This window comes from Megalobrama amblycephala, linkage group LG12 (genome assembly GCF_018812025.1).
Source record: "Megalobrama amblycephala isolate DHTTF-2021 linkage group LG12, ASM1881202v1, whole genome shotgun sequence".
Classification (NCBI taxonomy): domain Eukaryota; kingdom Metazoa; phylum Chordata; class Actinopteri; order Cypriniformes; family Xenocyprididae; genus Megalobrama; species Megalobrama amblycephala.
The window spans coordinates 20,047,893-20,582,832 of record NC_063055.1 but is presented as its reverse complement, the minus strand read 5'-3'; the positions used below and the strand labels follow the sequence as shown (position 1 = coordinate 20,582,832).

Genomic DNA, 534,940 nt, shown 5'->3' with positions numbered 1-534,940 from the left:
ATAAAATTACATTAAATGTACCATTAGATCTATTACAGTTATTCATCGTATATAGTACAGAAACTATCTGTATACCAATTTTGTAGCATTTTTTACAGTCTTTTACTGTTAAAATCACAGTCATTTATTGTTCCATAACCTAACAATTTTTTTTTGTCTCTCTTTCTGTCTCTCTTACAGTTTTTTTTGTTTTTGTTTTTGAAAGATCATTAAAAACAACATTGATAATAATAATAATAAATGTTTCTTGAGCAGCAAATCAGCATATTAGAATGATTTCTGAAGGATCATGTAACACGGAAGACAGGAGTAATAATGCTATATATATATATATATATATATATCATCAATAAGAAATACAATGGCAAAATGATCCACAGTGTATCGAGAAACGTGCATCAGCAGTAAATACACTATAACTTCTGGTTCCAGTTACCTATGCTATCTTTTTGCACATTATGCTTCGTTATTCTGCTTTCAGGAATTCCACGGATATTCCATGGAAATGTTCCATTTCAGGGTTTTCATTACCAGTATACTCAGGACTTCCTTTGCCACCCCCTATACTGGAACTGAAACTTTCCTATTATCTCTAGTTCAACTTTAGACATTTGATCCGTGCAGGTACAATGCATTTTTTGTTATTGTCAGCAATCCATTTTTTTGAAACAGTTTAATCAAATGTTGATTATGAAGATACATACTGTTAATCTAAATCATGCCAAGACATCTTCTATTCAAAAGGCTTTCTTTTAACATTTTTAAAGTCCTCCACTTGTTTCCCATGAGAAAGTCTCACAGCACAAATGGGACAAAGTTTAATGTAGTTTTATAAAGCCTGGGAGACTCCATTCATTTGAATGAACAAAGAGATGGTTTTGAATCTGGTATTGTTCAGACTCACAGATAGATCTCTGTAACACTGTCGACTGCAAGATGTTTCGCACGTAGAAGCTGCACGATTGTTGCTTTCTTAAGGCATGAAGAAATACAGGATTTTGAAAGATGCATTGCCGACATAAAAGCTTTTACTGACTCTTGTCACAGGCGTGGTACATAAAGTAATAAGACACAAGAGGCTGTTCATTACAAAGATTGTAACACAGGTAAGAGGATTCACATTGTAAACACCTTACAATGCTAAATGGGTTATTTCATTTTTTTTTTTTTCTAGTGATAAAGCATGTTTATGATCTGTTTAATTCATAAAATATAATTAAAATGAATAATGAATTAAAACATAATGTATTTACTGTCACCCTTGATGTTTGCACTCGCTATTGAACCCCTAGCCGACTCGATCAGAACAGATCCATCAATTGAAGGTTTGAAGACGAGGCAACATACAATCAAAAAAGGCAATTAAATCCTGCATCTGTCAGGCCCTGTAGTAAGCCATGATCACAAACGATAACAAACAGTGTTTAATAGTAAATTCTACTAGGAACCAATAGGACAATCACAGGGAAGAATCTCAGGAAATAACCACGCTTAACATAAACAATACCGGACAATGAAACAAAGGAAATTGAGGGCTTAAATATAATCAACTGAACAGAAACAGGCGCATAGAACTAATTAACAACCAAGGAAACTAGGGAACACAGGCAAAGCAGAACAGGGAAAAACTAAACCCAAACTGAGCATACATGTTACAGCATCTTAAGTAGGCCTACCTCTTCTTGATATTATTACTTTCAGTACTGTCTCAGGATATAAAATCAATCTAAACAAATCTGTTGGTAATCTGTTCACCAATTGTGAACCATCCAGACTTCCCTCCAGGTAGATCTGATAAAAGGTTTACATTTTGAGTGAACCAAGGTATTAGTCAGCTTATGGACTTTTTGATGAAGAATGTTTGATGTCTTTTGAGGAGTTGATACAGCAGTATCAATTATTAAAGCAGGACTTTTGTTTTACAGATTGGAAACTATATTCTGAAAGATACCTCATTATGTAACAACAGTAGTCTGTCTCCTATAAAACAAACTGAGGGAAATGTAATTGTGAATAATAGACTTGCTTGGAAGAGGGAACTTTTTGTCTCAAGTAAAGAAGAATGGGGAAGTACTTGGAAATATGCTAAATATATTTCAATATGAAATCGTGCCAATAATATACAATTCAAAAATATACATAGCATGCGTATTTCACCAAACCGCAGACATGCATTTAACAATAAACCTTTCACCTCTATGGGCCCTGTCATACACCTGGCGTGATTTTTGCTAGTTTCAGCCTGACGCAGTTAATCATTTTCACGTCCTGGGCCACATTGTTTAAATAGCAAATGCTTTTGAGCCCATTTGTGCACCCATGGGCGTGCTGTTTTGAAAACGAGTTGTGTTCAGGCGCATTGCTATTTTGAAGCAACTGAAATAGACTGCACCATTGACCAACTGAAACTTGGTCTAAAGTCAATGGCACAATATTTTCTTGTTATTTAAAGAGTGTGTTAGTAATATGCCCCTATAGGTGCTCGTGCACCTTAATCTCATGCAAGAGCAGATCTGTTTCCTCGCTAGAAGCATTCAGTTTTTCCGCTTGCAAATTCCGCCATGTAAATAGCGAATCCGCCATAGTTCAAGTGCAACTGGCTTTTAAAGGGAATGGGAGATGAGACTCTGATTGGTTTATTGCACGTTATGCCCAAAACACACCCATTACTCATTAAGAGAATAGAGACAACCCTTTTAGACCACGCACTGGCCATTTTTCCCGTCATTAAACTACCAAAAGTGGATTCGGACATGCCTTAAAGGCGCTCTAAGCGATTTGACGCGTTTTTAGGCCCAATTTTTTTTTTTGTCACATACCGCAAACATCTCCTCACTATGCGCTAGCTGCCTGTCCCCTGAACACACTGTAAAAAAACGCGGTCTCTGTAGTCGCCACAAGCTCCGAAAACTGCAATAAAAACAAACTGGTGCAGCCTGGACCACTTAACATAATAAACATGCTCCAGCCAATAACCGACAAGCAGCGTCAATACGCAAGCTACTTACATTTTAAATGCGCGTTCATGACTGTTTCAGGAAGCATGGAGGGGAGGGCCAGGAGGAGTAGGAGGGAGGGTCTAGCTAGCCTCTGTTTTGTTTGACAACACTTCGAACGTCAACAGGAAGTTACTCCGCTCAGAATCGCTTAGAGCGCCTTTAAGTGCACTTGCGCCGTGCGCTTTAGACTATGCACTTAAATCATTAAAATAGGGCCCTATGCCTTAGGTGCAGTATGTAATATTGACAGCTAGCGGTTGAAATAGATACTGCAGTCCAAATTCAAAATATTGGAGAGAGTTGTTCCCCCCACCCCCTCCTACTCAGACTCCACGCTCACGTGGGTTGCCAGATTAAGGACACTCAACAGGAGCGAGCGCAATTGACAATGGAAGACGAAGAGTTGATTTATCCTCGTTTTAATATGCTCCCATTCAAAAAGATTTTTAAATGGATGGGTTTTATGTCAGGTAGAATCTGCAATCTCTGACCGAGTTTGTTTGCTGGCTTCCATGGCTGCAATATGCTGTTTTCCGCCAACTGGCAAATAAGAAAATTGGTAAATCGGCAGTGTGTGGAATCACAGACCAAAACAAAACAGACATTCCAACAAGGAACGCACATTTCAAAGTAAAATAACTTGCTGTAGCATTGTTTTTCAGAGAAACAAGTATGTGAACTTATGTGTATGTGAACAGCATGTTTCCTATATCTGCAAACATGCATGTGCTGTTCTCAGTTAAAAGACTTTTAAGAAAAAACAGTTTTTGTTTGAACAGCCACTTTTGTTAGTCAATTTAGCTCTAACTTTCAATTCAATTTTTTGACAAGAGCAGCAGGGACATTCTGAGAACATTTCCAAATAAAGTATGGTTCCCTAAACGTTCAGAGAACGTCTTGAATGTTCTGTGAATGTCCACCAAATAACGTCCCCCAAACCTTAAAAGAACTCCACATCGTGACCATCTCTGAACGTACTGGGAACGTTGCTAGACAATGTCCTTAATACCAGTGGGGACATTCTGAGAATGTTCTGGGAATGTAAAATTTCTAGCAGGGATAGCACCACTGCCATACAAAGAACCCGTTAAGCCGCTGTATAATTCTTTAAATGAGAACCACTGCTGGTGCTATATGGCACCTCTTGTGGTTCTACATGGCACCATATGACAAAGGTGCTATACAGCACCTTTAAAGATAGGTGCTATATAGCACTTAAAAAGGTTCCCCTATGATTACGAGCCAAAGAACTATTTTTGGTGCTATATAGCACCATTTTTGTTTAGAGTGTATGATACAGTTAAAAAATTACATACTGTACCTTTAAGTGCAAAACACAAATTGGTACTCTCACTGTCTTTGGTCATGTAATCATCTACAAATATATTGGGCCAAGATAGTTTGTGAAAAGAGTAATATCTTTGACAAGGAGTTGGAGTTGGTATTGGATCCTCTATTTTTGATCCTTGGTCTTTCTGAAAGACTATAATCTTCTTTTGCAGCTAGGAAAAATATATTACTAAGGTAAGTGACAAGACTCCGACTATAGCGGGTTGGTCCTTCCCTCTGCCGGATTCCCCATGGACTTTCCTCCAACTAACTTTGTTTCTGTTTTCCCCCTCAATCCACTTAAGTTTAGTTTCTGTTTACGGCACAAGGACACGGTGGGAATTATGTTAGACTTTTGGTTTGTATCACCTCGTTTTCATGTATTATGTCCTGATTCCATTGGTTCCCATGTTCCCACTCATTATTTGTTAACATTGTTACTGATTTGAGTTTTATGAACTTATTTCTTTTAATTTAGACAAACTTAAGTTTAACTGAAACTGGGCTGGGATTTCTATTTCCCAGTATACTTTGCCCATGGCACTCGAAAGGGAAATTAAGTGTTATATAATGAGCAAGATTAATGTTAAGTGGGAGATTTAGTGATTAATGTTTTATTATACTAATTTAGAAGAGATCCTGTTAATGTTGGTTTTTGGTGAGTTACCATCATGGTTACAAGTGGTGGAGCATGCAGCTTGGTTTGAGAGCTAGTTATTAAATGCTTAATATTGCTGTACTCATTCAGCAAGTGCTATGCCATGCTATTGTTAACACGTTAGCATATTAGCAGTGGTTCAACCTTAATATTATAAAGCGATGAGAACACTTTTTGTGCACCCAAAAAACTTTTCTACAATATCTTATGAAGGGCGATTTCAAAACACTGCTTCATGAATCTTTTGTTTCGAATCAGTGGTTCAGATCGCATATCAAACTGCCAAAGTCACGTGAACAATTCAATGAAAAGCTTCAAAGCTTCATGAAGCAGTGTTTTGAAATTGCATGAGGGTGAGTAATTAATGACATAATTTTAATTTTTGGGTGAACTAACCCTTTAAAATGTATGAGTACAAATTAAAAGTTCTGCTTATTTAAACTTTGAATTTCTTAACTTAAAAATGTTGAGTTTTGCCAACTTATTTGGGTTTACAGTGCAGAGAATAAGTGCTACAAGGAAGTGTTGGTAGAGCCAGGTGAAAGAATGACTCAATCTGACCTGAAAGGAGTGTTAACAGGGAGTTAAGATACTTTAGATACAGTTGGAAAAAAACATGATAAAAGCACAAAATATCCTTAAATATAGACTTTTGAAATTAACACCATGCAGGAAAATATAGTCAATCTTCAACATCAGAAAGATCTAAGGCTGTGCTCATAGGTAAGCAGGTCCGTGAAAATAAAATAGAAGCTCACTGGTGAGGGGGGAGGGGGCAGCTGTGATTCCCAGAAGTTTATTGAGGAATTAAATGTTTGCTTGTTTGTACTTGACTTATTGAAAACAGCATGATGCATGACTGTTACACAGATATACAGTTTCGAGAAAACCGCTCAGGCGGGTTCAATGACCTGAAGAAACTGTGGGAGAAACTGCTCAGATAAATTTCTATTTCGCAAGAAAAGTCATTGCCATACTTTCACTTGATTTAAAAAATATGAATATGTTGTTGTTATTTCTTTAGTAAATAAAAAATATTGGAAACATTATATGTATAGAGGCACAAAGGATAAAAGAATTTTGTGCAAGAATCCATATGTAATTCTCACACCCATACTGACATTCATGTTCATTTTCACACACCCACATTCCAAAATCTGTTTTACAAAAGACATCATTGCCATACTTTCACTTGGCCATTTTTAATTTTTTTTAATAATAATAATAATAAAGTTCACCCCCTTGGAAATTAAAGATTTCTCAAGAAGCTGTTTTTACTGGCATTTCATAATATTTTATTCTAAGCCAGTCTAATGATGGCTAGACACTATAATGAACTTTTCAATGAACTGGTTTAATTTTGGTTTTGATGCAAATGGTAAATGGTTTTTGATGGTATTATTATTATTATTATTTATTTATTTATTTATTTATTTTAAATGAGCCTAAAATTTATTAGAAAAAAAAATAATTTTAGTTAATAAGTTATGGCCTCGTGGTATATAAAACACATGGAGATATAATAGACTAATGTGAATGATGTAATGTGTCAGTCTTATCAGTATCAGATAATAGCTATTACCTTTCTCTTATCACCACATTTACAACTTAATGAGGTGATAAGAGTCATGTTGGGCCACCTAATTCTTTTTTCTTTTTTGCTACTGTATGTAAAATGTGTTGTGGAAATTTCATTTTGGCACTGTAATATCTGGGAGATATCTTCAAAAGAAGATGAATAACCCTTCATCAATTCTTCATGGACTTTCTGTCTTGATTCTGCTTTATTGGGCCATATGTAACTGATTCATTTTAATTTTTAAAATTTTCCAGAAGCATCCAAACACAATTTGGGGTCACTGTTTAATTAAGTTTAATTACCCGATACAGGTTATTATCGTTAACTAAAACTAACTATTAAAACATTTCTGTTCATTGAAATAAAGCTGAAATAAAATAAAATAAAACTTTGAGTTGAAAAACTTGAACTAAAATAAAATTAAAAATGTTGCCTTGGCAATAAACTGAAAGAAGTTAAACTGGAAATAAATAAAAACTAAAACTAAAACTGAAATAAAAATAAATTAAACCTAAATAGCAATATATATATATATATATATATATATATATATATATATATATATATATATATATATATATATATAAAATAAATAAAATGACAAAAGCACATAATGAAATTATAAATTATAATAAACTAAAATTAAAATTAAAATTTAAAAATAAAAGCTAATTCAAAATATGAATAAAACTTAAAATAATACTGCAATACAGAAAGATATGCTTATAATTCTGTGATATGAATGTGCAAGAAAAATTTATTAAATTATTAAAAGATTTTTAATTTGAATGCGATAGATTTGAATATAATTCTAGGTCATATAACGTGTAGTCTGATTTGGTTTCATTTTCACTGGCTGTGTCCGAAATCACATACCCTCTTGAGTACTTATTTTGAATAAATAATTACTTCACGACTTCTAATAAAGTATGTTCTATACAGTATGAATGTATGTAGTATGAATGTAATCCGGACGTACTACATTCGCCATGTTGTCATTATCATGACATTATCATCATCTAAATAATTTCCCGTGTCCTCATGTGATAGTAAAGTGTCCATCATATACAGATTTCAGAATCTCACCTGAAGTTGTAGGTCATCTGAGTACTTTTTGCCTACTCTTTTTTGAATACTGTGAATTCGGACATACTTTTTTGTCACATACTGTTTTTCATACTATATAGTAGAGAAGTATGTGATTTCGGATGCATCCACTGTGTTCTGTTCCTGTTTTGCCTAGTCATTTTCCTCATACCTGTTTGTTCACTTTGATTACATTCCCCATGTATTAAACCCCTTAGTTTCCTTAGTTCTGTGTCCGGTATCATCAACGTGGTTAAGTTATGTTCTTCCTGCTATCTCCTGAGTGTTCTGTGTAGATTTAATGAAGACAGTTTTGTTTCCCTATTCCTTTCGTCGTGTGCTTCATTACAACCACCAAATGTGACATATACATCACAAAGAGTAATGATTAATAAGGTGATCAGTAATCTCCTTCATACATTGTTCGGCACCCACATATATTGAGCAATAGGTAACGTGCCAAGTAGTTACTTCAGTAGCATTACGACCAGTCAATCAATATATGTTGTGTACGCATTCACAGGTTTGAATAGCAATGAGAACTGATGTTTACTTGGCAGATATTTTTGGCAGGTCAGTTCTGCTATAGGCACATGCTGCACACAGCTGGACAACACCTCCTCTGGATGTGTTTGCACAACAGCCTGCAGCATGACGTAACAAAGCATTCGGAGAAGGCTGAATGGAACATTCTGCACTCTGCCATCAAAGGGTACAGTCATGCAGCATGTTCTGCTCAATACCTAAACATAATCACACGAGCACTGCATGCTTTGCCAACAATTACAATAGGTAGTCCTAGCTTTATCTTAAGGGTGTTGGAAATGGTCTGACTGCTGACATATGTGACATGTGTGCTGCTTGATGAGTCATAAACCGATTTTCCACTGTCATGGGCCAAACAGTTCTTGTTGCTTTTAACCATTCCATTCCATGTCGATCTGGTCCAGTCGGTGTAACAGAACTATTTAGAATGTAATATAAATGTGTCAGTCATTTCCTTGGTAAAGCAAGAGTTACAGACGTATGTGATGTAAATAGTGACCGTGTTATGGAGGATGGTCATATATTTCTTTTAATTTTCTTATTATTAATAACTTGTTTACGTCGCTCAAAGTGCGCTTGGACAGCTACAGAGAAACTGGCAGCGAAGCAACAGACAAATGACCAATCCTGAGTGGCAACATCACTTAGGCCCTGTTTACACATTGGTCAATCAGATCACAATTGGACGACACTAAATACAGGTGTAAATGGGGTCTAAAACGTTTTGAGCTTGTCCACTTTCGACCACTCAAAGGTAGTCGAAAACACAGACATCATTTGGACATTGTTTTTTGGGCTAAATCAAGACCAGATAACAGTCATGGCCATCATCTAGCCCAAAAATAGACATTGAAAATTGGGCTTTAGATCCATCTGATTTGGTTCAAATTTAGCCCAAGACGGGCATCTGTTTTTTTGTTTTTTACACCATGTTTACCATTTCTAAAGCTATATTAAATTATATTATATTTTATTAGATTATATTATATTATAAAACGGTTAGTTCCTGTCCTTGATTCTGATTGGTCAATAGCTGTGTTTTATTCACGATAAAACACGGCTATGACCGCTTGACCCAACGGTTCTGTCTATCACTACACAACACTCTTAGCAACCACTCTTGGCAACGTAAACTGTATGTTCTAAATTGATATTGTTCATTGAAGCTTACTGTATTATGTAGAAGAGTATTGTGAGAAAGAGATCGAGTTTATTACCTGCATTCAGATTTAGCATTTTCCTTCAGGTCAGTCCTATGTTCATAATTAAAAATCTGTTGTATTATCTTGTCTTTTTAACAGTTAAGGGGTTTTTCCCGTGACTGACAGTGCTATAGTCAAAGCAGTCAAAGCTTACTGACTGACACACTCATAAAGACCACCATCTAATGGCGTAATAATGAAACTTCTGTTCCTGTTCATGGTCAGGGACTATTTTTTCTGGCGGAAGGAAGGCTTAATATAGAAAGTTTATTTTTCATGAAAGTTGCATTGATACATATTTTTGGCTTTAATATTTGTATTGTGTGGTTCCAGTTATATTTCTACTTGAGCCTGGTACGGCAGTCGGTACGGCACGAAAACAGTTCTTAGCCCGGAATAGAACCTTGCTGGTAGAATGCGTTTAGTGACATTGCTATTTTTATTTGCACACATTTATTCTAAGTCTTACTGCAAAACATTTAATTGTAGCTGAATACCATGGACAAAAATCAACAGGCTAAAGAACACTTACACAAGGAACTTTTACAGACAAGACAAGTAAACACTATTTAGCAAATTAGCAATTGCACTCAAATACAACAGTGTTATACGATTTTCAGATATTCTAGGTGCAGAAACCGTAATCAAATGTGAAATAACACTGCACTTTATAAATAAAATATACATTACAAATATAGTTATTCAAGAACAGTGAATGAATTTTCTCTTTGTCTTTGTTATTTGATTCATGCTATTATTGAAGGCAGTAGGAATTTTAGGCTGCCTTCACTTTAAGAGCTGCACCTATCCAATATACTGTTGTGTGTTTTCATTGTCAACTGTTTACGTTTACTTAAGACATAACCAACCGTGTTTACGAGAATATTTTTGTGTCCATTATTTGTCAGTTCAAGTGCAAAAATATGCGAAAGAGAACTCAGTTCAGTATCACGCCCATTCAGTATGAGAGGCGGCTTTCTGTGCGCATGTTTTGGATGTGTGCAGAAAACAATGCACGAGTCTTCTTGAGCTCGAATGGTTTAAAATCACATTAAAATCACTTTTTCTGTGATTTAGATTAGACGCTTTAGATGTGTGTGCAGCACAGAAAATCAGTGCGGTACTTCTTACGCTTCAATGGTTTAAAGTAATATTAAAACACACATAAAGGAATCGATAAGTGGAATAACACGTATGCCTATTCGATTCAAAAGCACGGTTTTCGAATACATCTCGCGATTTTGGATTGTTCTGCTGACGAAACTCATCAAAAAAATCTTTCCATGACATTTCAGTAAATTACATTTTACACTCTAATTAGCATAGGAAAAACCCATTGTTTTAAATAATAAAATTTGCTAGGGGATGCAGTGAGAATGTTCCTACTGTAACGTACTAGCATTATCTACTGAAACCACCGTGTCAGATAACATATATTTCCTGTCTCGTATCATTTCATTCATATTTATCTGTTTGGTGTCTCTTTCCTTTTACACTGTAACTGATAAATCTTCTGGAAGGATTTCAACATTTCTGAGAAGTTTGTAACCAGAAGTACATCATTGGTTTGGCATTCCTGAAAGCAGCACATGCAAATAGGCAAATCACACTCTCTCTCACAGACACACAGAGAGAGAGAACACTGTAAGAAGATTCTAGATCACTCCTCTGAAGATAAGAAAACTTCTAATAAACTCTAAACTACTTTTAGTTTTATTCTTTCTCAAAACAATACTATCAGTATTTATGGTAGTAGATAAGGACTGGTCCCAAGGCCCCCAAAAAAGGAAAAATATGTTATCATTTACTCATATTCATGTTTATCCAGACCTGTATGACTTACTTTCCTAGAAGAATCTCGGATGACCACTTTATGTTCTTTTCCGTGCAGTTTCAATTAATGTGGTCTGAAGTTTTAAAGTATCAAAAAGGATGCTAAAGTATAACAAACGCAATGTCTAATTCATGGACAAATCATTCCTTTGAGTTTGAACTTTTCAGGACTGATCCAGTTCACAAAACCAGTCTGAGTGATTCATTGACTCACTGATGCAGGAGACTTGAATATAGCAAGAATCTGAACTTGAACCACATTCATGATACTTTTATGGTGCTTTTGAATCGGTTTGAAGGTTGTAAGCTTCAGTTGACATTGTGATTGCAAAGAGCAACAAGCAATCTTTAGGAATTCTTCTTTTGTGTTCCACAGAAGTCAGTCAGTCATACCGGTTTGGAATAACAGGAGATTAACAAGCTGAAGTTGCCAAGTCACATTTCACTATCATTTCCGTGCAGAGGCTGTCCCATAGGAAAGTAAATTGATACTCTTGATTGTAGCATATTTTATAACCTACTCAAGTTGCTTAAATATAAATCAGCTGAAGTTATACAAAATAAATATGCAAACTACAACTCCGCATTCAAGTATTCAAAATTAATAGTAATAATACTACACCATCCTTTCAAAACACATTTGTTAATAGAATGTATCATACTAGAAACATATGTATAAAATGACACAAAAATAAATTCCAAGTAATTTTATTACAAATTATTATCCTTACATTTTATATAAACATCATATACATAAAACATGTACACCACAAGGCACAAAACGTGCAACATTTTTATGAAGACAAACAGAGCGGCTCTCTCCATTCTTCTGACCTTAAATAATACTGTGAATTCACATAAAATCCTTCTTTCTATTGAAATCCACAGACACAAACACACATAAAAGTGGTCACCAGGTAACTTGGGAGAGAATTAATTTATGCCTTGGTACAAGGTATGCATTAGGTTGATAAATAAGCTTGGTTTTACAGTGCTTTTTTTTCCTTCATAAGTTAAAAACATACAAAAATATATATATAACAAGAATTGCGCTGTTAAGGAAGAGTCCGAGATCCACAAAATGGATGTTCTGAATGCAACAATAGAAAACATACAAATAGTATCAAAAGATGAAGACCTAGAATCTCAAACAATCCAAAACAGCCCACTGGTAGAAAAAAAATGCCCTGAGCAAGTCCAGTAACCAGCAATCAACCATCTGAGCTGGCATTTTTTGAGCAGCACAAGTTGTGTTCTACCCACCGAAACAGATATGGTGACTTATCCCACCAAATGTGTACCAAAACAAACAAAAGTGCTCAGGCCCTGTACCACCTTGGGTCCCTGGATAACAGTGCTTCCTCTCAGTAGTGCAATCTGCAAAAATGAATAAATAAAAATGAATAAATACAAGTTAAAATATAGTTTGGGGTTGCATCTGAAAGTATATGTACAAAAAGCATAATGTGAATAGTAGACATGCATACATACCGTTTTCTAGGTTTTACCTCCCACCCATCACGGCATTTAACAAATGTAATCTCTTGCCCTGGTGATAGCTCAGTCTCTTCAGCACAGAAGGTGAACCTGTGAAAGCAATAGTATAACATTAATGAACAGATTAAAAAGAGAAGAAAAAAAAAAAATATGTTTAAAAATAAGTCATTTCACAAATTCGCAACTAATGAGTACCAAGATAAGACTTACTTCTTCTGCGTTTCTCCTGCTTTGACTCTGATCCTCCGAACCTCCAGAATTTTTTTGTCCTGTGCACTTGACCAGGACCAGAATGATGACTTGAAGTATTTCAATGCTGATGACCAGGAATCAGAAGGGCCTTCCCAGCGCAGTGAAATTTTTAGCAGATCACCGATGTCCTCTTCCGTGAAGACGAGAAATGTGTTTGTGAGGTTTAGACCAACTCCCTCAGCACTGCGAAAAAAAAAAAAAAAAAAAAGATTTTAACCCTACTGAAGTTGCTTTCATATTCAAAAGAAGCCATATAAATGATGTTTACCAGTTGATTGGAGAATATTTTTGCAATATAATTTAATCATGAGGCGCTTACATGTCTACACCGAGGTTACTGGTATCATTGTGGGATCCGTGTAGTTTGACGTAGAAAGTGGGATCTGAATCACCTGCATTCTTCCTGTCGAACACATGCATCTTCATCTGATAGTGGTAACCTGTAGAGAAAATAACCTGTTCAATATTGCAACATGCAAATAGAACATTTCAGTGACTCATCATCAACGAATGCGACTGTAATTACTCACCGCCAAAAGGTGTGTCTGCGCGAGTCTTCAGGTACATCTTGCTGTTTCTCCTCTTCCGCATTTTCTTGGAATTGTAACCAATGCTGTTGCAGCGGTTCTTCCTGCAGCTGAGACAAATGCCCTTCTTGAAGCGATCAGGGCCGGTACATTGAAAGGCGTAGCTCACATGGTCCTTGTTCATGAGGGAGTCCACGAAGAGATGCACTGCCCGCTCATGTTCACACTTCATGACTTCCACAAAGTCTATGTGGTGACAAGACAGATGTGGTAAAATGACAGTTGGCAACCATGAGAAGAGTTGGAAATTGCTTAAGGCAAAAAAAGGCAAAACAAAACTGAAGTACTTACTTCCTGCAGCAGCAGTGGACAGCACATCTCCTAAAGAACAGCCAGGCTGTACATCCCCACCATTGGGATATATATCAATGTGCCCAATTGGCTCCTGGATCCCAATACTGACTCCCAAAGCTCCCCGTGTGTATGTGTGCAGGACGTCGACAAAGTCTGCATCATCCGGAGAAAGCCTCTTGTGGGACTCTGTCCCCTCGAACATGGGGCCAGCTGGGTCCAAACCTATTCAAAAAAAGACAGATATTTAGGCCCCGATGTGTGCAAAAAGTGTGTTTCAAAAAGTCAAGATGTCCAACAAAGAAAAAAAAAAAAAAAAAAACCTCACCAGTTATACGTCCAATATTTCCATTTACAAATGTTCCAGCATATCCAGCAACATGAGCCCCAAGACTGTATCCAATCATGTGCACGTCCTCAAGCTGCAGCTTCTCTTCTTTCTATTAAAAACAGAAATACAATAAATATATTAATAATAGTAATGATTATTATTATTACTATAAGTTAAGAAATATTAAATAAGAAAAAGGCAATTATTATATTTACTTATATTTATTGTTATTTGTTTAATGTAACTAAATTTAAAAGGTTAAATTATTAAAGCTAATACATTTAATTTAATTTAATTAATAAATTAAATATTTATTTGCTTCGTTCATCTAAATTCAGAGAGCAAAATATTCTAAAAAGAAATGGCTATCCAATAGGAAAGAGTTCTAAACTGTAAAATAAATAAAAATTATTAATATTATTGTTCAAAATAGAATATTTATTTGTTCACTTCATCTGACTAAATTCAAAAGGTGAACTGTTCTAGAAAAGAAAAGACATGACGCCACAAGGCTGATGAGAGCAGCTTTGAGATGTAAAAATGTCATTATGCTTTTTGCACATCATCGCTGTACCATGCTCAATGCCAGCTGGGGCATCTGTGTGCGTGTGTGGGGGGTTAATATGCTTAGCTGCTCATTTACACTGCTTGCATCTTTCCTGTGTAAACTCTAAAGAACCCAGCTTTGATGCATGAATATGTATTATTCCATGAGAGTACTCATAATGCCTTGGGCTAATTCCCGACATTTCAAAACAACAACAAAAACAAAAAAACACAACAGATCCATCTGGAAAAGACAAATTGTACTTCACCAGGACATCTGCTTTCCTGAGAAAAGATGAATAATACCAACAAAGAACCAATGTACAAGGCCACAAGCAGAGTTTTCACGCTTGCCAGTTCTCACAAAGGCACACAAAGAGAAACGAAACACACCCAGCGGCATGTGTAATATAGATGTACCTGGAGCCAGTCCAAAAGGGTAGCGATGCTCTGCCCAACTCGGCGGGTATGGTTGACGGCATCAGGGTAAAGTTGGTGGGCAAGGCCCAGCCAATCGACTACCACCACATTAGCCTCGGATTCTCGTCTCTGAACAGCAGCCACCAGCTTGTGCATCCAGTTCTCAAACATCCCACTCATCTGTGAAAGATACCACATCCTTTACCAAACCAGCAAAGATCCAGCAATCACATGTGAAATTCCAGTATTTGCTTTACATCTGAGAAGTGAATGTATTGCTACACCAAAGAAAGAGCATTTTAGTGGCGTTACACTAGTTTCTGGATAACTAACTTCCATCATTGCTTCAAAGATAAAACGTACACTTGGGTGTCAATCTTTAAAAAGAAAAGTCGAATTCAATATTAAAACTAGGAGCATGACCATCTGGAATGTCTCACCGTCCAGCCGTGGATGATCAGAATGGTCTTAATTCTTGCATTGAAGCCACACTCCTCAATGCTTTCCTTTTTCCCAGGTTGGAGGTAACAGCCGTCGTCATCAAGATCCAAAGACTTTCGCATGTTGTACTTGATTCGGTCGTGAAGTAGCACCGGATCCATCGTGAAGTTATCTTTGGCATCATCTAGAAGGAACAGTAAAATGATGAATGAGTTTATGTAAAAATCTCAAAACTCTATATATAATATTGCAAAGACCAAGTGCTTAAGGCATTTCAAAGAGCTTAATTGTTTCATAAGGTGTTGAGCTCAAGTTCATTCATGGCAAGTCTTGTGACAACATCTCGTTTTAATGACTAGCTTGAACAATTGAGCTACTGTAGAGAGAGCAGAACTTGAACTCTTCTATGAACCAGTTGTTCATTATAAGAATGCCAAATATAGTCTTGATTTGGGATGCAAGTTTACAAACAGTCCACAAAGTTTCAAGAGGACGAAATCACTGGGTTTCCTTACTTGGGCTGAAAAGTTTAAAAAAAACATCAGTTTAACCAATCAGAAGTGAGCTAGAGGTGAAATCCCCCTGTGATAGAAGGAAGTCTTTGAGTCTTTACATCTTTGTATATTACTAACGCCTACAAACAGGTGGTATTGTTTTTAGAGATGTTAGCTTATGTTTTGTTGTGTGTTAAATAAAAATTACACACACACACGTATGTTTCAATCTTAATGTTAACTTAACATTTATATAAAAAAAAAAAATGACAATGTTACATAAAATCGAGCCAAAACACAGAGTAACAAATGTTAAAAAAAAAAATTCTGTTATAGCTCTCCCCGGTATTCCAAACGTTTATTTTTCACAAAAGTTACAGTAATATTGTAATATTGAGCCTTTTTTTTTTTTTTTTTTTTTTTTTGGTACCTTTTTAAAAGGGAAAGTCGTTTAAAAGTTAAATTTGCCAACACAGAGTCACTGCGGTCGACAACGCGGCAGACAGGACCGTTGGTAAAACGTGGATCAGGGCGTTTGTTTAAAAGGCATACCCGAAACAAAGTGGACTGTCCGGGTTTTACTTTAGTGAGTCGCCGACACGTCAAAGAAAGCGGACATTTAACTTTCATGTCATTCATTTTATTTTCATTGACAGGTTCATTCAAGCAGTAATTTTGAGAATGTGAGACTTAATGTGTTTCTCAACAGTTTGAGAGAAAAAAAGAGTGACTGTTAGTGTTAGCCATTGTCCTTGAAGAGAATGATGGTAAACAGAAATGCTTAAAAATATAAATCAAGGAGGAATTTTGCACACTAATCAATTAATCACAGCATTTATAGTCAGTCAGCAGCAATTAAGTTACTTAGCAAACTAAGGAGAGTTCTCTTACCTTCCAATGGCTCGTTATCGCCGGGTGCACCAGCGGCTATGGCACTGAATGAATGGCACAGCATAAAACATAACAAGCAAATTGCAGTTCTTATTGATTTCTCTACCATAATGTTCAAAGCTTTAAAATATTTTCGTTATTCGTTTGGCAAACTTTAGTAACTGAGGAAGTTTTACGTATTAATCCTTCACTAAGAGGTGCCAGGAAAGTGTATGAACCTGTATCAGGTTGCTCATTAGAGTTTTAAATAGTTTTTTTCAGTCATCTGACCATCGGCAGATATCTACGACAAAATTCTTTCTCTCTAATTGGTCAAGCCCCTGGAACTACGTTCGAGGGCGTGGCATATACGTTTGAATGAGTTGTAAGTTTGTCAAAGACTGGCACACACAATTCTCACGCTACTGTTAACCCCATGATCCCCGGGCTCGTGCAAGCTGACGCAAGGAGCATACCAAAGGAGCCAGCGCTGCACATGACTGTGTTTTGTTTACAAATATAGAAACGTGGGATGTTTATGTGCTAAAGTCTTTTGGGGTTATTGTTGTTCAGATTTTACAATGTAGGGATGATGGGGCTCGTTCTAGGTTATGCATAAATGGTTGTTTTGTCTAGCAGTGGTTATTTCAAAAACGTTGTTCAAAACTGTCCTGAAATTCTGTCACGCCAAATTAAAATTACAATATTATCATATTTTTAGAAACAAATTTTTGTAAACTTCTTCTTTTTTTTTTTTTAAAGGTGTACTGGATACTGAATAGCAGTAAAGTTCTATTGAGTTTTTACCCCCAAAAAATTATATGTAAATAAAAAAATGATGTGAATTCCTGTTATGAGATTAATCTTTATTATATGAGAAGATTAAATATTATCTCTCTATATCTTCCACATTAACAACACTTTTTAACTTGATAATTTTCTATCTTCTCAATACTAATATAAATGAACACTATTTGCTTTATGAGACTATAAGGTCAATGAGTATTCAAGGAACTGTCTCTTTTTTTCCTTGGGCAGTAGCTAATGCTGGCAATGTTCATTAGGTTTATGCCTATATGTTGTCAACATTCCAAGGAACTTTCAAAAATAAAAAAATGAGTAAAGTCATGGGAGATTTTTGAAATGTCCAAAATACATTCACAAGTTGTTTAGGATAAAAGACTAAACTCTACATCATAGGACAACAAAGGTCTTGTACGATGAAAAATTATTAGCAACTATTTGTCGGAAGTGTCAAGATGAGAAACTTTGTTTTAGATGATTTTGCAAACATAAAATTAGAATAGACTACTGGATGTTGGTGAAACCCAAGTGGGTCATATAGAAAAAGCTGGGCCCCCTCCCTCTATTTATATAGTGGATTCTCTTTTAGAAAATGCCCTGTGCATAGAAGACAAGGGCTGCATACTAAAGAGCTATAGAGCTTCACAAAAACACATTATTCATCAGCCACTTTCTGTCTGTGGCATGTGGCATAGAAGTTGGCCGTTTAGACATGTGGATATCAAAAATATTGACCTAGTAATTTAGTGTTTTATCAAATAAACAGGACATGGAATAAATTTAAAGATAAAAAAAAAACATAGACTACTAAATGTAGCATTTTCTGCAACAATTATGCAGTGGGCTTAATTTGATCTCATGCAAGCTTATAGAATTCGACATATGAATCCGTGCACCAGGGTTATTATAGTTAACTAAAACTGAAACTAAAACCATAACATTTATTTTTTTGTTACTTGAAATAAACTTTAACTGAAATAAAAATTAAATTAAAACTACAGACATTTAAAAAAAACTATTAAAAATTAACAAAACAAAATCACACACAAAAAAAATTACTAAAACTTTTAACTAAAATTAAATACAAATGGAAAATATAAATAAAAACTGATTCAAAATATTAATAAAAACTATAATGCACTCAATGATAATATATAATATAAATATATATGTATATATACACTCGGCGATACTAATAACACTGCTGTGCACAACACAAAACAGGTTTCAATCTGCCCTATTATGTAAGAATATATTTGGGTTAGTGTTATAGGTCAAACACATTTACAAAACTGGATCGTTCCATTTTTCCCATTTTCTTTAAAATCTTGTGTATTTAGCATTATTTTAGAGCAACAAACATTTTAAAAGTTACTAATCCTATTGTTCCATGCAAGGTGTTATGTTTTGGTAAATGGCCCGGGAAGTGAACACTGAAGTCCTATTGAGTTTCAACACATAATACCAGATTTGCATTTCCTGAAGGAAAAACTAGTGCTTACAAGACAGCAAAAGAAAAGAGTTAAATTTTAGGTAAAATGATGCAGCTTTCCCACAGTCATGGAAAACCTGAAATATATCAGAATTTTATGTCACGAAAATGATATTCAGAATATAGCCTATATTTTAAGAATATGTAGGCTATATACAAGATCTTTATATCACATGCCTGGCTTTCTGTCTGCTCTGACTGTGTAAAGATCTGTGCTGGCTTTTAGATTCGATTTTGCGGAATTTCCTTGTAGGTTTATAAACGTGTATTCAATAAATTATTATTTTGATGTTGGAGTTTTATATCACAAAGAGACACCAGCATAAAATGTGTTTTGCGGACGTTTTACGTGTTTAACACAGAACCGGAAATCGTTTTGTTGTTAGTGTGACGCGTCGAGACGCGCGAGCTGTGAGGAGGAGCAGGTGATCAGTTACTATGGCAGTTCCCACTGCATTAACAGTAAATTATACTAGAATACAGACATTAACATCATATTTTCAGCATTGTCGGCGATCAAAACGATGGATTAACCTGAAAACAGTCAACCGGAGAAGCCCTTTTTGTCAGTCTCTGAAAAGGTTAGGGCTGTATTTCCCCCCTGGTTCAGATAAACAAAGGCTGTATGCGTTTATAAGCAAAGCACGCGTGTTTTCTTACCGAGCAGCACATTATGCTGTTTTTTGAGCCTGTACCGGTATAAACATGGCATACAGGGCATATAGCCATTGTTCCCGAAGGTCGATTCATTCAGAAATACATCTCGTGCGTTTGAATATTCCGCCACCATGTGGGTGTCATAGACACTGTCAAAAGGGATGCTCGAGCAGGTTTTTAAATACATTGCAGATGCATTATAACGGTTTTGATTTAGTGGATACTTCTTCCATATGTCTAGCGCGGTGTATTGTTACATATATGTTATGTTTGTCACATAGATATGTTGCCACTGTGGTCTCAGGGACAGAACTTGCTCGGCAGATCCATAAAGAAATCCAGAGTGATATAGGAAAACTAGTGTTCCAGGGCAACAGGAGACCTCATCTGAGTGTTATCCTGGTGGGAGATGATCACGCCAGCCACACTTATGTGAGAAACAAAACCCGAACGGCTTCGCTGCTTGGTGAGCAAAACACAAAGTTGTTGTGAGATGTGATTTTACATTACAATATGAAGCATATTTTCACTAATGTCTTTTTCAATGGTACTTGTTTAAAAGGCATGTCAAGCAGTACAATCTTCAGGCCATCATCAGTATCTCAGGAAGAGATGTTGGAATTGATTGACAAATTCAACAGAGACAAAAACATCAGTGGGTTGCTGGTCCAACTCCCTCTTCCAGGTATTATGTGAAACTACAAATGGTAAATAGTTTTTCTGTAATTATGTGATGATTTTGCCTTACAGAGAAATGCTGTATTGCAAATTTGAATAGGATCTTTACTGAATTTAGTGAAACAAACAAAGGTGAAAGTGCTATAGTTATTTCCTTTGGTATAATACAAACACAGCATGCTGAATTTATCTGGTTCATATTTGCAATTGTGAGGACTTTTGGAATGTATCTCTGTCAGAGCACATCAACGAGAGAGCCATATGCAATGCTGTCGCCCCAGAAAAAGATGTCGATGGATTCCACATAGTAAACATTGGGAAACTCTGCTTGGACCAGAGGTGCATGGTGCCGGCCACAGCAGCGGCAGTGTGGGAAATCATCAGAAGAACGGGTCAGCTTTCAGAGAATTGAGATTCAAATTTTCTTCAAGACGTAAATACAGTCAGTTTCTCAGCCCTCTCATATTGCGTCCCCGGCAGAGATGCCGTTAGGATGTATATAATTACATTAGTTAGCAGCAGGTGTAACAACAGTATCTGATGTCAGTTTATATTACTTACACATTTGAAAACATTATTTTGCAATTGTATCTGTATTTTGATGGTTTTTCCGTGCCATGGGCATTTGTGAAAGTAAGTTATTAATGTTTACTCAAATTCTATTGTCTCTTTTTTGTTCAGGCATTGAAACAGTTGGAAGAAATGTGCTTGTAGTTGGACGCTCCAAGAATGTAGGAATGCCTATTGCAATGCTTCTGCATTCGGATAGAAACCATGAACGGCCGGGAGGTGAGATTAGTGTCATTTCCATTTTGTTTGTAGTTGCCTGCAGATGAACAGTTAAAAAATATATATTATTTTTAATACTGTTTTCCTATGAGTATAAATAAATATTCTCTTGAACTGTAGTTGAAGTTGGAGTTTTGAAGTGCCAAGTAGCATCCTACAATTCATATTCCATTATACTTCAAGTCACCATTAAATCAAAATTGACAAGTTTTTGATGGAACAGTAGTTATTATAAATGATTATCCATGCACATTAGTATTATTATTATTTAATTCATGTGCCCTCTTTAATCAAAATAACTTCCCCTGCCTCTTGCAACAACTTGTCTGCATTTCTCTGATAACATGTTTACTGGTGCGAGGGAAGGACAACTTGTCACTCACATGAGATCACAGCAATAGCAAACTCGGATATATATACGGCACAGTAGGGTAGAAAAGACTGTACCAACTTTCATTTCATGCCGACTTTAATGTTAACCTGATACACAATAATTTTTTTTGTTACAAGATTCATGAACTTTTAAGTTTAAGAAATTACACCAATAATTACATTTCCCAAATATAAGGAAATTATGCCAGAAAAAGGTCTAGATGCAATTAATGCAATTAATTTTTTTCAAAGCTAGCTCTAGTGAAAAATAAATATACTAAAATGTATTTGAAATACATTTATTTTATGTTAAGTATGCTACAAATACATTTACATATTTATGTACTTAATGTAAATACTCTGCAATTGTACTTATGGTATACTAAATTGGTATACTTAAAGTCTGCTGAATTGGAACAACTAAGTTTGTACTTAATTATACTTTAGTTATCCAGAAATAGTGCTGAGGTGCAACTAAAGATATAAAAGATTAGTTCACTTCAGAATTAAAATTTCCTGATACATGTAATTTACTCACCCCCATGTCATCCGTGATGTTTATGTCTTTCTTACTTCAGTCGAAAAGAAATTAAGGTTATTGAGGAAAACATTTAAGGATTTTTCTCAATATAGTGGACTTCAATGGGGTTCAGGATTGAATGTCAAAATTGCAGTTTCAGTGCAGCTTCAAAGGGCTCTACACGATCCCAGCCGAGGAATAAGGGTCTTATCTAGCGAATCGATGGTCATTTTTTAAAAAAAGAAAAAAAAGTATATACTTTTTAACCACAAATGATCATCTTGCACTAGCTCTGCGCCATGCCACGCATAATGTAATCATGTTGGAAAGGTCATGCGTGACTCAAGTGGAAGTACCAACCCAGTGTTTCAAAAGATTTAAACATCCAGGATAGGCACACGAAAGGAACTAACACAAAGACATGTAAATATGTGTCATTCAACATTCAACAACTTTTGAACGGTCCTCCTTCACCCCACTTGTAAACACTGGGTTGGTACGTCCGCCTTTGTCACACGTGACCTTTCCAACGTGATTATGATTATTAGAGCTAGTGCAAGACATGCATTTGTGGTTAAAAATTATATAAATTTTTTTTTTAAAAATGGTCATGATGGTTTCGCTAGATAAGACCCTTATTCCTCGGCTGGGATCGTGTAGAGCCCTTTAAAGCTGAACTGAAATGGCAATTTGGACCTTCAACCCACTAAACCCCATTGAAGTCCACCATATAGAGAAAAATCCTGGAACGTTTTCCTCAAAAAACTGAATTTCTTTTCGACTGAAGAAAGAAAGACAAGACATCTTGGATGACAAGGTGGTGAGTAAATTATCAGGAAATTTTAATTCTGAAGTGAACTAATCCTTTATGTATATTTGATTGTGCTAAAATGGAACTATTGCAAGTATACTTTAGGACTGATATTATACAGTGATCATACTATCCTTACTAATTTAATACTAATTTATTTTAAGCTTAATATTAAGAAATGTACATTGTGCAGTAAAGAATTACTCCAAATAAAGTTTAATTATAATATTACCAGTATGTCAGTAAATATGTTAATGGATTTGTAGTATACTTAGTATGAAATAAAATGTATTTTAAATACATTTTGGTATAGGTTTTTTCACTAGGGAGATTTTATGACTAGACCGTACTATTGTTATTTATCAACAATGTTTGTTTCGAAAGTACAAGTAGTTACTGCAAACTGATCATTCTGTGGAAAGCAAAATGGTCTGTATTTATTCAGCTGTTTTTTCATTGCAACATCGTTTCAAAAGGCACATTTTCAGAATTTCAATCAATAAACCATCAACCCAGTCACCTTGCTTGTTGAAGGGGAGTGAGATCCTTGCAAATTACAAATACACAGAATGAACCCTGGATGTAGTTGCTGGTGATGCAAGCAGTCACATCATTGCTATCAAAAATAAATGTTGACATTTTACCTGTAACCTGTAATAACCTTCGCATGCATTAATGGACACCTACTGATAACTGTCTTTCATCCTTAAACATCTAGTTATATAATATATATAACATTTTATATATAAAATAATATATATAACATAGCAACGCTTTACAATAAGGGTTCATTTGTTAACATTAGTATCTGTTAAAAATTGTATCTGTTAATAGTTAATGCACCGTGAACTAATATGAACAAACATTGAAGAATTGTATTTTTTATTAACTAACATTAATAAAGGTTAATAAATACTGTAAAAAATATATTTCTCATAGTTACAGTAGTTCATGTTAACTAATGCACTAACTAATGAGACATTATTGTAAAGTGTTACCAAATATATAATAGGTGGTAGTATATTTTTATGTTTTAAAACCCATTTATACTTCACGTGAAATGCCTATTTTTTTTAATTGTACTAAACAATGATTAAAAGTACTGCAAATGGTTAAAATATTATAGTCAAGTCAAGTCAAACCTCAAGAGTTTAAAGTCTAGTCAAGTTTAAACTCAAGTGATGTTTAAAGTGTTGGCATTTTTTATAATGCTTCCTGGAATAAAGGAAAGGGAGAGACCGGATGCTTCGGATGCTTTTCTTTTTCTGGAACTGTATAATTGCTAGAAGGGAATCATTTATTAAGATATCAAAGATTAGGTTTGTGCAAGATGATTTCAACAGGTGAAATGCAAGGCATGCTTAAATTGAGTTGTGAAATCAATCATTTTGATAGTAGGTGTGTGCTCTAACATGTAAGAAATTCCTTGCACAATGAGAGAAACAGCCCTGAATAAGTTATGCTTCCATTTTATGTGTGACTCACAGCCTTACAGTTAAAAAATTGAACTTGTGATTACCTGAAGAACTTTTTTTGCAAGCAGATATGTCTAATGACAGTGATGACCATTGCATTATAATTAACATTCCCATCACTTATTTACAGTAGTAAATTCCACAGAATGAAACCCGTAATTAGCCAAATTTAAAAGGTTTTGGTTTATGTGGTGATGTACAGTTACACATTCTGGAAATTTCTGTTTAGGAATTTCTTAATCTTACTGGTGGATGGAAACCACCCACCATTTACATTTTTTAAGAGAATATGTGGCATGAACCAAGAAATGTGAAGTGGTATGAATTTCCTGGTTCCTGAACATAAATAAATGCTAATGAAGTGTTTAGAACATTGATTTTAGATACACTGGAAAAAATGTCCATGGCAGTCAGATTTTAGATCTGGCTTTTAGATCAGATTTTTAGATCAGATCAGAACTACAGTATTAAATTGAAATACTATGAAAGTAGTATTTACCAATGAAATCTGATTTTTAATAATGGATTTACTGAGATAAAGTGAATAGTATTGTACTGGTCACACCATGACCAGCTCCATGTAAAATAAAACATCTTTTATTTTTAGATTTTTATATTTTAAAGTGCCCCTATTATGCTATTTCAAATATTACCTTTCATGCAGTATGTATGTAATATAGCTGTTTGTGAATGTAAGGTATGCAAAAATTTAAATAACAAAGTTCACGTTCAAATAAGTTCAAATAAAGTTAATGTCTCCTAAGAAGAAGAACTGATTCTGAACTGCCGAAACGAGTCATCAGCAATTCCAGTCTCACTTCCTGTTACATGCGATACCTGCATAACAATGTAACAAATTTGCATTTTCGTCCACTTGTCAAGTCATGATGTAAGAAATGCTCATTCAGGGTCTAAGCCTCTACTCATTTCACTTGAGAATATTATCTCAACAACCATTTATGAACGCTATTTATTGATATTACAATAAACATCCATAACATAAATTCTAAGCATTTAAAAACTTGTGCTCACAGTGTCCCAGGCACAAATATTATAACGATTTATAAAAGATGAATCACTATCTGGCCATCTGATAAAATTTCAGTATTATAATTTTCCGGTAGTATTCCATCAAATGACACATGAGTGTATATTAGCACAGTTTGTTGTTTTCTTGGGGCATCTGATAGATCGTTTGGACCTGGAAGTGGTGATGCATGAGTCAGACTTAACAAGTGGATTGGCTGCCTGCGAACAATGTCTACTTTGACCCCCCTCAAACACTTTAGTTGTAGCTGAGGCCTCGACATGTCGAGGAGAGGCTATTTTCAGCACTGCGAATCCACTTTGCATGCACTTCAAAAGGATGAGGACGGAATTGTACTGGAATTGATATGGAAAAAACCTACGTCATCGCTACTGTTTATATCACTGTGTATCAAGCGCTGAGAAAGCCTCCAGAGCTAAAATTCAGATATAGTAATGGACGTTTGGTTTCCAACATGCACTTTAAGTGGTCGAAGCTGGGCCATCTGACCAATAAGAGCATAGTAGGCTTGTGGAACGGAAGCGTTAAAGGTGCCCTAGATTCAAAAATTGAATTTACCTCGGCATAGTTAAATAACAAGAGTTCAGTACATGGAAAAGACTCAAACTCCATTGTTTCCTCCTTCTTATATAAATCTCATTTGTTTAAAAGACCTTCGAAGAACAGGCGAATCTCAACATAACACCGACTGTTACGCAACAGTCGGGGTGTACGCCCCCAATATTTGCATATGCCAGCTCATGTTCCCAACATTATGAAAGGCATTAGACAAGGGCAGAACGTCTGGATGTGCACAGCTGAATCAACAGACTAGGTAAGCAAGCAAGGACAATAGCAAAAAATGGCAGATGGAGCAATAATAACTGACATGATTCATGATAACATGATATTTTTAGTGATATTTGTAAATTGCCTTTCTAAATGTTTCGTTAGCATGTTGCTAATGTACTGTTAAATGTGGTTAAAGTTACCATCGTTTCTTACTGTATTCATGGAGACAAGAGCCGTCGCTATTTTCATTTTTAAACACTTGCAGTCTGTATAATGCATAAACACAACTTCATTCTTTATAAATCTCTCCAACAGTGTAGCATTAGCCATTAGCCACGGAGCACAGCCTCAAACTCATTCATAACCAAATGTAAACATCAAAATAAACACTGTACTTACGCGATTAGACATGCTGCATGACGAACACTTTGTAAAGATCCATTTTGAGGGTTATATTAGCTGTTTGAAGTTTTTTTTATGTTGTTTAAGGCAAGCGCGAGCTCTTGGGGCAGGGAGCACGAGATTTAAAGGGCCACACACCCTGAATCGGCTCATTAAGTTGGCTTGAAAAAGCCAACATATTGTTATGCTATTTTCTTCTGAGACTAAAATTTCTGACTGCTACTCCTCCTAGAGCTTTAACTCTACAAACTCCAAACTCAGGTCAGACCTTCAGACTGTTCTGACTATATCTTTTCAGACTGTTGCTATATCTTTTCTAACTGATCCGACTTACGGTTTTCCTAAGAATGACTATTAAAGCTTGGAAAAATCCCATTGACTTTCATTGACGGAATGTTCAAATGAGACAAGACTTTAAAATTCCAACTGTCAAAATTCAAATTTAAACTACGGAAGCCCATTAGACTCAAAAACTCAATTAGACTCAAGTGCCATTCTATGTACTATTTCTAATCCATTGAAACTCATTGAAACTCATTAAACTCTATCTATCTATCTATCTATCTATCTATCTATCTATCTATCTATCTATCTATCTATCTATCTATCTATCTATCTATCTATCTATCTATCTATCTATCTAAAACTAAATCTATCAAACTAAATCTATCTATCAAACTATATCTATCTATCTATCTATCTATATCTATCAAACTAAATCTATCAAACTAAATCTATCTATCAAACTATATCTATCTATCTATCTATCTATCAAACTAAATCTATCAAACTAAATCTATCTATCAAACTATATCTATCTATCTATCTATCTATCTACCTATCTACCTATCTATCTATCTATCTATCTATCTATCTATCTATCTATCTATCTATCTATCTATCTATCTATCTATCTATCTATCTATCTACCTAGCAACCATCCTAAGTACCTATCTATCTATCATATATAGAATATCCTAGCATCCTCATAGCAATACCCTAGCAACCCAAAGCATAGAGGGATATCTTCAAATCTGTATATCATAGAGGCATGGGAGTTGGTTTATATCATTCATACTGGCAAGAAGCCTTTGAAGTATCATCATTGGTAGCTGCCAAGCCACTCCCTAGCAACCAAACAGAGTACACTAGCAACCGTTTTACAAGATCTCTATCTCTGCATCAGAACATCGTAGAGACATGGCGGTTGGCTCTTTTGACTCATGCTAGCAATCTTGACTTCCAACATGCTACACATGCTAGCAGTGAATATCTACATGCTAATAGTGATTAGCTAAGTGTTAAATTGGGTTAAGTGCTAAATTGTAAAAACTCCATAGTAACCATCTGTGACAACTACCAACCACCTAGCAACATCATAGCAACCATCCATGTTACCATAGCAACACATTAGAAACCCCCCGTGTACCCTAGCAACCGTATAGCAACACCCTAACAACCACCCCGAGTACCCTAGCAACCATATAGCAACACCTATACCATTTTTTTCTAATGCATTTTTCTCTGATCATATGCCTGTTCTTTTTGACATTTCTATTCCTTGTTTTTGTAAACTGAGTATTCCAGCTCGGCGATGCCGTATAATTAACTCCTCCACTGCTGCTCAGTTCTCTGCTGTTTTTCAAAATTCTTCTGAAACTTATGCTACATTTCCATCATGTTTTGATACTGAGGAGCTAACCTCATTGTTTAATTCCACCTGTCAAAGTGTTTTGGATATTGTTGCTCCTTTTAAAATTACTCGTCCTAAGCCAAGAACAGAGCCATGGTTGAATGATATTACTCGCACTGTCAGACGTGAGTGTAGGAGAGCTGAACGACAGTGGAAAAAAGACAAGCTGCAGGTGTCTTTTGATATCTTAAAGGAGACTTGGTACAAATACCAAAAAACTGTTAAAGCTGAGAAAACAAAGTATTTGTCTAATGTTATTCTTAAAAATTCTCATAAACCTAAAGCTTTTTGTAGCACAATTAATTCTGTCCTAAACACTTCTCAACCCACTTTTTCTGATGTGTCCTCTGACAGTTGCAAGAGGTTTTTACAATTTTTATTGGATAAGGTTTCAGTTATCAGAACACACATTATACCTCCTTCTGTGGACCCCTCTGTCCTGATCACTTGCTCAGCTGTTTTTAACCAGTTTGAGCCTGTGTCTCTTTCTCTTTTGAAAGATATTATTCTTCAGCTGAAACCCTCTACCTGTCCTACAGATGTAGTTCCACCACGTCTTTTAAAGGAGATTTTTGATTCCATTGGGCCTGTAGTTCAAAATATTATAAATAGCAGTTTGACCTTAGGTGTTGTTCCACTAGATTTTAAACATGCTGTGGTCCAACCTCTGATAAATAAAATCCAACCTGGACACAACGGTTTTGTCTAATTATAGACCAATCTCTAAACTTCCCTTCCTTTCTAAAGTATTAGAGAAAATAGTCTGTACACAACTGCAATCTTTCTTAGATAGACATTCAATTTTAGAAGTATATCAGTCTGGTTTTAAAGCTCTTCATAGCACAGAAACGGCACTTTTAAAGGTTTTTAATGACCTTTTATTGGTTACTGACTCAGGAGACTCGGCAATTCTTATGCTATTAGATCTCACATCCGCTTTTGACACCATTGATCATAATATCTTACTTTCCCGCTTGGAACATTTTGTTGGTATTAATGGTACTGCTCTGAAGTGGTTCAGGTCATACCTATCAGACAGGTCTTTTTCTGTCCACCTTGGTGGCCATGTTTCCTCATCAGCACCCCTTCCATTTGGAGTCCCTCAAGGCTCTATTCTCGGCCCAATGCTGTTCTCCTTGTATATGCTCCCATTAGGGTCAATTCTCAGGAAATATGACATTTCGTTTCACTGTTATGCAGATGACACACAAATTTATGTGCCACTAAAGCCAAAAAATGCCAGTCCTTTAAAACATCTTTTTGACTGTCTCAAAGACATTAAGGATTGGATGTGTAAATTTTTTACACTTTAATGAGAGCAAGACTGAAATCATTATATTTGGTCCAAACTGTATAATAAGACCTCTAACATTGATTTTGGGCCCCTTGCTTCCCTATGTCAAATCCACTGTTAAAAATCTGGGGGTAATAATGGATACAGATTTTAAACTTGATAAACAGATAAACTCGGTAGTCAGGTCAAGTTTTTGTCAGTTAAGGCTTTTATCTAAAGTTAAACCTTTTTTGTCATTTAATGATTTTGAAATGCTTATACATGTTTTTATTTCATCACGCTTAGACTATTGTAATGCTCTCTATGTTGGTGTCAGCCAGGCCTCTCTCTCACGCTTGCAGTTAGTGCAAAATGCAGCAGCTCGACTTTTAACACGGACACGTAAACGGGAACATATTTCGCCCATATTGTCCTCGCTACATTGGCTTCCGGTTCGTTTTAGGATTGATTTTAAGGTTTTAATGCTTGCTTTTAAATCTTTAAATGGCCTAGCACCAACTTACCTTTCTGACCTTATACAATTGCACATCCCATCAAGGTCTCTGAGGTCTGCTGATCATATGCTGCTGACAGTTCCTAGAGTACGACTAAAGCACAGGGGCGATCGTGCCTTTGCAGTAGCTGCCCCTAAACTCTGGAACTCACTACCTTTGTCTGTGAGGATGGCCCCTAATTTAACTGCTTTTAAAACTAGTCTTAAAACATATTTTTATTCTTTGGCGTTTAATACAGTCTAAGAGCTGTGGGGTTTTTGTTTTGTTTGTTTGTTTCCTAATTCGTAATGTTTTGTATATTGCCCTTTTTATTGTTGTTGTTTTTTTTAAAATGTGCTTTAGAAATGAATTAAACTTGAAACTTGAAACCTAGCAACCACCCCGAGTACCCTAGCAACCACATAGCAACAGCCTAACAACCATCCTAAGTACCTTAGCAACCGCATAGTAAAATCCTAGAAACCACCTTGAGTACCCTGACTCTATCTATCTATATATCTATCTATCTATCTACTAAACTAGAACTTAAACTTTCAAACTGAAAACTTTTAAAACTACTTCAAACTTTCTGGACCAGCTTTTTCAAGCCAACTTAAAGTTTGTCTTGATGAACTTTTTGATCTAGTTTCTAATTATGCCCCAAAATAGGCAGTTAAAAAAAAGAATTAAAAAAAATCTATGGGGTATTTTGAGCTGAAACTTCACAGACACATTCAGGGGACACCTTAGACTTATATTACATCTTTTAAAAAAAAGTTCTAGGGCACCTTTTAAGAGAGAGGCTACGTTTACATTAATCCAGATACATTTGAAAACTTTCCGCCCTCACTAGCGTTTTCCAAAAGTTTCTCATCCGCACAAACGTGAAATTTACCTTACTGCGCATGCGTAAAACCTCATAAAAGCTTACTGAGATGATAGAGTAAGCACTATAAAACATAGGCTACATATCTATCGGTTCAATATGCGTCACTGCAATATCTCGTCCCGTCATGGCCGCCACTCCAGATTCTCGTCCCATCCCGTCATGGCTGCTACATCTGTGTGTTCAGACAAGATGGCCGCCATGCCTGTGTCTTCGGACAAGATGGCTGCTACGAGTCTTGAGCCTTCTAGGATGCCTCGCCAGAGTTTTTAGCCATCATGGACGCCACATCTGTGTTCCCGGTCATCATGAGCGCTGCACGTGAAGACGTTAAGGCTTGCCTGGCCACCTGCTCTACCTCTGTCTGCAGGCCCTCTTCCACTTCATGGGCCTGGCCCTCCATCCCACCCCCTGTTCCTCCATCCCACCCCCTGTTCCATCTCCACTTTGCCTCCCTCCTGGACTGTTATAGGCTGTATCCCAAATGGCACCCTAAACACTTGTGGTCTTCCTACGAGTCCGACTTTCATGACGGAACACCGCTTTAACTGCCGGGTAAAGTCCTCTGCGTAGCTCGCAGACTTGCGGGCTCAGCTGAAGTGGCATTGAGGGTGCATAGCGGCTGCAAAGGGGGTGCTTGCGAGCACCATTCTGAAAGCTAAAATGATGAATGGGACACCCTACGGCCTCGTGGACTTAACGGACATGCGCACGCAGCAGCCATTGTAAGTCCACAAGACCGAAAGTGCATAGAAGTGTGCCATTTGGGATTCAGCCATAGTTAAGTTAGGAGCATCTGGAAGCCACTCTTATGGAGCTATGTCATGATAACCAGCTGGAGTGCCCTTGATAGCCACCAGAGGGCTATTGCCTCACTATCATGAACTCCATTTCCCATAACCCACTTCCCGGACTAATCTGCCATGATTACATTCAGCTGTTGCTCATTTGCTTGTTAGTGTCTGTCTATGCCTGGTTCTTTCAGTCACTCTTAGCTAGGTCTTGCATGTCTGCATTTACTGCATTTCTGAGCCTTTGTATCTTGTTTCTCACATGTCATGGTTTTGTGGAATACCCTCTGAAAAAATACTGCGTTTGGATCCTCAACCTTCAAGTCTCGAAGCAGTTCATTATAGTCACATGACTAAACAATACCCGTTTTCACAGGCCACACTATAAATGGCATTTTCAAATTTATCCACTTGGGAGTGCATTTTCAAAAAGTGCGGGCGGAAGGCCAAAACAGAGAGAAAACAAAAACGTATTAGTGTGGACAAGGCCTGAATCTTCGAGCGAACCATTTTCAGTTTCTTGCAAGGTATTCAGTGATTTGCAAGGTATATTATAATGAAAGTAAATAGTTTTTTGACCTTTGATGCATATAAATCTATTGTAGGACACCTCCGAAAAAAATAGGAACCTTTAAAATAGTATTAGCATTAAGAATTGTATTAAATAGCATTAAGAAATTAAGTGCAGCCCATTTTTTTCCACATTAAAGTGCCCCTACTACAGTACATTTGATGATGAAATAATTCTGATGTGTATTATACCTCCCAGGTGATGCCACAGTTATCATGGCTCATAGATGCACTCCTCTACCACGACTGAAGGAACTTGCTAGTCTGGCTGACATTGTGATTGCAGCTGCAGGTCAGGCTTTATGTAATATTATAACACGGCTGTCTAGAATACTTGATTCTTATTGGTCAATAGCATCATTCTGCGGTTAAATATGTTTGTGTAATGACTGCTAAACTGTTTAATGTGTTAGTTTATTGTTACGTCCATGTATTTATTTATTTGGTAAGTGGCCTTGTAATAATATACAGTAAGCCGGGCATTATCTCAAAATAAACGCCTTCAGGATAAGATAAGAACTGTACTTTGCTGGCGTTCATTTTGTAATAATGAGTAGCTGAATATATTATCCCTTACTAAGACTTTGGTTATGCAACATATTAAGTCAGATGTGCACTTAACTAATGAAGTTGGAATGAGTTTGAACATTATCTGTATTTTATTCAAAAATATAGACAATGTATAAATATTTTATTAAGATAATATTTTGTTCTTTAGATAACGTCTTTCTGAACAACCAATCTAAATTTGTAACAACAGGTGTGCCTCACTTAATAACGGCAGATATGGTAAAAGAGGGAGCTGCAGTTATTGATGTCGGCATCAACCGCATGCAGGACCCCGTCACTGGTAAACTTCGTCTTGTTGGAGATGTGGATTTTGAAGGTATATGACACATGACTGCTTTAGAATTTGGTTGTTTTTTTTTTTTTTTTTTTTTTTTTTGTTTTTTTTAGTATTTACTATTTACTATTATAGCATTAATATTTTAGTCATTTTATGTACTTTTGTGCTTTTTTAATGTAATATTTCTTTTTATCTTTAATTTATAATTAAAGGATTAGTCCACTTTTAAATACACTTTTCCTGATAAATTTACTCACCCCCATGTCATCCAAGATGTTCATGTCTTTCTTTCGTCAGTCGAAAAGAAATGAAGGTTTTTGAGGAAAACATTCCAGGATTTTTCTCCTTACAGTGGATTTCAATGGCTACCAACAGGATGAAGGTCAAAATTTTTTACAGTTTCAGTGCAGCTTCAAGGGCTTTAAACGATACCAGATGAGTAATAAGGGTCTTATCTAGCGAATCGATCGGTCATTTTCGAAAAAAATACAACCGTTTATGCTTTATAAACAAAATATCGCCTTGAACGTACTTTCCGCTTCCGCATTCTTCATAACGCTTACGCTGAATGTCCTACGCCTTCCCTATTCTGGTTACGGAACGGCGCCAGTTTCGTTTTTTTCCGTAACTTGAATAGGGAAGGCGTAGGACATTCAGCGTAAGCGTTATGAAGAATGCGGAAGCGGAAAGTACGTTCAAGGCGATATTTTGTTTATAAAGCATAAACGGTTGTATTTTTTTCGAAAATAACCGATCGATTCGCTAGATAAGACCCTTATTACTCATCTGGTATCGTTTCAAGCCCTTGAAGCTGCACTGAAACTGTAATTTTGACCTTCAATCTGTTGGTAGCCATTGAAATCCACTGTAAGGAGAAAAATCCTGGAATGTTTTCCTCAAAAACCTTCATTTCTTTTCGACTGACGAAAGAAAGACATGAACATCTTGGATGACATGGGGGTGAGTAAATTTATCAGGAAAAGTGTATTTAAAAGTGGACTAATCCTTTAATTTATAATTTAATTTATTTCAGCTTTAATCATTGTATTACTTCAAATTATTTTATTTCAGTTTCAGTGTGTATAAAAAGTCTACACACCCCTGTTAAGACAGCTGTTTTTTGTTTTGTTTTTTGTGTAAAAAAATGAAAAATAAATCATACCAGAACTTTTGCACCTTTTAAAGGGGAACTCAAAACTTTCCCGTTAGTTCAAAGTTAATTGAACTTTGAACAGAAAATGACTTGTTTCGGATTTTGTCACATTATTACATTGTTTGATGAAAGACCACCTCTGCAGAAGAAGATCAACGCCTACTTGCCTACTTCAACATCATTGCCTCTTTAGCCCCGCCCACTGATTTGCGCATACCATGTAGTAGTAAATACGAGACAGACGCAAACACAGGATTACTCCAGCAACAAAACCACAGAGATGCCTCTGAGGATTAGAAGATGATTAGAATGTGGAAAAACAGTCTTTGTATTGTCATCCTTGTGATCCTAACGTTAAGAACGTTTTAGAACAAACGTTTTTTTAACAAAGTTCTAGTCAGATCACGTCACTAAGACACTATCATAAAATAGCTTATTACTTCTAAGTTATGATGTACAAAATCTTGATAACATTATAAATGGACCTCAGAGAACATTGTAAAAAAAAAATGCAGTTCATGACCCTTTTAATGTAAAAATGACATATGCAATGCCACTGAACCAAAGTGACAAATTTCAGAGAAAAATAACCTATCTGCATAAATGTGCACACCCTTATATAATTGTGTATGTGGCTGTGTTCAGAATTAACTAATCATCAAGCTTATGTGAAATAGTAAAAAAACCTGTCTTCACCTGAAGTGAAGGAAATGGGTGATTTAAACTTGACAACTGAATCATTAAAATTTTGTGAACAGTGAGTCAGATGATTTATTGAAAAGATCTGCTTTAAAAGGATTTGTTCATAAATTGGTCTTATGGTGGATGTCAAGATTTTCAGTGAATAAGAGAGAAAGGGTTTGAAATGACAGAATTTCGATTATTTTTGAGTGATTTATTATTTTAAAATATGTATAATTCTCAATGAACGTCAGTCAATGTATCTAATATCATTTCTCAATCTCTCTAGGTTCTGTTTTGAGCTCATTGTTTCTTCCTTGGCTACAGTATCCACTTAGCAACGCGATTTATACTTTATTTTCTCTTAGAAGTATAAAAGAAATACTTGGCTTGGGCAGAGTTCTCAGTGTTATTTAAGACATGGTTTGTTTTTGTCTCTAATCAGCTGTGAAGGAGAAGGCTGGATTCATCACTCCTGTGCCTGGAGGAGTTGGCCCAATGACCATAGCCATGGTGATGAAAAACACAGTCACTGCTGCCAAAAATGCCCCAACATACTGAACAAACACAAAACCTGCCATTATAGGTGGACAAGATGCAAGCACTTCACAGTCTGGATATTTTAATTGGCACTATTTGGCCGTATCTTGATTATAAACGCAAGCCCCTGCAAGCTTCACCTACAACTTCCTTCCCTGCCCATCAGCAAGCTGCAACAGGCTCTTCTAGCTGGCTCGGCATCCGTGCATGTCTATGACAGTAACTACACCCTAATTCTTTTCTTACCTCTGGTATGATTAGAGAGATGCCTCCTCACTGATTCTAAGACACTGTTGCCTTTGCTACGGTGTTATTATTTTGTTGAGAAAAAGGTGAGAAAAATGGGTTTATTGTGCAAGTGTAATATTACCTTCCTGACAATGCATCACTGGAGACGGAAGTCTTTTACTTACATCATCCTGACAGGAGAGTTTCGGTAGCACTTGATAAGCTGCTCAACAGGTGGCCTGGAATGGATTGTTCTCAGATATCCGACAGATAAATCTGTTGACAGTTATGGAGACGGGAGGTATTAAGGGACGTTAACACATTTTCTCAGGAAATTATTTTAACAATCAATGTCACTTGAATTCACAAAAAAAAAAAAAAAAAATGCAAAAAATAACACAAGGATGCTGCTTTATTTAATATTTATTTATTCATCTACCTATTTATGTCATTATGTATACACATTGTTTACTATGCACAAATGTGTTTTTTGTTAAACTAGTTTTTGTATATATAGCTCGTATTTATCGCCATAAAATATTTGATAATATTTATATTTTTTATTTATTAGTGTGATTTTTGTTACCAAACATTTTCGTTATCATTTTTGCATTTTGGGTCCTTTACATCCTAACTGCCAATAAAAAAACAAAACCAAACAAACATTGAATTAAATATATCTGATGCTTCCCTATATGACATTTCATATTGTGGGCGTATATTTTGCCCTAGAAAAAGGATGTGAAACATAAAAATGAATTGAAAGTATTGTCAAAGTAATTTGTGCCACCTATGTGCTTCTTCTAAAACTTATGTTAAACAGTATAATAACTTTGTATAAGGATCAGACCAGAAATTTAAATCAAAATTCAGGAATGGCACGCAAAAACCATGGCATCATTGATGTCAAATGTTACATGTCTTAACGTGTATAATTGAGAATGTGAGTGAGATTTCTGAGATATGGAAAATTGCCTTCTTTTATAGTGCTTTTTATTTAGTTTTTTTTTTGAATGAAAGAAATCAACTCAGATAATCTGACTAACATGAGGGTGAATAAATGATGACAGAATTTTCATTTTGTGTTTTGTGGGCTTTTGTGTTGCTAAAAATATGATTTCAGAAATCGTATATCTATCTGTGACTATAAAATACATTCGATTCGTATTGCAATTAAATAACTGCTCAAAATATCGGTTGTGTACAAGGAGAAGCTGTGTATGAAACTGTATTCCTTAAGGAAACTATGGTCCACTTTAGACAGTCTACTAACTATACGTAACTTTTTAACATGTCAACTAATCCTCAGAGTATTTTAGACTGTTAAGTTAGGTGTTAAGGTTAGTAGAATAAGATCACATGAGGTTGCAAAGTTACTTATAGTCAGTAGAATGATTGTTGGGGACCATCAAAATAAAGAGTTAGCAGATATTAAGCAGACAGTCTACTAATACTCTAATGAGAGTTAGTTGACATGTAGTTGCAAAGTTGCTTGTAGTTAGTAGAATGTCTAAAGTGGGCCATCACAAGAGTTTTACTGAATCTGTTTATGTATCCTGGAAAGTTTAGGGATAATTGACACAAAAATGACAATTCTGTCATAATATACTCACTCTCATGTTGTTTTAAACATACACACACACACACACACACACACATATATATATATATATGCTAGCATGATTTACAGCCAATACAGGCAGTTTACTAAGGAAATACATTTTTAAAGCTTTTTTCACCTTTGTAACAGTTAAAGTGCTTGCTATGGCCCAATGTCCATAAAAGTTTCTAAACTTCCTTTGAATCATGTGATGCATGTGCACACCCAATTGTGTGACAAATCAGCCAGGAAGAGGGCCATTTTCATTGGATTTGCCATGGAAATACACCTATACCTATACAAAGCCCCACCTATGGGCCGATCTGCAGAAAAGTTTGCATGTTTCTTAATCATATGCCGCATGTGCTCACCAAATGATAAGAAATTCTGAGTTTTCGTTTAGGAATAATAGGCTTTTGGGTAGATTTGGCAATGCATATTTCTAAATAACCCCACTATAGCTATCCAAAGGCCAAAGTTCAACTTTTTTTTGATAATTATTGACCAATGGAGTCCTGAAAATTGTGCCACAGTGTTTTTATTGAGGTAGAGTCAAAAATTTAGGATTAGTTCACCAAAGTTGGTTTTTGAAATAATGTCCAATATATAACAAACGATTCGATGCACAGTGGCGGTCCTAAAGGCGAAGTCACTCAATGAGGAGTTCTAGCATGTGGTATGAACATCGTGGGTGTGTGCGAAAAATTGCATGATATAAAATCTGAAGGTGGCCTCTGGTGGCTGATTTCTTTCAAATTTCTCACAGGCCTCTAGGGCCTCCGTTATCCTTGTCTGATAGCTGCTCAAACTTATTTTGTCATCGGCCATGTTTTTCAAGATATGCAAATGTCCTCAAAGGCAGTCTTGGCACCTTGTATAAAGACACCGCATGCCAATTTTCAAGTCAATCAGACTTGCGGTTCCATAGTTATAGCAGTTTTTTCCATGCTATAGCGCCACCAAGTGACCAGTCGCTGCATCCTTTTTCATGCAACCACAGAATGAGCTCTTGTGTGCCAAGTTTGGTGAAAAGTTTGGTGGTCCATTCACGAGTTATAGCCATTTTAGTAAAAGTGTCTCTGCCCACTTCAAATGTCATGGTAAGCCCTAAGAGAATGTAAATTGAAATTTCAACAATTTTTATTTATTTTTTTAATAATAATAATAATTATTGACAATCAGACTCCAGAGAATCTTGCTGCACTAATTTTGGTTCAGATCAGATAAAAACCTAGGACTAGTTCGCAAAAAAAAAATTTTAAATTTTTTTAAAATACCTGAAAGTTTCGCTAGGGCAACGATCGAATCCGCATGCAAGCCAAGGATTCCAAAAATATAAGACACTTGAGCCTGCGGCTAACGGTTTAGGGGTTATGAGCGATTTCACACTTTTCACTGCTGTAGCTCCAAGTTTCAAGTCTCTATGACTTATGGTTTGGTCTTCCCATTCACTTTTAGGGGACAATGCTGATCCTTTGAAATTTTAACAATTACAATAGGGTTGTACATAACACATAAAGAAGTTTTTTTTTTTCTTTTTGTCCACACAATCGAAGCCAATGACAAAAACGATTTGGTTACCAACATCTTTCAAAATATTTTCTTCTGTGTTCCGCAGAAGAAAGAACCTTTGGATCAACATATGGGTGAGTAAATTATGATAGAATTTTCATTTTTGGATGAACTATCCCTTTAAAGTGTAACATTAGGGTGAACTTTTTTTTTTTTTTGGAAAACATTGCGATGGATAATGTACTAAATGGTATCAATGACAAAGGTCCAACATACCAAATCCTCATCTGATTATAGATGTTTTTTTTTTTTTTTTTGGGAAATAGCTTTCATAGAATGTCTCTATGCAGATAATTTAGAATCATGACCTATTTAATATTCAACATCCAATTTGCTGGTGAGATGGAAGTTACTCTTGAAATGGATCTTCCAAAATAATTACAATATTTGTTTTATCATTGCTAAATTGTGTCCTCCCACATAAATGCTTTAAAATAATAAATGACTGATTCTCAGTTTTTTTTTTTTTCTCTCAATGTTCCAAGGGTCTTGGCTATTATGTTCTGTTATATCTGTTTTTAGACTTTTCTTTGATATTTTTTGTGCCAATAAGCAGCTATGTCAAGAATCTGTTTTTGCAGCTGCTGGCAAATACTTTGGGCACTGAAAGAAAAGGAAAAGAAAAAACATGGGGGCAAAAACACGTCTGTGCATGCTGCTGGCCTGTGGACCAGGAAATGATGCGGCACATTATACAGGTATGGGTAAAAGACTGTGACGCACAAAAGGATAAGGATGATATAAATTGTGAGGAAAAACCACTTTCATCCAGAGAGCAGCAGAAGTTTGACGAAAGCCGATCAGACCCAGAATCTCCAGTCAAATCGAATCTGTACTTGTGGCCACAGCATGACACAGGTGGATAAAAGGGGTTTGCATTATCAGGGTGAGTCCTAATATACTTTCATAACACGAGGAGCTTCAAACAAATGTATTTTCTACTTTAAAGACAATAAAGGTGATATATGTATAGTTACTTCAATGTATTTTTAAAACTCCATCAGTACTTGGATTGATGGTGTTAGTCCTCTTCTCTGGATTTGGAGATACTAAGGAGAAGTTAGATGATGTGCTCCAATACAACACAACACATGATGGTAAGTACCCCTAAAAAACATTGTGTATATATATATATATATATATATATATATATATATATATATATATATATTTTTGAAAGTTGTCCCAAGTAAAAACAGTAATATTGTGAGTGAAATATTATTAAAAGACCTGTTTTGTATATTTATTCATTTATTCCTTGTAGTCTTTTTTTAATATTTCAGGTGCTAAATTGTTCAAAAGACTGTTATTTAATTTGTTATCAGAACTTTGTAGTGTATGAAATGAGTAAATGTCATTTTAAACATTCATTGTGCTAAGAATGCAGGTTCTTTGGCATGTGGACACAAGTCTGAATACCAATCAGTTAAACTCACAATCCTTCACGCTTATCCAGTAAAACTGTCTGGGTGTGTGTGTGTGTGTGTGTCTATCAGTAGGTAGTGAAGAGCAACCACGGGTTTTGGCTATTCAAAGGCCCTGCGGTCCAGAACATGAAGGATTCTGTTTCAATGGTGTGTGTTCCTACTCCTCTGAATTGGACACCCCCATCTGCAGGTGAGACCAGCCACTAAAAACAATTCACCTATAAAATTAAAGACCGCCTCAGTTTGAACCCGATGAACCCTCGATTTTCTGGTTCATGTTCGTTTGATTAGCAAGTTGCAAATCTTGGGTTGTGGCTGTGATGTAAATAAAGCCTTGTAGATATTTACAAAATGGGATGTTTCTTTGGATATGTCCCACCCAAATGTTTTGTTTTACTAGGAATCAACAGCTTACTCTGCAAAAAAAAAAAAAAAAAAAAAAAAAAAAAAAAAGAGAGAGAAATCGAAGATGTAGCCGAAACAAATCAGATTATTGGAGAATGTTTTGCAAGAAAATATTTCAGTGTTAACTACTATTTCTTTGTAATTTTTGTGACAGTTAACAGCAATTTCTCAGTGAAAATGGTTTCAGTGCCTTTTTTTTTTTTTTTTTTAGTGTACAGGCAATTCTAGTCAACAAGCAATAGCTACTGTTCAAAATGATGGATTCCTATATCCCGAGACCTCCTTGACAAACATAATTTCCACTGTCTTTAGGTGCAACCAGATGTACAGTGGTATGCGCTGTGAACATTTACTTTTGGACTCCCGAAGTTTTTCGAGTCCTGAAGAACTCATTGGCATTAGCTGTGGTGTAGTTTTATTACTGGTGTCCATCATCGGACTGATGTACTTCTGCTTACAGAAAAGGTAAAATACAGCATTTTTAGTCTTTTATTATACAAGTAACAAATGCTTTTATTACGTAGGCTAACCAAAATCAAAGATTCTAGAAGCATTCACTGTATGTATGATTAAATAATATTTTCTTGTACCTCACAGGTGTCGGAAGTCGTCACCACCCTACAAGAACTATGGCTCTGAAAACTCTGTTTAATTTATTTAGCTAGATATAATTAATGCTCCTAAATTTAGGAGAAAGAAAGGAAGAAGGACGAAACATCTAGTCAGACTCTATGGCGTAGATGCACAACGCCCTCTACAGGACAGAGCGAGAATGGCAAATAAACACTCGCGAATGACACATTAATGTAATAAATTACATTTGTTCAACAAAGTCACATGTTTCTTAGTGCTGCACGATACTTGTAATTATACTATAACATGGGCACTGTAAAGCGTGAACATGAGCATTGCTTATCATGTACTTTTATTTAAAATGGTCAAAAGAAAAAAACTGCATGTACAACTATCAATCAGATGAATTTCTGTTTATCTGTAAGCAAATGTCATATGCTGCCTCAGTAATGAATGTACTGTGCAAGTGCACATGGTATTTATTGCACAATTATAAACATATGATAATGCTAAATAATACCTAAACTGTTGTAATGTATTTGTATGATATTTATTTATTGAAAGATTTGTATAAAATTTGCACCTAAAATAAAAAATATATAAATGCATTTTGTTTGAAATTACTGTTGCATTATTGCAGAGATGTGAACTTTACGATCTCATTGTTCACTTTAGTTGGGATTATAGATAAGTTTCATGCTGTGAATTCCTTGGGGGAAAAATTAAAATAATTTCGAAATAATCAGGATGCTTGTCTTGGCAAGCACCCCTAATAATGACATCTGAAACAAGTATTTTTCATTTATGCATTTAATAGAGAAGGACAAAGTAAAGTGTTGGTACACTTAACAGTGTTCAAACAGAAACCAGAATTTAATTTCTGTTCTCATAAAACAGTGTGTACAGGGAAAAACACTAATTTGGTGTGAATAGATGTTTTTAATCTAACTTGGCCAATCTGGTTGACCGATAGAAAACAGCAAAGTACTGAATATTCCAGTTGTAGCATTCTGGAAGGCATTGTACTTAAAGAAGTCCAGACAGAAATAAAACATTCTCAGTAAAAAGTTGTAGACTGCATTAGAGAAGCATTCTAGGAAATGAAGCAGTAGTCCAGCTAAGCATTCGGAAAACCTTCTGATGATCTAGAGTTGTAGGATGAGCTGATATTTGCCCTAGCATCTGTAAAAAATAAAATCATTACATTAAAAGTTCAGACAATATGCTCCAGAAATCAACATGCAGTGCATTGACATTCAACTTACTCCTCCCTCTTCTCAAAAGGGTGTTTAAAACATCTGTAAGAGTCGTTCTGTTGGAAGAACTGTAGGATTGGGCTCCAGAACTCTGTGATAGGAAAGATGGCACCGTGTTTTCATAAATGTTTTAGCATGAAAAACTTGAAGCAAACAAATGAGGAAAACGTGTTTACGTATGCGGCACGGGATCCAGTCAATCTAGTGATTCCCAGTCTCGTTTTAAGTGTCTGCCGAACCTGTTGGGAATAAATAAACAAGTATCTCAGATAACAAATACCTAGAACTTGCAATGTCAAGCATAGCTCATGAAGCAAGAAACTCAGCTCTTACCTTCTTTTCCATCAGTGTTCCAAGGACCAATATTAAGAAGCCCTAAAATGAATGAACAGGCCATACGAGTTAGTTGTCATTGTTTATTTCTGATAATCTGTAATAATGTGAAACGAATAAATCTTTGAAGGAATATTCCAGGTTCAGTACAAGTAAAGCTAATCAAAAGCATTTGTGGCATAATGTTGAATTCATTAAAGTTGCAATGAAATGGAAGTAGTGACAGATCTTTTCTTCTGTATTGTGACATCTGAGCGTAATGAATTATGGAAAAAATATATAGGGTGGGGACTTGGTTCAATCCATCGGTTGTTGATTGGATTGAGCTTGCAGTCGATTGTAAAAAGAGGCGAGGTTTCATGAGAAAACTAAGTTAAATCAATAAATGTGTGAAAAAGAAAGGACCCCCCCCTATTGAATTCTATGGTTTTACGTATCAGGACATCATAAAAAAAATCATCTGGTCCTTGGCAGGTTTTAAATTTAGGTAAATACAACCTCAGATGAACAACAATGCACACACTGTCATTATTTATTTAACAAAAACAAGGCCAAAATGGAGAAGCCATGGGTGATAAACTAAGTACACCATTACTGCTTCCATAGGAATTAAAAGAGTAAGTAGCAGTCAGGCGCTGCTAATCAAATGTCCTTGATTAATTGATCATTGCTGGTCTGGAGCATTCAGGTGCGTGTTAACGAGACGGCAGTGCAAGCGTGACAACACTCGTGGATAGAATGTGCTTTTGTTTGGTTGGTAATTTATTTGCAGTCTGTGCGTTTCTCTTTGCATTGAAAGATATGTTTTGGGTAATTCATTCATCAAGCGCACCATTGAACGGAAAATGATACTGATACTGGGTCATACAACAGGACAATGATCCCAAAAACACCAGCAAATCTACACCTGAATGGCTGAAAAAGAAAAGAATTGAGGTGTTGTAATGGCCCAGTCAATGTCCAGACCTCAACCCGATTAAAATTCTGTGACGGGACCTTAAGAGAGCTGTGCATAAACAAATGCCTGCAAACCTCAATGAACCAAAGCAATGTTGTAAAGAAGAATGGGCAAAAATTCCTCCAGAACAATGTGAGACCGATGAAGTCATACAGAAAATTATTACTTCAAGTTATTGCTGCTAAAGGTTGTTCTACAAGCAATAAGGTGTAACAAGGTGTACAAATGGCTTCTCTATTTTTGCTGAATAATTACTCAGAGTAATATGTCATGTGTTGTTGTTGATCTGAGGTTGTATTTACCTAATTTTAAGACGACCAGATGATTTTTATGTCCTGATACTTAAAACCATAGAATTTAAAAGGGTGTCCTTTCTTTTTTCACATGACTGTTAACAGAATTAAGTGTCAACAAAACTGTTAACACTCATATTGTTTACATCTTGAAACGGTATTTTAATGTTTACAGATTCACTTCCACTGTACATGCCTCGCAGTGAGCTTGAAATTAATTTTTGCGATAATCAACACTAGGTAGATAATTGAGCTTCACTACTGAACCAAGAATATTTCTTTAAATGAATCAATGTTGAAAATGTAAATCTAAGTGAACATTTATACCTGCAAGGAGTTGAAGATTGTAAACAAGTAGTGGAGGGCCAAAGCTTTAGGCTCTATCATAATGCCCAAGCCGAGACCCCATGTGATGCCGAAGAGGGGCGTCAAAATGACCACACATCTGAGAATGACCACCGAGACTTTCCTTTCATCCCTGTTGCTCTCTCCCACTCCCCTCCTGAGCATTTTCATTATAACTATTATCACAACAATAATATTGACAACCACAGTGACCAGAGCTGGTAGGACAAAAGCCAGAAGGGCCTTGGAATCGTCCCAATTCAGCCAGCATGTTCCATTCTGAGTGACATATTTTTTACTTCCGGCAGTGGAGGCGACGGTAATAACTGATATGAGGACAGGTGCGCCATAGCCCACGATGAAGGCAACCGCCATCATTACCGATTTGGAAATCTGAGAGAAGACCACAGTGGTGCGGTAGAGGAGCAGAAGGGCTGAGACCATCATCCAGAAGAAAAGGGCCAGGTAGAAGAAGTGGGTGAAATACACTACAGCACTACACGAGCTAGTATAGTCCTCTCCGGGCTTTGCGACAGCAGCCCCGATAATGAAGCATATGTCAGCGATCAGGAGAGAAAGAGCAATATTGACTAAGGATACATGCCGAACATGTGATGTAGAATTTCTGGATACGTCCTTCCAGATGATCACTTCGATGATCAGGCACACAACCAAGCTGGCTATCGAAACAGCAACACCAACGTACGTAATGACAGACAAGGCAAGATCTTCAGGAACAAAAGGGGACATCAATATTGAAAATGAAGTGGTGTGATTACAGTGACAAGTGACAGTGTCGTTTACCCGTATGACCTCACATCCTGTTGAGTCCCATCCTCCAGTGCGATTAAAAAGGTTAAATTCCCAGAAAACGCACTGAGGGTTCCCTAAGTTTACTGAATTATTGTTTTGAGTTACTGAATTACTGTGTTTTTCAAAGCTCAGCTCTATGTTGTTGATAGATATGCTTGTATTTATTACAACAATTAGTCCGTTGATGACATTTTCAGTCTTATTTAGGTCATCTGTACGATTTCTTGCAGGCATAACATTGCCCAAGGAAGAGAAGGCCACTGTTGTGATTGTAACATTTTTATGAGTGGATGTAATATTTGGGATGAATATTTCAGCTGTTGAGTTGAGCCTTAATACATCTCTAAAGTTTTCAGATGTTGTTATTTTTTTGAACAGGAATGAGTTGGATGGACTTGTTATGTTGAAATTGCTGTCTGATGTCGCTTTTATAACATTTTCAATGGCACTTAGGAGTTGAGAGCTGTTGCCTTGGCTTGCGCCATTTGAATTTAACTCTACCCATACAGGTTTTGTTGTCTCTGATGAAATGACATCCACTATATTGAGAAAATTCTGTAAGATAAATGATGTAAGATTGGAAAATGTTAAAAGGCATCACATTTAGATGGCCTAAAATACATATTACAGGCTCATTTTTAGCTTTATCAGTTTCTTTTCTTAAAAAAGACACCTGAATTAAATAATAATAATAATAATAATAATAATAAAAATGCTCATAGATTCATAGACACTTCAACTGTAAAAGTTCATATCAACTAAAGTGTGGCCTAAATAATACTACTGCAATACAGCCATCAAACTATAACAGCAATACATTTTTAGCTTACCGTTACCACAACTTCATCCAGCGTAACATTTTGAGAGACATCTGCAATATTGTTTAGTATTTCCACAATTGTAGTAACTGTAACTTGAGATTGAACTATGTCTCCTTTATTGACTGTGGTGGCATTGCTCACTTTAATCACAAAATCTGTTAAAGTTTCAGGATCTACAACCTTTTGAAAAAGAAAACAGAAAAAGGCAATTGGAGCAATTGGAGTCTGAATTCCTGGATTGATCAATACTTCTGTCATTTAAAAAAAAAAAAAAAAAAAAAAAAAAAAATCACAAACATCGGCCTTTCAGATCTACTCATACAAGTATTTACAAAAATGGATACGCTTAAAGGGTTAATTCACCCAAAAAAATTCTGCCATTAATTACCCTCATGTCATTCAAAATCCATAAGACTTTCGTTCATCTTCGGAACAAAAATGAAGACTTTTTTAATGAAATCAGAGCTTTTTGTCCCTCCATTTGACTACACAACTACCATTTTAAAGACCCTGAAAGGTTGCAAAGACATCATTAAATGAATCCATGTGACTCCAGTGGTTTAACCTCAATTTTATGAAGCGACGTGAGTGCTTTGTTTGCATAAAAAAAACATCATTTACCACTTCATTTACAAAATATTAATCTCCAGTGCGTTCACAAGAGCATTACGACACATGCGTGTTTTGTTGACACGAGAGCGGACGTTGTTACATGAACTTGCGTTGGAAATTAATATTTTGTAAATAAAGTGGTAAATTATGTTCGTTTGTTTTTTTGCACAAACAGCGTCACTTTCAATAAAATTTAGGTTAAACCACTGGAGTCACATGGATATATTTAATGATGTCTTTACAACCTTTTTAGGGCTTGAAAATGGAAGTTGCATAGGCTGTCAATGGAGGGACATAAAACTCTCAGATTTCATTAAAAAGATCTTAATTTGTGTTCCGAAGATGAATGAAAGTCTTACGGGTTTGGAACAACATGAGGTTGAGTAATTAATGACATAATTTTCATTTTAGGTGAATAAACTCTTTTAAAAAATGTTCGGCTTTAATAAAACAATGATTATTCGAGTTTTACAAGAAAATACTATTTGTCTTACTACTTCAGAATTTCACATTTAATGCAATATGTCAATTGCCAATTCTTTGTAGTTATTTGTAAAATTTACTAGCCATTTCACATTTGTTTTTCTAAATTTTTACACCAAATAACTATAATTGTGATGCATGGGTGATAGACTTCTTGTGTATTATATTCAACAGGGCAGGCAGTAAAACTGAAAAGCAAACCTTTGATTCCTCTTGCAGTACTTCAATGATACGAAGAACACAGTTGTTGTTTACAGTTTCCCACAAGCCATTAGATTGACACACTCCTTCTTGGTAGCCAACTTTATTTTTCTCACAGTCTCCCACTTTACGGTCACCAAATTGTCCAAAACCATACATTTCATCAAAGCATGTGACAGCTATGAAAAGAGGCAGAAAATTATGTATTTAGTACTAACTGATTTTAAAAAGTAAAATATTATCCCTCGGTTTCACAGACAAGGCTAAAACTAGTCCCAGACTAAAATGCATGTTTGAGCTGTTTTAACTGAAATTAACTTGTAACTGGCATATCTTAAAATATGTCAGTTCCACTGTTTTGTCTCAAGATGCACACCAGTAATGTTTTTTTCTAGTGTACGTTTATAAAAGCTAATTAAATATCCTAATTGAACTAAAGCCTAATCCTGGCTTAGGATAAGCCCTGTCTGTGAAACCAGGCTAATATTTTATATGAGTTTATATAATAATGTTGGTCCAGAGTCGTCGTCGTGGGGGAATGAAAGCACCACTATGGTACACCACTATGGCACCACATCTGTGGCACTCTTGTGAATTTAAGTGACGGCCCAGAATTGGTGAAAACAGAATTTCAACTTACGGCTGTTTGGGGGTAGAAGGTTTGAAACAACAAGTTCCACAGCCCTTGAGCTATATGAGAATCCAATTAGATCTTTATTGTCCAGTTTGCAAGTGAATATGCTTTTTTTTCCGCATGAACTTTCACTCGAGATAGTAAACGGTTGTGTAATACAATTCAGTGAATCAGCTTCTGGAAATACAAGATGCAGATGAAAGACATTACAGATGTGGCTACTAACATACTTCAATAAAAATGTTTAAATAAAATAAATAAAATTGTCCCATTGCTGTTTTAAGACTGAATTTGTAGAATTACAAAATGACTGTTTCAGTTTCTGATAAATACTTACTGCTGCTCAGCATTTTTTTCTCCTGCACCCACTGTATGGTGTAATCAGAATGCACACAGCAGATAACATCAACCTGCTGATTTTCACATTTGTATATCTTATTAGTAGGTACTTGCATATTGGGATATGGCTTAATGTAGTCAATCCTGTCCCAAATAATACGTGGCCCTGTGGTTGTATTGTACAAACATTCATAACGACCTACAAAAACAGACATACGTTTAATTTCAGTTTCAAAGACATGAAAATAGTTAAAACAGTTACTTCTTAACAGTACACAGATTATTATCTAATTACTAATTATTAAAAATGAACTATTGTAATTAAAAAAATATTTGAATTGTGGCAAGCAGAGTGAGGACAAAAGCTGTGAGGATGCAAGCTATGAGAAAAGAGCGAGGCCAGAGGAATGAGTGTAAATGAGTGACACCTGCATAGCACACACTGGAAAAAATGATTGTGATTTTAATGGTAAAAGACTGTAAAAATGCTACGGTGAAAAACAGTTAATTGGTTTACAAAAAGTTTCCGTACTATATACGGTGAATAAATGTAATAGATCTAACCATACATTTAATGTAATTTTACAGTAAAATACTGTTAAATTTTCTGTTTTTTTGGAAGTGAAAATTAACAAGTCATTGTATAATTTACAGTGAAAAAACGTAAATTGACATTCCCACAATTCCCAGAATGACACTTCACATTTGATGCATTTTCGTTGAAATAACTCTGTTTCTTCTTAGTTTTTCTAGGGTTTTCTAATCAGTTATGTACATTATGGGGTTATGTCATTTTTAACACATTATAAAGTAAAATAAGCTACTGACAGACCACCTTCCGAATTCAACTTAGTATGAAAGTGTAACACCTCTCACATCCTACGCCTTCCGTATTCAACTTTCGAAACAAGCGTAACTGACGCGTCGTCAGACGGAAGGTGGTCTGGTGGAAGCTACTTATTTTACTTAATAACGTGTTAAATATGGATATTTTTCTTACACAAACGCATTGCTTCTCTTCAGAAGGTCTTTATTAACTCCCCGGAGCAGTGCGGAGTATGTTTATGATGAATGAATGCACTTTTTTCAGTATCAAACAGGTGGTTTCTATGCACTGCCATTACAAAGCTTATTAGCATCAGGGTGATTATTGATATATCTCCGATTGTATTCATCTGAAATAATTTTTTTTTTTTTAATCTGCAGCTTTGATCTGCCATGGGTCCAAAGACTCACCATTATCACTGATGGTAACACTCTTGACTGTGAGGGAGAGATGATCTGATGAGAACTCATAATGATTGCTTGGCTGTATGTTTTTTCCTTGAAATTTCCAATCTACATTTCCAAGAAGGTTGGTGGCAGGGCAGGAGAGTTTTATATCTTGCTCAGGAAAAACATTGTCTCTTGGTCTCAGGTTTGTATTCGCTGGAACATATGGCCAGATATGGACATGTTATAGCTCCAAGAAGCATACACTACATACACTGCTATGTTATTTTGAAATATAATGGCTATTGAACAACATGTCTTTTACATATCTGACATAATTTTGCATACTTGTTCTAAAGAATCCAAAATCTTACCAGTTTCAGCGATTGAAGTCAGATCAACTTTGAAATTAAGCTCTTTCATGTTGGTGTAAATTGCTTGGTTTATCTCCCCAGAAATCTGTACCACCTCAGCTGACGTAATAAAGAAATCTACGATCACACTTCCAGGCCTGCTCAAACACAAAAAAACATATGAGAAACTGTCTATTATGCATTTCAATTAACAAAAGTATAATGACCATGTCAAAGCAAAAAATCTTAGGGAGGAAAAATATCATACCTAAAACCAGTGATAGTAGCAGAAATGAAACCTTTTACATCCTTGTAGCTGCTATGGATCTACATGAGACAAAGCCTTGTCAGAATTTTTTTTTTTATTAATTGCTTTTAATATTGTGTTATTACAATGAAGTTCATGTAGTTTTAATGTTAAAATTTCAAGCACCTTTCTCTTTACATTAATCTACTTATTTACAGTGTTGACTTGAATAACTCTGGAGTAAAATACATGATAGTTTTACTATATGGCTGAATTAATACCCTAACAAAAAAACATTGATTATAGTTAATTAAAACTGCATAAAGTACAATATGTATTTAACACTTACTGCCTTCTCAATATCTGATTTGTATTTCTTGAATTTGTCACTGTTCTGGTTTTGCAGGCTTGCATCAAATGTCTCGTCTATTGACAGTGATATCTGACGATTTACTGGAGTAAAATGAAAAGAAAAAGCAATAACAAAATATTGAAACAAGCTGATTTTATAAGCATGAAAAGACCATAAACCCATAAGTTATAACTGGGACTTGCAAACAAGTCATACTATTATTAAACTTTTATCATACTATTATTAAAAATTTCAGTCCAGTCCTTAAAGTAATTTTCTGTTTTTTAACACACTTAGATCTCTGCTTTTGTATGTTGCTAAAAGGCAAAACTTCAACATTTAGTCGAACGTGACATTATATTTCCTGTGACTGCCAGATTTACCTAAACTATGTTAAGATTCACAGACAACTAAGTGTGAAAATTGATATCAAATAAACCAATATTCAAATAAAAAAATCTGTGCACCAACCAACCACCAGCACCCAATTTTCATTTCAGAAATCTTTCAGGCATTATATAGGTTTATAACATTCATTATGGGGTAAACTTCTTTGTCTTTAGATTTCTTCTAGATGCTGCTCTTCTAGAGTTTACAATAACAATACTGTAAACGTTACTTACCAGACTTTGGTGTTGTTGTTGTTGGTATTGTTGTTACCGGTCTTGTTGTTGGTGGCTCTGTTGTTGATAGTTTTGTTGGTATTACTGTAACTGGTTTTGTTGTTGGTGGCTCTGTTGTTGATGGTTTTGTTGGTATTACTGTAACTGGTTTTGTTGTTGGTGGCTCTGTTGTTGATGGTTTTGTTGGTATTACTGTAACTGGTTTTGTTGTTGGTGGCTCTGTTGGTGGTGATGGCGGAGCGGTTGGTGCTTTTGTTGTTAGTACGGTTGATGGTGGTGGTTTTGTTGTGGTAGATTGACCTAAGAATAAAGGGTTTATTTTTCCATTCCATATGTTTTATTTTTACATGCCATATATGAATTATATAATCACAAACTTAAAGTAAACATTTGAAACAATATACTTTTTTTAAAGTCCCCCTAAAATTAAAATTGAAGTTTTCTGGCTGTTTGTATGAATATGTTTGTCTTAAGGTTGTAAAAGCTATGGTGTGCTCGATACACTATAAAAGGTGCTAAAGCAGTGGCTGAAATCGGTCTCTTGCTCAGACATTTACTATATTATTTATGGTGGATGACACAGTGCACTTTATAGGGGCCAGGGAGATCATGATAATTACTTATAATAAGTAATTATGATATCCGAATGATATCCAAATGAAGTCTAGTTTTTGCGTCACTGTCACGCAAACCTCTGCAGCACGCACATAGTGTGCTCTGCTCCAAAGACATGATAGCACAGAGAGGATCATATGCAAAGTTGATGCGGACCACAAAATGCATCCAACCTTTCTGAATTCTACGCAGAATGATGTCTTTTAACATGCTATTGAAGGGACACAATTACAGATTCAGCATAATAAACGGCACTGATGAGGAGAAGAGATAACAACGGTGCCATGCACCATAAGATAAATTATAAGCTTTCAAACTACACATTATCAACACTACTAAAAAGTACTTTTTATTTCTCAGTAGTAACATTTCCATGTTAATGTAAAGGAAAAAAGAATTAGACTTGATTTTAATACAAATGTGGCTGTCACAAGTTTTCACATGATGCTTTACCGGCTCCAACCTAAACAAAATGCTATTGCCTATTTTTAGAGAAGGGGATGGGCCACTCGAAATGTGCTGCCCTGACTTTTGCGTTACTGTATAAGTGTGAATCTTTAGGCACCTCACAATCTGATCCAATTTTCTCTTTTTCCTTAGCATTATTGCCGTTTGATTATTACTGATAACATCATAGATAGCAGCAGGTCTAATAGGTTGCATTCACACTAATTCACAGATCTATTTTAAAATATTGTCCTGTCCAAGACATAACTGACTGTTTACATTAATTTCACATCATAAAATTGTGCGCTGTGGGGAATTACCATTTTAAAAACACATTTACAAGCAATATGTATATAAACAATAATGTAAAATAAACAAAAAAATAAATTAAATAATATTAACAGGAGTCTGATTTAGCACACACAAACATTTCTCTGATATGAAGAAGTCTGTAGAAGAACCTACTTGTTCCTGTTGTTGAGGTAGATGTCAGAGCACTCGTCACTGCTGTTGTGCTTTTAGTTGTGATTGGGGTTGAAGGGATAGTAAACTCTATGAAAAGCAAAGGTTTTGATGATCTGACAAGTACAAGCCTAATGGTTAATGATTTAAGATAGTCAAGTAACTAGTGGACATCTCAGTTACTATTGTAACCTCCGTACCCTGATGGAGGGAACGAGAAGTTGTATCGAGACTGACACTAGGGGTCGCACTTGGGAGCCCCAAACATATCTGATATTTTGAGAAAAGGCCACTGAGAATTGGCGAGTGCAATTTGCATTCGCCACTCCCCTGGACATACGGGTGTAACCAGATTTAAGCACTGGGGAAGCGCTCTTCTTCCTAAGTAGGAAAAAGAACACTGCGGAGACCACATCTTGCCCGAGGGGAGGTTAAAGGATTAATTTACTTCAGAATTAAAATTTCTTGATAATTTACTCACATCATGCCTGACCTTTCCAACTTGATTACGTAATGCGTAGTGCATCGCAGAGCTAGTGCAAGACAAGCATTTGTGGTTAAAAAAGTATATAATTTTTATTTATTTTTTGGAAAATGACTGATTGTTTCGTTAGATAAGACCCTTATTCCTTGGCTGGGATTGTGTAGAGCCCTTTGAAGCTGCATTTAAGCTGCAATTTGGACCTTCAACCCATTGGTAGCTGTTGAAGTCCACTATATGGAGAAACCATCCTGGAATGTTTTCCTCAAAAACGTTAATTTCTTTTAGACTGAAGAAAGAAAGACAAACATCTTGGATGACATGGGGGTGAGTAAATTATCAGTAAATTTTAATTCTGAAGTGAACTAATCCTTTAATATGTGGAGAATACATCACATGGACTTACCTACTGGGAAATACCACATGTGGAAAGAAGTCACTGTGGTAGGTCCTACCTGAAGAGGAACTACTACAAACATAGTGACTGGTGGTAGAAATGGAGCTCTGCTTAGGAGAAGAAATGGGTTTACCAACATGGAAACCGTACCGTGGAAAATACATCATATGTGATTACCAACAGGGAATCACTACATATGGAGCACATAGCCCAAGTATACGGGCTGATCTAAAAAAAAAAAAAAAGAGCATACTGCATGACTATTGGGCCTGGCGTCGAATTTCTGTGCCGAATTCGACTGCCTCAGGGTGCAGAAAAGTAAAACACATCCAGGATTTGCTGGCATTGGGAACTCACATGGACAAAAAAGTACAAGTTTTCACCCCAAAGCACTGTGTGCAAGTAGTACACCCAGCCAGTTGCCCACATTTTACCTGCTCATACCTGACAACACACAGAATGATACTGGCTCAACCCAGAGATTGTAAAATATTACATGTCATATAAAGATATTATGCGTCACCCAGCTTGCCACTTTGCAGATCTCTGTTAGAGAGGTGCCATTGGCTAAAGCCCTTATGGAGTGCGCTCATACTCCAAAAGGGCATGGCTCAGTCTGTGCCTGATATGCCAAGGCAGTGGCATCCACAATCCAGTAGGCTAACCTCTGTTTGGAAATAGTCTTCCCCTTCTGTTCCCCAAAGCAAACAAAGAGCTGCTTAGGGTGCGTACTGGACGCAACAACGATAAGGCTGGGTCTACCTCGTCTTGAGGTAGCGCTTGCAAGGTCACCACTTGATCGTTAAAAGGGGTAGTGGGAAATTTGGAAACATAACCGGGGCAGGATCTCAGAATCCTGGCAGTAAAAGGTGCCTTCCACAACTTTGCGAGCTCTTTATGCACTTCTGGGAAGAAGGGCACTGGGTGGGACGCAGCTATGAGTCATGCTCTGAACAGAGATACCAATCATCCAACCAAGAGTGCTCGGGACAAGGAAGAGCATTCCATGGCAGCCCAATGTTTGTTTAAATTCTCCCTAAGACGAACCACCTAACTCATCCAAGAACTCGTGACAAATAACGGGAGGTTCGTGGGGATTGACATGGCGGAAAGGTTCCCATTGTTGCTGCCTATTGTTGTGTATAGCAGAAGGACTGGTAAAGGGAGCAACTTTTGCAAGGTCACCACTTGATCCCTAAAAGGGGTAGTGGGAACTTTGGGCACATAGCCCGGCCGGGGTCTCAGAATCACGCGAGAGTATATTGGACCGAACTCAAGGCACATTTCGCTGACAGAATACGCCTGCAGGTCCCGACCCTCTCCATGGAAGTGAGCGCGGTCAGGAGGTCTGGACGTGGGTGGCAGATTGTGCCCTGTCTCTGAGAAAGGAGGTCCTTCTTCAGGGGAAATCGGCATGAAGGGGCTGTCGCAAGACGCATGAGCTCCGAGAATTAAGTCCGGGTGGGCCAATTTGGTGCGACCAATAGGACCTGTTTTTCTTCCACCCTGACTTTAACAACATCTGTGCAATCAGGCTCACTGGGGGAAACATATTTGTGCAGAAACCAGGGCCAGCTATGTGCCAATGCGTCTGTGCCGAGGGGGTTCTTGGTCAAGGAATACCATAGCGGTCAATACCTGTGCTTTGCCGAATTGACTCCAGATCAGCTGGACCACCTGGAGATGGAGTCTCCACTCTCCCTGGAGCATCACTTGCCATGACGTTGTATCCGCTGCACGGTTAAGGTTGTCTGAGAAGTGAGAAACTTCAGTCGCCTTGTTGTCCGTCCATCCGGACCAACACAGTCTTGCCCTGGATCAATGGCTGAAACCTCACAAGGCCAGCAATACCACTAGCAACTTTAAGTAATTGATATGACAAAGCAATCAAGGTCCTGTCCAGGAGCCCACGGCTGCATGCCCATTGCATACAGCACCCCAGGACTTGGAAGCCTCTGTTGTTACAACATGCCTGGACACTTGTTCTAGGGGATCCCCTGCCTGTAGAAATGCAAGGTCTATCCAAAGGCTGAATGTACATTGACAGATCAGCGTGACAGTCATGGTGTATAGCCGTGCATTCTCCATCCCAAGAAAAGAGATGTTCTGCACTGGGGAGAGCTTGCTCTTTTCATAGTTGACCTGAAGCCCCAATCGACTGAGGTGTCTAAACACCAGGCCTCTGTGCGCACACAATAGATCTTGAGTGTGAACTAGAATCAGAATGTAACTAGAATGTAAAATGCCTTCATTTCGGCTGGAGGGACAGGCTCTATTGTGTCCTTTACTAAGAGGACTGCAATTTCCGCACAAATGAGGAAGCTGCTCTTTCTTGAAATATTTGGGTACCACTGCTATTTGGGCAAGCGGCGGAACAAAAATAAAAAGGGAACAAAAGATTCTCCAACTGGACCTCCACCAGGGGAAGGAGCGGTACGCTTAGTGTCTCCTGTGGAAGAGCAGCTGCTGCCATCCCTGGGTCACCCATCTCAGGGATGCTTCGAAACCTTCTTGGGGTTCTTAGCACTCGCCTGACGAGTGGGCTCCATCAATTTCCTGCATGCAGCTCAACGCTATCGACTGGGTTTGGGCTGTGGCAGTGTTGGTGTGGTAGCTGCAGGCAGATGCCCTCAGTGATGAGAAAACATCGAGCATGACCTCGGAGGCCTGTATGTGGCGGTGGAATCACAGAGGCAAGATGTGTTTAATCGCCTCCATCTGCTGCTTGACTGCCGAGAATTGCTGGGCAAAGTCCTCGACAATGTTGCCGAAGAGGCCACTCTGCGAGATGGAGTAGTCAAGAAAGCTGACTTTGTCAACTTCCTGCAGGGAAGAGGCGGCCGGAGATGATTCCGCCAGGTGGCGGTGTTCTGATTAGACATACCATGTAAATAAAATTATATGATCACTTACTTGTTGTTTTCACTGTTGGGGTAGATGCTGGAGCACTTGTTATCGTTGTACTGCTGTTAGTTGTGTTTGGAATCAGGGTTGAAAGGCTTGTAACACCTGCAAAATCAAAATGAGGTAATGAATATCTTGTATGTTGTAGGATCTATAAAATCAAAAATCAAATTCATAGTGAGATAAGAAGTAATTGATATTGTCTGGCAACTACTTACCTATAAATAAACATGGTAAGTGATAAACACATCTCTGAAGGTTTTAGTTGTTGGTGATGATGCCATGTAAAATTATATGATCACTTACTTGTTTCTACTGTTGGAGTAGATGCTGGAGCACTTGTTATCGTTGTACTGTCAGTTGTGTTTGGGATCAGGGTTGAAAGGCTTGTAACATCTACAAAAATCAGAAAGAGGATCTATAAAATCAAAACTGAAATTCAAATAGACATGGGAAATAATTAATATTATCTGGCAACTACTGAACAATAAGTAAACATGGTATGTGCTAATCATCTGTAAAGGTTTTAGTTGTTGGTGCCATTTAAATAAAATTATATGATCATTTACTTCTTTCTGTTGCTGGAGTAAATGCTGGAGCGCTTGTTATTTTTGTACTGTCAGTTGTGTTTGGGATCAGGGTTGAAAGACTTGTAACATCTGCAAAATCAAAATGAGGTAATGAATATCTTGTATGTTGTAGGATCTATAAAAAAAATTAAATTCATAGTGAGATAAGAAGTAATTGATATTGTCTGGCAACTACTTAACTAAATAAACATGGTAAGTGATAAACATCTCTGAAGGTTTTAGCTGTTGGTGATGATGCCATGTAAAATTATATGATCACTTACTTGTTTCTACTGTTGGAGTAAATGCTCGAGCGCTTGTTATCGTTGTACTGTCAGTTGTGTTTGGGATCAAGGTTGAAAGGCTTGTAACATCTACAAAATCAAAAAGAGGTAATGAATATCTTGTATGTTGTAAGATCTACAAAAACAAAAATCAAATTCAAACAGACATGGGAAGTAATTAATTTTGTCTGGCAAATACTGAACAATAAGTAAACATGGTATGTAAATTATATGATCTTTTACTTGTTGTTTCTATTGTTGGAGTAGATGCTGGAGCATTTGTTATTGTTGTACTGTCAGTTGTGTTTGGGATCAGGGTTGAAAGGCTTGTAACATCTACAAATCAAAATGAGGTAATGAATATCTTGTATGTGGTATGATCTATAAAAGCAAAAATCTAATTCATAGTGAGATAAGTAATTGATATTGTCTGGCAACTACTTAACTATAAATAAACATGGTAAGTGATAAACATCTCTGAAGGTTTTAGTTGTTGATGATGATGCCATGTAAGTAAAATTATATGATCACTTACTTGTTTCTACTGCTGGAGTAGATTCTGGAGCACTTGTTATTGTTGTACTGTCAGTTGTGTTTGGGATCAAGGTTGAAAGGCTTGTAACATCTACAAAATCAAAAAGAGGTAATGAACATCTTGTATGTTGTATGATCTATAAAATCAAAAATCTAATTCATAGTCAGAAGTAATTAATATTGTCTGGCAACTACTAAACAATATGTAAACATGGTAAGTGATAAACATCTCTGAAGGTTTTAGTTGTTGGTAATGATGCCATGTAAATGAAATTATATAATCACTTGGTGTTTGTTCTTTTGGAGTAGATGCTGGAGCGCTTGTTATTTTTGTACTGTCAGTTGTGCTTGGGATCAGGGTTGAAAGGCTTGTAACATCTACAAAATCAAAATGAGGTAATAATTGTATGTTGTAGGATCTATAAAATCAAAAATCAAATTCATAGTGAGATAAGAAGTAATTAATATTGTCTGGCAACTACTCAACTATAAATAAACATGGTAAGTTATAAACACATCTCTGAAGGCTTTAGTTGTTGGTGATGATGCCATGTAAGTAAAATTATATGATCACTTACTTGTTTCTATTGTTGGAGTAGATGCCGGAGCACTTGTTATTGTTGTACTGTCAGTTGTGTTTGGGATCAGGGGTGAATGGCTTGTAACATCTAAAAAATCAAAAATAGGTAATGAATCTGTGGCGAGGGGGACGTGGTTCAGCGAGGTCTGCAGCGGGAGAGAGAGGCAGGAGACAAGCGGTGCAAGTGGGTCAAGTGCAAATGATAAACACCTGTGTCTCGTCTCAGTAATTGGTGTGGAGAGACCGGTTAAAAGCCACCAGGAAATGGGGAGCTGGTGAGAGAGATTGACTGGGAACTCGTGCCACATGGAGAGACTGCCTGTCGGAGCTGGAATTGTATGCTGACTTATATTCTGAGTTCCCATTCAGTTGGCCACGTTCGACGTACATCGGACTGACCGACGAAGTGTAACTACAATGAGCCAATGCACATTGGCATGCAATCATATGCATCAGCTGCTCGCCTCGCAGCACGGGTATATAATGAGCAGCAGGTGCGTTGCATCCTCAGCTTTTCGCTTCGGAGCCGAACCTACTAACACAGTGGTGTCTACGAGCGAGTGTTTAAACAAACAACAAGTCAGCTCATCTGGATCAGACTGCTCTTCATTTGGTGCAGGAGGACAGCACAGCAGCGGGGTCGATCTCTCTTCTTTCTTTTTCTTTTCTTTGTTTTGCCTTCTTTTGAGCAACAACAAAAACGCTGTTCCCAGCTGTAAAAGCCGTTCTTACGGCTGGTGACCATATGTGTGACCCTACGGGGATCCCATATGGCTGGTTCCATGGTTGCTCCTAAATGAAGCCTGCTTCTTTCCCTCTGGGAGAACCCACCACTTATCAAGTTGGAGTCACCCCAGTTCTTCCATATGTAGTACAACCTACAAGGTTAGTCCATATGTACTCCTCCACATGACTCCTTCGGGGAAGGATATGGCTTCCGCAGCGTTCCTTTCCCAACGAAAGGGTACGCTTTCCCAGCGTTATCCAATAGTCTCACTGAATGGGTTTTGGGAAACAGCATTGATCGACACTCTCTGTGTTAGCCCTGTCCCACCGTCCTTAGGCAAGGGGGTTCAGGTGGCTTACTACAGAGCGCTGGAAGGGGGCAGCTCCTGTGGCGCTTTGGTAGGGATTCCTATTTGTCGGTCTGTCCGACGTACGTTGAACGTGACCGACTGAATGGGAACCTCTCGGTTACAAAGGTAACTCTCGTCCCCTGAAGGAGGGAACGGAGACGTACATCCCGTCGCCACAGTCATTGTCCCGCTGATGCTGCCGCCTGCTCGGTTCGACTCCTCAGCGAAAACCTGAAGATACAACGCACCTGCTGCTCATTATATACCCGCGCTGTGAGGCAAGCAGCTGATGATTGCATGCCAATGTGCATTGGCTCGCTGTAGTTACACTCGAAGTAGATTGGCCTCTCTAGTGAGAATCCTATTCGTCGGTCTGTCCGACGTACGTCTCCGTTCCCTCCTTCAGGGAACGAGGGTTACCTTTGTAATTGAGACGTTATTTGCTGAGTGATAGAAAGCGCAGTGAGCGCCACTTCTTTTGTTTGTACCAGAGAACTGTAAATAAAACACGAGTCCCGGTCACGCCGAACCTGTCTTCTTCCTTCCACACTTTGAACCACACAGAATCATTTCTGGCAACCACTGAACAAAAATTAAACAGTACTATGTGCTAAACACATCTCTGAAGATTTTAGTTTTTGGTGATGATGCCATGTAAATAAAATTGTATGTTCACTTACTTTGTGTTTCAACTGTTGGAGTAGATGCTGGAGCACTTGTTATTGTTGTACTGTCAGTTGTATTATGAATCAGGGTTGGAAGGCTTGTAACACCTACAAAATCAAATATTAAATTTAAACAGACATGGGAAGTAATTGATATTGTCTGGCAACTACGGAACAATAAATAAACATGGTAAGTAATAAACACATCTCTGAAGGTTTTAGTTGTTGGTGATGTACCATGTAAATAAAATTATATGATCACTTACTTGTTTCTCCTGTTGGAGTAGATGCTGGAGCATTTGTTATTGTTGTACTGTCAGTTGTGTTTGGGATCAAGGTTGAAAGGCTTGTAACATCTACAAAATCAAAATTAGGTAATGAATATCTTGTATGTTGTAAAATCTACAAAAACAAAAATCAAATTCAAACAGACATGCGAAGTAATTAGCTTTGTCTGGCAACTACTGAACAATAAGTAAGTATGGTATGTGCTAAACACATGAAGGTTTTAGTTGTTGGTGATGATGCCATTTAAATAAAATGATATGATTACTTACTTGCTTCTACTGTTGGAGTAGATGCTGGAGTGCTTGTTATTGTTGTACTGTCAGTTGTGTTTGGGATCAGGGTTGGAAGACTTGTAACACCTACAAAATCAAATATCAAATTCAAACTGAGATAAGAAGAAGTAAATAATATTGTCTGGCAACTACTAAACAATAAGTAAATATGGTAACATCTCTGAAGGTTTTAGTAGTTGGTAATGATGCCATTTAGATAAAATTATATGATCACTTGTTTCTCCTGTTGGAGTAGATGCTGGAGCACTTGTTATTGTTGTACTGTCAGTTGTGTTTGGAATCAGGGTTGAAAGACTTGTATCGTCTACAAAATCAAAAAGAGGTAATGAATATCTTGTATGTTGTAAGATCTACAAAATCAAAAATCAAAATCTAGCAGACATGGGAAATAGTAAATATTGTCTGGCAACTACTGAACAATAAGTAAACATGATATGTGCTAAACACATCTCTGAAGATTTTAGTTGTTGGCAATGATGTCATGTAAACAATTTTATGATCACATACTTGTTTCTATTGTTGGAGTAGATGTTGGAGCGTTCGTCATTGTTGTACTGTCAGTTGTGTTTGGTATCAGGGTTGAAAGGCTTGTAAAATCTAAAAAAAAAAATTTAAAAAAATAATCAAACTTCAAATGAAAACTGAGATAAGTAATTAATATTGTCTAGTCTGGTAACTACTAAACAATAAGTAATAGTAAGACATCTCTAAAGGTTTTAGTTGTTGGTGAATATGCAATGTAAATAGAATTATGTGTTCACTTTTCATTTCTTCTACTGGAGTGGATGACGGAGGACTTGTTACTTCATGAGTTGTGTTTATGATCGGGGTTGTGAGGGTGGTAACATCTGCAAAAAAGCAAGGACTGATTAATCTAATTCAATTCATTTTAACAGTTTTTTTTGTAATACACTACTGTCTAAGGGGCCGTTTACACAGCAACGTTTTCAACTAAAAGCGGTAAAACTTTTTCATTTACACGAAAATGGCATTTTGGTGGTCTGAAAACTCAAACTTTTGAAAACGGGTTTCAAAGTGCATGTTTTTGAAAACGGTCTTGTGTAAACAACAAAAACGTGAATCTGTGAAAACGATGACGTCATGCACATGCGCATTAGTTCAGTCTATAGTGTTTCATCGCCATCTAATGGCCTGCCAGCAGAATACAGAGTTTTTAGTCATTTTCGCGAATTCGTATGAATGGGGACCGATTTGACATTGGTGTTGTCTGTACGCCGAAAACTCAAAGGAAAAACTTCTCTGTTTTAAGCATATCGTTGACCTAAGACCCAGCGATACCTAAAGTTATAATAGAAAAAGTTGATAACAGTGTTTAAGTTCTGATATGGTTTTTAAATTTACATTTAAATATAATGTGAATTTTTTACATTTTATTAAGAAAAAAATATTCTACTAGCAGACCACTTAGAATTCTTCATTAATTACAATTTTTTAAGAAACACAATTTGAAAATCAATGCATCGCAACTAGGGTAAATATTCAACAAGCCTAAAATTAATTAATTACAAAAACTAAATGATTAGTTCACTTTAAAATGAACTTGTAAGGCCTTGTGAAGCGAAGCAATGCATTTGTATAAGAAAAATATCCATATTTAACTAGTTATTAAGTTAAATATTTAGCTTCCACCAGACCACCTTCCGTATTCAACTTACGAAAAAAAGCGTAACTGACACAATGTCAGTTGAATACGGAAGGCATAGGACGTAGTGCAAGCATTTTAAACTGCGAGAGGTGTTACACTTTCTTCGTAAGTAGAATACGGAAGGCTGTCTGGACGAAAGCTAGATATTTTACTTTATAACTTGTTAAATATGGATATTTTTCTCAAACACATCGCTTCACTTCAGAAGGCCTTTGTTAACCCCCCGGAGCCATGTGGAGTATGTTTATGATGAATGGATGCACTTTCTTGAGCTTCAAACTCATTGGTCATAAAAGCTTGGATGCTTCAGGATATTTATTAATTTAACTCCGATTGTGCTCATCAGAAAGAAGAAAACCATATACAACTAGGATGTCTTGAGGGTGAGTAAAGCTTGGGGTAATTTTCATTTTAAAGTGAACTAATCCTTTAAGTCATATTTACAAATTAACATATTGAGTATTGTCACATTTGTTGCTAAGCTCGCTGCAAAAAAGTAATACCTGTATTTGTTGCTGTTGGCACTGATGGTGTAGATGTTATAGATACACTTGTGTTTGGGATTGTGGTTGAAGGTATGGGACAGCCTATGATAACCAAAGATATAAATTAATCTGATTACATTACCTTTATGGTCAAATGCTATTCATCAAGAGAAATGTATGCACTGCTGTCTATCAAAATAAATACAAGTAATATTAACAAAATTAATAGTAAAAGCTGATTTAGTGTTTCACTAAACAGTGAAAAACATAATCTAGAAAAGAAAGACATGCCCTACTGTATGATGTTAAAAAATAACAGTTGACTTTCATGTAATTGGATGTAATAGCTACAAATTTCACAACACTTTACGATTACATTAATTGTCAGCTTTGACTTGTAATATAGAAAAGCTTACTAGGGGGTGACAAAAATAATCGACTGGTCAAAAACTGCACAAGACACTACGATCACGCTAATTGATTTTTATGTCAATCAATGTGTATTTGAATGACTTCAGTGGAGATGCATACATTAAGAAAAGATGAAAAAGGCCATAAATCAGATATTATGATCACGGCAATTGTCAAACTGGACTTGAAATAAAGAGAGACTTTACCAGGTGGTGGCCGGCAGAACACCCCATCAGTTGGAAGAGAAGTGATGCATCCACATGTACCATTTTGAGCATTGTCACAAACGGCATGTTTAAAGCATTGTTCAGAGGGCCAAGCATATTGATTCTCACACTTGCACTCGGTTTGGCTCGAATTTGAGAGACACACTGAAAATTAAACAAATAAGATTTTGGAGGACAAACAAAAAAACAATTTTTTGATGAATGTTGACACAACGGTGTTAATCTACTTATACTTCTCTTACCTGTAGTGATGTTTGCGCTGGAGATTTTCATGCCTTTCTTGAGGCACATGGGGAATTTCTGTCCACGAATCAATCCTCTCAGGCGCTGTATCACGGTTTCTCTTGAAGCATTGATTTTTATGTCAATGGTGTATTTGAACAACTTCAGGGGAGCTTCAAATATAAAGCAAAAATAAAAATAATCAAGCTGTCAAAAACTGCATTAGACTTTACGGTCACACCAATTGTCAACTTAGATTTTAAATAAAGAGAGCTTTCTTTACCAGGTGGTGGCCGGCAGAAAACCCCATCAGCTGGAAGAGAAGTGATGCATCCACATGTACCATTTTGACTGTGGCCACAAATGCCATGTTTATAACATTGTTCAGAAGGCCAAGCGTAGTGATTCTCACACTTGCACTCGGTTTTGCTCGAATTTGAGACACACACTGAAAATTAAACAAATAAGATTTTGGAGGACAAACAAATAAACAATGTTTTGATGAATGTTGACACAACTGTGTTAATCTACTTATACTTCTCTTACCTGCAGTGATGTTTGCACTGGAGATTTTCATGCCTTTCTTGATGCACATGGGGAATTTCTGTCCACGAATCAACGCCCTCAAGCGCTCTATCACGGCTTCTCTTGAAGCATTGATCTTTATATCAATGGTGTATTTGAATGACTGCAGTGAAGCTGCAAACATTAAGAAAAGAGGAGAATAATTGACTGGTCATAAACTGCATCAGACTTTATGATCAAACTAATTGTCAAATTGGATTCAAAATAAATAGAGGACTTTTTTACCAGGTGGTGGCCGGCAGAACGCCCCATCAGTTGGAAGAGAAGCAATGTATCCACATGTACCATTTTGACTGTGGCCACAATCACCATGTTTAGGGAATTGTTCAGAGGGCCAAGCATATTGATTCTCACACTTGCATTCAGTTTGGCTCGAATTTGAGAGACACACTGAAAATTAAACAAATAATACGATTTGGTGGACATGCTAATAAAGAATTTTTCTGTTGAATGCGGACAGAACAGCATTATTCCACTTATACTTCTCTTACCTGTAGTGATGTTTGCACTGCAGATTTTCATGCCTTTCTTGACACACATTGGGAATTTCTGTCCACGAATCAACGCTCTCAAGCGCTCTATCACGGCTTCTCTTGAAGCATTGATCTTTATGTCAATGGTGTATTTGAACGACTTCAACAAAGCTGCAAAAATAAGGCAAAAATAAAAATAATTAAGTGGTCAAAAACTGCATCAGACTTTATAACATGCCAGTTGTTAACTTGGTTTTGAAATAAAGAGAGATTTCTTTACCAGGTGGTGGCCGGCAGAACGCCCCATCAGCTGGAAGAGAAGCAATGTGTCCACATGTACCATTTTTACTGTGGCCACAAATTCCATGTTTAGGGAATTGTTCAGAGGGCCAAGCATATTGATTCTCACATTTGCACTTGGTTTGGCTCGAATTTGAGAGACACACTGAAAATGAAAGTAAGATTTTAGAGGACAAACAAATAAACAATTTTTTGATGAATGCTGACACAACGGTGTTAATCTGCTTATACTTCTCTTACCTGCAGTGATGTTTGCACTGGAGATTTTCATGCCTTTCTTGATGCACATGGGGAATTTCTGTCTACGAATCAAGGCCCTCAAGCGCTCTATCACGGCTTCTCTTGAAGCATTGATCTTTATGTCAATGGTGTATTTGAACGACTTTATTGGAGCTGCAAAAATAATCGAGCAGACAAAAACTGCATCAGACTTTATGATCAGGCCAATTGTCAACTTGGATTTGAAATAAATAGAGACTTCTTTACCAGGTGGTGGTCGGCAGAACGCCCCGTCAGTTGGAAGAGAAGCGATGCATCCACATGTACCATTGTGACTGTGGCCACAATCACCATGTTTAGGGAATTGTTCAGAGGGACAAGTGTAGTGATTCTCACACTTGCATTCAGTTTGGCTCGAATTTGAGAGACACACTGAAAATTAAACAAATAATAAGATTTGGTGGACATACAAATAAAGAATTTTTCTGTTGAATGCAGAACAGGTGATTAATCTGCTTATACTTCACTTACCTGTAGTGATGTTTGCACTGGAGATTTTCATGCCTTTCTTGACGCACATGGGGAATTTCTGTCCACGAATCAACACTCTCAAGCGCTCTATCACGGCTTCTCTTGAAGCATTGATCTTTATGTCAATGGTGTACTTGAACGACTTCAATGAAGCTGCAAAAATAAGGCAAAAATTAATATAATTAAGCAGTCATGAACTGCATCAGAGTGTCTTTATGCAAAATGCATAAAGAGAGTCTTCTTTACCAGGTGGTGGCCGGCAGAACGCCCCGTCAGCTGGAAGAGAGGCGATGTGTCCACATGTACCATTTTGACTGTGGCCACAAATGCCTTGTTTAGGGAATTGTTCAGAAGGCCAAGCGTAGTGATTCTCACACTTGCATCCAGTTTTGCTCGAATTTGAGACACACACTGAAAATTAAACAAATAAACAATTTTTTGATGAATGTTGACACAACGGTGTTAATTTACTTATACTTCACTTACCTGTAGTGATGTTTGCACTGGAGATTTTCATGCCTTTCTTGACGCACATGGGGAATTTCTGTCTACGAATCAACACTCTCAAGCGCTCTATCACGGCTTCTCTTGAAGCATTGATCTTTATGTCAATGGTGTATTTGAATGACTTCAGTGAAGCTGCAAACATTAAGAAAAGATGAAAATAATCAAGCGGTCATTAAGTGCATCAGACTTTATGATCAGGCCAATTGTCAAATTGGATTTTAAATAAATAGAGCTTTCTTTACCAGGTGGTGGCCGGCAGAACGCCCCATCAGTTGGAAGAGAAACGATGCATCCACATGTACCATTTTGACTGGGGTTACAATCACCATGTTTAAAGCATTGTTCAGAGCTCCAAGCATATTGATTCTCACATTTGCACTTGGTTTGGCTCGAATTTGAGAGACACACTGAAAATTAAACAAATAAGATTTTGGAGGACAAACAAATAAACAACTTTTTTTTTTCTTTTAAATGAATGTGGACAAACAGGTGTTAATCTGCTTATACTTCTCTTACCTGTAGTGATGTTTGCACTGGAGATTTTCATGCCTTTCTTGACGCACATGGGGAATTTCTGTCTACGAATCAACACTCTCAAACGCTCTATCACGGCTTCTCTTGAAGCATTGATCTTTATATCAATGGTGTATTTAAATGACTTTAGTGAAGCTGCAAAAATTAAGGCAAAAAATAAAATAATTAACTGTTCATAAACTGCATCAGACTTTACAATCACACCAATTGTCATCTTAGATTTACAACGAAGAGAGACTTCTTTACCAGGTGGTGGCCGGCAGAACGCCCCGTCAGCTGGAAGAGAGGCGATGTATCCACATGTACCATTTTGACTGTGGCCACAAATGCCTTGTTTAGGGAATTGTTCAGAAGGCCAAGCGTAGTGATTCTCACACTTGCATCCAGTTTTGCTCGAATTTGAGACACACACTGAAAATTAAACAAATAAACAATTTTTTGATGAATGTTGACACAACGGTGTTAATTTACTTATACTTCACTTACCTGCAGTGATGTTTGCACTGGAGATTTTCATGCCTTTCTTGATGCACATGGGGAATTTCTGTCCACGAATCAACGCACTCTCAAGCGCTCTATCACGGCTTCTCTTGAAGCATTGATCTTTATGTCAATGGTGTATTTGAATGACTTCAGTGAAGCTGCAAACATTAAGAAAAGATGAAAATAATCAAGCTGGTCATTAAACTGCATCAGACTTTATGATCAGGCCAATTGTCAAATTGGATTTTAAATAAATAGAGACTTTCTTTACCAGGTGGTGGCCGGCAGAACGCCCCATCAGTTGGAAGAGAAGCAATGCATCCACATGTACCATTTTGACTGGGGTTACAAACACCATGTTTAAAGCATTGTTCAGAGCTCCAAGCATATTGATTCTCACATTTGCACTCGGTTTGGCTCGAATTTGAGAGACACACTGAAAATTAAACAAATAAGATTTTGGAGGACACACAAATAAACAATTTTTTTTTTTTTAAATGAAATTGGACACACCGGTGTCAATCTGCTTATATTTCTCTTACCTGCAGTGATGTTTGCACTGGAGATTTTCATGCCTTTCTTGATGCACATGGGGAATTTCTGTCCACGAATCAAGGCCCTCAAGCGCTCTATCACGGCTTCTCTTGAAGCATTGATCTTTATGTCAATGGTGTATTTAAATGACTTCAGTGAAGCTGCAAACATTAAGAAAATAACAAAATAATTGACTGTTCATAAACTGCATCAGACTTTATGATCAAACCAATTGTCAAATTGGATTTGCCAAAATAAAGAGAGACTTCTTTACCAGGTGGTGGCCGGCAGAACGCCCCATCAGCTGGAAGAGAAGCGATGTGTCCACATGTACCATTTTGACTGTGGCCACAAATGCCATGTTTAGGGAATTGTTCAGAAGGCCAAGCATAGTGATTCTCACACTTGCATAGGGTTTGGCTCGAATTTGAGACACACACTGAAAATTAAACAAATAAACAATTTTTTGATGAATGTTGACACAACGGTGTTAATTTACTTATACTTCACTTACCTGCAGTGATGTTTGCACTGGAGATTTTCATGCCTTTCTTGATGCACATGGGGAATTTCTGTCTACGAATCAACACTCTCAAGCGCTCTATCACGGCTTCTCTTGAAGCATTGATCTTTATGTCAATGGTGTATTTAAATGACTTCAGTGGAGCTGCAAACAAAGAAAAGATGAAAATAATCAAGCGGTCATTAAGTGCATCAGACTTTATGATCAGGCTGTGGCGAGGAGGGCGTGGTTCAGCGAGGTCTGCAACTGGAGAGAGCGTCGGGAGACACGTGGTAAGCGAGTGGGTTAAATGAAAATTACAAACACCTGTTTCTCATTCCAGTAATTGGCGCGGAGACAGGATAAAACGCCAGGAGAAGCAGGAGTGTGCGAGAGATAGAGGGACTACTGACTGAGAACACACACACCTACCTTGGACTGATCGGGAGATCATACTGGAGTGAAGCCCTTCTTCGGATGTGGATTATTTGTTGTGCGTTGCACAGTCTTTTTGTTGGAACTTTGTTTTATGTAATAAAAGCTCAGTCAGTAGTCAAAGTCGACCCTGTCCTCTTCCTTCCCTACGAACTGATCCTTAAAAGTACTGCACTGGTGCCGAAACCCGGGAAGGGAGTTGGACGGCCGCTGCCATGCAATCATCGTCCTCCGTGCCGTTTGCGGATCTCATCGCGTCCCTTGCGGTCCTACATCAGGAGCAGCATCAGGCCCTGCTGGATCTGAGAACCGGCCAGGAGCGTCGGTTTCAAGCCATCCTTCAGACCCAGCAGGAGGACCGCGAGAGGTTCCGGAGCTGGACCGACCGGGAGGTTCGCACGGAGTCCACCACGCAGCCAGCTGTACCCACCCACCTGCCCCTGAATAAAATGGGACCCAATGATGACCCCGAAGCATTCTTGGACTTATTTGTCACATCAGCGGAGTCGTGCGGTTGGCCGCGGGACCAATGGTCCCTGCGATTGGTGCCGTTGCTGTCTGGAGAGGCGCAGGTGGCGGCACAGCAGCTGCCAGTGCAGAACCTCCTGGTCTTCAACGACCTCCAGCGGGCCATCATTCAGCGGGTCGGTCGGACCCCAGAAGAACATCGCCAGCGTTTCCGCTCACTGGAATTGGGTGAGTCCGGCCGGCCTTTCGTGATGGCCCAACAGCTCTGGGACTAATGGCTATTGGCTGAGGGAAGCGGCGTGGATCAGGTCATCGATCGTGTGGTTCTGGAGCAGTTTATCACTCGGCTCCCGAGGAAAACAGCCGAGTGGGTCCAGTGCCACCGTCCCACGTCGCTGGACTCAGCCATCCACTTGGCGGAGGACCACATGGTGGTGTGCCAAGGGGTCGGCGAATCTCTACCATCAACCTCTCTCTCCCTCTCTTCCCCTCTCTCTCTCTAGACCTGTCCCTCTCCCCAGGTCTCGTCCGCCCAGCCCGCCTCGTGTTCCGACCCGAGGGCGGGGCGGAACTGAACAGGGACAGTTCTCCGGAGCCAGAGCCCCACCCAGGGGGGCGGGACCGTCTGCTGCCGGGTTGGACCCCGCTCCTGCTTCTCCCCTCTCTCCGCGCCAATCATTTAACCCACTCTCTGCCACGAGAGCGGTGGGCAGGTCTGGGCCGGCCTGTTGGCGTTGCGGGGACCCGGGGCATTTTGTGGATAAGTGTCCAGTGATGGAGGTGGGGACGTTGATCCGGGTCCCGGACGACCCGCAGGCTGCCCCTGGTCAAGCTGGCTGGTACCAAATACCTGTGAGTATCGAGGGGGGTACCTATCAGGCTTTGGTGGACTCCGGGTGTAACCAAACCTCTGTGCATCAAAGTCTGATTTCATCTGGGGCATTGAATACAGGCCGCATGGTTAGGGTGCGGTGTGTGCACGGGTATGTGGTGAAATACCCTATGGTGCCAGTCATTATTCAATTTAAGGGTCAAAAGCATAGTGTTAAGGTGGCAGTTAATCCGCACCTCCGGCATCCGATAATTTTGGGAACGAATTGGCCAGCATTTGATAAATTATTGGGTTGTTTATGCTCGGATGCCTCTTGGGGGGAAAAAACACTGGATAGGGAAGCGCGAGTGCAGGTGGGAGAGACTGACCAGGGACCAGTGAGCACAGCTTCAGAGCAACAGAGCGAAATTGGAAGACTGATTCTTTCAAATCGCGATGATTTTCCTCTGGAGCAGTCTCAAGATGAGACATTAAAACATGCATTTGAAATGGTCAGAACCATCGACGGTCAGCCTCTCCAGCCTGGACATCCGCTTTCTTATCCATATTTTGCGATTATAAAAGATAGGTTGTAACGAGTGACCCAAGACACTCAGACAAAGGAAGATACAACACAGTTGTTAGTTCCAAAGAGCCGCAGGGAAATGTTTTTCCAAGCGGCTCATTCTAATCCAATGGCGGGACATTTAGGACAAACAGCAACACTAAATCGCCTCATGACCCGATTTTTTTGGCCGGGCATTCACGAGAATGTGCGCAGGTGGTGCGCGTCTTGTCGTGAATGTCAGTTGGTAAATCCACCGGCCACTCCAAAAGCGCCTTTGCGCCCCCTCCCATTAATGCAGGTCCCCTTCGAAAGAATTGGTATGGACCTCATCGGGCCATTAGAGCGATCAGCGAGAGGGCATCGTTTTGCATTAGTTATTGTGGATTATGCAACGCGATACCCCGAAGCAGTGGCTCTCCGCAACATTTCCGCTAAGAGTGTTGCAGACGCACTGTTTAGTTTAATCTCCCAAGTGGGGATTCCAAAAGAAATCCTCACTGATCAGGGCACGGCGTTTGTCACGCACGTTACGCAAACTTTACGAATTGTTGGGCGCTAAATCGATTCGTACCAGCGTCTTTCACCCACAAACGGCCAGGCTGGTCGAACGTTTTAACCACACGCTTAAATCCATGGTTCGTAAGTTCGTTCAGGAAGATGCCAAAAATTGGGATAAGTGGTTAGAACCCCTGTTATTCGCAGTGCGAGAAGTCCCGCAAGCCTCCACGGGGTTTTCCCCCTTCGAGCTTCTCTTCGGATGCCACCCCCGCGGGGTGCTGGATGTCCTAAGAGAGACTTTGGAGGACGGACTGTCTCAGGCCAAAAACGAAATTCAGTATGTGATGGACTTGAGAACAAAACTCCACACTTTGGGGCGGCTATCCATGGAGAATTTGTTACAAGCCCAGCACAAACAGAGCCAACTGTATGACAGGGGGACTAATTTACGCAAATTTTCACTGGGAGATAAAGTGCTTGTATTGCTCCCCACTTCAAGCTCAAAATTACTGGCAAAGTGGCAAGGACCGTTTGAGGTTACACGGCAAGGGGGGGGGGTGATCTCGGGCCAGAGGCTAATGTCAAAAAACAATCCCTCGCTCTGGCCCCAGGGGGAGATCACCTCTCGCCCTCCCAGCTCACTGATTTAACTAAGTTACAAGCAGAATTTGCTGACGTGTTTTCTCCCCTACTGGGTCGTACCGACCTCATTCAGCACCACATCGAGACCGGGCGTGATGATTCGCAGCCGGCCGTATAGGTTGCCTGAACACAAGAAAAAGGTAGTTCAGGCGGAATTAGGGGCAATGCTTGAAATGGGAGTAATAGAAGAGTCCAGCAGTAACTGGGCGAGCCCGATAGTTTTGGTCCCCAAAACGGACGGCTCAGTTCAGTTCTGTGCGGACTACCGCAAGGTGAACGCAGTGTCGAAATTCGACGCGTATCCAATGCCACGGGTGGACGAGTTCCTTGACCGGCTCGGTACGGCTCGATTTTATTCGACATTGGACTTAACAAAGGGATATTGGCAGATCCCCTTGTCGCCATTATCCAAAGAAAAGACAGCTTTCACGACGCCGTTCGGATTACACCAATTCGTTACACTTCCGTTCGGGCTGTTCAGGGCACCGGCTACCTCATGGATAAAATTTTGTGGCCCCATGGTGCATATGCTGCTGCCTATCTGGATGATATTATTATCTTCAGTAATGACTGGCAGCGGCATATGCAGCATTTGAGGGCCGTCCTGAGATCGCTGAGAGGAGCCGGGCTCACGGCCAACCCGAAGAAGTGTGCGATTGGGTGCGTGGAAGTAAGGTATCTGGGCTTCCACTTGGGGCATGGACAGGTGCGTCCCCAAATTGATAAGACAGCAGCAATTGCGACCTGTCCGCGCCCCAAGACCAAAAAGGAGGTTAGACAGTTCCTCGGGCTGGCGGGATACTATAGTGGTTCAGCAAGGTCTGCAACTGGAGAGAGCGTCGGGAGACGCGTGGTAAGCGAGTGGGTTAAATGTAAATTACAAACACCTGTTTCTCATTCCAGTAATTGGCACAGAGACAGGATAAAACGCCAGGAGAAGCAGGAGTGTGCGAGAGAGAGAGGGACTACTGACTGAGAACACACACACCTACCTTGGACTGATCGGAAGATCATACTGGAGTGAAGCCCTTCTTCGGATGTGGATTATTTGTTGTGCGTTGCACAGTCTTTTTGTTGGAACTTTGTTTTATGTAATAAAAGCTCAGTCAGTAGTCAAAGTCGACCCTGTCCTCTTCCTTCCCTACGAACTGATCCTTAAAAGTACTACACAGGCCAATTGTCAAATTGGATTTTAAATAAATAGAGACTTTTTTACCAGGTGGTGGCCGGCAGAACGCCCCATCAGTTGGAAGAGAAGCGATGCATCCACATGTACCATTTTGACTGGGGTTACAAACGCCATGTTTAAAGCATTGTTCAGAGCTCCAAGCATATTGATTCTCACATTTGCACTCGGTTTGGCTCGAATTTGAGAGACACACTGAAAATTAAACAAATAAGATTTTGGAGGACAAACAAATAAACAATTTTTTGATGAATGTTGACACAACGGTGTCAATCTGCTTATACTTCTCTTACCTGTAGTGATGTGTGCACTGGAGATTTTCATGCCTTTCTTGATGCACATGGGGAATTTCTGTCCACGAATCAAGGCCCTTAAGCTCTCTATCACGGCTTCTCTTGAAGCATTGATCTTTACGTCAATGGTGTATTTAAATGACTTAAGTGGAGCTGCAAACAAAGAAAAGATGAAAATAATCAAGTGGTCATTAAGTGCATCAGACATTACACTGCGTTCCAAATTATTATGCAAGTGACATATCAGTAAGATTTCAGTACAATAAACATTCAGATTTTAGTTTTTCTAAGTAAATGTTTGTTTGTTTATTTATCCATGTCTTTTTAAATAACTGGTATCATTCTCAGACAAAATAATTTGCCAGGTCTATGGAAACCCTACTTAGAGGTTGTTCCACATTATTAAGCAAGTCACAGTTCTCATACAATATAGGAGGAAGAAAGATCTTTCTGAAGATGAAAAGCATGAAATGGTGCAATGTTGTGCAAAAGGCATGAAAACAAATAATATTGTGTGAAAACTGAATGGAGATTATCAAATTATCATAAGATTTGTGAGTGATTTAGAGCACAGCAGAACCCGGTCAGATAAAGGTTTATTAATGAAAGTTCCTGTCAAAAAAATTTATTGTATTAAAAGGGCAGCTATAAAAGAGCCAGTGTTGAGCAGCAAACAGGTATTTGAAGCTGCTGGTGTCTCTGGAGTCTGAAGAAGCTCTCCATGCAGGCTGGCAGTTGTGCGTAAAGATGCATTTCAGCCACTCCAAACCAAAGCTCACAAAGAGAAACATTTACAGCGGGTGTAGAAATACATTTTCAAACAGTTTTATTGCTGTGGTGTTTTTTTGCAGCATGGGATAGTGCATAGTGCATTGTATTTCAGGAACTATCCTCCTTTTTATACCATAACTTAAAATGGCCAGTTATGAACTCCACATATCTTGCATAAATGATTTTAATACCCTCAGAGACCCTAAAAGGACCTTTCATCTCACTTCCCAATATTCCAGGCCAAATCATCACCCGTCATCTCCTTGCTGACGTCACAGTCTTGTTGGAACGTGGTGGCCATTCACCAGCCATCTAGAAATCCATCCATTTAGACCATCTATTGTAGTACGCCATTCGTCAGTGAATAAAAATATTTAAAAATGAGTCTTCCTGTATTTCTACACCCACTGTAGATGTTTCTCTTTGTGAGCTTTGGTTTGGAGGGCCTGAAATGCATCTTTACACACAACTGCCAGCCTGCATGGAGAGCTTCTTGAGATTCCAGAGACACCAGCAGCTTCAAATACCTGTTTGCTGCTCAACACTGGTTTTTTTATAGCTGCCCTTTTAATACAATAAATTTTTTTGACAGGAACTGTCCTCAATATGCCTTTATCTGACCGAGTTCTGCTGTGCTCTAAATCACTCACAAATCTTATGATAATTCAATAATCTCCATTCAGTTTTCACACAATATTAGTTGTTTTCATGCCTTTTGCACAACATTGCACCATTTCATGCTTTTCATCTTCAGAAAGATCTTTCTTCCTCCTATATTGTATGAGAACTGTAACTTGCTTAATAATATGGAACAACCTCTAAGTAGGGTTTCCATAGACCTGGCAAATGATTTTTCCCTTTCGAAAGGGAACTCCACTCTGCGTTGACAGAACGCATTGGGGGAACCGTCACGTGACCCAGGTGTCGAAAGCACTATCCAACAACTCCAATTCCTATTGGCCGGCGACAGCCTATGACGTCATACGGCGCGACCCGGAAGTATAAAGGGAGCGCCTGGAGAGACAGTCTCTATCCTTTCGTCTTTCGGGGCTGTTCGTGTCATTGCACTGTCTATTTCTCCAAGTGAGTATTCCCTGTTGAGCTATGTCTGAGGACAAAGTAAAATGTTTTAGGAAGTGTGCAGATCCTTGCCCGAGGTTTTTGACTCCGGAGGATCCTCACACCCTATTGTGTTATCTGTCTGGGAGAAGAGCATGCACAGGCAGCGTTTGAGAACGCTGGCTGTGAGGGTTGTGAGCATTTTCCTATGAAAACGCTCCGTTCCCGCCTGGCTCTCTTCTCGAGGGGAGAGACGTCAACACCTGTGCCCGGTGGATCTGGTCCCGATCGCGCTGAGGCCGAGCGGCGGCTGCATTCATGGGGCTCACAGGTGGAGCTCACCGCCAAGTTTGAGAGAGGTTTTGCGGTCTCTCAACCTCGGGTGGCGGCTGGCGGGGATGAGCTCTTGGATGACGATGATGTTCTTTCCTTGACATCATCGGATCCAGGAGCGAGTGCTATTCTGGCTGAGAGCCCCCGAGAGCAGGAGGTGGCTATGGAAGAGGAAGAAGGGACTGAGGTTGCTTCTTTTTCTTCCAAGCCCCCCTGTCCAGCATATGCCGAATTACTGGAGGTTGTGGAGCCAATTTTTTTTGGTAAAAATTTCCTTCGCCCCTTCTCTTTGTCCTCCCGGGATACGTTTTTAACTGTGCATGTTCAGGATATAACACCTTTGAACAGTCGGGCCGGTGGCCGGCCTATGATGAAATTTTTTCTGAAGGCCCGCCTTCTGGCTTGATAGTGAAAAGGTTTGCGGGTTTACGGAACCAGGGATATCGTTCTTCCCCTTTGGTAAGGATTGAAGACGGAATCCCCATATGTATTCTAGTTTTGGCCTCCTCCTGAGGGAGTGGCCAGTATTTGTTTGCCCAGATTGTCCCCTTGCTTATGTAGGTGCAATCATGAGTTTAACAGCTAGGTTGTAGACTGTTTTGTTAAAAACCTGATGCTGTTTCTCAGGTGGTAGGCCCTTATCTTTGAGCAGATAGTGTTGGCAATATACGTTTGCTAGGCCCCACTCTCTAGAACTTTCATGCTGTGAGAAAAATGTTCTCTTCCGAGCTACTTGACTTCTTTCAAGTTGAGTTGACGATGCATTTAGCTCCGTCCTCTAGGCTTGGAGCAGATTTGAGAATCTGTGGTAGGGATATATTTTTCTTAAAGCATGCACATCAAAGTTTCCTTTGAAGTTCTAGACGTTTGCCCTACATTTGTATGTGAGCTTAATATGCTGCCACAGGTTGACACCTGCTTTTGTATAGTAGGCCCTTTTTGAGAAAAGCTTGGCCTCTATCTAAGTGTTTGGTGACCCCCCTTTAAGCCCCAGCTAGGAGAGTTTTTTGTGTCACTGAGTGCATCACCTGTTGGTTTGCATACTCAGGGTAGATAGATCACTTTCTGAATAAAGTGTGTATCTGTCAGCTCCCTTTCAGTTATCTGTTTATCAGCTATATTGCATATACGGTGATTGTAGGCTAGATTGTTCAGCCTCTTTCTAGTTATCAATAGTGTTGTATTGGCTGTTTAATGGATATCAGTTGCTCACATACTGTTTTGTTTTTTAAACACTGCTTCAGGCCCTGCAGCATGTTTGTTTGAGGTGGTAGGCTTATTTAGCCTCCCTTAGACCATGCTGGTTGTGTAAAGTGGTTCCCTTTAGTCACAGAACTTAGGGTACTTTGCCTGTCTGGAAAGTGTAGCCTAGCACAGGTAGTAGTTAGCTTCCCATAGTTAGTGGGTTAGAGCTGGTTCCCTGTAGCTTGGTTCCCTGGAAAACTCACGAGCTGGAGCCACGTGTCATTGAATCGGCAGGCCCCTTCAGCCCTCCTTTTTAGTTTACATGTTGGCACAGATTGTGTTTTTTCTGTGCGGCTCAGTATGAGATGTCAGTAGTGAAACCTTACTGAGGTTTGGTTCAACCTATTGTTGCCTCTTTGAGTCGATGATTCTAGTTGAGCTAAGAGCCACCTAGAGTTTAGGTTGGATCTTGTGCTCCTGGAAACGGCCACGAGACTTACGCCATGTGTCCTGAAGGATGCTAAGCCTACGGGCTGCCTTTTTGGATACACTGGCGTTTGTTTAGGTGTATTTCTCTCTGAGAACTATTTTCTATACACTTCGTTGGCCAGGGGCCCAAGTGGTAGATTCAACCCCCTCTTTTGCGGGTTGTTTACCAGGCTTGGGACCTAAACACTGCCACGAGCTGATGCCACGTGTCTGTTGAGGTTATAGGCCTTCCAGGCCTTCCTTAATATGTGTTGGCGTATGCTGTACACCTCTTGCTTAAAGAGTAAAAGGTGCTTTTACTGAGTACACTGCTTGCTGGATTGTGTTGGGTGGATTATCATAGAGCACTGTGCAGCTTTCTATTGCTGCCATGGAAGTTGTCTGTCTGCTGCCGGCTTAGACAGATGTTCAGAATGGGTTTATCAGAAACAGGCCTCTTTCTGAAGTTTACATCTGTTTTTATAAAACTGTTGTCATGTTGTAGCCCCTCTCGGGCCTCCATGAGTATGTGCTCTTGGCATAGTCTACCTGTTAGGTGAGCTCTGCGCTCCCCCTTGGGGTTTGTAATAGTGCTTAGCTCCCTAAGCTGATTATGATGGTTCGGCCTTGATCAGGCTCCATCTTAATAGTCAGCCCCAGGCTGGTTTGTGCTCCCCTTTCAGGGTTTTCAGCGCACAGCCTCCTCAGTGCGTTAATTAAGCACTGGGTAGATCCTAGGTTGAGTGGATTATCTCCCCTCGATATAAGGGTTCATAGCACTCAGCTGAGTTCTGCTCTCCAGGATGCCCGTCTCTACGCGTGGGTCTGAGCTGGTTTCTGCCTTTCTACAGTCACTCTTACCTACTATCTTCCTGAAGAATGCGTTTTAGAGGCTCTGTATTCAGACAGGGTTGGCCTAAACTGAGTCTGTTCCCCGAGAAGACCAGGTTGGCCTCCCTGGTGGCAATGAGGGTGACCCTGCTCCCCTCGAGAGTGACTGGCCGAGGTTCCCTTTGGTTCCTTGGCCACATTCCCTTAAAGGGACCACTTTTCTTTACGGAAAAGTGGGTTCCGGACGCCTTAGCGATTTCTCTATTTGTTAAAAGGGAAAGGTAGAAGCCTTTTGGAAGTTCAGCTTGGGCTGTTGGCCAAAGGGAATGCTGTCACTGACAGCCTGGTGTGACCCGAGGGGGAGTTGCTGGGCAGTTTGAGAACTGCTTTGAGGCCTTTGCCTCAGCCATATTTTTGGCAGGCACTCCCCTCCAGCATGGCGGCGTGGGTATATCGTTCTCCAATGCGTTCTGTCAACGCAGAGTGGAGTTCCCTTTCGAAAGGGAACGTCTCAGGTTACGTATGTAACCATGGTTCCCTGAGAACAGGGAACGAGACTCTGCGTTTCTTTGCCATGCTTCAGGTTGCCTGCCTTCAGAACAGTCCCTCAAGACGATAAGATAAAGACTGTCTCTCCAGGCGCTCCCTTTATACTTCCGGGTCGCGCCGTATGACGTCATAGGCTGTTGCCGGCCAATAGGAATTGGAGTTGTTGGATAGTGCTTTCGACACCTGGGTCACGTGACGCTTCCCCCAATGCGTTCTGTCAACGCAGAGTCTCCTTCCCTGTTCTCAGGGAACCATGGTTACATACGTAACCTGAGACGTTTTGGACTACAACGGGTTGGTGACATCATAAACGCCCCCGGGAACACTCAACAAAGTGGGCGGGGCCATGTGGCGCAGCATGTGGAAGCGGAAGAGTTGTGTACACCGGACACGAGCGGCGCGGCGCAGTGCGACCCGTCAAAAGATAATAGAACCCATTATAATCTGTGATATTTTCTACACTGGATGTGGTGCTGAAGACAGCTTACAGAATCTACACGAGTTCAATGCTGGATGGCTCTTACTGAAAGATGAAGCAGTTCCCACTTTAAAAGCAGAAGCTGCTGTTTATCGCCCCCAAACTGTAAGTACGTTTTATTGTTTGTACATGTCTTTTAAACCTATAGTTCTGTTGCTATTTTTGGTTGCATCAAGGACATATACAAAGAGAAACTCGTTTTTGCTTTGCTAGCCAGTTAGCTAAATTCTACAAACACCAACAAACGTCTATGTTCATAGACAAACAGTTGTTCATTCTATAAATTAAAAGCTACCTTTACAAAAATGCTACTACTCAGTCATGTATTCGGCTACAGTAAAGCTTTAATCAGGATAAAACTGTATATTGAAAGCTAACAAACAGCAGTGACAGCATATCTAAACACTTTGACACAAATACTAAATGAAATACCATTCATAAATGTCCTTTAAAAGCCGCGATTGCGATTGACCCTCTTCATCTGGGTCTAATTCGGGCTCAATTTGATACAGCAATATAGACGCCATTATTTACATTTTGACTGAAGCAACGGATGGTAAGGGGCGTGTCGTTTCCGGACGCTTTAGCGAATCACAATACACTGGGCCAGCTACCAACCTGCTGACCAATCTGAGCACATTGCGTATTTCAGAGGGAGTGGCTTCATAGAAGCAGGAAGTCAAACAAGCCGTTCATATGACAGTGGAAACAGAGGTGTAGAATAAAGATAAAATATATGAAAAATACAGCGTTTTAAAAAAACGAATCATTAAGACATGTTAAACTGTGTCCCAAGAACACAATCAACCCTAGAAAAAAAAACACTTAACCACTCCTTTAAATAAAGAGAGATTTCTTTACCAGGTGGTGGCCGGCAGAACACCCCATCAGCTGGAAGAGAAGCAATGCGTCCACATGTACCATTTTGACTGTGGCCACAAATGCCATGTTTAGGGAATTGTTCAGAGGGCCAAGCATATTGATTCTCACATTTGCACTCGGTTTGGCTCGAATTTGAGAGACACACTGAAAATTAAACAAATAATAAGATTTGGTGGACATACTAATAAAGAATTTTTCTGTTGAATGCGGACAGAACAGCATTATTCCACTTATACTTCTCTGACCTGTAGTGATGTTTGCACTGGAGATTTTCATGCCTTTCTTGACGCACATGGGGAATTTCTGTCCACGAATCAACGCCCTCAAGCGCTCTATCACGGCTTCTCTTGAAGCATTGATCTTTATGTCAATGGTGTATTTGAACGACTTTAACAAAGCTGCAAAAATAAGGCAAAAATGGAAAAAATTAAGTGGTCAAAAACTGCATCAGACTTTATAACATGCCAATTGTTAACTTGGATTTGAAATAAAGAGAGATTTCTTTACCAGGTGGTGGCCGGCAGAACGCCCCATCAGCTGGAAGAGAAGTGATGCATCCACATGTATCATTTTGACTGGGGTTACAAACGCCATGTTTAGGGAATTGTTCAGAGGGCAAAGCATATTGATTCTCACACTTGCACTCGGTTTGGCTCGAATTTGACAGACACACTGAAAATTAAACAAATAAGATTTTGGAGGACACACAAATAAACAATTTTTTTTTTTTTTAATAAATGTGGACACACCTGTGTTCATCTACTTATACTTCATTTACCTGTTGTGATGTTTGCACTGGAGATTTTCATGCCTTTCTTGACGCACATGGGAAATTTCTGTCTACGAATCAACGCCCTCAAATGCTCTATCACGGCTTCTCTTGAAGCATTGATCTTTATATCAATGGTGTATTTGAATGACTTCAGCGGAGCTTCAAAAATTTAGGGAAAAAAAATGATCAAACTGTCATAAACTGCATCAGACTTTACAATCACACCAATTGTCAACTTAGATTTACAATAAAGAGAGACTTCTTTACCAGGTGGTGGCCGGCAGAACGCCCTGTTAGCTGGAAGAGAAGCGATGTATCCACATGTACCATTTTGACTGGGGTTACAAACACCATGTTTAGGTAATTGTTCAGAGGGCCAAGCATATTGATTCTCACACTTGCACTCGGTTTTGCTCGAATTTGAGACACACACTGAAAATTAAACAAATAAACAATTTTTTGATGAATGTTGACACAACTGTGTTAATCTACTTATACTTCTCTTACCTGCAGTGATGTTTGCACTGGAGATTTTCATGTCTTTCTTGACGCACATGGGGAATTTCTGTCCACGAATCAAGGCCCTCAAGCGCTCTATCACGGCTTCTCTTGAAGCATTGATCTTTATGTCAATGGTGTATTTAAATGACTTTAGTGAAGCTGCAAACATTAAGAAAAGAGGAGAATAATTGACTGATCATAAACTGCATCAGACTTTATGATCAAACTAATTGTCAAATTGGATTAAAAATAAATAGGGACTTCTTTACCAGGTGGTGGCCGGCAGAACGCCCCATCAGTTGGAAGAGAAGCAATGTATCCACACGTACCATTTTGACTGTGGCCACAATCACCATGTTTAGGGAATTGTTCAGAGGGCCAAGCATATTGATTCTCACACTTGCATTCAGTTTGGCTCGAATTTGAGAGACACACTGAAAATTAAACAAAGATTTGGTGGACATACTAATAAAGAATTTTTCTGTTGAATGCGGACAGAACAGCATTATTCCACTTATACTTCTCTTACCTGTAGTGATGTTTGCACTGGAGATTTTCATGTCTTTCTTGACGCACATAGGGAATTTCTGTCCACGAATCAACGCCCTCAAGCGCTCTATCACGGCTTCTCTTGACACATTGATCTTTACGTCAATGGTGTATTTGAACGACTTCAACAAAGCTGCAAAAATAAGGCAAAAATGAAAAAAATTAAGTGGTCAAAAACTGCATCAGACTTTATAACATGCCAGTTGTTAACTTGGATTTGAAATAAAGAGAGATTTCTTTACCAGTTGGTAGCCGGCAGAACACCCCATCAGCTGGAAGAGAAGCAATGTGTCCACATGTACCATTTTTACTGTGGCCACAAATGCCATGTTTAGGGAATTGTTCAGAAGGCCAAGCGTAGTGATTCTCACACTTGCACTTGGTTTGGCTTGAATTTGAGACACACACTGAAAATTAAACAAATAAGATTTTGGAGGACAAACAAATAAACAATTTTTTTTTTTTTTTTTTGATGAATGTTGACACAACGGTGTTAATCTACTTATATTTCTCTTACCTGCAGTGATGTTTGCACTGGAGATTTTCATGCCTTTATTGACGCACATGGGGAATTTCTGTCTACGAATCAAGGCCCTCAAGCGCTCTATCACGGCTTCTCTTGAAGCATTGATCTTTATGTCAATGGTGTATTTGAATGACTTCAGTGAAGCTGCAAACATTAAGAAAAGAGGAAAATAATTGACTGTTCATAAACTGCATCAGACTTTATGATCAGGCCAATTGTCAAATTGGATTCAAATTAAATAGAGACTTCTTTACCAGGTGGTGACCGGCAGAACGCCCCATCAGTTGGAAGAGAAGCAATGTGTCCACATGTACCATTTTGAATGTGGCCACAATCACCATGTTTAGGGAATTGTTCAGAGGGCCAAGTGTAATGATTCTCACACTTGCATCCAGTTTTGTTCGAATTTGAGAGACACACTGGAAATTAAATGAATAATTAAGATTTTGGAGGACACACACAGGAATAATTGATTAGATTAATGTGGACAGAAAAGCATTACTGCACTTATACTCCTCTTACCTGTAGTGATGTTTGCAGTGGAGATTTTCATGCCTTTCTTGATGCACATGGGGAATTTCTGTCCACGAATCAACACTCTCAAGCGCTCTATCACGGCTTCTCTTGAAGCATTGATCTTTATGTCAATGGTGTATTTGAACGACTTCAGTGAAGCTGCAAACATTAAGAAAAGTGGAAAATAACTGACCGGTCATAAACTGCATCAGACTTCATGATCAGGCCAATTGTCAAATTGGATTTGAATTAAATAGAGACTTCTTTACCAGGTGGTGGTCGGCAGAACGCCCCATCAGTTGGAAGAGAAGCGATGCATCCACATGTACCATTTTGACTGGGGTTACAAACGCCATGTTTAAAGCATTGTTCAGAGCGCCAAGCAAATTGATTCTCACATTTGCACTTGGTTTGGCTCGAATTTGAGAGACACACTGAAAATTAAACAAATAAGATTTTGGAGGACACACAAATATATATATATATATTTTTTTTTATTTATGTATTTTGATGAATGTGGACACAACAGTACTACTCTGCTTATACTTCTCTTACCTGTAGTGATGTTTGCACTGGAGACTTTTATGTCTTTCTTGATACACATGTCCAATTTCTGTCCATGAATCAATGCTCTCAAGTGCTCTATCACGGCTTCTCTTGAAGCATTGATCTTTATGTCAATGGTGTATTTGAACGACTTTAGTGGAGCTGCAAAAATAATCGAGCAGACAAAAACTGCATCAGACTTTATGATCAGGACAATTGACAACTTGGATTTGAAATAAATAAGAGACTTCTTTACCAGGTGGTGGCCGGCAGAACGACCCATCAGTTGGAAGAGAAGTTATGCATCCACATGTACCATTTAGACTGGCGCCACAAACGTCATGTTTAAAGCATTGTTCAGTGGGCCAAGCATATTTATTCTCACATTTGCACTCAGTTTTGCTTGAATTTGACAGACACACTGAAAAGTAATTTGTTAAAATTTTGGAGCACATATAGGTATACCTTATCAGATTTATGTGGACAGAAGTGCATTAGTCCACCTATATTTCTCTTACCTGTAGTGATGTTTGCACTGGAGATTTTCATGCCTTTCTTGACACACATGGGGAATTTCTGTTCACGCAGCATCCCCCTCAATTGTTCTATCACTGCTTCTCTTGAAGCATTGATCTTTATGTCAGTTGTGTATTTGAACAGTTTTAGAGGTGGAGCTGTGAAATATAGATCAGAATTTATCCAGTATTATGGAATGCTTCCTGATAGCACACATTTAATGTCTGTGTGTCTTCATCTGGTATACTGTAATGTTATTTTATGTAACTGCTTGTGTACTATGTATTTACTCATTAAGCTAAAGCTAATTAATGATAAACCTTACTTGTACTGAGATTCATTTTGGTTATGGTGACATTGCTGACGCTATATGGAAATGAGTATCCTTGAAGAATTGTCCTTAAGCGATCCTGTCCCATTGACCGTGAAGAATTTATTTTGATGCTGATCAAGTATTTGAATGATTTCCAATTCACTGCCAAAAACAAGAAGAAATCTTAATAAAAATAGGCATTCATAAATTTTCTTTACTCAGAACCTGGGGGTCAAATTAAAATACTTTTCTGCCAAAAATACTGTTAAAATTAGTATTAAAGCTAAAATAAAAGCTAATATATATATATATATATATATATATATATATATATATATATATATATATATATATATATATATATATATTTCTTTTAAACACTGAGTTACTACTAATTTACTAATTACTAATTTCATAGTAAAAATCTATTTACAGTATCTGTATTTTGGATACTATGTTCTTTTTCTCTCCTTTTGTCCCTCTGTCTATTAGGTTTACAATATGTAACAATACTCTCATTTACTTTTTTTGCATGTTTTAAGAAATATATTGTTCTTTTCATTAATAATTGTTTGATAATTGAATTGCACTGATTCACAAGCTTGACTTAGTTGGGCAACCCACCCTATCTTTTATACACTCACCCTGTCCTTCTTGCTTTAAGTTATTTCCACTTTCATCCATGTAAGGTGGCTAGAATTTGGAGGAAGGGCACAGAATGGTTTTTGAGTTTATCAGTAGCAAAATGTGTCTACATCTCTATCAGTGCAATCAACACATGCTCATTCAGATAAGGAAAACAGTGCATATATCAAATAACTGCAAAGATTGTTTTGACTTAACCCTGATTAAAAAAATGGTTTATCACAGTGCAAAATGCAAAAAAAAAAATAAATAAATAAAAAAAGTTCCTTGTTGCATTCCGCTTAGTATACTTACCAGCGTCATATGCCACGTATTAACACCAAGCACCTCCTCACTCATTGTTTGTGCATGACCTTGTATTTCCAGTGAAGAGGTTACATACAACATGATTATGATTCTCACTATCATCGTAACAGGTTTCATGTCTGAGGAAAAAGGTCCAAACAAACAAACAAATAAATAAATAAGTTTTTGTTGTTGTTTTGAGTGGGTTATGTTTGTATATTTCTTTTTAAGCCTGATGAATCATGATACTAATTTTAAGGGTGAATTAATAATGTAACTTTGATTATAAGTTTGCCAAATTAAAAAAAGAGAGAGAGAGAGAGAAATGCTTTTTCATTTTTACTTGCATGAATCCATTCCCTGCTTCTAAATGACTTAAACATAAGTTCTAAGCTGGTAGTGGCATTTGAGCAAAAATGCACTATTTACTAAATGGGACAGTGTAAACAGTTTCTTCTAAGTACCACAACATTATTAAATATTGTAAAACAATACTATAATAAAAATAATAGACTTTCCATATAAACGTATAAATACAGATTTATCTGCAATGATTGTAAATTCTTGGGATGGAACTTACCTTGTTGATTGTTGAAGCAAAGATCACATCTTTAACAGTCATGTTATTCCACCATTCATTATATTGTAACTGATAGGTTGTTTGATTAAACTTTCTGAGTTTTGTCTTAAAGAGCTTAAACAAAGTCTTACCTTGATTTGGTGTCCAGTCTCAGAATGTGAAATTTTATTTATTAAGAGCGAAGATTCATGCTAACTGTCTGACTGCAGACATTGTGAAGTCTTTTGTACTGTATGAGGAAATTGAGCATTCACAAGACAAGTTGTCAGACTCCTTGTCAGAGTCTGATGGCTATCAGAAGAAAAGATAAATGTTTGAGATGTTTGTCATTTTAATTGGTCATACTTTATATTTGGTGTCTTTAACTACTATGTACCTTGGTTAGGCACAATGTACTTATTGTGTTCATGTTGTATTGCTAAACATTTTAATGCTATTGAGGTGGGATATGTGTAAGGTTAGGTATGTTTCGCTGGGGTAGGTTTAAGGGTTGGTTAAGGTGTAAGGCAAATCTACCTACCTGCTGAGTTTAGATCTAACTCTGATCAAACACACGTCTGTATTTATCAAGTGCTCCTGAAGATCTCAATTAGCTCGTTCAGTTTTGTTTGATCAGGGTTGGAGCTGAACTTTGCAAGAAAGTATATCTCATGGAACAGGATTGAGCACCCTCTAGGCCCAGTTGTTCAAAATGTTTAATCTGGATCAGAATTATTTAGATTTGGAAAATCCATGTTTTGCTATCAGGTTATCCATCTTACTTTTGTGCCGGTTTTTGAAAGCAAAGACTAAATGATACAAATTATTAAATGAAAGATTAAATGATACAAATGTTTGTATTTTTTAAAGTCTTATTACATTTTGTTCAAGATTTGTAATTATAGTTGTGTAAGTAATTACAAAAATGTATTACACCTGTAATTACATGCAGGTATTTTTTAAAAATATAAGTACCATGTAAAAATACATAATAAGTGGGACTCAAAAAAATAAACCAATAAATGTACATTGACATAAAATGAATACTCACATCACATCAGTAGCTGCACAAATGAGCAGGGTTTCTGTACAATTTATAAAACCAAATGTTGATCATTGCAAGGCATTCTCAAGACCTGAACTATTGAAATGAATACTTGATGTCTGTAGAAAAACAGGATGGGGCACATTAGACAAGGCCTTGTAAGTCATAACACTGCTAATCAGCAAACTTATCTGAAAGTTTAAAATACTTTAGACATTCTTTCCACTTAGTTTTTTAACTAAATGAGCTAATGGAACACACACACACACACACACCGGTATAGTCTATGAAATACACTGTGTGCAGAATATTTATTTATTTATTTATTTATTTATGTATGTATGTATGTAGTCTGTGACAGTGGGTCCCAATCTTTTTTCGCCAAGGCCCCCTCGACGTCACTTTCCCGCCGAAAACGCGCTCCCTCAGCTGGACTGAGTGGCAAAAGAACCTGCTGCGTAACTGGATTAATCGGAGAAACGGCGAAAACGCGAGTAAAACTAACGAATTACCCTAAAGGTTGGACTCGAAAGTGTTTCTTACAACTTGTCAAATAAACCTAATCCATGGATATTGACATGCAGCCAGGAGTCGTGTTTCCTGACATTTATATGTGCCTGATTTGATGCCGGGGAAATACATAAAGCAAATCTGTGAATTAATATTTTATATAACTACAATATCGGTAGGTTTAAATCTGCTTAATCACTTATATCAATGTTATATCGTCATATTGTCCAGCCCTAAAACATATAAGTTATAGTTTTCTAGTATAGTTTTTGACAGTGTTGTTTATTTAAAAACACCAAATTATGCATAATATAAGATGGAAAATATTTAATTGATGAGTCGTCAACATAATATATAACAATACAATATATAAGGTATGATTTTACCTCAAAATCCAACAATTTGACAAAATGATAACTGCAAATCCATGTTTCTTTGCCTGGAGTTCAGATGTTTCTGTGACTTGCAGTGATCCATTTGCTTCTTTTTCTGTTGCTTTCTCTAGTTTTTAAATATATACCTCAGGGTTTGTGTCAAATCTATTTGTACAGTCAGCCGCAAAGCTCTTTCCCGTTTTGAATGTGTTTTGTGTGTTTTTCGCGACATTCACGTTGAAAACCAATGCTGCCGCTCAGTCTTTTGCCACTCAGCGTGCGTAACCGCAGTCCTAACGGTCGACGGTGACGTCACGTGCATACCCTCTATTGCGCGCGGATCCATTCAAAATTATTAAACACATATAACACCACTACTAATCCTTTCAAACTTCTCCAAAACACGCTTGTTCGGCGAGCATCCGTTATGAGACACTCACAGTACATTAATTTTGACAACTATGCGAATATATTGAACTGTGTTCATGCAGAAATACGATATAGCGATCAGTGAGTCGAGAGCGCACGTGCGACGCATGCCTTATGAACGGACTCCTTATGTCACTGTAATCATCTTTACCTTCATTACAACTGTCATCCATCAAAACCTTTTTAGCGACACTGGTTTTCTTTTTCCAACTGAGAGAGTTTGCGTTTTGAGCATAGGTTTTGAGCCACCGTTCAGTCTGTATTTCACAGCAGCACAATGAGAAACGACCTGGGCTGAACCGAAACAATCACAGAAGAAATGTATTTTTAAATTAATTTAATTTAGCTTTTTAATGTATTAATGTATTAATAATTAAATTAATTAATTAATTATATTAATATAGTTAAATTAATTTTAAGTTATCCCGCGGCCCACTTGGAGGATCACTGAGGACCCCTAGTGGGCCGCGGCATACAGGTTGAAAACCACTGGTCTATGAAATACACCGTGTGCAGAATTATTAGGCAAGTTGATTTTCTGATCATATTGTTTTTTTAATAATTCCAAACCACATCAATCTTAATAACTACTATTCATTTTGTATTTAATCATTTATAAGTGATATATAATTGTTCATGAAGGCTGGAAGGGAAAAAAAGCCTTATATTCAGGTTATATGCAGGTTTTCTTTTACAAAATGAGCCAAAAAAAAAAAAAAGATTTAACTCAGACTGAAAAGTCAAAAATTATTAAATGCCCATGAGAAGGATGCAATACTAGAAATTGCAAAGGCATGACCATGGACAGTGAAATACTCATTGTCAGCAGGATCAGAAAAAAAAAAACAGATGGAGAAGAAACGACACGTTAACTGCAAAAGAATTAAACCATCAGTAACCCTTTAGTCTCCAGCACCACCATTTTCCAGAACTGCAACCTACCTGGAGTCTCCAGAACTGCAAGGTATCAGGATCTTAGAGACTTAGGTGAGGTAAAAAATCCTACAAAATGACCCCCACTTAATAAGAATCACAAGCTGAAGTGTTGTAAAATACATGAAGACTGATTTTTTTTATACAGACAGACAGATTGGGAGTGACTCTTGAAGGACCAGCACCACATCCTCTACCACTGTTCGAAGAATTTATCTTCCCAAATCTGGCAGCAAGTTTTGGAAGATCATTTTTAGTCCATCTCTGCAAGACGGACTTCAGGGTAGGAGATGAAGCTCAAAAACTTTGCGGCAATTTATTTACATTCGCTGCCTGCATCTTTACTAAAGAGCTTGAGATTATGTGTGGAAGCCATTCGTGATACTAAAAAACATTTAAAGAACTTTACACTAAAGTTGTAACTGAAAGCCATTTGTATCTGGTGAGCAGTAAGCGAGCCTGGAGTGCGTAGCCTAATGTAAAACCTGAAATGAAGCTAGAGTTGATCGATTACAAAAGCTTCAAGAGGGAACGGGAGTTGCTGGTGCTACAATCCATATTCTGGATTAACTCCACAGTGTGAATATACCTCAGTCGTCTTCATGAATAATAACTTTGCACCAAAATTTCTCCCTTGATGTTGCTGTTTTTTTTTAAACAATTTAGTATTATCATTCATGGAGTTTTTCTTTAATAATTCTATGAATTCAATATACATTACAAACATTATTTATCATGACAAAGGCGATTGAGTGGATTTCACTTCGACAGTTGGGAAAAGTTTACCATGTGGGTAGGATATTACTCTTGTAAAATGTCAATTTTCCTTTAATTTACTATACTAATTTGTGGAATAATGTGTCTTTAAAATGTGTTGCCCATTTGCCCTGATAGATAAACTAAAGTGCGCCCCCATTAGCTCAAGGGTTATTTTGCTTAACTTTACAAGTCAAGAGTTTGCATCCATACAGTTTCAATAGGTGCATGACATATTTAATCTGTAAGAACTGTGAAACATTACATTTAATGGCCACTGGGGGTGCTACTGTAGATGCTTATGTCATGTCGGCTAGCACGTCCTGATATTGCTGAGTTAGATGCGTTCCTGGGTCAACATATTTTGTTGATCCTGGAACAACATTCTAGTCTGAAAATTTAACCTTAACCCTATTCCTACCCCTAAACCTAACCCTACCCAAAAGTTATCCCAAAAATCAGAGGGAAATGATAGATAAAAAACACTGATGTAGAAGCACCAATTCATGATTTTAAGCCTAAACTTGACAATCTGTAAACTTGCCCCTGAAATTTGATTGGTTGATTTGAATGTTGTTCCAGGATCAACAAAAATGTTGACCCAGGAACATGTTGAACTCAGCAATATCAGGTTATGCTGTTGACTAGCCCACATGTAGTGTCTTCATTATTCTTTCATTATTTGTTTTGTTGAGTATTATTTAATTGCATTGTCTTGTATCTCAATATCAGGTATCCTGTCTTACTGTCTATAGTCTATACTATTTTCATATAAACTAAATGCATACAGGAACTTTGGGGGAGACATTTTTTTTTCTCAAACTCCCTTTATTAATCATTTGGAGAAAGGCACATGTGAATGGTTGAGGGGGGCACAGAAAATGTGGTGATGGTATAGTGAAATGGTGCTCTATTGAGGAAGCACTCCACTCCAAATCATTTTATCAAATGAAACAAATACAACAAGTATTCATTCCCCATTACAAAATGGTCCAAGTAAAAACATAGAAATTTGCAACACCCCTCTATTTTTCTTTACTAAGTTTGCAATGTATAACACCTGAAAATCTACTGTACATGCATATGGAAACTGAAGAATATTAATCAGAAGCTCAGAAAAACTCCACCAGCGAAGAACAGCCACAAATCCTTGTCATATTTCAGGTGACGATCAACACAGTAAGGCACTTTGCAATGTTGCATGATGTTTCAGCCAACTGTAAAAAAGACAACAGTTGTTTTATTGGCTCATGAACCTTATTTAATTTGTTCAAGTTTAAATTGACTCAAGAGGAAGAGCACCTCATCCTCACCGTAGGCACTTTAACCTTCAATTGCAACTTCGGTAGCTCCCAGACATCCATTGATGGCATCCACAGTTAGGCCACCAGTCACTGCCAAGTCCTATGTAAATGAGAAACAACATTAACTAAAACAAATACTATTTGTTGGTGGGGTGGTGGCAATATTGTATTTTATACAAAAAATAAATAAATAAATACTGAGTGAAAAATACCTTTATGGTTTCAGTTTCCACTTGTGCCATGAATTCATCTTGAGCCTGAATTGTATATAAATATGTATTTAGAATTTCACTGTTAAATTTTATAGTCAGAGAACACTACAATACAAAAAGCTTCAAATTATGTTTATTATATGTGTGTGTGTGTGTGCACGCGTTTTTGTGATTTATGAGGACACAAATTTGTATAATGACATGGGAATTACACTGGTATTACAGCGTAAACATGAAATATGACGACAAATATGAGTCCTCATATTGAAAATAGCTTCAAAAACATACTAAACAATGTTTTATCAAAAATGTAAAAATGCAGAATCTTTTATGTGATGGGAAGGTTTAGGAGTAGGGGTAGTGTAGGTGGATAGAATGTACAGTTTGTACAGTATAAAAACCATTATGGCTATGGAATGAATAAAAGTTAAAAGCTCACTTGTATAATCTCCTTTACTACAGGCACAGGCACAGGCAGAGGCAGAGGCTCAGGAGCAGGAATCGTTTCTGCCAGTGCCTCTGATGGAACCTCGGGGGCATCTGTGGTTGTTTCAGGAATCTATGGGAAAAGGCCATATATTCTATTTGGATCCATCCGAGGAGCTAATAGGATTTAATGCCTGATGTGCACATTGCAGGTGTGTCCAACTGCTCACCTGTTCCTCTTTAACAGTTGTTTCAACAGCTACGACTGACTCGTTCACAACAAATTCTTCAGCGATGGGGTCACTAGTGGACTCGACCGAAGGCTTCAGCATGTGAAAACCCCAGGGCAAAAAAAAAAACATGTTTAAAATTAAACTTCAATCTAAAAGGATTCTGAACAGAAATGCTTGAGATGATCCCACAAAAGGAGTTAATAAAAAAGTTGTTTTATACCGTAGGTTCCTCCAATGGGACTGTCTGCTGCTGCTGCTGCTGCTGCTCAGGCTCTGGTTCCACTAAAGCATCTGTAGGTACTGCAGCTTCCTAATAAAAGGAATGCAAGTTATTTCTATGCCCCTTGGCATGCATTGCAAATGTTATTGAAGTCAATTCTTCACCACTACAAAGGAACATTTTACTTTATGGATAGTTCACACAAAAATAAAAAATTCTGGCATTATTAATCATTCTCATGTTGTTTCAAACCTGTATGACTGACTTTCATCTGCAGAACACAAAATAAGATCATCAGTCATCAAACTCGGTAAACACTGACACAAAGATGTAACTTTAATTTCATCAAGCTAATTGCTCACTAAAAAACTCCCACAGTCATCACATTTTCAGGCCATTTCAAGTTTGAGTTTGACTTGACAAAGCGCTGATATCTAAGTGGCTGAGTTTACTTAATTCCCATTAACTGCAAAATTGTTCATTCAGACTGATTGATTCGGTACTTGTCTTGAATGCGCGCAAAAACAAAAGGCGGGATTTATTGCACAAACCAATCATAGCCAATCATAACCAATCACATCCAATCATAGCACGATGGAAGCATTGCCTTCTCACATGTGATTTTCCCCATTCATCTAAGTTACCCCCCACCAAACCCACTGCATGCATTAGGGGGCCTGTTAAAACTCAGGGATCAGGGGAGGGAAGACATGCTCTGCGTCTCAATCCGCTCCCTAGCTTCTAAGGTCATGAATTAGTGTCATGTAAATGAATGTGGCCGACTCGATGATTAGCACCCTGACTACTGAACTAGGTAGCTGACTGACACACACACACGGACTCCCGCTGTAACTTTACTTGTTGGTGTCGCTGTTGGACAGTGTTACTTTAGAAAAATGAGTGATTTATATGTGTGTTGTTATATTTTTATAACAACGATTATTTTCTCATCCATTTTTTGAGCCACTGCCTTCTTTGCCTCCTCAGAGGAAATGCCTGTTTCAAAATAAGAAAGTGTTTAGCTGTTTTTTGTCCGGTAAAAGTCAGTAAAATCAGTGGGGTCTAAAACAACATTGAGCCCCTCTGACTTTTATTATGCAGACAAAAACATTGAGATACATCTGCCCTACACTGCAAAAAAAAAAAAGATTTTCCTCCTCAGTGTTTTTGTCTTATTTTCCAGTAGAAATATCTAAACATTTTTAAATCAAGACTCATTTACTTTAGAAGGAAAATGGCTCAATGGCTTATTAGGTATTGTTTTCTGAAAAAAAAAAAAAAAAAATCTGCCAATGGAATCAGAAAAATAAAATTAATCCAAAGGTAAAACAAGATTATACAAGATATTTTTTCTTGTTTTAAGCAAAAACTAACTTAATTTTGATACATTTGATATAGAAAACAATATTGGGTGTCATTTTGCTTCTTAATTTGCTTCATAACGATAACTTTATATGCGTCCACACCAACGAACGATAATGCTCTGTTTAAGCTAAGCGTGCGCTGCAGGTTAGTCGTCTGCCACTTTAAATGCCCTAATCTAATCGCTTTCAATGTTGTTATCGTTCATCAGCTGGAAAAAAGAGTAGTTCTATGTCCAACTTCCTTGAGCATCCGGTTAGTGAGGTCTGAAAACACGCTCTGATGAAGGAAGTGATCTCTCGCGTGTATCCGTCAATGAGTGTGAGCGATCACTTCCGGCATCAGAGTGCATTTAGAACTCACCAGCCGGATGCTCAAGGCAGTTGGACATAGTGGTGTATTAGAGGTAAAAAATTATATAAATACTGTTCTGAATGTTTCGTGTCTTAGGACATCAATGTGTCGTCATGAGCCGCAGGGTTTAATTTGGATTAGTCTGTGCATGTTTTTTTTTTTTACTCTTATAGATAGAGTTCCCATTGCCATGCATTATACAAAAACAAGAAACAAAAAAACCAATCAAATCAAAAGAAATTACCACTGGAAACTCTTCTGGTTCAGGCTCTGCACGTATATCCTGTAGGAAAGGAAGGGGAATCACATTAAAAGAAATTCTATTTGCTAGCACTAGTAAGTTTAGTGTGCCTTAAAAGGGTTAGTTTGCCCATCCTCCATTGAAAGCAATGAAATTGTTGAATAAAGAGATGAATTTGTTGAATAAAGTCGTTATTTTTGTGCACAAAAAGTATTCTCGTCACTTCATAACGTTAAGGTTGAACCCCTGTAGTCACGCTGGCTATTTTAACAATGTTTATACTACTTTTCTGGACATTGAATGTGGTAATTTCATTGCTTTCAATGGAGGATTAAAAAAAACCTCGGATTTCATCAAAATATCTTAATTTGTGTTCCGAATATGAAAGAAGGTCTTACGAGTTTGGAACGACATGAGGGTGAGTAATTAATGACAGAAATTTCATTTTTGGGTGAACTAACCCTTTAAAAACATGAACCGAACTGTCCAAGGGAATGAAAAAAAGAATCTGAAGAGTGAGGCTCATGTCATGCCCAATTATCCAAACAAGTGCACAGAACGGACAAGACAACGTCACCTGTTGTGCATGCAAATACACTCATGCAAAGAGTCCATTGCAATGTGCCATGAAGATGTATTGTGTCAGGCACCTCCGTGACTTCTGCAACTCTGTTGACTTCTACAGGCTCAGTTTCAACAGTTATGGCTTCGCCTTCGATGGCAGGCTCTCCCACGACCCCGACAACATGCCCGTCGACTTCTACTGCGGCATCGGCAACAGGCTTAACTTCAGTTACTACTGTTTCTGTCACAGTTTCAACTGCAGCAACAGTTTCAGCTGTGGTCACCGTCTCCTCTGGCACTGGCACCTCTACCACAGGATCCTCAGCAGGAAGCTCAGCTTCGACTACATGCTCGGTGTCAACTGTCTCGACAGGTTGAGCTAAAACATGCGTCTGTACCAGAACATAATATAAACACAAGAAACATGCAATACATAATGTACAAACAAGCACAATGGTCACACATTTACAGATCCTGGGCTTTAAATGTTACAGTAAATAAAGGTTTTACACTACCATTCAAAAGACTGGGGTAGGTAAGATTTTTTTATGCTCACCAAGACTGCATTTATTTAATAAAAAAAAAAAAATCTGTATTGTGAAATATTACTACAATTTAAAATGACTGTTTTCTATTTTATTGTAGGCCTATTTTTTAACATGCAATTTATTCCTGTGATCCTTCAGAATCATATGCTGATTTGCTGCTAAAGAAACATTTTTTTAATATAATTTTTTGTACTTGAAATAGATTTTTTTTGTAACAATCTAAAAGTCTTTACTGTCTCTTTTGACCAATGTAATGCTTTCTTGCTAAATAAAAATATTAATTAATTAAAATTAAAATCTTACTGACCCCAAACTTTTGAACGGTAGTGCAAGTTAATTTATTGTACACAACAGAAATGTATTTTTCATAGAATTTACAATATTTTAAGCATTTCTATTGATTTAATTGTATTTTTGTCATAAAGGAACATTTTCATTTTGCTTCGTTGTAGTCAAAAAACAAACAAAAAAAAAAAAACAGTAGAACCAGAAAAAACAAATATTATCAAATATATACATCTACCTCTGTGGCTACAGATGTAGTGTCCTCAAACTGGATCTGGAAATAGCATGTTTTGAAAAGGTCATTGTTAAAAAAAAATTTACAAATTCCCCAATACAAAGCCTCATGTCTACATTCTATATGCATATTTGTGTAAAGCTAGTGTCTTTGTTAGTAAAAAAAAAGATGGGGTTAATAAGTTCTTTACACCCCATAAAGCAAAGTTATGAGAAAAAGCACATAAATGCACTCTGAAAGGTAAGGTGTGGTGCTGGAGGCCTAGTAATTAGGAAAAACACCTTTATCAGCCCATATGCACTGTGTGGCCAACGGCAAGGGTGTTGATAGATGATATACAGTGGTGAATTGCTGAGGACTGACTGGATGTAGCATATTACTATACCTCAGATTCTGCAGGGATGGACACTGGCTCATCTACAGATGATATGGCCTAAAAAAGAAAGTAAATCACAAAATTTAAAGCTCCACATTAAACTAAAGATTTATTGTCTGCCATAAAGTGTCTTAAAGTACAATAATACTTCACACATTTTGCAATGTCAGTCCAATCAAGACTCTCTAACCACCAAATTAGTTTTAGAAAAAGTAACACTACCATATGGTGAGAAACAGGGGGAAAATTTGCAATGCTAAATATTAATAATGTATGTTCATTGCAGATTAAAGTGTAACATATGAGTACAACATATGCCGTGTTGTTGAAATATTAAGTAAGGTTTAATATTGATGCGCTCTACATTACTTTGCCAGTCTCTGCACAGAACACAGTGTACAGAACACTAAGTACACGGCCTTCTCACAGCACTTCCTCACAGAAGGTAAGTGCTCCAAACGCCCCCTGTGGGAGTAGAACAAAATCTTACATGGCTAATTTGAGAAACAAAGTGTGCCAGAATGTTCTGAGATCTTCTACTGCTTTGATGTAAAATGTATGCAACTCTACAATGCATGTATCTATGGAAGTCAATTTCCTATAAGAAAAAAAAAATCCTTCTTTGTTAACTCATAATTGTGACATAAGTCTAAATTATGAATTAAAAGGCATATTTATGACATAAAAGTCTTATTTATAAAATAAAAGGCATATTTATGGCATAAAAGTCTGATATCATAATTATGAGATACTAAGCCATAGTTATGTCATAAAGTCATCATTTAATAGCATGATTTTTTTTTCTTTTGTGGCAAAAATGGGCTTCCATATGTATCAGAATACAGAAATGAAGTTTTTCTTTTTGGTGGGCCTCACTTAAAGTATAACTTCGATTTTTAACCCACTTTGTATTGTTACAATTTCAGTAGTTTCAAGTAGCACAAGTAGCATATATCAATAACCCATAGCAGATCTATACAGGTGGAGCTAGGGAAGGTGGAGGGTTTTTTTTGAAGCACGTTGCAACCTGCTTTAATGAATGTAACCAGCCATTTAAATGTGTGAGCAACAAGCTCATTGGCTGCAGATGTAACATGGACCAATCAGATTGCGCCAGTAGTTAAAGCTGTAATTATCCTCATCAGCCTGTGCCATCAGAGTTTCATGATAGAACTATGTATTAAAACTAGAAAACTATGGAAAACAATGACAGAGTGAAAACTAAAACTAAATTAGATAAAACTGAAATAAACTCAAAACTATAATAACCATAGTAACGAATTACAAAATTCTGGTTAATGTATGCTCACATCATAGATGCTCCATCTGCAGAATGACAATTCACTTCAAAGTATTGTGTAAACCACACAAAGACATACACAGTAACACATACAACTGTTGTCCCAAAGATAGTTGTTAAAAGAGACAAAGGAGATTCTGTTGGCCACCACGCCTCCTCAGTGCATGTGGTTATAAATGAGCCCTCAGTCAGATATCTGCTCCACATTCTCTTTCTTCAATAGATTAAATAGCAATTATACAAAACAATGCAAGTTATTAGTAAATAAATAAAAAAATACTTTTACAGTTCTAATTTTACTAGGCAATCCCTACACTTAAATTTATCACCAAATAATTTAAACGTGCCACAACCCCTCATTAGCATTCATGACTAGGCCATGTACCCGACCTAAGCACATTCCTCGTCTCCACCCACCTATGTGCATTCAGCAAAACACACATACAAATTTAAGCTCCTCCTCCGCAATGTCTATCACACCAGCCACTGCAACGCCCACTTGAGCCTTACAAAAAATACAAAGAGAAAGAAAGCTACAGGAGGGGGAGGGGGGAGGGGTGTTCACAGACAGTACAAAATGTTCTTTCTCCATCAGCTAATCCCCTTCAACAAGCCTCCATCCACTGAGGTGAGAGCTCACCTGCGTTTCCACAGAGACATCCAGCAAGTCAACGGGCTCCCGAGGGCCTCGAAGCCAACTGAGAATGAGCCCCATGGTGACACAGACCTGACACTCCAGTAATCTCAGCCCTTAAACTGACACTCACTGCAAGAGTATGTTCCTCTCTCACTTGCCCTGCCCCACACCACTCTCAGTGTGTGGATGTCCAACCCAAGCACTTGTGATGTCTGTGAAAGGACAGGAGAGGCTGAAGCAAAGCTCACAGGAAAAGAAGGGTGGGCTTTAAGGGCTTGGCTTCCCTTCAAAAACAGGAGGGAGGGTGAGGCGCAGGAGGGTGAGGGGTGACTATACATTATTATGGTATCGTTTGGGGAGAGTGTCAGCTTGCATATTTGTACACGTATATATGCACAATAATGTAAAAAACACCCATCTGCTGATGTCACGCAACACAGAAAGTATAGTTTTGCTGTGCAGAACATGCTTAACTAACAAATAAATATCTTGTTGCAAAATCTGCAATTGGGAAATTTTATGCCCCAAATGACTGGATTTTGTTCATAAAAAATTGCCGAACAACACTAAATATGACCAAACCTTTTTGCTCAGTAAGTAATTATTGGGCCTGGTACAAAAAAATTCATCATCATCATTCCCCTCAGCACAATTACTTTCCAGGGTTTCATTGATTGAATCGTGTTCCCTTGTTCCCTTCGGTTGAAACTGCAATCGCTTTACAGGTCCCCCTCAAGCCTGGGCCCAGAACAAAAGGTCCAGTTGTCCACCCTTATCGGCGGCCCAGCTCACTTACAATAGAGTCTTTACAGACACAATGTGTGTGGATATCTAATCTCAAATATTCAACACAGGCCACCAGATAAAATCCTACAGAGCCAACTGAGTTCCAACGACAACAAGTTTAAAAAAGGTGCAGCATTCAGAAAAACGTATAATATCGTTTTCAATAAAACATCCGTTTGGAAGAGTCTGCTGTTGCTCCGGGCATGCTGTACACAATGTTCACTTCCTAAAATATTCCTCTCCTACAATGCATACTTGACCACACCCCCATCTTCAATCCTGGCTGCAAGTAGCCATTACTGTCAGGCTCATACTTTCATATTGGTCACAACAGTAACATCTGCATGATGAATTACAGACTCCTTGAGTCCACTGTAATGATTGCTAATTCCTTCAAATTTCTGTGTGCACTTGCTAATTTTCAAATATAATTAACCTCAAAAAAGGCAGTTCACTTTCAGATTACCTCTGATAATGGAACGGTGACACTTTCATCTTCAATCACGGCTGGCTCTTCTGCAGGAGGTTCTACTAGGCTTTGTCCTAGGTCCTCTGCAGCTTTCACCACTTCGTCTTTAACAGCATCCGTTACTGGGACCTCTAACACGACCGGCTCTACAGGAGGATCTTCAGCGGGAACATCAACTGGAGCAACCAAAGCCAGGGGAATTGGAACCGAAACACGACACTCTGAAGTTTTAGGAAGTTTAGCAACCCGTGCAGGAACTGGGGCAGAAACAGCACACACTCCTGGGGTTCCCTTTCCAGAGGAGGCGTACTGCTCCTCCAGGGCCCTTCTCTGGGCCTGCTGCTCAAAACAAATGAAAGAAAGAATGAGAAATAGATGAGATTTGAAATCAGAACCAATTTATTTTTAATCGTTAGTTCAGCTGACCACATACTGGTATTAGACGGGGTATAACGACTTCACTGAGAGCTTATATAAGTTAACAAAATTTGGCCGCCTTATGGCAAAAATGGCTGAATCCAATTGATTCAGACATGTCTAGTCAAGCGAGTTGGAAGAGTCAGCACCCCTCGGAGCTCTGGATGGGGCTAAACAGAACAGACAAAAATGCTAATCACATAATAATAGAACCATAATCGCATTATAATCACACTCACAGCTTCATTATCCAAAAGCAGGGGCTGGCCACTGCGGTTTACATAGGCCTCAAAAGAATTTAAGCTCTCATTGTGCATGTATGGGGTGTACAGTCGCCAGCACAGTTAAGGCCAAATTATGCAACCATGTGTGAAGACCAGCATCAGCACAGACAAAGCCAAATCAGGCAAAACATGGGCCCAAGTCCATGAAACAGGCCAGCATAACAGAATAAACGGTCTGGCATTTGGGGGAACAGATGAGGTGGTTAAGAAAAAAGCACATTTTGCTTCAAGGCTGTTCATTCTTACACAAACAGAACCTGAAAGATGCATGTGCATGAGCCTACAGATGCAAAAATTGAGTTTAAAAAGATGTTTCTTCTGTTTTGAAGTGCTGGTAAGCAACAAACAGAGTGTTGGAATGCACTCACCCCCCCAGTACTCACCATTACTTATTTTACCGGGATGATTAGAGATAGAGAAATGTGCCCTGTTTAGGACCGGCTGTATCTGAGGGGCTTAACAGCTAGAGAGATAATAGATACCCCTCTATTTCTGTACTTGTGTGAAAGGCAGTTCTACTGATATGACTGCATGCCAGGGTTTTGGGACAGCAACTGAGCATTATTCGGTTACATGTTCAGCGAAGCAGAATGAAAAGGCTGAGATTTTAATGATATGCGCTTAAAAAAACTGCTGTAAAATTCATACAAAGAGTCCAGTGTTCAGATGCACAAACTGTGTGTATTTCATTACGTCACTGGTCACAGAGGACAAATATGTCTTAGAGTGGTGAGGCATGGTCAATATAGTGCAACATTCCTTTGCAATGACAGAATGTAAACTAAATTACTTTTCAAAAATACACTTATTAAAAATCAATGGATTTATAATGGGACAGTTATAAACAAAACCAATATGCAATTTTTTTTTTTTTTTTTTTTTTTTTTTTTCTGGTGGTCCCTGGACCAACTGCCTCTGTAGGAATGTACCCTCAACCATGTTTGGAATCAGACTGGCCCATGGGATATGCCAAAATCAACAAAGTCCATATAAGTTTTAGGGGGTGGGTCAAAAGGCATGATTTGGTTTGTTGCACAGAGAGAAAAAAAAAAAAGCCTGAAAACAAACCAAAAACACATTTTATAGGCAAAACACACCCATTTAGAATGCAAAAACAGATTAATTATGATTCTGGTATTATTATTATTATTATTATTATCAGGCAGAGTATAACATAGAAGCGGCAATAACGTCAGAAAATTATCATTATAATACACATAATCCAAGCAACACTTTTTCAGGACAATGTCTATCTATCTATCTATCTATCTATCTATCTATCTATCTATCTATCTATCTATCTATCTATCTATCCATCTGATCTGTTATTAGAGATAGTACAAAGTGGGATGTGTGGAATTCGGCTGCATATCTGTACTGGTTCCTATATGGGACACACCCCCTACTACATGCCGCTACTCGCTGTGTTGCATTTATCAATAGAATCAACTAAAAGTAACATAATGTCAGATAAAATCAACTAATTCTTCATATGGACATGAACCAATGGTTTGAGAACAGAAAATTTTAAACCTATGACGACAGCTTAGGCTACTAAATGTAACTGCGCTGGTGTAATAGATTCACAGTAATATATAAACAAATAAACAGCATTATTGGAAAAAGACTCTCATATAAATCATATAAAGCCCATGTAAAGCTGGCAGATCAAAATAGAAAACTAAAGAGGTAGAGATTTGTTTGTACGCTATAAACATAAATAGGTGTTTGCAGGACACTGAATCTTCATAAAAAATAAGTGTGGAAGTAAATGTACTCACCACTCTTCTCATTCGGCGCTTGTTCTTCTTTCTCTTGCTAGGCATGTTTACTAAGCTAGAATATACTGTATGAAAAAATATAAAGTGGATTTCTTCGGTTGCGCAGTGAGGCACTGGATGACGAGCGGATCCGTCGCCACTGTCGCAGTCAGATAACAGCAGTCAGAATGACAATATGGTTCTATTTAAAGGCGCGTTGATTTTTTTATCTCTGTGTCTGCCTATAGGGGGAAGTCTACGCACCTCAGCATCAGTCTTCATGATCATCATGACATGAAGTGGGCAGACCCCATAGCTCTTTGAAAAGTTACATAACATTTTTTTAAGTCAATTCAAGTTAAGTTTTAAAATTACTAGGTTACACGTTATTTTTAGGTGTCCTTGTTACAGTGTGATTATACTGTGTGTGTGTTATATATTTAAGTAGGCTACAAACATAACATAAACATAGGCTACAATATTAGACATTACATTTTGATGTTAAATTCACTATTGTTTTAGAATTGTTCTGTACTCTATATAGTAGCCTATTTAATGCAATTACATCTAATTAAATTACAAAAAAAAAAAAAATTAAGAGTAATCCATTAATTGTAATGCATTACATCCAACAGTGGTTGCATGCAATTAATCATAATTTATTAGTAGTAAGTACATGTACGTGTAACAAGTACACTGTAAAGTACAAGTACACTGTAAAATCAAGTGTTATATGCTATTCCACTAAGATTGAAAACAATTTGAAAACATATTGTAGGAAGGTGTGCATTATTTATACGTATGTACACAGATACATGTGTACTATAAACTATAAGTTTAGCAGACAAATGTGATCCAAGTTCTTTTTTATCTACACATGAAGATCTTCGATGAAGCCTACACAAAGTTTCCAGTCTGGAATACATACATTCCTGCACTCTTTCTTCCAGCCACACATACACACACACACACACACACACACACAGGTTTGTTTTGCTATCTTAGTGAGGACATTCCATAGGCGTACTGGTTTTTATACTGTACAGACTGTACATTCTAACCCCCTACACTACCCCTACACCTATACCCATCACAGAAAACATTCTGCATTTTTACATTTTTAATAAAACATTTAGTATGTTTTTAAAGCTATTTTAAATATGTGGACTCATGAAATGTCCTCATATTTCACGTTTATATTGTAATACCAGTGTATACTCATGTCATTATACAAATTTGTGTCCTCATAAATCACAAAAACGTGCTTGCATGCACACACACACACACACACACACACACACACACACACACACACAAACACCCGAATACCCCTTGCAGAGAAAGCATGTGCCTGAAGAACTAGAGTTGAGCTGTGATAGGCTGAGTTACATAACTGGCAGAAAACAGAGTGGATGTATTTTCTGGTCTGTTTTCCCCAAATACAGATGCACACCATCCACAGATACAAACTGTACAACAGATGTGGAAATCATGCACATTTCATTTACTGTTGTATACTGAATTGTAAAGTGATAAACCTTTTTATGCCAATTTGTGACCTATTTTTCTCACTAGAATTACAAAAAATATATAATGGTTGAAGTGAGCTATCCTCATTCACTTAAATGGTGAAGTTGACTAACATATTCATTTGAAAATAAAGACACCCTGGCAAATTTTGCCTTGAAACGTTGTTAGAATCAGCAGAGTGTTTTCACAAGTACAGCTGGGAAATGAATGGCATTATTTGGGTCCTTGTAGATCAATACAAATATGAATTCAGTCAAAGGTTTTGCCAAGCACGGTCACTTTGACCATTTTTAAACCAGTAATTTGTTATGGGAGCCTATGGTCTTCACAGCAAGCTGCATAGTTGAATAGCAGGAGTATATGAAAAGGTTTCAGTCATCCTCAAACCCACTAACCCCTTAAGAGTGAAGCCTAAACTGCAGTGGTGTCATTTTACATGCTTCACCCCCTGAGGGTTAAGGAATTTTTTGTTTAAACTTGCAGTCTTAGGGTTAAACAAAATACTGAGTATGCACTTAAAACATGAACATAATGAAGTACTATTAAAAATATTGCGTTCTATAATTTGCATTTACTTACTACATGAGGTTTTCTTTCATCAAACCTGATTGATGGAAAAGGAAATTACGGTCTGCTTTTTATCCTATTTTCTATTTTATCTACAGCTCTTTTTTGGTAAATGGTATTGCTGTGGAATGTTATCTAAATTTGCTATGCTTAAGCATTCCACCACCCCCAAGGCTACCTTAACCACTCCTATTTACACAGATTGATGATATGATACAGTATGATATAGCACTTTATTGTTAGACGAGACTGAAATTTCTCTTGCATAACAGTATCTATGTTTACAACAGTCAACATCTCTTACACATCAACATCACTTAATCCACACAAAAACAATTAACAAAAAAAAAAAACTTACTTAAAACTACAACACATGCACAATACTCTTGGTTTTTGATTAAGTGTCATATTCAAGTCAAGGATTTGCGGCACCTGTGAACACATGAAAAGTCAAAAATGATGTCATCTGAGCATGCAAGTGCAATATTTTAAGCTGTTGACTTATTGGAAAAGCTGATATTGTTAAATTACAAAAGTTGTTATGGCGATTCCCAGTCTGATATGGTCAAACGTTGGATTTTTTATTTATTTTTTTAAATAACTGATATTCTGGCCAAAGAAAGAGAGATTATATCTACTGTTCATAAAACATTGACTACTAGGCTTAAGAGATATAACCAGTTTAGATGGAAAGGATCTCAAGCTGACTAGCTGAAGACGTAGCTATACCCAGATGAATAGATGGAATGAATGAGTATAGCTACGGTAGCTGTAGGTACATCCTTGAAAATAAATTCCAGCACAGTGCTACAACAATGAAATGATCCTTCACAATAGAAAATGCTTTACAATGAACTCTGTTAGAGAGCATCATATGACAATTTAACTGTTCAATAAAATACACTGTAAAAAATGACCGTGATTTTAACAGTAAAAGACTGTAAAAATGCTGCGGTGAAAAACTGTTAATTGGTTTACAGAAAGTTCCCGTACTATATACAGGTGAATAACTGTAATAGATCTAACGGTACATTTAATGTAATTTTACGGTAAAATACCATTAAATTCTCAGTTTTTGGAAGTGAAAATAACAATTGTAAAATTTACAGTGAAAAAACGTAAATTGACATTCCCACAATTCCCTGCGTGACACTTCACATTTGATATATTTTTGTTGAAATAACTCTGTTTCTTCTTAGTTTTTCTCATTTTTTTCTAATCAGTTATGTACATTAGGGTTTTATGTTACACCTAATGTTGTTAAATTAATGTTTATTGCATTTTTAAAATGTCATGTGTGTTACCATGATGGTGTTTAGTGTGTGTGTGAATGACACTGTGTGCACCTTCTATATGTTAGTGCTGTCCTTCTCAGCTTGTGGAAAAGCTGCTTGTGATGAACTTTGATTAATCATGTGACTCTCATCACCACTGTGTTTGGTGATTGTCAGTGTATTATAAAGGTGCAAAACAGATATTAGTACTTCATTAGGTTGGTAAATTAACATTAATATCAGTTAATGAAATATGTTATTTTACCGTAAATTTAACAGATTTTTTTTTTTTTACGCTGCTACCGTATTTTTTACGGTAAAATTCTGGCAACCACAGCTGCCGTTTTTTTACCGTAAATTTTACTGGGATTTTTTTTACAGTGTACCTTACTCAACTGTTGAACAATAAAAACGCCATCTCCGCGTCATTTCAAAACATTTCAAATCCCTCAGTTCTTGCCATATCCGAAAAGCCAAGCCAATGTTGATTCTTGTTTTATTATGAGACTCTCTGTTTGGTGTTTGGTGTACAACCCGAATTCTAGAAATATTGGGACATTTTTTAAATTTTTAAAGTATTCCACAAGCTTTTTTTATTCACAGATTAGAGAGCCTCTGCCCATCTTTACTTCTGAGAGACTCTGCCTCTCTAAGACATCGCTATATTGCAGCTTATGTTGCAGACCTGATATCAATTAACTTAATTAGCTGCTAGATGTTCTCCCAGCTGAATCTTTTCACAATTTCTTGCTTTTTCGGCCATTTGGTGCCCCCGTGCCAACTATTTTGAGACATGTAGCAGGCATCAAATTTAAAATGAGCTCATTTAGTGGATAAAAGTGTAAATATTTCTCCATTTAAACATTTGTTATGTAATGTTCTATTGTGAATAAAATATTGGCTCATGTAATTTGAAAGTCTTTTAGTTTTCATTTTATTCAAATTTAAAAAAACATCCCAACATTTCCAGAATTCAGGTTGTACTCCATTCACACACGTCAAAGCAACTGTTTTCTATTTATGAATACACTGTAAAAAATTACCGTGATTTTAACAGTAAAAGACTGTAAAAATGCTGCGGTGAAAAACTGTTAATTGGTTTATAGAAAGTTTCCGTACTATATACGGTGAATAACTGTAATAGATCTAACGGTACATTTAATGTAATTTTACGGTAAAATACCGTTAAATTCACAGTTTTTGAAAGTGAAAAATAACAATTAATTGTAAAATTTACAGTGAAAAACCGTAAATTGACATTCCCACAATTCCCTGCGTGACACTTCACATTTGATATATTTTTGTTGAAATAACTCTATTTCTTCTTAGTTTTTCTCATTTTTTTCTAATCAGTTATGTACATTAGGGTTTTATGTTACATCTAATGTTGTTAAATTAATGTTTATTGCATTTTTAAAATTTCATGCATGTTACCATGATGGTGTTTAGTGTGTGTGTGAATGACACTGTGTGCACCTTCTATATATTAGTGTTGTCCTTCTCAGCTTGTGGAAAAGCTGCTTTTGATAAACTTCGATTCATCATGTGACTCTTATCACCACTGTGTTTGGTGACTGTCAGTGTATTATAAAGATACAAAACAGATATTAGTACTTCATTAGGTTAGTAAATTAACATTATATCAGTTAATGAAATTACTGAAATCCAATGTTAAATATACATATTTAAAATGTAAAATTCACATGTAACTCCGTAAGTATGTTTACGGTTGGATGTCATTTTTACAGTATTGTTCTGGTAACCACAGCTGCCGGTATTTTTCCGTAGAAACAACGGGATTTTTTTTTACAGTGTATGATGAGACATGCACGGGTGAGTGACGTATATAAAATATGAACACTTATAATAGGCTTGCCATAGTGAATCAGGGTAAGACAAAAAAAAAGTGTTTTGGAAGAAGGATTGATGATGTATTGAATCATTTGTTATATTTTGTTAATTTTGTTACATACATAGTGTACCTTTAAAGAGAGAATATAATATTTTGTTTGAATACACAATTATGAGCTATATTTACTATCCTTTTCATTACCATCACTCTTAAAAAATTATCTTTCTTTATTGGTATCTATGATTTCAAGAAGAACCTTTAACATGAATGTATTCTGAATAATATATGTGCCAAACTTGTTATCAACAATAACTGGACGAGAAGTAGATTAGAACATCATAAGGGCACTGCAAACATAACTGTATTGTAAAGTGTCTTGGTTTATATGAGCTTGTTTTTAGGTGCCTGTTCCACTAAATGTCTTTTGCTGTCTGTGCAGCTGTCACCAAATCAGAAAATCTGAGGAATAAAAGGCAGGAACTCCATGATATTGCATGCAAATACAGTGATTTAATGATCATTTACAAAATAAATGAAACAGAAAAATTACATCATTTAAGCATTTATGAAAATTCTGTCAAAACATTAAAGAAAGCATCAGAGTAAATTGGAAAAACTCCAGGACTTTAATATCAGAGTGTCATGATCACCGTCTGCTCCTGTCAGTTCCCGGACTACACTTCCCACAATCCTCCCTGCTAGTCACATGTTCACTCCACACCAATCACCTGTTGCCACATACAGCCTAGCACACTATCACTAATCACCACACCCAGCTGCAGCTCATTATCAGGACTATAAAGGACTCTCACACACACCACATCACCGCGAAGTCTTGATTACTCTAGTGTCATTTCTGAGCGTTTATATCCTGTCTACCTGTCGTTACTGTTCCTGTCTGTTACCTATTCCTGACCCGTCGCTTCCTGTCCTGACCCTTGCCTTGTCTAACGTCCTGTGAGTGATATCTGCCTGTCCTGACCATTGCCTGTTTCCTGACTACGATTCTGCCTGTCCCTTGCTGTTCCTGTTTGCCCCTGTTCGACCCAGCCTGTACAACCATGCTCACTGTAAATAAAAGCTTGCACATGGATCTCTGCCTGAGTCCCGCTTCGTTACACAGAGATTGAATCTGACATACCTGCTGAATTTTTTTTTTTTTAACTGTTAGCTGTGTTTTGGGACATGGAAACTGGTTTATAGTTGGTAGACTACCAGCTAAATGTGGTCAAGCTGGTTTTTTGGAACATGCTGACTGGTCAGACAACTTTGTCAGTCAACTTGAGCTAATGAACAGCATAAACCAGCTAGACCAGCTTAAACGCAGCTTAAAGGGTTAGTTCACCCAAAAGTGAATAATTCTGTCATGAATTACTCACCCTCATGTCCCTCCAAACCCGCAGGACCTTCGTTCATCTTCGGAACACAAATTAAGATGTTTTTGATGAAATCCGAGAGCTCTCTGACTCCTCCATAGACAGCAATTTAATTACCACTGTCAAGGCCCAGAAAGGTACTAAAGACATTGATAAAATAGTCCACGTGACTACAGTGGTTCAAACTTTATTCAACAATCCGTTCTCCTCCTTCTCATTCTCCTACGCGGTTGGCGTAGTAAGCACAGTGCAGCACTTCTGTGTTTACATCCGTTTTTGCTTAATTATATAGTAAGTACATGTTGTTAATTAATATTACTCAGTATTAAAAGTAGAGTTACATTGCAACAAAGACACCTTAAAATAACATGTAACCGAAAATTATAAGGGATTGGAATAATATGTTGGGCGGAACTTGATTTTGTCCATCAGCAGCGGATTGGATGGTTAAGATTTGCTATTGTGATGTCATGTGAGTGACACATCCTCTCTTTCTTTGCAAGAAAAAGAGGATTTTGATTAAAGTTTAGTTTTAGTTTAGTAAAGTTTTTAAAGTTTTAAAAAAAAAAAATTTAATAATGATGCTCACCGATAAATAATTTATAATAAATGCTGTAATATTCTATAACAAACAGGAATTGGCAAATTTGATTTCAAGGTGGCATGAAGAAACTTATGGTAGCAGCCAGCATCAATAGCACTGAAGTCCCCCTGGTCAGGCACGTGCACACATAGACAAAAAAGGGGCTTGATCACCTGCCCTTTTTCTTCCTCGAGAGAAAGTGCCCTTTTTTTCTAGGGAGCTTTTTTATTTATTTAATAAATTAATATATATTCCTGTTTGCGCACAGCTTAGCTGTCAAACAAATATATTTACTGAATAAAACAAATTAAAAAATACTGTATCAGGTCGGCTTTGTCGAGTTCAGATGCCCTCACTCCGCGACTCGCCATTCATGCCCGCACTCACGCTCGCGCACCCCGCCCCACCTCACCTCGAGTTTGCTGCTGGCTGAAAACTTGTGACAACTATTCCCGAGAAAATGCAACTGCTGTCTGGCGATGAGAAGCGAAAAAGAAAAAGCCCTAGATCATGGATGCATCCCGTGCATTTCTTTCAGGTAGGCTAAGCCTATGTTCACAAACCTGAAAGTTTTGGCTATTTAAGGGTTATTTATACATGTAAAGCTGCATTAATAGTTTGACCACCATCAACACATCTGCCTGATTTGATATTAATTTATGTTATATTATAATTTAAATTATTTTACTGTACTATGCATTGCGTTTTGAACTATGGTGAAGATATCTGTAGGGCTGTCAATACCAGAAGAGGAGTATTCCATGGACGCACATGAACCGCATTATTAGACAGTTTTCTAAGGATGCATGTTTATTAAATCTATTTAAAAATCATAATATAGCATTAGCTACATAATGCTATTCTTAAATCTACGCTTACTCATGATAATACATCAATAAAAGTTTAAACCCTCGCTCTGTCTTTGCATGTTTGATGTCCACATATTCTTGTTGAAGAAATTACAGTGGCTGTAGCATTTCTATCACAAAGAAGTGGCCGAATATTATTATTTAACTAATATATTTTTGATCATGGTTGGCTTTGATCGTGGATTTGATCGTGCTGTGCTGTCTAACAACAAAAATCAGCACGCTTTTGGCGCCCTCTGCAGGCATGTGTTATAATATATAATGCATTAAGCATTAACAGATCAGGAAAACAAATTATTGATGTGTTTAAATATGCAGATTATCTTGTTTTGGGTAATTTAGAATAAATCTACAGATGCAAACAGATGGAGGGTAGTAGGCTTAAAACAAACACCATCTAAATGTGTAGGGTTAGGGTTAGGGTTGCGTTTTCTTTCCATTAGAGTAAAAGACATGGCAGCAAAAATGGACCACAATCTTAAAATTGTCCACTTCATGAAAGAAGTATTCCAATAACACCAAAAAAAATTAAAATGATTTATTAATTTAAACAAATTATTAGTGAAACTATGTCCCTCTCCTTGGTGCAGTCATTTATTCTAAACATATAGCTTGAAAATAGTTGTTGTTGACATCTCTTGTGATAAACCTAGTGAATACTAAAGAAGACCATGGTCTCTATATGTGAACTAATGATTTTGTAGAAATCTGTGGAGTATAAAACAATTGCATGAGTGTAAGGGAAGTCAGAGTTGTCTTAATATATTTAAGGGTTTATTTATTTTTTTTTAAATAAATAATTATGAGAAGTGCCCTTTTTTCCCCAAAATGTCTGTGCACGTCCCTGCCCCTGGTGGTAAATCACTAGAACATCTCTTCCACCAACTGACTTCAACACTCTCTGGTTTGAGTGATGTTTTCTTTCTTCCCAATAAAATAAGTTGAGTATGCAGCCGCCACCTCTTCATCCACCCCCCCCCCCCCCACCCCCACCCCCCCCACTGTACAATAATAATAAAATAAAATAAACAAAAATATCACATGATAGCTTAAATTACAATCTCTATTCAAGTGAAATAAATAATGAGTAAATAATGCCAGAATTGTCATTTTGGGGGTAAACTGCCTTTAATTATCAAAAAGTACTGAGAATGGCCAGTTTCTGCCCTTCACCCATCAAGATTCTGTAGGGAACAGCACATTCCAGGGCCTAGTTTATGACCGGGCCCCTCTCTGTCCGTAACAGCGGACAAAGGTTTGCTACATTTTGATTGGATCTTGGTGGACTAACACAAACAAACTGTCCAATGCCATCAGATAAAGATGTAAGGACAACATCCAGACACCTCTTAGAGGGCAAGAAAAAGACCTCTTGTACCAAGCCTGGGAAGGACAAGACTTCTCATTGGTCCACATGTAGTTTCTGCCCTTCACCCATCTAGAGACTACTTCTTAAGATTGGCCAGACTGCTATAAAAATTCCTCAGGACCTTAGCAGCAATGGGTGAAACAAAGAGAGATCACAAAGATCCATCCAAATCCATTCAAAACTATTTTTGAAAACCTTAGAACTGAGGGCAAACTACACATCCACTTAACTTATTCACAGATATGTATTCTCAGTAACAGCTATTTGTAGTCCAACATCTGAAACAAATTCAGCTGTTAATGTACAATCAGAATCAGAATCCAGAATCAGAAAGAGCTGTTATCGCCAGGTATGTTGTTTAGACAGGCTAGGAATCGTTTTAGACACAAGCTCCACAGTGCAACAGAGTAACAGCGACAAGACAAGACACATAATAAAAAGAATAAAATAATAATATACAAATGTTACCAAGATAGACCAAAGTGCTACCAAAAGACATATATTTAAACAATTGTATGTACAATTATGTGTGCAAATTGAGATATAAATAGGGTTTTAAGTAAATAATATGTAATAGTGTTGTGTGTTCCGTGTTTGTCAAGTGTTCATGAGATGGATCGCTTGAGGGAAGAAACTGTTCCTGTGTCTGGTCGTTCTGGTCAGGGCTCTCTAGCGTCGACCGGATGGCAACAGTTCAAAGAGGGAGTGTGCTGGATCGTGAGGGGTCACACATTGAATCTTCTTTGCCCTTTTTCTCACTCTGGATAAGTACAGGTTCTTGGAGAGTGGGGACGGGTTGTGCCAATCATTCGCTCAGCAGACCGGACTACCCTCTGTAGTCATTCTGAGGTCGATTTGGTAGCTGAGCTGAACCAGAAAAGTGCAGAGGATGGATTCAATGATGGCAGAGTAGAACTGTTTCACCGCTCCTGTGGTAGTGCTTCCTCACTGGCGAAGGAAGTACAACCTCTGCTGTGGCCTTTTTCACAATGGACTCGATGTGGTTGTCCCACTTCAGGTCCTGGGAAATGGTGGTGCCCAGAACGAATGACTCCACTGCAGTCACAGTGCTGTTGCATGATGGTGAGTGGGGGAGAGCAGGTGGGTTTTTCCTGAAGTCCACGATCATCTCCACTGTCTTGAGCCGTTCACTCCAGGTATTGCGTCACCAGAAAGCCAGCTGTTCAACCTCCAGTCTGTAAGCAGACTCGTCACCGTCCTGGATGAGGCCGATCAGTGTGGTGTCATCCGCAAACTTCAGGAGCTTGACAGAGGGGTCTTTAGAGGTGCAGTCGTTTGTGTAGAGGGAGAAGAGCAGTGGGGAGAGGACACAGCCCTGAGGGGCGCCGGTGCTGATGGTGAGGGTGCTGGATGAGAATTTCAGCCTCACTAGCTGCTGTCTGTCAGGACGCGGTGATCCACTGACAGACAGAGGTGGGCACGGAGAGCTGAGTCTAGTTTAGGCTGGAGGAGTGATGGGACAATGGTGTTAAAAGCAGAGCTGAAGTCCACAAACAGGATCCTCACATAAGACCCTGGTCTGTCCAGATGCTGGAGAACATAATGCAGTCCCATATTGACTGCATCATCCACAGACCTGTTTGCTCGGTAAGCAAACTGCAGGGGGTCCAGTAAGGGTCCAGTGATGTCCGTTCAACAAAGCCAGAACATCAAAAGACTTCATGGCCACAGACGTTAGAGCCACAGGTCTGTAGTCATTTAGTCCAGTAATTTTGGGTTTCTTTGGGACGGGGATGATGGTGGAGCATTTGAAGCATGAGGGGACTTCGCACAGCTCCAGTGATCTGTTGAAGATCTGTGTGAAGATGGGGGCCAGCTGGTCAGCGCAGGTTTTCAGACAGGCTGGTGAAACGCTGTCTGGGCCTGGTGCCTTTCTTCTCTTGTTCTTTCTGAAGACCTGGCGCACGTCATCTTCACTGAACTGAATTGCAGGCTAGAGAGTGGGGTTGATCAGGTGTGAATGGTGATCCTTTCAAACCTGCAGAAAAACCCATTCAGATCGTCTGCCAGTCGTTGATTCTCCACAGAGCTGGGGGATGGTGGCTTGTAATTGGTGATGTCTTTCAGACCTTTCCACACTGAAGCTGTGTCATTAGAAGAGAACTGAATTCCGACCGTTTATCAGAATAATTCCTCTTTGCCACTCTGATCTCCTTTTCCAGTGTGTATTTGGCCTGTTTGTACAAGACTCTGTCCCCTTTTCTGCGAGCATCTTCTTTGGCCTGACGGAGCTGGCTGAGTTTTGCAGTGAACCAGCGGTTTGTCATTGTTGTAAGATAAATGAGTCTTTGTAGGAATGCACAGATCCTCACAGAAACTGATATATGATGTAGACAGTCTCTGTGAGCATCGTCCAGAGATCGGTGGCAGCAACTTCAAAAACACTCCAATCAGTCCATTCGAAACAGGCTTGTAAAGCCCGCTCTGTTTCGGTGGTCCATCTCTTTACAGTCTTTGCTACAGGTTTAGCTGATTTCAGTTTCTGCCTGTAGGTTGGTATGAGATGAACTAAACAGTGATCAGAGAGCCCCAAAGCTGCCCGTGGGACAGAGTGATATGCATCCTTTATTGCTGTGTAACAATTGGTCGAGTATATTACTGTCTCTGGTGGGACAAGTAACATGCTGTCTGTATTTGGGCAGTTCACGTGAGAGAATCGCTTTATTAAAGTCCCCAAGAATGATTAGAACAGAGTCCGGGTGTTGTTGCTCGCTCTCTGTGATCATATCAGCGAGTAACTGTAAAGCCGATCTCACGTGCGCTTGCGGAGGAATGTAGACGCTCACCAGAATGAACGAGCAAAACTCCCGCGGCGAATAGAACGGTTTGCAGTTAATGAAGAGTGTTTCAAGATCTGGACATGCACATCTTCTTTAACACCGTTACATCTGAACATCCACCTTTCGTTGATGTAAAAGCACGTCCCGCCGCCGCGCGATTTCCCCGTTGATTCTGCGTCGCGATCTGATCTAAACAGCTGAAAGCCCGTGAGACATAACACGCTGTCCGGAATGGCGTCGTTCAGCCAGGTTTCCGTGAAGCACAGAGCAGCCGAGTTCGAGATAATCCTTATTTGTCCGGGAGAGCAGAAGGAGTCGTCCGTTTTGTTGGGCAGAGAGCGGAGATTCGCCAGATGGATGCTAGGCAGCGGCGTATCGTTACACCGCCTGTCTGAGCTTCACGAGGGCGCCGGCGCGCTTTCCCCGATGCGCGTCCTGAAACTACACAGCGCTGCCGCTTCCGCCGACTACTTATTCAACAAAACGTCTGAATAATCGAAATCCGGTAAAAGATTCTCAGTGTGAACTGCCGAATGTTCAGCAGTTCATCCCTGGTAAAACTGATGGTGTTTGAAAAACAGAAAACAGGAAAAACTAACAAAACAGTTAATGTAAGAGCAAGCACTTTTTGAATGACAGTTCAATATTTTCCATCATGTTTAGTCTCTATTTGTTTAGAATATTGCCAAAGGTATTCTGGTGGTGGTTTGGAAAGTGAAAAATGCATTGGTAAACTTTAAAGACACTGTAAAGACTTTGTGCTTTATGCAAATGAGTTCCACAGGGGAAAGAAGGGTGGGCCACACTATGGGTGTCCCCTCTGATGCCAGCAGCCAATCACAGCACTCGAATGGAGAAGCGCCAAATTGCACTCTCCTCTTCATCAGAAATGGATAAAGGTACCCTTTCAACAGACACTCCTTGTTCTGAATCTCCCATCGGATGAGACATAACAGATATGCCGTTCTGGGTCTCAACTCTGTAAGGAGTGAGACACTAACAGGTATGCTGTTCTAAGTCCCGGCTTGCGAAGCTGAGACACTAACAGATACAACAACGAGCCTAGAACACCGGGTCCATCCAGAGAGACAACAAAAGGTCCCACGATCTGAGTCTACAGCTTGTGAGGCAGCAACAGAGACGACCACGTTCTAAGCCTCCAGCCTGTGAGGAAAGAGACATTAACAAACACTACGTTCAGAGTTTCCGTCCAGCGAGACAGTAATGACATCTGCAACAAGGTTAAGCTCAGGAGAGCAAATCTTCACTCCAAGGTACCTTTGTCTGCGTGTTCCAGATTGTTAAAGGACCTTCTGCACCTACACCAGGGCCTCATCTGCGTGTTCCAGATTTTAGGACCCTTTGGTGCTCCAGGAGATCAGCATCCCACAGAGCTTCGTGTTCAACACTGTTGAAACAGATTCCGGCTCCTCTCCCCACTGCATTGTCACCCAGCACAACCAGTGGAGGATGTCACCATCATCGGACTCAACCACGTGGAACGTAAATATCACTTAACCAAACCTCTTTCCAGAGATCTTGGCATTCAGTATTTAATTTCCTAGATGTAATATAACTGATGTTAGTTAATAACAAATAATCTTTCGTTTATTTGTTTGGTGCATAATAAGGTTCTCCACCTTATTATTTTCAGAGAAACAGTTTATCTTTCCATAAGATAACATAACTCTTCCATAGCCACACCCAACTTAATCACTTATATTCTATGTATCTTATGCATTTTATTCCTTTATCATTCATGGTATTCATTTAGCAGTTGTGTTGGTTATTCTTGTTTATCTTTTGTAAATAAAATGTATTTTATTACACTTGTGTCTTCCTTGTGCTGATAATACAGAAGAGGCTCTACAAGTTAGCAATCTCACTAATTTTTCAAATAAATCAGCTGACCATTTTACATTAATTTTACATGAATGAAAATTAGTACCAATCACTATTTTACTTCGCGTCCTTGGATGGGCGAAAGTAAAATCACTGCAAGCATTATGAGATTATGCAAAGCCACGACACATCATATTTTCTAAATTATTGCACTACAGAAAAAAATGCATATTTGCCATCGGATTCTGTTCTCCCTTCCGAAGCTAAGCAGGCTTGAGCCAGGCCTTGAAATGGATGAGAGACTTTATTTGAAGAAATTTGATTGTTATTGGAAGAGTGAGGCCAGCAGGGGGTGCTCATTTCCAGGCCTGTATGGCTCCTATTGCCAAATGACTAAAGAAATGTTATCAGCAAGATGGTGTAAAAGCGTTAATTTCTTTTCTATTAGCACACACTGCTGTTTACACCAATGGTGGAAATCAGGCAGTTAGAATAGCAGAATATGTGGGAAAGGTTTGCTATAGTGTGACTATACAGTACTTGCAGGTGGTAGCTCATTCTGAGGGACAAATTGAGCCACTTCAGAAAGCAGTGTGGCCGTAGCCTTCCATGGACAAAGCCTAGCTCACTTCTGAAGCTAAGCGGGCTCAAGCCAGGTTGTGACATGGATGAGAGACCTTTTTTGAAGATGCTTTAATGAGGCCAGCAGGGGGTGCTCACTCCCAGGCTTATATGGCTCCCAAAGTCAGAGTGCAGCAATAGAGGCAGGAGACCCATCCTTTAAACCGAGGTCCTGACTTGCTGTGGTCATTAATCACCACTTTAATTATTAATTTAACTTAATAAGGTGGTAGCACATTCTGATAAGGGTTTATTCACTACAGTAGCTGATGTCGAAAAAAATCCCATCAAATTGTTGTCAATTTTTTTACGTCAATTTGATCAATCGTCCACACACTTGTCAATTTTTTTACGTCAATTTGATCAATCGTCCACACACTTGTCCAACTGATGTCGAAAAAAAACCCCCATCAAATTGACGTCAATTTGACGTCCACACACTGATGTCCAATTGATGTAAAAAAAAACATCAAATTGACGCCAATTTGACGTCCACACACTGATGTCCAGTTGATGTTGAAAAAGCAAGCCACACCAGCAGGATAAAGTCAACAAGCAAGTCGCCACAGTAAAAAACACGCACAGAAATACACATCTGCCTAGTACAACATGCAATGAATTTAGCCACTGCCATTCTAATAATACAAAAATGTTAAGGTGTACAAGTTGCTTTCAAGGTGGGGTTTTTCAAGGTGGACGTCAATTTTTTGATGTCAATTCTGTTGGATATTGTTGATATCCATTCACTGATGTTCAATTGGCGTTGAAAAAAACATCAAATTGAGGTCAATTTGACATCCACAAACTGATGTCCAATTGATATCGAAAAAAAACCATCAAATTGACATCAATTTTTTTACATCAATTTTTTGATGTCAATTTGATGTCCACACACTTATGTCCAATTGATGTCGAAAAAAAAATACATCAAATTGACGTCAATTTGACGTCCACACACTGATGTCCAGTTGATGTTGAAAAAGTAAGCCACACCAGCAGGATAAAGTCAACAAGCAAGTCACCACAATAAAAAACACGCACAGAAATACACATCTGCCTAGTACAATATGCAATGAATTTAGCCACTGCCATTCTTATAATACAAAACTGTTAAGGTGTACAAGTTGCTTTCAATGTGGGGTTTTTCAAGGTGGACGTCAATTTTTTGACGTCAATTCTGTTGGATTTTGTTGATATCCATTCACTGATGTAAAATTTTGGTTTAAAAAAAAAACATCAAATTGAGGTCAATTTGACGTCCACACACTGATGTCTGATTGATGTTGAAAAAAACCCCATCAAATTGATGTCCATTTTTTGACGTCAATTTGACGTCCACAAACTGATGTCCAATTGATATAGAAAAAAAAACATCAAATTGACGTCAATTTGACATCCACACACTGATGTCCAATTGATGTAAAAAAAAAAAAAAAAAAAAAAACATCAAATTGACGCCAATTTAACGTCCACACACTTATGTCCAGTTGAAGTTGAAAAAGTAAGCCACACCAGCAGGATAAAGTCAACAAGCAAGTCGCCACAATAAAAAACACACACAGAAATACACATCTGCCTAGTACAATATGCAATGAATTTAACCACTGCCATTCTGATAATACAAAACTGTTAAGGTGTACAAGTTGCTTTCAAGGTAGGGTAAGTAGATTTTAAAAAACACTGTTGGACATTGTTGATATCCATTTACTGATGTCCAACTGACGTTGAATAAAACATCAAATTGACGTAAATTTTTTTGGGAAGGGGGGATTTCACCAGGTGCATATTTGCATCGGATTCTGTTCTCCCTTCCGAAGCTAAGCAGGCTTGAGCCAGGCCTTGAAATGGATGAGAGACTTTATTTGAAGAAATTTGATTGTTATTGGAAGAGTGAGGCCAGCAGGGGGTGCTCATTTCCAGGCCTGTATGGCTCCTATTGCCAAATGACTAAAGAAATGTTATCAGCAAGATGGTGTAAAAGCGTTAATTTCTTTTCTATTAGCACGCACTGCTGTTTACACCAATGGTGGAAATCAGGCAGTTAAAATAGTAGATTATGTGGGAGAGGTTTGCTATAGTGTGACTATACAGTACTTCAGTGCAGGTGGTAGCTCATTCTGAGGGACAAATTGAGCCACTCAGGATGTGCTGCCCCTTAATTTGGACCCTTTTAATGTGACTTCAGAAAGCAGTGTGGCCATAGCCTTCCATGGTCAAAGCCTAGCTCACTTCTGAAGCTAAGTGGGCTCAAGCCAGTTCGTGACATAGAAGGGAGACCTTTTGTGAAGAAACTTGATTGTAATTGGAAGATGCTTTAGTGAGGCCAGCAGGGGGTGCTCACACCCAGGCTTGTACGGCTCCTAAAGTCAGAGTGCAGTGATAGAGGCTGGAGACCCATCCTTTAAACCGAGGTCCTGACTTGCTGTGGTCATTAATCACCACTTTAATTATTAATTTAACTTCATAATTTAAGGTGGTAGCACATTCTGATGAAGGTTTATTCACTACAGTAGCTGTATTGCCAAATGACTAAAGAAATTTCATCAGCAAGAAGGTGTGAAAGCATTAATTTCTTTTCTATTAGCACGCACTGCTGTTTACACTAATGGCGGAAATCAGGCAGTTAGAATAGCAGAATATGTGGGAGAGGTTTGCTGCATGTGACGGTATCAAATTTTCATGTTGCAATTAATTGCTGAAACTTTTATCACAGTATACAGTATTATCACGATATTGAAATAAGTTGCAAAAAAAGTTTTGTCATAGTATAACAGGTTTTGTAATAACAAAAGGAATACAGAATTTTAATACAATAATACAATACACAAAAAAAATATAAAGTAAAATTTTCAAACAAATTAAAGTGCAAAAGAATTAGGCTATAAAGAACAACAGGAAACACTTTACAATAAGGTCTCATTATTTAATGCGTTAACTAAGATTGAGCAATAGCTACATTTGTTACAGAAAGTATTAGTTTTTGTTAATGTTAGTTAAGAAATACAACTGATCATTGTTAGTTCTATCTCAGGTCCATTAAATAAGTTCTTTTGATTTTTTTTTGTAATGTTATTAAACAGTAACTAAGAAATTAACATTAACTAAGAATAATTAATGCTTTAAAAGTATTTTTCATTGTCAGTTTGGTAATAATGAATTAACATGTTAACTAATGAAGCTGTATGTCTCAAAGATTTACTGAACAATAACAAATAATCATTAGGGCATGTTGTAGTCCAGATTAAAATATAAAATGTTTAATTTTGAAAGTAAATAGCCTATTAAAGGTGCCCTAGAATTAAAAATTGAATTTATATTGGCATAGTTAAATAACAAGTTCAGTACATGGAAATGACATACAGTGAGTCTCAAACTCCATTGTTTCCTCCTTCTTATATAAATCTCATTTGTTTAAAAGACCTCTGAAGAACAGGCGAATCTCAACATAACACCGACTGTTACGTAAACAGTCGGAGTGTACGCCCCCAATATTTGCATATGCCAGCCCATGATTGAGGCATTACACAAGGGGAGTTAGTGTTACACAAGGGCAGAACGTCTGGATGTGCAGAGCTGAATAATCAGACTAGGTAAGCAAGCAAGGAAAACAGCGAAAAATGGCAGATGGAGCAATAATAACTGACATGATCCATGATAACTTTTACTGGTAAGAGCAGATAATTTCGCTCTTCTCAGTTCAATGCGTCTTTGAAGCTGTTCCTGTAATGCTCTTTGCCAATAAACCAATTTTATTGATTGCAATAAAGACAAAGCTAATGGGAACATCTGAATAAGAAATGCCGTGTCTGTAATTAGACGCACAAACATTTTTTCCAGCACTTCAAATGTTATTTTTAATGTGATGACCACAAACATTATTTGTTCATTCTTCTGAGATGTTCCCATTTGTAACACAGAAGGCTTCAAGATGTAGGAAATCCAACATTTGATAGAAAACACTTTTATTCAAAAAAACAAAAGCACAGACTAATAATATTAGGCTATTTTGATTTCCCAATGACAAAAATTCACATCTATATAAAAAACAATGTTTTTTTATGACGGCATAAAAAACAAATAACACACTCTTACAGGGTGTATTCACTACATTGGCTGTAGGACTGCCAAATGACCAAAGAAATGTTATCAGCAAGATGGTGTAAAAGCGTACATTTCTTGTCTGTTAGCACACACTATTAGTTACACCAATGGCAGAAATCAGGCAGTTAGAATAGCACGTGGGGGAGCTTTGCAATAGTGTGAATATACTGTATTGTAATACAGGTGGTAGCTCATTCTAAGGGACATTTTGAGCCACTCATGATGACCTCAAAAGTAAAGATCATATTTGATATATGTAACAGAATGGCATGTAAAACAAACGCAACATGTATTTTCCACCATCATCTTTCAAAATCATCTGTGTTTGGTATAATATTTGTGTAGGCCTATATAGGCCTATACAATTATCAAAACTTGACAAAGAAAAAACTCACATTTTTAAAAAAGTATTTTAAAATCAACTTCTCATGCCAGTTTTGCCTTTGGTCTGCATGTAGATTGGTTTTGCTGAATGACCCAGTGGAAACAAACAGGTTTATAAGGGTGCTCTTGAATAAGGCAGACTTGTTTTTGAGTCATTTGCTTCCCTCAGTCTCTTTGGGAAAAGCAGTATTGATGTTATAATGTCAACTATAGAGTCAAGGATGTCACAAGATAGGCCAAACATTTCCCGCTGGCTCTCCCTGTGTCAGAGAAGTTCTAGCTCATCTCCATCTCCTGTGCAGCTGATGATTTAAGAGGAACAGAATCAAAGCCATCTGATGTTCTCTGTAAAAGAAGAGAATTTTATTAAGTCTATATATGTCTGTTAATTCTTTTAAGTATTATTGTAATATTAAAACATGTATAGCGTAGTTTGTGGTACATCTAAAATGAAGTCTGTCTTGTGACCTCCTCACCTCTCTGGAAAATGACTTGATCTTGGTGAAGAAAGATTTTTTGGAGAGGTAGATGAGGTCATCCTCTGCATCTTCTCCTTCCATGATGGCACAGCTATCAGCAGCTGGAAGTTCACACTCCTTATCTCCTGCAGTCATCATTAGCTTAGAGTACTTATACTGCAGCCTAAAGACAGGGCATCAATACTCTTATACAGCTTATCTATTAATATGAACAGATCACAAATTCTTGATCAAAACATAAAATTCTACACACACTGGGTTTAAAAACATTTAATAAAAAAAAAAAAAAAAAAAAGCTTTTGCTTGGAATAACTATACACATTTTATTATATTGTAATCACATTATAATATATCTCTTCCTTACAGTTTTTAACAATCGCTAGGACACATTTCTCAATACTTAGGCCACTTTTTCAAAACTCTTCACACAGTTCTTAATGCACAGCAGTTAATGTGAACCATGTCTACACAACAGTACACAATTATTCTGAAGTTTTCCCCTTTGAATGGATGATATTGAAATTGAAAGACTAATACTTGTGTAGGTGTTCCATTTAATCTAATTGCCTTTATAATATTTGATTTTTTAGATTCAGAATATATTTCCTTACAATATTACTGTAGAAATGTAGCATATTTCTGTCTTTTTCAGTTTTGTATCATGTTTTGAACTTAAGTTTAACAGTTTTGAAAACAGTATGTAAGCATGTGCAAATTGGCCTGTAGGTACACTGAGTTTTGGTGTTTGTTGTGTCGAAGTGAGAAAAAAATTAAGGTAATTTGAAAGATGTAGTCATTGAATGCTTTCTCACTGTGTGAAGAGTTTAGAAAAAGTGACAAAAGTATTGAGAAATGGGTCATAGTGATTGTAAAAAAAGAATAATAGAATAATACTAGAATAACAGCTAGGCTTTATTTTATTTTAAAGTCGGCATAAAACGGAATTAGCAATAGTCTTTTCTTCTCTATTGTGATGTATATACAAATGAAACTGCTTCTCAAACTAGAAAAACATAGGGTGGGACTTGATTTTGGCCATCAGGAATTGATTGGAGAGTTAGATCATTGTATTAAAGGTGCTACAGAGGATGTTTTGTTTTATACATTTTTGCAATATTACTTGAAACTGTCTTTACTAACTGATAAAAGACTATTTATTAGGTGCACTGAAAGGAATAATATTAATATACATCATCTGTGCACGAGGTAGGGCTTAAAAACATCAGCCAATCGTTTACGCGATCATCAAGTAAATGAAAATCACTGTCATTATGTTCCTTGTGAGAGACGTGCGCGCTCCAGTAACTTTCCACACTCCACAGGTGCCGCATGCAATGTTTTTGTCAGGAGTAACAACTGCAGATTATGAGTTACCTGCGGTGAGTCCGACATAATGAATCCATTAACACGACACAGCGAATGCCGGTGGTAAACAAACACTCGTGTTCCAATACTCGTGCATGAGTTTAGGGAGGCGTTCCCTCGAAATGAGCTGTGAAGGAGGGGGGTTGTTCTTACGCATGCGCTCATTTCAAAAACTCACTAACAGTCTTTGGTTTCTCAGTCGTCAAAAACATCCTCTGTAGCACCTTTAAAGGGTTAGTTCACCCAAAAAATGAAAATAATGCCATTTATTACTTACCCTCATGCCGTTCCACACCCGTAACACCTTTGTTAATCTTCGGAACACAAATTAAGATATTTTAGTTGAAATCCGATGGCTCCGTGAGGCCTCCATAGGGAGCAATGACACTTCCTCTCTCAAGATCCATAAAGGTACTAAAAACATATTTAAATCAGTTCATGTGAGTACAGTGGTTCAATATTAATATTATAAAGCGACGAGAATATTTTTGGAGCGCCAAAAAAAAACCTAAATAACGACTTATTTAGTGATGGCCGATTTCAAAACACTGCTTCAGGAAGATTCGGAGCACAAATGAATCAGTGTATCTGTGTTTTGAATCAGTGTATCAATGAATCTGTGTTTTGAAAATCGGCCATCACTAAATAAGTCATTATTTTGTTTTTAGTACCTTTATGGATCTTGAGAGAGGAAGTGTCATTGCTCCCTATGCAGGCCTCACAGAGCCATCAGATTTCAACAAAAATATCTTAATTTGTGTTCTGAAGATTAATGAAGGTCTTACGGGTGTGGAATGGCATGAGGGTAAGTAATAAATGACAGAATTTTCATTTTTGGGTGAACTAACCCTTTAAGTAAAAGTCATCAGAGAAGACATTAGTTGCAGAAGGGAAGGGAATTTGTTGAAAGTTATTTTGGTTCAAGATTTTGAGGGCACATGAATTTAAAAAATAAAAATAATGATGTGCACAGATAAATCATTTATAATAAATACAGCAATATTCCATTAAAAATATTGTCAATTTTGATTTCATGGTGACTTAGAGTCAATACTTAAGATTCAATACATTGTAGACTCTTTTCCATCAATACATCAACCATTTTCATTTAGATTTTCATTAGATCCAATTAAACCTGGGTCATTTCACATGTACACTGCTTAGTTTTCCACTTCAAAGATTCTGTTATTGGATGTTAAAGTAGCAGTTTTTGGCAAGGCAACATTTCTGTGCATCCCTATATAGATGCGTTTTTCACCATGTTTATATGCATATCTTCAAGACTTTTCTGAAAGATAATAAACTACATATCACATTCAGTAGTGGACTCTCACTTGCGTGTCCTTTTCCAGAAGTAGCAGCTAATTGTAATGAGCAGTACGGCAGCCACAGTTCCAATGGAGACACCAAACTTCAGCCAGAAGTCCAGTGTCACACAGGCACTAATCTGCTGAGATGGCAGCGACACCCCGCCTGTGCACCTTAGAGGTTGCTGCCACACATAGGTAGTCCTCTGAGAAATGCAAACACATTTTAGTCACATTTACATTAAGTTGTGTAAGTGCTCCTATATTAAACAGGCTTCCCAATTCATGTTCTTGCGCCTCCCCGCTCTGCACAGTTTGTATGGGTGCATCTCAATCAATCGGCCATTTTAAGGGCTGTTTCAATCGCAAAATCCTTCCACTGCACTGAAACGTTCACTCCCTAAAAAGTCCCACAATGCACTGTGAAAACCAGGGAGCATCAATGCTTACTATTTTCCGGATTGAAACATAAATCGTGCAAACCAACTCATTACACATTATAACACGTCATAGATGTTTTTTTTTTTAAAAATAAAAAAACAAACCAGTATTTAATTGACTGTTCGCAAAGACCCGCCCCCTTTAATTACTGTTGCTATGTCCGACAAGCCATGTCGATCTCTCGCCACACATCGCGTTCTCACGTAGTGAAAAATACATCGCAGAGCAAAGAGGACACTGACAATGTGTCGACAGACAAGACAGAGCAGGTTACTTTTGATATGAAACAAAGTCTCAAATTTCAAATTTTGTCATTTTTAAACAAACTTAAACAATAAATACCATTTTGAGGCTCTTTAATGTGTCGTGACAAATCGCTGTAGCACTTCAGCTCAAGCGGCTCCTGAACCGATCATCTCTTCCTACTAGTTAATTTATAGCATCAAATAAACATGAATGAACATGAGAAGGAATGTTGAGGAAAGACGTCAGTACACACTTTGTCGGACAAAATGGTGGATTCGGCGTTATTATTGGATAGATCGCCTGTCAATCAAATTCCTGGTGAAGGGTCAATAATATTTAAACATAAGGGGCTTTTGCACCGAATAGTTCTAGGAAGTCAGTTATAGAAACTAGCCATCGTTATCACTGTTTTCCATGTTCGTAAAGTAAATATGTTTACACGGCTTTTTAAAAATGCGGGGTGCTGGTGTTTGTAATGCATTTGACCAGTTAGCGTATGCGTACGTTACTGACAGTTCCTATAGTGCTGGTTTAGACCCTACTCTGAAATAGGAGCTAATTCCCCCAAAAGGAGTTCCTAGAATCATTCCTTGTTCCTGCGGTACATCATCCAATAGTTCCTCCGGTGCGAAAGCCCCTATACATCGCTAGTCTAGACAGGTAATGAGCACAATGTAGCTAACATTTATACATTAAAATGTTTTTTTTTCTGAAATGTTGCAGGGATATGTAACAAAGTATTTATCATAATGTACTTTTAAAAAACAAACAATTAATGTCAAAAATATATCTGTGCTGCTGTTATTCATAAATACCAGTAGGGATGTTGTACATTGAGGACGCTGCCAGAAATAGAGCCATCATCAAGAAACGATCGGTTTGTGCGAGAAACCAAATAGTATTTATATCATTTTTTACCTCTAATACACCACTATGTCCAACGGCATTCATCACTCGATTCGTTTGGTCTGATCGCGCTCTGACAGCGGCAGTGATGTCTCGCTCTCATTGAAGTATACGCGAGAGACATCAGTGCCGCTGTCAGAGCGCGATCAGACCAAACGAATCGAGTGATGAATGCCGTTGGACATAGTGGTGTATTAGAGGTAAAAAAACGATATAAATACTGTTCGGTTTCTCACACAAACCGATCATTTCGTGTCTTAAGACATCAATGTGTCGTCACGAGCCGCAGGGTTTAATTTGGATTTGTCTGTCATGTTTTATTTACTTGTATAGTCCAAGTTCCCGCTGACTTGCATTATACCACTGACAGACGGCAGCGGTTGCAGTTAAAAATCATCATTTGTGTTCTACTGAAGAAACAAAAAAGACACCTACATCTTGGATGCGCTGGGGGTAAGCAGATAAACATCAAATTTTCATTTTTGGGTGAACTATCCCTTTAAGATGGCGAAAAACCCTTTTAAACCCACTTCGCAGCGCACTGAACCCATTGCTCAACAGAGTGTCAGATATAAGAGAGACATACAAAATGTGCAGAGCGGGGAGGCGCGAGGACTGGAATTGGGAACCCCTGTTCTATAAATTGTCTATTTCGGACTGGAAAAATTGTTTCATTCAGTCACTGTATCATGATGTGAGCTGACATGTACCTGAATTCCTTGGATACAAGCACTCACAATCTCCTTATAGTTCCTCTCAGAGCAGAGAGGACAGGCATGCTGTGAGCGCCACAGGAAATGGAAGGAGCAACCGTCACAGGTGCCCTCTGAGCAGTTACTAGATCAAAGACACAGAAAGAAAACAATAAAGAGTGATATTCCTCCATCCTTTGTTGTTTCAGAGTTGGATTACATATGCAAAACTTGTGTTACAGTACAGTCCTAAACCATACAACATTCACCACACACTTTTATTGGTCTTGTCTTGATTTGTCTTAATTTTTTTATTTTTTTTGGAAAAGCCCCAAATATAGGAAAAATTCTCTTGCGATTTAAAATGCAATTTAAAAAAATTCTTCAGGTTTGCTGTGATTGTTTGCAAGGCTGCACAATTTGGCCAAAATGTTCATTATGATGATGATTATTATTATTATTATTACTAAATAAAAATATTATTAAAATAAATAAGAAATATTACAGTTGTAATATTTCCGGTAAAATACAAAATATGTAAGAAAAATAACAAAACAATTTTATTTTACAGTACAACTGTAAAAATACAATATTATTTATTTTTTTGACTGTCTTAATTTCTTAATCTTCAAACGTTACACCATCTGTGTATGTATCAGGGATGAATAAAGGTGAGGATCTATGTGCAACAGTCTTTATTATAATTAAATAAACAAGAAGACGTTGAAGAGAACAAGAACAGTGTGAAAAGAACAGAACTTTGTGAACAAAGAAAACAACCGACAACCAACTGAAGAATCTAAGGAGTATTTATACACAGGATAATGAAGACCTAGTCTAGAACATAATCCATAACTACAGAAAGAAATGAGACACTAATTAGAAACCATGACATCCAAGAAAACATTAACTAAACACAGGAACCACTGAGTGAAATATAATCAAAATAAAAGTACTTGAACTAAAATTAATGAGATGTGACACCATCAAACTTGGCAGAAAACCTCACAGAGCACTTAAAGCTTATTACTTAAAGGGTTAGTTCACCCAAAAATGAAAACTATGTCATTAATGACTCACCCTCATGTTGTTCCAAACCCGTAAGACCTCTGTTCATCTTCGGAACACAGTTTAAGATATTTTAGATTTAGTTCGAGAGCTTTCTGTCCCTCCATTGAAAGTGTATGTACGGTATACTGTCCATGTCCAGAAAGGTAATAAAAACATCATCAAAGTAGTCCATGTGACAACAGAGGGTCAGTTAGAATTTGTTTGAAGCATCGAAAATACATTTTGGTCCAAAAATAACAAAAACTACGACTTTATTCAGCATTGTCTTCTCTTCCGGAATCCTTTCCATTGAATTGATTCCATGTAATTGATTCCATTGAATCCTTTCATCTGTCGGCGTTGATAATGCACTTTTACGTCGCCGTGGTTGTTTTTGGCGATTAGGACATCCGCGACATTTTGAAGCATCAAAAATACATTTTGGTCCAAAAATAACAAAAACTACGACTTTACTACGACGTCGTAGTTTTTGTTATTTTTGGACCAAAATGTATTTTCGATGCTTCAACAAATTCTAACTGACCCTCTGTTGTCACATGGACTACTTTGATGATGTTTTTATTACCTTTCTGGACATGGACAGTCTACCGTACATACACTTTCAATGGAGGGACAGAAAGCTCTCGGACTAAATCTAAAATATCTTAAACTGTGTTCCAAAGATGAACGGAGGTCTTACGGGTTTGGAAAGACATGAGGGTGAGTCATTAATGACATAATTTTCATTTTTGGGTGAACTAACCCTTTAACACAACTTAAAAAATGCTTCTCATTACAAGTTTGAGAAGGTGGTTGGTGCATGCTGCGTTCCTAAATGTACGTTATAAGCGAGCCAAACTCAGAACACATGCAGGGATAAGTTCATGTGGAGCAGCACTTACTGCGAACCAAGTCGCTCAGAGACACTGAAACACTGGATTATGAGCTGCTCATGTACAAGAATACAGTGGCACATTTCACTCTGAAACATGCAGCACATATATTTATGTAATTAAATTGCAGCCTTTGTGATTTGATAATCACACTATCACCATTTCAGTTTTATTTTGATCAAACATGCAGCCCTAACCAAAAGTGAAAGCTATTTTCATTTTGTACCTTGGTAGGGAAATATGGTCTTTCCCTGTTATAGTGGGATCACATCGGAGCCTAATGGAGGTTGATCGTCCATTTTTACATGCTTGTGTAGTTTCTCTAGATCTGTTGACAGCATTAATGAGAAGAACATAATATTACAGATCAATCTGATGAAAATCAACTGAGATACTGAGTTGAGGTCAACAAAAATTGTTTGTGAACACAATAAAAGTACTCACCTGTAGTAGAATATGACATCCGGCAGCTCTGATTCAACAGGAAAGTTGCCGTCCAATGACGAGATGTCATCAAATTTGGATTCAGTGGTCACTCCTGTATATAAAACATCTGATGAATCCCTAGGGCCATCTGGGATGGGTTTACTTGATAGAGATTTCAAAGCAGCAGTAGCACTCACCAATTAAAGTGTCTCCGATAGTGAAGGGCTGAGAGGACACAACGCTTTGACCCCTGATCTCAGAAGGCACCACAGTAGACTGACATATGTAGCCTTTTACATCCCTCTTGCTTTCAGTCACATTCTCAACACAGGATGCAAGAGCCCTGTTCTTGATAAGAGACAGACAAACTTTATTGTGTGATTCTGAGCTTTTACTACTCAGACTTCACTACATACTTCACGGTTTAAAACTTCATCTGGTCTAATTCTCTTACTTCTGTTCCACACAGTGCCACACTGAAATGGTGGACGTATTGCAGCCCTTTACTGGTGAAGCGTGGGCTGCTTTGGAAGCCTGTGACGTTTGCCAGTGGAGAGAAATCATAATGCAAGGTCTCTTCTTTATGATGAAGTGCTAATGTACAGTCACTCATGCACGCAGAACGGCCCTGTGGACAAAGAAAACAAACATATGTAACAAGAACTGAATGGATATATAAAATATTTGTAAAGTGTATATCATCATAAGGAAAGTTAAAGGTGCCATCGAACGTTTTTTTGAAATTATTGAAATGTATAATATTTCTATTTTAATATATTTTAAAACATAGTTTATTTCTGAGGTGTTTCTAAAGGAAATTATCAGTATTGAAAACAGCTGTGCTGCTTAAAGGTGCCGTAGAACGTGTTTTCAAAAGATGTAATATAAGTCTAAGGTGTCCCCTGAATGTGTCTGTGAAGTTTCAGCTCAAAATACCCCATAGATTTTTTTTAATTAATTTTTTTAACTGCCTTTTTAGGGGCATAATTAGAAATGCGCCGATTCAGGCTGCGGCCCCTTTAATTGCTCGCGCTCTCTGCCCCCTCCCGAGCTCTCGACTCTATCATTGCATAAACAAAGTTCACACAGCTAATATAACCCTCAAAATGGATCTTTACAAAGTGTTCGTCATGCATGCTGCATGCATACATCGGATTATGTGAGTGTTGTATTTATTTGGATGTTTACATTTGATTCTGAATGAGTTTGAGGCTATGCTCCGTGGCTAACGGCTAATGCTACACTGTTGGAGAGATTTATAAAGAATGAAGTTGTGTTTATGAATTATACAGACTGCAAGTGTTTAATAATGAAAACGGCTCTCTTGTCTCCGTGAATACAGTAAGAAACGATGGTAACTTTAACCACATTTAACGGTACATTAGCAACATGCTAACAAAACATTTAGAAAGACAGTTTACAAATATCACTAAAAATATTATGTTATCATGGATCATGTCAGTTATTATTGCTCCATCTGCCATTTTTCGCTATTGTTCTTGCTTGCTTACCTAGTCTGATGATTCAGCTGTGCACAGATCCAGACGTTAATACTGGCTGCCCTTGTGTAATGCCTTGAACATGAGCTGGCATATGCAAATATTGGGGGCGTACATATTAATGATCCTTACTGTTACGTAACAGTCGGTGTTATGTTGAGATTCGCCAGAGGTCTTTTAAACAAATTAGATTTATATAAGAAGGAGAAAGCAATGGAGTTTGAGACTCATTGTATGTCATTTCCATGTACTGAACTCTTGTTATTTAACTATGCCAAGGTAAATTCAATTTTTAATTCTAGGGCACTTTTAATAAAAATATGCATGCACAATAAAAAGAAAAACACTAATTCACTTCAAATGAATTATTATTAGTACAAATATTTTATTTTAAAATATTATAATATGTTGTAAATTATTTAATTATGCTATATTACTTTATATATAATTTTAATAATAATTTTGAAGAATTTCACTTTAGTAAGTATGCATGAGGGATAGAGAAACTCTTCAAAAATGATGAAGGCCTGGTTTCACAGACAGGTCTTAGATTAAGCCAGGATTAGACCTTAGTTCAGTTAGGACATTTAATAACATGCCTTGGAAAAAACATTACTGGTGTGCATCTTGAGATAAAACAATGGTGCTGACATATTTTATGATATGCCAGTGCAAGTTGCTTTCAGTTAAAACAGCTCAAATATGCATTTTATTCTGGGATTAAATATCCACTGTCTTACAAGTTTGACTTTTTATAGATACAGTGGATTGGAGAATTATTATTTCTCTTCAGTTTTTATTATTAACTCATTAGCTTTTTGAATCAATAACTGTTTACCAAAACCTGTCGACTGACAACAGTCCCACCACTAGAGGGCTTTAAATCTGCAGTGAGCTGAAAGAACAGAGGCCTCTCACACAGAATGGAAAAGACCACAGGGCCTAAAAACTACTTTTGTATAAATAAAGTGTTGTTATAAAATAAAGTTTTGTATAATTAAATGAAATATTCAGTAGGTAAATAGTATAAAAAGTCGTTTAATAGCTTAAAAAGATGTCCAATAGCTTTTTTGTTAATTTTGTGTGTGTGTGTGTGTGTGTGTGTGTATATATATATATATATATATATATATATATATATATATATATATATATATATGTGTGTGTGTGTGTGTGTGTGTGTGTGCGCGTGCGTTTTTGTGACATATCAGGACACAAATTTGTATAATGACATGGGTATGACAGGTATAACAAGGAGAGGGTGACTTACGAAGACATTAGCCCATGTCCCCATTTTTCAAAAGGCTTATAAATCATACAGAATGAGTTTTTTTGAGAAAGTAAAAATGTGCACAGTGATGGTTTAGGGGTAGGGGTAGTGTAGGGGGATAGAATATACAGTTTGTACAGTATAAAAACCATTACGCCTATGGAATGTCCCCACAATTCACAAAAACAAACGTGTGTGCGTGTGCATAATCATAAGTAGTGCTTACTTTATTACTGTAAGTATTGGGTCCACAAGGTATGCAGGCTTCCTTTCCTACTGGCTGCTCAGGCCTGATGATGGTATTTGAGGGACAGTTTTTACACACTCCAGTGCCGTTCAACATGTATTGTCCTGGAGGGCAGGGCACGCACGAGTCAGTGTCAGCCAGAGCACACTGTCGACATTCTGAGGCCACACCCCCAATCACATTAGTGAGGTGAACAGAGTAGATCTTAGCAAGGTCAGAGCTGTATTCATTTTTCTGTAACACAGAAACACAGTCAGATTATCAAAGGCTTTTAATGTCTAAAAATTCTAAAAACAGGAAGGAAGTGAAAGATTCTGTTATAATCTCACCATGCTAAAGAGCCCAGTGCGCTGAAAACCCCAGGTAAAGCTAACAGTGTTGTTGCTTTTAATAAGGTAAGAGTAGGACTGCTTTCCTATAGTGCCTGACCAATTCTCCACAACCATATTATTTCTTTCATTCTGCCCCTAAGGAGAGATGTAGACAAATTTTAGAAATTAAATCTCTGAAAAATAAGGCAAAATGTTATAATGGTTATATTATACATTACAATTTAAAAGTTTGAGGTCAGGTAGAGTTATTTTTTTAAATAAGTTAATACTTTTATTCATAAAGGATGCATTAAACTGATCAAAAGTAATATTACAAAGGATTTCTGTTTTAAATAAATGCCATTCTTTGAACTTTCTATTAATCAAAGAATCTTGAAAAAAGGATTCCACAATAATATTAAGCATAACCATTTTTACTGATGATAATAATAATAATAAAAAAATGATTCTTAAGTACCAAATTAGCATATTAGAATGTTTCTGCTGAAAATTAATCACAGGAAGAATTGACATTTTAAAATAGAAATGTTTTTACATTGTAATAATATTTCAAAATATTACTGTTTTTAATGTATTTTTTATCATAAGAGTCTTCTTTCAAAAACATTCTACTGACCTCAAACTTATATTTATATATATATTTTTTTTTTTTGTTATTTTAAACAATAATAAACAACACTATTTTGGAAAAGTAAGCTAACAGATATTAGACATAAAAGGCAAAAACGTGAGCTACAATAAAAAAAAAAATCAAATGTTCAAGCTCTAATTGCAAACATCATATATACTATAATATATATTATGATCAAACTCACTGCCATGAAATACAGTTTACAATCAGCTGTACACTTAGTTTCAAACACAAATGTTATACTGGAAAGCGTGAGTCTCTCATTGTCTTCACTCAGGGAATGAGGCAGGCTGAAAAAAAGGAAATAGCAAAATGACATGAATAAATTATTAACCCAAGTTTATGTCTCTGGCATTAGTAATGCTGATGCTTCATTTAACATATTGAGATCATTAATAAGATGCAGTTGCATTTTGTTAACATATGAGAGCAGTGTGTGCTCACCTGTATCCAGGAACTGTGAGCGTCAGCAGCATGTAATCAGAGTCCTGATCGCTTGGTGTGGTGTAGATGTACTCACCCGCAACCTCCCAGCCTGATACAACAAAACCCCCATAACTCAGAAACTCCTTTATAGCAACATCCTATGTCAAAACAACTCTGTCTAAAAAAAAAAATCCCCTCAGTGGCTCATTCAAAATATACCTGTGCTCCTCTCAGTGCTGCTGTATTCTGAGCTGAAGACTGAACTCTTCATGTTGCTGGGCATCTTGTTCCACCATTTATACTCAAAGCCCACGACTGGTTCCGTTCCAGCAGGACACTCAAAACATTCTGAACACATGTGACACAGATGATGATTTCTAATAGTGAATTATGTTATGGTTGCACTGAAATAATATACTAAAGCACACATTTAATGTGATATACGCATGTTGTGTTGTCATCTAAAGATATAACACTGATGTATACGATGTTGTCACAGGTGAGTGTAATGTTTATTGTTCTCGGTCCAGTTGGCTGTGTCTCTCTACCTGTCCCGTTTGAATAGAAGCCATGTGAGCAGGGTTCACAGTTGGAGGTGTTGCTGGGGAAGAATCCTGGATTGCATGGAGGACAGGCCACCATCTCCCCTGAGGCTGGGAGCTGCACTGCCTCCTCCACACTCTCACTGCAGATCTTGGGCTCGATCCACTTGTACATCAGCTGCGTCTAAAAAAAAAAAATTAAAAAATAAAATAAAAACATCATATATAGCTATGTCAGTTGTTGCTCATTACTGCCATCTCCTTGCAGCAGATTTTCACATTTCTGTTGCAAAATATACATTTTTTGGGGGGGGTTTTGTATCTTTAGGTTTGGTGGTAAAAATGTGAACCAGGACTAAAAGTATCATTTTCATTTTTAGTCTATACCAAAAGAACCAAGATAACTGAACTACAAGTATGAAGACACCATTAGATGAATAAAATAAAATAATAAAATAAACAACAAAAAGTGTGGTACCTGACCATTGGAGTCACATGGTGTGTGAGTATAGAAGTAATCCGTCGCCTTGCAGGGGGGTCGCTGTAGACAGGTTCCAGAACCAATCCCTGGAGTAACACATACAGGAGAGAGGAAAACGCCAGTGGCGTTAGGAAAAACACACACACACTCGTTTAGATAAAGTGATAAAACACAGTAGGCAAATCTCATAGCGTACAGGCACTGGACCGTGCAGGTCATTTACATGAATATTTACTTTCATGCGGTTACATTTAAATGCTTCATCAAATCTATGCAGATGTAACGTTCAAAACTTCAACGTTCAAAAGCATTTATTGGGTGACCAACAGTACAGTCATTAAAAATACATTTGGTTAAATGTTTTGTTAAATATGTATTTTTCTAGGCTATTTATGTACAATTCTGTTAGAACCCTTGTTATTACCGACACCGGTGGCCATTAAGTGAACTGCAGCCAGCAACTTATTGCTTGTTGTAGCACTAATGCACACGTAAGAGACTGAAAGGGTTAGTTCACCCAAAAATGAAAATTCTGTCATTAATTACTCACCCTCATGTCGTTCCACACCCGTAAGACCTTTGTCTATCTTCGGAACACAAATTAAGATATTTTTCATAAAATCCGATGGCTCAGTGAGGGGTTGCATTGCCAGCAAGACAATTTACACTTTCAATGCCCAGAAAGCTACTAAAGACATATTTAAAACAGTTCATGTGACTACAGTGGTCCAACCTTAATATTATAAAGTGACGAGAATACTTTTTGTGTACCAAAAAAACAAAATAACGACTTTATGACAATATCTAGTGATGGGCAATTTCAAAACATTGCTTCATGAAGCTTTACGAATCTCTTGTTTTGAATCGGGAATTTGGAGCACCAAAGTCACATGATTTCAGTAGCTAAACGAGGCTTTGTTACGTGATAACTGTTTTGAAATTTCATTGGTTCACCACTGGGGGCCGTGACTTTGGCAGTTTGATACACGCTCCGAACCACTGAATTTGAAACAAAAGATTTTTGTAAAGCTCCAAAGCTTCATGAAGCGGTGTTTTGAAATCGTCCTTCACTAGATATTGTCATAAAGTCACTATTTTGTTTTCTTGGTGCACAAAAAGTATTCTTGTCGCTTCATAACATTAAGGTTGAACCACTGTAGTCACATGAACTGTTTTAAATACGTCTTTAGTAGTTTTCTGGGCAATGTAAGTGTTAATTGTCTTGCTGGCAATGCAGGCCTCACTGAGCCATCGAATTTCATGAAAAATATCTTAATTTGTGTTCCAAAGATGAACGAAGGTCTTACGGGTGTGGAATGACATGATGACATGAGGTTGAGTAATTAATGACAGAATTTTCATTTTTGTGTGAACTAACCCTTGAATGTGATTCAATGCCCCGATATAGTCATGGCAAAGTTCTTATTCATTCTTCGCTTAGAAGTAAAATGCTGGAAATGCCCATGCAGCGAATATCTTGGCGCCGTCCACGCTGCTGATAGCGACGTTTAAATGGGGTGAGAAAGAGGCAGTTAAGAAAGCATCTGACCATGTGGATATTTGCACTCTGAGATTCACTTCACTTCGACAGATGAGGTAATTAAAATTACACTGTTATGATGGTTTGATTATAAAGTATATTTGAGACTAGATCTGGCAATGTGAGACTGAATTATAGTTAAAAAAAAATTTTTTGCATGACCCATTGACATTACAGTACAGAATAGCTCTTTCCACATTATCCTGATTATAAGCGTTCATTTTATGTGTCACTGACGGAAAAGAGGAGCGGGAGCAGGCATAACCGTCACACCCTTTGGATTTTCTCAGTGCGAATCAAAAATCGGTCTACAGGCTTTCAATAACCTTTTTTTTTTAGTTGTGTTACAAGCTGTTGGCAATACAAAAAAGCATTAATACATTAAAATTCTTGCATATAGTCCCTTTAGCCCAAAAAATATTTATCATTTTAATACCTTTTAACCTTTTAATATTTTTTATTTCATTATTTTAATGAATAAAATATATTTAGGTGCCCTCGAATGAAAAATTGAATTTATCTTGGCATTGTTAAATTACAAGAGTTCAGTACATGGAAATGACATACAGTGAGTCTCAAACTCCATTGTTTCCTCCTTTTTATATAAATCTCATTTGTTTAAAAGACCTCCGAAGAACAGGCGAATCTCAACATAACACCGACTGTTACGTAACAGTCGGAGTGTACGCCCCCAATATTTGCATATGCCAGCCCACGTTTCCAACATTATAAAAGGCATTAGACAAGGACAGCCAGTATTAATGTTTGGATGTGCACAACCAAATCATCGGACTAGGTAAGCAAGCGAGAACAATAGTGAAAAATGGCAGATGGAGCAATAATAACTGACATGATCCATGATAACATGATATTTTTAGTGATATTTGTAAACTGTCTTTCTAAATGTTTCGTTAGCATTTTGCTAATGTATTGTTAAATGTGGTTTAAAGTTACCATCGGTTATTACTGTATTCACGGAGACAAGAGCCGTCGCTATTTTCATTTTTAAACACTTACAGTCTGTATAATGCATAAACACAACTTCATTTTTTATAAATCTCTCCAACAGAGTAGTATTAGCCGTTAGCCACGGAGCACTATCAAACTCATTCAAAATCAGAAGTAAACAATATAACAGTATACAATACTCACATAATCCGAAGCATGCATGCCGCATGCATAACGAACACTTTGTAAAGATCCATTTTGAGGGTTATATTAGCTGTGTAAACTTTGTTAAGGCACTGTTCAAGGCAAGCGCGAGCTCTGTGGGCGTGGACCACGGGATTTAAAGGGGCCGCAGCATAAAATCGGCGCGTTTATAATGATGCCCCAAAAATAGGCAGTTAAAAAAATTAATAAAAAAAAATCTATGGGGTATTTTGATCTGAAACTTCACAGACACATTCAGGGGACACCTTAGACTTATATTACATCTTTTAAAAACATAATCTAGGGCACATTTAAAAATGTATTAATTATAAAATACAGGCATCAGGATCAGCATCAGGATCATTACAAATATACTGTTATATATAATATTCAACTAACACAAAACATCCTCACATATATGTCTAAGTACAGAGGGAAAATAACACAACTATCAGAGATGGAGATGAAATGACATGGAGCACAAACAACAGCAGCTGCTGACCCTGATGATCAACCTGAATTAACATTCATGGTCATTTTCTTTGAAAAAAAAAAGCTGAGACACACCTGAATATTTGTCTGCCTCACAGGGTTGACAAGCAGTGGCTCCCTTATTAGAGTATGAATTAGCAGCGCATGGGATACAATGGGCAGCCCCTGGTTTATCACTATAGGTACCAGGCTTACAGTGAAAACACTCAGATGTATACGAGACCCCTGAGAAGAAAAGGTCAATTGTTATTTATAAAGTTCATTTTTTCATGCATCTAAAAAGAATTCCCAATATCCCATCTTAATTGGAGGTAGTACACAAATAATTGTGGTGGATAAATACCTGAGATGGCAATGTTCTTCAGTAGAACCGGTTTGGCAGTGTTGGCAGCCAAAGTAAAACCCGTTGTTTTCCAGTACAAGACATTGTTACCACTGCTCAGCTGTACCTGGTTAGACAGCAGAAATAAAAGGTTTTGAGGCTTCCACATATGCTCTCAAAAGATACTCATATACACAAAGACTTACATAATGATAATCCCAGTCACTTTCGGATATCCTCATCCAGCGACGTTGAGAGTCTGTAGACTGACACTGGTCATTCTGAACCTGCTAACACACATATATTATCATATCCCATATCATGCAAAACAACATTATCAAGGCATAAAAAATGCATTTAACTGACCATAATGCCTTTAAAGTTGTATATTCTTTGAAAAAAAGTTCTGCCGAAGCCACAGTACTTACATAAAACTCAAAAAACATGTTGCTGTCTGGATAGAAATACTGGAAGGACACAGATCCAGGCTTCTTTAAACTCACAGCATAGGAAAGAGTTGAAGTACATTCATCTGTGTTAGAGGCAACATAGTCACCTTTCGGGATCCATGTTGAGCTGCACAAATGCAAGAGAAACACGCAGTGGGTTCCCATTAAAGCAAATTTCCACAAATGTCAGTTCTTCAAATTAATTTAAATCCAAATAACCCAAGGTCTTGACTCGTCAAGCACTTTTACATTTACTATTAAACATTATGTGCATGCAATTACAGTTAAATGAATGTTGAATGGCTCAGCCATCCACTTGATCTTGAATTCTGAGCACTAGAACCCTTTTGCATTTTCTGAATGCAGTAGTTCTCATTTTACAAACATATGAGTCACTCACTTCGAGCAATTTGTGTAAGTGTCTCCAAAGTTCATATTGATGCCATGGCTGATAAAGCCAGTGGGCAAACTGTCCCACTCGTCGAAGGCAACACCCGTCCCAAGAGAATAGGTCCCTGCGACGCATTTCTGACACTCTTGAGTCCTCATGTCCAGAAATTCGCCTTCATTACAGGTGAATGCTGACAACAGGGAAAAAAACACAACACAGTTAAAGTATCTTAATGCCTTTATAGATTTGAAAAACCCTTCAACTAGTAACACTGCATGCTATAGACAGGTCAATTAATAATTACTTCTATCTAGTGTGTGTGTTGTAGGTACTCACTGCATTGGGTGCCTTTGACTGGATCAGGTAGACCAGTGCATGTCTCTGGCTTGTTGGGTATTGCCACTCTCCATCGAGAGCCCAAAACGTCACAGTCTGTGTACTCAAAATGGTAATCAGACTGCAAAATAATGAAACATATAATAACAACTGCATTAAAATGTCTTTCAGTGTCATTCAGTTTGGAAATTGAACCATGTAAAAAAAAAAATGAAGTGTTTTTTTTTTTTTTTTTAGGGTTAATAAATTGTTGGCACTCTTGGACAACCACATCAACCTTATTCATTAACGACTGAAGTATTTATGCAAGAAAATTATATTGTGAAGCCATCCAGTTACTGTCGCAAAAACAAACAAACAAAAAAAAACTGATAAAACGATAAAGAAGCTGACGTGAAGTGTTTAATAGGCGGTTACTCGCCAAATAAATAAATAAAATACATGGACATGAAATGTTGATTTGTTGGTCTTGGTCATTTTCAGTATTGACAGCTGAGACACTAATCTTTTCACTTTGCGCTTCAAAGACATAATACAAGTTTGTTGTCACTGTAGAAACCAACCCTCTGATGTTGTAGTTACTAACATCTTGTGATTAATATGCCTCTGGATTAGACATCTTTTAAAATACTGTGCCAGATCAATATTTGCCCTCTTGGGCGGATCCACCCACTAGCGATCAACTTCAAGGATGTCTTCGTATCCTAGTCTAAACAAACAGTTTTTAACAGGTATTATTTACTCACCATTGTGCAAAGAGGGAGAACTAGATGAAATAAAATCTTTAGTAAATAAACCTTTAACACCTCCAAACATTCTGTTTATCTGTTTATCCTAATTTGACTTAACATAATAATCCACTAAGATGGTTTAAAGGTGCGGTTTAAATGAAACAATTAAATGAAATAGTTTGTACATGTTGACAGCTAACTCCCCCCAAAGAACAGGCAGCTGGCAAGACTCATGAACCTAAATTAACCTGACTAAATGGCACCTGAGGTAACAGCAGACACTTCACAGAGCAAATCAGAATAACCCATGTGGAATGAAACAAGATTAATTGTTAACAAACCTCAACATGACAAGTGGTAGCGCTTCCTATGTGCTTTGTGTTTGTTCAGCTACGTTAGTTAGGCTATGTTTAGTGAGGAGAAAGCAAGAAAGAAAGAAAGAAAGAAAGAGTTCTGAACAAACAGTCCACATCATAATCTTCACATCCATATAAATGATGTAACTAAAACACCATGCCAACGGAACAGAGTGACATTTGTTTCTATGGTGTCTTGTAGGGATCCAATTACCTGATGAATCTCTTACTCCCACAGAAAACATTTGCTACCTGTGTTGTTGTTGTTGTTCACAAGGTCATTCGCAAGGTCTATTTTTAATTATATTTGCAATTGTAATAATAGAATTAGACAATAATGTTATTTTTGCATGTGCGCGCACACACACACACACAAACACACACACACACACACACACACACACACACACACACACACACACATATATATATATATATACACTGTACTTAGGCTTGCTTAGTCTAGATCTGCTACGCTGCTGCATGAGTGAGGGTACATCTGAAAAATGCACACGAATATGGTGAATAGAATTCAAGCTGCTGCAAGGAAAGTAGGGAGAACCACCTAGCAGGTCTAGGCAGGTGGTGCTGGGGAAGATGAAGGACTAGGAAAAATCCCATGGCACTCTGCAATGAGTTGATCCGGTTCGGGACAGAAATAAATAGGTTATGTAGATAAAACAAACATAGGCTTTAACACAATCGGCTTTAAGTTAACCAATCAGCTGCTCAGAAGTGTTTCATGACTAAACTATATATATTTGGAGTTAACAAATAAAAAAATTAACAAAATAATTAAGAGATTGAAATGCCTGATTTCTGTCATGTTGTGGTTAAATCTGCATATAGCCATGTTTTGAGCAAGTCAGTTTATTTATTTATTTATTTATCAGTGTGTCTAGCACACTTTTGTTTCACTGCCAATACGGGGGAAAAAAAGGTTGACTGACCATTACAGCAGATGCCCTTTTCACACAGCTCTCTAAGGCAACACGCAAGCTTATCTGGACATGATAAGGTAAGTGTGTGACGTGACCCATTTCCATGAATATGCTCACTCTTATTCAAACAAGATTATTTCCTTGAACAAACCAAGGACATAGAGCAGAAACAAAGGTGAACTGCAACAACAAGAAAATTTCTTAAAAATTCAACATATATCCTGATCAGAAAGGAAACAAGCATACTGAAAGTTGATACTGATGCATGTGAGCTTTTTATTAACTAAGACAACATCCAGCCCACGCCCCTTATGTGCTTGCTTATTTGCTCATATATGCTATGTAATTTTTTGTCATTTGTTCCGGAATATTTCCATATTTTGTATGGTTTCTTATTTGTAAAGTGGCATAATGTGAAAAACAAGCTTCACTGTGTAAAGTCTGATGATGTGTGTACAATACGATTCTCAGCATGTGAGCAAAACAGGTGCCTTTCAATTTCTGATCTGGGAAGAAACTATGTTGAGTGTATTTCTATTTATGGAACTAACACAGTTTATTTATATAGAAAGTACTGGCCTAGGCCTAGTATGATAATGTTTGGTGTTTATAATGATCAATATCCCATCAGCAACAGCATTATGTGTTATTCTGTCGATTTGAGTTCAGCCAGTACATCCTGTCAGTCAATAAGTAGCTAGGTAATGATGTAGATGTAATAATTCTAGCAGCTGTCAGAAATAAACAGCAAATTAATAAAATAAAAAAGTGTATAGGGCAAAACACATAAAATTACGTTAAAAGAATATCGTAGCGTTGCAGTCTCAGAAAATGTGTATAATGCACAATAAAGTAGCATCTTACCTCTTTGCAGCTGGGTAATTCCGTTGCCTCAGTTAAAAGTAGAAAGGGGAGCTGCAAAAGCATAACAGAAACGCTTTGCGTTCCCGCAGTGAAAAGCACGTGGCTTAAAAACATAGCTGTTTCTATAAGATATGTTCCCTTCAGACAAGGTGTGTGACAGAACAGACGTGCTGTTAATATATTTCTGCGCTTTTATCCTGACACTGTTTGCACATACTAAGCGTGTAACGCGCTCAGCTCTCCTATTGGTCAGTCTCTTTGGGATGGAGTCCCAACTGCAAACGTGTCCCTCTTGTAGCCTATCTAAATGAATATTCGTTAAGACTCAACAACAAAAATTAACAAAATTATATTAGTCCCTGGATTTCATAACGAGTCGATGGCATAAATTATAAGATGTATTTGTTGATCTACAACTGGAAAACATTTACCAAATTCGGGGGAAACTAAGCAACAAACGATTTTTTTTTTTTTTTTTTTTGCTGTTGTAAAAAAAAAAACAAAAGGGTTAATAACCAGTTAATCAACTGTTAATACAAAAGTGTACACCCAACTGTCTGTAATTTAAGCATATCATTTATTTACGCTTCGCGCTGTGTGGTGCAACAGAAACGAAGCACACAGTTGGTTTCTAGGCAACGGTGGGAGGGACAACAAAGTTGCAAGTAAAAAAAAGTCCCAAACTATCGAGCTGTTACATTCCATAAGACTCATCTGGATACTGAAATATGCCACAGGAACGAGATCCGTTTCCATTCCCGCGATATGAGAACGACTATACATACACAGGGAATAAGGCAATTCAGGTAATTACAAATATGAACTTCAAACTTTAAAACTGGCCCCGTATCAGTTTACAGATCTAACTTAGTTCGTATAACGTTACCTGCTTTTTGAGTAGGCCTATACACTTTTATATACATTTCTAAATTTTTACCTCGTTTGTTAGAAATTGCCATATGACAAGCCAACCCATCTCGCGCAAAATGATGAACCCTGGAGGAGACTCCATAACACGACAACACTGGCCAGTTCTCATCGAAATGTCTTTCATTATGATACTACAGTGAGTGGATTCAACCTCGAAGGGGGATTTGAATTTACTATTACTTAAAAATTAATGTAACTAAAGTAAATGAACGCAAATATGTTCTGGTTCAAAGCTTAACTGTTTTTTTTTTTAATGCACTGACTGCTAAAATTGTGTTAAAGGCACCAAAGGACAGTCTGGACATTCATCTAAAATCGACCTACGATCATCATCTTGGATTATTTCAAAACAAAAATCAAACCTTGACGCAGATGGAAACTGTTGCACTGGATAATGCGTAAGGCCTCTCTCTCTCTATTGCGTGTGTGTGTGTGTGTTTGTTCTTGTATGAAAAAAAATGCTTTCACATTTTTAAGAAACTTTTTATTTGGTACTTTAATTAAAACAAATGTCATCATTTATTTCTTTTGAAGGCTCAGTAAGTCTGAATCTCCCAGCCATTGTAATGCTTTCTCACACAGGACACTGAAAAACAGAGAATCAGAAGATTCGGTGTCTGAGACCAACAACAAAGGAATAAAAGTGTGGGTCGACACCCAGAAAGCCTCTATATACAGTATTAAAGGGTCCATAGGTAAGAATTAACCAATAAGAAACTATTATATGTGAAGAAAATAAAATCAAGACAAACTTAAAGTTGTTTTATTTATTTACAGAGTCTCATCACACCGCTTCTACAAACCGAGGTTACTCACGTAAGCATGATGGCGGATTTTATTCTACGTAGCACAATACAAATGCATCCTGTACAAGTAAAGATGACCACCTGCATTTCCAGTTGGTTGTTAAATAATGAATCTCCGCATTTACATGTACTAAGGCTCGAAAAATAAAAGAAACGAAGACAAGCTGGTGTGATCTTTTTTTTAAAAAAAGGAATAGTTTACAATAAGTTTGGCGTGATGCTCATTGACCTCAGGCACTCACTGTTAGAAGTTATGGTGAGATCAGAATCGCTGTTATACTCAGTGAACAAACAGGGCGTTTTGGATCAAGATCCAGCACCTTCCTGCTCTAGTATATCTGATCGATTCATCATTTCTTACCACAGTTTAACTGTGGATGCCCTGAGTGAAAAAGCCTCACGATCATCGCTACTGAAGCTCCCGAGTCGGTTACTATCATCTCTGTATCCAAGCAGGGCAACAACTCGGATAAGATCAAATAAGATCATGGTGTAGATTTTTAAAAAGGTCTCATTCTCACACACATTCACAAAACACAAACATTCATTCATTCATTCATTCATTCATTCATTCATTCATTCATTCATTCATGCACACAAACAACTCTCTCACGCTCTCCACACGAACACATTCACTCAATGACCTCACATCCTGGTTGACGTCAATATAAGCAGCACTTTGGAATCATGGGAAACTTTTCCACAACACCAAAAATCACAGTGCCCTCTTGTGGTCAATAACTAACATTTTAAATATGAGGAGCATGCGCTATATATATACAGTACAGTCCAAAAGTTTGGAACCACTAAGATTTTTAATGTTTTTAAAAGAAGTTTCGTCTGCTCACCAAAGCTACATTTATTTAATTAAAAATACAGTAAAAAACAGTAATATTGTGAAATATTATTACAATTTAAAATAACTGTGTACTATTTAAATATATTTTACAAAGTAATTTATTCCTGTGATGCAAAGCTGAATTTTCAGCATCGTTACTCCAGTCTTCATTGTCACATGATCCTTCAGAAATCATTCTAATATGCTGATTTGCTGCTCAATAAACATTTATGATTATTTTCAATGTTGAAAACAGTTGTGTACTTTTTTTTCAGGTTTCCTTGATGAATAGAAAGTTCAAAAGAACAGCATTTATCTGAAATACAAAGCGTCTGTAGCATTATACACTACCGTTCAAAAGTTTGGGGTCAGTAAGAATTTTTAGTTTTATTTTTTTTTAAAGAAATTAAAGAAATGAATACTTTTATTCAGCAAGGATGCATTAAATCAATCAAAAGTGGCAGTAAAGACATGTATAATGTTACAAAAGATTAGATTTCAGATAAACACTGTTCTTTTGAACTTTCTATTCATCAAATAATCCTGAAAAAAAATATTGTACACAAATATTTTGTACAATTGTACACATTAAATGTTTCTTGAGCAGAAGATCAGCATATTAGAATGATTTCTGAAGGATCATGTGACACTGAAGACTGGAGTAACGATGCTGAAAATTCAGCTTTGCCATCACAGGAATAAATTACTTAGTGAAATATATTCAAATAGAAAACAGTTATTTTAAATTGTAATAATCTTTCACAATATTACTGTTTTTACTGTATTTTTAATTAAATAAATGTAGCCTTGGTGAGCAGACGAAACTTCTTTTAAAAACATTAAAAATCTTAGTGGTTCCAAACTTTTGGACTGTACTGTGTGTGTATATATATATATATATATATATATATATATATATATATATATATATATATATATATATATATATATATATATATTTTTTTAAAATAATAATAATAAAAAAATATATAATAATAAAAAATATATATATATATTACATATAATTAATGCATTTTGAAAATTGAACGTTCAGGAATAAATTGGGACTAATACTACGCAGATTAACCTGTTGATTATTGTACATTTTAAAACAGACACCTGTTAACAATGTTTTCACTGGCAAAGACGCACGTCTTTCGGTAATTTCATTTTGTCTTAATGAAGAAATAAAGAGATCAAGAGTCGATGTTTCCAATGAAGGAAGAGAGTTAAAATCAGCACTGATGTCTGTCTGCGGTAATTAGTTAATCTGGCATCCTGCGTGCCTCGTATAGGTAAAGGTTAATCTGGAATGGCGTAATGAGCTTGAACGCAATGTCTGCAACAGGCATTACTGAACATAAACAGAGCAACACCGTGAGCGGAGGCCACACTCTCGACCCCAGCCGCACAATGCTGGACCTGAACACAACTAAAAAGCAATCAGCTGTGTGCGTTGAGGTGAGCGTTGCCTAGAAATGTAGTAACATAATTTAGCCTCAGTATTTCTTTCAAAGATGGCAGTTTAGTGTTTTTTTTTTATGGCTTATCTATATATGTTGCTGTAGTCCATTTATTTGGTGTCCAGTTACTTTTCCATAGTTTATTTCAAGTAGAAACAACACTTGAAGCAATGGGAACCCAATTGGGAAGTAATTTCAGCATATTTATGAAGCCTCTTTGCTTGGAGCACGACATAACTTTGTTCTCTGCCTGTTGTACCAAAATCAATTCTCTTTCATGAATCAAGAGGCTTCTAGAAATAATTGTGCTTAATTAATAATGCAGTTAGTCTTCACACTAAAAGTAAAACTTGCTCCAATTTAATGGCTTCAATCCCAGTAAACTACTTTAGATGAGCCTATCACAAACTGTTACACAATATGGTGAACATAATTTGCGCATTTCAGACAGTAGTCTGTCACGTTGGTTCCGAAGTGTGTCGGGAATGTGGAGGTGAGATATGGGTGTGTTTTGGTGTGGTTGACACACAGATGGTCCCTAAGTGTGGCACTATAGGACCAGAGAAAACTGGTTTATCCCAGGCATGGTTATAAACACCCTGCTGTGGGCAGGATGCCCAGAAGCTTAACGTCTCATTCAGTGGTGGACTTCTCTTTCTAAAATTGATCCTGTAGTTTAGTATAGTAGTATTCTGCAACTTTAGACAACACTTCTTATCTGTAGGTTTTCATGTAGGTGTAAAGATGTGGTAAACTATATATACTGTAAAGTTGTTATTGCAAAATTTTATCCAGGTTATGTAACCTTTAATGCTTACTAAGGAAACCCAGGTTGAACATCTTTCCTCTTGGCTGAGTCGTATAATGTCAGAGTCTGTGTTTCAGAAGTCATGAGGTCAAAAATAACTTTAGGACTCTTCAGTGTTAAGCTATAAATGGCCCTCTTTGCTTCATTCTTCTGTGTTAGTAAATCAAGCCAACACGCATTAGGAGGCAGAGCATGTGTCATCTCAGTCCATTGAGCGGATTTGATTCTGTGCTTTCATCAGCAGGTGGATGGACATGTTTGCACTCAGTTACTCCATTTTAAATTGTATTCTAAATATATTATGAAACGGCCAATTCATGTGTACTTTTTATTAATGTTCATTTATTTTTATATTTTATTTTTTCCCCCTCTTCCTCCAGCGGCCAGGATTCAGACATCACAAAAAAGGTACAGGCACTGACAAGGCTTTGATTCGAATTTATATTGCCTCATATGTCATATAAACAGTGTCAAGTGTGTGGGCATAGGTTTATACATCTTGCAGTCTTCTCATATAAACTAAGGCATTAAAAGTCACAGGATTTGTTGAAAACGCATATAGGCAAGTCAAAATGTTTCCCTTCTTTGTCTTTTAGAGATATATGTGTGTCATCCTCCTGTGTCCCAGCAGAGCACAGACAGTGGAGATGAGTTCATTCAGTTCAGGAAACTGAATGGCTCGCCCGGCGAGTGTCCCAGTCGCCAGAATCTCCATAAGGAGCTTCTGCTCGGCCATAAGAGGTAAAGAGAAACGTCTAAATGAGGTTCACTTTGTAAAGTATTTGGTTATGTTGGTGTACTTCATTTGCCAATAATAGTTGAAAGAAAATTAAGATCTAAATCATTTTAAACCTACTCTAACCTGTGTTTAACCTTAACTAAACTCCAAGGTTTGCTAAACTAAAGTGACCTAAAGGCTTCTGACCTTGTTCTCAGAGGGCTGTTGTTGGAGGAGAAACCAGAATTGCAGCGTGTGTTACAGCAGAGGAGACTTGACCTGCACAGAGAGCAGGAACTTGCTCTCCAACCCCCTTCTGATCTGGAACAGGAGCTCCGTAAGAGACAGCAGAAAATGCAGGAGGTACTGACCAATCTCTGTCCATTTAAATGGTTCGTTCATCCAAAAATATAAATTGTCCACAGAATGTCTCACCCTCATGATGTTCCACATCCGAAAGACCTTTGTTCATCTTCGGAACACAAATGACGATATTTATGAAAATCTGATGGCTCAGTGAGGCCTGCATTAAGGTTGAACCACTGTAGTCCCATGAACCGTCTTATGTCTTTAGTAGCTTTCTAGGCATCTGAAAGTATTAATTTTCTTGCTGACAATGCACTGAGCCATCGGATTTCATCACATCTTAATTTGTGTTCTGAAGATCAACGAAGGTCTTACGGGCGTGAAATGACGTGAGGGTGAGTAATAAATCGCATGACTTTCATTTTTGGGTGAACTAACCCTTTAATGTTCCTCATTACTAGAATGGAGTTCAAGAGTTTTGTCAGATGCATGATGGTATTTGATTGTCTTGGATGAACTGGATGACCATATGTTTTGAGTGGACAGTTTATGCACGTTTTCCACCAATAACAGAAGTTTTATGTAATATTTGAGCTTTTTGTAACATTCACTGTTTTAAATGTCTCTACAGTATGAGATGGAGGAACAAAGACGCATAGAGGATGAGAAAAATGTTCCAGAATTTGTACGAGTGAAGGAGAATCTACGCCGCATACAGTTGACAGAACAAAACTGAAGGATATGTGGAGAAAATGCGCCTTGTAATTTTTACTATGTAATGTTTTCATATAATATTTTGATGTTATGAAATTAAATGGTGTACAGCTATAGTGTAGTTTAGTAACGAAGCACTGTATTTAAGAGTTACAATTTCTTGTAAATTTGAGTCAAAATAAAGATATTAATGTATTGTATAATATTACCTGGTGTCCCCCCTTTTCTTTTTTTTTTTTTTTTTTTCTTTTTTTCCTTTTACAAAAGGAGCATATAACTAAATACTTCTGAGTTATGATACTATGACTTTATCATATTAGGCATACAGTTTGTCCAGCAAGTGCTCAAGCTGGCAAAAGTCCCATTGACTTTCATATTGAAAAGGGACCAGTAACATCCTAGCATCCCCAACCATATCTCACCACCAGAATATAAATGAACTTTAATCTGACTTCTTTTTTTTTTTTCTTTTTTTCTTTTTCCTATTAACAGAACTTTATTTTTTTTTCTTCTTCTTCCCTAGAATTCCCAAATCGATTCTGTGTCTTGCTGCCTTTGCATTTACAGGTAGCACTTTTGCACATTGCCTGTCGGGAGAGAAAGCTCCACGGACACTTCTTTTCAAATGGAAATGTCCCTGTTTAATTAGCTGATCTTTAAATTCACCGAGAGGCACGAGGAAAGAAAGCCTGACCATCTGCCGTAACCCACATTTTTCAGAAAAGTAACAACAGGAGGCAAATGGGAAGCAAAGCGACAAAGACACGTTTGTAAGAAGAAACTCCATCCATGTTGTTTTCAAAATGTATATACCTTCAGAGGCTGATGCATGGGCTGATGACATTTACGTCAAATACTCTTTCAGCAAATTACTTTGAACAGTATCGGGCATGCTGCCACGCAGGGAAACAATCAAGTTGTGGCAGCGTGAGCGTGCCATTTCAGACACTATTCATATAGTCCAGAGGACTATTCGCCAGCTGTCCTCTTGTTTAACTCTATTGTCTCGGTTTTCTCCCGCTGGCTCTGTTAGACACGCCTATAGCAGAAGAAGCGTGTGCTGCCTTCAAAAAGATCACACGCGCTTACGAAGCATCTAGACAAACATTGGCGATAGGGAGTATTTGCAATGGTATCGCCCAGGTTTTTACCTCTAAACTTGATTACAAGCACAATTTGAAAATTTTCCTTTATAAAATTGTAAGTGAGGGTCTATTAATTTGAATACGTGGGTTACTTCATAAATACGAACTGGAGAATGTTTTAGCTGCATGGCACACCCCCTTGCGCAGATTCGGTTTGGTACAGTCCAGTGGCTTTTGGCTAGCTTGAGTAGAGACTCAACATCCAGCCGCACTGTGGAGTCCACCGGCACACGCGCATCTGCGGGAACGGAATGAACGGAGGGTGTGTTTTGGGCTGGATACAGCAAAGAAAGGTATGATTAAGATGGTAAATATTTGTATTTATATGACATTATACATTTTTTTTGTGCACATAATGTGTATCATATGTATGGAATTTATATTTTGTTAAAGATCTGCACAATAGCTCCGAGAACTCGTTCATTTAAAGGCATGCGCAAATTATTTTCATAAGCTTTAATTGCAATCGTTTTCTTCTTGATATTGTCACCTAAAAGTATGTTTGCAACAAACATAAAGGCTAAGGATTTAATTGCATGTACTAGTGCAGATTTATTTCTGCTTAGTAAGGTCATCCAACCCTTCAAAGCATGCGATGTCGGTTCAACAATCTATTTTGCATGATATTTATGGGCCCCGAGTTGGTTGTGATGTTGACGGCGTGATTTTGTTATGATTGATTAGATGGAACGCTTATTACAGTGTAAACACGTGATTTGTTATCATTTGCCTTCCCAAGCTCGACACATTCAGACTAAAGACATGTTTTCTTTTGAATGCTGTATTTGTAAAACCCATTTTATTTCTTCTTAGTGAAATTGGTCAGTCCATTGTGTGGTCTGTTAAAAGTGAATTAGAAGAAACATTTTACCTACAGTCACAGCCATTGCTATTTGTCTGAAGGCTTAGGCCTATAAGGTTGATCTCTTTTCCAGAGGTCCATGGTATATCTTAATTGACTTTGTACTGGAATACAGATTGCAAAGTGGATCTCCATTTATAATGGAGAACGAGACTGCGTTTACACTGGCAGAGAAACTTTTCTTTATTTAATTTATTAGCTAAAGGTGTTTTCCTCTCTGAGAGGCTTTTTGTCATGCATTTTGATTAATCGTTTCATCTTCACTGAGTGGCATGATGAAAGAAGAGAAGTGGAATCACAAAGACTGTCTTTCAGGTCTCTTCACTCCCTCTCTTTCTCACTCTCTGCCATGTTTTGCGTGGCTTAATTAACATTCAACTGGCTTTTGGCTTTGCACCAGCTGTGGAAAAAAATCACATACTGAATTCTGTTGCTCCTATAACATCTGCGTCCACACGATTCAGCATCTCTATAATAACAGGCTCGGCATACATTCTGGGTCGCGTTCAAGTCTCCTGTCAGACTTTCCAAGCTCTGGCCCTCTCTGGGAATTCCAGACCTGGCCACAGTGGTAATGAAATTGGCTGGGTAGGCATTCCAATAGATCACAGCCCCACAGGCTCATGGGAAAGGGTGTTGGGGAATCTGGCGGAGATGGAATAGACGGCACATGAGAATTGCAGACTACTGAAAACGGCCTCATTCGCTGATGTCTCATCTTTACGCTTCACTGCGCGAGAGGATGGGTGGATCTGTTGTGTTATCCTTCTGCTGCCGAGATCGCTGTCGAGAAGACTACGTCCTGTCTGCTTTTCTGAGCTTAATGTGCTTTGTAATCAAGACCGGCCTAATGTGCTTTCAGGGTGGAGCTCCTTGTGAGTGCAGTCTGGGTTTAAAGGAATGGGTCATCCAAAAATTGAAATCAGTCATCATTTACTCATCCCAAACCCGTATTACTTTCCTTTCTTCTGTGGAATACAAAAGGAGAAGTTCTGAAGATTGTGCTGATTGCGCTTTTCTTTCGAAGATACAACAAAGTCCCTTTCAAGGAAAGTCAGTTCACTTAGTGGCCATAGTTGCAACACCTTTGGGCAGTGATTTAAATTTTACATTGAACTGTATATTGTATGTCTTTTATTTTTTAGATTATTCTTGCATTATTAAGACATTAACAATAGTTAATGCAATTATTAAACAGAAATATTATGAGATAACTGCTTAACTACATTTTCACTGCCATTTTGAGTGTTTCCGTGTGATGTTGAAAATTCTGAGTTTACAAGTTGTAATTACACTCTAAAAATACTGGGTTGTTTCAACCCATGTTTGGGACAAATATGGACAAATACAAATGTTAGTTTAAATAATTTAAACCAATGTTTGGTTTTGTCTATAACCAGGTTAATTTAAACCAACGGTTGAGGTTTGTCCATATTTGACCCAAATATGGGATAAAACAACCCAGAATCTCATAATTACAGTAATTCCACCTTGGGACCCACTGACAGTTTCTATGGGAGCCGGAGCTTTGAAGGTGCAGGGAACTTATTCCGCCATATTGCGCATTGCAGTTTCTCCCATTCATTGTAATTGAAGTGAACCAGTCTGTTGAAGCTTGAAAGTTTCAGTCTCCACTTGTAAACTTACTCAAAAGCACCATAAATGTGTCATAAACTTCAACCCATGTGCTATATTGAAAGTTTTCTGAAGTCATTCAATAGCTCTGTGTGAGTAAAAGACCAAAATTTAAGACGTAATACCTGCATAATGTCATTGTAATTGTATGGAAAAGAGCAACCAGCACAGTTATCTCTTTATTTGTGTTCCATGAAGGAAAGTCTTTTCTCATGACGTGAGAGTTAGTAAATGATGGCAAAATTATAATTTTGGAGTGAACTTAAATTAGGAGTTGCTTTTCATATAATAAAGCAGAGTTTGTCACAGTGACCTAATTCCCACTGCAGTTTCATCAGCCTTTCTACAAGTCTTGTTGTATCAGCAGATACTGTCATCTCAGCCAACTGGCCACTCAGGCTTGTTGACACAGAGCTTTGCTGGTATTTTTTCAGTCGTCGGGGTGTCTGATGGAGCAGGCTGGTTTCTATTGTGCTGAGCTGGATCCATCCACATGAGTTACAGAACTGAATGAGGATGGAGCCTTCAGAAGTGCCACAATCGCATCCTGTCAAATTTTCTTCCTCAGAGCTCAGGAAGAGGGATGATAAAGATCCACACTGACTCATTAGCAGGGATGTTGTTCCCTTGTGATGTGGGTGGGCAACTAGATTTCCCCCAAAATAGCATTCATATAAATACAATGTCTGTCCTAGATTTTTGTGTGGATGACACCAGCACTCGTTAGTTTTAATAGTAGGAACCGTGGGGCCCCATTTATAAAACACACATACAATCGGATTTCATCTGTCAAAAGTGAGGAACAAAATACAGATTTAAAATACAAAAACCAACTAAAAAGTATTCGTATAAACTTTTTGCGCTTCTATACCAGTAATTAAAATAATCCAAACACTGATAAATAGGAAATCGCAATATTTCATTATTATATGCACAAATGAGCAACATTTTAACTGCCATGTGATCAGTTGTTTATTATCACTAAGATAAATTCATTAATGAAATGCATTTAGAAACATTTGATGTGCACATGGATGGACGTTTTATAAATTATTCATAAGAATATTTTTAAAAAATTTTTTGTTGTACTACACACGTCTTTATAAATGAGTCCCCAGGTCTGATAACGGTTACTGTAACTTATAATGGGACTCCAAAAAAGCGTTGTTCCAGATAATGTCATACTCCAATATCTTCCTCAAATCTTGTCAATGAAGACAGTGAGGTTTGCTCACTCTCATTTGGGCTGAACCTCCCCTTTAAACAGATCAATTGAAATACACAAAAGTTTCCTGATTCTTTGATTCCGTTTACATCTGTAAGAGGATCCAATTTGTCATTCAGACTCTTCCCAGTGCATTAACATGTTCTTTTACAATAACGGTAACAAGACTTTATATAAATGTCACAGCAGCATCTCCTCATCTTACTTTCTCCCTACTGAGGCTGCGAAACCTGAGACGTCTCAGTCCGAGATCCCTAAATGTTATTCCTAACAATCCTTTAGAAAAACTTTGCCTGTGAGTTTTCTTCATGGTAATAAGAGAAACCCTGACACGGTTATCTGAGTTATCAGCATCTCCCGCCTGAAGCTGAATCAGCATGGACACATTGTTCCACTTCAAAGCTGCAGCGAGTGGGCACTGAAAGAAAAAAGAGGGGGTTCTTGGAGAGAACAGGTGCAGCCTTTGGGAGGGGGAGAGTCCCTTCTGCCATCTGTTGACTTCTAGTTTTCCCCCAAACACACTCCATCACAATTCACACACGCCTGCTTGGTCATAGTGATCCAGGTTGCTATGGTGCTGTATGGGAGGAATAAGACCCCCGCATGTGTGCGTTCAACTCCGGGCGTGCGGCTATTGTGTTTTGAGACATTCAAACATAGGGGAGGGGGGTGTTCGTGTGTGCGTAGACTGAAATAGGCAAATGACCAGTTGCTTTGTCAGATGTTGAGGAGACGCTGAGGTGCCTGTGCAGGGTTCTCCTCTAAAGGTTTTGTTTTACATAATCGCACGGCCACAAGCCACTATTTGGAAGGCAAATTTACTTAGTGGTTGCTGGACTGGAGAGCAGTAGATTAAATGGAGAGCGCTTGAAATCAAACGGATTTGAATCTTTTCTCTTTCCCATCAACAGGTCACATCTGCAGACTGATCTGAGATATTGTTTTGGGGGGGTTTTCAACAAAAACTGCAGAATTACAAAAACAAACATGGATTGTAAGGAGGAGATCAGTGACTCTGATAGCGGGATCATTTTAAACTCTGGTGAGTGCTTTCATTTCTATGATAATGATAAATAATATTTAGAAGACATTTTTATCAGTATAACTCATGAGTGCTACAGCTCAAATTTTAGTTTAAATGTTAATTTCTTTTTAATGTTTTATTTGTTTGACCTTTTTTTTTGGCATTTTAACCATAGATAATCTAAAGAACACAGGAAATGGAGGAAAGTCAGATGTTTTGACTTGTTTCTCACATGAGTACTACAGTTCAATTTATCAAGGCAGGCCAACTGCTAGGCCATGTTTCATAGGAATTGTTATTTTCATTTAGAGGATGCAAAATATGCCCTATATATGTGTGCTCTTGTGTAATGAAGTCTCTTGTGTTGTCCAGGCCCAGACAGCCCCACGTCTCCGGTGAAGGACCTGAGCACTCACACACGTGCCATGAGGCTGAAGCAGCAGGCCCTTGAGGACAGACTGGAGCTGTGTGTCCTGGAGCTCAAGAAACTCTGCATTAGAGAGGCTGTGAGTGACACTTCCTGAAAATGAACCATCAGTGCTGCCATCTCTGTTGAATTCATGAACCTTATTTTTAGTTTTAAGCATGGGGCTTATATTTAAATGTAAATATGCTCCGCATGGGCGCTTTATATATGAAATATTTTTTTTGAGTAGTCTAACCAAGGTTACTCAAACCATCACAAATAGTCTGTGGAAAATTCTTGAATTGTGACTTCTGCTTGAAAACCTAGCAGACAACATGATGTTTTCCATTATCTTCAATAAAGAGTTTTAAGCCATGAAAAATGACATTTTCATTCAAGTTAACCAGGGTCTGCCAACACTTTGGAATCATAAAAGGACTCCTTGGTTCAGAGAAGTTTAACCTTGGCCTAATTAACTAATGAAGCATAATAACTTCTAATCAGGAAAAACAATTACACAACTGTTCAAAAGTTTAGGCTCGGTAAGAAGTCTCTTAAATGCTCACCAAGGCTGAATTTATTTGATCAAAAATAAATAGTAAAAAGTGTAATATTTTTACAATTTAAAATATTTTTTCTATTTTAATATATTTTAAAATCTAATTTATTCCGGTGATGACAAAGCTGAATTTTCAGAAACCATCATTCTAATATGCTGATTCGATGATCAAGAAATAATTCTTAAGCAGCACAACTGTTTTCAACATTAATAAAAAAAAATTGTGTAAACTAATCATTTTTTTCCCCTTTAGGATTGTTTGATGAATAGAAAGCTCAAAAAAAAAAACATTTATTGGAAACAGAAATCTTTTTTAACATTATGCACGTTCAATTTAATGCATCCTTGCTAAATAATAGTATTAATTTCTTTAAAACAATTAAAAACTTACTGAGCCCAAACTTTTGAACGGTACTGTGTATTACCATTATCATAGTAATTTGCAGGTGGGATGGGTGAACATGTCAGGAAGGTTTAAAACAACAACAAAAAATGCATCCAATCTGTCTTTCTTCATAATTTAATTAATACATGTAAAGCACAATACATTTGCACCGACCAGACAGGTCTGATCAATAAACCTTGTGACCAGGGCCGGCGCGTGCCTATAGGCGAAATAGGCAGCCGCCTAGGGCGGCAGCAGCACAGTGATGGCGGAAAAAAAGAGAGGAATTTAGTTTTTAATTTAATTAATTTCTTTATTTTTTGTACGTTTGTTTGAAATTTTTACACTTATATCAAAAAGTTATCAACAGATTAGTTATTCTAAATCTAAATTACCTTTCCTTTATTCTACAAATTACCAAAACCTGTCTCCCGAATCTTCAAGGAGATATTCTTACTATATAATTAAAGTTAGTGGTTACGTGCTGATTTTTTTTTTACATTGCAGAATGAAAGAAAAAATAAAAGAAATCCGAAAACATGCTTGTACATGTTCTTAAATTTAGTGCAAGTTTATTAATAAATCAATAAACAAAACCTTCATTCTTTTACATGCATCTTAAAGATCGAGTATAATTGTGAGTGTGAAGTGGGGGCGGCACGACGGGGTTTTGCCTAGAGCGGCAGTTGAGCTTGCGCCGGCCCTGCTTGTGACACACATATCAGGATTTATAAACAATACATGGCATAAGTATATGAGCAGTGCCACACACTCTGGACCATACGCACTCTTTCATTGTTTGATTGAGGAGCTGCTCTGCTCATTGCTCATAAAAGCTCTTGAATATTATATATGGACTTAAAATAATTTTAGGTTTTGATATTTAAAGCAGATGAAGCACCACAGTTTTCACCACATTTTAAGACAAAATTCTGCATTGTATCATAGTTTTAACAGGATAGGAAAATTTCAGTAGGAAAGTCAGCTGGCCCATAAGCGTAAATCAGATTGCTCTGATTAATCCAGGCTTTCTCTTGTTCTGAATACAGCCTTTCAATAGAAGCACTAAAGCCAATGGCCAAGAAACAGATGCTTCTTTGCATGTTAGCCCACATGTCTGTCATTCACTACTGGCCAAGCAGGGACAAGATTTAAGGGCCTAATCATTACACCATAGAAACCCCTTTAGTGGACACTTCGACACTATTTAAAGACGAGCATCTGCTCGCTCAGAGATTTTTTTGTTTTGTATTGATTAACAAACAAAAAGTTAGTTTTCTTTGTCATAGCATTTTAACCATGAGCAAACTCAAAGAAAAGCATTGTTTTAACAGGAGCTGACTGGAAAGCTGCCCTCTGATTACCCTCTCCTGCCTGACGAGAAGCCTCCGAAGGTCCGGCGACGCATCGGAGCCGCTTTTAAACTGGATGAGGGTTTTATTTCACAAGATGGCGAGGTACATGCCACAGTTCCTACACATACATTTTTTTTAATAGCTATACTGCAACTGGCGGCTATTTGACCCTACCTGGCTAGTTTTAAGTGGTATTATTCATGGTATTACTATTATTATACTGAATCCATTCCACTTATATGGAAAAATATTTTTACGAGGTGCGTTTAATCCACGTTTCAGCATTTTCAGCTTGCAGTCGTGCGGTTACCCCCTAAAATGTTTGTCTCCAGGAGTCTGAGCTGCACGCGCTGGAGGCTGATCTCGCCCTGCAGCGGCAGATTTATGAGGCGGCCCGAAAGCTCTCCCTCGAGGAGCACATCAGCAAACCGGTGAGGAAAAGCCGACTGCAGCAGTGTAAACGCGAAGAGAAGAAGCTGAAAGAGCTGCAGGATGTGATACTGAAACACCGCATCAACCACGGCTGTGTCTCTCCACAGACCTGCTATTCATCCAGACAGAGAGGTCAGCCAATCAGAAGCTATTGTTTATCATATAATCTAAATGTAAGCATTACAAAAGTGATTGACTGTATTATTTAAATGATTATGATCTTATTTGTTGTCCATTTCAGATCTTTGTATGTCTGATGACAGCTCACTGTCTGACGCTGTTGCCTTGGATGATGGTAAGTGAGCGACCCTTTATTTTCTGGTTAAAATAAACTTAAACTCAAACTTTTTGCTAGAATGTTGCCAGTGTCGGAAAACTGTCCTTTATCGACAGATTCCGACTCTGCTCCCTTTTCTCCGGCTGTTCTGGGGTCTTCCACAGACAGCAGCATCCAGCGATTGACACTCTTACCCAATAATGGTCCAAAGCAGTCGAGCTCCAGCTCCAGTCTGGACTATGATGCCTCACCCATCCAGAACTCTCCATGGAAGGAATCCAGCTTGGACCAGCCCTACCAGAAACAAAAACCATCTCACTCCGCCTGCAGCAGCCGCTCAAGGTATTATGGGATATTCTAGCTTTGAACCAAGTGATAGGAGTAAATATGCAAGCATTTACTTTGTGTTGTCAGAGCTGTTTTATAGGGACTTACAGAGCATTTGGTTAACATATACATTATTGTTCAAAAGTTTAGGGTTGGTAAGATTTTTAAAAATGTTTGTGAAAGGACTCTCTTATGCTCAACAAGGCTGCATTTATTTATCTTTTGATTACTGATAACAAATAAAAAAAATTGAATTTTAGTTAAAATTTATTTAAAAATAGATATCTTTGGTAAAATATAAATGTTTTTACTGTCACTTGTAATCAATTTAATACATCCTTGCTGAATAAAAGTATTCATTTCTTTAAAAAAAAAAATGTACCGACCCCAATCTTGTTAATGGTAGTGTAATAGGTCACCATTATTGAACAAATCAGGTTTGATTTTACTAATCAAAGAGCTTTTGTTGTTACACTGTTGATCCAGTAAGCTGGTTTGAGGTTAAAACAATATACCAAAGAACTATTAGTGTCTTTTTTTATTAGATACATTTATCAGTATATAATCATAATTATTTCATAATGATCTCATGAATTGCTTCCTCTGTGTCAGCAGCAGTCCAACAGGCTCACCAACAGACATGAGAATGGCAGAACTTCCTCCAGCACCCCAGTTTGTGTTTAAAAGTCTGCCAGTGCGGAACAATCAGCCAAACAGCGCCCCCTCCACCCCAGAGCTGCCACTGCGCCGACAGTTCTCTCAGTCCTTCAGGTAATTAATATACAAATTAAAGTCACCACTGGCATTCCAGCATTGTATTAATGCTGTTCGTATTTAATGACAGCTGAATATCCATAGAGTTTGATGTTAGTATGTTGATCAGCTAAAGGCTTGATAATCTGATAAACATAAATAGATAACATAAACAAATATTTGGGAAACCAGTCAAATTTACTTGCATTGATATTAAGTTTATTAATGATCAACATTTCTATTTCTATTCTATCTGCCATTTTGTACTTTTTCACTGAGCTTATCATAGCAAATTGTTTACCTTACTGATCTGATATTATCTCCTGTCAAATAGACTTCCCAGAAGCAAACCAGAATTGACCAAGGCCAGCTCAGAACTGGGACGGGGCCGGACCAAGTTGCCTCGTCGACGAGTGACCGATTTTGCGTTAGCCTACTCAGTTCAACGTTTATATCAGTGCAGCTCTGAAGACAGCAGCTCCGAGCTTTCCATTTCCTCATATAGCAGTTCCTCCAGCCGAGAGACAACCGCCGAGGCGCCTAAACCATGTCCGCCACCATACGGCTACCATCGCACTGCTCCAAATAAAGCACCAGGCCAGCTCAACACCAACAGCCCACCCAAAAATAACAACAACAACCCACCTCACCTCATGGCCGGCCCCAGTCAAGTGAAGATTAACAACAGGACACCACTTCAGGCAGACATGGGGAGGCTGCAACTTGGACCGAATTCACAATCTGGTACCGTGCATAGTAATAAACCCCAACAAGTGGAGGTTACTTCACCCAAACGGATTCTCAAGCCTCCCCCGCCGTACACAAAGGTGGTACGCACAACATCGCTAAGAGAGTACCCCAATCATCCCAGCCGGGTGCTTCCTCGAGAAATGGTATCAGGAGAGCTTAAAACCTGGCACCAGAAAAACAATTTAGCTGTGTCCAAACACCGCTCACTTGAACGGCAAGGATCGATTCGAATTAAGCGCCCAGAGCCGCCACCCTACCACCAGATTCCCTCTCAAAAACAGGTAAAGACATGTACAGTATATGCATTTATCAGTACCAATTTCGCAAACTAAGCATCACGAATGAAAGCTGTTCTTGGCAGTTAACTAATGAACAGTCTTGTGTTTCTTTCCAGGTTTCTCAGAAAGTGATTCTGCAAAGGGCTTCCGATGGAACGCCGCTGCAGTGGTATGAAGAGGAAAACTCCGAGATTGTGAGTCAGGTGTAAACCAGGTAGAAGAAACCAGGAGGAAATTACACAGAGAATAAGTGAACTCCTTGTACACCTTCTTTAGTTTTATTTATTGAGCCAATGGACTCATTGATGTAGCCTGATAGTGAAAATTATGTTAATTCTCACCAAGACTTTTTGACCAAGTTGGAGCTGAGCCAGTAAAATATACGCCTCAATTCCATATATGCCTACATTTGTGATTAAATTTCAAGTCTAAGACTTCCTTGTAAGGCATCATGCCAGATATTTATGATGAATGTATAATATAATGGTAATTTTATTGATGTCAGGAGGGTGTGGCTTACTTTTGCAAATGACTGATGAATGCCTTCATGGAAATGACATCATTTAGTATGTATCTGTGTCTGGTACACGATTCTTCATAATGAAAGTATTACGTAATATCTTAGTTTCCCCATTATTTTATTTAATTTAACACATTATGAATTAATATATTATTTTTCCATATTATTTTTTATTTGTGAATTAATATTGCCCCTTTGCTAACTCATTTTTTAAATTAGTGAAATGCTCTGCTACTGTAATATGCATTGTAATAATAATCCATCTGTGAGTCTTAATAATACCAAATGTAGATATTTTCCTTCATGTTTGTACACTAATTATGAAATATATTTTATATTATTTATAATACACTTTAATAAACAATCTCACAGATCATCACTAGTATGTCTTGTGTATTTTTGTCATATTTTCAAATATTTAATTTACATTGAATAAAACAGTTGTATAATATACATTGACATAAGTGCTAGTGCAAGATTTTTATTCTGAGACCATTTCCAAACTATACATTTAAGAGTTTTCCGTAAAACAGTTAAAACATCGACCAAACAGTAACCAAAAGCTATCAACAGTACTTTTAACAATTTCTATGGATATTTATTATAATTTTTTCACATCCATAAGACAGGTGTTTGCAGCAGCCACACTAATATGGCTAATATTATGATTGAGCAAAGAACAGTGAGGTAGATGGCCAAGATTATCCAGCGGCAGTGATACATCCATTGCATCAGGGGGCGCTGTCTGCAGGCGGAGTCACAAACAATACAAGTGATCAGTGAGTTCAGAAAAAAATGCATTAATAATTCAATAAATAAAAGAATAAGCTAGTAAATAAGCAGTATGTGTATTAAGTATTAAGTGTAACTCACAAGCTAATGACACATCTATCACAGTCTCTGAGGTCGTGCTCAGATCTCTTGAGCCCGACATGACTCTGCTCCAGCGCCGCCTTCCTCCTCAGCCTTTGATGAGGTAACGCTGCCAGTGAGCTTGTGTTTCTGTTATTTTAATAATTATTAAATAATTAATAAACCACTATTTGACTGTAGCAGACATAAAATCAACAGTCTAAGGGGCCGTTTACACAACACCGTTTTGTAACACCCAAGCTGGTGGTGCTGGTGGAACAGCTAATGACCAGTATGGACCAGCTACCAGTTTGAGTTGTATTTTGAAACCCGATTTCAAACCCTACTGGAAAAAACAAGTTTTTGAAAACGATACCATTATCGGCTCCATGTAAACAACAAAAATGCAGATTTGCGAAAAAGGTCACATCATGCGCATGCGTATTACGTGCTCAGTCTATATATGCATAATGTTTCTTTACAAAGTGACTACTGGCCTGTCATTTATTACACAGCGTTTTTAGTCATTTTTGCGAATCCTTGTGAACGGTGATCGTTTTGACAACGTTGTTGTCTGTACGTGAAATAAGCAAAGGAAAAACATTTCCGTTTTTAGTACATTGTTGTTGTGTACACCCTGAATTTATTCATGAAAGTTCTTCTCCAGGATTTTTAAAAGCAATGTGCCCATGTTTTAAGTGACCTACTTTTTTACATAGAAGGGGTCCTGCTCAAGTCTCAGAGTCTGGCTGGGAAGAATTTGGGCAGAGGATGTCTCCTCAGGGTCATTCACCATGGCAGTTTGTGAGGGACTGTCCTCTCGAGGTGCTGCTTGCCTTAAGAAGTGTGAGACTTTGGATATGGTATCAGAACATAAAAGTCAACCAATTTTACTTTCAAAATGTTATGTATTTTAGAGTAAAAGATATATCATATGTAAAAAGAAAAACATTAGGACAGGACTTCACTAGGGTCAAATTTAAATTTCATTTTGACGAAATGGCAAAAATTCACCATGTACTTTCTAAACGCATGTTATTTATCTTACTGTGAATTGTTCAACAACACATTTCATTTAAAAAAACCAAGTCTCCACCCTACGTTTTTTTCTTTTTCAATAATCTGTTTCAGTCAGATGTATGTCACAATAGAGTGCTGTAGTGATGATTTTGGAAAGCCAACCCAGAAGTTAGCATCACCTTGGTTCCCTTGACAAAACCCAATAGGATTTTCCACAGAATATGCTCTGCGACCACAAAATTTAGATTTTTACAGGTTTTGTTCAACTTTTATGAATTCTGAAGCCTAATTGCAATCGCCAGAAGTAGAAAAACAACAACACGGTCGCATCATTAAGCTTCAAACCACTCTTTCGGTAATTTTCCCTGGAAGTTTGAGGTGGAGTATGATTACAAACACAACAAGGCCGTGAAAGCAGACTAGCGAGTAGATGAGTTTTCCTGTTCGGGCGTAATGATGTTTAATGTCCCTGACAACCCCTGTAGTCCCATTTAGCCATTTGTTAGTGAAAGCCAAGTGAAAAAAAAGCATTAGTGGGGTATTAGTTATGTATTTTATGTTGTATAATAAAACTCATAATTCATTTCCGGCTTTCGGCCTACAAAAACAAGTCATTCCTGCAGCGCTCTAAACAGAAAAAAAGTTCTGTTGCTACAGATTTTAAACATATACTGTATCCAAATTACCCTCTGTCCACTAGAAGGCAGTCTTCTGTGTGGTCTGGTTTCTTTGTGTTTGATTCTCTGTCACTGATCTCATTGGACACTGAAGATAATAAAGCTTCTAACTCCATTACTTTTTGTCTCTTTAAATAAAAGAGAAACAAAGTACAGTTAAACTAAATTTAGACTGATAACATCTGATGTTTATTGTGGTTAAAATGTAATTGAGTGAACGAAACTCATTTGGCACAACCTGGATTTGCTTTGTGATGACATTTGTACTGATTCTACGCCGTAAATGTGGCTGAGAGTGAGACAGAAGAGAAAAGAGACAGGTGTTATCAATCAGTTAATACTCTAACAAATCATTTAATTCACACTAAACTACAAATTATTTATATATCTACATAAATAAAAAAAACAAAAACAAAAATTTAATTGAAAAAGACATTTGTAATAAAACTGAACTAGTATGCAATCAGTACCTTCTGTGAGTCTTTTTCCAGCTTGTCAACAGAGTCAATTTCCTCTGCAGTAATAAAAAATAAATAAATAAATAAAAAATTCAAAATGCAGGTGGATGCATCACAACTTTAACATCATGAGAGAACCCGAATGGGTGTTCTCCTACCCCACTGCTCAGAGACATATTGCTCTCGGCTGCTTTTCTCCATTTGTTTCTTCATTTCCTCCAATTCAACGCTGTTTCTCTCGTGGCGGAGCTTCAGGTTCTCCACATGAGCCACCATCAGTTCCACTGCATGGCTCACTTTAGCCTCCTACTCACAGAGACAGAATTGGATTTTACATATTAAAAGGCCATTTATTGAACTTCCAACTTAGTGGGACCCACTGTAATGTTCTCTGGCTTTGCTATCCAGGGTAAAATCACGTATGAACCGATACCTGATGCACTGCCCCAAGAACCTCTGCTGTGTTGGAGATTCGTCCGATGGTGCCCCCGATAATGTTAAGACACAGCTCAAGACGCTGGAGGAGCCCGGCCCGTTTGATATCTAAACACATTCCCTTGAGTGTCTAGTGAAAAAAAAAAAACACTCCAAGAATTGGCAAAGGTTGAATCCAAAAAAATAAATAATAAAAAAAAAGCTTTTCTCAGACTGTAGTCATACCTCAATTATTTCCATGCCTCTTTCCACTTCCAGTTTGAGGTTGTCCTCAGCATTGTCCCGAGCGTGTTCCTCCGTCTCCAGCCTTTGACACAGAGTGAACTGGTCACAGCGAAAGGCCACAGACAGCCGAGAGAAAGCAGCCTGTGACCGCAGCAAAAAATTTAGGGAAAAAAATAAGAAATATTTAACATACTTAGAAATATATTTAAATAAGATTAAAAATAAATAAAAACAATCAAAATAAAACACACAAAAAAAGATTAAATATTTTTTTAACCTGCATGTCCTGTGACATCAGATATCCGTGAACATGTGAATGGGTTGTTAAATTATTGAAATATTATCGAAAAATTGGGTAATAGGCCTACTTTAATGAAGTATTTTAGATCAAAGGGTTTCAGCTGACAAAAAATTTAAGAATCCCTGATCCCTGAAGGTGAGCAAAAAACTGATTTCAAAACTGAATTCAAATGAATTTTAATTGAATTCAATAAAAATGCATTTATTTAGATAAAAAAATGAATCTACATAGAAAAAAAAAAAAGTTATACCACACTTGAAAGTAGGGCTGTGCGATATATCGCATTTCGTCAGTAAAGCCGGTTCCCTGACTACCGCTAAATCGCCATCACCTGCTTTCAAATAGAGCGGCATTTAATAGACAGAGCCGTAGATCACTGACAAGCCACGCAATATCGCGTTCATTATTGAAGGCGATTCATCTGCGATAATGAACGTGATATTGCGTGGCTTGTCAGTGATCTACGGCTCTGTCTATTAAATGGCGCTCTATTTGAAAGCAGGTGATGGCGATTTAGCGGTAGTCAGGGAACCGGCTTTACTGACGAAATGCGCGTGACAATCATATGCGATATATCGCCCAGCCCTACTTGAAAGAATTGTATAGGCTATTTTATACATTTTAATAATAAAATGGACTGACCTCCAGTTCCTCCTCTGTCAAGTCATCACTATAATAGAGTAAAATAAGACATAGGAATTCATGTCCACAAAGGAAGAATCATATACTTGGATATCCAACGAATATAAAGCTAGAGTTGTTTGAGTAAATCACCTGTTAGGACCCAGCCTCTCAATAACAGACGGCTCTTCTAAGGAAATGTGGTTCTCGTGTCTAGACCCTTCAGAAGAGAAAGAAAGTCACTTAATAGTTAATTATATACCCTGATGATTAAGAATAAGCAGGATGTATTGAGTAAATGGTTTTGTTGAAGTGTTACCTTCCTCACAGTCATTCCCACTGTTCTCTGTTTGGTTGTTGGTCAGCACTTGCGGGTCTTCACAGGCCTAACCATTAATAAATTGTAATGTATAGTTAACAATACTATTAAATATCCTCCTGGGACGCAAGAATAGACTTTTGTCCTCTGTAGTGGACATTACATTTTAGTGATTTTCTCTGACATCATACATGTCACAGTTTTAACTCAGGAGGCCTGTAAAGAGCATGTTCAGATACCAAATTTTTGGAGGTTTCACAATGACAACTTCTCTTTGGTCTTTAAATATGACTGAAATTAATTTAATGATCAAAATTAGCATTCTTATTGTAATATATTTTGTAATTATCATTTAAATCTGATTAATTTTCAAATTGTTTGTTATAAATCAACATCTCAGGAAAATATGGTGTTTCTAATCAAAACATGTTACGAAACAGGACATCGAATTTATACATGACACCAGGACTCATGTTTATCAGGCACTTTGGGAGACACAAGTGAATAGCGAAATAAATTATTTATCAATGTTCCTATTAATTATTAGATATTATGAAAATGTTGCCAATTATTACACTTTTTTTCCAATATGTTGCCCCAAGAACACATTAATATGCAAATTAGATACAGTGTGTAGATGCATTATATTGAAAGGGAAAACCCATGTTTGACTATTTTACCCACATATTGCATAAAGTAAAATGGTATATTAATTCCATTATATCTTTCATAACAGTTGAGAATCATCTTTAAACAAAGTTTAGTTAAAAAAAAATCCTGAAGCCTAAAAATTGATTGATTTAAAAACAAAACAATTGTCATTTCATTTTTTAAACAACTTAGTCCTGGTGTCCACTACAATGTAATGACACGGAGGGAAAAAAACAAACAAAAAAACAATTTTTTTGGGTCCCAGGAGAATATAGTAATGAATGGATTAGATGACTATTTTTCCTCACAAACTAAGTTTTAATCTGCATATTAATTCCAAGACAAAAAAAGATTAAGAACTGAGATTTGTCTAAAACTATAAAATTCAGATCGTAAAGCCCAACTAAAGCGTATTCTTATTTCTCCATCACCATGGTGAGGGAAGAAAAAAAAAACCTGTAAAAACCAAGGTTTCAAGATAAAGAGCTATGAATTCTGCCTACATATTCTTGTCCTCCGTGAAAAGCCCGCAAACATTACATAAATTCCTTCAAACCACAATTGGATTGGAAAACAGATATACTGCTCCACTCAAGGGAACCACAAAACAAAGTAATGGTAAATGAAGACAAATGCTTTCTTACCATGACATTTACTGTGATTTCTTGCTCTCCACCTTTCTTACTCCTAACAGGCACTACATAATCTCATTAAGAGATAGAGGTGGCAGTTTTAGACATGTCATGGCTGCCACATACACTAGCATGATAGACATTGACAAACAGTACAAAACAAATGCAAAAAAATGTACTTGGCATGGTGTGCTTACTACAATATACAATTCAGGTGCCAATATGAATGCACGAAGCACTTTATAATCAAGCTTTTACTATGCACTGCATACAGTGCAGCTTATCACACTAAACCAGTCTATAGTGCTAAAAAAAAAATTTTTTTTTTAAAATTTTGACAAGATACCTGGATGGCATGGTTTAGCAAACTAAAGACCAGTTATATCCACTTCTGGTGCAACAATCAGCAAATTTAGCATTTATTTTAAAGATCATGAATGACACGAAAGAAGAAACAGACAAGATTTGGACCAACTCCACATTTATTGTAGAAAATTATGGAACAAAGTCTTTAATAGAGGCGCTGTGGCTTTCCCATGGTGCTCTTGATGTAGAGAGCTCTGACGTTCTGCCAGTTCTTCTTCAGCAGAGACACCAGGAAGTTCACAGCCAGGTGGATGTTGTAGACCAGCTCTTCCTCAGTCATCTTGACATGACCAACAGCCACAGCCAGACACAGAACCTGAACATGACAGAGGACCGTTATAAACTTTTCAAATAGTCACAAGCACAATTTTCCCAGTTGGACAAATACAGTCATTCTTAAAATTAAGTCTCTCAAACAGCACATACAACACCTTGCAGTTAAAATATATTTTAAAATTTAATGTATTCCTGTGATGGCAAAGCTGAATTTTCAGCATCACCCATCTTTAGGGTCACATGATCCTTCAGAAATCATTCTAATATGCCAATTTGGTGCTCAAACTTCTCTTATCAATGTTGAAAACAGTTGTGCCGCTTTGTGAAAACTGTGACTTGAGGCTTTATTTTTTTACCAAATTGATCAACTTTTGAACACTAGTGCATGCTCGAGTGAAAAAGTGATGCGATTTCACTAAAATAAATATACCTTCTTCATCTGGAATTTGATGGTGGATTTCACTTCATCCACCTTGGTGCCCAGGTTCTCATTATGGGTGAGCAGAGAGGGAAACTTTCCTGCCTTGTTGAGGCCAGGTCCCAGGATACGAGGAATCTGCTTGATCAGAGACTCAGAGGCCAGGAAAGCATCATACTTCTTTGCTAAAAGGAGAACAAGAAGATCATCATGTAGACTCAATCCAGAATGAACAGAGCACATGCAAGTCTTCTAATTTAATCGCTAATGTTCTGTTGAGCACATTTCCAGAAGAAAACTCACCCAGCTTCTTCACCATTTTCTTGTTCTTGTTGAGCTTTTTAAGAGCCTCGATGTCCATGTGTGGAAGCTCGGCGGCTTTGGCTTCATCACAATGCTGCTGGTCACCAAGGACACACACGGAGAACTTGGGGCGTGGGGTTGTCTTCAGCCTGTGAGGAGCGATGGATTAAACAGACTGACAAACATAAGCATATCAGACCCCTTTCAACCCATGTGAGGCAGATCAGAAGAGTCTTACCCATACCACCTCAGCTGGCATCAGGTGTCGATAGCACAGGCATTTAACAAAATGGTCGGTTTAGGTATGACGGCATAAAAACAGTCACCTATAACCTCCCCTCATGTTTTAAGACCCAGGGTAGGGGTCCGCCTGCTTCACCAACCCTGAAAATGGGTGGTTCAGTCAGACTACCCGAGGCTGTTCTCAACTGCCTGCCTTTAACCTGCCTGATCATGCAATTTAATCAAGTGGATAACTAATCCATGTCAAGACATTCAGAGATTCATTCAGGCAAAGCAAAGGGCAAGCTGCAAGAAGGCTGGGTGATACAGTAAAGGTCCGAACCTGACAGTGCCTGAGAAACGCTTGTCCTTCTGGGGATCGTAGTTCTTCAAGCTGATCTGCAGTTCCACAGTCTCAAGAAACCTTAAATATAAAAGTTATTATAAATACCCCATTTGCAGTTAACTGGTGGTGCTGAGTTTAAGCAGAGGCAGTTGAACAATTATTCCTTTTAACCATTTAATTATAATTTAATCAAGCAAGTAATCCAATAGTTTTGTTGTTCATCAGAACTTTCAAGAGTACTAGTGACTAGTTTCTTTGATACAAAATCACTATCCCAATTGTGACATTACTACTGGGTAAAAAAGTTAAGATAAACTACACAATTCTAACATGAATTCCAATTGTTGCTGGTACCTATTCAGTTCAGAAGTAACTGCTCATTAGGTACTATTACAGTTATTTGCAACAATACAAAGAGCTATAAATAGATCTATAGTCCTGATGTATTAAACGCTAGCAGCAATCTCAAATACTCCACAATGGAAGTATTAGATTTTGAAAAACACATGGTTTACTATTAAAATACTTGCTCGTTGAATTAAAAAAAAGTTATAATAATACAGATATTAAGTATTAGATAATAGTTAGAAATGTATAAATGATAATATGGCCTGCCATAGAATAATTTGTCAGTTATTGGGGAAAACAATATGGTCCGAGTCTTACTTTCTCTTCTTACGACGGGAACCAGACTGGACCTCCCGAACAGCCTCGTACAAAGTGTCTCTTGAGACCTTGCTGTTAAAAAAATGAAATAAAAAAAAATTAGAAAGATAAAAATGCGATTAAATTGTACGACTAGTTACTCTTGAGTGTCTCGAGTGCATAAATGTCGCGATGACTACGTAAGCAGATTGCCCGGCAAATATATCATTAACATGCTTCAAAACGCCGTTTTTAAACTTCAATATATCGATATTAATAATGTTATCTATGAATAACAGCCTTCTAGACGACTATAATTTCAGATGAAGTTAAACAATTCTCAGATTAAACCGGATTGCATTGTAGATGGCCCACTATACTGCGCCGCAGCTCTCAAAAACTGCTCGACTGTCAAAAACAAAGAAAACATCACAATGTCCGACTGACATTGCTTGACGATATGTTTGCTCACATACTCATAAAAAGGTAAAATAAAAATGAATGGGAATTAAACACGTTATAAATACATATATATGAATATTTCTCACGTGCCTCATTTTGCCGTGATGTCTCCCCCTTCACACGGAGCTCGAAAAAGGAAGGATGAAGGGAAGTTGCGCAGAATATATGCGCCAGTCAGTGTGTGAAAAACGGACTTCCGGAGCAGCCATGATTGTTGTGACCAGAGAAACGTAACCATAAAAGAAAACTTTAAATTTCACAAACTATTATTTTGTTATGCGTCAGAATAGTTTATTCGCTATGTACAATTACAATAAATTTACAAAATTAGTATGATGAAAAAAACAAACAAATATCTTTTCATATATTTATATGTTTATTTTAATCATTCAAATGTGTGCAGTACAAATAATTAATATAAATTCAGATTTAATTGAAAATTTAAAGTTTAATAAATAATTTGATAATCAAGTATTGATGTTAACCCATTCAAAATGTATATTTTTATCCCAATACAACTATGCAGTATGTATACGTTTTTATTACATTTACAAAATATATTTACAAAATAATACAGATCAACCAAAACTCTAAAGTGTCATTTAAAATGGGAATAATGTTTCAAAGAGAAATCCGTTTTAATGCAGCCTGCAATGATTTCTTGAGGAAGGTTTCATTGAAAGACAAGCAGCTGGAAAGTGTGTGGTGGCATGCAGGATTTACCTGAAATGCAAAACAAATAAATAAAATAAAACACCTTATTAATCAGCAGTTTTACACTAGGTTTTTAAAAAACATTTTAATGTAGATATTTATTGTTGTGATGTTTATTAGTTACTATCATATGCCTCAGTAATTTGTGTATGGAGAATAATTAGGTTTCTTAGTACTCCTGATGCTGAGGACCATAAAAGTATACTTAAAGGGTTAGTTCACCCAAAAATGAAAATAATGTCATTAATTACTCACCCTCATGTTGTTCTACACCCGGGTAAGGCCTTCATTCATCTTCAGAACACAAATTAAGATATTTTGATTAAATCCGATGGCTCAGTGAAGCCTGCATTCGCAGCAAAGACACTTCCTCTCAAAATCCATAAAGGTACTAAAAACATTTAAAACAGTTCATGCGAGTTCAGTAGTACTACTTTAATATTATAAAGTGACGAGAATACTTTTTGTGTGCCAAAAAAACAAAATAAGGACTTTTCAACAATATAGCTTTGCCAATCGAATCAGTGACTCGGATCTCCTATCAAACTGCTGAAATCATGTGACTTAGGCGCTCCGAGTCACTGATTTGATTCGCAAAGCTCCGAATCAGTGTTTTGAAATCGGAAGTGTCATTGGTGTGAATGCAGGCCTCACAGAGCCATCGGATTTCATCAAAATATCTTAATTTGTGTTCTGAAGATGAATGAAGGCCTTATGGGTGTAGAACGACATGGGGGTGAGTAATTAATGACATTATTTTCATTTTTGGGTGAACTAACCCTTTAATAATATTGTGGTTGAATGTTATGGTCAGGGCTTTTTCAAAACTTGGGTTATTTCCATACATTACAGTTATACTCACATGTGACTGATATTTGGTCAAGACGCTCAGCAACATCTTGGCAAACTTCATAGATTTGCTAAAATATGGAGACTGGCTGCAAAGCTGGTCGGTGAAGACAGAGAAATCCTCCTCACTCAGATCAAGCTGTGAGCATAACAACAGAAATCATTAACATAGGACTAAAACATCTTTTATGATTCAAAAGAAATTTCTTAAGTACCTTTGAATCTAGCAATGCATGGATGACTGATAACACACTCTCATTCCAGGACACTCCAAGTATTGTCCTAAGATTTGAATGCAAATTTCTATGGTTAGTAAAACTCTGTCAACCTGTTAAATTACTCAAACATGCAATTACCAAGGCTTATTTCTAATAGTTGAAAGATTCAGACTGACCGAAATACAAGAAGCCTGTGATGTGGCTCAAGGCAGTCCACTACCAGTCTACAGAGTAACTCTGCCTGGGCGCTTCCTAATGAAAACATACAATTAGTGTTTAAAGGGGGGCTCTAATGCTATTTCATGCATTCTGACTTATTTACACTGTTAAAGAGTTGCATTCTCATGCTAAACATGGCCAAAGTTTCAAAACAGAGTCTTGCAGAGTTTTTTTTGAGTATGGCCCTTTATCACGTAATAAAGGGCGGAATTCCTTGTATGGGTACTTCTCCCTGATAAGCGTGCACACACACATCACCCAGAGCAAAAGCAAGTGCGCGCCCATCAACGCTCTTCGTTCGGGTTACGGAAGCCGAGAGATTTTTCAACAATGGCTGTGTCCCAGTTCAGGGGCTGCACCCTTTGAAGGCCGCATTTAAGGATGCATAATAACCGTTAGATTGCAAAGTAAGAAAGAAATTACAGTATTTTCCACCTCACAATGAATATCAGTCAATTTTATTACGGTTACATCCTTGATGATGTATGCAGCCTTCAAATGCGACCTCCAGAGGACGCAGCCTCCGAAATGAGACACAGCTCCTGTCACCAAAGGAGTGTGTTTTTGGTTGTGAGGGAAAGATTACCTTTTTCAGTTTCCCAAAGAACCCAGCATTAAGGGAACAGCGGATGTTTGTTTTTCCGGGGCAGCAACAGTGTTGTACATGTATGTTTGTTTGTTCCCGGGAATTCGGTGATGAATGCGTTGTAATCAGTACGCAAGTGCATAAAATGTAAACAACACGAACATTTTTGTTGCCCTTTTATTTATAATGATGTCACAGCTTGCAGACAATCTCTACGCAAAAGCTAAGAGATATGAAGGATGCAATACTACTCTATAGGTGCTCAAGATTAACATGAGATGGCAGAAACTGTGTATGTTACCTACCCTTTAATGAAAAAGTATATGAATAAAAATGGTAAATACAATCAAAATGTATACTAAAATTGATATGCAGGTAAAAAATTTTCTACTCATACCAGTTTGTCCCTTCCGTAAAACTGGCTCTATCAGAGCCTGACAGGTCGGCCTGGGGTAACGAGTGCAAAGAGATGTTACGGCTGTTACCAAACAGCGAGAGGCAGGTTCTGAAAGGGACACAATCTGACAGAGAAATACATAAATATAAGTACGACTGAGCTTTTAATTGGGCAATTATCAAAAATTTAAATATCAATATAAAAAAGGTTGTTTTTAAAGTCTTTTATGCTCACCAAGGCTGCATTTATTTGATCAAAAATACAGTAACAACAGTAATATTTTGAAATATTGTTTTCTGTTTGAATATATTTTAAAATGTAATTTATTCCTGTGATGGTCAAGCTAAATTTTCAGCATCATTACTCCAGTCTTCAGTTCCACATTATCCTTAGAAATCATTCTAATATGTATGTCTATATTATTTTATATAATCTATATGTCTATCATTCCATGTGTGTGTAGCTATATATTCATATTTTAATTACTTTAATGAAATTCCTCCCCAGTTGATGTTCTGACTCTTAATATTATGCTTAAAATAATTTTAAGATCGTAATATGTGACAAACAAACGTACTGACCTTGTGGAGCAGCAGGTGTGTGATCACAGCAGAAGCAGTGCTGTGACTGAGGTCTGGGGACAGTTCCAACAGGCAGCTACAGAACTGAGGTAAACTCTGTTCAGATGCTTCAGACAAACACAGCAGTGAACACAATAGCTCCACCTGTGATCAGATACAACTAAATTATACTGATGGAAACATTTATGGAGTACCAAATCCAAAAAGCATTTCATTTTCAACTGAAACACCACAAACCTCATCAGGGTCACATTCATGAAATACTTTCAGAGCAGACACAGAGCTCTCATCCCACTGTGAAGAAAAAAAAATATATATAAATGGGATGGTTTATAGAAGTTACATTTGCATAATAAAACAACGTTTTTCTTACCTCTGACTCTGTATCTAGTAATTCTTTAATCACAGGAATGGCAGCCTAAAAAGGAATGTTTAAATATTAGAAATTCATTCATAAATTCTGACACAAGAACATGAATCCATCTTTTTTTTTTCTATCCTGAAGAACAGCAACTTTCCTGAGGTTTATACATTAACAGATTATGGGAACACACTTTACAATAAGGTTTCATTTATTTACATTACTTAACTACATTATTTAACGTAAACTTACAATGAACTTCTACAGCATTTATTAATCTTAATTAATGTTAATTTCAACAATTACTAAAACATTTTAAGGTTGAATGTTTTATATGTTAACAGTAGTTAATGCACTTCTAACTAACATGAACGTGAACATTTTTAACTCACACTAACAAGTTATTAAATGATAAAAAAAATATAATGCTCATTGTTAGTTCATGTTAGTTGATGGATTTACTAAATCATTACCGAGGCTATTTGTGGGCATGAAAAATCAGTTTAACTGCACTGAAATTCACTTTACCTTCATGTGGTCTGGCAGGTTTTTTGAAGACCCCAAAAGATCAGAATGAGCCTGTGAAACAGAGGCAGCGCTCTGGTTCTGCTGTGTTGTTCTCATTTTATGTTCCTCCTCTTCAGGCAACCTCTCTTGTTCTTTACTTGGAGAGAAATCCATCTTTACCCTTTTACTTTGATGATCTTCCTGAACTTCATCATGATCCATGTTGTCACTTTTCCTTTTTTTCTGATATAAAACTGACACGTCGGTCTCTTTACCCTCTGTTTTAAGCCCCTCAAAACAAGAGGCCCATCTTCCCTTCGCATTAGCATCTCTGAATCTCGCACAGAGACTCTTTAATGTCTCTGTACAGTTTGAGGTGAGGATGGTCCCTTTCCTAGTGCCCTCAATATCTCTTTGGAGCTGCTTGATTAAGGCACAAACCCACTGATTTCCTCTGTCATCCTGAGTCAGACATTGAAGCAGGTGGAGAACACTGTCTTTGGGCAGTCCAGGGTGAATCAGATGCAGAAAGCACAGCAGATTTCGCTGAAAGTCTTCAGAAAACAAGCACACCAAAGGTTTCCTATAAAACAAAAGTACTTTGATTTCAGCATATAATGATGCATATGAAAATAATAATGTACTTTTAGGTTCAAAATATTGGCTTTAACTTCCATTTTTCAGTGACTCAAAAAGAAAAACGTATTGTATAATCATCTATTTTGTTAATACAGTCAAACCAATAATTATTCAGACATTTTTTATATATTTTTACCAGTGGGTGCAGGACACTATAATTCATTTATGTAAGTGAGATAGCAAAATAAACTGACATATTATACCCAAAAATTCTTCATACAATGGACTACCACTAAAATTGATAAAATTATTCAGACACTTTGACCTGACAATGTTTTGCTGAAGTGTTATCTGACATAATTCAGATTTTTTTTTTTCTGACACAGTTTAAATGATTAGTCCACTTTTAAATGAACTTTTCCTGATAATTTACTCACCCCCCTTGTCATCCAAGATGTTCATGTCTTTCTTTCTTCAGTCGAAAAGAAATTAAGGTTTTTGATGAAAACATTCCAGGATTTATCTCCATATAGTGGACTTCAATGGGTACCAAACAGTTGAAGGTCAAAATTAGTTTCACTGCAGCTTCAAATTGTTCAACATGATCCCAGATGAGAAATAAGGGTCTAATCTAGTAAAACCATCGCTCATTTTCTGAAAAAAATTAAAAGTTTTATACATTTTAACCAGAAATGCTCAACTTGAACTAGCTCTCTTCTTCTTCTCTATTAGAATTCCAGCAGTGTAGATGCTGCTAAACGTATTACTGCCCTCCACAGGTCAAAGTTAGAACTAATTTTTATATGCAATATGCAAGTTCAATAGTATATAACAATTAGTTCAAACTTTGACCTGTGGAGGGCAGTAATACACTTAGCAGTGTCTACACTGCTGGAATTCTAATAGAGGAGAAGAAGAAGAGAGCTAGTTCAAGATGAGCATTTAAGGTTAAAACTTAATAATAATTTTCAATTTTTTTCAGAAAATGAGCGATGGTTTCTCTAGATAAGACCCTTATTTCTCATCTGGGATCGTGTTGAACAATTTGAAGCTGCAGTGAAACTAATTATGACCTTCAACTGTTTGGTACCCATTGAAGTCTACTATAAGGAGAATAATCCTGGAATGTTTTCATCAAAAACTTTTAGAAAAATTACTGTAAAATACTTTTTCAAAAAAAATTCTTTTCGACTGAAGAAAGACAGACATGAACATCTTGGATGACATTGGGGTGAGTAAATTATCAGGAAAAGTTTATTTAAAAATGGACTAATCCTTTAACTCTGGGATCTTGTCATATTTTATTACCATTTTTTAACTATAGTGAATAAACTATTAATGAATGAAATGTTCAAGGTGTCTGAATAAATTTTGGTTTGAATGTATATGCAAATGAATGTATATGTACGTTATTTTTGGATCTTAACATTTTACCAAACCTCACCCAGCCATATTAGACACTGTTACTGGTGGAAATCAAAAATAAAATTAAACTAAAAAAAATAAGTATTTAGAAGTAAAATATTTAATAATTGTCACTTTGTTTGCCAGGTGACATTACTTTCAAGAGGTCATTGAGTTTATGACAGTCTACTTACAGAACGAGAGCGTCCTCGCGCACATATGCTTCCTGCTGGCACAGAGTCTCTAAAAACGGAGTGAGGGTGAAATCTGGATCACATCTGCGCTGTTTATTGAAAACCGTCTGCGCATTGTTCGTCCCGGTTGCTCCTAAATGCAGAGCGTGAACCAGCAGCCGGGACCTTCCGTCAAAACGCTGCAACAGAGCTTTCAGATCCATCACTGGACTTTAATCACCGACTAAGCCTGCTACTACTGTCAATTAAGTCGTAAGGGTCCCCGATACAGCAGCAACATATGGTACAAAATAGTTTTAGACAATGACATATCATTACACTGCTGAAAGCTTATGCAAGCACTGCCGTCTGTGTAAAATATTTCGAATTGAGTTCTTTGTGGCCTCTAACAAGCGCTTATTGTACACTGGCGACACCTGTAGGTTTGGAGGCGAATTACAAGAAATAATCCCTCTGGCAATATTCTGATAGCAATAAGGATACCAATTTTGCCACGGTGCATAATCTAAATCAAATTTGAAAGTGAAAGTGTTAGAATACAGGTTAGATCCCGTCTAATGTGTCCTCCCACTTTCCTCAAAGCATTTGTTGCTACATGACTGGCAGCACATACGGGAAAAAAAAAAAAAAAAAAAAAAAAAAACAAACAAAAAGGATCAAGCGAGGCAAACAGTTGAACAATTTTTTATTTTCACTTTTCTTTGAATACAAACATGTACTAAAAATCATAAAATGTGACATCAAGTCCTGGTATAACCTGTTAACACTGCTGAAGAGAACAGTATAAATCAAAGCCTGCTGACAGGTTGCATGTTTAGTGTTTGACAATACTGGCAATAATATAAACTAGGAAGTACACAAAATATTAAAATCTGATTTCATACAAAAGGTATCAAACGAGAGGGTGCAACAATCAGGAAGCAGCACAGATGGAAGTATTAAATGATCAACAAGTGAAAAAGCTAGCTGAAATAAGGGACCATGCTTTCAATTTTAAATTTTTTCGTCCTCAACTTTTTGCCATAGTCCCTTCCCAAACTAACCTGAAGATACGAACTCAATTTGAGATCTGAGCATTCAAACTTTGACCAACTCCCTTAAACTAAAGGCAAAAGACTTTTCACACTCATACAGAAACATACATACTAAATCTACATGGCTAAACAATTAGCCAAACATGTAGGGGTAGCTAAAGTGAAGCCAACCCTAAAAAAGGGACAATTAGATTTCAGTGCAGAAGATAAGCAAAGCTCACTCAAGGCTGAGCCAACATATACATGACTCTAGAAGGTCCTTAGTCATCAAGAAAATCCAAAAGGTCATCGTCGTCGTCATCCAACAGAGTTAGGGCAAAAATGTAGCTCCAAAGTTGGATGCCATCAATCCCCAAATCCTCCAACATCTCAGCTGTGTCCTGAAAACAGATTAAAACTGAGGTTCAATATAGTAACCTTATGACTGCAAAGCGGCATAGCAAACATTTTTCTATTTTAAATAAATAAAATTAATAATAATAATAATAATAATAATAATAATAATAATAATAAGAAGAAGAAGAAGAAGAAGAAGAAGAAGATGATGATACCCTTGGTGTTGAGCGCCTGCGACGGTGTGTGTGATTAGGGGGCATGTCATGACTGTAGATACACTCCGATTTAAAGGGGCAGCATCCGTGACGCATGAAGAAAGTGCACTTTAATTTGCTAGAGATAAACAGAATTACAGAATCAGTGTAAAGGGTCAAATACTACTTGACAGCATGAATGTGAACCATTCTAACCTGCTTCTTTCTTTGAAAGAGGCGATCAATGATGCCTTTTCCTCCCCATCACAGACCCAGTGCTTGCTGGGAATGTAAAAGGAGGACTTCACTCTGCATTGTGGGCAGCCCCTGTTTATTTATATATTAAATAAATAAATACATTTGGTTAATACACTCATACAAGAAAAGAAAAAAAAAAAAAAAAAAGGGGGGAGAAGGGGATTGAGACAAAACTCACTTGATGACATCCTCCTGGAAGTCCTTTGTTTTTCGCCAGGTAACAATGCAGCTGATGCAGAAAGCATGATTGCAGTTGGGTAGGATGCCATAACGCCGCTCCTGAGCAGTGGACTTCTCGGAAATCTTGTCCATACAGATGCCACAAGCTACATCTTTGCTTTGGTCAGAGGCCCCTGAAGGTTGCTGCTCCATTGAAACTGCAGCACCATCCTGATCTGGTCTCTCTGGCAAACTGGTCACCTATAATCCAATAACACTTCATTAAACCAAGCTGATGAAACCCAAAAAGCACCATCTACAAGCTCCAGCAAATTAATTGCCTTTGCGACCTGTGTTTTAGCTTCAGATGCGATTACTTTTTGGACTTCAGCGGGTGCTGCACCAGGCATAAATGCGGCTGAGCTGTAGTTACGTGAAGAACTGGAGTCTGGAGCGCCTCTTTGTTGCAGCAATCTCGATGCACCTGAGGACGACACCAAAATTAAAACCATACAAGGAAAATGTGATGCGCAGTCTCAAAGAAAAGCCTGATTGAACAGTAATACCCTGCTGGGGAGGTACATCCTCCACAACCCCGAACTCTTCCTCCTCTGCAATTCCTGTGGTCAAGCGTTCAAAATTCTGCTGCAGCACGCTCATACTTGTGACCAGGGGCTCAGAACCCCTCCGATTCAGGCTGTAGGCTCCCTGAGGTGGGAGAAGAGAGGGCTCAGATCCCCGGCGGTCAGAACGGCCAGCCAGTGCAGAGGGGAAAACAGCAGGTGCTGAACCACGTCTGCTGCTCCCTGAAGAGCCTTCACCCCCTTGAGGAACATGGAGATACCTGCAATTTGAAAGATGAAACTTGTATCCTGCTGTTCTTATACATATTTGATGTAAAAAAAACAAAAAAAAAAAAAAACTGGCTGCTTACCTGCATCGATCACCAAACCAGCAGCCACCTTTCTGGAAGTACCTACAGTGAACCTGAAATGAAGGTACTGCAGGAAACTCGTGCAGATAGTAACAGCTCGGACCATAGCGACAAGATCCATTGATGAACTGCCTGCAAACCACAACATGACCATTATATAACATTTTTTAACAACATTTAACAAATACACGAAAAGCTGCAGCATTTAATAAAAAAAAAAATAAAAAAAAAAGCAAAAAGGAAAACAATGGAGTCGTTTTGAGCCCTCGATCGTCCGTGTTGTTACTCGCTACAGCACTAAACGAAAACTGTTGATCAGTAACTAACAAATCTTGCAACGGTCTTTTTCCTACTAACGTTACGTTGCAGTCCAAAAGTATATTTGTATTAGTTTGTTGTAACAGCACAACTCTCTCTACTAGAACTAAAACAATTCGCTCGCTGCCTTAACCGGATGTAAACATCTGCGCCGAGAAACGTTAAAGCAGGAAAAGTCACTCTTTCAAACAGATGATCGGAGCTAAAAACGAACTTTTCTTCCAGTCTAAAGCACAAAACTACCTGCAAACCTCTCTTTCCACATTTGAGCTGCCTTTTCTCGAATGTCTATACGGTATGCGATACCGATCCATTTTAAAACCTCCAAAAAACTTGATTTAATGCAGTTGTCGGAGCGAGTAAACGGGTAGAAGAGTTGGCGAGAGTGAAGCGCAGGAGACCCACGTCACGCAGAACGCGCGCTGGCCAACCAGGGACGTCCGTGTCGTTTCTATAGAATAAAAAAAAAAAAACGACTTCGGAAGATGACATCTATACAAATGAGACTTGACCTCACAATTCATATAAACTAGCTGATTTTGTTATATATATATAATATAATATAATATAATATATATATATATATATTTTAGTGTCCTAATTGTTTGATTGGTAGCACTGCAGTAAACTATACAACTGATCTGCAAAAAATGCTAGCAGTTGATGAACATACCCACCTACAAACTGCACTGTTTTCTCCTGAGCCTTTGGATGATTGTGCGTCCCTTTCCATCTTGCGCCTGTCCCTCTTTGTCTGATGAATAGCTAATGACATACACACTTTTATAATTGTTGGGCGGGGCCTTCCCATTTGACCGTATGATGGACAGGGATGCATCACAAACGAGATGCCTAGTGATGATGGTCCTGGTCTGAATCAATTCCAGTAAACGATTCTTTTGAACAGTATCGGTTCAGAAAGTCAATTCAGCAACATCACGCACGCGACACTTTTTTCTATTAACTTTTATTTTATATATATATATATATATATATATATATATATATATATATATATATATATATATATATATATATATATATATGTGTGTGTGTGTGTGTGTGTGTGTGTGTGTGTATAATACTCGAGAGCCGACTGATTCAGTCCGAATCATTCAGACCACTCTTCAGGAGTTCGAACCGATTCATTGGAAATATCCGAAAAGAACGATTTGTTTCATGCACTTTGCATAAACATGACAATATTATACAAAACAAAAGTAAATCATGAAATATAAAATTGCATCCGGGACGTTTGGTCTCTAATTAAAGGATTATTCATCGACACCAATTGTTTCTTATTAAAATGTTTAATAAATATTCACACATTTAAATTAGTTTGGTAAAGCATAAATTAAAGATTAAACTAACACATATTTTATTATGACTGCAAAACTAGTATTTATAAAAAAAAATATTTGTATATCTGGAGCTTTTTATAAATCACAAGAAACTTAGTGATGTCTGGAATTGTTTTACTTTGATCCAAAATATTCCACAAATCATAACACTTGTGCATCTTGTTTGCTCTTGTTAATAAAGAAAGACATTTCTGAGATAGATCTGACCAGAAAGGTAGAAAGATACTGGTCGACATCTGGTGTGAAACTTTATGACAAAATGTATTTTAAGAATAAGGATGGGGGCGAAATTATTATTGTGCTCTCTAGTTTCACAGTAACAGTTTTCATGACCATAAATCTCTGACTTCAAGTTCCATATTGAATAAACAGATCAGAAAAGCAAATTTTAGCCATAACATAAAATCTCAGATATTTCTGAGATACTTTCTGGATGTGAAATGGCAGATGTGTTGCACATCATATTACTTAACAATTAATGTAATTCAACATTAAAACTGCTTTCTTTTAAAACGTGTACACTGAACGTTCAAATTATTCAGCATTGTTTCTGACATGACATGTTACTTCAACAAAGTATACAATGCAAGCATTTACTCAAGCTGACTCAACATAACCATTCATTCGCATTCATTTTCAATATAACTAACATGACATGATCATTAATTAATGCAACTGATCTAGAGAATGAAATTAAGCTTATATGAGTACTATAAACCAATTTGACCATAATGTTCTAGTTTTAATGTAACCACAGCCTGCTTGTTTCAATCACTCAATACATATTCAAAAACATTTTCAATCAACATACTAATGGAAGACCTAATTTAATACAATGGTGTATCAAGGAGACAATGAAAGATAACTAATGTCATGTCTCAATTCAGTAAATATGACCGGTACCGGACAGTATGTGAAAATACAAGTACCATCAAGGTACCAGTGCTTAACAAAGGTATCAGCTCATAAGAAATATATATATATATAATGATGAACAAACATTTCCTTCCATACAACTGAAATGATCACACTGGTGTAGGTTTATCCCAAAGATTTAAAGTGAATTATTAAACATAGATTTGTCTTCAGTTTCAATACCAATATATATTTGTAGCAGCTGACGCGGAAAACAACATCCTCAACAAAGTAACATAATTCCAAAATAATATAACTGACTGCTGTACAATTTTGTGTGGAGTACCTTTTACTTTAGTAAAAGTGCCTAATCAAACAGAATCAGGAGACCAAAAAGAACCACAAAAATAAAAGCCCTATAAAAACATACAGTAAGTGGCATTTCAAGAGCTTGACTGTGCTCTGATCTCCTCAAAGAAACATACTAGTTATCACTTAAATGTACTTGCAAACCAAAACCATGATGGAAAAGACAACGTCTAAAGGTGTTAGCCCTCATCTAGCAAATGAAGAACAACATGAAGCTAGTAGTAGTAGTAGTAGTAGTAGTAGTAGTAATAATAAAGGTGACTAGATGTTCAGAGTCCTGTATACAAGAACAGATTTGAGTTTAAATAAAAAACACTCCGCAAAATCAGAGAAAATGTCAGTATTCAATGTCAATATTTGTAAAAGTCCTTTACAAAAATTCATTTAAAAAAAACTCCATGGCACCGCAGAGCCATAAAGATGTGTGCACTCTCTCCGTTCAGGAGGGAAGTTGAAGTCCGTTCTCTATTCAGGTCCTTGAGTCTTGAGCTCAGTACATGTCTTTATAGATCTCCTGTAAAAGCGGGTGGAGGGAGGTCTCCGATTCAGTCTTTTTGATCATCTGAACCAGCTGGGCATTCTCTGTGACCAGCTGTCTGAGGTCGGCCATCTTCTGCAGCAGTTTGGGGAAGAGATGAGGAGAGTCAGGGTGGTGCACATGAAGATGCTGGTCCAGAGCTTGCAGGATACCATCCTGAATCTGTTCTACCTGCTTCACGTTCATCAGCCCTGGACGATCTAGAGCAAAGAAAGACTGTTTTAACCACCATTTTCTCCTGTTATGATAAACAAGCTTTTGATCTCTTTGTGGTGTTTTCACTTTACTGGCATTACCCCATAACAAATTCAGATGTGGATGTTAATTGTATAAATAACAACAAAGGACAAAAGAAAACATGTTGATCAAACTAACAGCACGGCCTTACCTCCGCATAATATGATGGCTGCCACAAACAGAGCCAGGTCACTGTCATCCAGCTCCAGGGCATTGAATTTGACTGCAAACTCAAACTTGGGCTCCATGATCTCACTGAAAGGTTTGCGTAGACTACGCAAGAACTCTCTCGTCACAAAGCCCTTCCCATTAGCCACCAGCAGCCCGTCTTTATTCATGAGAGATGGGAGCATCGAAAATATGGCCTCATGGACTCCATATTTTAACAGCGTTACCTGAAAGAGTACCAGAGTTACCTGAAACAGTGCTACCTGAAAAAGTGGGAGATGAATTCAGTGGAAGAGTATGCATCTATACTTAATGGTTCACTGCAGGGTCATATCCACCATAGACATTGAGGGGGACAAGTCTCCCCACCCCCCAATAATTAGAAATGGTCAAATTGTCCCCATGATGGCTACTTTGATGTGTGTATAGTGTGGAAATGGCGTAGGTCAGTTGTCACAATGAGCGAGAAAGCTTGACAGAAAGTACAATAACCATATTCATCCACATAGAAGCACAATCAAAAGTGTTTTACTACAAAATGGATGCAGTTTTGTTTTTTAACCACTAGAGGGCCAAAAGTTACATAGTGGACCTTTAATTAATATATGAAATATATTATCATATATTATCAGCAATGAATAAATATCCATTATATTATGTTTATATTTATTTATTTAGCTGGATTTAAAATAAATAAATGAATAATAACTAATTATTACATTTAATTACTAGGGATGCACGATATATCGGTATTGTCCGATAAATTATAATTTTTAAAGGAAAATACAGTTGAACGTAACATGCAAAGCGCAAGTCTGTCATATAGGCTACATAAAATTATAATGGAAAAAACTACTGTAAAAGAATGTTGTGAGTTCTTTGCGCTCCCGTGTTGTTACAGGAAGAGCGTGTCCACAACAGTTACATATTATGTTTATTTTGTGTATATATATATATATATATATATATATGATTTATCTCATATGGTGTGTTTGGTTAAGAACTAACGCGGTAGTAAAGTGCGCCAATAATCATTTTCAGCTTCAGCGTACACAGCTCAAACAGCATTGCATGACATTAAATGTTATAAAACGTTGAGAACTCTCTGGGTTTAGTTGCCGACCGTATATTGCGCTTTTACGGGAAGAGCGCATCCACAACAGATGTATGTTATTCTGACTAGCATGTAAATTAGTTCAAGTTCACTTGTGCATTCATGTCATTTTGTGCAGATATAAGTTGTAATATTATGTTTATGTTGTGTAAATGCAGCATATGATTAATCTTATATATGATGCATTTCATTATGCGTTTCATAAGTTAATGAACCTGCTAACAAAGCTCTTCAGTTTCCTGGTTTTCAGTCACTCTTCAGCTTCAATGCACACAGCAAATGCTCAAACAGCAATGCTGTTATTTGAAACAGTAATATTTCTTTTTCAAAAACATTGAAGCATTATTAATAATAACTAGCACATTTATTTTTCTTGTATCATTTTTATCTACAATATGGTTTAAATAAAATCATTTCATAATTGTCCGTGCAGAGTCTATTCCATTCTATTTTTTCCATGATGACACATGCATTTTGATTTTTATACATAATTAATGTAAAATTAAGTTTCAAACTAGGCTACTGTACTGTAATTATTGATTTATGTTAAAATGCTTGTTACATGGCTTTTAATGGTGAGACTTTTGTTTTTGTAATCAGGCTCTCAAAAATGTTATAATAATTTGAATTTAGATTTATCAGCCAATATGACAAGTGATTACTCCTAAGAGTCACCAACATAATACAACTAATAATAATAATAAATTAATAATTAAATTAATATTTTTTTTTATTTTTTTTTATTTTTTTTTTACAAGTGACTGCTTCAAAGGAGCCACAAACATTTATCAGTCACTACTCAAAACTAATAAAGCATAAACAAGAGATTAAACCAATTATAAGTTAATAATGTAATATGGATGATTCTCACCTGATCATTTAGGAAGAGATCCACAAACCCAGGGATGTTTTTGGCAAACTCGGTGAGTTCTCGCACAGTTTCCACTGTGGTGCACTGGCAGCGGTAGAAGACATGGACCCCAATCTCTTTGTTGGGTGGTGCTCCGTTAAGCTGATTCCAGACCAGCCCGTTTTCTGCCTGCCATAGTGAGTCCATATCATGGATCACAAAAGGCTGGGGATGAAATGAGAAAATTAATAAGAACTAAAATAACTGCATTCTGTGTAAAAAAAAAAAAAAAAAAAACAGCAATTAACATCAAAATAAATATCGGCTCATTATATCTGCCAACTGTGCAACTGAGATTGTTGTTGGCATGTCACTAAAAGCTGAGTGCATACCGCTGTGCAGCTCGTCTTGCCCGTGAGGATGCTCCGTGCTTTCTTCTTGGTCATGTTGAGGTTTCTCAGGTAGGCTGTGTTGACGTGCTTGGCCAGTGTTTTGAGGTCAGCCCCACTGGAGCTTTGCAGCTTCTCCCCAGCGAGGAGCCCTGCCACTAGCTTCTTCTTCTCCGCCTCTGGCATACGTCCGTACCTGATTGCTGAGACAAAGAAACAAAAACAAGCTCAGCAATTTAGGTACACCAGAATATTAATTGCTGAGTATGACTACTAATATGCAGTTCACACTTTTTAAGTGGATGTAAAATGAGCAGTAAAATTCTGAATGATTTAAATTGTGGTTGTATGCAGGCTGCTCACCATCGTGGGACATGCCCAATGCCAGGCACTTCTGGAAGCGACAGTACTGGCATTTGTTCCGGCTCTTTTTCTGGACTTTACAGGCACGCTCACACCGCTCATACTCCAGCTTCATACGAATGGTGCGTCTGAAAAACCCCTTTAAAAAAAGATGACACTTCCTCACTGAAAAACAGTAAGGCACACATGTGCTTGGATTGCTAAATTAATTCACCATGGAAATGCACCTTTAAGTATTAGAAAGCCCAGTGACTTTTTGGCTGTTTATAGAACTTAAGGCTGTCATAGAGATGGGTATGATAGCTCAGGACATCTATTTCAGTAATATCTGTCAGGTGGTATCGCTTATGGCACCTTTAATGTTGGTGTATAATAGATGACGGTCTATTTCAGGCCATAAATGCACCCATGGTTTGTGAAAAGCCTTGACAGCAGTAGTTGCAAGTTCATGAAAATTACCTTGCAGCCTTCACAAGCATGAACTCCATAATGAAATCCTGAGGCTTTATCTCCACATATGCGGCACTCAACGTTCAGGCCCAAACTACTGGGGTCATCCCGACCCAACCGTAACTGGTCTGACAATGAGAGTGAGGGTGCTTGTAATGGATCTATAAAAGTGAAACAGAAACAGAGAGAATCTACTTAAAACATCTCTTATGAGAGCAATGCAAAAGTATATATTTTATGGATAAAATATTTTTAAAACATATTGAGAGAGGGGTGGTACAGTGTATGAGAGAGGGAGAGAGAGCGAGTGAGTTTATGGTAAAATCCTAAACCATAAAATGACTGTAAAAATTACAATTTCAATAAACAAATTTACAGTTCAAATAATACAAGTTGAAAAAACAAGTTTTATATATACACTACTGGTCAAACGTTTTTGAACGGTAAGATTTTTTAATGTTTTTAAAAGAAGTCTCCTCTGCTCACCAAGGCTTCATTTACATGATCCAAAATGCAGCAAAAACAGTGAAATATTTTTACAATTTAAAATTACTGTTTTCTATTTGAATATATTTTAAAATGCAATTTATTTCTGTGTTGGCAAAGCTGAACTCCAGTCTTCAGTGTCACATGATCCTTTAGAAATCATTCTAATATGCCGATTTGCACATTTTTTATTATTATCAATGTTGAAAACAGTTTTTTTTTCAGGATTAAAATAAAAATTAAATTAAATATAAAGCTTTTGCAACATTATAAATGTCTATATTTGTCTATTAAGAAATTGAAATTAAATTTAAAATAACACTGCATCATTTATTTTCTATAAATATAGATCAAGTCTTATTATAGTTACAAAAGTTATTCAGTCAAGATCAGTAAGTGATTTTCTTTTTCTTGTGTTCTTTGATTAACATTAATATTGACACAGACGGAAGCAAGTTTATTAGCCTGCTGTCACTTTAAGACCTAATGCACAGATACAATACACTGTTACACATGCATTTTCTTTTTCATCTGTTTAAATTCACTTAAGAAATAACGGACTGTGTTCACAAGGATATTTTGACATCATATTGTGCGTATTTGTCCACGAAAGAGAACTCAATTCAGTATACCTGCACTATATAAAAGGAAGCTTTTTGTGCATGAGCTCTGATGTGTCCAGCACAGAAAACAGCACTCAAATGCTGAATTGAGTTCTCTTTCGCATCTTCTTGTGCTTGAATGGTTTAAAACCACATTAAAATGAGCATAGGAATTGATAAGCGGAATCAAAATTGTAATTTTATAACAAGTATCTGATTCCTGACCTTAAAGGGATGGTTCACCCAAAAATGAAAATTATCCCATGATTTACTCACCCTCAAGTGTCTAATTGAATGTACAGTACAGTCCAAAAGTTTGGAACCACTAAGATTTTTAATGTTTTTAAAAGAAGTTTCGTCTGCTCACCAAGGCTACATTTATTTAATTAAAATACAGTAAAAAACAGTAATATTGTGAAATATTATTACAATTTAAAATAACTGTGTACTATTTAAATATATTTGACAAAGTAATTTATTCCTGTGATGCAAAGCTGAATTTTCAGCATCGTTACTCCAGTCTTCAGTGTCACATGATCCTTCAGAAATCATTCTAATATGCTGATTTGCTGCTCAATAAACATTTATGATTATTTTCAATGTTGAAAACAGTTGTGTACTTTTTTTTTCAGGATTCCTTGATGAATAGAAAGTTCAAAAGAACAGCATTTATCTGAAATACAAAGCTTCTGTAGCATTATACACTACCGTTCAAAAGTTTGGGGTCAGTAAGAATTTTTATTTTTATTTTTTTGAAAAGAAATGAAAGAAATGAATACTTTTATTCAGCAAGGATGCATTAAATCAATCAAAAGTGGCAGTAAAGACATTTATAATGTTACAAAAGATTAGATTTCAGATAAACACTGTTCTTTTGAACTTTCTATTCATCAAATAATCCTGAAAAAAAATATTGTACACAAATATTTTGTACAATTGTACACATTAAATGTTTCTTGAGCAGCAGATCAGCATATTAGAATGATTTCTGAAGGATCATGTGACACTGAAGACTGGAGTAATGATGCTGAAAATTCAGCTTTGCATCACAGGAATAAATTACTTTGTGAAATATATTCAAACAGAAAACAGTTATTTTAAATTGTAATAATATTTCACAATATTACTGTTTTTTACTGTATTTTTAATTAAATAAATGTAGCCTTGGTGAGCAGACGAAACTTCTTTTAAAAACATTAAAAATCTTAGTGGTTCCAAACTTTTGGACTGTACTGTATATAGAATTGTAATGCATTTTCAATTCCCAACCCTAGTTACCGCAGTACACAAAGCAGCGCTGCGCTTATAAACACTCCTTTATTAGATGTTATTCTTTCGAACTTTGATTACTCAGTTTTTATGTATCTCAATTCTGAGCCAAGCATCAATTTTGCACTTCCCTGATACTGAGCTAGTTAAATAGCTCCACGTTTATCACACATTCATCATGCAGGGCTGCCTGCACGTGATCATCATCCATGCACTCATGCCACTTTTTTTTTTCAGGTTTTTTCTGCTTTCCCCTAATCAGTAGCCCTGTTTCACTCCGGCTTTGGCAGTGCATAAAGGCCGATTTTTGTGATATATCACCAAGCTACAAAAAAAAAAAATTAGTTAATGTTTAATACATGCACTTCTGACACCACATGTCTGAAATTCAAGTACTTTCAAGAAGCTTAGAAACCCTGTATAAAGTATAAAATATTAAGCAAGCATAAGCTGCGCAAATCCAGTAAATCTTTATACAAATCAATAATAGTATAACGATTTTTTTTTTCAAGGAATATATTGTTCGTATTAATGAGGTAAGAAGCCTTAGTAAACCATTTATCAAATATGATACATACAGCTTTATAGGGTTAAGTGGGTGAAAAATGTCACTGACAGAATGCCATAACTCATAAATGGCTTTGATGTCAAAGTGCAGTTTTGACTTTTTACCTGAAAATGTTTGAGCTGTTACAGAAGTGTCACTATTCTGTTGAGGACTCTCCTGCGGCGTTCCATCTCCATTCTGTAGATTCGCCCCCCACGATTCCTTGCTGCTGGGCGAGACCTCTAATCCTGTGGCATCTGATGTCTCGCTGCCTTCCACCTCCTCACCCGAAGCTGAGCCCGGCTCCTGTAGGTCTGACGTCCCTCCACAGTCCGAAGATGCAGACTCACCCTCCTGGGCTGCCATCCATATTGTCTCTTCAAGAATCTGGACAGAGTTCAAGTCCGTCCGTGGAGACGACTGGCCCTTGGCGACTTCATCTATTGGGCCGTCACATTTCATTTCTGAGGTAGGTTGCTCGACCTGTTCCATGGTTCTCCCGTTTGGCTGCTAAATCTCATAACTATCCATCACGTGACATTGCCTCTGAGAAGACAAAAAACAGGAAAAGAGTTGTCAATTACTGCAAAAGTGCCTTTAATAAAAGTATCAGAATATGACCATCAGCGTTGGAGAAGTGACCTAGTGAGTAGTGCACATGCTCCAGAGATTGTGCGGGTGACCTGAATTTGACCTGAGATCCAATACCGTCATACTGTCATTTCCTGATCCCACCCCACCCCCATCACCTCTCTGCTGACTAAACTTAAAGGGAAAAATGACATCATCAAGATTTTTAAAAGCATAGCTAGGCTTTTTGTCCACACTGCAGGAGAAACCCAATTTCTAAAATTCTGATTTTTAGATCAGATTTAGATGATGCAGGATCTGATATTTCAAAACAAACTGCAAATGTGTGGGTTCTGGAAGTAAAAATTTCAGTAATCTCGATCACAGAGATATTGATTTACAATAAACAATAAACAAATACAAACATACATGGGGTTCACCAATCAGAAGCTGGTGTCATTTGGTGACACACTACTTTAGGATCAGTTTCCACAAAAATATTAAAGGGTTAGTTCACCCAAAAATGAAAATAATGTCATTCATTACTCACCCTCATGCAGTTCCACACCCGTAAGACCTTTGTTAATCTTCAGAACACAAATTGAGATATTTTTGTTGAAATCCGATGACTCAGGCCTTCATAGGGAGCAATGACACTTCCTCTCTCAAGATCCATAAAGGTACTAAAAACATATTTAAATCAGTTCATGTGAGTACAGTGGTTCAATATTAATATTATAAAGCGACGAGAAGATTTTTGGTACGCCAAAAAAATAAAATAAAATAACGACTTATATAGTGATGGCCGATTTCAAAACACTGCTTCAGGAAGCTTCGGAGCATTATGAATCAGTGTATCGAATCATGATTCGGACTGCATGTCAAACCGCCAAACTTCTGAAATCACGTGACTTTGGCGCTCCGAACCGCTGACTCGACATGCTGATTCATAACGCTCCGAAGCTTCCTGAAGCAGTGTTTTGAAATCGGCCATCACTATATAAGTCGTTATTTTGTTTTTTTGGCGCACCAAAAGTATTCTCATCGCTTTATAATATTAATATTGAACCACTGTACTCACATGAACTGATTTAAATATGTTTTTAGTACTTTTATGGATCCTGAGAGAGGAAATGTCATTGCTCCCTATGCAGGCCTCACATAGCCATCGGATTTCAACAAAAATATCTCAATTTGCATTCCAAAGATTAATGAAGGTCTTACGGGTGTGGAACGGCATGAGGGCGAGTAATAAATGACAGAATTTTCATTTTTGGGTGAACTAACCCTTTAAGCAATAATATAAGATATTAAGCAATTTCAACACTGATAATAATAAGACATTTTTCTTGAGCATCAAATCAGAATTTGTTATGTATGATTTGTCTCACAGCTGGTTGCTTTGGTTTATGGCATTGAGCTCTTTCTGAAGAATTTGTTTGAAATGCCAATGCCTATGGGGGAAAAAAAATGAATGGGAAAATACTGCAGAACCACGGCTGTTGAAAAAGTGGGTGTTTACTGTTGCACTCTTAGCCACAAGAAATGTGAATCTTTTTTTAAGACCTGGCTCAAACGCTTTCAAGAAAAGAGAATCCATAAATATACAGAATAAGAAAGTAGCTTTTGTCTTAACTACCTGGCCTTTCATTCATTTACCACATCCGGTTACATGACCTTTATCTTTTTGAAGCAGTCAGACGCAAACAGTGCCGTCAGCAATTACAGGTCTGTGGTATATTTAGTCTACATAGAGTGTGAGGTGATAAATCCATTATGAGTCTCTGCTAGGTTGTTTATTTAAAAAGATAAGATAACCTTGCAAAGAAAGCTCCTGTGGGGAAATGCTGTGCCCAATATAAAAAGACCTCGCAAAAAGATTTTGGTTGTACAAAACTTTTATAATCATGTGACCGAACAAGAATGGCGTATGGATTGAGAAAGACCTATTTGCATGAGCAAACATGGAAAAAAAACAATGTCAACACAAAGGTCAAGATTATACAGTGTTGCAAAGTGTACTTAACCAGACAGAAGATGTTTATTAAATGTCTTAAAGGCATAGTTTACCAAAAAACGAATGCTCTGTCTTCATTTACTCACCCTCTGGAGAAAGCAAAAAAAAGAAATTTAGAGTTCAAACAACATTGAACCCCACTGACTTTCACTGTATAGACAAAAGAATCTCCCCACTGAAGAAAGTATGTCATACAGGTTTGAAACGACATGAGGGACAAAGCTTTCGACTTCGGATGAATCACATACATGATAGCTCTCAATATGGAAGACATTAATAACAGATGCGAGGGTCATATGGAGGATGGAGACCACTTCCTAACAGACTGTAATCCGTGGATTCGGACAAGAGGATTAAGCAGAAGCCACATCAATATGACTAACCCCTAACAAAGACAATGCAATTTAAAAAGATATCTCAGTTGTTACTGAACGACACTGGGTAACGTGGGAAAAACAGCACTACCATATATGTGCATTCTTTACGTTAACTTATATACATGCACAGTAAATGAAGCGATCAGAAATGCTTCTAGCCACTGTTCAGACTTGTCAGCAACCAGTCGTTCTGGTTTTCAGCTTATCTGCACATGGTTGCATGCAAGAGGCGACCAACACAGAGGAACTAAATGAGTCAGTGTGCGGAGGTTATGACAGACATGCATACCAGCCTCTGGAACTCTCAAGTGGTTTGTCTTTAAGGGAAGACACTACAAGCAAAACAAGTTTGTTTGTTTGTTTCTCACACAATACTTAATTTTGAGATGTTCGGCTATTTTGCTTCCATAACATGTCTTCCTTCAGACTTGTAGAAAGAAAATATCTAAAACACAGATTTAAGTGTTTATTTTATTACACTTTTATCCATTTGCATAATTTCAATACTCAATGCACTGAGCCAGAAAACTCCACTTCAGTAGCACTTACATACACCAACCTTCACAGATTTATTCCTATCTATATTCTGAAAGTTTTTACAGAAGGGCTGTTTAGATCATTCACTTGATTTTATACATCATGTTATTGCTAAAAACATGGTGGAAATGTTTTTTTTTTTTACCCCTGACTCTTGACAATATTTTCAGATTTATTTATTTTCTGATTTATGTGTGATAAAAAAAAAAGTGTTTTCCAAATTCCCCTCTGTAAAAAACAATATTTTAACAAAATTAAACACACATTTTGAACCTGGCTTTACCCAATGTTCAGACTTCTGTTCTGAAAATGTATGAAAATTGTTGCATAAACGTAACATTTTCGAAAACGTACAATACAAAACAATTGTATTGTTGTACTGTGATTAATCAATGGAATAATTACGGTGATATCTATTAGTTAAAATTTTACTCTATTCACCGGTGGTGTCTTGCCTTAAGAATTAATGGACAGTAAAAAAAAAAAAACCTCAGGCCACTACAAAATGAATTATGATAAGATTTACTTGTACAAAACAACTGCTGACCAAGACAGTAGATGTTTATGGATATTGTTAAAAATTAACTTTGTAATCAGAGTGAAAGCATAAGTCCGTCTTCTGTGTGCACAAGGTCATTCTTAATACTTCAACATAACATAAAGCCTTTCACGTAGAAAAACCACAAACTTTTTAGTTATTCAGAGCAGTATAATGTACATTTAGCAACGCAACAAGCTTCCTAAAAACTTGTTTTAAGGGATCATGTCAGTTTGATCCAGAAAACAGTAACCTTGTCAAGCAATCGCTTAATTTTCCTATAATATGTTGCTTTGAATTTATTTTTATTTATTCATTTTTTTAATATAAAAAATAAAAGGTTTTAGTAAAACAGAGTAAAAAAAAAAGTTTTTGTAGAATGTGCTGACTAGTGTATTCCTGCGCTTACTGTATGTTAATAGTTAGCGGATTAAAATCTAACTTAAAGTTAATATGAACAGCGCTTGGCTGAGGCAGAAAAGCTTTCATGTATAAAACAAGTGGTGAAACTTCATCTAATCAAGAAACAGAGAATGAGATGAACCCCACTGCTGATTAACCCTAACGACTGTATGTTGACAAATAATACAAAATAGCCAAAAAGCTAGGCAGATGCAACCTGACAGCCACACAAAATCTAGCTAGCTGACAAAAAACATGACTTCAAAACGGTGACATCTACTAGTTAACAGACTACAAGATACATTTATTCTGATATGGACACATATAGATTGTTAGTGATCGGGAAAAGTAGACATGCACTTCAATCAAGCAAAACATTGAGTTTTGGCTAACGTTAGCTGTCTTGGTTTACCTTGGTGTTTACGGACCAGCTTCGAAGTTTCCCAACGGTCGATCAAATATAAATATATTCTTTTTCCGTGAAGTAAAGTTGTTTTGAGACTCAAATGAGCCCATAGTCCGTCGGTTTACATCAGTTTTGTCATCACTGTGTCCCCGTGTCTCATATTTCACACATGCTAGTCTGAGGTTAGCGCTAGCTAGCTTAACGCTAACATGTTTTTGTTTTGTTTTCTGTTTTTATTTTGTTGCACACGCTTTCAAATTTCTCCTGGTCAAACAATTACGGTTAAATAGGCTTAAGATTAAAATACCAGGCGTTTTCATTCCAGATTTCTGTTATATCCATTCTTCTACAATCCAATCAGAAGGCGGATCAAGCTACAACCATCGCGCTGTTTTTCCTACTCCAACTTTTGCTCAATCTGGTCTAGTAACTCCATTCACTTTGATTACTCGGTTGTCAGGGATGACAGAAATGTAGGAACTAGAAAAGATGCGTGTATTGTTTACCTGCCTGCAGAGGTCGCTCATCGGCCCAAAGTCGCACATGAGGTCGCTAGCCATAAGGATTAAATCAAATTATCAAACTCTTCTGACCACTGACATTCAGTGCAACCGTATTCAAAATGTAAAAAAATCTGTATTGAACTAAACACGCGTAGAAAAATCCGCCTATACAAACGATTTTTCAGCTTTAGTGCAACAAATTTTCCTCACCACGGTTTGACATATGATCTAATCACGTGATATGTGTTTGTCCAATGACGGCTCGATTCGAGGGATTTAGTCAAAGGACTTTGGTTTATTTCAGAATCTGTTTTCCTTTCTAGGTATTACAGGCGTTTGCGTGGTTGACAGCTACGAAAAAGCATGGCGTGAATGTTACGTAATACAAGGTGGCTAGATTCAACCAGTAGGAGACAGATGACGCTCTGTGAATCGTAAATGTTATTTCCCGCGAGGGTTGAAATGGTGCTCTCAACTACTGGAAAATCCCTTGTAATAAACATTGTTAAATGTTAATGCAGACGAATTAAATTTAGCCGTTGTTATTAGTTAACAAATACATTTCGTTTAAAGGGTTAGTTCACACAAAAATGAAAATTCTGTCATTTCCACACCCGTAAGACCTTCATTAATCTTCGGAACACAAATTAAGATATTTTTGTTGAAATCCGATGGCTCTGTGAGGCCTGCATAGGGAGCAATGCCATTTCCTCTCTCAAGATCCATAAAGGTACTAAAAACATATTTAAATCAGTTCATGTGAGTACAGTGGTTCAATATTAATATTATAAAGCGATGAGAATATTTTTGGTGCACCAAAAAAAACCCCAAAATAACGACTTATTTAGTGATGGCCAATTTCAAAACAGTGCTTCAGGAAGCTTCGGAGCGTTATGAATCAGTGTGTCAAATCAGTGGTTCGGAGCGCCAAAGTCACTTGATTTCAGCAGTTTGGCGGTTTGACACGCAATCCGAATCATGATTCGATACGCTGATTCATTATGCTCCGAAGCTTCCTGAAAGTACCTTTATGGATCTTGAGAGAGGAAATGTCATTGCTCCCTATGGAGGCCTCACGGAGCCATCGGATTTCAACAAAAATATCTTAATTTGTGTTTTGCAGATTAACAAAGGTCTTACGGGTGTGGAACGACATGAGGGTGAGTAATAAATGACAGAATTTTCATTTTTGGATGAACTAACCCTTTAATGTATTATTAATAATGATCTTGTGAGTACCAAACTGCTCCTATAGATGGGGCCATTAGACAGGAATCTAAAACAGATGGACTTAAAGATGTAAATGCATCAAGGAGATTTAGCTGTCCGTGTAGCTCGTTCCATATAACGAAACAGCAGTGATATAGTCTAGATAGAATAGATCAATCACAAAGTTGTTCATTTATGATCTTGTCTCCTGTTTTTGCTCTCAAATCTCACCTCAAACCTGGATCGCAAAGCATTTGAAGACCACTAAAGTTTCTGTTCGTTTTTTTTCCTTATATGGTGTCGAGACAGCTGCACTTCCAGTTGTATCAATTCCAACAAAGTTCTTGCTTGTTTCTTGGGATGGGATTTAAACATGGTGTTTAATGGAGCCAAGAGTGCTATACACTTACTGCTTACATAAATCAAATTTCACTTGGCCCTACTTAGGCTCCTATGTAGATATTTTAGTGCCTAGAACACAAAATGAGATTGCACAATGCTTAAAAAATGCTTGCGCAATTTGCAGCTCTAAAAAACATATGCTTATGGGAAAGAAAAAAAAAAACAGTGCACATTCTTCTGCACTCTGAGAGAAAAACGGTGGGAAATGTAGCACTTCTGCTTTCCCCAAAATAATCAGATTAATTGCAATCATTAAAGTACAACACTTTTATTACAGTGGAAAGTACTGGTCCAAGTATAAAGGTGAGTTTTGACAAATGACTGAATTTGATGACTGAACATTATAAATGTAGCCTGAATTTTTTTTTTTTTTTTTTTTTTTTTTCCCCGTTTTTTTTTTTTTGGAGGTCTGCGGAGGTCTCGTTGAGAAATTCTTTTTGACCGACCACCAACCCCGAAAAAAAAACGACACGGATCGGAAGTAGGCTATACTTTACATTCAAAATTTTAATTTTGACTTCATTTCTGTATTATGCAGCTTTTAGCCAAATATTGTTATATGCATGTGGGTGGGTTAGTAGGACACATTTGAAAAAATTAGTAGGACGCGTTTTGACCGTATACGTGACTTACACAACAGCTGAAATGAAGAAATGGTGCAACTGAACTATTATGTTCTTTAACAAACCAGCAGGTAAATGCTGATGAATCTGCAAAATCATATTCAAATAAGGGAAGCTGATTAAGCAGTTTCACAATGAATAATTCCTGTTTTCGTGAACAGCTCTCTAAGATTTTTGAAAGTCACTATTGAGGCAGGACGAAACAAACCACTCGCTGTTGCAGCCTCTTGAACTGCCACAAGAAAGGGAAGCGTGTGAGGTAAGTGGTTAAAAATTAAATTGGTTAAAATAGTGAATTTATCATATATGAACTTAATATTTGAACCTTTAATGATTTGTTTGATGCACTATTGATCAAAAACCCAGACCCACATTTGTCTGCAGTTTCTTCAGTCACATTATTGCAGTATTTTATTCACAGGCTTTATTGAATCTAACTTACTTTCCACGTTCAGAATCCAAAATTGAGCCAGTATGAATCTGATCTTGTGGGGGATTGTGCTCCTCGGGATTTATGTCCAGCAATCAGGTTGGAAGACAATATATAAATATTTAATAATATATAAATGAATATTAAGAAATAATATAGCTAGCTGACTGGCCTTTTTCTCAAATACTTTTTGTACTTTGTGACTATAACTGTTTTTGTGAATCATAATATCTGAAACATAATATAATACATACGGTCCATCTGTGCCTTAACAGATACCAGACAATATGTGTAATAAGTATTTAATTCATTCATTAATTTGGAGTCTTTATGAAGTTTCACAGAAGGTGCAGTGTTATTCAGCATTTTCCCTTTCCACTGGGAAATGTGGTGATTTGTTGGGTGAGGCTGAAAAAAGAGACTGTTGCATGAACCCCAACTACGGCTACATGAATGCAGATGGAAAGTGTATGTACTGTGGGTAAGTTTCACTTAAGTGATGCTTATAATGTTCATATTCAGAACCCTATTATGATAAATGCCACATTGAAATTTATTTGTGTCTAATGGAGTGAAAAACTGATGATGGGAAAACTATTTCCTATTTGTTATTTTATATTTTGTTAAACAAATATAATAGATGACATAAAATGAAATTTCACCCTATTAATTTTGTAAATGCATGTAATGATTCCTCCATGTTTATTATTCATTTATGTTTTCAATTTTTTTGATGTTTAATCATAATGTCATAACTCAATCGTCAAGTGAATATTGAATGGAATATGAGACTTCAATCATTTAGTTCACTTAATCAACAATCGTTGCATAGAGCTTTCCTGTAGCTCAGTGGTTAGAGTGTGGCACTAGCAATGCCAAGGTCACGGGTTCGATCCCAGGGATTGCACATACTCAGATACAAATGTATAGTATAATGCAATGTAAGTCGCTTTGGATAAAAGCGTCTGCCAAATGCATAAATGTAAATGTAAATGTAGAACCAAGTCTTTTTAATAATCCATTACACTTGAATGTACATCACAATACGGAAGAGAAGATCTGTCGCTACTTCTATTTCAATGCAGCTTAAAATAATGCAATGTTTATGTTCCTTTTTTTAGGAAACCTTTTTAAATCGTAATGCACTTTTTACGGTAAAAAATATATTGGAGACTATTTCACCTTTTCAATAACACTGCTTAAAGTCAGCATGAAACAGAAGTTGCGATAGACTTTTATACACTATTGGGACTAATATTCAATTGAAATGGCTTATCAAACAAGAAAAAATGTAGGGTGGGACTTAGATTTGTCCATCGGAAATTGATTGGATCATGTGAGTGACAGGTTGTCCCGCCCTTGTGCCAGTAAACGTCATCAGAGAGGAAAAGAGATGTTGTGGCAAGAGGAAGATATTGGGATTAAAGATTACTAGGGCACCTGTAGTAAAAAAGAATGATGTGCACAGATAAATAATTTATAATAAATACTGCAATATTCCATAAAATCTCACGGTGACTTTAATCTAACTCTTCAAGCTACTGAATTAGCTGAACTGAAACAAATGAGATCAAATGATGCACATATCCTTTAGAAAAATCTTGTCTGTTGACCTCCAGGCCGGCAGCATGGACTGAGTGGTCTTCCTGGGGCGAGTGCTCTGTGAGTTGTACAGAGGGAGTAACGCAAAGGCGACGGTCTTGTTATGGAATTGGTACTTGCTTAGACAGTGCGAACCTAGGAACTGTTCAAACTAAACCATGTGTGAAAAAACAATGCTGCCCAGGTAAAAAGAACATTAAGTAATTGTTACATTTAGACATAAAGCATTCTATGATCTTTCTCATATTTCCTTAAATTTGTGTACTCCAGTGGAAGGTGGTTGGTCAGAGTGGGGAGGCTGGCAGCCCTGTTCAGTCACGTGTGAGAAGGGAATAAAAAAAAGGCAAAGGACCTGCACTAACCCAGTTCCACAATGTGGGGGCTCCTGTAGGGGTGAACAGGAAGAAATTGCCTCTTGCATCACTGAAGTGATCTGTCCGAGTAAGTATAGTTTTCTTTTTTTGCTTACTGAAGATACTGAAAATTAAGACCATGCTCTCATTTGATGTCAAGCTCATGGTGGGTGGTCCAGTTGGGGAAGCTGGGGTCCCTGTCAATCTACTTGTATTGATGAAGGACATAACACTCAGAAAGAACTTCGTAAAAGGACTTGCACCAACCCCACTCCATCCACGGCTCCACCTGGCAGATACTGCGAGGGCTTTGACACAGACACCCGCCCTTGCAGCGGACTACCTTTCTGTCCAAGTAATATGCTTTTTTTTTCTTCCACAAAACTGCGAGAAATACGAGAATTGTAGAAACCAGAGCTTTATATCTCTACTTCACAGTTGATGGAAACTGGGGCCCTTGGTCAGGTTCAACACCCTGCTCTGTGACGTGTGGATTGGGCCGGCAGACACAAAGACGGGTGTGTAATTCTCCTAGTCCCAAACATGGTGGCAGAGAGTGTAGAGGTGAAGAGCAAAAAACTGGTGTCTGCTCCACTGATATCGACTGTCCAGGTAAGTAGCTTGACACAATGAAAGATTTATCTAAATGAACATGAAAACAAACAAAAAACATATGTATGATAATACAGCCATACAAATTGATTGCTTAAAGGGATAGTTCACCCAAAAATGAAAATTCTGTCATCTATTACTCACTCTTATGTCATTCCAAACCCATAAGACTATTGTTTATCTTTGGAATATAAATGAAGATATTTTGAATAAAATCTGAGAGATTTCTGTCACTCCATTCGAAGTTTATTCACCCAAAACTCAGATGGTTTAAAATGTTCATAAAAAATCGTGAAATAAATTCATATGAATCAAGCGGTTTAATCCAAGTCTTCTGAAGAGACACGATCACTTTATATTATGAACATATATAATTTACCCTTTTATTCACATATTAGCATTGATCAGCGTGGATCAGCAATGTTTACAGTAGTGCTGTCAAATTGATTATTCACGATTAATCACATCTAACATAAAAGTTTGTGTTTACATAATATATGAGTGTGTTTACATATAATATATTGTTGACATATATATAATATATACAGTACAGTCCAAAAGTTTGGAACCACTAAGATTTTTAATGTTTTTAAAAGAAGTTTCGTCTGCTCACCAAGGCTACATTTATTTAATAAAAAATACAGTAAAAAACTGTAATAATATTTCACAATATTACTATTTAAAATAACTGTGTACTATTTAAATATATTTGACAAAGTAATTTATTCCTGTGATGCAAAGCTGAATTTTCAGCATCGTTACTCCAGTCTTCAGTGTCACATGATCCTTCAGAAATCATTCTAATATGCTGATCTGCTGCTCAATAAACATTTATGATTATTTTCAATGTTGAAAACAGTTGTGTACTTTTTTTTCAGGATTCCTTGATGAAAAGAAAGTTCAAAAGAACAGCATTTATCTGAAATGCAAAGCTTCTGTAGCATTATACACTACCGTTCAAAAGTTTGGGGTCAGTAAGAATATTTATTTTTATTTTTTTGAAAAGAAATGAAAGAAATTAATACTTTTATTCAGCAAGGATGCATTAAATCAATCAAAAGTGGCAGTAAAGACATTTATAATGTTACAAAAGATTAGATTTCAGATAAACACTGTTCTTTTGAACTTTCTATTCATCAAATAATCCTGAAAAAAAATATTGTACACAAATATTTTGTACAATTGTACACATTAAATGTTTCTTGAGCAGAAGATCAGCATATTAGAATGATTTCTGAAGGATCATGTGACACTGAAGACTGGAGTAACGATGCTGAAAATTCAGCTTTGCCATCACAGGAATAAATTACTTAGTGAAATATATTCAAATAGAAAACAGTTATTTTAAATTGTAATAATATTTCACAATATTACTGTTTTTACTGTATTTTTAATTAAATAAATGTAGCCTTGGTGAGCAGACGAAACTTCTTTTAAAAACATTAAAAATCTTAGTGGTTCCAAACTTTTGGACTGTACTGTATATATGTATTATTATATATATTATGTATGTGTGTGTGCGTGTATACACACACGTAAACACAAACTTTTATGTTAGATGCAATTAATCGTGAATAATCGATTTGACAGCACTACTTTACAGCATTCAATTCTGGTAAACGGAAGCGCAAGCGTGCTTGCTTGATGTGCAAGAACCAATGAGGTTCATTCTCGTGTGTTCCGCCAGCATGTTTGAACAATCAGGTTTCTTCTCACTCATCAAGCAAGTATGGTTGAGCTTCTGTTTATATTCACTGTTCACGTGAATAAAAGCCCAAATGAAATCAAATCAATTAATCATATAAAGTGATCATGTCTTTTCAGAAAACTTATACCATTTGATTCATATGGATTTCTTTTACAAACTCTGTATGAATGCTTTGAAGCATTTGTGTTTTGAAGATGAACCAAAGTAGTATGGAACTATCCCTTTAACTTAGTAACATTTTTCTCTCTTTCTTTCTGTCAGTACACGGGATGTGGTCTGAATGGAGTGAGTGGGGTCGATGTAAAAAACCTTCCACTAGAGATATCACATGTAAAAACAGGGAAGGAAACCGAAGGAGAGAGAGAGAGTGCGTTGGTAGAAAACACGAGGGAAACTTCTGTACTGGAGATATTGTTGAACACGGCAACTGCTATGACATTGATGGCTGTAGAAGTGAGTGCAAAGAAAAATCATAGCTGTGTCCGAAATTGCATACTCTCTAGGTACTACAGGTACTACAAAAAAAAGTATGTTCTGTATGGTATGAATTGAAATTGATGATGAAGTACAATCGCCATGTTGTCACTGTCACATGACCTACCGGCTTCAGTTGCGACACTTCACTGCCGTTCACGATTCCTCTGCTGTGGCCTTATGGGATAGTAAAGTGTCCATTGGATGCGCACTCCAGAATCTTGGCAGAAGTAGTAGATCGTCCAGGTACTTTTCGCTTACTGTTTTATGAATACTATGAATTCGGATATACGTACAGTTTTTTTGGATACTCTGTGTGGAAGTAGGCATATTCGGACACAGCGCATGTTTTTCAGTTTTAAGCTACATAAATGCAAAGCATGCACATTTTTATTGTTTAGCATCAAAATGTGTAACATTTTTCAAATTGAGTGCTAAATATTAGTACATCTCAAACAAATTGTATATTCACTACATTATGAATGATGATATTAGATGATAAAATTAGGATTTTCCAAAACCTCACAGGTGGAAGGTCAGTTTTCCAAACAAATAACTATCTCTTACTATGTTCAGTGGAAGGTGTCTTGTCAGAGTGGAGTGAGTGGATTTATTGCAAACCTGCCTGTGGGCCAGGCTCTGCACAAACAAGAGAAAGAAAGTGTGTTCCTGACATCTCCGACTACCGGTAGGTATTGAAAGAAAAATGTGTTTATAATAATAAGTCATATATGGGTGCGATTCCATTACATGCATACGGTAGGTTGTGCATTGTTTCAGTGGTTTTCTTTATCTCTCATAGTTCCAAAGACCGCAGTATGTTCTCAGGGGTGCCAAAAGTGAACTGTAAAGATTTGAAAACTGAAACCGAGAGAAGACCATGTAATAATGTCCCTGAGTGCAAGGATGAGGTTGTAATATTATGCTCAGAGCATATGTATATTAATTTTAGCTAATTAAAGGGAATGCATTTTAATTTTAACAACATATTCTCGCTGTTATCAGGATGATTGAGTGCAGAGTCCAGAGTAGCTGTTGAAGACAAGAGGACCAGTCACTGTACTCACCAGCAGTTAGAAGAACCTCAACATGCCAAGCTGTTCTCTTATGAAACATGCTACCAACAGAAAAATACTTGCTTTGTTAGCTTTTGTTATATGGATTGGATTGATTGCTGATTAATTCACACTCCGTAAACTCTGCTTTGCTGCCACAATAAAGTATTAAAGTAATGCAAGATCATGTAGTGTATGTGATAAATTGGTTGATTGCTGATTAATGCACAATTCTGTAAAATCTGCTTTGCTGCCACAATAAAGTATTAAAGTAATGCAATGTCATGTAGTGTATGTAATACAATGCTTGACGTTATCCCTTCAATCAGTCGAATAAAGAAAAGATGCGAGCCAGCCAGGAGTCGAACCTAGAATCTTCTGATCCGTAGTCAGACGCGTTATCCATTGCGCCACTGGCCCGACGTTTGGTTAAAAACCACGTGACTCTATGTACTATTTGATTTCGAAGGCTGCTGCGCCCTCCTGTGGTCCTGTGGTCCTGTTGTCGGCCGTAAACATTATTGAGGCTGCCTCATTTCAGAAAAGTAACCATTACCTTTCAAAGAGAGAAATCACAATAATTTAAGCTCACGAGGAATAAACAGTCAAGTTTATTACGGTTTCTTTTTCTGAAATGAAAAATCCGCGACGACGTGTGCGGCAGACAATCACGACCACAGGAGGGCGCAGCAGCCTTCGAAATGAGAGATACTCCATAGAGTCACGTGGTCATAGCCTTAGAAATTGTATGGTTATTAAGAAAAAAGTCATTACACGCGTTTCAGAAAGCATGCAAGTGTGTAAACGACAAGCCGTTGCTTCTGGCGTTGTTTCATAATTGGGTAGATCGTAATTTAATTAAAATGGTTGGCAGAGTTGTCGGTCTTAGAGAGTTTTACTCTTGTTGTAGTACATCGCTATTCTGTATACAACCACATGTATATATCTATTTTTAAAAAAAGCTTCACAAAACCAAATACCTCATCCGCCGAAATAGCTCAGTTGGGAGAGCGTTAGACTGAAGATCTAAAGGTCCCTGGTTCGATCCCGGGTTTCGGCATTTTGATCCAAAAATAAATAGTTTTAGAGGCCAAGAGCCATATCAAAAGACCCATAAGAAAAAAAATCCTATCTTAAGCACAGAAATCATCTGTACGATAGAGAGTACAAGCATCTTGTAAATTTTAAGTATCTTTCATTTAAAATGAACAAAATGGATGGAGAGAACAGACTACACTTGTTCTTTAAGAAAGAATCAGACCAAGAGAAAAGCCATTGTTAAAATGACAGTGGTGGCTTAGATTTTTTATATAACTTTAAAATATGCCAGAACTTAAATTACCCAATTACTTGAACTAACTAGTTAACATGTACATACGTCATATACGTCGTATTATAAACCACGCCCTAAAATCAGATTACATGCGTTTCCGTAGTGTAGTGGTTATCACGTTCGCCTCACACGCGAAAGGTCCCCGGTTCGAAACCGGGCGGAAACAAAAAATTTTCCCCCCTTACCTAAAACAAAATATCCATTTCTCAACTAGTACTGAAGGAATGTTATTGTAGTAATATTAGAATGTTAGAAAAAACTGAAACACTGTTGAACATGAAAAACTAAATCACAAAATTACATAATAGCTATGTGCTAATAAATTTGCTTATATATTTGAGTTAAAAGCTACATTAAATCAATTGAAATCAACCAGTTATTACATCAAACCAATAATGCTTCCAAGATTTACCATTTTCCTGGCTGTTTCAAAGAAATCATAGATCAGTGCTTCTCAAACCCTATCCTAGAGACCCTCCACCACTGCAGTTATTGAACATACCTGATTAAACTCATCAGCTCATTTACTGCAGTAGAGACTGCAAGACCCGAAACGGCTGGGTCCAATAAGGGAGACGTCCAAAATGTGCAGTGGTGGTGGTCTCCAAGACAGGATAAAGAAGCACTGAAATAGATAACATGTCTATAAAAAGCATTATGAAAATCTACACATTCATTTTAGCAACAAAATGCTCAAATGACTTATGGCACTAAAACAACAAACACCACAATAATTAACTCATTAATAACTAAATAAAACTATTCTACTCTGCGTGACTAAACAGCTACCTCGTGTCTACCAAAATAAGGCACTATGGCATATCCACTTAAGCAATTTAGCCTGGAAAGCTGTAAGATTTTGGTAATCATTGGTGAAAAATCCACTTTAAACTGCTATGTTGTGAAGCATGGTAGCTAGTCATTAGCTGGTTTACCAGCTAATGTTGCTGGCCCAAGACAATGTACCAGCTTGGACCAGCTAGAAACCAGCTACCATGTTACAAAATTGAGATAAAATTTCCAGCCAGGGTCTGGGAAAGTATTTACGGTTTCTTTGTATAATTGTTTAAAAAGAATGATCATTGATCAATCAATATTCAGTGAATTTATTGTACAAATAGGAGTATTGCAAGCATTCAGTCTAGCAAGTCTCTCCACAGGTATGAGTAAAATACTATCATATAGAACCAAATCAAAATCAGAAAAACTTACATACATGTTGTATACACATAATGCTGATGAACAGGACTCTTTAACTGTTCCACTTTCCAGGAAAATCCTTTTTAGTCCATGTGCAGGTTTATTTTAGCACTTAGAAAAAAAGCGAAAAGAACACTTGGTATTAAGACATAAAGAATGAGTCTACAAGGTCTCCAATGAAAATCATTCTGCTAAAGGCATTAAAACACTTTTGTAATACTTTGTGATTTTTTAACAGCAGGGATCGTTGATTGTTGCCTCTTGATGACAAAGTTGTTATGGCAACAAATGAACAGACAAACCTTTGGTGGAAGATGGATGAAAGCAATGAACTTATATTTACACAGTAAAGAGAGAGACAAAAATGGCTAATTCAGTGAAATGAGGCACTTCTCCAAAGGCGAGGATAAGTGTCACCAAATTACCAGCCATTCTCCATGTTGATCTTAGTAGGAGTGGTGCTTTACAGAAACATACACTTAATGTAGAACTACAGCAAATAGCTGTTGTACACTAGAGAAGAGGAGAGCTCCATTAGTAGTTCAGAGATTAATTCAAGATTGGGGCTGAATGTTACCTATTCTACAACTGAAGGTTTCACATTGGTGGGATACTGGATAATGCTTCAGCACCTTCGTCTCCACTCAAATGTTTTGTACAAACAAAAGTCAAGGCTTAAGGTTCTCATAAAGTACAACTGACATATATCAGCATACCAAATACATCTTTGCTGCTGGCAATGTCAAACAAACTCATTAATGAATTTCCGAGGGTGTCTCAAAAGCTTTACTTGGTAAACATTCTCCTCCCTACAACAACACAGCCACAATAACCTTAGAAGAAGCTGATTCAACCCTTTTCATCCAAAATAAAGATTGCACACAGAGAAATAAATAACAGTAAAATCTTGTTGCTTTGTCTCAGGTAAGTGAGGCTACTATAACAGGGGTTTTAGGTGCCCATAATGTGCCTTTTGAAAGTGTTATTTACAAAGTGAAAGGAGACAAAAACTGGCCTGCCCTTTCAAAGGACAATCAATAAAGTGCAATAAAAAAATAAGATACAGTACAATGAAAGGGGCTTCACTTGGAAGGTCGGATAAGGCAAAAAAAGAAAGAGAGAAAGTCACTAAGCTTTGGTTGTTAACAAAACAAAACAAGTTCCATAAAGCACATGTAAAGCACAAAGGTAAGTTGTGACTCGGCATGGTACAGAAAAACTTGCTTCTGTATCCGCTTGTGGTCCGGAGGTGGTTTCTGGAGATGATCTTCTACTGCACAGAATCAAGAAGCGGATGGAGAGAGGGCAATGGGAGTTGTTGGAGAGGGAATGGTATTGGCCAGATTATAGGTTGAATTCGGGAAGGTACCCTGAGAGGGCTGTACATTGAGGAAAGGGGGCCTAGTGTTGGGTGTTTGGGGGGATGTCTCCGCTGTGGCTGGGGAGTCCAAGCTGACTTCATCCCCTTCCTCAGAGTCCCATACTTCACTCTGCAGGTAGTCTGCGAAGAGGGCTTTAGCTCGCTGCAGAATACGCCCGAGGTTGTGGCGACGGACCAGGCGGTCAAAGTGCATGGCCAGCTCATTGTAGTCTAGGCTGTTTTTGACAATGTGATCACGGTGTTCTAGTAGGATAGAAAGGCAAAGGAAAAGCATGAAGGGATTCCCTTTCCCGAACTCCTGCGGAGGGGGAAGTGAGCAGGGTTTAATTCCGCCTCCTTCTGGTTTGTTTGTGTTTGGAGAGGTTAAGCCAGACCCAGTGGGTCTGCATGGCGAGGGGAGATTGCTGGAGAATGCTTTGGGCAAAGACGGGGACTTGCCGAAAGATAAAACTGGCGAAGAGAGAAGTGACCGATTGTAACTCTGTGATGGAGACGCCAGTAAAGATTTCCCTGCGACCACTGATGGGGACTGAGACCCGGTTCCGTTTATTACAACTTGTGAGGACATGAACCCCCCAGAAGGTTTATCAGGAGACATGGCTTTGTCTCCACTAGAGGAAGAGGATGTGCATTTTGACAGGGCATCAGGAGATGCCGTTCTCCAACTAGTGGCAGAATTAGATGCTTCCAGTGACTGATTGGAGCTACTTTTCCAGTTTGGTAGACAGGAAGGAAGAGATGATTCTGGGGAAGCTGCCTGACCATTGGGAGAGTCTCTTTGTCCTGGAGATGATGGTGTATGATTACCAATAAGAGGTTCCTGCTCTCCAGGGTCATCCTCACTTTCCTCTGTGGACTGGCGGGCCGAGAATGGCAACGTAGAGTGTGCAGACTGAAACTGTACTGGAGATAATGTGGGATCGGAGCAATCATTCTCATTCATCTCAAAGCTGTCCTCGTTACGGCCACTATAGTACTTGAATTCCCCAAAACTGGCCTGTTTTTCAAATGAGGGAGCCGGAGCCGTGACATCATTCTTGACCATGTCATCTACACCGTACTCTCCTTCGCCTTCCTTCCGAGACCCCTTCTCCTCCTCTACGACCAGGGAACGTCCCCCATCTGCCTCCTCTCGAGATGGTCTTAGCATGTGACGTTTCCTCTGCCTTTCTGTCAGCTTCTCTTCCATCTCCTCCATATCCACATTCTGATGGACATTCTGAGAGCCGTTGGGCTGATCTGCCTCAAGTGCTGGCCCCAGAAGTTCCACCTCTGTCTCAGGTGGATCAGGTGGCAAGGAGCTCCAGGTGACCTCCAGCATTCGCAGGGCATCATCAAAAGCGAATTCACGCTTTAGCTCCAAAAGCAGCCAGCGGTAACAGAAAAACAGATCGTCAGCACCTTTCGAGACTAGGTAGGCATAAAACTCAGGGTCTGAATACTGCAGAAGCAACTTAAGATGCTGGAACTTAATGGACATGAGTTGTCCGTCAGGGCGGAAGTTGCCCTCGAGACGTTTCATAATGCCACAGAAGCAAATAAAGGCGTGAGCTTCGTTGTCCATGACGGCGAGGATTGGCGAGGCAATGTCGCTCATGCCTTGGCAATAAGACACCTGTGAAAGCAAATGAGGACAGTTTACATTCCAAAGAAATAAAAGGACATCCTAGTGTCATCAAAGAGTAGAACTGCGTGTTTACCTGTGGGTGTGTAATAGCAAAGGTGGTTAGGAGGTCGGTCAAGGCGGTGAGATGTGGGCTGTCCTCTGAGCCCGCATAGTAAGGATGTGCTCGGTCTGTTCGAAGAACATCTTTCAGAACATTTCCCCGAATGAACTCCAGATCCTCTGAGCTGACCCGTGCCGTCCATTCACTCTTCAGCTGGTCGTACTCTCTCGTCTTCCTCTTCATGTAGTCCATTCTCTCCTGCCCTGTCAGACCATCTGGGTACACATTAAGGAGGTATCGCCAAACAACCTATCACAAAAATACAGAGATGGATGAGTAAAAGTCAGCTAAAAATGCAAAGAGGCCTGCTATGGAGCTCAACTGACATGAGTTGTCCGTCAGGGCGGAAGTTGCCCTCAAGATATTTATACACACACACACAAATACATGTATGATATAAAATATATCAAATATTTTATACTAGCTCTAAATACCCATTATGGAGTTTTTAAATAAGCTACAAAAATTAATAAAAATAACTTCATTAACTAAATTTGTATTCAAAGTAAAGGGTTAGATTACTGTTTAGATTACTAGATTAGTTAAATAATGGCAAAGCAGTTTGGTTACCTTGCGTAAGGATGGCTCAACCCCACCATGATATATACGAAGTCTAAGATCTTCTGGCCGGGTCAGTTGACCTTGGCTGTTCAGGTAACTGTGGAATTCAGCATCATTTAAGGGAGGCTTGAATGGCTTCACCTCCTCCCCATAGGACCAACTCAAGGCCTGCTGCACACGCGATAAAGTGCGACCCACCTGAATGTAGAGGTAGGTACAATGTGAGAAATAGATAAAAGAAAATGTTCATAATTTATATAGATTTCTAGCTAAATCTATGATATTAGGTGGAAAGAAACATTCCTACACATAAAATATCTGGAATAAGATTAATTACTTATCAGTGGCCATGTGCACACTGCAGCTAAATTGTCAATTCACCTTTTAGTGCTTAAAAGCATGTTCACACCAAGGACGAGAACTATATTGATAAAAATAGTTCTGAAAATCGTTCTAAACATAAAAGAATAGCAGAGTCCACAACACAACTATAATGATAACGGCAGTCACGGCACAAAGAAACAATATCATTGGAATCACCTTTACCGTGATTTTTTTCCAGCTGATGAATGATTAAAACATTGAGAGCAAATCAGAATCCATCCTGCTTTAAAAAGCTTGAGCATTTAAAGTGGCAGATGACAAAACTGCAGTGCCCTTAAAATAAACAGAACGATATAGTGCGTTGGTGTGGACGCTAATATAGTTATCATTATAGTTATCGTTCTTGGTGTGAATGGACCTTATTCTTGTTCTGTACACACTGAGATCAGTAATTTACGGGAAAGATAACCGAATTGAAAAAACTGAATTTACTCCTGAAAAATTCAGGTAGCGTCAACCGCATTTACAAATTTCTAAAATGGCTACAGATAGTTCAGCCTGTGATAGAGCAAATAATCATGTTGATCATGTACTCATATTATCTTTTATTTGCTTTATTCATTTATTTATTTGATTTAAAATTTCAATTCAGTTTTGTTATAAAGATATTTCAATTTCACAAAGAAATATGATGCATTTTGTCTGAATCGTTACATTCCTAATATTGAAACTTGCACCTGCCCCCTTTATTAACTCTATAAACTGGATGGCTTCATGAGCCAAGCCCAAACAAGCAGGATATCGACAGGGGTTTGGTTAAAACCTAAGTGAGTCTTTGGTCAGTGTAATATTTGGTCAAAATTTGTGAACACCAAATGCGCAGATCGATAATTTAGCAGCACAAAGCTGTTTCTTACAAGACCAAAAGAGCTTTCGCCTTCAAGAACTCCTGAAATATCTAACGTCTTCAATTGTTTGGGGCTAATTGCCATGAATTACAGTATAAATGCAGCAGACTGTGAACCTGACTGAACGCAGTAGACACTGGCTGGTAAAACAGCTGGCTGACAGAGTGAAGAACATCATGAGTAACCTGGGACAGCAGCGACTGTGTGAAGGGAAGTGCAGCAGATGCCAATGACCTCTTCTCTCCCTGCAACTGATCTGAGCCAATCACATCCTTAGGGCTTATTATGTCCCAATCCTCCAAAACAGGACCTTGGGAAGAATATGAGAAAACAAATCATTAAAGAATAATAATAATAATAATAAAAAAAAGGATTAGAAACTGTTTTAGTCTTGATTAAAGGTCAATGCAGAATCTTTGTAAAATAATTCCAGTGCCCAATAAAGACACAATGTACAAAATAACGTACTGGAAATATGTGCATCTTCTCAGGAATATACACAAAATAATTAAATTACAGAACAATCACTTGAATTTCCCTCCTTAAAAATATTTATATCAGGAAATGCACTCAAAAATACACAGAGCTTCAGAATAATCATTTGAATTAAATGGAAATCATCCAAAAATAATTTACATATAGTCATTTTTTTATTTGATTGATTATTTATTTGTAGATAATAAATGGTTAATTCAGAGATCAGATAAGGGAGACAGAGCAACCACACATTTTCAGGACCTACTGAGATTGACAGACATTTAATACTCTCCAAACAGGAGAATGTGCAATTCACTCACTGTCCTCTGATGGTTTGATGTCCATCTTTAGCTGGAGGAAAGGCTTTGCCGCACTGACAAAGGCGGCATCTAAATCCCAGTCAGACAACAGAGACACGTAGACCTCCACACCTCCGCGGTCACGGGACAGGTAGCTAATCCCAAAGTTGCGTTTCCTACAGGGATCCAAAGAAAATAAGACTGCATCTATGTTTGCTGCAATTAATTTATCTATCAATGCTATTAAATAATCATTAAAATTGGCTTATCAATACATATTTTTAAATAGACCAAAATCAGAATTATAACAAAAATATATATATTTTGTAATTTCAGAGTTCACACTCACCCATTCAGCTCAAAGGCTCGTATCAGGATATGCTGCAACACCTCTAATGAGGTTATTTGAGGATCAACAGCAAAGGAGCGGAACTCCACCGGTAACACCCCTTCACACTTCTGCAAACAGACAGAAAAACAGGAAGCTTGGAGTAAAAGTACAATTTTAGAAAGACGAAGAAAATGGGTTACATTCCCTATTTTACATAACACAGTTTTGTTATTTATCTTAATTTTTAGGTCCTGAAAGACTATTCACTCTATCCTCTGAAATGCAAATCATCTGATCAGGTGACATTTATTCAGGTGGATTTACTGCCTGTTGAGTTTCTGTCGATGCTGCAACCAACCGTGGGAAACTGACTCTGGCTGTACAGATTACTTTGAACTTCACAAACATGAGCTAAAACCTTGAGCGCAGCACTACAAGGTCATCTGTCCCGAGCAGAACACACTGCAGCACATCTGTCAAGGTTCACACTGAACCTAATTTAATTTATTATTCAAAACTTTGTGACTTAGGTTGCCATTTGATACCACTGACTCTTGAGTAGTGGGACAGAACAGGATACAAAACTTTTATCTCATGGAATAAATTAAATTGTATCAAAATGCTCAGAAATATTCACTCATGTCATCTCCAGCTTCTTCCATTTTCTCCCAAATGTGTTTTTCTTTGACTATCACTCAAAAGAGTGTTATTTTAGTATTATTTATATATAATATTTATTAATATTTTAATTATCTTTTATTTTTATATATTTACAGTTTTCACTTTAGTGTTTGTTTTAGTAGTTTTTTTATTTTGTTTTTTATATTTTTAGTTTCAGTTTTATTAATTTTAGTACTTAAAGGTCCCGTTTTTCGTGGTTTTTTGAAGCTTTGATTGTGTTTATAGTAGGGCTGCAACAAACGATTATTTTGATAATCGATTAATCTATCGATTATTAGAACGATTAATCGACTAATCATCGATTATTGCACTGATTAATCAGTAAGCTTTGCTCGATTATTCTACTTTAGCAATTAGTTAAAATATTGAGTTATACTGTACTTTAACTAGTAAATCTAGAAATCACTTCAGCTTTTAAAAGTGTATTTTTAATAATTTTCAAGCCAACTGAATAGACCAATATCCTTCAGGTTAAAAAAATATAATGTAATTATGTGGGGTTTTTTTGAAAAATGAAACAACAACATACATACACACTCATATTATATATCATATTATATTTTATATATATATATATATATATATATATATATATATATATATATATATGTGTGTGTGTGTGTGTGTGTGTGTGTATATATATATATATATATACACACACACACACACACACACACACACACACACACAAACTATCAAGTTTATGGTCATTGAATGGCTTTCCTGAGGTAAATGTTACATTTTGTGTGATATATTTGTTTGCAAGTTTTATTGACTTCTTTCTGCGGTTAAAACTCCGATTAAGTGATTACAATAGAGATGGATTCATTTCAGTAAGTTCAGTAAGTACTTTTTGATGTTCATTCATGTTTATTTCGTGCTGTAATAGAGAGGAATAGGTTCACATGCTGCTTGAACCGAGGTGTTACAGCGATCTGCCACACAACGTTAAACAGCGTTACCACCACAAGTATTGTTTGAATCCCGTAGTAATATTGACTGAATTTAAAAGCTTAGACTTAGTTTTATATCAAAAGTAACCTGATCTGTCGGTGCGTTGTCTGTGTCCTCTTTGCTCTGCGATGCATCTTTCACTGTGTGAGAAAATGAACGTGTGGCGTGAGAACAGTGAGTTTGAATGAGAGTTGGTGGCCCTGCATGACAGTATTCTGTAGTTATACTAAACGTTATGTTTGTTATGTTTATGCTATTTTAATCTCCCACATTTCACGGGTTCGACTTCGTTTGCACTATGCTGTCCAAAGCGCTGACTTCTTTTATTGGATTGGATCCAGGAGGGCTGCATTACAGTGTTGCGCTACAGCGCCCCACTGGTTACACCGCGGTATTGCAGGCCTTTCAAATAGGTTGTATGAGATCAACAAAATATTTGTCGACAATTTTTTATTGTCGACGTTGTCGATAATGTCGACTAAACGTTTCAGCCCTAGTTTATAGTGTGCAATATAACATGTGTTCATGTTTCGCGTGTAAAAAAAACACAGTATTTTTCACATAATTTACTTATCTGTATACCGCTGTTTCCACTGTCATAAAAACGGGCTGATGACTTCCTTGTTCTATGAAGTCCCTCCTTCAGAAATACGTAACGAGTTCTGATTGTGCCAGCGGTTCCTGTGTTGTGATTCGACAGCAGTTTAGCGCATCTTGCCCGGAAAGGTCACGCCTCTTACCATAACGTGGAGATGCACGCGCTCAGTGTTATTGTAACATGTCTTTAATTTTACCCTATCAATTTGAGCCGGAATCAGACCAGGGGCCTGTACCATGAAGCTGGATTAGCTGGCTAGCCAGGTAAATTTCAGATTAGTTTGCGCCAATCCTGGGTTTTAGGTACCATGAAAGTAACTTGACTTTTAGCGGTGTTCATCGCCATAGTAACTTGCGCTCCACGGCTAACCTGCTCCGGGGCAGGTTATGTTCTGGATTAGAGATCTCAAACTAAAATTGGACCAATCAGATGTAAACTAAGTGACACACTGACACACTCAACACAATAAAGTCACTCCCCCAGTTTCTCTTCCTCCAAATTAAAGGTCATTATATAGCAAAAACAAATATTTAATGATGAAATTGTCTGGTTTTAATGATAATATAATTTATATGATTTGTATAATTATATGATCTATATTTTTATTAATCCATTACACACATGCAAGTTTAGTGTAACAGTAGTTATTAAGCACTTAGTCTCAATGAATATAAATATATATAGATCATATGTAATATAGGCCTAAACTTCACAACTTTCACTTGCACTGATAGAGAAAGATCATTTCTTTTATTTGTCCTCTTTCACAGACAAGTATTTTCCAATAATGTAAATGCATTTAAATTCTTCATTTTCAGCGAAAGAGTTTTGAATCGCGCTGACTCTCTCGCGAGAAGTGAATCAGTTTATTTCTGTTGCAAGGCATGTGATTGGCTGTTTGCCACTGATGTCACGGATTCATGTGCACGCGCTCCACAAACTCAGGATCAAAGCCTGAGTTGACAGAGAAAGTTGATGATCAGCATCATGGTACCAACAAAGCTGGATTGGAGTGGTTTGGTTTTGTCAACTCGAAACTAATCCTATAACCCTGAGTTTGTTCATCCACCATCATGGTACAGGCCCCTGGTGATTGGACTGCGGGATGAAAATAACAGCGTTTCGACGACATGGCGACAAACACACTCTACAAACGCAACTCTTGTGTATTCCTGTGGGCGGAGGTTAGTCAAAAAACTGTTTTAGTGACGTCATTAAAGAAGGAAGTAGAGGGATGTAGTCCAAACTGGCCGTTCGATGTAGGCGACTTCTGTTAAATAAAATATCTCGCTTGGCATTGAACTTTGAGCTTTAAAATTTGACAGATTTTATTTATACTCTAACAACAACATTACACACTAACTAAAGTTTGAAACATGGGATCACGAAGAACGGGACCTTTAAAGGTGCTACAGAGGATCTTTTCGTTGACTGAGAAACCAAAGACTGTTAGAACCCCCCCCCCCCTTCACAGCTCATTTCGAGGGAACGCCTCCCAAAACTCGTGCACGAGTATTGGAACACGAGTGTTTACCACCAGCATTCGCTGTGTCGTGTTAGTGGATTCATTATGTCGGACTCACCGCAGGTAACTCCTAATCTGCAGTTGTTACTCCTGACAAAAACATTGCATGCGGCACTTGTGGAAAGTTACTGGAGCGTGCTCGTCTCTCACAAGGAACGTCATAGCAATGATTGACAAGCCAGAGGGCCAATTAGCGCACGTCTCTCACAAGGAACGTAATGGCGATGATCGCGTAAACGATTGGCTGATGTTTTTATGGCCCTACCTCTTGCACAGATGATGTATATTAATATTATTCCTTTCAGTGCACCTAATAAATAGTCTTTTATCAGTTAGTGAAGGCAGTTTCAAATAATATTGCAAAAATGTATAAAACAAAACATCCTCTGTAGCACCTTTAAACATTTATTTCAGTAAGTTTTTTCAGCAACATTTAAATTTTTTTGTTTGTTTTCCATCTTTTCCATCTAATTTCCTTTTATTTCAATTATCGAAAACAAAAAGTGTTAACAGGTTTAATTAACAATAACAACACTGACTCAAAAAAGGGATCAACACTGTCAAAAACAAAAGTAATGTGTCATAAATCTAAAATCTAGCATTCACTTGCATGAACAAATTAATTGAGGCTACATGGTGGTTTCAGACTGATTTGACGCTCCATATATTAAACTGTCATCACCACAGTCAGACACAGAAAATCTTCAAAGTGCTGACACAATTACCATATTTAGCCTTTCACACTCATGCATATTAAATACTGTATCATATTTTTTTTCTGGTATTGATAACTACTAACAGAATCAACTTAAAATATATATTAAAAAATATATTTATTTACAAATTGTGTGAGAGGGTTGACAGGAAATTATACAATTGACAATTATACATTTGACTTGAAAAAAAAGTGGAAAATTAAAAAAATGGTAGATTTTTTTTTTTTAAAGAATATGCGACATGGAGGCAAGTGTAGCTCTTTGATTAACTACAAGTTCACTGTGATTAAAATTAAATTCACTGACCTAAATTCTTATGTCCACAGAGAAGGCCTGAAGAAGAAACAGGCCTGCAAAACCCCTCTGTTTTGCAAGTAACCCAACATGTTAAGTGCCATTAAATCATTTATGGTGGTTCTCTAAGGCCTGCATCTGCATACATTGCTTTTCGTATTCCTTAAAAAAGACTGTACACCTGAGAAATGACTGAAAAACAAGCGAGAGAATACATGGCAGGTTGATCATGTGACACTCATTATTACTGTAACAGTATGACAACGACTAAATTGTATTTATGTGTATATGTTGAACATTTATGTGACACGAACAACAAAGGATGACTATAAAATGTTAAATTGAATGATAAATAAATATATTTCTAAAAAAAAAAAGATATATGGATTAAAACAAGTTTATTACACATCTTCTGTAAACGAATTATTATGATGCGGTCACGATGTGTAAACAACTGAGATGCCAGCGAAGTAAAGCGATGGACATGAAGACTGTGGCTGATAAAAAGCTCTACGACAGACGCAGACATGCACCCAGACACTGTCTGCTGGCCTGGCTGGACTACGTGGAATGCTGAGTGTTGTTGTGTTTCCATCCCGCTGTGTGTGTGTGTGTGTGATTGGGGTTTCTACCTGCCGCTCGGTCCCCACAATTTCTCACCTTGACTTTGACACGAACTACCCCCCTCTCCTCCTCAGCCGACATGGTGGGTAGTCCGCTTTGGGGGGTTCCGTTCAGGGTTGCGTTATCGTCATCCAGAATAAAAACTAAAAGTAAAATAACAATAGATCCAGGTACCCGTTTCCCCTCTCTTACAGCTTCGACAGGTTCAATGAAAATTCCGTTAACAAGAGACGTCAAACAACCAGTATCCTGCTGGCAAGTTTCAAAATAAAAGACCCGGTACAAGACAACAAGATGCTTTCGTGTATTAAAAAATAAAGTGTAACTGTATTTTAACGTATGAGTGAAACGGGGAATCAGTGCTTCGTCCACTTGGATCAATAATCATGACATAAGAGGACATTACGTTTGCTACTTTCATAGCGAAGGCTGTCTCCCTGAGATCGGACCAAACAACAGGATATGACGCCACATTTGCATTACATCATTGGATTCATGAGGGAAGGAATGATACATGTCAAAAAAAAAAAAAAAAAAGATTTATGTTTGGACAGATGCAGTAATTTTACCAATATTTTAAAGATTACAATATTTAATGCGATCTTTTTCAAATAATTCCTAAATTCAACGATGACAAATAGTTTAAAGCTATATGCCAATTAACATAGCAATTATATTTAAATTAAAGAAACTATAATCACACAAACATATTTGTGTATACATTGTATCATCTTAGAAGTTTTATATCATCCATAGCACACAAAAGAACTGCTTCACCTCGTATCTATGCCGTGACCCGGATTCGAACCGGGGTTGCTGCGGCCACAACGCAGAGTACTAACCACTATACGATCACGGCGAGCTACTCGGCAGCTGTGCTGCCACGGTAGATTCAGACAATACAATGAATCTCTCTGTATATCTCTATGTATATGTTGTTGTTTACATTTATATTTTGTACTAATCTATCATGGACAGCTACTTGGCAGCTCGTCGATTATCTCGAATTCAGATCATATACTTTTACACTATCGGTCAAAAGTTTGGAATCATTAAGATTTTTATATTTTATTTTAAGTCTGTAATGCTCACCAAGGCTGCATTTAAGTTATACGTTGATAACTTACATTTTTTCAGGATTCCGTGATAAATATATAGTTCAAAAGAACAGCATTTATTTGATATAGCAGTCATTTGTAAGTCTACTGCCATTGGTCTTTCTTTCTTTCTTTCTTTCTTTCTTTAAAAAAAAAAAAAACTTTCCAGAAACTTTTGAATGTTAGTGTCAAAGTTTCCATAAAATATTAAGCAGCAAACTTGTTCAGCTTTGATAATAACAAGAAATGTTTAAGTACCAAATCATCATCATGATAAAATTTCTGAAGACAATATGGCTGCTGAAAATTCAGCTTTGCCTTCACAATAATGTAGGCCAGGGGAATTACATAAAGAATTTAGTGAAGACAAAGTTCTCCATGTTTCCATGGGCCGTAGAAAAAAAATTAGTAATAGGATCCAGGCTTGAACTAACTTAGGATACAGAAACACTAGTATTTATAGGCCCGGTTTCACAAATGAGGCTTAGATTAAGCCTGGATTAGGCCTTAGTTCAATTAGGGGCATTTAAGCTTTTATAAACATGTCTTAGGGGGGGGAAAAACAAACAAACAAACAAAAAACATTACTGGCATGCACCTTGAAATAAACAATGGCACTGAAAAATTCAAGACGGACTCTTCTCATCTGGGACACTGTTGAATTCTCCTGGAGACTGTTCCTTTGGCATGGTCACATGCATCTCATAATAATAATAATAAACAACCCCTGCAAGCACAGTTTGATAAAACATATAGGCAATATCTTTTCCCTTCAGGGCTGAGTTTTGTTATGACTTCACTGGAACAGAACATGAAAACTACATCCATACAGAGCACTGATACAAACTTCTACACGATTCATTGTCATAGATTAACATGGTAACACTTTATTTCACAGTTACACATACTACACGTAGTTACTGTAGTAATAACTATAAATTATGCATAATTACACCAAACCCTACATTAAGTACATGTAATTAATTATTACACAATACTTAAATGCATAATTATACTGTAACACCTTAAAATAAAGTGTAACATTAACATATAGTGACCAATGGTGCTATAAATCCTATAAAGAATTACATGTGCTAAGTATGTATATGTGTTTATGGATGCATTATTGACCTTCATGACCTAAGACACAGTTGTCTTTACATATCTCATACAGCTATCGCAAGAATAAACTCAATTATTTCTACAAAATAACTCTTGGTTAATTTGGTTGTATTAGCAAATTAATTACAAAACAAGTACATATTTATTCTCTGGAAGCCCGGCTAAATGAGTAAACACTGTCACTGCATTCCTGACATGGGTCAGACACTCAAGTCACCTCTCAGATATCAAATACAGACCTGTAACAGAAATACCAGAACAGATACACTGGTTTAAAAAAAAAAAAAAAACTATTATTTTCAATCCATTATATAACACAAGAAGAGGGATTGTAAATGCACCACTTTAAGAATACATTACATTTTGAAATGTATTGCTGTTTTTATTTTCTTTTTGATAAAATAAGCACTGCCTTGGTTGGCATTATGAGACTTAAAGTGATTTGTAATTTTTGGGTTACATGTTTCATCCCTGAAAGATATAAGAATCCGTACCATCAAGACATTAATACAAAGTCTTTTATTTGATTTTATAAATCGTAGAGCAAGTACATACAAAAAGATGACATCTTTCTTGTTCCTGGAAAAGTGAATTTAGCAGCATAGCTATTCACAGATTTAACTGTAAGCAAATAACGCTCCGATTGTACAGAAGCTTAGTCCAAAGCTACAAACCAGCAAAGGCCTGCAAGGTCAAAAATAACAACAGCATTTGGTTTGGCCCTCCAGGAGCTTCCTTGTGTGTAAATACAGCTGTCAATTATAAAAAAAAAAAATCATTTCTCTAGCAATAAAAAGCTGTGGAGGCCGTTATTATTTCTGCATGTTTAAACTTTGAGTCTAGGCTACATTATTACTGTAGTGTGGGGAAGGTAAGTAACATTACAACACCAAATCTATGAAGCTATTTGACCTAATCATACATGTAATCAGACCTACCGTAATTGTAACTCATATTGTGCATTTTTGGCCAGCGGCTCAATACTTTGGCCTACCAGAGTAAAAAATATCTGGGTACCACAAGTATAGTATATTTCATCCTTCCTGTTATCATGATTCATGTTAATACAAACATCACTCTATTGCAACTACAAAACTCATGACACACAGGATTAATCTACAAAACCAAAAAAAAGAGAGAGAGAACTGTAAACCACGTAACATTCTATGTTTAGTAATACGTAATGCAACAGCATCAAATGTAAAAAAGTTAGAGGTAAGAACATAAGAAGAAATTAGTCAACAAGCCTTTGTCTTTCGTTGTCCAAGGCTCGAGAACATTGAGATGCATTTTAACCCAACATCCAGCAGATGGCCCTGTTGCATGTGTCGTTTGCGCAAAAAGTGCCACGTCTCCAATGCCATAGAGACCCACACACCCCTCATTCCACTCAGTTCATATTTGTACATTAAACCTTTGGTGGCTTTAACGAATATGGGCCATCTCCTCCAAGAAGGGAGTCTTCATGCAGCCAGTGCAGAGCTGGTCCATCCAGAGGGGGGCTTCGTGCTGCAGGGGCGTTCGGCGTGGGTAAAAAGTGTAAGAGAGGTCGTAGTTCAGCAGGCAGCTGATAGAGGCCATGTAGAGGTCTGAGAAACGGCACAGGCGGCGGGAAAAGTAGGTGGGGTTGTGGCAGGTACGGAATATGCTGCCAAAGTGAGGGTTGAAGAGGTTCTTGGTCACTGCCCTGTATAAGAAAAAAAATGGTAGACAAGTTAGGTTATAGTTAATAAGTTAATAAGTCTTATTGTCTGCTAAATGCATAAATGTATTTTTGACTTGTTTCACTTACCGTAGCTCCTCTCTCTCTTTCAGCCACTCTTGCAGAACTTTCTTTGACTCAGGATCCCGATACATCTAATAAAAAAAATAAATAATAATAAAAAAAAAAAAAAAACGTAAATAAGTAAGTAATATACACTGCCGTTCAAAAGTTTGTTCATCGGTAAGATTGTAAGAAATTAATATTTTAATTCAGCATGGATGTATAAAATTAAAAATGACAGTGAAGACATTTGTAATGTTACTAAAAAGTTCTACTTCAAACAAACACGGTTCTTTTGAACTTTCTATTCATCAAAGAATTCTGAAAAATATATCACAGTTATGTATTAATATAAAAAATTAAGCATTACTGTTTTCAACATTAATAATAAATGTGTCTTGAGCACCAAATCGGAATGATTTCTGATGGATTCAGCTTTTCCATCACAGGAATAAATCACATTTAAAATATATTCAAATAAAAAAAATTATTTTAAACTAATATTCCGCAATATATTTTTTCCTGTATTTTTTTATCACATAAATGCAGCATTGGTGAGCATAAAATACTTCTTTTAGTCTGATTACCCTATGTTATAATTTTAAAGTCATTTGTGACCAGGACATAATAAAATAATATCTAGGCTCAAACAACTTTAATATTTTTTATATAATATTTTATATATATATATATATATATATATATATATATATATATATATATATATATATATATATATATATATATATATATATATATATATATATATATATATATATATATATATATATATATATATATATATATAGTTAACTTTACAGATAAAAAAAACCATTCCAAACTTGAAAGAAATTTAATATTCCTTTTCATCCACAAATCAAAACATTTTATAGCATTTTCAGTGGCTCTAATTTGAGTAGCATAATTAAAAACAATTATCACCCAAACCTTGACCGAATATAAGGTCGAACGCACTGTGGATTACGTAAACAGAGAAACCGATCACACCAAGCTTTTTGTACATAGAGGATCTAAATTTGGCCACGAACACTCAGAACAATCAATCCAGATCAATATAAAGCGAACGGACCTCTGCCAAACCTTTCAGGTCAGTCCTATGCAACCAATATGAGGAATGCGAGCACATGTAATGCAGGCGTGTTTTTTTTTGGTTGCTCTCATTAAAACTTGCTTGCATACAGATTAATTGTTTTTAAAGTTCAATTTGTATGACTGTATAGGTTTGATTACATTTAAGCACAATTGATATTATAATAACCTGCATGCGCTCCAGCAGTCCGGTGAGTGCCTGCAGCCACGTGAGACTTTGAGCGTACTGCTCTGTGTTCACCACCTTCGTCTCCACCTCAAGTTCAGGCACGATCGCGCCCGTCCTCCACCCATGACGCAGCATCAGGTCCTAAAATGCCAGGACAGGATGTTTATTTTTCAGGAAATCCACTTCAAGAACCTTTTTATAATGAGTATTACTGTTTGATCCTAGAAACTGATTATAAAAACCGCAGAGTGAGATTTACTGCCACTTTTGTTGGAAACACCAAGCAATCCGAAGCAGTTAAAACAAATGGAAGACATTTGTGCAAGAACTGCACACGTTTTCAAACAGAAGCATGATGATGACTCACCGCCAAGTCACTGTAGAGATGATCTCCAAAATAAAAAACCTTGGATCCCCGCCATCCTGTTAGCTTCAGAAAGTCTACAAGGTTTCCCTGTAACAAAGCAAAACAAAGGCAGTTTTGTTAGCCAGCTGCTAACATTGTGATTGATGTAAAGGATTTGACTCGGCAAGAAACTACGACACACTCAAGGTTGTTTTCCCAATACTCATTCCAGTTTCTGGAAGCTACGTGTCAACAGACATTTATTTGGATTTGTATGGCAGGAACAGTTTGCTCTAAGGTTCCTGCCAGGGAACTTTCCCATAAGCCTTTCCCAATTTAGGATGGTTTTCATTTGCTGCTTTAACTTTATCTTGCCTGAGGGTGGATATATAAAGTCAGCCTCTTTTCTGGTCAGCCAAGTCTGTTTGTAGATGCCTGACACAACTAAACTCTGTCAAATTGATTTTCCAATGAGACTGAAGTTGACCTTGTCACCTTCTTTTCCACTTTGGATAAATCATTCTACAATTAAGAGAAACTCAATTCTTAGCTGGAAGGATTTGGGTTACTCTCACAGGGGCAGGAAAAACAAAATGTTTAGAGAAAAGTTATCCATGTACAATTTAAAATAACATGTTCTTGCAAGTTGAGGACTTACATGTAGTCCGAATGTCCCAGTAATTCTGAACAATTTTCCCAGATGTATTTGTAATCCCTGATTTAATCCAGACTCACTGATGAGTCAGCATAAATGTAGCAATTGAAAGCTTCTCAGAAAAGAGATCTGCCTGTATTGCTCATAATCGTCTTACCAGAATAAACAGACATGATGCAGGACAAAACAAATCTGCGTTACCTGCTTATAGATCTGTCCCTTTTCCAAACTCTTGATCCTATCCCACTGCAAGTCTCCATTGCTGTCCAAACGTCTGAATGGTCTGGACAATTTAAGAGAGAGAGAGATATTTTAAAATCACAGTGGTGTGTTGTTCAGGACAAAACTATAAACATGCTACAGAAAAATTATTGGGAGTCAATATTCTACCATTTCAAAAGTTTGAAGACAGTATATATTTTTTTTTAAAGAAATTAATACTTTTATTCAGAAGGATGCATTAAATTGATCAAAACTGACTAACGGCTTGTATAATAATGTTACAAAATATTTCTTAAAATCTTTTGAACTTTCTATTCATCGCATAATCCTGAAAAAAAGTATCATATTATGAATCACCTCTTCCAAAGGGCACATTGGGCAACATTTTAAGGCAGAAGACTGTAAATGAGATATTTTCCATTCACAATAAAGCAGACTTACTTTACACAGTCATTAAAAAAATGAGGCTTGTCAGCTTGAACGATGACAACGTCAAAAAAGTCCCTCCAGTCCTTTCCAACCATGTACCTCATGCCTTTATCACTGGAAAAAATAAATAAAAAACACACAATTATTTCACAGTGCAAAAAATGCTAAATATAAATATGCTGATGTTCAAATTTATGACTGTGTGAAATAATGATTTTGGACAAAAAAGAATTAGGGGTCAAAATGGTCTTCGCATTGAGGTATTTTATAAAAACATCCGCTAAATATAATGCATCAAAAATTAAACTTACACAAAGCTGAAGGGGCTGTTGGTAATAAGGAAAAGTTTCTTTCCTTGACTGGCCAGCCGGTGCAGCACAGCGTATGTCTCGTCTCCTCTGAGAATGTATTTCTCTGGGGACCAAATAAGGAAGGAAAAGGGGTCACAACAGGCAGAAAGTTAAGAAGAAAAAAGGGTATTTTAAAAGCCATTCTATTCTATACTGACTAAAACCAAATCAGTTATTTCTGCAGACTATGATAAATGTCACAGAATCTTATCAGATCTGTTTTTCCTGTTTGCCTAAAAAGAGTTTATACTGCAATGGAACATCTGTGATAAGGATTTGCAGGTTCCCGTTGGGATACAACAAGGATTAAAACTAAAGATTAGATTGGGCTAGCCCAACAGAACTGCTCGCTTCAAATCTCATTCTCCAGAGAGGTCCGATTATGCAACAGTCTGCTCTGAAAACAAAAGACTGCTCTCCAACTATATGTTAAACACACACACACACCCACACCACACACTGGGTCTGAGAGGGTCAATTTCAAGTCTGGTTTTCATTAACTCCAGTTTTCAATAACATGATCTCTTCTTTGCTAAAGAAATTTGAAGTCTTAGTTTAACCAAAACAAAATTAAAGGGATAGCTAGTTCTCCCAAAAATTAAAATTCTGTCATTAATTCCTTACCCTCATGTCATTCCAAACCTGCAAGACTTTCGTTCATCTTCAGAACACAAATGAAGATCTTTCTGTCCCTCCATTGACAGCTACGCAACTACCACTTTGACTCTTCAAAAAGTTCATAAAGAGATGGTAAAATGAATCCATATGAATTGAGTGGTTTAGTCCAAATTTTCTGAAGAGACTCGATTGCTTTTTTTATGATGAACATATTTAATTTAGGCTTTTATTCACATATTAACATTGATCAGTGAACATAAATAGAATCTCAACTGAACATGACTGATGTGCAAGAACAAACCTCTTCCTCAAACGTGCTGCGTAACACACAAGAATGAACTTCATTGGTTCTCGCATGTCAAGCAAACATACTTGAGCTTCTGTTTACCACAACTGATGTGTGAGTTGATGAATGTTTATATTTGAATAAAAAGCCTAAATTCAATCTGTTCATCATATAAAGTAATCGTGTCTCTTCAAAAAATTTGGACTAAACCACTCAATTCATATGGATTAATTTTACAATCTCTTTATAAACTTTTTGGAGCATCAAAGTTTCAGTAGCATAACTGTCTATGCAGGGACAGAAAACTCTCAGATTTCATCAAAAATATCTTCATTTGTGTTCCGAAGATAAACAAAAGTCTTCGGGTTTGGAACGATATGAGGGTGAACAATTAATGACAGAACTTTCATTTTTGAGTGAACTATCGCTTTAAGACATTTTTGTGCCACATGTTTTATGTAAAAATGTAGTTAAATGTACATAGAAAATTTTCTTAAAACTCACCAAGATCTTGCATGATCCATTTGTACATGTAACCCTTTATATGCACCATTCCAATCGCATCCTGCAAAGACAGATTTTATGTGTTTAACAAAAGGTGCATCCCAATTTGCGTATTTATGCACTATTCTATGACGTTTTGAATATAAATAGTGCAAGTGGTGCGTTCACACTGAAAATTCCAAAAAGAGAAAGTACACTTAAAATACCCGGATGATGCACTAAATTAACGGAAAAAACGAAGTGTGGAATGTTGGACACTTCATGCACTCAACTGTCGCAGCTTTAATTACGTAGCGGAGGGGAAGGGGCTGTCAGACTCCGATGTTAAATGACAAAATAACCTTATACAATTCACGCACTACACAGAGTACATAGTGCATAAGTGCATAGTGTATAGTGCGTCATTTGGGACGCAACTAAACATTTTCGTGAACAAGTGCTTGACGCAAAATACTTTCTATTCTCTTTTCTCTCCTTTGTTGAAAAAAATTATTTTAAAACTGCTCTTTCACAAGCTTTACTTTGATCCGCTGCCAGGTTTCCGGTTCCCTCTTGACATCTTACATATCTACACCACACGCCTCTGTGAGTACAGTACAATCTGTTCTACCAGCGTGGACAGAAGTCAATTCAAAAAGCTGCGCATGAAAGATAAACAAGTGATGCGTGATGACGCTCTACTTCCTCACAAGCAATGCGTTGATGAGGTAAAACCACTAATTGCAAAAGAATTTATTTGATTCATGTTGACACACTTTGGGGGTTTGAAAAAAAAACAAAAAAAAAACAAGAGGATTTTAGCCATTTACTGCTCAGCCAAGATTTTTTATTTTCTGCTAGTCAGCGAGAGCTCAAGTAAGAAGAGGTGGAGAATGGGGCTGAAAAGCAGAAGTGAAAGACGAGACTACATTCTGCAAGTAAATTGACCCAAAACAGCAGGAAAAAACAAAGCCGCTCTGTAACCCAATTCAGGACCACCGTGATCAAGGCTGAATGAAAACAAATCAGTCAGCGGCACTTAACCGGCAGAAGAAAGAATCCGCTCAGCTTGAGGACAGAGTTTACAAAACGACAGACAAGAAACAGCTTTCACAGTTTTAAATTACAAAAGCAGTTTGAAAAACTATTCCCACAGTCTGTAAAAACGGACTAGCTTTATTGTGCAAATTCGCTAACACGCTTTCGGTTGTCAGGAAGACAAAGTTGTTGGATCAGGATTCAAGGAGGGCATATTGACTTCACACTTACTGACACATCTTTGTAGAGATGCACAGGGTCGTACTCTATGTCATTTGAGATGAAGTAATCGTTTGCAGCAGCCAAAAGAGTCATCTCAGGGATGGAAAAAACATCCATGAACTGTTTCATTTTGGGACCCTGGAACAAATAACAATAAAATGCATGAGTCGTGATATGTATTTTAAAACAGTGATGAATAAGCAAAGTTCCTTTTCATCTTTATACTTAAATTATATACCTGCTCAAAAAGGAGCTGGAAATAGTGATATTCTACTGTGAGGAAATTGCAGGTCATATATTTTAATGACCATTTTAGTGCAAAACCTCACAGAGAAAAAAAAGGATTAACCAGTATTTAACAAAAATTTCCAGAGCCATGAATCTGCTGCAAGATTTTAAGAAAAATGCAGTGGTTCTCAACTGATTTTAAAACAAAGAGCTAAAACTTTATTGTAAAAGAAAAAGAAAAAAAAGTAAATAATAATGTCTTTAAAGTCAAACATTCAAGCTTGTACAATTCAGAATATTTTTAAAATAATAAATCTGTATTTTTTCAACAAAGTTTTATTTATTTGAACATTTTTTTATTTGTCTTCCATACTGTCTGTGACCTTAATAAAACAACTGCTTTAATGAGTTATTCATACAAATTTGTGAACCACTTTAAACAAGTTAGTCTAGTAATGTCTGCCTTGTGAACAAGTTCTACTGCAATATTTAGTCAATGAAGCATTTTACAATGGAGAATAACTAGAAAAATGTAAATTCATCATTAATCATATATGACTTTTCCCAGTCTGAAAAACACCATTTCATAAATCCCTGATATAGTTGTGTTTCCCATGTCCATGGAAAACCCTGCAGAGAACGTGCCCGATAACTATCTGATAAAGAAAAGGGCTGTAATGTTTTTGTTGTAGGTCTATAGCGTACTGCCACTTACTCATGGTGGCTGGACACACAAAATCAGATCTGGGATCCTGACAGGGTGGCACCACTTTACCCTCACTGACCTCTTAGTAATGAGGCACAAAAATGTAAGCATGAAATATTGCTATGTAAACATCTGCCATCTCGAGTGTAAAACTGACTGATGAAATGAGAATGCATAAAGAAGTTAGTTGAACTATCACCTTGCCATAGAATCCACTGACTTGGTGGAGGGGAACATGATTTGAACCTCCATAAAGTTTCATGACCTCCTCATCAGGGACAGGCTTTAGACCCCTGCGTATAGAATAAATACAAATAATGAATTACATAACACACTTCTCCACACAAACTCACAAACTATATTGATCAAATGAGGGTCAGTTTACCTATAAACAGTGCCTAACTGGATGTAATGGAAGGCATCAATTTTCATAAGAAGTCCCTGTGGAATTGAGATAATAATAATAAAAGTTTATTTCATATAATAGTAAAGCTGCAAAAACAACGCTGCAAAAACTCAAATCATGAATGTTTAACGCACCTTTTGGATGTCGTAGTGAAGGCCCCGAGTTGCAAAGTTGGGAATGTAGTCGTACTTACTGATTCCCTCAGGGTACTAGTGAAAGAAAGAGAAATAACAGGGTTCTCAAACATGCCAACCTTTAACCTCCCACCCCCTTGACTCCACATGATCCCTCAGACAGATCACAGTCATTGGAACAATTAAACAAAACAGATCCACACAGGAATCTGAGGAGCGGAGCCAAAATCCCAGGATACATGTTGTGTTGAAGGCAGTTCACAAAGAACGTGTTTTTGCATTCAACTGCACTGCTTTTCCATTGTTTTTTATGCAAATGTTCATGGACGTGATGGACATGTTTTGACTTGCATTTTGCACCTTCTTGCGCATGATTCGACATTCTAAAAATGTGGCGCTCACATTAAAATAAGTTACACTTTAAAAAAAAAAAAAAAAAAAAAATGTTTCTTGACCTTGTTTATTCCATGACCGCGCATCTCACATTTTTAAACGCAAAGCATGTTCCATATTTCACACAAAACGTGTTTTAGCATTTTCCATTGTTTTCTACGTAAATGTACCAAAGACTATAGATATAGAGAGACGGTTCACTCCTATTAGTCAAGAATGGGAAAAACTGGCAGAATAGGTCCCGCCTTCTAAGTAAAATAGCCAATCACTGATTGATAAAGTCATTGCATCACTGTAGCTGCCGGTTCCCATAGAAACCTGACATTTGCAATTAGGACTGCACATGCACATTGGCTAATCTAGCCTGAAAAGTAAGCTTTTTAAATGCTATTTGAGCATAAGAAATAACATTTATGGGACAGTTGATGTCAGATTGTGTTGCTGATTTGAAATGTTATTTAATTGTGAGTTCACCAAGCAGTTTGAGATTTCAGGATGGTATTGGATGCCCGAAATAACTGCCCAGAGGCATTGCACATATGGCCACCGAGTGAAAAGACTTTTCTTGAAAGAGACTTTGAAACGTACTAGACAGACTTTTGTGTTCACTGAAATTAAACGTTTAAACGGTTGATTTTGAGCTAAACAGACGTGTTTGACAGTTTTGTGGCGATCAAAAAAGTTTTTTTTTTTTTTTTAATTTCATTGACATGCAATGAAACTTTCATAAAGTTTGGAAAGGTCGAAGCGAATTACAACGACATTTGCGGGCTTCACTGAACATAAGAGACGCGCAAACATGCAGTGCGCGATCTCGCCAGTCGATATTTTCCTTACAAATGGTCTACGAAGGCATTTTTATGGCATTTTTTATGACGTTTGGAATGCAGTGCACTTATACATTTAAAATATGAAATTCATTTATAGAAGGCTGCTTTAAATTTCAAATGCTGATGCTTTGTTTGTGAAGAGTGCTCGCGCATGCGGCTGTGTGCAACTCCGTGTTAGTGCTTTAATGTACTTGCGTCTCAAAATGGTTTTATGACGCAAAATTAATGTAATGTAACACAGCCAGTTTTGTCTTAAGGGATTAAATGGACGGGACAAACCGCATTACTTCTTATATTTCAAAAGAGATCTGTGCGTCACGGTGCGTGCAGCTTATTAGATCTCCCGCTGTCTGATGTAACAATCAAACGACAGTAAACAAGAAAACGTTCAGATAATTTTAAATACTGAAAGCACTCTTTGTTTATTGCTTGTATACGTTTCATTACTCCTCTTTATTATTTGCTACTTGCTTGTATGTTTTCAAGTTATATTAGTTTAAAATTCGTTCATTAAATTTTTTCAGTTTGTAATTATTTTAAAAAGTAGGCCTACTTATAATTACTTACGTAAGGATATGTAAATGCAAAGGTTTTTAAGTCGGTAGACTAATTAATTAATTAATAAATAAGGGGAAAAAAGTAGATCAAGAATCGTTTTTGAATCGGATCGTGATTCACAGAATCGGAATCGGATCGTGAGTTGACTAAAGATTCCCACCCTTAGAATGGACGCAAGTGTTTTTTTTTTGTTTTTTTTGTTTATCCGTTGTACCTCATAATAACTTGCCATTTATACTTATTTTGCCCAATAACATGAAACATGCAAAACAACAGGTTTATATGTCCGTGAAGTTGGGTGTCTTTCTCGGACCTTGTAGTGCTGAACGAGAAACTCTCGCGCCTTGTTGTAGATCATCTCGTCCAGCGCGCTGGAATAGAGAGCTAGCGTGTAATCATAGTCAAAGCCGTAGATGTCCACCTCTTCCAGATTCACCTCATTGTTAGCATAGATAGTGGAAGGGTTCAGAAGATTGCACACTCCAGGAGGAATCAAATCTGTAAAGAGGCACAGAGAGACATGAAGTTTAATATCATACATTTAAATAAGTAATATGTTTTAAATATTGCTTAGTCTGTCCATAAACAAGGCGCATAAGGGAGAAACTCTAGTTAGTAGGCCTCTTACACCTGAAACAGTGGTGAATAGAAATCGTCGATCATGCAGTGGACATGTGAATGGCAGTTGTTTACCAAATGTCCAGAGGCCAGCGCCTCTTTGGAACGGCACAAAGTGGGCAAATACGTTTTGGCATGAGTGCAGATTACAGAACATCACATATGAGAACTGAAATTAAACCAACATACCGTGCACGAGCCGTTTCATCTCATTATATCTCGCCCACAAGTACGTTTTATTGTTGATCTGCGGGGCCGTGGACGAGAAAGCCCTGCCAGACTTGGTTAGAGATTCCTCGCCTCTATTTTTGCCCACGATTTGGTGTCTGTGCGATGTGACTGCGGCTCCAACGGGGTTATGATTAGCTGCCAAATGTTTCGTCGGTCCACAGTTCTGTCCATCTTTGCAGCATTTCTGCCCGTTCATTGTTGAACCAGCCGAGGCGAAGCTTCCACAAGCAAAAGCAGGAATATTCAACCCTGTGCACAGCGCAACTCCGCAACTAGAACTTTTTTGCCACATTGTATGGCTTAAATTGCCTAATTTTTTGCAAGCCATGTCTGAACTACACTAACGAAGTTGTTTACTTCTCTCATTCGCACTTGCCCCGCGTGTTGACCAAGATCGCTTCTGTAGGAACTGATAAAAAGGTTTGTTGAGGGCGTTGCTGGTCGGGCACAAGCTGTTTTATTAACCAATCAAATGCCAGACTCGTATTGATTGACAGTTCGTTGAACCAATAAGACGTGGGTCCTGCTACATCCCTCATCTAGGGTTTGGTTCAGGAGGAAAACGTGTTTACATGCCAGTCCAACCAATACGTTTTCTTCAAGAAAATTTTGCAACATTTCATGCCTTATGATTGGTCAAACTACCTAGCAACTGCCTACATGTGCTACGTGACTGAATATGCTTACGTTTTTTTTGTTTCTAGAGCTGGAGACGCTGGTATGTACTATGTACGTACATGGTGTGACCAAAGAAGACACTGGGCCTCCCTGAAAAACAGATATTTTGGAAGCATTTGTGGTCTTGTTTTACGCTTGGCGTGTTTCGTCTTTGCTTGCAGCAATGCGCTGCAGCCTAAACACTGAAACAAACTGCATTATGATCAGGGTTTAGTGCAGTAACAAAAAGACTGATGTAATTACCACCTTTAATCATATGTTCGACTTATCCGACTCTCTTATCCTAGCAGATAGGCAAAATGGATTTTTTTACGAGCCCATCCGGAATGCACACTTGTCTAGTCGATAAGGTATTGTAGTAGTATGAGCAAAGGCACGTTTTACACTCATTTACTGGACTAATCAGCAAAGAAACATAAAGAATGTAAAATGTTGCCATTCATGTCGGAAATAACTGTTGCATGTATTCAGATTAATTACAGCATTCATTTGAATAGGGTGTGGCACAGAGAGAGCGTTTTGTCACTATCCCAGATTATTTTTTAGGATTGTTTCCATTATGTTCATTTTTTCCACCCTGTTAATTTTACAGTATTATCAGGACAATTATATAAACATTTGTCAATAATTTTTTTTTTTAAATAAATATTAAAATATGTGGGTTTTTTTTTTTTTTTTTTTTTTTTTACCTTTTTAAAACTATTGTAAGGTTTCATTAAAGCAAAATATATATACATTGATTTTCTTCATTTGGAGTGAAATGTGATGTTTTTGTCAGATTCAATCCGACCTTAATTTCCTCGGACAATAACAACTAGTGGCAAACTGGTGAAATATCAGAACATCATGTTCAGAGATTGAGCAAATGTATACAAGTCATGGCTAATTACAAAACATTCTTTTCTATATAAATTCGCAATTAGACTTTTCCACCCTATGATTTCTAATTATTACATCAAATGTCAATCTTTACCCTAATAAGTCAAAGGGTCAAATACCTCATTCTCAAAAATATTTTGCAAAAGAAAAAGGCAATTTTTTAAAGGACAATAACAACTGCTGGCAAAACGGTGAAATATCAGAACATCATGTTCAGAGATTGAGCAGATGTATACAAGTAATGGTAAATTACAAAACATTCTTTTCCATATAATCTCTAAAATCAAACATTTCAAAGATGGCATAAACTTTGAAAACCAGTTTGATTGGGACAATCATCAGTGTTAGTCAATCAGACACTTAAATGTGTTTACACAGCTTTCCTACAGTCAGCCTGACAGACTTCTCTATCACAGATTTCAAATACAATAAAACTTTTAAATGAGGAGTATTTTAACAGTTCTATGGATCCATCAGAGCCAAACAAACAGATATCAAATTTATGCTTTAATACGAAACAGGCAAGCTGTTTATGAGTGTTTTAAGTTGTTATCAGCCCACTATTCTCCAAGTGCAATCAAATCACCTGAATCTTGTAATGTTCATGAGCAGCTCAACCCATACGAAGAACAACAATCAGAGGTCACTGTTAACGGACACTTTCATGTACATAATATGGTTATCACCGTATAACAAAGATGTTGTCTTATCCAGCTGAAGCGGTGGGACTGGTCCTTCTCAAATTATTGCAGTCCAAGCTTTTGTTAAAAACAGAATCTCATCACAATGATCAGAATTAGTTTTAACTAACATTTCTTCAAATTTGTGTCATTTTGATGCAAAAAACTCCTGTGTTCAAACCCTCAGTAAAAGCTGAAAGTTGCTGATGTGATGAGGATTATTTCTGATGGCGGGCTGACGCAGATGGGAGCCAAACTGACGTCTCTCACAGCAGCACTCATTTCAGCAGGGTGGGTTTTCGCTCTGCGGTATTATCAAACATGGACGGCGCAACGACTCAACCTTCCCGGATCTTTGCAGCAAGGGCAGAGTTTTCCTGACGAATGGCCTTGTAGTCTTCAAGAATCTTCTCTAGATTGCTAACTGTTCTTTTTCCATTTTCGGTCTCAATCTACAAAAATCAAGAATCACACAGTTGAAAAGTGACAATGAAATGTTTGCTTAGTTTTAACAAATGAAAATGCATCTAAACATGAGTTGGTTTCACACCTGCTCCTCAAGATCTCGGATTTCTCTCATGATGGTTCCCGTGTCCTCAATGGTCTGAATTAACTGAGTGCAGTTCTGAGAGCATAGAAATGATAGAATGATTAAAATGATAATTATTTTGCAGAACAAGTAGCCAGAATCCTGTAAAAAGTCACCAAGGGCATTAACTCAAGTTGAGTTGTGTAGTTCAGAGATTGAACAGAAGGACTAAAGCACTGCTAATGGCCAGAGCTTAAGGAGCACAAGCCACCACATTATGTGCCATTGTTATATAAAATGTTTTTTGAAGGTTCACAAGCAGCTTGCCTTTTGCAGGGCTTGTCACATGAGACAAGAATGCGTTTTGAACACAGTACCTGCATTTCACAGTATATTTTATTCATGGACAAATATCAAGACCAGTGACAACATCAATAAATATGTTTTATAATATTTATTTGTGGATCATCTTAATGATATGCAGATACATACCTCATGTAAGGCAGCCAAGTACTTGTAAGATTTGCGGACAGATTCATCTTTCTTGGCATCCTGCAGTTTGAAAAGATTTCAGTGTTTGAATACTGAATACAATGTTTTAAAAATAAAAAACAATGTTCACCTAAAAACATTAACATAAAATGAATAAGAATTTATTTTGAAAGAAATAAATACTTTTATTCAGATCATAAAGTGACAGTAAAGAAATTTCTGAATCTTACAAATATATATATATATATATATATATATATATATATATATATATATATATATATATCTTTTAAACTTTCTATTCAAAGAATCCTAAAAAATTATCATGGGTTTCACAAAAATATTAAGCAGTACAGTGTTTTCAATATTGATAATTTCCTTTAGAAACACCTCAGAAATAAACTGTTTTAAAATATATTAAAATAGAAATATTATACATTTCAATAATTTCATAAAATTAGTTTTTTACTGTATTTTTTAAATTTTTTAATCAAAAACATGTGAAAATTTTACCGTCTCCAAACTTTTGAACAGTAGTGTATAAATATTTACTTTTTTTATTTGGAAAACCCCCCCCCTGACTTTTGGACCCCACAATATATAAGACTCACCTTAAACACCAGTTCATCTGTGACGGCAAACGTTCGGTCCAGTTTTCCAGTAAGGCTGTTAATCTCTTTCTGCAAGTCCTTTGTGTCCGACAAAATCTACAGGGGGTCAATTAATAGGGTCAGAGGTCAAAAGGCTTCTGAAGACCAGCCAACTTCAAACACAAAGCTGACGACTGTAGACACAGGTCATGAACTCAGATGAAGTATTTTATTGTGGGCTAGATAAAGGATGAACTCCAACAAAGACCTTAGTGATTTCCTCCTTCTGTTTCTTTATGTTGCCTACGATCTCCAAGATCCTCATGGTATAGGCTGAGCGTGACACATCTTTAGACAGTGTTTCATACTCTGTTAGCTGTGGAAAAACATTTGCTGAATGTTGAACCAACAAACAATAAAGATCATAAGACAAATCTAACACTTAAATGCTTTCTTTGACCATGTCCTAACCATGTGTACATTTATTTGCCTGTCCAAACCAGAACATATTTGATGTTTAATAAACAGTAATGTAATGCATATTATTATACACACACTTTAAATACAGATTCCAAGGGGGGTGAGGTCACACAGCTCATATAAAGGTGCTGATATAGAGATGCTGATATGCAGCAGATACAGAAACCAAATGGTGGTTGTGGTTGATGCTAACAAAACCTCATGTACGTGGGACAGATGGCATACGACACTTGTTTTTGTTCTGTGACTGGTTAGGACATGGTGTAGTGCTAAGTGCATTTCCTGGATGACTGAAAAGCAGAGGGGAGGGGTGAAAAATTAAAACATACCAGCTGCTTGTACAGACTTTCTTTCTTTTTGGCCTCCTCAGCAGACTGTCTGATTTTGTCATGTAGGTCTTTGATCTCTGACAGCTTCCTGGAGGACTCAGACTAAGCAAAAGTTTACATAATCGGTCACTTCGTGAATGCAAAAAAAATAAAATAAATAAAAGCAGTCAAAATCAAATTTAGGGCTGCACGATTAATTATAACAAAATGGAAAATGTTATATGGGTTAGTGCAATTATCAAAAAAGGCTTTGGTTTAATTACATATGTGCTTTGTGTTTTAGAGTGAAACAGTCCCTGTGTTTTTTTTTTTACATGCGAGCAGCTGATGATCCAGTGTTTTCAGTGTTTCAAAACAGCTCATGTTTGCAGGTTATGTAGAGTTTATGCTCCACATGGACTCATCTCTGCCTGTGCTCTGAGTTTTCCTCACTTATAACGTACATTTGGAAATACAACATGCATCACCCAACATCCCAAACTTGTAATTAGAAGAGTTTATAAACCGGCTGTTGTCAACAAAAGAAAAGATTTAAGGACTCCCTGTTTTTTTCTGCCAAAATAAAAACATTTGAAACATTTGATCATTTTTGACCCTCGAAAATGGAGACTTTCCTTTCCGCTGCAGAGCACATTTTAGTTTGAAAACGCCGGGGTTGCGTTTCAGTGTAAAAGGAAAAAAACTGAGACTTTTGAAAACGATGCCGTTGCTGTCCATGTTCGTTCTGCGTATCCTTGACAACCGTGTGAACAATAACATGGAGACTGAACTGCAATCTTTGCTGGATTTGTCATTTTGAGCATCCATTGTGCAGTTAAACTCTGTATTTTTTTTTTAAATACTGCAGCTACCTACATGCGCAAGAGGCAACGGTTTACACTTTTACGCACGCATATGCCCAGTGTGCATGAACAGTCATGTGACAAGCGTTTTCGGTCATGTAGTGAAGACAGAGATCATTTCTGAAACACTTTGGAAACGCCAGTGTAGACGAGGATCGTTTTGATTTTAAAATGCCGTTTTAAATTTAAAACGCACTAGTGTAAACGGGGCCTAATACAGCCATATTAGAATTGTAATGTTACAATTGTACTGCAAAATAAAATTATTATTATTATTTTTCTTAAATACTCATTTTTTATTTTACACTTAACTATTACAATATCAATATTTCTTACTTCAATATTTCTATTTAGTAATAATAATATTTAAAAAAAAAAAATTATATTTAATAATAATTTATAATCACAACATTTTGGGCCAAATTTTGCAGCCCTAAAAACAAGCACAGCAAACGTTATTGCTTTAAACTTTAAAGCTTTATTTAAAATAAAAAAATAAGTGTAATAAATTAATAAAATAAAATCGCATTTTATATCCTAATTGCAATTTTATTCAGAAAAATCGCTTTTTAACCAAAACGCGCAGCCCAATTCGTAATTTCTCATTATTACACCTATGTAGGATCAATGAATAAGCCTGTTAATTAATCAGAGATGATAATTAAAATGACTGCAATTATTAATATCTAGATATTTGGCTGTTTAGACAGGAGTGCAGATGCTATAAGGCTGTAGAACACATCAGGGTAACACAAGGTACCTCTCTGTTGCTGCACAGCTCTTTTAGCCTGCGGTGCTCGTCAATCAACGGGACTCTGTGTTTCTCCCACTGAGAGGCCAAATGAATCACTCGTTTAGAGCTGGCCTCTACCAGACTCTACCAAACACAAACACAGGACAGACGAAGAGAAACATGTCATTACATGTCATCACAGCATAGTTACATACGGTTTAATTCTGTTTGCACTGTACAGTTATTCCTGTTTTTATTTTTATCTGCCATCAAGTCAGAGGGGATGGTACAGGTGTGTACTTGGTGTGACGCGTTTACCTGTAACTTGAGCAGGTTGTTTTCAGCGTCAGGCAGCAGGTCAATGGTCTGTCTTTTCATTTTGACTGAATTCTCCTTTTCGGCATTACTCACTTCACTCTGTTGCAACTCATCGGACACCTGCATACATTAACGGAAAGCAAAAATATTAGTTATTGAAAAAATGCTTCACTTAAGGCCTGTACACACCGGAACGAATATCGCACGCGTTTATCGCCAGCGTTTTGAGACGTTTTTTTGTGTTCATACCCAAGCGATTTTCACTGGCAATGAGCAGAGTGAACATGCAAATTCACTCCCTGACAGTATGTGGCGCTTGTGCTAACTGTAGTGCAAATAATAGAAATAAATAAAGTTAAAGATAAAAATGCAGACATGACATGTGAGAGATGGTAGTCAGAAACGGTAGTGCAAATAAGTCAATAGCTGTGTCCAAAACCGCTCACTCGTTCACTCATTCACTAATCCCTATATAGTGTATGGCATTTGAGTGCACTATATCTGTATGGAGTGAACGAAATGAAGTGAGTGAATTCGGACGCTGACGTATACACTGTGCGTCGGAGATCTCAGAAACGGCTCGACACGCTTTAAAACTATTTTATACTACATGTTATTTACATTATAAAATAATGTTAATAACAATAACAATCATAATGACTTTATTTTGTAATCATACGTGCCAGCTTTGTATTGTAATTTTTTGTCATGCTTAATGTGTTCATAATCATTTAATACTATAAAATACTGCAAACAAAAATAAACACATTAACAAGTGTACATAATTTCATGTATTTATCCTTTTTAATAAAGTTGTTAGAAACTCTCACGCTCACAGATTACGTGGTCTTTGAGCGCCCTCAGGCGACCGTTATGATTTGAATACGCTACCTATGATTAACGATTTTTTTTAAATCATCCACTAAATTATCATCTTTTAAAGATTAATGAGTTAACAGTGCCGCAAAATATTAAAACACATTGCTGTTAGTAAAACACATTAAATTGATTTAATGCCTACATAATATATTTTAATAATGAAAATATTTTTTATTAATATAATTTCATTTTTTTTTTTATTCATCTATATAATAATGTCCCCCTACATTTTAGTAGGTTTTATTCAAGTAGTGATTAATTAAAAAAAGAAAAGGTTAAAAAAATTGGATTTTGGGAAATAGTGCTTCAGCAAGTGTACATCGAATCTACACTCGAAATCAGAGAGAATTGTGGGTATAAAGTAGTGAACGAATGTAGGGAATGAAGTCGTTCACTCAGAATTCGGACACCACTACAAAATGGCCGACACCCGATATAGTGGACTATATAGTGGATAGGGAGCGGTTTCAGACACAGCTAATGACGTAGTGCAAGTGAACGGTAGTGCAAATAAACATATTTATGAAATAGACATTCTCAACTATATTTCTTGAATGTGAAAGAAAAAAACAAAGAGTAAAAATACAGAAATAATACACTTCTGTTGGTGTGGCCAAGAAGTAGTAGAGCACCCGTAGGGTGCATCTCAATCAGCTCCCTAGTTCACTAGTCAGGGCACTGATCAGAAAGTCGGCCACGTTCATTTACACGGTTTACTGATACACGGACCTAGGGAGCTAGGGAGCTGTTTGAGACGCAGGGATAGTTTGTTGTGTTTCTTCCTCGTCTATTTACTTTCTCTTCGTCGCCTTGGTATCAATTTGTGCTCGGCAAGACCGTTTTGTGCTTGAGCGCCACCAAGTCATGTTTTACCGTAACCTCAGCAGCTCCATGCACGTTGAACAAAAGCGCCACTCTCATTGGTCTGCCAGTTTTTAAGGTGGTGTGTCAAACCAAAAAAACGAACCAGAGGCGTTTTTTAAAAAATAATGCTTTTACGCCTGCCGTTTTTCACGTCGGTGTGCACACTCACATTGGCGCCCGTTATTTAGTCACAAGGCGTTAAACGTCGGCGATAATCACGCGCAATATTCGGCCTTTATTCTCCAATTCCCTTTGAAATCTGAGAATTTAATATTTCCCTGCATCATTACTGTTACATCACTACAAATGTGATATATAATATGTAATGTGATATATTGTCAGTATCACATTTCATTTTATCTGATTGGTCATTACCTGCTGGATGGACACAGTGAGCTGCTTAATGTCTCCGCCCACTTCTTCCATTTGGACTGACAATTGCTGCAACTGTTGCTGCAGAGCAGAAAGTTCTGCTTCCTGCTGGGCCTTTAGGTCCTCCTCTGATTGGTGAGAGCTGGGAAGTGCACTTGCTGCTGCTGCCATCTGCTGGGCTGCTTTCTCAGGTTCCTAAAAAAAATAATTGTCCTTTTACTTTAATTTGGCTTTTTAGCTAAGAGCCTAAAAATTTTTAAGATGTATCTCCAAGTAGATTAAATTAACCGGATAAAGGATCTAAAATTAACTTTTAATAATGTAAAAAATAACTAGAAGTTATTCAAGTAGAAATTGACAAATACTGATGTTTTATACTTTTTGTACAAGTGTCCAATAACCAATATGCATATTTAATAACCGTTTACTAAATAATCATTAGACTGCAGCAATAAAATAATACACATTATGAATTACTATATAAACTGTTTATAATTGATAAATATAATATTAATTTTGTGTTTAATTTTATGTATTGGTTTAAAAAAAAGCTGTATTATAGCCCATTAATCAGCATAATACCCATGAATATTATTACTATATAAATGTTTATAATAATAATAAAAATTTTGTGTTTGAAAGGTAAAGTGAAAAACTGTAATGACCAATCACAGAGTCCCATTGAGAAAGCATATTTTATTATTAGAACTATTAATACTCTGTTTGTCTCAGCCCAGATTACATGACAGACTATTGACAGGCCTGTTTGTTGTGTGTGTGTTTAGTGCAACACATCTACAGTCAGTCAATACACAAAATGTTATCACATATTAGCACTCTGTTTCTCACTTAGCATACGAAAAATATTTGTCTAAAATATTTTTTTCATTTGGCACATATTTCTAGTACATTTGGCAAGCTTAGTCAAAAGCTGCAGTACTAAAATTTTAAGATAATCTTGTTAGTAACACAGTCATGTCACTTTTATTTTCCATGACATGTACTAAATTTTCCATGACTGGAAAACAGCATTAGAAATGTCAAGATTTTCCAGTGTGTGTAGGAACCTTGGCACATCACAGTTTGAGTAAACAAATTCTGACGGGTACCTGTGTAAAGGTGAATTTCTCTGTATGGGTGAAGCGTGTGCCTTTGGTCAGCACATCTCCCCCAGTGGAAGCACCACCGAATGACAGCAGCAACTCAGCAAGGTCAGAAGTCGAGCGCGTGGCTCCGTGTGTGTCAGGTCGAGGCTGAGCTGCCGTTCTTAGCTGCTCCTCAATCCGCTTCTGCAGTCGAGCTTTTTTCCTGGATCGGTACTCCTGAAGAGACAAGATAACAAGAGTGAGTTAAACAAACTGAGAACAAGGAATTAAAATGATTAAAGGATTAGTTCGCTTCAGAATTAAAATTTCTGATAATTTACTCAAACCCATGTCGTCCAAGATGTTCATGTCTTTCTTTCTTCAGTCGAAAAGAAATTAAGGTTGAGGAAAACATTCAAGGATTTTTCTCCATATAGTGGATTCCAACAGTTACCAATGGGTTGAAGGTCCAAATTGCAGTTTCAATGCAGCTTCAAAGGGCTCTACACAATCCCAGCCACGGAATAAGGGTCATTTTCTAAAACAATTAAAAATTACATACTTTTTAACCACAAAAACCACCTTTTTAACCTTTAATCACTAGTTCTACAATGCGCAACACATTAAATAATCACATTGGAAAGGTCACATGTGACGTAAGCGGAAGTACCGTAGTAGGCAAAAAACTCCATCTCATTTTCTCCTCCAACTTCAAAATCGTTGGACATCATTGTTTTACTTTTTTTTTTTGGTAAAGGCCGTTTGACTTAGTCTTTGCACATTCGCTTTGTAAACACTTGCTTGGTACTTCCGCCTACGTCATGCACAGCCTTTCCAACGTGATTACATAATGCTTGGCGCATCGCAGAGCTAGTGTAAGATGAGCATTTGTGGTTAAAAAGGCTGTAATTTTTTATTTCGTTTTTTTTTATTTTTAGAAAATTACCTATTGTTTTGCTAGATAAGACCATTATTCCTCCGCTGGGATCATGTAGAGCCCTTTGAAGCTGCACTGAAACTGCAATTTGGACCTTCCCAAATTGGTAGGTCCGTTGGTAATTGTAGAGTCCAGTAATCCTTTAAATTAATCACAATCTCCAGTACAAGACTTTAAATCACCAAATTAAATCCTTGTTACCATAATCATATCTCTTTAGTTGAATAATACAGTTTATTTAGTAAATCTTGACAGTTTAAATAAACTATAAATCTTAAATGTGCTGTGGTTATTTTCTGTCTTATTTACTATTCTCAAAGCACTGCAGATAAAACAGTAAAGAGAAATAAGTTAATAAGAAATAAGTAATAAAGCCTTGTGATTTACACATAAAATATGTGCTGGATCCTTAAAGAACGTCTCGGGGTCAGACAATAGGCCAGTGTATAAGTAGGAGGGCAGGTGAGGTGAGAATGTGGAACTGAGATGCGAGAGGGCAGCAGTACAGTCACAGGACACATACATGCTAAATGTCACACTTGTGTGAAAGACATCTCTGTGTTCCAGCCTCATGTTGATACATGCCTTTACCAGAGACTCCATGAAGGAAAACAGGGCGGCAGCAAAAATAATTACATGCTAGTGTTATTGTTATTATCAAGACAGGGAACCTAGACTTCGTACTAGAGAGACGTCATGCTGAGGCTGCAAAGAATATCAATTTTTCAATATAAGGAAAGTGAATAAGGAGTGGAGCTGTCAAAAAATCATCATATAAAAGCTTTCTGTGAGAAACTAACAGCCGTGAATGAATCGTTAAAACTGATTCAACCCATTCTTTTATGATTAAACAAACAAATCATTCATTCGGAACTAATAAAAAAAATAAAGCTGAAATAAAATAAAATATATATTAGTAAATATATATATTATATATAAAAATATATATTATATATTAGTAAAATGAATTTTAAACTAAATTTAAAATGAACATCAAAAAATAAAAAAGAATTTATGAACAAGAATAATATGGATACCTAGGACAGATGTCAAATTTATAACTGAACAACAAACTCATATAATAATGACAATTTAAATTTTTGGCTGAACTCTCCCTTTAAACTTGAAGGGGGAAATAGAATAACCTCAGGTGTAAGTCTCGACAGGAGGCCTTGGCTGTTCCATTCATTCTCCCACTCCTGTGCGGCACTAAGTTCAGAGATGTGGTTCTCCAGGAGGGACGCTGGCACTGAGGCATGCTGGGAAGGCTGGGAGGTGACAGGCAGCAAATAATTCCTCCAGTATTCTTGCACCTCTGAGAGAATTCACAAAGAATCATCGAAGACAATGTTAGCTAAATGAATCATAAGAGCTAAATTCGGTTTTTGTTAAATTCCCCAAAGATGTGGTCACACTTCAGGGGCAAGTGGGAAAAAGGGCAATACCACAATGTATAAGACATATCACACCAAACCAAAGGGGGCTTGCTGGGTTAAGTAAATGAAAATGAGCATGCCTTTTGGCTGTTTCCTGGAAGAGACCTTCACTGAATATGGGAGGCTCAGCGGCTGGGCGCGGAAACTGTGACACGGGCCGGAACTCTGAAATTAGATTTGCACACATTTGTCAAGTTACTTAGGTAGCTTGGAAGCAGTTTCACCTCTGTAACTGTACATGTATCATGACAATATTTCTTATTTAACCATTGCTATAAGCATCAGTGTTGTGCTTATACATTTACATTACATACATTATTGTATAAGGATCATTTGACTGGTGTAACGGCTGCCGAAAATTCAGCTTTGCCACCACAGGAATGAAAAACATTTCAAAACATAATAAAATAGGAAACAGTTATTTTAAACTGTATTGTTTTTACTGTACTTTTAATGAAATAATGCAGCCTCAATGAGCATAAGAGACTTCTTTCAAAAACAATAAAAAAAATCTTTTGAACGGTATTGTATAAATTCTTTAACCATATATGATATGAATATTTGTAGAGTTACTAGAGCAAAGGCCCGTTCACACCGAGAACCATAACTACAATTATATTAGTAAAATCTATTAATGTTTTTAAAATCTAGAGTGCTGCATAAGCCTTAGCCCTGGATTTCTAGGTGTAGGCATGTTGTGGTACCTGTGTTTTTCGATGAATGGGGAGTCTACAGGACGGAGGGAGCCAAGGCACTGACAATTGCGCTTTTATTTGAGCAGCAATTGCTCTTTGCAACAATGCAGACTTCCCTAAGAGAGGAGATAAAAATGTAGACAACATTCTGACTATTCTGAGAGACTAGCCTCATTAAACATATTCATTTAATCAAATAATCAGGAGCAGCATGTGACGCCACAAAGGCAAGCAAACTGTTCTGAGAAAAAAGAAAAACATGTTTGCGATAGTGAGTTTGAACCAGTCTGCACGGATTCCCACTGAGTTTATGATTGAGTTAACAAGCTATTAATTGAAGTAGACTTTGGATTCTTTCCAAGATAATAAAACATTTTAAAGCAAGTTTTATGCAATCAAGAGTGTTAAATGAATTAATGTAGAAGAACTGAGGGAGAAAAAAATTAGTTTATTGATGAAAGCTGGACATAATCAGCACTTTAAGCTGTTAGATTAACACTCTAGTTAATCACATTACCCTTTTATCCCAGCATGAAGAACACAACCCAACCACACCACTTTATTATTATTATTAAACTGACAAAAACTCGTCTCTGGTGTTGAAAATCTACGATGGAAACTTTGAGTCATACCAGATTTAATGAGGTGAATCACTGCAAATCACTATTGCATCAGACATTATTGTGAGGGAAAGATCTGAATGCGGAATGAAAGATACTCAGGCAAGTTTTACTCATTCTAATTGGTATTTATGAAGGTGTGTGTTACAGATTTCTCAGAACTCAAAATTGCACAACATTAACATTAATTGCGAGAAATAAGGTCAGAACTATGACATAAAAAGTTGCTATTACCTTTTTTAATTCCATGGATAAAACAGGCTTATGTACTTTTTGAGAAAGAACTAGTCGCTAGATTTCAGTTTTACTATCTGCATTGCAAATCATGGTGTTAAAGAAACGTAAGTATTGACAGATCTTTTCTTTCGCTTTGTGATGTACATCCAAGTGAAACTTGGATAAATGCAATTATCAAAAAATAAAAAAAATTAACATAGGGACTTGGTTTTATTCATCGGTTATTGGTTAGATGGAGGCAGATCTGAATGCAAGCTTAAAGGGATAGTTCACCGAAAAATGAACATTTTGTCATTATTTTTTCATCCTCAAGTGGTTCTAAATCTGTATGAGTTTCTTTCTTCTGTTGAACACAAAAGAATATATTTTTAAAGAATGTGAGTAACCAGACAGTTGACGGCACCCATTAACTTCCATAGTAGGAAAATAAAATACTATGGAAGTCAGTGGATGCCATCAACTGTGTCATTACCAACATTCTTTGAAATATCTTCTTTTGTGTTCAACAGAAGAAACTCATACAGATTTAGAACCACTTGAGGATGAAAAAATAATGACAAAATGTTCATTTTTCAGTGAACTATCCCTTTAAGGCTGATAAGAAAGGGGCAGGGTTTAAGCAGACTAAATGTCACCAGACAGAAGTTTTTTTTTTTTTTTCACCAGAAGATCAAGATTAAAGATTAAAAATTATGAGCGCAAAATAAAAGGAACAAATGCATGGATGAATCATTCAAAATAAGATCAATAAGATGCATTTAGAAATGCATTTTCATTTCATGCAGAGTTCAATTTCAAAGTTTCATTTCAAGTATATGCCAAATACATGTAAAAATCAGTAGTCAAAAGTACCTGCAGGCTGGTCAGAGGCCTCTGAACTCTCTCTGGGCAGTTTCTCAACCAGAAACATGAACAGAGAGCGAATCTCTGGTTCATTGCTGTAGAGAAATGTCTGGTAGCCAATTTCCCCTTTAAAGCCCACATCCTAAACATATATATCAAAGCAAAAATAACATCAGAGACATCAAACAAAGTGTCTCTACTTTGTAATAGTTATAGAGTGTGGTACTAACTACTTATGAGACAAAACTGCGAAAAAGGTTAAAGGATTAGTTCACTTTCAAATAAAATTTTCCTGATAATTTACTCACCCCCATGTCATCCAAGATGTTCATGTCTTTCTTTCTTCAGTCAAAAAGAAATTAAGGATTTTTCTCCTTATAGTGGACTTCAATGGACTCAAAATTATAGTTTCCGTGCAGCTTCAAAGGGCTTTAAACGATACCAGACGAGGAATAAGGGTCTTATCTAGCAAAACGAATCAGTCATTTTCAAAATTTTTTAAATGTATATGATTTATATAAACAAATGATCGCCTTCCAAGTGGTTCCACCAAAACCTCATTATCATATTCTTCAAAAAGCTTACTCTGTATGTCCTACGCCTTCCCTTTTCAGTTTACGGAAAAAAAATGTAACTGCCGCTGCGTTTGTTTCGCAAGTAAAATAGGGAAGGCGTAGTAAGTACAGCGTAAGCTTTTTGAAGAATACGAAAGTGCGGTTTTGGCAGAACCACTTGGAAGGCAATCATTTGTGTTTATAAAGCATATACATTTACATTTTTGTTTTTTAAATGACTGATCGTTTCGCTAGATAAGACCCTTATTCCTCGTCTGGTATCATTTAAAGCCCTTTGAAGCTGCACTGAAACTGTAACTTTCAACTTTCAACGTTTGTAGACCATTGAAGTCCACTATAAGGAGAAAAATCCTGGAATGTTTTCATCAAAAACCTTAATTTCTTTTCGACTGACGAAAGAAGGACATGGACATCTTGGATGACATGGGGGTGAATAAATTATCAGGAAATTTTTATTTGAAAGTGAACTAATCCTTTAATTACTGATGATATTTAAACAATATTACTCTAATAAAAAAATATTTTATTGTGTCACATTTAAAGGTTATCTAAATTACATCACAACAGACTAAAGCAATGGTGTAAGATCAACTGCAGAGAAATGTCTGCAGTAAAAGGACCCATTTATTTTACATTAAAAACGTTCAAGTTAATCATAATTTAAATACAAGGTATAACGTTAACTGTCCAAACTGTACCACAATTATTCAAACTTAAAAACGAAACAAAAGTGCTTATTCATCACCAGTAATCAATGCATTTTCACTGGTTGTCAGCTGACTCAATCAGGTGTGAGGGGTCAAGTTCACTTCTGCACACAGAATGACGTCCAGGCACCGTGTCTCTCACCTGACAGGCCTGAGCCAGGCTCATGCCCAGTCTAAAGCGGGCAGACATGCCAGGGGGGAGCGAGTGGGACAATCCATTGCCCAGCGCAGGGTCGATCACGCGCAGGCATCTCACCACCGCCTCCACGATCAGCTCACTGGTGAACTGCTTCACACTCTGAACATCCTCATCAATGTCTCTGGAAGATGATGAGGTGATTACAAACACACAGACGTGGACATAAAATAAGTTTGGATTGTCCCAAGATGCAAATCACTCCAAAGAGGGAGGAAATGACTTGTCACAACTGTAGAGACCTGTTAGGTTTTGGATACTTACGTGCCCGCTTGTCTTAGAGAGTGAATTAAAATCCTATCGACTTCTTCCATCACGGAACGAGATCAGATATAGCTGTTCGACTGTCTTCCGTAACAATATTAAAGGCAAATGAATATCATAAGGCTTCAGCTAACCCTCAGCATCGCTTTCACTACAGCCTGTGCAGGGCTGCTAACCAGGACGACCGTTCGGTTGCCATGGTTACATTTCAAAACGCAGTTTCAAATGAACCATAAAGTGCTTTTTACCACATCCTCTAACAAAACGGCGTGTCAAAATAACAGTTTTTTTCACCCAGTCTCTTCAAAATCTGCTTTTTCTGGAGAGGAAGTCATTACCTAGGAGTGTCCGACGCAGTGTACCATGGGACATGAAGTTTTAGATATTTGACTCATCCATACTGAACTACTCATATAAAACTCAAGTTCCCGACATTCACAGCGCGTTCAGGTCTCGTGACGAGACCGACGCGTAAGCACGTGCGCTGTCCACCAGGAGCGAATTGAAATGTTTGAGATGTTTTTGTAGGCTTGAGAGAAAATCCGAAGATCATGACTTTAGACTTATTAGCACATGATACTGATCTAAATGCACCTATCGTCAATGTAATTACTTCAGATTTTCACTACTAGACTAAATAATCCTTAAACTCGACATGAATTCAGAACATAATGCTCAGAGATTTTTATTCCTTTAAGTATTTTTCAGAAAACAACAGGCTATTAAAATGTATTAGGCTACAACAATAATAATTTACAGTGTTTTATCCATTTCCTTTTAGCCTATACTGAATTGCATGGTCCATCTTTTTGACATGAAGAGGAAAAAGTAAGCTGCTATTTGATTTGCCTTACCTCTTCAAGAAATACTTGTCACACTTATCAGTAACAGAAAAAACACATTTACAAAATAATGAAGAAAGTTTGACATTATTCCTGATGAAAAAGCTTTAATAAAAATCTGAAGCCAAATCATAGTTTTGTGTGCCTACTATCTTAATGTAAGTATTTTATTCACTTTAAATCTTGCCTATAGGCCACAGTCCTCAAATTTCATTTGCATGCATATTTAAACATGATGTATGGTGATTAGTCATGTGACATGAGAACCCATGCAAATTTGACGCAATGCATTCACACAACATATTTGAAAATGTGCATATGCAAATGCAATTTGAGAGTCACTGTCTCAGTGAATAACATCTTAAATATTGTTGTAATGTAATTAAAAGTCAGATTGACTTTTATGATGTTTTTCTTCTTCTTCTTCTCCTCAGAGATTCTGCTAAACTTTTCCTTTTGTGTTCCCAGGAAGAAAGAAAGTCATACAGATTTGGAACAACATGAGGTTGAGTAAATAATAACAGAATTTTCATTTTGGGGTGAACTGTACCTTTAATAAAAGGTACTTATTTTAAGTTTTGTCTTTTCCAGCTCCAAATATGGAGCTTCTTGTGGAGATGACATTCCATCAATGTGCTGAATAAGAGACAAACAGATCTGAAAGTGTGAAAGAGCCACTGAATGGAATGCTGTTGCCTGCATTAACAGAGTTCAACAGTGACTTTAGTTGTTCGTGACATCACATGTAACTTGAGACTGCATTGAGAAGCTCCCTCCCTTTCAGGGTTTTTTCCTCCATGTGCTTCCCACCCTTGCCTCCTGCCTTACTCCCTTCAGTGAAAGCACACTGTCCTCTCTCTCTCTCTCTTTCTCTTTTGGGCTCTACTTTAACCTTTTAACAACTGGGATAAAAACCAACACCTCAACCAAGAAAAGCTCTCAGAGAATGCTTCACCAGCACTGCCTTTGAGAAAACATCAACTGCCATTTAAAAGGGTGAGAGAGTCTTTTTTTCTTCTGAGTATCTGTTGTATTGCCTGAGCACATGGGCTAAAAAATCAGATTGCAGTTGACAGGAAAGGCTTAATGGCTTAGGAGAGTTTTGTTAACATAATTATAGCTTTCATTGTGTTCTATAAGCTGTTAGTCCATCATACAGTTTGCTCTTTGATTGCAATTAATTGGATTTTCAAGGGGCTTTTTTATAACAATTAAAAAGATTTGTTTGGGTTAAAGATTTTTATTATTGGTTTTTCTCCTTAGTCACCCTTGTGGTAAAGAATATGGCTAAATATGACAGAAGATAATAGCATGTGAGTTGCAAAGGAAAATCTTTTCTACGCACACTGTACATGACGTTATGCGGGTATCATGTATCCGATCGCAGGACTAGAATTAACTCGAGCCAGATATAAAAGGCCACTAGCTGATTTGGACTTGCACAGACTAGACATAAATGAATGGAAATATAGGGCACTTCATATGTTCATTGTGTCTTTTACTATGTCTTTGAGATGTTTTCTGTTGACTGAGAGCATTATGCACCCACCCAACATATCAGCAAAAAAAAAAACAAAGCCACTCTTTCTTTGTGAGGTGTTTGTTTAGAATAGATTACATGCATGGAATGTTTCTTTTAAACTGAACTACCATGACAATGTAAGAAAATAATATTGAAAAACATTAGTTTAGATGTCAGTATATCATGCAGTATGTTCACGTTTTCTCAGTTTTTCATTATGTTCCACAAATTCTTCTATAATTTGCTAGGTAAAAGTGATTTATATACTGCAATTCATGGATATATTTAAGTCTTCTCAGACTAAATTGGGGTTATGAAGACCTCAAAATATCCAAACATCCAAAAATTGTTGCGCAACGTGTAATGGTACACCCCAATGCATTTAGAAGTATGTTAAAATGATTGATTTAGTGAAGGCATTTCAAGAGCAGCTAGGTCATGTATTTGGGGAAAGAGACATCAAATCTCATTCAACTTCGTAACGTCAGTTTGGTTGTTCACTATCCTTTGGGATATCTGCAAACTTTGCAAAGAAAGATTTTTTTTAAAACTCTGCTACAAAGTTACATGGAAGAGCAGAAATGTGTCATTTTTTTTATGCCATTTGCATCATTCATCAGAATACGCTTTGCTTTCCTACTATATAGTATGGGAAAACCAGTATAGTTATGTCAAATGACTAGGTTTTCCAAATAGTATATCTACACAATACCTGGATGTTCACCTGCTGGGAATTTTGCATCCAGCGGACACTTTGCTATCCCAAATGAGGCCATGGGAACTGTAACTGTAAGCCACTCTTTTCAAGTGCAATCGTTAAAAATTGTTGTTGATACTTGTTTGTCATGGTTAAATTATATTTGTTAACTCCCAAGTGCATTATTTTTGTGGTTGTTATTATTAGTATGTAGCAGTCAAAGGACAATGGTGACATTTTAGATATGCTTGGTAATGTTTTTATACTGCACAACTGCCTACCTAAAGTATTTATCAATGATTGAGAAGTGTATTCCTCAGCAATTTCAGCACATACTCCGAAATTATGTGATTTTAGAAGCAGCAACTGTTTTAAAACAAGTTTTACTGTGTACTTTCCTTATCTGCCATTGGCCAGCCAAGCAGATGGTCGCATCGTAAACTCATGCCATTGGTTGTGCTAATGTTGATATGTTGGGTTGGTCAGGATGCTCAAACAGAGCAATGTATTGATAGCACACCAGTGGTTACCCTTTTTCAGTCTTTAAATGGCTTTTTTATATAGTTTCTGCATGTAGAGAAAGTATTTAATATGTTAACTTTAACTAAAATGTTGTTTAATGCTATTTTCTTAATTTTTTTGTGAAATCTAAGTGAAATTTAAGCAGAAAGAACAACAATTTAATTTTGTGGAGTTTGTGCTGCTGAGAGCGTGACTTAATGTCATTTTGTTTAGCAATTTTAGCTGTTGACTTCAGGTGAAGCACTTCCTGTTGTATTGTAATCTTTGAAGCACATAAAGTTCTTTGGTTTACTTCACAGTATGAATAATCCCACAATGTAGCATACCGCTGTTATCTGAAAGGAAAAGTAGAGGAAATCATTATCAGGTGAAAAATGAAAAGGAATGTGTATATATTAATTTTTTAGAGGGCACAATGTAGACACTGAAGTTGTGACCCACACAATTGATAAACCTCAAGTGGTTTCCGTAGCTCTTTGAAACGGATGTCCTGGACATATTGAATGTACATGGCCCCAGGAGTGGAAATGAGCATGCGGAGAGATCAGCGAGTGCATTGTGTGGTCTACAACAATGACCAGACCTGGTTTTTTACTTTGACTTCCACTGTTTGCGTCTTTGGGGTTTAAAAGTAAATTCATACTGATGTGGAAAATATGTTAGTGCTATTATATTAGTAAAACTTACTACGAGTTCAATCGAGCCTGAATTTTGGCACACAGATGTATGTGGCCTCTGAGCTGAAGGGATCATATTATCTCATGGGAATATTCTGGAAATTCAAGTATGGGCAAGTACACTTATGTGTCTGCCATAAAAAGAGCATTTAAGCACTGTAATACACCTCTAGCCAAGGCCTTAAAATAAATAGCAATAGTGTGAGATGTTGACATAGGGAGAGAGTCTATACAGAATGAGAGTTGAACGACAGGAAATGGATGAAGGAATGCGAGTGGAATGGGTGGAGAGATGGCTATTTAGCTATGATGGTAAGTGGCTGAACATAGTATAGAGGTTGGGAAATACTAACCTGCCAAATCTTGTCCACAAACTATTGTTGAAACATTATAAATGCAATTTAAAGGTATTTGGTCACAGTTTTAGTTAAGTGTAGTGCACTACCGTTTAAAAGTTTGGGGTCAGAAAGATTTTTTTAATGTTTTTTTAATGTTCTTACACGCTGACCAAGGCTACATTTATTTGATCAAAAATACAATAAAAACAGTAATATTGTTATTTTTTTTTTTTTTTTTTTTTTTATTTCACATTTAAAATAGCTGTTTGATTACATTTTAAAATGCAATATATGTGATGGCAAAGCTGATCCTTGTGTCACATGATCTTTCAGAAATCATTCTAATATGGTGATTTGGTGCTCAAGAAACATTTCTTATTATTATCAATGTTGAAAACAGTTGTGCTGCTTAATTCAAAAGAACAGCATTTATTTGAAATAGAAATTTTTCATTGTATCGTAAACTGGCAAACAATATTCAAAATTATTACAATTATAGTTTGTAAATTAAATGTTGATGTTTCGATAACCTTTCATTTCGATAACCTTTAACATTTCACTTCACAATGACATTTAAAGGCACAGTATGTAAAGTTTCGCCGCTAGAGGTCGCTTATTTAAAACAATAACACGTCGTGATGCCGTGAATGAGCGTGGAATCATGGGAGTTGTTGTCTTCACCTCCACAGCCGATGGAAAGCAATCCGACGCATAAATCATGCTCCTGGATGAGCTAATGTATTAAAGTTTTATTAATGTTGCTGTGAATGAAGCATGTTTTTATCATGCTGCAGTGGGTCACTGCCGCCCCTTTTGTCTTGTTTATGCATATTATACGATTAATGTTATGATTAAAGTAACGTTACTCGAGGTAAATCAAGAAAACAAGATACTGAAACAATCAGGCTAACCACATTGAGCTATATAACAACGATTCGTTTTCTGACGATAAATGTATAAAACAGTTGCTCACCTGTTTAATAAAACACAATATATTAAAGTGTCTTTAGTCTTTCCATGGTTTCTATGGAAGTAAAATCGAGGGTAACGTGGATATGATGTCATTGACAGGTGACTTAATGACACGGCCCGTTACACTGGTTAAAATAACAGTTCTGGTGTTTTTTGGAATTTTTATCCAAAAATCTTACATATTGTGCCTTTAATGCAGTATGCATAGTATTTTCTTTTACCTTATAGTTCTTTTACCATGGTTTCTGAGGATGAGGATATATGTCACACAACCTGTCATGTACACCAACCATCTGCCTAATTTGATAAGCTTCTACTAAGTGACAGTTGAATTTTCACCAAAAAACTGCTAATTGGATGAATCAAGATGATAATCCTATTTGACTAAATTATTTGAGCATGATTATATGGTTAAATGCTGTTTTTTGTTTTCCTCTGCAGTCTGAAAGTTGAGAACCAGTGTGTTTTAGTTTACTATTCGTAGGGGTAAAGGGTCAATAGTTTTTCGATGTCACAGTGCACCTCACTCTCTTTGCCACCCTCCCCCACCTCTTTCTTTTTCTTTCTCTTTCTCCCGGCCCCTCAATGTCCCTACTACCCACCCTGCATGTTTTAACTGAGTGCTAAGAAGTTTAAACAAATAGCTCAGTGACTCCCTGACATTTAAGCGGAAAGGTTATCCGGGCCAACATTTAGCATTTAAAAATCAGACCCACAGAAGGATTATAAACAGTCGTCTAGTGCTGCATTGAGGAAAGCTGCCTCAGGTAACAGCCAATCTGGTCACACTAGTATTTTACACTTGATCAGGCAGGTATTGGGAGTGGTGCTTGGTACGTACGAGGTGGTCTTGTCGCAGAGAGATTCTTTTTCTCCTCTTGTCTGTAGGCAAGCTGTCTTCAGGGTGAAATTCTTGGCAAATACATTGTGTGATGTTTTGCAGCTGACAGATATAATTTATAGGGGATTTTTCCATGAAAAGGTTTTTGGTGTTCATTTATTAAGACTTTTCTCTCTAGAACTATGCAAGTTAGAATCCGTTCCATGTCTGATTGTTTCAGCCTTTGAGAAGTGATCAGTTGTGCACTGTTTTAAGAGTAAAGAACAAGTTAACGAACTCTTCCCCTCTGGAATGTTGTCCAGTTGGTTTCAACCTATAGTTTACATATGACTCAATGACTCATGCCACCAGCAATGTACATAATATATTGCTTTTAAAGCTCATGTAATTCTCTTTGGTTAAACTGGTTTGTGCACTTTACAGTATGGTTCTATTAAGCAGGTTCTAATATGTTAATAGTTTACATAGGCTATAATACATAACATTACCTAGATTAATAAATGCTGTAAAAAGTGTTGTCCATTTTTAGTTCATAATGTATGATGCAATGTTAACTAATTGAACATTAAAGTGTTGTTTTATATAGAATCTCAGAAGATCAAGCTGTCACCAATGCTGTATTTTGAATACTGCATGTTTTGTTTTGTTTTGTTTTAGTATTATTTATAGACTATATTTATTAATGCTTATATTTTTATATTTTCAGTTTTCATTTTAATTTTAATTTAAGATTTAGTAATTATACTGTGTGCTTTTTACATTTATATTAGTTTATATTAGTCATATATATATAATTTCTATTTACCTTTAATTTATTTTTTTATATTAATACATAATGCAACAATAAGTAATTTCCGAAGTTTTACATCTAATATTCTATTTCAGCTTTATTTCAATTAAAAAAAAAGAGTTTTTTAAAAGGTTTAATAACAATAACAACACTGATTGTTTATGATGTACTTTAATTGTATACATCTACGTTGTACATAATTTATCATTATATAAAATTATCAGGATTTGGATTACAGATAGATTGTTAATGCTGTTAAATACAAGTGCTCAGGCTTTTATACTTCTGTTATTCAGTACTGTGCAATTTACTCTTTATTTAATAAACGACTAGTATACAAAAAAATATCTGTAAATCTTTTAGCAGTGAGTTTAAGCAAGAAATAATGATTATGAGATTATGAGAAACATGCTTCCACAATGCTTTATTATTGTTTAATTGTGTGCCTGCAGGCATACATCGTTATTACAGATTGAGCAATTCTCCACGCCAGCCTTCAGATACTTTTAACAGAATTACTATTCATCCTGATTGGTCAGACACTTTAATGACTTTTACCATACAGTGTGGAATTTTGCCAGACCACAGTACAAAAGGTCAACATTTCAGGCTGCCAACTGAATGCTAAATCTTGGAAACTATATAGTGACAATTCATTAGTCAGATGAGGCTAACAAGATTCACAGACTTTCAGAAGGCTTGTGTCACTTTTATATTCTCTCAGCTGTGTATGCTAATTGGCTTGGTGAAACAATTTTCAGAGTATTAATTTATTAGTATTTAATTTTGTCCCAGACACCTTGAACGATGTAGTCATATTAATAACATTCTAATTTCATAACGTTCCCTAAAATCTCAGTTACTCCAGAGTTTCACATAGTAGCATATTATATTTTTAAACTTCAGCACCTTTCATTTTATAATCGTACTTCTGTTGCGAGATTTCTTTGCTGTGTGTGAGGAAAGACCAAGGTGTGAATCACCATGTGCTGGCTGTATGTAATTATTACAACAAATCTTATCAAGTTTTTTGGTACAAGGTTTGGAAAGCAGTTTGGGAACTACAGCTGGCAGGGGCTGCTGGAAAACATCCAAACCTCCGAAGCTTGAGCCACGTATTCAAACTTGTGGGCTGAATGTGACTGTGAATTTCATATCCAACAGCAATTCGCCTTGTTGCTTCTACCCACAGCATTTCACAGTGTCTTATAAACACACTGATCTCATATTTGTTTACATTTTTCTGACAGATCCACCTTGGCATTGCAGAGAGATTTTTTCCATTTACACTTTCTTACGTGTTTGAGACACTGTGAGATAATTCGCACACATGCGGCAAGAAACATTCTTAGTAGAGCTGTTTGAGTCACATGCTGTTATGTTTGTGAGTATGCGACCATTATTCCTGCCATATGGAATAGATCCCACTGATTTCAACATCTGAACCATTAGTAGTTTGCAAGCCGCTACTGAGTTAATGTATAACATACTAGTGATGGCCTTACTGATGTCAGTCATAATAATGAAGTGCAGATGTACTTTTCAATCAGTACTGTGCACACTAGAACCACTACACACCTCCATACGTCCGTTCGGGTTATTATAGTTAACTAAAACTAAAACCATAGGAAAAAAACAACATTTCTCATTTTCATTAGTTTAACTTGATGTACTAAAATAACTAAAACTGAAATAAAATTAATAAAAAAAACCTCTAAAATGAAAAAGGAAAAAAATCGATGATAGTAAAATAACACTGATCCCCAAACAGTTGCTAAAAGACAGAATGCCAAAGGTAGCGTCTCTCCAGAGGCAGTTTTGTCCACTCTTGTCAGTCAGTAAAGATTGGATGTGTGTCCCCTTTGGGGATGAGTGTCATAGTAACACAAAAACAACAAGTATACTACTAAATCTTCCACGGTTTCTGTCACAATGGCTGTAGAGTTACGTAATGACTAAAAAGAGCACACAGGGTTTTTAAGTCAAACATTAATTCCAGAGCTCTTCATTCATCAATGAATTTACACACATAGAGAACGGCATGTTGTACCAAACAAAATTTGCGTAGAAGTGTGGTGTTTGAACATAGGTTCTTAAAAAATTTGCTCTCCTGTAAGCTGTTTCTTTATAAAAGCAAGAATCCAAAATAAACCCAGAATTATAGATTTCGTGGATTCTTGTGTTCTCTTGGGTTTTTTTTTTTTTTTTTTCTTCTTCTTGAAACATGAGTCCCCCTAGAGCCAATCACAATAGAGGTGGTGAGAAATGGACACATGGACCTCATGTTTCCTGGATACTTGGCTACATCTTGACAGCTCTCACGGTTTCTCATCGGATAACTTTCAGGATAATTATGGATTAAGAGTCTAAACAGAAAGGATATGAAATAAGGGTAAAAGAGGGCATTTAAGGGTCTTCAGGTGGTTGCTCTAAAGTAGCTCTGGGATTGCTTCAACGTTTATGTATAGTATAGTACAAATATTGTGCAATATGTGTATGACCAATGTTTTGATTGTATGTTTTGGTTCTGTGTAAATGATGCAACATTCTTTGTTGTTATCAGAACAGAACAGAACAGAGTACACTATACCGTTCAAAAGTTTGGGGTCAGTAAGATTTTTTAATGTTTTAAAAGAAGTATCTTCTGCTCACCAAGCCTGCATTTATTTGATTAAAAATACAAACAAAAACAGTAATATTGTGAAATATTATTCCAATTTAAAACAGCTGTTTTCTATGTCAATATACAGTAAAGTGTAATTTATTCCTGTGATCAAAGCTGAATTTTCAGCATCATAACTCCAGTCTTCAGTGTCACATGATCCTTCAGAAATCAATCTAATATGATAATTTGATGCAAACAGTGAAACCAGTTATTTACATTTTTATTTCATGATGCTATGAATAGAAAGTTCAAAAGAACAGCATTTGTCTGAAATCTAAATCTTTTGTAACATTAAACACTACCGTTCAAAAGTTTGGGGTCAGTAAGAATTTTAATTTTATTTTTGGGGGATAGAAATAAAATTAATCAATACTTTTATTCATCAAGTATGAGTTAAACTGATCAAAAGTTACAGTAAAGACAATTATAATGTTAGAAAATATTCTATTTTAAATAAATGCTGTTCTTTTGAACTTTCTATTCATCGAAGAATTTTGAAAAAAATTTGTACACAACTGTTTTCAACATTGATAATAATAATAATGAATGTTTCTTGAGCATCAAATCATCATATTAGATTGATTTCTGAAGGATCATGTGACACTGAAGACTGGAGTAATGATGCTGAAAATTCAGCTTTGCCATCACAGGAATAAATTACACTTTACTGTATATTGACATAGAAAACAGCTGTTTTAAATTGGAATAATATTTCACAATATTACTGTTTTTGTTTGTATTTTTAATCAAATAAATGCAGGCTTGGTGAGCAGAAGATACTTTTAAAACATTAAAAAATCTTACTGACCCCAAACTTTTGAACGGTAGTGTATATACTGGAATAATGGCTGCTGAAAATTCAGCACTGCCATCACAGGAATAAATTACATTTTAAAATATATTCAAATATAAAATAGCTATATTAAATTGTGATAATATTTCACAATATTTTCAATAAAAATTTTTTTAAAAAATACAGTCTTGGTGAGCTTAAGAAGCCTTGCTTTCAAAAATGAAAGATATTGTCATTATATTTTATTTCTAATTTCATATTCATAATTTCTGGCTTCAATATTGATCATTTCATATTTGAAATATGAAAGTTATAACATTATTTCTGCAATTGTAATTCCTTTGTAAATGGATTTATGCTAACTCTAAGCAGTTAAACGGTGTAAAAGCACAGTGATATATACTGAATATATGCTGCTTTAGATGCCTCACAATATAAGGTATTCTTTTGTAGTATTTTAGTCAAACTTCTTTTTTATGTTGATTTGTCTTTTTTTTTCCTTGCAGATCTACTTTAAAGAAAACCCTTCACTCCTCACTTCACAACCTTCGCTGCTCAAAAGAGAAAAAGAAAGAAAATATACATCATGGAACTTCAGAAACTAACAAACGGTCACCGCCAAGACTTTCAACATCTTGAGGAAGGGTATGTGTCATTTATTAGTAGTGATTTTGCTTTAAGAAAAAACAATTATACGCTTCCTGTGTCGCTAAATCGGTCACTGCGCATCTATTTTCTGTTGCCTCACAGATGCATGCTAAAAGCGAAGCAAACACACTAGTCAGTTGCTTCACCATCTGCATCTTCAGAACAACACCACAGTCATTTATTTATTTTACATTTATTTTAAGTGAATATTTGGGTGAACTTAAAATGAACCTAAATGGAAAATGTGAGCATTGCAACATCACTGAAATATTTTTTCCAGGGAGTGAGAAATTTAGCAGCATACCACAGCATAGCCTTCACCTCATTAGCACACAGAAATAACCTTGGATTTATGGTCACATTAATGCATTCCATACAGGTTGAACAAATCAGCTGTGTACTAAATATCAAATTAAATCATTCGTGATGTATTTTAAACGGCAAAAGAAACTGGGCCTAAATATCAGGCACATCAGTTTGTATAATTTTAGTGGCCATCTTGTAAGGTAAAAGGGTTACATTTGTCTATTTGTTTTAGAGAGTCACCTGAACGAGAGGAGTTTTTGCCACACAAGAGTGATGGAGGAAAACCCCCTCAGTTTACAGATGTGAGTGCAGAAATCAAAGTGCCATCCCATCCAGCTCATATTAAAGGTCCCGTTCTTCGTGATCCCATGTTTCAAACTTTAGTTAGTGTGTAATGTTGTTGTTAGAGTATAAATAAAATCTGTAAAATTTTAAAGCTCAAAGTTCAATGCCAAGCGAGATATTTTATTTAACAGAAGTCGCCTACATCGAACGGCCAGTTTGGACTACATCCCTCTACTTCCTTCTTTAATGACGTCACTAAAACAGTTTTTTGACTAACCTCCGCCCACAGGAATACACAAGAGTTGCGTTTGTAGAGTGTGTTTGTCGCCATGTCGTCGAAACGCTGTTATTTTCATCCCGCAGTCCAATCACCTGGTCTGATTCCGGCTCAAATTGATAGGGTAAAATTAAAGACATGTTTACAATAACACTGAGCGCGTGCATCTCCACGTTATGGTAAGAGGCGTGACCTTTCCGGGCAAGATGCGCTAAACTGCTGTCGAATCACAACACAGGAACCGCTGGCACAATCAGAACTCGTTACGTATTTCTGAAGGAGGGACTTCATAGAACAAGGAAGTCATCAGCCCGTTTTTATGACAGTGGAAACAGCGGTATACAGATAAGTAAATTATGTGAAAAATACTGTGTTTTTTTTACACGCGAAACATGAACACATGTTATATTGCACACTATAAACACAATCAAAGCTTCAAAAAACCACGAAAAACCGACCTTTAAGTACTAAAATTAATAAAACTGAAACTAAAAATATAAAAAAAACTACTAAAACAAACACTAAAGTGAAAACTGAAAATATATAAAAATAAAAGATAATCAAAGCTTCAAAAATCCACGAAAAACGGGACCTTTAATAAAGCATGCAGTCATAAGTTATTTCCAGAATATCTGTGGTTGTTGTTTTTCTGGCTTATTGTCTCTTTTTCCTGCTAGTTTGAAGGAAAGACGTCATTTGGAATGTCTGTCTTCAACCTTAGCAATGCTATCATGGGTAGTGGGATTCTGGGACTGTCCTACGCCATGTCCAACACTGGTATCATCCTCTTTCTGTGAGTATTCCAGAATGCACCTCAAATCCCTCAGTTTCACAACTAAGTAATGTCCTGGAGGTCTGCAGAGTTTTTCTTGAAAATGTATGACATTTCTAACCATTTGAATGATCAAAAACTAATGATGTAAGAACATATAATTCTTTGATTGCTTACTATGTAGAGACAAATCTTCATTCACATTCTCGTCTCATGTCCAGACATTTTGTTCATTTACTTGTTTATGTTTTGTGTTTTCTGCTTGGTTTTAACAGGGTTTTGTTGACCTGCATTGCTGTCTTGTCATCATACTCTGTTCATCTATTGCTGAGGAGCGCAGGGGTTGTGGGTACGACCAATTCAGGAGATTTTGTGTTCATGTTAAAGGGATAGTTCACCCAAAAATGAAAATTTGATGTTTATCTGCTTACCCTCAGCGCATCCAAGATGTAGGTGACTTTGTTTCCTCAGTAGAACACAAATGATGATTTTTAACTCCAACCGTTGCTGTCTGTCAGTCAAATAATGCTAGTGGATGGGAACTTCTACTATAAGAGTAAATAAAACTTGCATAGACAAGTCCAAATTAAACCCTGCGGCTCGTGACGACACATTGATGTCCTAAGACACGAATATGAGAGCGAGACATCACTGCCGCTGTCAGAGCGCGATCAGACCAAACGAATCGAGTGATGAATGCAGTTGGACATAGTGGTGTATTAGAGGTAAAAAATGATATAAATACTGTTCGGTTTATCGCACAAACCGATCGTTTCGTGTCTTAGGACATCAATGTGTCGTCACGAGCCGCAGGGTTTAATTTGGACTTGTCTATGCAAGTTTTATTTACTCTTATAGTAGAAGTTCCCATCCACTAGCATTATTTGACTGACAGACGGCAACGGTTGGAGTTAAAAATCATCATTTGTGTTCTACTGAGGAAACAAAGTCACCTACATCTTGGATGCGCTGGGAGTAAGCAGATAAACATCAAATTTTCATTTTTGGGTGAACTATCCCTTTAACATGATTTAAAATGCTTCTATTATAAAAATAGATTTTTACAATTGCTCTGGGACCAATATGTCTATTTTGCATTGTTTTCTCATTGAATACAGTATTTAATTCAATTTAAATTTCAGAATGTCTCAGTTTTTTTTGCGTCACCCTTTTGATTTTATGACAATGATGAATAGTTGAGTAAATGAAAACTTTCAGTCTAAAGCTTTTTGATTATTTCCTGGTTGTAATTAGATTTATTTCCTGGTTGTAATTAGACTGTGATATTTTTAAAGTGGTGTCAGACTTTTGGACCCCACTACATATGAGATTTGAGGCTAAATCATTAATCACTAACCAGTAATATTGTCCGTACAGGTATTCGCGCTTATGAACAACTAGGTAAACGAGCATTTGGACACCCGGGAAAAATACTGGCAGCTCTCGTCATAACATTACACAACATTGGTGGTACGTTGAAGCTTTGGTTTGGTTCTGATCTCATTTCTAAATAGTTTTTTTCTCTGACTCTTTCCTTGAACACTCTAAACAGGTCCAGTTATACTGATTATAATTTATTATTATCCATTAGATTGAAACAGTATCTCTCTATAATTTGTTATGTTAGTAGGATTGAATAAATACCATGAAAATGTATATTTATAAAGCCTTTAAAAATACAGTGATGTGATTTAGGAGCAGAATAGATATTGTGCAGAGAATGTTAGTGGCACTATGTTACATAACATTCCCTCTAAGACTAGTAACAAATGTTTTGTCCTGCCAGCAGTATTGTAATATATTTTGGCTCTCTAAACTTGGCAACATAGATCCTTGTTTATTTATTTCTGACACATCTTTTACAGTCTAAAATGTTGCAGTGCAAAACTCATATTAAATATGGCTATGTGTAAACTATAATAAAAAATGTGCATCTGCTATTTAGATGGGTGTCAGTACGACCAAACTTTGTCTGATGTATCCGTCTCTCTTTCTTTCAGCTATGTCTAGCTACCTCTTCATTGTGAAGTATGAATTACCTCTGGTTATTCAGGCTTTCCTTGGCCTTCATCATAGCAGTGGGTGAGAAACACAATCATATGCTTCTCCCCGTGTTTTCCTAATGAGTCTAATTTAATCTAGCCAAGAATTAGATCAAATGTTTGGGTCATCCAAGGTAACTACTGGTGCATTCCAACCTCAGAGCGTTCCAAATCCTCCATAAACATTTGCTACATTCCTTCCAGTAGGTGAGTAGGCTGGCTTTTCATCTTCTGTATTCTCTCTCTCTCTTTATTTTTTTGCTTTAAGTGAGTGGTTCCTGAATGGCAACTATCTAATTGTCATTGTGTCCATTTGTATCATCTTGCCACTTGCCCTGATGAGACAGCTTGGTAAGCCATTCTGCTTTGTACTGGTTGTGTATCCACCATCCTTCCTATTTGCTTGTCCCATGACCAGTTTTTTTAATACTGTCCTCCTCTGACATGTAAAACACTGCTTTACTAACACACACATTTGAAAGGGTCATTGGCTTTTTCTGTAGAGTCCTGCAGTGGAATCTAGAATGATGTTATGATGTTCTAAAGAACATTTTGTGTCTAGTTTAGGTATAATATGTTTTAAAATCTACAGATCCTAATTTTTGTTGAGAGCACTGATTAGTAACCCAAAACAAATTGAAACAAAGCACTGTGAACTGGTGCTGGAATCAAGTCAAGTCAATTTTATTTGTATAGCACTTTTTACAATATGCATTGCTAGGGATGAGCGATTTATCGTGATTAAACCGCACACGATTTGGCAAAGGCTGCGATTATTTTATGTACAGCTTGCCAGAGCTGTACGGCTCTGTGATCGGTAGTAAGTGCTTCTCCATCTGAAAGCCAGAGGGAACTCCAAATATGCCCTGCCATAGAAGTAGATAACACACATCATTCCAGTAAATCCCTATGGTCATCATACTAACACTGTAGCTGAATAAACATAAGATTGAAAAGCTTTGATTGATTAAACATGACTAATAAACACAGGACTGCATTATTCTGTGTAAGAAGCCACAACATCTCACAGAAGGATGCTTAACTGTCGTTATGAATTGAGTTTGGAGTAAAAACATGTTATTAAATGTTGTCTTTTGTTGGACAAGATGTTAATAAATGCTTCTAATGTCTGGAAAGATGTTTGACGCGTGTTACTTTTTCAAATGTACATTATAAGCGACTCAAACTCGCAGTGCTTTCAGATAGATTAGCATTTGGAGCCATACTTCATTGACAGGCTGCACATAAAAAATAATCGCAGCCTTTGCGATTTCATAATCACATTTAAGCGCGATTTCAATGTTATTTTTCGTATTGTGTGATAAATCGTGCAGCCCATCTTAATATCTTTAAAGGGATAGTTCACCCCAAAATGAAAATTTGATGTTTATCTGCTTACCCCCAGCTCATCCAAGATGTAGGTGACTTTGTTTCTTCAGTAGAACACAAATGATCATTTTTAACTGCAACCGTTGCCGTCTGTCAGTCAAATAATGCGAGTGAATGAAACATGCACAGACAAATCCAAATTAAACCCTGCGGCTCATGACGACACATTGATGTCCTAAGACACGAAACAATCTGTTTGTGCGAGAAACCGAACAGTATTTATATCAGTATTTATATGTGAGGTCTGATCGTGCTTCGACAACGGCAGTAATGTCTGGCACTCATTAAAGTATAAGCGCAAGACATCACTGCCGTTGTCAGAGCGCGATCAGACCTCACTAACCGAGTCCTGAACGCAGTTGGACATTGTGGTGTTTTAGAGGTAAAAAATTATATAAATACTGTTCGGATTCTCGCACAAACAGATCGTTTCGTGTCTTAGGACATCAATGTGTCATCATGAGCTGCAGGGTTTAATTTGGATTTGTCTGTGCATGTTTTTTCGACTCTTATTGGTAGAGTTCCCATTCCCTCGCATTATTTGACTGACAGACGGCAACGGTTGCAGTTAAAAATCATAATTTGTGTTCTACTGAAGAAACAAAGTCACCTACATCTTGGATGCGCTGGGGGTAAGCAGATAAACATAAAATTTTCATTTTTGGGTGAACTATCCCTTTAAGTCTTATAGTCGCATTTAGCAGATTAGAGCTGGGCGATAATATGGTTTACATTTTTTTGAATAATGTCTGTTGTTTGTTGCAGGGTACCTGGGCTATACCAGTGGCTTCTCTCTGACATGTATGGTTTTCTTCCTGATCTCAGTAAGTGTTGATGACTTAATGCTGCGGTCTTTGTGTGGTCTTTTGAGAAAAGATCAAAAGAACACTCTAAACCTCTCTGGTTTAACTCTGTCTTTTCCATTTTTTTTTTATGTTTATGTTTGTGTTTCCTAGGTCATCTATAAGAAGTTCAATATCCCTTGTCCTTTTGATGGTTTCACCAACCACACTGCTGAGAACATATCTATTGATGGTGAATGTGAAGCTAAATACTTCACCATTAATCAGCAGGTTAGAAATTGTCTTCATCATTGCAATAATCTATTCAGGAAGTTTGTTTCCGAGTATCATTTTTAACCCTTTATGACCTGCAGCCCAGGTGGACAAACTATTGTCATTATAGCTCTTAACAGACAGGAAATGCTCAGTACATAGATAGAAATACTGTTACCAAGCAACTACTGCTTTCAGTATGATGACATAAGTGTGGTACTGCCACACTTTGTGTAATTTCATTTACTCTGTTTGTCTTGCAGACAGCCTACACAGTTCCCATCTTGGCTTTCGCTTTTGTATGCCACCCTGAGGTGCTGCCGATCTACACCGAGCTGCGCAAGTATGTTAAGAACGCACACACTCTCTGTGAAAATATTCATGACCACTAATAATTATGGTGGTGACTATTGAAAACAAAACAGTTTTTATTTATTTTAATAGACACTTGTATATCAGTTGTAATATACACTAACATTTTTTTTTTTTTAAGAAAGTACTTTTATTCAGCAGGGATGCATTAAATTGATCAAAAGTGACAGTAAAGATATTTATAACGTTACAAAAGATTTCTATTTCAAATAAATGCTGTTCTTATAAATATACACATACATACATACAGTACATATGAATTATAATATGTCTGTATTTCTTTGTTGCAAGAAGGGAAACATAAGTCAAAAGTAAATCTCCTTTATTGTTGTTTTGACACCTTTAGTCCCACAAAGAGACGCATGCAGGCCATTGCCAACGTGTCCATCCTGGGGATGTTTGTCATGTATCTGCTCACTGCCATCTTTGGCTACCTCACCTTTTATTGTAAGCACTTTGGATTTTAAAATAAAAAATTATGTACAATGCTGCATGTCAGCCATAAAATTTACTTTCAGTTGCTATTCATACAATACTACCACAAAGACATTCATTTCCTTTATTAAAAGAAAAGGAAATGTAATCATCAAATTTGTGTGTTGTAACAACATGACTTTAGAGGCGAGGCATCACTGATGCTATCTGTTTACAGGCTAGACTGTCATATTTTTTTCAATACTTGTTTCAAAATAATCAATGTGTTTTTTAGCTTGTAGAATAGAACTTATATCTGTTTGTGTGTGTGTGTGTTTAATTTAAACATCTGGAAATAATAGTTAACCTCAATATATATTAATCTCTCTCAGTAAACACAGAGGCAGAACTTCTACACACCTACAGCAAGGTGGATCCTCTGGACACGCTCATCCTGTGTGTGCGTCTGGCCGTGCTGGTGGCTGTGACTCTGACTGTTCCCGTTGTGCTCTTCCCGGTAATGAGACCCTTTATTGACAGTGGTTATATGGTGATATCTGAATAGCTTTCCTGCTTTTATATTTCTAAGATAAAACTATCCTGTAACATACTGTCAAATGTTAAAGGGATACTCCACCCAAAAATGAAAATACTCATCATTTACTCACCCTTATGCTGTCTCAGATGCATATGACTTTCTTTCTTCAGATGAACAGAAACAAAGAGTTTTAGAAAAATAATACATCTCTCTGAGTTCATGTAATGCAAATGTATGGTAGGCATTTCCTCAGAGGAGGCAAGGGAGGTAGTGCCTCCACAAAAAAAATTGGATGAGAAAATAATCTATATTTCAAAAATTAAACAGCGCAAATATTACAAAATGTGGCATTAAAGAGTGTATAAATCCCTAGTTTTTCTAAAGTAACACTGTCCAACAGCGACTCCAGCAGGTAAAGTTACAGCGGGAGTCCACGCCTCTCTTGCTTCCCCTGAGCCCATTGAGTTTTAACAGACCCCCTAAAGTTTGCATTGGGTTTGGTGGGGTGTAATTAAGAATGAAAGGGAGAAAGTCACGTGAGAGTTGACTGTTGGCTAAGAAGTGTTGGTTTATAGTTTAAAAAGGTTAAAGTGTTAGTATTTTCCATACACACAACTGTGGTTTCCCTTCAAAAGACATTGATTCATCAACTGGGGTCTTATGGATTACCGTCATGTTCACTTTGTGTGGTTTTTGAAGCGTCAACTTTGGGGGTCCCATACACTTGCATTATATGGACTCTCAGAGATTGATTAATTTTCTAAAAATCTTTGTTTCCGTTCAGTAGAAGAAAGAAAGTCATATACATCTGGGATGGCATGAGGGTGAGTAAATGAGAAAATGTTCATTTTTGGGCGGAGTATCCCTTTGTTGAGATTTTTTTATGCAGGGCAGATAATTACTTTGATTTCTTTGTCGTATTCATTTTTAGATTCGCAGAGCCCTCCTTCAACTTCTGTTCCCTGATAAGCCCTTCCATTGGGTGCGTCACATCTCTATTGCATTGTGCCTCCTTTTTGTTGTCAATCTGCTCGTCATTTTTGTGCCCAACATTCGTGACATTTTCGGCATCATCGGTGAGTATATAAAAAAATAGTAGATGTGCGCCTTAAGAAAAATACCAGTGCAATGCAGCAAAAGAACATTATTGTAGCTTACATTTCTTGTAGAAGTTTCATTTATTTTTTGTTCATTTCATAGGTGCAACCTCTGCTCCAAGCTTGATCTTCATCCTCCCAGGTCTATTTTACATCCGAATCGTTTCCACCGAGCCAATGAACTCAAGACCAAAAATTCAGGCAAGTCCCAAACTCTATTCTCTATTTTGAATCAATGTGGTGTACAAATAAGTCACAAGAGAATTTGATTTAATGTACACATTACGGTTGAATAAAAGTCAGATGTTCTTAGTCATCAAAAGTATCTCCTCCTGCTCTTGTGTTTCAGGCTGCCTGCTTCACTGCGCTAGGCTTCATTTTTATGACCATGAGCTTGACGTTCATCGCACTGGATTGGGTCTACGGAGAGAATCGAAGTGGAGGAGGTCACTGATCTTCAACCACAAAACTGTAAGGGTCCAAAAAGCCTTCTTAGAGGAACACCACCACCCCTTCTCTCTCCTGAATGTGAGAGAAACCAAAACATCACTTAGGCTGGACCCAACTCACCTCAGATCTGTTATCCCACTGAGTAAGGAAAGGACTAATGTCCTGTCATCTTTGAAATTAAAATGGATAAATCCTATGATGTTTCATAGTGGAGGAGTTCTGGGGGAAACAGAAATGTCATGCAATTTTGAGGCTGTTTCTAGAAACAGGCTTCGTAACAATAAATGATGTTTGTGTTGGAGATGGAAGCCCGCTAAATAGCTTTAAAATAATGCAAAAAGATACAGCAGAAGCCAAAATAAATGACTGGAGAGGTTTGTTTTATTGTCTGATGGAGACTAGGAAACAATCATGTTCATCACCTATCATCTGTTCTGTTGTCCCCATCAAATCCAAGCCATAGACCCAGAGTGCAATACTAGGGAAATTGAAACATGTTTCCCTTTTTCAGTTTTTTCATCCAAAAATGTTGCTTATAATAAGAAAATTCAACATCATCTCAGAATGGCTGCAGACCTGAACAGAATCTGTCAGTGTTTTTTTTTTTTTTTTTTTCTTTTTTTTTCAAATGGTTGAAATTCAAGTTATGAAATTGATCAGAAAAACATATATATTTCAGTTTGGAATAAAAAATAGTCATGAAATATTGTGTGATAAAACTGTACTACAATTAAAAAAGACAATCAGCTTTATATTAATTCAGTTTTTTTTTTTTTTTTCCTGCTGGATATCTTTTATTTTGTCAAACAAATGTAAGGTACGTACAGTTGCAATATTTCATCGTGCAGTGGGGTGGAATGCCATCTGTTGGAACAGGAACAGGAACAGATGGATAACTACAATTAAGGTGCTTACATTGCTTACATCACTGTGATGCATCTAATGCAAACAAAACCTAACCTGTGAATTCATTGAATCATGCCATGTTCCCATCGATCAGTCACAATCTATCAACAGTATATGGTATCATACATTGTCCAGCCCATCTATAATTATCTTTCATTCAGTTTTCATTCAGAGCAATTGATGTAAAAGTAAAATGTCCCTAGAAAAGTAATTGTATAGGACTGGGGAAAAAAACAACAACAGATCAATAAACCCTAATCTCACAAATTGGAGAAAAGATTTATAATTTATCACATTTTTTAAAAGTTGTGTAGTGGGACCCAAAAGTCCACACTGAAAAAAAAAACATGGAAAATCTGGGATTTAAAATCCTGTATTCTGGAAATTAAAGTTTTAGAACTACTATTTTTAAAAGATTTTACTCAAAACACCAATAATTACTAAAAACCAAACAACAAAAAGAACAAAGAAGAAAAAAAGAACAATTTTCATCCTGATCCCTGTAGACTGTGAGACAATGTGAAGCTTGAAAGTGATTTCAATGCAGACCTACTCACAGTGTGCACTCCAGACCATTGCTAAGACCATTAAAAGGATGGCAACCCCCCTCCTCTCCAAGTTCCCAACTGTTCTGCAATGCCTATTTATTATGTTTTAGGAGAAATTAATACCTCCTTTCAATGACTGTGTTTGTTAGTTAATTAGAAAACAGGTGCAAAAATTGTATGAGGTTAAAGATTGGCAGTTCCAATGTGAAACACAAACACCAAAGAGAGTTGGCAGTTGAATAAGTGCCTTTTTCTGCTGCTTTTAAATTTGTTTGTTGGTTTACTGAACTGGCCTTTGACTTTACCATGCCATTTTCAATAAAAATTGTGTGGTCAGTATTAAAAAATGCAATGCATGTATTTATTTTTTGTGTATTTTTTTGTTTGAGTACATTGGATCCCTTATTACATAAGAAATCACTCTTATCAGTATTCACTTCTTACTGGTCATTCCTTTATTTAAATTTCCTATTTTCTCTTTAACATGTTAAAATGTTTTAAATAATCTTAAATTATTGTAAAGTTGAATATAATTCTATATGGCCTGGTTTTACAGACAGGGCTTAGCCTAAGCCAGAATTAGGCCTTAGTTCAATTAGGATATTTAAGTAGCTTTTATAAACGTTCACTAGAAAAAAAACATTGCTGGTGTGCATCTTGAGACAAAACAATGGCACTGACATATTTTCAGATCTGTCAGTACAAGTTACTTTCAGTTACAACAGCTCAAACATGCATTTTAGTCTAGGACTAGCTTAAGTCTTGTCTGTGAAACCATGGGTAAATGTATATATTATATATATCATATAATTATTTTGTGGTTGGCCATTCATAAATACAATATAGAATGTATTAGTATTTAGTAATAAACAATACACTAATGCACATTTGTTAATTTAGTGTATTGTTTAATTACTAACAGGTTGTTTATTGTTATTTTGAATTGTATAAGACTGGGCAGGTTCACTGTAGTATGTCACTGATTACAAAGAACATGACAAAAATTGTTGTTAGTAACGTAATCTAGATTAGAACTCATTTTAGATAATGTATTCTGACTTCTTTTTGAGTGATTATTCTGATTTTTATTGTTGTATAAGCAGCACAACTGTTCTCAACATTGATAATAATAAGAAATGTTTATAGAGCAGCAAATTAGCATATTAGAATTTTGAAGGAGAGTTTTGAATGATCATGTGACAACACTGGAAATTCAGCTTTGCCATCACAGGGATAAATTAGGCTTATAAAAATGATTAAAATAGAAAACAGTTATTTTAATTTCTTATAATATTCAGCAGTATTACTGTTTTTACTGTATTTTTGATTAAATAAATGCAGACTTGGTCAGAGGTGGACAGTGAGGACGTGCATTTAGGTCTTCAGTATTGTACTTAAGTACACTTTTTGAGTATCTGTACTTGAGTATTATTTTTCTGGAAATTGTGACTTTAAATTCTCTACATTTAAAAAAGAGAAATATTGTACTTTTCACTCCACTGCATTTCTATCAATGTTTTTTTTTTTTTTTTCTCTAAAACGCAGATGACAACCTATCAAGAATCTCTCTTGGGTCACATGTCGTGTAGTTAAATGATTTCCCATCATTTTTGAACACTGATGATAAGCAAATGGCAAAATGGAAGAAGACAGTTAAATAAGTTAATATCGTGTAACTTTTATATTTTTTTGTTACCTTGTAGCCTATGCAGTTAGCCTGTGTAGAGCTGCACGATTAATCATAAAAGGATCGTGATCTCTATTCAAACAACATCACGATCTCTTTCCTAACGATTCGCTATTAAACCTTTATACAAAAACCACCTCTACAAAAATCATACCGTAGCATTCAAAGCTACGTTGTTGCTGCCGCTTACATAGAGAGAGAGCAGTTATCATGTAACTTATAGGTATGAAACAGTTTAAAAACAGTCTTTTCAACCACACAGTCTACCATTATTCCATTATTTCTTTCTGCATTACAAATATTGAAATTATCACAGAATAAACACTGGTCTATGATCAAACACCTTTTGAAAGTTAACTTAAAGGTGCTAAAGAGGATGTTTTGTTTAATACATTTCAGCAATATTACTTGAAACTGTCTTTACTAACTGATAAAAGACTATTTATAGAGGGTATGCAAGTCACGTCACCGTCGACCGTTACGGCTGCGGTCACGTCCACTGAGAGGCAAAAGACTGAGCGGCAGCATTGGTTTTCAGCGTGAATGTCGCGAAAAACACACAAAACACATCCAAAACGGGAAAGAGCTTTGTGATTAACTGTCACAAAACCTGAGGCATATATTTAAAAAAAAAATCAGAAAGCAACAGAAAAAATTCACAGAAACATCTGAACTCCAGGCAGAGAAACATGGATTTTCAGTTATCTTTTTGTGTGTCAAAATGTTGGATTTTGAGGTAAAATCATACCGTATATATTGAATTGTTATATATTATGTTGACAACAATATTCTGCATAATTGTGTGTTTTTAAATAAACAACACTGACAAAAACTATACTATAAAACTATATATATGTTTTAGGGCTGGACAATATGACGATATAACATTGATATAAGTGATTACGCGGATTTAAACCCACCTATATTGTAGTTATATAAAATATTCACATGCAGATTTGCTTTATGTATTTCCCCGCCGTCGAAATCAGGCACATATAAATGTCAGGAAACACGACTCCTGGCTGCATGTCAATATCCACGGATTAGTTTTATTTGACAAGTTGTAAGGAACACATTCAATTCCAACCTTTAGTTTTACTCGCGTTTTCGCGGTTTCCTCTATTAAATCCAGTCACGCTGCAGGTTCGTTCTTTTGCCACTCAGTCCAGCTGAGGGAGCGCGCTTTCGGCGGGAAAGTGACGTCGACGAATACCCTCTATTAGGTGCAATGAAAGGAATAATAATATATATCATCTGTGCACGAGGTAGGGCCTTAAAAACATCAGCCAATCGTTTACGCAATCATCGCGTAAACGATTGGCCCTCTGGCTTGTCGATCACTGCCATTACGTTCCTTGTGCGAGACGTGCGGCTGCGCGCTCCAGTAACTTTCCACGCTCTACAGGCGCCGCATGCAATGTTTTTGTCAGGAGACAGGAGTAACAGCTGCAGATTAGAGTTACCTGCGGTGAGTCCGACATAATGAATCCACTAACACGACACAGCGAATGCCGGTGGTAAACACTCGTGTTCCAATACTCGTGCACGAGTTTTGGGAGGCGTTCCCTCGAAATGAGCTGTGAAGGAGGGGGGGCTCTTCTTACACATGCGCTCATTTAAAAAACTCAGTAACAGTCTTTGGTTTCTCAGTCAACGAAAAGATCCTCTTTAGCACCTTTAACTCTTGAAACAATGATTGTACCGATTACATTATTTCAATTGACTGTATAAAAAATGTATTTGTCATTGAATCATTTTAGAGATTCGTTCAAAAATGCTGCTGTTTCATGATACAAGTGAAGTATTTATGAGTCCTTGAATCATTCAAACTAAATAATTCAAATCAAATCAATTAAACATTTTATAATGAAACAATGCCTTGACATAAAAAAGGAAATTTACTTTTCTGTACTTTTACTTAAGTAAAAATCTGCCTTCACAACTTTGACTTGTAATAAAGTAATATTTAACCAGAAGTAGATGCACTTAATAGAGTTGTGTACTTTGTCCACTTCCCTTGGTGAGCATAAAAGACCTCTTTCAAAAACATTATTATGTTTCCAAACGTTTGACTGGTACTGTATTTGTATGTTGGTGCTCCTCCTTCTTCATATGTATGAAGGAACACGTGCCTGTCCACGGCATTCTGAGAGCAGATCTACGCAGTGGTTTTGTTCTTCCTGTTCTCTTTTGCTGTGCTGCATTAACATCAGATTAGAACACGGAAGCAACAGTTCCTTCGAATCATTTGCCTGTCTCAAAAAGGATTCAAGCAGGTACTGTGGGCCGAGTAGGGGCCCCAGGCGTGGAGTCCCAGGATCTGAGTGCCCATTTCATCAAGGAGAGATGAGTAAAGGAAAAACCAAAGCGCTGGAGAACATGCCCAGTTCTCTCCTCAGCAGCCAGGAGAATGATCGCCTGCTGGAGCTGCTAGGAAGGAGATGTGTGGTGAGTGAAGTAACTTTGATTAGAAGGCCAATCATAGATGGGCATTCTGTCCCACAAAGGATTTTGGGCATAGAAATCAATCAGGTATAAAAGAGAAAGTCCTGAAAAGAGAGACATGGTGCAGAGTTCACAAATGAGATTAGAGCTGTTACTGTTGATGTCAGTTAAAGGTCAAAGTGACACTCAACCTTTCAAGTTCTTTTGTTGCCTGTGTGCAAAATGGAAAAAAAAAGAGAGATTGCACACAAAACATATCTATGACAAGCTGTGACAGAATTTGTTCTAACAGCTAAACTATTTAATCCATTGTTTTTTTTATTTTGCAATTTTTCCACCCAGAAAAACACTAATATCATAAAATCATTATTAATTTTCTTCCGTTTGTACATTTCACAATACTGTTAACTTGTTTGAATTGACAATTGATGTATGCGACTGCAAAATTGAACTGGAGAACGACAGGAAATGCTGTATGAGGCCACTTCCTGTTGTTGTAGAAGATGCTGATGTATTTGCTCTAGCTTTCATTGTAATACTTCACTGATTAATCTTTTATTAATGTACATTTATGTCAGTTTATTGTGTTTCTATGTGTGTGTGTGTGTGTGTGTGTGTGTGTGTGTGTGTGCAGTCCATGGCCACAGCAGTTGTTCAGTTGTACATGGCTCTACCTCACAGTCCGACCCAATGGAGTCTGCAACATACAGGAGTCGTGTGTTTCGTTAAGGACAATCCTAAACGTTCATATTTCATCCGGCTCTATGACATAAAGGTTAGAAATTCTGATTTTGATTTATAGGGTAAAAAAAAAACCTTAACAAACTGCTCTTTACTTCATCAGAATTTATATGCATGATGTTTAAGCATATCTATATCTACGCAGATAGAGATGCTTTCTATGCATTTCTGAGATTATATAATAGCCAAATGGCCAAAGATGACCTGTGAACAAACAGGCTGAAATTAAATAAAGATACACTTCTGCTTTGAGTTCTGAGTCATAGCAGCTCAACTCAACTCGATTCACAAAGACACATTGTGGTAGCAGCATTTAGACTTTGATAAGTATTTATGTGTGTTTTCATTTCATTTAATTATGTTTGCCAGGAGGGTAAAATGATTTGGGAGCAGGAGCTGTATAATCAGATGACATATTCCTGTCCAGTGAGGTTCTTCCACACTTTTGCAGCTGATGTGGGTACAGACTCCTTTAAAATTCTCAGATTCAAGCCAAAACATTTTTAGATACTGTCTTGAAATAAGCCAAACATAATCAAACATAATCAGAAATGTGTACTTTAAGTTTTTAATTGATTTTAAAACTTTCAGATTTTTTTTTCCCACTGCAAAATCAAAATCTCACAATCTAAGAGATCTCATATACTGTATTTAAATGCACTTTAATTGTGTCTCAGGACTGTCAAGTAGGTTTGAACTTTGCCTGTGAAACAGAAGCTGAAGTTTTCAGAAACGTCACAGAGGAGAAGATTAATCATAGATCCAACCGCCAGGGTCAGTTACTGTCATTCTTATTCATATTTTATATGAATTTTGCTAAGATGATTACACATAAAACAGAGTATTTTATCAGTATGTCCTGTGCCTTTTCCTGCATGCATATTTAGAAAAAAGACCGCATGCTCCATCTGAAGGTATGTGTCTTCAATTTGAACATACAATTGATATTAATTTATAAATGAGCATTTTCAGACTATTGTTTTGATTAACAGAAAAACGGGCACTACAACAAATCCCTCCAACAAATGGTAAGTCACGCAAAAATTACAATTCTGTCATTATTATGTCATTTACTCAACATAACGCCATCCCACACCTTTCTTCTGTGGAACACAAAGAAGGTATTTTAAAAAAGTTTTTTTCTTTTTATAATGAAATTCGGTGGGGTCCAATGTCCAGCGTTTGTCAGCAGAAGAAGGAAAGTTAATCAGATTTGGAAAAACAAGAGGGTCAATAAACAATGACAGAATTTTCATTTTTGGATGAACTCTTTAAAGGGTTATTTACCCAAAAATGAAAATTCTGTCTTTAATTACCCTCTTGTCGCTACAAAACCTTAAGACCTTCGTTCATCTTCAGAACGCAAGATATTTTTGATGAAATCTGAGAACTATCTGGCCTCCGACAGACTGCAACACAATTACCACTTTCAAGGCCCAGAAAGGTAGTAAAGACATTGTTAAAATAGTCCATGTGACTACAGTGGTTCAACCTTAATGTTATGAAGCGACGAAAATAGTTTTTGTGCGCAAAAACAAATAAAAATAAGGGCTTTACTCAACCATTTCTTCTCTTCCATGTCAGTCTCCTACGCAGTTGACATTGTACACACATTGCAGCACTTGCAAGCTGGCGTTCTGACTAACTCTATAATTCATCCTGCAGTGTTCACATGGTCTGACTGTATTGATAAATACATGTGTTTAACCAACTGTCTGTTGATCAGGTCCAGTTTCACAGCCAAGTGTAATGCCCACAGTAGACATCCAGAACCCAGATATTGTTGCATCGAGGTACCGCTCTACCCCAGTGCCGACCCCTGCACCAGCTTCAATCTCCACAGGCAAAAAAGACAAAAAGGGAAAGAAGAAAGGCCCAAGGCTCACTAAGGCAGATATTGGAGCTCCTAGTGGATTCAAGTATGAAGTGTTTTACGATAAGTTGGACATTCACCTTGTGTTTTTCTATCTGTTTGATAAACTGTCTGTGCCTCTCTATCCTTTTTAGGCATGTCACTCATATTGGGTGGGATCCAAACTCTGGTTTTGATGTAAGAATTGTCCTTTTTCCTTAATGCATAAAGCAAATTTAGTCACATAAATTGATTTGTATATAGCAAACAACATTTCTAAAGTTAAAAAAAGTAGTATTTATATGAACACTGACTTTTGCCCCTCTAGACCAACAATCTCGACCCTGACCTAAAGAAACTGTTTAACAGTGCTGGTATCAGTGATGCCCAGCTGGCAGATAAAGAAACATCTAAGTTAATCTATGACTTCATTGAGGAGTCTGGAGGGCTGGATGCAGTAAAAGAGGAAATGAGGAAACAGGGTAAGCTCATTTAAAAATGAAAATTACATTTTGTTTACCATTTAACTCTGTGTGGAATATTTGGAGGTTTGATTTGGAAATATCACCTTGATAAGAAGTCATCAGCATGAAAACGTTTTAATTTATAAATGGATCCTATTGATCTTATTATGAGCGATTCATCAGTGCATGTATAATTTAGTTTGTAATTTCTTTATCAAAATGTTAAAACTTAATCTTCCAATGAAACAACCTCTCTGGTGATGTATGCTGGACTTCTTCAAACATTTTGGTCCCAGGAGGTCCTCGTTCTGCCCCTGCACCTCCTCCGCCCCGTGGTGGGCTACCCCAGGTCCCAGGCCCACCCGGACGCCCTCCACCACCTACACGCAGTCCTGGACCTCCGCATCGCGGTCCACCTCCACCTGGAGGTCGCTCTGGCCCTCCACCTCCACCTCCAGCGCCAGCCTCTCACCCGCCACCACCACCCAGCCACAGTCACAAGCCACCTCCTCCACCTATGGGTGGAGGTGCACCGCCTCCACCTCCGCCCCCACCTCCTCCCCCACCCCCACCTTCTTCAGGCACTAACATTCCCATTAGCCCTGGCAGCTCCGCTCCACCTCCTCCTCCCTCTGGTGGAGGAGGAGGAGGAGGAGGACGAGGAACCTTACTGGAGGAAATTCGTCGTGGACGTGTGCTAAAAAATGTACGTGAGACATTTTTACACAAACGCAATGCATTTTGTTCATTATATAAGCATTATACTTTGCTTTGTTGTAAATAACCACTTTTTAAATGGATATATGGTGTTTATCTCAGGTGTCTGAATCCCCGGACCCTAATCCTTCAGCTCAAGATGAGTCCTCAGAGGGAATTGTGGGAGCTCTGATGATGGTGATGCAGAAAAGGAGTAAAGTTATCCATTCCTCAGGTAACGCATTTAATAAAGGGTCTTTTCACACTTTTACAAATTCAAAATAAAAGATAACCTATTGATGACTCGTGGTTAGCAATTAATGAATAAGCCTCAGGCTGAAGGAAATGCAAATTCACAGCTGTACAGTAGAGGGGGAAGCTCAAACAAACCTTTCAGCTGAAAAGGACGCAGGAGAAGAAAATTGTACACTCTTACTTCAGCAAAAAGAAAAAGAAACACAAATGTGATGTTTATCTAAAGTCATTTTTGCTTAGGATGGTTGAATTGGATCATTGAAGGTCAGCAGCAAAGACACTGGCTAATAATGTGAGATTAAAGGCAAAATATGTGACATTTTTGTAGTGAAATATCCAAAAACCACTAGGCCAGTGTTATATATTTTGTTCAGTTGAGTACTTACAATATCCCAAATGTTTCCAACTATTTGTAAATCGTGAGAAAATCACGATTTTAACCAAGGGTACGTGACGTGTGAGGAGTCGCCTGTCAATGGCGTCATATCTGCGTTACCCTCTATTTTTATTTTGTGGAAACCATGGAAACACTAAAGACACTTTAATATAATACATGTTTTATTAGACAAGGGAACAACTGTTTGGTTACATTTATAGACAGAAAATGAATTCCTGTTATATAGCTCAAACACGTTGTCTTATTGTTTAAATCTAGTTTTCATGATTTTCAGAGAGTACCATGCTTTTACCATGCCTCAGAGAAAAATTTTGTCAATTAGCTAATACAGCATTTTCTCCATCATACAATATGTTTTAAAATTAATTGCATGCCATTTATCAACACAAGCCACCCAGCATTTATTAAAGGTGCTATAGAGGATGTTTTGTTTTATACATTTTTGCAATATTACTTGAAACTATCTTTACTAACTGTAATAATATCAATATCATCTGTGCACGAGGTAGGGCCTTAAAAACATCAGCCAACTGGCCCTCTGGCTTGTCAATCACTGCCATTACGTTCAGTTCCTACGTTCCTAGACGTGCGCGGATTGGCCCTCTTGGCCAATCATGGCAGTGATTGACATAAAAACTTAAAAACATCAGCCAATCGTTTACGTGATCATCGCATAAACGATTGGCTGATGTTTTTAAGGCCCTACCTCGTGGACAGATGATGTATATTGATATTATTCCTTTCAGTGCACCTAATGAATAGTCTTTTATCAGTTAGTAAAGACAGTTTCAAGTAATACTGCAAAAATGTATAAAACAAAACATCCTCTATAGCACCTTTAATGATATCTTAAAATCGATCTAGCTTACTGCAGTGTGCAACAAGTGTCTCACAGCAGCATCTCAGCGAACGCACAGAATAATGTTATAACCAGGGCCAGACATTGTAAACATCCGGGGCTTAGCCCAAATCTATATTTGTCCAATGACATTTTAATTTTCTGTTAATAGCTTTACTGACATGAAAGGAGCTTTTGTTGTAGTATTGTTGTTCAGAAAATGTACATTATTTGGCACTGTAATTTGTAAAAGTTTGATGGGTGTACCTCCTCTAGGGGGGTCCGGGGGCATTTTAAGGTTAAATGCATCAATCTGGTGCACTTTGAGAGCTCAAAACTTAAGAGCTTAAGCCCATACAGTGTGCAAATTTTATTTTAGTTTATTTTTTATTAGTTTTTATTAGTTACTTTACACAACAGTATAGGGAAATTACAACAATTTTGTACTAATTTCTTTTTAAAAGATAAATCCTTGAGCTTTTAATTTGATCACCAGATCACCAGCTGATTGCGTGCGCAAATGTGCGCACTTCTGTTTAAAACACGCGCAGCACAGAATGTATATATACTTAATCACTGTATTTTGCTGTTTTATAAAGGCACAAAGCCATATCACGGTTTTGATTTTAGTTCGTTGGTAAAATACAACTTAGAGACCATTTAGGCTGAAGCCCCGGCAAAATCGTCTGGCGCCGCCCCTGGTTATAACATAATTTTCAACACAGTCAAATGTCTCTAATATGATAAACAGAGCCGCGTTACCTCATACGCTTGACCGGAAGAAGCGGAAGTGGCGACTGTGCTTAAAAATAAAAGCACCACTGCTTGCGAGGCGTGAATCGTGCTGGTCTCTCATTAACAATTGCTCCAGCGGCCTTGTTCAGCTCCAACAGCACTCGCCCTGCACTGCTTCATACTACAGTAATAATCTCATCCATGAATATGATTTCTGCCTGAGTCCCGTTGGATTCTTTTCCACCGGCTGTGAGGTGAAGACGACATCTCCCAAGAATCCGTGCTCAAACTTGGCGTCATCAAGCTACGCATTTGTTTTGAATAGGCGACCTCTAGCGGCGAAAAATTTACATATTGTAGCTTTAAATACATCAAATACATTTGGATTATTTAACCATTTTAATTATTGCAGTCATTTAATTTTAATTATTCAGTGTTTTTTGAGATGAGTAAATGCTGCTCACATTTAGTCTACAACTACAACCATCATGTTTACACAGCAAACAACACTTCTGCATCTCACTCCTGTTTTCTCTCAACAAGTTTACAGGAGAGGTCTGAGTTAATAAATGGGAAAATGAAGTAACTTGCATTACTTATTTGAGTATCTCAGATATTTAGTAACTTTACTAGCTACTTGAAAAAAGTAATCTGATTATGTAACTCGTGTTACTTGATAATGTGTTACCCCAACACTATTTTCATGTGCTAGTGATTCACTGGTTCTTATAATAATTTTGATGTATTTTATATTTCTTTGCCTTCTTCAGATGATGAAGCCGATGATGGGGGTGATGAAGAGGAAGAGGATGAATGGGACGATTAATGCTTCTCTCTGCTCTTGATTCACACACTTCCATCTAAATCAGCACAAAGCGCTGGAAAATCTGTTGATGCTCAGTGGAAATCATTTTTTTAATAGGCCTGAAATCTTTTATTCCAGATTATAGTCGCACTGAATGATCTGAACATCTGTAAATCCAATAAAGCAATACTATAAACCTAACTCTGATAATGACTAGATTTCAAGCCTGTTTCGCAGTTTGTCTCAGTCTTGTTTCAAAGACTGGTCTGTCTTTATGCAGCAGTAGTTCACTTTGAGTTCATTCAGGAAGAAGGAACTTCAGCTGAGCCAAACCAGGAGTGGTGTTAGATTTCATCCAAACAGTAGGACCGCCAAGCTTAACCACAGCTTTATGTTGGATATTTCCTGCTGTTTGTGCATACTTTTAACTCAACAACGGTCTTTTTCCGAATCTCTCTCGCTTAACCACAAACCCAGTAATGTTATTCTTGCCAGGGAAAGATATATCAAGTTTTGTGTTCTGTAAATTTGTGGGATGCATAGGACCTCCCCCTACAGGACTAATGTGGAAGTACAAGTATTCATGTAATCTTTGTAATGTTTTAAAAATATTTTTGAAATATAATTAAAATAATATTACATATAATATACCTGTAATATAATTTAATGTATTATATTAATATAAAATAAAAACATATCAGGTGTTCAGACAGAAAAAAATGGATAAAAACGAAAACAGCAGTTTATTGTTATTGCTTTTTAAAAAACACCTATTAGGACTCCCAAACCCCATAATACCATGATAATAAAATAATATTTATCACAAACAATCACATTAACACAAACCTCCACAAACATCTGTAAATACAAAGAGGAAATATTCAAGAAGCAACCATATTTAGGAAGTTTCTGTTTAGTTCAACAGCCAACACCAAAGGAAAGACACAACAGGACAAAGGAAGTCTATGTGGCATTAAAGTTCCTCAGAGACAGACTCAAATGTCATTCTGCACAATAACATCTCTGTGGAGAGGAAAGAAATGTGGTTTGGACTTAGAGTTTGTTCTTCACCCTTCAAGACAAGATAACATGTCTGGGATTGAAACCACAGAGCGCTTCATTGAGCGCTTTTTATACACAGTCATTATAAATACGCCTCCAACATCCAATGAAGAGAAACGGTCTCTTATCCTTTCAAAATAATAACATTAGTGGACCAGACAAAGTAGATGTTTCCAGAAGAAAATTATACAACACATTTTCTTTGCCTTTGTCCTTTAGTTTGGTGCTAAGTGATATTCCATAGAAAGTGCTTGAAGAGGTAGACATTTCTGGCTTAAAACACTCTGAGAACAATATGAATTATGTTGTGTGCCCCTCAAAAATTTGTTAGATTTTGATTTTTTACCCATATTTTTTTCTCGAGAACCCCAAAGTGCGTTTCAATGTTAAAATACTATTAGTTACTCCAAAAACATCTACCTCTTTCTTCTCAGCATCTCTCTATGTGTCCTGGTCCTGTTTATAAGCAATACATAAAATGACAATTTCCATCAAAACCAGCCCTGTCCCACCACCAAAGAGCACAACTCACATGAATATGTACACTCTCACAATAAATATGTTGTATGGTGTGGGTGAGAGAAAGAGAAAGACAAAGAGCGTCACGGGAGAGATGAGGAAAGAGAGGAGGTTAGTTTTAATCCTGACCAGTGACTAGTCGAATACATACATTTTCTATGTACATGTGTCATTGTCACACAACACAAAGCACAGATACTGTGTTTATACACGAGCAAAAAACATGACCACATATCACCATTGACAAACCGTGGAATACAACATGTTTTGATTATGGATTGAGAATGAGAATGTTTTTAGTGGTCCGACTATCATCAGAGTCAAAGATAGAAGAGAGCAGACTGAAAAACTGTATCTATGTACAGCAGTTCAAATCAGGGAAGCTCCGTTTGCTGGGCGACGAACAATACAAGACAAAACAAGAGGATAACTGACTCGTATTTGGTTGCTTTCACATTCAAAGATGAAAAGTTTCAAAACTGCAATGTGAAGTACATATTGAGGCTTTTCACACTACAGTTATATCTGATTATTTTCATTACAAGGGAGAGATTTTGATGCATAATTCCTATAAACATTTTTATCTTCGCAAATCCAGTGACTTTCATTTTGGTCCGCTGTTTTGTCCTATAAAACACTAATTTCAGGATTTGTAACATGATTGGTTTATTGCCCTGGAAATTTTTAGAGGAGCTTGTTCCACTACAAAAAGAAGACTAAATATATATTTTTAGTATTAGATACATATTTTGATAATCCACATATTTGAAATGTAAAAACATTTTTAAATGTATTTTTTAATCTAATGACCAATATTGTTATTTTCAATTATTTTTAATTCACAATCAATCTGAAGTTTTATCTGAAACATGTTTAACCATGCAAATGATACAGAAATGAAATGCTAGAAATGACACTTAAAGATAAAATGACAGAAATAAGTTATCAATTTATTAATTCAAACATAAAAATGGAATAAATCACTTTCCAATTTTATGTTTTAAATATTATATATATATTGTCACTCCTAGTCCTCCATTCAAATGGATCCATTCTTCAAAGGACTTTCCAATGGAAAACGCTATAAAAAAAACAACAACTACAAATGCCAAGTAAAAACTTCAGTGGTCAAAATGATGGCAAGATATATTGTGCTATAATTATAGTCTTGCAGATATGCATTTCCAAGCGTCTTCAAATGTACTAGAAGATTTTTTTCCAAAGCTGTATTTAATATTCTGGGTGTTTAGAGATGCCCAACTGAATCTGTGTTTTCTTTAAATCCAACCCCAAACACCTTTTGATGCCTCTATAATGCAAAGCAAAAACATATTTTTGAATGTTTCTAATAGTATTTACACTGCAGTCATCTGTGTATTGAATCTTAAAAGGGAATAGCTTATATTTTACATAATATGGCAGTAGTTTTGCTGGTGTGGCTGAACGTTTTAAGGAATTTATTTAGAAAACAGTGTAGTCTAACGCTAACTATGGTAGTGAGCACATCACAGCCAGATTTATATTAGTTAGGGAAGCTAAGTGCATCAAACTGTACCTCAAAATGGAAATCAATTTAGTTCAGACACAGTCTGATACATCTAATGAATCAAATGAATAACTAATAAATCACTTTATTAAAGGGACTGAATAGAAGTTTGCCTGGAGGAAGTACATAATGAGGGGGCACATGGATGGGACATGGTCAAAAGGGTCTCAGATGCTGTTCCATTCACTGCTCTTGTAGCTCCTCCTCTTCCTGTTCTCCTGTGTGCCTGCGGTTGTTGCGTTTGGCTTTGTGTGGTGGGCTCTGTATCTGCTGCCTGTAGGACTGGCAGTACTGGTTGATGAGACGCACTTCAGGCTGCGGGTGGAGCTGGAGAGGAGGTGGATTGGACTGAGGGGGAGGGGGTGGGGGTAGAAGGTGGTGATGGGAATGGGAATGGTGGCGGCGGTGCTCTGGTTCTACAGAGACGTCCGACTCAGTCAACGCCTCCACAATCTCCCGGTCCAGGATCCGTAGGGAGATGCGCGCCACGGTGTGTTTGAAGTTGTTCTCGGTTGCCAGGCAGTGATAAAGGCCGGCATCCGATTGGGCGAGGGATTTCAGCAGGATGCCATGCCCCGTCTTCAAGACCTCTTTGTCTCGACTGAGCTGAAAGAGAAAAGGAGTCTTTTATATCCTCTAAATTAATGAGGTGAAACACAAAGGAGATATTTTAAAGAATGTATGGACAAAAACAGTTGAAACAATGAAAGTCAGTGGGGTTCAAAACAACATTGGAGCCCATTGACTTTCATTGTATTGACAAAAAACAAAAACAAAAAAACCCTGAGAAATTTTTTTCAAAACATCTTTTGTGTTTTACAAAAGAAATAAAGTCATACAGGTTTGGAATGACATGAGTGCACTGTAAAAAATTATAGTAATTTTAACAGTAAAAAAAAATGTTTAATGGTAAGTTACACAGTGAAAAACTAAAAAAATCTAATGGGACATTTCATGCAATTCAATGTAAGTTTTTGGAAGTGAAAAAGATTAAGTCATCCCTGTGTGACACTTTTGATGGTTTTTCATTGAAATCAGTGGTTGTGAGTCTACTATAAATGTACAAAACAGATTTTAATACTTCATTAGGTTGGTATATTAAAGGTGCCATAGAACACGTTTTCACAAGATGTAATATAAGTCTAAATACCCCATAGATGTTTTTTAATTAATTTTTTTAACTGCTTATTTTGGGGCATAATTAAAAATGCACCGATTCAGGCTGCTGCCCCTTTAAATCTTCGCGCTCCCTGCCCACGAGCTCGCAACTGCCTTAAACAGCATAAACAAAGTTCACACAGCTAATATAACCCTCAAAATGGATCTTTACAAAATGTTCGTCATGCATACTACATGCACGCATCGGATCATGTGATTATAGTATTTATTTGGATGTTTACATTTCATTCTGAATGAGTTAGTGCTCCGTGGTTAAAGCTAACACTGTTGGAGAGATTTATAAAGAATGAAGTTGTGTTTATGAATTAAACAGACTGTAAGTGTTTACAAATGAAAATAGCGACAGTCTTGTCTCCGTGAATACAGTAAGAAATTATGGTAACTTTAACCACATTTAACAGTACATTAGAACGAAACATTTAGAAAGACAATTTACAAATATCACTAAAAATATCATGTTATCATGGATCATGTCAGTTATTATTGCTCCATCTGGAATTTTTCGCTATTGTCCTTGCTTGCTTACCTAGTCTGATGATTCAGCTGTGCACATCCAGACGTTACTGCCTGCCCTTGTGTAATGCCTTGAACATGAGCTGGCATATGCAAATATTGGGGGCGTACATATTAATGATCCCGACTGTTACGTAACGGTGTTATGTTGAGATTCGCCTGTTCTTCGGAGGTCTTTTAAACAAATGAGATTTATATAAAAAGGAGGAAACAATGGTTTTTGAGACTCACTGTATGTCATTTCCATGTACTGAACTCTTGTTATTCAACTATGCCGAGGTAAATTCAATTTTCCATTCTATGGCACCTTTAACATTACATCGGTTAATAAAATATGGGGGTTTTTTTTGTTTTGTTTTTTGGTAGGCCTACTGTAAATTCAAGTTATATCCATAAAACCTAAAATGTTGCTGCCACATTTTTATGGTACTGTTCTGGAAAGTACAGCTTTTTTCCATAAATTATACAGAATTTTTGTATAGTGTCAGTAAATAATGGCAGAATTAGCATTTTCAGGTGAACTATCTCTTTAAAAAGTGATAATGGTAACATGAAAGTCTTACTGCTTTTCGCTTGCCATCCTTCTGGTAGAGCCATTTGACAGTGGCCTGTGGGGACCGCGGCTGGCACTCCAGGAAAGTGCTGCTCCCCTCAACCCCAAACTGCACCGTCTCCCTCAGACGCTTCTCTACTGAGAGCATCAGAAAAGAGCCACATTCAAGTTTCTGAAGATCTCTAGCATTGTTATTCAGTATCATATAAAATGGCTGTTTACAAACCTTTAGCGTTGAATCCTCTGCACTGCCTTAAGGGATCTCCGTGTTTGATATCTTGCCTTCTGCTTCTCCTAAGGATTCATTCACAGATGGTTATGGTTAAAAGCTTATGGACTATTTTCACTGTGAAATAAACTGTATTGGTTACAATTACTGTCTTGGTAATTGTATTGGTTCAGTAGTTCTGTTGAAGACCAAATGAATAAATGAATGAATGGGGTAAATGAATGTGCTCTGACCTCTTGGTAGCCGGGGTGAAAGCAGAGCAGTGTTCTCCATCCCAGGCACAGTAAGGGTCTCTGGCCAGGCAGCAGTCTGAACAAGCCTTGCCATAAACGGCACACCTGTGCAAGGACACCTGGGTAAGACCCCTTTCTGAGGACACGTACAACTGTTGCTGTAAAAAGAAAGAGAAAACATTTAAAAAACAGAAATTTTTTGTTTTTTACAGATCAGGTACTGATTTGTAGGTGTTACATTTCGAACATTAAATATCAAAAAAGCTTATTTCAGCTAGTTGCACTACTTCTCATTTCATTTAGTTTAAGTTGAAGTACTGAAATAACTAAAACTAAATAAATTAAAACTATACAGACATTAAAAAACAACTAATTTACAAAAACTTATTAATGAAAATGAAAACAGAAAAATATAGAATAAATTCAAAATATTAAGAAACAACACTGGTTTTATGCATGTAGCATAATTAAAACTAGGTAATTTTTACCCTTTTAGAAGAAATCTTCAGAGTTTTGACAGCTGCTGGAGTCTAAAAAAATTTGGAAGGAAAAATTAGCATCATCATGCATAAAATCATGCATTATGGTATTTTTAGAGTCATTTCCACCAAACAGATTATGTAAAGCAAAAAGTAATGAAAAATTCTGTATTTTTGTACCTTAAAAACCTCAACCTCTTCTAAAATGAGCTCTTCTGTTGTGCTGATGTCTTTTGGTAAGACAATCACCTTTTGGACTGTTCCACGATCTAAAGTTCAAGGAGAATCATAAGTAAAGCAATGATCTTTTTATAATTGTGCAAATTAAGTGAAAGTTAAAGTGACATGTGAAGGCCAAGTATGGTAATTCATACTCGGAATTTGTCCCATCCAAGTTAGTGCACACACATTAAGAGCAGTGAGTAATGAACACACAGACACTGCAAACTGTGGAGTGGACACACACCCAGAGCAGTGGGCAGTCATGTGGGGTTAGGTACCTTGCCCAAGGGCGCCTCAGTCATTTCCTGCCTGTATTGAGAATCGAACCTGCAACATTCGGGTTACCAGTCTGACTCTCTAACCATTAAGCCACGACTGCCTCAGTTCATGTTGCAATTGGGCGGTTCACATGCTATATTTAGAAAGAATCTGACATGGTCAAAAATGTCTAACCTGTGCCCAGGAAGAGCACCTCGTATCTTCCATCCACAGCATCCACCAGGTCCACAGCAATGGTGGTGAAACGGTAATCAACTCCAGTCCTGACCACCAGGGGGCGCTTGTGTATCGGATATATAGGTTGATACATTAGCGGATGGGCACGCACAAAGTTCACAGCCTCGTCAGAGAAGGCTTTAGTGGTGTGGAGATCAGGGGTGAACGTTCCTCCAGGACACTAAACAATAAAGCAAAAGCAGAAAGAGCAAAATAGAATGAGATGACATCAAAGAATCAACAATAAGATATAAAACTGGTTTTCATTAGAAATACTTACAGTCCCCGGGCGAGGGTAGGGGATTTTGCCAGTGTAGGGTGTCCACTGATAGTTGTGACCATGTTTGTGAGAGAAGGGTCCATTGAAGACATTTCTGATGTCGGCCATTGAGTACACACACACAGCAGAGCCTTTAAACACAGAGCTGGAGAGGAAAAGAGAGAAACAGCATTGGCATAATAACTAATTTAACAAAAGATATTCAATATAAACACTGATTTGAAGGAATATAACTGTTTTTTTTTTTTTTTTTTCAAGTAATATTTTATCTTTACAATTCATATATAAAAGCCTGCATATGCCTTGCTTATTTACTTTTTTTAAATTTATTTTTATTTAACACTGTAATAATTTTTTACTGTCACTTAAAAATTTACTGACCCCAAATCTTTGAATGGAAGTGTAAGTATTTTAGATGTTTGTATGAGAGATTATCTCACCCAGCTGTGGAGAACACAGCATACACGATGGGGTTCCGTTCATCATGGGTCCTCTGGATGAAAACATCCCCTTTAAAACAAACAAATATCAGCCATCAGAGACAAACAGAGAGCTGATCATGGACATGTTGTGATCTCAGAGGAGAGAAAAATACATACTGAGTTCATCAAAGTAAGTCTCAACACCGTCTGCACCAATCACAGAACAGACCAGTCGTGCTTTGAGGAAAGTCGTCCACTTATTCACCAATGACCTTTGACCTCCATCATCATTCTGAAGGCAGTGCACACGGATAAAAGATTAGACTTTAAACAAACCTTGGGTTCATCTGATTTAATACCGATTTGCATGACAAAAATCATCATGATTAAAAGTTGATTATTAAGTCAGAGTGTGGCTTAAGTAGACTTGTGTCTACCATCTGGATTTTCTCACCAGACAGACTCGGCCTACTCTCGCGAGGACGCTCGGAGCGCTGCCCCCAGAAGCATCTAAACTCTTCTCCCGAAAGAAGAAGTAAAGCTTATCATCATTCTTCTCTGCACTGTCTGGAATCTTCTGGATTTTTATAAACACCGGCTCTGATGGAGAGATAAAGAGATTTGTAAAGAGATAAAGGGATAATATTTGTCACCCGTCTGTCTTTTTATTTTAATCCCTTCACTCCTTTGCTCATATCGTACCGTTCAGCCACCGGGAGTCATACTGCTCAGTTCTGACAGCTGGACGGTCTCCCAAGGTTCTGAAGATGGCTGGATCTGTACCCATAAAGTCCACATGTACCCCAGCATACAGGTTCCCATCTGAAGACAGTAGAATGAGTGTAATGTGGAGAGAGAGATAGATTAAGATGGATGACGACTGGATAAATTTATACTATATACAAGTAGAAGTGCTTAACGGAATAGTTCCCACACGTTTTGGCCAATACATTTCCATATCTGCAGTCAATCAAGTTCACTAGATAAGTACTTTTAAAAATAATAACTTCATAGATATTTCTGGAGTAAATTTCTATTTGTATATCAGGTGCCAAAACCTTTGTGTTTATAGATTTAACCCTTTTGTGTCAATTAAAAAAAGTTACACATAGGCCCATAGTTGACAAAAATGTCCCTGTCATAAAAATTTGAAACTTGGGAGCACAGACTTAAGTTTGGTCTCTTTTAAAGAAGACCCTTGGCAGATTGTTGTTGAAGAAAAAATAATTAAAATTTTAAAAACAAACAAAAAAAAGTTATAAAGGTTTAAGTTTATGAAAATTATTTATGAACAATATTTTATATAAATTATATATTTTATGAAACATGTTGAACTCTAAAACTGCTAGAAAATCAAAGGCATAGATCTAAACAAGTTGTGTTCCAAATTTGAGGTTGATATTTAAAAAATTGAGCTTTCAGTAAGATTTTGTTTGGGTGCAGTACCAAATTTTCCCCATAAGATGCCAGCAAAACTCCACTGGTACACACAGTGGTTGGATTTGTGATTTGCAGTAGAGTTTTTCTTAAATATTACAAGCACACAAACACAATTTTTTTATAACACACATACAAACCACACTCTGACATCCATACCGACACACCCACACAATTATAGCTGCATCATTTATCCAATTGGCTCTATAATATGCATAAGCAGAAATCAGAAATAAAGCGAATATTTGCTTTATGGGCCAAACTTAAGAAAATGGGACCATCTGGTAAAATGAAAGCCTATTAACAGAGATTGTAACATTTTATAGTTAAATGGCCCCTGGATTAAAAAAATGCCATTTTAATGGGTTTCAATGGGGTCATTTTTGTCCTTAAGGCCCTGAGAGGAACTATTTTTTGTACCTAGTGCAAAATAGATTTTTTTCAAGGAAATTGGGGTGAAACAGTAAAATTTCAATAAAAATACACACTTGAGCCAAAATTTATACAGTTGGCATTAACACAGATCAAAAAAACAAAACTGAAGAAGACAAAAATGTCCATAAGGTCGCTAAAGAGATAAACAATTATACAACTTTTACTCAACAAAAGTGCAATATCTTGCCGATAAAATACACAACTATTCGAAAGTTTGGGGTTGGTAAGATTTTTGGTAAGATTTTTTAGAAATAAATACTTTTATTCAGCAAGGACACATTGATCACAATCACAGTAAATACATTTATAATATTACAAAATATTTCTATTTCAAAAAATTCTGTTCTTTTGAACCTTCTATTTATCAAAGAATCCTTTGGAACAGTAGTGTATTTTAGAGCAAAATTCAAAATCACAGTTGTGTTTTTTGGAGCCTGACTACATGCTTTTGTTTTGAGAGACAGAGGGAAAGCAGGAGAGAGAGACAGAGAGATATCTCACTGATCAGAGCTGCTGCATTCTCCTGCCGGGGATCATAAGGAGACTTTCCTTTTCCAGAGTCCACATACCCAGGAACAAGCCGGAAGAGATATTCCTACACACAATCACACACACACCATATGAGTAATAACAGTGACTGTACTGAAGAGTTCATTTTCAAAAATGTCCTTTAAATTTAGCCAATATATTTTCTTGAAACATTCATTCATTTTAGCCCATTTAACTCTGACTGAACTGGTAAATAATTCTAGTCTACAAAAGTAACATATTATTTGATGATAATATGAAAAATGTCTGTAAAACTATATAAGACCACACACAAACCATATATTCTCAAACATGTTGAAAAATTATTAAAAAGGTTAAAAAAAATGTGTTATTGTATTGATCATATTTATGATCAACACAGTGCTATTGATGAAATACAAAAAAACATTTTGTTCATTATTTCATTCTCTAAATAAACACTGCTGAAGCCTACTGTAATTATTATGGTGTGTGTGTATTTGTATGTGTGCATGTGTACCTCAGCCCTCCAGCCTCTGTTGATGAAGGTGCAGATGGGTTTATATGCTCCTGTGCCGCAGGTGTACAGGTGAGTCCTGTTCCATGGCTCAATCAGACGCACAAAGTTAGCACACTCTCCCTGAGAACACACAAATAAGAAAAAAAAACAAGGCGTTTTTGACAAAGAATGTATTTCTTTGTCAAAATGATTCAATACCAATTCAACACAGCCAGTACCTGTCCACCTTTGCCGGTTAATTTACACTCCCCTTTTCTTTGTGCTGTTGCTGGCCAGTGAATCTGAAAACACACAAACTTTTTTAATAACAATACTTCACTAAAAAGGAACCATGAAACTACCATACAATTGGAAGAGTTAAGGTTCAATTACAGTAAATTAACTCAACTTAGTATTTATTTCTTACAATAAGAGAAAATTATTCCATAATACAATAATTCTATAGTGTCTTACAATAAGGGGTTCTTTATTGACATTTTGCATGTCTAGAGAGACCAGATATTCACGGCTGCCCAGGTAGAGCCGGCCTTGGTCTTGGTCCATGTGCAGAATTCGGTAGTCACTGGTATTGAAGGAGAAACTGAATGGCCGTATGGTTTTTGTCTCCAGTAACTCTAAAAGAAAGAGAAAAGTCAAAACGGTTTACTTCAACAATATCTTCTCTACAAGTACCAGTGGTAGTATGGATGCTTTAATTCTTTAATTCTTCCAAATTATCCAACCTTCAGATTGTTTGTTTAGAGGTTTCACTCCCTTCTCCTGCAGAACTTTTAGTTCTAACCCTTCTTGTGGTCAGAGACTAGGACAATTGTACACAACTGTTTTCAACATTGATAATAATAATAAATGTTTATCAGCATATTAGAACATTTCTGAAGGATCATGTGACACTAAAAGAGTGGAGTGAATAAACTGCATTTTATATTCGAATAGAAGATATATTGAAATAGAAAATTTTAAATTGTAAAAATATTTCATAATATTACTGTTTTTGCTGTATTTTTGGATCGAATAAATGCAGCCTTGGTGAACAGAAGAGACTTCTTTTAAAAACATTAAAAACTAAAAAAAAATTCTAAAACTATTTCTAATAATGATTTTTTATTAATTGTATTTTTATTTAATTTTTAAATTTATTTATTTATTTTATTTTTTTTAACTCAGGCTTCTTGTTCTGTCATATTCTTCACACAGCAGGTGCTGGTAGTTTCCATCTCTCTCTTTTTCTTTCTCTCTGAGGGAGGACACAAGGGAGAACAGAGCAGGTGCAGAGATGAGAGACGGCTTCAGCTGTCTGAGCTCGCCGTGCTCCAGTGTACCAAGTGTCTGTTCCCTGTCTCTATCACATTCAGCCAGTAATTTCCCCAAAGACACCACCAATTAAAGCAATGCGTTTACACCAAATATTTAGTGTTTTCATCCATGTTCAGAAAGCTTTAAATGCCAAAAACATAATTACATACATCATACAATAACAGAGTGAAGGTTGGGCCAAGATATGAGAAGCAGCTAGTTGACTTTAAACATAAATCTGAGGTTATGAGGACGTGCTGACATCAGTGCCCTCTGAGAGTACGAGACTAAGTGCGTGAGTTTAGCAGAGTGGAACGACGCAACTGACACAGACCGAATCTATAAATTACTCCATGTTAGCGTCATGCCACACACCACTTTGATCTCAGAGGTATTACTGTGCTCTCGTCCAAACGCCTGTCCAGCGTTACACGTTGGATAAACAGAAATAGAACGGGGCCGGTGACAGGAAGGTCACAGCGAAGTACGTGGAAAGAGTTTTAGATAATGTATTAAATAAAGACACTGATTAACCCCTTGTATACATTTTTGAAAGGAAACAATAGTCTGACTGAAGGTCCGACCTAAATAACATTTAGTCATTCGAACAGTAAATGTGAACACATGTACTGTACATGAGATCACATGAGAACAGGTGAGATGCCACATATTAGGTGCTCTCCTTAGGGCTCTAACTAGGTGGCGAAGTGTGCTGGTGTGTGTGTATGTGTGGTTCTGGCAGCTGTGTGGGTGATCCTCCAGTCATGTACAGAATCTCCCTGGCAGGTCCACAATCCACAGGGACAGGCTGGGATTCCAGGCCGCTCGCTGTGCACTGGGGCCACGGATCTATTCTCAGCACGCTCTCTCATCCCCGTCCAACAGGCTTCATCCACAAAATCCACTATCTTTTGGCAAGGGAGTGCAGCTCGCTTTATTCAGTAAGAAGGCACCTGACAGCCTGCGAACGTCAGGTCAAACCTTGACCTTTACCACTGTACAAAGGTTCTAAAGCTTCACACCAGAAAGAAGGGAAGTGATATCCCTTGAGTGAGGAAGTGATGTCATTCAAAAAGGAATTGACACAAAATGATTGACACAATGTTTGATTTTTCTTTAAAAAATAAAACAACTTATATAAAAACTTATAAAAAAAACTAAAATCTCAAATACATTATTATCATTATTATTATTATTAAAAAACATATGCATTATTATTATTATTGATTTATTACAATACATTGTTGTTATTATTATTATTATTATTATAAAAACAAAAATAAATATCAAATACATTTATAATACTAATGAAATGTATTTATTGTTTTTATAATAAAATATAATTTTGTATAATTTAATTCATAAAATAAAATGTTATAATATACCAAATATTTTATAAAATATTTTGTATAAAAACAATAAATAAATACCAAATACATAATAATAAAATATATTTGATATTTTTATTGTTGTTTTATTGTAGAATTTAATTGATAAAATAAAATATAATATATAAAATACTTTATAAAATATTTATAATAAACAATAATAAATAAATATAATAGCACAGGAGTTGTGGCAGAGATCTGAACGAAGCATATAAGTGACATGATGCAGGGAATGGAAAATAGGAAAATTCAGACAGCATTGAGTCCCTTAAAGGTGCCCTCGATTGAAAAATTGAATTTATCTTGGCATAGTTAAATAACAAGGGTTCAGTACATGGAAATGACATACAGTGAGTCTCAAACTCCATTGTTTCCTCCTCCTTATATAAATCTCATTTGTTTAAAAGACCTCCGGAAAACAGGCGAATCTCAACATAACACCGACTGTTACGTAACAGTCGGGGTGTACGCCCCCAATATTTGCATATGCCAGCCCACGTTCCCAACATTATCATTATGAAAGGCATTAGACAAGGGCAGAACGTCTGGATGTGCACAGCTGAATCATCAGACTAGGTAAGCAAGCAAGAACAATAGTGAAAAATGGCAGATGGAGCAATAATAACTGACATGATCCATGATATCATGATATTTTTAGTGATATTTGTAAATTGTCTTTCAAAATGTTTCGTTAGCATGTTGCTAATGTACTGTTAAATGTGGTTAAAGTTACCATAGTTTCTTACTGTATTCACGGAGACAAGAGCCGTCGCTATTTTCATTTTTAAACACTTGCAGTCTGTATAATGCATAAACACAACTTCATTCTTTATAAATCTCTCCAACAGTGTGTAATGTTAGCTTTAGCCATGCAGCATAGCCTCAAACTCATTCAGAATCAATGTAAACAATATAACAGTATACAATACTCACATAATCCGACGCATGCATGCCGCATGCATGCCGAACACTTTGTAAAGATCCATTTTGAGGGTTATATTAGCTGTGTAAACTTTAAGGCACTGTTTAAAGCAAGCGCAAGCTCTGTGGGCGGAGAGCACGGGATTTAAAGGGGCCACAGCATAAATCGGCGCGTTTATAATGATGCCCCAAAATAGGCAGTTAAAAAAATTAATTAAAAAAAATCTATGGGGTATTTTGAGCTGAAACTTCACAGACACATTCAGGGGACACCTTAGACTTATATTACATCTTTTAAAAACATAATCTAGGGCACCTTTAATAGAAGCATTAATGACTAAACACAATGCAACCTTAAAGGTCCAGTGTGTAAATTTTAGCGGCATCTAACAGTGAGGTTGCGAATTGCAATATAGAAAATCTACAGTGGCCAACACAGGACAAAGATGCCGTCGTCTGAGACAGTAGAAAGTAGCCAGTCAAGCAAACGCACTCTGTAGAGCAGTTTGTCCGTTTAGGGCTACTGTAGAAACATGCCGGCGCAACACAACGACTTAACATGTAACGGGACCCGCGGTGTATGTAGATACAAATGGCTCATTCTAAGGTAATAAAAACATAACTGTTCATTATGTAAAGTCTTTATACACCACTGAAAACATGGTTATGTATTGCATTTCTGTCAATAGATCATCCTAAAATTTACACATTGCACCTTTAACTGCACAGGACTGTAAAACAATGAGCAAGACTATGGTAAAATCTCTTTTTAATACATTATGCATCAGATGTGTATCTCTGTATCAAATATTTAAGGACACATGTATCTTTGTATATGTATGTTTGAGGAGTTCTGCCTCTAGTATGTTTTCCAGCTGGCTGGTACAGTTGTGACTCTTATTGTAAGAGTGTGTATGTGCATTTGCCAGCTCGTGCCATGAGTCAAAATCAAGTTTAATAACATTTACAATGGCGTCATTTAAGGAGGACAAAAGCAGTCAGATTTTCCACTCACAATGTCCCAATTGCAAACATTTTATGTTTGCCAAATCTAACTACAGTGATGATGCCAACGGCAGACAGTCAGTTAGTTTTTACAATGTGTTTAATGAGAAAATATGGCATATTTTTTCAATTAATTATATGAATTTATAATCTTTTGCACATGGACATACGTCAGAACAATTCTAACATTGCCACTGGAGAGAAACAACAGTGTCTCATCTGTTTCGTGGGTTGGAGTCATAGGAATAGTCATGAAGATGTTTGTTTCAAAGAGGTTAAAATTGAAAATATCTCCTAAAAGGTACAACAAACTACACAGATGGCATCACTATGTGCTATTCTAGTCTTTATGCCTCAACTATGTCTGGAAATACTGAATAGCACACAGTATTTTCACAAATCTGATTATCTCAATGTATGTTTAAGAGGTTTGTTTAATTTAGAGGGTCATTAGGACTCATTAGGGTCCCAGAGATAAAGAAGTGGAGCACTTGAGAGTTCTCAAGACAGATTTGCCGAGAGACTCTGTGGTTGTAACAATCTCTGGCCTAATACACAAAGACAAGCCGATAACTGTGGAACATGCTGAACAATGGGTTAGGGAAAACTGTCCGATTATTAACAGTCCCTCTGTTGCCTGTAAGAAGAAACATTATGCAATTCTGTGGGGAGGAATAAGACGCCAGACCCCTCAATTAATGTGCAGTGGAAAACTGGATTTATCCCTAAGGGGACACGCATATAAAAACTCTTGTGTATGTTGTAGCAAAACTAAGATTATAATGTCTAAAAGGAGTGTCATGATTTCACTGAGACATCTAAAACAGTAATTGCAGCTCAATCGCCGGAGGCAGGTGGACAGCATTTACTGCCTCCGTGAAAAAGGACATCTCATTAAAAAAGTAAGTCTGAAAGAGACTGAAATGTTAGGGGCTGCGTCAGCAGTTCAGTTCAGTCTGCTCAGAAAATAGACACAGACTGTATAAAAAGTATAGCGAACTATCCACGTCTGTATATTTCTTTTGGACGTCTCTAGTTTGAGCCTCGTCTAAACTCTTGCTGCGAGTCGGCCCTGACAGCTTCTTTCCAAAAGCTGCTGCTGCTCTACCTCACTGATTTTATCACCATATGGCCAAAGACTTTTTTAGGAAATCAAAATATTTAGGTCATGACCTAAATGCACAAGGTTTCCATTGGGAAATATGTTTTAATGACATTTCTAGTCATTTATAAAGCTCATCTAGTCAAAAATGACATCTGGTGCACTTGTAGCCACCTGGTTAAAGGTATTTTCTAGGTTCAGTACACTCAAAAATGAACACTGTCATCATTTGCTCACCCTCATGTCATTCCAAACCTGTATGAAAGGATATTTTGATTCAAGTTCCTTTTTTTTGTCCATACAGTAAAAATCATTGAATTCCATAGTTCTGACACATTGTTCAAAATATCTCCTCTTGACATAATGGTGAGTAAATGATGACAGAACTTTCTTTTTTGAGAACTATTCCTTTAAGTTATGCTCAATGGTGCAATGATGGATTCAGAACTTCACTCTTTCTGGATCAAGCTGCACCGTTGCCCTTTATTTAAACAGTAAGAACGCTTACCCGTTATGCTGCACTGAACATATTTCTCTGCATAGCTCTATTTTAATCTGACATATAACAAGTGAGAGGGATCAGATCACATTATTGTTCACAGGCATCCACATATCTTGGGTGAGCACGTATAGGCCTGGCTAAGTACTGACATGTCACAACCATAAGCTATTTTTACAAACTAGTCCCTAGACTTTTTTTTTCCACTGCAAAGAACTATGAATATGTTTGGCCCACTGTGTCGCTTTCACATGATTCTATCAAATACAGTTTTAAAAACAGAAGCATCTGATCACTGTACTCAACAAAACTGCAACACTAAGCTTACAATTTCTAAAACACAGTTTTTATGTGAGTGGACAGTGTCTCCTTAAAGGGATAGTTCTGTCATCATTTACTTGCACTCAAGTTGTTCCAAACCTGTATTAAGTTGATGGTCCCCATATTCTTCAAAATATCTTCTTTTGTGTTCAACAGAAGAAAGAAATTCATACAGGAACAAATTAAGGGTGAGTAAATGATGACAGAATTTTCATTTTTGGGTGAACTATCCCTTTAATGCTAGCCCATCATCCAACACAAGTTTTCAAACATTATTTTGCATTTAATTTGTGGCTGCATGCCAAAAACTCTGCAGGCTGAATGCCAGACGACTGGAAAAGAAGGGTAAAGAGTATCATGAGAATCCTCATAGATCTGGCTTTTAATAATGTTGTTAAATCGGTTCCTCTGTGCCACTCTGCCCTGGATTTTTTTTTAAAGGCCAAGATCATTACTTGGACATGGGAGGCAAGCTCAAGGCCAGCATGGAAGAAAAAACCCAGAGCATTTTTCACAGGAAAGGACGTCAAGCTGAAGTGTCTCATTGGTGAGGAATTCTTACAAGTTTCTCCAGGGAAGGAAATGTTGATTGTAGATGAAATGCAAAACTCTACATTACCTCATTATAAATGCATCTGCCAACAAACACTTTGCACAAGAAACTTGGAAGGTCATATATGAAAGAAAAACCCATTTGTATTAATTTGCAAGACTTTGACTCCATCGACAAAGATTAGCTTGAATTTAAGCAGTTGTATCAATACAAATTAGACAGATGTGTTCAAGAAATACACTCTTTATTGCACAAGGCGCCCATTATAAGAAGTCACCCTTTTTTGACATGAGCAATAATGCCTTCATCCTTATTGCCATCAACACCACAAAGCCTGACTAAGAGAACCTATAAATAGGAGATACAGTAACATCAGCTTCTGTTTTCAAACTAATTTTTTACTACACTCTCTTAAAGGTGCCCTAGATTCAAAAATTGAATTTACCTTGGCATAGTTAAATAACAAGAGTTCAGTACATGGAAATGACATACAGTGAGTCTCAAACTCCATTGTTTCCTCCTTATTATATAAATCTCATTTGTTTAAAAGACCTCCGAAGAACAGGCGAATCTCAACATAACACTGACTGTTACGTAACAGTCGGGGTGTACGCCCCCAATATTTGCATATGCCAGCCCATGTTCCCAACATTATGAAAGGGATTACACATCTGGATGTGCACAGCTGAATCATCAGACTAGGTAAGCAAGCAAGGACAATAGCGAAAAATGGCAGATGGAGCAATAATAACTGACATGATCCATGATATCATGATATTTTTAGTGATATTTATAAATTGTCTTTCTAAATGTTTCGTTAGCATGTTGCTAATGTACTGTTAAATGTGGTTAAAGTTACCATCATTTATTACTGTATTCACGGAGACAAGAGCCGTCACATTTTCATTTTTAAACACTTGCAGTCTGTATAATTCATAAACACAACTTCATTCTTTATAAATCTCTCCAACAGTGTAGCATTAGCCGTTAGCCACGGAGCACAGCCTCAAACTCATTCAGAATCAAATGTAAACATCCAAATAAACACTGTACTTACGCGATTAGACATGCTGCATGACGAACACTTTGTAACGATCCATTTTGAGGGTTATATTAGCTGTTTGAACTTTTTTTATGTTGTTTAAGGCAAGTGCGAGCTCTTGGGGCAGGGAGCACGAGATTTAAAAGGCCACACACCCTGAATCAGCTCATTTATAATGATGCCCCAAAATAGGCAGTTAAAAAAATGAATTAAAAAAAATCTATGGGGTATTTTGAGCTGAAACTTCACAGACACATTCAGGGGACACCTTAGACTTATATTACATCTTTTAAAAAAAAAAAGTTCTAGGGCAACTTTAAAAATAAAGGTTCCAAAAGGGGGGTTTTGCAGCAATGCCATAGATGAACCACTTTTTTGCAATGGAAAGGTTCCATTGATGTTAAAAGTTATACAAGGAACCAAAGGATGCCAATAAAGAATCTTTATATTTTAAGCCATTGAAGTGCAATACGTAGTGAAAGAGAACTCATTACAATATGTGCACGCTGTTTCTATACAATGGTTTCTGAGAGCTGCACACATGAAGCCAGTGCTCACAGAGCATGCGAGTCTTGAACGGAGTTCTTTTTGCCGCCTAATTGGGCTTGAACATTTAAATACACATCCTTGTGCATCAAAAGTATCCTTGTAAACACAGTCATTTATGTCTTTAAACGCATGTGAATCAGTATATTGGATCTGTGCATTCGGTCTTAAAGTGACAGCAGCCTAATATAAGTGCAGTCTTCTGTGTCATTAATGTTAATCAAACTACAAAAGAGAAAATCTCTCACTGCTCTTGACTGAATCACTTTTGTAACTTTAATAAGAATGAATGTATATTTAATTTTGCACAGTGAAGACTGTGCAGTGTTTTTTATACTTTTGACTACTTTATACAATTTATGTAGCCTAGTTATATAGTATATTATTAACTATTTTTCCTCTATGTTTGTGATTAGTTTCTTTGTTCTTATTTTAATACTGACTGTTTACTTGTCTTTAGTAAGCTTTAGAGTTGTTTTTTTACTTAGGCTAGTAAAAAATTATTATTATTATTATTATTATTATTATTATTATTTGTGATACTGAAATTGGTGATAAGAATTATGAAATTTCAATGGAATCAAACATTTTGATATCATAAATGCCTTAATTAAGGCAAAAAATAACTACATTGTGACATATATTGTTATTGTGAAAAAAAAATTACTCATATCGTGATAAAAGAGTTTGGTCTTATTGCCTACCCATATTTGTTTATTTAGCATTTTTCAACAATAAAATCTAGGCCCAGTTGAAATCTGCTGGCTTTTCCCCCCTCTCATTTTATGTGTCGGGTTTGATTCTTTAAATCTGTAGAATGGATTTACATTCCCAAAATGTGTTAAATGTAGCACAAGCAAAATCAATCAGCAAAAATATTAAATACACAAACACTCAAGGGCCATCCGATATGCAGAACTTCATGAATGGCTGTGAAAATTTCTGTGTAATTCTGAAAGTGGATCTCATTCCCACTGACATTCGGAAGAAAAGTCACATCAGACAGACTAGAGTAGAGAAATCATGTCCCATAGCGCTGTGTTTCTGATCTTCTAACTCATAATTCAGGTTTATAGAATTAATTTAACCATATACCCTTTCCAAAAACATTTCCCACATTTATAAGCAGACATTGCTGTCAGTTTTTAAGTGGCACTCTGGGAAAGTGGCTTGGTTCCAGAAAGAACTCAGAGAATTTGAGTGTTGCTCTCTTAATGCACTCAAGTCACTCATCTTGGTCTTGAGAAGCAATGGATAAATGGACAAATAAACAATGATTTCAAGAGCATAAAGCAGAATTATTTAGATTCAAATCCCCTGAATGGGAGTCCCAAATCTTTAAACCCAACCCTGACCGTAACTCAAACTTCATACCTGACTCTGATAAAGCCAGTGGCCCTGCTGTGGGGTGAAGATGGATTCGGGCTGGATGACACCGGCTAAAGCCCCAAACATTCCTGTTGTCTCTGTGGCATTTTGGAGCAGGTTGCTGGCAGTGAGCCCTGCCATGCTTTGGGGGGCTTCCCTGTGCTTTGGCCGAGGTAAACACAGCAACTACACAAGCTAATAATAAACCTCAAACACCACAAGCCAATCCTGTTTCTCAGAACAGGGATCTATCCCACTGTCACCTACGCACATAATAACCCCAGTCAACCCAGGGTCATAATCACCTTCGCAAACACTTGGGTTCACAGACATTCACACTTACACGCTCAGACACTCACACATACTATATTTCAAAGACTAACATAAACCATAACTCATAGCTGGGTATACAAAACCTTTAAAACACTGAAAAATAGTAGAAGAAACAAAAGTTGACTGTTAAGGTTTCCAACCACATATGCACAACAATTAAATAACCTATAATCATTTTTTTTTCTTAATTTTGAATAATTGTTCATAATTTACAACCTAACAAACCTCTTTGGTGAAATATTTTGGTTGAAAAGAGAAACTGTATTTTAGTCAAGGGCGTAGTTTTGGTTTGAACATTTGGGGGGTTGGCTCTTAATTGATTATGGATTGTCATCTCTTGGAATGTCTGAAGGCCAGGTTTTTCCTATCAGTCATCATCAGAACAGAACATTTACACATGGGGAAAACTGATTGTTTGGTCAATAATTCAAAGATAATTCAGATTTTAAAGCTCTTGATTCTAACTTGTCCTAATGAAAATTAACCATAGTTCTTGTAATTTATAACTATTGCATTTGTTACAATAAGGCTATAATTACAGGTGAGACCATTGATGGCTCCTCTTTAGGCCAATGTTGACTTTTTTTTTTCTTTTATATGTTGATCTACCAATAGCAACCTACACATTTAGAAACTATACATGCTACAGTTGTACTTTAAATTTATAGTGAAAAATACATTATAACAGATTATCTATTATAAATTCTACAAGTTAGTCAATTTACCACAATAAATACAATAAAACGTGATAAATTCTAGTATGGGTGGACATAAGCTTTATAATTTGGTGCAAGATGATGTATTCTCTTTTCATCATTTTTTAGTTTGGACATCGTCCATCGTCTTTTTAGTTTTAGTTTATCTTTTTTAGATAATGTTTGACTTTCTCTATTGCATTTTCAAGTTGTAAATTCTCAAAAGAATTCAAATGGGTCGCATATTTTATCACTGGCATTGCGTTTATGACATTAATTTGAATAGGATAATCTTGTACCATATTGATAGAAAAATACAAAGAGAAAGAAAATATATTCCATTTTTTTTTTTTTTTTTTTTTTTTTTATCAACAACATGAAGTGCATTAAATATTACATTACGTCAGGGTTTCCCAGACTGGGTTCATGATAGAACTGCAGGGGTATGCAAGTTAAGTTTTTAAATCATAAAAATTAAAATAATAATAATAATAATAATTTTAAAATGAAAAAAAAAAAATCCAAATATCTATTATATGTAAATATAAATTAATTTAAAGGATTAGTCCACTTTCAAATAAAATTTTCCTGATAATTTACTCACCCCCATGTCATCCAAGATGTTCATGCCTTTCTTTCTTCAGTTGAAAGGAAATTAAGGTTTTTGATGAACACATTCCAGGATTATTCTCCTTATAGTGGACTTCAATGGAGCCCAAACGGTTGTAGGTCAAAATTACAGTTTACAGTTTTACAAAGGGCTTTAAACGATAACAGACGAGAAATAAGGGTCTTATGCAGTGAAACGATAGGTACTTTTCTAAAAAAAAAATACGAATGTGTATGCTTTATAAAACACAAATGATCGCAAGTGCTTCTGCTTTCTGTATTCTTCAAAAAGCTTAAGCTCTATGTCCTACACCTTCCCTATTCTACTAACGGAATGAACACGGCGGCAGTTTCGTTTTATCCGTAAGTAGAACATGGAAGGCGTAGGACATACAGCATAAGCTTTTTGAAGAATACGGAAAGCGGAATGGTGGAAGCACTTGCAAGGCGATCATTTGTGTTTATAAAGCATATACAGTTGTATTTTTTTAAAGAAAATGACCAATCGTTTCGCTAGATAAGACCCTTATTCCTCGTCTGATATCGTTTAAAGCCTTTTGAAGCTGCACTGAAACTGTAATTTTGACCTTCAACCGTTTGTAGACCATTGAAGTCCACTAAAAAAAAAAAAAATCCTGGAATGTTTTCCTCAAAAACCTTAATTTGTTTTCAACTGACGAAAGAAAGACATGAACATCTTGGATGACATGGGGGTGAGTAAATTATCAGGACAATTTTCATTCAGAAGTGAACTAATCCTTTAAATGATATAAAACATATTTTATAATTTCTTGCATAATGCAATGATATTCATACATTTTTAAGTGTAAAAATAGTTTTTGGTCATACTTTTTGTATATTAAACTTCAAAAATGGAGAGACTGATTGTGGAAGTTCAGAAACACTGGCAATTATGACAAATCCCTCAAATTCCACTTGGAAAGCCATTAAAAGGATGCCGATTTGCTGTTTGTTGTGTTGCGCAGCATTTTCAATTTGAAAAATTGAAAAATTGTTGCATTGCGCCTGGTTGGGACACTGTTAGGAAAGCCCAGCATCCTGACAGTAGGGTGTCATGAAGAACCATGCCTCAGCTTGCTGAAATGGCACAGGTTGGCACACGCCACCAGGTTGTGTACTAAATATACCTTGCGGAGGAGACTGTAAGTGTGTGTGTGTGAGTATGTGTGTTTCTATTTGTGTGTGAATACTTTCTGATGGATTATACAAAGTAATGGGGCTGCACTGCAGAGACACCTGCTAGGTTTTGTGTGTGACAGTTTCTGAGAACTGAGAGCGAATTCATGTCAGACTTTGACCTGTTGTGCCGCTGCGCTTCTGTCAGATGGGTGGGCAAAATAGTATTATAAATGTGTCTGCATGCAGCTGTGCCTAGAGTCTTTCATTATATAAAGCAATATCTCTTCAACAATGCCACTGTATCTTTTCGAGCACGGTATTTGACCGTCATTTGCGAGCTGAATGAGGAAAAAATGCTAAAGCTTTTGTGTTTGAGAGATTTGACTTTTAAACTTCAAACATCTGCCTCGCTCTGCTTGCATCTCTTTGTGCCCCGCCGTGACACATCCCCCTGCAGAGGGGATGATGGGTAGTCCCCTCTCTAGGGCATTAATTGGGAGATGAGGCATGCTGGTGCCAGATTCAAAACATACACAGGAAGACAGGAAGTGAGAAAGTGAGAGAGAGAGAGAGTGTGACATGAGGAACAGTAAGAAAAGCGAGGAAGTAAAAAGCCACTCAGAAGCTCCACAAAGCATGAAAACTATATTCCACAGACTTTCTAGAAAACACAAACATGCCTTTTAAATGAAATGAAAAACAAAAGTTTCCATATTTAATGCATTTATAAAAATGTAAAGGTCCCGTTCTTCGTGATCCCATGTTTCAAACTTTAGTTAGTGTGTAATGTTGTTGTTAGAGTATAAATAAAATCTGTAAAATTTTAAAGCTCAAAGTTCAATGCCAAGCGAGATATTTTATTTAACAGAAGTCGCCTACATCGAACGGGACTACATCCCTCTACTTCCTTCGTTAATGACGTCACTAAAACAGTTTTTTGACTAACCTCCGCCCACAGGAATACACAAGAGTTGCGTTTGTAGAGTGTGTTTGTCGCCATGTCATCGAAACGCTGTTATTTTCATCCCGCAGTCCAATCACCGGGTCTGATTCCGGTGATTAAAATTAAAGACATGTTTACAATAACACTGAGCGCGTGCATCTCCACGTTATGGTAAGAGGCGTGACCTTTCCGGGACCTTTCCGCTAAGCTGTTGTCGAATCACAACACAGGAACCACTGGCACAATCAGAACTCGTTACATATTTCTGAAGGAGGGACTTCATAGAACAAGGAAGTCATCAGCCCGTTTTTATGACAGTGGAAACAGCGGTATACAGATAAGTAAATTATGTGAAAAATACTGTTTTTTTACACGCGAAACATCAACACATGTTATATTGCACACTATAAACACAATCAAAGCTTCAAAAAAACACGAAAAACGGGACCTTTAAGTGTCAAATGTGAATGCTTTATTTTTTAAGACACTTTGATCATAAAAGTTATCATCTAAGATCAGGGTTTTGAACCAGAGGTCCATACAATAAAAACGTCATTGGGGTCCAATGTTGTTTTAGACATTTTATTATATGGACAAAAACATTTAAAACATTCTTCAAAATATCTTCTTTTGTGTTCCACAGGACAAAGAAATCACATATCCCTCACATATCCAGGATAAAAACCTCTGATCTCTGAAGACATACGCTAAATGTTTCACGTTTCTGACTGAGTGGTTGTATCTTTTAATGTGATAATGAGATGTATAATAATTCTGATCACCTCTATGCCACATTTTATTATTAACAATGGAGCAATGTATGTTAAATACTGCTAGTTTTGTTATATCACACCAGTAATGTATTGTTTACTCAGAAAAGAATGAATAAATAAAAAGATGTGCGTACATGATTAAAAAACTGGAAAAAAAAATTCTACATTTCTCACCTTTATATGACAGGTGCACTCGGGGTGTTGTGCGGGCATTGCCATGACAACCCCAGACACACAAGCTCAGGATGAGAAGCAGGGTTTGCATCATGTTCATGATAATGGCAGCAGTTTACCCACCGAGATCTGCAAGTGTGAGAGAGACAGAAACAGTTTGTGCGTTACAGCTTGAAACACTTGAAACTTTTATTAAGTAATTATATACATTTCAAGATAAGTTTCAATTTGTTTCCATAAATGTGGCCCATAAAACAAAAGCAATTTCAAGAATGCTCTTGTGTTGTTAGCATAGAAGCTCCCACACTGAAAAGCCCTGCCCCAAATTAGGCCTGTTTTCAAGTCACTGAAAAGAAAAGAAAACAAAGCACAAAAGGTGTCTGGTTGGCTTTTCAATATTTGACTGAAATGTTTCAACACAGTAGCACAGGGGTGTAAGTTTCTATGTCTTTTCTCAGAGCATTTACAACCATCCACAGTGAGGACTATAAACAGGCCAGTTAAATCACAATGTTGAGATATTTAAACACAGCAGCTCAAATTATCCAAAGGTACATAATCTTGTTTTGTTTTTAGCTTTATATCTGGGGAAAAAACACAAATATCTGAACTCAACTGGCCTTTTCCACGAAAATAGTGTTAAATTGTGTGGGAGAGGGCAGCAAGTCTTTCTGCAGTGGGGACACTCGCCCAAAAGAGATTAGAAAACTATGCAGTCAGAGAGCAATGGTTTCTTAAGTATGTCTGCCAAATCCTTCCAGCTACGGCAAATCCATGTCACACTGCCTTGCTTTAAATCTTAAACTCTTACTCCTGGGCAGCAGGGAACGGCAAACCTACTGTGAGCCTCCGTATCTGAAGAAAATCACCCTGGTCTGAGGTACTAAATATGGCGAGCACGTATCTATGCAAGCTGTGTACACAGATTTACATGCTTAATGAGGGATAACCGTAACAGGAATGCAAACACTTGCGAGCATGTTTTATAATGAAAATGCTCAAAGCTGCTGAGCTCAGAACAATGCTGATTTATGACACAATATGTCAATGTCTTTAACTCAATTTAAAGTGGAAATATTTGATTTAAAGGAATATTCTAGATTTAATACAAGTTAAAGGGTTAGTTCATACAAAAATGAAAATTCTGTCATTTATTACTCAACCTCATGTCGTTCCACACCCGTAAGACCTTTGTTCATCTTCAGAACACAAATTAAGATTTTTTGGATAAAATCCAATGGCTCAGTGAGGCCTCTATTGCCAGCAAGACAATTAAAGGTCCCGTTCTTCGTGATCCCATGTTTCAAACTTTAGTTAGTGTGTAATGTTGTTGTTAGAGTATAAATAAAATCTGTAAAATTTTAAATTTTTAATTTTCAAAATTTTGCGTTTGTAGAGTGTGTTTGTCGCCATGTCGTCGAAACGCTGTTATTTTCATCCCGCAGTCCAATCACCGGGTCTGATTCCGGCTCAAATTGATAGGGTAAAATTAAAGACATGTTTACAATAACACTGAGCGCGTGCATCTCACGTTATGGTAAGAGGCGTGACCTTTCCGGGCAAGGTTCGCTAAGCTGCTGTCGAATCACAACACAGGAACCGCTGGCACAATCAGAACTCGTTACGTATTTCTGAAGGAGGGACTTCATAGAACAAGGAAGTCATCAGCCCGTTTTTATGACAGTGGAAACAGCGGTATACAGATAAGTAAATTATGTGAAAAATACTGTGTTTTTTACACGCGAAACATGAACACGTTATATTGCACACTATAAACACAATCAAAGCTTCAAAAAAACGGGACCTTTAACACCTTCAGATGGCCAGAAAGATATTAAAAATATATTTAAAACAGTTCACGTGAGTACAGTGGTTCAACCGTAATGTTATAAAGTGACGAGAATACTTTTAAAAAAACTTTAACAATATCTAGTGATGGGAGATTTCAAAACACTGCTTCATGAAGCTTCGGAGCTTTACGAATCTTTTGTTTCAAATCAGTAGCTCGGATTGTGTATCAAACTGCCAAAGTCACATGATTTCAGTAAACGAGGCTTTGTTACAAGTGTCATAAGTGTTTCAAGTTTCAATGGTTCACCACTGCGGGGCGTGACTTTGTCAGTTTGATACGCACTCCGAACTACTGATTCGAAACAAAAGATTCGTAAAGCTCCGAAGCTTCATGAAGCAGTGTTTTGAAATCACCCATCACTAGATATTGTTGAAAAGTCAAAAGTTTGGGTGCACAAAAAGTATTCTCGTCACTTTATAATATTAAGGTTGAACCACTGTACTCACATGAACTGTTTTAATATGTCTAGCTTTCTGGGCACTGAAAGTGTTAATGATCTTGGTGGCTATGCAGGCCTCACTGAGCCATCGGATTTTATCAAAAATATCTTAATTTGTGTTCCGAAGATGAATCAAGGTCTTACAGGTGTGGAACGACACAACGGTGAGTAATTAATGACAGAAATTTCATTTTTGAGTGAACTAACCCTTTAAGATCAATCTACAGCAGCTTATCAATGTTGATAACCATAAAAAAGGTTATAAAGAAACACAATAGTAATAAATGGGGCCAATTTTAGGAGGATTTAAAAGCAAACATGTGAAGCTAAATATTTAATACTAGCACTTATACTACAGTTCAAATGTTTAGGGTCAGTAAGATTTTTTTTTTTTTTTAACGAATTTTATTCAGCGGGGATGCATTCAATTGATAGCAAAGCGTTTCACATTGTTACAAAAAAAATCTATAAAAAAAAAAAAATCATGGTTTCCACAAAAATAATAAGCACCACAACTGTTTCTGTTCAACACTGCTCAACATCAAATCAGCATATTAGAATGATTTCTGAAGGATCATGAAGACGGGAAAAACATTAAAAAATATATAAAATATAATATAAAAATATTTTAAAAAAATAAAAATATATTAATATAGAAAATAATATTTCACAACATTACTGTTTCACTGTATTTTTGACCAAACACATCCTCGATAAGCATAATTCAAAAAGCATTAAAAAAAAAAAAAAAAAAAAAAAGCGTGAATTCATTTTTTGTTTTGATTTTTATGATCATTTTAGGATTTTTGGCATTACATTATCATGGCAATGAGGTTGAAGATGATATTTAATAACTTTACACAGAAAAGGTTAAAGTTATAATTATATAACTTTACACAGAAAACACTACTAAGGAATTATTTCACACTAAAATCATGTTAACCCCTATATTGTTTACATCTTGATTGAAACAATGAGTATTTTAACACTTATGAATTGGCCCAATTCACTTCCATTGTAAGTGTCTCGCTGTATCCTTGGACTGAACCTGGAATAATCTTTTAAAATAATTAGTGTCACCACAAAAGTACACCATGTATACTATGCTGTTATTTAACAGGTTTGTTGTGGTTCTACCACTAACGGCATCTTCGCTGAGGAGGTTTTGTAACACGCTATGAAGTGCTGTACTTTGGCCTTCTTCCAGGTTTAATGACACTTTTCAGTGATGAAAAATGACAGAGGAACAATAGCCAAAAGACAGCACATGATAAACGTACTGAAGTATCATGAATTTGGTCTGGAGAGCAGAAATAGGCTTTAAGATATTTGAGTAAGCATTGGGGTTCGGCACAACTGATGTCTGAGATTCATAAAACAATAGCACTGCTGAATTCTCCACTGTCTGCTACCCTTGAAAGGCACCAGAGGGAATGACCAATCTGTGAAGATTTCAGAAGATTAAAATCTGGCACAAACACATTATTGTCATCATGTCAAATTTATCTCAACAATCCAGACACGCAGAAAAGGAGAGCACTCCCACATTATGTCTGATTTGCTTTCTTTCGACTGACTTGTTTTGTATACATATAAATATAGGCCTACCCAAAACATTACAAAAGAAGAGCATTAATTAATACTGAAATATAACATCATTAGCTGCTGTGTTATGGAAGCTACTTTGAAACTGTAGTTTGTCAAGCTACATGTAGTTAGCTACACTAAAAACTACTAATAAATCAGATATATACATAATTCTATAAGGATGAAAGCACTGAATATCATTTGAACAATTAAATTTACACTATACAACCAATAAAAGAAATAACAGTCAAAAACAAAAAACACAAAAAGTATAATTTTGAAAAATTATCAGAATATTTTTCAGAGAGTCTCTTTTTTTTTTAAAGTCACCATTTCACCCGATTTCACCAATCAAAATTCTCAAAAACTCTTATTTTTCTATGGAATATCGCAGTATTTATTGGTGTTGTCAAAAGTACAGACTTCGGCACCAAGTCAGTACTAAAATTTAAAAAATGTGACAATACCAGCATTTCCCCCAGCATATTGAGCGGATTCTTAGACAACTCTGTTAACAACTCATTGTTAACACGTTCAACAAATATGTCTGTGATTGTTTATAAAGATCAACGCTCCAAAAACATGTTGTAAATTGACATGTTTGACGCTCTTCACCGAGCGCTTACACAGATAGACGCCTGCTTTCAAACGCTCCCGCGTGTATCAGCAGGCCAAACCACAAGTCCATCTCAATTCCCGATGGACAAAACCAAGTCATTTTTACTTGTTGAGTAACCGTTTCATTCGGATATATATGTCACAATTGGAAAGAAAAGACTATTTCAACATCCGTTTTTTTTTTATGCAGACCTTAATTGGTCATTTTAAATGAACCAAGTGAATTGAATCAGACTTCCCAAATGCTTTATGAGAGTCAACATTTTGTTCACACAAGAATGAGTACATTCACGTGTACAGTACAATATCATACAATATTACAAAAATACAGCTTGCTACTTGGAGAAAATACATGGTTACTTGAACAGCGACACTATTTTGAAAACAGCTAGAGTAACGCTACTGAAAATTGTAGTTAAATTAGTAGTGTCACTACTTTTAGTAACCCAACACTGATTATCTGTAATGATACACCGCTTCAACTTCTCCGTTTGTTACAGTCCATATGGGAGTGCAATTCCAAACAATCTGCATCATGCTTTTATTTCTGAACCTGAGGGAGTGCATCTTTTATTTTGAGATGCACTGTAAATGTGAGGGTGCAGTCATGGGTGAGCCCCGTAGCCTAGAGAATACCTATCGTTAAGAGTCAGCACATGTCTGCTCTCTAATTATATGCCTCAAGTGGCTACAGGGGTGTCATTATCACTGTGTGTGTGTGTCTGCATAAGTGGGCCACACCTGCACATGGAGCAACAGAATGATGAGGTTCTTATAAAACGGACACGAAGCAGAGTAAATCTGGGAATAAGCAGAGGTCAAGGACAAGGGTGAGGCAATAAAATGAGCAGCAGAGGATGAGACAGACAGCAGGGAGGATGAATTAGATGATGTCTGAAAAAGGGGAAAGAAAATGTAATCATAGATAGACTTGACCAAAATCATTTTAAGAAAATGTCATCTGAACAAGTAACACGTCTGCCACTTTTGTTCTGACCAATTGAGAAAAAAAGCATTACAATCGTGCTGCCAATGGTGATTAAATCTAACGATCGCTTAGCTCATATCACGTCAAACCGTGCAAATTATTATTATTGTTATACTTTGTTCAACATCAGCATTGCGTGACTATGTATTTAGTGTGTATTAGCGTTACCTGTAGATTTCAATTTCTGTAGCCACTCCGCAGTCTGAAGTCTTTTGCTTTTGACTACGGGTGAATCTTCAGTTTTCACTGATGATTGTCATTTGGACCTTTCTGGATTACAATCTGTCATCAAAATGATATGTTTAATTATTTCAGCTGGTGTGAGAAAAGGCTATAAATGATCCATCACATGCCATATAGCCTACTAGCTGGGACTCCTTCTTTATGTAAACAGACGTGAAGTAATGACGCAAAGATGAACGACTGCATGCTCAAATTTGCCGCGGAAACCCACCAGTACCGATTTTATAATAAAACATTATTACAAGCTTACCGTTGTGAATCGGGCTAAGGTCTGGCTGGTTATGTACTTGCTCAGAAACTGATTTTGGATCATTTTTAAACAAAAAAAGGTTACAGACTACAACTTTAAATGAAATTAAAATAAACTTAAACACAAAGTTGTGCATGGTTTCAGAAGACTTAGAAAATAGTCATTTTTATATACATTTTTAAAATTGTTTTTTCTGTAGTGTGTCATGTCAAGCTCTTTATTTGAGTAGCATGGAGAAAAGTGTAAGAAGATTCTTAAAAAAAATTGGCATTTGTGATCCACTGAAAAAAATAGCACAAATCTGGATCAGCAGTAAATTATAAGTAATAATGGCATAGTTTATTACTATTTGATCTAAATAATTATATTTTCAAAATGCAGTTATTCAGAAAATCAGCATAAATCTGTTCAGTGTGAAAACAATTACATTTAATCAGTTAAAAAGTATGATTTAAACATGGCCAGCTGTGAAACAAGCAAGATTAAAACAATTTTGATTTATTGATGATAATAAATATATAAACCTGGTTACTGTGTGTTTGAAAAACATATTCAGTGTATTAGTTCTTTACAGAAATCTAAATTTTAGTTTCATTTATGCATGACTGACAAATATGCACCACATTAAATGTATTAGTTTGTTTATGTTAAAATTGTGTAATCCAAATGGATTTATATGCAATTAAAATATAGAATTTTAAGTTTAAGCTTAAATATCTTTGTGTGTAAATAATGATGTTTCTGGTGAACTATTCCTTTAATGAAAATGAACAGCAAAAAGAGAATAAAACTATAATTTGGCAAAGACCCTCTCTCACCCTCTGCACTCGTTTCTGTCCCACTCTCTAACACTATTTTTCTGTCTCCAGCTGAGCTCCTCTTCAAGTGGAAATTAGTTTCCATGCAGAAGGCATGAATACAGAAAACCAATAGCGCAGCGCATTTACCATTAAGGAGCCTGGGTATGTGGAAACAGTAGGTCATGGGGCGACCTGACACAAAGGATTCTGGGAGACTTTCCCTCAATGATTCAACAGCAGTGGCTCCCTCCTGCTGAACCAATGTCTGCGTTTTCACTCACAGGACCCTTTAGAGAAACTCTAATTGACAAATAAGAAAGCATGATTTAAAAAATCATGCTTTTGCAGGGAGACATTATTTAGAAGTCATTTTGAATCTAGAAGTAAAACTTAAGATGAAGGAGAGTTTGTAAGTCAATAAATTAATTAAAAAAAAAAAAAAAAAAAAACACAGACCTCTTTAATGGGCCTCCAACAAAGAAAGACTTTTAGCAGGGGGAGCCCCAATGAATAAAGACAAGATTGATCACATGACCAACACCCTGCATGTCCCCCATTATTAAAAAGAATGTTAAATCTCTGTGAATTGGTTGTTTTTAATCAAAACTATACAGCTAAGAATTTCAAGGGTGCATGTCTAACAGCTCATCTAGTCAGTCAAAATGATCTGAGAAAATTCAAAACCAAGCAGAAGGCCATTTCTGAGCTCTGAGGGATTGTCTAGAGCCGATAACACTGTGCCATACATTCCTCTACAGAAGACAGGCCATTTCTCAATTCGAAGACTTGATGGTCTTCATCAGTCTTCACAGTGACAGAAGACTCGTCCTTACATGTCTGTCCAGTCTCCTCTTTGACATCTTTGTCCTTTGATGTAATCTTTTTAGAGCTCTCAACCAAAAAAATGTTTGGTTTAGGTTTATCATGTTTATTCATTGCAATCTTTTTTTTCTTGGTTCTCAGTCTCAATTACATAAGGAAACCTGATGATCTTCATTTGTTTTGTTACATCTCTCTTGTTTATGTACTTGGTTTCGATACCCAAAAATGATTGAAGGGTTCTAATGGCTGACTCCATCTTAAATTTCTAGATTGATGAAACCAGGAAAACCATCTCTACTTCTGTGGGTTGGATTACTGTGTGCTTCTCATGTGATGAAGACGCCTAAAAGCCAGTAACTCACTACAAAAACAGTCACAGCTGAGAGCTTCAACTGAGACTCACACTGTGCTTTTAAACCACAGCGGCCAGCAACCTTTAACCAAAGACACACAAAACACAATGACAGCATCGCTAAAGATGGATGATCAAGCCAAATCATGCATGCCAAGAAAACCAGAAACACAAGCTGCTCAAAAAAAAAAGAAACAAGGGATGAGTTTTCATTTGATTTTACTTCATTTGCTCTGCTTTTTCAAGGATGTGGTTAATTTTCCATTAGTCACTCTTTTTCATCCATAAAACTTGTTTTCTACTTGATATTAGATGCTTTATTTCTGGTAAATGATGCAACAAAATGGGTGGAAAACTGCATGAAGGTGGCTGTTTGGTCTATCGGTTGTGGGCAGTCACAGATTGCATATGTTTATCTGGGCCACCTGATCTCCGGAGGCAAATTGAGAACGACCCATGGGGAGAAATCAGAGAGGTACGATCAGAGACTATTGTCGTACTGCTGCATTTTAGCCTGGAGCTGTTAGTGTCTGTCAATGAGTTCCATCTGCAAAGAATAATAATTTTGTGAGTTCTTCTCTGAGGTTTTGCTCTAGTCATTAAATAAATAGGCCTATATTACAAAACAAGAGTTCATAAACCAATTCATATTAAAGGTGCCCTAGAACTTTTTTTTAAAGATGTAATATAAGTCTAAGGTGTCCCCTGAATGTGTCTGTGAAGTTTCAGCTCAAAATACCCCATAGATTTTTTGGGGCATAATTAGAAATGAGCCGATTCAGGGTGTGTGGCCCTTTAAATCTCGTGCTCCACGCCCACGGAGCTCGAGCTTGCGTTAAACAACATAAAGTTCAAACAGCTAATATAACCCTCAAAATGGATCTTTACAAAGTGTTCGTCACGTGTACCTCGCACTTTCAATACAATTTCCATTTTTTCATTGAGCAAGTGTGTTCATATAGAGGTTTTCATGGGACAATTAAATTCAGATTTAAAATCCAAAGAGACAAGATAGTCAGTGACCTGACGTGTCCATGACTATCAGTCACTCGCATGTCACGCCCATGCTCACATCCGCGCTTTATCCAACATTCAGAGAAAGGTCAAGATGAGTTCAAAGCGGCAAAAAACCTTAACTCCTTTTTAATGATTTATGTCAAGTAGTGCAAGTTGCCAGGGCATGTGGTCATTGTGTTGCATTGATGAATATTTTCTCTTGATGAATAATTAAGACTGCTTTGCAATAAAAATATTAGCTACCCACGCAAACATGCGATTATTTTCAGCGTATTAACTCTTTTGTAACATTTATGGTCACAGATACAATATCAAAGCCTTTCAAATTAGAATGAAGATGATGTTTGTTGATGTTGAATTCAGATTTTCATGCAGCCACTACATATGTTTAGATGAGGCAATGTTGTAACTTGCATGCTTCAGCAACGCTGAATCTAATACTAATAGAAGTGCTGACTGTTTTCATTTTATAAATAAAATACTTACTCACAGCAGTCCGCTATAATAACTTATAAAGCTGTTTTAGTAGAGTACTCCTATTATATCATGAGGAAATCATGTTTAACCCTGCCTTTTTACATTATAATTCAACAGAAAAAGCAGAGAGCTGAAATAAAATTGTCCACAGTATCACTGATATGCAGCATTTAAATTTAGGAAGTGATATGCATTTATGTTCTTATATAGGTTTTAATTTATAGGGTTCTCTATGGTTCTCTAATGGTCTAATGTCTTTTTTCTGCATTGTCAATGGATTGAACAAGAGGCAGTCTAGAGTTGTAAGGGCAGGAGAGAAAACATGATTACACACAAAAAACAAAAGCAATTTCACAGGTGAGAAGTGAAAAATTGGCTTTTAAAAATACCTTCTATAAATTTTTACATTGTAAAAATAATGATAACATTGAATTGTGCAAGGAATCGCATGGAAAAAGTCTTTATTAATCAATCTGCTCCTGTAATAATAATTTGTGTGAAAAGGAACAAAAGATGTTGCTGTTTTACTGCCGCTAGTGTTTATTTCAGCTGGAAACTGTAGTGGGTTGTATGTATAGGCACATTTTTGGAGATTTGAGCTATTATAGAGTAAAACAACATAACAGGTCTAAAGTAATTCATGCGTGTAGATAAACCACTCTACTTTACTCTACCAAAGATATATGGCTACATGACAAGCTGAAACTCAAAATCTCTGAAATCCCCTCCAAATCCTCAGGCTACATTTCATTCTCCTGTGAAGAAAGTGAGAATCAAAAGCATATTCTACAGCACAAACCTTGCATTACCTCTAGGCCTCTGAGGATTTTGTAACCACTTTTCAGTAAATCTGAGCAAACAACAGATGGATGGAAAAGAAGGAGAGAAAAGTAACAAGAGCTTTAACCTGAGCAATTAAACCACTGAGGTGGAGAAGCAAAGGTGAAGCAGTCAACCCTATCACCTCTCAGAACGCAGGCTGGGTGGGGCTAATGCGGTTTGCTGTCAATGTTAGCGCTCATTAGCGTGACGCATTAGCTCAGCAATAGAGCTGCCACTGACTCGGAAAACAGCCCCCAGGGGCTAACAAGTGTACAAAAGGGTCAAGAGGGTCATGTTTCAACATCCACCACAGAAGAAATACAATAATCATTTACCAGGAACTCAGACTTTACTGTTAAGTTTTACTTTCTACCTTCCCTGCTGAAAAATAAACAGCTTGAACTATCCTAAGCTGGTTTGCTGGTTTTTACTGGTTTAGCTGATCGGCAAGCTGCTCTCCTAGTTGGACTAGAGCCTAAAACCCCCCAAAACCAAGCCAGCAAGCCATCTTATGACTTGGTTTATGCTATTTTTTTCCCCAGCAGAGTTGCTACCAAATTTAAAGCTAATCCACATATAAAGGCTTGTTGTCTAACATACTTATGTTTTGGGGAGATTTATTACTAAAGGTTTACAGTAATTTTAAGAGTAAATTAACAGTTCAGCATAATTCATACACTGTAAAAACATTTGTCAAAGTAATATTTACTTTGTGTTTTGTCATCTAATCAATTGATACAAAAATACTGGCAAAATGCAAGTTAAATCTAATTCATCTTGCTTTTTATTATATTACCAATGACTCTTTTCAAAAGTGGATGCTCAGACAGAACGTTCCAAAAAAAATTAATCTACAGGTAGCTCTTTTATGACTACAGTACAGTACAGAACGATTCAGGACGGTAAACCCTGATCCGGCTTGTGTTTCCACCGCCAACAGTAAGGCTTGGTTTATGCCGGAAAGTAGTGATCAACGTCACTTGATAGGCGTCACTTTCCCTTTGCACCCTTTCTTCACCAATGATACCCAGGAAGGTCTGCACTTCCTGGGTCGACCATGGTATATTGCTGTGTGCCCAACTGTGCGTTTCAACTGTAAATTAAAAAAATGGCGTCTCTAGTGTTGTCATCCCCCTTGTAGCATGTGCAAGTGACGATTCTCTGTCAGCCAATCAACGTTCTGCAGTGAGTCTAGTTCCACCCTTTAGGTACCGGACTACTGTCCTTGGTACCCCAATGGAAGGATCCTAAAAAAGTTGTAAGTTACAGTTTTCGTACCATTTGGTAACATTCACAACTTCTGACAATCGAAACGGAAATAATAGCATACGGAATACGTAAAATTCATATCAACAGTACATTGGGCCCAATTTTTACGAATTTTTGTGTTGTAGATAAGAAGAAAAAAGTACAAGTGCATACATGTAATGCTGTATTTTTGGTTTTTCATATACTAACCCACCCGTTGTAGCCTTTGATGCATGTTTTTTGTACCTGTCGTGCAAAAATGGCTGACAGCCAGCCCTATACTGGCAAGTGGCATAACAGATTGGCTTTCTCAGGGCCAGGTCTAAAGTAAGTTCATGTTGTGCGCTTAGCAAGCGAGGGAAGGTTTTCACAAACACACATATGCTCTCTAGTGTCAAGGAGCTAAGTGCATGCCACTGTTGAGGGAATTGTGGCCCTTCTCCAACTCTAATGTTGGCTGCCCCCTACACGAAGGTCCGGGACTGTGCATTTAAACCGGGTGGAGCAGACTGCTTTGGAGTCATTGGCTAAGCTTCACCACCCTTAAGAACCGGATTCAGCTCCTGTCTTCAAAGGCTGCTAAGCTCTGAACATCTTATCTGCGTGTCTTTGAAGTGACCGCTACACACAAACCACGGCGACATTTTTACCTTCACACATCAGCAGTGTTGTGCAGTCACCAAGCAACATGCAACAACCGTTTCCTCACACAATGAGAAAGAGCAGCGTGGCACATATTATAGGTTATCTCCAATGGAGAAATAATGAGGCACTAATTCAGAAATAACAAAAAAGGTGCTTTTACATCATGCAATATTAATGCACTCCATCATTCTCATGCCATACGCACACACATAAATACGCACATATGAACTCTGCCCGTCTCTCTTTTTAATCCCCACCACAATGCTCCCCTCCCCTCTGGCAAAACCAGATCCCTGAAAGTGGTGCTTGTGTGTTGTAATGTTACAAATTGAGAGCAGGAGCATTAGAAAGACTTTACGCAGAACGGGGCGAACAGCACATGGCCCTCCCGGTGCATACCAACACCTGTTTTGATGGCCTCTCTTCTTTTATTTACATGATAAACACTGAATTCCTCTACAATTACCCCACCAGCATGGCCTCTGCTATTCATAGCTGACAGCTGTTTTCCAGCATCAGGGGACCTCATGATAGGATGCAATGTTGTTATGCACTGCATCAAAAGAATAAAGGAGGTCTAATCCATTAGTGGTTGGTTTCAATGGCATTTTGATTTGTTTAAAATTGACTTTGCTTAAGGACCCAGGTTTTACATTGAAGATCAAATGACAATCCAAAGCATCACACAAAAGTAAACAAAAAATGTAATAATAATAATAATAATAATAATAATAATAATAATAATATTGCATGAACCACACATACACTAAAAATGGCTGGATTTAGCAGGCAATAATTCACAGAAAGTACCAAAATTGTGGTCTATGTGTGTGTATATATATATATATATATATATATATATATATATATATATATATATATATATATATATATATATATATATATATATATATATATAAATAAAACATTATTATTAATATTTTTAAAGATTTATTTGGAAGATGACAGTAAAGATAATCTAAATGCAACAATAGAGGAAATGAGCATGCACAATTAAATATCTAATATCAATCAATAAATAAAAATAAATAAATAAATAAATAAAATAAAAAATCAACCAATAGATGATATGGATTTATTATGCAATCATTCTGCAACCCCATCCAGATCTACGACTACCTTTTGAGAAACTGTCGACATCACGTCACATATGACCAGTAGTCAAAGAAAAGAAAGGGTTAAATTCTCTAGGTAACATGTTTCCATTTGTTATTTCTGGCATCCCTCATTCAACATTTGACTTGACATTTATTTTTATTCTTTTGTCACACCATTACATTTTCCAGATAGTCTGAGAACAACCAGACACTACAGTGTGACATTAGCATAGCATCACTGGACCAGATGAACGGCTGACGAACACCCGCATCTTTTTCCCCCCCAAGCCTTTTCATGCCCTTCTGATGTGATGACTTCATTTTCTTTGTATCCACTGTCCTCTCCAGCCAGAGAATAGATAGATAGTTTGGTTATCAGCGGACTCTCGCAGCAACTACCGTTGGTCTTGATTGGCAAAGACCCAAGAATCTTCAGAATGGAGGCTTAATTCTCTCAGGGCTGACAGCTGCAGGGATTAGGCACTCTTGCTCACTGTTATTGACGCCCCTGCATTGTGCCTTTCTCCATAAATGTGGCACCAGGACTGGGATGGGGTTGCTAAGGGGGGCTGAATAGGGGCGTCAGCTTTCTGAAGTCATGTCAGGTGCTTCTGCTTTGAAGCCTGAATGGATGCATTAAAGAACACAGAGAATATATGATATGATAAATATATGAAGACCAACAAAAATTGGGGAATCAGTAAATAGGCGTGACAAATCTCAAAGCAATCTGCATTAAGAAGACGTAAGGTGGACGCCTCCCATTTCCAACTTGACATCACTAAATTATCACTTGTGCCCCGTATTCCCCCTTCTACCAAACCCTAGAGTCCAGTCTGACCCCACTCTGACCCCCCAGCACCGCTGACGCTGTCATGACAACCGTCTCAAGAGGCTTGTTGTATTTGTAGAGAGTGAGAAGTGTATACATGAGTGCATCTCTCTCTATGTTTGTGTGTGTGTGTGGGAGAGAGAGAGGCACTTGTGACAAATGGGAATTTAAGTGTGTCATTTACGGAGTGAACAAAAAAAGCTAAATGAATGTCGAAATGCGCAAAAAAACAACATGAGGTAAAGATCATTTCCCTGAATTAAGACAAAATTGGGAGAAGTATAAAAGCCTTAATGTTTAAGTTAAGGGAAGCATAGAATATTCATTATAATAATTTCACTAGAAAGATTTTAGGGGATTTTAAATTAGTAAAACAAAAATTGTGTGAACTTCAGCAATGGTTGGTCTGAAAGTGAAAAGTTTGAAATGGCGAATGAATTAAAAACAAAAGGATATTAAAAATTTAAAGAAAGGCAGTTGCCCAAACATTGACAAGCACTGATGTCCAATAAATTGTTTGCGAATTATAGCTGATAAAAGGAATATTTCTGTTCTCATCATGACAAATGTTCCCCATCAAGCTCAAAACATTATGTCAACAGGTTTGTACAAGTATTAACTATCCATTTCTCTTTGGAATATGCCTGGAAAAGCATCTGTGTGAATATTTACGTGCCTTTAAGGGGCTGTTTATATTAAAAAAAAGATTCCCTACTTAATGTTTCAAAGTGTGTTAATCACAAAGACATCAGCTCTGAGTTCTCTCATTCTCTCTTTCCAAATATGACCTCATAATGTCTTAAAGGAATGCTGAAAATAGAACAAAGTGACCAATTTAGAATGCTTACTTCATTCTTTTAACATTATTATCATCTTCTTCATCCTCATGACAAGGAAAAGGAAAAAACGATTAAGAAAAGATAAACTTGAATGCATCTCAAAGACTTGTCAGTAACAGAAATATAGCGGCCTCAAAAAACAAAAAAAACAAAAAAAAGTTTAAGCATGTCCTTGCATTAAATAAAGCATAAAACTAATAGGAATTTATGAGAAGTAATTTTAACAAACATTTAGAAAGGATTTAATTTATAAAACAGTACATATACTGTTTAAAATTGAGACAAACTTCTGAAATGTTAGCGGAACATAGTTAACGTGATGAACAGCATCTGTGGTTACTCTACTAGGACACCTGTGTGAACTTGAGGAGAACAGTTTGGCCAGTTGCATAAACTGTTTGGACTAGTCTTACAAGTTAGTTGTCTCATTTTTTTCTTCAAGATTGTTCATTACCTTTTTTTTTTTTAAGTCAGTTACATAAAAAAGTACATTGGTCTAATTTGAATCCAAAAAGTAAGACTGATTAGCCCAAATAACTAATTGGGCATGCTAGTTCATACTAAAATAATTTTGAGCCCACTTGGTTTAGTAATCACAAAAATGGCTAAGTATCACTTTTTGCAGATGCCATGTGGTTTGATATTTTATCTAATGTTATAGAATTAAAATATTTCTAAGTGTAAAATAAGTGTCAACATAACAGTGAACACAATTATACATTTCCATCAATAATTAAAAGCCTTGAACTGACATGTTTAAACTGTCAAAATAAAAATGCCTGTATAAAAAAGATGGTGCAAGCAAAGGGATTTTAGTATGGACTGCACAGCTTCTAGTTAAGTCAGTGTATAGTATGATTGGCAAGATTAATATTTCACTAAGGCCTGTCAACAATACCAAAATAAAGGCAGATCCAGTGAACCCCTTAGGGCAAGATGGTTCTCAATCGATTTCAGACCTTCTTTCCTCGTCTGCCTCAATAACTGTTCAATAATTGATGAGACACAATCCACATGGATCCCAGAATTCCACTGTCAAGTCTTTCAAGCGGCAGGTCGGTTTTGAATGACTTCAATGGGTTGGTGAAAATTCTACACTGCTAAAACAGACCATCTTTATATCAGGGTCATCTGCTTTTAGAGCAAGATATTTAAAAAAAAAAAAAAAAAGAGCTGCATGAAAATACGCCAGAGAAACAACACAGAAGAGGCATTATGTACAAGGGCCAAGGTAACAAACAGAGAATTACCTTCAGAGAAATACCTTCATGTGATGCATTAAATGATTCAAACTTGTAATTGCACCCATGAACACATAAACCGAGTTACTAATCAATTCCTTATTCATCATCTCTGTCATGGCATAAAATAAATCATTCTTAAGTTTCCAAAGCAAGGACGTGAATGAAATACATTTTTTATATTTCAACTGCTGCAAGCAAAAGACATGAATTTCAAAACAGCTTTAAAAATCATAACCACTAAGAGCCTTTTCATGTTTTTCTTAGTATTTCAAGCATTGATGTTTGACTCCAGAAACCACCAAATGTTGCACAGCCAGGACAATATTTCAAATAAAGTTCACAGGCACTTTACAAATCGGTCAAAGAAGTGATTAAAGGTCCAAATAAACCACACATTCACCTGTCTTGAACTGTGTACCAAACTGCAAAAAAAAAAAAGAAAAGAAAAGAAAAGCTAAGTAAGCAATTATTGAAAATAGTAAAATAAAAAATATCTCCATCTGCTATTCTATGCAAAACTTAGTATTAAAAAAACCCACAAAATATAAGGACTAAGATAAATGTATCTGACATTATTTCAGATCTGTTATGTTTAAGATCCATAATGCATTACTTTTTTAGTTAGGGCTGTGAATGAATAATACATTGACCCGGAGAACATACAATGTGCATTTCCAAATGTCACCTCATTGTCCTCAAACATTGCCTGCTGAGTTTGTTTTAACAGAAAGTTGACAATTCCTGAGCAACTTTAGTGTGGGGGTGTAAAGTGGACAGTGAAGGCTGATGTGGGAACCTCATAGCATCTTAAAGACGAAGGACCCTGTGGACCACTGAGCCTGAAACAAAGGCTGTGAGCTGCTCACCGAGATACTGTAAGACTTGGTGAAAATTAAATATAATAAATGAAAGGTCCTTAAGGCACTTGAAAACTTATGGGTCCAATTTTGTAAGTTCCTCAGGGAACTAATCTTTTTCAAGGGGCTCCTTGAGAGTTTCATCAGTATATCGATCTGTGGAACATCAAATATCTTTTCATTTTTTACAGTATAGGCGTTCTCCGTGTCAGCTGCATTTTTGGGAATCATCTGATGCCCCAAGTGATGTCTTGTTAGGCACCTCACAGTTTGAGACACATAGGTGACATAATAACGTAAACAAAGGAAACTAATATGAGAAAACCGTAGTAGCAACAGTCAAACACACATACTGCACAATGTTTCAACCATGTTTCTTTCTTTAAAGAGCCACTTACTTCTTGTCCAGGTAACTTAAGATGGAAGATGTTACATTCCGTGGCACACAGTTGTCCGGTGCGAACAAAACAGTCACAAAATACACATAAACGCGTCAATGTCCATTTGTTTGTAGTCTTTTAGGTTCTTTCTTCGTTTTTTTCTCAGTTGCCAAAGTTTCCAGTCGTCGCAGTTAAAAAGTACTAGCTAGCGTTTATAAACCGGTTACCCTTTGAGAATTACGCGGAGCTCAAAAAAACTTTTCCATTTCCAGCTGCACTGTCATTTTCCAATATCATGAGGGGCAAATCCGTTAGTATTCCAGAGTCAGACGCGCTCACTCTCTGTACGAGTCCAGTCAAGTGTTTGCAGGTGTCGGCTGTGCTGTGTGCTGTACCTCGCCCTCTCTCCACTACCTCCCTATTAAAACCAGCCAGCCGTGTCAGTGTTAACCAGCTCCCTGCCAGCACTCAACTGCACGGAGCCCCCGCTGCCTGATTGAGGCGCTGAATGAGGGATTGTCATCCAGCTAATAAACCAGGCCTCTTAGTTAATCTTACAAAGAGGGAATCATTAATTATAAGATAGTACATGGAGTTCCCAATACCGAGTCCTATTAAGTTAGAATTATTACCCTTGGTGTCAGGTTGCATGGGTTATAATAAACCTCCTAGTCGGGTGAGGCCTCATATTTAATTCTCTCTGATGTGAAACAGAGCGGGTTTCTGTCAGCGGCTATGACATACTGGTGATAATAGTCTTATCTTCTAAGGGCAGATATGTTGAAATGAATAGAACTCAAAAAAGATTAACATTTACCCAGTCATTTGGGTCTAAAATTATGTCAAGATAAATTCTGTTGCTTCTACTGGTGCACTGTTTTGGAGTATTTTGAAAACATAACCTGACAGAATAAGCTGCATTATTGGTGGTTTTATTTCTTACTGTGAAAGTAATGTTGGTGTTTAATGTAGCTTTACATGAGCCTTATGGGCTGAACAGAAAAATATCAGCCTAAACAGCAGATGTGCATCTCACAGCGTAGTTGTGCTGATTTCTGCTGTGATTCAAGCAATTTGTCTGTCAACAATGAACGTGAAATTGCTGTGTGATGCACAATCTCGGCCGATCAAGAGATTTTTTTGTGTTTAATGTACATGTTGAGTGGATTTTACACCAATAAGATTGTATAGTGGTGGGACTACCCAGTGAAACTTCAGAAATAGAAACCAAGAAACCAACAAAATGTGTTGTGGTCGCAGATGTTTAGGACAAAAATGGGAGAGATTATCACTTCATCATATCACATCAGGTGTAAATTGTAACAGATACAATCAGGTGGGGTTTTGCTCTTGAAATGCTTATCTTCAAATTTTATTAGTTCCCATGATATCAAAATGTACAATTCTTCCCTTCCCTCTTCAAACGACATCTCTTCTCATGACGTGTTTACTGGCATGAGGGTGGGACAATTGGACACTCATATGAGATCACAGCAATAGCAAACCAATCAAGTCCCGATGAACAAAATCAAGTCTCACCCTAAATTTTTTTCTTGTTCCAGAAGCTGTTTCACTCAGATATACATCAGATATACAATAGGGAAGAAAAGATGATTGCAACTTCAGTTTCATGCTGACTTTAAAGGTAGAAAAATTTAGTCAATCTAGCACTTTTATTTGGAAATTTTAGACCATCTAACTTGTGCTATTTTAGTACTATTTATATACCAGTATTTATTAAAATTTTGCTTTTTTATTTTTATTTTATTTTTCATTTTAATTTTAGTTATGTGCCTTTATCATTTTTATTAGTGTATATATTTCTGTAATTCTAGTACTTCAACTTCAGCTTATTTGTTTCAGTTAGTTGCCAAGGTGAGATTTCTGATTTCCATTTCCATTTTTTTAGTTTAAGTTATACATCTAACATTTTTATTTTATTTTATTTTAGCTTTATTTCTATTACCGAAAACTAATAATAGTATTAGTTTTAGTGTACGCTTAGATGACAACAACGTACTTAAATCAAATTTTTTTCTTTGAGTTTTTCGCATATAGACGACAAAGCTCTCAAAACGATCCCGTTCACATGGATCCGCGAGAATGACTAAAAATGCTGTATTATGCAGGCCAGGCCTGTAGTTGGCGATGTCACTTTGTAAAGAAGCACTATGCGCCTATAGACTGAACGCAATACATATGTGCATGACGTAACCATTTTCACAAATTTGCATTTTTGTAGTTTACACAGAGACAATAATGGTATTCAAAACTTGCACTTTGACACCCATTTTCAAAAGTTTTAATTTTCAGGCCCCCAAAATGCCCCTTAGTTTCAGTTAATGATAACAGCAGTGCTTGTACTTTACTTTACTGGAAATATTTAGTCAATCTAGCACTTGTTAAGGGCTTTAAAAATAGCCTACCTGCCACCAGGAAAATATATATGTTGAGAGGGACTCATCCTCCTCAGTATTCCAAGTGGTCAATTAATGTTTCTCTCTCTCTCTCTAAATTTTTTTTTCTTTGGTCCCGCTCTTTATTGAATATTTGGTTAAATTCTTACCTGCATATCTGAATTACCCTTGATTCTGTAAGCACCGTCCCTCAGTGATTTTGCTACTCCCTGTATGTTGTTACAATATCCAATCACAATGGCTAACAGGTTTTTGGCACATCACATTTGAGGGGTAAGAGAGCTGAAAGAGCTGGCAGAGAGAGAAAGAGAGAGAAAGACACTGAGGGGGATATGACCCTGTACACAGACAGGGCAGTGTTGTCATTGTGCCCGGTGTATCCATGCAGGAATAGGGTAAAAAGCACTCTGGGAATTCCTGAGATTCCTGAAAGTCCAGCCTTGCTGGCCCACAACGAAAGGAGAAGGGTGACCAGGAAAAGGATTAAAGACAGCATTCACATCAGGGCATTCTCAAATTCCTCTCCTACGTGCATATGTGTGTGTCCGTGTGTGTCTGCCTTGTATGCTCCCAAAACAAACCCAATGTCTCTGTTTGGTCCTTTGTGTGGGGGTTACCCTGTTCTCCAATGGAGCCCAAGACCCTTCACCTCCCCAAGTCAGTCATAAGCCTACACGTCTCACACAGTCTATTCAATCCCTCACGCCTGTAGATGCTCACGATTTTACTGACAGGCCTGCTGCAGGGCTCCTCTACCTGCTGGGAGGATGAATCGATCGCTCTTGTTTGTCTTCACAAGGAGAAAATGATTTGGGACGGCCAGGGTATGCAGCTATCTGGGTGAAGGGGTTCAGAGAATGCAGGCAGTTGTGTGGAAATGAACTGGGAGGTCATATCAACAATGACACACACCGCAAGACGTTTTTAAGTCTTTTTGACAGGAAAAGAAGGTTGTAAACGTGGAGCAAATCTCAAAATTGTTTTTCACAATAGGTCATTTGGTTCTGGTTTGTTTCAAGTTATCAGACCAAATTGCTTTTGCATATTTGTTGCGCTTATAAAATGATTTTTAATTAAAATTTTAGGTATCTCTGATTTTGGAACTGTGAAAGTTCTTTCCTGTGAGAGTGAGATGTGTAGTCTTTGATTTAAAGGTGCCCTAGAACTTTTAAAAAAAAGATTTAATATAAGTCTAAGGTGTCCCCTGAATGTGTCTGTGAAGTTTCAGCTCAAAATACCCCATAGATGTTTTTAAATTCATTTTTTTAACTGCCTATTTTGGGGCATCATTCTAAATGAGCGATTCAGGGCTACTGGCCCTTTAATTCTCGTGCTCCATGCCCACGGAGCTCGCGCTTGCCTTGAACAGTGCATAAACAAAGTTTGCACAGCTAATATAACCCTCAAATGGATCTTTACAAGGTGTTTGTCATGCATGCGGCATGCACGCGTCGGATTATGTGAGTATTGTATACTGTTATATTGTTTACATTTGATTCTGAATGAATTTGAGGCTGTGCTCCGTGGCTAACGGCTAATGCTACACTGTTGGAGAGATTTATAAAGAATGAAGTTGTGTTTATGAATTATACAGACTGCAAGTGTTTAAAAATGAAAATAGTGACGGCTCTTGTCTCCGTGGATACAGTAAGAAACGATGGTAACTTTAACCACATTTAACAGTACATTAGCAACATGCTAACGAAACATTTAGAAAGACAATTCACAAATATCACTAAAAATATCATGTTATCATGAATCATGTCAGTTATTATTGCTCCATCTGCCATTTTTTGCTATTGTCCTTGCTTGCTTACCTAGTCTGTTGATTCAGCTCTGCACAGATCCAGACGTTCTGCCCTTGTCTAATGCCTTTCATAATGTTGGGAACATGGGCTGGCATATGCAAATATTGGGGGCGTACATATTAATGATCCCGACTGTTACGTAACAGTCGGTGTTATGTTGAGATTCGCCTGTTCTTCGGAGGTCTTTTAAACAAATGAGATTTATATAAGAAGGAGGAAACAATGGAGTTTGAGACTCACTATATGTCATTTCCATGTCCTGAACTCTTGTTATTTGACTATGCTAAGATAAATTCAATTTTTCATTCGAGGGCACCTTTAAGACCGCTACTCATTAACTAACCATGACTTGTATTACCTTACCTAGACTTACATTATTACCATATGGACTTTTTGACAGAGAATTGGGTCCCACTGATGAGTTTGGAGACTCTCAAGTTTTTTCTCCAAAACCTCATCACTGACAGTCTCTTGAATCTTGAATCATAATATGCCAAAAGTTACATATACATTAACTAGATATGTAATGGTCCAGGCGATTGGAGTTTACAAGCTGATGATCAAATGAAAGAAACGCATAATTTTCGAACAGGTGCGTACGCATGTAAATGGTTCTAATCATGAATCCGGATTATTCTAATTTAGGGAAAGTGACAGCTATAGTAATTTACATAAAACACACCCATGAAACACACCCACACCCAATCATGTCCCTATAAGGGTTTCCTACAGCCTCATCTTTCTCTCTCTCTCTCTTGCTCATTTGAGCTCTCTCATTTGTGCACACTCTTGCCTGAGAGCATATGCAGAAAGATCTTCTAGTAAAGAAAAGAATGTAATTGTAAAAACCCATTAAAACACAAACAGCTTTTGAATAGGCCTAGACTATGCGTGATCATCTTTCAGTTCTCTCATTTGCCAGTTGCCCAAGCACCTATGCAGGCGGCATTTTGTAATGCTATTTTCATGAAAATTTTGTTTCTCAAAAATAATTCATATTCAATATAATAATTCTTTGAATCTTTCGTTCCATTTCTAAAAATGTTTATTTTAAAAATTGGCTTAACAATTTATTTATTTCAAAGGCTATCTACATGTATGTGATTTTTGCCCACATGTGGTTTCAGTTTCAAAATTTTATTTTAAATTTATAATACATTTAGCATGAACATATTGATGAATCATGAATTAAACCTATATATATGTGTATATATATATATATATATATATATATTTTTTTTTTTTTTTTTTTTTTTTTTTTTTTTTTTTTTTGCACACAGATTGTAGTGAATGACAACTATTGTTTGAGTCATGACTCTGTCGGGTGCTTCTGTTTGCTTTGGTGTTGAACAGGATGAGAGAGTATCAGTAAAGGGTGAAGTGTAGTTTCCCACCCAGGGCACTGTCAGTAGGATATCCTCTGACCACCCAATCTGATGTAGCTGACAGTCACATTCAACTGATGCATGTGGAAAACACCTACATGCTTCCTCTACAAGAGGAAGTTATTATAACTAACTAGGTACAGCATGCACACAGGATCTTTTTTTGTATGTTTTTAGTACATATTTTGGTTGTCTTTATATTTAAAAGTCCCCAAAATACATACAAAGTATGATGGATTGGTTTTATACATGTAATAATTATCTTTTTCTCTCCCTTTTCCTCCAAAGAGAGTTTGTGATGATTATATTGTTAGAGACTTACTCTAATCTAGTGCCCGGTTTGCTCATGAGACTTACGTATTCGTTCTGAACTTTTCCAGTGGTTTTTCCAGCATCATTGCTTTGCTTTGGCAGCTATACCATGGAAATATATCCCTATCCAAAACCTGCAAGGAAGAGCATGGCAGGATCCAGTGTTTACAAGAATATTTTGTCCTGTCATCACTGTTGTGTACTACAGTCACAAATGCATATAATATTTTACAATCAGAATGTGTTATTTTGACTTCACTTGGCTTTGAAAAAAGCATTTTGAAGGTTCCCAAAACACAATCATACAAACAATACCACTGAGAATGTGTGAGCTTCACAATATATTACTCTCAAACTCTGTTATTTAGTTTTGCTGTTAGGTTTTCTCTAAAATAGAATTATTTAGTGAATTAAAGGAACTCCATATTCTGTATCTTTGGATATGCATCATGCATGACCCACAGAGTTTTGCAAGGGTCAGTTTTCTCCAACGGATATGAACAATTTCCCATATCAGACAACAGGAGAACAGAGAACAGGAAAAAGGTCAGACAGAGAGTCAACAAGACCCACCTGTAACTGTCAGCTTTTCCCAGAAGAAGCCTCTTTCAGTTCTCTCTCTGACCAATGAGAGCCTCTGATTATGTCAGTGAGATCCATAGTGAGAAATTCTGGTTCTGCTGAGATCACCAAGAGTCAAAGATAAAGATCACAACCCCTCAGAGAGAGGAACATGTGAAATCAGTCTCTAGATTCAGACAGTTACCCAAAGAATCAACTATTTGACAGGGGAAAAAAAAAAAACTAAAAATGTAAACATCTGAAGTTAACGTCCTTGGTGAGGAAAAAGTAAAAAAAAAAAAAAAAAAACTTACACTCTTTTCCAACAACATCATGGAAACTCTTTTTATTTGATTAAAAGGCAAATATAAAAAAGTGGTTGAACTCTCCTGCAACAAGAATGTGAGAGATATGAGTTTCTGTTTCTAATAAAACCCCAACTTCTGATAATGCATAACGAAGGCCTTAGTCCAAACCAATACCTTATATCTAATTTAGCATAATTTTGGAGGAGCGATGTGTCAGACACTTTCAATTCTGTTGAACATTATCTGCATGTGTCATACTGATTTCATAAGTCTCCTACACCAGAGCACTGTGTAAAGACATTTAAGATATGGGAAATCATACTGTTTATTTTACTAAGAAAAGCATGAAAGAAAAAAGAAAAAAATTGAATGGAAACTTACATTAATTTTGTCTTCTAGATAAAATTGGGTTAAAGTCAGTAAATAAAAATCTTTCCTCAGCCATTTATCCAGTTAGTGAAAGTAGCTCAACTACGTCAGAAATCTAACGTGCACGTTTTTTGTAACCGCACGTACTTTGTACGCCCAGGTTGCACATGCGCCTTTAATTGTTTTTGTAGTAATTTGTTTATCCACAAGGTGGAAACCGTACCTGGGGGCGTTGATTCACAAGGTAGTCAAAGAAAAACTGCATAAACATAACAGACCGGAACGCATGCAAGCTACAGCAATGATGGAGGCCTACAGGCATCGAACGCCTGTGTACGCACACAAGTCAAATGAAGTATGCTTGCAAGGCTGTGAGTTCGACTGTGCGCGTACATTAGCGCACATGTAAAAAAAATTAAGTATACCCAGGGCTTGAGTTTAACAGACCTGTCACTCAGTACGCATCTGCTGTAACAGGGAATTAGCTTCTTTCAAGTAACTAAGATCATCATCAAGTAGCAAGAAAGAGAGAAATAAAGTTTTAAGGATTAGCATTTAGCATTTGAATGGGTGAGAAATCATTAAGTAAGTCTGACTGTGTACATCTAGTAAGTATAGCCTAAAATGGTAAACTTGTCACAAGAATGTCAGTGTGGAAAACCACAAAAATGATAGTGATCTCAGTAATTGGAACATCTTCCCACCTGTTTTAGCACTGATGGAGGATTGAAGTTATTTATAAATGTATGTTTTCAAGCTGATTTACACAAAGTCAGACTGGCGCTGAACCAGACAGATAATAAAGGATACACACAACTGCAAAGAGTTTTTTGTCTGCAAGAAAGGGATTGTGTCTTGTTTTAGAAAAACATCTAAAAGGATTTTCTCTGCCTCTGTTATCTTTCCATGATGTTAATCTTCTCAGTATGAAAAGGCATCCCGATACAAAAGCTCAAAGCAACGGTATCAGCTTCTGTTCTTAGCAGAACTGAGGTCTCAATAAATCTAGACGCAATTTATTTTAATCAATAATAAATGATCAACAATTTAAGTAATATTAATTTAATTTATATGTCTATTTTTATTTATTTATTTTTTAAGATCCAAAAAAATGTTTTTAGTTTTTTTTTTTTTTTTCATAAAAAAATACTTAGAAAGGAAGCTCTAGAATTGACAGTGGTATACAGTCAGAATACTCTCTCTCTCTCTCTATGGTAAATTTCACTGGAGTTTCTGTGGCTTTCTTTGTTATCTAGGTTTAAAACCCTGTGTTTTTCTCTTTCACGCTCTCCTCGCTGACTTCTCAGAGAGGATTTCTGGGGAACGAGGGGCTTTTGACAACCAACCATAGGGATGCTCTAACTCTTTCTCTCTCCCTCTACCTCTCTCCGTAGTCCCGTTTGAATGGTGGGACGGGAAGAGGATTGGGGGGGATGGGTGAATGGGGGGCAGGGGGTGGACTATAGGCTCTATTTTTCCATGGACTCCATCCATCTCAACCGCATATTTCTGTCAAGTCCTGGGAGATGAGGCTAATTATCCTGCTATTCATCTTCGCTCTCTTCATCCTAATCTCTCCATCCCTCCCTCCCACTCTCCTTGCACTTCGCTGTATGTGCATACATGTATATGTGTGTGTGTTCCCACATTTCGCCATGTGTCCCTGAGCATGAATGTGTGTTTTCATGCATGCAAGATTGTTTATACGGAAGCTGTTCGTAGCATGATCTCTGCTTTACAACGCTGTCTCATTTAAAGTCCCATAAACAGAAACACCAGTCTGCCGGAGTCAAACCCATTGGAAATCCCTGGACCAGAATTAAGCATGACATGTCTGCGCCTGTGTTCACATCACCAATCTAACAGGCTTCAAATCCCCTTTTCATTCTGCTTTCTCTGTGTTTGTGCGTGCATACGCATTCGATTACCAGCAGCAGATTGGTTTGCTCTGTATAATCCAGGTCGTCTATTATAAAGTCAAAACAAACAGGTGAGATTGGTCCGTACAGATTTCCAAGTTCATATTTGTCATCTTTCTAGAATCTACTCACATCTCCAGACATTTCTTCCCAGGTAATTAGATCACAACACTTAAAAAAGAAAAGATGGAGATAAGATTCCCTCTCTCTCGCTCCCCTCTCCCATAATGGTTTCTTTCTCCCCCAGAGCTATTTGACTACTGTATCACAACTTGAAAGTTGTGGAAAGTCCTGAGCTGTCAGGAGGCATCAGAGAGCTGCGGTGCCCTGCGGTGAGACCGTCTCTCTGCGCTGCTAAGATGGAGGCCAGCGCCCTTTCATCCTCTCCTGCAGAAAGACGCTCTTTCATTCTCTCAAAGGTAACACGTCTAACAACATCAAGGTGAGAGAGATTGCAGATGCAGCACAGGAAATTCTGCTGTGCAGCTGGGATGCTGGAAGGAACAAAGAGATAGTGAGAAAATATCAAACACGTGGGGGATTGGTGTAATGAATTTAGATGGTCTATTTAGATACCAACATCTTGGTGTGAAAAGCCCAGTTTGAAGTTTCACAAACTTGAATGAATGACCAGGGCCTTTCCTGATGAGAAATTAATGAGGTCTAGCAGAGTCTATTAAAATGTGTCTCTCTGCTAAATATGATTTTCCTCTTTCAAGGTCATACAAGTAGCAGCAATTTAGATAACCGTGTACTCATGTAATTAAGCTTCGTAATGTGTAGACAAAGCTCAAACCCCACAGACAGACAAATCAGTGACTGACTGTAGCCTAACTGTATTAAACATGGGCCAGGAAATGTTCTTCAGATCTTCAGCAGATTGAAGACCATTTGGGATTTGGGTACAGTAAATTGAATTGAACTTAATGGAGCTGGGTATATTGAGAAAACACATTGAGAAACACGTTCACTGTGTCAATTAGTCTGAAAAATGGGGGTTCTTGCATTTTGAATAGATTAATATTCAGGATGGACTCCTTAGGCATTAAAATACCTCTGAAAAATGTAATTACAGAGAACCTGTTGTAATGATGGGTCAACAGAGTGTGGATCCATTTGCAGCTTTATTAAACAGCAAAAGTACAGACAAGGGCAAGGCAGTACCGTAAACAGAGACAGGCAATGGTCGAGGCTGGCAGCAGAGAATCAGAATCGGGTCACAGGCAAGGATCAGGACAGGCGGCAGACAAACACAGTTCAGAATACAGGCACGGGTCAGGGCAGGCGGCAGAGGTTCAGAGGTAATAAACAGTCCGGGTAACAAGAAGATATCAGTCCACAGAATAACGCTCAGAATTGATCACATTGGCAAATCCAGACTTCACAATGTGAGTGAGTGTATGTGTGTCTTAAATAGTGTGTGTATGATGCAGTGCAGGTGTGTGTGCAATCAGTCCCAGGAATGAGGGCCTATGGGAAATGGAGTCCGAATGGTAGCGAATCAGTATTCCGGCGATGGCTCCCTCCGGCGGTCCGGAGGATGAACCGCGGGAGCCACATTCATGACACTTGTCATGTATTGTTGTATAACAATACTCAGAGACATGGGCTACTATAGTGGACACTTTACTATCCCATAAAGAATTTATGAATAGCAAATAATTGACACAACTGACACTGATAATGACAACATGGCCAGTGTATGTCTGGATTACATTCATATTACACACATTCATACTATATAGAGCATACATTTTTAGTGGTCGTACTTATTCATAATAATTACCTACTCAAGAGTAAGCGATTTTGCATGCAGCTATAGTCCATATATATATATATATATATATATATATATATATATATATATATATATATATATATATATATATATATATATACTTCTTAAATATGGGCACTTTTATGTTCAGAAGTTTTTTTTTTTAAAAGCTTGTAAGTTTCAATTTATATATAAAAGGTCACATTAAAGCTGTTTTTTATGCCTTTATCATTTATTGATGCTACTTTTCAAATGACTTTTATTTAGAGATTTCATTGTTTTGCCCTTATCTGAGACTAAGACTATCCCTACTTCATAAAAAGTAAAAAGAAATTACATTTTAAAAACTATGATAATCTAAAAAGAGTGACATAAACATAAACCTTTTCAATATTTATGTGTGAAATTGATTTATTAGTGAAGAGTATTCTTGGGATTAATTATGAGACGTATGATATGTGTGGCGAGAGCTGTGAGAACGGAGCTAGGCTGGTGACGTGAGTGCTAATGAGCAGCACCTGCGTGCCACAATATGTTAATAAAGAGAAAAAATAGGCCTGAATATCAAAATAACTGAAATAAAGTAATTTCCAATAAGATGTAATTTTATCAAATTATACAAAATGAATGTGAAAATACTTAATTGTGTTTATTAGGATATATAAAATGTATGCTAACTGTTAAAGGGTTAGTTTACCCCAAAATGAAAATTATGTCTTTAATTACTCACCCTCATGCCGTTCCAAACTCGTAAGACTTTCGTTCATCTTCAGATTGAGGATGAAGATCACAAATGAAAATCTTTTTGATTAAATTTGACAGATGTCTGTCTTTCCATTGACTGCCATTGACACAAGCAGAAGCTCGAACATGAATAACACACAAGAATAAACCTCTTCCGGAAGCTCAATCGCGCTGCGTAACCAATGAGGTTCATTCTCGTGTGTTTGAGTTTCCGGAAGAGGTTTCTGAAGATGAACGAAAGTCTTATGAGTTTGGAACGACATGAGGGTGAGTAATTAATGACAGAATTTTAATTTTGGGGTGAACTAAACCTTTGCAAGGCAAACATTTCAGCAGTTTTATTACATTTCCATGCTATTAAAACCATATAGAATGACAGAATTCTCTTGTGATGAATGTATATAGACTCTCAGACATTGCTGGTGAACAAATTTACAAAGTGGTGGACAAGTGTGAAAGTGTGTTTATGAAATTTCTTTTCTGAAAGTCCACAAGATTTCAATGCTAAGTGAGTAAACATGCGCATATGTGTAGGTGTGGGTGTGTTGTTAGCAAATAGCATTTTTAGGAAGATGAATAGAAAGACAGGCTGAGAGTGTAGCATGGCCTTTAGCCTCATAATCCTACTTACAATGCAAAGAGAGCCCTGAACTTACCAGAAAAACACTGCTTGTCTGCCCGCCTCCTGCTGAGACCAGAGAATATGGACGCTTGATGGTTGGTACGTCAGCACGTGGGGCCCACACCAGTACAAACTCCGTCACACTTGAGTACAAAGACACAGTAAAGGGGAAATTAAAGGATTAGTCCACTTTTAAATACACTTTTCCTGATAAATTTATTCACCCCCATGTCATCCAAGATGTTCATGTCTTTCTTTCGTCAGTCGAAAAGAAATGAAGGTTTTTGAGGAAAACATTCCAGGATTTTTCTCCTTACAGTGGATTTCAATGGCTACCAACAGATTGAAGGTCAAAATTACAGTTTCAGTGCAGCTTCAAGGGCTTTAAACGATACTAGATGAGTAATAAGGGTCTTATCTAGCGAATCGATCGGTAATTTTCGAAAAAAATACAACTGTTTATGCTTTATAAACAAAATGAATGTACTTTCCGCTTCCGCATTCTTCATAACGCTTACGCTGAATGTCCTACGCCTTCCCTATTCAAGTTACGAAAAAAAACGAAACTGGCGCCGCGTTCGTTCCGTAAGTAGAATAGGGAAGGCGTAGAACATTCAGCGTAAGCGTTTTGAAGAATGCGGAAGCGGAAAGTACGTTCAGTGCGATATTTTGTTTATAAAGCATAAACAGTTGTATTTTTTTCGAAAATGACCGATCGATTCGCTAGATAAGACCCTTATTACTCATCTGGTATCGTTTAAAGCCCTTGAAGCTGCACTGAAACTGTAATTTTGACCTTCAATCTGTTGGTAGCCATTGAAATCCACTGTAAGGAGAAAAAATCCTGGAATGTTTTCCTCAAAAACCTTCATTTCTTTTCGACTGACGAAAGAAAGACATGAACATCTTGGATGACATGGGGGTGAGTAGATTTATCAGGAAAAGTGTATTTAAAAGTGGACTAATCCTTTAACAAATATCTTTAGGATACATCTGTTTTTCAAAACCCCAATAAGCTGGAACATTTTGCCATCGCTTTTTAATCACAAATCAGTTCTGTTACCAAAAAGCTGAAAAATCGTTTAAGGGAATGTTAGGAATTAACGCCTCTGAGATGATTTTCAATGCAATTTTCACCCAACAATCCAGAATAATGAAGTTTTATAGTGCAGCTGCTTGCATCAGGTTGTACAGGTACCGAGTGATTTATGGCTCTTCTCTGTGATGTGGTTTAGTTGAAGGGGTGTCATTTATGCTATTCCTTATCTCTGTCCCGGCCTGTCAAACATACCAGCCTGCTGGCTCCGTGTCGAGCGTTTGCATGTCTCAGAGATGGGAAGTTGTCAGGGAGTGACGAGACAGAGGTGAAACAAAATCTACAAGCCCAATTCTCGGTTGAGTCTGTCTTTGTTGTCAAAGACTGACGGCTAATGAAGTGTGAGATATTTACCTTTGTTCTTTCTGAGTAAATGAAATAGTTTCTCTTGTGCAGTGCTTTCTGTTCACTACCATTTCATGATATGTTTAACCACAAAACACCATTTTTCATCTGCTCATAAAGCTATATCTTCATTCATGTATGCATGTGAATTAAATTAGGCGTCTGCGCTCCAATGCAATACTTCAACACTAAAATTACAGAGGTTATTCATAATCATAACATTTAAATCTGGAAAAAATCTCGGCGATGACACACTTTAAACCAAAACACACTTAGTTTATGTAAAAAGCTATGATTATTACTATCTCACCTGGAAAAACGCTAAAAAAGGACACTTTCCATTAATGCTGAATGTTTTCTCTGGCTGTAAAACTCTACAGAAAGTCCCTAAAGGACATACCATCTTCTGTTTCCGCTGCATATCTACGAAAGGTTCTGGTAATGAAAACAGCAGTCGTATAACACATAGATGTAGGGGCTGAGACACCTGTTTGGTGCTGGAAGTCAACAGGGGAGGAAGAGCAGGTAATAAGCACCTGACACAGAGAGAGGCAGCTGTCAGAAACAGTGAGGCTGTCCAGAGGCCGGTATAATGAGGTGTGTTCTGAAGGAAGTGCTCCAAGTGTAATTAGGGTCCAGCTAACTCTGTAGCCAGCGGCTGTCAACTGCCTATATTTCATCATAATAAATCTGCAGGACTCAAGGCCATGGAAACAAGAAGAAAAAAATAGTGTTTGAAATATGTTGTCAGATCAGTGCTGAACCAATAAAATTATCAGCGGGGATGAGGAGACTCACTGAGACAGCTGGAAAATGTGAGCAATAAAAGAGTGTAAGATATTTTAGCTTAGGCAAACACAACAACAGAGCATTTTAGAACCTAACATTTTAATGTAAAAAAAAAAAACAAGCACTAGAAATTGAAAGAACATAAATTATATGGTATTTAATGATTTGTAGATTACATTTCATCGATTACACTTTTATAAAACATTTGTAATTGTTGTACCTGTTTGCATTTACGCGGCTTTGGCCTAAAGGTGTCACCGGAGCGCATTGTTTCAAGCGCTTCGATTTCGAAAAGCATTAGGTGTGGTTGACTTGAAGAGACGCTGCCCAGACTGATACTTGTATGACATCAAAGTACCGTAAGAGCGATTTGAAAGCATACGAAGCGTCTGCTCTCTAATTGCTCTCGTGGTACTTTGATGTCTGAACAGCTTCAAGACCTCAGCTGCATCCGAAATTGCATACTCTTGTGTAGGTGCTTACTTATTTACATCCACTAAAAAAGAATGTTCTATATAGTATGAATGTAATCCAGATTTACTACATTCACCATGTTGTCATGTGACCTACCAGCGTCAGTTGCGTCGCCTCACTACCCTACACAAATCCTCTCCTGTGGCCTCATGGGATAGTAAAGTGTCCAGTATGCACACTTCAGAATCACACCAGGAATAGTACGTCATCCAGATACTTTTTGCCTACTTTTTAAGAGTACTGTGAATTCGTATATATACTTCTTGTTACTGTTTCACCTATTATATAGTAGGGAAGTATGTGATTTTGCATGCAGCCCTAGTGTTTCTCCCATCTCCCATGATTTGTCTGGGTGGACCCATTTGTTCATGACACCGGCCCTACTTTCATCTCTTTCGTTCACTTTCAAATTAAAATTTCCTGATAATTTACTCACCCCCATGTCATCCAAAACGTTCATGTCTTTCTTTCTTCAGTCAAAAAGAAATTAATTTTTGATGAAAACATTCCAGGATTTTTCTCCATATAGTGGACTTCAATGGAGCCCAAACGGTTGAAGGTCAAAATTACAGTTTACAGTGATCCCAGATGAGAAATAAGGGTCTTATCTAGAGAAACCCTTGCTTATTTTCTCTCTTTTTTTTTTTAAATTTTATACATTTTAACCATAAATGCCCATCTTGAACTAGCTCTCTTCTTCTTCTCTATTTGAATTCCAGCAGTGTAGACACTGTTAAGTGTTTTACTGCCCTCCACAGGTCAAAGTTTGAACTAAATTGTCATATACAAAATGCTAGTGCAAGTACATTACAGTTAGTTCAAACTTTAACCTGTGGAGGGCAGTAATACACTTAGCAGTGTCTACACTGCCGGAATTCAAATAGAGAAGAAGAAGAGAGCTAGTTCAAGATGAGCATTTATTGTTAAAACTTATATAATTGTGGGTTGTTTTTTTTTTAAGAAAATGAGCGATGGACCCTTATTCCTCGTCTGGGATCGTGTAGAACGTTTTGAAGCTGCAATGAAACTGTAATTTTGACCTTCAACCGTTTGGACGCCATTGAAGTCCACTATGGAGAAAAATCCTGAAATGTTTAAATTAAAAACCTTAATTTCTTTTCGACTGAAGAAAGAAAGACATAAACATCTTGGATGACATGGGAGTGAGTAAATTATCAGGAAATTTTAATTTGAAAGTGAACTAATCCTTTAATGGATGCTTCTCAAATGGAAGGCTGCATCCTAGTGAGGGTGTGTCCTTCTAGTCCAGTCCTTCGGAAGCTTGTAGGCTAGAGTCCTCAGCATTAAATACTAGAATGAGGAATGTGTGCAAAGCACTCTGGGTGATTTAAGGATACGAAGGATACTCTTGATGCATCCTTCAAAATGAGCTGAATGAGGGATGTGAAAAGAAGGCAGCTTTCCAAGGATACTTCAAATTGAGACGGTCTTCAGCTGCATGTGCGATATGCAGTCTTACTAGGACGCAGCCTTCCTTTTGAGAAGCACCCATTGTTGTTTCATACAAACGTAGGCTTACCTGGTGGCTGGCACCACCTTGCGTTCCAGTCACCAGTTGTAGTGAAACTGAACTCAGAGAACTTCCATTTTTATTTTACTGTAATACTGTTGCACAGCCGTTAAATATGTATGCTGTAGTGGAATATTTTACTTAGAGGAAACTTTAATGCAGTTAAGATTATTAAATAATTTCAACTCAAATCAGTATTTCATGTATTTATTTGGTAAGTAGCCATGTGATGGCAATAGATTGACTTACTGTGCATTACCTCTAATCTAGTAAACAAATACATATATATATATATTTTCCTTTAGAATGCAGTGCCAACCACCATCATCGGCGCTGTGGGAATTCACATAGTGGCACTGGAATATGAGGGTGAACAAAAGCGTGTGGTGGCAGAGGAGCACAAAAGCACAGGCTGAAGCATCATAAGGGATGGATACGTTCCCATCAAGCTGGAAGACAAAACAGAGAACCACAGGGGAACAGATGCAGCAGATTTATTTACTCTCCACCTTTAGACTGCAGCATGAAGTCACACATGTGCAAAATGCGGTGAAAAATCAGCCATTTGCACATGAAAAGTTATGGAATTTTACAGTAATTCATTCAAATCAACATGGTGAGGAATTTATCAAGATATATTTTCATATCTCACCAACAAACAATTTGTCCTTAATAAAGCCTGCTTCAGTGACTCAGATTTGAAGCAGTATGCAGTATAAATATCATCAGAATATGGTTTAGAAATGTAGATAGGAAATGTCTTTGTCTTTCATTCCAGCAGCTTTGATGAAGCTTTTTGTTTTTTCCTGTACTGTTACAGAATTACCACACCCAAAAACGTGTGAGCACACACAGATGCCCTCTTCTGGTCAGGTTGGAGCCTGGTCTCTCAAAGTGAAATTTTGAATCATTTTGAATATTCTAATATGTTACTGCTATTGTATTTCACTTTAATCAGATATTGTACAGCAGGTTAAACAAAAATAAAGCATGCATTTATTTATAACCACTGTCTATGAATTAAAAAGAAAAGTTACAGTCTGCATAAATATTTGTAATATTTAAAAAAGAAAAGAAAAAAACTCAGTAAGACAGTAACACCGTTTTTTAAGGAAGACTTGTTGACATTTTTCAGATAGATATACATAAATGAATATTAACAAACAATCTCATCCTTTAGGATCATGCCTTTAAAATCTAAAGTTGAGCCTCATTTTTGTTCATACTACACTAAACATTTGTAAAAGGTTTCACTGAAGATCTATGGCTTTTATTGATACATCTGATGATCTGAGGCTTCTTTGGATGGACAATGGGAGAAGGGTGTCAGCCAGTTCAAAGTGTAGTCCCTGTAAAACAACATATGAGACGTTGCTTTGTCATATTGTCAGATTTTGTTTTTCAAAACAGTGAGCATATTTTGTAAATTTAATCTATATTCTTGTTTTGATAATACTGAACATATCATTGTGTATGTAATTTGTCTAAGGATGAGAGAAGAGCCTGAGAGAGGACCTGTTGATTTTTTGCCCTTTCCTCTTCTGAAACTCTTCCTCATCCACCGTCCACACCGCCCCAGTCCTCCCGTCCACCCGCACAAAGCATTTGTGGAGACTAAGATTGTGTCGCACAGCATTCTGAGAAAAAGGATGAAGCAGTTATAAATCATAAAATGTAATTTTGCATTCATATGAATTAGGTCTAGTGAGATTATTCAGCATGATTTTATCATGTCAACAGCGGCACCATGTGGACAAAAATATAATGTCTTAAAGTGCTTTGTGCTAAAGGTTGGAGCTTATTTGTTTTAATTAAGCCAAATCATATGGCAAGTAAACCATTCAGTCTCTCATAAAAAAAAATAAATAAATAAATAAATAAAAATGCTTAAATTGAGTTTTTGAGCTAAACAGAAATGGGACTGTTTCTAGTGGTTAGTTGGCTGCGACAGCATGTTCGGTACCTTCCATGTAGGAGAATTATGACGGAAATAGAAAAACATCCTTGTGAACCAATTGTAGATTTCGTTTAATGTCCGCTGTTTCTCTGGCGCTTCCAAGATTGACTGTATAAATAAATAATACATTTTACACATATACACGTGTAATACATATACATTTCTATATTTTAAAATGACCATTAAAATGTTTTAGATATATATATTTCTTCTTACCCATCTGATTAGAAAAGCATATGTATATGGAGGTCGTATATTGGCATATTTATAGTATTCGATGCTGTTAGCGAAATCTGTAAGTGGCAGAAAACCAAACAAGTGAAAAACAGAACATCACACAATAATTCTCGGAAATTGACCACAAACACTCATATGTGCATTGTGCCTTATGTAAGTCGCTGTGTGTTTTGCTGAGAGGACAAACTGCACAGCCGGGTAATGCAAATGAGCCAGTCATTTTCGAAAACATACTTGCACAATGCACAGCAAATGCAAAATCAAGGTTTTATAATAGAAGGTTTATGAGCAAGATCTCCAGCTGTGGCTGTGTGAACTACTTTTGGTCCAGATCTTAGGCAGCCTTTGTGGTCTGCAAGCATGCCAATTGTAACAACAGGAAACAAGCAATATCACAACTTCAACTGTAGTCATAGTGGTAGACCACCAACTTTCTACTGTCTGGTCAATAACATAAAGGGAAAGGAAGTAAACAAAAGATGGGTGTGGCCTTCTCATTGTAAACCATGTTGAATGGTAACCTTCGCCATTTCAGTTCCGCTTGATTGGATTGTTCGTGTTTAAAGAAACCCTTAAGCTAGATTGTGTGTTTAGGGGCACGGCAAGATGTGTATTTTAGGTTTTAGCAGGTTTTACCTGGCAGCAGGTGTGGTGGGGGTATGTGCCAGGGTTCCTGTCGTGCCGGTGCTTCACTTGCTCTCTCTGTCCTGCCATCTGGCTCCCCCAACGGGGGCAAATTTAGTGCCAGCGGCCTCAACCGGCCTGAAGCAACTCCCTGATAAAGAAATCAGTCCTTAATATGAGAGGGGCATTGAGCACAGCTATAGATTCCCATAGACATCTTGAAATGAGTACAACTGCACTTTGTATAGATTTACTGACTTTTTATGAAATCACAAAAAGGAAATGTTGTGTTCACAATGAGAGTCACTATTTCTTTATGCTCTCACGAAACTTGTGACAGGCTTAAAGAGTATTCTGAAGAGTCTTACAGTACATGTCGAGATGCATTCAAAGAGCTGAAGATGGATCTGCATGGCGTAAAGTTTCTGCTTCTCCTGAATAAGCTGAAGTCATCACACAGAGCACATTAGAGCCAGTGGGTTCTCAAACCACTTTTACCAAAATGTTTGATTCTTTTGGGTTCACACACAATGACTCAAAACCAATGAAACCATGATTCACTTTCAACGCCTCATTCATAATGACTGATGATGATCAGTGTTGCACAAAGCAAGACTTGAGAGTGCTGCTTGTAAGAGATAGTATCACTGATGTACCTGATTCTCCATGTGATGTACCAGGTCTTGCTGAACGCGCCATTGTGCAATAGTTTTCTCATCTGTGCTGTGTTCTCGGTTCAGATGTCTAGAATCATAAGTGGTGTCTTTCAGTTTGAAAATGATAAGTATCTAAGGGAAGCTCACTTATGTTATTTCAGATATTGGAATAAAATACAGACTTACCTCAAAAAATGTGTGTACTCTTCAAAGACTTTATCGCAGCCTGGCCAGCGACATTGTCCATTTACATAAAGAGAGCTGGATCTCTGCATCTCTGTCTGGACAGGGCTGAGGAGGACACATGAAGGATGTGAATATACTTACTGATGAACATTTATTATCTTTATGATTTATTTTCAATGGTACTTACCTGCGATGGTGTAAGCTGGGAGATTGTTTCCTGTGCTGACTTGATTCAGCAACAGCTTGTATGGAAATCTGTGCGCCGTCTTTTCTTCTGTTCATGGCTGCTGAGTGACTGTCATTTGCTAAAGAATGAGGTAAAACAGTGCACAATTTATTCATTTTTTCAGCTATTATTATATTATATTGTTTTTATGTTTAATATATATTTTTTAAAACTATATAACTCATATAAGATCAATTAAAATGTATTTAAATAATTTAAGTCATGAGTATTTTTTGTATTTATAATATGTAATAGTGTATTATATATTCTCATATTTATATTTAATTTATATACATTTGAGGTCGTCAAACATTTATATACCCCTTGTAGTATCTGCGAAATGTTAAAACTTAATACTAATAACAATACTACTATTACTAATTATTTTTAGTTGTAGTAGTAGTAACAACTTAATATAAGGAAATTTAGTTATTATTCTGTTTTGTGGAAAATATGTAAACATCTGCTATGTGAAACAGCTTATTCAGGGTTATATGGGAAAAAAAATGCAATTTTTATGATCCCTCTTTTTTTCTTTTACAAAAATGATCAACATTTTGCAGATTCTACAACGACGACAGCACCTCCTTCAGAGAGTTGAAAAACTTTTGTTTTATTTCTTTTGAACCTTTTTTGAGTCGAAACACTTTGAAGAGGTTACATGCAGCAGTGTATGTGTTCTTGCTTGACAGAACATGTACATATATGGAATATAATGATATCTCTGTGGACTTGTAAAGTGTAAAATGTAAAGTTTGAATAATTCATTGGACCACAAACCCTGAAGCAGGAGAGCCGTAGAGCGGAGTACAGACGGCCTGATCTGGCCAGCTCGAGAATTCTGAAACACTAGCTGAAGAAAATGCATCCGTTCCTCGTCACCAGCTCTCTGCACATGTACGCAAACACACAGAGAATCACGCCAACACCCTCTCCACAATAAAGGCCATTCACTGAAAGCTTCGTGTAGCTTTTAAACATCCGTAGCTTATTAATCTACCTGGCATGGTGGATGTTTTAAGTATGCTGAGTTGCTGGATGGAGCAGTATGGCTGAGCTGGACTGGTGCTGCTGTCTGAGGGGCAGAATTCTACAGAAATATATATTGCAGTTCATATAGCAAGAAAACACATCTATACATAAAATGTTTTGGAATCTTCCGAAAATGCAGCGTAAATGATATGCAAACAGCCTGCAAAAGGGATGTCTTCATTTTTAAGGCATTGTTACAGAAAGTACCAGAAAATGAAGCTCACTCACAGAACGTACAGCAGGCGAAAGATCTTCCACGCACTGGGGTGAAGAACGTTTGCTTATCAGAGGGGGAGATGCGTCATGCTCTTCTTTTAGTTGTGGCTGTCGTTCATTTTCTCTCCCACTCACCCTCTTGTCACTTTCTCTCTCAGACTGAGGCATTCCTGAAGTCAAGAGTTTGACAAAGACTGAAAATTGATGTACAGCGTCACATTTCACATAATGCATAATGTGGAAGAGACAATGAAACAATTAGCTGAACTTTAGCTTTTTAACTATATTTTTGGTTAAGGTTAAATTAGTGTTATATTTCTCTATATTAGACTATCTAGGAATATAATTGCTTACATTTTTTTTTTCATTTACCTTTTGTATTGGATTGGATTGTATGCATGTATGTATATGTATTTATTTGTGTAAGGTGTAATCACTGTGATTTTTTAATCAACTATCTTATATTGCTTTACTTATTAGGAACATATCTCTTTGACATTATTTTGTTTTTACATTATTCTGTTAACTTAAATCCACCATGTTGTTGTCTTTTTCGGGCATCACAAGTGTATGCCTTATTTGAAAACTAAATAAAGAGATTTTTAAAAAAAATAATACTGTATTTTAATAATACATGTATTTCATATATGAGAAGTGGTTTCATTCATTTGAAACCATAATTTACAAATACATTTTTAAATTGATTAAATAATTCAAACGAAATCTAAAACTTCTGTTTTATATATCAATCCACTGACCCCTTCATTATCCTCATGAACCTGATTTGATTCCTCAATTTATCTAATTATGACAATGAATTAAAGGGTTAGTTCACCCAAAAATGAAAAAATTGACAATTACTCACCCTCATTTCGTTCCAAACCCGTAAGACATTCGTTCATGAAATAAAATATTTTTAATGAAATCTGAAAGATCTGTCCCTCCATTGACAGATACGCAACTACCGCTTTGAAGCTTCAAAAAGTTCATAAAGAGATCGTAAAACTAATCCGTATGAATCGAATGGTTTAGTCCAAATTTTCTGAAAGGACAGGATCGCTTTATATGATGAACTGATTGAATTTAGGCTTTTATTCAAATATAAAAATTGATCAGCGAACATAAACAGAAGCTCAACTGTACCTGCATGACGCAAGAACAAACCTGCATTGATGAATGTTTAAATGTAAAGCTTAAATTAAATCTGTTCCTCATATAGGCTACAGCGATCGTGTTTCTTCAGAAAATTTGGACTAAACCGCTCAACTCATATGGATTAGTCCTATGATCTCTTTATGAACTTTATTAAGTGTCAAAGTGGAGTCAATGAAGGGACAGAAATCTCTCAGATTTCATAAAAAAATATCTTCCTTTGTTTTTTGAAGATGAAGATGAAAGTCTTACGGGTTAGGAACAGCATAAATGATGACAGAAATGTAACTTTTAGGTGAACTACCCCTTAAAATATGTTGGAAATGTATGCAAAATTGGCAAGCCTTAAAAATGTAGGCTACTATAGAGAAGGTGAAAGAAACACTATGGACATTCACAGAAAACCAGGAGGGAAAATAAGGAAGGTGCTGATATGATTCTATGAAGTTGCATTTAAAAGGAATGTTTGGCATGCATGTAAGGAATATGAGTCCCAGGAACACAGACCATCTTATGGGGGTGTTTTCAAGCAATTATGGGTTGAGCTTCTGTTTATGTTCGCTGATCAATGTTTATATGCAAACTGGGTGAGATTAGTAGTATTCAATGTAACTACGTGTGAACAGACTACATAATTTACACAAGCCACAAGACCATAATCATTTCTGACAAATCTCTAACCTCTAACTCCATTTTTTTTTTGGTTAAAGTCTCCAGAAAAACCTAAACATGAGAGATGCTTCAATGCGAACCCAAAATGTGCGTGACATCTGTCTGTCATACAAGATACAAACCTCTCCCACCTCAGGAAACCACACAAACACACTTTGCATTTTGCAAAAACATGCACAAAAGAAGCAACCCAGGAACAGGATAAGGGATATAAGACAACAATAGAATGTGGTTGATAATGTTATTGAGCCTGAGTTGAGATCAGAGCATCTATAACAATAAAATGATTCGTTTTTATGCATACTTCTGCACGTTAGAAAATGACATTCTAAATAAAAAATGAAATAATTTGGATGTTGTCTGTTAAGAATGAAAACAACAAAAATATAATCCTTGCATTGTTATTCTAGTCAGTCGCTTTTCTAGACAATGTGTCTGTCACTCCATATGTAATTTTGCTTTCAGGTTCACACAGCTCAGCGATGGAATATTACTCACTATCTCGTTTGATTCTTTTTCCTCTTTTCACATAATTGTAGCTCAAGACAAAAGAAAAAAGTGAAACTACATATAGGAATCAATATATGTAAATTTTTTCCATCTCTACCACATGAAACAAGTTGAAAAACTGTTAGTCTTTGTAAAATCAGGATGTTATCCAAAAAAAAAAAAAAAAAAAACTGAGAAAAAACAAACAAACAAAATGACTCACAGTGACCATAACTTTATCTCTTTTATCCTCCTACACTCATATTTCCATTGTTTGAATGTTTGGCGGTGTAGGTGCGGTAAACATACACAGTTCCAAATCATTTATCTCAATTTCATGTGCAACATGCATGGTATCGTACTGCATCATTATTTGCTTGGTTAACATTTTTAAAATATTGTTCAAATATGCAAAGCAGGGGTTAAAAAAAATTATAATAGTCCCATAATTCAAGAAGTTTTTTCTTTGAAAAAATAAGCATGTGTTATGCATGCAGATAATGTGAATGCAGATTTGAGTATCCATACAAATTTTGGATATTTTGGAAATGTAATCCAATGCTGTCTCATCTAAGGCCTACATACTTTGCCACCAAAGATGTCATTAAAATGACAGGCACTATTAAATCATGTATATTTCAGAAACAAGCAAGTAAATATTCACCAGCTTTCTTTACCTTGCGCCTTTGTAGTCAGCCGTTGTCTTCCTGTGCTCTTCTGGTTAAAAACGAGAGTGAAAGGATCTTTATAGGATAAAAAATGACAATCTGAAAAAAGAGAGAGATAAAATCTCACATCAAAGGAGTAAATGCAATGTTATATTCTTCAGTTTATATCAAAGAACATTGATTATGTTAGGAGGTTATGTAATTGTTCTATGAATGGCAACGGACGCACCAGTAACTATAGACCATCTAACACGTCAGTCTGCAGGGGTTGAGCACAAGTGTTCTTGTGGAAGATTAAAGACAATTTATATTAGTCTAAAACAAATGCTTTATGTTATGTTAAATATGTAATGTTGTGTCTGGCTAAGAAAGGCGAGTTATATTAAAAGAAAAAAGGCTAGTACAATTTTATTTATTTTGAGATTTGAGATTTTGAGATAAAATATTTTTTAAAGATAATGCATTGTTTTTGTTTTTGTTTTTTACTTATGAATAACAAATTACAACAAAATTACAAAAAAAAGTTTGCTAATAAAATGTCTCATTTCTTCTATGTCATATTATAACAGAAATACAGTACATGTTCACACATTACAAGAAAAAACACAAATTATTTATACCCTAAGATCTGAATATATATAAATTATTATATATATATATATATATATATATATATATATATATATATATATTTTTTTTTTTTTTTTTTAATAATATATATTATTCACTGGTCACTATGGTCCTAATTTCCAGCAGAGATGGAGATTAGTACATAAAGGGTAAAAAAGGTTTCCATACACGAGCAACTATATCGTGCAACACTTGTGTTAAGTTGTAGGAAAAATCTAATTTACGCTTAAGCAAACTGTTAACGCTTAAGTAGATAAGCATCCTCTCTCACGGAATAGTTTCCAAAGAGCTGAAGTGCATATTAAGACTCACCTGAAGTTGCCACCTTCCCACATAGAATGTGTCATTGCAAGTAGTTGGTATCCAGCACTTATTTATACTCAGAAAATACTCAGTGTCATCACAAAGGAAACTGGCACGTTCCACAAACAACATGGTGAGGGTATTCATAAACAACTCTTGAGTTTGACAGAAATACCTTAGTGAAAAGGTGTTTATTTGTCGTCGACCGGTGAATAGCATATTGATAAAGTAATAAAAATCATACAGAATCCCATACTGTAAAAAACATTTACGGTAAAAAAACCGGCAGCTGTGGTTACCAGAACTTTACCGTAAAAAATACAGTAGCAACGTAAAAAAAATCTGTTAAATTTACGGTAAAATAACGTATTTCATTAACTGATATAATGTTAATTTAATACAAACCTAATGAAGTACTAATATCTGTTTTGTACCTTTATAATACACTGACAGTCAACAAACACAGTGGTGATAAGAGTCACATGATGAATCAAAGTTCATCACAAGCAGATTTTCCACAAGCTGAGAAGGACAACACTAACATATAGAAGGTGCACACAGTGTCATTCACACACACGCTAAACACCATCATGGTAACATGCATGAAATTTTAAAAATGCAATAAACATTAATTTAACAACATTAGATGTAACATAAAACCCTAATGTACATAACTGATTAGGAAAAAATGAGAAAAACTAAGAAGAAACAGAGTCATTTCAACGAAAATATATCAAATAGGAATTGTCACGCAGGGAATTGTGGGAATGTCAATTTACGTTTTTTCACTGTAAATTTTACAATGAATTGTTATTTTTCACTTTCAAAAAACTGTGAATTTAACGGTATTTTACCGTAAAATTACATTAAATGTACCGTTAGATCTATTACAGTTATTCACCATATATAGTACGGAAACTTTCTATAAACCAATTGACAGTTTTTCACCGCAGCATTTTTACAGTCTTTTACTGTTAAAATCACGGTCATTTTTTACAGTGCACACATCAATTCATCACTGACTTTTAAATTTCCTGAGAGCATCTTTTGTGCATCGTTTTGAATTATACATTAGTATGAATTTTTTTTACATATGTTTAAGGGTGAAAATGCATAAAATGTTGTCCTGGGGCTGAAAATCATTACTTATCTGTGACATTACAAAAACAACAACAACAATGATGATTTTAATAATAATAAAAAGAATAATCATAAAGACTTATTATCATTTTGATTGTGAATCTTTTTCCTTCCAGTTCTCTTTACGGTACTGACCAATGTAAACGGAATATAAATAGCAATTGCTCCCTAGAAATGACATAAAGGTTTACATAAACATATATGGCAGTCAGTGCATGATTCCTAAAAATGTAATTGTATGTATATCGCATGTAATATTCGCTGCATCCTTGTGTGCCACTATCATAACTATAAAGAAGAGAAAATCATTATCTGTCATATGAAGAAATGTATGTGTTAACAATTTCCTACTGCCGTGCTCTATATATCAGTTGCTTTATTATCATATTCTTTACAGTTTGTACAGTTTGTGGTATAAGAAGAAGCAGAGCTACAGACAGTAAATGTACACGTTCAAATGTTCATCTTCATGTTGTTCCGAACCTGTATGACTTTCTTTCTTCTGTGGAACATAAAAGCATATATTTTGAAAAATTATGACGTTTTTTTTGTTCATACAATGTTTGAACACCAATATTTTCCAAGATATCTTCTTTTGTGTTCTGCAGAGGAAATAAAGTCACGCACAAGTTTGGAACAACATGAAGGTGAGAGAAAATCATGAGAGAATTTTCCTTTTAATGTGCTGTTTGTATATGTCGATGGACATGATATATGTTCATTATTTTACATTGTAATATATCCTAAGTAAGATCTGTAGCACTTTCTCACTGAATGAATCAAGCTGGAAAAAAATCCTTAGGGAAGATCAACTAAACAAAATTCACTTATTCACTTGGCAGCTTTCATAACCTTTAATATCTTTAAGCTGTGGGGACCAGAACTGACGACTCTGACTTCAGCAGTATGTCTGCTATTTCTGAAGTATGACATTTTCTTGGCATGCATCTGTTTCTGGATATCTGCTTCTGTAGATATTTATCTCTTTTACACAAATGTGAGTCAAATGTGTTTTAAGTAGTATGACTCAGTATTTCTTATTGTAGGTGTTCTCTGATTCAGCTTATTCGGATCCGTTTGTAGGCGTAAAATACTGATTTTACCTTGTAGTATAGTCACCGAAAAGACGTGACCTCAATATTCATGTGAGATAATTATCACATTAAGGGCCAACCAGTGTCTGACCAAAGTGCAGAGGTTGTTGTTGAAATGTGAAACTAGCAGGGATTTTGAAAACTGGGTCTCTCACATGTTTTGTCATACATGTGAACATGACCTTAAACTTCTATCAACTGCCATGTGTTCATAAACAAAACGGCTGTATTACAAAAACTCAGTTTCCACTGCAATAAACACCAATTATCAATCTAAATCAGATGACTTCTTCATAGGTTAAAGTTTCTATTATTATACTGTGGGTTTTATGGACAACACATTTAGTGACAAATATTGAAATCTTTAGCTTTTACATATGTGATATTTTAAATATTAGTGTTTTATGCCTATTTAAGTATAATAATACACGCTGCGATAAAGCTGAATCGGCGCATCCATTTCAAATTGACTAAACTTAAAGTTTAGTCTTAATTTTAAGCAAACAACAACTAAAACAGCTCTCACAATCACACAGGAACACACAGAAAATTTAAATTTACATAAATGGGACTGTCCTCACAAGAGCAAACGTCAAGTTTGTTTTGATGAGAATTCTTATTTTTGTGGTTGGCAAATGTCACACATGACATGTTCTGATTTCTGATAAGCTGCATTCTGATTTCCTCTTAAAGCCCGCCAGTGATCGTTGACAGTCACACGATTACATGCCATCGAATTTGCACAGATAAACACTTTCACTGGAACGTGTGACAAAGCTCTTTCTAATTACGAAAAGGAACTCTCACTTATCGCTAATAAATCTCTTTAGAATTAACAAATTCCATTCTGCACCTACATATATTATTGATATCAGTAATTAAAGAAAATTCTTAGAAACCTGTTATTTGGGCTAGGCCCTGCATTAAACTGTTGAACTGAGGGATGGATGCTGATGCAGCCGAAGCAGATCTAAGCCTTATTTTGAGCCACAGACTATGAAACAGGCCTAAAAAGACCCCGAACTGGCCTTTGAGGTAGCACTCAGTGTGATGAATGCTTTGCTTTTAAATATTATTGTGTTATATTCTATTTTTATTGCTTAATTCCTATCTATGTCTGTACTTTCTTTTGCACTTGAAGCTTCTGTCACCAAGACAACACAACAAATAAAAAACCGTATGTCATCACAGTATCTTTACTGTGTTTAAGAACACTATTCCTGGTTTCACAGACAAGGCTTAAGCCTAGTCCCAGCCTAAAATGCATGTTTGAGCTGTTTTAATATATTTTATAATATAGCTGTTTTTTATATTTTAAGATATGTCACTTCAAGTTGCTTCAGTTAAAAAAGCTCAAACATGCATTTATGCATTGCCATTGATTTGTCTTAAGATGCACACCAGTAGTATTTTTTATAAAAGTCCTAATTAAACGAAGGCCTAATAGTAGCCCTGCCTGTGAAACCATATGGCCAAATGAAGTCTTTCTATACTTTGAAGTAAACTGGACTTAGCACTGTAGCGATCTATAACTTTTTTTTCCACTAGAGGGCGCTAGTAAACACAGAGAGCCCTTTATATACAGCCAAATCAAATTAGTTATTTCTATTTGAGGATAGTGTAACGACCCATGTTTATTAAGAAAATTATATAAAATGTTATTAATAATCATTATGAAATATAATTATGTCGATATACCAGAGTACAGCTCTACAACAAAGTTCAGGAGACGTTTAAAGTTGCTCTGTCGGGTCACTATTTTAAACTTTTTACCATTGACCACGGCTGCACTAATGTAGTGTAGCTACAACAGCCGAGGATGTAGCAGCAGCTAACTAGCATCCCATAAGGTTCGTTTAGCAAATAGAAAGGGGATTTTGATATATTTAGGCCTATATGGTAAATCCACCATTTTGTTCTGCCTGTAAATTATAACAACGTTAAAAATATTAAAAACTACGTCTGTTTTGTACTTTAGTTCCTTCTGGTGATTGATTGTGTTACCTCAGGTCGGTTTTCCTTTTTGTCGGGTAAGGCCATCTGTTCCTGCGGCTTCCAGCGGTTCAGGCAGCTGTTTGGCCAGGCATGAGGGCACGCAGCGGATCGCTGTGCCACGCAGAGACAAAACACCTTTTTACCAGGAAGTTACAGGTAGATTAAATGCTCACACACCAAGGGCCTACTGAGTGAGCTGGCTTACAACATCCCTCTCTTCAATCAAAAATGTGCCAAAGACCCAAAAGCCATAGAGGAGACCTGGGAGTGTTGTAATTCCTATTTAATTGGTTTCAAAATAAAATAGTAGCCTATATAAATTCATTTCTTATCTACAAACAGCTTAAATTAGTGTGAAGTAGGCCTACTACTAATTGTGGAACTAAAAGAATATTTGAATATTTGGTGCATGAAATAAAACGGCACACAGGGAAAAAAAGTAGGCTAAATAGAAAAACTGAAAAGGTAGTATAGCCTAGGCCTTCTGGTAATTTTTGTTCAATATTTGTTTAAGGTACCTGTTTTGAAATGTTTAAGGATGAAGAATGTTATAAAAATAAGTAGTAGGCTATATTACTATATAGCTATTTGTAGGCTATTGTAGCCTATTGTTTTTATTTTGGTAAAAACAATGCTTTTATATTTTTTTAATACACTCTACTTTTTTAGAGTGTAATGAGATATACTCATTGTTAAAACCATCCATCATTATTAAACATTTTAATTCCAAACAGAAAAGCATGTATAACATAAAATTCGAAACAATATATATAGCCTATATGGCATATATATATATATTTTTTTTTTAAAACTATAATTTATTTAAATAATTGTATTTTTGAAAACACTGGCCATTTAAAAGTTGTCTATGATTTCAGTGCACCACAGTGGGCAGAACAGCGTCAGTAAGCCTACCGAAAAATCCCGAGGCGTTTCCGAAGGGATCCGATCCAGAGAAAACTGAGGTAGAGCGCAGAGACGGGAGCCGCTGTTTCCACTTCTCCATCGCAGAAGAACCCATTTCATTTCGTTCATTTTCCGTTAACATTCTTAATTCAGCGATGGCACCGGAATACTGACAGTGATGGCGAATTCCCGAGCAAAGACTCGGGTCTGACTGCCATGTGTGATCCATCTTTTTTGCGCCTTGCATCACAGACCGTACCAGGCTTATGCATTTTAAATATATAGGGCGCTTACATGTACTGTGTACATGTCTCCACATAGAATGACTACACTATGTGAGAGGACAACGCTGATGCCAATGGATATACCGAAGGATGATGCTTGATAAAGCGGATTTATTCACGTCGAAGATAAGATGTGTATCGGTGTGGCGTGGGAGAAAATGTCTTTGGCTCCAGCAAGAAAATGAAGATGGGAAGAAGCGTCTCGTCCTGTAGCCCAGTAGCGAGAGCCAGTCGTTATTTACATATCTAAATCTGCGCACAAGATAATGATACTGACGCTGTGTCTCAGGATTAAACGAAACCACAAAAACACTGCAGAAATAGAGTAATTGTGCTATTAAACTCTGCTTGATTTAGTCACCGTGTGATGGGAATATACTGCTAAGGCTTGGCCTAGCTTTTATGGAAAACCCGAAGACATGACATGCACACGAAAAAAGAGGAAACGATATTTTTTGTTTTTTAAAACCCGTATGTATGTAATATTCCAGCTTCTGGCATAATATTGTTTAAACCGTTCAGCAAAAGACTTTCCAGTGAAACAGGTCTTGTTTCTGTTTTTCAGACGTGACCATTCCGTGTATAATTAATTAATTAATTAATTAATTTTTTCATTCTGTGTTCATAAAGGACGTCGAGGTTCATCTTGGATTACAATTTGGATTCATGTGCGATTTATTGAACGCGTTGTGTCGGGTCGAAAACACGTATTTGCACCTTTTTGTGAATTTTTTATTTTTTTTTATTTTTTTTAATATTTGCAACAAGCTCCAGTTAAGGCCTACTATCGAGAGGTCCATTGTCTATTGGGAGATCGAGAATTAGCCTACAGGTAAGAGATCCGTCACTGTATGACTCCCCTATTTGATGTTTTATAATTTAACTAGACTATAAAATGGTGCTCGAGCATTTAAATAATTTTTTTTTTTTTTTTTTGTCAATTTTTTTTTAAAGTCAATAATAATAATACAACATCCATGACTCTCGCCATGACGCATAATATGTACTGAAGTGAAATGCAGGCCTGTTTTATGCATTTGTTATTTCATTGTCCCTCATGCAAACGCGCAGACGCGCGCGCGGAATAAGACGCACACAGAGGGAGAGACGCCGTAGTTCTTCAAGATATCTAATGATAACCATGCAGGTCACAATGCTCTAAGAAGATGTGATTCGCACCCAAGAGAGATAACGAAATATCAGTGTAACACTGTCTGGGACTGTCGTATATGCGCCCTGGCAGAGTCCATACGGGTCATTTGCACTTTTGCGTATTGGCTGTGCGAGTCACGTCATTAGTTCTAAGCAATACATTATTTTTCATGTGTTTTACAGAAAACCATCGACAACGCACGCGCTGTAAAACAGGCTCTAGTTCAGTAAACGATTTATGTGTGGCGCATCACCAAGCGCACCGATAGCCCTTCGCAAATGAACATAATGGAGATACAGCGAGAACATTTTGTAAAAGCTAGCCACGAACGACGGGATCACATTGTTCTTTTTCATCGTATCAAAACGATAGGTGTGGGAGAGTCGAAATGATTCAGGCTCGTATGGTTGGTGAATTCCGCGTCGCCTCCTCCCACCGAGACCACGGTAGCGATATTCACTGCTGTTGCTATCCAGCCTTCTACCTCCAACCAACTCCCTTTACATCTGACTCCTCCCAACGACATCGAAGGCCTTCTCACTATTAATGCGAGATAAGAGCACACTAAATCTCTGGAGGGAAATATTAAAGAGTCAGAATAATTAATACAACATAATGATAACCCAAGGGATGACAACTGTAATGGGTACAATAGAGCTAAAGACCTCCCTTAAGGAAAATGTTTGTGTGTGTATGTTCCCAAGTGTGTGAAAAAAAATGTCTTTTTATTGAATATTTGTCTGACAAAAAAAACTACTTTGATTTAAAATTTTGTAAATTAACAAGTTGTCTCAGTTGTAACAAGTGTATTCATTTTTTTGGGTGTTTTTTTTGTTTGTTTTTTTCACAGGGAACCTTTAGCTCTACCATCTTTATGGTACTTCAAATACTATTATTTCAATGCATTATTTCTATTTTATTTGGTAGTTACGAAAAAAAAAAGTACTTTGTCTAAAAATGTATGCGATAATAGGAACATTTTAAAAATGATTTCGATAATCAAATCCAACCTTTTGGCATTGCACATAATCACCTTTTTTGGCTAGAATAATTTTGCAGTGCAGAGCGATAAACTGGTGTTTATAGGAAAGTACTGTGTTGCTATATAGTGAGAAAACAGTACAATAGTATCTCATAAGGGACATTTATTAATTAATAAATTAATTAATTCAATTATATGTAGGCCAACAGACCAGTTTGTCCTCAAGACATATAGCCTATGTTAAATATTGAATATGAGACCGTTTTTCAAATGGCTTATCAAAGTGTTCAGTGGAGGAGGGTAAATTCTGTTTCACTGAACAAATGAAACTTCTCAGCCAACCTTTTTGGAATGCGTGTGTGCCCACGAGTCTAGCTGACAAAAATTGTGAGGTGAACACTTTCACTTATGTAGGTGACATGAATGACATTACCAGCTCAGACACGTCTAAATAAGCCACATATTTTTTTTAGCCCTTTATGTCCCAGACCAAAACGTGAGCACATTAGCATTTACTGTGGGAACAATTTGCACGCAAATCGATAAAATTTGCATATTGAAAAGTTTCATCTTTGGACCATAAAAATGTTAATACTCCCTCCATACCAGGTCACTGAACTGCTCTTTCAAGATGTGAAAAATGTGACATTAAGCAGTGAGAAAACAGTTGTTCAGGTTATATATTCCTTTCATATTCCTTCCTTTTATCTTTTTTGCATGAAGGTAAAGTTCAATGATATGCATGTAGGACACTAAATCTCTTAATATTCATGTCAGTTTGTTTCTACCTAAAGGTTACTACAATTGGAAACATCTCAACAGAGTGGAAGTGCTGATTCAAATAACACCTTTAACTGATATAAAGCTGTATATTTTGTAAACTGGTTACAACAGGTTGTCACAGTAAGGTTGTAAAATTTTATCTTCTCTATGACAGAAACATTCACTGTAATCTCCATTCTGGCTGATTATTCCTCATGAATGACACTTTCCTTCCCAGCTCACCTCAACGCATACAATTCTAAGTTGCATTCAGGCTTACAAAGACACATACACCGCACTAGGCAGAAGGACCCTGTAGCCTAGCAACAAGCAGCTGTAATTGCTGTGACACAAGTGAATTAGTGTTTCTGCTCTAAAACAATGGGTCGGCGCAGTTCTATCTCCTGTTGGACTAAGGTACTCAGTGACTTTGTCATCAACTGGCGTCTACTTTGAGCTTTCTCGGTATCAGAGGATGTTAGCCAGTGAGGGCTGGCACAAATGGCGCTTTAAATGCTGCCAATATCACCTCAGCAGGTGAAGGTATACACCTGAATTCATGGATCAGTGCTCTTTCACATAGAGAGAGTCGGATAATTCTAGCTGGCTGCTCTACACCACAGCAGGGTACATGTCTGTTTGGCAAGTGTATATGCCCTCGTCTAAATACCGTCAACCAGGGGCGGAGTCTGCCTTTTCGGTATGTGGGTGTAAATGAGAGAGCTTATGTTAGGTGGAACGTCCAGAAACATTTGGCCAAAATTATTCATGTCATTATACTAAGTTCAAGCTTCTTTTTTTTTAGAATAATTTCACTATATATTCTAAAGCTTTGTTTGGAGCACTGCTATAGCCTTTAATGTTGATTAAAAAGATTTCCAACTCTTTCATTCCCCCCTTCCCCCACACCCCTTGCCCCCGCATCCTGGTCCACATGCCTATACTCAACACATAAAAAGTGATGTGTTGTAGCCTAGCAACAATGAGGTAATTACCATGAAAGACTAGTTGCTGGCATGCCATGTAGCGTGTGGTGGAAACAGCTGATCTGTTCGGCACTAAGGGAGAAGCAGAAGATGTTCCTCAGCATGTTACAGCAGATGCTTACAGGAGTCCTGCTTATCCTATTCAACAAAATTATTGATTGATCTGTGTTTACTGATGGTGGACACGTCAGGTGCTCTTTTTTCTATTCTTTCTATAGTAGTTTATATTTGGTTTATGCACTAAAATATATAGGATTAAGAATTTTTTTTCATTTATTTTATTTAATATATTAATATTTAATATTATTGAAAATAAATGTTTCGTGCACAATCCAGAGTTGTAAATTAACTTGATTAGAATCATTACTTAACAAACATAAAATGTCCCCAATACTGCAATAGATGTCTTGAGAAATCACTTCTACCTCTATACGCAGTGCTGGGCAGATTACTTACAAATTATAGTCTGTCAGTGATTACAAATTACATGATTTGTCATTAGGTCAGAGGAGTTTGTCTGACAGAAGAAGATTGGGAATCCCTTCATTACATGATCAAACAATAATAAACATGAAAACAGCAATGACATTACACATTCAAAGTTTTCCAGGTTTGAAATATCCAGATCAATAATTTGTGAAGGTTTCATAGTGTTTTACAGCTATATATCTGCAGTGTTTAGTAACTTGCATAATTATCTCATACTCATCTCATGGTGTAATTGAGAGGGTCTTTTGTCCCCAAATGTAGAAGCATCACAGATTTATTTACATGACAATTACATGGCCATTCTATATTGTGAATATAGTCAAAGCTAAATGGTAGGAAATTTTAAGACTAAAAGAAGAATTAGGGAGAATCAATAAATTGTGAATAATTTACTGCCATTATGTGAATAATATGTAATCATGTAATCCATAAAAAGTAACTGTAATCTGACTGAGCATTTAAAAAAATAATATAATCTAATTACAAGCACTACATTTTTTAATTCTTATTACGTAATCCAGATTACATGTAATCAGAACTACCCAACACTGTTTATAGGACATTAACATGCGCAGTTAGAATAAAGATGCAGCATATTTTAACTGAATCAACACTTGGGAGTATGTGCAGATTACTCTCAACGCCAATGCCAATGAAGCCGAGCGACACAATTGCATTTTCCATTGTTTTTCATTGTTTTATCTATGTAAACACGCTACAGGAGAGTCAGGTATTTTTAAGATGCCGCATTTTTCAGACGCTGTGCCAAGTTAAAAGACGTTCAACTTTTAAAAACACATCTCCTATGTTATTTTCCATTCTGCTTTCTTTGTGAACAACCCCATTTATTTTTTAAGTCTGATTGGAATCTGGATCTTTAAAGTGCATGTAAACAAGCAAAAACAACAATAACAAAACAGTTGGGAGAGTGGCTCAGTAGAAACGTAAAAACTGGTCAAAAAAAGGCAATAGCATTATAAGAAAATTATGGTTGCACTTTATTTTACAGTATGTGCAGTTTCAGTGTACTTACAGTGTAGCCTACTTACCCACCAAAGTACTGAGTAATGTAAGGTAACTACATGGTTAGGTTAGTTTAGGTTTAGGGGTAGGTTTAGGGTTAGTACCTTACCCAGTGAGTGTCATTACTACCATACGTACATAGAATGTACATGCAAAACAGGACTGTAAAATAAAGTGCTACCAAAATTACTACTGTCTTTTAATTTTCTTTGGGAATAGTGGTCGACTGTCATTAGTTTAGATTGAAACCTGAACCTAAAATAACAAAATAAATAACAAAATGCGAAAGAATTCCAGTATTTCCAATGTACATTTTATCACCAGTATGTTTCCACATGGCAAATAACTACAAAAGTTCTTCATTTGATTTTCTACTTTACCCGAATTTTTTGGATAATTTTTCACATTTATGAATTGCCATAGTACTTCTTGAGTTAGATTTTTTATTTGGCACTAGTAGCAGTTTGCTGTTGAATTAGTGGGGTAATCTCAGAGCTCCATTTATTTGCTAGAAACAATACTCTTAAAAAATGCTGTAGTGGTATTAAGAATAATCTCTCTCTTTTTCATGCTATTTAACACTTCTTGACCTAAAAATCGTTTTTCCCAGGCATTACAGAAAAAAAAAGTCAGAAGTATTTGTGGCCTTTAAAGACCAGCATTTGTTTGTAACAAATGTTTTGTTCTTTATTAACAGGTGTGGAGGCACGTTTGAAGGGACGTTCCAAAGAGAACTATACAAAATGGGGCAATGCATATCAAGCTTCTCTCCTTCCATTTGAGACAACAACGAAAGGCAACCACGAGGACGGACGACAGCTCAGCTGGAGGTGGCGGAGGTGGAGGAGGGAGTGGAGGAAGTGGGGGTAAAGGAGGAGTTGAAGGAGGAGGTGTGCAATTCGAGCAGCAAAAGGGATGGCCAACGGAAACGCAAGCAGTGATGGGCCTGGGAACCCCTTGGCGGCTGTGGTGTCCACGACAGGTGGCATGATGGGTGGAGCACCTTCTTCAGCTGTGTCTACCTATGTGAAACTCGTCCTTCTGGGGCTGATCATCTGCATCAGCCTGGTGGGCAACTTAGTGGTATCCCTGCTGGTGCTAAGGGACAGAGCCCTACACAAGGCACCCTACTACTTTCTTCTGGACCTTTGCCTTGCCGACACCATCCGTTCGGCGGTCTGCTTTCCCTTCGTGCTGGTGTCCATCAAGAACGGCTCGGCCTGGACTTACAGCGTGCTCAGCTGCAAGGTGGTGGCCTTCATGGCCGTCCTTTTTTGCTTCCATGCTGCCTTCATGCTGTTCTGCATCAGCGTCACACGCTACATGGCTATCGCCCACCACCGGTTCTACTCTAAGCGAATGACCTTCTGGACATGTGTGGCGGTGGTATGTATGGTCTGGACGCTGTCGGTCGCCATGGCATTCCCGCCCGTCTTTGACGTCGGCACCTACAAGTTTATCCGCGAAGAGGACCAATGCATCTTCGAACATCGCTACTTCAAGGCCAATGACACATTAGGCTTCATGCTGATGCTGGCTGTGCTAATCTTGGCCACTCACGTGGTGTACATGAAGCTTCTGCTGTTCGAATACAAGCACCGAAAGATGAAGCCGGTCCAAATGGTTCCAGCCATCAGCCAGAACTGGACCTTTCACGGACCTGGAGCCACAGGCCAGGCGGCCGCAAACTGGATAGCAGGGTTCGGCCGTGGCCCAATGCCTCCCACTTTATTGGGCATCAGGCAAAACTTGCACAACCAGAACAGACGCCTGCTAGGCATGGAGGAGTTTAAGGCCGAGAAGCAGCTTGGCAGGATGTTCTATGTCATCACCTTGTTTTTTCTGGTGCTTTGGTCCCCGTACATTGTGGCCTGTTACTGGCGGGTCTTTGTGAAGGCATGCACCATCCCGCACCGGTATCTGTCCACTACCGTGTGGATGAGTTTCGCCCAGGCTGGCGTGAACCCCATCATCTGCTTTTTCCTCAACAAGGACCTGAAGAAGGGTCTGCTGGCCCACCTGCCTCCCTGTTGTAGAACTCCACCTCAACTGCCCCGTGAGCCTTACTGTGTCATGTGAAGATGAGTGTTCATTCATAATGTTCATTTTTTTATGTTCTTTCTCTTCTGGATGGTTGGAAAGTGGACAGCCAGGGGGAGGGATTAAGAGGTCTGTAATGATGGAGACATGGACAAACTTTAAGAGCTGTTGTGGCCTTTGATTCAGTTTAAGATGCTTTAAAAGGGTGGATGTCACAGAATAAGCATCTACTGTCACCTTAATGATTTTAAGGGCAAAATGGGCTCTACGCTAATATGCGGTTTGATAAATCAACTCTGAACAGGTTTGAAGAACCGTGTGTTTCGCGTTAGGGTGGTACAAATTCACAAATCAACCAAACTGATGGTCTATTTTATGGTGAATGTATGAAGGCTATATCAAATGGCTTCTTATGATCGATCTCGACAAACATTACCGTTTGATTTGACTCAGTATCTGAATTCCTTTACCAGGATCCTGAGGGCCTCGAATCAAAGATTTGCAAAAATATTCATATTCATGCCTTGTGAACAGCTGCACTCCTGGCAGAGTAATTTATATTATTTGAACTAGTGATTCAAAAATACTCGACGTGCATGTGTATTACCTTATCTTTAAGGGGAAACAAACTTGAGATTAAACTATTTTTAAAAATGAGTGCCAAGCATAAGCCTCTAGGAATGAGTGAGGCTGATAAAAAAAAGACAAAGTTTCTACAATTTATGCTAATTGGATGGGCTGAATCATTCCTGTGGCTCCATCAGGCAGGAATTAAGATGCTCATGAAAAACAGTGTGTATAAAAACTTCCAGAACAAATAATGTTGATTCAAAGGGATTGTAGACAAAAGGAGCTGACTGAAAATATGAATCTGTGTGAAATATGGCCTATTCAGGGTTGTAGGCTCTTTCCCTGAGTTTTTGCTGTAATTTATTGTTTTTTTAGTTTGTCTCTTTCTCTCTCAATTCTGTTTACTTCATTTATAAAATATTTCATATCATTGCACAAAATATCTCATGCCTTTATAATTTCCGTAATGAATCTGAATATATGACCATCTTATGATATTGAAACCAGAAAAGGTGAAGTATTTTACTGTTAGTGGTCTCATTTTGTGAAGAGACGGGTCAGTATTGAATACTGATCTGTTAATGATGTATTTCGGTTAAACCAACCGATCATTTATCCTTCCGAACGCTTGCACAGAAGATGTTGTAGAGGAGAAGTTACTTGGTCTTTTGCATTTTGAATTACTTGAATGAAAGTTTGCTAGCCTATTGGAAACAAAAGGTTTTTAATATGTGATTTTCATACATGTATCTTGGAAGGTAATCTTGGAAGGTATGTTGCATTAGAGGTATTTTAGTTTGCATTTACTGTGTTTTACAGTCTAACACAGGATGACTGGATTTTTGGAAAGAAGTTGTTGGTCAGGTAGTAAGGAACCTAAAGTTAAATGTTTGTGCTGGATTGAAGTCTGACAGTGCAATTCGGCCTCCTGTTGACCATGAATCAAACAAAAATCTGGTTTTTAATCTTGTAATAAAAATATGAATGTGTTTGAGATTAGGGAAGAAAAAAACATGTAAGGTGTTAGTGGAATGTTTAGATTTCTTTTTTGAAGTAGGTATTCCATTTCATTAGGAGCTAATAGGTGGATGAACTAAATTCCGAAATGGGTTCAGTGTCAAATGAATTTTCCTTAATATTTTGCACACAACTCAAGAAATCATTGATCAGCCACATGATTTCTCTGGCATATATTGACTTGAATCAGAATGCTGACCAATGCAGACAGGACAGATTGTAATATTTCCGTGAATGTTCAACGAGATCTCTCTGTAGGGTAGGCATGGGATTGGTAGAAGTGATCAGACTTTCTTTTTCTAAAACCTATCATTGCAAGAACACAGAAAAACAGCAGAAAAACATCTATAATGAACAGAAAAAAAGAGGAATATTTCTTTCTGTTACCTGCATTTTATGCCTTACTCCATTACCAAGGTTTAATGTTACCAATGCAAGAATGATCTGAAAGCTGTATGCTTCTATAGACACCAATAAATCATACTAAAACATATGCTGGGGAAAACACAACACTGTGTATTTGTGGATTATCGGAGGACATGTCTCGATGCCCTTAACAAGCCTGTGGGTTGCGGGTAAGAAGACGCCTGCAACGGCTGCGTTGATAACGAATTCGCGAACTGTGGCATGTGGGAGTGTACAATTTTGCTCAGTTCTCTGGAGAGACTTGAATTTACGAAAACAAAACAACACAGAGAGACACAAATTGATTTTCCGTGGAATTAAAAGGAACTTCTTGGATTCGTAAGGATTTCTTTGAGACTTTTTTTCTTCTTCTCGTCTTTGGGCGGGTTTGGGGTGGGGGACAGTATGTGAATGACGGTTTGGGCTATTGTTGTATTCACCTGTGAATAGGAAATCGCTTGGGTCGGTGTTGGGGATGGGTGAACCGGATGTGATTTTGTAACAAGCAAAAATGCCTGGTAGAACATTTTTAGTTGCTTCAGGCATCTTATCTTTTGTAAAATAACTGTGAACCTCTGTGTAATTTCATGTGTATTATATGGACAATGCACTAACTTCAAGTGGGGGGCGGAGTGAAGGGTGGGGTTACGACCCTTGAACGTCATCTTTTTACCACGCATGTGTGTGTGAGTGTTTACGCTGAGTATGAGTGTGTGGATGGAACTGGGTACTCATGAGGAGCAAAGCAAAGGTGAAAGGTCAGAGATACACCGCTTGATAGGAACCACTCCTGAAGTTGATCCACTAAAACTTCACATTTTTAATGCATCAACACAATTGCAAAGACTACAGAGAGCTGAGCCTTAAATAAAATACGTTTATTAGAATCAACAGAGGATATGGATCATAACCAACACTCAAAGAGGAATATGTCTTGTTTACCACATCTTGACACTGACATGAAAACACAGCTACAGATGGAAAAGCAATTTCAGCATTACGGAATGAATTTTGATATTCAGATTGCACCTTTAAATGCAATCAATCATTTTAGTTCATTCTAAACGTTCATTATCTGCAGTTCTTGCATCTTTTTTTTTTCAGAATTTATAAAACTACAGTAAAATTGTTGTTCAAAAACAATTGCACACTTCTGGGTAAACAAAAAAGGATGTAAACTGCATAAAGGAAAAAACCCCGGTAAAACCATTTTGAAAAGCTATAACAGACAAAGATGAGTTTTCTTAAGTTTAATTATTCTAAAACAATGCAATGAGTTTGCAAGCAAAAACTGTTACAAAGTTTATTTGATACCTATGTCTTAATTTTATTTGCCTTTTATATTAATTATCAATAGTGCCTGAGTTGATCAAAAAATCTTTTTCTGATTAATCGCTAATAATTGCCAAATTATATGAACATGCATGAGTATGTGATTTTATCATTTCAGCTCACTGAACTACTGAACGAATGAAAAAAATCTTTAAAACAGCTTAGATATGACAAGCCACTCATACAGCGAACTATTACAAGAGCAATAGACAGCACCTGTCCATCAAACGTTCATGGGATTGAAATTTTAGTTGAGCAACTCAGGAGTTGTTTATTTGTGAATGCATGATGAATGAAAGGGGTAAAGGAAAAACTAAAAGAAAAAAAGAGAAAGAAACGTGAGTCAGCTTTCAGATATCTTGATCTGTAAATCAACAGGATTTTTTTTCCAACATGACAATAAAAGTTTACTTTTGTTGCATTTTTGCCTCTTAATGTGGTGTGACCTTTATTCAATGCACTATGAGTTCAAGATTGAGTTAGCAATCTATTCTTATTTGATTTTTGGATTCTTTATTCTTTTGTCATAATGTTTGTAACCTCTTTGACAGTGAAGTTTGCCAACTCATAAATACCTCAGGTTCACACGCTTGTATTATGAGTTGGCCTTTGACCTTAATCTACTTCAGAGAGACACTGAACTATATAGGATGAGCAATTCCCTTTGATAGGCCAAAAAATTAAATGCGATTATGCAATTCTTGTTTTTATATGGAACATTGAAGTATTTATTCTAAATGATCTGTGCACATCATTTGCCATGTGCCTTTGTAATTTTTAATCAAATAACTTCCCTCTTGCAGCGACATCTCTTTTCTGATGATGTGTTTACTGGCATGAGGGCGGGGCAACCTTTCACTCACATGACATCACAGCAATAGCAAACCACGACTATCCAACCATCCAATCAATTCCTGATGGACAAAATCAAGTCCACCCTACATTTTCTTTCTTGTTTGAGAAGCGTTTCACACTGATATACGTCATAATAGGGAAGAAAACACTGTCGCAACTTACGTTTCATGTCAGCTTTAATTTCTGATCAAATTACCATGAGAAAAATATGTTCATTCAGGTTCTCGCTCTGTTCCTTCTGTCCAATTACGGTCATTTGCAAAAATGGTAAATATTTGCATGAGCATTTAATAACATCAGATAGCACCATGGTGTCTCTGCAGCCAGCTCAGATATTGCAATCTAAAACTGAGAGAGAGCTTCCATTGGAATTCAACAGTGATCAGCAGCATGCGGTGGATGAACATTAGTCCACTCGGCGTGAGATTGGCCATGGTTAGATGCTCACACCATATGTGTGAGGTCAACTGATTAATGTTTGCCAGTCTGCGCTTAGTGAGGTTTGATCCACAGCAAATCCAATAAAGGCAACCACTCGCCCTCAGACTCATGGTAGACTGAGAGAGGAGCATATGTATATAGTTTACTTAGGTTCTACAGAGAAGATAGGTGTACAAGAAGCTATGGATATATAAATGAACAGAATGACAGCAGGAAGGAATGAAGACTTCAACAGCAGAGGGAGCGGGATGAGTAAAAGCGCTGGCCTGGAGGAATTTCACCTCATGGCAGGTTAAAGCTGAGCTGAGCTGACTGTCTGTCTGGCCCAAGCAGGGGATTCAGGCCACAGATCAAGCGAGGCCAGATGAGTAGGGTTCTACTGTAGCCTTCTCCCATATTCACTGCACAGATGAGTTACTTCTTGCTATTATATCTCTTGTAGTTTGTAACAGCCTTGTGTTTCTATGGTTTACATTTGTGGAACAATCTAACCCAAAATTCAAGGCACAAAATCCTTCAACTAATGAAATGCATAGTAAAAAATTGCCATTGTTACATGTTGCGCTTGTTTTCTTTATTCACAAACGTACTCATTTTTTAAGACTTTTGACCTTTTTAGGATTTTTATAGCATGTACATCTCCCTTGTTGCCTTTTCATCTGTACATTTTGGTAAATCTGTAAATGACATTGAACCAAAGGTGTTATGAATACAATAGCACCATCTGGTGGCAAATATAGACATTTATGAGTAAGCAACATATTCTTGAAGACAGAATAAATACTCCACACAGTATTTAAAAGAACCTAAAAACATGCATATTCATTGAGGATAAAAATGTTATTTTATTAAAACAGTCCTGAAAATGGATTGAAACATTCATTTAAATTAATTGAATTAATAAAGGACATCACACATCACAATGGTCACTAACAAATGCATGAAGTTAAAATCTATTTAAAGTGCATATATATACAAATAAAATAAACAAATAAACCAAAAAAAAATTTCATGAAATGTGTTAATCTTGATGTATATTGATGCCTGTCATAGTATCCATGCTTTTGTGTGAACTGGATTAAAACAGATATTTCCGGCAGTTCTTCACTCCACACTTGCACTCCATATGGATCCGCTTGATGGGTGATCCTTCAAATCCAGCCCGACTGAAGTCTGAGTCCATTTTTTCACTCTCTGCATCTACTGGATCAACTGCAGCAAAAATGAAAAGTACATATTAGGTATTTACAAAAGCATATAATTTAGCTCCTCGTTATCTTATTAATAGACCCACCCCCAAAAATTTAAGAAAAGACCAAAAAAAAAAGAAAAGAAAAACTGTTCATCTTACTGTTCATCTTATAGTCAAAGGTGAGCTCTTCTCCCGCTTTGATCCCTCGTTTTGCAAAGAATGCAATTCTGGGAAGTCGCTCATCCAAGTTCTCAATAAAAACATTATATACCTGCAAGTTTGGATCGCACTGGAAAAACAATGGTAAAGATTTATTAAATTGCATGTTTTGTGAAGTCAATGTTATAAGTTAAGTTACTAATTTTGCAGCACACTGCTACATATTTGCCAAAACAAAATAAAAAAAAGCACATTAACTTTTAGAAACATTATCACATTGCCCAGACTCGGCAACTCACTGCATTAATGGTTTTCACTAGATCTTTGAATGGTCTTTTAAAGTTTTTATTCTTTTAAAACTGACAGTGGTATATAATGCTAAATGTACTCGGTTAAAGATCACATATAATCATTTTAATTTTAATTAATTAATTAATAAAAATAAATAAAAAATGTTTATCAATGTTGAAAATAATTGTGCTGCTTAATTTTTTTTTTTTTTTTGGGAAACTGTCAGGCATATTTTTTAGGATTCTTTGATGAATAAAGTTCTATAAGAAAAGTTCAAAGGAGCATTTATTTGTAAGTGTAAAAGTCTTTACTGTCACTTTGATCATTAATGCATCCTTACTGAATAAAAGTTAATTTCTTAAAAAAAAAAAAAAATCTTACAACATATAATATATATATATATATATATATATATATATATATATATATATATATATATAAAATACAATAAAACTGTGTTATTGGCATCATGTCAAGTGACTAAATCCAAAATAATGTATTTAATGTATTGTTTATTTATTAATTTTCTACTGAATATTTCTAAATATCCCAAAATATCTCTAAATGAGTACTGATACTATAATGCCAAACTTTGTTTAATATTAACATCAAGAAAATACGTTCATACAACATACCTTCTGTAAATAAATATCACTTAAATATCAGAATTTGTTCCAAATTACGTGATGGACAGCCCAGATGATGTTAATAGCTAGTTAGTGCTCACGCTGTGGTTGACAAAGTGAGAGATGTTTCCATAATGAGCTGCATCGATGGTGTAGACGTCCTCCACATAGTCCAGATCAAACAGGTAGGTGGCGCCTTGCTTATCGTACACCACTCCTCTCCTCTCTGCTTCCTCTGTGGTGATGATCTGATGCAATACACAACTGACAGCATGTCAGCGATCAACATTCACAGGGGGAAAACATTTACCAGTTTAAAGGGATAGATCACCCAAAAAATGGGTCTAATGTTGTTTTGGATACCACTGAGTTTCATTGTATAAACAAAACACTTCAAACATTCATATGTTTGAACATCCATATTTAATATTTTAATTATAATTTTTTTGTGTGTTCATACAGGTTTGGAATCCATATCCATTTAACTTGCTTACCTCTCCAAGGTACTCCATAACGAAGCTATTTTTGTAAATCCTCTGTAGCGTCCGCACTCCCCAACCTCTGCCATTTGCGGTTTTGAAGATGCACAGATCATACTGAATACCTCTCTGCACAACCCTGTTTGCACAGTCAGGACCACATCTGCACATGGAGTTACACTCATAGATGGGTACTCCAGGCATAACTTTCACCTGCCTGCTGTCATTATACGCTCTCCGATGCTTCAGAAGCCCTGGACAGCAGCCGTCGATCGGCTGAGAGATGCAGTCATCGCACTCGCACCCCACTATCACTGTATTCGCATCCACTCCTTTCCCTAACTTATTGTCATTAATGTAGGTGAAGTTTTTAGGAGGTCCGTCCAGGTCGACCTCATTACAAACAAATATGCGGCCCTTGTGCCTGCAGGTCTGGTTCATGAGGTCTTCCCATTTTTTAAGCTTCATACGTTGTTTGGCCTTCTGGAGGAGGAAGGAAACAACGGGGGCACTCAAAGATGCTGAATCGAGCGGTTCGCTGGCCTGAAGTAGAGCTGCCTTCACGTCTTCTCGGAACTGGTGCAAGAGTATTGGGCATTTAAGGTTTTTGAGGGGTTCCCATGTGTTTTCTGACTCTGCGTAGCCCTTCCACTTCACCAGGAAGAACTCTCGACCCTGAAAAGGATGAGAAGCAGTTGGAACCACAAATGTCTAAATCACAGTTGTACATGCAATACATAATTAATAAATCACCTTGTGTTTTTTGTAGTTGCACAGATACTCCACTTCATAGTCATTAAAGTTGTTCTTTGTCACATTCAGCTGTTTGCAAACTAGTCTTTTTCTTCGGCACAGAGCCTGGAGGTCCTCCCATGAAAGTTTACAAGACACCCTGCAATCTTGAATCATATGTAAGGGGCTCCATAGAAACAACTGCAACCTTTCACAGGTTAGTGTCATGTAGCAATTGCTGTACACTACTTATGTTATTAACTATTTAAAAGTTCCCTAGTATGACAGCATTTTATGATTATTCATTGCAATTGTATATATATTTTTATGTTTAGTCATTGCGCACGTTTATTCATTGCTATTTATTTGAAACGTGCACCGTTAAGAGCACTGTTCGTCGCTATTTGAAGAAAGCAAAAGAAATCCTACCTTTCGAATATTGCGCCATGTTCGCCTGAATCACCTCACCTGCATGCTGGATTCCCAATACCGGAAAAACGCGATACGGCATTCGCGTTGATGATTGGTCGAGTTGTAGCTAAGAGAAGAATACCTAATGTTCATTGGTCAATCCTGTTGACCACGTAACATTAGGTTAGTCAAACAGAGAGCAATTTATCCCCCGGTTTCACAAACAAGGCTTAAACCTAGTCTCATAAAATGCATGTTTGAGCTGTTTTAATATATTTTAAGATATATATATCTTAAAATATGTCTGTGCCATTGGTTTGTCTCAAGATGCGCACCAATAATGTTTTTTAAAGCACATTTATAAAAGATACTGAAATGTTCTAATTGATCTAAGGCCTAATCCTGGCCTAATCTAAGCCCTGTCTGTGAAACCGGGCCTATATGTGTTTATATGTCTAAGATGTCAACAACCTTTATATATATATATATATATATATATATATATATATATATATATATATATATATATATATATATATATCAGAGCAGAATATATAACCATGAAAAATATCACACTACTTACTAAAAGCTATTTTCCTTTGTTTAAGTTGTTTGCATAGAAATCAATTCAGGAAATAGACTTTATTCAGGGTAGCACCATATTTGGAATGAAAATGAGGCTGTACCTGCCTATTGTTCAACTAATGATACATCTGTCAAAAATAATCTTTCAGTAGCAAAAACTCCATAAAACAGTATTGAAAGTTAGTTTTGAAAATTTTGTGATCAGCTATCCCTCATAGCCTCATTTTCATTCAGTATGAAAACAATCCATTATATTATACACATCCATATTGAATACGTACATTTCAAAGCTGTCATGTTTATTTTTAAAAAAAAAAAACATTTCTATTAAGTAACTAGATAAGAATGTTGTCACGTTATAGAACTTTATATACAGTGGGTACGGAAAGTATTCAGACCCCCTTAAATTTTTCACTCTTTGTTATATTGCAGCCATTTGCTAAAATAATTTGAGTTCATTTTTTTCCTCATTAATGTACACACAGCACCCCATATTGACAGAAAAACACAGAATTGTTGACATTTTTGCAGATTTATTAAAAAAGAAAAACTGAAATATCACATGGTCCTAAGTATTCAGACCCTTTGCTGTGACACTCATATATTTAACTCAGGTGCTGTCCATTTCTTCTGATCATCCTTGAGATGGTTCTACACCTTCATTTGAGTCCAGCTGTGTTTGATTATACTGATTCGGACTTGATTAGGAAAGCCACACACCTGTCTATATAAGACCTTACAGCTCACAGTGCATGTCAGAGCAAATGAGAATCATGAGGTCAAAGGAACTGCCTTTGAGTGAAAAATTTAAGGGGGTCTGAATACTTTCCGTACCCACTGTAACTAGATAAGAACATGGGTTGTATGTGCAGTTAACATTGTAGAACAAAATGTCCAAGTATTGTCAAGTTATGTTTACCACAGACCTTACCTCTACAAGTCTTTAGCCTTGTTTATTGGGAATCAGTAATAAATAATTTTATATTTAAATGTACTAATAATAGTAAACTGTATATGTGCTATATTAAAGATTACAAAAAAATTGCTATGCTGGTGAGTTTACAATTCAAATGGCACTTGTTCTTTGTTTAGTTTCCTGGGGCCCGGTGGAGTCATAGACGTATAAAGTGGAATAAACTATACATTTATACATTTTTCTCTCTTTTTCTTCTATACAACAGTAACATCACCACTGTCAATATGGTTAATTTCAGCACTGACAGTAATTGTTGGCAACTCCACACTCATGGAGTTCTCAGGTGGTGTAGTATATACTTTCTCCAAGTGTGCTGCAGTTTGTTGTCTGTGCTGTAAGGGAAAAGTGAAGCGGTCCAGTGGTGCGTGTTCAATTTTACAGAGGCTGTCTTCACTGTCGCTGTTATATCCAAGGTTAGAATGGCATGGCTCATCTTCTTGAGAGGAGAGCTGCACAGCAATTGGCAGCTCGTCTTCTGTCTGAATTGCCTTTTCATTGAGAACTCTTATGACATCAATCTCCATTTCTTCACCCTCATCTTGACAGGGTTCAACTTTCCGGAATGTGTGATGTGCAAAGAGGCTGATGCAGAACATCTCCACAATTACAGAATAGTGGTAGATTACTTGTAGAAAGAAAAATGAGAGAAAATCATTACAGAATTAAAGCAGATGTATTCCAGTTTCCAGATCCCAAAACTTTTGGAAAATCAAAGATGACGTTTTATATTTCTTACATTGAGAACGAAACAGGTCAGAGAAGGGAGGAGTGCAGGGGATGACATTCAGCGCACCCATGGTCTCCAGAATTCCACTCTGTAGTCCACAAAGGACCAGGACAACAATGATGCAAATAAACTTGGCTCGAAGACTGTATCCAGGCAATGCCCTTTTTGTAGCTTTATAAAACAGCAAGTAGCCATAGAAGGACAGAAACGTGGATACGGCAATGATGGCATTGACATACATGTTGAGAGTAACCGAATTAACCTGAAAAAGATTACAAATTCACGTTCAGAAAATAAACCAAATTTGCTCTGCAAAGAATGTGATTTTTTCCTAAACCTTAGGTGCAATGACCGTCAATGATAAAGATTTAAAGGTGCCCTAGAATCAAAATTTGAATTTACGTCGGCATAGTTAAATAACAAGAGTTCTGTACATGGAAAAGACATACAGTGAGTTTCAAACCCCATTGCTTCCTCCTTCTTATGTAAATCTCATTTGTTTAAAAGACTTCCGGAAAACACGCGGATCTCAACATAACACCGACTGTTACGTAACAGTCGGGATCATTAATATGTATGACCCCAATATCTGCATATATGCCAGCCCATGTTCAAGGCATTAGACAAGGAAAGGCAGTATTAACGTCTGGATCTGTGCACAGACAAGGTAAGCCAGCAAGAACAACAGCGAAAAATGGCAGATGGAGCAATAATAACTGACATGATCCATGATAACATGATATTTTTAGTGATATTTGTGAATTGTCTTTCTAAATGTTTCATTAGCATGTTGCTAATGTACTGTTAAATGTGGTTAAAGTTACCATCGTTTCTTACTGTATTCACAGAGACAAGAGCCGTCGCTATTTTCATTTTTAAACATGTGCAGTCTGTATAATTCATAAACAAAACTTCATTCTTTATAAATCTCTCCAACAGTGTAGCATTAGCTGTTAGCCACAGAGCATAGCCTCAAATTCATACAGAATCAAACGTAAACATCAAAATAAACACTTTACTCACATAATTCGAAGCATGCATACAGCATGCATGATGAACATCTTGTAAAGATCCATTTGAGGGTTATATTAGCTGTGTGAACTTTGTAAATGTGCTGTAATATAGTCGAGAGCTTGTGTGGCAGGGAGCAGGCGAATTAAAGGGGCGGCGCGCTGCCAAAATCAGTGTATAGTTAATGATGCCCCAAAATAGGCAGTTAAAAAAATTAATTAAAAAAAAATCTATGGGGTATTTTGAGCTGACACTTTACAGACACATTCAGGAGACACCTTAGACTTATATTACATCTTGTGAAAAAACATTCTTGGGCACCTTTAATTGATCATGCCAATCACATGATCGCCTATGCTGAAACAAATACTAACCCCCAAATCAGCATATTAGAAAGATTTCTGAAGGATCATGTGACAATGAAGAATGCTGAAAATTCAGCTTTGCCATCACAGGAATAAATTCAAAATTTAAATATATTAAAATAGAAAACAGTTATTTAAAATTGTAATAATATTTCTGGTTTTGCTGTATTTTTGATCAAATAAATGCAGCCTTGGTAAGGATATGAGACTTCTTTAAAAAAACATTTTTAAAAAATCATAATGATCCTAAACTGAAAAAGTATATATATAAATATTACACTATAGTGAGCTCAAAGCAATGGCGTATTGTACTTACATCCCCGTACTTATACTGTTCATCTGTCCAGAGGACAAGAGTGAGGAAGAACAGGATTGTTCTGACCACAGAGAGCTGAAGAACAGCTGCCATCATCCACCCCACACTGGTCCTGATGGAAAAACGGTTAGGATTCCACCATTATAAAGAAACTGTCCTGTTATTCTAAATATTAAGTTAAACATCTACGCAGGCGTATGTGTGATGAAGTACTTGTTGATGTCAAAAAGAGGAAGACAGCAGCAGCAGCAACAGGGGAAGGGGTTTGGAGACACCTTCTCCCCTGCTAAAGCCTCCAGCATGCGGATCTTTCCACCGAAGAAGTCTTTGATAAGACCCATGAACTTCAAGAGCGTAATGGAGTGATATCTGCCAGGAAATATAAAACATTCCATACATATATGACTGGCCATTTGGATCACTATTGTGCAATTAGATTACAAAACTTTACAAAATACCAGTGGAAGTCAAAAGTCACTCACAGAGATGCAATGAAATTGCACAGAGATGAGGAGCGTGGAACATATAGCGCAATGATAGACGTCATTCCGAAAACCTGTCAAAGAAACAAAATGTTACCAAAAGGTAACTAAAGGCGTGAAATGAATGAATTGAGCGAGAAGGTGCTGTTGTACTGGATATATTCCCAGGATCCATAGGCTGAGATTTCTACGCCGCTGAGAGGGGACATGACGCAGAAAAAAGCCAATCTCCTCCATGAAGAGAGCTAGCAGCAGTACGGCAAACACAGCAGGAAGGAGGAACAACCAGAGATCGTTCTTGATCACTATAAACAGAACAAACAAAAACACATAAAGTTAAACATAAAGCTTCCAACAGAAGATTTTCAAAGTGATGCCACAGAAGAACCATTTTGGGTTCTCAAAAGAACATTTTAATAATCTAAAGAACCTTTAGTGAAATTGAAAGGTTCCATAGATATTAAATGTTCTTCATGGAACCATGGATGCCAATAAATAACCTTTTTTTTTTTGACTCAAAGAGACATAATTTCTCATCCCGGTATTCATTCATCTAATCCCCCTATAGCTCAGAGGCACACTTTTAGGGTAATTTTAAGGTAATAATCTTGGAAACAAGTGGAAAAATAAGGAGGAAAATGGGGGAACAATGCTAGCTGACTCAAATAGCTCTGTAAATATTGTTGACTGATGAGCAGTTTCATCTGTGTTATCTTTTTCACTGCATATACAAATTGTACAGCATTTAATCATATTCATATGTTACATTGCAGCGTATTGTCATTCCTGTCATTATCCAGGAAAAATTACATTTAGCATTGTAACACGGGTTATAAGCAGCAAACAGCAGAGCTTGGGTTGATACATCTACACCTTTCATCATGATGTTGTGTTAAATCTTTTACCTTTAAAGAACTCAGATGACAAAGGGATCCCACCTCCCATGAACGTGCAGTTGTCCTCCTTCCTCATTGTTCAGTGAAATCTACTAGAATTTCGATTGGGAGTCCTTAGATGTCAGGATACAAAAAATTAAACACACGCTTATTTGTTATCAATTAAAGTGCAAAACCCTGTGGTACAGAAATAGTGAAAGATTTAAATATATAGGCAATTGTTTATAAGTAGTTATGCCAAATCTATACCAAGGTGGCTTCTTATTGCCTAAGTGATGTCTTTCTGAGCTCACTTATTAATGATTGACTTAAACACAGGTAGGGCGCAGGTAGAGGGCCAAGTCCATCTTCCCACAAGTCTGGACACAAGTCTCAGACAAACTTGTATTATTTTACGTTTGGAAATACGTTATTGGAAATGTATAAACATTTTTATATTTGAAGGATTGATGAAATATGTAGCAAACAGTTCTCTATTTGCCATTTTACAATTTTATAATTTATTTTAAATTAGGTCTATATAATATAATTTCAGTCATTGGTCATGTTTCACAGAAGAAGAAATTTTTTTAGAAATAATTACTAGATTTTTTAAGAAATTATAGCCCACTTGATAAAAAAAAAAATTTAACATGAATTGTACTTAAAGGTTGACAGTCTGAGTCATATAATATAAATTTGGAGTTATAGAGGAGGAATCTAAAACAAACAAAATTTAGCTTTGAAGGGATAGTTCACTCTATAATGAAAATTCGGCCATCATTTACTCACCCTCAAGTTGTTCAAAGCCTGAATTTCTTTCTGCTGAACACAAAAGATATTTTGAAGAACCAAACAGCTGATGGACCCTATTGACTGCCATAGTGCAATAGTATTTTTTTCCCCTATAGAAGTCAATGGGGCCCATCAACTGTTTGGTTCTTTAAAATATCTTCTTTTGTGTTCAGCAGAAGAAAGAAATTCATACAGGTTAGAAACAACTTGAGGGTGACTAAATGATGACCGAATTTTAATTTTTGAGTGAACTATCCCTTTAAGTGCATTGACGGAATTTTCCGGCTTTCAGTGTTTTCACAGTTATACGGTAGGGGGCACTATTACGCAACTATTGAAAAAAATAGAGAATCCCCGTTTTTTATTTATTTTAAGCAGAGGCTCAGTTCTTTCTTTCGATATATTGCATATTCAGATATTCATACAACAAAATATTCTGGGGGCCATGAAAGTTTTATTAAAATGGCCAAAAATGTTATGCTGGTGGTGGCTGGCAACTAAAAAACGCTAAGGGGAAAGTTAATGTTGACGCGACATGTAGTGCTTTTGAGTGAGGGACTTTTATTTTAAAATCCATGATTGGAGAGACGTATCCGGAAGTCAAACGCAGAAGTCATGATTCCTTAAAATTGAGCATTTCATATCAGTAACACTTACTTACATTTTATAAATAACTAAGTGCTAACAGATCTACTTTACATGCATATTGCATTTAAAAGATTTTAAATGTCTTATTCTTGAAAGTAAAACTGGTTTGCATGAACAACAATTTACTGAAATGTAAAAGTTTCCGTTAATAGCAGGTACGTCGGTGATGTTGCAGAGCATCACATTTGATCACTAAAGAGGAGTGAAGTGCGTAACGAACTGCTTTGAATTGTTTTAAACAGAGCTGTGGGAGTAAATAAACCGATGGAGAAGCAGGAGGATGATGTGGAGGTGGTTCGTAAGAAGGAGTCGGATGCAGCGGAGGCGATGGCGGAGCCTCAGTCTCTCTCTTTCCCAGAGGTGTTCCGCATGATTCAAGCAGGGGAGGAGGTTCCTGGACTCCAAAAGCTGGACGTCAAACCTTGTCATGATCAGCCCACGGTTTCTCAGATGCCCAGAAAGTCAAAACCATGGGAAAAATGACTCGTGTTTCCTAATAATAAAATACGGACTGGTTTACAACACATTTTGCTTGTATGCAAACGTAGTTAAGATTTTGTTTTGTTTTTTTTGCATTATATGACTTTAATACATGGCACATGCATAGCACACATCAATGTAAAATAAAGCGTGTTTAAAGAAACGACCTAACTTTGTCAGATTTAGCATAATATAATGCCTGATGATGGTGGTACTTGCAGCTTAACAGCTTTGGCCAGTTAAGACCAAGTAAGGGCTATATCATCTGACTCAAACCCTAAGCCTCTCATGACTGTTAAGCGGTTCCTCATTGCCTCGTGCTTGTAAGGGGAAATGCAAAAGGTTGACACACATCCTGATTCAGACCTTATTAGAGGAAGTGAACTTCACTCACAACTGGTCAACAAGCAGTCAAATGTACAGATCAGAAACTAGATAACAGCAAAAGCTCTGCAGTACACCAATACTCTGGTGGAACTACAGAATGAATGAATCAGAACTGCTTGCTCATGTCCGTTTACTCATTGGCAAGTCAGACCTCAGTGGACTGCTTTATACAAACAGCCTTTGATAAGTACTTTATTTTTCACTCACAAAAATAATTTTGTTTTGATGGTCAATAAAAAAAAGCTGAAAATTCAAGGTATAGAACTTCCCTGAATAAAAAGACATTCAAAAGTCAAAGTCCAAAATGATGGACCAAAGGCAAGTGCAGCAGAACAGCAGAAATCAGCCAATATGTGCATTTGAGTGTCCAACGGGGCAATTTTTTAAAAAAACGGTCACCCCTGATTGCTCAAAACTCTTCTGGTTCGCCCACCTCATCCTCTGGAATTACAAAACCGTCCTGTTGAAAGACGGGGGGTAAAAAACAGAACTGAGTGTGCTGAAGAATGTTAAGTCTCAAATTATTTTTAAACACTGATAAACACTTACATCTGTGGCATAGAGAATATCCACAATCTTTTGCAGTGTAGGATCACCCTCACCCTCTTTCTCTTGGCAGATGAGCTCGATGTTTCTCAGTTTGCCAAAGTAGAAATCCCTTTCCTTTTCCATGTCAGCAATGGTGGCCTTCAGGTCATTTATCTGAAATTATAAAATTATTAACATCTGAACAAAGTGAAAATATAATGCTAAAGCCTTGATTTATTGTTGCTTGTGAAGTCTTACCGTCTGAGTAAGTGCTCCTTTCTCTTCATCACCAGCACCTGTTCCTGCACCTCGCATTGCAGCTGGAGCCGTCTTCGGTGCAGATTTGGGTGCTGCGGCTGAACGCTGTGGAGCTGAACATCAACAGGATACCCATCACCTTGTTATACATGACAACCAGCCTTGAGAATAAGGGTCAATTCTAGCCTCGAATTTACTTTTCAATGCAATGGATGAATTCTTAAATGGTTATGCTTCCAATATTAAAGCTGAAATAATCAAAATAAAACCTATTTCTAGAATATTTCATCAATAAGTGCTGTAGCCCCAACTGCAAACTGCATGACTGTTGTTTTCAAATGTGCAATACTTGGAAACGTAGGAATCACCATCATGTGAATGAGAAAATACCCAGAGGTGAAGCAACCGAGTAGAAATGTGAACAGGCAATGTGCTTTAACTAACTGGTAATTCTCAACATCTTACCAACAGGGGCCATTGGCTTGACTGCAGGTGTGATGCCTGTGTCTGAAGTAAACAGAAAAATCCATGCACAGGCATCGTAAGGCTCCAGCCATTCTCACACATGTAAAAACAGCTAAAGCATGTACGTCTGGCCCACTGGTGCATGACTTAGTCACACCCACATATTCTGGGGTCATAATCCATAACAGCTGCAGCTGCCATGCACCTGTTATCATTAGGACAGCTAGCTTCCGACAATAACGCAAGTCCCACATACTTCTAGGAGGACCTTATGAACCCAAAAAAACTGATGATAATAATTGGTATTTAAAAAAGTTATACTTATCCATTAAATATTAGTAGGAGAAGGCTGCAATGGTATTGAGAACTTCCTGTTTGTTCTCCATTCTTACCTGCGCTAGGTTTCCTTGGCTTGTTAGCCGTGGCTGCTGCTGCTGGACTCTGATTTGCTGCCGTTTCTTGTCCCTGTCGAGCTGCCGCCGGATCATATTCCTTTCCATCATAGTTTGCGTCAAAGAACTTCTTAAACCACTGCACAAACTCAAAGTTGTCCTGGAACTTGCCCTTCACAAGCTTGTCAACGGGAATAATCTACAAAGAGATGGAAGATGTTTCAAAATACACATTGCACATCATGAATAATTTTGTGTAGCAAAACGGAAAACATTATTTGTGTGCTAATAAATGTAACTAGTTGACATACTTTGCTGACACCCATCTTTTTGAAGCTGGCTTGAAGAAGTTTGAAGTTGTGAATGTATTCATGCTCAAGTTTGGCCTGGAATTTGACTTTCTTCAGTGGGATGCATGATGGGAACAGCATGTCCATGAACTGACAGTAAGCAGCACCTTAAAACACATTAGTAAGACATAGTCAGCAAATAATAATAGTATATAAAATCATTTAAAAAAGGCATACAAAGTCCCAACCCAGACAAAAAACCTCTCACATCCCCCCCCCCCCCTCCACAGTACTACCTCTGTTCATTCCCTCACTAAAGTGCCCCAGATATTGCTAGACAAATTTAGCATGCAAATAACAGTCAGGTCATTTTATGACATCCCACTATAACATTATTATATATCATCGTTATGGTCAAAATGCAAACTAGTCTGGCCTTATGTTGATCTCAGTAATTGAATGATACTCAAGTTGGGAGGATGAAGTGAAGGGGCCAGACAGCTGGTCACTGACCTGAGCACAGTTGCTCGATCTTGGCATGGCTCATCTGTAAAGACTCGTTTATCCATGTGAGCATGTCATGGCGGCTGAGGTTTTCACTTGTCACTGATGTCGAGAACACGTTCACAGCCATGGCTCAGACAAAACCAATTATTTAAAGCTGATGGAAACTCTTTTCCGCTGAAGTTGCTAGAAAAAGAGGTTGAGTTAAAGAGTTCAGGCTCATTTCCTTAAACATACATTCACACCCTTTAGCCCATCTGCATCACCATCATCTTTACTTCCTACTTAATGTCACTTCAGTGTGTGGCTGATTATTTATATCCATCCAATTTCTGGTCTGAATCAAGCACATTACACATGGAATAAAAACGGCTTATTTGTTTTAGTTAGTCTTTTGTGAATTTTGAAGGATGCCGATTGAACGCTCTGCTTTGATGTTAAAGTTTTAAACAAACGTTAATCTGTCAGAATTATTAATCGTTTATATAAACGGTTCATGCTCTTGTAATAACCGTTGTCTTTTTAACGTTAAATGTCGAACATTTAAATCACAATATTAAAAGGCAAGTATCGCCCTAAGTGAGTAAAACTACCATTAAAGTACAGTTTGTCTGTGTTTCTGTGTCACAGATCAAATTAATGCCTTTATCTTACATTTGGTTCTGAAAGTCCAAACTATGATGGGATGTGAGTGAACCGGGCTGCAGTTTCACCGGCGTGTCGTTCGTAAAGTGCCGCTTCTGCAGCAGGCTGGAAAAAGGGGTGCAAGCCTGCAACCACAGCAGAAGCTTAGTAACTAATCACAGATGTCAAAATAAAAGTCATCATCCGGCTATATAACAAACAAAATAAAAGTAATTATCAACAAAAATAAAAGCCACCATTTTATATATATATATATATATATATATATATATATATATATATATATACATATATATATATATATATATATATATATATATATATATATATATATATATATATATATATATATATATATATATATACACACACACTACCGCTCAAAAGTTTGGGATCGGTAAGATTTTTTATGTTTTTAAAAGAAGTTTCGTCTGCTCACCAAGGGTGCATTTACTTAATTAAAAATACAGTAAAAACAGTAATATTGTAAAATATTATTACAATTTAAAATAGCTGTTTTCTATTTGAAAACATTTTAAAATGTAATTTATTCTTGTGTTGGCAAAGCTGAATTTTCAGCATCGTTAATCCAGTCTTCAGTGTCACATGATCCTTCAAAAATCATTCTAATATGTCAATTTGCTGCTCAAGAAACATTTGTTGTTTACAATTGTACAAAATATTTTTTCAGGATTCTTTGATGAATAGAAAGTTCAAAAGAACAGCGTTTATTTGAAATCTAATCTTTTATAACATTATAAATGTCTTTACTGTCACTTTTGATTGATTTTAATGCATCCTTGCTGAATAAAAGTATTAATTTCTTTAATTTCTTTTCCAAAAAATAAAAATAAAAATTCTTACTGACCCCAAACTTTTGAACGGTAGTGTAAAATGTTACAAAAGCTTTGTATTTTAGATAAATGCTGTTCTTTTGAACTGAATCCTGAAAAAAAAAAAAAAGTTTTCAACATTCATAATAACAAATATTTCTTGAGGAACTAATCATCATATTAGAATGATTTCTGAAGGATCATGTGACACTGAAGACTGGAGTAATGATGCTGAAAATTCAGCTTTGCCAACACGAGAATAAATTACTTTGTAAAATATATTCAAATAGAAAACAGTTATTTTAAATTGTAATAATTTCTCACAATATTACTGTTTTTACTGTATTTTTAATTAAATAAATTAAGCCTTGTTCTTTTAAAAACATTAAAAATCTTACCGATCCCAAACTTTTGAGCGGTAGTGTAGATGTATTTAAACTTTTAATAAATGTATAAACACTTTTAATCATGTAAAATATACAAATTTAAGATACATTTACATTGCTTTTTTTTTTTTTTTTTTTTTACCAATCTACCAAATACATTTATGCTAATTATATTAATGTTTCCAATAGGACATCAACATTATTATACTTGGAGGCAAGTTTTAGAGCAATATGTAGTCAATTAAATATTTTTTTAGCTGAGCAAAACTAAATTATTTAGTCAGTAGTGACTGTATGTATGTATGTATGTATGTATGTATGTATGTATGTGTGTGTGTGTGTGTGTGTGTGTCTACAGACTTTTAAAAATGATTTCTAATTCCTAAGCCCATAATTTAAAATTCCCTAATATTTCCAGGTTTATTTTAATTATCTATTAAATATTAAACTAAATTTTAAAGTATTTTTTTTTTTAAATATTTAATTTCTTGCTTCTAAGCACATTACAAAACCAACAATCTAACAGAAATATATTAAGTCAAAGCAAGCAGAAATCACATTTAATCTGGAAGACTGACCCCCAGTTTCACAGACAAGGCTTAAGCTAGTCCTGGACTAAAATGCATGTTTGAGCTGTTTTATCTGAAAGCAACTTGTACTGACATCTTAAAATATGTCAGTGCCCTTGTTTTGTCTCAAGATGCACATCAGTAATGTTTTTTTCAAGTGTACGTTTATAAAAGTTACTTAAATATCCTAATTGAACTAAGGCCTAATCCTGGTTAAGGCTAAACCCTGTCTGTGAAACCAGGCGTAAATATTTAGTTTTGTGGGTTGATAAAACTTAAATTAACGTATCAATTGAAAAAGAAAGACAGGTAAAAATGGTTGGTGCAATTTATTTTTCATCACTGATGTTAGTACAAGCATGGAATATTAAAGTTAGGCTAACAGACTATAGCAAATATCAAAAAGCTATTAAAACAAAACCTGTCTTGTCAATCATCAGTTCAAGAAAAACATCCTAGAGCTACAGACATAATTAGCATTTCATTTAGCACCAGAAAACATGGGTATTGAAAGACCCATTCAACAGAAAAGAGAGGTATTAAGGGCAATTCCAATGGTACAAATATATAGTATATTCTGTTCACAAAGTATTGAATAAAAATAATCAGTGTGACATTAAAGATCATGGTCCTATGAGGCCTGCTGGTGTTGAAGACCTGAGGGAGTTATTATTTCTAATGAGACAATACTGCACCTCGAAACTACACACAGACCATCATTTCACAACAATTACATGTATCACATCAACAACACAGATCTTACTGGGATTTTCTAAAGCTTTGCTACAAGACATAAGACATCCAAAAGGCATCAAGACATATGTAATCCAGTTATTGATCTTTCACCAAAGCTCACACACACACACACACACACACACACACACACACACACACACACACACACACACACACAAGCTGGCCCATGCCTTACTCAAATTTAATCACTTAAGTTTGAGTCAGTTGGTATCATGTTTTAGAAAACTATCAACAGCTGAAGATCAGCTTTGACCAGTGACAAATTCAGAACCACAATCACCATTTTCTGCATAATGCTGAAAACACATGCTAAACAACTAGAAAGAAAACAATTTATACACATTCTGAAGCACCTAATTTCACAATTTTTTCAGTGACCACAAGTGATAACAAAATGTATTGACTTTCAAAAGGTAAGATGCAATTTAGACACTTGCACTAGAGAAATGCAACTAGCCAAAATGATTCCCTTTAGTGTAATCTGAAGTCATGCCAGTTAAAATCATTTCAACATTTGTCCTACATAAACATATAGCCTATCCACTTGCAGGCACTTATTCACTTATTCTTGGTCACATTGCATGTTCTATAAAAAGGCCTCATAATTAACACAGTGACTAACTCTCAAACAGATATTGTGGTAGGCTAAATCCTTAATAAAAACAACAAAGTAATGCTGCAGTGACCACAGTTTTAGACCATCAGCTCAAGGCTAGTTTCAAATCGGAAGTGCATACAGGTAACAAATGGGGTAAAAATGGCAAACAGAACTGAAGTGTTGCAACCTTATTTCTAAGGATTCATGACCTGTCTATTGTAAAAATTATGTGATAGTATGGTCTAAAATGCTAGCTCAAGGCAAAAAAAGTAGTCCTAAAACTGTAGGATCACACTGTAAATTGATTAAAAATGATCAAGGTTACTATTAAAAAAAGGCAAAAACTTTGGAAGGCTATTGTCAACTCTAATCTATCAACAGCCCAAGGCTTTCACTAAACTATAAATGGCACAGACAACATTTGTGCTTCTGAATACATGGTGTATTATAGGATTGCATGTATTCCTATAATTAAAATGCAAGTTATGTAACCCAAAAGTCATCTATGGTGTGTATGAACATTCCTTTCAATTAAATAAATGATGCTAAATAGGAAAACATTTAAGTGTTGTCCAGTAGCCAAACATTCTATATTATAAAATAGCACCGTGGAATGACAACATTGCCAATCATTATTAAAAAAAAAAATAATGCAATATTTAATAACAGGACGTTTATATTCCTAAACAAGGAAAAGTTCTGATGTAAAAACGTGATATAAAAAGCTGACATTATGTTAAAAACGGTTTTAGATAAACTAAACAGAACTAATATTAACTTATTCATTAAATTATAAATAGGCATAAATCGGCATTCCTACAGAGAATGAACCAAATCACAGAATGGCACTGAGGTAGTGGGTGGAGAATCGTGTAGCGCTCTTCAGCATTAAATCACTCTAAAAGCACACAAGTTAAAAACGACAGTACTTATGATGTTTGAAATCCGATCCAAAAGTGTCTGTGCATTCCAAGGATCACTGTTCGGGATTTAAAAATAAACTAATCTGAACATTTAGAACAAATGTGACATTAAAAATTGACAATATTCTGTGAGGTCAGAATCTGCAGAAACCTTACAAAAAAAAAAAAAAAAAAAAAAATCTAATTCATTTATGTGAGAGACTGATTTGGACCTCCAGTGCCAGTGCTGCCTGGACCAGACGATGGCTTTACTCGCAAGCAAAGTAATCCTTCAGAGGGGCAAAGAGGTGTCTGATCACGGGAACACTCCAGGACCGCCCAAGGACCTTCTGCCTCTGTCCCCGCCCCATATTATTCACATCTGTGTAATGCTTTGGGAACCCAAATATTCTGAAAGTGCAGACAGGAATAAAATGTCAGTCATTTTGTCAAAAGCAACAAGCTTTAATGCAGCTTTGTAAGCAAATGCACTGATTTACAAAAATTTATATCTGACCTCTCCATTTCAGTGCACCAAAGATAGTCCTCTTTTCCATTCATGGTGACCGGCAGAGGTCCCATCTTCCCTTGTTTGATGGAGTTGGACTTGGTGGTGATAGTGCGAACTTTGTTGAACTGATGAAACAGTTAAAAAAACAAAACAAAAAACATTATTATAAATAAATAAATAAATAAATAAATCAAATTTGTTAAAAGAAAAGAAAAGAAAGAAATTTAAATTGGTTTCCTTCTAGGACTAATGTAAACAGAAACTGCAAATGAAAATATGCATTTGTGCATTTCTTTCATTTCATGAGCAAAACTTTAAGTCATCAAGTCAGAAGATAGAATAAATTTGTTTACCATTGCAGTTCGTCCAACCTCCAGGCAGTCCTGCAGATCTACATTGTCAGTGAGTGAAGTAGGAAGTGGTCTAAAAACACAAAATCAAGTCTTCAGTCAGATTAGTCTGTGAATGCATCCATCTATTACTGAATACACATACATTTCCATACTTAGAGAAAAGTTATGCTTATGCTTTGCAGGTATGTGTGATTGTGTGATGTGTATACGCATTTATACCGGTTCATTCCAGGTAAATTTCCCCAGAAGTAACGGGCCCTGTGGGCTGGGCTTACTTTCACAGCATCAATCATCACGGGATTACACTGGAAACAGATAAATGCATGAGAATTCATAACCATCAATAGTAACATGCTCATCTCGGTAAGATGCAAGTATGCCAGAAAATGCACATTTTTGAAAATGATAGTTATCACCACGAAAACTACAAAAATGCGAATTTGTGAAAATGGTGACATCATGCACATGCATATTACTTTTTCAGTCTATAGGCGCATAGTGTTTCTTTACAAAGTGACATTGCCATCTACAGGCCTGGAATGCATAATAATTTGCGGATTCGTGTGAACAGGACGGTTTTGACAATGGTGTCATCTGTACGTAAAAAAAAGTTTTTACCTCCAGGAAACGGCAGATATCAGCCTTGTCGTGGGCACTCATCGCTACTACATTCTCAAAGAGCCAGAAAAATGGGCGATCGTCATCTTCTCTTGGCCTCATCATGGTTAACATGCGGTAATATTCAAAGAACAGCCGACCTGTGCCTTCTGGAAGAAGAAAAGAGAAATAAAATATCACTTTTTTATAATTGAGTTATATAAATATCTTCTAATACTAAAGACCATGCTCAGATCTAACTAAATCTTCACAATTCTGTTAAATGTAGTATAAAGTATATATTACCAAAAAGACCTTTTCTTGCTGGGTTCACCATGGACAGGTCATTACACGGACTTCCACCTATCAGGAGGTCAAATGGGCCCCACTCGGCAAGCTACAAAATTGTGTGACAACGGGAAACTTTAAAAGGGATCTTGTCACAGTGAAAGATATGAGGAAGAGTGTATTTAAAATAGTATTGTTTAGCTATTAAAATCTGGTTAAGTGTCAAATTCCTTATACTACTTGAAGAATGTCTATAATGTCAAGTAGTTCATAGTTCATGCTATAATGCTCTATACATACATGTTTCCTTGTGATGGTGCGCACATCCTTCACATATTCAATCTTGCCCTCATGTTTGATCATCCCGACAGCAATAGAGTCTTCACAGATCTCAGATGCAATGTAGCGTTCCACCTTAAAGCCCAGGTCTTTTAAAACCAAATAGCCTGCAAAACAAAAAAAAAAAAAAAATAAATAAATAAAGTAGACAAAAACAAATCACCCTTGTTTTTGTCTTCAACTCCCACAATGCATTGCTATAGCACAAACCTTAAGGTAAACAAAGCCAAAAAAATAAGTGCTGTTGTTTCAGTATTTCCTTTGAAATAAAAGGATTTAAATGGATTGTATCCCCCATGTTATTCCAAACCCGTATGAATTTATTTCCTTTTGCAAAACACAAAAGAAGAATTGTTGAAGAATATCCTGAAATTATGACAGATTTTTAATTTTTGGCTGGAAATATTCCTATAATGTTTAAGTGAGCAGACCTGTTGCAATCCCATCAAACAGGGAGAGGACTCTGATTGGGCGACGCTGAGGAGCTGGAATAGAAGGATACACTCGGTGTGGCTCCTAAACCAAGGACAAAAACATTTTTTCTTCGTATTAATACACCCTTCTGCTTTTCCTTTTTTTTTTTTTTTTTTTTTTTTTTAAATACATGACCATTCAAAAGTTTGGGGTCAGAACATTTTTATTTTCTTTTGAAAGAAATTACTTTATTTAGCCAGGATGCATTAAATTGAAAAAGAGACAGTAAAAACTTCTACATTGTTACAAAAGATAAATAAATGTTGTTTTTTTGCATTTTCTATTCATCAAGTTTTCACAACAATATTAAGTAGTACAACTGTTTTCTACATTGATAATAAATATTTCTTGAGCATAAAATCAGTATATTATAATGATTTCTGAAGAATCATGTGACACTGAAGACTGAAGCAATGAGTGCTGAAAATTCAGCTTTGTCATTACAGGAATTTAAAAATATATTTAAGTAGAAAACAGTTGTTAAATTGCAACAGTATTTCACAATATTAGTGTTTTTACTGTATTTTTGTTTTGTATTATTGATCAAATAAATGCAGAATTCTTAAGCTTAAAAAAAAAAAACTACCAACTTTTGAATGGTACATTAAAAATAGCAGCATATATTGCAAAATACATATTGGACTACTTGGATATCTAACATGAGAAGAATAAGATGGACACTCACAAATTCAAAGGCACTGTTATTGGCGAAATACTCCTGGACACGAACACTCCAGTCAGGCCTGAGCTTGAGCACACCGTAACACTTTGAGGGCAGGCAAATGTAACAGCTCCATGGGTCAACCTCCTTTAGCTTATCGAATGTCCCCGGTCCCACTAACACATTCAGACAGTCTTTACAGAAACATCTGAACAGAGTGAAAAAAAGAGAAAGATGGTAAAACAACCTGTTTTGATGGTTAGCATGACATTTAGGTTTAAGTTTACATAAGTTTTAGTTCAAACCTGCAGCAGCTGGCGTTTCCACAGAGAATGACCTCTTGTCCAGCACAGCACACAGTGCAGTATGACTGATAGCCATCATCATCATACCTGTACAGTGTCTCTGTGAAGTTTTCCTACACAAAAACACAATAGAACATGGAAAATTACATTCTGGCAAGGAAATAGCAAGTAGCATATTAATTTTGTGATTCAGTACTAAAAAGATAAGACACAAGATTTGAATCATACCTTGCACTTAAAACAAAGGCTTCCTTTGAAGAGAGGATGGAAAATTTCAACATTACCAGTTCCACAAGACAGACAGAAATCTAGGGAAAAAGCCATGAGAAAAGACATTCTGTATAATTATCTTGTAATGAACAAAGGCAAAAATAAGTTGCTATATATATATTATATGTATATAAAAAAATAAAATTCTTGTGGTTGCAGCTGTGAAAATATTGAAATTTAATCTAAAGGGTTTCCATGGCTTTTGACCAATGAATTTTCCTAACATTTTATTGATACATTTTAAATATTTTTTATATTTTTGTTTTATGGAGAAAAGGACATTTTAATTAAATATTTTAGATATTATATTTTAACTAAATATTTTAAATTTTTTTATCAATAACTATATTTCCACAATTTTCCAATTACCTTTTATTAATTTTTATTCATTCCCATAATTTAAAATAAATCGCATTTCCATGCATGTCCAGGTTTTCTGATCTGCCCAGTAGGAAAAATTATCATTTAAATTATTGTTGAGGCCTAGAATAGCTTCATTAATGAGCTCAATTTATGAATATAATGAAATTAAAATAAGACAAGTGACTCACCTTCAATGTTTCTGCCTTTAACAGATACCTCATGGACCATTTGTTCTGAGAAGAAAAGGAATAAACATGGGTTACGTTTTCATACCGAAATTATGTAAACACTTAAAAACGTCAGTAATTTGCAGTTCAATGTTTTCTGAGATTGAAACATGATTTATGCTATTATGATTTATGCAAAGTTCTGGCCTCTATGCAGATCCAACTCACCTCTGGTGTACTCCTGAGTTGACTGTCTCTTGTTGATGTACTTCCTCTTGGCTGGAGGCTGATAATCAGACACAGAGGAATCCGATTCAGTTTTATTACTGGTGGAGCTGTCTGTGAAATAGAAAAACAGAGGGAACTGTTGTTAAACAATCCATATCAACATTTTGCTTATCAGCTTTTGAAAGGTTTGTGAATAAACCTAAGTTTCTTACCAATGTGAAGTCACGTTTTGAAGTCACACAATTATTATATTGTATATTTTCGTGATACACCTGGTCACTTCTTGCGTTTATCCGATCATGAAAATACCAGGTGTAATTGCCCTCTGAAAGGCTTTCAAGTTGGATTTAAATCTGATCAAACCTAGGGCTGCCCCTGACTAAAGATTTTTCTAGTCGATTATTAGTTGTTCATTTAAGCGACTGGTCGTCAAATAGCTTTAATAATCTTTATATTAATTGAATTACTTAAATACATACTGAGGAGAACACTAAACCATAATGAGCATTTAACATAAATAGGCATAATATAGCCTATTCCACGCTCAAGTGCACACATAAAGCTTGCTGCAAAACGCCGGCAAAAGTAATGATTATGAATGTGTCGGGAAAAAACAGCAAGGAGACATTTTAATTATTTATTAATAAACTAGTGTTTTCTGAGTCATCTCCGCAGTACAGTGAACGCGCCTATAGAGAGAAACAAACTTTTCATATGGATTACATAAGCAGTTTGTTTGGTTCATTTAAAAGTAGGCATTTCAATCTTTCTATAGATGTATTTCTCATGTCTGTGAGGCAAGCAGCCTATACGCCGAGTTTCGTTTTATTTCTGTGACGGGCAGCAGTTCAGGGAGACCGAGACAGCAGAAAACGCATTCTGTTTGTTTTCTTTATTGTACAAATGCACAAAGTTTTCTTGTTATTGTGAGTTTACAGTTTTAAATGATGTATTACTCTTATCTGTATGACCAAAAATGACAGACTATTGTAAGTTTTCCACTGTTATCAGGAAAAAAAAATGCAAGTGATCGCACCGGCGCCTCCACGTCTTGCAATAAGCCAAGCGCGTTAATACTTCTGCTTCCACACTCAGCACAAACACTTCAATATGTGCCTAATAATAGCTCACATTGAGAGTTAGAGTGAGCAGCCATGTAAAGTTGCTACTATGATAAGCCAAGGAAACACATTTATGTGGTCAAGTGTAAATGGAAACATTTTAATAAATCAGACAGCTATCCAATCAGTAAAAATGCATGAAGTTACCAGGTGTAAACAGGCCCATTATGAACTTTCAAAATTGCTGTCAATCACCTTTTTTTCCCCAATTACAGATATACTTTAGATTTTGTTCATACCTCCAGGAGGCAAAAAGCCATCAGGACCCATGGGCTGGAAGCCTCCAAATGCCCAATCTAGCATGACTTTCACTTCTTCACCTTTCTTCTCAGTGGGGGGGAAAGTTTTCCCACAGCGCTCCCCTGCCAACTACACATGAACAACAATGCAATATTACAATAAGAATAACTGGTACTCAATTCCCAACCCTAGTTGAAATAGGTTAAATAAGTATATCTTTTTCACTGTACCTCCAGGATTTGGTAGATGGCATTCTTGTAGGTAGGTAGACCTTCATACGATTTACTACAGAAGCACTTTGCAAATGCAGAAAAGGGCAACAGTCCCTCTGTATGAATCTAAGATTAACAAGAGAAGCATGCTTCAGTGTGAAATATTAGAACTTTTGAAGAATGCAGGAAAAAAAAGTTTCTCTGACGAGAATCAGGAGAAAGAGTGAGAGTAAAATCTCCGAACCTCTGAAAACATGCCATCTCCAAACCACTCTACGCGCCTCATAGACACAGGAAGCGTCCTGCCCTTCCACGCCACCACCAGTCCAGGCCACCAAGAGAAGCCCTTCACTTTTCCCCACACCAGCTCTCCAATGGAATAACCCTTCCCATCCTGCACAGGGAAACAAAGAGTCAATGGTTGAATTATATCAACTAAGAAATGACTGTACAAGCAGGATGATTATTACTTCAACACGTCTGACTGTCAGAGCAAATCAAAAGAAAACTAGGATAATATAACTATTTACTATATTCAACTATTTACTGTATTCAATCTCAGATGCTCCAACCACAAATGGACAGTACCAAATCCAGAGTAAAAACTGTTTAAAACATTTGTTGATCAGATCACTCAAATCACATCCTGAAGTAATTAAAAGACTTTATAGAACGTTTGCAGTGACACGGATCATTTACTTTATATAAAAACGTTGGTTAATAAATCGATGAAGATCATGTGACACACATCTGAAGTTTATTTAATATAGTTCAAGTGTGTGATGATGTTAAAGAAATTTAGAAACCTAGAAGACATACCTGGTATGCTTGTTCTCTTTTTCCAGATCTGGGGCTCGGTGTCGAATTTGATGCAGAAGACCGAGCACTGTTCTTCACCTACAATTAATAAAACGGTCTAAAGTGAGTGCAATTAGACAGTAAACATTTTGTGTGGAAAACGCACACACATAACACCCAGTTTTAATGAAGCCTCCTGCTGATCTGCCTGTATGCAAGCTTCTACAATGCTAAAAGTCTTGTTGAAGCTAGAAGTGATTAACTTTATAATCATTTGTAATTGATACCACATGAAAAGATGTGTATTCTTTATACACAAGCATTTCTGTTTTTCTTATGTATGTTAGTGTATAAGTACAGCATGCATAACACTACACACAATGAATTTAAATGTATTTGTAAAGCACTTTTCACAATACCAGCACAGCATAATGAAAATAAACAACAAGACACTATTTAAACACCATGGAGAAGATGTTATGAATGTTAGCACTGAAACTGCAGAGGAAAAAACAGACAAGGACACATAGCTACAAGGAAGATGAAGACTCTAAAGACTAATCTACCAGCCGGAAAAGAAACCACAGGACTCATGCACACATTTATGAAGCAGCATCTATTCCTTATGAAAACAGCTCAATGTAATACAGAGAGCATGAATGGGACGAAACTGAGAGGTGGACCCTCTACACCTGCGATAAGCCAGACAGAGCACTGAATCTTGACCTGGGCAGGTACATACCACCTCTGGCTTGCTGTCCTTGTCTGGGTTCACTGGTTTGCTCCAGGTGCCTGCACCGGCCTGAAAGACTGTACGTGCCTGTGGTTTCTGCCGTAAGCTGCTCTCCCAACCGTATATTCCTCTAACAGAGCCCTATAGACCCATACATATGCATACAAATTACACACACCATCACTAAGATCACATGACTCCTAAAGTGAAGTAATCAGTATTAGGGCCCTAAAGTACAGATATATAGAGAAGGAAAGAAAGAAGTTAAATCAAGAGAGGTTAGTGTGATGATATGGTTGATGTGTTTGTGTGTACCGATGCTTTTTTTCATGTGATAAGTAAAGTTGACCTAATCAGTCATGGTTCGCTTTATCATCTCAAGAATACAATGTAAGATAGTATTCAGCAAAAGTATTCACTACTCTGGGCATGTTCAATGAAGAGACTTTGGCAGAAAAGCTTGATCAGTAAAACACAATAATTAGTGATAGACCGATATTTTTACCAGGCCCGATCATTAGTACAGCTAAAAACCATTTATGCATTACCCATAGTATTGGTTTCCCCTTTATGTCAATCCAAGTTCTACCAACAGCTTAGTCAAAATCTTATATAACTACTGTTCAAAAGTTTGGGGAAAGTAAGGTTTTTTTCCCCCTTCCCTCATCAGCCACCCTGTTCTCAGTATCAGCATCAATCTGGCCACTATTCAAAGTGACACTCAGGAATTAATTCCTTGGTTAAATACAAATCTTGAAATATTTAATAGTTGTTTCTCAGCCACAGTTGTTTCCCAGCTAATATTACCTCCTGTAATGTGTTAGCGTCGTCACTGGCTCCATCTTTCTTTAAGTCCATTTCTGCAGGAAAATAACATTTAAACAGTTAAATCGATAAGAAGTCAGGTATGAATGTATCTATTTTGAGGTGCCTAAACAAGTAACACTAATAGCAATAATTAACATTACTTTGAGCGCAGACAAATAGAGCATGTACATTTGTAATTTCAATGTATTGGAGCAACTTTCTTGAGCATTTAGAGTGAAGCGAGACAAAGGAAGAAAGTTCAGACCAACAGACTTTTGCCACCAGGAGAAGCGAATGAGAGACTGTAAAGCATTACTCTATAGCTGCTCTAGAACCTCTTAAACTGGTCTTAAGCATTTCATTCACACCTCTCTGACTGGTGATCTTCTCCAGTCGCACCACACACGGCTTCACTGCGTTTGAGTGTTGAACCGTCTCTGGAAAACAGCACATTGTTTCCATCAATCTAACCAGCCTCTGCTGGATCTGACTGGATAGAGCTTTAACTGCACTAAACAAACATTAATATAAATTACAATTTGATCATTTTATTGTACTTACTATGTAAGTTATTTGATAGCACTAAATTAATCCATGACAATTAATTGGGAAAATAATATAGTAATCTGAGCACCACCATTTCGTAACAAAATAAAGTACCAGTGTTGATTGCATGCAAGCTGGAAGATGTTTGTACAACTTAACCCACTTTTATGACAATGCAGATCCAGATATTACTCTTGCAGAGCTAGACCTCTGGTTGTTGGCTTAAGGTTGGGTTCACTTTGCAGCTTATTCTGGCCAATAACCACACATTTAGCTGCTCTGCATAAGCTTCGTGACACATCAATGGACAGAAAATTTGAAAATATTGGCAGCAGACTGTTGTGGTACTGGCAGTGGCCACTGAGCTGCTCCTCACAATTAAGAATGGAAAAGCCATTGTCAGCCTGATCTGACATTGCTGATCTAATCCAATCTGATCTGATCCACACTTTTTTCGCAGCAACACAACTTTATCTTTCAGATTTAATGCCATGAACCTCGAAAAAAACAGTGATTTGTCAAGTTTTTAGTTCTTTCTCAAAGGTGGTAGCCCTTACTATAGTAGCAGCCCTTACGTTGCTAGCACAATTTTCCTAAATTCAAAAAGTTATTTGTTAAATGTCATGTTATTTGTCTGTGTGCATATTTTCCAGGTGTGCCAACTATTGTTGCAGGCTGAGAATATATACATCATTCTCACTGTGAATTGTTTTGGTGCAAATTTTTCACCAATGATTGTCTATGCTTCGCCTTAAAAACAAACAAACAACAACAACAACAAAAAAAAACTTTAGGATAACTTACCTGATGTGCTGCTTCTGACCTTTTTCTTCCTCCCATTTCTGATGGGTGAAATCTTGACGTCAGTTTGCTCTACGGAGGAGTCATCATTGGAATCCAGCTCCTTTGCTATATCGTTGTCACTTTCACTTGAACTATCCTCCAAATGAATAGCATCGCCATTTTCAACAGCCTATGTGTAAGAAAAACCATTTTAAACACATGACAGAACTAATTGATACAGATAGAACAATCATTAGAGAGAGCAATAGACTTGTATTCTATACCTGAGCAAAGATCTTTTCTGCTTCAAGAGATGGACAGGGCAAAACCAAAAAACAGAGGACAAGTCTCTTAAAAATGGATTCTGGTGGAAAAGGCTTAAGCACACTACACCAGTATCGCTCCAGAGAAAGGGTAGAAGATGCGTCATCTTCATCCTCAACAAGCTGGTACTCCAAAAACTCATCAGTGAGCTTAGCAGAATCCTCCGGTTTGGAGCAGATGCCAAATTGTAAAGCAAGGTCAACTATATTCTTTCCTGTGACCTTTAGCCTTCCTGCTGGGCTGAGAAGCTGTGAAATTCCCCTCAAGACACTATCACTCAGAGGGAGACTGTCAGCGATGGAGGTCGTAAGAGTTTGGTAGAACTTTAAAGACTCATCATGAAATGCGTTCAAGGAATCTGACAATTCCTCTTCTCTGGCAGAGATGAAGTCTTCTACCACCCCACCCAGACTGAGCTCAGAAGCAGGAAGGCAAAGTGTTGAGTTTTCCAGGATGGTTGAGTCTCGTTCTTTCAGGTAGCGTATGACTGCTTGAGGGCGAAGAAAGCTGGAGGCATACGAACGTAGGAGCCCACTTGCTTCTCGAAGGATTTGGACAAGATCAGCACGAACAGAGCCTTTGCTTTGTTGCAGGTGCTGCCCAAAGGCACGGAGTGGTCCAAGAGCGTGATCTAGAAACATCAAGGTAACCCTAATTTTAGGGTTCTCCAACTGTGAACAAATATGCTTAGCTTTATCATTATTTTCATCACAGGAAGTAAAGTATGATACCAAATCACTCCACATTCCAAGCATCCTTTGAACAAGCAAACAAAACTCCTCACAACTGTGTGAAAGGGGTGCGCTGGTGTCTTTTAGCCCATCAATGCCTGCAAACAGCGCCTTGAGGTTGTCATTGCTGGTGGAACACGTGGAGAAGTGTTCGTAGATGTTGGCAATGAGTTCATGAACCTGACTGGAGTAAGCCTTTAGGCCAGCATTGCAGGCAGAGTCAGGTATGCTGTAAAGTCCACCAAGATCAATCACCTGTGGGTTAAGCTCCCGAATTTGAGACACAACACTTCCTGAGGTCTGTTCCTCATCATTAACATAGAAAGCTACCATGTTGCTTGCAGGAAGCTCAAACTTTTGGAGGACATTGAGTAAACATCCAGAACTGGAGTCTTCAGCCTGAAAGACATCAAGGAGACGGATACAGTACCTTGCTTGTTTTTCCTCAAAAAAGCCCACGAGCGCCACATGGCAGGAGGTCTTTTCGTCGCTCTCTGCTTCAAGTGGTACCTGCCCATATATGTAGATACAGAACGGGTTCAGCTTACAAGCAGAAACAATGTCCTTTGGATACTCTAGTCCGAGGATGTATTTTGCAGTACGTTGGGAGACCTTGGTGATCCTTGAGGGTAAACTGGAGAGGCAATGGTTTTGAATGAAAAGCAGCATAGTATCACTACAGGAAATAGAGTCCTCAATCGACACTTTCCTAGATGAATTTAATCCTCCCCGCTCATGTTTCATATGCTTTTGAGTCTGCTGGTGTCGCTTCAGATCATAAAAACCTGCATGTAGGACGATATTATGGTCACACAATGTGCAGTAAGCGTAGTTGTCTCCCAGATGACTAGGTTTAAACCATTTAAAGGTTCTTTGCCATTTAGGATCACAAGTCACAGATCGCCTCCTTCCATTAAAATCCATGTCTTTATCAGACTCATCTCTTACTCTGCCTGTATAAAATGAAAAACAATTTACATCAGTGTATGCATTTCAATGATGATTTCCCAGACTGAATTTTCTATTTTTCCATGACTGAGGGGAAAAGAATTGAATAAAATATTTCAAAGTCATCAATTAAAATACAAAACAGAACTTACCAGATTCATATGGACTTTTCCAGGATTTTGGAGACTTAACAGCGTCATCTACCTGTACAATATCCTGACCATTACGAGCTTCAACTGGGTTGTACTCCCTCCCTTGCTTCTCATTGGCATGGAAAAATTTCTTGAACCACTTCACAAAGGTGAAATTGGGTCTAAACTTTCCTGTGAGAAGCTCCTTCACAGGGATTGACTGAAAGAAACATCAAAACTTGAGAAAATCAATGTACTGTAAAGATCTTGACAGACAACAACATACTTCTCATGTTATATTCTTACATAAGATTCACATTTAAAGATCCAGCATATAATTTCTGCAGCACTTATGGGATTAAACAGAATAGCAACAACATAAGAAAAATAAACTTGCACGTAAAACCTTCAACATTCACAATTTTATATGCAGGAGGATTAATGGGATTAATAGAATACATTAAGGTGAATCTGACCTCTGTTATGCCTAATTTCCGGAAAGATGTCTGGAGAAGACTGTAGTTCTGCATGAAATCAGACCTCTTCTGGGACTCAAACTTGACTTTGGTCATGTCAATGGACCCTGGGAAGAGCAAGTCTATAAGCTGGCAAAAACACGCACCTAAAAAAGAAAAGAAAAAGAAAAGAAAGATTCATGTAATTCAGATAACATGAACAAAGACATTAATAAAAAAATAAAATAAAAAATAAAAATAGTACCTGAACGACATTGCTCCACATGAGTAAAGTTAGTGTGTAGGGTTTCGTTGATCCAGGCCAAAACCTCAATGCGACTGCACTTGTCATCAGGGTTATTAGGGTCCAGACTAACATTTGTAGCCATCTTATGCTTTCATAACACAAAATAAAAATATTTTTCTTACAAAATAGCAAAACATGAAAAAACATTCAGAAGCAATAAATCATAAGTTAATTTCATTGCACATTTGTAGTTTTGTCTTACACTTCTTAGACCAGAGTAAGGTATGACACTAAACCAGTAATAAAGTAACTTTTGTTAACCTATATAGGTTTTGTGTGTCTGTTAAAAGGAGAGAGAGAATTATTTAAAGTGTCAAGTTGGATGAGGATTGAAGCTGAAATTTGAATGCATAAGAAATAATGCAAAATTACTCTCAGACACGAGATGCATAACGTAAAATTACTCTCTGATGGATATTATATACAAGTTGTGAGGTTTATCTAAAAGCTATGAGGTTTACTGAAGGTTTTATATTTTGAAGTAGCCCAACTAGTCCGAGCCATGTTGCATTTCCTCAAAACTAAAAAGACTACAGCCTCTCTCTTGCGTCAGTGTGTTGAGTAAAACAACTCCTCCCCACTTTACGAAAGTCTCGCGGGGTAATTTTTGCCGCGAATGCAGCACGCTTAAAAAGTAGCTTTCACTTTTTACAGGTTTAACTGGTGACAACTTGATACACCGTCGATCGCAAACAATAGGCACACGAAATCTAAATTAAAGTATGAAAGAAACACGTGGAATTTTAAACAAAACCGGTAGCATATATTTAGATGTTTAATGGTTGATTTATTTGTGAAATGACATGATCGAATTGTAGTGTTTATAGCATGCGATTTTTTAACAATGACTCCTTGTTGTCTTTGTGAACCCTTTCAAAACAACTGGATTAACGCTAACGAGACAAATGTTTACTTCATTTGTATGATTTTAACTTTGCAAGTCGCTTTAACCTACACGTAAACGTAAACATGCAGCGCAAAATATGCTTGCAAATAACGCAAACACTTTTTTTCATAAACCATATCCGTGTTCTCATTGTATTAAGACCGGTTGCCTTTGTCAGTATGTCTTTGTGTATCTGTAATGGTCGCTCACATGAAGCGAAACTGTACGAGGCCATGAAACATACGAAGGATTTCTGATTAGCAGAACCGCGACTCTTCATAGAATCTAACAAATCGAAACGTGCTTTTAAAACAATCAAGTATGTCCTACCTTATTTGTACCTTGGTCCCGGAGACCTCGCTATTCCCCAGTCTAGAAGGTAATCCCCACACCACCCCAATGCCTTCCCCCAACATATGCATTGTGCTGACAAGGATTGGCCTGTAGAAGCCAAAGTGGGAGGTACTATACCGCATTAGCTAGCTAAGATTTCTCAAACGTACGAAATATCGTGTTGTTTTTCGGCAAAAAAGCCCTTTTCACGTCAGGATACAGATGTGAGATAAAGATGAACTGACTTAACGGCTGCCTCAGTTGTTTTATTCGTAATCATTAGCGACGACTCTGTCGCCAACAACGGGCATTTGCGATTTTTTTATCGCAGAGTTTAAAAATATCCCGGTTATGTTCTGTTAGTGTTTAAACCCATAACCGTTTTTGGAATATTTCGTTAACACTACCGAAATAATGTTAACAAAATGTAATGTGCAAAATTATCCAGAGTTTTTTTTTTTAGAATTGTGAGTCTATACGCCCATAAAGTCAATTTATTTGTTTGCAGGATTATTAACTTTTTATTTAATATTTTTAAATATCAATAATTTCTGTTACGATTAAATGAAAAGGTCGCAAAGCCACGTGGCGAGCACGCGCATGGTTGTTGAGTAGTTGGTGAGATCAGTTGTTAAATTAAAGGGTTAACGTTTGTAAATTTTTTGTTATAATTTATATACTACCCAGAGACCAAATTACGTCTTTTATTGTCAAATGTGAATAAAGTGTTTAACGTCATATATCGCAAATATCAACTTTCTCTAGCCTACAGTAAACAATTAGAGGTTAGTGACACTGAAATGGCGGGCGGTGCGCGCGCGTGAGTTGAACGTGTGTTGATATGGCGCCAAAAAAAAAAAGCTTAGGGAAAGGGGCTTGCTTTTCACCACCTAAAATGGCTGGCCAATTTGAATGGGCTTGTTCTGCAATGTGACCAGTTTTGTGTACTTTAAGACGCAATTCAGTTCCACTTCGTTTATAGACACTTTTCAAGCTCCACAAATGTAAGACGATCCCGTAAATTTGTAAATTTCAATTTAGTCCACTATTTGCGACCCCTATACTGTTTACATTCAGCCACACATCAAAACGTTGTGATGTTTTCCGTTCTACTATAGAAGACGGCACAGCCAATCTGGTGCGTAGTAGCCTACACAAGCAAACTCGTTTTTTAATCATAAAAATAGTTTATGTAAGTAAATTATATTGGAGCTCGAGGAGAAATGAGTCATATAAAAACACCATACCCCTTTAACACAAGTGACTATGGGATTAGCACGTTAATACATAAAAAAAGAGAAAGGAATATAGCTAAATACCTATATGTGACAGAGCTGGATTAGTTTAGATGCAGGTTTGATGACCATCCCTTCAAATCGTGATTGCACTTATATTTGTTTTAACATCAGTAGGCATAATTTGTTTACAGGCAAAGCAGGACAGACAGGACAGGTGAGTCTACACAAATGGACCAGGATTTTTTATTTTCCTTTTCTCACTCTCTCTTTCACAAAGTATCCCTTCTTTTTCTTTGATAATTTTTTTTAAAGTGGTTTGTGTAATTGTATTTCTCCATCTTATCCTATCTTAAAATGTAGAGAGCTATAAGAAAGACATTATGTTGGTTAATTTCCTCAAAAAGCAATGTGGCACTATTAAAATGTCACTGTATGAGCATTTCAACCAACCCGACAGAACAATGTTGACACAACCAACAGTTTGAGGCAGGGCTACCTGTTTTTCTGACAATGGTAGCTAAAGTCTAGGAAACCTGTTTGAAAACAACTATTATTTTTCCAATTCCGTTTGGTGTTTACACTCAAAGTGTGCTTTCTGGTTGGAACTGCAATGAGAAGAAGTTCTTTTCTACTAACCACTTCTCACTATAAAGGTTCCTAAAGAGAGTTTTTGTTATGCCAATAGAAGATCTATTCTGGGTTCCCCAAATAACCTTTCCATTATCAGTTCTTAAAATAACCAATTTTTTTTCTTTGTGTGATGAACATTTTAATAATATGAAGCACTTTTTTCAGCTTATCACAAAAAAGAGATGAGAGAGAACAGGAGAAGAGCAAAGGTTTTGTTTTAATGTTTTTGTTCAATTATTTAAGTTGACTGTCCAATGGAACACGGAAGTTTAAACTGAAGTGATTTCCTTATCAGAAGTGAAATATGTAGTCAGCGATCCCTATCACGCTCTCTGCTCTAAAAAAACAGTAGTCTTTATCTTCTGTCCTTCCTGCCCCCTCCAGATGTATGCTGTTTGAAACTGAAAATAACGGTTTCACTAAAACCTAACATATACCCACACATAAATCTCTCTCATGCATATTTCACAATGTCTCCTTTGGCACCCTTGAGAAAGTGACCATTTAACTTTGAGACATATTGTTTCTCGTGTTATTATTTGTAGCTGTATGCTAGTTTGTGAAGGACAACTTTTTAGGAAATGAAAACATTTGGGATAGCCTACCTGGGTTTTTCACATGCTTTAAAGCAATAGTGAAATGAGTAGGCTAAATGATGAGAGGACTTTCATATTCACAGTGCCCCAAACTCTATGACTTTCTTTTATTTGTAGAACACACAAGGAAATAAGACTGTCTTTATACTTTCTTTTGCCATAGTGAAGCTTCAATGCACCAAAAAGTAAACATAAAAGTGGTCTAATTCATGCTATATAGCTACCAAAACTAATGTGTGCGAAACAAGATCAGTCCAGTTAGTTAAGGAATCATTTAGACCAGTTCTGATTCACTGAAAATATCTGACTTAAAAGAATGATTTATTCAGGAATCAGACATTGCACATCTCTCATGAACGAGGATAGCTAGGAACTTTCAGTGAACATCAAGTCATATGGATCACTTTTTATGAAGGTTTTGCATTCTGCCTGAAGCTTGAAATCTTCAGCCCATTTATTACAATTGATTGGAAAACACATTCAAAATATCTCCATTGAGTTCTGTCAAAGAAATGACATGAAAATTCTGTCTTAGTAAGCGTATAGCTTAGATGCTTTGACTGGTCACCATTTTATTTGTTATTTGCCAACTTTTTGCATTCAGTAATTCATTTTAAATAGTGGAGTGGCAAATTTATTTTTAAAAGTAAATATATTTCATAGTCTTTCTGTTAAAATGAGCTTATAAAATGTTTAACTAGTTTTAGATGGAGCATGTCACATTGCAGTACTCGATACAGATTCACTTGCTTTAAAAATAGCAGCAGATTGAAAAGTGCTTCCTAACACAAATACTCCACTCTCGCCTTCAGCTACAGATGAACCTAAGGACCCAGACAGCTCGTCACATCAGTCACCTCGCTATTGAGATGGCAAATCCTATCTAACTCAGTGCTAGTCACGCCTAGTCTACCACAGCAGGGTCACTGAGGTCAAGGTAGGCTTTGTGTTATTTATCAAGGGGCAGCACCCTGTAAGTAACAGGAAAGAAAGCCAGTCTGGTTCTCACCCAACTAAGTTTTTCTTGAGAAATAGCTGCAACACTCAATGCACCAAATTGGCCTATAAAAAAAGCAGTAGAAAAAAAAAATTAGGTTTGTTGACTCAACGTGTGGCACGGCAAAAAAAGTTCCATTGTTTGTTGTCAGTAGTAATGAATGAAGTGCAGCTCACACTGATGTCACTTTCAAACCAAGCAACTTTCTGTTGGTCAACATGACCAACATGAACCCCTGACGAAATCTGTGTGGGAAATAGTTTCTTATGTGAAAAACCTGATCACATGGATTTCTATTCTATTTGGAACACAAATTGCTGAACAACGGTAAATGCGATGGTACATTCATAAAGTTGGTTGTCTTGCAAATGTCTTAAACGTAGATTATAGTTCATTCTTGCATTATTACTGGTCAAGATGGGGCCATTTTTATTAATGATTTATTTTTTAGGGCAGAGAGCTATTTGGGTTGCCTGAAGCTGAGTTAGTAATTAAACTTTTCACAACTTGTAGGTTGTACTGCGGATACATTTTGAGCAGTATTAGGTTTCAAAACTTTCAAAATGTCAGCTGAGAAAGTCTATGTTCTTTAAGGTGTGTTTTTAAAGGGAAAGGCTGAGCTAAAATCCCTAAGAGAAAGGCAAAGGTGAATGAATGAGTGGTAAGCAGCTGAGACAGGGAAAAGACAGAAAACAATACTAGAGGTCAGGTCCTGACAGGTGCGATCAAACTCATCACAAGTTCCCAGGATAAGGGAACTCACAGCCACCATAGGGGGTCACACGGCACTTGTCACAGCCAATCGGCCACAGCCACAGCATGAGTGCTGCCTTTGTTTGTGTCTCCTCACTGTGAGACCTTTCTAGCCAATCATCTTGATTGATTCTGGGTTTGACTGACAGGGATGAGGGAAGGAATTGCAACGCCTGTAATAAAGTTCAGTGGAGTATTGTAAACTTTTCTGGACACTTGTATAAAATCTAAAAGGTGACCAATTAAATCACTTTGTGTTTATGTGTTTATTATTAATTTTCCCAACATTTCCCAAGAGGTTTTTTTATTTTTTTATTTCAACACTTAATACTTATTTGTGTGAGTGTGCTAAATTGTGTGAAATTAACCAGGGCTGAGGGCAAAAATGTCACAAAAGGAAGGAAAATGTCCATTATTTAAAATGTGAGACAAGAAATGTGCCGATAGTGAAGTCATGTTTCTTTTTTTTTTTTTTAACATAATGTTTGATATATTTCATAATATTATATTCTTCATAATATTATATATTTTTTCAGCAGTACTTTATAATTATTTGTTGTTAAAGTTTCCTTTTTAAAATGTAAAACGATATATTTCTTAATGTTCTGTTCTACGCCCAGACCTGATCTTGTGTATTTACTACAGATTTTTACTCAATTAAAGTACTTGATTGTAAATTGACAACATGCTGTAGCCTATGTTTTTACAACAAAAGGTATGCCACCATAAAAGTTGAAAATGCCACTGAAAATTAGTTCCTTAATAAAGATAATTTCTGACACTGGGTGTTTATATACTATTTTTTGCAGTACTAAACAAGTGCAGCAGATGCATCTGTTAATGTGTGACTGAGTTTGTAGATGTGGGAGGGTGTGAGTGGAGTCAAGAGGGTCATAAACACTTTGGCTGTGAAGTCATTGTAGTACTCTTCAATGGGGTCACCACAAGGTTTTCAGTATTGGTCACAGTAACAGACTACAGATACAGAATCTCTGTAGAGAATGACAGGCCACAAATACATTTCACTAGTGTTATTTCTTCTTACTGTTCAGTTTTTAGACCATGTGCTGTTTCATCATTTGAAATCCAAATACAATTATTTTTTCTCTAAGACCATGTGGCAAACACATGGCCATTGTGTAGCCGTTACTTCCCCTCACAGAACAACTCCACCTGCTTGAAAAATGTGCTTCAAAAGCACAATGTATAGTTTGCCTCGTTAATATATACACAGGGCGCCCTCTATTGGACTTGTATGGTAATTACAACTGTTATTAGCGCCTATTTCAATCTGTCCGTTTATGCTAATATGAGATGTTCAGCTGATTATTATACATAACCTTTAATTTAACCTTTAATTATTATTTAATAATAACAATTATGTCATAATAAAATAATATAATAAAGTAGGCCTATTATAGGCCTATTATAATTTGTCAATTGTCATTAACAATAATGTATTATTATCATTAGTCATTACAAATCAAAATCTTTAGCAGTAAATTAGAACACTTTCTTTGCAGGATCCCTGCTGTGCTCCGGCCACGATACTCTGCTGCACCCCCAGGAGTCAAACACGCACACATACACACATGCCAAGGCACTGACCTTGAGTTTCCATGGCAACCACTCTGCTCCACATGAAGCTACACTTAAGTAAACAGGCATGCATACACAGTCTTACGCAATTAAGGTATGTTTAACACACTGGCCTATTAACTCCAATTATACTAAGTCTGTAAAAGGAATAATATTAAATGTAGAAAAGGTAGAAAACAGTAATTTAGCAGATTCTTCAGGTGAATTGCTGTAGTCTGCAGGGTCAGTCCCCATGAAGAAACCTTATTTAAGTGCCTTTATCAAGGACTCGAGATTGATAGCTGAAGTTACACTCTTTGTGGGGCTTGAACCAACAACCTTCTGATAAGCAGCCCTCGGCCTTGCCGATTAACATTATTTGTCAACAAATTTTTAATATCTTTCCTTTACTAACTAAAAACATACAGTCTGGTAGAAACAAGCTTTATGAGATCTGCAACACAATTAAAACTACATTGCCTTGTCAAACAATCCCCATTTTTACTAACAAACTGGTCCAAGTAACTAAACCAGGTTAATGTTTGATGACAAATAGGTCTCAGAATTCTTCAAAAGAATATTTAACAATCTGTAGCATCAAACACATTAGTTATTTATTTATTTATTTATTTATTTTTACAATTTAGTATTACCTGCAGATATTCACAGTCAGATGTTGGTAAATTGTTACTTTGAATTAATGTCTCAATACTCAATTTTCTAGATTTTAAAAAGTTGATGGAAAAATTTGGAGTGAGTTTATTGTTGATCACTTCATAAGGACAGGATAACATTTTTGATGATCAATAATTATGGAGCACTATAATGCTGTTCAAGTATTAAATGAGTAAAGTGTTATCTGCTATTCTGCTATTTATGAAGAAATAAAGCATGTGTTGCAGTTTGTTGGATTTCATCCAGTTATTGTTGGTTATAGTTCAGATTTCATTAGACGTCTCCCATGTCATTTATGTAGCATCTGGTACAGGGAAAATTGTGAGATGGAGGGACTTGTTACTCCTGCAGAAGAAAGAAGTCCTTTTTGCATATTTGCCTCATCTTAATTAACAGAAGTCAGTCTTAATTAACAAAAGTTTTTGTACAATATGATTCATGAATTGCTAAGTGAGTGGTTGTTCAGAACTATATTTGCCTCTAAAGCCCACAGACATGTTGTCAAGACGACAAGACTGATACTTAAATAACTCTTTTCAACAAGTTATGGAAACTGCATTGATGAAAGTTTCAAAAAGTAAAAAATAAAATTAAATAAATGAGATCATTTTTGAGTGAGTTTTTATCTATCTATACACTCAAAAAAAATCTCGGGTTATTTTTTTCAACCCAGATCCTTTTTATTTGGGTTATTTTTCCAGTGTTTGGGTAGTTTTTGTGTTACCCAGCTCCTGGGTTAGACCAGACGTAACCCAGGGGTTGAGTTATTTACCGTGGGCTTTTTGCGACCTCTTCAGGAGAAAGCAGTGCAGCTCCGTCAAATTGGTACATGTCTTCGTTAAAATACAGGTTTATGTACGTTTTATTTTATCTAAAAAAATAAAATAAAATAAAAAAAATCGGCATTTTTCGGCTACGAGTGAAACAGGTGGCAGTCTGAAGTTAGCAGTTCCCCCGCCGAACGCGAGCCATCTCCGGCACGATTTCCAACGCCGTCACGGTGGAAACAGGACAACAGAGACTGGTCAATTACATTTGAATTACTTCTAAATGTTTAATTTTTACTTCTAATATTTGTTAAACGAGCTTAAATAAAGGCAATATGTATTAAAAACGATATAAAATATGCTACACTATATCTATCTATCTATCTATCTATCTATCTATCTATCTATCTATCTATCTATCTATCTATCTATCTATCTATTCATCCATCCATCCATCCATCCATACTTACTGCTTATGGGCTTTACACCTTTTTCTCTCGCTGCTTCTAACCCCATGTGTCATAGCTGTCACAGTTTGTTATAATGGTGTCAGGAGAGGAACTGAGGTCCAGAGACTGTCAGTCAGCCAGTCTTCACATATGGTGTCCCTCACAGGTCGAAGCTGTTGTTACTTTAGGATGCAGACAGATGTTTAAACATACATATTTACACACATATATAGTGCACCTTTGTAAATTAACATCAGTGTCCATCAAGAGTTCAAGTGTGTCCCATTAGCAAAGACCTCCCTCCTTCTCTATCTTCTGTCTCTGTTTCTCCCCCTTTCACTGCTCATTTCCTGTTACTTGGTTACCGGTTGCCTCGAACTGCTTGGGCCAATTGCGTTGCCATGGTGACCATGCCCATTCTGTCGTTTCCCAACAGCCTCTTGGCTCTCCTGTCCTGACATTCCCCACTGCCCCCCAGCCTGCGCGCCCAGGCCTTGGCCCACCCTACGCTGATGTCCCACGAGGCTGTCTGTGTGTGTTTGCTTGCGTGCGTTCGTTCGTTCGTGTGCTCGCTCCCTCCCCCTCACTTCTTCCTCAGTTTGGATGACAAACAGGCCGACCACCTCCCAGTACAAGCAATTTCACACCTGCTGAAGAATGCATGGCTTATCTGCATAGAAAGACAGAGGTAGAGAGACAAAGATTGAGTGAGAGACAACTGGAAACAGCAATTCATAGTTATTTAGAAGAGTCTTTCTCAAGATTGATCCTGGAAAAACCTGAACAAAATGTCCAAAATGTACCGTGTTGGTCCTCCAGGACCTGAATTGAATAAATCACTGATTTAAGGTCAGATTATGGTACTGACTTTGTTTTGAACTGTTCAGAATAGAGCACAGGAGAGTCATTCTGTGCCATTCTGATGGACTGCCTTCATTATTAAATAAATAATAATACTAATACTAATAATGTGTTAGCTTGGTCATTACTCTGAAAGTGTTGCCATCCAAGGTAAATGCATAGAATAAACCGATTGCATCTATTTAATCCAGCAGCTTTTAGACAAAAGCATACTGCATTACGAATGCAGTTCCGTGGCTGAACTTAAGGTGGCAGCAGCGAATAGATCATCAGTCAACTCCTCATCAGTCATCAACTGAGAAAAATTAATGTTCGTCGTCAGCATTTAAACTTCATCTGATTCAGCACTGCCCACACATTCTCTGCTTTCCTTTCTCAACCTTTCATTCTTTTAGATCTCCTTAGATTGGTAAAATGTTCATTTTTTTTGCGAGAGAACCAGATAAGGCATCAGCTTTGATGAACGGAGCGAGGACTTCAAGTTATATTAAAGGTAGGTCTATAGTTCATCCAAAAAAAAAAAAAAAAAAAAAAAACTATCATAATGTTATAACAAACTTTATTTTTTCCACCCTGTGGAACACAAAGAAAGATATTCTGAAAAAGGTTCCAGCTGTTCTTGTCCATACAATGAAAGTTAATTGGATCCAAATGAATATCGAATCCTACTGACTTTCATTGTATGGACATAAAAAAACCACATCATCTTCAGGTATCTTCCAGTCATACTGGTTTGAAACAACAGGGTGAGTAAATGATGACAGAAGTCTCCAAGGCTTCCCCTTAATTTATACACAGTCAGAGTGCATCCCACTAAACATCTCAGAACCAGGATGAGACTACATCTCCTGCTTGACACTAATCACCACAGTTAGAGAGCCGGGCTTGCCGGCGTAGGGCTGAGATGAGTCATGTGACCCTTTGAGGGACCAGAAAGGGGGAGAGATTGCTTCTCCCTGGCCTCCCTCCCTCCTCCCATTCTAAATGACAGGGTTATGGAGACGATTGCTGAAGGTTCATCATTGTCCTCCTGCAAAGGGGGAAGGGGAGAGTATTAAGGGGGGTTTAATTATGAAGCGAGGGGCTTATTAACAATGTGAAATGATAAACCCCCTCCCTACGCAAATATACGCACCCCCTCCTCCTTTGCATCCCACCAGCTGATCCTGGTGTAATTTGGGCCGCAGGGTGTTCCGGCACCAATCTAAAGGGGCAAAGGTCAAAAAAGTCAAAAGGTCTTAAAAGGGACAGATACAGTCACATACAGTCATCATTATAGTCACATGACGCACCAGAAGTCGCCCTTGTTAACGTCAGCTTATTTCTTGCTGTTTCCTTAGCTTGTTAGATTTATTATGTAAATATATATTCACACAGACATATAACTGGATGCATGAGTGCAGGAGGATGCTGTGGAAAGAGAGAAAACTGAAGCGATCGACGGCAAGGAAGAAAAGGATGGGAAGAAACTGAGGTAAAGGAGGACAAAAAGGAATGAAGATGTTTTAAGAGAGAGAAATGAAGGGAAGAGAGGGGGAGATTAAAAGAAAAAGGGTGACTGTTATTTTTTTTCCTAAGCTAAGTTCTAAGCTAATGCGCAGCTTTAGTTACACCCACCCTGAGCCGGCAAATATAAGCAGCAGTGCACACATACAAAACGGCAGCCTCCTCTGCACTGGCACCGTAATCCCTTCTTCCCATTCACTTCTGCACACACACGCTCTCAATGGGAGTGAGATACACCCTTTGTTGCTGTAACAGAAACCTGGCATGCTGAAGCCAAAGGCTGGTGGTGCGCACTGTGTGTGTGGTCAGAACGAAGAGTGAAACACAGAAAGGGAATGACACAGAAACATAAACTCATAGAAAAACACGCAAAAGGACAAAAATAAGAGCGTTCGCTTCAGTGCCAGTACGTTTAATCATAGCCAGAAGGCATGATGTCGAAATGTTAGGGTAAGCTCTGCTTTTAACCTCCCTGCCTGTCAGCGATTAGTCATGTGAGCTGATCTGCTAACTCAGAAAGAATTCTCTGGCCCAAAACAGACCAATCACGGGCCGGACCTGGAATTCGCACGTCTCTGTCCAGAGTTTGGTCAAAATGATGAAACTAAGAGAAATGTCCTCAGTTGAAAATTCACACCTGAAGAGCACATTGCAGTGAGAGTTTTTAGGTCCAGAGGTGTACACCAGTATGGTTATAGTTATGTTCATTTTTGATTATGATAAAAGAAATAGGCTACCAAAATAATTTCATTTTAAGGCGGAAATTGCTGCCCAAAACACATGGAATGTATTCAGTATATTTGAAGGATCAACAACAAAACATAAACCTAACTGGGTTTCTGGGTTACATTTTTTTAAATGACATTTTTAATTGTCTTATTTAAATACAAGTAAATAAAAAAATATATGTTTGACTTCAAACATAAGCTCAAAATTTGCAATCAAAGCAATTGAAAGCCTGTCAATATTTACCTTAACAAGTCAATATGGTAACTGTGGAACATCTATATATCTTTTTTAAAAGGTGTGATTCATGACATGAGGAAAAAAAGGTCAAACAAAGGTACATATGAGGTAAATTTTAAAAAAGGGCAGGTGTTTGAGACCAAAATGTTCAGAAAATCTTTTGGTTGTCCCTCATTTATGTATTTTTTTTAATCTATATATTTTGTGGGTTTATAATATTTCTATAAAAAAGTCATGTCCCATAAACAATAAGTAATAATAATAATAATTTAATTTATAAATGCATGTAAAATACCTCCACTAATGATTATAAAACACACAATCAAATAAAAACGTAAAAAATATAGCTGGCTTAAATCATTTTTAGCAAATAAATGTCTAATTTCAAAGTTCATTATCTTACTAAATCACTCTAACTGATGTATCTTTTTCATAATTGGCTTGATATAGTTACTAATTAGCTAACTTTAACATTTATGTATCCTTCATGGCTCTTCAAGGTGTTTGAAAGATCAAGTAATTAGTTGTACATGCCCACACGTTGCTATATTCTAACATTGTTTATCGTTTTACACGCATTACTGTTGCAAGACCAATGAAAAAAGATTTTCTCAAACACCTCTGTACAATTTTTCTATCTTATTAAAAGAATTATATATTTCTTCTGAGAAAAATAAAATAATGAGAAGATGACTAACTAAAAAAGATGGATTTAAATACAGCACATTTTCTTCAAAAATCAATTTAATCTAAATTTAGCCTTGGCTAGTGATGTTAATTGGTTTGTTAATATCTTTTTCTAACTAAAGGGGTGCACATCTGGGACAGATTCACAGGGTTGTGCCAATCAAAGAGGATTTAGTGCTGTCAATCAAACATTTTATTGGAACTGACTAGTCAATACTAGCTGCTGGGCAAAATGAACATGGTATGTAAACACGGTGGAATACCCCTTTAAGAATCAGAGAACATCAAAGGGACACATTCCTGTCAGCTTCATCCATTGAATCCCAGACCTTTTGACAGAACTTCGGAGCTCAGGGAAGATTCTGAAATGCTGAAGTGATTCCAGACCCAGGGAAGCCTTTTAGAACTCCGAACAGGTTCTAGGACTGAGAGAAGATTCTGGAGTGAGGCAATGCAGTCTGGATGGGGCAGATACAGGCGGCCTGTTCTGCTTCTTCAGCTGCTGGAGCTGAGCTGCTGTCATAGCAACAGCAGCCGACATCACCAGCAGTCCCAGCATGGTCCTCGACACAGCCCCGGAGCACTCACACTACTGACTGCACACAGAAAGAGAGGATGCTCACATACCAGCACTCGCACACACAAACACAATGCAACTAATATGTACACATACATGACCAAGCATGAGCACTCTGTCACAGAGTGTATTAGAAATAAACAGACCAAATACACACATGGAACCTGACATCAGAGGACACTGAATATATATATCCTATAATAGCCACAGCATTCAGCAAAGATTCTTCAAACTGTCTATATTTATAATGTTTTAAGTTGGATATTAGAATTCACTAGTTACTGTTTTCCCAAAAAACATGGGAAATTACCACAAATATCAATCCATATTTATATTCACAATTGTGCAAAGTGCTGACAGGTGTCCAAGAGTTAATTACTTTGTCAACAGAGCACCATGCTCAATTTACCTGAAATTAATCAATCATTGTAAAATTTACTGAACTCAATGTGAATAGAGAAAAACACCTTTGTGTTTTCTGGTAATTTTGCCCTGTACATCCTCAGTATCAAGTGCATTATTAGAACTGAATAGTGAAAAAAGTGGATTTTACTGCCTATAACATTTTGTTTATTATAGTTGTTAGATTGAGAAGACCATCAATGGCTACTGTAACATAAAATACCCCCAAATCACCACACTGCTCAAAAAAATGAAGACAAAAGGTTACAAAATGGTATTGCTATTGTTGTTTTGTAATCACTATTATTTTACAAGAGAACAAAACATTTCAACTATATCGATGCATTTGCCGTTTTATTTTATTTTGTATTTTATTCAATATATTTCAATAGGGATGTTTTCACTAATGTTGATTAGTAGAAATGTCAAGTCGGTCCTTTTCCTCTTTTGTCTGAATAGGAAAATGTTCTCTTTATTGCGACACTAGCTACTGCCTACCCGCTTTGTAACCACTGCGTCCACGCGCTGCACAGTCTACTTCCTGAAAGAAAGAAAAAAGATAGAAAGAAAACAGTCTACTACTTCGTTACGGCTGCTTATTATCTTATTCTGAGCCACGGCAGACGTTTCTGTCACAAAACTACCAGCAGCTATTAAATCCTGAAGATTATAAACGAGAAATGTCAATTTGGGACGGTCTCTAGCGTGGCTTCAGCAGTGCACGCGCAGGTCCGATTCAAACAGGTGGAAAGAGTGGGACAGTCCTAGCGCGTGACGGCGGCTCGTGAAGGCAATCTATTTCAACCCGCATAGCGTGTTTTTGATTGAAACATCAGTATTAAATTAATTCGAACAATTCGTTTTTGCTAAGGATTCTCACGCCCGTATGACATCAACAGGCTTGTGCCATATCCCGTATTAGAACGCTCGCGCCGGTCGTTTAAAAAGTGGGCCGTTAAAGTCTGTCACCGCGAGCTCTTTTTATCCCTTCCTGGAGCCAGGAAGGTTTGCGTGTTATTTACGTTTACGGTATCGACCCTCGGGGTTTTTCCCACTTACACTGGTCCTCGAGCCGTTTACGCACAGGTGGGAGATACCCGCTTGGTAGGACGGCCCCCTCTCTCAGTTCCTCAGCGGATGATGTGTGCAAGTGACATTTGCCGTTGCGGTTTGGGACAGTAAGCGAGGCGTCTCTCTGCAAACAGGTGTGCGACTGCCCGAAACAGGCAGACGTAATACGACTTTTTTTCGTCTTGTTTAGCGGAGGTGGACCTCCAGCACCGGTGTCGAAGCGATCCATCCTCGTAGCGGGACAGGGAGAGGAGGGGGAGTCTACTATCATTTTCAGGCGTTGTAGTTGCATTTGATCGTTCGAATAGGGGCACAAAGAGGAAGGAATGGCAACTAAGAAACCATGCGCGGATTTAACAAAAAGGAGCCGAAGTCCCGTCGTGCTGGAGGCAGAGATGTTCAGCGAATTTCAGGACTGGTGTCTCCGGACTTACGGAGACTCGGGTAAAACAAAGACCGTCACGCGCCGAAAATACAACAAAATCATGCAGACCCTGCTTCAGAACGAGGAGTCCGACGGTGTCTATGTCGACAACAGCCACATCAACGCCAAATTCAAATTCTGGGTGAAGTCCAAAGGGTTTCAGGTCGGCAGCAACATCTTGGGCGAGCACAACAAGAAAGAGCCATCGGGGAAGCCCGTCCTGTACGTCCCTGTCAAGTCTACGGTAAAGTGCTTTTTTCCACTTGATAATATGTGAGTGAACTGTGTTTGTGTGTTTGTGATTGTGGGACTTCAACTCTCAATATGGTTCTGCCGATGCTTTAGACCTTTCTCAATATGCTTCGGGACAGCGCTCGTTTGATTCCACCTACGCGCAACCCACATTGCTGTGCGCAACTTTTCAATCTTACACCTCGGGTTGACCGAGCATATTCATCCCTCACCCCAACCGGGCAGAACAGCCTTACTCTGAGAGCTGGCTGCCATAGCAACGCACCGGCGATAACGGCGGTGTAGTAATGGTATCTGACGAATTGGCATGACGTTGTCCTGCTGACGGGATCGGGATGTCACAGAAAATCACAACGTGGCCCGTTTTTCCATCCCAGCAAATCATGATAATGTTGATTGAGACAACGCGATTTTATTCACTTTGGTTTTTGTCACTGGACGATTCGATTCGAGGCGGGAGCGCGAGTGTGGTGAGCTCATGTACCCAATTACTGGGGATGCCGGGGCGCAGAGGGGCGCGAGAGTTTTCCCGAGGGGCTAACAACATGGTGGACGTTAAAAGAAACAGCTATATTGATGTAAATTAATCGGTATGTTCCGGTAAATCTATGTTTGGGGGACTTAAGCTGCTCTCGCGGATCACTTGAGGGTCTCGCGCACCATCCTCCTGTGGGCATCTCAGGCGCTCGCGCGCTCGCCGATCAATGTGTCATTTAGAGCGGCATTTAACAAACATTTAACACTTAATAATAAAAAAACAGTACTTTGAGCAAGTATAATGTAAAACGCGCAACTATTTCACTATCGTGGCTCGTACGTTTTTATTCTGGTTAGGGAGAGCACTTGCATTGTTCTGTACCGGATGAGGGCGGAGCGGACGGTTGGCACCCGTTGCTCTGGTAACCTACCTGTTCTGCTCTACAATGCTCGCGTTTTTTCACACATCCCAGGACTATGACAGAATCCATCATTAGAAAGACAACCAGAGCAAAATTTCATTTAGAATCAATTTGATGCCCTAGGAATGGACAAAAAATTTGCATCCCTAAGGATGCGCGAGGATGTTGCTATTTATTTATTTTTTCCGATGCATAAAGGTATTTGGTCACGAAGCTTATTTAAAGCCCCAGTCTGGCCAATAATAGTTTTAATATTAGTTTAATAGACATGAATGGTTATCACGACCTATAATTACAGAAGGGGTTTGTGTTTTTATGAAATCAGAATATATATACATATATATATATATATATATAAATGACCAAATTTAATCTAGTGTAAAGGCTGGGATAAACATGCAAGTGACTGTTTTCTTGAAGGTCCTCAACTACCACTGGTGCATTATGCCATGAACAAGACACCATTTTGAGTATTGCCCTCAAGGGGTCCCACCAAAAGACCTTTGTCTGCCATCCAAGAGGGACTGACTCCCCAGAGAATGGCACACCTCAGCCTGAGAAAAATAAGCACTTAAATTAGGAACAATGGTGACATGACTGTTTTAATGAGTATTTTAATGGCTGTTCATACTCGTTTCACTATTCACATAAAATCCCAGTTGTCTGACTGTGCATTTAAAAACACAACAAGGATCTGTGATCATGCAGATGGGAGCCACCAAGTGAGCCTTTTGATCACTTTGTACAAAAAAGTATCATTTTACATTTTTTTAACAAAATAACCAATGCTAAATTGGTGTCGATTAATCCTCGTTAGCAGATAATTGCTATGCAACCATTTGACAGCTCCTAACAGGCAGCTCCCAGCGTGCTTTTAATTTATAAGACTGTGTTAAGAAGAAATGAGGCAGAACTCTGAACATAGTAACGTCTCCCGCCATAGTTAACCCTTCACACAGATGTGTGGGTTTAACTGCCCAAAGGACGTCCAGTGAGCCTGTGGCAATTACAGATCCTCTATCCATAAATTGCTCCTGTAATGGAATGAATGTGCAAGTCAGATGTGAAAGTGAAGTTCATGATTATACATATGAATTACTTGTTGAGAAATACGGCCCTCCCCCCAGAATGCACGTACAATTCTCCACCCACCACTTTCTCTCTCTTTCTCTGAGAACATGTGGCTGATCTGAGGTCTGTATACACTGGCATTCACTATCATTATTTAACAGCTCTCTAATACTGTGTTTGTTTTACCCTTCATCAGTCATTCTGTCCCCTCTGTGGAGCCTCTGTGCATCCTAATACAGCCTTCTGTCACTGCATGACATATACACTACATCTCACATATGATCTGTCAGTCACACAGATGACCAGTTCTGTCATATGGGGGAGGTTATCTGGCCTATGGCCATATATATATATATATATATATATATATATATATATATATATATATATATATATATATATATATATATATATATATAGGGCTGTCAAGTGATTAAAATTTTTAATCTAATTAATTACATGATGTGCTGATTAATTAATGTAATTAGTTGCAAATTAATCGCAAATCAAATCACCCCCAAAAGATAATTTAAAGTCATTATTGTGTTAAATCAGAAAATCAAATAGACATTGTAAAAATGAAATTTATTTATTTAAAATTTATTACACATAAACTTTTAGGCTGAAACAGCTATGATTTATTCAGACACCTTTTTCAGAACACACCTAATGGCTCTCTTTATGAATGGGCCATTGAATCATTGGTTCACCCGATTGATTCATTCAAAACATGGATTCATTCAGAAACGAAACACTGCTGTGTGTTGCTCAGAACAGTTCTGCTCTGGCTTTATAGGTTATATTTTCATTTAAAACAATTCAGTAAACAGACAATATTGTGTGTAAAATATATCACAATATTAACTTCTTATATATTGAACTGTTGTATAAAATCAATATAACATTTACACTAGTGTTATTTGGGATAAACTTAGCACTCGTGTAATATTGCGCTTGTTAATCGTTTGATAGGCCGTTTGTTTAACTATATCATATAGGCCTATATATGAGACAAAAATTCATATGGGGCATTTTTGCTATATCATCACGTAGTGAGTTGCCTGCATCATGTTCGTCACCAATCATCTATATGAAATGTAAGATAAACTACATTAAATGCATAAAATAATTTTATCACATTATTTTTTCCATAATTAATTAATTAAATTAATGCAGTAAATTGATATATATATATATATATATATATATCTCATACACAATCAAATACATATTTTTTTTCTTTTTTCTCTTTTTTTTCTTTTATATAGTACTTTACTATGTACTACTGTACACCTAAAGCGCTTTACAATCATATCAGGGGGTCTCTCCTCAACCACCACCAGTGTGCAGCATCCACTTGGATGATGCGACAGCAGCCACAGTATAACGGCGCCAGTGTGCTCACCACACACCAGCTATAGGTGGAGAGGAGAGAGAGTGATAGTCAATTGAGTGGATGGGGATTATTTGGATGCCATGATTGATAAGGGCCAATGGAGGGAATTCGGCCAGGACACACCCCTACTTTTTTTACAAAAAGGGCCATGGGAATTTTGATGACCACAGAGAGTCAGGACCTTAGTTTAACGTCTCATTCGAAGGACATAATCATTGCCCATGTCAGCCTAAGTTTATCCATGCTTTTTAGTACTTTTTAAAACAAAATTTAATGACTGTTTTCAAACAGGTTTTTCAAACACTCCCCCATCTGTCATTGATTCTGGCTAAAAAGATATCCCCATCCAACTCATGCCACTGGTTGAGCCACTGTTAATGCACCAAGACTGTAGATTTTATTTTAAAATTATTTATTAATTTAATGATTAAAATTTAATATTGAACTATACAATTATTAATTAAAGGCACAGTATGTAAATTTCACCGCTAGACGTTGCTTATTCAAAGCAATAATAAAGACGTAGCTTGACGACGCAGTGATGAAGCGTGGAATAATGGGAGTTGTCGTGTTCACCTCCATAGTTGTTTTCGCTTTATGGGGTTATCTTTGGAGACAGAACCTGCAGCAAATGATAATGAATAATTGTGGTCTATCACAAATGTGCAAAACAAACACCTGTTGCTATATGCAGAGATCGCCGGCTTGCACTACAACTACTTACACATTTTTTCAGGAAGTGCACTGTTTTTCCATGGTTTCTACTGACAGCTGAGGGTAGAGGGATATGACGCCATTGACAGGTGACACAATGATGACACGGGTCGTGGTTAAAATTGTGGTTAAAACTGGTTAAAATTGTGGATTTCTCTGGATTTAAACATTATAAACATTTGGGATAATGTAATTACACATGTCAACAAAATATATAGCAATGTTCTAGTGGTTTTTGGAGAATTTAATGCTTTAATACCTTTAATTTATTTATTTATTTATTTTTAAACAAAAAATTAGCATTTTATTATAATTAATAAAAATAAAACACTATCCGTGAGTTGTTCACATCAGCGCTATTATCTCATCAAGGGCTGGAACAGCTCTATGTACAAACACACACACACACACATATATATATATATATATATATATATATATATATATATATATATATATATATATATATATATAATGCTGCTTGTTATTTCTAAGCTATTTTACACTACGACCTCAAAATTCCAAATTGGCAGTAACTAAAATATGAAACATAACAGCTTTCAATATAAAGGGCAGTGAATCCAAACAACTGAGGTCACTGCATTTCATACCAACCCTGCCATGCTCTTGACCAATCAGCATGCCACAATGTGTCCAAGAACAAGGAAGTGCAACCATCCACACACGTACACACTAAGTGTGTTCACATCAGCGTTATTATCTCATTAAGGACTGGAACAGTAGGGGATCCTTCCCAACCTGCTCTATGTACGCAAATTAGACAACAAACAAAGAAAGAAGAACAAACAAAACAGAGCAGAATAATAAGAGGAACAGAGGCAATAGGGACCTTTTTACAGTAATAGGATACAGAAAAAAGTGGCACAATATATCCGTGCTTCCATTTAGCACTATACGTGTAGCTAATTGTTTTCATCATGTAAAAGTTTGTCTTTTAAATACAGCAGGTTGAAAAGAGGATATTTGAACTGACATGTTCATTGAGGTTAGTTAGTGTGTATGTGTACGTTTCTTTTACAATTTTTAATTCCTAGTTCTACTTTTATTTTCTGTTTCTATTTTTGTGTTAAGAGATAGCGTAAGGGAGACCACACTGTCACTTATCAGTCACACTCTCTCAGTCTTTTCTCTTTATCATCAGCTATAAACACAAAATTGACTTCACCCAGAGTGCTCCCTGCCAGCTCCCATCTGAACATTCTCCTCTCCATCTTCCGCTTTTACCCCCCACCCCACCCCCCATGTGAGCAGTGTCTTCCCTTTTACCTCCCCCTGGGGGGCAGGGCTGCAGGGGGCCATAGTGTGGGTTAGAGCCCCAGTGCAGTGTGGGATGCAGAAGAGTGGCGGAGGGCCTCTCGGATGCAGCTACTCCATGGGTGTGCCAAGTTACTGTGTGTGGGGGCGAGAAGGAGGGGCACCTGATAGAGCAGGGGGCTGTTTATCCTGTGTGGTTTTAAGAGAATCACACTATCTCTGTGGACGAAGAAGAGAGAAAGAGAAGCGAAAAAGCCACTTATAGCATATAAGTTGAACGGCCCATGCTCTTCTGTCTGCGCGCATATCATTCATAAAGCTATTAAATATGTATCTGTTGTGTCACAGGCCCACTGTAGACTTTGTTTCATGAGAGTGGTGCTCAATTCAGCTGCAGGGCATCACAAGCTCGCTCTGCTCTCTGTCTGTCAAACTCTTTCTCTATGTTGCTTTAATATTCTCTCTCTCCCTCTCTCTTGATCTCCTTCTGCTCTTTCTCTTTGTTGCTGTCTTTCTAGTGAGGGGGAGTAACTTCATTTATCACCTGTTATGTCCTGTGGCTAACATTGGGAGCAAAAACACACTCACATGCAGTAAAACACGCAATATCATATTTAGTTGCAACCACAGATTCACAGGTGTTTAGAATTAAAGATTTTTGCTTGCCCAGTCAGGTTACTCACTCAGGATTTACTTGCCCTGCCAACAGTTTCACTGACCCTGCCACAAGAATTTAGAAATTTTATTTTTAGTAATATATTTAATGTGCATATACACTATTGAAAAGTTTGGGGTCAATACGATGTTTTTGAAAGTAGTCAAAGCTCCTTTCAAGGACGCATTATTGTTGTAAAGAGACAATATATTTGTTTATAATGTTACAAAAGATTTCTGTTTCAAATAAATACTGTTCTTTTAAACTTTGTGTTCATCAAAGAATCCTGAAAAAATGTATCACAGTTTCCACAAAAATATTAAGCAGCAGAAATACAAAGTTCTATCATGAAACTCTAATGGGCAGGCTAATAAGTCCTTAACTCAACCTGCTAATAACCACATCATTATCTATAGGTCACATATGATTGGTTCCAGCTGTATTAGTAGCCAATGAGCTGCGTGCTTAATCTTTAAATACATGAGTTAGCATTTGCTTAGCAGCGCAGCGTGCTTCAGAAACCCTCCACCTTCCCCAGCTCCACCTCTATAGATCTGCTACGGGTTATTCATGTACGCTATATTGTACAGCAGCAGCATGTCTTACTTGCTCACAGCAGCGTGTCGTGTATGTATTGGCAGTAGCAAGTCCCGTACTTGCTCTGCAGCAGCAGCAATAATTAACAGCAGCAGCAGCAATAAAGCAGCAGCAGCGTAGCAGATCTATTCCGCCAAGACCAAACATATCTACATTGTCATACAGAACTGTATTGACAATAATGTTTCATGAGCACCAAATCAGCATATTTGAATGATTTCTGAAGGATCATGTGAGTTTGAAGACTGGAGTAACAGCTTCTGCAAATTCAGATTTGCCATCAAGAATACATTACATTTTAAAATATATTAAAATAGAAAATAATTATTTTAATTTGTGATAATATTTCACAATATTACTGTTTTTTATTGTATTTTGATCAAATAAATGCAGCCTTTGTGAGCATAAGAGGCTTCTTTCAAAAACATTTTAAATCTTACAGATCCCAAATTTTTCAACAGTATATGCTTATGCTATTTAAACATTTTTAAACCCAGTTTTTAAATGTTATATTTTTGCCATATATGTATGTTTTTTCGCCAATCACCAATTTCTGTGTTATATATTTATATGTTAAGTTTTCCTTTTTAATAAAATACAAAACTTACTAAAAATTATTTATTAGATTTTCAAATTACTATAATAGTCAACTAAAAACCTAATTAATTATTTTGAGGGTTTTTTCGTAGAAAGTTTACAATTTTATGAAATATAAAAGTATCAGGAATTATAAATTATACTAACAGCTATATAATATCATTCTATTCAATCTATAAATTCATATAACTGAACACAATGTACAAAACATTACAGATTTTTTTGATGCTTCCTGTTCATTCTTGTCATTTTGATAAAGCCATCTAGTTACTAACAGCTCAGTAATGGCACATCAACCATTTCAAAACTCTCTCACACTGGCCCTGGTTCATCAATAGGCGTTTATTGTAAAACCTCCTTTAAAACACATCTCACAGTCTACTGCATTTGCACCAAATGCTGACAGTAACAGATATACGACAGCTCACTGTAAGACTTCACACTGCTCTCCTACCCTTCGCACACTCGTTTTTTCCCCCTTCATCTATGTCTCTGTTGATTTTCAGAAACTGATGAAGAGTCCAGCGAGAGGGAGACTTTTTAAAGATTTTACTTATTAAGGGGGCAAAGGAGAAGAAACGATGCTGCAAGATTTTAAGTGAGGGAAATGATTGCTTTCTGTTGCTATGCCAACGGAAACAGAAATATCCTCATTGCTGTGTATGTGTGTGTGACAGAGTGAAGGTTTAGCCAGTGTTCTGCAGTATGGGCCTATGGCAAGACAACCATGAGCATATTCTTACTCTCTGAGCTGGGGGAAATCTCCTGGTCAAGCGTTCGAGACTCACTCAATCCATCATATCTACTGAGGGATGATAGAGATGCTACAAAAGCATACAGGTGTTTCAGAAAACCTTTGGCATCTTACATCATACCTGTTACCTAATATGACTTATCTGTTGAGAAGCTTAGATGTCAGATGAGTGAATTTTAAGTCTAAAATCAAAAGAAAAAGAGACATTTATACAGTTTGCATGGCCAAGATGAAATTAAATGTTTATGATTTTGTTAATCATTTTGCACCCATAGTTACATAGTAATACAATTACTAAGTAATTATTAATTAATAATTAAATGTACTTTAAGAAAAGCAAGAGGGTAGATACATTATAGGTTGAAAATATCAATTTCTCGATTTTAATCGATTCTCGTTTTGATGAGCCGACATTGTTTCTTAAATCCCAAGAATCGATATTTTGATCTATGCGGTTTTCACTTGATGCATGAACAAAACTTTATTTGTAGCGCACACTATCCAATAAATATTGCCATCCAATAAGTCACAAGTTGAAGTTTTGTGCATCCGAAGATTCAGTCTCTCTCAGCCCCTCCTTTCCGAGAGCCTACTCTACTCTGATTGGTCAGACGGCCCAGTCTATTGTGATTGGTCTACTGCTTACAGCGCATGTCGAAAAAGAAATGCCCATTACCACAACTGAACTTAACCTCTGGAGGCTTCACAAATCCTCAGTGATAGTACACACTGCAAAGACAGTAATTATGGCATCATTTTTACCATATCATTTCAAGCTCGAGTCCAATGATGAAACACTGGAAGAGCTAGTTATTCAACCCGAACCTCCATCGCAAGGACGACTTGATCAGGACGTTTCTCAGTGATATGCTACTGCTACTCAGTTTGTCATATATTATGAGATGTTGCAACTGTAATTCCTCACCATCCGCATTAACAAGTGTATGTCCATCAACATACCGATGTGTATATTTCTAATTTATTGTGCTGCACATGTGGGAATGTATCAATAATGTTAGCCGAGCACTAATGTAAATGTGACTGTACAACAAATCTTGCTCCATCTTACATCATTACTCAAAGTAGTAAGAACAACAGACAATCTGCATTAATGGACACAATTTTAGGTAACAGCAGGCCCACGGCTGATAAGTAAGACAGTAATAATGTGAGTTAGCCGATTAGCCATAGCTACTCAATATAAAACTCAAAACTACGTATATGAACACCTGGTAGAATATACATATACATCAATAATTAATAATACTATCAGGTTGTGATTTTGAGGAACAAGGTGGTCCAAATAAAGTGAGTACTGTCCCATCTTTAATGGATAAGCATTTTGTAAATCCCATTTAGACCTCACAGAGATTTGAGAAGCAATCATCAAAAGGTTATACTGCTGTTGTATCGCTGTGGTAATTTTAACCACTGACTCTTCACATCCTCATCCTTTGGAAGAGTTTATTTGAAGAGAATTTGATTTTGCAGAGCAGAAAACAGCATCTTCTTGACATGTACACAACATGAACCAGCTACAGTGTTTGAGGTGAGGGCGGGTCAAAATAGACATTGTTCGCGGGCAGCCAATGAAGACCATAGGTGGGCATTATGCAAATTTGTTAAATTGTTACATAATAAGTTATTAAAGTAAGACTGGAATTACTGACGATTCATTTCAGCAGTTCAGAATCAATTATTTTTTTGAGAGACAATAACTTTATTTATTGTGCCTATAATCTTTAAAACTTTACAGACCTTTTACATTCACAAACAGCTATAATAAACACTGCATTCAAGGTAATATGAAAAAGCATATTAGGGGCACTTTAACATGTACCTGATATCTAAAACGAATCGTGATTGCATTTGAATTAAATTGCAAGCTTGTGAATTGAAAACAAATCGAATCATGAAATTTGTGTCAATGCCCTGGCCTAATACATTACAGAATTTTTATAAAAACAAACCGTCACAACCTGTAAATATACTTTAAAGCTTTTCTCTAATAATTCTTTGAATAGCTTCAGATCTAACACCTTCTCCAATGCAACACTGCAGTCAGCTATTTCCATCAGTGTATGTGTATTTTTGTGTGTTTTTTACCGTCTACCCTCTCTTGCTCAGAACTCCAGGTCAGCAGAAGGCTGATCTGTGCAGAGAAACACTCTCAAGAGACGCAGTTGTCTGGCCTGCAGGGATCAGGGGACACTGTCCTCTGTCCTGAAGGAGTTGCTTCTCTTGGCGACTGATCTCAAAAATACACACATATCCAGTTATCCACCTAAATGACTGCTGACAACAGTACACGTATCCACACTCAAATGCGTGAAGAAGAGAAGGCCTTAAACTGTAGCAAACCACTTTTCGCTTCCATTATTAGCATATCACTGAGGAAGAAAATCAGGCAAAAATCTCATTATGATAAGTGATTAATTAGCGAGCGTATCTGCAGAGAGCCTTGGAGAAAAAGGGATCTAAACAGACCTTCCCTCAGCTCCCCACCCCACCCCTCCAAACCCAGAGACACTCTGTACCTCAACAGTGGCCTTTTATCTACCAGTCATTTGCATGAATGCTAACAGTTTTGCATGATGCATTTGCAATAGCAGGTTACGACATGAAAAGACCACTGAGTGCACTGTGCTGTCTACACGCAACATACAAGACAGTCACAATGTCCACCGACACAAAGACTCTCTATCTCACATACTTCATTAACACTGACCCAAAAGTCCTTAAATCAGTTCTTGCTCTTAAAGTTTAATATGCAAAAACTCAATAACTCAAATAAAGAGACTTTTATTAAAATGAAAAGTCACTAAGGATGTGTTTATTTGATCAAAAATACAGTAAAATATTAATATAATTTAAAATAGCTGTTTTCTATTTTAATATATTTTAAAATGTAACATTACTCCAGCTTTCAGAGTCACTTGATCCTTCAGAAATCATTCTAATATGCTGGTTTGGCGCTCAAGAAACTTTTCATTATTATCAACATTGAAAACAGTTGCTGCTTAATATGATCTGATAATATAAAATGAATTATTTGATGAATAGAAAGTAAAAAAACAAAACAACTTACTGTTCCTAAACTTTTGAAGTTATATAAGTTGAAAGTTGTTTAATGAAGTCCATCTGCTGCTTCTTATACAAACCAATGATTGATTTAACTAAAAGTTTGCATTGTTAGCTGTCGGCAATCATATCAGAGGACAAAAAATGTTACCGTGTTCTGATTGTGCTACTAGACACACACACACACACACACACAAACACACACACACACATTCACACACACACACACACACACACACACACGCTTGATTGACCCACTTCAGTCTGTCTCTTAGAAGTGAGAAGCCTCCTACTTGAAATGGATGTTTGATTCAGAAGTAGGTGATCTGATCTAGTATCCCCTTTCCTCTCCTCTTACTATTTCCCATCTTTAATGCTATTGTCTTTGAGATTTTGGGATCACAGAAGTAGAATCGGTCCATTTGTGTGAACCCTTTGGTCTGAATCTGTAGGAATGTAGGAGGAATGTATAAATGTGAAAAGTGAAGTTATGTGCATTTAGGGTGCATGTATATGTATATTGTCAGTGTGTGTGTTTGTTTTTGTGTGTACCGCATGTGCTTGTGTGTGTGTGATGAGAGAGGGTCGAGGATGGTGCTGCTCTGGTGTTCCTCCCCTCGGCTCCTTCTCTCTGTTGCCATGGAGAGACCGTTCTCCTCTCCCATAGGAGAAGAAATTAACACCATTTTTAACTGGCTCCAGGGCCTCCCCCCTACCAGAGAGAGAAAGAGAGAGAGCTCCTACAAACACACACTTGCACACCTACACAGATAACCACACACAGACACAGTCCTGGTACACGCTGCCTCCCTGAGCGGATTTGGGAGGATGTGTGCATGTGTGTGCGAGCGAATAAAAGCTTTCTCCATCTCTATTCTGGGAGGATGCAGCTTTGGGACAAAAGAGTGTCTCACTCTATCTCCCCCTCCTCATATTCACCCTCCCTACCCTCTGTGCCACTCTCTCTCTCTCTCTCTCCTTTGTAATTAACTGCTGCAGTCTCTCATTAGCGTTGTGATCCTGTCCGGTTGTCTCACTGTCTGCGCCCCCCCTCCCCACCACGCAATTACACCATGACACCAGGGTCACGTGACCCAGCAGACACCTCAGAGCATGAACAGAACATGTTTATACCCACATGCAAACAAGTGTTTTATTTTCTGTGGTTTAGCCTTATGTAAGACCATTGTAGAGCTTGAGGGTTTCATATTAGTTGTTGATTGATATGGGTTTTCTGATGATTGATTCTTGAAATTCTTTATCTTTTTTTAGATATACTTTTGACATTTATGCCTATAGTACAGAGAGCAGACAGGAAGCAAAGTGAGAGAGAGAGAGAGAGAGAGAGGGGGGGGGGGGGGGATTGGAAAGGACCACAAGACTCAAACTCACCCGAAGCACAACCACACTGTGTGTCAGAAAGCTGCCCACGAGGCTATCGACTATGACTGTGCCTACTAATCTTGAATTTTTGTTTAGCTCATCAAGTCTAGTGATACATTGAAATGAAAATTTTTGTCCCAAACCAAACATCCTGGAAATACTGGTCCAAAAAAATGAAAAACAATTAAATTAAACAATTAAAATAATTATTTTAATTTTTGACTTTGTTTGGAATAACGAAACATGTTTGATAGAATTATAAATTTTTTATATTTATTATAATATTTTTTATATTATATTATATATTATTACGCTTTCAAATTGCAAATATGCTAAAATGTGCATAAATACTGTTGCTTAATATGATCTAATAGCTAAGTGATGTCAGCTGAAAAGGAAACCTGTTTCAGACAAAGTTTAAAGATTAAGAAGACAGTTAATGTGCACTGGGAATGTGCATTAAGAAAAAATTGGTCCATTTTGATTTCATGTTCACTTTTGCAGTCTCACAACAATGTCTGATATCCTGCTTGACTACCACACATAAGGAACTGTACATCAGGCACACACAAAATACTTTTAAGGGAGCACGATAGAGACCAAAGCTTTATAGTGACAGACTAACGCAGATGACAGTTAATGATCAGTTGTGTCTGGGTAATGTGGGTGCAGGGATTCAGATGGAGCTCAGGGAAGAGCTGCGCCTGTTCAAGGAGCTGAAAGCGTCCGTCACACCCTGTCAGAGAGAGAGAGAGAGAGACAGAGAGAGAGAGGAGGGAAGAAAGAAACGAGTAGCTGAATGAGAGGGAGGGTTAGGAATAAGGAAAGAGTTAAAGGAAAGAGAGAGAAAAGTGTAATATGGATTTAATGGGAGAGCATCGTGAATGTATAGTGGCAGGAAAGTGGAGAGAGTGTGTGTGTTTTGGGGGGGTGGGGGTGTCAGAGGATTGAAAAGAGGAGATGAGAGCAGAGGAAAGGAACGGAGGGATTACACTTCATCTTTCCTTGACCTTCGTGCACAAAGATTCACATGCCGCACCCCTGCCCTGTAACCCTCTTCTAAATCTCCCACCTCCTGCTGAGAAAACGGATCTCTACGATTTGTAGGTCCATACATTTTGCTGGCCTCACAGGGTGGAGATGGGACTTTAAGAGGTGACCTGTTATCAGATTTGCAGCAAGCTGATCTGAATCAGTTGAAACAGTTCCTCTCTCACACATGAGCACACACACACACACACACACACACACACACACACACACACACACACACACACACACACACACACATTTCTGGCACTTCCACTGTAATACAAATATTTCCCCCATTTTCCCTCAAGCACTATATCACAGTAATGTGTTATGGCAGCTTTAACAAACAAAGCAATTCATAAATATACTGCTGGATATTAAGTGTCTAGGTGTCTGATAGCAAACAACACTCAATTCACTCTCACTGTAATATAATTAGTGATGTTTGCTAAGGCTTGCAGCACTATAACTATTGCTCATATGGGCCGGATAGAATTCAACTTTGGACAGAAGTCATCCTGTAGCGATGAGTGATATCTCAAATTGTGCGGGTTGTGCAGAAGAGGTGCAATATTACTTTTCTAAGCAAACTAACTTACCCTGGTGGAGGATAAAAAGAGCAAGAAACAATAAGAAATAAACTCATACTGAAGGCAATCTCTTACAAAAGCACAATACACTAAATACCACTAGCAACGTCCTAGAAACTGCATAACAATGCAGTAAAAAACACTCCTAACACCTTAGCAACCAAATAGTAACGCGCATGGAAATGATCCACTTATGGCACAAAATAATTTACCACCATGGTGCAAGTATAGTAGTCAGTTTTCTTTAGAAAATATCCAAATAAAAATAATTCTTGACCCCACAAGAGACTGATATTTTATTCTCTGGTACATCTGTGATTGTTCATCTACAATGCTTTAGTTTATCATTGCTTTAGTTTATCTGAACACTGATGGGGCAGCAGTGAGCAAAGACTAGATTAATGTGGTGACACTACAGTAATGTCCCACTGGCTACTCAAGCTATAGGCTTCAAGCTATTGCAAAAAGCATCTTACATATATGCATTTCTATCATGTCCCGTTTAGGTCATGTTCGGTTACGTTGCTCTAGTCTATCAGGTCTTTTCACCGTAAATATTTGCTAGGGCTCTTCTATCTCTGTCGGCCCATGCATATGTGCGTGTGTGCGCGAGTGTGACCCAGCTGCCTCCTTTCTCTTGCCCCCTCCCTTCACTGCCCCTGTGTGTGTACGAATGTTCAGAGACTCTCTGTCTGTGTGTGTGTGTGTGCGACTGCCAGAGGGGGTTGGGGGTCGGGGTGGCCGCTTGCCGAATCAGCCCCTCCAGTCTCCTAGCAACAGAGCTGTTTGGAGCGGGACGGGTGAGAGAGGGAAAGAAAGAGAGAGAAAAGCAGAGAGAAAGAGAATAGGAGGGATAGAGAAGAGGAGAGGGAGATTGAAAAATATGCCACATCTGGAAAAAGCCAAGGCTTGCAGGGTCTCAAAAAAAGAGAGAGAGACAGATAGAGTTTTAGAAGGGGAAATGCTGATTGCTGCTGCTGACAATTCACAGCGCTTCTTTAAAATGATGAGAGGATGATGAAACCGTGCACTTTCAGGCCCAGAAAGCAGCATCTCACACGCCAGTTCAGCTCTACAGTGGTTTAATGATTAAACACACACACTGTTGCTCCACGTCGGGAACAAACAGTCAGCTCAACCTGAGAATCTAAACACTGCGCTTTTGTGCTTTGAGGAAGAGTGAGTGAGGAGTGAGTTCACCTCATCAGGGTTAACAAAACATTCACTGTGTGAGTCATACTATCTGCAGTCACAATTGGTTAATGTTTGTCATATTAGTAACAGTCCGCCACTTTCAAATTTGAAATGTTTACAACCAAGCGTTCTTGTAATATTTATTTATTTTTTTCTATTTTTAAACACTCTGGATTACTCGATTGGTCAATAGTTGCATTCTGTAGTAAATATTTTTGACCACTAAACTTGACCACTGATTCACCATTGTTGCAGTCAACTGATTGCCTAAATAGCAAAAAATGAAAGTTGCGTCATCATTTACTCACCTTCACATTGCACTGTATGACTTACAGTGCCGTTTTTTTTTTACAGTACAGCAATTTTACAGTAAAAACGCAGCACCTATGGTTGCTATTCTGTGCATCATCCAACACTTTGCACTCCAGGCCAATAGGTGGCAGAAATGCAACTTTTTATCCTGGTGGGTTGAAATATGGATCAGAAATGAAATGATAGTGAGTAAATCAACTTTTCTTTAAAGGAACTGTTCCTGTTCCTTAAAAGAAACAAATAGTCATTTTGCAGTCTATTGTCTCACTTGAATTACATTAGATTCAACTTTACTATTATTGTGCTGAATACATCAATGGAATACAATATTTCTAGGGGTGTGACGAGACGGGTATCTCACGAGACGAGACGAGACTCGAGATTGAGTTCACGAGACGGGACGAGACAAGATTTTTACACACTATTTTTAAGAAATCCTCAATGGCGAAAAACAGGACTAGAAAAAATATTCTGCAGGTGTATTTGAAATGTTTTAACTAATCATCTTATAATGAATGTCATTCAGTTCTACTTTCTGAGTATGAATTATCATATGCAGTAAAAGACAACAATACTCAAGTACTATAAAAGGTTTTGCTACTAACTCAACTGACTGACTTCTCTTCTGTATGATTTCAGTCTCTTCAGACCTTACTGTACATGATTTATGAGCTTCTACAACTTTTGACCTCCTAACTGAACTCCTTTCCACAAACTGATCATAGAAATAAAAACAGTATAAATAAAAATGGTAACACTTTACAATAAGGTCTCATTTATTAACATTAACATATTAACCAACATCAACTAACAATGAGCAATATATTTGATACAGTATTTATTAATCTTTGTTTATGTTAGTTAATAAAAATAGTCATTCATTGTTAGTTCATGATAGTTCACAGTGCGTTAACTAATGTTAACAAATGAAACCTTATTGTTTGTGCTTAATAAGATTAAGAGAAAACTGTTATTCATTTTTATGGTAACACTTTACAAGTTGAAACCATAATCGCACCCTCTCAATATTCAAAGTGCAAATAAGACCAACTTTTTCTTTGATACAGAGCTAAGAGATGGTTACAACTACACTGCCCAGCCTAAAATAGCTCATATTGAGAGATATTTGCATTCACCAGGGAGCCGCTTTCAAAATGCGGGGTATTGAAATTGCGCGTTTACTTTCACTTTCAGCGATCGCGCATACTCTTTAAATATGGAGCGGCGGCAACCGTTATCCAACCGAATTAAATGTTTTTTATTTAAACACAAAGCAAAAGGACAGTGGAGGCGTAATGTAAACGTAGCGGTGGCATATTCTTTCCTAATCATCCTAACACTCTGTCATGGCAACATCACGAGACTACTTTTCGCCTCGACGAGAAATCTCATCACACTTTAGTCTCGCGAGATCTCGTGACACGAGATCTCATCACACCCCTAAATATTTCATATCCATTTATTAGTTTATTTAGCTATGTATTAAATAAAATAATGAACTGTTAGTCATTATTGCAAAATAAACAACTTCAGGGTGATATCAGATCCCCTGCTTCGCATTGGGAGTTATTTTGCGATAACCTGCTGATTTAATTGTGATATGTTGTTATTACTGCACACTCAGTGATTCTATACACTGTACACTGAACCGGCCCATATTTGGATCTATATGGGTGCAGTATGGCGTCACTGTGTGTCAGGTTTGGCCCAAGTTAGGCCTTGAGTAGAGCTGAGCAGATCTCCCTGATCCTGCTGGCCTACTTTAGTCACCCACACACTGGTGTCTCAGACTGTGATGTGCCCTCAGATTGGGGAAATGGGGGGCGGGGTGGGGGACAGAGGAAATGTTTGTGTCTGTGAGTGCATGTGTGAAAGCAACCGGAATGGAGCAATCGAGCTGAGATGGAGATGTTTGTAGGACAGAGAGAGTCAAACACACACGGTCCTCCCCCCATGGCTATAACCGAGGCTTTCTTCTCTAAGGCATTGGAGGAGTCTGCGTCCTGCATTATAGAGGGACCTTTTCTAGAATATTCTCTGGTTGACAGAGAGCAAGAGGGTTTCTGCATAGGTGTGGCATAGTCACCTCGTGACAGAGATCATGAAAACCAGGTTGATGCATGTTTGACTGATCGTGGCATAATAAGACTGATAATTATGACGAGAGGAGGGAACGCATGCACAAGCCGGACGGCTGGAGAGGGCCGGATTAAAGCGAGCCCGCTCTGTGCGCTGGTTTTAGTTGCCATGGCAACCTTCATTACCTGGCACTTGGGAAAGGGGGAGCGAGAGAAAGAGGAAGAGAGGGAAGATGGAGCGGGACAGGAGAAAAAAAGGGAGATAGAGAGAGAAAAAGAAAGATATCTTGGGGAAATGGTGATGGAGAGAGGAAAACAAGTGGAGAAAAGAGGAAAGAAAAACGTTAGCCCCTTTGGGAATCAAAGTAGAAATGTGCAGTTAAAGAATGAGGGAGAGAGAAAAAAAAAATTTGTATGAAGAGGAAGGAGAATGACTGCTACTTCCTTTTTTACACAACACCTGCTGTTGTGTGTAAAAAATTGAAACAGGCAATACAAGTTAACTTTATGCCAGTTATAGAATCTGGAAATACAAAAATGAAAGCAATACTGAAGTCTAGTAGAGATGTTTGTGATATTAGTTACAAATAAAAGAAAAATACATTTTGAGAACGTAATTTTCCATGTTAAAATAAAATAAACAATGTAAAATCCAGTTTAATATTACAATAACCCAGTTTAATATTCAGAGACAACTATAAGTAAGCTATTAGTAAAAAATATCCCCAAAAAGTGTACTGTAGGTCTGTGATTTTGGGGCGGGGCTACTTTTTTGTCCAATGAAAGACTGGGGGAGTGTTCTGGAAACCTGTTTTAGTTCTTGAAATTCTATTTTGTTGATGCTAGTGGCACAACAATTACACATTTCACCTTTAAAAGAAGTTACAGTAAATAAGTCACAGTTACTTGGAAAAAAGACATGCCATTCTGAAGTAAAGCCAATAAAGAAGTAATGAGAGAAAAAGGTGCGAAAGCAATAAAGAGCAGGTGACGTTGGGCTCGTGTGGGACTGGGAGAATAAGAAGGTTGTCTAAGTGATCACTCCGGCAGGTGTCACATGACCCGCTGCCCTGCACACCTGCCCGAGAGCGCTGCCAGTTGCCATAGCGACAGGGTCAGCTTTATGGAAAGCAGGGTTGAAGGTGGTGATGGTTAGAGGTGGGGCTGGCTGTGTGTGTGTTTGTGGTAAAGAAAGCAGTTATTTTTTTAAATGCTACAGGAAAGTGTTCAGAAACCACACAGTATTTCTCTGACACACAAATCTAACAGTGGAGATATTCAGTAAGAAATCTCTTGGGCTGAGAAGGACTTAATATCAGATTCAGATCAATGAACGTCTGAATAATACACTACACAAAAGAGACTCTCTTAGCCTTACATAGCCACCATAACCCCAGGGCAATACTCATAAAGCCCCATAGCACAGCACTCATCCAGGAGCTGTTTAGTTGACTAAGATCAGCATAAATGTGGAGAATGCAACTCAGAAACTCAAATAACGTATGTGCTGTAAAGAATTGTGCCCATAAAGATGCCAGTCTGCAGACTGGTGCATGCAGAGTTCATCTGGTTGCTGTGTCATTGCTGCTGTCGGAGGTTTGAGAGAACTGGAGTGAAGAAAAGAATGTGTTATTTGTTTTTATACAGAGTTGTTATTTGTCCAATCAGTGTTACTGACTCATAAATATGCAAATAAGAACATTAACCCAGGGTTTTTAGATGTACAGTAGGAAATTTTGAAACCTGAATACCCAGTAATACCATGCAGTAGTTGTGAAAAGCCCAATGAAGTATGAGATACCATAGGCTACGTTCACACTGCAAGCCTTAGTGCTAGATTCTGATTTATTGCTCAGATCCATTTTGTTGGACTGTTCATATTATTTTTAAACGTGGTCAATATCAGATTCGAGTGTGAATCGAATTGAATTCATCCACTTGTGGAAAAGATCAATAACAAAGATGCCATGCAGCAACTGAAGTCTGCGTTTACTTGTTCATTTATAAGGTGATGTGTCATGGAAACCAGCGGAAACCACCAATAAGGAGGCCAAAGATGAGGATGAAAAGAAAGAGAGCATATTTTGTATAGTTTTCACACATTGCTTGTATAGAGCTGTCACCTGTATAGAGCTGTCACACACACCTTTCAAAGCTGTCTTACATTTTAGCCGTGTGACCAAAACTACTGATATGTAAAATCTTACCAATGTTGATCTAGAGTGATGTAAAAGTTGCATGAATTCCAATATGACTGTTCAGGCCCCGTTTACACTAGTGCATTTTCATTTTAAAATGGCATTTTAAAATGAAAATGATCCTCATCTACACTGTTTCCACAGCGCTTCAGAAAAGATCTCCGTCTACACTACATGATCGAAAATGCATGTCACATGCATGCACGTACAAGTGTAAACAGCTGCCTCTTGCTCATGTGGGTAGCTACAGTATTAAAAATATGCAGAGTTTAACTGCACAGTGGCTGCTAAAAATGACAACAAAGCCAGCAAAGATTGAAGTTCAGTCTCCATGTTATTGTTTACACAGTCGTCAAGGATACGCAGAGCGAACGTGGGCAGCAACGCCATCGTTTTCAAAAGTCGGCATTTTGGTCCGTTTACACTGAAATGCGACCCCGACTTTTTCAAACTAAAACGGGCTCTGCAGCATCTTCGAAATTCTGTTTTTGAGGTTCAAAAACGCCGGCGTAGTGTAAGCGACAGGCATAACTGTAGCAAAACTTATGCTTTTTACAACGAAAACGCACTAGTGTAAACGGGGCCTAAGGTTGCATTGCAAAACATCTGACCTGTATATGATTTTGGACCACATATGGAAGTGGCCCAAATCAGAATCAAACTGGGGTGCGTTTCCCGAACAACGATGTAACTCGCTGCTGAACTACCATAGTACAATGCATCGTAGAACAAATCAACTAGCTAGTCACGACTGTTTCCCGAAACCATATTGTCGCAAACCTGTCGTTCAACCACGTTGGTGAATGACGTCACGCAGGTGGTGGACTAATAACTTCTTTAATGAATCTGTTTGAGATCGAATTAATGCTAGAATTTCTGCTATAAATTATGGACATGGCATTAGAGGACTAATTCTCATTTTCCTCAGTTATTTTGATTTATTTCCAGATTAAATCAAATGCTTGTTCTTACGTACTAGAGCATGTATGCACATGCGCACTCTTCAAAAACGTTGTTTCAAATCTCTTGACAAACTAAAATATATAAATGACATTTCTATATATTCGAAATAAAAATTTACATTGTACTTAATGTCAGCTTGCTTATTTTGCTCAAGATAAGGATTTATTAAGTCCACATGTCATAAAAACAGGAAACTATGCTTCTAACCACAGCTCCAGAGCTGTCGTTCTAACCACACAAGTTTGCGATGCAGTTTGCGAATGTTCGTTTGAACTATGGTTTCGGGAAACAGCAAAACGTTGAACTATGTAAGTAACGACGGAACTTGCGATGTTAGTTGGCTAACGATGCTTTTGGGAAACGCACCCCTGATCCGATCCTGTGTTTGTGCTGTGCCTGCTTTTTTATCTGAGTAACATATGAACAAAAAAATCTGAGTGGGCCACTTTTGCCTGCAGTCTGAACATTGACATAGTTATTGAATGTTGACCTGTCTTCTATTTTTCATAATCACTTTTTCTCTCTATGTCTCTGCAGTGTTCAGATGGAGGAGCGACCCAGGACAGCTCTTTGAAGCGGGTCGCTGTAGTGGAGGATTTTTTTGATATCATCTATGCCATGCACGTTGAGATGGGGGCGGATCCTGGTAGAGCACCCAAACACGCCGGCCAGAAAAAGACCTATAAGGCGGTGAGACACAATCAATCAGTGCATAAAAAATAGTCAAGAAACACATAAGCGAAACCCATTCTCTTGCTATAAAAAGGTACATGCAGCATAGGCTTCATATGCAGCAATGTGCAAAACTGTCCTCACTCTATTTGTTTTAACGACCACACAAGCAACTCTAAAATAGAACATCTGAATAATTATAAAAAGTAGAGGCTGTTGCTGGGCGAACAGCAGCCATTTTGAAACACCTGTCGCACTGTTGAGCCATTATACGCTAGAAATCAACAAGGAGTCTAAACTTCAAATGGAATACTATGTTTTGTGGATTTACTCTTATGGTTTTTTAATGCAATAACGGCTAATCCACACTAGTGAGGTACTGGCCAGCTTTTTCTGACTCGCACCCACCCACGTTTGTGAAAAACAATCCAACGCAATCTAGAATCTTTTTTAACCTGAACCCGTCTGACCCACCGATGTAAGTCAACATCACTACCTCTCAAGCTGTCAAACATGACAAGACCCAAGTGACAAGTATTGCATCATGGGACTTATGTAAACCTGCCTGGCTCGCCAAGCCCAGAGGAAAATTGTATTGCTCAGTGTTTGCCTTTTCATGACTCAGGGGTTCTGTAGTTCTCAGTAGGACTGCACGATTAATCGAATTAAAACCGCAATGGTTGAAATTTAAGTAAATAAATTTTGCATATTTCAGAGTTAAACTTGTAATCAAAACATATATTGAGAAAAGCGCATGAACCTGCTTTTGGCAATAAAATAAATTCTTACAAGAAACAGTTGTGCAGTAAAATTAAATTATGATTATATTTTTATAAATACTCTTTCTTTATTTTACAAATATTAAATATTACAATATTTTGTTTAATATTTTTTTTATTTATAAAAGGAATTATTATTATTATCCCAGTCATATTGATATATACAGTAATAACAAATTGCAATTAGATTCTTTCCCCAAATTGTGCAGCCCTAGTTCTCAGTAAATTTAACCAAGCAAGACTGATGATTCTCCTAAAACTCCGTAAGAGAAATGAACACAAAAAATTAGAAAAGTTTTGACACACAGAGTATAGAGCTGTAAAATTAATTGACAGGATAGCTGATATAATTTGTTTTTGGGAAATTGTTTATATTGAAATATCTGACTCTGAGGGTAGACTTGGGAAATCAGTGCACAGTCATTTTCCTGAGATCTTTTCTGAAACTCGGAGATACATGTGAGATTCTCCTTTTTCAGGAGAATGATCTGAATTTTGTCTATTTTTAAGAGCAATTTATTTTATATTAAAAAGTTCTCATTTTTTATTTTTTTCCCCCTATGGTAGGACTTGAGCTTTGTCATAGCCACAGACAGTGGATTTCATTTTGGATTGATATCCAGCGGTATTTTAATTTGCCCAAACTGCAGGTATGAGTCAACCTGCGCATCAGCCCTGCAAACCTTTTGTCTCCAGTGTACCTCTCCATTTTCTGCCATATTCTCTCTTTCTCTGACTGTCTGAGAGGTCTTGATAACTTAAGAGTGTCAGACAGAGTTTCTTTGTGTTATCTAGAGGAGGAAAAAAACACTTTTGCTTCACTTCAAAACAACTCTGTCCAGTTTCTTTTCTTCTGGTGCTCATAATAACGAGCGCTTTCTCAACCACCATTATTAGGTATAAAGGGGACTGTGTCTGTGTGTACAGGTTTGGCTATACTTGTGAGGGCCAAATTTCCTCACTTGTATAGCGAAATATTATGACAACTGACTAGTGAGGACATTTTACTGGTCCTCACTAGTTAAAAAGGCTTATATAAATCAGCCAAAACATGTTTCTGTGATTAATTTAGGGGTAGGGGTTGAGTTAGGTGATAGAAAATATGAATAACCTGATATAGAATCTGTGGAAGTCTATGCAATATCCTCACTAATATAGGGAAACAAACGTGTGTCTGTGTGTGTGTGCACGCTTGTGACTCACGTCTCCTTTATCTGAGACACTGGTGAATGAAGTAGGAGGAAAACACATAAATGAGTTAGTGACTAAATCTGAGGGACCAAATACACTCATACTGAAGTGTCATGCAATGATAGGGATTTTATATCGCATAGCCTACCTTCTGTATGTAGTGTGTAATTATAAGCAGACTATTAAGTTTCTTAGCATATACATTCAGCAAGTGATTGAGTTATTATGTTTCATATTATTTAATAACAAGGGAGGGAGAATGATATGAAGTACAACATAATGCAGCAGTTAGCATCTGATCGAATTAAAGCAGAACACAGAAACTAGACTTAACATATATTCTTATAGAAGTAGATAGGGGATGTGTAACTGCGCACTGAGTATGCTTGATTATGCTCTCTTGTGCTGTGATTCCTTGGTGTGTGAAAGCAGGTGTCGGGTTCCAGCCCCCACTAAGCTCTGTGCTAATCACCTAATTAAAGTAATTACCTGCCTAAAACCCATGTTTTTGACATTTGGCACACATTGAACCACTCTAAAACTGCTGGACTATCAGACAGGCAAAGATCAGAGCACTCTAAGGTCTCACCGATTGGCTGTGACCTTCGGAAATCAGCTGTGATTGGCTTGATTTGCTCTGGTTGAACTGACTTTTTTATTGGCTGTATAATTAGCTGCAACTGACTCTGATTGGTGGTGTCCAGAAGCCTGCATTTTTTCACCTATGGCCTTGTCCCAAATGCTGCCTGAGCCTTTCAGGTCCTGGTCAGAGTCCACACTTTTTGGCATAATGGCATAAATGGTGATACGTACCAGGTTTTTGACAGATGAATGTATTATATTAATTATTTCCATTGTATATCAATATTACAATACCATAATCTAATACAATTGTTTTCATATAATAATAATAATTAATTGCTGAAAAAAATATTTTATATTAATTCTCAGTTATTTCAATGGTATATTATTATTTAATATTATAAAAGAATAATACAAATAATATTTTTTTTATTATTTTGGGAGTGGTGACTAATGATAATAATGATGTTATTTTATTTTCCACTAATAAATATATATTATTTTCCAATAGTAGAAGTAGTAGTAGTAGTAATAATAATATATAATAATAATAATAATAATAATAATTATTGGAAAATAATAAGCTAGATTAATTAATATTTATTTTGATTATATTTTACAACAATCTAAAATCATACCAATTTTATCATTACTATTTATATTATTTAATATGATGTAGGTATGTGTGCTCACTTTTTCATCTCTTATTCATTTGCACATATGTATATAAATGAACTCCAGTCATAACTACTGAGACTAAAAAAAGAACCTTATTCAAGATCACCCTTCCCGTCCTGACCCACTACCCTTTAATATACTGCTGGTATCTGCACACTGCCCTCTAGTGGTGGCCTGATGGGACTGCAATGATGCTGTATTGCGATTGAGGCCACTGAAGGGGCTCCCATGACACCACTCCCTGAGATTCTTTTTTTCTTTTTATTATAACATTAAATGTGTTTTTGTGCATTAACAATGTTCTCTGTCATACTATTCCTTTGAAGATGAGAGAAAGACGTATTCATTATTTCGAACACACAAAGAGAGCACCCCCAATACTGAAGATGCAAAAAGCTGTCTGTATGTGTGTATTTCGGGTGTGTGCGGTGATGGCAGGGGCTGCACAATGTCCTTGGGGCAACGTTCACCTCCTCTTCTCAGCCAGTGCCCTGGAGAGCCCTGCTGTCAGGTCTCATAGCACGATCAGCCCACAGAGACCAGCCCTGCCAGCCTGGGAGGAGGGGGCAGTCTGGGAGCATGGCATTCTGGGAGGTGCGGTTTTCCCTGGTTGGCCTTTTCCCTCTGTGCCACCTAAGGGGGGGAGGGTGAAGGGCCTGCCATTGCTACTGCTCGATCACCCTCTCTGTGTGAAGGTCGCACACAGAAAGCCTCCAGGAGAAGAAAGCAAGAGCAAAAGAGAGAGGAGGGAGAGGGGACAGGGATGAGAGAAACTAGAAAAGACTGGAAAATATACACTGTAAAAAATTACCGTGATTTTAACAGTAAAAGACTGTAAAAATGCTGCGGTGAAAAACTGTTAATTGGTTTATAGAAAGTTTCCGTACTATATACGGTGAATAACTGTAATAGATCTAACGGTACATTTAATGTAATTTTACGGTAAAATACCGTTAAATTCACAGTTTTTGAAAGTGAAAAATAACAATTAATTGTAAAATTTACAGTGAAAAACCGTAAATTGACATTCCCACAATTCCCTGCGTGACACTTCACATTTGATATATTTTTGTTGAAATAACTCTATTTCTTCTTAGTTTTTCTCATTTTTTTCTAATCAGTTATGTACATTAGGGTTTTATGTTACATCTAATGTTGTTAAATTAATGTTTATTGCATTTTTAAAATTTCATGCATGTTACCATGATGGTGTTTAGTGTGTGTGTGAATGACACTGTGTGCACCTTCTATATGTTAGTGTTGTCCTTCTCAGCTTGTGGAAAAGCTGCTTTTGATGAACTTTGATTCATCATGTGACTCTTATCACCACTGTGTTTGGTGACTGTCAGTGTATTATAAAGATACAAAACAGATATTAGTACTTCATTAGGTTGGTAAATTAACATTATATCAGTTAATGAAATTACTGAAATCCAATGTTAAATATACATATTTAAAATGTAAAATTCACATGTTACTCCGTAAGTATGTTTACGGTTGGATGTCATTTTTACAGTATTGTTCTGGTAACCACAGCTGCCGGTATTTTTCCGTAGAAACAACGGGATTTTTTTTTACAGTGTAGAGAAGGGGGAAAGATAAAAGGGAGGCATTGCTCTGTTCTAAAACCTACTACTGTGCTGCTTTGCTCCCTACACCCTATTTCTGAACCCAACTAAGTGAACAGCCTTCATGTTGCATGCACACCATATATCCTAAGTGGATTTTTGTTGTTACGCTCCCTTGTTTCTGCTTCTCTGTTTAATCTCTCCTAAAATATTTGCTGACTCCTTTCCTTTCCTTTGGTTGTCAGATTGCGGAGACATACGCATTTCTTCCACGTGAGGCGGTGACTCGTTTCTTGATGAGTTGTGGAGAATGCCAGAAAAGGATGCACATCAACCCCAGCACTGCAGAGTTCAAAGGTCAGGCACCATTCTTGCACTTTCATGTCTAGATTTGCCATTTTTAATGATTTCGCACCATACACATGAATATGTACTGCTGAGTAAATTGGTTGTTTTTGTTCATTTTATCATTAATTAAAGTTTTGGGAGTGCATCCCCCTTTAGCGGTAATTAGGAAAGATTAGGATTCCAAAATCTTCATGAAAGTCACACTGTTTTTGATGAGCCACAGAGGCAAGACTAAAATTCTGTGCTTTTACGGGCCCCTTGTAATTAATGCATGGATAATCCGACCCACGCGCTTCCCACAGTAAACATCTGATTAACAAAAAAAGAATGAAAAATAATGCTGAAGGAAATATGCACGCAATCCTTCAAGACATGACATAGCAGAGGCTCATGTGATGACCTTCAAATATGCCTTCTCTCTGGATATTTGCATCATTATTTAATTCAGAGATAGTAGAGCTGTTACAATCACAACTTCATTATTGTCTTAGTGTTTTATGACTCATTAAATCAGCTCAGCAATAAATACCTTTCCTTGCACACAAATCAGAAAGGGTCATTTTCCCACAGCTGTGATATTGTACTCTATATGCTGTAAGTCAGCTATCTGCGCAGACGTGACGTCGGTCTGCCATTAGTCACATACTGACGTGACTAATTCACACTGACACAGATAAGCTTGATTTCTATTGATCTAAAATATATATTTGCAAACAGCAATACACAAACTCAGAACCTAATTCATATTAACAAAACACGATTTGCAAATGCACAACCAAATTTGCGCATTTGCGGAGAATGAATGTTAAACAAACTTTGAATTGTCAATTAGCTATTCAGCTCCTGCTTGCAGGGGTTCTGAAGGGTAGATTCATCCCTGATCTCCAAAGCAGTTTATAGAATAAAGATTTGCTATTGAATTGTTCACACTATATTGCAGCTGGGAACTCTGTATAGAGTCAGAACATCTATGTCCAAACAATAGCCTGTCTGTATTTATTGTGTTTGATGTTAACAAAGACCCGAGGGGGTTTCATCAGGGTCTGTTGGAGTTCTGTCTCAAGAGCACCTTCTAGGGGACCGAACTGAATCATGCACACTATTGAGAATGGGATTGAGTGAAACAATATTGGCTTTTTAAATTAATAATTACAAGTAGGACATGTTTGAAAGGAGTCTTATGAATTAGCTACAGTTTTTTTAAGTAGTAATCTTTTTGAAGAAAAAATATGTTTGGGGTCAGTAAGAAATTAATACTTCTATTCATTTAGGATGCATTAAATTGATCAAAAATGACACCAAAAAGATTTATAATATTACAAAAGATTTCTATATCAAATAAATGCTGTTGTTTTGTATTTTCTATTCTGTAGAAAAAAAATCAGGAATAAATTACATTTTAATTGTAATAATTTTTCACATTATTGCTGTTTATTCAATGTTTATTCAATAAATGCTGCCTTGCTAAAAATAACTACGACTGCTTTCAAAATGATTTGAACGACTGCTTCATCCACAAACTTTTGAATGATATTATGTATATTAATTATAAAAAAAAAAAAAAATGAAAGTAAAAATTAAAATCTGCTCTCTTTTTTTCACCCACAGAGAATGACCGGCCCACCTCCCTGGTCCCAGACCTCATCGATTACAACATGCCTCTCACTGCCACCTATCTAAAACAGATGAAACTACAGTGCATGAACACTAATGAGCAGGTAGGTAGAAACCAAGCAAGAGAGTGAGAGATACAAGAGCGCTGAAGAGAGAAAGAAAGCTTTGTTTACAATACGTCAAAGATGTCAGATTTTTTGAATACATTCAGTGTAAAGTAATTCAATATTGATGTGTCGTTACCGGTCTGTGTGTTTGCTGACTGCTCCTAAACCTGAGTTTTAGAGACAATATATGGTATCATGATTCTAAATATTCCCTAGTATCTGGGCAAAGAATTTAATGTAAAAGTCACTCAGCTCAAAGGAACTGCGACAAGGCCTTATGGTGCAATGTGTGGTTGTCAAGGTAAACTCTTATAGACATGGTTGCCTCAGCAACAGTATATGTGAAAGCCTAGAATAGCAAGAGGCTGGATGTGTCTGTGGGTCACTGTGCTGTATAAATGGGGTGATGATAAACACACAACCCCCATCCTTGTGAAAGACAGTTCCTTATAATGCTGAACTAAAACAGTACATGAATGTAATTGTATCGCTGAAACTAAAGAGCACATATTTCTCATTGTAGAATATGCTCATAAAAGAAAGCTCAAGGTGCATCAGGATTCATCACTGGGCCAAATGCATTTATAGCTCACCTAAAAGCCATCAAGATTTTTTTTTTTTTTCCAGGATCACTTTAATTCTTGTCTGCATCTCAGAAGAAAGACTGGCATTGTAGTTAGGAAAGCTTTCTAAGATTGGATGCAAAGGGTAAAACATCCAGAGGAATGTCTAAAGGCCGTTTCTTTTCTTCTTTTTGATTTTATTGAATATATTAATATAATGTAATCTGCTGTTTGAATAGGCAGTTTTTATCAAAAATTCTTCATAAACAAGTCACGATCCATTTCTAGATAACTGCAGTAAAGACTCCTATATTAATAAGAATATAGTTAGATATACAGTCAAACCAAAATTTATTCAGACACCTTGAACATTTCATTCATTAATACGGTTTATTCACTATAGTTTCAAAAAAATGGTAATAAAATATGACAAGGTCTCAGAGTTAAACTGTGACAGAAAAAATTGTAAAATTGTAAAACTGTATGTAAGCAAAACATGGTCAAGTCAAAGTGTCTGAATAATTTTTGGTTCCAAATTTTTATCAATTTTACTGGTAGTCCACTGTATGAAGAATTTTTGGGTATAATATGTCACAGTTTACTTTATTTTGCTATCCTCGCTTACATAAACTATAGTAACTAGTGCCTAGTATAGGCCTGCGGATAGGGGGCGCCGTTGTATTACTTTCTATAAAATGAAAAAAAAAAACTATACAATTAGTTGTATGGAGTTGGATGATTTGTTGGTCACAAAGAGCAGGATTTTTTTTTTCTTGCTAGTAAGATCATGAACGACATGTGATTTTCTCTAGCTGCCCTTCTATAAAACCTAAACCTAAATTATTATACCTATAATGAGAATTTAATTGTTGTATTTGTTTAGGCTATTTGTTTTCATGTTCAAAATAAGATCTAAAATATGTAAATATGTAAAATAAATATAGGTAAAAATGAGATGCAAAAACTTAGAGTGCCATTATTCCTCTGCATGTCAGGTGGCAACCAATCAGATTACTTTGGTTGAAGATTGTTTGGAGTGTGTCTGTTGTATTGTCTCTTGCTTAAAGTATTTCACCATTCAACTATAGGATGTGTTCTGGGATCAACATTCCTATCAACCAATCAGATTTCAGGGCTAAAGTTAGGATTAGGGGCTCAAACAAGGTCCTTATCAACAAATAATTTCTCTCAGATTATAGGGTAGGGTAGGTTATGTTAGTATTTGGTCTTACCTTTAGACAGCACACAAACAGGCCGTCTGTTGTTCAGTGATGTCAGATGCATATTGCACTTTCTCCATCTGGCATGCTCAGTTTTAATTGGCTGGATTTACGCAACTTCTGGAGTGGGGGCACACAGGATTTTTTCCGTTAGTCCGCCAGGAAACAAAGGTACCAGGCTCATACAATGAACGCTGTTGAGGATAAAATAATCAATGGATTTGTCAATTTTTGCAAGGTTAGTGACATCAAATCTTTGAAATATACTCAGAGGTTTACAAGTAAACTTCGTATATAAGAATCATATATTATTTTTTGTTACATTACTATTTAAAAGTTTGGGGTCTGTAGGATGTTTTGAAAGAAACATCTTCTGCTCACCAAGGCTACATTTATTTGATCAGAAATACAGTAAAAATAGTAATATTGGGAAATATTATTACAATTTAAAATAACTGTTTTTTATTTTAATATATTTTACAATGTAATTTATTCCTGTGATGCAAATATGAATTTTCAGCATCGTTACTCCAGTCTTCAGTGTCACATGATGCTTCAGAAATCATTCTAATATGCTGATTTGCTGCTCAAGAAACATTTCTTATTATTATCAATGTTGAAAACAGATGAAACTGTCACAGTTTTTATTCAGGATCCTGTGATGAATAAAAAGGTAGAAAGAACACCATTTATTTTATTTATTTATTTTTTTTTGTAAAAGTCTTTACTGTCACTTTTGATCAACTTAATGGATCTTTGATGAATAAATTTTTTTTTTTTTTTTTAACTAAAGCAAATTTTACTGGCCTCAATCTTTTGAAGAGTGTATGTCTATGAAATCATCAGTTCTTTTTGGACAGACAGAAATTTAAAAATTTTATATTTAAATTTAATTTAAGTGTACACACAATTTCTGCTTGTTTAATATTGATTTATGGCCTACTTGACTAAATCACTTACTTAGCTTATTTTCTTCATTATCCTCTCATCTCCCTCTTAATTATTTTACGTGCACCTTTATTCCTGCGTCTGCATTGATCTTTTCTTTCTCCTGCCTTTTTTTTTTTCTCTTTCTCATTGCTTGTGTTACTGATGCTCCACTTGGTACCTAATGGAGTCAGCACCGCACACATCAGTCCACTAAACAAACCTCAGAGGGAACCCAATTTTTCACAAGGCTAACTATGAATCACACGGATCCATGTTTACAGCGTGTGTGTGTGTGTGTGTGTGTGTGTGTTAGCACATGCATACATATTAGTCCACAGCTGTACAGGACAGTGTGAAATCACTTTTTTTTTTTCAAATAAACACCTGTCATAATTTCAGTCTGTACTTTTGATAATAAATGTTGGGATCATGATGATGACCAGCATAACACCTATCACATGGAACCAATATTTCAAGCTTCAAGTTTTCTGTCACAGTACTGTACATTTCAGAACAACTCTCAAGCTCCAAATAATCCAATACTTGATAAATCTGTTATGTTACACCACTTAATTTGTGACCATTAGCTGATCTGTGGGGTCCCAGGATGTTTGTCCCTGAATTCCTTCCTGTTAGCAGTGCAGTGCTGAATAGGGAAGTGATCCTGTGTGTTTCACATGGAGAGGCAATACGCAATGACCGTTTGCGGGGTGAAATCAGACTGAATTTTTCTTTTCTTACCTTCTCTTGAGCACCACTCATGATTACATTCAGCCTGCTCTACTCTTCACTTTACCATGGTAACAATAAACACAGAACCAGTGACATATATAGTGTAGAGGCCGGATTTGTGTCTGATTGAGTTTGTGTGTGTGTGTGTGTGCGGGAAGAGAAAGACTCATGGTAATGCCAAATGATGCTAAATAAATTGAGCTTATTAGTAAGTAGAATTTACTTTTAATTTCAGGGCAAGTTAAAGTGTTTTAATAAATAAAAATTGTTTGAGTGGCCTGCTGAGAATGGAGTAACTTTGATGCCCAGGGGCTTGAGGGTCTTTTGGAAGAAGAAGGAGATGAATTATATTCTGCGTTCCGGTGTGTGTTACTGTTTGTGATAAATATGAGGAACTGTCACAAATGAGTGGGGGTGGTTGCTAGTCTTTAACTCAGCAGCTACAAGATTAGCAATGGTGGCATTGTGAAGGTTTGATCTGAGCAGATGGGTGGTACAGGGTGTATTATGGGTTTTGCTGGACATTTAGGGAGGGGTTGTGAGGGGAGGCTATGAAGAAAGCATTGATGCTAACTTCACCAGAAGCTCTAGAACCTGCTGTAAGTCACAGCGAACTTTCTCGCAGCTTCATTGTCATGACAACGGCGGAGGTAGAGAGGTGTGTTCACGCTTATAGCGTAGGTGAAGACAAGGGTCACGATGTGATTTGCTATGCATTCAGCCTGCTAAACATGGACCAGCACTTATACTGACACACACACACATGTCAGCGTGCATACATGATGCAGATCATATTTAAAAACGTTTGGTCGTTTCATCTATGATGGTAATTTAACATTTTGATTTGAATACACTGATAGCAAAAAATATGTTAAATAACAATATTTTTTAGAAAAAAAAAACATCCGGGGGAAAAAAATGAGCTCTAAGATGCTGATCACTGGTAAAATTAGGTGCTTTTTTTTACTTTTGCATTTTGAACTTTTTTCAACACATTTATTAAAAAAAAGAATTGGCAGTACTTCGGTATACCCTTTATATGCTTTTTCTGGGTGTCTGTTTTTTTATTTTTTCAAGGACTGTTTTCACATGTTATTTTATATTGATACTTGTATGTTCGACATGTTACATACATATATATATGTGTGTAACATGTCGAACATATGTTAGAGTTTGGTCTGTTACAGTTCATTTTGAATATTATTGTTAACAAACATTTTATTTTCGTCAAGAAAAACTAATTTTTGTGAGAGTAGAATGCAACACTGACTACATTTTATAATAAATATAACTAAAACAAATTTACAATTTTGAAATTGAATGTTATTTTTGCATTTTCATTATTAATATTTTGAATCGAAATGTTCAGTTTTCATTTTAAATTTAAGTTAAAAAATTTTAAACCTAAAACTATTTCTAAAAGTTTTAGTCATTTTTATGTGCTTTTGCTTTTAGTAGTTTTTTTAATATTTCTATATAGCTTTAATTAATATTTATTTTAGTTTTAGTAATTTTAGTACGTAAACTTATTTTAGTTGAAGTTAATTTTCATTGATGTTCATCTAATATTTATATTTCTTTTTTTTTTTTTAAGCTTTATTTTGAATACCAAGCTTTAGTTAACAATAACAACACTAGAAATCTGACACTGCTGTGAAAGCATACATATATTTTATGGAGCTCTCTGCAACTCCTAACCAGAATATGATTTCTGAAGAAAACAATACATCTCTCTTGTTCTTCTCATCCTGTGTGTGCATCTTTTGGGTTTTGGCTCCAACAGGGTTAAAAATAGCTCCCCTCGTATTCACTCATAATTTAAGAGGCTCCTCCTTCTGTCTCCATCCCAGGATACAGAGTTTTCTCAAAAAAGGATACACTGAGATGATAATGGACTGAAGAAAGTGTTTGTAAAGTGAGATGTTGCGTGACAATCTTACACTTAGCACCATGGTTGAACCAAACAGGAAATGTAGAATGTTTATTTTGACACAGGTTTGAGGACTTTGCCTGTGTCGAGATGTTGTGGAGGAGATATGGGAGAATCTGGTGATGATAGTGGGGTGGGTGAGCTTGATTTTGTACACAGAATATCCTGAGCTCTCTGACTTCCTCCTCCTCCCCCCTCTCTTTCTCTCTCACATACATACAGGATGAGAGTTCGGTAAGCAGTGAGGATTTGGACATGGCTGAGCCCGCGTGGGTCTCTACTGAGCGTGCTCCAACCGCAGAGCCTAGCAGCCCCACCGCCCCATACACAGAGAGGATGCCTACACCCCCACAGCCCAGCATTAAAGAGGAAGAAGGTACGATGTCTCTTACTCACTCACACTGTGTTTATGTAGCTGTACATTTCTTTGAAATAACAGCCACCTTTACCGACGTTTGTCAGAGAAGACTTTGTATTGGTGAGAGTCTGATAAGTGTCTTATAAAGCTGATGTTGAAGAGGTGCCTGAAGGCCCATTATAGCCCTTTTCCCAGCACTTCAGCCTCTCTTGCTCTCTTCCATTACTCTCTGGACAGATTCCGGTTAAATGGATGTCTGGGGTATGCAGAGCCATGTCGAGACAGCCTTATTTTTTTAATTTATTTTATTTTTTTCATTTTGGTTCATATGTGAAAATCTTCAGTGTGAAGTTCTGTAATATGTGTCAATCTCAATTTTCTGGGCTTCTGCAACAGATAGATAGATAGATGACAAATTTAAGAATGTATTCTATTCTCAATCTGAATATTATCTATATAATGTTATTTCCTCTTTATCATCAGTGTCATTGTTCATGTAACCAATCTGTAACGCAGAATGTATACAATCATTTTGGCAAAGGCTCCCATATATGCGGATGAGGGTAAACAACTGCAAGACTACAGGGTTGTTGACCCTGCCCCCTTTTTTGAATTGAGCACACTTCCTTCTTTTCACCAGCACGCTCTCTCTGTCTTTTCTCTTGTCAGCTGAGTGCAGGGGGGCTGGGGTGGCGTATGAATGGGGCAGGAGAGAAGAGGATGAGGGCAGGGGGAGGGGGAGGGGGATGTGGAGATGTTTTTTAAAATGGCTGCTGGGACAGTCGAGGGTCTTACTGGGTGGTAGAGAGGGAGGAAGCAGCTTGGGTCGCTTCTTTTATGGGCTAATCCTGTGTAATCTTGCTCCGAGGGGGCTGCAGGGAGCAGCTCGGCCACACACACAGACGCGTGCCCGCTTGCTCCATCATAAGGAGAGAGAAAGTGACTAAAGGGCTGTGCACATGCTCAGTGCACCTTACCCTTGACGGACAGCTGTAGAGGCCCCTCTGGGAATTATTCTAAAGAGGGATGATAGTATTTTAGGAATGGCAGTCAGAGCTGTGATCATAAAGGTTACCCCTCAGCTCATCATCATGAGCTTTTCTGGTTTTACCATGTTCGTCTTATTGCTGTCTCAGATTCAAAGTTAAAATACTGCTTTAGTGCAACTGCACTTTAAAAAATAATTAAAACAAATAAAATATTTACAATTAAAAATAATTTACTTTTAAATTTTCAAAAGTTTGGGGTTAGTAATTTTTTTATTATTATTTGTTTTCTTTATTTACTGTGGGGTTTTTTTCAGACAAGCCTTGGGCCTTGATGATCATAAGAAACTTATTTTTAAAAAAATTACATGTTTCACTGACCCCAAACATTTGAACAATAGTGCATTAGTGTACTCACAAATTTACAGGTTTCTCTTCCTGAAATAGTGAATAAAATATATTGCAGAATGCAAATTGAGCATACTACACTTATTGTCATGTTGTCGTTGTCATGTGACCTACAGCATCAGTTGTGCCATTGACACTCATGGGATTTTAAAGTGTCCATTGGATACACACTTCAGAATCACATAGATCATCTGAGTACTTTTGCTTTCTGTTTTATGAATACTATGAATTCAGACATACACTTTTCACATACTGTTCTTCGCCTACTATATAGGAAATGATGCATATTCTGATGCCTATATACATGAAAAGGGAGGAGGGGGTGGGGGGGTATTGGTGGGCTGGGATATGTCTCTTCCCAACTTCTGGTTTCAATAGGAAATGTCAGCAGGAAAAAAAGCTGTGCTCATCAAACAATGTCATGGTGTCTTTTAAGGTAACAACAACATATTTTCCCTATTTATTGAGAATTTGACTCTTGCAAACACATCAAGACTGTCTGGGACTGGTTTATTATTTTGATATAGCTTTCATTCCATGCCGTTATCATGTGTGTTCTCCCACAGGCACACTTTTGTATGGCTACCAGTACTGCCCTTATTTACTCAAATCTGCGTGGTAATTTTGATATCTGCACTGTCTGCTGTGGTTGTTATGGGATGTGTTTATGATCCACTGCTTGTGTTTTGCAAAATAATGAGGCTTTTTCCCATCCTGTACTCTATATAAATGTAACCATGCACTAATGGATCCCTCCCTTGACTCATGGCAGACTGTTGTGCTGTTTAGAGACACACAGGGCAAGATGATGATTTAACCCACACTCTACCATTACACCCAGCATTCAGAGAGGAGCTGTCCTTTTCTGTGTTTATGTCATTAGTTCCTGACATATTATATTTTTCATTTAGACCAATGTCATTGTCCACACAGTGCCTGTCTGTGTCTGATTGGATATCTAAAACATAACCTAAAAAATCTAAATGTACTTTGTGTGAATATCTAAGTTAACAAATATCTCATTTAATATGACTGAATCAAAAGGGTGACAGTACACAAATGCAAGTAATTTAAAAGGCCATGTTGAAATAAATCATTAAACTTACAATTGTATGTTACTAGTTGTATCAGTTTACTTAAGAAGCAAATTTGCATTAAATATGAAAACTCTTCAAAAGAGTTTATAATTCAGTGTATGTTGAATCAAATGATTTTTTTTTTTTGTTATAGTAATTTTCCTTGTTTTAAGAATAGGACTAGCATTTTAGTAATGTTTATGCTTAAAATATTTTTCTTATTTTTTGCTTCTTAAGTAAATTTAACTTGTTTAGGAATGTTTACACTATTGTTCAAAAGTTTAGGGTCAAAAAGTGTCCGTAAAGATTTTTAGAATGTTACAAAACATTTCCTTTTTTTAAATAAATGCTGTTCTTTTCAATTTTCTATTCATCAAAAAATCCACAAAAAAATATTAAGCTGTTTTCAACATTGATAATAATAATAATAATAAAAATTGAGGACCAAATTAGCATTTTAGAATGATTTCTGAAAGATCATATGACACTGAAGATTGGAGTAATGGCTGCTGAAATATTCAGGAAAAAATACATTATATTAAAATATAAATCAGTTATTTTAATAATATTTCACAATATTACTGGTTACTGTATTTTTGATCAAATAAATCCTTATTTATTTGATCAAAGCCTTGGTGAGAATAAGAGCCTTTCAAAAATATAAAAAAATTGTACCTTCCCAAACCTTTTAATCGTAGTGTACATATTTTTACTGGAAACAAGACTATAAAAATTTTTTTGCAGTGTACACTACATGCAGAATGATGTCTGGTCATCTCATCTCTTTTTTTCAGCATGTCTTACTTGTTCTGTTCTCTGTTGGATGAGAAGGAATTTTATTTCTTTTTCATCTTTCCCTCCTTCCCCCAGTATGCTCTCTTTTTCCGAATACTTCCTCCCTTCCACTCAGACACCCTAAAACCCCACACCCATCTCGTTCCCCTCATCCAGCTGTCTCTCTCTTCAACTCTGCCTCCTTCCACTGGTTTGACAGTTGACCCCAATGTTGCTTTCCAGTTCACACAAAAACCTTCACACAACACACTCTCCTTCCCCCATTAGACGTACACTGACACACTTACATATAGACCCCACATTCACTTGTGTGCGACTTTATGAACACGCATTCAAACATTTCATTCTGTCTCTCTCTCTCTCAGATGATTCCTCTTCAGAGAATGGCAGCACAGTTAATGGTCTCCCTGCACTGACTCCACCTGGTGGTGCTGCCATGGCGACAGGAGGAGTTCCTGCATCTGAGGGGGTGGTTCCATACGGAGAGGTGAACGGTAATGGTGCCGCAGCGCCGCTGGACTTCAGCACTACTTCATCGTCCTCTTCCTCACAGGAGGGACAGCAGCCTGTCAACCTGAGCGACAGACTATTGCCCGGGGTGACGCTTGGATCCTACTCATCTGACCCTAACAGAAAATTCCCTGTCAAAACTGAGTACGGTAACAAGGTATGAGACTAAATTTTTCAATTTAAAGTAATAATAAGGATAATGGTTTTCAGATGGAGGTTTTGACTTTTGTACATACTGTATGTTCTACAGTCACCTCAGTACAGCTCAGGAAGCTATGACTCTGTGAAGACGGAACTGAGCACGTGCGGGGAAGACATGACCCCCGGTCGCTCTCAGGTCATAGACGACGATGATGACGATCACGATGACCATGATGACAGCGACAAGATAAATGACGCTGAGGGCCTGGACCCTGAACGACTTAAAGCTTTTAACGTGAGACTGACTCCCTTAACCGCTTTCTCTCTCATATTTGATATGGTTTACATTAGATTTTGTATTTTATTCGTCTTTTCAAGCTACATTGCTTAAGTTTATAGGTACAGTGGTACAGTTTGAGAGTCACATTTGACAGTCTGGGATTCAAAATCTGTTTCATCTTGGAAATAAACAGAAAGTTTTAGTATTTTGAAAGAAAGATATCAAAGAAACTTTATGTAAAATAGATAAGAAATTTTATTTCAGTCATTTTGGGCTAGTCTCAAGTCATGCTGGTGTGGATCAGGTTCATTATCAAAAATAAAACTAACAACATTTTTTTTTTTTAATTGAAATGAAATGAAAGTAAAATGAAATATAATTATTAGATGAAAAAATTAAACTAGTCAAAAATTAGAAATGTTGCTATGGCAGCTAACTGAAGTTAAAGTACTAAAATTAGTAGCTGGAAAAACTAAAACGTGAAAGCAAAAAAACAGACAAAGCAAATGCGATAACATACTGAAAATCATATTCATTTTTCAATTTCCTTTCAAATTGTTATGCTAATATAATTTACAATGAGGAAAAAACTGTATTATAAAAAATATAAGCATTTCAGTAGCCTGCTGAACCCTAATTATTAGCATCTTAATCCTAAATCAGAAGTTTCTTCAGTTACATTTCTTCATCCCCTTCATGTTTACATCTTCCTTTTCCTTTTCTGATTCAATGATATGTTTTATTTTCCGTCCTCTTTTCTTTCCTTTGTTGAATTGCTCTTCATGTTTTCAGATGTTTGTGCGGTTGTTTGTGGATGAGAACTTGGACCGGATGGTTCCAATCTCAAAGCAGCCCAAAGAGAAAATCCAGGCCATCATTGAGTCCTGCAGCCGCCAGTTCCCAGAGTTCCAAGAACGTGCTCGCAAACGGATCCGAACCTACCTCAAATCCTGTCGCCGCATGAAGAAGGGTGGCTTTGAGGTATGGAAACATGTGCATTTGTACATATATTGACAAACAAACACACACATCTGCCATAATTTTCTGTGCTATTACAATACCACAGATAATCCATCCAAATGTTTCATATATTAAATCTTAAAAATGTTGTTTGTGCTACACACCATTCGATAGCATACTACTGCCCTCTAGTGGATGACAGAGTCACAGGCAGTCCTTGAGTGCCACAGCACTGAGCCTGATTTAACTCATGAACTCCATGACCTGAATGTGAGCTAGATAGGAGAAAGATAAAAATGTGCAGTGCTGTCATGTAATTGAGAAAAACATGCTTGTGATGTGAACACTAAGCAAACCAGGACTAAATGTATTGTTTTCTTTTTTGTTCCTGACTAAAATAACCAAGAGAACACTTATCAACACTTATTTTCTGCATCTCATAGGAATTAAATGCTGTCAAACAGGCATTTCTAGAAACTATGGTGCTGGTGGAGCCAAAGAAGCTCCAAAAATCTAATTTTACTGTGTAGCTATGCAAAACATGTTTTCAGTAATCATAAACCAGGAAGATGCTGGCTACACAGTCATTTTCCTTTTTTGAAAGATATCTTGGTATTGCTTTGAACAGAATATCTATTTGAATGCATTCAGTTCCAGAGAAAAGCTAAAAATTATACAGAATTTGTTTTTCATAACTACAGCAGCTGGTAGCAGTTCACATAAAATATGGGTTAAAAACACCATCCTCTAAGACATCTAGAACATTGTCAGCAATGCATAAAGTGATAACATTTATCTTTTTCTGCCTTGTCCGATGATGTCAGACACGGCCCACACCCCCTCACCTCACCTCCGCCATGGCTGAGAACATCCTTGCAGCAGCGTGTGAGAGTGAAACACGTAATGCTGCTAAGAGGATGCGTCTTGACATCTATCAGGCCCATGTGAGTGCATGTGTGCATTGATCTCTAGATCTTTAATCAAATTAAATTCATTCCAGAATGTTGATTGGTTTTTAGATTACTTGGTGAGACCAGTCTCTTGTTGGTCTTTCTTTGCCTTATCACATTTTTCGTTTCCATGCACTCCTGTTCAGGATGAGTCGGTTACAGCAGACAAGCCAAACTCCAGAGATCCGGCTGCCCTGGTTAACTCAGGCTTCTCACTGGCCGCCACCGCCTACTCCCAGGACCAACTCTACACCAATGGTGGACTTAATTACAGTTTCCGTGGATATGGTACCATTGGCAACAACCTCCAAAACAATGGCACATCACAAACCAATGGTCAGTGAAATGCAGAAATATTTCTTAAAGTTTTTTTTAGTTCTTCATGGTTTACTATTTATTTAAAACAATGTTTACTAAAATAAAAAATAATTCATTTTAATTTGTTCACATTTATATTCTAATCAATGCAATCACCACACTCTCCCAGTTGAGTTAGGTGCCAAGGCCAAAATGTCTATAATCAAAAAAGAAGCTGTCTTCCCATTATGACTTAAAGGGTTAGTTCACCCAAAAATGAAATTTCTGTCATTACTTACTCACCCTCATGTCGTTCCACACCCGTAAGACCTTCATTCATCTTCGGAGCACAAATTAAGATATTTTTGATAAAATCCAATGGCTCAGTGAGGCCTCCATTGCTAGCAAGACAATTAACACTTTTAATGCCCAGAAAGGTACTAAAGACATATTTAAAACAGTTCATATGACTACAGTGGTCCAACCTTAATGTTATGAAGCGACGAGAATACTTTTTGTATGCCAAAAAAACAAAATAATGACTTTATTCAACAATATCTAGTGATGGGCGATTTCAGAACGCTGCTTCATGAAGCTTCGAAGCTTTACAAATCTTTGTTTTGAATCAGTGGTTCGGAGCGTGTATCAAACTGCCAAAGCCACGCCCCCCAGTGGTGAAACATAAAAATTTCGAAACACTTATGACTTAACGAAGCCTCGTTTACTCAAATCAAAAACTTTGGCAGTTTGATACATGCTCCGAACCACTGATTCGAAACAAAAGATTCGTAAATAATAATAATAATAATACATTTTATTTATATAGCGCCTTTCCAGGGCTCAAGGACGCTTTACAATGTACAATTATCAAGGAAGAGATAATACAAGTAGACAGTGATGAAAAACAATAATGGAAAGCTTCGAAGCTTCATGAAGCAGTGTTTTGAAATCGCCCATCACTAGATATTGTTCAATAAAGTCGTTATTTTGTTTTTTTGGCACACAAAAAGTATTCTCGTCGCTTCATAACATTAAGGTTGGACCACTGTAGTCACATGAACTGTTTTAAATATGTTTTTAGTAGCTTTCTGGGCATTGAAAGTGTTAATTGTCTTGCTGGCAATGCAGGCCTCTCTGAGCCATCGGATTTTATGAAAAATATCTTAATTTGTGTTCCAAAAATGCTCAAAGGTCTTATGGGTGTGGAACAACATGAGGGTGAGTAATTAATGACAGAAATTTCATTTTTGGGTGAACTAACCCTTTAATAAACATAGCAAAAAGCACATTTTTAGAGTGCACACTCTCTTTTTTTTCATATTTATATTAAACGCTACATTATATATTTTTCAACTGCTTACACACATTTTCAAAACTTTGCCTCTTTTTTTCAGAACTTTACACACAAATCCAAGAATTGCACACACAAAATGCAAAATGCCTCACATCTCTTGCAAAATGAAGCACTGCATTCAAAATATCACATCTCAAAAGCAAACATTTGTCTTTTGTTACAAACACCTTTGCCATAATATTCTGTTTTTGGATATATCATACACACAGTTATTCAAAACCTAAAGCTCTTTTTTCATGAGCTCCTATGTACATTTCTCTACAAGATTGAAAGTAATTGGCAGAGAGATTCACGGTAAACACAAAAGCAAGATTAAAACCAAACCTTTTTTTTTTTTTACAGTAAGCATTTGTGGTTGTGAATACAGTATTACAACAGTACGGAAGAAAAGAAATAAAGCAACTATGTGGTTGGACAGAAACAATGGTTGTGTTTGAAAAAGGAAATCAAGATACTTCTTGTTAGATTTTTGTGTGCATAGAGAATTGTGTGTCGTGTTTTGAAAAAAGTTTTTTATGAAATTGAAAACTGAGTTGAAGGCCAAGAATTAGTGTATGGTTCTGCAGATTTGGGTGTTTGAGTGTCAGGTTTCAGAAATTGTGTAACAAGTAAGGGTTTTGTGTGTAAGCAGTTGAAAAAAACTGTAAAAAAAAAGTCACCTTAGTCAATTTATTGGTACTTTTTTTAAGTCCACCTCTTTGAACAACAAGACATAGTAAAATGTCCGTTTCTGTCAGTTTTACAGCAGCAGCAAAAAAAAAAAAAAAAAAAAAAAACACTGTTGTAGTAGTAAATCCTGTCATTGCCACTGTAACATTGGACAAAACATGATAGAAACTTGCAGCTCGGCAATTGAAAGCTGGCTCATATGCACACCATCATTCATTTTGAAATCATGTGATTCGATTTGCGCCTTCCGATTGGTTCTTCTGTGGACTTAGAGGCTTTTGCTGACAAAGGGAAGTGGCGTTTAGCGGTTTCTGCCAACGAACCAGTATTTCTGAATGGGCTGACGCTTGGATTTATCAGATTTGAAGCGAAAGTATTTGATGAACGTATACTATGTGCAGAGAGCATTCGCTCAATATCATTATCTCATTCTTGACGGAGGTGGTGTTTAGCGGCTTTTGCATCTGAACTCTTCATATTGATTTTAATAAATGTCTTTCTTTTTCTTTTAGGTCCTACTGATCTCAGTATGAAATCTTTGGCATCCAACAGCACTTCCTCCTCCAGTTCAAACAGCCATGGTCAGGGTGGAGGGGGCGGAGGGGCATCTGCCCAGCTCAGCCCGCCCGAGGTCACGGCTGTTCGGCAACTGATTGCGGGTTATCGGGAGTCTGCGGCCTTCCTGCTCCGCTCTGCTGATGAGCTCGAGAACCTCATACTGCAGCAGAACTGAGAACTGCACACAGGCTGGTGCTGCCCGTCTCTCTCTCATAAACACACATACACAAAATACATACTATGACAGGAAAGATACATGTAGCTATGTGCACTTGCATACACATACACCTAAAGCCCATAGGCGGAGTTTCACTTCGCTTGGGGGGAGAAAAATGGAGGGGTCAGAAGAAGCTGTATCTGAAGCGCACGTACAGGGTCTAAAATTGATAACATTTACCAGCCATAATTTTCTCAGGTTCACTGGCCATGAACCTGTATTTTCTATATGAAATGCTACCTCTCATGAAAACACTTTTGGTGGCTTAATTAGTATTAATAGTTTAATAGTTACAGAGGTGGGAAAAATTAAATAAAGTTGACAGATTTTACTTGCATTCGGCAAAGGGCAAGTATTATTTTTGGGCTTATATACTATGTAAGGTGCTTTACACAGACTTGTTAATGCACATGAGGGACTAAATGTACTGACACAGGAATTGCAGTCACTGGAATTAATGTTTAATGCACTTGAAGTAGATTGTTAATTCACAGCAAACAGTTTGACAATGTTTACGACCGAGAAGAAGGATACACTAATTTTGCCCAAAACTATTTCAATAATAAAAAGATCATTTTATTGTTTAGATTTAACTGCGCAAAGATTAAACAGTTTTGGCTCTAGACACTTGATTTCCCCTTGCACTCCTCAAACTCCGCCTATGCTCTTCCTGTATACCTAACTATCACACATTGCTCATGACAGCTTTATGTCCATCATAGTGTCTTTATCACATGTCCTTACTTTTGAGTCCATCAGGTCCTAATCCTTTTCGGAGGGCTGAGATGACTTTATAAACATTGTTTCATGATGATCAGAGAACACAGAGAGGTGTCTGTACTCATTGTCTTACATAGAGCACAACACAGTGAGATCTATCAGTCCACCACAGAGAGTCCAGACCTTTCATCTTTTGAGACAAAAAAGCAGTAAGTTTAGGAGTGATGCCCAAAACAAACACACAATGATGTCAACTCCTGCATAAAGTTTACACTATGGCACAAAATATTACTATCATATTAGATTCATGTTTGTCAATGGCATCTTGTTTTATTGAATTTGAAAAGTTCCTCAGATGTTTTAAGGGTTAGTTCACCCAAAAATGAATTTTCTGTCATTAATTACTCACCCTCATGTTGTTCCAAATCCGCAAGACCTTCGGAACACAAATTAAGATATTTTAGAGTTTTATCTCCCATAGAAAACAATGAATTTACCACATTCAAGGTGCAGAGAAGTAGTAAAGACATTGTTAAAATAGTCAACGTGACTACAGTGGCTGAACCTTATTGTTATGAAGTGATGAAAATGCTTTTTGTGCAAAAACAAAACAAAAATTTTGACTTTATTCAACAATTTCTTCTCTACCCTGTCAGTCTCCTACACAGTTGATGCAGTGCAGCGCTTCCGTGTTTACATCCGAACGCTGCCTCATTATTGGCCAACGTTGTTCACAACACCGGCCAATACAGAGTCGGCGTTCTGACTTAGGACACGAAATCTCTGAAATGTGTCTTCAACGTAAACTGCGTAGGAGACAGGGTAGAGAGAAATTTGTTGAATAAAGTCATTATTTTTGTTTTGTTTTTGCACACAAAAAGTATTTTCGTCGCTTCATGACATTAAGGTTGAACCACTGTAGTCACGTTGACTGTTAAAAATGTCTTTACTACTTTTCTGGACCTTGAATGTGGTAGTTTCGTTGCTTTCTATGGGAGATAAAAAAAACTAAAAAAAACTCGGATTTCATCAAAAATGTCTTAATTTGTGTTCTGAAGATGAACGAAGGTCTTACAGGTGTGGAACGACATGAGGGTGAATAATTAATAACAGAAATTTCATTTTTGAGTGAACTAACCATTTAAGTTCTTTTGTTACCATAGACATATCCATGCAGCAGCTTTGCTCCAGATTTAGCCATTTTAGATACAGAACAGATTCAAGAGAAAAGGGTTTTTATAAAAATCTCTTTTATCCGTTCAATGCTAATGAGGTTTGGGGAGAAGGTGCAATGTAGATGATAATCGTTATAGTGTGTCAGTGTCTGAAAATGTATCATTTTCAATCATAATCACTTTAACAGATGTCCTTTGTACATATATATATATTCCTCTCATATATAAGAATTTTCATCCCAGCTTACACATGCACACATAAAAGTCTACTAAAAGAAACCATGATTGGTGAGCGCAAAAAAAGAAGATGCTGAAATTCTATTGGCTGGGAATGTTGGACTTTATGCAAATGAAGCTGTGCTGAGTGGAACGCTTCAAAAACCTTTCCTACACGCTCGGTTGCCTTGGCAAACCTCCATCCTCAGCACATTAATGCACTGTAGGAAAACGTCTCACAGGAACACACGGGCGACATCAACCTCCCAGACGGGAGGGCCGTTAATGGACTTAATTAGGAAAAAAAGAAAGGGACGAGGACTGCATTTCCCACGCTGCACTGCGTTGCAAACACATTCTGTTAAGTTGTGAATGCTGCTCTTTTTTTCTAACCTCATGACTTGAGACACTTTCATCTTCACGGGGACCAATCAAAACAGAGGGACATCCTATTGGCACACATACTGTATATGCACAGTGAGTTTGAGAGAAAGGACCTAATATCAGCAGAAGGGAAACGATGATGACATCATTTCCTTTCTGTCAACAACAGCCGAGAGCTTGAGAGGCAGTGATTGGTGGACTAAGGTAGCATCATCCACAGGAACCAAGTGGTACGTAGAACATTGACGATGCGATTCCTCTCTGACACCAGCCTCACTCTTCCTCCTGCCTGCATTTTCTCGTGTTCACAAATGCCATCGTTAAAAAAACTGTATTAAAAAAAAAGCAAAAGACAATCCTGAACAATTGTGACTTGATCCCTCGTAAAACAGCATAGCGGTGTGTGAGATCTCACTCTGACTCTCTAGCCTTTAGTAGAGTGGTGACAATACAGGGCCTTCAAGTTTCAAGTCTCGTAGCCATAGCTTGAACCGTGTCCTCACTCTGCAACATGATTATGTGGAACAAGAGCATTGTCCTCTATTTAGCTGCAAACACATTTTTAATTATCTGTCTTACCGTTCCATTTTTTGCTTTAGTTGTTGTTTTGTATTACTTTTTTATTCCATACGTATCTTTTTGTTATTTTACAAAAAGGTTGCACGACACTGGCAGTCTGAAGGGAATCGGTGTTGCGAGTCTCAACATTCCAAATGCAAAACACGCATCTCAAATTGGTCTCTACGTGACTGAATATGACATCCAAATCACAAATTTTGAAGAGAAAAAAGATCTAAGTTGCATCCAACAACTTAGTTTTGATACGTGGCTGAAAGCCTGTTTATTACCTCTTACTTGTTACTCTTTGAAATAGATTCATTGATGAACAGATTAAATATGTGCAGGAACGTTAATTTATATTCAGATGTTACACTTTATTGATTATAAAATTGGTAGCACTTTACAATCCGCAAAGGAAAATGTATACACAAAATGGGTCAAATGCTTATGGGATGGAGCCTTAAAACCACCTATATGATCCTAAATTATGAAATGCAGCTGATCATTCTCAAGCCATAATGTTCTGTGTTTATTTGCTCTGCATTGTAATTATCTGTTCCCTTTACTCCACGCAGAAAAATGTGAGAAGAAGAGAAATGTTTTTGGGCTTATTCTAATTAATATGGTGACAACATAAAAATATATGTGAATTGAGAGTCCAAAAGTTGTATCAGGCTATTGATCTTTGTTTGCCCAATTTTATTTTATTTTATTTTTTTGTTCCTTGTTTTGTACCTTTTTTGTTCATAATTGATGTTTTTGGGAGCTCTCTGGACATCTGAGGTTGGTGAACACAAGACACGTGAAAGAAAAAGGAAAGAAAAGAAAAGCTACAAGTTTTTATTTTTTTAAACTGTGCAGCTAAAATCAAATCAAATGTGGTATCAACCATTGCCTGTGATATATTTTAATTTTGTGGTGCTTTGTAATATTATTATGATTATGGTATTTTATTTGTTTTTACTCCTGTACTTACTAGAAACTGAAGCTCAGTTTCTCTTTGTACCAATGTGAAGCTTTGTATGATTTCTTTCTGGTTTTTTGACTCAGTGGAAGTGTGTGATGTTTACATGTACAGAATTTAAGATTTTTTTTTTTCTGTTGTTGCTTTTATTTTTGTTGTTGTTGGTTTTGTTTGTCCTAGTAAAGCCCCACCTCTTGTCCTGTCGTGACCCCACAATGTGCTTTTTACTTTAAATCAAATCAGAATGGAGGGGAACACTGAAGGACATGCTGATCTTAAACCACAGTAAAGGCCTTTGCACACTTTTGTGCGTAAATCTCAGTATATTTATTTTCTCATAAGTTAAGCTATGATCCATGCAATTTTTTTTTTTTTTTTTTTTAAGAAAATGAAGTATGATTATTGAGTTACTAGCAATGCTTTCGTTTCTTCCTTTGTCAGACATCCAGTGCAAAACATCTGTGTAAGGGCCTTTAGACGTGGTTGTCACTACTGATGGTAGATGCCGAGGACGAGAGAGAGGAGGGACTTATCATCAGCTCAAAGGGCACCACTAACATTCTTCTCCACAAATGTGGGAGTAAAATGCCCCCTTACAGTAGTTCCCTTAGTGATTTATGCTTGTTCTAGAGAAAAAGCAAAAGACAAAACTCTTGATGTCATGTCATTTTTTAAATGTTTTATTGGGAATATAGAATAGGGGCATCATGTTTGGGACGGGGTAGATCCACCCAGCTCATAAACCAACTGACCTGTGCTCTTTGACCTCAGTCAGAAGCCTCTCAGTGAGTCGGAAAGCCATTCCCCTTACACTGTTCTTATGTACGGGGAACACGCAAACCTCAGGAACCCTTTGGATCTGTGTTTCTTTTTTAACCAGGTCTGTACGTCTTGGCTGACGAGTCCTCCCTCTCTCCAATATCAACCCAATTATATTGGATTTGCTACGTATGTGTTTAGTTTGTTTTTTTATATATATTTATTGTGATTTAAAAGTGAATCCAGTACATGTGGCTGAATATTTGAATTCTTTAGAAAAGTGTTGATAAACATAAATATATATATAAATATATGTGAAGCGCCTAAAAGATGGACAATATGGCAGGTAAAATTCATTTCTGTTTGTTTAATGTAAAAAAAAATAAAAGAAAAAAAAAGAAGAAAAAAAATTTAAAAGCACAGGTGGGTGATTCTCCTGCCTTTTACATATCACTTTTCCGAGAGACTCATTCTAAGACATTTTAAAATTTTCGGTGTGGTGTCATCGCTGTGTGGTCAGAGAAAGCACCTGCAACCTGAGTTGCTCTTTTCTCCAGAGCTGTCTGAATAAAATCTGTGAACTGAAATCACTGTAGTCTGCCTTTCTTTCCATGGCCACTATTTTCTTGTCCTAAATTGAGCCTTTATACACGTAGAGGAATCAGTACAGATGTAACAAGGTCAGTGGCATGAATAAGCAGGTGTATTGTATGAGTGCAGTCAATGTAATTTTGGCTCTTGAAACAAAATCAATATACCTAAATAAATGTCTTTTTCGTGGCTTAGTCTGTTGTTTAAGCCAATGTTCAAAGAACTTTTTGCTTAATGTAGGAAAGTAGCCTGTTGTTTCATGTATGCAGTGCACAGCACTAGATTTGAACCGTTTGCTGTGTAGCTCTCTGAGGAGTTTCATACCTGTCTGGTCGTGTCTCAAAACTCGCAGCATTCTTGTGTACGAGCGCTGTCATGCTGTCCAGGTTGGCGGCTTTTGTTGTGAGACACAAACTGTCTGTGCTCCTCCCAGCTCTCTCACTCGAGTTTAGACACTTGACGGTGGAGGACTCAGCTTCCACGTCTCATCATTCCGGAACCTTTTGCAGTCATAGATTCATATTCAAATGAAATGTACAAGAACGGGTGCTGTTCGTGCCCAGGTTTGGGGGCGTTTTGTGAGAGACTTTTCACGTCGTCTAAGACTGAAGTTGAAAAACCTGCAAACACCACCAAACTTCAGACACAAATTCCGCCAAGTTCATCCGTGTCTGAGCCCGAAGGTGAGATATACACTGCGCTGTGGCCCTTCCAGGCTCGCGCGGACGAGGAGCTGTCCTTCCAGGAGGGAGAGCAGTTCCGAATCTGCAAGCGCGAGGGTGACTGGTGGACAGCCGTTAAACTGGACAGAAACGGATCGGTGACAGCAACGGGCGTCGTTCCTCAAAATTTCCTGGCGAGAAGGCAAACTGTGAAAGAGCAACCGTAAGTAGACTACAATATTTTCTATAGGCTACAGAAAACCGTGAGTCAAGAACTCTGAGCGCGGACAGGACCAGAGAACTGTGGAAGCTTCATTGGTCAAGAATGACAATATCAAAGAAGTAGGCCTAATAATAATTATATTGTAAATTATTAAATAATACTAATTATTATCATTATTACAGTGAAAAAAATCACATGATGCCTAGTCATATAATATATATATAACGTATATATGAAGGCCTACATAAATTATTAATTTGTAAATGAATATTGAGCAACTTTTATTTCCAAAGAAAAAGCCACTGAAAATGAAGCCACTCACACAAGTAGCTCGATACTCCGGTCTGGAGTAGTAGCCTAACGTAGAGAGGAACGGAAGCAACAGCTTGTTCTGTAATCACTCAGTTCGAGCTCAACTCCTATTTCCTACTCTTTCTCTCACACTGTTGAGAGGAAACTATGAAAGTTTGTTTCCGCCAAGGAATATAAAAATTAAAAAGGTAATTACAACTTTTTATCTCACAGTTCTGATTCTGAGTTAATGCGTCGCAGTTCCGACTTTATTTCTCGAAATTCCGACTTTATATCTTGCAGTTTATATCTAAACTCGGAATTTTGAGGGGGGAAAAAGTCATATTTGCGAGTTATAAATTCGGAATTGCGAGAAAATTGCTCACAATTGACTTTTGTTCTCAGAACTGAGGCAAAAAAATGGAATTTGCGAGTTGTTAAGTCTGACTTGTGAGATATAGGCTAAACGTACAATTCTGAGGGGGAAAAAAACTCAGAATTAAAAAAAAATCGCAACTACAAGAAAAAAAAGTAGCAATTGCCTTTTTTTTTCTTTTTTCCATGACGGAAAATCTTTCATAGCAAACAGACTGCAAATAGTTAAATTATTATTGTCGCGTGTATTATGCATCCAAGACAAATGCAGTCTTGTCCAAACTCTGTTTCATATGCATGTGATTTGAAACACTGTGTTCTTCTTTAGTTGGTATTTTGGGACACTGAACCGTTTTGAGACCCAGAATTTGCTTATGGCTCCAGAGAATGGAGTAGGTGCTTTCCTGCTGCGCCACAGTGAAAAGGATCACATAGGGTGTGTATTATCAGGTACGTCAGAGTGATTGTTGTGTGTATTGAACTTGATTTAAAACTCAAACTGCATTTGACATCAGGTTCTGCCTATGCTATTAGTCATTACAAGTAACAGGGCATAACTAATGACATAGTAGTAAATTAATCTAAGAAATGTAGTCAGTCCAGTCATATATAAACTTGCTGAAAGTGCAAGCATTTCTCTCTGTGTTCCTCTAACCTATTCATGCCTGAAAATATCTAAACGGTGCTCCTCTACTATCTGCATCCTTTCTCTCTGTGCCATTCTGCCAGTGGTAAACAGTGACAGGGAAGTGAAACACATTAAGGTCCATCAGAATCAGAATGGAAGTTTCTATTTGGAGCAAAGTCAAATGTTTCAGAGCCTGGAGAATCTGGTGGAGCACTACAGGAGGAATTCCCTGAGGTCTGGTACCCGTCTCACACGTCCCTGCACACGGGTGAGAGAAAGAAACAAAAAAAAAGAAAAGTAATATGCAGAAAGTAATTCATGTAACAATTCTGTTATTATTAACCTGTCATTTCAAATCTGTATTTTTGAATAATAGCTGGCTACACTTTGGCTGTGGCACCTGAAGTTTCAAAATGACAACAAAAAAAAAGTGTTATAAAAGGGAGCCGCACAACTAGTGCAGTAAATTCCAAGTCTTCTGAAGTCATTTGATAACTTTTTGTGAGGACATTTAGGTTATTCATTGAAAGCCTTGATATCCACGGCTGTCCTAGCTCTCTTTGGCATCTATATGAGACAAGCATCAGATTCATGATATGTGCTATTTAAGAGGAACTAAGATAGTAACAGAACACAAACACACACACACACACAAAAAACATCTATGATACATCTATGATATGAGGAAAAAGACTGTCTGTGGGAAGGCATGATTCAGTTGATTTAAGATTAAATAACTAGTAATGTTAAATTTCCTTGCAGCTCTGTATGGGATTACAAATTTAAAGTTCCCTTGTAGTCAATAATTTTATCCCTTAAAACTCATCTTTGATCGTTTTTGTGTGTGTCCCTTTAAATGCAAATGAGCTGCTGCTCCCAAGAATAGGGCGGAGTTTCAAGAGCTTGTGTTAGCAGCTGATTACCTCACGCAGACTCACTGAAAATGGCCTGAATTGTTAGTTAATTAATTAATATAGCTGATGTGGAGTTAGCTATCTTAAAGTAATTAATTAGCATATTCTGTTATGATAAATCGCTCGCGTGGGAACTGTTGTAAGATGCCGACAGAGCCAGAGAATATATGCTGCATGAAGATAGAACAGGTATAGTTTAGTTTAAATACGGTTATAACTTATGTTGTCATCTTGCTTTTATGACATGCTATTGCTTTTGTGTTACATGCTGTATTGCAATAACATGGTCTCGCCACTTTGTTGCGTGATCTCGGGGGCAGGGTTTATGTAAATTTTAGGGTTAGTGATGTCACTAGCCTGAGAAGAAGCTTGTTGTAGTCCTTAAACAGAGAATTCTTTAGAAGAAAATATCTCCCTTTACTTTGAACTTTTCAGATGTTGTTTATGCTCAAAAAGCAACATTACACATTAACTAAAGTTAAAAAAGTGAAATCATAATCAACCACCCCTTTAAATCTACACGATTTATCATATCAACAGAAAAATATACTGGGATAACCTGGCTTCTCTCGAGACTAGTTAGTTCGCTGTTAATGATATGCTAAAGCCCGCCGGCACACTGACGTGATTGGTTACAAGGTAGTTTGTGACATCACAGACATCAGCAATTTCAAACCGCGGTTTTGAGACAGTTTTTTTCACTGCAGTTTTAAAGGGATAGTTCACCCAAAAATGAAAATTTGATGTTTATCTGCTTACCCCCAGCGCATCCAAGATGTAGGTGACTTTGTTTCTTCAGTAGAACGCAAATGATGATTTTTAACTCCAACCGTTGCCGTCTGTCAGTCAAATAATGCGAGTGGATGGGAACTTCTACTTTAAGAGTAAATAAAACTTGCATAGACAAGTCCAAATTAAACCCTGCGGACCGTGATGACACATTGATGTCCTAAGACACGAAACATTCGGTTTGTGTGATAAACTGAACAGTATTTATATCATTTTTTACCTCTAGTACACCACTATGTCCAACCGCGTTCAGCATTCGCTTAGTGAGGTCTGATCGCGCTCTGACAGTGGCAGTGATGTCTTGCGCTTATACTTTAATGAGAGCAAGACATCACTGCCGCTGTCAGAGCGCGATCAGACCTTACTAACGAGTGCTGAACGCGGTTGGACATAGTTGAGTAGCTGGGGGTAAGCAGATAAACATCAAATTTTCATTTTTGAATGACAGGGGAGAGACAAATTTGTTGAATAAAGTCATTGGTTTTGTTTTGACACACAAAAAGTATTCTCGCTGATTCGTAACATTAAGGTTGAACCACTGCAGTCACGTTGACTATTTTAATGTTGTCTTTACTATACCTTTCTGGACCTTGAATGTGGTTATGACATTGCTGTGTATAGGGAGGTCAGGAAGCTCTCAGATTTTATCAAAAACATCTTAATTTGTGTTCTGAAGATGAATGAAGGTCTTACGAGTTTGGAACGACTTGAGGGTGAGTAATTAATGACAGAAATTTCATTTTTGGGTGAACTAACCCTTTAAGGTAATGACATCACACAAAGGATTTTCTTAAGCAGAGTTTGTAGCAAGAGGTTTCTGCCAGTTCCTGTTTTCTATATTGTAAGTCAAATGAGCCAGATTACTAAGACTCTCACCTTTTGTCTTCAATGGCTCTTGGTGCCCCTGTCCCATTCTTGGAATAGTTATGCTGATTGGATTAGGACTGGAGAAACTCTAGAGTCTGGGGTGGGTTCCTATATCCGATACTTAATTTGCATGCTTTAAGGTTGTCTCCCAGGTGCTTTGTCTCTATCTCCAAGCACTGAGAACATTATGTTTGGTACGTTTTTTGTCTTCAAACCAAATTTGGGTCTTCAGCTGACAAAGTTTAAATCAAAACACACTTCCCATAATGTTTGTGTTAGGTCAGTGGTCGGAAAGTAGGTGGTCTTTAGTGGCTGTTCGAACACATTGGACCATATGAGCATTTCCATTACGAAAGCAATCCGGTCGAATGCATTTTCGACTACCTCGAAAGCTTAAAACGTTTTACACCCCGTTTATACATGTATTTAGCGTCGTCCACTTGTGCTCTGATCGACCAAAATGCATCTTAATGCCAGACTTGATGACTGCAGCGACCAAACAGCAAGTTCTTAATAAAGAATCCTGCTAAAGATACACTCAAGTCTCCTGGTCTTCGTTTCTGAGTTTCCGACACCTGATACTTCACATTTGTCCTGCCTATATACTGTATACAGTGATTCCTGAATATCAGATTGATTTCAGATAACCACACAATGAATATACAATATGTATATGTAACAAAACGCATTTGTTTGTATTACTGTGTACTTCTCCTCATTGTTTTGCTAACGGCTTCTCGTTTCTCTCTGTTTTGCTAACAGCCAGTACCAAAACCACAGGATCTTTCCCATCAAACAGTAGATGATTGGGAGTTACCCAAGGAAGAGTTTACTCTGGAAGAGGAGCTCGGTAAAGGATACTTTGCTGATGTTTACCGTGGAAAATGGAAAGGAATGGTCAATGTTGCCATCAAAATCCTCAAAAGCAATGGTAGGGCATGTAGAGTAAATAAAAAAGTAACACATTTTAAAGCTAAATGAGGGAATACACCTTGTGGATATTTTAACTGGAATGGACTGCTTCCTCTTTGCCTATTTGTGTTGTTGTTTTCTGTTCCTGGTACTGTGTGAATGCGAGAAATGCAGTGTTTCTTGTTCTATGACTGAGAGCTGGAGGAATGAGATAACAACTGCCCTCATAAACTTGCCAGTAGAGTTAGCAGCACACTTAGTACTCTCGAAGAACAATTCTAAAACTTATGGCTTATGTCTGTCAGTCTGTCAAGTAAAAAAATTCCTCTGGAGGAGAAAATTCCATATTTTGACAGATGTATTATTAAATACTATCATCCACCACTGATGTTTATCATCTGATGTGCTCTACTGTTTCTCCTTCTCCTCTAGAGTCTCTCAGCCACAGGGAGTTCCTGATGGAGACTCAAATATTAAAAAAGCTCAGGCACAGACATCTCATCACACTCTTTGCCGTCTGCACAAGCTCCACCCCTTTCTACATCATAACTGAGCTTATGGAAAAAGGCAACCTGCTCAATTTCCTCCGAGGTCAAAATCTCTTTCACTCTCATATGTCAGCTCAGTTAATCTAAAAGTTTTTAGACATCAACTTTCAATTTTTACTGTAATCTGTCAATAATGTTGATTACATGTGACCTGCTCCATCATTTTCAGTCGCTTTGACTAGAAATACATTTTGAGGTTCATAAATTGAAAATTATCTGTCACATGACATTTATTTCTGGAATTTAATTATCGTTAATAAAAGTAAATAATTTTAAAGCTGAGATCATGTTTAATGAAAAATGACAGACTATAAACCAAAATTATTATATTTTGTTTTTGCTTATAATGGATTTTCAAAGACAACAGCCATGACATCTTTTTCTTCTGATTGCTGAAATCAATCCCTCTGTTTTTTCCCTCTTTTGGAAAGTTGTGGAAACGCTATCACAGATTTTTTCTTTTGCTTTTAGAGCAAACAGAAATACAAAAATTGTAATAATATAACTTACTCTTCTGAGAACCCCAGTAAATGTGAAAAGGGTCAAACAGCTTATTGGGACTTAAAATGATCACACACACACACACACACAGTGTTGGGGAGGGGGGTGTAACACATTTTCAAGTAACTAGTAAAGTAACACATTACTTTAAAATTTGGAAAATATCTTGAGTTACTTTTTCAAATAAGTAATGGAAGTTACTTTCTTTTCCCCCTACATATTGACTGGTAGCTCTCCTGTCCCATGTTAATAAATCGGGAGTAAGGTGCAGAGGCGTTGTGTACTGTTGTAAACAAGATGGTTATTGTAGTTGTAGACTAAATGTGAACATGCATTTACTCATCTCACTTGCACAAAAACAGATTCAGTATTCCTCAAAATTAATAAAAACTGTCAAAGGCAAACTCAGAATATTTACGCAAACCTGCAATATTCAAATATGTTCAATTACACAAATATACTTTGTTTAATCTCACTTTATTAACCAGTGTCTTTGCTCCGATGATCCAACTCAACCATACTAATAAGCAAAAACTGCTTTAGTTAAACATCAAATTTGTGTTTCATTTTTTGTTTTTATTGCTGAAGAGTGTTAAACTAGAATGAGTTGAGCTGTGCCCTCTACTGTACAGGCATGAATTTGCATTTACTTCAGTCTGCCAAGGTGAAAAAAAAGTACACTTCTATACTGAAAGTGCTCTATTTTCGCGCACTAATTTTGTACTTAATATACTAAAAATTCTTATTTAGTACTTCTTAAGATCATCTTAAGAACATCTAAGTTTACTCAACTGTGTTATTTTGAGACAGCATGAAATATTAACTAAAATGTGCTTTTAATATACTATCTCTGTATTTAAAAAATATATTTAGCTACCACTTGTAGTACACTATGGGTTCCAATGTACTATCTAAATACATTTTTTAAATACAGATAATACATTAAAAGCACATTTTAGTTCATATTTCATGGTGTCTCAAATTAACACAGTTGAGTACACTAAGATGTTCTTAAGATGATTTTAAGAAGTACTAAAGAAGAATTTTTAGTATATTAAATTCAAAAATAGTGCACGAAAATAGAGCACTTTAAGTATATTATAGAAATGTACTTTTTTTCCCCTGGGTGAGGCTTATTCATATCACTTTTGGCGTAAAAGCACCTTTACATTTGAAAATATAACTTTTTTTGTTATTAAAACAAAAAAAAACAGGCAGTCCAGTCCAGGTGAGGTAAAGTAATGCAAAAGTAATGTATTACTAGTAAAGTAAAGTATTACTTTAATTAAAAACCAAGTAATGCAATTAGTTACATTTTTAGGGAGTAACGCAATATTGTAATTATTTTTCAAAAGTAAACTTCCCCCAACACTGCACACTAATATATACACACCTTTCCTGAGAGTGAGTCTTGTCCAAAGTCCTGAAGCAGACAGACACGATTCCTTTAATTTTCCCTTCATAGGTGAGGAGGGGCAGGAACTGGAAGCTCCCGCACTAACAGAAATGGCGAGCCAGGTGGCTGATGGGATGACATACCTTGAGGAGCAGAACAGTATCCACAGAGACCTGGCAGCCCGAAATGTTCTAGTGGGACCCAACTGCATCTGTAAAGTAGCCGACTTTGGCCTAGCTCGAATCATCAAGGTGAGAATTACCTTCTAGTTAATCAAAAACATCTGATATTTATTCTTAAAATGTGTTTTTAATATACACGGGGCATTTTGTTTTACAGGAGCCAATTTACTCATCTGTAGATCAAAAGATACCATATAAGTGGTGTGCTCCTGAAGCCATCAGCCATGGAAGGTTCTCCAACAAATCTGATGTTTGGTCATTTGGAGTCCTCCTATATGAAATGTTCACGTATGGTGGAATCCCATATCCAGGTATGTATACCACTTATGTATCTTCTTGTTCATGCAGATCTGAGCAAGGTAACATCTTTTTTTCTGTGTATATTTTTACAGCTTTCTCAAATCAAGAGGTATACAATCTAATCTCCTCGGGATACAGAATGCCTGTGCCCAATAAGTGCCCATCGCACATCTATAACATAATGCTGATGTGTTGGAGAGACTCAGCTGATGAAAGACCAGATTTCAGTGAACTTACAAAGTTCCTGGAGAACTTGCTTGAGAGCAACACTGAGAGCAGCTATGGCACATCAGATCCAGCAGGAGGCATCAGTTAACAGTACCATGCAAAGGCAAAGGAGTGGGACTATGCCAGCATCCATTTTCATTCATCACTCCTGATTTCTAAACACCTTTCACCCATTGATTTGCCTCTTTTTACAGTATTCATGCACTTTTAATTTTTGTGTGCTTATTTTCTAATTTCATGTGGAATTATTCACATTTAATTTAATCAAGCCTTTCCTCAAATCTACATAGACAATACCAGTTCATACTGAAGATTATTTTTCTACTACCTTGATGCTTATTTCCCATCCAGATGGGGAATTTCAGAATGGATCAGATGGACTTGTGACAAGCAGTATTGGGGGTAACACATTACAAGTGTCTTGAGTTACGTAATCAGATTACTTTTCCAAGTAACTAGTAAAGTAACACATTACTTTTAAAATTCTCAACAAAATATCTTTTTTTTTTTTTTACTTTTATTTACTTTATAAATTTGTTTTCCCATGTATTGACTCTCCTGTCCCCATGTTGAGAGAAATCGGGAGTAAGGTGCAGCGTTGTGTGCGCTGTGTAAACATGATGGTTATTGTATTTTTAGACTAAATGTGAGCATGCATTACCTCACTTGCACAAAAACAGATTCAGAATTCCTCAAAATGAATAAAAACTGAAATGCAATGTCAAAATATTACGCAAACCTGCAATAATTAATATACTTTAAATTAGTGTTGGATGCTTTTGAAACACTGCATTTATGAAGCTTCAAAACCTTTATAAATCTTTTGTTTCGAATCAGTGGGTCGAAGCACGTATCAAACTGCCAAAGTGACGTGATTTCAGTAAACGAAGCTTCATTATGTCATAACGTTTCAAAATTTCAATGTTTCACCACTGGGGGCAAATCATGAGGATTCACTGAGGTCGCACCACAGCGGCAAACCATTGATTCAAATGACCACGCCCTTAATTATGCAGAACTTTAAGGCATAATTCACCCCCCTCAGAGTTGTCATGAAGAGCAAAATTAGCTGTATAGACCAAAACCACAATTTGATCCAGGCTGTAAACAGGTTTTTTTCTGCTGTAAAGTTGGGCATTTTAACACGGGGCTCAATGAGATTCTGCTCTCTTTTGGAGCCTGTCCCTAGCGGCCAGTCAATGAATCGCAGTTTAAGTCACTTCCAAATTGGCTTCAAGAGAAACTGGGGGAGGTTGCTGCTTGTTTTTACCTGATCTCTTATCAGTTTTATAAGTTTGTAAACATTTTAATGAGGCATTTGTATAATTAAAAGGAATAATCTCACTTTACTAACCAATGTCAAAATTACATCAGCAAAACTGATTTTAGACAAACATCATATAAGAGTGATGAACTTTCTTCTCCTGCGCCCTGTTCTTCTGCAATCCAGAATGGCAGCACAGTTTAATGAGCTGCGCCCTCTACTGTACAGGCATGAATTTGCTTTTCTTTCAGCCTGAGGCTTATTCACTTGCGGTGTGAAAGAGCCTTTACGTTTGTCAAAAACAACTTTTTTTTTTAAATTAAAAAACAAACACGCAAGACCAGCCAAGGTGAGACAAAGTAACGCAAAGGTAACCTAACGCAATATTTTCCAGAAAAAGTAACTAAATTAGTTACTTTTTTGAGGGGGAGTAACACATTTAAAATTAACTTTCCCCAACACTGGTGACAGGGAGGGAGTTGTGAGTTTTGAAAGTTACAGTATGTTTTCATGGTACAATGAAATCAAGGAAGATTTAATTTCTCATAATATGAACCATTTAAATCTCTCTGTTGCAGACAAGCTCTTAAAAACAAGAGAAATATACACAACATCCGGAACAGATCGATTCTGGTATGAGTTTCCCGAAAGCATCGTTAGCCAACTATGGTCGTAAGTCCCATTGAACTCTATTGGTAACGACGGAACTTGCGACCATAGTTAGCTTTGGGAAACGCACCCCTGGCCAGTTCCTGTGGATGCAGGTCATTTCACAATCTCTGAAAACTTTCCTCTGCAGTTTTAGTTGGCACAGTGTTGTCTGTTCACAAGTAGTTTATGAGTAGTTATCATTAATTAAATATAACCAGACAGAATGAGGGTTGTTCATTTCATGAAAAAAAGAAGAAAAAATGATTTGTGTGACATCCATAGATAGATTAGAAATGGGTCACATACACGCACACGCTGCTGAAACATTTAAACTCAGTAACACGAGTGTTGCCATAACGTGTGCATGTTGCGGGTGCGTGGTTAGCAGAAATAGAATTGAGAACACTCTAGACTTGCCTGGCCAGTCTAATCGGAAAAATGACAGGATGTTCAGGAAGGTCACATTAGCATGATGACTGGCTTCCCTGATGGAATTTGGACACCTCTTGTACTCTGCAATCTGACACCCAATAATTCAGATTTCAGTGGCAGGGCTAAGAAAAGAGACAAATATATTAAAGACTGTAGGCCTTGTATACTAATTCACCTGCTTTTCAGTTTTCAGCTCAGCTTTGAGTGAGTGAGTGTTGAAATACCATTGCAGCCCTGTTTCACAAAGCAGTGTCACAACAGAAAGCACTGTTTGGTTGCCTGTGGAACTTGCATCAAGCCCAAAGAGACATTTTTTCAAACAATGGGCGAGTATTGTGCCATTTATTTTAAGTCTATTGCAAAAGACTGTATTCATAAGTTGATATATAGTACATTTTAACATGTTTCTGCTGAGTTTAGTTCAAGATGAGTTGCACAAATACCACAAGAGTCCTTTTCTCCACGAAAACTGCAGCTATAGCCATAGTAATGTCAGATGTTTGAAAACCAGAAAAAAGTAAAAAATGCAGAATGAAGTTAGAGATATAAAAGTTCAAAAAGAACCTTTGAGATAACAATACTGCCCATAAAAGGGTGGGAAAAAATATGCCCACAAATTCCAGTTGATTTAACCGATTAGCTAAGTAAACTGAAATGACTGCATTTGGGTATCTTGACCATGTAGGCTATTGTGTTCTATTATGTTGTGTTGAAGTAATATTTACAAAGCAAAAACTCTGGTTCTTTGTTTACGTCTCTTGAGGCTGGGTCATTCTTACTAGTAGGTGGTGATATTTTGCCCACACGTGAAACGAGCGTTAATTCATGAAGGTAACAACAATGGTAGTAAGCAAAAAATGTATAAAATAATAGAGGACAAACGTCATATCCTGTTATCAGAATAAACACAGTATTAACAAAAACAGAAAGTTTATAATAATAATAATAATAAAAAAAGGCTGAAATAATAAACAGAATGACATTTGGGAATGCTAAGCATGCTAACTGGAAACCCTTTTCCTGTTTCCAAACACTCTGGGAACAGCGAAGCAAGCTTGAAACACTTCCAAGAACGTATCTGTACACAAACTTTTCTGTGTGCACGTGTTCACCTTTGTACAGGGTAAGCTTGAAGGGCGGAGGAGCGCTCGTGAAGCTCGCTGGGAGATTCCAGAGACAGACTGAGACTGTTTTTAGCTCTTGTCTCTGTTTAGAAACAACTGTGGGATCGGTGTGGAAAGTGTGCGGCACTGAAATATTATTATAGGTGAAAGGCAAGCTATATGGAATCCATATGACCCAAATAGCAACATTCAACGTTCAAGTTAAGAATTTTTTCTGTATGTTCTCTAAACTATCAAAACGTCTAGGACTTAAATGTTTTAAAAATGTTTTTTCTTGGTTACAGGAACGTTAAGAACAGTCCACTTTATCATTTCACAAACGCTAACGTCGTGCTAACGTTTTGAGAATATTATTAAAGACCACATAACTTTGAACGAACGATTAATCTTACTGGAATAATTGTTGTTCAATCCTTGCCAAACGTTAGCAAAAGCTGGGTTAATATGGCTAACGGCACTTTAGGCTAAAGTAGCATTTGGTCATCCTAACATAATTCAGAAGTAATACAGAAGCTTCAACATATAGCTAATACAGCAGGCTGTATTTGAAGACTTAAGATGCAAAAGCCTCTAAGTGCCGTCTGGAATTTTCTTCTAAAATGAGCATTTTTATCAAGCTTGTATGTTCAGGTTCAGTAATTTCACTTTAATGGCAAACAATAGGTCCTTTTCATTGCCATTCAAGTGAAATAACTGAACATAAACATACAAGCTTGATAAAAATGCTCATTTTAGAAGAAAATTTCAGATGGCACTTCATTCAGTCTTCATTTACACTGACCTATTTATCAAAATTCTTGAGAGAATTGTTTAAATGGTATATTGTGTAGGCCATGGTTACCAAAAACAACCAAGTTATTTTTGACTAATAATCTGCCAGTTCTTTGATTAGCAACAGATATAGGGGGGGAATTAGAAGTGTGCAAAAATACCTTCCTTTTATTTGCCATTAACACTTTTGTGTTGCACAGATGACCATGTTGCAGCTATTATTTTTGTTTAACTGGTTTCTAAAAGTTAATTCTGCCAGATGGAAGAGCCAGCTTTAGTTTCTTGTTGCCACATATACAATAGCTACATCCAATGGCAGCAGGTGTAGTGTTATATAAACTGTATTAGTGTGTCCTGTCTTAGCACATGTGTTTTAATCGCACCAAAGCCTGCCTAATTCCAAACATCTTGCACACAGGCTGTTGATTAGCAGCAAATTCTCTGTAGAATAGCAGAGTCAGTGAACAGAGACTGTTTAGTGCTAATCCCAGTATGAGAGTGCATTGATAGCCTAATAGTGATTCACCATAATCCAACTGTATATGATCATTTTAATAATATGCTGTGTAATGGCAGAATGCAGGAGGAATAGAAACACCATACTCATACCATACTTTGGGCTGCAATTAGTCATTTATTTATAGCAAATACAATATAATTGCAAAGTGCACCCAGTGATACAGTGACGAAAATACTCAAGTCAAATGGAAAGCTTTTTTTTTTTTTTTTTTTGCCATTTAGTTTTACAACTTTGATTTGGTCATAGATAAAAAAAAGAGCACTATATAGCATGACATAAAAAGCAGCCAGTTTTTACTAAAAAATAAAAAAAATGGAGCCTCCGTCGCCTGCTTCTGCCTGCGGTGACTCCTGGGTGAAGGATGTGGAATTGGGTCGGGGTGGTTTAAGAGGGGAGGGGGGATCCAGGCTCCTTTCCGGAGTCACTGCTCTCGCTCATTTGTCTCTTCATCACAATCTCCCGGGCAACGCAGGTTATCTGACCATTTGTCACTGTGTAGGTGCCAGCCCTGCCAATCAAAATCAAGAACACCTTGCATGAAAACCAGGACTCAAGAGCTCAGTCAAGTCAAACACATAACTGGTCTTAAACTCACTTCTGCTGGGATTCAAATCCATTGGGTGTCCCCATTTGATTCTGCTTCCCAAAGAAGAAACTGGACCACCAGTGGCCAGAGTCCTGTCGTGCCAGACCTGTCATGGAATTGGACATTGAGTTTTCTATTCCTTTACAAAGAAAGCTGACTGTATATACAAAATATGTACTATATAATGACTGATTATATGTATATTTTTACATGTATTTTAGGATATTGAGATGATTTTCAGATGATATACCTGGTGGGTGTGGAATGACCTCCCCAGTGTACTCCGAACTGCCACAGGAACTGTTGCTAGATGTAGATCCGATGCGCCCTGCAACATAAATAAACTTTTTAAAAAAGGAATAAAATAAAAAAGTATAACTATGTAATATATATATAACATGCATTAAATGTTCTTGATTAAAATGTAAAAAACTATTAAACTTACTTCGGTAGTAATCGTGGGTGGCGATAAGGGAACCGCTTGATGGAATTGCTGCCATTTTCCCCGTCCTCTAAGTGTCAACTGCGTGCAAGATGGAAAGATGGAAGACCTGTTTGAAAAAAATTTACAGCAATGATGAGAAATAATGTGTCTGAGGACGACAGCTGCATGGCACCACAACAATGTGGCCTTTGAAACACAAGGGCAGCTTGGAAAACAAATCAGGTAGGCAGATGCACACGCAATCTGTGCTGGAATTCAGCACACTCAAAGATTTAAAGAGGTTTTAGCCCTGTCAAGATCACACACGAGTTCAGTTCCAGTTGGTCAATGGTTTTGGAGAGAGAAACTGTCAGAACAGTTTTAACATTTGAAAGACATCTGAAACTACACATCCATCCCGGCTTCATATTATCTGTCATTAGTGTGAAAAGATGATACTTAACAGCTGTTACTTCAAGAATCAAATTTCCATATTCAGAGACCCACTTGCTTAGAACAACCATGATGCAGAATAGATAGTATTTCATGAGACTTGGTTATTAAAGTACCCGGTTGTCCAAGGCCGCCTGCTAGAAGTTGCTTTGAGCATTTAAAAGAAAGGGAAACTAATCAAAAAACAAAAATATATGGAATTCATGGGCTTCAGATTATACTTCAGTCATGCACACTAAATAAGTGCATCTTCTTATTTAGATTTTAACAATGTTTTAAGGTTACCAATATACAGTAGTAATAATAATAATAAGGAACAATGATTTCGTGTTTGTGTTGCTTTAGTTTCACATCAAGGACCTGCAGACGTCATTGTCAGGTTACAGATGGGAAGAGGGATTTACCACGTGACCTGGTTAATACCCTTCTGTGCTACATATATCAGATGAGACATTTAAATCACACCAGGACTTTGAAAAGCTGAAATGTAGCCTACTAAATTACTAAGAATAAAAGAAACCGTTAATTAAGTACAAAATACTAAGATAGGCTACGTTACAGAAAGCAAGATATAGGGTTTATCAGTTCTATTTGCAACCAACAACCAAAAATTAACATAATGATAATGAACTATTTTTCCTCAGTCCCTTACCTTTTATTTTTGGTGAGTGCTGATGTTGGTAAAGCACCAGAAGCAAGGCTTGGTCGAGTAAACGCTAGGCGACGGGGCCCATTTGTAGTTTGTTTTGTTGGGTGAGACCCTCCAAGGTCTTTCGCTCCTCCGCTCCAAATTCTACAGCATGTAGGGAGCACGGTCTATTTATTACCTGAGTGACGAGAAAAGCTCACCTCCCAGGGGGCGTGGCTTGGCAGCTGGCTCGAAGATAGAGACGCTGGGGGCGTGGTTTGCTCGCTGGCATGATATAATGGGCGTGGCCTGGCGGCTGGCACGCGGTTGACAGGTAAAAAACAATGTTTTCACAGAAATAAAGGGGGATGGTGTGTCCACATGTCGCCTTTCCATCAATCCATAACGGTCACATGCCTTCGAAGTTAGTTACAAAAGCAGCTTTATAAAGAAATAAAATAGCAAATATACTGTTAAGGATCTTATATTAACAGCGAGGTAAATAATAATAATAATTGCATACATGCGCATCCAATACTGTTAAATAAATCATCTCCTCCCAGTCTGTTAGAATAAGTCTAACAGAATAAAACTTTAATAACAGAATGCACAAATAAATGTTAAGTGTAGGACGAAAACACCTTTTTGTCGCCACCTGCTGTCTGTTATAATTATTGACCATTAAGTGAGGCTGCACGAGTGTGTGTGCATGCAGAGATCAAACCACAATATTCTCGTTTACTTCATTGTCTTTAATAAACCCTGAACAGTGTAGTACGTTACAGCCACCAAGCATCAAACATTTATGCAGTAGTTTTGTCAGTATGGTTACATTCTTTTACAGATCATTGCATGGATAATGCTTCCATCATCAGCACTAGCTGAATGAACACAAAGAATCAAAAAAATTAAGTAAACATGTGTTTTCCATCACCTCACAGTGAAATTGACCTTTTGCCCACCACAAGATTTGGATTAAACATTACAATCATTACATTTAATTATCTTACTTGAAAATATTAGCCTTCCATCTGATTAGTAATTAAATAATTTATAAAAACCCATCTTCTCACCAAATGCTTTTACGTTCATGGTTACAATAATGTACTCTGAAAAAGAAGGGGAAAAGTCTAATTCTATGCAAAACACCACAATCTAAAATACAGGAAACCAAGAAACAGGACAGATTATGTGTAGCTTGAATCTCTTAATGTCTTTTTTAGAACAGTTGCAGTTTATTATGACTTTGAAAACGGGGGGAAAACTCAAAACAGACAAGACAAGAAAATAACTGTGAATAATTTAGTACACACCTTCAGAGATGATAGATGATACACATCTGGTGCTCAAGTCTTGTCACAAGGAAAGCTTTAGCACCTTTTGCCCTGAGTAACAAGCAGGGTAAAAACCAGTGCAATATTCAATGTAGAAGGCATGTAACAATCATTAACAGCGGTGACAAAGCAGGCTGAGGAAGCCTTAAGTGTTTTAGGACATTCTAAAGGCGAGTTGTGCAAACATTTAACCTCTTTATGCTAATCGTAACAGACCATTTACTACTGAAGTGTCAGAGAAGCCCTGTTGTTTGACAAAATAAAATATTACAATACATTTAAAGGTAATTTGGCGCACAGAAGAAAACCCAACACTCCCAAAAAGGGTTCTCCAGTTTTTCAATATGCTAATTTGAGATGTTTTGTTTGACTACAATGCATTTGCAAAGGTGGCAGTCTTCAGATGTTCAAGTAATTGCTTGTTGGCAACTTAGTTTCATAAAGCATCATTTTCTGTCTGTACATTCATTTAAAGTTAATGTAGCTGTGGAGAAACTGGAGTGTATTTGGGTACAGCGTTTAAGGGGGATCACAGAGGTCAGTTCTCGGTCATGAGGTTGTGCTTCCTGCTCAGAAAGGTGCGTTGTTGCTGGTTGGCGAATGGTCGCTCTCTCCATTTGATCGCCCCATTACTTTGTACTTTAGGAGACATAACAGAAAAGCACATGATGGATTGAGTAATAACAGCATAAACAAAACAAACATTATCAGCAACAGAAACAGACTAAGTTGTGCTAAGTTAAGCTAGAACTAAAATAGAAACCAAATAATGAGTTGATTTAAAAACATTCAATGTAGATGAACAGCTCTAACCTTCATATTCTCTACTTTGTCCTCGAAGGTTTTAAAGCTTGGCGAGTTCCTGAGGATATATTTTTAAAAAAAAAATTATAACAACCAATTAATACTGGCTTGAGTTTATTTATTTATTTACATGCAACCTAAAATGGGGGCTTTAAAAACCTAAAAAAAAAAAAATATTGACAGACACCTTTAAGACTTACATCTACCTGATACTATCTGTCTTTTTGCACCTGTTGTACTCTATATTGCTTCATGCAAATATGAAGCTATAAAAAGTGTATATACATTGGTTGCAAATGGTTGACTATTTCTTAAATTATAAAGTATTATAATTATCCTCATAGCAAAGAAGTTGAATAAAAAGATTTGTACAGGTCAGCCAGGTATTAATATGCAGAGGGAAACGGGTGAGAGAAGTGCTGGTAATTTACCTCATAGCTGGCATACTTAAAGAGTGACGCATGGAAAAGTTGCTACTGTGGAGGGCAGGTTGCAGACAGAGCGAGCAGAGAGAGTTAGCCGAGCAGACAGCGTTAGCCGAGCACAGAGCAGAGAGAAAGAGAGAGATTGCAGAGCACAATGAAAAACTCATTAAGACACCAGAACAAACTTTAGACAGGTAATCTTATATCTAACATCTCTATCATAGCTCTAATAACGTAAGGTCATGCAAAACTAAGACTTCAGTGACAGTGATAAACATAGATTCAGATACATCTATAGCTTCACAGGTACCATAGAATGTTCTATAGAAATCTTCACAGGTACAGGGGACTTCAAAAGGAAGATGGCTGCTACCTGTGCAGGCTCTCGTATAGCTCTTACCCAGAGTTAGAGTACGGCAGAGCCCTGAGCAGCCCGAACGCAGCGTTGTGGAGAAAAACACAGCAATAAACAAAAGAACCACTTCAAACCACTATCACAACATAATACTGATGATATTTAGGGCAAGAGAGTACGGAAGAGGATTAGGGCCAAGCAATAATAAAAAAATAAAACCATCTCGAGATTAAAGTTGTTAAATTTCGAGAAAAAACTCGTTAAATTTCAAGAAAAAAGTCGAGATAAAATGTTGAGAATAAAGTCATTAAATTACAAGAAAAACTCGTTAAATTTCAAGAAAAAAGTCGAGATAAAATGTTGAGAATAAACTCGTTAAATTACGAGAAAAAACTCGTTAAATTTTAAGAAAAGTCGAGATAAAATGTTGAGAATAAAGTCATTAAATTACGAGAAAAATGTCATTAAATTACAAAAACAAATTCGTTAAATTATGAGAAAAATGTTAAATTTCGAGAAAAAAGTCGAGATAAAATGTTGAGAATAAATTTAACGAATTTGTTTTTGTAATTTAATGACATTTTTCTCGTAATTTAATGACTTTATTCTCAACATTTTATCTAGACTTTCTCGAAATTTAACGAGTTTTTTTCTCGTAATTTAACGAGTTTATTCTCAACATTTTATCTAGACTTTCTCGAAATTTAACGAGTTTTTTCTCGAAATTTAACAACTTTAATCTCGAGATGGTTTTATTTTTTTTATTATTGCTTGGCCCTAATCCTTTTCCGTAAGAGAGAGTAAAATTAAAAGGTAGAAACAAATTGTGCAAATACAGGACGTACAATAGGATGTTAGTTGATGCTAACCTGCACTACCATTCATGATCATTGGGGTCAGTATTTTTTAAAATTAAATTAACACTTTTATTCAGCAAGGATGCATTATGTTGATCAAAAGTGACAGTAATCAGCTTCCACAAATAAATTAAGCAAGCAGCACAGCTATTTTCATCATTGGCAATAAGAAATATTTCCTGAGCACCAAATCAGCATATTAGAATGATTTCTGAAGAATCATGTGACACTGAAGACTGGAGTAATGATTCTGAAAATTCATCTTTACCATCACAGGAATGAATTACATTTGAAAATATATTAAAACTGAAAAGTTATTTTAACATTTATTTCACAATATTACTGTTTTTACTATATTTTTGGTCAAATAAATGCAGCCTTGTCATAGGATTCAAAAATCTTGCCGACCCCAAATTTTGAATGGTAGTGTATGTAACAGTTTTAGTCAGAGAAGCAAAAACAAGGGTACACAGAACACAGGAAGCATAATCACATGATTTAAGAAGCTATGCAAATATACAACCTGTTTATTTTTTGTCAAACCAGAGCAGAACATCTCATTTTGATAAGGTCTGTTCCTTGACACAGTGTTCAAAACAAGCTGTTCAATGCTAAACATCACAGAACTGTAGCCATCTGGAGATTTCCCATCACACAAATGCCCTATTATTGCAGCTACAGACAGTCAGTGGCTGTTGGCTAGAAGTCTGAAATCTGCTATGAAGACCAATATGTATTGAACTGAATGTCTGTTTGAAATTTGAATTAGTACCACCACCGGCCAATTTAAATTTAACATTAAATCAGAACTGACCCCATTTTCTTTTTTCATAGTCTCATCGCCAAAAACAACCATGGCGACGTAAAAGTGCATTACCAACGGCGACAGATGAAAGGATTCAATGGAATCAATTCAATGGAAAGGATTCCAGAAGAGAATACAATGCTGAATAAAGTCGTAATTTTTGTTATTTTTGGAAAAAAATTTATTTTCGATGCTTCAACAAATTCTAACTGACCCTCTGATGTCACATGGACTACTTTGATGATGTTTTTATTACCTTTCTGGACATGGACAGTATACCGTACATACACTTTCAATGGAGGGACAGAAAGCTCTCGGACTAAATCTAAAATATCTTAAACTGTGTTCCGAAGATGAACCGAGGTCTTACGGGTTTGGAAAGACATGAGGGTGAGTCATTAATGACATAATTTTCATTTTTGGGTGAACTAACCCTTTAAAAGGTGATATCTTAGTTTCTACCCATGCATTCTTGAAGTTTTATCAGAGAAAGTAAAAAGGACATTTGTCTAGACTTGAAAAGTGGTACTATGCTCCATTCTCTAATGAATACCTCTTTGAAAGTTGAAGGCACAAGACCAGCTTCAAAACATACATAGGAAAACAACCATCATATGAGAAATCAAAGGAATCACAGAGAAGGATGAAAAGGAAGATGAAAAGTTTAAGAGTTGAGAGATTTAGATTAGTAGTAGAAGGAAGAAAAATAGTGATTAGAGAAGGTATGCAGAGAAGGACAATAGAGTTCACCTCATCTCTCCAAATCGGTTTCTGATGGCAGAGCCCACTGTGGAGAACGCAGCTGATGTCATCTGACCTGCCTGAGACAGAGTCTCCTGAGTCCTCTTATAGCTACAGAGAAGAGAGAGAACCAGTTATATTTTAAACACATCAATTGGCATTGAGAGTTCAAAACGAGAGGCAACTAAAAACCAAAACAGCAACATAAAACATCTCTTTAGAGGTGAAAGCATCAAGAACATATCAACATTTTTAGATAGATAATATAGGCATGCAACTAAAGGTTTAAAGTAAACCTCAAACCTGAAAATGAAATTTTTCAAGTTATGAAAAAACAAAAAGCATCATCAAAGTAGCATGTGCAACTTAAGTTTGGGGTCTGTACATTTTTTTAAAAGCCCATTATGCTCATGCAATGCTGGACTTGTTTAATAAAAAAAATACAGAAATAGTATTTTAAAATATTATTACAACTTAAAATTACTGTTTTCTATTTGAATGTATTTTAAAATGTAATTTATTCCTGTGATGGCAAAGCTGAATTTTCAGCATCATTACTTCAGTCTTCAGAGTCACATGATCCTTCAGAAATCATTCTAATATACTGATTTGGTGCTCAAGAAAAATTTATTATATTTTTATAAATGTTGAAAACAGTTGTCTTGCTTAATATTTTTGTGGAAACTGTGATACATTCTTTGATGAATAGAAAGTTAGAAAGAACAGCATTTATTTTGAAATATAAATATTTTGTAACATTGTAAATGTATTTATTGTCACTTTTGATCAATTTAATGTTTCCTTGCTGAATAAAATCATTAATTTCTTTCAAATAAATCTTATTGACCCCAAACGTAATATTAGTGTAAAAGCATGGAATAGTGCATTCATTTTTTTGACCACAGAAAACAATAATAGATATGGGTTTGAATGACATAAGGGTGAATAAATAAGGATAGAATCTTCATTTTTGGGGAGAATTATTCTTTTAAAAGCTAACAAGACAAACTCTCTCGACACCTGTCTGTCCATCTTTCTGTACCAGATGCTGCTGCCTGAAACTTCCTGCACAGAATCTGCTTCACACACATTATCATCCTGACTCTCAAATACACAGACAAATGCACCATTCACAAACAGATGCACATGCATATACATTAGCACATGTCCTTTTCAAAAAATATACACCATTTTTTTTTCTTTACACAGTTCTTTCAGCCTCTCACACATAATGTAATCTCTAAAGCAAACAAGTACACAGCCACACAGGCTCCTTCACACAGCCTTCTAATGACCTTAGGTAAGACTAAGCCACTTTGCTTGGGGAAAATCCCATCATGTGTTCTCCAAGTCAGCTTTCTCAGCACATGCACAATCACTACACCCTTCCCGAACCACAAAACCTACCCTTTCTATGTAGCCTCAAGGTCTAAGATCAGACAGTATAGCAGATCATTGATATCTAACATGTCTGACAAGGGGGTTAGTGTGGTGGCTATGGATCTGGGTTGGCAATTCAAAAGACAAAGGTTTGACAACTTTTATTGAGACCACTGTGCCTGTGAGGAAGATTTCAACCTAAAAAATATTTTTTAGTAAAAATTTCCGTCTGTCCTTCCTTCCTTGATGATCTGATCTCATTGACATCAGAGGGGTCTAGTGGGTCACACCATGACGGTTAGGAAACTTTGCACTAATGTCACTGAGAAGCTTGTTGTTCAGTTTCTTAAACATCAGTGACATCAGTGTTGTTACAAGATTAAAGTCTCTCAATCTGAAGAGAAAGGATTTTAACCTATTTCAGGGTTGAAGCATTGTTGAGTGCTGTTTTTCAAAACTATAATAACAATGGATAAAATATATGTATTAACATGTTTACATTATTATGCCCAGAGCTATATGCTTTAAAATTAAATTTAAATGTAAGATTTTAATTCACAATTTAACAACACATTTTATATGGCAGGTTGAAGCTGAAAAAAAAAAAAAAAAAAACCCCACATAAAAATGCAGACACATTTTGAACATCTAAAATTAAAATAAAATGCATTTATAATAAAAAAATAAAAAAATAAAAAATAAATAATATCAAACTTACGCATCAGAACGTCCAATGTCCTCAAGTGTGGCTGAAGCAGTAAGGTATCTACAAACACAAATTGCCACATTACTAACATTTAATAACATACAAAAGTCTTATTTAAATTCTGTGAACTGTGCACACTGCAATAAACTTATGGATGTCAAAAAATTGACATTAGACCTCAAATTGATGACAAAATGAAAGGGCTAAAAAGTTGTCAGTCTAGAACACAAACCTAAACTTTAAAGGATTAGTCCACTTTCAAATAAAATTTTCCTGATAATTTACTCACCCCCATGTCATCCAAGATGTTCATGTCTTTCTTTCTTCAGTTGAAATGAAATTAAGTTTTTTGATAAAAACATTCCAGGATTATTCTCCATATAGTGGACTTCAATGGAGCCCAAACGGTTGAAGGTCAAAATTACAGTTTCAGTGCAGCTTCAAAGAGCTTTAAACGATACCAGACGAGGAATAAAGGTCTTATCTAGCGAAATGATCAATCATTTTAGATTTTTTTTTTTTAAATGTATATGATTTATATAAACAAATGATCGCCTTCCAAGTGCTTCCTCCAAAATCGCACTTTTGTATTCTTCAAAAAGCTTACGCTGTATGTCCTACGCCTTCCCTATTCTAGTTACGGAAAAAATGGAACTGGCACAGCGTTCGTTCCATAAGTTGAATAGGGAAGCCGTAGGACATACAGCGCAAGCTTTTTGAAGAATATGAAAGTGCGGTTTTGGCGGAACCACTTGGAAGGCGATCATTTGTTTATATAAAGCATATACATTTAATTAAAAAAAAAAAAAAAGCCAGATCGTTTTGCTAGATAAGACCCTTATTCCTCGTCTGGTATCGTTTAAAGCCCTTTGAAGCTGCACTGAAACTGTAACTTTGACCTTCAACTGTTTGGGCTCCATTGAAGTCCACTATAAAGAGGATAATCCTGGAATGTTTTTATCAAAAACCTTAACTTCTTTTCGACTGAAGAAATAAAGACATGAACATCTTGGATGACATGGGGGTGAGTAAATTATCAGGAAAATTTTATTTGAAAGTGAACTAATCCTTTAAAGGTGCTACAGAGGATCTTTTCGTCAACTGAGAAACCAAAGACTGTTACTGAGTTTTTGAAATGAGCGCATGTGTAAGAACAGCCCCCCTCCTTCACAGCTCATTTCGAGGGAACGCCTCCCAAAACTCATGCACGAGTATTGGAACACGATTGTTTACCACTGGCATTCACTGTGTCGTGTTAGTGGATTCATTATGTCGGACTCACCGCATGTAACTCATAATCTGCAGTTGTTACTCCTGTCTCCTGACAAAAACATTGCATGCGGCGCCTGTGGAGTGTGGAAAGTTACTGGAGCGCGCAGCTGCGCACGTCTCGCACAAGGAACGTCATGGCAGTGATTGACAAGCCAGAGGGCCAATCGTTTACGCTGATGTTTTAAAGGCCCTACCTCGTGCACAGATGATGTATATTAATATTATTCCTTTCAGTGCACCTAATAAATGGTCTTTTATCAGTTAGTAAAGACAGTTTCAAGTAATATTGCAAAAATGTATAAAACAAAACATCCTCTGTAGCACCTTTAATAGAATTTAGACACACAGATCTGAAAGCAAATCACCACCCAGGGATGTTGAAAAACTCCTAAAACAGGTCTGACTTCTTTTAGGCTTCATTGTCTTAAAACCCTCCCTAACACTATATGTGAGCTCTTTTTGTGTGTATACATAAATTATACATTACTGAGTACACTGTAAAACCTGATAAGTTCAGAGTACTCAATTATTGTAGACACAGATTTAAATAAAGCAACTCAAATCTTTTAAGTAAAGAATAATTATAAATAATTGTCAAACTCAGTTTTTTAAAGTTTAAGCCCACTGTACTTAAAACTATTGTTTACCATATGAAATGTTTCTTATTTTTCAATTATTTTGATGCAGTGGATGTAAAACCCAATAAATTCAGATTACTCAAAACATTTAAGTAAACAAAAAAAAAAAATTATATTTCAAATTCGGTAATTACACTTTAACTGAAGTACTGAATAAACTAATACCTAGTCTTTACGGTTAAGTGGTAGTTTGCAACAGCACACCAACATGTGCTAATGTAACTATCAAAGAGACTATCACTTTTTACTTGCATGAACATCAACATGCAGTATATATATTTTGCAGCCCTTTCTCGACCTAACCACAGGCACTACTCCTCACCACGATGGCATCCCTAAACACTTCAACATCACAGAAACACATTTAAATACCAAAATAACAGAACATTAAACAATAACACATATTCGCCTATATTAATCTTGTGCAAAAACACAAAAAATAATTTCAACATTTATTCTCCCTTACAGAGTGTGACGCAAAGCATGCTGAGAACTTGAAATCTGCTGCAACTCAGTTTAATGTTGAATGGACTCTTTTGATAACGTCGGTTACGTCGATAACATCGGCAATGAAGTGACAAGGATGACGTCACTTTATATCGCTCAGTAAACGTAAAAATAATAATTTTATGTACAAGGGTTTATTCAAAAATGTTGAGCTACACAAAAATAAAACTAAACTGTAAACTAAAACTAAACGTAATTGTTTTAAGTACCATCAATGATTTAAAGGATTAGTTCACTTTCAAATTAAAATTTCCTGATAATTTACTCACCCCAATGTCATCCAAGATGTTCATGTCTTTCTTTCGTCAGTCGAAAAGAAATTAAAGGTCCCGTTCTTCGTGATCCCATGTTTCAAACTTTAGTTAGTGTGTAATGTTGTTGTTAGAGTATAAATAAAATCTGTAAAATTTTAAAGCTCAAAGTTCAATGCCAAGCGAGATATTTTATTTAACAGAAGTCGCCTACATCGAACGGCCAGTTTGGACTACATCCCTCTACTTCCTTCATTAATGATGTCACTAAAACAGTTTTTTGACTAACCTCCGCCCACAGGAATACACAAGAGTTGCGTTTGTAGAGTGTGTTTGTCGCCATGTCGTCGAAACGCTGTTATTTTCATCCCGCAGTCCAATCACCGGGTCTGATTCCGGCTCAAATTGATAGGGTAAAATTAAAGACATGTTTACAATAACACTGAGCGCATGCATCTCCACGTTATGGTAAGAGGCGTGACCTTTCCGGGCAAGGAGCGCTAAACTGCTGTCGAATCACAACACAGGAACCGCTGGCACAATCAGAACTCGTTACGTATTTCTGAAGGAGGGACTTCATAGAACAAGGAAGTCATCAGCCGTTTTTATGACAGTGGAAACAGCGGTATACTGATAAGTAAATTATGTGAAAAATACTGTGTTTTTTTACACGCGAAACATGAACACATGTTATATTGCACACTATAAACACAATCAAAGCTTCAAAAAAACCACGAAAAACGGGACCTTTAAGGTTTTTGATGAAAACATTCCAGGATTTTTCCTACATATAGAGGACTTCAATGGCCTCCAAACGGTTGAAGGTCAAAATTACAGTTTACAGTGATCCCAAACGAGAAATAAGGGTCTTATATAGAGAAACCATCGCTCATTTTCTAAAACAAAAAATTAAAAATTGTATACGTTTTAACCATAAACGCCCATCTTGAACTAGCTCTCTTCTTCTTCTCTATTTGAATTCCAGCAGTGTAGACGCTGCTAAGTGTATTACTGCCCTCCTCAGGTCAAAGTTTGAACTAAATTGTCATATAGAATATGCTAGTGCAAGTATATAACAATTAGTTCAAACTTTGACCTGAGGAGGGCAGTAATACACTTAGCAGTGTCTACACTACCGGAATTCTAATAGAGAAGAAGAAGAGAGCTAGTTCAAGATGAGCTTTTATTGTTAAAACTTGTATTTTTTTTTTTTTTTAGAAAATGAGCGATGGTTTCTCTAGATAAGACCCTTATTCCTTGTCTGGGATCGTGTAGAACGTTTTGAAGCTGCACTGAGACTGAAATTTTGACCTTCAACCATTTGGACACCATTGAAGTCCACTATATGGAGAAAAATATTGGAATGTTTTCATCAAAAACCTTAATTTCTTTTCGGCTGAAGAGAGAAGGACATGGACATCTTTGATGATATGGGGGTGAGTAAATTATCAGGAAATTTTAATTTGAAAGTGAACTAATCCTTTAACAGACTTTAATTGCAGCATACTCAATCTTTACAAGTTAGTAGTACTGTTCGGGTTTACAGTGTACTAATCTCAAAATATTCTGTTGAAGAGCATCAAAAATCTGAATGTTTCCATACCTTTTTTTTTTTTTTTTTTTTTTTTATGCACCTTAATTAAGGGCTGATATCATATTTTGGGCAGAATATATCTGCATTTAAAACTGGGTGGGAGGGAACGTCTGTTTATTCATTCATTCAAACTGCACAGGTGTAACCACAAAGACTAAATCCAGACAAAAAGGACATCTGAGCTTGGCATCAATAGGAAGTAAGAGACAAATATAATGAAACTGAAAGGTTATTTTGTACTTTTGGCTTGTAACATTGAGGAACCTTCCTCAATGTTACAAACAAAAAGGACTAAATAACCTTTTAGTTTTGTATTTTTTCTTATTTCATCTTATTTTGTTATATTTGCCTCTCACTTCACAGGGCATCAGAAGCTAGCCAGCTTCATTGTTCAAGTAATATAATCAAAACTAATAAAACATGGCTTGATTAATAATTGATCTATTAATTATGAAAGAAATAATGTCATAGAATAGAGGTAATTACCACAAAATCTTTTTTTTTTTTTTTTTGGAAAGCTGGCAAACTCCCTTATGGAAAGGGAACATTGAAACATTCATTTGTTTGGAATGAACATACAAAGGATACAAATGAAACAGAAACAAGAGGGCAGCAGGTCCACACCTAGCAAACAGAATCACAAGACCAAGCAACTACAGGCAAAAGAGAGAAAACTCACAAATTAGACGAGGTAACTCTACGATTCAAGTCTCCAAGAGTTTGTGAGGTTCTCATATAACTAGAAGCAGAAATATAGAAACATTAACGGAAACTAAAAAGGTTTCTTTTTCCCAAAATGGTTTAAGCTGAGAGGCTAGTAAAAGAACACCAACGATTAGCTTCAAGAAAATAGGCCTGCAGAGATATTCATTTGATATATTCAGATAATAATAATAATAATAAAATATTATGTCCCTTCAGTGGGCACTTTTAAGAGATTCAGACAGCACATAAAAACAGCATGAGATTAGAGAAGACAGATGTTAAGATGATCTTCAAACAGGTTTAACAGACAGAAAGTACTCACGCATTGGAGCACTGAACGTCATGCCAGCCTTTGGTGATGTTCTGTTTGATTTCAGAGAGGGGACTGATGCCAAGCCTGCGCTTGAGCTCAGCGGCGTGCCTCTCCTTTGCCATGAGAACCTGTCTCAGTGTCTGAATCTCGTCGTCAACCTAACACAGAAAAATAAAAGATAAACCTAAACAAATGCTTAGAATGACTGGCCTCACCATAAAAATAATACATTTTATTAGTGATGCACCAAAATGATTTTTCTTACAGGAAAAAAAAAAAAAAAAAAAAAAACTGACACAAAGGTAAAGTTTTGGTAATTGGGAAAATGTCTTCTAAGGTGATAAATTGAACCAGTCTTAGTGAGTTGAAGTTCTTCGGGCAGATATCTCATCCAAACGTGTTTTACATATTACTACTCTAGCGTCCAAACTGCTTAAATGTCACCGATTTTGGCCCTTTAAAACTATTTTTTATTATCATATATATATATATATATATATATATATATATATATATATATATATATATATATATATATATATATATATATATATATATATATATATATATATATATAATAAAAATATTATATAGAATTTTACATTTTTTTCTTTTTCTTTTTTTTTCTTGCTGTTACAGACGAATATTTTTGTTTGCAGAAATTTTGCTGCATCACTACATTTTATGTTTTACATCACACTTTGGAAAAAAAAAAAAAAAAAAAAAAAAAAGTACACAATGTAACTTTTTGCCCTCTAGCAAAAAAACAAAACTGCATGTATTTTGCGGAAGAACATTGTTTTGGTTGTGCTTCAGCTCTGCATGACTGTGGATGAATTTGGTTATACTTCTCATAAAACATTCACTACTAGGCTTAAGAGATATAACCAGTTTAGATAGAAAGGATCTCAAGAGGACTAGCTGAAGACATTACTGAAGCTATACCCATTAATAGGCATGATACTTCCTTGAAAATACATTCCAGCACAGTGCTACAACAACCATAATGAAATAACCCTTCACAATGATGCTTTACAATGAACTCTGTTAGAGAGCTACATATGGAAATTTATTTGTTCAATAAAATACTTTAAATCACCTGTTGAGTAATAAAATCTTTTACAACATTTCAAATCCCTCAGTTCTCGCCAACTCCGAAAAGCCAAGCCAAGCCAATGTCGATTCTCGTTTTATTACGAGCTCTGTCGCATTCTCTTTTTGCCAGCAGACAATTGTCCGCTGTTTTTGTTTTAAACGGGTGATTCCCCAAAGGTTTGAGATTTAGTGTGCTTCAGGTCAACCTTTCCCACTTGTTGTGACAACTAACCTATACACACGTTAAGGTAGCCACCTTTTCTTACAGATATGTAAGAAGTTCCTGTGAAAACCATCCCGACAGGTCTAAAATTTAAAACACTTATAATAGGATTACCATAGTGAATCAGGATAAAATAAAAACACGTTTTCATAGAACAATTGATGATGTATTGACATTTAAATTTTGTTCATTTTGAAAAAAGAAAAAAAAAAAATTACATAATGTACCTTTAACATAAAAATAAACACATTAAATACACTTGCAGAATAACCAAGATGCTCTTTTCTATTCACAAATGCAGAAAGTGACCAGTGGCTCTCAACAGATACTCACCCTCATATCATTCCAAAACCATACGACTTTCGTTCATCTTTGGAACACAGATTATATTTTTAATGAAATCAGAGATTTCTGTCCCTCCATTTAAAGTCTATTAACCCAAAACATTCATGAGAGATCATAAAATGATTCGATATGAATCCATATGAATCGAGAGGTTTAAAAGTCTTTATTTGATATCAAATTTAATTTAGGATTTAAACGGCAAAAAAAATTTGCACTGAAATTTGGCAAACAGAAGCTCAAGCAATGAGGTTCATTCTTGTGTGCCAAACAAGTACGTTTGAGCTTCTGTTCATCATATTTAATTAATCTCTGCATGTTCGCTGACCATAAAAGCATAAATTAAATCATTTAAAGTGATCATGTCTCTTCAGTAGACTTGGATTAAACCATTAGATTCATAGATTTATTTTATATTTTTCTCTTTATGAATGTTTTGAACCATTTTGGGGTGTACAGACTTTCACTTAAAGGGCAGATATCTCTGAGATTTCATTAAAAATATCTACATTTGTGTTTTGAAGATGAACAATTGGGTTTGGAACAGCAGAATGGTGAGTAATTGATGAGAGAATTCTCCCGTTAATACAACACAACATTTCATATAATTTTTAGTTGTGCTTTAAGTGTGAGGGTTAACTCTTGGAGTAAAGAGTTCAGTGGTGGTGGATAAAGTCTGCGGTACCTTGGTGAGTTCCACCTGTATCTCTTCTGCTTCTTCCTCTGTCAGGCCTGGTGGTAGAGTCCCTCCAATGGCTACACCTGGAGATATCACTGGAGAGCCTATGGACACATAAAAAATGCAGGGATTCAGGCCAGAAGAGCTGATGTACTGATACCGTCCGTGGGACTTCACAGGAGAGCCACAAGATCAGGGTGTGTGTGTTTATATAACAGGGGTGGCATTAAGGTTATCCAGACAGTGTTTCTTTTTAGTATCGCCAGCTAAGTCAACACAACATGATCAGCTGTCAGGCCGACCTGACCTGGCGTGTTATGTACCGACAGTTTTAGTGCATGCAATTGAAGGCAACAATGAAACACGATATTAAACGAAGCCTTTCATTAATATTTTGAGTTTTCCTATATGACACTCTCTTTATAACCCTTTAGATAAGGCTTGTTTTGTACTTTTTATTAGCGCCACCCACTCGGAAGACACGCATCTTTAGTGCACCTGCTCAAAACACAGAAAACTCACTCACAGACGACACTTACCGTGTTCAGAAGAGTCCATTTCTGATCTTCGATCAGGTTTACCTGCGTGTAAACAAATGTCACCGCGTATATTTTGGGATGGATGGGAAAAAGAGAGTTGACCCTGCCTGACTTGAGCGACATACACAAGAGGCTTTAGGTTTAACCAGAGACGAGCTTGAGCTTCCGGAGCGCGGATATGACGTCACCACGCCCTGCGCTCGCGCTTTTTAGGATTAAAACGACTTTTACCATTTTATATCTTTTACCTGAGGATACAGAACATAAATAACGTTACTTTTACGTGCTTTTCATGTACTTTTTGGTAATTTGATTTGGTTGCTGCTGGTACTGTCACTCTCATCTGAAGATACAATATATGGTGTAAAAGATGAGTGTTTATTGCATATTCTAATTAGCAATATTAAAATGTTGGTTAATACTTAATTCATAAATGCACCCTAATCATAATATTAAGTAATACATTAAAGGTTTAAATTAATTTAATTTTTATTTTATATGATTTATATTTATAAATATAAACAAAGTTTATGAAATTTTCTTTAAAAAAAAACATTTTCTTCAGCCTTTCTTCTTACACTTAACTCATCATCCATTATATTTTTTTATAATTTTATATATATATATATATATATATATATATATATATATAGTCATTTTGTTATTTTTATTTTAAGAAGAGTACTCTCAGCCACATCAAATGGTCATAAACATTTATTTTACACCAGCAAATAAATGTTTTTATCTTTTAGTCATACAATAACCATGCTACAACATAAAGGTCTAGTATTATTATTTTTAATAATTCAGTGTATGTACAAGAGACCTTCACTATAGAACTATGAGTAGCATAGTTTTAGAGTCAAATTCATTTAACATACCTTTTGAAACAAGGACAATTCATTATAAACATGACAAAATAAGATCATAAATAAAATAAAAAAAAAATGCATAAAATTACCATTTCACTATAATTACACTAAACATTTTCTCTTCTTTCTGAAGACATAATATGCAACAATTTCTTGACAATTTTACTCCAGTATGTTTTATTTTTTCAGCAAGGTTCATTCAACTTAAAATTCGACATTTTAATGAATAAGCCATACTGTTTATACAAGTGTAGTTCTGATACAGATAAATGCACAGGAAAAAAGACCACAGAGGCTAACATCCATTAAAAACCATCTAGAGCATTGGAACGAGGGAATGAGAAACAGAGAGAGAGAGAGAGGAGAAAGAGAGCAGATAGTGATTGAAGATACCATTGTACTCAATAACAAAATGTAAACAATTCAATGAAAAATCATTGGCCTTTGAAGAGTGACTAGAAAGTGTGAATAAACATGGCTGGTGACATTTGTATTAAGCTCCAGTTAGAGCTGAGAAGGAAAAATAAAAAACAGACAGATGACAAAAACAATTCAGACCTGCCCATCTAAGCAGGCAGTGAGGGATGACTGAGTTAAAAGCATGAGTTATAATATGGCATCGATGATCATTTCAGTGTTTGTAACTGCAAATTCAGAAAATCAGGTTTGGTATAAGGAGGTTATTAAAGCACTTTCAGATATACTGTCTCAAACCCTTTCAGCTGTTGGTGACATCACCACACACCATCTATTTCACTGAAAACACAAAGCGTAAACATAACCAAGAGCAACACAAGGAAGGTTCAGGATCCTATCACATAACTAGGCTATATGACACAAAAATAGTTTAATGGTTTATTAGTATAATCTTTTGAGGGATAATGCCTCGTCTTTGACACTGCTCAGAGGGGAATCTATCAAATAAATGCTAAAGTGTTTGTAAGGAGCAAACCTAAGCAGCTCAGTTAATCTTCAAGTCATCCAAGACTGCAAAGTTTGTTCAATCTATCCAACTTCACGAAATGAAGGAAAAGTTAACTGCCAAAATAATAATAATATTCTCACACAGTCTTGCGTTTGCTTCATTGTGAACTCTGCCCTCAGAAAGAGGAAGGATTTGCCAGGACCAAAAAAAAAAAACCAGTACATTTTGCACAAAGAAAAAAGCCTGTTTTTAAGACAACTAAAATTGTATGTATTATGTTTTACATTAAGTATATTTCTCTCTATCCTTATTACTTATTACTTATTACATCATTTTATTTATTGTTTTACCACCTTTAATTACTTATGCTAATTGTAATAAAAATGCACAGACAAAATCAGAAAATCAAAATCTGGACACATTAGAGAAATGTCCTATAAACAGGCTTTATATTATTCATGTAAAATATATATATTGTACTTTCAGGTCTTGAGATTGAACTTTAAACATGTATCCAGATGCTAGTAGTGTTAAAAGAGCTTTGCCACTTCAATAAATAATCTAGTAAACAAACAGCTTAACTGGCTACCACTCAGGAATTAATGACTGCAAAAAAACAAGCATTTCTCTCACAATATACAGTATATCTTGGCATAGGGAGTGACCACAAGAGGCCAGTACCACAGACACAAAGAATAGTTATCTTAACTAAAATATAAAAATGCTCAAAATATACATATATTGTACATACACGTGATGTGTGTAGATTGTATATCTATATAAAAATGTCATCTGTTTTAGTTTCCACCTTACGTACACACTCAAGATATGACACTGTGGGAGTTTATGTCAGTTTGCGTTCGCGATTCCCTTTTGACAAGAGAAAAGAGACACAACTGGGCCAAACTGAGCTTAACACTAAGACCAAAGCTGAGTGCCCACATCAATGAACAACCAACAAACTACAAAGAGATGACAGCTAAATCCATTCCATATATAGAGAAGAGTCCTAATTTTTGCTCAGCTTGTTGCAAATAGTCCTCAGAACCACACAGGAACACAAACACCCAGATGTAAATGAGCAAAATACTAAGAAGGAACGGCATGTTATCAATTGCATCATTTGTATCTCTCTCTTTCTCTCAAAAAAGTGAAGCTGTTATGAAACGAAAAAAAAAACAAAACGAAGCACTCCGAAGAAACTAATTTAATGTAAAATGTTGTTAATTTCAAAATTAAACTCAATTTCATGACACAAAGCAGATAAAATGGCCTACAGGAACACGAAAGATTCAAACTCTGGGTAAACCAGGAGGACTGGAGAGGTATGCGAAGAGAATATTTGAGATTTTAAGAGGGAAATATATTCCTGCTGTTTCGCAGTGCAGCCACCTATGGCAAGTTCACGGAGTCAACTTTAAACCACACTCAAGTACGTATAAATGGGAACAAACATTTCATGTCAATAAATATACCAAAAACTGCGAAAAATTCATTAAACAAAGTCAAGGAACAGTGCATGCCACAGGACGACGAGCAAATCTGGCTGGAGGAGCGAGGGAACGAGTGGAAGGCAAGATCGGAGGTCAAAGGCAACAAAGAGATCAGGGTAAACGACAGGATCTTTTTTATCTTTTTTTCTTAAGCTCATTTTTTAAGTTACGGTACGGTGAGGAGGATGTGTGCCACTCTTGTGTGGGTGATGGAAGCGGTGCTTGAATAAGGGACAGGATACGCTAAAGAATTCAGCTCCATCGCTGGCTTTCCTCCATCTCAAAAACAGGCTTTTTTTAGTTGTAGTTGAAGGATTCTTTCCATTCATATATTTTTCCCCTCAGCTAGATGGCACAGAGTGGCGAGAGACAAGCCACGGGGGTGGAGGTGAAGAGGGTGAGGCTTTTAGTTGAAGCCGGTGTCAGTGTGGTAAGTAGTATGGTAACCGTCGGACGTTAGCTGGGTGGTTTCTGTGGCAGACGAGGGCTGCATCACAATAGGTTCACCTCCACCTGCCTCTGCAGAAAGATTTCAATAGGGAAAAAATGGTTTAAACACAAAGAATCTCGAGGACAACAGGAAAAGCTGTTTACATGCTGCATGTTACGGGTTTATAACATACATGAATATATCTAACCTCTCTCATCGGACTGCAGTTGGGCCTCTAAGTCCTCAGGGGAGACATAGAATTCCTGTTCCTGTCCTTCGGGTGGCCGTGGTTTACACTTTCCACAGCAGCAGTTACAACAACAGCACAGGCAACAGCAGAAGTAGCAGCCTGTAGCCAGGCCGCAGAAAATAAACAGAGCCTGTAGAGGGAGACAAAGACAACACAACAATTAGAGTGATTTACACTACCACTAAAAGATTTTTGATAGTTTTATTTTTCAAGGATGCATTAAATTGATCGAAAGCGACAGCAAATATGTAACATAATACATTTATGTTACAAAATATTTTTTATTCATCAAAGAATGCTGACTAAATAAGCTTTGTCATCACAGGAATAAATTACATTTTAAAATATATTAAAGTTACAGCTATTTTGAATTATTATTATAGCATTTTACTTTATAAATAATGTTTTTACAATATTTTACTATTTTTTTAATTAATGCATCCTTAGTGAGCATAAGAGATTTCTTTCAAAAGCATTTAAAAAAACAAAAAAAACAAAACCAAACTGACCCCAAACTTTTGAAAAATATTTTGTATGTTTAGTTCTATACTGCACTACTGATGATGTCATTATATGTTTTTATTGAAAAGCCACTCAGAGTCTTACCTTGGCCCACCAGCTGGACAGAACAAAGTAAGTGTTGACATTCTCTTCTCCAAACTGTTCAGCCACATAAAGTCCCAGAGAGCCATACTTGTCGTAGATGTTTCTCTTTGTTGGGTCGTTAAGAATGGCATGGGCATTGTTTATCTCTTTAAACTTATCAGCTGCCTCGGGGTTGTCAGGATTCTTGTCAGGATGATATTTCAATGCCAGTTTCCTTTAAAAGAAAAAAAAAAGTTTATTTATATCAATATATCAGATTTGAATGCCATATTGTACATTATATATATATATATAAACTTGGGTCCCACTTTATATTAAGTGGCCTTAACTACTATGTACTTACATTTAAATTAATCATTTGATACAATGCACTTATTGTGTACATACATGTTTTTACATTGTACTTATATTTTAAAAACACCTGCATGTAATTACATCTGTAATTAATTTCTGTTATTACATTTATAATTACACTGTTGACCCAACCCTTACACCTTACACCCACCCTTAAACCTACCCATACCACCAAAGCTTTCCCTAACCTTACCCGTATCCCACCTCAATAGCAGCACAAGTGTTTTGCAATTCAATATGAACCCAATAAGTACATTGTACTTATTTTTTGACGTAAGTACATAGTAGTTAAGGCCACTTAATATAAAGTGGGACCCAAACTTGATCATTGTTCATGTAAATTGGTGTACCATTTAATTTGGTGTAACATTAAAACTAAAAATGAAAATGGGTTTTTGGTGTCACAAATTTGGACTCCTCTCAAAGAGAATGGAGTATTTGTATCAATATTTCAGATATGGCTGCCGCCCAAAAGACCTGTCACTGCCACAAAAAATGATAAATTAAAAAAATTAAGCTAATGAGAACAGCTTAAATTATTTTTTGTCCTTTACTAGTGAAGCTATGTTTATCAAGAAGAAAAAAAATTGAAAACGATAGGCCGTGTTTTTCATATAATTTAAAAGGATGGTTCACCCAAAAAAGAGAATTTGCTGTTAATTTACTCACCCTCAGGCCATCCAAGATGTAGGTGACTTTTTTCTTCAGTTGAACGATAAAGAAGATTTTTTGCTGAAACCGTGGTCCTTGGTGATTCGTATAATGCAAATCAATGGGTGCCATCACTTTGAGTCAAAAAAACATTACCGGCAAAACAAAACTAATACCCGTGGCTCCTGATGATACATTGAGGTCTTATGAAGTAAAACGACTGGTCTGTGCAAGAAACTGAACATTATTTACAGCATTATTACCTGTCATTCACAGCAAACAGTACTAAGCAGATTGTGATAAATGAATGTGATAAATAATGTTCAGTTTCTTGCACAGACCGATCATTTCACTTCATGAGACCTCAATGTATCATCAGGAGCCACGGGTAATGTTGTTTTGCCTGTTATATGTTTTATTGACTCTCAAAGTGACGGTAGCCTTTGACTTACATTATACGAATCACCAAGGACCACGGTTTCAATTAAAAATCATCTTTACTGTTGTTGAACTGAAGAAAAAAAGTCACCTACATCTTGGATGGCCTGAGTAAATTAGCAGCAAATTTTCATTTTTGGGTGAACTATCCCTTTAAAGAGTTAGTATTTCATTTTTTATTATACAGTAGTTTATTATCATATTTTTTCTGTTATAAATTGGTATTGAGAATCATGAAATATCATTGATGCATAATACAGTGATAGCAATACTGTGACAATTCGAGTGTAGGTTAACGTACCATGAAAACCTCACACTGTGATATCTCTTTAAAAAACACTTGATAATGAGATCCACTATTTTCGTATAGTCCTAGGGTAGGCTAAAACTGTGCATGGGAAACCGTCCCTGAATGCACTTAGTTTTATTGAGCTGCAGGGTTCCACATTGCTGTGTGCTGCATTTAGCCGATAAACATCTGATGAAAACCACGGCCAGTAAAAGCAGTAAAAACAGAACGCTGTACAGGAATGCTGAGGAAGAACCGGAACTTCTCGAACTCACCTGTATGACTTCTTGATGTCATCAACAGTGGCCACTTTGTCGACACCCAGAACATGATAGAGTGATTCTCCAGATGTGGAGAGAGTGCGCTGCCTCTGCTGCTCAGCCATGGCGAATCAGGTCCTCAACAATCTGAACACACACAAACACACGTTGCTGGATGACAATATTACAAAAAAAAGTCATATTCTTTAAAAAAAAAAGTGTATAATTTAAAGGTGCCAAAGAACATGTTTTTAAAAGATGTAATATAAGTCTAAGGTGTCCCCTGAATGTGTCTGTGAAGTTTCAGCTCAAAATACCCCATAGATTTTTTTAATTAATTTTTTTTAACTGCCTATCATTATAAATGCGCCGATTCAGGGTATGAGGCCCCTTTAATTCTCGTGCTCCACACCCCAAGAGCTCGCGCTTGCCTTAAACATAAAAAAAAGTTCACACAGCTAATATAACCCTCAAAATGGATCTTTACAAAGTGTTCGTCATGCAACATGTCTAATCGCGTAAGTACAGTGTTTATTTGGTTGTTTACATTTGATTCTGAATGTTTGATAGTGCTCCGTGGCTAAAGCTAACATTACACACTGTTGGAGAGATTTATAAAGAATGAAGTTGTGTTTATGCATTATACAGACTGTAAGTGTTTAAAAATGAAAAGAGCGACGGCTCTTGTCTCCGTGAATACAGTAAGAAATGATGGTAACTTTAACCACATTTAACAGTACATTAGCAACATGCTAACGAAACATTTAGAAAGACAATTTACAAATATCACTAAAAATATCATGATATCATGGATCATGTCAGTTATTATTGCTACATCTGTCATTTTTCGCTGTTGTCCTTGCTTGCTTACCTAGTCTGATGATTCAGCTGTGAACAGATCCAGACGTTAATACTGCCTGCCCTTGTGTAATGCTTTGAACATGAGCTGGCATATGCAAATATTGGGGGCGTACATATTAATGATCCCGACTGTTACGTAACAGTCGGTGTTATGTTGAGATTCGCCTGTTCTTCAGAGGTCTTTTAAACGAATGAGATTTATATAAGAAGGAGGAAACAATGGAGTTTGAGACTCACTGTATGTCATTTCCATGAACTGAACTCTTGTTATTCAACTATGCCGAGGTAAATTCAATTTTTGAATCTAGGGCACCTTTAAACACCAGGGAACTTTATAATGCAGTATCTACAACAGAGGACACTGACCAAATGCCAAATGACCTTCATCATAATCATCATCACCACAAATCAAAAATAATTATGGATCCTCATGATTTGCTTAGGTCATCTACTAATCTTTTCTTGCACTCTCTCTCTTTATCAGCCTTTTTTTAGTCAGCCACCATAAGTTTACTTAAGTTCCCTTTATTTTTTACACATTCCATATTCTGCACTGGTGTGAGAATGTGCAACATGTAATATGTTTCATGTAGTTTGGTCAATCTGGGGTCTGACTGATGGCATGGCATATGCCATATATAATATTTTCCTTGATATGTGTGCATGTAAGTTGGCATAACATTAATTTACTGTAACACTGTCTGAAACCAATAACGAAAATGTATTTTTGATGTCACAAAGATGGAATACTCTCAAACAGACCAGACATACTGGAGTGAGGATTTCTTTCATAACAGACATTTATGTAAACATAAGACAGACTACAACTAAATTTTACAGATCTATGACTTGAGAAGTAAATAATGTTGTAATATATTATTATTCCAATGATATTCCAAAGTGGCAAGCTTTTCCCACTCCCAAGTGTTTTTTTATTTAGATAAAACCATCCAACAAAATCTCATTCAGACGTCTGCTCTCATTTTATCAACTGTTTAGAAACCCCTAGAGTTGCTAAATATGTACTGATTATAAACGTGCCTTTAAAACCTCAGAGGACACAAAAAACGCATTATCAGATGAACAGCCTGCAGAGAGAACATGTCCAATATTCTCCAGATCATAGTTTGAGGTTTAAATACTGAAACCACTCAAGATAATTAGTAGTTTAAATGGATTTCAAATCAATACTTCAGCTTGGAGACAAAACAGAGCAGCTGGATCTTTTAAAGACGGCATAAAGGTTTTAACAACAATAACGCTCAAGCTGCTTGTTTTTGTCTTCATTTTTACGCTGCTTCTGTCCATCTGCCATAGCAAGATGTTCAGGCTATTGACGCAAGAACACAAGAACAATATCACAAAAGACATTTCTAATGACAACCTGCTCAACTGCACACTAATACAGTGATTTTGAACAAATCCTTTACTACTGTAATGCTGACGTAACTAGCCCTCTCTAGTGATCAGAAGTATTACTCATGATTCACTACTAGCTGACTCACACTTTTCCTGTCAGCTGATTCTTTCATGTTGGTCCCAAGAAGGAGAAATCGATACCACAGGATATCACAGGGTTCAATTTCCAGCAGATGTCATATTCACAAGCCAGCAGGGTGATGACAGATTTTCATAAGTGTTGCCCTGTGAATCACTCAAATCCATATTGTCATGTGTAGACTGTAGATTACAGCCTTACTTACTAAAGCACATGAAATACAACGAATGACATGGTTTCATATCAGTGGGAGAATAAAGCAAGTGTTAATCTGTCTCTCCATGTGCTTGCTTGTCTCATCATGTCTGGAGGGCCTGGGTTTGTGTCCAATCAATCTTATGCGCACTGAGCTTTCCTCAGCTGACTGTAGTATCTCAGATAGTTTACTCAGCACTGCCAGACCCCAATAATTGAGATGAGCGTTCAGGGCTCCCGGGGAAGAGAGTGGGACTTCTCACAAGAAGACATTTAGGCACATTTTTAAAGTCAGATTAGTTCGAAATCAAAGAGAAATAGACTACAAAGATTTCTAATGAATAGGCCTACCATATGACTTACTTCACATTTGCCATATTCAAATAATATGCAAATAATGTACCTTATATTAATTCGATGTTTATTGTAAGTTGTGTTTAATACAGATGTTAATGATAAGCATCTATATATGATAAAATGATGATAAAAATACATAATGTTACAAAAGTTATGTGTCATGGATGTGATTTTCCATAAGCATCATGAGCTGAAGGCTGCATTCAACATCGTTCACTGAAACTTTCAGGCCGACCCACCTATGATCCCCAACAATGGTGTCTAAGTAGAGGGCCCACAAGATTGTGGGACAAAGCCAATAAACAGGAGGTATGGGTACAATTTTGTTAGTGGTTCTCAAACGTGAATTACGATTCTTTAAAAGAACTGACTCAAGAGAGTAAACCGAGTTCTTCTCCAAGCTATAGCGCTACCAGTGTAGTACGATTCCCAAACTAAAGTCTCTCATGAACTGAACACATTATGAATCAGTTGAAGCTGCTAAATTGACTCACTAATTTAGCAACCATGTCCGACTTCAAATTAAAGTCACCATGAAAGCAAAATTTACAATTAGTTTTTTTTTTGTTTTTTACTGAATTACGGAGCCCCGCACAAGACATGCAAGAAAAAAAATTAGATTGTGTGCACGATTTACTAATTCGTTCCCTCGATTTACTAAATCACGCGCACGATTTACTAAATTGTGCGCACGATTTACTAAAATGTGCGCACGATGTACTATTTCATTATAAATATTTATAAATCGAGGGAATGAAATAGTAAATCGTGCACACATTTTAGTTAATCGAAGGATCTAAATAGTAAATTGTGCGCACGTTTTAGTTAATCGAAGGAACGAAATAGTAAAATCGAGGGAACGAATTAGTAAATTGTGCGCACGATTTAGCCTACTATTTTTTTCCTGTATGTCATGTCCGGGGCTCCGTACAGAATATTGCAGCTTTTATTATAAATGATTTATCATGTGCCCTCATATTCTTTAATCAAAATAACTTCCTCTCCCTCATGCAATAACACCTCTTCTATGATGATGTGTTTACTGGCGTGAGGGCGGGACAACCTGTCACTCACATGACATCACAGCAAAAGCAAACCACAACCATCCAATCAATTCCTGATGAACAAAATCAAGTCCTGCCCTACATTTTTACTTGTTCAAGAAGCCATATGTCAACTTGAAACTTCTGTTTCATGCTGACTTCATCAGAAAATTGTTACTGTGTTCTCTGCATTTAAGGCTTGTGAAACATCCGAATAACTGGATGTTCAGATGAAAATGTGTAGTTAAGTAGTATTTTTAAAAAAAAAGTAAATTTATCAATTAGTTAATTATATATATACATACATTACATTTTTCTTAAGGGCCAATTATTGCATAATACTGCATCTAAAAAATCTTTAAAATGTCATTAAAATGTACACACATACATACATTGTACAAGTAAATTCTGGTTTAATTATACGTTATCTGCTCTGTTGAAATCTGAAATGATTTGGCAAATATTAAGTGCGATACGAACTGCATTTCTTTTTTTTTCTTTTCTTTTTTTTTTTTTTCTTTTCTTTTTTTTTTTTATACCCCAAATACATTTTACTCAGAAGTACTAAAAGAAATGTTAATAAGAAACCGGAATCGAAATCAGAATCGTCACATTCCGCACGATTCCCATCCCTACCGTTTACAGATCCAAACGTAACTGCGCTATTCGGTCTGCATGAAAGAACGCTCGTTTTTTTTAACGAGAAATGTCGCACTACTGTCCGCGTCACGGAATCTCTATTCAAATACAATGTCAACCAGAGAAAACACACATTTGATTCATTCATTCACAATATAAAGCTGAGGATGGGCTATTTGCTGATGTGAATCTAAGCAACAAACGGCAATGAGACCATTTTTATGTTCTACAAAATGCTGATTGCGATCTACTGTTTTAAAAGATTACACTGAACTAGATCACTTCAATAAACGGAAAGGTGTTATAGTTTAACTCTGACTTGCTCCGCTTCTGCATCACCAGGAAGGGCCCCGGTGCTTTGGTTTGCTTTGCGCTCCATCATCCATATTATCTGGCCTGTTAGCTCGCGCTCCCGTTAAACCACATAAGACCAATTCACCCAAGCCCACTGCTAAATCAAAAAAAGCAGGCAAAATGTGTTTTTTTTTCTTAAGGTTAACGAGGCTTTAACGCATGCACCTCTTACCGCTTCGTCGGCCCCGGCGTCGTGATTTAATTTCAGTGCGTTAAAGAAACGATGTTAAATTTGTGGTTGCATCCCCGGGAACCGCGCGATCACGTAAGTGTACCAGATGCAGCAGATCTCGCTCGGCTCCGCCCACTCGTGACATCATCAAAACGACGTGCGCATCACCCCCTGTAGAACTAGGCCCGTTTCACTGGTTGAAAGGGATCTCACACCGTCTTAGAGAGGATATGGCTCAAAAGTCACAACAGTAACCCTGATATTACCTAATGTAATGTGAGTTTAAGTATGAATACAGGTGCTGGTAACTAATTTTTGGTAATGTTTGAAATTAAGTGATTTTCATGAATCATGCAGCTTCAATTGTCCTCTGTCGCCACCTCCTGGTGAATAGAGAACTTGCATCGAATCATTAGTACACAAGTGCCCATTGATCACAGATCAGAAACACTTAAAGGGTTAGTTCACCCAAAAATGAAATTTCTGAACTCAGAACTCAAATTAAGATATTTTAGTTGAAATCCGATAGCTCCGTGAGGCCTCCATAGGGAGCAATAGACACTTCCTCTCTCAAGATCCATAAAGGTACTAAAAACATATTTAAATCGGTTCATGTGAGTACAGTGGTTCAATATTAATATTATAAAGCTACAAGAATATTTTTGGAGCGCCAAAAAAACTAAATAACGACTTATTTAGTGATGGCCGATTTCAAAACACTGCTTCAGGAAGCATCGGAGCACAGATGAATCAGTGTGTTGAATCTGCTGTTCGGAGCACCAAAGTCACGTGATTTCAGCCGTTGGTAGTTTGACACGCGATCTGAATCATGATTCGACACACTGATTCATTTATGCTCCGATGCTTCCGGAAGCATTGTTTTGAAATCGGCCATCACTAAATAAGTCGTTAAGTAATAAATGACAGAATTTTCATTTTTGGGTGAACTAACCCTTTAAGGCTGTGATAGTTAAATTATTCTAATCATATTAGTGGTTTCTCTTATACTTCTTATTTCTCATATTTATTAAAGATACATTTCAGATAAATAAAACATTGTTTCACTGTATTATTTCCAACCAGCTCTGCCAAATATTTAATATACATTTAAATAAATACATAATGACAAAGTTATTGTACAGTTTTTTAGAGTGTTGAAGAGTTTCCAATACATTTGTTACAAATGACAAATAAGGAAACCCCGATATGGCTTGGAGAGGTAGAATTTGTTGACATGATGTTCAAATGATCTGAGGCTGATCAACTCGCTTTGCATCACCCAGCACAATGAATATGGTGACACCAATGATGTTCACCACAGCCAGGACGGAGAACACAGTCACCCAGGAATCTGTGATCTCAATTATGTAGCCAGACATGCACACCATCAGCAAACCTGTGAAATGCAGTACAAAGAGCATGATATGGGAAAAGAGGAAGGTATTACAATTAACAGTGCAAATGAGGAAGGAAATTATAAGTGGACAAGACAGAGACAGATCAGATCACTTTAACTATTCACATTTTTCTAATATTCAAACAGAATGCAGATTGTGTATACTGACCTATCAAAAAAAAACTGTTTTAAACTACTTGAATACTCCTATTAGTATTTGAGCACATTAATATCCACTGGACTGTCTGTTTACATGTAATTGGTTTGATTACAGATAAATGGATTATAACCCACCAGTAAAAGCAGCACATGTGTTCATAACCCCTGTAAGAAATAGAGCGACATATTTAGAACAACACTTACAACATAACATTGTAATAAGATAAATAAAACGGTCTCACCAAACAGGGCTCCTGCACATGATGGTGCCACGTCATGCACATTCATGGACACCCCACTTAACATGAAAACACACACACATGAACGATATACCTTATATATAATCAGTGCTGTTGCTGTAAGATCAAGTTTTGGATATGACAGTTCATTCTAACCTATTATTAAAGGTGGATAGTCCAACAGCCACAGACACACAAGCAACAGCCTGGACAAAACTGCTCGTCTTACAGAGAAGGATGATGAACACGCTGGCTGCTCCCATAGCACAGAACTACACAAGCATATTTCAAACAGACACACACAAACCAATGACCAATGCATGTTATCAATCAAAGAAAAAAAAAAGCAGGGCAAAGTAAAGCTCATATTTACCTGCATCACTTTCCTTACAGCTGCTGTCCCACAGCCTGACATAAAGACATAAAAGTAATTCATTAACACCAAGATTTTTTCTTATGATTACTGACAGAAACATCAGGGTCAACCAGAAACTGCCACGTTAAGACAAAGAGAAATGTTTTTGTCAACCCGATCTCATGTGAAAATGCAACTATTTTGTATACATTTCATATAAATTCATACAATTTGATTTTTAGAAAAAAGAAAGCAAGAAGGTCTATAACTTAAAGGGTTAGTTCACCCAAAAAATTTTGTCATTAATTACTCACCCTCATGTCGTTCCAAACCTGTAAGACCTTCGTTCATCTTCAGAACACAAATTAAGATATTTTTGATGAAATCCGATGGTTCAGTGAGGCCTGCATTGCCAGCAATGACAATTAACACTTTCAATGCCCAGAAAGCTAGTAAAGACATTTAAAACAGTTCATGTGAATATGACTGGTTCAACCTTAATGTTATGAAGCGACGAGAATACTTTTTGTGTGCCAAAAAAACAAAATAATGACTATTCAACAATCTAGTGATGGGCGATTTCAAAACACTGCTTCATGAAGCTTCGAAACTTTCTGAATCTTTTGTTTCGGAGCATGAAAGTCATGTGATTTCAGTAAATGAGGCTTTGTTACGTCATAAGTGTTTCGAAATTTCAATGGTTTGTGTGACTTTGGCAGTTTGATACATGCTCCGAACCACTGATTCGAAACAAAAGATTCATAAAGCTTCATGAGGCCGTGTTTTGAAATCAGCCTTCACTAGATATTGTTGAATAAAGTCGTTATTTTGTTTTTTGGTGCACAAAAAGTATTCTTGTCGCTTCATAACATCAAGGTTGAACCACTGTAGTCACATGAACTTAGTAGTTTTCTGGGCAATGTAAGTGTTAATTGTCTTGCTGGCAATGCAGACCCCATCTGATTTTATCAAAAATATCTTAATTTGTGTTCCGAAGATTAATTAAAGTCTTACGGGTGTGGGAAACGAAGGTGGGTAATAAATGACAGAATTTAAATTTTTTGGGTGAAGTAACCCTTTATCCATCATTGAGTGCAAGCTAATCATAAGAAAACGTACAAATTCACCAAAATGTAGAATAGTTACAAACTGTCATGAGAGAGTGTAGATTTTCTTCACCTTGCCTAATGAGATGATCAGAGATAGAGCCTCCAAACAGTGAAGTGGGCAGTGCCACAATCCAAGGGATCACATTAAACACCCAATCCTGTCAGCAAACAAAAGAGGGAATGCTTTGACAACATAAAACGACCAAACCAGGAAAACCTCATGCATTTCCTTTAGCAATATAGAGTTAGAACTGTCACTAACATATTAACATTAATAGCATTGTAAGCAATCTGGGAGTGTAAATACAATTAAGAAGGGAAACAAACAGTAAAATGTACAATGGCTGGAGTACCTTGGCATGAGGAAACATTTCTTTGAAAAACGTTGGTAGCCATGACATGAGGGTGTAATAGGTGCTACTAAAGCATAGATGAGAAATGATCATGGCCCTAAAACACACACACAAAAACACATGCAATGAGCAAATGTTTATATATATATAAAATGTTATCTAAAAAATGTTATTTCGTAATTATTTTGCAATATATAAGACATAACTTCTATTTATATATAACCTACCTGCAAAGCTACCTGAAAATCTATGTGCAAGCATACCTAGGACAAAAAGCTGTTATAAACGCAAAGGGTGGTTACACCAAATATTGATTTGATTTAGTTAACAGAAATTAATTGATAAATAAAATCTATTTATGACAGTATTTTTGAAAGCATCCTCACTTACACAGCATTTTTACACAAGTGCCTAAAACTTTTCTCAGTGCTGTAGCTTTGCAGGTAGGTTTCATCAAGCGTCAGATCTCCATGTGGAGCATAACGGCTGTTGTCAGACTCCTTGTGCATACAAAAATCTCACTGGACTGGATTATTACAATTAATGGCAAAGGGACTGTTTGGAAATGAAAACTGATATTTCCTACTGCCACACTACAGCTAAATAAATACATAACTGGCTTAAAACCTTTTTTGTGAAAATACATGCCTAAGACTTTTGCACAGTACTTTTTTTGTAAAATCAACATATTTAACATTTTTCTTAAGACAATATAAGTGGCCTTAAAATTAGTCATCATGAGGGGAAACCCTGGAAACTCTGTTTTTATTTATGTATTGGCATATCCATCAAAGACATTTTACAGGAAAATGAAACACAACTCAAAAAGGGAAACCAAACATAATGATGAGTGACAGTAAAGAGTAAAATGAAGGACAAATGTTTATGTTTTGAATCTCACCAGACACTAGGCTCTCTGAGGAGATACAGCCAGTTGATTCTAGTGGATTCAGGCACACAATTGTTGCTGATCCACAGTGAGTCGAGGGAGAAAACTGGACCTGTGACAGACAAACTGACACATTTAAAACTGTAAGATGTAACAAACACCATTTCTGAAGACCAATGTAAGATGATAAAGATATAACAGAAACCTCAGTACACAATGAATACTCTAATTTAAAGGTGCTGCATGGTGAGTCAGATGTTTAAAAAGAGGGGGGTTTTGAAATTACACTGGCAAAAAAAGTCCAATTACTGTTGCTATGGCAAACACAAATACTGAATGCTTCTGATTCACTGCAACTACTCTAAGGGACTTAATTATACCAATTCTGACCTTTAAAGCAATAAAATAGCACTCACCAATCACCAGAAAGAGTACAAAATCTCAAGAACAATGCTACTTAATTTAAACATGTAAAGGATCATATAAAGATACCTTGGAGAAGACATTTCCATACACAAAAGGTCCAGCAAAGAGCAAGAAGACCAGCTCCATAAAACACACTCTCCCATCCAAACCAGTCCAGCATCAGGGAACCCACACATCCAACCAGTATCATCCTGAGAGAGAGAAACCTTACTTAGAAAATCATGAATAGTATGGAACACTAAATTAAGGTATGTGATTCCAGAGGTGCTTGCATAAAATAGTGCTGATCAAGAATATTAATTAAAAAAAAGTTTCTATGGACAAAAATCGGAATGCCCGGGAATAGCCGAGTATTATTCTCACCCTAGGTAGCACCCACATGCCAGAGTGCTCATCACAAAACCTCTCTCTCCCTCCATCACACGCTGGGCACAGACACTAACGAGAGAAGGGTAATGAACCCCTAAAAACAAAGATAGCATAACTCATGTGCTACTGAGAATTACTTTGTGATATTCAGAACAAATTACGGTCACTTTGAATTTCTTTTTGCCTTTAAGTGTCTTTAAGGGGTGATGGAAGCCCTTCTCTGGCACATAAGAAAAAACATGCTTTGATAAATTACTAATATGACAAAAATTCATATTTATGATATTAAATAAGACACTATTATAAGATGCTAAGTAATAAGCATTAGTATATAAAAAGAAATTAGTATATAAAAGTGAGATAAAAAGACAAAATTATGACATACTATTATGAGATAAAAATCACATTTTTGACATGCTTAGTCAAAATTTGGAGTTAAAGGATTAGTTCACTTTAAAATGAAAATTACACCACCATGACTTACTCACCCTCAAGCCATCCTAGGTGTATATTACTTTTTTCTTTCAGACTAATACAATATATATATATATATATATATATATATATTGTATGTGTATATATAATTTACCAAAGCTCTTTTTTTTATTTTTTTGTGGTGGAAATGGGCTTCCATATGGCTCGGATGAAATAGTAGAGTGAATTTAAAAAATGTGTGATGTGCAAAAATGAACTACCGAAATTAGTCAGGGTGAGTCGATTCTGATTAAACTAACTTTGACAATCTATAGTCTTTGCTCAGACCCACCCTAGTAATTACAGCCAATGCCCCCAGCATCCAATCTCACAAACATACTGGCAGAAATTTCTAGTTCATACATGTAGACAGATTTTTCTCTTCCCTTTTTGATTCTCTAATTTCCCCTCATTCTTTTCACAATTTTCTCCCTTTACCCCTCAACTGTCTCTTACAGTGCTCTCACCTTGTATTGCACCCAATAAAAACCTGCTCACTGTCATGGTAACAAGAGGTCGGAGTCCAATGTTGGCCAGAAGCGGTGTGATAGCTGTCATCACGGCCCAGGAGGGGGTGGACAGCAGCAGTACTCTCTCCCCTCCTATCCTGTAAAAACAATGGTCTTCATCACCATCTTCAACCACTTGCCATAACTGATCTATAACCTGTGGGCTACACAAAAACACTCACCTATCACTGGCATGGCCACCAAGTACCTGAGTAAAACAGTAACCCCAGAAATAAGCACCCAGCACCACGCCAGTTTCAGTCTTGCTCCATCCAAATTCTTTCGCCAAGGTGACGGCACAGATTGGCATGGCCATCCGTGACCAGAAGAGAAAACATGTGACCAACAGCAGCATCAGGGTCCATGTCTGAGCCAGTGGCCTACAGCAGGTGGGACATTACAATTACAACACTCTGGTGGCCCACAGCACAGGACATAGGTGTCTCAATCTGAAAACACTGAGTTACAAATGTTCATTTAATTAGGTAGATATTTATGACTCTCAACAAAATTTTCAATAAATAATTGCTGGCATCCACAGATTACAAAACACCTACTGTAAAACATACACCCCTATCTAATAAACAAAAACTAATGCAGATTGTTAGTTCTGAATACCTTTTTTTTTTGTAAGAAGTATTTATAATACATTAGGGAGTGGAAGTTTGAACTGCCCAGCTCATTCTTTTTTTTTTTAGTATTTATTGTGTTTTTTTTTTCTGTCTATAAACTCAACAAAAACAAACGTCCTCTCACTTTCAACTGCTTTTATTTCCAACAAATGTCTTAACGTGGAAATATTTTTATGGGCATTAAAAGATTCAACAACTGAGACATAAACTTTCACAGACAGTTGACGAACAGAAATGGAATAATGAGCATGAACAACATTGTTTAAACCCTTTCCGATAAATATATGTAAAACTTATTTGGATTGCATGAAAAATTATCTTTAAAATAAGACTCAATTAGGACTCGTCCACCAAAAACTTTATCAGGGGACCGCAGAGACAAAGTAGACGATTTCTATGCAACCGTTGCCAGGAAGCGAAACTACCAGGAAGGAGGATGGAAGTGAAGCGATGTGAATTTCAGTGCCCATTGACAACTACCTCTATCATACCAGAATGGCGCTCTTGTGTTTTATTTCTAGAGAAGAAAATATTGCCGATATTAACGCACAAACAATGTTTGTGTTAAAGAGTAAAATGTTTAATCCCCGTTAATAAACAAGTTTCATCATACCTTGGCCATAAAGTGGTTGCATTGTCGTTGATGTGCGTTATCTTTAACCCGGACGTGTGGCACACGTTTATGAAAGGTGTTTTCACAAAGCCCACAGGTGGGGTGGAATGGTCCGCTTCTTCCTCAGCAGCCATTAAATCCAATTGAGTAAAAACCGGTTAATGAGCACCGGTTCTGCAATGAACATGAAAGTTTATAATAACATATTTAGGGTGCGTAAGTAACGCATAAGAGGCGGAGACAATCGCGCCACGCCTACATTAAATGTTTTGAGGAGCTCATCCTGAACTGCATTTATCGTAAAGACTGTAGGAATGTCGCCATTCTTGTACGCATCATCATTCTGATCGCTGTTGAATCTGGAGATTTGACCTTATAAATGTGAATAATGAAAAACTCAAGTAAACAAACATACTGTGAGATCGACTTTTTCCCCAAACAAGCAGTACAAAAATGAGAGACAAAACTCATGAACATAAGGCAAATGCTTTAAGTTTGTAATGACGATATTTGTTGTTTTGAAATTAAAATGGCATATATCATGGAAGTCTAAAACATTAGCTTACTCAACATCACCACCATCTGTAGCTGCTCATAAATAAAATAATAAATGAAATTGTTGGATCCATGGTAAAAGCAGTTAAATTATATCAGTGAAACCAAAATTAAATATGATGACTTCTTTCCAACCAAGAGCTTATATTTCCCTCAAAACACAGCCTAAAACAAGCATGAGGATACAGTATTGTATGTGAAACCAGTGAAGAGCATGGAGAAAAAAATAAATAAACACAAAACAGATGATATGACAGACTGAAAATTATAAAATATACCACCAAACAACATTACCATAGGAATATTCCATGTTCTTCAGAAAATAAGCTACCAGCATAGGAAATGGTAGATTAAAATAAAACATTTAGTTTTACCGTTTTGAATCAGCATAGCTTTGTTTGAAATAAAATCATATGCTGTTAAGATACTTTTTATAGAGGCATCAAGAAAAAAAAAATCAATATATATATATATATATATATATATAGAGAGAGAGATTTATATTTGCCATCCAGTCACTGACTGTTCATAAATAGGACAAAAAAAACAAAAACAAAAAAAAATTTCAAATGTGTCCATGTGAATTACAGTCTCTACTTGGGGTCCTCAATGGTGCCCTTGCTAAGGTCTGTCATTCTGGAGTATTTCACTTTTTTCTGGTCCAGTTCGTTCTGAGCCCACAGTAAAAGTTTCAGCAGCTTTGCTAATTTTGGAGTAGATTCCCTGTTCTCATAGTCTAGAACAGCCTGGTTCACCTCGCTCCACACCTATAGAGGGAGACAGAACCCAGCATTATGGAGGGAGGAAAAAGTGCAGAAAGTGTACATAAAAAGGAGAATCGACTTTCATGGAAACAACGAGCACTATCCCACTGTGATAGTTACGTTCTACACAAATAAACACACATACCTTCTGCCTCTGCATCATGTTGAGCAAGTCTCCAAACGGCGATTCTTCCGGGTTGTCGAAGGCGAGCAGTGCCAGGGTCCGCTCCATCTCAGTGAGACATTCTCTGCTCTCCTCTCCCTGTTCGGCCAGCTGCGACTGCGCAAACTCCAGTGCTGCCTCAGTCTCCCGCAAACGGATGAGCTCAATCAGATGCTGCTGCTACAAGAGTTTACAAGAAATAACAACAACAGTTTTACAATAAAGGTTGAGTTAGGGTTTCTTTTCAGTACTTTTTGTCTTCGTGGGTGGAACGAGAGGCCTTCACTGATACGTTTGCTTGTGCATTGTGAATAAATGCAACATGTCTATGGATTCAGTCATGGTTTGCATTGACTCTGTTCCTCTACATCTCCCTCCCTCCCAGCATGTCCATATGAGGGCAGATGTTTACCTGAAGGTGAAAGTAGAGGTATCGATTGGTGTCAAGGAGCTCGGGGTGAAGGCTGTTAATGAGAGCAATGGCTTCCTGGATCTGACCTTTCAGAACCATTTCCCTGATCTTTATCCTCTCATCAAGAGAGTCCAGATCCACATTCGGCTCAATCCCGGATTCCATACGGAACTTCTCTGCAGCCTCTTTAAATCCCTCTGTGGAATAGAAACATGTTCAGAGGGGCAGTTTATGCATTTGATTTTAAATACAAAAAATACAGCAAATACAAAAAGCTAATGTTATAAGGTTAACGAAAATATTTTTATTTTATTTTACACAAATCGACTGTGCTTGAATCAATACTATAAAATAATACTGACATACCTGTTACTAGATAGTTCATGATAAGCCTGTTCATATCCGCTCTCTGAATGTGCACATTATTCAGTTTATCCATCCATTCCTCCTTTGTAATATCCTCAGGCTTTTCTGAATAACTCATCATGGATGTGCTGTGGTAGACATGACATGCAAAAACAACAAACATCACTTTGCACGCATCCGATATAAAAATGCACGTTCACTCACTTTTAAATGTTAACTGTCAGAGAAGAGTTTTGATTCACTTTTAGTGCACGCTGGGTCTGGCTGGAAAAAAAATGAAAGCTACTATTGCTCTTAAGTAGTCTAAGATTACGATGTTGGAGTTTGACGGTAAATGAATGAACTGCACTGTGGACGTTCATATTTTCGCGGTGTTTCTGCTCCTACACAGCACAACAGAGAAGCCAGCGGCTCACTGGCCAGCAAATTGCGTACGCGACGTAAAAAGATTTTGTAATAGTGACACTTATGCACCTAACCTGTCAGGTGTAATATTAAAAAACTCTCCATTAAGGGTTTAAATTTCGCATTAAATATTTTTCGCTTTTAACTGGTGACGGTACTAGAATAAACAAGCCCCGAGAGCATGAAACACAACAGCAGCGCGTGAGACTTGCAAACGGGCTTGTTCAGCCATTTTCTGACAATAACATTTCCCAGTGGCCACGCATGAAAATAAAATAATACTAAATTCTATTAATTTTAACTGTTGTTCATTCGTGTTATTTGTTTTTCGCAAAATATGAAGAATGGTGAAAATACTTACTGTTTACGAATATAAATAGCGGTGGGCCTCAGCGAAGATCACGCGATAACAGAGAAGAGCTCCTAACGAGACTTGAGGGGAGGTCAGTGATTGGTCAGAATACTGACGTCACGGTTGCTGTGGCAAAGCTGGTAAGGTTGCCAGATTCTCTGATCCTACAGATTTATTTTATTTACGGAACATTAATGTTTGAAACAAGTATTTTTTTATTTGTTTGGAAACTATTTAAGAAAAAAAATGAAATAAGAACTGTTTGAACTAGCCTATTTTAATATAAATTTCAGAGAGAGTTTAAAAGTCTAAAACTGTATGTTGACTGTTAACTAAAATACTTTTAACTCGGCATGAAATGAAAATTCACCTTATCTATCAAAATATCATAGCTAGACCTTATAATGTTCAAATATATATTTTTATTGACTTTAACTTCTCCAACAATTTTAGTGTTCATGAAGAGAAACAATGGCAACAACCCTTAATGTTTACCTTTTACTCTCTAACCTTCCAAAAAACAAGCTTGAATTTGCCCAATCCTCTTAAATATTATCTAACAATACTGTTATTACAAAACCACAATATACAGTAGGGCCAGAAAGATAATTGATTATGTCTCGGAGATTAGATGGGACTATCACCTTTATTGTGATGTCCAGATGAGAAATCCCCCTGTAAAGAGTGGGGGGGAGAAGGAGGGGGAGATTTTTGTTGTCTGTACATACAATAGCAATCTATTGTTTATTTCCCTCCTCATAACATTAAAATGACAACAGCTGGTATTAATTTCTGCCATATGATGACCAGGCGGAATGAGCCAATGAAAATGTGTTTGTTTTTTGTGCTTTCAGGTTGAACCACGCCATATGTTATTTTTCAGAAAAAAAACAGGTGATGCAATAAAATTTTGTGTCATATTTTGATAGTGTATGATTTTATCTATAAGTTCATCAAATCAAATATGTTATATAATTTGTTAATCAAAGACTGGCAGTAAATATTAAAAGTGATTTGGAGATTTATTCTTAACAGTTATGTCTTTAAACCCTGCATTTAATAAAAACATAAAGCTCCAATGCTTTTTTTTTTTTTTTTTTTTTTGTCCCCTTAAAGGTTCAACAAAACTTATTTTCAAGAACCATTTTTAGTGTAGGGTTCTTGAGTTGGCTATAGGGCTATAGATTAAAAAAAAACCTTGATGCTATAGATTCTTCACAAATGTGTGCATTTATTGGTTATTTATTATATATATATATATATATATATATATATATATATATATATATATATATATATATAATGGTTTGGTACGCTATAAGGCTTTAAAACCCTTTTTGGTTAGTTACTTTATTCTATATGCTATTGCCATTAAAATATTTATTATAATAATAAAAATTAGTGTGTTTATGCAGGCTAAATGTCCAAATGAGGTCCAGATGCACGCTTGATTTTGTATAGAGTATCCTGAGTGTTTGCATATTGACTTCATTTGCCCTGTTTCAAAATCAATAAATAGGAGTACTTTCAAATATAAAACTCTTTTATTTTATTTTCAAAATTCAAGACATATTTATTTTGAGGATTTTCAACACCATAATTCCACAACAGCTAGGGTACTTAAACATGAGTGACAGAAATTTTAAATATAACAAGTTTTCATGATAAAAAAGGAAAATGATAAAAAGGATCATTTATAAAGTCCCACATTTTATTTACAGTGTTCATGTTTCAATATGCCTATTAGGTATTTAGGTATAAGCAAGAACTTGCATGTAGTGTGTAATGAAATGATTTATTGGATTATTTAGGATCAGATTACTCATAATTACATAGGTTAGTAAACAATAAATAAATAACACAATGACATAAAGACTTAATGCGACAGAAGGCCTATATGTGGTGTCATAATATTCTGTGTCACGTTCAGCTGCTCGACTATCCTCCGCATCTCCTTCAAAGCCCGAGCTTGCATCAGGATGTGGTTCTTGGCCAGGAGCAGCGTCGCTATCTTGGATAGTTTTTTCACGTTTTGATTCGTCGTGTATGGTATGACAGCTCGCAGGTCATCCAGCGCATCGTTAAGATCGTGCATGCGCCTCCGTTCTCGCGCATTGACAAGTAACCGCAGCGCTCTTTGCTTTCTGTTTGTCCCGCTGCTCGACACTGAGTTTCCGTGAAATCCATTTTCCAGACACTGAAAACTTTTTCTGTCCGTCTCCGATGATGTTGTCTCTTCGATTACGCGACGGTCCGTGCTTAATTCGTCTGAGGGATGCGTGGGAACTCCTTCACCGAGGCTCTGACCGTAGGGCGCGCTGCTCATGCACGTGTAGAACGGCAGTTCACGGTCTTGTTCACCAGCCATCGGATGCATTCTCATGATGTTCATTCTGATCACAAATATGAATATTATTCGTCCACGTCCAACGTCCTTTGTCGCTAGAGTTTGTAACGCCTATTTGACCTGTCGAAACTTTTGAAGGATTAACAGTCTGTCCAATCAAATCAGCGTCCCGCCACACAAACAAACAAACAGGTGCTGTTTTTATCAAATATGGAGCTTATTGCTTCAAAACAGCCATGATAACAATCATATTACCTGATTTGGCATTTTGCTTTATAGTCCATATCCAAAACAACGAGTTGAGGAAATGGAATTTTTCAGGGGGAGGAAATGTCAAATCCCAGAAGCTAACTGTACCCAATTTAAAAGCAAATAGGCCTATAAAGGTAGGCGTATAGCATAATATTTTGCCCTGGTGATGGTTTCTTTTCTAAATAAAATGTGTATCTGGTCAAATAGCTACTCCAGAAAATTTGATATTGTTGATATTCTGTCACATAAACTGACTTTGTGAGAGATGGAAAAGACTGGCTTTGCTTTTGGAAACTGGGTCATCACGCCAAATTACTACTGGGTGTTAATCTGTATGCATGCAAGAGCAGACATTTCCAAAAATTCTCCCTCTAAAAGTCAGAAGGAAACTGGGCCACACACAGACACTGGTTTTTATCATTACAATAAGCTAATTGGGATTAACACATTATTTATTTTATAGGAAAACTGTTTTCCCCCCATATAAACAGTTTTTATGTCAAATTGACAATATTCCTCCTACACCCGAGAAATACCCCAAACAAGTCTGATTAATTAGTCATCATTTACTAATGCAAATGAGCATGATTAGACATTGCTGGAGGAATCCTGCATGAGGGGGTTGATGGGATGCAATCAAGTATTTTGTGATAAGGAGAAACACATCTTAATAAGTGAGAGTTGATGGCCTTGTTTATTTTAATCATTCAAATGCAAACATGATACCAGCAATAAACATGTAAAATAATGACAAAATCAAAGGAATTAATTATCTGAGGGGCTGTTTACAAGACATCGTTTTCAACTAAAAACGGAAAACTTTTTATGCGTTTTGGTCGTTGATTTACACAACAGTGGTATTTTGGGGGCCTGAAATCGCAAACTTTTGAAAATGGGATTCAAAATTGCAAGTTTTGAAAACCATATTATTAGTGTCTCCATGTAAACTAAAAACGCGAATTAGTGAAAATGGCGACATCATGCGCATAAATATTACGTGTTCAGTCTATAGGTGTGTAGTTGTTCTTTACAAAGTGACATCGCCAACTACTGGCTTGACATGAATATTACTGTGTTTTTTGTCATTTTCGCAGATCCATGTGGAATTGCAAAAAGAAAGAAGCGAAGGAAAAACTTTTCCTTTTTTAGTACATCGTTGTCATGTAAACGTACCCTAAAACACTTTTTTGAATCATTGGCAATGCAGTACTCTTCAGATTCATGCCAAAAACAACTTATTTAATAACTTATTAAATAAAATTTAATTATGTAACCCTGATTCCTTATTGATGTAAATAAATTTGATCAGCACATAATTATCTTTAGCCATAACATTAATGTGGAGATCACTTCAATAAACACATGACCAGAAATATATTACATGACCTTAGATAAGGACTCCTATCCTATATGTCAAACATAATAAAACAATAGGAATGGAGGGATTGAGGACACAATAAAGGAGATGCACCAACGAAAGCACACACATTTGTCTTACACAAACAAACCCTCTCATCATATCGATGATGACCTTTCACCTGAAAGTGCCTAGCCTATATTTTGCCCAAATTCATTCCATTTATATGTTGAATTTAAGAATCTTAATGAAATAATAGGGGGAAATGGCAGAAATAATAGTATATAAAAGCTATATTTTTTTCAAAATTAACAGACTCAATAAAATTAAATTATATTAAGTTTCTCAGTAAAATTATATATGTAACTGTGCTGAGAAATGTATCATTTTATGATAAACATACTTTAAAACAAGAAAAAAATGGGGCCAATGTGCATGCTTTAAGATTATATAATGCATGTCATACGAAATGTAAAATGCTAAAAGAGTAACCATGTCAAAATCACAAATAAACAGAGCTGGGTAGTAACGGATTACATGTAATCTGGATTACGTAATCAGATTCCAAAAATCAAGTACTTGTAATTAGAGTAAACTACTTTTTAAAATACTCGTAATCAGACTAGTTACTTTTTATGGATTACATGATTACATATTATTTCAATGCTATCTCACGACCAATTCGTATTTATTTTACGAGGTGGCTAATTTGTATGAATTCATACGACCTCACTCGTACGAATTCGTACGATTTGTCTAAACCACTGTAACGGTTAGGTTTAGGGGCGGGGTCTGGGTAGGTCATTTGTGTGAATTCATACGAATTTGTCAACTCGTAAAATACGTACGATTTAGCAAAAAATGTATGAATTTGTACGAGTGAGGTCGTATGAATTCGTACGAATTAGCCACTTCGTAAAATAAGTACGAATTGCTGTGAGATCGGGTTGATTATTTACACAATGGCAGTAAGTTGTTCACAATTAATTGATACTCCTAATTTTTCATTTTTTTAACGTTTATATTTTTTTTCATAATAAACCTGCCGCTTATATACATTTGTGATTCTTCGAGTTTTTCTGGTGGTGAGGGGGAAATATAGATGAAATATATATGAAATAATAATAATATAATGATAATAATATATGAAATATAGATTAAATATTCGATGTAGCAGTGATATTGCTGTGAATTTCATGTTTTTTCAATATTTGTTTTTGTAATGTTGCTGTTTTCTAAATTTACTTAATTTTAAGTAAATATATTTTAAAATCATAAGATGTGATTTTGTTTTATTCAGTGTTACTATCAGAAAACAATAACAGGTACATAGTGTTAGTATTTGAAGTATTAACTGTCCATACATTGCACTTTAAAAATAATCTGTTGAGGCTCTTGTTAGTGAATAGAATATATTTTTTGGACTATATTTTTTAAATTCTAAGATTATCCTACAATATGTGACATCAAATAAGGGTTAGCACAAAAGTAATCTAAATGTAATCCAAAAGTAGTCAGATTACGTTACCAGAAATGTGTAAACTAAGAGATTATATTACTGATTACAAATTTTGTCCTGTAATTTGCAATCAGTAACTGATTACAATTCATAAGTAATCTACCCTCTGCAAATAAATTATAAAAACCATAAATAATCTTAACTTGAACGCATATTTCCTCAAATGGTTGGATTCTGCCCACTGCTGTGATCCACCCTGTGAAACCACAGATGCCAGGTAAGAGAGTCACACTTTATCACTCATCCACAGATTCACACACTGGACGGTTGGCTGTGGGGAGACAGGGGTCCCTGAGTAGGAAGTGGGGTGAAAGTAAAACCCGTTGCTGGGCGACTGAATCATAGTTGCTATGGTGAACTTGATTTGAGCAGCTGGTCCAATCAGCTGAGACATGTAGGGCAGAGTGGATCTCATACTGAAGAGTGTGATGTAGAAACACGTGGGAGGAAGAGAGAAGGAGGGTGGGAGGAAGAGAGAGGGAGAGTGGAAGTTAAAGAGGGTGCAGAAAAGGAAGACTGACAAGAGAGAAATAGAGGGAAGTTGCAGAAAATGATCAAACAGGATGAAAATAAGACAAAAGAAGGAAGACAAAAAGTGAGGGAGAAAAAAGTAAAAAAAAAGGGGGGGGGGGGGAGTGATAAGTAGAGCACAGAAAGTAATTTTTTCCTCCTTGCCTATACACTAAATTTATTTTATGCACATTCATTTTCATTTTTGCTTTATTTATTTAATTTTCTTTATCCCCATCTTTGATTTAACATCCCATATGTTATCCAAATATATTGTGTTGTGTTTTCTGTTTTTTATAATGTTATTTATTTGTGATGTGGCCCAAACAATGGTTTGATATTTTGTTGCCTTTTACATTTTTGCTGTTTTTTTAATTGTTTATTTGTTTCATAATTGTTTTAGTAGGCCTTTCCTGTTAAGCCAGTAATAGTCTGTTTTTGTCGCCAAAATTGACTCATTGAATTAAATACAGTAGCTAACAATCGTTTTCTAAACTGGCAGTTTTAAACGTCTTTTAATAATCCCTTACAGAATATGGGGCGTCTTTGACCTCAACAGCAGGGTTAGATATACATGACAGTAGAAGCAGGTGCAGGCAGTTACTTAAACTCAATGGGCTTTCTCAGCTCTTATTCATCTACATTATCTTGACTCCTCGTCAATGACAAAGCCGCTAAATCGCGGCCCTGCCTCCCTCCTGCACTGACTTGCATTTGTTGTGACGTCTTATGATGGAGAGGCCCCGCTCGCGCCGTGGGGTGGACAGGCTGTTGAAGAGCAGGGACTCACGGGATGAATGGTCCGGCCGTTATTGTAATGCAAAGACAAAACTCGTCCCTTGCTCAATGGATAAGGAAGTAGGCCCAAAATATCGCTTCAGGGGATGAATAAATAACCGTTTTCCCGGTTGAACATCTATTCTTGGATTTTACACATTTACAGTCGAACTGAGGGGGATTGGAAATGAGGTGAATTCAAGATGGTGAATTTAAGTTGCTGCCTACTGCAGCAAACTGTCAGGTCCATGAAATTGCGCGTGGGTTATGGGCTTCCTCGCTTCCTAAATATTCAAATCCTTTTACTTCCTTTCCTCCCACTTGCTCTCATTTAGATAAATTAGATGGGCCTATTTGTTTAACGTTCACAAATGTTTACTATCATTTATGGAAACTCGCGGGAAAAAAAAGAATCTGGTGTGGCCCAATTCAAGCTGTTTGGACTGCAACCAGGATAAAATGATTGAAATTTGATCTCCTATTAAGACTTTTAATGAATATGCAGGGTATGTAGCCTAGGCTACTGGTTTTTACTTTTTATACTGGTTACACCACAAAAGTAAGATTGTCAAGTCGCAAAACAGATGCTCCGGAAGTCGCTTTCACCTGTACTATAGCAACAGCGCTGCTAGAGCATTTTCTTACAGGCTATCTAACATAACATTGACAAAAAGCAGTCTATTTTAATAATTTATCACTTTATTATAGATTTGCTAATGTTTAAGATAGTTGGCAGTTAGCTATATCGCTAGGGGCGCCACAAAACCGATTGTTTTGAAGTCATTGAATAATTCACACACGAATCTCACTACAAATGTTTCGTATTCTAATATTTAGCTTATGAAGGATTATTTTAGACTTAGACTACTTCTTTTATAGGCTAAAGCATACATCCTTCCCTATAAAAGCTTAGCCCTCTGAGCAGGTTTATTTGAGACGGATTTTGCATATAATTCTCGCTTTTTGAAGCAGGTGATAAACCATAAACTGACCAAGGCACATAGGTATTGTTTAGAAAGCTTCGGGGCATTTATAGCTACTAGGCTACATTTTTGTGTAGCTACTACAACAACTCAGCTGAATTTAAAGGGCGCAAATGGCTCTCAGTCCTCCGAATGTCAGCCTCACTGGTTTTCAAGGGCATCGTTCTGATGGGGATTTGGTTAACGGGAGAGGAGGGGGCCTTCGGTGCGGGTCATGACGTCACCATGTCCCGATGTAATCCTCTCGCGCTTGAGTCCTATCAGCAGAGGAGGACGAGCGCGCGGGGACGCGAGGAAGCACTAATTTCTCCAGAAGGGATCAGCGCAACTAAGACGCAAACGAGACTCTTGAACACTGCAGCAGAAGTCGATTACGATTTAAACCTGGATACAATCAGTGTGTTTCGGCGAGAAACGAAAGACGTGACCTCGTTGCTTATTGCGGGATGCAGGAGGGATACGGCGGCAGCTCAAAAGATGCTCGACGGAGAAAATGGAGCATCGTGTTTACGGGGACTGTAGTGATGTTTCAGTCATTTTGCTTGTTTTTGGCGGTGATATTATTTTGAATAAGGTTGGTTAACAGCTTTTTGAAAAATAGTTGATTGTGTATTTTGAGATTTTAAAAGTGTGCTGTTTACACTTGATGTAGTCTATAGGATGCACTACTGCAGAGGTCAGCAAAACGAGTGAGAATCATAACAATGCGCGCCCTTCGGACGGATGCTATAGACCTTCTTCATTGCTTTCATTCTGTCGCCTGCAATGAAATTCCTCGGTTTATAGTACGACACCTATTAATTCATAATATGCTTTATTTTGGGCATTGACATTCTTTTTGAATTCCTAGCCGTACTGCCACTGAGGCAAAAAAAAAAAAAAAAAAAAAAAAAAAAATCCCAGAGACTCAAAAGAAGGAGGACAATAGCCATGGCTGCTTGAATTGAGGCTGCAGAATCATATAGACTCCCAGAGCAGCTCTTAAAGGGAGTGAATATAGGCCACTGGTTGGCCTGGTCTGCGCAATATAGGCTATGCTTGGATATTTGACTGTGTTTCACGCGAAATTGAAATAGAAAACATTATAGAAACATTATTGTAATTAGTATTTTGACGTTTTGTCGACGACGTATTGTCAAAACGCATTACGCCATCCCTCTTTGCGGTACTCTTTGAAGAGGAGCCTGCTCTGGTGTGCGCGCGTCATGGAGGGTGGTGACACGGGCCCGCCACTCTGCGTGTTCACGGCGGACCTTGATTTAATATCCATACAATTAAGGCACGCGGTGAATGCCAAGAGAGGGGCCTTAAAACGGCAAACCAGTCTCGTTTAGAAAATGAGCAGCAGCACGGAGTGAAGACTGCATGGTTATTCTCGTAAAGTCAAAGAGCTGAACAGGAACTGAGGCCGCTTGGGTTGCAGGCGCATGATAGGAATATTAATTTTGGGAGCTGACAGGAATGTGAAATTCCTCTTCTAATTCAAACTACATTACTATTTCTATATTTAAATATATTACTGTTTCACTAAGTCTATTACCACTAGTCTATGAGGTCATCTTCACATAATAATAATTAAATAGATTTAATTAGGGGTTTGCTGATGTAGACATTACTTGGTCAAAGGAACCATGGGCACAAATGTTCAAAACATCAGATACATATTAATGTTTTCTGTACAAAAGACATTAGGTTACCATTGCAACTCAGAAAACGCAGCAAAACCAAAGTCAATGACGCAGGTCAATATTCTAGCCTTAAAAAGAAAGGTTAATCTCACATTACTACCTGCATCATCATGTTTTGTGATCACTATTTGGTCATGTATTGGTAATTGTTTAAAAAAACCCACACAGGCCTCTTTGATTTTGGAATGGAGTGCATCTGCAATCAACTGAAATATTTGGATATGTTTAGATAAAAATACTGCAAAACATCAGGAAGACATTATTGTGTAACATTTAGAACAGGATTTGTTGTTTTCTAATTGTGTTCACTGTTTTAATATGCACAGAGCATCTTCTACCAAGAAGACCTGCACGCTTTTTTGCTTGCCTGTCAATAAACCCTTATTTCATGCAAATCTGTCGCATGTCTAGAAATTTTGTTTAAGTTTATATTGCTGGCCTTCTCCCAGAACTCCACATAATCATCCCATCATCTTCTTGTAACTATATGTATGCGCTGGATGAGCAGAACAATATGGCAGCCAATCAAAGAGATGGTTATCTAGAGCTTCTAAGGGAGAATTTTACTCCCAGCTGTTTCAATGATTCAACGCCGACTTTAACATTCTTTATATGACCTTAAGGAAATTATATTGCTGTGTATGTGCCACACATGCCAAAGACCTCAGAGTTTGACCACAATGTACAGATACTCTCATTGGCCGTTTACTTAAATTACTGACGTTCAATCTCAGCAGTCTAAGCAAGTGCCAGATGTGCACATAAATAAATTGGGCTACCATCTTTACACCATTCAACCTTTACTGTAAGGCTTACAGCACAATGCTTGTAGATAAACACCATGATAAACACTGCTCGCTTTCTTCAACTGAGCAATTAATGGTCTGACAAGGCAAAGTTGGAGTGTGTAAAATATTCTTCACACTGTATTGACTCTGAAAATGATCAATAACACAACCTTAGAATTGTGATGACAAAGATGAACCATTTTAAAATTTGGGCAAAACAAACATTTATAAAGCATTGTTGATTATATTGAGACCATGAGGGAATTACAGTATTTCAACATTTGTTATAATTAGCTCTATTTCTAAGCTTATTTTACAGTTTCAGAAGTGACATTGACATAAATATATATTCTGGGTTATTTTGAGATTCAAAAAATAAACATAACAAATATATGTCCATCATCTTCAAGTTAAGCATGTTTATCCTGTGTTCGTCAAAGGTGATTTCTTAACTTTCAATCCTTTCAGGTGGGTGTGAGTAGGTTAAAAATGGATACAGAACTCTTTGTGCATCTCAAGACAATCTTTCCAACAAAAGGCAGTAAAAAGAACAACAATTACACCATATAGTATTATTTTAATAATGAGCATGATCAAATCTAAGAACGTGATAGATAGTGACCTTCCAATACAATGCATATTCATTTCAGGGGTGACTTAAATGTTTGTCTCGTAACTCTTTTTTTAATATTTTTAGTATTTCATATATTTTCATGAATCTTTTGTTATATGACTATAGAAATCTGAAACCCTCACACGGTTCAAGTCCGCTCTCCCACACACAAACACACAAAACAGCAAGCAGGTCCTAAAAAAATCACGCACAGAAACCATATACTCTTTTTTTTTTTGTTTGTTTTTTTTTTCTTACTTTTAACAGTAAATCAGTAACATTAATTTAGGTTACACGTTTTGAGGCGTTCTTCGTTATTGTTATAATTATATGATCCTACGTTAAAGCTTAGCAATATACTGAGGACATGGGGGAGGAAAAAAGCGATAAAATTAAATCTGTTAAGAAAGGACAAGGAACAAAAAAAACAAAAAGAAAAGAAGAAAAAAAGAGGTGATGCATCTAAAGTGATTCAAATAAAAAGCAGTGAATTGCTACATCTCTCAGATTGGCTTAAAGAAACAGCGACCTCTGCTGGGCGGGGTTGGAACAGTAAGTAGTTACATTTCTGCTCTTTAAACATTAAGCATGTATGGGAACAGAGTCTGAGCACCGGGCTCTGAACCATAATGAAACATTAGTTTTACTTTCTTTTTTGAGTCCAGCCAGTGACAATGTTGACTTCCCTTGGTTAAGGATGCATGGGATGTCATCTCCCTGATAATGCTGTTTCAACTGAGGTATAGAACAGCCATTATTAAACGGTTTCCGTAGCTTTAAAAATGTTAAGGCTCCAAGCAGGAAAACAGAAAAAAAAAAAAAAAAAAAAAAAAAAAAAACTGTGACATAAGTGGCTCGTCACTGAAAAAAAAAAAAAAAAAAAAAAAAAGTCAAGTGTTACATAATTCAAAAATATAATTTTTTTTGTTTATAACATCTCATGTCAAGACACATTTCATTGTCCCTTCTACGCAGTTGCACGATTCTCCACAAATGGGTTCAAACCACTCTGGATCTAAAGAACGAAAAACTGGCCTGTTACAGTTACTGATGCTGGAGATGCCCCTCCCCCCTGACCAGAGCGGAGTCTGAACACGTCCCCCCCCCCCCCCAACCTCTGTCATATCACATGACTGACATACACTCTACCACCATCCCTGATACACACACATACATACACGTGTCACAGAATTCACTACCCACTCATGATGAGCAGTGGGGCTGAAGAAACAAACATATAGGATGAAATAAAAGAGTGTGTACAGATAACAGTTGGTCAAAAGGGGAGGGATGTGTATGAAAACAATACCAAATGACAGAAGAAGAAAAAAAAAGAAGAAAGAAAACAAAATGACGCGACGTTGAGAGGTGCTAATCGACTTCAGCCCCCACAGGTAAAGCAGGAGGCGCAGAGGCTCGAGTCTGACGCTGGCTGAAGTCACCAGAATTAAATAGAAAAACATAATGATTGTTTATTTTTTAAATTTCATCTTGTCCTCTTTAAATTTCATTTTCAAATGGTCAGTCCTAAAACAACTGCTCATCAGCTGTAGGGGGCAGCCTTCTATTGTTTATTTCGGTTCTGGCGTTCCTGTGGGGGAGAGAAGAGAGAGAGAGAGAAAAATGGAGGGAAGTCACTTTGATGTACACAAAAAAACCAACTATTTTTATTTCAAAATATTACCACTGCAATACAATAATCAAAAAATCCTAAAACTGTACTTTTTTTACTTTCTCACATACCAAAAAAAAAAAAAAACTTTTGACCACCTTTTCCCACAACTTTTGACCAATAATTTTCATGAATTTTCCAGTTCTTCATAACTTTGATCTTTTAAAAACATTTACACTCAAAATGTTCAATTCATTTATTAGGTTATTTTATGTCATGGCAAGAACAGGCCATCAGTTAAAATTTAGGTAACTAAATGAATAGATGTATTTAAGAGGGTATATGCAGACTTTTTAAGACCTGCACAAATAAAATTAATACCATATCGGTGGGGTAGAGCAAGATCTATGGTAACATCAAAACCATAAAAAAAAATGTAAACAACTTTAAAGTTCAAATAATACAGGTTTTGAAAACATAGAATGATAAACCTCCCATTTCAGCCTATAAACCATTTTTAATAATATATATATATATATATATATATATATATATATATATATATATATATATATATATATATATATATATATATATATATATATATATGTGTTATTCTAATTTTTTTGATCCACTGAGTGAAAATGCAATTTCTCTTAGAAATATAAGGGTTACCCTGGTAAAAAGCTGTATTCAATGCAGCTGGGCTTTTTAGAAATGCAACTAGTTTGCAGGTATGATATAAACACAATAAGGTAAACACTGTCATAATAATAATGCTTGGCACAAATGTGCGATATTCATTGATTGCACTGAAACATGCAAGCAAGTATAACGTGCACGAACACTGTGTTTTTACTTTGAAACATGTAGCGCTCACAATTAAATCATAGCCTTTTGAAGTTTAATAATCACATTAAGCCATATCATGATTCCTGTTTTCCTGTCCTCAAATTTAAGACCTTGTGAAATGATAATTAAGACTTCTCTTATACCATTGAACAATTTTTAAGGTCTTAAATTTTAAAAAGACTTTCGGGGACCCTGTTTAAAAGGACATTACATACAGAAAGATAAAATCTATTTTTAAGTGAATTTAGATAAAAAATAATTAAAAATGTAATATAGACACTTTCGTAAACATCTTTTAGAGACTTTTTAAGAAAAGAGACATTTTTTAAAGAAAAAAAATGTATGAATGACACTAAAAGCAGTGTAGTTGAACATAACATCTTTTACAGTCAAAAGAGTGTTATAGGAGGAGCAAGATGGTAGTTCTTCAACCTTCAATAAAAAGGTGTAAATTATAGCCATTATCCAATGACATATTTCAGATTTGAGCATAAATATAAACATTTAAACTTTTGTAAAAACTTGACAAAAAAAAAAAAAAAAAAGACAAAAAGAAAAAGAAAAAAAGAATAGCTTACTTGATCCAGTCGGGATCGGTTCTGGAGAGGAGCAGGCTCTAGGTTCTGTCAATAGAAATGAGAAAAAAAAAAAAAAAATTTTTAAAAAATAAAAAATCCTAATCAAAAACATCAGCACTTAGTCTTAATTTTGTCGCATAAAAATATCTATAGCTAAATTCTCAACAAAAAACAAAGCTAATTTAACAGACTGTATTATCCATAACATGTCAAACACAGAAATAATTTACAGTGAATAAAACATCTTAAATAATAAAAACACATTTAAAATGTGCAGAGTGGAGCCAATTTAAGACAGACATTTTTCTTATTGTCACCAAAGGTCTCAATGAGAAAATACAATTTATTAGCAGCTTGATACTTGACTAAAGCAGCAGCAGCACAGTATTAATAACCACCTCTGGACAAAGCATCAAAGACGGAATAATAAAATAACCAAAGCATCAACAGCAAAAGCAAAGAGCATTCATTAACCATTCAAAAAGGACCATGTAGACATGCATCGTTGGCATCTATAAACAGCTTTAACATTTACATAGGCAGTTTCTGTGACATGAACACTAGCCTGAACACATCACATGATGTTCAAAGTTCTTTGTTTAATCGCCACTTATGGTCATTCACCTCAACAGGGTCTACATATAAATATTATCCTTCAGTATATATCTCTAAACATAAAAGACAATAATATGAAATAAAAAACACAATCTGCATCAATATTATTTACAATGCAGCTATTAAAAATAATTTTAAAAAAACCCAGCTGAATTTTCAATATTAAAGCAAGCACATTACCTTTCTTACCACCTCTTCCTCCTCCTGCCGTTTCTCGTAGTGTGAGAAGTCATCGAAGATGGAGGTGGTGTGTTTGTAGGTGGCGATGATCTTCAGCACCTGCTTGGCCTTCTCCAGTGGCACCTCCTGTGTGTCACGGGAGTTGGTCACGGGCTTGTTGTCATTGTTCTCCAGGCGGATGTGCCTGAGCTGGCTGTTGGGCACGTCTTTAACAAACAGCCAGTCCACATCGAATTTGCCCTTCCACTTGTCCTGCGCCCAAACACCTGCGCTGGTGCCGTAGTCTACAGGCGAGCGCATCTCCGCCACGCCGCAGAAGTGTCCGCTGCCATTGACGCTGAACAGCAGGTAGACGGGACCCTTGCCGTTGATGGCCCGAAAGGCCGAATCCAGCCGTTTGTTACCATGTTCCGTGCTGCACCAGATGGAGTACTTGATGGAGCGGTGGATGTCGTCCTCAGAGTAGCTCTTAATGATGAACACCCGGCCGTTTTTCAGGTTCCAATCGAAGTCCTTGGGGTTGTAGCTGTGTGCCGCACGCAGCTTTTCCAGGACCGGGTGGGACTCGCCGGCACTGGAACCCGGAAGGCCGCCTCCGCCACCATTACCGACCCCTCCACCACTCGAGGAGCCGCTGCTGTCCACGCTGCCACCCCCACCATAACCGGGGTTGCGGTTACGAGGGGCAACCCACCGGGTTTGAGGGGGAGGAGCAGGGTTGTGGTTCTGGTAAGGCTGCGGAGGGGGCGGGCCCTGCATCGCCATCTGCTGGGCAAGTGATTGGGCAGAAGGCATGGGGGGCTGAGGCGGGGGCGGCAGCCCGTGAGGGTGAGGCGGTAGGTGACCCTGGGAGTGGAGGGGAGGCTGCTGCTGGTGGTGGGGCGGCAGTGGCGAGGCAACTTTAGTCACAGGCCCCTTATTATCCCAAGTGCCAATGTCCATGTTGTGTTTGATGGGCGGCGGGGGCAGGGTGCCTCCAGCCATGGGCATCCCCGGCTTGCTCTTCACCTTCAGTTGCTGAGGCTTGGCTGGTTTGCTAGCGATGGCTGCCCAGGATGTGGGTTTGGGAGGCGGTAGCCCGATAGGAGTCCCACCGTTACCTGTGGCCACTGCCGCCACTGGCCCTCCTCCGATAACCGAGCCCACTGTCTTCACTCCAGAACCACCTCCAGTCACGTCGCCACCGATCTTCAGCCCCACCATGCCCTGCTCTAAGCTATTCATACCTGGCGCCTTATTCAAGGTGTCACTGGGGAAGCCCGTTTGCCCATCGGGCACCAGTGTGCCACCTAAAGAACTAGGTGGGTAACTGTAACTGCCCCCGTACGCAGAACTCTGAGTCTGCTGGCCCTGGGAGCCGCTCGTACCCCAGGCGGAAAACGCGGGATTTTCAGGGAAAAAGTTAAAGCGGTGTGGATAGATGCTACTGCCCAGACCCCCAGGCTGTCCAAACACAGTGTCATGCATGAAGTGATGGTCTCCATTGCTGAGGGGGGCGTACGGAGTGAGGTATGGGATCGGTGGGTCTCCACCCGTGGACCAGGGGGCCTCGCTGAGGGGGTACGGGAACCCAATCGAGGGGGCATAGTAGCTAGACAAGTATGGGTCGGTCATGGATTGGTAACTGTTATTCTGGGGGATAACCAGAAATACAGATGTTAGAATTAATAAAGACAAAATGCAAACTAAATATACTAAAAACAGGATAAAAACAGATTAGACATGAAACCGAGTAAGAAATACTCAATATTTCTATGGAAATTTTTTTAAACTCCCAAACAAATTAAAAACAATGATGTAATGAAAATATTATACAATTAGTTTCTTTTTAGCAAAGTACTGGTATTTTTAAAAAAAATTACAGAAAAATTTCCCAGAGCCTAGTGGTTACCACAACAGCAAAAAAAAGTTATTTTAGAAACAAAGTAATTATACTTTGGTGAAAGCACTGAGCGTTTCCATACACAATTTTACATGCAAAATGCACTAAAAATCAAGTATTTTTTTTACCATCCTTCAAGCAAGTTACATTTATCTGAAAAGTAAAATTGTGTAAAATGATGAGACTCGTTTTTATAGAATGCAAGTTAGTTTCAATTTATTTCCTCCTTTTCATTCCCTAAGACAAACACAAAAACACATTTCTCACCGGATTAGACTGGCCAGTGAGGTAAGGTTCAAAGTCATTGTCGTGGACCGTTTCCTTCTGATGTAGAGAGCCATTTTGCACTGAAATAAAGAATGACATTTAACATCAGGGTTATTTTTGAATCACTACATCTGATAATAAACCCAAAGCATATGCTAAATCCAACAGCCTTCTCTTTTCTGTGAAAGATATCACTTAACCAATGCTATGCCATTCACATTTTAGATCTTTAACAAATGATACACAACTACAGTAATATGTATGTCACCATGCTGATCTCAGTGAGTCATTCACCACATGTTCTGTCTGAGTACCACGATACAACAGACACACAGTCATGGATGAAGAGGTCCGTCTAAAAATCGCCCAAAGGACACAAATTCACAACTACAGTAGTTAATGCTACAGAGTTATGAAGCCTAATCTATTTAATGCGCTCAAAAGCCAAGCTCTGAACAGCAATAGATGTGTCAGTGTGGTGTTAATCCAACAGGAGCAGTCCTGGACTCCAGGAGGAGGTATATGCTCCATCAGGTGACTGACTGAGCTCTTAGACAACATTTGGTTGATATGTGAGTAACACAGCAACCAGGCTTGACTTGATGTAAGTCACAGAGAAAGAATGCCCAAATTTTATTTAACAGACCATAGCTAAGAGCATCTATCAAGGTGAAATTAGGTTCAGAGTGAATTAATGAGAAACAACATCCTGGACGTTTTATTTCTAAATCTGTATAGACATATATTTAAAGGGAAACTTACCTTTAGCGTCTTGCCCTTTGGATGTCTTCCCATTGAGTAGGTGAACAGAGATGGACAGAAACAACAAGATAAAGCATTAACACCTTTGAATCGTTGTTTTAAACACGAGCTCTTCGTGCTTAACATGTAAATACTTCACAATGTTTCATGCTCTTAATCCACATCGACTCCATCAGAGCATCACCAATAAATCAATGCTCTCAGGGGTCGCTCGACATTCGTTATTATAAAAAACGGGGGCTTACATTGACACTTATTTAGTCAATCAAGGAATTATACATCCACTCGGACAGCTAAAGATTTCGTCGACCACGCATATCAGCCCAAGTCCAGAGAAAACTGATTATAACTCTCGGAAGCTGATGAGAGAGATCGTGCAATAAATTAAGAAATTAAGCAAACGTCTGTTTGGACCGAAGAAACGCCAAGTAATATTCAATCAAACGAGTGGAAAAAATGCTAACTCGTTAGCCATAGCGCTTGTGTGAGGCAAGGGGAGGCAGATGCCCGTAATGTCTCCGCAGAAGCGGCGGAGGCTGCACGCGCATTCCCTGCTCCTCCTAAAGGCCTTAGCGACGCCGTACCACTCCAACCTACCTGTGGGTCAATACTGGTGGTAGACATAATTCATCAAGAGGGCCTCTTTAGATTCAGCAAGAGTCTTGCAAAGAAAAACTGAACCAGCAGCGAAGGTGCTCGGCGTAACCCGAAGCCCGTGTGTTCCTCTCGGCTCCGTGCAGGCTGAACTGCGCTTTTTTCAGCAAGTTCCACGACTTGATTCTGGCGATTCGGTCCTCTCGAGCGCACTAAAAGTCCAGCCTGAGGATGTTTCCGAGAGTATTACAGGCTCTGCGGTTTTGAGGTTTAATCCAATGCTGTCACACGCCGTGTGTAAATTAATTTCAAAGTGTATATATATATTTTTCCTCCTCCCAGCCCGCAGTTATTGTGCACCTCTGTTCACTTCCGCCCAATGGCCGCTCCATCCGGGATCTGCGCGGAGGGACTGACGCCACATGGACCGGGTGGCCATGCGGAGGTGATCAACCTGAGGAAATTGGGAAAAAAGTTATTAATGCATACATATCTTATTTATCTTAGTAAATAAAATTCATATTTAAATCTAGTAATTACATAAAGAAATTTAAAGTGTGGTAATCTATATTTTTATAAAGTGCATTTTTTTTTTGGCATTGACATAATTGTATATTAGGCTATGTGTATTAGTCCACATTAGTCCAACAGTCCACATATAGGACTGTTGAATGGGTTGGACAAAACAAATGACTGTTATAAACCATCCTGTAGATAATTAATGAATATTACTTTTTTTTAATGAATTAATGATATAGTGGTCTTTCAGCTGGTCTTTTCCTTTCTTTTTCATGTATTCATAAATATGTGCAAAGATGTCTTAGCCTACTTCGGGACTTACATTTCACATCAGATGTTGTTGACAGGCTTGATGTCTTTTTCTCCAAGCCATATTAGACTGTGAAGACCATATTCCTCTTTTTTTTATAGGCCTAGCTTATAATTTTGTTTATTACCCATGCCACCTTGCACTTAATTTTAACATTTATATTTTTTACTGTTAAAGAATGTCATTAACAAGCACTGAGCACTCTTGTGTCACAGCTAAACCTCATGCTGATAAAGGGCATTCAGGGTAGCTAACTGATATTTAGATCTACCAATTGATCTTAGTTATGGGTGGGATGGGGGTCTTTCTGTTTAATAAGTTTGCAGTAGGAAACTATAGGGCACTGGAACACCACACATGGAGCATCTCTGTTTCAACATTACACCCATTTCACAGATAATATAAGAGTTACACTCAATGAGATATACATTTCTAAAGTTTAATTATATATTTCCAGTTTAAAAGTGATGCAGAGGCAGAGAGAACATGTTGGATTTGGATGCTTATGATCTATGTTGTCAATAGGATAATAAAATATTGTATCACAGGGATGCCATACATAATAATGGGCTTATTGTGTATGGCATTCCTGTGTGCTTGCTTATCAAGATCATTAGCAGTGCTTTTATTATTATGTTGGGGTATGTATGCTACTGCAAGCCGTTGCCACAACACAACTTGCCTTTTTCTAATTTTAACCACTAGGTGTCAGTCTAAATTGAATCGAATTGTGGAATTTCCTCGATTACATATCAAAACATTGACACAAGTCTTATCTTTTTTCATACAAAATGTGGTGTTCAAATATTTATTATTAAGATATGCACTACATGTATAATTTAAGAAAAGAAAATATGACTCACTACTGTCAGCATTCAAAATACAGTGTTCAGTAAATGCTGTAATATTTACATTTACAAAATGAGGTTCTATATGTGTTACAACGTTTTTCTTTGGGCCATTAAGATACAGACGACATGCAGATATTATAATTGCTCTCTCCCATACTCGCACAAATATGGCATGTGTTACTGGTAGTAAAGGAGACAGATGTTGATCATTAAAAATGAAACAGCATTTTGCTGTGTACTGACACAAGTGCATGTAAAGCAATTCTTCATTTAATCTCCAACATTAAACCATTTAACTAAAAGAAACCTCTGCATTGTTTAAACTCCTCTGATTTGAACAAAATGTACAAAACATACCATTTGAAGAGTAAAATTAGAAGTCACAGACTTAAACAGTATAGAACATTTAAAAATAAAATTACAAAGAATTGGCAGAGGTAGGTAGCAAGAAGTTCAGCATAAAGTCAGTCATGAA

General features: G+C 37.0%; 35 protein-coding genes, 2 long non-coding RNA genes and 5 other non-coding genes across 136 annotated transcripts; 15 read left to right on the top strand and 27 right to left on the bottom strand.

Annotated features, from left to right (window-relative positions):
* Positions 1-11,924: 11,924 nt before the first annotated feature.
* lipg (lipase, endothelial) lies at positions 11,925-17,227 on the bottom strand. The gene is made up of 10 exons (XM_048209567.1): positions 16,983-17,227; positions 15,597-15,781; positions 15,157-15,336; positions 14,188-14,299; positions 13,860-14,084; positions 13,512-13,754; positions 13,301-13,421; positions 12,940-13,164; positions 12,724-12,819; positions 11,925-12,609 (listed from the first exon to the last, which is right to left on the bottom strand). The coding sequence occupies exons 1-10, from the start codon at positions 17,089-17,091 to the stop codon at positions 12,597-12,599; spliced, it is 1,509 nt and encodes a 502-aa protein (XP_048065524.1). The 5' UTR covers positions 17,092-17,227; the 3' UTR covers positions 11,925-12,596.
* A 2,078-nt stretch (positions 17,228-19,305) lies between these two features.
* mthfd2l (methylenetetrahydrofolate dehydrogenase (NADP+ dependent) 2 like) lies at positions 19,306-37,014 on the top strand. Its single transcript, XM_048209569.1, has 8 exons — positions 19,306-19,838; positions 20,196-20,380; positions 20,477-20,599; positions 20,832-20,984; positions 21,274-21,381; positions 32,687-32,779; positions 33,248-33,373; positions 35,614-37,014. The coding sequence occupies exons 1-8, from the start codon at positions 19,696-19,698 to the stop codon at positions 35,727-35,729; spliced, it is 1,047 nt and encodes a 348-aa protein (XP_048065526.1). The 5' UTR covers positions 19,306-19,695; the 3' UTR covers positions 35,730-37,014.
* Positions 37,015-39,818: 2,804 nt separating this feature from the next.
* Positions 39,819-42,121, top strand: epgn (epithelial mitogen homolog (mouse)). 2 transcript variants are annotated; one of them, XM_048211363.1, is made up of 5 exons: positions 39,819-39,994; positions 40,113-40,205; positions 40,608-40,725; positions 41,253-41,405; positions 41,538-42,121. In XM_048211363.1, exons 1-5 carry the CDS (start codon positions 39,958-39,960, stop codon positions 41,590-41,592), a joined length of 456 nt encoding a protein of 151 aa, XP_048067320.1. In that variant the 5' UTR covers positions 39,819-39,957; the 3' UTR covers positions 41,593-42,121. The 2 variants fall into 2 exon arrangements, with proteins under 2 accessions (XP_048067320.1, XP_048067319.1); XM_048211362.1 differs by having other exon boundaries at positions 39,829-39,994; positions 40,605-40,725.
* A 172-nt stretch (positions 42,122-42,293) lies between these two features.
* Positions 42,294-86,110, bottom strand: LOC125279989. Of its 42 annotated transcripts, XM_048210239.1 has the most exons (70): positions 86,000-86,108; positions 85,298-85,428; positions 85,003-85,051; positions 84,371-84,520; positions 84,048-84,203; positions 83,786-83,950; positions 83,539-83,691; positions 83,253-83,417; positions 82,990-83,142; positions 82,722-82,886; positions 82,459-82,611; positions 82,184-82,348; positions 81,922-82,074; positions 81,662-81,826; positions 81,399-81,551; positions 81,159-81,323; positions 80,898-81,050; positions 80,627-80,791; positions 80,365-80,517; positions 80,099-80,263; positions 73,564-73,716; positions 73,301-73,465; positions 68,675-68,827; positions 68,435-68,599; positions 68,169-68,321; positions 67,898-68,062; positions 67,126-67,278; positions 66,852-67,016; positions 66,589-66,741; positions 66,349-66,513; positions 66,103-66,255; positions 65,839-66,003; positions 65,593-65,745; positions 65,333-65,497; positions 65,071-65,223; positions 64,805-64,969; positions 64,541-64,693; positions 64,278-64,442; positions 64,015-64,167; positions 63,752-63,916; positions 63,153-63,236; positions 61,745-61,831; positions 61,491-61,580; positions 61,198-61,287; positions 60,960-61,049; positions 60,669-60,758; positions 60,418-60,510; positions 58,660-58,749; positions 58,367-58,459; positions 58,083-58,172; positions 57,791-57,883; positions 57,548-57,637; positions 57,264-57,353; positions 57,001-57,090; positions 56,704-56,799; positions 52,916-53,002; positions 51,389-51,688; positions 50,763-50,866; positions 50,435-50,493; positions 50,188-50,324; positions 49,838-50,029; positions 48,600-48,800; positions 48,269-48,439; positions 47,629-47,807; positions 46,342-46,512; positions 44,681-46,066; positions 43,103-43,144; positions 42,946-43,008; positions 42,779-42,860; positions 42,294-42,695 (listed from the first exon to the last, which is right to left on the bottom strand). In XM_048210239.1, exons 2-70 carry the CDS (start codon positions 85,424-85,426, stop codon positions 42,631-42,633), a joined length of 10,650 nt encoding a protein of 3,549 aa, XP_048066196.1. In that variant the 5' UTR covers positions 85,427-85,428; positions 86,000-86,108; the 3' UTR covers positions 42,294-42,630. The 42 variants fall into 42 exon arrangements, with proteins under 42 accessions (XP_048066196.1, XP_048066198.1, XP_048066199.1 ...); XM_048210241.1 differs by lacking the exon at positions 57,264-57,353; XM_048210242.1 differs by lacking the exon at positions 57,791-57,883.
* Positions 86,111-90,701: 4,591 nt separating this feature from the next.
* On the bottom strand, positions 90,702-102,151 carry si:dkey-164f24.2 (calphotin). 5 transcript variants are annotated; one of them, XM_048210058.1, is made up of 12 exons: positions 101,929-102,151; positions 99,444-99,785; positions 96,264-96,311; positions 95,882-95,917; positions 94,897-95,202; positions 94,250-94,288; positions 92,290-92,379; positions 92,067-92,159; positions 91,850-91,969; positions 91,411-91,455; positions 91,197-91,298; positions 90,702-91,111 (listed from the first exon to the last, which is right to left on the bottom strand). In XM_048210058.1, the coding sequence occupies exons 1-11, from the start codon at positions 101,971-101,973 to the stop codon at positions 91,218-91,220; spliced, it is 1,245 nt and encodes a 414-aa protein (XP_048066015.1). In that variant the 5' UTR covers positions 101,974-102,151; the 3' UTR covers positions 90,702-91,111; positions 91,197-91,217. The 5 variants fall into 5 exon arrangements, with proteins under 5 accessions (XP_048066015.1, XP_048066014.1, XP_048066016.1 ...); XM_048210057.1 differs by having other exon boundaries at positions 91,208-91,298; positions 101,929-102,149; XM_048210059.1 differs by lacking the exon at positions 94,250-94,288 and having other exon boundaries at positions 91,208-91,298.
* Positions 102,152-120,439: 18,288 nt separating this feature from the next.
* Positions 120,440-142,555, bottom strand: elapor1 (endosome-lysosome associated apoptosis and autophagy regulator 1). 4 transcript variants are annotated; one of them, XM_048210065.1, is made up of 22 exons: positions 141,884-142,555; positions 138,992-139,112; positions 138,665-138,845; positions 138,244-138,391; positions 138,022-138,105; positions 137,837-137,942; positions 137,569-137,718; positions 134,307-134,395; positions 133,835-134,012; positions 133,506-133,634; positions 133,305-133,395; positions 133,045-133,150; positions 132,227-132,364; positions 131,877-132,131; positions 129,336-129,509; positions 129,079-129,229; positions 128,900-128,993; positions 128,682-128,783; positions 126,531-126,657; positions 124,255-124,433; positions 121,553-121,718; positions 120,440-121,421 (listed from the first exon to the last, which is right to left on the bottom strand). In XM_048210065.1, exons 1-22 carry the CDS (start codon positions 141,995-141,997, stop codon positions 121,353-121,355), a joined length of 2,952 nt encoding a protein of 983 aa, XP_048066022.1. In that variant the 5' UTR covers positions 141,998-142,555; the 3' UTR covers positions 120,440-121,352. The 4 variants fall into 4 exon arrangements, with proteins under 4 accessions (XP_048066022.1, XP_048066023.1, XP_048066024.1 ...); XM_048210066.1 differs by having other exon boundaries at positions 138,022-138,102; XM_048210067.1 differs by lacking the exon at positions 141,884-142,555 and adding an exon at positions 140,064-140,484.
* cfap276 (cilia and flagella associated protein 276) lies at positions 142,548-143,782 on the top strand. The gene is made up of 5 exons (XM_048210069.1): positions 142,548-142,689; positions 142,833-142,949; positions 143,096-143,211; positions 143,396-143,508; positions 143,591-143,782. The coding sequence occupies exons 1-5, from the start codon at positions 142,612-142,614 to the stop codon at positions 143,659-143,661; spliced, it is 495 nt and encodes a 164-aa protein (XP_048066026.1). The 5' UTR covers positions 142,548-142,611; the 3' UTR covers positions 143,662-143,782.
* A 94-nt stretch (positions 143,783-143,876) lies between these two features.
* Positions 143,877-144,249, bottom strand: LOC125280775. The gene has a single exon (XR_007187754.1). It is a non-coding gene; the product is annotated as a small Cajal body-specific RNA 2 (non-coding RNA).
* Positions 144,250-145,632: 1,383 nt separating this feature from the next.
* zgc:195245 (uncharacterized protein LOC565483 homolog) lies at positions 145,633-148,671 on the top strand. Its single transcript, XM_048209565.1, has 5 exons — positions 145,633-145,918; positions 147,109-147,136; positions 147,325-147,469; positions 147,665-147,809; positions 148,384-148,671. The coding sequence occupies exons 1-5, from the start codon at positions 145,778-145,780 to the stop codon at positions 148,486-148,488; spliced, it is 564 nt and encodes a 187-aa protein (XP_048065522.1). The 5' UTR covers positions 145,633-145,777; the 3' UTR covers positions 148,489-148,671.
* A 549-nt stretch (positions 148,672-149,220) lies between these two features.
* Positions 149,221-160,311, top strand: inavaa (innate immunity activator a). 4 transcript variants are annotated; one of them, XM_048209558.1, is made up of 11 exons: positions 149,221-149,236; positions 149,759-149,904; positions 154,245-154,375; positions 154,730-154,863; positions 157,042-157,164; positions 157,395-157,626; positions 157,736-157,789; positions 157,888-158,113; positions 158,714-158,869; positions 159,186-159,882; positions 159,996-160,311. In XM_048209558.1, exons 3-11 carry the CDS (start codon positions 154,321-154,323, stop codon positions 160,086-160,088), a joined length of 1,770 nt encoding a protein of 589 aa, XP_048065515.1. In that variant the 5' UTR covers positions 149,221-149,236; positions 149,759-149,904; positions 154,245-154,320; the 3' UTR covers positions 160,089-160,311. The 4 variants fall into 4 exon arrangements, with proteins under 4 accessions (XP_048065515.1, XP_048065517.1, XP_048065516.1 ...); XM_048209560.1 differs by lacking the exon at positions 149,221-149,236 and having other exon boundaries at positions 149,264-149,904; positions 157,936-158,113; XM_048209559.1 differs by lacking the exon at positions 149,221-149,236 and having other exon boundaries at positions 149,265-149,918.
* Positions 160,312-160,790: 479 nt separating this feature from the next.
* Positions 160,791-167,044, bottom strand: si:ch211-163l21.11 (inositol 1,4,5-triphosphate receptor associated 2). 3 transcript variants are annotated; one of them, XM_048209562.1, is made up of 13 exons: positions 166,603-167,037; positions 165,308-165,374; positions 165,142-165,208; positions 165,010-165,037; positions 164,067-164,207; positions 163,840-163,971; positions 163,565-163,712; positions 163,419-163,462; positions 163,187-163,237; positions 162,958-163,076; positions 161,959-162,087; positions 161,273-161,401; positions 160,791-161,144 (listed from the first exon to the last, which is right to left on the bottom strand). In XM_048209562.1, exons 1-13 carry the CDS (start codon positions 166,603-166,605, stop codon positions 161,012-161,014), a joined length of 1,191 nt encoding a protein of 396 aa, XP_048065519.1. In that variant the 5' UTR covers positions 166,606-167,037; the 3' UTR covers positions 160,791-161,011. The 3 variants fall into 3 exon arrangements, 2 of the variants coding, with proteins under 2 accessions (XP_048065519.1, XP_048065520.1); XR_007187425.1 differs by having other exon boundaries at positions 160,865-161,144; positions 161,959-162,103; positions 166,603-167,044; XM_048209563.1 differs by lacking the exons at positions 165,010-165,037; positions 165,142-165,208; positions 165,308-165,374; positions 166,603-167,037 and adding an exon at positions 164,344-164,652.
* A 10-nt stretch (positions 167,045-167,054) lies between these two features.
* On the bottom strand, positions 167,055-169,864 carry rpl10a (ribosomal protein L10a). Its single transcript, XM_048209564.1, has 6 exons — positions 169,719-169,864; positions 169,188-169,259; positions 168,519-168,599; positions 167,954-168,102; positions 167,663-167,835; positions 167,055-167,272 (listed from the first exon to the last, which is right to left on the bottom strand). The coding sequence occupies exons 1-6, from the start codon at positions 169,721-169,723 to the stop codon at positions 167,102-167,104; spliced, it is 651 nt and encodes a 216-aa protein (XP_048065521.1). The 5' UTR covers positions 169,724-169,864; the 3' UTR covers positions 167,055-167,101.
* A 285-nt stretch (positions 169,865-170,149) lies between these two features.
* fance (FA complementation group E) lies at positions 170,150-176,596 on the bottom strand. The gene is made up of 10 exons (XM_048209561.1): positions 176,238-176,596; positions 174,082-174,643; positions 173,566-173,610; positions 173,430-173,486; positions 173,193-173,336; positions 172,612-172,735; positions 171,586-171,661; positions 171,407-171,473; positions 171,205-171,330; positions 170,150-170,351 (listed from the first exon to the last, which is right to left on the bottom strand). The coding sequence occupies exons 1-10, from the start codon at positions 176,438-176,440 to the stop codon at positions 170,250-170,252; spliced, it is 1,506 nt and encodes a 501-aa protein (XP_048065518.1). The 5' UTR covers positions 176,441-176,596; the 3' UTR covers positions 170,150-170,249.
* A 309-nt stretch (positions 176,597-176,905) lies between these two features.
* mkrn4 (makorin, ring finger protein, 4) lies at positions 176,906-180,303 on the bottom strand. 3 transcript variants are annotated; one of them, XM_048210322.1, is made up of 8 exons: positions 180,148-180,303; positions 179,153-179,284; positions 178,785-179,062; positions 178,569-178,702; positions 178,238-178,479; positions 178,018-178,128; positions 177,823-177,940; positions 176,906-177,651 (listed from the first exon to the last, which is right to left on the bottom strand). In XM_048210322.1, the coding sequence occupies exons 1-8, from the start codon at positions 180,279-180,281 to the stop codon at positions 177,532-177,534; spliced, it is 1,269 nt and encodes a 422-aa protein (XP_048066279.1). In that variant the 5' UTR covers positions 180,282-180,303; the 3' UTR covers positions 176,906-177,531. The 3 variants fall into 3 exon arrangements, with proteins under 3 accessions (XP_048066279.1, XP_048066280.1, XP_048066281.1); XM_048210323.1 differs by having other exon boundaries at positions 178,596-178,702; XM_048210324.1 differs by lacking the exon at positions 180,148-180,303 and adding an exon at positions 179,714-179,893.
* A 625-nt stretch (positions 180,304-180,928) lies between these two features.
* ppardb (peroxisome proliferator-activated receptor delta b) lies at positions 180,929-194,710 on the bottom strand. Of its 3 annotated transcripts, none has more exons than XM_048209547.1 (8): positions 194,422-194,710; positions 189,194-189,614; positions 186,174-186,325; positions 185,715-185,853; positions 185,355-185,554; positions 184,984-185,187; positions 182,982-183,225; positions 180,929-182,793 (listed from the first exon to the last, which is right to left on the bottom strand). In XM_048209547.1, exons 2-8 carry the CDS (start codon positions 189,558-189,560, stop codon positions 182,546-182,548), a joined length of 1,554 nt encoding a protein of 517 aa, XP_048065504.1. In that variant the 5' UTR covers positions 189,561-189,614; positions 194,422-194,710; the 3' UTR covers positions 180,929-182,545. The 3 variants fall into 3 exon arrangements, with proteins under 3 accessions (XP_048065504.1, XP_048065503.1, XP_048065505.1); XM_048209546.1 differs by lacking the exon at positions 194,422-194,710 and adding an exon at positions 193,922-194,390; XM_048209548.1 differs by lacking the exons at positions 189,194-189,614; positions 194,422-194,710 and having other exon boundaries at positions 185,715-185,879; positions 186,174-186,315.
* Positions 194,711-196,192: 1,482 nt separating this feature from the next.
* On the top strand, positions 196,193-203,161 carry LOC125279642 (properdin-like). 7 transcript variants are annotated; one of them, XM_048209549.1, is made up of 14 exons: positions 196,193-196,332; positions 196,437-196,510; positions 196,670-196,723; positions 196,814-196,911; positions 197,108-197,181; positions 197,419-197,563; positions 198,702-198,868; positions 198,955-199,125; positions 199,198-199,392; positions 199,476-199,649; positions 201,619-201,810; positions 202,408-202,519; positions 202,634-202,742; positions 202,837-203,161. In XM_048209549.1, the coding sequence occupies exons 5-14, from the start codon at positions 197,127-197,129 to the stop codon at positions 202,843-202,845; spliced, it is 1,329 nt and encodes a 442-aa protein (XP_048065506.1). In that variant the 5' UTR covers positions 196,193-196,332; positions 196,437-196,510; positions 196,670-196,723; positions 196,814-196,911; positions 197,108-197,126; the 3' UTR covers positions 202,846-203,161. The 7 variants fall into 7 exon arrangements, with proteins under 7 accessions (XP_048065506.1, XP_048065508.1, XP_048065509.1 ...); XM_048209551.1 differs by having other exon boundaries at positions 197,074-197,181; XM_048209552.1 differs by lacking the exon at positions 196,670-196,723.
* Positions 203,162-203,233: 72 nt separating this feature from the next.
* On the bottom strand, positions 203,234-203,306 carry trnar-acg. Its single transcript has one exon. It is a non-coding gene; the product is annotated as a tRNA-Arg (tRNA).
* A 567-nt stretch (positions 203,307-203,873) lies between these two features.
* trnaf-gaa lies at positions 203,874-203,946 on the top strand. Its single transcript has one exon. It is a non-coding gene; the product is annotated as a tRNA-Phe (tRNA).
* Positions 203,947-204,312: 366 nt separating this feature from the next.
* On the top strand, positions 204,313-204,385 carry trnav-cac. The gene has a single exon. It is a non-coding gene; the product is annotated as a tRNA-Val (tRNA).
* Positions 204,386-205,309: 924 nt separating this feature from the next.
* Positions 205,310-217,261, bottom strand: tbc1d25 (TBC1 domain family, member 25). Of its 2 annotated transcripts, XM_048209545.1 has the most exons (8): positions 216,856-217,261; positions 216,208-216,387; positions 211,446-211,555; positions 211,118-211,272; positions 210,506-210,630; positions 209,098-209,286; positions 208,501-208,776; positions 205,310-208,415 (listed from the first exon to the last, which is right to left on the bottom strand). In XM_048209545.1, exons 4-8 carry the CDS (start codon positions 211,140-211,142, stop codon positions 206,703-206,705), a joined length of 2,328 nt encoding a protein of 775 aa, XP_048065502.1. In that variant the 5' UTR covers positions 211,143-211,272; positions 211,446-211,555; positions 216,208-216,387; positions 216,856-217,261; the 3' UTR covers positions 205,310-206,702. The 2 variants fall into 2 exon arrangements, with proteins under 2 accessions (XP_048065502.1, XP_048065501.1); XM_048209544.1 differs by lacking the exon at positions 216,208-216,387.
* Positions 217,262-217,606: 345 nt separating this feature from the next.
* trnah-gug lies at positions 217,607-217,678 on the bottom strand. The gene has a single exon. It is a non-coding gene; the product is annotated as a tRNA-His (tRNA).
* A 1,864-nt stretch (positions 217,679-219,542) lies between these two features.
* nt5dc2 (5'-nucleotidase domain containing 2) lies at positions 219,543-231,261 on the bottom strand. The gene is made up of 14 exons (XM_048209540.1): positions 230,794-231,261; positions 230,300-230,484; positions 228,206-228,280; positions 228,051-228,106; positions 227,865-227,958; positions 226,741-226,869; positions 225,493-225,553; positions 224,046-224,148; positions 223,747-223,848; positions 223,285-223,366; positions 222,450-222,536; positions 222,083-222,223; positions 220,831-220,895; positions 219,543-220,725 (listed from the first exon to the last, which is right to left on the bottom strand). Exons 1-14 carry the CDS (start codon positions 231,161-231,163, stop codon positions 220,464-220,466), a joined length of 1,812 nt encoding a protein of 603 aa, XP_048065497.1. The 5' UTR covers positions 231,164-231,261; the 3' UTR covers positions 219,543-220,463.
* Positions 231,262-232,342: 1,081 nt separating this feature from the next.
* On the bottom strand, positions 232,343-247,439 carry ccdc22 (coiled-coil domain containing 22). Its single transcript, XM_048209539.1, has 16 exons — positions 247,096-247,439; positions 246,778-246,955; positions 245,363-245,495; positions 243,663-243,769; positions 243,039-243,123; positions 242,668-242,837; positions 240,610-240,822; positions 239,504-239,695; positions 237,386-237,505; positions 237,095-237,211; positions 235,493-235,594; positions 234,952-235,059; positions 234,705-234,800; positions 234,094-234,153; positions 233,623-233,697; positions 232,343-233,524 (listed from the first exon to the last, which is right to left on the bottom strand). Exons 1-16 carry the CDS (start codon positions 247,143-247,145, stop codon positions 233,411-233,413), a joined length of 1,920 nt encoding a protein of 639 aa, XP_048065496.1. The 5' UTR covers positions 247,146-247,439; the 3' UTR covers positions 232,343-233,410.
* Positions 247,440-248,547: 1,108 nt separating this feature from the next.
* Positions 248,548-269,200, top strand: slc38a5b (solute carrier family 38 member 5b). Of its 2 annotated transcripts, none has more exons than XM_048209541.1 (16): positions 248,548-248,933; positions 258,261-258,399; positions 258,941-259,010; positions 259,948-260,063; positions 260,318-260,391; positions 261,420-261,512; positions 262,043-262,124; positions 262,353-262,435; positions 264,239-264,297; positions 264,430-264,546; positions 264,792-264,871; positions 265,247-265,347; positions 265,707-265,831; positions 266,784-266,928; positions 267,053-267,150; positions 267,299-269,200. In XM_048209541.1, exons 2-16 carry the CDS (start codon positions 258,341-258,343, stop codon positions 267,401-267,403), a joined length of 1,407 nt encoding a protein of 468 aa, XP_048065498.1. In that variant the 5' UTR covers positions 248,548-248,933; positions 258,261-258,340; the 3' UTR covers positions 267,404-269,200. The 2 variants fall into 2 exon arrangements, with proteins under 2 accessions (XP_048065498.1, XP_048065500.1); XM_048209543.1 differs by lacking the exon at positions 248,548-248,933 and adding an exon at positions 253,279-253,432.
* Positions 269,201-272,680: 3,480 nt separating this feature from the next.
* wasb (WASP actin nucleation promoting factor b) lies at positions 272,681-279,969 on the top strand. The gene is made up of 12 exons (XM_048209538.1): positions 272,681-272,988; positions 273,620-273,760; positions 274,096-274,182; positions 274,404-274,500; positions 274,614-274,640; positions 274,719-274,754; positions 275,453-275,645; positions 275,734-275,776; positions 275,907-276,060; positions 276,339-276,748; positions 276,862-276,973; positions 279,734-279,969. Exons 1-12 carry the CDS (start codon positions 272,887-272,889, stop codon positions 279,787-279,789), a joined length of 1,458 nt encoding a protein of 485 aa, XP_048065495.1. The 5' UTR covers positions 272,681-272,886; the 3' UTR covers positions 279,790-279,969.
* A 523-nt stretch (positions 279,970-280,492) lies between these two features.
* Positions 280,493-323,039, bottom strand: sema3gb (sema domain, immunoglobulin domain (Ig), short basic domain, secreted, (semaphorin) 3Gb). Of its 2 annotated transcripts, none has more exons than XM_048209537.1 (18): positions 322,553-323,039; positions 305,105-305,233; positions 290,853-291,013; positions 290,618-290,680; positions 290,400-290,519; positions 289,874-289,967; positions 288,203-288,322; positions 287,955-288,100; positions 287,678-287,792; positions 287,519-287,588; positions 287,079-287,223; positions 286,757-286,979; positions 286,262-286,350; positions 286,091-286,132; positions 285,603-285,760; positions 285,367-285,434; positions 285,151-285,275; positions 280,493-283,501 (listed from the first exon to the last, which is right to left on the bottom strand). In XM_048209537.1, exons 2-18 carry the CDS (start codon positions 305,202-305,204, stop codon positions 283,079-283,081), a joined length of 2,262 nt encoding a protein of 753 aa, XP_048065494.1. In that variant the 5' UTR covers positions 305,205-305,233; positions 322,553-323,039; the 3' UTR covers positions 280,493-283,078. The 2 variants fall into 2 exon arrangements, with proteins under 2 accessions (XP_048065494.1, XP_048065493.1); XM_048209536.1 differs by having other exon boundaries at positions 285,151-285,278; positions 322,553-323,038.
* A 16,152-nt stretch (positions 323,040-339,191) lies between these two features.
* foxp3b (forkhead box P3b) lies at positions 339,192-352,413 on the bottom strand. 6 transcript variants are annotated; one of them, XM_048209776.1, is made up of 14 exons: positions 352,278-352,413; positions 347,103-347,205; positions 344,138-344,295; positions 343,878-343,967; positions 343,658-343,766; positions 342,839-342,956; positions 342,652-342,756; positions 342,466-342,553; positions 342,178-342,252; positions 341,822-341,960; positions 341,165-341,241; positions 340,955-341,056; positions 340,507-340,628; positions 339,192-340,340 (listed from the first exon to the last, which is right to left on the bottom strand). In XM_048209776.1, the coding sequence occupies exons 3-14, from the start codon at positions 344,291-344,293 to the stop codon at positions 340,262-340,264; spliced, it is 1,260 nt and encodes a 419-aa protein (XP_048065733.1). In that variant the 5' UTR covers positions 344,294-344,295; positions 347,103-347,205; positions 352,278-352,413; the 3' UTR covers positions 339,192-340,261. The 6 variants fall into 6 exon arrangements, with proteins under 6 accessions (XP_048065733.1, XP_048065730.1, XP_048065735.1 ...); XM_048209773.1 differs by having other exon boundaries at positions 347,116-347,205; XM_048209778.1 differs by having other exon boundaries at positions 343,878-343,952; positions 347,116-347,205.
* On the top strand, positions 352,292-364,638 carry gpr173 (G protein-coupled receptor 173). 2 transcript variants are annotated; one of them, XM_048209780.1, is made up of 2 exons: positions 352,292-352,424; positions 359,551-364,638. In XM_048209780.1, exon 2 carries the CDS (start codon positions 359,769-359,771, stop codon positions 360,930-360,932), a length of 1,164 nt encoding a protein of 387 aa, XP_048065737.1. In that variant the 5' UTR covers positions 352,292-352,424; positions 359,551-359,768; the 3' UTR covers positions 360,933-364,638. The 2 variants fall into 2 exon arrangements, with proteins under 2 accessions (XP_048065737.1, XP_048065736.1); XM_048209779.1 differs by lacking the exon at positions 352,292-352,424 and adding an exon at positions 353,404-354,290.
* A 1,700-nt stretch (positions 364,639-366,338) lies between these two features.
* On the bottom strand, positions 366,339-369,581 carry suv39h1a (SUV39H1 histone lysine methyltransferase a). Of its 2 annotated transcripts, XM_048211060.1 has the most exons (6): positions 369,422-369,580; positions 369,014-369,159; positions 368,276-368,935; positions 367,883-368,029; positions 366,865-366,994; positions 366,339-366,725 (listed from the first exon to the last, which is right to left on the bottom strand). In XM_048211060.1, the coding sequence occupies exons 1-6, from the start codon at positions 369,501-369,503 to the stop codon at positions 366,592-366,594; spliced, it is 1,299 nt and encodes a 432-aa protein (XP_048067017.1). In that variant the 5' UTR covers positions 369,504-369,580; the 3' UTR covers positions 366,339-366,591. The 2 variants fall into 2 exon arrangements, 1 of the variants encoding a protein (XP_048067017.1); XR_007187624.1 differs by lacking the exon at positions 366,339-366,725 and having other exon boundaries at positions 367,791-368,029; positions 369,422-369,581.
* Positions 369,582-370,711: 1,130 nt separating this feature from the next.
* si:dkey-16n15.6 (organic solute transporter subunit alpha) lies at positions 370,712-375,544 on the bottom strand. Its single transcript, XM_048211400.1, has 7 exons — positions 374,771-375,544; positions 374,019-374,170; positions 373,866-373,939; positions 373,597-373,752; positions 373,384-373,495; positions 371,701-371,953; positions 370,712-371,589 (listed from the first exon to the last, which is right to left on the bottom strand). Exons 1-7 carry the CDS (start codon positions 374,835-374,837, stop codon positions 371,159-371,161), a joined length of 1,245 nt encoding a protein of 414 aa, XP_048067357.1. The 5' UTR covers positions 374,838-375,544; the 3' UTR covers positions 370,712-371,158.
* Positions 375,545-375,879: 335 nt separating this feature from the next.
* On the top strand, positions 375,880-376,829 carry LOC125279922. The gene is made up of 2 exons (XR_007187467.1): positions 375,880-376,338; positions 376,426-376,829. It is a non-coding gene; the product is annotated as an uncharacterized LOC125279922 (long non-coding RNA).
* A 334-nt stretch (positions 376,830-377,163) lies between these two features.
* Positions 377,164-380,299, bottom strand: mapre1a (microtubule-associated protein, RP/EB family, member 1a). Of its 2 annotated transcripts, XM_048210071.1 has the most exons (8): positions 380,142-380,299; positions 379,497-379,673; positions 379,005-379,150; positions 378,694-378,892; positions 378,302-378,343; positions 377,837-377,949; positions 377,600-377,752; positions 377,164-377,510 (listed from the first exon to the last, which is right to left on the bottom strand). In XM_048210071.1, exons 2-8 carry the CDS (start codon positions 379,615-379,617, stop codon positions 377,460-377,462), a joined length of 825 nt encoding a protein of 274 aa, XP_048066028.1. In that variant the 5' UTR covers positions 379,618-379,673; positions 380,142-380,299; the 3' UTR covers positions 377,164-377,459. The 2 variants fall into 2 exon arrangements, with proteins under 2 accessions (XP_048066028.1, XP_048066029.1); XM_048210072.1 differs by lacking the exon at positions 378,302-378,343.
* Positions 380,300-382,234: 1,935 nt separating this feature from the next.
* On the bottom strand, positions 382,235-398,237 carry dnmt3ba (DNA (cytosine-5-)-methyltransferase 3 beta, duplicate a). 6 transcript variants are annotated; one of them, XM_048209526.1, is made up of 26 exons: positions 398,085-398,237; positions 396,827-396,956; positions 396,583-396,728; positions 396,128-396,326; positions 394,257-395,980; positions 393,994-394,162; positions 393,012-393,080; positions 392,644-392,696; positions 391,846-391,977; positions 391,125-391,202; positions 390,550-390,699; positions 390,324-390,431; positions 390,093-390,222; positions 388,733-388,843; positions 388,526-388,570; positions 387,933-388,012; positions 387,705-387,817; positions 387,424-387,607; positions 386,696-386,780; positions 386,226-386,371; positions 385,944-386,034; positions 385,659-385,807; positions 385,260-385,345; positions 385,041-385,110; positions 384,694-384,812; positions 382,235-384,587 (listed from the first exon to the last, which is right to left on the bottom strand). In XM_048209526.1, the coding sequence occupies exons 2-26, from the start codon at positions 396,948-396,950 to the stop codon at positions 384,446-384,448; spliced, it is 4,503 nt and encodes a 1,500-aa protein (XP_048065483.1). In that variant the 5' UTR covers positions 396,951-396,956; positions 398,085-398,237; the 3' UTR covers positions 382,235-384,445. The 6 variants fall into 6 exon arrangements, with proteins under 6 accessions (XP_048065483.1, XP_048065485.1, XP_048065484.1 ...); XM_048209528.1 differs by lacking the exon at positions 398,085-398,237 and adding an exon at positions 397,965-398,027; XM_048209527.1 differs by lacking the exon at positions 398,085-398,237 and adding an exon at positions 397,241-397,401.
* A 772-nt stretch (positions 398,238-399,009) lies between these two features.
* On the top strand, positions 399,010-404,727 carry LOC125279631. Its single transcript, XR_007187424.1, has 3 exons — positions 399,010-399,539; positions 401,364-401,488; positions 403,825-404,727. It is a non-coding gene; the product is annotated as an uncharacterized LOC125279631 (long non-coding RNA).
* Positions 404,728-411,338: 6,611 nt separating this feature from the next.
* On the top strand, positions 411,339-456,974 carry nol4la (nucleolar protein 4-like a). Its single transcript, XM_048210220.1, has 11 exons — positions 411,339-412,508; positions 433,843-433,995; positions 439,021-439,132; positions 440,732-440,841; positions 446,442-446,595; positions 450,208-450,509; positions 450,603-450,788; positions 451,566-451,754; positions 452,558-452,677; positions 452,830-453,019; positions 455,516-456,974. The coding sequence occupies exons 1-11, from the start codon at positions 412,167-412,169 to the stop codon at positions 455,734-455,736; spliced, it is 2,079 nt and encodes a 692-aa protein (XP_048066177.1). The 5' UTR covers positions 411,339-412,166; the 3' UTR covers positions 455,737-456,974.
* A 4,573-nt stretch (positions 456,975-461,547) lies between these two features.
* ptk6a (PTK6 protein tyrosine kinase 6a) lies at positions 461,548-470,466 on the top strand. 2 transcript variants are annotated; one of them, XM_048210184.1, is made up of 8 exons: positions 461,548-462,033; positions 463,028-463,149; positions 463,429-463,595; positions 466,660-466,828; positions 467,242-467,400; positions 469,324-469,505; positions 469,594-469,747; positions 469,829-470,466. In XM_048210184.1, the coding sequence occupies exons 1-8, from the start codon at positions 461,681-461,683 to the stop codon at positions 470,050-470,052; spliced, it is 1,530 nt and encodes a 509-aa protein (XP_048066141.1). In that variant the 5' UTR covers positions 461,548-461,680; the 3' UTR covers positions 470,053-470,466. The 2 variants fall into 2 exon arrangements, with proteins under 2 accessions (XP_048066141.1, XP_048066142.1); XM_048210185.1 differs by lacking the exon at positions 461,548-462,033 and adding an exon at positions 462,407-462,533.
* Positions 470,467-474,820: 4,354 nt separating this feature from the next.
* Positions 474,821-476,998, bottom strand: ppdpfa (pancreatic progenitor cell differentiation and proliferation factor a). The gene is made up of 5 exons (XM_048209525.1): positions 476,842-476,998; positions 475,758-475,863; positions 475,563-475,640; positions 475,322-475,418; positions 474,821-475,234 (listed from the first exon to the last, which is right to left on the bottom strand). Exons 2-5 carry the CDS (start codon positions 475,810-475,812, stop codon positions 475,111-475,113), a joined length of 354 nt encoding a protein of 117 aa, XP_048065482.1. The 5' UTR covers positions 475,813-475,863; positions 476,842-476,998; the 3' UTR covers positions 474,821-475,110.
* Positions 476,999-477,548: 550 nt separating this feature from the next.
* tpd52l2a (tpd52 like 2a) lies at positions 477,549-492,569 on the bottom strand. 12 transcript variants are annotated; one of them, XM_048209514.1, is made up of 10 exons: positions 492,383-492,569; positions 491,850-491,947; positions 489,514-489,662; positions 489,166-489,225; positions 484,237-484,284; positions 482,148-482,249; positions 479,781-479,804; positions 479,387-479,431; positions 478,965-479,013; positions 477,549-478,790 (listed from the first exon to the last, which is right to left on the bottom strand). In XM_048209514.1, exons 1-10 carry the CDS (start codon positions 492,399-492,401, stop codon positions 478,722-478,724), a joined length of 663 nt encoding a protein of 220 aa, XP_048065471.1. In that variant the 5' UTR covers positions 492,402-492,569; the 3' UTR covers positions 477,549-478,721. The 12 variants fall into 12 exon arrangements, 9 of the variants coding, with proteins under 9 accessions (XP_048065471.1, XP_048065473.1, XP_048065472.1 ...); XR_007187421.1 differs by having other exon boundaries at positions 478,765-478,790; positions 479,691-479,804; positions 492,383-492,568; XM_048209516.1 differs by lacking the exon at positions 479,387-479,431 and having other exon boundaries at positions 492,383-492,568.
* Positions 492,570-493,080: 511 nt separating this feature from the next.
* Positions 493,081-504,227, bottom strand: dnajc5aa (DnaJ (Hsp40) homolog, subfamily C, member 5aa). Of its 3 annotated transcripts, none has more exons than XM_048209513.1 (5): positions 504,070-504,227; positions 498,966-499,097; positions 496,959-497,172; positions 496,296-496,482; positions 493,081-496,191 (listed from the first exon to the last, which is right to left on the bottom strand). In XM_048209513.1, the coding sequence occupies exons 2-4, from the start codon at positions 499,073-499,075 to the stop codon at positions 496,306-496,308; spliced, it is 501 nt and encodes a 166-aa protein (XP_048065470.1). In that variant the 5' UTR covers positions 499,076-499,097; positions 504,070-504,227; the 3' UTR covers positions 493,081-496,191; positions 496,296-496,305. The 3 variants fall into 3 exon arrangements, with proteins under 3 accessions (XP_048065470.1, XP_048065468.1, XP_048065469.1); XM_048209511.1 differs by having other exon boundaries at positions 496,311-496,482; XM_048209512.1 differs by having other exon boundaries at positions 496,311-496,482; positions 504,063-504,208.
* A 914-nt stretch (positions 504,228-505,141) lies between these two features.
* On the bottom strand, positions 505,142-511,909 carry slc17a9a (solute carrier family 17 member 9a). Its single transcript, XM_048209509.1, has 13 exons — positions 511,593-511,909; positions 510,530-510,727; positions 510,306-510,445; positions 509,359-509,458; positions 509,062-509,186; positions 508,582-508,681; positions 507,681-507,777; positions 507,398-507,485; positions 506,237-506,271; positions 506,020-506,135; positions 505,867-505,922; positions 505,760-505,789; positions 505,142-505,465 (listed from the first exon to the last, which is right to left on the bottom strand). Exons 1-13 carry the CDS (start codon positions 511,724-511,726, stop codon positions 505,311-505,313), a joined length of 1,374 nt encoding a protein of 457 aa, XP_048065466.1. The 5' UTR covers positions 511,727-511,909; the 3' UTR covers positions 505,142-505,310.
* A 150-nt stretch (positions 511,910-512,059) lies between these two features.
* On the bottom strand, positions 512,060-514,759 carry gid8a (GID complex subunit 8 homolog a (S. cerevisiae)). Its single transcript, XM_048209510.1, has 5 exons — positions 514,619-514,759; positions 513,853-513,980; positions 513,487-513,683; positions 513,057-513,254; positions 512,060-512,914 (listed from the first exon to the last, which is right to left on the bottom strand). Exons 2-5 carry the CDS (start codon positions 513,971-513,973, stop codon positions 512,741-512,743), a joined length of 690 nt encoding a protein of 229 aa, XP_048065467.1. The 5' UTR covers positions 513,974-513,980; positions 514,619-514,759; the 3' UTR covers positions 512,060-512,740.
* Positions 514,760-525,387: 10,628 nt separating this feature from the next.
* ythdf1 (YTH N(6)-methyladenosine RNA binding protein 1) lies at positions 525,388-533,195 on the bottom strand. Its single transcript, XM_048209503.1, has 6 exons — positions 532,789-533,195; positions 532,192-532,216; positions 531,430-531,509; positions 529,281-530,912; positions 528,486-528,530; positions 525,388-527,034 (listed from the first exon to the last, which is right to left on the bottom strand). Exons 1-6 carry the CDS (start codon positions 532,813-532,815, stop codon positions 527,008-527,010), a joined length of 1,836 nt encoding a protein of 611 aa, XP_048065460.1. The 5' UTR covers positions 532,816-533,195; the 3' UTR covers positions 525,388-527,007.
* Between the last annotated feature and the right edge of the window lie 1,745 nt (positions 533,196-534,940).

Bases quoted from the DNA above. Each gene is read 5' to 3' on its own strand.
- inavaa (XM_048209558.1), top strand. From the start codon at position 154,321: ATGGATTGTAAGGAGGAGATCAGTGACTCTGATAGCGGGATCATTTTA. The intron at 154,864-157,041 runs GTGAGTGACACT...TTGTTTTAACAG, and splicing joins AACTCTGCATTAGAGAGGCT to GAGCTGACTGGAAAGCTGCC. The intron at 158,870-159,185 runs GTAATTAATATA...CCTGTCAAATAG, and splicing joins CAGTTCTCTCAGTCCTTCAG to ACTTCCCAGAAGCAAACCAG.
- mkrn4 (XM_048210322.1), bottom strand. From the start codon at position 180,281: ATGGGAAGGCCCCGCCCAACAATTATAAAAGTGTGTATGTCATTAGCT. The intron at 178,703-178,784 runs GTATTACTGTTC...TGTCGTCCTCAG, and splicing joins GGATGTACCTCCCCAGCAGG to GTGCATCGAGATTGCTGCAA. The intron at 178,480-178,568 runs GTCGCAAAGGCA...ATTGGATTATAG, and splicing joins CATCTGAAGCTAAAACACAG to GTGACCAGTTTGCCAGAGAG.
- fance (XM_048209561.1), bottom strand. From the start codon at position 176,440: ATGGATCTGAAAGCTCTGTTGCAGCGTTTTGACGGAAGGTCCCGGCTG. The intron at 173,487-173,565 runs GTAAGAAAAACG...TTTTCTTCACAG, and splicing joins TACTAGATACAGAGTCAGAG to TGGGATGAGAGCTCTGTGTC. The intron at 171,474-171,585 runs GTCAGTCTGAAT...TTCAAATCTTAG, and splicing joins CACAGGCTTCTTGTATTTCG to GACAATACTTGGAGTGTCCT.
- ppardb (XM_048209547.1), bottom strand. From the start codon at position 189,560: ATGGAACAGGTCGAGCAACCTACCTCAGAAATGAAATGTGACGGCCCA. The intron at 185,555-185,714 runs GTGAGCAGCCTG...TCTTTGTCTCAG, and splicing joins ATTGGGCATGTCCCACGATG to CAATCAGGTACGGACGTATG. The intron at 183,226-184,983 runs GTGAGAATCATC...GTACTCTTTCAG, and splicing joins ATCTCTTCCTAAATGATCAG to GTAACGCTGTTAAAATATGG.
- cfap276 (XM_048210069.1), top strand. From the start codon at position 142,612: ATGCCACAGGAACGAGATCCGTTTCCATTCCCGCGATATGAGAACGAC. The intron at 143,212-143,395 runs GTAAGGCCTCTC...TTTCTCACACAG, and splicing joins ACTGTTGCACTGGATAATGC to GACACTGAAAAACAGAGAAT. The intron at 143,509-143,590 runs GTAAGAATTAAC...ATTTATTTACAG, and splicing joins CAGTATTAAAGGGTCCATAG to AGTCTCATCACACCGCTTCT.
- gpr173 (XM_048209780.1), top strand. From the start codon at position 359,769: ATGGCCAACGGAAACGCAAGCAGTGATGGGCCTGGGAACCCCTTGGCG.
- ppdpfa (XM_048209525.1), bottom strand. From the start codon at position 475,812: ATGGCAGCAATTCCATCAAGCGGTTCCCTTATCGCCACCCACGATTAC. The intron at 475,641-475,757 runs GTAAGTTTAATA...TTTATGTTGCAG, and splicing joins CACCCACGATTACTACCGAA to GGCGCATCGGATCTACATCT. The intron at 475,235-475,321 runs GTGAGTTTAAGA...TTTGATTGGCAG, and splicing joins GGATTTGAATCCCAGCAGAA to GGCTGGCACCTACACAGTGA.
- suv39h1a (XM_048211060.1), bottom strand. From the start codon at position 369,503: ATGCCGTATCGCGTTTTTCCGGTATTGGGAATCCAGCATGCAGGTGAG. The intron at 368,030-368,275 runs GTAAGCAAGTTA...GTATTGCATCAG, and splicing joins TTATGGAGTACCTTGGAGAG to ATCATCACCACAGAGGAAGC. The intron at 366,995-367,882 runs GTGAGCACTAAC...TTGTTTTTCCAG, and splicing joins CTCACTTTGTCAACCACAGC to TGCGATCCAAACTTGCAGGT.
- tpd52l2a (XM_048209514.1), bottom strand. The intron at 484,285-489,165 runs GTGAGTTTTCTC...TTGTGTTTGTAG, and splicing joins AGAGTTACCTCGTCTAATTT to ATACCTTACTGCTTCAGCCA. The intron at 479,432-479,780 runs GTAAGAGCTATA...TGCCCTCCACAG, and splicing joins CTGCCGTACTCTAACTCTGG to TAGCAACTTTTCCATGCGTC.
- nt5dc2 (XM_048209540.1), bottom strand. From the start codon at position 231,163: ATGGCTTGCAAAAAATTAGGCAATTTAAGCCATACAATGTGGCAAAAA. The intron at 226,870-227,864 runs GTGATAGTTCAA...TATTTGTTCCAG, and splicing joins TCAGTGGATTCTATGGCAAG to GGTCCCAAAATGAAACAGTT. The intron at 222,224-222,449 runs GTGAGTCATCAT...CTGGCATTTTAG, and splicing joins ATCTCTACAGTGACTTGGCG to GACCTGATGCTGCGTCATGG.
- ythdf1 (XM_048209503.1), bottom strand. From the start codon at position 532,815: ATGTCTACCACCAGTATTGACCCACAG. The intron at 530,913-531,429 runs GTGAGAAATGTG...GTTATCCCCCAG, and splicing joins TCACTGGCCAGTCTAATCCG to AATAACAGTTACCAATCCAT. The intron at 527,035-528,485 runs GTAAGCTATTCT...TCTCCCCCACAG, and splicing joins ACCGATCCCGACTGGATCAA to GAACGCCAGAACCGAAATAA.
- tbc1d25 (XM_048209544.1), bottom strand. From the start codon at position 216,900: ATGTCGGCTGAGGAGGAGAGGGGGGTAGTTCGTGTCAAAGTCAAG. The intron at 209,287-210,505 runs GTTACTCATGAT...CTCTACATTCAG, and splicing joins CACAGTCGCTGCTGTCCCAG to GTGGGTCGCACTTTATCGCG. The intron at 208,777-209,097 runs GTAACCAAACTG...TTTTTGTGATAG, and splicing joins TTGAGCCATCCTTACGCAAG to GTTGTTTGGCGATACCTCCT.
- mthfd2l (XM_048209569.1), top strand. From the start codon at position 19,696: ATGGCAGTTCCCACTGCATTAACAGTAAATTATACTAGAATACAGACA. The intron at 19,839-20,195 runs GTTAGGGCTGTA...TTTGTCACATAG, and splicing joins TTTTGTCAGTCTCTGAAAAG to ATATGTTGCCACTGTGGTCT. The intron at 33,374-35,613 runs GTATATGACACA...GTCTCTAATCAG, and splicing joins TGGAGATGTGGATTTTGAAG to CTGTGAAGGAGAAGGCTGGA.
- mapre1a (XM_048210071.1), bottom strand. From the start codon at position 379,617: ATGGCTGTGAACGTGTTCTCGACATCAGTGACAAGTGAAAACCTCAGC. The intron at 378,893-379,004 runs GTATGTCAACTA...ATCTCTTTGTAG, and splicing joins AAAAGATGGGTGTCAGCAAA to ATTATTCCCGTTGACAAGCT. The intron at 377,753-377,836 runs GTAAGACTTCAC...TTATAATTTCAG, and splicing joins AAGGAGCACTTACTCAGACG to ATAAATGACCTGAAGGCCAC.
- epgn (XM_048211362.1), top strand. From the start codon at position 39,958: ATGACACAGGTGGATAAAAGGGGTTTGCATTATCAGG. The intron at 39,995-40,112 runs GTGAGTCCTAAT...AAACTCCATCAG, and splicing joins AAGGGGTTTGCATTATCAGG to TACTTGGATTGATGGTGTTA. The intron at 41,406-41,537 runs GTAAAATACAGC...TGTACCTCACAG, and splicing joins TACTTCTGCTTACAGAAAAG to GTGTCGGAAGTCGTCACCAC.
- slc17a9a (XM_048209509.1), bottom strand. From the start codon at position 511,726: ATGGCTGCTGAGGAAGAAGCGGACCATTCCACCCCACCTGTGGGCTTT. The intron at 509,187-509,358 runs GTGAGAATAATA...TCTCTCTCTCAG, and splicing joins GCATGTGGGTGCTACCTAGG to GATGATACTGGTTGGATGTG. The intron at 505,466-505,759 runs GTGGGTTATAAT...TGCATTTCACAG, and splicing joins CACATGTGCTGCTTTTACTG to GTTTGCTGATGGTGTGCATG.
- sema3gb (XM_048209536.1), bottom strand. From the start codon at position 305,204: ATGAACATGATGCAAACCCTGCTTCTCATCCTGAGCTTGTGTGTCTGG. The intron at 291,014-305,104 runs GTGAGAAATGTA...TCTTTCTTTTAG, and splicing joins AGTGCACCTGTCATATAAAG to AGTTACTGGAGACAAAAACC. The intron at 286,351-286,756 runs GTTAGACATTTT...CTTGAACTTTAG, and splicing joins GGTGCTCTTCCTGGGCACAG to ATCGTGGAACAGTCCAAAAG.
- gid8a (XM_048209510.1), bottom strand. From the start codon at position 513,973: ATGATGAGTTATTCAGAAAAGCCTGAGGATATTACAAAGGAGGAATGG. The intron at 513,255-513,486 runs GTAAACATCTGC...AAACTCTTGTAG, and splicing joins ACCTCTACTTTCACCTTCAG to CAGCAGCATCTGATTGAGCT. The intron at 512,915-513,056 runs GTATGTGTGTTT...CTCCCTCTATAG, and splicing joins ACATGATGCAGAGGCAGAAG to GTGTGGAGCGAGGTGAACCA.
- foxp3b (XM_048209776.1), bottom strand. From the start codon at position 344,293: ATGCCTCAGTCTGAGAGAGAAAGTGACAAGAGGGTGAGTGGGAGAGAA. The intron at 342,757-342,838 runs GTAAGTACCATT...TGTCCTCCTCAG, and splicing joins CCCAGCTTACACCATCGCAG to CCCTGTCCAGACAGAGATGC. The intron at 342,253-342,465 runs GTACATCAGTGA...TGATGACTTCAG, and splicing joins TACATCACATGGAGAATCAG to CTTATTCAGGAGAAGCAGAA.
- si:dkey-164f24.2 (XM_048210058.1), bottom strand. From the start codon at position 101,973: ATGCCTAGCAAGAGAAAGAAGAACAAGCGCCGAATGAGAAGAGTG. The intron at 99,786-101,928 runs GTGAGTACATTT...TGTTTTGAGCAG, and splicing joins AGCGCCGAATGAGAAGAGTG to CAGGCCCAGAGAAGGGCCCT. The intron at 91,456-91,849 runs GTGAGCTTTTAA...TATACAATTCAG, and splicing joins TAGTAAAGGAGATTATACAA to GCTCAAGATGAATTCATGGC.
- nol4la (XM_048210220.1), top strand. From the start codon at position 412,167: ATGGCAACTAAGAAACCATGCGCGGATTTAACAAAAAGGAGCCGAAGT. The intron at 412,509-433,842 runs GTAAAGTGCTTT...ATGTCTCTGCAG, and splicing joins ACGTCCCTGTCAAGTCTACG to TGTTCAGATGGAGGAGCGAC. The intron at 452,678-452,829 runs GTGAGTGCATGT...ACTCCTGTTCAG, and splicing joins TTGACATCTATCAGGCCCAT to GATGAGTCGGTTACAGCAGA.
- elapor1 (XM_048210065.1), bottom strand. From the start codon at position 141,997: ATGTTTTTAAGCCACGTGCTTTTCACTGCGGGAACGCAAAGCGTTTCT. The intron at 133,396-133,505 runs GTATATTTTGAA...TTGTTGTATCAG, and splicing joins CAGCACTGAGAGGAGCACAG to GCTGGGAGGTTGCGGGTGAG. The intron at 126,658-128,681 runs GTACAAAATGAA...TCTTTGATCTAG, and splicing joins GACCATATTTCCCTACCAAG to TAACTGCTCAGAGGGCACCT.
- lipg (XM_048209567.1), bottom strand. From the start codon at position 17,091: ATGGTAGAGAAATCAATAAGAACTGCAATTTGCTTGTTATGTTTTATG. The intron at 15,337-15,596 runs GTGAGACATTCC...TATCTTTCACAG, and splicing joins TGATCATCCACGGCTGGACG to ATGAGTGGGATGTTTGAGAA. The intron at 13,165-13,300 runs GTAAGCGCCTCA...TTTTTTTCGCAG, and splicing joins AGTAACCTCGGTGTAGACAT to TGCTGAGGGAGTTGGTCTAA.
- slc38a5b (XM_048209541.1), top strand. From the start codon at position 258,341: ATGGAACTTCAGAAACTAACAAACGGTCACCGCCAAGACTTTCAACAT. The intron at 266,929-267,052 runs GTGAGTATATAA...TTCATTTCATAG, and splicing joins TGACATTTTCGGCATCATCG to GTGCAACCTCTGCTCCAAGC. The intron at 267,151-267,298 runs GCAAGTCCCAAA...CTTGTGTTTCAG, and splicing joins ACTCAAGACCAAAAATTCAG to GCTGCCTGCTTCACTGCGCT.
- ptk6a (XM_048210184.1), top strand. From the start codon at position 461,681: ATGTACAAGAACGGGTGCTGTTCGTGCCCAGGTTTGGGGGCGTTTTGT. The intron at 463,150-463,428 runs GTACGTCAGAGT...CCATTCTGCCAG, and splicing joins CATAGGGTGTGTATTATCAG to TGGTAAACAGTGACAGGGAA. The intron at 463,596-466,659 runs GTGAGAGAAAGA...TTTTGCTAACAG, and splicing joins TCACACGTCCCTGCACACGG to CCAGTACCAAAACCACAGGA.
- si:dkey-16n15.6 (XM_048211400.1), bottom strand. From the start codon at position 374,837: ATGAGGAAGGAGGACAACTGCACGTTCATGGGAGGTGGGATCCCTTTG. The intron at 373,753-373,865 runs GTGAGTGACTTT...ATTTCCTGGCAG, and splicing joins TGCAATTTCATTGCATCTCT to ATATCACTCCATTACGCTCT. The intron at 373,496-373,596 runs GTACTTCATCAC...TTTTTCCATCAG, and splicing joins CCTCTTTTTGACATCAACAA to GACCAGTGTGGGGTGGATGA.
- rpl10a (XM_048209564.1), bottom strand. The intron at 167,836-167,953 runs GTGAGTTTTCTT...TTCTCCTTTTAG, and splicing joins GAAAATGGTGAAGAAGCTGG to CAAAGAAGTATGATGCTTTC. The intron at 167,273-167,662 runs GTATATTTATTT...TGTCATGTTCAG, and splicing joins TCAAATTCCAGATGAAGAAG to GTTCTGTGTCTGGCTGTGGC.
- dnajc5aa (XM_048209511.1), bottom strand. From the start codon at position 499,075: ATGGCTGAGCAGCAGAGGCAGCGCACTCTCTCCACATCTGGAGAATCA. The intron at 497,173-498,965 runs GTGAGTTCGAGA...TTTCTTTTAAAG, and splicing joins GACATCAAGAAGTCATACAG to GAAACTGGCATTGAAATATC. The intron at 496,483-496,958 runs GTAAGACTCTGA...CTCCCTCTACAG, and splicing joins TGTCCAGCTGGTGGGCCAAG to GCTCTGTTTATTTTCTGCGG.
- dnmt3ba (XM_048209526.1), bottom strand. From the start codon at position 396,950: ATGGCTACAAATGTTAGTCTGGACCCTAATAACCCTGATGACAAGTGC. The intron at 391,203-391,845 runs GTATGTACCTGC...TATTAATTGTAG, and splicing joins AGGACAGCAAGCCAGAGGTG to GTGAAGAACAGTGCTCGGTC. The intron at 385,111-385,259 runs GTATAAATGCGT...TTGTGTTTTTAG, and splicing joins AATTTACCTGGAATGAACCG to ACCACTTCCTACTTCACTCA.
- ccdc22 (XM_048209539.1), bottom strand. From the start codon at position 247,145: ATGGAAGAAGTCGATAGGATTTTAATTCACTCTCTAAGACAAGCGGGC. The intron at 243,770-245,362 runs GTACTTTTGACT...CTCCTCTCTTAG, and splicing joins GGCCTCTGACCAGCCTGCAG to GGAAGTCTGCATTGTTGCAA. The intron at 233,698-234,093 runs GTATGTATCTGC...CTATGCTCTCAG, and splicing joins ACTTGGCTGCCTTACATGAG to AACTGCACTCAGTTAATTCA.
- LOC125279642 (XM_048209552.1), top strand. From the start codon at position 197,127: ATGAATCTGATCTTGTGGGGGATTGTGCTCCTCGGGATTTATGTCCAG. The intron at 197,182-197,418 runs GTTGGAAGACAA...GTCTTTATGAAG, and splicing joins GATTTATGTCCAGCAATCAG to TTTCACAGAAGGTGCAGTGT. The intron at 199,650-201,618 runs GTAAGTAGCTTG...TCTTTCTGTCAG, and splicing joins CACTGATATCGACTGTCCAG to TACACGGGATGTGGTCTGAA.
- zgc:195245 (XM_048209565.1), top strand. From the start codon at position 145,778: ATGAGCTTGAACGCAATGTCTGCAACAGGCATTACTGAACATAAACAG. The intron at 147,470-147,664 runs GTAAAGAGAAAC...CCTTGTTCTCAG, and splicing joins CTTCTGCTCGGCCATAAGAG to AGGGCTGTTGTTGGAGGAGA. The intron at 147,810-148,383 runs GTACTGACCAAT...ATGTCTCTACAG, and splicing joins GACAGCAGAAAATGCAGGAG to TATGAGATGGAGGAACAAAG.
- LOC125279989 (XM_048210239.1), bottom strand. From the start codon at position 85,426: ATGAAACCTGTTACGATGATAGTGAGAATCATAATCATGTTGTATGTA. The intron at 84,521-85,002 runs GTGAGTGTATAA...TGTTTTTGGCAG, and splicing joins CTTAAAGCAAGAAGGACAGG to TGAATTGGAAATCATTCAAA. The intron at 66,514-66,588 runs GTAAGTGAAGTA...TTTAATTTTCAG, and splicing joins CAGTGCAAACATCACTACAG to TGTGTGTCTCAAATTCGAGC.
- wasb (XM_048209538.1), top strand. From the start codon at position 272,887: ATGAGTAAAGGAAAAACCAAAGCGCTGGAGAACATGCCCAGTTCTCTC. The intron at 274,183-274,403 runs GTGGGTACAGAC...ATTGTGTCTCAG, and splicing joins TCCACACTTTTGCAGCTGAT to GACTGTCAAGTAGGTTTGAA. The intron at 276,749-276,861 runs GTACGTGAGACA...TGTTTATCTCAG, and splicing joins GTGGACGTGTGCTAAAAAAT to GTGTCTGAATCCCCGGACCC.
- si:ch211-163l21.11 (XM_048209562.1), bottom strand. The intron at 165,209-165,307 runs GTAACACTTCAA...TCTCTTCTGAAG, and splicing joins TGGGAATGACTGTGAGGAAG to GGTCTAGACACGAGAACCAC. The intron at 163,972-164,066 runs GTATGACTACAG...TTTTTTCACTAG, and splicing joins GAGGCATGGAAATAATTGAG to ACACTCAAGGGAATGTGTTT.